General features: G+C 46.0%; 1 protein-coding gene across 4 annotated transcripts; it reads right to left on the bottom strand.

The window, feature by feature from the left end:
• Nucleotides 1–75,958: 75,958 nt before the first annotated feature.
• On the bottom strand, nucleotides 75,959–464,978 carry ZNF385D (zinc finger protein 385D). Of its 4 annotated transcripts, none has more exons than XM_068152311.1 (9): nucleotides 464,850–464,978; nucleotides 378,062–378,340; nucleotides 196,093–196,235; nucleotides 158,504–158,614; nucleotides 137,352–137,514; nucleotides 91,716–91,949; nucleotides 87,925–88,103; nucleotides 84,906–85,007; nucleotides 75,959–79,417 (listed from the first exon to the last, which is right to left on the bottom strand). In XM_068152311.1, the coding sequence occupies exons 1-9, from the start codon at nucleotides 464,950–464,952 to the stop codon at nucleotides 79,184–79,186; spliced, it is 1,548 nt and encodes a 515-aa protein (XP_068008412.1). In that variant the 5' UTR covers nucleotides 464,953–464,978; the 3' UTR covers nucleotides 75,959–79,183. The 4 variants fall into 4 exon arrangements, with proteins under 4 accessions (XP_068008412.1, XP_068008413.1, XP_068008414.1 ...); XM_068152312.1 differs by lacking the exon at nucleotides 464,850–464,978 and adding an exon at nucleotides 386,963–387,001; XM_068152313.1 differs by lacking the exon at nucleotides 158,504–158,614.
• Between the last annotated feature and the right edge of the window lie 67,521 nt (nucleotides 464,979–532,499).

The raw sequence follows: 532,499 nt of genomic DNA, 5'->3' as shown, positions 1-532,499 counted from the left end.
ACCTTATCATTACTTTTCTTTTCACATCCAGTGAAGATTTATTTACATTCTAACACTTTTTTTATTCAAGATTCGTGGAAAATTTTCCTAGGCACAGCCTAAAACTGCCACACCCTCCCAGGAGCTGAGTGAACCTGTTCTACCTTAATAACAAGTTTGTTTTCCATCCTCCTCCAACAACACTCAGCAATAGGTGATGTGAGTACTTATGAATAACTGTTATAGGTGAGGAAGAAGTTCTGCCCCATGAGGGTGGTGAGAGACTGGCACAGGTTGCCCAGGGAGGTGGTGGAAGCCTCATCCCTGGAGGTTTTGAAGGCCAGGCTGGATGTGGCTGTGAGCAACCTGCTGTAGTGTGAGGTGTCCCTGCCCATGGCAGGGGGGTTGGAACTGGCTGATCCTTGAGGTCCCTTCCAACCCTGACAATTCGATGAGTCTATGTTTTGTCAGACCCTAAAGTGATCCTAAAGCTGGCACATTCTCAGCACTGGTTATATGAAATTAAATGCTGTGAATATTTGGGGAAAATAATGTATTCCTAACTAGGCTTTGGGTTGCCCACTGCCCTGATCAGCTAGAGAGGTGCAGAAATGTGACCACAATGCCTCCAATTGCAACAGCTGTTGTTACCACATTATGGTTAACATCTGCTTCAAAGTAATAATCCCATTGAAGTCTCTGATGTATCTGGCAGCTGTTGCTAATCAACCAGGAAAGTTGCAACCCTTTCAAGTGACAGTCCCTCAAGAATCTCCATAATTGCATAACTGCATAGAAGAAAGAGGCTCTTTCCAAACATGGTCAGCTGAATGTTTTGATTATTTCCATACATGGCTTTTATTTCTGGATGGCTGCTCAAGTGAGGGAAAACCTAATCAAACAAAACCACCACATTTAGCACCATAGAATTGTCAGGGTTGGAAGGGATCTCAAGGATCAGCCAGTTCCAACCCCCCTGCCATGGCCAGGGACACCTCACACTGCAGCAGGTTGCTCACAGCCACATCCAGCCTGGCTGCAAAAACCTCCAGGGATGAGGCTTCCACCACCTCCCTGGGCAACCTGTGCCAGTCTCTCACCACCCCCATGGGGAAGAACTTCTTCCTAACATCCAATCTGAATCTACCCAGTTCTAGTTTTGCTCCATTCCCCCCAGTCCTGTCACTACCTGACACCCTAAAAAGTCCCTCCCTAGGTTTCTTGTAGCCCCCTTCAGATACTGGGAGGCTACAATAAGGTCTCCTCAGAGCCTTCTCTTCTCCAGACTGAACAGCCCCATCTCTCTCAGTCTCTCTCCATAGGAGAGGAGCTCCGACCCTCTCATCCTCCTCGTGGCCCAAAGTTTATCAGACTGTTTGAAAGAAACCATGAGAGAGACTCAAGAAATGCCTATACTATGAAGCCAGCTGGAGATTCTGGACTCACCATATTTGTAGCTTAACTGGGCATTCACCTCCCAATTCATATTAAATTCCTGAAGGCACTTTTGATCTTCTTCAGCTGTAAAACATGGGGTAAATATATTATAAAGCATAAAAACCAGAAGAGGAACAAAGAAGTACTCTCATTGCTTCTTTTTATTATCAAATTGATCCTAGAAAATAATCCCACTGGTCTGATCTCTAACATAAAGTTAGGTGTGTACAATAACTCCTCTCTCCTTTCGCTTCCTCACTCTGGCAGATACTAGCTGGGGCTTCTGCTGGCTTGCTGACCTTGCCTATGTTTTTGAGGCTGTCAGGGAGTGATAGGACTAGGGAGAAAGGAGCAAACCTAGAAATGGGTAGATTCAGATTGGATGTTAGGAAGAAGGCACAGGTTGCCCATGGAGGTGGTGGAATCCTTCTCTCTGGAGGATTTTAAGGCCAGGCTGGATGTGGCTGCAAGAAACCTCATCTAGCATGAGGGGTCCCTGCCCATGGTAGGGAGCTTGGAACTAGATGATCCTTGGGGTCCTTTCCAACCTTGCCAATTCTATGATTCTATAAAAACACCTTTATTTTTTGCCACCAGCCTAGTCAAGTGTTCCTACCTTAGCAAAAATAGACTAGCTTAGGACCAGCAAGGCACCCAACATTTTGCCAGTGTGATTCTTGAACAATAGAACTGAAAATTAGCACCAAGTGTTATCCCCAGTGCCTAAACAACTCAGGATTGTTTCCACACAGGAGGCTGTCAGTTGTGAGTTCAATTTACACCCACACTCGAGCTGCAAGCATGAACACAGGCTAACAATTCTAAGTACTTGATTGCAAAAAGCTGTTAGTTAGAGTTTTGAGTAATCAGCTGTTCCCTTTAAATCATACTTCAAATGCAAAAAGGATTACAAGACATAACCTCCTCAAATATTTACCCTTGGTTTTGTTGTGTTTTGGTTTTTTTTCCCCATCATAACAAATGCCAACTAATAGTCATTCTTCTTTACATGTGATATCAAGTCTGAACTCCCACTAGCATGCAATCCCTTAATCTCCCAGGAGTTGTATGCAAGTAGTCCAGCTGAGAATTTTGCCCAGCAGTGCAGAATCACATTATATGCTAATAACAGAGCTCTTTGTTCAGCATTGCAGATCACCACCGCACTGTTCCACAGCTACATCAAAGCCCCTTTTATTATAGTAAGGTACAGCTGATATGGCCCAGTGCTAGCTAAAATAGAGCAAGAGCATGAGATATTATTTTGGTGCAATCAGTGCTGTAGTAAATTGTTGTCTGAACAGTTTTCAGCAGAGAAAGAAGCTGAGTGTTGGATGTGTTTGCAACAAGGTGTACTTCAGATGCTGTCTCTGTGCTTTTAAGGTTTGCTCAGCCTGCAACACCTGCCTTAGAAGCACAGTCAGTGTCGGGTGCCTGGAACTGTTACCTGACTGGAGACAAGTCTTGCTCATCAGCATTCTGTACCAAGCTAAAGGGCTTGAGAAAAGAGAAGGAGGAGCGGGAAAAAGAGCCCTCAAAAGCTGGATACACAACCAGGAGAAGTGATTAAAGGAGATCAGTGAGGTGGAAAATAAGGACAGTGCCAGGTTGTTCAGAAACAACATTTTCACCTACTTTAAAAGCAGGGCATTCGAGTAGGGAACTTGCCCTTCTGTTACACTCTATGTTTTCCTCAGAAGTGATTTTCACAGCAGTGAACAGTTTGGTGGGGCTGCAAAGAGAGTACAGGAGGTGGCAGAATTCAGCAGAGGGTCCCTGTATCAGTTCAGTATTGAAGCAAACAAGGAGAAGAATGTCTTTGAAGAGGTGAGGAAGGAAGAGGATGGACAGATACACTGCAAAAGAAGAGTCTGGAACTACTCCTCTTGCTCTGTTTAAAATCATGTCATCATGGAACTGGTGGCTCCCATTCACCTTCGTCAAAACTTACTATCTCTTAATCCCAGTTTTGCCTTTTGGCCTTTGACCTGCTGGCAGCATCATTAGCAATTAGAAGCCTGCCTCTGTGTGGGAAAAGAGGGATAAAAAATTCATTTTCTACATTTAGTTCTTTTTTTGTCAAACTTAGGGTCTGGGCGCTAACATTCATGAAAAAATACAAAAGTTATTCATTAGTCATCCAGATTAAATCATCTGAGTCCTCACAGAATCACTGAATCATTCAGGTTGGAAAAGACCCTCAGGATCACCAAGTCCAACCCAAAACCCTACTCTACAAGGGTCACCCCTAAACCATATCCCCAAGCACCACATCCAAACCACCTTTAAGCATATCCAGGGTTGGTGACTCCACCACCTCCCTGGGCAGCACATTCCAATGCCTGACCACTCTGGACATGAAAAAATGTCTCCTACTGTCCAGTCTAAACCTACCCAGTGGCAGCTTGAGGCTGTTCCCTCTTGTTCTATCACTAATTACCTGGGAGAAGAGACCAGCAGCAGCCTCTCCACAACCACCTTTCAGGTAGTTGTAGACAGCAATGAGGACTCCCCTCAATCTCCTCTTTTTCACACTAACCAGCCCCAGCTCCTTCAGTCTTTCTTCATCAGATTTGTTCTCCAGGCCCTTCACAGCTTCCTTGCCCTCCTCTGCACTGGCTCCAGCACCTCCACATCTCTCTTGGATTGAGAAACCCAAAACTTAACACAATACTCAAGGTGTGGCCTCACTTCAGCTGAGTACAAGGGGACAGACTCCCACATGTTTACACCAACTAAATGGGGAACACTGACTATAAGGGTCCTAAATTTTAACTCTTCTGACTTGCTGTCAGAGACTTGCTTGCTTGCTGACTTGCTTGCACAGAGAAGTTCAAAGTACTTAGGAGAGAGAACTGAAAAAGCAAAGCATTGAATTTCTTTTCAGCTGAACTATGGCCAATTGTATTTGATTGGGGCATCAACAGAAATATTGGAAATTGCTCATAACTCTTCCCTCTCCTCTAGATTCCCTGTCCAGTGTGATAGAGAAGTCAATAACGTGACCTGGGGATAAAACAAAAGTAATTACGGTTGTTATAAAATATGTGATCCTTCCAATAGCGAATGCCAGCTCTGTCCTCAAAGTTCTGTGCCCTAGGGTGACCTCACCTGGAATATGGCATCCAGTTCTGGGCTCAAGAGGGACAGGGATCTGCTGGAGAGTCCAACAGAGAGCTACCAGGATGATTAAGGGGCTGGAGCATGTGCCCTGTGAGGAGAGGCTGAGAGACTTGGGGCTTTGTAGTCTAGAGAAGAGAAGACTGAGAGGGGATTTAATCAATGTCTATAAAGCTCTGAGGGCTGGGGGTCAGGAGGCAGGGGACAGGCTCTGCTCAGTTGCACCCTGGGATAGGACAAGGGGCAATGGGTAGAAACTACATCACAGGAGGTTCCACCTCAACATGAGGAGGAACTTCTTCACTGTGAGGGTGGTAGATAACTGGAGCAGGATCCTCAGAGAGGTTGTGGAGTCTCCTCTGGACACAATCAAAATCCAGCTGGATGCATTCTTGTACAGACTACCCTGGGTGATCCTGCTTTTGGCAGTGGGGTTGGACCCAATGATCTTCAGAGGTCCTTTCCAACCTCTAATGTACCATGGTGCTGTGGTAGTGTTTGTGTGTGAGGGTTGGAGGACAACGTACAAAGAGGCTGTGTGGGGTTCGGCAGCCTGCTGGGTCTAACCCACACCACCAACCCAGTGTTTCACCTGTGGCAAGAGGCCAAATCCCCTATAATCCCATTCTCTTCTGTAGTTGTTTTCCCAGAACAGATGCTTAAGCCCTGTTAGATTCCCTTGAGTGAAGGCATCTGCATGCTCTTTTCCAGAGTTTCCTCTTTTTCTTGAGGTTAAATATGTCTGCTCAGAAAAATACTTTCCACATCAGTACATGTCCCAGCACTAGCACATGGCAGGAAAAATCATGACCCCTCCTCTAGTGTGGAGGAAGTGTGGGTAAATTTTGATGCCTCTTCGCTCCAATATGTGACTGAACTTCAAAGTCCTCTTCTTTGTCACTTTCTACTTTGTTTTTCAGATGCAATGTCTCTTTTGTAGCATAAAAACTGAATGCTACCTCTCTGACCTTCCTCTAGTTCCTTCACACACAAAATCTGAGCATAACAGAGCAACAAACAGCTTTCTAAGTAGTCACTTTTAAGCAGTCATTCAGGACTGCATCTCAGTGCCAGTTCCAGACACTAACCTTCATCACAGCTTCCTTTTGCTTGGAGACAATACAAACAGATACTTATTCTCTTCTGTTAAAAGAGAGGAGGACAACATCTGATGCAAACCAAATTCAGCAGCTGTTAATTCATTCTAGCAGTTTCTGTTGGTTGTTTCGATATTTCATCAATTTAGAGAGGGAGATGTTTCTGACCCCACAGCACCCTGATGAATGTGACCTCTTGTATTTGACCAAGTTGGGTTTGGTGCCCTTCACTTGCATTGCAGATAATTTCTGCTTGTATCTAATATCTACCTATCCATACAGCACATACAAAGTACAATTCATGGGGGGATTGGTTGGGTGGTTTGGGGTTTTTTTTGTTGGTTTTCTTTTTTGGGGGGTGGGGTGGGGTGGTTATGGGCATTTTGTTTGGGCTGGGTTTATTTTGTTTTGTTTTACAACAGGATGTTAGGGTTGGAAGGGACCTCCGGAGATCATCGAGTCCAGCCCTCCTGCCAGAACAGGACCATAGAATCTAGGACAGGTGACACAGGAATGCATCCAGATGGGTCTGGGAAGTCTCCAGAGAAGGAGACTTCACAACCTCTCTGGGCAGCCTGTTCCAGTGCTCTGTGACCCTCACAGTGAAGAAGTTCCTCCTCATGTTGAGGTGGAACCTCCTGTGCTGGAGTTTCTCTCCATTGCCCCTTATCCTATCCCAGGGTGCAGCTGAGCAGAGCCTGTCCCCTCCCTCTTGACCCTCAGCTCTCAGGTATTTAGAAACATTGATGAAATCCCCTCTCAATCTTCTCTTCTCCAGACTGAACAGCCCCAGGTCTCTCAGCCTCTCCTCATAGAGCAGTGCTTCAGAACCTCAATCATCCTCATAGTTCTCCCTTGGACCCTCTTGAGTAGAGAGCTACAGGTATACACCAGTACAATGTCTAACTCTGGTATTTCCTGTTTCTGGCTTTTATTTTTGTGTCCTCTACAACGATGCTGTGCAGATAATTGCACATTACTTTCACCTTACTTTTTCTGATTCACAGATACAGATTCACAGATTGCATTTGGCTGCATAGCACAATGGGATTAGACACACGTCCCACAGAGTGATGCTTCAAATCATAGATTCACAGAATTGCTGGGGTTGGAAGGGGCCTCAAGAAGTTACAAGCAGATGAGACAGAAGAAGAAATGAGAGAAAGAACTGTTTATGTCTATACTCCACATCCCATTAGCATTCCAATGATTCATATGGACCTTCTCATTATTACCCTTTCACATCCTGCAGTCATTTTCTTCTTTTCACTCTCAGTCTTTGCAATCAGTATCTAGGCTAAAGCTCCCCCTGCAAACTCTAACAACAATGAATAGAGAATTTCCAAGTTTAGGGGAAAAGAAGAAAGGCAAAAGCAAAGCCAAACCCCCCCCATTTTCAAAACTAGCCATTTATCCAGCAGACACACATCAAACTATGCAATGGAGCTATGCTTTGATCCCTCAGAAACTCCTTGTGACAAAGCTTTGTAAGTGACTACAGTTCCTTTTTAGATCATCCTCCTATGGATGCAAATATATATATATAGAGAGAGAGAGAGAGAGAAAGAGAGAGACTGACAGAGACAGAGATACAGATGGACATACATAGATAGAGATAGAGATAAAGATAGAGATAGACATTGAGATAGAGATGGATAGATATATAGAGATGACAGATATTGAGATACAGAGACATAGAGATAGATAGATAGATAGATAGATAGATAGATAGATAGATAGATAGATATAGAGATAGCTATAGCTATAGATACAGATATAGATGATATAGATACAGATATGGATGATATAGATGGATGGATGGATGGATAGATAGATAGATGGATGATATAGATACATATAGATAGATATAGATAGATACAGACAGATATAGATGATACAGATATAGATGGTATAGATAGATATAGATATAGATACAGATATAGATGATACAGATATTGATGATAGATATTGATGATAGATATAGATATAGATGATAGATATAGATACAGATGATAGATATAGATGATATAGATAGATATATAGATGATATAGAGATATAGAGATAGAGATAGAGATAGAGATAGAGATAGAGATAGAGATAGAGATAGAGATAGAGATAGAGATAGAGATAGAGATACCTCAAATACATGAGAATTGTTCAGAAATTCTTAATCTCAAACATGATGTCACAGTCAGCAAGGTCATTAATCACCAGGAGGACAAGCTCTGGTCTTAGTCCTCAAAATACCTTACGTGTCTGAGTGCTTGATCTCCTGCCTTCATTCTGGCTGCAAATTAGCACAACTCCACTGACCTTGGGAAGGGGACATTGACAATGGTCCAAGAAGTCTCATGTTTTAATGGGCTATGATGTCATGGGCAACATAAAGCTTACGTTCAAAGAAAAGGCATCAACAATAAACCACTGAAGTCTTCTGTAACTGAATATAGATTTCACTTGTACTCAGCAATGCATATTAATATGGCAGTGAATCACTGCAGCCTGCTACTGTAAGCAATACTCTTGTAACAGGAGGCACTTAGAATAAATCTTGACAGTATATGGAGAAATGCTTCCATCTTGCTTTGCTTTAAATTGCTAATCAGCCACTTTTGGTTGCTGTTCCCTCATTATATCAAGGAATAACTGCATGTTCAAATGCACAAGCATTGTTCAAATACAAATAATCAGAATCAATGTGCCTTTAAAGCTGTTTATGACTCTATATGAATGACAAACTAGCTGCGCTTCACAATGGGTGCATGGTAGGAGGTTTGCTTTTCACAGAACTGAAGACCTGCTGGGAACTGAGCACACTGCATATATCCTGGCCTGTTTGCAGGGTGGCTTCCCACTGAAGGCATTTCACCTAATTAAAGGTGGCTGGCTGACAAAATATTTTTAGGGTGTTATAAACTCTCCTTGTTCTGCATCTCCTGTCAGCGCTCCTCTAGCTGAGGCAGGGAACTGTATACCTCAGCAGAGATGCTGCATCTCCTCAGTTTCATTTCACTTGTTTTAGCATTCTGTTTACAAATGATTGATGTAATGATATTATGCATTACAAAAGAATCTCAACTGCCCAATCAAAGAGATTTTTGTGCTTTACCCCTTGCATTTCACAGGACCATAGGATCACAGGATGTCAGGGGTTGGAAGGGACCCAAAGAGATCATCAAGTCCAACCCCCCTGCCAGAGCAGGACCATACAATCTAGCTCAGGTCACAGAAGAACACATCCAGATGGACCTTGAGTCTCCAGAGAAGGAGACTCCACTAGCTCTGGGCAGCCTGTTCCAATGGTCTGTGACCCTTACAGTAAATAAGTTCCCCCCTTTCCATAAGGCAGAAATGAAGTGTTACTCACAACAGTCACTGAGATAACTCATTTCTCAGTTCTCCTGGTGACTCCCAAATGAGAGTCAAAATCACAGTGAGAAATGACATACCATGGTACATTGAGGTGTTTTAAATGTATGCTGGAGCATCTTATTAGCCCTAGGTTTAAGAACTTTGAGGTATACATTTTTGTTTGTTTTGTTAGCTGGTCTGTTACTAAGTAATTGTACACAAAGAGCTCTCTCTGCTATGGATAAAGCATCTCTCTAACTTGTAGCTTGAGGGCTGCAGCCAGTGCAGAGGAGGGCAAGGAAGCTGTGAAGGGCCTGGAGAATAAATCTGATTAAGAGTGACTGAAGGAGCTGGAGATGGTTAGTGTGAAAAGGTGGAGGCTGAGGGGAGACCTGAAAGGAGGCTGTAGAGAGGGTGGTGCTGGTCTCTTCTCACAGGGAATTAGAGATAGAAGAAGAGGGAACAGCCTCAAGCTGTGCCTAGGTAGATATAGACTGGACATTAGGAAACATTTTTTCATGGCAAGAGTGGTCAGGCACTGGAATGTGCTGCCCAGGGAGGAGGTTGTGACACCAAGCCTGGATGTGTTTAAAGGTGGCTTGGATGTGGTGCTTGGGGATATGTTTCAGGAGTGACCCTTGTGCAGTAGGGTTCTGGGTTGGAGTGGGTGATCCTGAGGGTCTTTTCCAACCTGAATGTTTCTGTGATTGGGGGCAAACAATGAAAGAAGAGGTTTGTTAGAATAGTCTGTCTGACAGAGGAAGTATGACTGTTCAGGAGGGACAGCTGTGCTGTATCAGCCATAGCCCTGTCAAAGCTTACTTTCTTTGAAAATGGCTGGGGGGTACAGGGAAGAGCTTTAGATTCAGACTCCCAGTGGCTATCCAGAGCTGCAGAAGCAGCAGAGTTAAGAAATCCTTTACACTGAAAAAGAAATTTCTCAGCTAAGACTTTGTGTAGCGGGTTGAAACCATGCCCCAACACACTGGAAAATTACCCTCAAAATAAATTCCCAGACTAGTTCAGCTGGTTTGGAAGCAGAAAGAAGCAAAAGTTACAAAGCCAGCAAAATCTAGAAATATGAAATGCAAGGAACAGGTACAAAATATATTGACATATGTTTACAACTCAGCAGAACATAAATACAAGGATCCCCTTATACAAAATCACCCCCCTGGACTGTCCATAGAATCAGAGAATTGTTAGGGTTGGAAGGGACCTCAAGGATCAGCCAGTTCCAACCCCCCTGATGTGGGCAGGGACACCTCACACCACAGCAGGTTGCTCACAGCCACATCCAGCCTGGCCTTAGAAACCTCCAGGGATGAGGCTTCCACCACCTCCCTGGGCAACCTGTGCCAGTCTCTCACCACCCTCATGGGGAAGAATTTCTTCCTAACATCCAATCTGAATCTACCCAGTTGTAGTTTTGATCCATTCCCCCCAGTCCTATCACTCCCTGACACCCTCAAAAGTCCCTCCCCAGCTTTCTTGTAGTCCCCTTCAGATACTGGAAGGCCACAATTAGGTCTCCTTGGAGCCTTCTCTTCTCCAGACTGAACAGCCCCAACTCTCTCAGTCTGTCTCCATAGGAGAGCAGCTCCAGCCCTCTGCTCATCCTCGTGGCCCTTCTCTGGACACTTCCCAGCACCTCCAGATCCTTCCTGTAATAGGAGCTCCAGAACTGGATGCAGTACTCCAGGTGGGGTCTCACCTGAGCAGAGCAGAGGGGAAGAGTCAGCTCCCTTGACCTGCTGGTTCTGCTTCCCTTCCTGCAACCCAGGATGTGATTGGCTTTCAGGGCTGCAAGTGCACGCTGCTGGCTCATGTTGAGCTTCTCATGCCCTGAGTCCTTTTCTTCAGGGCTGCTCTCAAGCCAGTCCCTGTCCAGCCTATATCAGTGCCTGGGATTGCCCTGACCCAGATGCAGGACCTTGCACTTGGTCTTGTTGAACCTCATGAGGCTGTCATGGTCCCAGCTCAGCAGCCTGTCAAGGTGAATTGGTGGGGTCCAGAGGCATGGTTCTTCTCATAGGGCAGTGCTCCAGTCCCTTCATGATCCTGTAGCCTTCTGTGGGACTCTCTCCAGTAGATCCCTGTCCCTCCTGAACTGGGGAGCCCAGAACTGAATACAATATTCTAGGTTAGGTCTCACCAGGGCAGAGTAGAAGGGGAGGAGAACCTCCCTGGATCTGCTAGACATACTGTTCTTAATGCATGCCAGGATCCCATTGGCCTTCTTGGCTACAAGGGCAGATTGCTGTCCCATGCAGAACTTGCTATCCATCAGGAATTACAGGTCCTTCCCCACAGGGCTGCTCTCTGGGAGATCACTTCTCAACCTGTCACAAGGCACATTGGAATATCAGACTATAAAGCACGGGTTTCTTTTGCAGCTGCTGTTGGCTGCAAAAAAAGGCTAAGTATTGTAGCTCCTTTCAATAGCTAAAACGCCACACATCATGTTTGATACTAAAAGAAAGCATTATTGACATGCACCTGAACTGAAAATGTAAAATCCAGCTTCTGGAACATTTTTAGTGATTGCATTGCATTGAAGTTTATTGAGAAGGTGAGGCTATGAAATTCTATCTTCTCCCTCGGGTCAGGAGCTGTGTTCACACGCTGCAATCAAATCCCTGGTGGATTGGCTCTTCTGTTTTGCTGAGAAGAGCAATATGAACAGCAGATGAAATGCTTGTTGCTTGTTTCTTTAATATGTCAGCACCTTCTGTCTGGAGGGAATGTTGTGCCAGGCAGTGTTCGTCATAAACGGTGCATCAGACAAATTGTATCACACCGTGTGGTGTGTATACTGACACAGGAGTACCTAGGAATAACTAAATGATATCTTTCTGTCTAAATCTCAGCCACCACACTGCAAATCAGCTGAAAGAGATGGCATTTTTCTGTCTGTTTTGCTCAAGTGTGACAGAAAAGCTCCTGTCTTGCATACTATAAAGCAACTGCTTTCTGTTAGCTAACTACCTACTCTGGAACGTGCACGCCTAAACGCTGTGTAAAAGATCTGAGCAACTACTGGCTCAGGAGAAGAAAAACACAGGAGAAGGGAAGCACAGAAGGAAAAGACCTGGACAATGCTGCTGAGAAGGAAAAACAGAGAGAATACCAAGACAGAGACATCACCATGGTGCCTGGAAGAGGCAGACCTGGAGGAACCCTCTCTCCATGTCCTAAGTTCTGCCTGCTGCAACTCATGGAGCTGAAGAGGCTGCCCAGAGGACAACACAGCCAACAAGGACAATAGCTCTTCTACAGCCAAAGCTTCAGCACCCTCCCTCTACAGACCCAACATCTCCTCTACATCCAAAGCTGCAGCACCTTTCCTCCACAGACCCAGACTGTCTTGGGGGGTAAGGGGTGTGGTAATAGAATTCCTTTCCTCTTCTCTCTCCCTCTTTTCTCTCTCCCTCTCTATTTTCTGTCTCCCCCTCTCTATTTTCTCTCTCTCCTTCTGATCCATCCACTTTATCTGTGTAATAAACAGTCTGGCTGTGGATATTTTGGCCTTGTTTGTGCCTCTCATTTCATAACACAGGAATATTCAAAAGAAGTGAGTCTCATTCCCTCTCTGGACCGAGACTCTGACAGGAAAAATGGAGAGGGGAGGCAATCTGAATCTGTTCCATTTGGACTTTTGGGGCTCTGGGAAAGCTTAAAACCACAGCAATAATAAAAAGAAGTAATTGATAATCACAGTTGAACTAGTAGGAGGACAAGAGTGCGTTGCTTTTACTCCTGTTTTGAGTGTCAGCATGGAACATCTGGGGAGATGTTAATATGACTGATAATTCACCCACCTTTTTTCTTCTAGCTGTGTTTTATGGCATATTTCTCTATTGAATGGGATGCTGCAGAGGAAATTTTGATCAGGAAAACTTATTAATTTGGCAGTGTTTCTGATCATCTCCGTGTTTTAAATGCAGCTTGCCAGGAAGTCAACAAAGATTTGTATAATGCATTGGGAATCGAGGATTAAATTCATCTTCCTAATTGCACCACTCTTACTCTGTTTGAAGAGACAATAAAGCTCACAGTTGCATGACTAAATGCAAGATCTGACAACTTTTTCAATTTAGCACACTAAATTACAGTTTCATTGAAGCACTCAGTCTAGGTTAATTAAAATGGAAGTTGCCAGTAAATTAATTATGCAAATAAGATATTGTACAAGTCGTGCAGTAATTACCAGTCCTACAGCTATAACCTTATTGACTTTCAATAACTTGAAATAAACCTTAAATATGTAATGTGTAATTAAAGAAAAGATTAAACATCAAGTGATATGTGAGACACTTTGAAAACAAACTGATCTGGAATCATTATTTTTCACTCTTTTCCCAATAAACCCTCCAGGGCATGCAAATTTTGATATAGAATCAGGGAATTGTCAGGGTTGGAAGGCACCTCAAGGATCATTTAGTTCCAAGCCCCCTGCCATGGGCAGGGAATCCTCACACTACATCAGGCTGCTCAGAGCCACATCCAGCCTGGCCTTACAAACCTTCTGGGATGAGGCTTCCACCACCTTCCTGGGCAACCTGTGCCAGTGTCTCACCACCCTCATGGGGAAGAACTTCTTCCTAACAACCAATCTGAATCTACCCAGTTCTAGTTCTGCTCCATTCCTCCTATTTCTATCACTCCCTGACACCCTAAAAAGTCCCTCCCCAGCTTCCTTGTAGCTGAGTGAACCTGTTCTACCTTAACAAGTTTGTTTTCCATCCTCCTCCAACAACACTCAACAATAGGTGATGTGAGTACTTGTGAATAACTTTTATAGGTGAGGAAGAAGTTCTTCCCCATGAGGGTGGTGAGAGCCTGGCACAGATTGCCCAGGGAGGTGGTGGAAGCCTCATGCCTGGAGGTTTTGAAGGCCAGGCTGGATGTGGCTCTGAGCAACCTCATGTAGTGTGAGGTGTCCCTGCCCATGGGGGAACTAGATGATCCTTGAGGTTCCTTCCAGCCCAGCCAGTTCTGTGATTCTGTGCCATTCCTGCAACTCTTCTGCTGAGAACAGGATATTTGTCTACCTTCTTTTACCATTCTATAAAACTGAAACCATAGCACTGCTCAAACTGTATATAGTGTAGAAGACACAAAGACATTTGCTGCTTTAAAAACTCAGAGCAAAGCAACAAGAGTGAATGAAAAGAAAAGAAAAGAATAGCTGTGTCAGTTTGCTTTTAAGGGAACTGTGAAAGGTGCTTCTTTGCAGGACAAGAAAATTGCACAAGGACTGAAATAGTACCCCTGGACTTAGGGCTGTTGTTAATGGGTAGAAGGATGGCTACAGAGAAACACCAGTGAGGAAGGCACGTTTGTCCTGCTGAGAGTGGCGCTGTCCCTGTGTCAAGGTGCTTTTCATATTAGTGCAGATAAATAGAAACCTATTTTCTAAGCAAATGGAAGTTGGAAGTGACAAAAAAGAGAAAGCTTATCTGATCTTGATGCCCGCTGAGCTTTCAGGGAAAATTAATTTGTCCTTTGTTGCACATTCTTTTATCATGAGAATCCTTATCACCTGCAAAACTGTGTTTGCAGCAATGTCCTGAGGCAGCAGCAAGAGAAATTTGCTCAGTGCAAATGCCGGGCTTCATTTGAACAGGCGCTGAGCTTCAGCTTGTGCAGAGGCGATCGATTCAAAGCACAAAGAGTAACATTTAAGCAAATGATATAAAAGGCTCCAAAACAAAGTAACCATTTCATTACAAGACGGTGTCCTGGGAGATGGAGGGGCCAGAGAGGGAGGCAGAGCCCCACAGCAATTCTGCAGCAGGAAGGCCAGTGTGAGGAAAAGCAGTGCAAGAATTGCTTTTAGGGGAAAGAAAACGTTCTGGGGGTTTTGGGTTGGTTTTGGGGTGGGATTCTTCGTGTGCTTGTTTGGTTTTGTTTGTTTGGAGGAGCTTTGGTGGTTTAGGTTGTGGGGTTTTGTTGTGCTGGTGGTTGCTTTGTTTGTTGTTGCTTTTTTAATGATGGTATGATTCAGATGTTCAAACCTAAGGAGTCACATAGAATGAAACTGTAGTTAAAGACTGATTTGGTAGGTAGCTGCAAAGGAGCATTCAGTTCCAATTCCTTTTCTGGAAACAGTGATGCAGCACTGGTTAGCAGCGCAGTCAAAGCTGCCTTCTGCCTCCTGCAGATCTCCTTTGAGGGCAAACATACTAATTTTTACATTTGATTTTTTTCCATTACAAAATAAAACCTAAATTTTCTCTCCTCAAGGAGACTGAGAGAAGGGCCTGGGCAACCTGGTCTAGTTGGGGATGGCCCTGCTGACTGTGGGGAAGTTGGGCTGGATGATCTTTGGAGGTCCCTTCTGGCCTGGACAATTCTATGATTCTATCATTCTGGAGTGAATTAAAGTCATAACTCTGGGGGTGATTCCAGCAGATGAGCTATGCTTGATGGAAACAAATGTACATGCCTCTGATCTTTATCATTCTCAGTTACAAAGATGTGATGGCTTCTTCTGTGTATACTGCTCAATGGCTGGTTAGCAATCTTTAGGCATCAAAGCTGATTTCATTTTTGCCAGTTTCAGGGATCTTTAATTATAGAATCAAATCATAGAATCATAGAATCAACCAGGTTGGAAAAGACCTCAGAGACCATCAAGCCCAACCTATTACCTAACACCTAACACTTCAGGACAACTGAACCATGGCTCCAAGTGCCACATCCAATCCTTTTTTGAACACATCCAGGGATGGTGACTCCACCACCTCCCTGGGCAGCACATTCCAATGGCCAATTATTCTTTCTGTGAAGAACTTTCTCCTCACCTTGAGCCTCAACTTCCCCCAGCACAGATTGAGACTGTGTCCTCTTATTCTGTCACTGGTTGCCTGGGAGAAGAGACCAACCCCCACCTGGCTACAACCTCCCTTCAGGGAGTTGGAGAGAGCAAGAAGGTCTCCCCTGAGCCTCCTCTTCTCCAGGCTAAGCAACCCCAGCTCCCTCAGCCTCTCCTCACAGGGCTGTGCTCCAGACCTCTACCCCAGCCTCATTGCTCTTCTCTGGACACATTCAAGTGTCTCAATGTCCTTCTTAAATTGAGGACCCCAGAACTGGGCACAGTTTGGAACTATTAGACAACATAAATATGAGTTTCACACCAGCTGCTCTGGTGCATCCCTCAAATACACACTTCAAGTTCCAATGGAAGTCTTGGCTGCTTGGCTCGTTTGAAAATGATTGCATTTATGCCAGAGGCTCCCTTCTGGATTCTGCTTTTCTGAAAGCAAACATTTAGCCACCTTTATGTCTACATTCACTTTCTTAGCTTAGGTCCAATCCTGAAATCCTGCTCCATTTTCATTCTGGCAAGAAATCTTCTGTTTCAAGGGGAAAAAAAATAAAGGTAGATGAAGGGTTTCAGGCATGGCCACTCTTGTCTATCTCTGTTCCACTGCATACCTTCCGTTTCAAGGCTATAATTTCAGTTCTTTCCATCTCTCTTAAGTCCAAACATACCTTTCTCATGACTTTAATGTTCCAGTCTTCTGAAGAACTCCGCTTTTAGAGCAGTCTGTGATACACATTTTTACAGTGTCTGATAGCCTGGGGCACATTGTATTTTGCAGAAGACAGGAAAAATGTTTTGGGTTTTTTTTTTGCTGACAGGACTAAAGCAGAGGACTTGAATTTCCTGCAGTTTTTGCCCACAGGCAAAGTCTATGTTTGCTTGCAGTCGAATCTTCAGAGCTGCAAAGAATCAATTCTTTTTTTCCTGTGCTGCTACAGGGCTTAGAACTCTTCACAGTAGTGTAAACTAATTCTTGAGACAAACTTCAGCAGTTTGGCTTGCTGTGAAATAAGTGAGTAATAGCTGTAATTATGTGGTACTGAGTAATCTGAGAGCGAATTTCTTCCCTGGGCCACAGCACATGAATCTTAATTAGGGTTGTAGATTTGTAATAGTTTCCTGCTTCATAAACAAGTGAATTGATTTCCACTTTTTTGGGGTTTTTTTGAAGCAAAGAGTCTTGTTTCAAAGCACCAATCATTGTTTCTGCTGAAGGTGTGTACCACCTTATTGCACGTTATTAACAAGAAGCCTCAATCATCTTCATGAGCAATGGCCTCACTACTACTTGTAACATTAATACCTAGTACCAATAAAGCACTCAGTACCAATAGCATAAAGCACTCAGTACCAATAGCATAAAGCACTCAGTACCAATAGAACAAAGCCCTCAGTACCAATAGGATAAAGCCCTCAGTACCAATAGAACAAAGCCCTCAGTACCAATAGAATAAAGCCCTCAGTACCAATAGCATAAAGCCCTCAGTACCAATAACATAAAGCACTCAGTACCAATAGAATAAAGCCCTCAGTACCAATAGCATAAAGTACTCAGTACCAATAGAATAAAGCCCTCAGTACCAATAGCATAAAGCCCTCAGTACCAATAGCATAAAGCACTCAGTACCAATAGAATAAAGCCCTCAGTACCAATAGCATAAAGCACTCAGTACCAATAGCATAAAGTACTCAGTACTAATAGAATAAAGCACTCAGTACCAATAGAACAAAGCCCTCAGTACCAGGAGAATAAAGCCCTCAGTACCAGGAGAATAAAGCACTCCATCTGATTATTTATTTATTTGTTTTGTTGAGCCTTTGTTGATCCTTTGTTGTCCTGGTGAGCAACAAGTTACCCATGGGTCAGCAATCTGCCCTGGTGGCCAAGAAGGCCAATGGGGTCCTGGGGTGCATTCAGAGGAGTGTGTCCAGCAGAGCCAGAGAGGTTCTCCTACCCCTCTACTCTGACCTGGTGAGACCTCACTTGGAATATTGCATCCAGCTCTGGGCTCCCCAGTTCAGGAGGGACAAGAATCTATCAGAGAGAGTCCAAGGGAGGGCTACAAGGATGCTGAAGGGACTGCAGCACTGCCTGGTGAGGAGAGGCTGAGAGCCCTGGGGCTGTTCAGTCTGGAGAAGAGAAGACTGAGAGGGGATTTAATAAGTGTTTCTAAACATCTGAGGGCTGGGGGTCAAGATGGAGGGGACAGGCTCTGCTCAGCTGCACCTGGGATAGGACCAGGGGCAATGGACAGAAATTACAGGACAGGAGATTCCACCTCAAGATGAGGAGGAACTTCTTCACTGTGATGGTCACAGAGCACTGGAATAGGCTCCCCAGAGTGGTTGTGTAGTCTCCTTCTCTGGAGACTCTCAAGACCTATCTGGATGTGTTGCTGCATGACCTCTGCTTGAGTCTATGGTCCTGCTCTGGCATGGGGGTTGGACTTGATGGTCTTCAGAGATACCTTCCAACCCCTAACATCCTGTGATCCTATGAAAATGCTGTCAGTTCCACTTTCCTCCAAAGGAAACAAGTAAAGACAGTAATGAGCTGCAAAGAACAACATACTGGGAGGGAAAACCAAACAAACAAACAAGCAAGCAAACAAACAAACAAAACCAAAACCAAGCAACCAAAATGAAATAAAACAAAGCCAGGAAATAAACCATGAGTGTTCCCACATCTCATGCCTAATGTATTAACATTTTCCTCTACAAGTCTTTTTTTCCCTAGTGTTAATAAAATGTCAGGTAAATTCTAATGACAGACTAAGAAGTGAAGCCTAAGCATGACCTGTACTGTTTTAAAAAGGCAGGAAGAAAAGACTCACAACTCTCATTCTATTGTCTCTTATGGTATCTGTGTTAGCATTTCAAGCTTTCCTTGCTGCCAAGAAGAAAAGAATCTCAGTGAAACATGACACTGTATTCAAACCACAGTTTTGAATCTCACAAATGTCACAATGGCAACAACCAAAAGCAAATGGGCTGCCCGAGGAGGTGGTGCAGTCACCAGCACTGGAGGTGTTCAGGAGGAGACTTGATGGGGTGCTTGGTGCCATGGGTTAGTTGATTAGGTGGTGTTGGTTGATGGGTTGGACATGATGAGCTTGAAGGTCTCTTCCAACCTGGTCCATTCCATTCCATTCCATTCCATTCCATTCCATTCCATTCCATTCCATTCCATTCCATTCCATTCCATTCCATTCCATTCCATTCCATCCCATCCCATTCTCAAGAGCAGACTTGCTTGCACCACCTACTTTTGCCCTTGCCTGCGAACACAGCACATCTGTCACTTGACAACAGGAGAAGAGTGTGGTGAGATACAGTCCAACAAATGAACACACTGCTTTGGTACAATTTACTCTACTCTTATTACTCCCCAGATTGATATTGCCAATTACCAGAGTTGCAAATGAAAACACAGAAGCATTTTATGACCCATTCAGGGAGTGATTGACAAAAGCGTGGGAACGGCACAGAGGTAGTTATCAGTGACCCCTCTATAAACTTTGGTACTTGATGTATTATTAAAAGCTGTTCCACCAATATATCTTAATTTTATATCAGGTCAGAGACTTTTGATGCTTTCCAATTACAATAGATTGAGCTTGATGAGTAATCCATTTAACTTTGAGTCTTTCATTCAATACACAATCTGAACCTAATCACCTTCTTTTAGTCTAGAAGTTCTGCCCCAACTTTTCTGCTGTTAATGTTTTCAGGTGCTTAGATTTATCTCAAAATTAATCTATACACTTATCAATTCATTGATCTAGCCCTCTGAATTTGAGACATTCATGGTATGAGTGATGTGAACGTAGGAGGTCATCAGGTCTGTAGGCAGAGAAAATCCTGAGGAGTGCAAGAAAAGTCTGCTGGAGAACTTACTCACAGAACCTTGGTTTTGTAGCAGGCAGTTCAAACACCTCCCTTAAATGCTGCAGCAGCACTAAGAAAAGTCACCTTTATACAGATTGAAGTCCAAGGCATTCCTTCCTTTCTTGACAGGCAAAACTGAACACTCCAGTGCCATTCTGCATTGTTCTGAACAAGAGGCACAGGGCAACCAATTACTTCCTCCTGGATTCCTTGAGCCCCATGGGGCTTTCAAAATCTGGTGACAGATCACAGTGAGTGACCAAATTCAAAGCTGAAAGAAACAATTCTTATCTCTTTGACATCTCTTGCCATGAGGACGATTAGGGGACTTGAGCATCTTCCCTGTGAAGGGAGACTGAGTGCCCTGGGGCTGATTTGGCTGGAGAAGAGAAGCCTGAAAGGGGATTTGAGCAATGTCTATCAATAGCTGAGGGCTGGGTATCAAATGGAGGGGGCCAAGCTCTTTTCAGTGACAACGAACACCAGGGACAAGCTGGAACATAGAAGGTTTCATCTCAATATGAGGATAAACTTCTTTACAGTGAGGGTGACAGAGCCCTGGAGCAGGCTGCCCAGAGAGGTTGTGGAGTCTCCGTCTCTGGACACATTCAAAACCTGCCTGGATGCATTCCTGGGCAGGCTACCCTGGGTGATCCTGCTCTGGCAGGGGTGTGGGACACAATCTCTGGAGGTCCTTTCCAACCTCTGATATTCTGTGACATGCTTAGATGGGAAAAAAGTATTCTGCTTTTCTACTATAAACTAACAGCAAGTGATTGTTCCTTGTTATGGGTTGGCTGTGAGCTTCTGGAATTCATCATAAGGATCTTCTCAAGTAAAAGCATGCAAGAAATCCATCATCTTCACCTGCCTTGGTTTTCTCCAGCTGTTTATCACTTTGCTGGGTTTGTGCCCACCCTAAATTCCAGCCATCTGCTTGCCACTCAGCTGCAACTTGAAATGCAACAGTAGGACAAACTGCTTATTCTGTTGTTTTCTCCCCTATCCCTACGTAACTCTGAAAACAGAGTTGATATATTGCCCTGGTATATTGCTTCTAGTTTTTAAACAGTACATTTCCTCTTAGAGTAATATGAAGAAGCACAGAGTCCCAGCTAGAGCTCCAGCAAGGACAAGGTGTTGTGAAGGCCAGTGAGTACAACTCAGTTATCTCCAACTTGCTTTTGCCAAGAGAAAAGGACAAGGAGCAATGGATGTAAGCTGCAGCACAGGAGGTTCCACCTCAACACAAGGGGGAACTTCTTTACTGTAAGGGTCACAGAGCACTGGAAGAGGCTGCCCAGAGAGGTTGTGGAGTCTCCTTCTCTGGAGACTTTCAAGGCCCACCTGGATGTGTTCCTCTGTGACCTGAGCTAGATTGTATGGTCCAGCTCTGGCAGGGGGGTTGGACTTGATGAGCTCTCTGGGTCCATTCCAACCCCTGACATCCTCTGATCATGTGAAAATAACCAGCTTGAGGTCACAAAGTTGCTCTCATAAAATGTGGAGTTTCCTCTAAGATGGGGAGGGTTTGCTTGTTTCTTAAGAACTTGCTTTCAAATCCTGAAGGTCATTGATTTATGATGTAGGAATTACTGAGCACAAACATATTATGGTATACATTAGTGCAGCATTTTACCTTTCAAAGCAGATAAGTAAGCACATGGAAGGATACCAAATAACATTGCCACACGAGATCATATTATCAGTCAGGGTTGGAAGGGACCACAAGGATCATCTAGTTCCAACCCCCCTGCCATGAGCAGGGACACCCCACACTAGATCTTAAAACGGAGGTGCAAGAGGGTTTATAAATATTGAACATGCAAAATTGGAAAGGTTTTCCCGCTCTGCCAACACTGCAGCATTGAAAAAGTTGTTTGAGCAGTTTCAAATGCTGACATCCCTATGTTCATGGATTTTGAGAGCTACATTTGGGTTTGGTCAGTCTACACACTGATAGCAAATCATTGTTTTGTGCTCAGAGGTGGTACCATTGATAGATTGCAGCAGAATTTCTGCAGGTTGTAACTGAGGAGAAATAGGAGTAAAAAAGTGCTGCAGCCACTGCTCTGAGGGCAGCTGCTGGATGCGTGCAGAGTGCAGGATTCCTTAGCTGACCAATTCCTTAGCAGGCTGCCTAGAGCAAAACAATCACATTCCATGGGGGCCAAGAACCACAGCCTCACCTTGGCACCCTTGGGTTGGGACATGCTGCAGAAGCCACCTCCTGGACATGCTGGCACCTCTCACTGGGAAAAGATTTTAGCTTAGAGATGTGGTTGGGGTTTACTGCTGAAGGGATTGATAACAAAGAGTATAGAAGCAGCCACTCTGAGCAGTAGAGCAGATTGGGGGTTTAGGGTTGCTAGGGACTTCTGCTTCTGTTAGTTATCTGCTACTCCTGGCTAGGGCTTTGGTGTAGGGATGCTGCCAGGGATATGCTCTGTTAGCTGCTTCCTCTGTTAAGGGCTTCCAGGACTACCTCTGTAAGTGGCACTCTGAGACTTTGTAATGCAAGGGATTCTACAATGCAGCAATAAAAGACTTCTGAGCTTCTCTTCTCTCTGCATTTCTGCAATCTCATTGCTATCCAGCAACAGGGTTTGTGCCTTCGTTAGTCACCCAATGGCACCTCGTTATAAGGGGTCTACTCCTACATTCAGCTGCCCCAGACCAGGGGAAGGATAAAACACAAACATCAACATGGAGCCCAGCATAACCCTTCAGCATCTTGAACTCCCAAGCAATTAGAGATGAAGGCTGTCTTTCACTAGTTCCTTTTTTTGGTTGGTCCTTTTTTTACTACCAGCTTTGGGACAAAAACTCACCTGGAATTTTATGTTTGAGACAGAAGCAAAGAGCCAAAACAAACCTCAGGATAGTCTGACCCAATTTGTAACTTCTAAATATTGGTTTCACTAAAGTTTTATTATTAGTATAGAAGCCAGACTCTTTTATCATCCTTACTCCAGTGCTTCTGCTGTCATGAATCATACATCTAGTTGGTCCAGAGACAGTCAGCACAGCCCTAGGAAAATGCAACAGGTTGTCAGCTATTTCTTCTTCAATAATTTATGAGAGCAAGATGCCTCCATTACATAAATACTTCTTTTGCTTTTCATTCAATTATGCTGTTGGTTTGGATGTTTATTATTGGAAGCATGGGGTTTGAAGGGCAAAGTGGATGTCCTGGGGTGCAATAATTGTTGAGTTTCAGAGAGTAGGAATCTGCTATTAATAAATATTCATAAGAGAATGTCCATATGCAGAGAAACATCTTGCTTAAAGAACAAGCAAGATACAACATCAAGCTGGAAGCTTAGACCAAACAGAATAGGGCAGGTATTTTTTTATGGAAGCTTTGGGTAGGTTTTATGGAAGACCAGATTTGCTCCTTTTATTATTTACTGCAATCAGTGGCAGTGTGGCCACTGACTTTAACATATGATCAAACCCCCCCCAGTTAATAAAGCCCAATCTTCTCCTCATCAGCTACATATGCAATCAGAGGACAGTAGAGCTTCTGAAGCTGCTGACATCTTTAGCTCCTTTCAAAGTTCTCTTTCACAGAATCACAGAAATATTCAGGTTGGAAAACACCCTCAGGATCACTAAGTCCAACCCAGAACCCTACTCTACAAGGTTCACCCCTAAACCATATCCTCAAGCACCACATTGAAACCACCTTTAAACACATCCAGGGTTGGGGACTCCACCACCTCCCTGGGCAGCACATTGCAATCCCTGACCACTCTTGCCATGAAAAAATGTTTCCCACTGTCCAGTCTAAACCTACCCAGTCGCAACTTGAGGCCATTCCCTCTTGTTCTATCACTAATTACCTAGGAGAAGAGACCAGCACCAACCTCTCCACTACCTCTTTTCAGGCAGTTGTAGAGAGCCAGGAGGTCTCCCCTCAGCCTCCTCCGTTTCACACTAACCAGCCCCAGCTCCTTCAGTTGCTCTGCATAACATTTATTCTCCAGGCCCTTCACAGCTTCCTTCCCTCCTCTGTACTGGCTCCAGCACCTCCACATCTCTCTTGGATTGAGCTGCCCCAAACTGGACACAACACTTGAGGTGTGGCCTCCCCAGAGCTGAGTCCCAGGGGACAATCCCCTCCCTGCTCCTGCTGCGCATAGCATTGCTGATCCCAGCCAGGATGCCTTTGGCTTTCTTGGCTACCTGGGCACACTGCTGGGTCCTCTTCAGCTGCTTATCCATTAGCACCCCCAGGTCCCTTTCTGCCAGCAGCTTTCCAGCCACACTGCCCCAAGCCTGCAGCGTTGCTTGGGGTTGTTGTGACCCAAGTGCGAAGGAGGGAAAGAAAGAGCCCTGGGGGTTTTGGGTATACTCTCAGGTGGGGAGAAAAAAAGTGCTGGGAGGACTTCAAGTGTGCTGTAAGGGACTCTGTGTGCTTTGGGATTCTTTGCCACTCTGCTTTGTAGCTTCTATAAAACACCAATTGCTTTTCCATTTAAGCTTTGTATCACTTCCCAATCCATTTGTGTGAGAGTCATTCTTCTGCCCCTCTGGGGGCAAGAGAGGATCTGTTCAGCTTCAAACCAGGACACCATGACTTTGCTACAGCCAGTGTGGATTCAGTTTTTCAGGGTGTCCTGCCAACTAACATGCAGCAGGGAATGCCAAAGTTACAGGTGAAAGTTTGCTGGAATTGATACATATTGTTGAGAGCAAATCTATCTTATGCATCCCCACAACAAGGGGGTTTTAAAGTCTCTCATCTGTTCTGACACTTCAGCTCTGATTTATTCCTAACCTCCCCTTGATGCCTGACCAAAACTTGTGCAAGCTCTGGCAATGCCATCTGCCAGCCACTTGATCAACATGCATGTTGCAAAAGTTTAGTGTCAGTATACACTAGGAGTTGACAGCTTCTAATGCTGTGTGTCATGATTTGAGGCTGATGCCTTTGAGAAACCATAGAGAGGACCACCAGGAGGTCCAGAAGGTCCAGGGGTGGAGTGGAAAGTGTAATTTGTTTAACTCCCAGACTGCCTGCATTTAGCCTTTATATGGGGATAGGACATGCTGCCTCTTCCCCCTCTCCCTGCTCCCTTCCAACACAGGCTCTGTTATCTCCTGTTTGGTATGGGGGAGGGTGTGGGGCTCGAGCAGCCTGAGCACAGCTAATTTCTAGCTGTGTCATTTTCACCTTAGCTGTGGAGGGGTGTGGGGGTGCCAGCAACAGAGAACAGAGTCAATACAGACAGCCAATATGATACAGTATTGTTCATTTATTAAGGGAACAAGTACAGCTTATACAGACTCAGAGAGCATCACTGGCACAGCTTCACTGGGTCCCCAAGAGTGACCACACATCGTACTACTAACATGAGAGGTTGTTGGTGCAGGTGTGTGTCCTGTTATTCCCAGATAACTGGGCTGGAATGGGCTGCCCAGGGAGGTGGTGGAGTCACCATCCCTGGAAGGGTTCAAGAGGGGATTGGATGTGGCACTTGGTGCCATGGTTTAGTCATGAGGTCTGTGGTGACAGGTTGGACTCAGTGATCTTTGGTGATTCTGTGAACTCTGTGTTTGTAGCTCCCAGTGCCCTGCTGTAGTTACATGCTGCAGGCACAGCACTCTTTTGCTCAACTGCTAGCTGCTTCTGCACTTATTATTGCTGCCATTGCCACATGGGGGCATTTAAGGCCTGGTTTGGTGGAGGTTGTGGAAACTTTGGCTTAATGGGCTTCTGTGCCCATTCAACCCAGACTGGGGAATTTTGTGTATTTGATATGCTTTGCACTGTAGCATGTAGTATGAGAAGCACTTCCAATAATGTTCTGTCTTTCTAACCAATCCTGGGTGAAGTCTTTCTTTAACTGCTTTGAGAAGAGTTAGAGAGCCTGTCTCACTCCTCGAAGTGAGACACTCACTATGCTACCAGTTGCACTTCTTGATTCTTCTTGCAGTTTCCTATATGCATCCCTGATTTTGCAGTCTTGTCAGTATGGTTTTGTGGCTATCTTCCTTGACTTACCCACCTTAGGCAATAGTTTCCCCCCTACTTTATGGTCTTTAAAATGTACTCCTCAACTTACAGCAGATCATAGAATCAATAAGGTTGGAAAAGACCTCAAAGATCATCAAATCCAACCTGTCACCACAGACCTCATGACTACTAGACCATGGCACCAAGTGCCACATCCAATCTCCTCTTGAACACCTCCAGGGATGGTGACTCCACCACCTCCCTGGGCAGCACATTCCAATGGCTAACAGCTCTTTCTAGGAAGAACTTCCTCCTCACCTCCAGCCTAAACTTCCCCTGGCACAGCTTGAGACTCTGTCCTCTTGTGCTGGTTACCAGGGAGAAGAGACCAACCCTCTTCTGGCTACAACCTCCCTTCAGGGAGTTGTAGACAGCAATAAGGTCTCCCCTGAGCCTCCTCTTCTCCAGGCTAAGCAACCCCAGCTCCCTCAGCCTCTCCTCACAGGGATATGCTCGATGCCTCTCCCCAGCCTCGTTGCCCTTCTCTGGCCACGTTCAAGAGTCTCAGTGTCCTTCTGGACATCATCTCTCACAGATTTCTGTTTCATCTGCTAAATCTTTTGGATTTCTTGATAGCTAAAAACATACCTGAATGCCAGAACTGAGACTCATGTTCAGACCCCATTAATAGGGCATACCTGCTGAGTTGTCACACAGCTCTGAGTCTTATCAGAAGTGGCAGGAAAAGCATACAAAAACCTGTGCATGATGTCCAAGCATGGGCACTGCAAAAGTGCATTTGTTCTAATCACAGTAATATCTTTTCTAGCAAGTGTTGTCAGTCAAGCCAAGAGATTATTCACCATATTGCTGAGCTGATGTCTGTAAGAAACACCACCCCAGCTTCCAATGCCCATATTAACTGATTCTACTCTGTAGAGATCTACATTTGGTCAAATGAATGCCATTTATGCTTGGAATGAGAGAGTTGATGGCTGCAGCCAGGCTGCAGTTCTAATGGCAGTATTTAATGATTTCACTCGTGTACTGAGGGCAGTACTAGAAATCCAATGCTGTTTGCTCTGCAGCTGCTAACAACAACTAGTCCATTAGCTGTACTTCATTTGTGCCTCCGATTGCACAACTGCTTAGATAGTTTACAGCTGATGGAGATGTGCAGCCAGTGATGAAGTCTTCTGTTTGTTTAGGATGCGAGACACCACGCAAGCTGATGTGAGAGGTAACTGCCAAATTGCTGCCTTTACTGATGTAGATAGTAATGAGCTGTAATTACCATTCAGCTTTCCATATGTCACTGAAGAATTTGTATAATTAGCTCCATATTTAAATATGATTCATGTCTCAAAATCTAAATGGCTCTGCTGGATCCAGGAGCTTTAGTATTCTCCCTGATTTCAATTGCTTTGCTAATTTCTTCAAGGTAGGAGCTAGGCTAATTTCACAACGCTTTGGATGATCTATATGTCTGTAATTTAACTGTTCCTAGCTTTTTGTTTACCCTCTGATGCTGCACACACAAGATCACAGAATTGTTAGAGCTGCAAGGGACCTCAAGGATCATCTAGTTCCAGCCCCCCTGCCATGGACTTCACACTACATCAGATTGCTCAGAGCCACATCCAGCCTGGCCTTAAAAACCTCCAGGGATGAGGCTTCCACCATCTCCCAGGGCAGCCTGTTCCAGTGACTCACCACCCTCATAGGGAAGAACTTCTTCCTAACATCCAATCTGAATCTACCCATTTCTTCTTTTCCATTCCCCCTAGTCCTATCATTACCTGTTGCCCTAAAAATCCCTCCCCAGCATTCTTGCAGGCCCCCTTAAGATACTGGAAGGGAATGCTTAATCTGTTTTCCATGTGTCTGTTTCCATCTGTTCCAGCTCCAGAGGACAGTGGGTGATTAGCAAGAGGATCTGTGAAAGATGATTAATCAACTTTACATACATCTCTAAAGAAGTTCATGAAGTATATACCAGTACTGACAGATGCAGAACACAAGAGCAGCCACAGGTGCACGGGGATACCCTTCAGAAGTGGTCTTGTCTGTTCCCATACAGATCTTGCAAGAGAGGATATGTTCTCAGAGTTAGGTTCTGGAACGAAAATACTCAGAGGTTTCTTCAAATGATGCAAAGGAGCAGACAGCTTTGCTGAGTCCAAGGGAGGGGCTTGGAGCACAGCAGCTGAGGGTGTTCAGCCTGCAGAAGAGGAGGCTCAGAGGAGACCTTATAGCTGTCTACAACTACCTGAAGGGTGGCTGTAGCCAGGTGGGGGTTGGTCTCTTCTCCCAGGCAACTTGTGACAGGAGGACACAGTCTCAAACTGCACCAGGGGAGGATTAGAATGGATGTTAGGAAGCAATTCTTCACAGCAAGAGTGACTGGCCAGTGGAATGTGCTGCCCAGGGAGGTGGTGGAGTCACCATCCCTGAAAGTATTTGAAAAGAGAGCGGATGAGGCACTTGGTGCCATGGTTTAGTTGATCAGATGGTGTTGGGTGCTAGGTTGGACTTGATGATCTCAAAGGTCTTTTCTAACCTGGTTAATTCTGTGTTCTCTTCTCCAGACTGAAGAATCCCAGCTCTCTCTGCCTGTCCTCACAGCAGAGGTGCTGCAGCCCCTGGACCATCTTTGGGGCCCTCCTCTGGACTTCCTCCAACAGCTCTATGTCCTTCTTATGATGGGAACACCAAGGCAGGATCTCAATCCCCTCTCTTGCCCTGCTGCCCACACTCCTCTGGATGCAGCCCAGCACACAGCTACCTTCTAAACTGCATGAGGGCACTGCTGGCTCCTGCTGAGCTTCTCATCAATTAACACCCCCAAGTCTCTCTCTTCAGAGCTTCTTTCAGCCCACACTGCACCTAGCCTGAATTCGTGCCACCACCCTTCACCTGCCCCAAGCAGCTCCAGCTCCTCCCTCACCATCCTTCATGCTGCCTAAACAGCTCCTGCTCCTCCACCACCATTTTTGCACCCATCCCAGAGCCAGGGGCAAGGCCCTCACCAGCCAAGATACCACACAGTGAGCTCAGCCCCAGTGAGGAGGCCCAGCCAGCCCCCATGGATGTTATTGGAGTAGTCATCAAGCATGGCCCTACCTAGCCGGGGGGCCACCAGGCCCCCCGGCCTTTGTTGTCACCACCACCAACACCCAGTGTGCACCAGGGGCACTCACCAGTGATGAGAGGAGGATCCTCCAGCCCAGATGGGCTCAGCTTAGGGCTTCTGCCTTTCCTGGTGGGGATTAAATAGGGGAGTGGGTGGGGAGGGCCAAGTGGCCACAGCTGGGGTGGGAGGAGACTGCAGCAGAGCCCAGGTGCTGTGGGGTTTTTAGAGTGGACATTAGGAAAAAAAACTGTCACAGGAAGATTGGTGAGGCACTGGAATGTGCTGCCCAGGAGGTGCTTGAGTCACCCACACTGGCTGTGTTTACAGGTCACTTAGATGTGGTGCTTGGGAATATGGTTCAGGGCTGAACTTCGTAGAGCAGGGCTATTGGTTGGGCTTGGTGATCCTGAGGGTCCAGGTTGGAAACAACCTGGATGTTTCTGTGATTCTGCCTCTAGATCAGCAAGTGACAAAGTGACAAAGGCAGTGCCACTGGCTCTCTGTGCCCATGTCCACCTCAGCTCCCTCCAAAACCAGGCAAGGGGAGGTGTGCACTCAGAGCCTGGTGCAGAGACACAGCCAGGCCAAATTTTTGCTCAGGAATGACACCTGTGACTAGGAGCTGATACCAAACTAGGGTGCCCCCAAACTTCCAACTCTGTATGAAATCACCCACAGCCCCCAGACTGCAAGAAGAAATTACTTCCCTGGGGAGGTTATATTTCTGTCCCCCCAAGCATTCTCATAGGTAGAACTCCTCAAGTGAGATCAAAAAGCTGCTGGCAGGGGGGTTGGACCTGATGATTTCTGGAGGTCCCTTCCAACCTCTAATGTTCTGTGATCCTGTGATTTCCTGGAAAGGTCCTCACTGTTTGCAAATGCTGAGCTATAACAGCATGCTGAATGGCAATACATGCTGTCAGTTCCTATAGCCATGCAGCTGGAGTGCAGCATTTGATGTACATTCTTTCCTGCTGTGCTCCTCCACCTTGTAGCATATGTGCTGATTAGTGTCAGTTGGAAGAGGCAGCTTGGAAGTGTGATGTGGTTTATGGATCTGTATCATCAAGGAACACTGTGAAAGAGAGAAAAGAAGAGGATAAATCTGAGCATATTTATTCCATGCCTCCTTCCCACCTCTGTTGTCACAGTGCAAGACTGAAAATCTGTTTCTGCATATGTTTCCCATTGAATTCAGGACCTGGTAATGCATAAAGCATGAAGTAATTTTTTTAGGTCCCTATTGCTTATCAAAAATTAATGAGACCAACTGTGTGTACTCTCCACATTTTACTTTATGGATAAACAGAGCAGTGGGGTTAATTGTGAGGACTGTTTGCTTTTGAAGGGGGTGGGGGAATAAACCCACTCAGAAGCTGCCTTTTTACAAGCTGTGAAGTTTTTCTGCCGTGGCGCATATGTCTGACTAGAATCTGGCAGGCATATCCACAACAAAAACCACACAGCCCAAGATAATAGCTTCTCAGTTTTTAGGTTTGGTGGTGTTTTTTTTCTCCCCAGCTTGCAGCAGAAGCTAAGAATCCATGCAAATGACATAGAGTTTTGTCTCTCTCTGGAAGTATCCAAACGGAACATTAAATATTGACTTCAAGGACTGTGCTGTCCCAGGCAAGGAAAGGAAGCATGCTCAATTTGACCTGCTTTCTGAACAAACTTTACAGTCCAACACAACAGAAATCCACTTTAATGAGATATTAAATGCAGCATGCAGCAGGGCAAATAGCCTAGAACATATATTTCTCGACTGAAAGCCTCGTTATTAAATACAATACCTATCAGAAACTGCCCCGCTTGCGTGCACTGTTTCTCCCCTCTGTTCTCACTGCAAGAATGGCCTCTCACATTCACTGATGTGCATTTACCAAGCCCCCCAGGGGTACTCCTACTCCTGGATATGAAATAGGCTCTGCAGAGGGACCTGGACAGGCTGGACAGATGGGCATAATCCAACATGATGGCGTTTAGCAAGTCCAAGTGGTGGGTGCTGCACTTTGGTCACAACAGCCCCATGTAGCACCACAGGCTGGGGACAGAGTGGCTGGTGAGCAGCCAGGCAGAAAAGGACCTGGGGGTAGTGGTTGAACATGAGCCAGCAGTGTGCCCACTTACACCAGAAGTCCCAGAAGCCCTTATCAGTCAATGCAGCTAACAGAAATCCTAAGCATATCTGTAGCAGCATCCCTACACTGAAGCCCTAACCAGAAGAAGCAGATGTCCCTAACCCCAAGGTCTAACCAAAGATACCTATTGCTCAGAGTGGCTGCTTCTATACTCTTTGTTATCAATCCCTTCAGCAGTAAACCCCAACCACATCTCTAAGCTAAAATCTTTTCCCAGTGAGAGGTGCCAGCATGTCCAGGAGGTGGCTTCTGCAGCATGTCCCAACCCAAGGGTGCCAAGGTGAGGCTGTGGTTCCTGGCACACCTGGAATGTGATTGTTTTGCTCTAGGCAGCCTGCTAAGGAATTGGTCAGCTAAGGAATCCTGCACTCTGCACCAGCCAGCAGCTGCCCTGAGAGCAGTGGCTGCAACACTCCATCAGTAGCTACATCAGCATACAGACAAAGGCATTCTACCTTTTTTGTTTCTTCACAGCTTCCTCATCCTTTGCTGAAAGTCACATCTTGCCCTGAGTCTGACATTCCTTGCATAACCCTTCATCCCACACAGAGCTCAGCATCAGCCCCTCAAGCAGGCAGAGAATTTTCTGAGGACTCATGCCTCATAATGTTTAGGAGCTAACAGCTGCATGCTCCCCTTGTCAGTCTCATTTCTCAGCCAGTGGCTGCACATCTTTGGATTCAGATTCACCACGCTCCCCAGCAGGGAGAAGTCACACGCCTGACTTCTTCAGCGATATTTAATGAAACTGAAACTGCAGCCTCCTCAGTTGTTGTTGCTTTTGCAGCAGCTCTTTTCTGGTTTAAGGGTCCAGTGGACGAGGTAATGAATGGGGAGCCACAATGAAAACCTACATGTCTCAATCCTATTATTTCAAATTACCTTATCTTTATGGTGGAGCATTGGCTGCGTGGGGTGGAATTCATCAGCTGTAATTAAGTCATCTAGCATTAGGTATTTAACTCTGAATAAAACTCCATAGGTTTGGGGTGGTTTTCTTGCAAACAGTGGAGACACACAAACACCTACAGGGCAATTAATTTCCTAGTAAGAAATGGCCATAATGGGTTCTATAAATGGTTCTGTTCAATAGCCAAGGGGATGTACTGTGGTGAGCCCAGACTGAGCCATCTGATCTGAGAAATCTCAAGTTTCTTATGATTACTCAAAGGCATGGGAATGCAGGAAATTACAGGAACCTGTACAGATGTCAGAACTCTGTGCTCCTAGGTCTTCACTACCTGCTTTGGAAAAGAAAAAAAGGAAGTAAAGATGGTGCTAATTGCACATTACCACTATTAACCTTTCCCCTGCTTCAATAAAACTAACCCCCAAATGAGCAGCCAAGCACACTCCTCATGGGGTTGGTTTCTCCCAGGCACCCAGCACCAGAACAAGAGGACACAGTGTCAGGCTGCAACAGGGGAGGCTTAGGCTGGAGGTTAGGAGGAAGTTTTACACAGAGAGAGTGATTGCCCATTGGAATGTGCTGCCTGGGGAGGTGGTGGAGTCACCATCACTGGAGGTGTTCAGGAGGAGACTTAATGGGGTGCTTGGTGCCATGGGTTAGTTGATTAGGTGGTGTTGGATGATAAGTTGGATGTGATGATCTTGAAGGTCTCTTCCAACCTGGTCCTATTCTATTCTATTCTATCCTATCCTATCCTATCCTATCCTATTCTATTCTATTCTATTCTATTCTATTCTATTCTATTCTATTCTATTCTATTCTATTCTATTCTATTCTATTCTATTCTATTCTATTCTATTCTATTCTGGCTCAGGGGAGACCTTATTGCTCTCTATGACTACCTGAAGGGAGGTTGTAGCCAGGTGGGGGAAGGTATCTTCTCCCAGGCAACCAGAACAAGAGGACACAGTCTCAAGCTGCACCAGGGGAGGTTCAGGCTGGAGGTTAGGAAGAAATTCTTCCCAGCAAGAGAGACTGGCCATTGGGATGTGCTGCCCAGGGAGGTGGTGGAGTCACCATCCCTGGAAGTGTTTAAAATGAGACTGGATGAGGCACTTGTTGCCATAGTTTAATTGATTAGATGGTGTTGGGTGATAGGTTGGACTTGAGGATCTCAAAGGTCTTTTCCAACCTGGTTCATTCTGTGATTCTGTGACATTACTACCTGATCCTTCTATGAAGTTTGTAAAATGTCCTGTAGGAATCATGCAGCTCATCAAATCCAGTCCTGTGCTCTGGCTCCATCTGGGCCCATTGCCTTGCAGTAAGACTCCAACACTCTTCCAGCCTGCAGTAATCTTTCTGTCAACAGCACCCTCATTCTCCAAGAGGTGAAGGCTTGACAACAGGAAAGAGACTTCCTGCTCTATTTACAGAAGCAAAGAATTTTAGTGAGGTGAAGATCCCAGTTCCAGCCACTTATGGGCAAGGTATCAAAGCTGTCCTGTAGAGCAAGAACATGGCTCTGCCTTTCCTGTGAGCAAGAACATGGCTTTGCCTTTCCTGCTCTCACACCTAACCTGGGTGGCTCATGTTCAGAGATAAAAGAGTCTGAAGAAGTCCATCACACTGTTTCCTCCACAACATTCCCCCCCTGCCCTTTTGTAAAGAGGGGACACCAAAACATATGTCTGTTTTGTCAGAACATATTCACCTTCAAAGGTGGAGAATGAACTGAAAAGCAGGGAAGGTCAGAGCCTTTTGAAGTCTCATTTCCTCAGCAGAGTCACTTTGGACTCCAGGGGGTTGCTCATTAACAAAGCTTGTGTAACATGAAAGAAGAGTCACATTACTCTTTTCCCCAAATACTCCTAAAGATAATAAGCTAGTTGTGACTAAAGGCATTTCTACCAGTCTATAGATAGACACTAGCTCAGTAAAGCTCGCAAAAAGGCCAAACATTGCTTTAATATATACATCATAAACCACACAAAAAGCTCCCAGCCACTGAGCTCCATAAATCCTAGAATCATAGAATGGTCTGGACAGGAATGGACCGCCAAAGCTCATCCAGTCCAACCTCCCTGCAGTCAGCAGGGACATTCCCAGCTAGATCAGGCTGCCCAGGGCCTCACCCAGCCTCACCTTAGATATCTCCAGGGAAGGAGCCTCCACCACCTCCCTGGGCAACCTGTTCCAGTGTTCCACCACCCTCATAGTCAAGAACTTGTTCCTGACATCCAATCTAAATCTGCTCCTCTCTAGTTTGAAGCCATTGCCCCTTGTCCTGTCACTGGAGGTGTTCAAGAGGGGATTGGATGTGGCACTTGGTGCCATGGTTTAGCAGTCAGGAGGTGTTGGGTGACAGGTTGGAGTTGATGATCCTTGAGCCCTTTTCCAACCTTATTGATTCTATGATTCTATGACTCATGAGATAAGGCACCTTCCCCCTTTTTGCCACTTCTTCCCTCTCCCTTCCTCAGGGTGGTATGTGACTTCTCTTGAATGAACTGTGGGTTCTCCACACGCTTGCCAAGGCCTGGTTTTTGCTGTCACCTGAATTAAAACACCACTGTGTGACTATAAATGGACTATGGAAGATGTGCTGTGCTTGCTACTTCCTTCTGTCACTTCTGTAACAGCTGCTCTTTTCTTTCCATGAACTACTTTCAGCTCACCTGTGCTGCTTGTTTGCTATCACTTGCACCTCTCTCCCACATCCTTGTGGATGTTTTGCTCTAATTGGAGATCCAAACCAAACTGCTGTCAACTCAGAGTTGCACGTGTGGCTAGGAAGCGAGTGTCACAGCTGGCATGTGGGGGTTTGTCTGCCTGCAGTGATTTCCTGCCTGTGCAATGAGATCAGTTAAAAAGCATTGAAAGAGTGAAGAAATGTGTCAGAAGTGGTCCAGGGTTCCTAATATATCTTTCTAAAAATAACCAGACTTCTCAGGAAGGCATTTTGAGATTCAGCATGAGCCGTGCATGCCATATGCATAGGGTTACCTGTATTCCTGTTTGACCTGCTCTAGCTGACCCTGCTCTGGCACAGGGGTTGCACTGGATGAGCTTTCAACGTCCCTTCCAGCCCCTAACACTCTGTGGTTCATTGTGGATATTTGCTAGCCATGAAATTCTCAGATTGCTTCCCTCAAAGCTACAAATTCATCATAAAACACCTGACTCCTCAAATTCATGATCTGGCTTTGCCCTGGTTGTGTATCTCACTGCCTGGACATCTGGATTGCCACAGGATCACAGGATTACAGGATGACAGGATGGTAGGGCATAGGCTGCTATCAGGATAGGCTGACAGAGCTGGGGGTGTTCAGCCTGGAGAAGAGGAGGCTCCAGGGAGACCTAATAGCAGCCTGCCAGTACCTGAAGGGGGCTACAAGAAGGCTGGAGAGAGACTGTTTGCAAAGGCCTGCAGGGACAGGACCAGGGGCAGTGGCTTCAAACTAGAGAAGAGCAGATTTAGATTGGATGTCAGGAAGAAGTCCTTCGCTATGAGGGTGGTGTAACACTGGAACAGGTTGCCCAGGGAGGTGATTGATGCCCTTTCCCTGGAGATATTCAAGGTGAGGCTGGACAAAGCCCTGGGCAGCCTGATCTCATTGGGGATGTCCCTGGTGACTGCAGGGAGGTGGGACTGGATGAGCTTTGGAGGTCCCTTCTGGCCTGGACCATTCCATGATTCTATGATTCCATGTTGTTGGGACAGCAGGATTTGCTCTGGAACAGGCTTGCCTGCTGTGTTAGCTCAGATTCAGTTGCTGTCATGTATGGAAGTATGTACTGCTGCCCACTGTGCACTGCCAAATCCACAGAATCAATACTGTAAGCTATTTTTGTTCATGCATAGTGTTTCACAGTGCATGTTTCTTCTCTGTACTTCTGCAGTTGCTAAAAAGCAACTCTGGAGGAGACAAAAGCATTGGCATCACCTCCCTGGCAACTCCTCAAGGAATCAAAAGTGTGCAGTCACGGCAGAGGGAATGAAAACCCCACACACAGCTGGAAACCCAGCTCTGTGAGACTGTCACAGCCTTTTAACGTCCCACGTGCACTGAGGTGTCACTTGTCACACAGATAAAAATGTCTTCCATGTGAAACGATGTGTAAAGATGGCACTAGCTGTCAGAGAGTTTTCCTGAGAGGAGAAGCAGCTGTAGCCATTGTACCCCAGCTGCCAAACCCCAGGACTAGAGGAGGGCTGAGAAACTATGTATGAAATATTGCTGCCTAATGCACCTGAAGGTAGTAACTGAGGATAACCCTGGCAACTTGATCTTCTGATGTTTGCTCTCTTGCTCTGTGGCAACTGACAAGGACATAATAGACAAGATAGGAGACAGGGCTGAGCCTTTCATCCCCAAATACCAATTCTGGTTTTTCCCTAGTTTATACTTTATCTCTTTGTCCTGGGGGCTTGTTGATACCAAATGACAACAAAGCCATTTTATCAGCACTTTGCTAGCACTTTGAAGTGGAAACCATGAGAGATGCAGGAGTCTCATCAGTCCAATGGGCAGCTCCCAGCATTCTCTGTGGAAGAAGGCAGAATAGGACAAATGTGCATTTTGTTACAGGCAACTGAACAGAGCCACCACACGGTTTCAAAAGAGGGAAAATTAGTTCCTACAGCTTCTGGAATGAACAGAAAGAATGTAAAGCTACTTTGGTTTGTTTTGCTGCAATCTTGCTTTTGCAGAGCTCTTTAAATGCAGACACAGCAAAGCCAGCCTGTACTACTGCACAAAGCTTGTGCAGGTTAGCTGGGTAGAATATACACTGTCAGGGACTGACATGGCTAACCAAATCTGAGCCTGGGCTACTTGTAGCTAAATACAAAACCATAGAATCAAAGTGTGATCTGGGTTGGAAGGGGCTTGTCTAGTTCCACCTCTCCTGCCATGGGAGGGTCACCTTCTAGATCAGATTGCTCAAAGCCCCAGCCAGCCTGGCCTTGAGCACTTCCACAGCAGGGGCATCCACTCCTCTGGACAACCTGATTTGGAGTCTCACTGTCTTCACAGTAAAGAATTTCTTCCTAATATCTAATCCAGCTACACCCCTTTTCAGTTTAAAGCTGTTACATCTCACCCTTTCACTACACTCCCTGATAAAGAATCCCTCCTCCTCTTTCTTGTAGGTTCTCTCTCAGTACTGGAGGGCTGCTATAAGGTCTCTTCCAAGCTTAACAAACCCAACTTTCTCATTTTTTTTAATCTCACAGGGAAGGGTCTCCAGCCCCATGGCCCTCCCAGCAAGAGTGGTCAGGCATTGGAATGTGCTGCCCAGGCAGTATATTGCTCTTAAACAATAAACAGCTTCTTCAGGTTAAATTAAAAGACTCTTTAAGGAATCACAAGAGAAAGGTAAAATGCCTTGGAATGGAGAAGACAAGACTTCATTGTTATTAGGATGCTGGCTTGTTCTAATACAGTGGTTCTCCTCTTCCTCTACATTGCCCTGATGAGACCTCACCTGGAATATTGCATCCAGTCCTGGGCTCCCCAGTTCAAGAGGGACAGGGATCCACTGGAGAGAGCCCAATGGAGAGCTACACGGATGCTGAAGGGACTGGAGCTCTGCCTGATGAGGAGAGGCTGAGGGCCCTGGGGCTGTTTAGTCTGGAGAGGAGAAGACTGAGAGGGGATTTAATCAATGTTCCTAAATATCTGAGGGCTGGGGGTCAAGAAGGAGGGGACAGGCTCTGCTCAGTTGCACCCTGGGATAGAACAAGGGACAATGGATAGAAACTCCAGCACAGGAGGTTCCATCTCAACATGAGGAGGAACTTCTTCACCATGAGGGTCACAGATAACTGGAAGAGGCTGCCCAGAGATGTTGTGGAATCTCCTTCTCTGGAGACTTTCCAGCCCCATCTGGATGTGTTCCTGTGTGACCTGTTCTGGATTGTATGGTCCTGCTCTGGCAGGGGAGTTGTATTCAATGGTATCTGGAGTTCTCCTCCAACCCCTAACATCCTGTGATCCATCTGAGATATATTTTTTCTCCTTCTTCTGTGTTTAAATTTAGTAGAGCTGCAAAAGAACATCATAGTTCTGCTGATGCTGGGTCCTTTTTGTCCTGGTTAAGCTACTGCAGAGATTCTTTGCTCACTAGTACCTTTGCATGCACATTTAACAGCTGATGCAGAATTCCCTTGCTTGGTCCTTGCTGACACTGAATATCTACAGCTCCTAACTACAGACTTGGCTCTGTTAAACTGCTGCTTGTTAATCTGATTAATCATATTAGTATCAAGATGTTCTTGCTACATTATGAAGATCTTCTATCTAACCCTGATGAGTCCTGAACCTTGCTTCTCAATAAATCTCTTCTTTCCCTCTGTTGCAGAACCCTGGCTTCCAATTGTGAGGTAAATGATAACTGACAACTGGTTTCTTGCCCTTTAGGCAGCATCTTCTGCAAAGACTAATACCTGGGTGCTCACAAACTTTTGATCTCTTCAGTGAAGTGCCCTGCAGGAAATGTTACTGTGTGAAGCAAATGCAGGACAGCTGATTTGCTGTTGCTAATCTAACACAGTCCAGAAAAAAAGTTGCCAGAAGTCCAAGTCACTTCAGCTCTTCAAGCGAGTCATCTGTATTCCATCTTTGTCATTGCAGATTACAGCCTTTGAGAGCACTTGGTGACCTGTGGGTGTAACAGGCAGGACACTCAACATGATTCAGTTGCTGTTAAATGGGTCTAATTCCTCCTTCCTTTACAAACTATCTGCTTCCACTTCCTGCTGCAAACAGAGGTGCAGATATTGCCAGGAATTAAGGATTTGATGGCATTTCATTAGAGTTCATGGTTTCTTGTAGACTTCCTGCCAGCTTCCCTGGTGAAGTTGTACAGGCACAGATGTAAACATACTGGAGGAAAAGAAAGAGGGAAGGGGAGAGCAGAGTGGACAGGGAGCAAGCAGCTAACTTGAAAACCTTCAGAGATCTACACATCATTAGCTTTCCCACAGCTTTTTTTTCCCCCCAAGGACAGGAAAAGAGCAACACATTAAAAGTTTGTAGTCTTCTAATCTAATCTAATGGAGTCATAGCAACAGACAAATCTCTCCTAATTATCTCTAATAAGTAAAATAACATGAAAACCAAGCTCTGTTGGAGACAGTCCAGGAGTTTTCATTTCTTCACTTCTGCCTGCTCCGTTATGATGATAATTTCTTTTTATCTGCTTTTCATTTGTTCTGATTACATCCTTTAAAAATCAGAGCTGTACTTTGACTGGCTGCATGTCAGTTTCTTTACAGTTAGGGTTCTGGAAAAGATTCATAACCAAATCCTCCTGGGCTTTGCTTTGGGATTTTGCTTATTGGTTTGCAGCAGTAGAGGCTTTCTGGGAAGTGCAGGGAGTCCTGCAAAGTATTTCCACTCTCTCTAGGCAGCCTGGTAACCCCAGCTCCTGGGCTCTGTACAAGCTGATGAGGAAAACTCTGCCTTTGCAAACAGTCAGAAATTCTGAAGGCTCTGCCTGTGCATGTCTGTGCACATACATAGAATGCACTCATTATATGCAGCTCACAGAACCACAGAATGTTAGGGGCTGGAAGGGGCCTCGAAAGCTCGTCTAGTCAAACCCCTCTGCCAGAGCAGGATCACCTAGAGCAGGTCACACAGGAATGCATCCATGCAGGTCTTGAATATCTCCAGAGAGGGAGACTCCACAACCCCCCTGGGCAGCCTCTTCCAGGGCTCTGTCACCCTCACAGGGAAAAAAAAATCCTCATGTTCACATGGAACTTCCTCTGCCTCAGCTTCCACCATTGCCCCTTGTGCTGTCATTGGGCATCACCCAGCAGAGCCTGGCTCCAGCCTCTGGGCACTCACCCTGCACAGCTTTATCAACATGAATGAGGTCACCCTCAGGCTCTTCCTCTCCAAGCTACAGAGCCCTCAGCTCCCCCAGGCTCTCCTCATTAGGAAGATATTCCACTCCTTTAATCAGTGTTGTGGTTCTGCACTGGTCCCTTTTCAACCCCATATGTTTCAACCCTGAGGTCTCCTTCAGCTTCCTAGGCAAGCCCATCTGGCTGGCACCCACATCTCTGCCTGTGTTATTGACACTTTCTACCTTTCTGAGCACACAGCTACAACATTCTTAGATATGTTATCTATGGAGTGGTGAACTCCAGGGCATATTTGCTACACCACCACTGGTATTTTCCAACAGCAGTGGGGATGGGGTTGAAATCCTTTAGGCTTTTTAATGAGTTTCCAGCATTATCCAGGCCTGCAATCGCTCTCAAGGCTTAAAGAGTTGAAATAATTATTGACCTCAGTCCACTCCTTTTTTTGTGTTATTAATTCAGATATAATTATTTCTTCAGCTGTCTGCACACAGCCATTGCTGTGAAGATTCAGATGTTCTGACCTTGGTCCAGACATTATCTCTCACTATGAATAAATTTACTCAGGAAGCTGCTCACCGAGGGAGTACCATCACCCCAATTTGGCTTGACTGGCATATGCCTCTTGATAGTTCCAGAAATTTAGCCTGAAATTAAAGTTATGGAAAGGATTACATCAGAGCCAATGATACCTATGCAACAGGCTACAGATGCTGCTATGCAGTTCGAAAGCAGTTACCCCTCTTATGTTTCGACATTTCAGTGGAGATTACGGTAGGGCAGCACACTGAAAACATGCACAAACATTCAGTACACTAGCCTGCATATTGCCCACTTTTGCAATGTGTCATTGTGTTGCTTTGCAGGGACACCTGTCAGGAAGAGCATAGCAACTGCACGAGCCAGCAGTGTGCCCAGGTGGCCAAGAAGGCCAATGGCATCCTGGCCTGCATCAGCAATAGTGTGGCCAGCTTTGACAATGTGGTGGCTTTAGGAAGTATCCACTCACAACCACCCCCCAACATACATCTGGGGAATTACCTGCAAAATACCTCTCCTGTGAGGATGGCTGAGGGAGCTGGGGTCATTTACCCTGGAGGCTCAGAGGAGACCTTATTGCTGTCTACAGCTACCTGAAGGGAGGTTGTAGCCAGGCAGAGGTTGGTCTCTTCTCCCAGGCAGGCAGCACCAGAACAAGAGGACACAGTCTCAGGCTGCACCAGGGGAGGTTTAGGCTGGATGTTAGGAAGAAGTTCTTCACAGAAAGAGAGATTGGGCATTGGAGGTGATGGAGGTGGTGGAGTCGCCATCCCTGGAGGAGTTTAGGAAGAGACTGGATGGGGTGCTTGGTGCCATGATTTAGTTGATTAGATGGTGTTGGGTGATAGGTTGGACTCAATGATCTCAAAGGTCTTTTCCAACCTGGTTAATTCTATTCTGGTTGAAGACTACAGATCCTCTCCATTCTCTTCCATCTAGCAGGTCCATTCATCTCTGACTTAGCTCATTGGAAACATTCTTTCTTTTTTTTAAACTTCTTTTCCAGAGAGAAGTATTCCCTTTTCATATATCATAAAGCTTGGGTTATGAGGAGCTCACTTTAGGATCACTTTTTCCTAGTGGATGGGAGGTTCACCATGAGCCAGCAATGTGCTCTTGTGGCCAAGAAGGCCAATGCCATCCTGGGGTGGATTAGAAGGACTGTGGTTAACAGGTCAATAGATGTTCTCCTCCCCCTGTACTCTGCCCTGGTGAGGCCACATCTGGAGTAGTGTGTCCAGTTGTGGGCCCCTCAGAACCACATCCCTGGGCTGCACATTCCAATGTATCACCACTCTTGCCCTGAAAAAATATTTCCTAATGTCCAGCCTAAACCTACCCAGTGGCAGCTTGAGGCCGTTCCCTCTTGTTCTATCACTAATTACCTGTGAGAAGAGACCAGCAGCAGCCTCTCCATAACTTCCTTTCAGGTAGCTGTAGACAGCAGTGAGGAGTTCACGTGTTCCAGGGAGCACAGATGCATGTGTGCTTATGCCATTTTATTTATGTATGTGTTTGAGTGCTGTAGCCTCATGACCCAGATAACTTTACTACCATTGCTAGTGCCAGGCCACAGACTTTGTATTAATTCTGCACAACCTCAGAAATAGGACTTGTCAGGCTTGATTTATCTTGGCTTGCCTGGATCTTTCTGTTACCATTTTTTTAGATCAAAGCAATTTTCTAGCTACTAGGAAACTGCTGCCTGTTATTTTTAGCTTTAGCTTAGCTTTTTATGGCTGTGTGCTGCAATGTCCACTGCTGTATTCCTTCTGATATATTTTTGCTGCTAATGGGTGGTCATAAACGGCAGTTATTCAGTGCACAAGGGAGTGTGTGTGACCCCAGAACAGTGACATGATGAGGAGAAGTGTAGGCATAAGATAGAATAGAATGGAATGGAATGGAATGGAATGGAATGGAATGGAATAGAATAGAACAGAACAGAACAGAATAGAATAGAATAGAATAGAATAGAATAGAATAGAATAGAATAGAATAGAATAGAATAGAATAGAATAGAATAGAATAGAATAGAATAGAATAGAATAAGGCATGTTGGCTAATGCCTGTCCAGCCAACCCTCTAACAGATCAACTCCTGCCCCCAGCTTGATGTCATCTGCACACTTACTGATGATGGACTCAATGCCCTCATCCAGATCATCAGTGAAGATATTAAAGAGCACAGGGCCCAGCACTGATCCCTGGGGCACACCACTGGTGCCTGGCTGCCAGCTGGCTGTGGCACCATTCCCCACCACTCTCTGGGCTCAGCCTCCAGCCAGTTCCTAACCCAGCTCAGAGAGCTGCTGTCCCAGCCAGGGGCTGACAGCTTGGCCAGGAGTTTGCTATGGGGGACAGTGTCAAAGGCCTTGCTGAGGTCCAGGCAGACTCCATCCACAGCCTGCCCCACATCCACCAGGCAGTCACCTGATCATAGAAGGAGATCAGGTTGGTCAGGCAGGACCTGCCCTTCCTAAATCCATGCTGGCTGGGCCTGATCCCTTGGCCATCCTGTAAGTGCTGAGTGATTGCACTCAGGATGACCTGTTCCATGATCTTGCCTTACAGGTCAGGGTGACAGCCCTGGAATTCCCTGGCTCATCCAACTGGCCCTTCTTGTGGATGGGCACCACGTTGGCCAGCTTCCAGTCCTCTGGGACCTCTCCAGTGAGCCAGGACTGCTGGAAAATGATGGAGAGTGGCTTGGCCAGCTCATGTGCCAGCTCTCTCAGCACCCTAGGATGGATCCCATCCAGTCTCATGGACTTGTGGGGATCCAAGCTGCTAAGGAGGTCTCCAAGTACTTCCTCCTGGATCGCAGGGGAACTATACTGCTCCCTGACTCCATCTGCCAGCTCAGGAGGCCAGTTGTCTGGAAGACAATCTATCTTCCTATTAAAATTTGAGGCAAAATGATGCAGAGGCAAGGTGATGGCAGAGTCCTTGCAAGAGTGGGAGCAGGACAAATTCAGAGGCCTTGCCACTGTAAATAATTAATCAGTTCTCAATTACTCATCATCAAAATACTGAAACCTTGGAGAATGTGTTAAGCAGGGTTTAGGCATCAAAAAGAGAATCAAGAATGAGTGTCTCATACAGAGCACTCTGTAGATAGTAAATCTCCCTATTGTAGATAGTAAATCCACCTGTAACACCATCTGAGGACCAGATGGAAAGAAGAGCACAGCGTAGTGTGTGTAGCAGCCTTGGCTGGGGAGGAAACAGTCCTCACTCTCTGTATTTTGATTTTCCCAGAGAACTCAGGACATCGACAATTCCCCAGAAACCCTCCCCACTTCCTCTCAGGCAAGATCACACTGCTTCCATTTATTGTGGGACCCAGTGTCTTGGTCCAGAGGGGGAGAGAGGCTCTGTTCCTTATTGAACATTCCCATGGCGTGACATTAAAGGCACAAACGAGGCCAAGTATCAAGAGCCAGGCTCTTTGTTAACAGAAGGGGGGAGAGAGAGAGAGGGAGAGGAAAAATGGAGAAAGAGAGCAGGAAAGTAACTATATTGCCTCCCACCACCCAAGATGATTTAGGTTCAGGGAAGGTTGCTGCTGCTTTGGCTTGGAGGAGATTTCATCCTTGTTGGCTTGTACTATCCTCCACTGGAGAAGGGAAGGGAGAGATCCCAAAGTCCAAGCTCTTCTCTGAGCAGCCTCCAGCATGTGGTGTTTTCCTGTGTGACCTGCACTAGATTCTATGGTCCTGCTCTGTCAGGGGGGTTGGACTTGATGAGCTCTCGAGGTCCCTCCAACCCCTAACATCCTGTACAGGACCTATTCATCCTACAGACCCACCCCTGATCTATGTGTCTGTTAATCCTGCACAAGCTTGTACCTTTAGTAGTGAACCACTGACAGACTGCTGCCTCCACTCCTCAGCCAAGCAAAAAGGAATGCTTTTAGAACCAAAACCTCTGAGCAGGGTATTTACTTTTGAATCATTGTATGACCTTGAGCAAATCATTCAGTCAGGAATGTTCCAATTCTGGCTTTTGTTCTCTTCATTACATTATGAAGGCAAACTGAAACTGGAGTGAATTAAAAGGTGAGTGAGCCCAAACACATCACCTAAATAGTTATTGACTTCAGGTTGTAGTACAGACCTGCACCAACATCCTCTTTCCTGTGATTAATTTCTGTTTGTCAGCAATCTTGTCACAATTGCAACACCAGAGAGAGCACTCACTTCGATGACTAGGAATTATTGTGAGCACTCATTCATCACTTAGATTCACAAACTATGCAGCTAGATTTTTTTGTTCACCTTTTCTTTTCCCCATTCCACTTCTGACTTTACAGAGTTTGTGCTGAGCCTGCAAATTCCCTCCAAGCTCAAGGAGAGCCATCAAGTCTTGATGGCAGGATGGCATATGAGGGGCACAAAGAAACAGTTTTTATAGGGCTGTTAGCTGTGGCTGTGGATGACTTCTACACACTGCATTCGGCCTAAAGTTCTCGTCTGGAGCTAGTCTGAGTCCAAGGGCAGGAGATTGAACACATCTAAGTGCTGGGTTCTACACATTGGCCACAGCAACCCCATACAGTGCTACAAGCTGGGAACAGTGACTGGAGAGCAGCCAGGCAGAGAGGGACCTCAGGGTACTGGTTGACAGCAGCTGACCATGAGCCAGTAATGTCCCCAGGTGGCCAAGAAGGCCAATGGCATCCTGGCCTGCATCAGGAATGGTGTGGTCAGCAGGAGCAGGGAAGTCATTCTGCCCTGTGCTCAGCACTGGTTAGGCCACACCTTGAGTCCTGTGAGCATTTCTGGTCCCCTCAGTTCAGGAAAGATGTGGAGATGCTGGAAGGTGTTACTTTTAACCCAGCTTTTTAACTTCTGATGAAAAGCATTCATGAGTGTCCTCCGTGGCCACCTGAAGAAGCGGACATTCAGTCATCTCCATAATCCTAGGCACTGCTTAAAAAATATCCTTAGACTCTGAGCCACATAAACCAAGCCTGAAGAGCTTAAAGGCTCCACAGTTTAAGCTTTCCTATGATGCTGATGTGCTTTGCTTAATCACAATAAAATAAAAACCTCCCACTCAGAGCACTGTTCCAGAAATCAAGCACACAAGCACAAAGGCTATTTGAAAGATAAGGGTAAGAGAAAATATCTTGAAAGCACATTCTTTTCACACCAATAACATCATTCTTGTTTCTTATATGTTGGGCACTGAAGAGCACATTCCCATTCCAGGGCTCTATTTGTTTGGGAATACACAGATTTAAAAGGTAGTAGTGCATTTAGAAGCCTACCTCGAGCAGGGCTCATGGCAGTAGGCAGCTAAAGAAAGCCTCAGCCTCATTTATCTCTGTAGTTCCCAAAGTCAGTCCAGAAAGCCAGTTTTTATTGGTACAAATTCACTCAAAGTGAATAAAATAGATGCAAGCAAAACAGATTAGTGAAAGACATACTGTGATTGGAAATCTCTTCAGAAGTCAATAGATGGAAATCCAAATGCATCTTTACAAGACCCTTACCTATCCTGTACCATCCTGTACTGGAGGACAGAGGGAAAATTGGAACCCCAAAGGTGGCATTTGACCCCTAATGAAATCAGGAATTCCATGGATTTGTGTTCCAATGCCCACTTTCTCTGCCAGTGCTCTGAAAGATTAGCTGAAACACAACAATCACAATAGAGGCTGCCCAGGGAGGTGGTGGAGTCCCCATCCCTGGAGGTGTTCAAGAGGGGATTGGATGTGGCACTTGGTGCCATGGTCTAGTCATGAGGTCTGTGGTGACAGGTTGGACTCGGTGCTCTTTGAGGTCTCTTCCAACCTTGGTGATTCTGTGATTCTGTGTGAGATGTGAGGAAGACTCTGTTCACACCAACACCAAATTCAAAGTCAAGAATGCAGTTTCTGTTCCAGACACTTAGGGTTCAGCTTAGGGCTATTGTTCTTGATTACTGTGTGCAGCTCTGGGCCCCTTAACTTCAGGAAGGATATTGAGGTGCCAGAGCAGGTGCAGAGGAGAGTGACCAGACTGGGGAGGGGGCTGAAGGAAAAGTCTGATGAGGAGAGGCTGAGGGAGCTCAGAGTGGTCAGCCTGGAGAAGAGGAGCCTTAGAGGGGACCTTACCATTCTCTACAACTACCTAAAAGGAAGTTGTAGTCAGGTGGGGCATGGTGTGAAGCTGTGCCAGGGGAGGGTTAGGTTGGATATTAGGAAGCACTTCCTCACAGAAAGGTTGATCAGGTGCAGGGTTGGGCTGCCCAGGGAGGTGGTGGAGTCACCATCACTGGAGGTCTTTAAGGAAAGCTTGGATGTGGCACCTGGTGGCTTGGTTCAGCTGATGTGGTGGTGTTAGGTCATAGGCTGGACTTGCTGATCTCAGAGGTCTTTTCCAGCCTCAGTAATTCTGTGATGCTGTGTTCAGCCAGGAATCAGGAACACAGAGTTTGGGCCCACACAAGCTACTCATGTGAGATTTCTGATGCTGTTTAAAACCCAGCTGCAGAAACTGATGTCCATTCTTCTGGGTTTGAATCAAAACCAGAAAGAAAAGCGTTTTCTATTTTATTTTTCCCCCTAAAAAGGAGTGACTCAGCAGGCTTACATCAGTGCACCAATTCAGGTTATTTTATATCCTCTCAGGTTATGGCTCAGTGAAGAATTAGCCCTTGACATGTGAAGGTGAAATCTGCAATCACAAACAGGATGTCCACAAAAAGCAGCATGCTATTAATGACTTCAAATCACTTCCTCAGTCTATGTTCTTCTCCACTGGTCATAGTCCCAGATGGAAAACTGATGGAAGGAACATTGTGATGAAATCACAGATTGGCAGTAAACAAGTGAAAAAAAAAATCATCACTGGATCATCCTAGAAAAGTTTGTCTCTGTTCCACAGACGATTTTGGTACAGGACAGTTAGAGTTGAGGGACAGCTTACTGCTTCCAAATGAGGTTCAACACGGATAAGTGCAGAGTCCTGCACCTGGGAAGGAAGAACAAACTGCAGCAGGACAGGCTGGGAGGGGATCTGCTGGAGAGCAGCCCTGTGGAGAAGGAGCTGGGAGTGCTGGTGGACAACAAGTTCTGCATGGGACAGCAATGTGCCCTGGGGGCCAAGAAGGCCAATGGGGTCCTGGGGTGTATTAAGAAGAGTGTGTCCAGCAGATCCAGGGAAGTTCTCCTCCCCCTCTACTCTACCCTGGTGAGACCTCATCTTGAGTACTGCATTCAATTTTGGGCTCCCCAGTTTAAGACAGACAGGGATCTGCTGGAGAGGGTCCAGCAGAGGGCTATGAGGATGAATAGGGGACTGGAGCACTGTCCTGTGAGGAGAGGCTGAGGGACCTGGGGCTTTTTAGTCTGGAAAAGAGAAGACTGAGAGGGGATTTCATAAATGATTATAAATATCTGGAGGGAGGGGACAGGCTTTGCTTATTTGCTTCCTGTGATAGGACAAGGAGCAATGGATGTAAGCTGCGGCACAGGAGGTTCCACCTCAGCACAAGGGGCAGCTTCTTTACTGTGAGGGTCCCAGAGCATTGGAACAGGCTGCCCAGAGAGGTTGTGGAGTCTCCTTCTCTGGAGGCTTTCAAGGCCCATCTGGCTGTGTTCCTCTGTGACCCGAGCTCGACTGTATGATCGTGCTCTGGCAGGGGGGCTGGACTCGAAGATCTCTTTGGGTCCCCTCCAGCCCCTGGCCTCCTGTGAGCCTGTGAAAGGGGATTTCTTTTTAAATGTCTGCAGGAGACAGCTCAGTATGATAAATCTGGCTCAATGGTTTTGATCTCTAAAGGTATTGCAGCAGCTATTTTTCACACAAGATGTTTAAGAGGTGCTTTAGAAATGGGAAATTATCTCAATGCTCATTTCCTGGTTAGCTTTGTGCCACTGCACAGCTGTGCTCAATTAGGCAGACACTGGAAAAACAGCAGGGGAAAAAACCACACAAAACAAACCAAACCCCCCACCAAACAACAAAATCAAACTCCCCAAACCTCTAAGGCATTTCTCTAGGCATTGCATTCTGAACTTATGCAAGTAAGAAGCCTGGTACAAGTCCTACCAGAAGACATAATACATCAAACCCCTCTGCACCGAAGAGTATTGGCTTGGAGACAGTTTGAAAATGTTTTGTTAATTTCCTTTCTTGTCATTATTGTCTGAACTCAAAGAACTGTGAGGAAGCTGGACAACAAGGTGTCTTGTCCTGAAGTAGCATCCAAAAGACCACATTCCAAGTCTGCCATAGACTCATAGAATTATCAGAGTTGGAAGAGACCTCAAGGATCAGCCAGTTCCAACCCCCTGCCATGGGCAGGGACACCTCACACTACAGCAGGTTGCTCACAGCCACATCCAGCCTGGCCTAAAAAACCTCCAGGGATGAGGCTTCCACCACCTCCCTGGGCAACCTGTTCCAGTGACTCACCACCCTCATGGGGAAGAACTTCTTCCTAACATCCAATCTGAGTCTACCCATTTCTACTTTTGCTCCAATCCCCATAGTCCTATCACTCCCTGACACACTAAAAAGTCCCTCCCTATCATTCTTGTAGCCCTCTTTCAGATACTGGAAGGCCACAATTAGGTCTCCTCAGAGCCTTCTCTTCTCCAGACTGAACAGCCCCAACTCTCTCAGTCTGTCCTCATAGCAGAGGTGCTCCAGCCCTCTGCTCATCCTTGTGGCATTTCTCTGGACACCTTCCAGCACCTCCAGATCCTTCCTGTAATGGGGGCTCCAGAACTAGATGCTGTACTCCAGGTGGGGTCTCACCCAAGAAGAGTGAAGGGGGAGAATCACCTCCCTTGACCTGCTGGCTATGAAAGTCAACAAAACAAAATGCCAAGTACTATACCTGGGGTTGGAAACCTCCCTAAAGAAGTATGGGCTAGGAGCTGACTAGCTGGAAAGGAGCCCTTTCAGAGGAGGACCTTAAGGGTCCTGACAGACACCAAGCTCCACATGAGCCAGTAATGTGCTCTCACAGAAATAAAGGCCACTCACATCTTGGGCTGCATTACCAACACTGCTGCCAGCCTATGAACGTGACTCTGCCTGTCTGTGTGTCACTTGCCAGATCACACTGGGGCTGCTGTGCCTGGTTTTCAACTCTTCACAATAAAAGCACTGACATGCTGGAGCAAGGTCACTGCAAGCTACATGTATGATGTGGGGACTGGAGTATATGTCTTATGAGAAGCTGAGAGAACCTTGAACAGCCTCAAGAGCAGTGGGCTAAGGAGGAGTCTCTTAATGGTAGAGTTAGACTACCTGGATCCAGACAGTGGTGGGATGAAAGGCAACAACACAGCTGCATAAAGGAGAATTCTAATTGGATATGAGGAGAATTGTTTTTTCACCACAAGGATAATAGAATACACTAACAGCTGCCCAGAGATGATATGGCATCCCCTTCCATGGAAGGAAGTATTCAGTATGAAATGGGACACAGCCCTGAGTAACCTACTCCAGGCTGGCCTTGCTTTGAGTCATAGAATTATAGAATCAATAAGGTTGGAAGAGACCTCAAAGATCATCAAGTCCAACCTGTCACCACAGACCTCATGACTAAACCATGGCTCCAAGTGCCACATCCAATCCCCTCTTGAACACCTCCAGGGACGGTGACTCCACCACCTCCCTGGGCAGCACATTCCAATGGCTAACAACTCTCTCAGTGAAGATCTTTCTCCTCACCTGGAACCTAAACTTCCCCTGGTGCAGCTTTGAGCAGGGGCTGGACCAGATTCTGCCTAGCAGTCCCTTCTCACCCAAATTATTCTATTCAGAGAATGAATACAGGCAGCTGCAGGAGGTCAGAGAGGAATACTAAAACACATGTCATGGCCACAGAGAAAATTGTTTTGCTGTCTTTCTTATCTGTGCCTCCAGATCAGAATGTGTGTCTTTTGAATGTTCACCTCTCTCATCAAGAAATTTGCAATTTGCTTCATTTTATTACCAGTTCCTGGTTGCAAGCTTTAATTACCTAGCAGGTCTGACCATAATTAGCATCTGAAGATCTTCTCCTTGAGACTTGTGAAAAATGGTAGGTTCAGGGATCCAGAAAGGGTCTTTGAAACAGAATACAGCTAAGATTAAAGAGTAGGAAGAAGTTAGAACAAAAGGCAGTGTAACAAAACTGCAGCTGTGTATAGGTGAGATTCAGTTAATAAGAGAAGAATGTCCACATTGCTTACATCCAAGATAAGCTATCCAGGACTCGTTTTTATAATCACAGGACATGTAGGGCACAGCTTCAAATCAAACTGATCCTAGGCATTGTACTCCAAACTGCTTGAGAGCAGCCCTGAAGCAAAGGACTTGGGGGTGCTGGTGGATGAGAAGCTCAGCAGGAGCCAGCAGTGAGCACTTGCAGCCCAGAGACCCAACCAGAGCCTGGGCTGCAGCAAGAGAAGCAGAGCCAGCAGGGCCAGGGAGGGGATTCTTGCCCTCTATTCCTCTCTGGTGAGACCACAGCTGGAGCTCTGTGTCCAGTTCTGGAGCTCCTATTACAGGAAGGATCTGGAGGTGCTGGAAGGTGTCCAGAGAAGGGCCAGGAGGATGAGCAGAGGGCTGGAGCTGCTCTGCTATGAGGACAGACTGAAGGAGTTGGGGCTGTTCAGTCTGGAGAAGAAAAGGCTCTGAGGAGACCTAACTGTGGCCTTCCAGGATCTGAAGGGGGCTACAAGAATGATGGGGAGGGACTTTTGAGGGTGTCAGGGAGTGCTAGGACTGGGGGGATTGGAGCGAAAGTAGAAATGAGTAGATTCAGATTGGATGTTAGGAAGAAATTCTTCCCCATGAGGGTGGTGAGAGCCTGGCACAGGTTGCCCAGGGAGGTGGTGGAAGCCTCATCCCTGGAGGTTTCTAAGGCCAGGCTGGATGTGGCTGTGAGCAACCTGCTGTAGTGTGAGGTGTCCCTGCCCATGGCAGGGGTTTTGGAACTGGACTATCCTTGAGGTCCCTTCCAACCCTGACAATTCTATGATTTTGTAACTACACTGTTTATATGCAAAGAAATGCAGCCAAGGGCAACTAGCTTAGCCCCAGATACCCACACTGTAAATGTCTGCATTATATTAAAAACTTGTAGCTTATCTCTGGAGTCTGGAGTCCAGGCTCTATCCCCAGACTGGCAGTTTGGCCTTTTTTGTTGAGGATTCTCCTTTTATTTTAATCCAAGTTGTCTGTTCTCTGCTCTGCTTGCTGATCCTGCTTAAGCCATGTGAGTCAGCTTGCAGGCATGTGAGCAGCTCACGTACAGACCAGTGCAGCTGCAGTGTTATGAAGTGTTTCCCTAAATTAAAGATCAGGATTAGAACCTGAACTGTTTACAGCACCAACCTACTGACAAGCACGCTGTATAGATTCATGAACTGAACACCACAACAATCCTGTCATGCCCCAGCATTCAGACCATGTTTGCACACAGCTTTGAAGTCGTTACAATAGTGCAAATATTTAAAGCAGTTATCACTAGTAGCTTGGGAACCATCCCAGCAGTTCACTACCAGACATCATAGCAGCCCTGGAGAGAGGGACCTGGGAGTGCTGGTGGACAACAAGTTCTGCACGGGACAGCAATGTGTCCTGGTGGCCAAGAAGGCCAATGGGATCCTGGGCTGCATTCAGAGGAGTGAGTCCAGTAGATCCAGGGAGGTTCTCCTCTCCCTCTACTCTGCCCTGGTGAGGCCTCACCTGGAATATTGCATCCAGCTCTGGGCTCCCCAGTTCAGGAGGGACAGAGATCTGCTGGAGAGAGTCCAAGGGAGGGCTACAAGGATGCTGAAGGGACTGAGCACTGCCTGATGAGGAGAGGCAGAGAGCCCTGGGGCTGTTCAGTGGGAGTTGGAGGCTCCTCCCACCCCAGTTGTGGCCACTTGACCCCCCCTGCCCACTCCCCTTTATATGCCCCCCAGGAAGGGCAGGAGCCTCAAGCTGAGGCTAACTTGTTGTCATCTGTGAACTTACTGCTGGCACTCTCTGTGTCTTCATTAAACAGCTGCTCTGACTTCCAAAGCTATACTCCCTTGAGGATCTTGCAACCCCAGCTCCCTCAGCCTCTCCTCACAGGGCTGTGCTCCAAACCCCTCCCCAGCCTTGTTGTACTCCTCTGGACACCTTCCAGCACCTCAACATCTTTCTCAGACTGAGGAGCCCAGAACTGGACACAGTCCTCCAGGTGTGGCCTAAGCAGTGCTGAGTACAGTATATCCAGTAAGGGTCAGAATATAGAGGGTAAGGTTAAAAAGTTAATCCTAAGAACATAAGTCTACCAATATAAAGCCTCTTCCTTTCCTTAAGACAAACAAGTTGTAAACTAAACAATTTCCAAAGCTTTGACTCCGATATCAGCATTTTTATGCTGTGAAGAAAGAATAAAAGGGGGGGGGGGGAGGTATAAATTAGTACTTTCAGTGGGGACCTTACAATGAATTACCTGAGGAGAAATGAGTGGCCTTTACTCCTCTTCCTCTCTGGCCTTAATTTCCAAGTGATACATCTGTTGTATAGCCGGAAAGTTGATTAATGCACTTGTAAAAATTGTGCTGTGCACTTCAGAGGAGTGGGGTTTCACTGGGAGGAGAAAAAAAAACCTCTTTGAAGGCAAATCATCTGATTCATGATAAACTCTAAGAAATAAACTCCAAGTCCTTGATTGCTACAGTGTGCTCTTTCACCAGGTATTATTAGTGCTGTGCCAATGTCAAGTGCAGAACTGCACTCAACAGCTCTCTCCTCAAATGCAGAGATCTCTACAGAGGCTGAGCTTTAGAGCAATGGAAGGAAAGGAAGAAAGAAAACTTTGCTCTGCTATAGCAAGGCACTGTGTTTTGTTTCCCCCCCACACACCCCCAGTGTCTTCAGTGGAATACACCAACACTCAGCTCACTTTTCCTACCAGCTAGAGAGAAGGACCCTTCTAGGAAGAACAGAGATTTCCTTTTTGTGACACTGTTGAAGTCTTCCACTTAAAACTGCCAGCAAGCACATGCAGTATAAAAGGAGGCTCCAATGGTATTTTAGCCCCTGTGGTATTTTACCTCATCACATTCATTGCAGTGACTTTGAGTAGCACAGTTAATGGAGTATTCAAGGACAAGCACTGAGGTACAAACACACACAGCTCTGGATAATGTGTGGAAACTTACACGAAAGGTAGCCTAAATGCATGGCACAGCCCAGGTCCATCACAGTACCTGCAAACCTTGCTGTTTCACTTTGATTGCTTTAGTATCATAGTATCAGTCAGGGTTGGAAGGGACCACAAGGATCATCTAGTTCCAGCCCCGCTGCCATGGGCAGGGTCACCCCACACTAGATCAGGCTGGCCAGAGCTGGCATCAGACCCTTAAATCAGTTTTCACCTGCAGTTTTTCTTCTCTTTCTCTCCCTTTCTCACAAAACAACATAACAGAGGTTGCAAAGACAGTGTCAGGTGTGAAGTCCCCCTGCATTCAGTAGTTCATGTCTTTGTAATTCAGGTGAAGACAGAATTAATCAAAGCCTGAATGATTGCACGTCAAATCACACGGTCACAGAATGGTGACAGGGGCATAAGGAAGATGTTTCACTCCTTTAATCATCTTTCTGGCTCTGCACTGGGCTATCTCTCTCCTTGCCCCTCTTGAACTGAGGAGCCCAGAACTGGACATGATATTGCAGATGTGGCCTCACCAGGGTGGAGTAGAGGGGGAGGAGAACCTCTCTCCACCTACTAACCACAGCCCTTCTAATCCACCCCAGGCTGCCATTGGCCTTCTTGGCCACCAGAGCACATTGCTGGTGTGTGGTCAACCTCCCATCCACTAGGACCCCCAGGTCCTTTTCCCTTTCACTGCTCTCTGACAGGTCAGTGCCCAACCTGTGCTGGTCCATGGGGTTGCTCTTTCTCAGGTGCAAGACTCTCCCCTTGCCCTTATTGAATTTCATTCAGTTTCTCCCTGCCCAACTCTCAGCCTGAGTCTGGCTAAACGGCAACACAGCCCTCCTGTGTCAGCCACTCCTCCCAGTTTGGTGTCCTCAGCAAACTTGCTGACAGTGCTCTCTGTGCCCTCATCCACCCTCCATAGAAGAAGGACATGGACCTGATGGAGAGGGTCTAGAGGAGGACCACAAAAATGATCAGGGCCTTGGAACACCTCTGCTGTGAGCACAGGCTGAGGGAGGTGTGGGGTGGAGAACAGGAGGCTCTGGGGATGACACTATGATACTAATAGCAGCCTGCTGGTACCTGAAGGGGGCTACAGGAAGGCTGGAGAGAGACTGTTTGTAAAGGCCTGCAGGGACAGGACGAGGGGGAAACTAGAGCAGAGCAGATTTAGATTGGATGCTAGGAAGAAGTTCTTCACTATGAGGGTGGTGGAACACTGGAACAGGTTGCCCAGGGAGGAGGTTGAAGCTCCTTCCCTGGAGATATTGAAGGTGAGGCTTGAGGAGGCTCTGGGCAGCCTGATCTAGCTGGGGATGCCCCTCTGGCTGCAGGGAGGTCAGACTGGATGAGCTTTGGAGGTCTCTTCCAGCCTGGACCATTCTATGACTCCTTGATATCCTGTCCAAACTGAGTAGAGATGTTAATAAATCTGTTGCAAGACTTTGGGAGTGCATCTGTGTCAGCACACAAAGATTTTGCCTCGGTTGACACGAAGGACACAACTAAAATAAATCAGAATAAGATTGCTCTAATTAGTAGCACCACTCTAGGAAGAGCTGCCAGCATTTAATTGTTAGGGGTTTTGTTATTATATAAAATAATTGCTTCTAAGTGTTTAGTCTGGGCTCAATTTTGGTGCTGTAAGGTGCTTCACATACAACTGCAGGTCACAGCCATGCTAGGAATTAAAAGTACATAATGGGGACAGCATGAAGCTGAGAGTATAGTTAATATGTCACCACTGTGGCCATTAAGTTTTCATGTTAAGATTTATTATGCTGTCATTACAGCACTTTGCATTCTGATGCATCAAACAACCACTACAGAACATATTTGTTGACATCTCATCTGTTTTAGGCAGGCAAATGATTACAAGTTACCAAGGAAACTAATAAGCAGCATGCAAGGAATGAGCTGCAGAATTTGTTTTGCTAGACAGCAAGTCACTGCTGTTTTAATTTCAATTAAATTCCACCTACTCCTCACGTTGATAACAGAAAAACAAACCATGTGCTGTTTTAAAGGGAACTCACAGAGCCAGATTCGTTTAGCAAATGGAAATGAGCATTGTTCTGTAGCTTACACAGGTGGAAGACAGAGAGGGCTGTCATTTGCTGAAGGCTTTTAGTGCTTGGTATACAAAGTGCTGTATGAGTTTGTAAATAATACTCAGTGCCACTAAGTTCACCAGACTTACATGACCACAGACCCTGACCTCTGAATGAGTTTTCAGCACTGGGATAGTTACATTTGTTTTCTTACTGTGGTGAGTTTTGGGCCCCTCAGTTCAAGAAGGACACTGAGACACTTGAATGTGTCCAGAGAAGGGCAGCAAAGCTGGGGAGAGGTCAGGAGCACAGCCCTGTGAGGAGAGGGTGAGGGAGCTGGGGTTGCAAGATCCTCAAGGGAGTATAGCTTTGGAAGTCAGAGCAGCTGTTTAATGAAGACCCAGAGAGTGTCAGCAGTAAGTTCACAGATGACAAGAAGTTAGTGTGGTGCTGATCTGCACTAGGGTAGGGAGACTCTACAGAGGGACTTGGATGGATTACATTCATGGGGCAGTGTTAAAGGGATGAGCTTCAACGAGGCCAAGTGCCAGGTCCTGCATTTGGGCCACAACAACCCCAAGCAACACTCCAGGCTTGGGGCAGTGTGGCTGGAAAGCTGCTGGCAGAAAGGGACCTGCTGGTGCTGATGGACAAGCAGCTGAAGAGGAGCCAGCAGTGTGCCAAGAAAGCCAGTGGCATCCTGGCTGGGATCAGCAATGCTGTGTCCAGCAGGAGCAGGGAGGGGATTGTCCCCTGGGACTCAGCTCTGGGGAGGCCACACCTCAAGTGTTGTGTCCAGTTTTGGGCAGCTCAATCCAAGAGAGATGTGGAGGTGCTGGAGCCAGGGCAGAGGAGGGCAAGGAAGCTGTGAAGGGCCTGGAGAGTGAATGTGATGAAGAGCAACTGAAGGAGCTGGGGCTGGTTAGTGTGAAAAAGAGGAGATTGAAGGGAGACCTCATTGTACTCTACAACTACCTGAAAGGACATCATGGAGAGGTTGGTGCTGGTCTCTTCTCACAGTTAATTGGTGAACAAGAGGGAATGGCCTCAAGCTGTGACTGGGTAGGTTTAGACTGGACAGTAGGAAACATTTTATCATGGCAAGAGTGGTCAGGCATTGGAATGTGCTGCCCAGGCAGGTGGTGGAGTCACCAAGCCTGGCTGTGTTTAAAGGTGCTTTGGTTGTGGTGCTTGGGGCTATGGTTGAGGGGTGACCCTTGTAGAGTAGGGTTCAGGGTTGGACTTGGTGATCCTGAGGGTCTCTTCCAGCCTGAATGTTTCTGTGACTCTGTGATGCTGTGGGTACTTACTGTAGTGGGTAAAATGTTATCCAGCTGTAGCCCTAAAGATAATTCCTTCAGAGGACTGAGCTTCAGGCAAATATTGCAAAGAAATCCACCAGTGCCTTTCTTAAGGGGGCAGTGGATATCCTTTGCAACTCTTTCCTGCCCTGTTCTCCTAAGCCTCGGTTTGATTTATTGAGCTGAATCACTTCCCTCAGTCTTCCATGTGTTTGCAAGATTCCACAGTCCATAAGCCCACAGAAATATCTGCAAGACAGCTGCAGCATACAGCAAATGCTGCTGCCACCTACACACCACTTGAAATGGCTGTCAGTGGGCATAGTAGACTAGGAGGCTGTGCTTAGTTAAATCCCAGGGGAGACAGGGAGCTGAGCAGTACATGGCTACACCTGATGGAGTGGAAGGTAGAAAAAAGGCCAGGGATTTGAAGAGAGAGCAGCTTGGGGCATTGCTGGAATCAGGACTTCTTAGATGGATCTTTGTTTATTTATTTATATTCACTTGTTGGGTTTGCTCTCAGTGACACCAGAGCTGCCTTCACTGCAGCATTTGCTCATCACAACTGAGGCAGGACAGATGTGTGTGGAACAAAACTGGAAATGGGGAGATTCAGATTGGATGTTGGGAAGAAGTTCTGCCCCATGAGGGTGGTGAGAGCCTGGCACAGGTTGCCCAGGGAGGTGGTGGAAGCCTCAGCCCTGGAGGTGCTCACAGCCAGGCTGGATGTGGCTGTGAGCAACCTGCTGTAGTGTGAGGTGTCCCTGCCCACATCAGGGGGGTTGGAACTAAATGATCCTTGAGGTCTCTTCCAACCCTGACAATTCTATGATTCTATAACTAAAAGCAGACCACTCCTCATTATTTTCTCTCTGTGTGCCATAAAAGGCCTAGGCTTAATTCCTCCTATCAGTAAAGCTGAAAGGAAAATAGCCATGAGTGTTATTTGATGCCAATAGCCTTCAAAACCCATAACTTTAGTTAGGCATTGTTTCTTAGCACTTGGGCTAGCAAGGTCAGACAAGGTGATCTCTTTCCTTAGCTTTAAAATCCCTGACACCAGAGGAGATGAGATGAGATCCCCTGAAAGCCTTCTTAGCTTCTTTTTGTGTTTGGGCAGCATTTCCCAACACTATTTTTGCCAGTGGGGCTGGAGAGGCTGACCAGTTCTATAATGAAATTCAATGACTGCCTGTGGCAATATTACTCAACAAGATGTTTAAACTGCTGGTGGAAGCTGTGAGTTGCCCACCTCCTGTCACAAGCTGTTGGATGTTCAGTGTAATAATTGCTGCTAGAAATACACCACGGTGATCCAGACTGCTGCTTTTAGCTATGGGTGAGGGTCCTCCCACAGTCTCTTTGGGGCAGTATGCTGACAGGAGCTCCTGGCATCCACACTTGCATGCAGCACAGTTGCAGCTGCACAAGCAAATGTATCCTGTGAGCCCTACTCTAGGCAAGCCACTCAAACTGTGGAGCAGAGCATTCACGTAGGGAACCACTCAGGCACTGTAGTTTTGTAAACCAAACTGGAAGCCAGAGTAAAATGTTACCTTGGGTACAAGAATGTTGGTAAAGGTGACTTGAGAGGTTCCCAAATGTATCTGTATATTTGTAACTGTATGTACAAACAGGCTCCAAAATATTGACCTCTATCTGGAATTGCAGCGAGGCAGTGGACATGCACAGCAGGGGACACCTAGGTGAGCAGTGAGTGAAGTGCATGAGTGAACATGAAAGTAAAAGGCATGAAGGAGATGCAGAAAATTAGAAACATAGAATCATAGAATTGTCAAGGTTGCAAGGGACCTCAAGGATCAGCCAGTTCCAACCCCCCTGCCATGGGCAGGGACACCTCACACTACAGCAGGTTGCTCACAGCCACCTCCAGCCTGGCCTTAGAAACCTCCAGGGATGAGGCTTCCACCACCTCCCTGGGCAACCTGTGCCAGTCTCTCACCACCCTCATGGGGAAGAACTTCTTCCTAACATCCAATCTAAATCTCCCCATTTCTAGTTTTGTTCCATTCACCCCAGTCCTATCACTCCCTGACACCCTAAAAAGTCCCTCCCCAGCTTTCTTGTAGCCCCCTTCAAATACTGGAAGGCCACAATTAGATCTCCTCAGAGACTTCTCTTCTCCTGACTGCACAGCCCCAACTCCCTCAGTCTGTCCTCACAGCAGAGCAGCTCCAGCCCTCTGCTCACCCTCAAGGCCCTTCTCTGGACACCTTCCAGCACCTCCAGATCCTTCTTGTAGTAGGAGCTCCAGAACTACTCTATCCTTTCCTACTTTTCTAAACTCCAGTTCTACCTTGTCAAGCCATAGGATGAAAATAGCATTTCCATTGATCCTGTCTCTAGTCCTGATTTCCCCCAGGTTTGACTTCAATAGCTGCTGTTGGCTTTTTAAAAGCCCTCAGAGCTAATTGGGAAATAGTAGGAACAAAGCTCTGTGAAACCTTTTCCTGCCATACTTCAGCCAAAAGGTGCAAACCTGCTGGAAAGTGGCTGCACAGAGAGATTAGAAATTCACTTTATGAAGTAATTATCACAGGCAACAGCAAATAGTTTACTGGTGTGACCATGAAACCTTTGTTTTCTTTTGCCATGTTTGCAGAGGCTGAAAATTTATCTATCTGATGAGATCATTTATCAGATATTCCATCAGTCTGGAAGGTAGGTTACAACCACACTATTTTGGTGTGTTGCTTAGCAAAGTATGCAAATGGGCTAATAACCTGAGGGTTGGGAAGGGAGAAATTGAATGAAATTCAACAGGGCCAAGGGGGGAGTCTTGCACCTGAGAATGAAAAACCTCACGGAGCAGGGTAGGTTGAGGACTGACCTGTCAGAGAGCAGTGAAAGGGAAAAGGACCTGGGAGTCCTAGTGGATGGGATGGTTGACCATGAGCCAGCAATGCGCTCTGGTGGCCAAGGCGGCCAATGCCATTCTGGGGTGGATTAGAAGGGCTGTGGTTAGTAGGTGGAGAGAGGTTCTCCTCCCCTTCTACTCTGCCCTGCTGAGGCTGCATCTGGAGTATTGTGTCCAGTTCTGGGCCCCTCAGTTCAAGAGGGACCTCAGGGAACTGCTTGAAAGAGTCCAGCACAGAGCCACGAAGATGATTAAGGGAGTTGAACATCTTCCTTATGAGGAGAGACTGAGGGAGCTGAGAGGTCTTTGCCTTGGAGAGGAGGAGTCTGAGGGTGACCTCACTCATGTTGGCAAAGATGTGCAGGGTGAGTGCCCAGAGGCTGGAGCCAGGCTCTGCTGGGTGATGCCCAATGCCAGCACAAGGGGCAGTGGGGGAAGCTGAGGCAGAGGAAGTTCCGTGGAAACTTGAGGAAGTGTTTTTTCCCTGTGAGTATGACAGAAGACTGGCACAGGCTGCCCAGGGGGTTGTGGAGTCTCCCTCTCTGGAGATATTCAAGACTTGCCTGGATGCATTCCTGTGTGACCTGCTCTAGGTGATCCTGCTCTGGCAGGGGGGTTGGACTGGATGAACATTCTTTGGTTCTGTGATGTGAAAGTGCAGCCTGCACGGTTTGCAAAGATGAAGTAGCTGCTAAATTCAGTAAAGTATCTCCTGCAGGGGAAAGCACATCCTCAGAAGTGAGAAACTCTTGTTGAAAAAGCACAACTGTTGTGTATCATCTTAGAAATGTGACCAGGATTAAAATTATCACAGGAAACAATTATTAAAAGGCAAAATCTAAACACATTCTCTAAAAGTATTAATTAAAGCCAATAGTTATAGGATGATTTTATTCCAGTCAGTCAAACTTAAGAGAAAGGAAGAAAGCAGCGTTAAATTTAGATCCAAATTAAGGATGAAATTATAGAGCAACTCACACAACTATTTCTGGATTTGTCTAAGTAGATGCCAGTCCCTAATTTTCCCCTGTGGAATAAAGATGAGAATTTCAAAGGGTTTCTCCTGGCTAAATGCATTTTACATGAATGCATAATGCAAAACTCTGAGCTGTAGGGAGAATCATTCTGCTTATATACAAAGTTAAACTGATGTGACACTTAAAAGTGTAGCTCAGAATATGCATAGATGGGACACAAGGTGTTTATTTCTTGGAGTCAGGTCAACAACAAACTGCTTTCATGGCAGCTGCTTGCACAGAAATGCCTTAAGGGTCAAGGGAGTTCACAGGATCACAGATCACAGCATGTTAGGGGTTGGAAGGGAACTCAAGAGATCACTGAGTCCAACCCCCCTGCCATAGAATCTAGTGCAGGTCACACAGTAACACATCCAGGTGGAAAGTCTCCAGAGAAGGAGACTCCACAACCTCTCTGGGCAGCCTGTTCCAGTGCTCTGTGATGGCCACAGTGAAGAAGTTCCTTCTCATGTTGAGGTGGAACCCCCTGTGCTGGGGTTTCTATCCATTGCCTCTTGCCACATCCCAGGGTGCAGCTGAGCAGAGCCTGTCCCCTCCCTCTTGACCCCCAGCCCTCAGGTGTGGATAGACATTTATTAAATCCCCTCAGTCTTCTCTTCTCGAGACTGAAAAGCCCCAGGTAGGGAGTTAAATTTGGACAGAAGGTCTGCCCTGGTGGAAATGAGCTGTGCTCTAGCTGTCAAAACAACAATCCAGTCGATGAAAGAGAAGACAAAACCACAATGCAATACATACAGGGGCAACCACACGAAGATGGGAATGGTGACAGGACACAGCAAACTCATCAGTATGCAAAGAGAAGGGAATGATGATAATTAAGAGCTTGCATTACATGGCTAAATTGGACAGTACTTGGAGCAGAGTTGGTGGGAGCTTTCACAGGAGTTTCTCCTGGAGTCTCAGGCAAGTGGAAAGGGCATGCTGAGCAGAACAAATGAAATATTCATGTTCCCCTAATGAGCAGCGAGGGTCTCTCTATTTGCTGTCTGATATCATTCTGTCCAGGCTACTTGAAATTGAAACACAGGTGGGAAGGCCACAGGGAATAGCACAGTGGTGATGATAAAGTGATAGCAGAGGCTGGCAAGAGCCTAAGGAGAAACAGCAAGGGAGCTATGGAGTGGTTATGGAGTGGTAGATTAGATACTAGCAGCAGAGCGCGTTTCCTCATGGATGGATGTTTATTTGTCCCAGGCTGCAGCATAAGATCACACAGAATCACAGAATGGTAGGGGCATGAGGGTAGTTGAGCTATTCGAATCATAGAACCAATAAGGTTGGAAAAGACCTCAAAGATCATCAAGTCCAACTTGTCACCCAACACCTCATGACGTGGCACCAAGGGTCACATCCAATCCCCTCTTGAACACCTCCAGGGATGGGGACTCCACCACCTCCCTGAGGGCTCAGAGCTAGACCATGTGCTACTCTGGTTCTCATGCCAGGTATGACTCTGGGCAGCTGACAGTTTTCTTGAGGCTTTGGTTTCCATTTCTGAGCACTCACAATGGCTACCCTTTATGAAGGGTTTTATTGAAGAACCAAGGGAATATATTCTCAATACCATATTGATCCTTAACAGGAAGGTATCCGTCCTATTACAGGAAGGATCTGGAGGTGCTGGATGGTGTCCAGGGAAGGCTGAGCAGAGGGCTGGGGTTGTGCTGTGAGATGACACAATCAGAGATACTAAAGGGTGCAGAAGTGGCAGAAAGGCATTCTGCTTCTCCAGTCACCAGTTAAGGATCATTTCTTCTCACAGAGAGCATGAGCATTTAGGAAAAGAAATATTACTGCAGACTTCTAGGGCTAAACTCTTAAAAGGTGCAGCTACATGGAACTGAAAAATTCCTGTGTTGGCTCACAGAGCCACTTCAGAGTCAACAGAGCCTCATGGGATGTACTCCAAGCTCCTGAAACACCTCTCCTGTATGTGTGTGAGAGCTGGCAGGGCAAGACCAGACACACTCTCCCAGACCCCCCCGGATGGATCCAGGGGCACTGTTCACCTCCTCCCCCACTCCCTCCCTCCTTCCCATTACCTCACACAGTAGTCACAACGCAGATCCCCTGGCAAGGCCACAGGAGAGAGAGGGAGAGGTTGCAAGCAGAAGCAGCAGAAGAACAAAAGAGAGCAAGAAGAGTTTCTGCCTCTGCTCTCTATCCCATCAGCAATCCAATGAATTCTACAGACCTTAGCATTATTTTCCTTCTGCATCTAATGGTAACTTGCTTTACTTTCAGGCTTTGCTGTCAGGGATTAGGCTCACTGGAGGTGTTCAGGAGGAGACTTGACAGGGTGCTTGGTTACATGGGTTAGTTGATTAGGTGGTGTTAGATGATATGTTGGACGCGATGATCTTGAAGGTCTCTTCCAACCTGGTCTATTCTATTCTATTCTATTCTATTCTATTCTATTCTATTCTATTCTATTCTATTCTATTCTATTCTATTCTATTCTATTCTAAAGTTCCACCTTCAAACTCTAGCAGTCTATCAGTTCTCTGAAAGAAGAAGAGGTCATGGTGGGAACTTTGGCTAAACCACTGTGGAGGTTTTCTAAAAGACCCTGAATTACTCTTTTTTGTCAAAGCAATTAAAATATGAAAAGCAGCGGAAGTCAGCCAGTACCCACTGGAATTTATAGAGCATGGAAGGAACTTTGACCCTGGCAGTATGATGGAGAACCAAACAAAATCCTCCCCAAAGAACCTGCAGCAGAAAGAACAACACAGTTCAAAACAGTATTTAATGAGGTGTTTCCAGTACAGAGCAGTCCAAGGCCAGTGTTTGGACTCCAGATTGCAGTGGTTGCAGTGCTGGCAGTATGAGTAATACCCCAGGTCATTGTTCCAGGCTGTTGCTCTGCCCACACAGTGCCAGTGTTGCTTTTCTTTGCACACTGAATCTTGCACTTACCATAGAATCAACAAGGTTTGGAAAGGCCTCAAGGATCAAGTCCAACCTGTCACCCAAGACCTCATGACTACTAAACCATGGCACCACATGCCATGTCCAATCCCCTCTTGAACACTTCCAGGGATGGGGACTCCACCACCTCCCTGGGCAGCTCATTCCAATGGCCAATTACTCTTTCTGGGAAGAACTTTCTCCTCATCTCCAGCCTAAACCTCCCCTGGCACAGCTTGAGACTGTGTCCTCTTGTTCTGGTGCTGCTTGGCTGGGAGAAGAGACCAGCTCCCTCCTGGCTACAACCTCCCTTCAAGTAGCTGTAGACAGCAATGAGGTCTCCCTTGAGCCTCCTCTTGTCCAGGCTAAACACCCCCAGCTCCCTCAGCCTCTCCTCACAGGGCTGTGCTCAAGACCTCTCCCCAGCCTTGTTGCCCTTCTCTGGACACATTCAAGTGTCTCAATGTCCTTCTTAAACTGAGGAGCCCAGAACTGGACACAGGACTCAAGGTATGGCCTAACCAGTGCTGAGTACAGGGCAGAATGACCTCCCTGCTCCTGCTGGCCACAGTATTTCTGATACAGACCAGGATGCCTTTGGCCTTCTTGGCCACCTGGACACACTGCTGACTCGTGTTCAGCTCCTGTTCACCACTACCCCCAGGTCCCTCTCTGTCTGGCTGCTCTGAAGCCACTCTGTCCCCAGCCTGTAGCACTGCATGGGGTTGTTGTGGCCAAAGTGCAGCACCCAGCACTTGGACTTGTTGAATGCCATCCTGCTGGACTCTGCCCATCTGTCCAGCCTGGCAAGGTCCCTCTGCAGAGCCCTCCTACCCTGTAACAGATCAACACCTGCCCCCAGCTTGGTGACATCTGCCTGGATGATGCACTTAGTGCCATGGTCTGGTTGATTAGATAGGTTGGACTTGATGATCTTGGAGCTCTCTTCCAACCTGATTGATTCTGTGATCTGAAAATGTTTCCTGGACCAAGCCCCTGGAGTACTTAAACAGAAGAACGAACAAGTTCTGGATCCATTCTTCAGATAGATAAAGTACAGTTACAGAAAAGTGATAGAATCCAACAAAGAGTTTATGGAGACTTGGTCTTCCAGACTCTGCTTTGTTAGAGACTTTGCTTCCCTGCATCTGAGTTTTATGAAACTAGAGGTGAAGAGCATGTCTCTGCTTCTCAGAGACAAGGTCAAACAAGGGCATGTGGTGCTCAGTAATTTGAGAAGAGGAGTTACATAAGTGCTTTGGATAGGTGTGTTAATCATCTAGCCCTGATTGCATACCCTTGAATCATCTGCCCCACCAGGACTACCCTGATTCTCTGATATCAGGCATCTTTTAACATCTTCCACAGCAAATACAAACCCCAATCACTACAGAGATGCTCTCTTCAAGCTGCTTCTGAGAAACAGAGGTTCTATGACCCAAGTTTATGGTCCAAGTGGCAGTATTTCATTGTCCATGAGAATTTGATAATGCAACAACAAATCACAGATGCAGGAGAAAATGACAACATCTTATGCTCTAACCAGGCAGTTGGATAGAAAGCTTATTTATATCTGTGGCCTGCTATAGACATAAGGGACTATTGATTGTGGCAAGAAGTCCACAGCAAAGAATTTCTACATTAAATAGACCCAGGCGAGGCAGAGTTGAGAATAGTTTCCCATGTTTAATGCAGAAGGGTCAGCAAAATGTATTCTGCCTTCAAAACCTGCCCTTTGTCTAACAGGGTGGTTGTTTATCCTTCATCCCCATTATTGCCTGAGACTTCATGTCAGCAGATGGGCTGAGTGCTGTATTCAGTTTAGTGAGTGCTGTGCTTGCCTTTTAAAAGCAGGCTTGCAGTTTCTTTTCCTTGGCAGCCTGTTGTACACAAGCAAAGGTGCAGTGTACACAATCCAATGGAATGAACAGAGGAAAGCCTGAGACAAAGCCTGAACATATCCTCATCACCCAGATTTATCCTGACTGCCTCAGGAGGGAAATGTGGGTGGCACCATGCCCTTTGGAAAAACCATTAGTTGTGTTAGTCTTATTCATCACTAAAGATGACCTGAGACCCAACCAGGCTGGGTCAGGGGGCTGAGGCCAGTGGTATCAGATTCAACATGGCCAAGTGCAGGCTTCTATATTTTGGCCACCATAACCCCATGCAGACTACAGACTGGGGGATGAGTGGCTGGAGAGCAGCCTGGCAGAGAGGGACCTGGCAGTGCTGGGTGGCAGCAGCTGGACATAAGCCAGCAGTGTGCCCAGGGGGCATGGAAGGCCAGTGGTACCTTGGCCTGGATCAGGAATAGTGTGGCCAGCAGGAGAAGGGATGGAATTCTGCCCTGTACTGGGCATTGGTGAGGCCCCACCTCGAGCACTGTGTGCAGCTCTGGGCCCTTCACTTCAGGAAGGACATTGAGGTGCTGGACCAGGTCCAGAGGAGATCAGTGAGACTGGGGAAGGGACTGGAGGGAAAGTCTGATGAGGAGAGGCTGAGGGAGCTCAGCATGTTCAGCCTGGAGAAGAGGAGACTTAGAGGGGACCTTATCATTCTCTATAACTACCTAGAAGGAAGTTGTAGTCAGGTGGTGGTCAGGCTCTTCTCCCAGGCAACTTGGCATGGCCTGAAGCTGCACCAGGGGAGGTTTAGGCTGGATATTAGGAAGCACTTCCTCATGGAAAGGCTGATCAGGCACTGGGTTGGACCGCGCAGGGCAGTGGTGGAGTCGCCATCCCTGAAGGTCATTAAGAAAAGCTTGGATGTGTCACTAAGTGGCGTGGTTTAGCTGATGTGGTGGTGCTAGGTCACAGGCTGGACTTGCTGACCTGAGTTCTCTTCCAGCCTCAATAACCTTGTGATTCTGTGAATTTTTGTTCTGTTGAATTACAGCTGCAGGTGCATTTTATCTGTGTACAAACAAGAAACCTGTGAATGCTGAAGACTCCTGAGGGACTGTTTGCTGTGTTCAGTCTTTCTGTCTGAGCCCTCAAGCAATTGTAAATAATTATTTATGTCTTTTATGGAGGAGCAGGACACAATATCTGCACTCACTGAATACGTCCAACATAAATTTCCATGCTGAAAATGTCACTTCTGCATCTATTTCCTTGACATGCACTAGTTAAATTAATGACCTAAACGTTTCCTTTTTAAATGCCTTCTTGTATCATCTAAATCCCTGTGGCATTTTTTTTCCCCAGAGGTTTCTTTTGCAAATCAGGGGCACTCCATTTTAAACTGGGTGACAGTTTAGGCTGTGCCTTTCAGAAAGACAGCTGCAGAATTCTCTAGCTGAGTGTTTGGGTATAAAAGGGAAAACGAAAGGAAGATAATTCTAAACACCAGTGGTGTGCCCCAAGGATCAGCGCTGGGCCCCATCCTCTTTAACATCTTCATTGATGATCTGCATGAGGGCACTGAGTCCATCATCAGTAAATTTGCTGATGACACCAAGCTGGGGGCAGGAGTTGATCTGCTGGAGGGTGGAGAGGCTCTGCAGAGAGACCTCCACAGGCTGGACAGATGGCATGACATTGAACACATCCAAGTGCCAGGTTCTGCACATTGGCCACAGCAACCCCATGCAGTGCTACAGGCTGGGGTCAGAGTGGCTGGAGAGCAGCCAGGCAGAGAGGCACCTGGGGGTACTGGTCGATGGCAGGCTGAACATGAGCCTGCAGTGTGCCCAGGCAGCCAGGAGGGCCAATGGCATCCTGGCCTGCATCAGGAAGAGTGTGGCCAGCAGGAGCAGGGAGGTCATTCTGCCCCTGTACACTGCACTGGTTCGGCCAAACCTCAAGTCCTGTGTCCAGTTCTGGGCCCCTCAGGTTAGGAAGGAGGTTGACTTGCTGGAACAAGTCCAGAGAAGGGCAACAAAGCTGGGGAGGGGTTTGGAACCCAAGCCCTATTAGGAGAGACTGAGGGAGCTGGAACAGGCTTGATAATATCATCACCCCTGGAGGTGTTTAAAAGGCATGTGGATGTGGTGCTTAGGGGCATGGTGTAGCAGCTGTCTGCCCTCAGATGGCATAATCCATGAGGATTTTGAATTTCACTGCTCTCATACTCAGGATGCTCAACTGGAGGTAAAACAATAGGCCTCAATAACTGCAGATCCTCAAATGCTGCAATATTTGTTTGGTGGGAGACTCAGTCTAAACTGTATTTAACATCAATTAAGAAGCCAGAAATTAAAATTGGGTTGGCCTCATATGTAAGAAAAACAGAAGGCTTCCCTTTTTTTAGCCAAAACAGTTTGGATTTCGTTTTTGTGCTGTAGCTGACACAGAGCTTTGCATGCTGCAAAATGTTTTGGAAGGCACTTTGTATGGAAGACTGTTCCAAACAAACTAAAGACATACTGAGCCTATCTACTGGAGAGAATCCAAGGGAGGGCTACAAGAATGATTGAGGGACTGGAGCACTGCCTGATGAGGAGAGGCTGAGAGCCTTGGGGCTGTTTAGTCTGGAGAGGAGAAGACTGAGAGGGGATTTAATGAATGTCTATAAATATCTGAGGGCTGAGTGTCAGGAGGGAGGGGACAGGCTCTGCTCAGCTGCCCCTTGGGATAGGACAAGGGGCAATGGATAGAAATTACAGAGAGTGATTGCCCATTGGAATGGGCTGCCCGGGGAGGTGGTGGAGTCACCATCATTGGAGGTGTTCAGGAGGAGACTTGATGGGGTGCTTGGTGCCATGGGTTAGTTGATTAGCTGGTGTTGGATTGGTTGATAGGTTGGACACGATGATCTTGAAGGTCTCTTCTAACCTGGTCCATTCCATTCCATTCCATTCCATTCCATTCCATTCCATTCCATTCCATTCCATTCCATTCCATTCCACAACACAGAAGGTTCCATCTCAACATGAGGAGGAACTTCTTCACTGTGAGGGTCACAGAACACTGGAACAGGCTGCCCAGAGGGGTTGTGGAGTCTCCTTCTCTAGAGCCTTTCCAACCCCATCTGGATATGTTCCTGTGTGACCTGTGCTGGACTCTATGGCCCTGCTCCGGCAGCGGGGTTGGACTCGACCTCCAGAGGCCCCTTTCAACCCCTAACATCCTGTGAGGCTGTGTGGTATCATTGAGCTTTGACTCTTAGGTGGTTGTTGTTTGTTTGTTTGCTTGTTTTCCTGGGGAGAGGTTGTCTCATTGATGTGTTGGGCTGGTTTGTTCACCTAATTTACACCTGAGAAAATACAGTTGTTTTGTGGCTCACTCCCTTTGCCATGTGGTTGATAACTGTGACCTTTCAAAAGTTCTCAGTCAGGCATCAAGGATTTTAAACAGCAAGGTACAATTGCTCCCAGTCCATGCTTCTTTTTCACTTGGAGACAGTATGCTGGCTATTTACCTGTTGAATCTACATCTGCAAACTATCACACCAGGAAATCTTACTCTTCGACTTCTGAAATCCTCACCTCAATGTCCTGTGTTTCTGAGATGTGAACAGGTCAGGAGCAGCTTTTGCAAAGCCCTCACTACTCCTGATGCATTGTGTAGCTAAATGAAGGGTTTATGCAGCTTATCAATAAGGCCTAGGAAGGATATTTCATTATCCTGATAAATAACTTGGTCTCAGGTTGAGATCTTTTGCTGCCGTGTTGGAGATTGCCCATGTAGGAAAATAAGCTCTTCAGGGACACCAACAAACTTCTGCAGCTGGGGTTAAACTCATTTTCACTATGTGTCTCAGAAGGAACATCTCCATTGTCCAGAAAGGAAAATAAGCTCTTCAGGGACACCAACAAACTTCTGCAGCTGGGGTTAAACTCATTTTCACTATGTGTCTCAGAAGGAACTTCTCCACACTCAGTGGCCAGAACCATTGCCCTCTATTCCCCTAATGTAGTGCAGCTGTTGGGCTTACCTGGACACCCACCTGACAGCTCTCTGACACCACATCATGTAACTATATTCACTTATCCCCAGAGCTTTCTGTGGGTCCTGGTGGGTTTTGAGGCTTTTCTACTGGAGTTTGAGGTATGTCAGTGAGCTGGTGACATAAAGCAGATGATTGGCACACTGCTCTGGATGAAATACCTTTTGCATGGAATAATGTTCCATCACATCCTGTCTCATGCAGCAGAATTGAAGAGCTTCTAAAGTATCTGTTGCAGCTGTGAAGTCCCTGACAGTCAGAGTTAGCTGGAATGTAGCTATCAATAAAACATGAAAGGACTGTTTCTGCTTTATTTTTTCCCCTCCCTACTGCTTTTCATAGCTTTGTAGAGGAAATGAAAATAGCTCTAGCTTTTCTTCCAGTGGTTCTATTGACCTGCAAAATGCCCCAGAGGAGAAAAGAGACTCTTAGACAGAGAGGAGGAAGGTTTAACTGCAGCACAGCAAACAAGACTGGTTTCAATAGTGACTGTTTAAAAATTCAACACTGTAGTGCAAAACTCAGTGCAAAACTCCAGTTACCTGCTTGGTGAGATGATACCACAGCAGGCAATAAAGGGAAACAATCCTCACTATCAACACAGACTGGAGGATGAGGTGTTAGAAAACAACCCTGTGGAAAAGAGCTTGGGGGTGCTAATGGATGAGAAGCTGGACAGGAGCAGGCAGGGTGAGCTTGAAGCACAGAAGGCAAATCACAGCCTGGGCTGCATCCAAAGCAGCATTGCCAGCAGATCCAGAGAGGTGATTCTGCCACTTTGCTCTGCTCTGGGGAGACCTCACCTGGAGTACTGTGTGCAGATCTGGAACCCTCAATATTGGAAGGACAGGGACCTGGTGGAGAGGGTCCAGAGGAGGGCCACGAGAATGATCAGGGGGTTGGAGCAGCTCTGCTATGAGGACAGGCTGAGGGAGCTGGGGATGTTCAGCCTGGAGAAGAGGAGGCACTGGGGAGACCTAATAGCAGCCTGCCAGTACCTGAAGGGGGCTACAAGAAGGCTGGAGAGAGACTGCTGTTACAAAGGCTGACCTTTGCCCATATGCTATAGTCTCCCACCTCATGGCATCCCAAAAGAATGTGTGCACTTGACAGACTGTGCTTTGAGCAGGCAATTTTCACCAGGTGCATGCCAATGAGAACTGTTCCCAAGGCAAATGCCAGCCATCAGCCACAAGCAGAGAAAGGCATGAAGTTATTAACAAATCATAGAATCAACCAGGTTGGAAAGGACCTCAGAGATCATCAGAGCCAACCTATTATCTAATACCTAACACCTCATGACGACTGAATCATGGCTCCAAGTGCCACATCCAGTCCTTTTTTGAACACCTCCAGAGATGGGGACTCCACCACCTCCCTGGGCAGCACATTCCTATGGCCAATTACTCTTTCTGGGAAGAACTTTCTCCTCACTTCAAGTCCAAACTTCTCCTGGCACAGCTTAAGACTGTGTCCCCTTGTTCTGTTGCTGGTTGCCTGGGAGAAGAGACCAACCCCCACCTGGCTACAACCTCCCTTCAGGTAGTTGTAGAGAGCAAGAAGGTCTCCCTTGAGCCTCCTCTTCTCCAGGCTAAGCAACCCCAGCTCCCTCAGCCTCTCCTCCCAGGGCTGTGCTCAAGGCCTCTCCCCAGCCTCGTTGCCCTTCTCTGGACACCTTCAAGTCTCTCAATGTCCTTCTTAAATTGAGGAGCCCAGAACTGGACACAGGACTCAAATGCTGCAGGCATTTGTAGTAAGAAAATGGCTTAGGACTTTTATCCTTTTTTCCTACTGCTTTTGCACTCAGGAATGCATGGCTATTGTTACTGAACATAAGAAACCAGCATTTACATTCAATTAAATCTTTTGAAGTATCCCAGAAGATTAACATTTCAGGAAACTGTGAAAGCCTAAAGAGCTGTCAGTGTCTTAAAACTCTGGCTAGATTAGGTGAAGAGCAGCTCCTTACACATCTGCTCTCTATTCATAATGGATTACTTTTGTTACAGCACTGCTAGCATCAATTTTTTATCCAATTTATTGTCTCTGCTCAAATGGTCCAGGCTGGGTGCTTAATGAATACCAGCTTCTTCAGTGCATGTTTAAACTTAGGGATTCTCTTCATTCATATGAGAGAGATGAAACCATGAATAAAGAAATAGAGAAAAAAAAAGCCAAATAATAATGAAAACAAAAACAAAAACTGGAGATCCTCTCTGGAGAGCCAGGTGTTGACAAGATGCAGTGACATACTGGCTAGTATTGATGGACAAGAACGCAAAGCTTTCCAAGGACAATTATAGAATGAGAGAGCTGAATCATAGAATTGTTAGGGTTGGAAGGGACTCAAAGAACATCCAGTTCCAACCCCCCTGCCATGGGCAGGGACACCTCACACTACAACAGGTTGCTCACAGCCACATCCAGCCTGGCCTTCAAAACCTCCAGGGGTGAGGCTTCCACCACCTCCCTGAGCAGCCTGTTCAATTTGTGTCTTCTGTAACTGAGTGCCCAATACCTATGCAATGAATATTAATAACTTCTTTTCAACGATGGGTATCTTCCCTGCTCCTGCTGGCCACACTGTTCCTGATACAGGCCAGGACGCCGTTGGCCTTCTTGGCCACCTGGGCACACTGCTGGCTCATGTTCAGCTCCAGTTTACCTGTACCCCCAGGTCCCTTTCCTCCTGGCTGCTCTCCAGCCACTCTGACCCCAGCCTGTAGCTCTGCATGGGGCTGCTGTGGCCAAAGTGCAGCACCTGGCACTTGGACTTGTTAAATGCCATCCTGTTGGACTCTGCCCATCTGTCCAGCCTGGCAAGGTCCCTCTGCAGAGCCATCCTACCCTCTAACAGATCAACTCCTGCCCCCAACTTGGTGTCACCTGCAAATTTACTGATGAAGGACTCAACTCCCTCATCCAGATCATCAATGAAGATATTGAAGAGGGTGGTGAAATGATGGACAGTGGCTTGCTGAGCTCATCTGCCAGTAGCTAAGCCAAAGTCATCTGGGTTCTTTCTCATTGTCTTTCTTGTACTAAATCTTTCTAAGTCAGGGTATCATGAGTGTGTTCTATTGAGGATCTCCTGAATGTCCCAGCAGGTTAGTGCCTCAGAAGTTGCATATTAAGAGCATTGCACAAGCAAAAGGGACCCAGTTAGTTTACACTGACTCTTTTGATTCTTCCTACTTCAGCACTCAAGCATCATCCCAGCATAAAGTTGATCATAAGAACCAGGCAGCCACTAATCACGTTCCAGGCTTAGCCAAGTTTCTTCGTTGATAGATTAATACTAAGTCAGAAGTGAATACACCAAATTGCAGCACACATTATGACTGCTAAAGGCCTCAGGCACTTAGAGTGAAAATTTGCCTCTACTAAAGTCAAAGCCCTTTGCAACTGCTTTCAGGAGTATCATGTTTAACAGCATTATGGTGTTCCTAGTATTCTTCATTTTGGTCTGGAGCACACTCTTTCAGCCTCTGACATTTTGGTTCAGGCTATGTAATAACCATTCCCCAGATACTTACATTTAATCCTAAATGGTTCTGAATCTTAATAGACTTGTAGGTGTGAGAGGCATAAAACTCTTGGCCTGGGCTAAACCCTTCACTGTATTTTTGAGATTTCAACTAGTTTAAAACGATTTCTCAGTCTTTCTTTCAGCCACATACTGAAGCTTCTGTTTGTTTGATTTATGGGCAGGGAAGTACTAATGGCACCTACAGATAAACAGTGAGAACAGGGGAAGATGTGGTGTAAAACAAAAAAAGGATCTGTAGTATTTGACACAGCACAGGATCACATTTTCAAGTGCACCTCTCTTATGAAGATAGATAAGAAAGTTGGGGCTGTTCAGTCTGGAGAAGAGAAGGCTCCCAGGAGACCTAATTGTGGCCTTCCAGCATCTGAAGGGGGATACAGGAAAGCTGGGGAAGGACTTTTCAGGGTGTCAGGGAGTGATAGGACTGGGGGGAATGGAACAGAATTAGAAATTAATCGATTCAGATTGGGTGTTAGGAAGAAGTTCTTCCCCATGAGGGTGGTGAGATACTGGCGCAGGTTGCCCAGGGAGGTGGTGGAAGCCTCATCCCTGGAGGTGCTCAAGGCCAGGCTGGATGTGGCTGTGAACAACCTGCTGTAGTGTGAGGTGTCCCTACCCATGGCAGGGGGATTGGAACTGGGTGTTCCTTGAGGTCCCTTTCAAGCCTGACAATTCTATGATTCTAGGTAAATATGAAACCCATGCTTATTTTCTTGTGAGCTTTAGGCACTTAGAGCCTTCAATCCTGAGCTGTGCTGAAGTTAAGTTATAAATGCAAATTGAGAAACCTATGTTAATAAAAGAGCAGATTCTTTATAAAGTGGTTAAGGCTTCCAGCTTCACATGTGTTCAACCATATTCATGCAGCCAAACAATATGGGCATCTGTGCTTCATCCTTAGCCACAATAATGCTCTAATTGTGAAGAAATCTTTTCAGGTCTTGCTCCTCAGTCGTAGAATCATGGAATTGTTCAGGTTGGAAGGGATCTCAAGGATCATTCAGTTCCAACTCCCCTGCCATGGGCAGGGATGCCTCCAGGGATGGGGCTCCCACCAACCTCCCTGAGCAACCAGGCTTTGGTTTGTAAAATGAGATTTCCTTTTTCAAAACATAAGGCATCTCTAGGCAGAAATTTTCTGAGATGCTTTGGAGAAAGTCTAAAAATGATGCCTTTATTCGGAGCACAAAACAGAAGCAGGGTGCTGCTAAGATGCATGGTTTCAGCTTCCAGAGAAGAGTGGGTGAATACTCTGCTGTATCTTGGGGGATTAGGATAGAAGTGGCTAAGGACAGGTCCATTCACATAAGGTGCTGAAGGGAAATAAAGCTGGTTAGAGTTTGGAGCACAGCCCTATGGGGAGCAGCTGAGGGAGCTGGGGGTGTTTAGCCTGGAGTAGAGGATGCTCAAGGGAGACCTCATTGCTCTCTACAACTACCTGAAGGGAGGTTGTAGCCAGCTGGGGGTTGGTCTTTTCTCCCAGGCAACTTAGAATAAACCTTTATTTTAGAATAAACCAAACCAGGTTGGAAGAGACCTTCAAGATCATCACATCCAACCCATCAACCAATCCAACCCACTCAAACAGCTAACCCATGGCACCAAGCACCCCATCAAGTCTCCTCCTGAAAACCTCCAATGACAGCGACTCCACCACCTCCCCAGGCAGTCCATTCCAATGGGCTTCTGTCCAACTTGTTCTGTCCAACTTGTGACAGAACAAGAGGATGTAATCTCAAGCTGTGCCAGGGGAGGTTTGGGATGGATGTTAGGAAGAAATTCTTCCCAGAAAGAGAGATTGGCCATTGGAATGTGCTGCCCAGGGAGGTGGTGGAGTCTCCATCTCTGGAAGGGTTTAAAAAGAGCCTGGATGAGGCACTTGTTGCCATGGTTTAGTTGATTAGATGGTGTTGGGTGATAGGTTGGACTGGGTGATCTCTGAGGTCTTTTCCAACCTGGTTTATTCTGTACAACTGGAAGATAACGAGTGTGAGACATTCGGTTTACCCACAGCATTCTTGCACTGACTTAACATCTAAATCCCTTTTCATCCTTTAAAATACCAAGCCAATTGTGCCATTTCAGTACTAAAAGGACAGCTGTGATTCTTCTAGTTATATTAACTTTATTTGGCTATTCTTAGTGTTATATCATTTTATCTTAAAATAAGGATGAATACTTTTCAAATACAATGTTCCTTGACATGATTGCTTCAGGATTTTTTTGCCTCTTCCAGTTCATTTTAGATCATCAGCTTTCTACCATTTGTTTACTGACCTCTCACATCAGCTTTTACAGCAGCTTCCAAAGGTTAACTGATTTCCTGGTTCAGAACAATGATGATCCTTCAGAACAAAATGTTGAAGCCAGAGAGTGTTGGAAAATGTGCAGATAGCATAAAAATATAAATAGAGATACCCCTTCCATAAAAAATACCATCTCTGTGGGGCAGAACAGAATAGTCATTCTTGAACACTTTGTACAGAGTTGAAGAAAACATCCCTGAATCTATTTATTTTTCCAAGTTCTTAACCAGCCCTTTTCTTTGCAGGCTGATTTCGTAATGTTATCCCAGTGAGTGACTGTGTCTTCAACGAAATCATCTCTTTCCTTGTGCTTTAGGCTTCCTCTCGGCCCTGGAGTGTTACTGTGATATGAAACATGATGACACATTTGTCATTTACAGGGCTTTCCACCTTGCATGTATTGACAGACAAGTGTAAAATGTCCTCTGTTTGCTAGCTCCTTTGTCAGTTGCTGCAGGCATCCCCTTGGCTGGCAGCTCCCCGTGCCCATCCAGCTTGCCGTGCCAGTGTTTCCCTTCACATGTATGCAGCCCAAGCCAGTTGCACTGGCATGCCGGGTGTGGTGGTCTCCTATTGATCAAAGAAGGGGCAGAACAGCAAGGCTCAGAAAATCCACTCTACATTCTAACATTTAGGCTTTATCCTTTATTAGGTAGTGAGTAACAGACATAAAAAGAATTGAGTTTGTTGTTTACAGCTGAAATTTGAAAGAGACTTGTGTGAACAAAAACTTGTTCCATAGAGCACTGTGACAAAAGAGGTCCAAGGAACTGAAGGTGCCATTGAAAATTAGCTGATGTAAGCTCTTGGAATGACACTCTCTTTATTCTAGCAAAGCTCATATTAATTCTGCCCTTAGTACTGTGCCTCCATACATGCCACAGGCCACATTTTGGCAAGGAACAGCCTGTTGTTCTCGATGGCATCACAACAACATGGCAGGATGTACAGCAGGTGTCCACGCACCAGAAGGCCGTGCATAAGAGCCTACAGCACATTTGTGGGTGTCCTCTTTACCCATCTGTGTGCATTTTCAAGGGGAAAAGATCACCTTCCTAGACCTCTTCCCTTCCCAAAACACGAGTTCCCCTCTGCTCATTTAGCAAGCTCTTACATGGCTATTACAAAAGGCTTTGGAGGTAAATGATGGTTCATAGAGCAGAGCTTGGAAACCAGCGTCCTGTGGAAAAGAGAATCTGAACGCAGCTGGCAATGACACTACAGCTTCTGTGAACAGATGGAAGGTGAAAATGAAGCTTAAAAGACCAAGGCCAAGAGTTTGCAAAGACAAGTTGAACCTCACTACATCATATTTCTGTACTCAAATAAAAGAAAACCTTTTCTAAGTTGAGCGTTAGGCACAGGTTTTGAAGACTGGCCTGTTGACTGCCTCTTTGCCGTGAGCTGGGGAATAGGGAGCCCTTTGAAATGTCAGTCCCTAGTTACACAGGTGCCTAAACATAGCTGCAGGAACTTGCTCACACTCATTCTGGGAAGCGGGCGAAAGCAATTGGGCTGTGAGGAAGCCCTGGAATCACCGCCGCATCTCTATCATGGCTACGCTGGAGTCAGTGAAATATGAACCAAACCCTCATGTCAATTCAAGGCACAAACGTTTGCAAAGGAAAGGGATGACGTACAAATACAACAATATAGAACTTATTTCTCATACTTTAGATAAATAAATGCATCTCTCTTTGGAATTCTTTGGACGCCGACATCCTTGGAACTTCTTATTTCTTCCTTTCTATCTATTTCTCTCTATATATATCTCTTTTATTTTTAGTTTATTTCTGCTTTAATATAAAATCTAAATGCAGAGAGGTTTAAAAAAATGGCAAATGCCAATGTCTATGGAAGGCTCACTGATGAACTGCAAGTCAAAAGTGCTGTGTATTCCCATCCTCTCTCTCCCAACCGCCCGGATCGACCACAAGCGGTGTTACGTAGCAACCACGGGGTCGATGTTTTGCATCACCACCTTTTCAATAAAAACAAAATCTTTCCAGTAATTTCTCCATCTAAACTTAAATTATGTTTCGGGTTCTTTTTAATTGTATTCCTCCTGAATGCATGGTAGGCATTTCACTTAGCTACACATCAGAGCGGCTGCGTGCGACTCAGCAGCGCGCTCCGTAATATTGGTAGGTACTTCTCAGCTCCCTATGGGGAAGAAAGCAGGCAGCAAGAATCAGGTTCAAGAAGTCTATTTTCTTTTGTTCTCTGCTATTTGTTACTTACCACTTAATGACCCACATATGAAACTCAATGGTTATATAATTATTTTATATAGTAGATTTTCTGTTTATAAGTTATTCTTTGTTGTCTTACTCTAACATATATACAATATATCTATATATACCCCTGATAAATCTTACTTTAAAGGGACAGAGTCAACCTCTTTAAGCCTTGCAGTAAATATATATAGGGCTTTAAACTGTCCATACATAAAGGTCAGCTACAGAATTCAAAGGTCCCTTCAGATCCTACAGGCTGTATTTGTTCCAAACCCACAATGTGCAGTTGTCTTGTCGTGTGCATCTTGTGTGCTGCTGTTTATGGGGTTTAGGTACATTATTTTGTATCACATCAGTAGGAAACAAAACAGGAGAATGAATCTGTTTCTGAGACTAAGCCTACATGTTACCTGTGTCTACCAGACACTCCCACTGGTGTGATAGAAAAAGAATATGTGCCATTCCCAGCTTGAAATCCTGGCTCCACTGCAGTCAGGAAGGATTTCCTGCTGGCTTAAATGAAGCCAGAATTTCTCTCTTGCTTTTCATCTGCTAGTTACGACTATGTGCAACTCCTCTGTGTCTCCTCTCTAATCAATACTTAATTGTCAGGCCTTTTTTCATCACAAGAGTGTATTTTGTGTGTGTGTGTGTGTGTCCACTGGCATACCTTGAGCATCGGTCTACCACGTATGCAGTTCAGCTTTTGCTTACAGACACACTGTACACATGCATTCCCGGTTAAAATCAAAGTTTGACCTATTTGGTGTACAGCATCTGGATTATTTTTTCTTTTGTTCCCTTCCCTAAAACTTCTTCATCATTTACTTTGCCTTAACCACAGATTATCTTCCTGCTCGTTCCTCCATGGGTAAGGAAAACAATTTTTGCTCACCAGGAACAGCTCCCCATCGCTGTCATCAGTTTTTGACCTCTTCCCAAAGTGACATAATTTGTTCAGTTTATCTTTTGCAATTCAGTTAGAAACCTAGTGGCATAGATAGAGACACAATACTACTGTTTTACAAGACATCTATTGTATCTACTTTTGTTCAGATAAATACCCAGTAACTGCTGATTTGGCAGGAGGACTGGTAAGGGTACTACTATTCACAGTGTTTCTTTCTTCTCCTTCCTCTTTAATCTACAAAGTACTTTATGTACATTGGAACCTGTTAATGCCCTTTAGACAATAAGTTGTAAGTTGTTTCATAAAGCAGGAAAGACATTGCAGGGAAATATGTGCCCAAAAAAGCACAGTCGAAAGGCTTCGTAAGTTTTATATGTCACTAGCACGTCAATGCTGGAGATCAGTTCTAAAACAACCCATACAGAAGAGGAATGTTCTCATCTGAAGAAAATACTGCCCATTCCCCTCTTTAGATTTTGTTCAATTCTCTATCAAAAGTCCTGGCTCTTCATGTATACTTTAATCTATAAATAAACAAACACTGCATAGTTCAATGAGCTGCTTTTTTTTTTTTATCTTTTTGTTTTTCCTTTTTTTTCCTTTTTTCTTATTTTTTGTTTGTCTCTTTTGTTTTGTTTTGCTTTGCTTTGTTTTGCTTTGCTTCGATCTGAAAAATTATTGCAGTACAATTAATTCCTGTTTGGGAGTTCAGTAAGGAGCAAAGAGCACAGGAGTGTGGGTGGTCCGTATAGGCCCTGGAGCTGGTCGTAGGAGTGCTGGAGGAAGTGCTGAAGTCTGGAAAAGGGTGGCTGCTGGGGCCGTGCGAAGACTGAAAGGGGAATTCACAGCCACGGCAGCAGCTGCTGCTGCAGCTGCCAGTGGATTTGGTAAGATTCGTGGAGCCATCGGCTTGGAAGGTTCCTTTGAAAATACTAACTTTACCTGTGGGGGAGAGAGAAGACAAACAAACAGAGAGACATCATTTGTTTGCATGAGATACACGGCAGGGAGTGCAACTTCAGATTGGAAGCACAAAATCAGTCACAGGATGGTAAGGGCTGGAAGGGACCTAGAAAGCTCATCCAGTCCAACCCCCTGCCACAGCAGGAGCACCTAGAGCAGATCACACAGGAATGCATCCAGGCAGGTCTGGAATATCTCCAGAGAGCGAGACTCCACAACCCCCCTGGGCAGCCTGTGCCAGTGCTTGTCACCCTCATAGGGAAATGATTCTTCTTCACGTTCACGTGGAACTTCCTATGCCTCAACTTCCACCACTGCCTCTTCTGCTGTCATTGGGCATCACCCAGCAGAGCCTGGCTCCAGCCTCCTGGCACCCTGCACATCTTTATCAACTTGAATGGGGTCACCCCTCAGTTTCCTCCTCTCCAGGCTACAGAGCCCTCAGCTCCCTCAGGCTCTGCTCATAAGGAAGATGTTCCACTCCCCTCATCATTTTTGTGGCTCTGCGCTGGACTCTTCCAAGCAGCTCTTTGTGGTCCTTCCTGACCTGAGGGGCACAGAACTGGACACAATATTCCAACTGCACTCTCAGCAGGGTAGAGTAGAGGGGGAGGAGAACCTCTCTCGACCTACTAACCACAGCCCTTCTAATCCACCCCAGAAAATCAAGCAAGAGAGGCTCGTAGTGGCTACTGACTCTATCGTTTGCAGGCTTGTGACAGGACATATGTTCTCACAGCAAGCAGAATTGACTTGAGGACAAAGAATTTCAATGTTCCTGCCTTATTGTGGAGATGTATAATTTGATATGAGATCAGAAATCAAAGCAAACCTAAAAAGGAGCTGGGAAATCTGTCCTGAGGTAAAGCTGCATGTATCCTGAGAGAATCAAACAAGGGGAAACTAGCCATCATTTAAAAGCCTGAAACCTGGCCAGCTTTAGGAAAGAGACCAGAGCAGAAGGAACACATCCCCTCTGCCCCAGCCTGGCAAAGAAGGTATTTTCATTTTCTTCATTAGGATGCAGTTTCTATTTCAAGGGGAGATCTCCAGCTAGCTGCTGCTCGTTAGGTTCTGTCTCTCATAACAAGCAAATAAGCAAAGCAGAAAATCTCCTGTGCTTCTCATGTTCAAACAGGTGATGGTGTTCGGGGGATGCCACCCTATGTCATCTTGCTGCGTCTTCAAATGCTTCCCACTGCAGGACTGCACATTCTTGCAAGGACTGTGCCACTTCTGTGGCAGATGTTCTGTGGTGTGGTCACAGGAAAAGCCTTGCCTATATCAGTGAGTGTGGTGTCTAACCACGATGTTTTTGTCGCTGCCACTGAGGTTTCTGCTTTAAAAACGTTTAAATTCTGAGTCCTGTGCACTGCCAGAAACAATTCAGAAAACTTCTTGTTCAGAGTTTCCAAACAGAAAAAAAATATCAAATAAATGACACCAACCCTGAAGCTTTTTCCCAGGCTGATGGAAAAGATTGCCAGAGGTCCATTGTTAGTTAAGAGAATTCATCTTTGGCATGCATAGAACAGCAGAGAAGTCTGTGTAGACTGCTGCAGATCTTGGTGGGATTTCAAGTTTCTAATGAGACACCAGGAGCTCGAGTACTTTTGTTGTTCTGGTTTTATAAGTCTGAGATAAGAGTGGAAACCTCATCCACTCTCTGAGCAAAGTTCCCATTGGCTCTGCTGGACTTTTGGTGGGGCTGTGTCCTGGCATGACCTTTGCGAAGGACAGAAACCTGCATATGTAGTATTGAATCCCTACTCTAGTCATGAGGTCTGTGGTGACAGGTTGGACTCGATGATCTTTGAGGTCTCTTCCAACCTTAGTGATCATGAGTACTGAATATGTAGACTCTGAATGTATCTCCCATGCCATGGGACCTCTCAGTGTAAGTGCAGACACTTCTTGCACACATGGAAACACGATTTCTCACCCTTGAAAGAAGCTTTCAGTTAGTTAACTTGCACTGTGTTGGTCTAATATTTTCAACTCAGCAGTGTATTGGTGTGAGTGAAGGGTCAAAAATTAAGGAGTACTGTGGCAGTTTTAGGCTGATGCATGGGAAATTTGCCACAGATTGAGTTGAAATTGGTAGAATGTAAATAAATTGCAATTGGATGTAAAGGGAAAATAATGATAATGCCATTGGGCTGATAACTAACATAGTGTTAGTTGGATATACTCACTTTGTCTCTTTCTAAGCTCTTCACTCTAGCTGGTTGCTTCTGCTGGCTGGCTGACCTTGGCTGCATTGCTTTCTTGTGGCTAAGCACTAACAAGCTACTCTCTGCCCTTCTCTCAATTTGTTTCCCTTGTACAGGGTGGGGGGAAGGGGGCAGAGAGGAGGAAGCTATTGGAAGCCGCTGGATTTGTCCAGGGGGGTTCTCGTGTCATGTATAAATTGTACATATATGTAAAACTTGCACATTTTTAACATACTCAGTGAATTTCAGGTGTCTAGATTGTAGTTTTGCTTGTACATGCAGCTTCATCCGCTTCCAACTGAGCTGGGCTGGCAATTTTATTTTGGGGGTAATTTCACCCCCCCAGGCACTCTGCTATCAGCCACTAGTGACTTTCATCATTATGCTCCCACTGTTGACAAAAAAATATCTACCAGTTCTTTGACAGCTACATGGAGACCAGATTCTTAGTTTTCTCAACACCCATTGGCAGCTCTGCTGGCCTCAAGGGCCTTTAAAGCTCTGGGAGAGAGACTCAGAGGTGATCAGATTCTATAATTCTCTCAGTGGGGCTGCTAGGTGCAGATGTCCTGACAATCTGATCTTCTCCATCAGTGTTACACCCACTGATCACAGCTGTCTTCTTCTCTTGCTGACCTTTGACTTTTTCCTCCTTCCTCACATTTTTAAATGAATGCTAAATTTCACCTTTGTTTAGAACAGAAAAAAGTCCTTATCACAAAGAACACAGCAATTCCAGCCACAGGGTTTGGAATTCCCAGGGAAGGATGTTTTTCGTGATTTATTTTATGGACTAGTCAATGTCTGATAACCTCTTTCTCTCCAGTGTAGTATTTTACAGATGCTGGACAGATGGGGCATGAAGAACTATCAAGTAAGTTCCAATATTACAAGATGTCTTAAACACTGAAATATTACTCTGGGAATTCATAAAGCTTCTTTCTCTGAAGCAAGCAAAACCACACTAGCAAAAGCAGTACCAGTGGTACTGTAAAGGAGGCATTGGAAAGTTTTAGGTCTAAAAAGAATATGGAAATGTAGTATTTCCTTTACTTAGATATTCTGTAGGGGAACAACTTTAATTTGGTGATGTTCATACACTTGTGGTCACAGAACAAAGATCTTCTGTGATTGCTTACATTGTTTATATTGTTTTGTCAACTGCTTGAAAGAGTCCAGCACAGAGCCACAAAAATGATGAAGGGAATGGAACATCTTCCTTATGAGCAGAGCCTGAGGGAGCTGAGGGCTCTGTAGCTTGGAGAGTAGGAGCCTGAGGGTGACCTCACTCATGTTGATAAAGATGCAAAGGGTGAGTGCCCAGAGGCTGGAGCCAGGCTCTGCTGGGTGATGCCCAGTGCCAGCACAAGGGGCAGTGGGGGAAGCTGAGGCAGAGGAAGTTTCACATAAATATGAGGAAAAAAAATTTCCCTGTGAGGGTGACAGAGCCCTGGAGCAGGCTGCCCAGGGGGGTCGTGGAGTCTCCCTCTCTGGAGGTATTCAAGGCCTGCCTCAAGGTGTTGCTGTGTGATCTGCTCTAGGTGCTCCTGCTCTGGCAGGGGGGTTGGACTGGATGATGTTTTGAGGTCCCTTCCAGCCCCCAACATTCTGTGGTTCTGTGATTATAAGGCTAGGACAATCTTGCTGTTCTTTGAGCTATTGGGAACTCCAATGAAGTTAGATAGCTTCTCACTTAAGCAAACTCCATGGTTCTGATTTCAAGACACCTGCATAACTGGTAATATTTAGGGTGTAGAGTACCTTGCACCTTCACTCCAAACCTTTCTGCAAGTGCTAACAAATACACATGTCAGCATAAGAGTAGAGCAGCCACCAGTCCTGCCATTTCCAATGAAGTAAACTGAGAATCAGAAAATAATTTGAGAAATTAATGGAGAGTAAAGAGAAAGTCTACAGCTCATCAAAACCACTTACATGAGAAGTGAGATTAGCAACTTTTTGGGGCTTGTGTTGTGCCATTCTGCATTTCCAATTACATCCATTATTTATTTGTTTATTATGCATTTATTTTAAAACAGAAAGACTCAGTGGAGAAATGCTTCCCTCTTTCCTCATGCAGCCTTCACTCCTCTACAGATATTGGTTCATTTATTGCTAACTCCTTCTTAAGGCTCCTTTGTCCCTTTGCTAACCTCTGGCCTGCCTTGTGTGTTGTGAGCAAGGGGGAGTGAGGGAGCAGGAGAAGGACACACAGCCATTTTTTGTCTATGCAGCAACTCACAGGGCTCGCCCCTTGGCAGGAGTCCTCAGAAATCACCATTAGATAAATTGGCAGAGAGCTGTGCACTACAGCAACAGTAATGTAACACTCCTTTTAAACCCCCAGGAAACAATGTGTTTCCTAATGGAATAATAATGCTTTCAGAGAGGCTTTAGTGAGGCCATACCCTACTTACCTCATTACATACTTTTTGGTTCTTTCAGTATAGCTTATATGTATTGGACACCTTGGTCTTCCTGGTTGAGTAGCTGAAAAAACGCGTGGGGACTGTTTCCCTACCAGTGGATCTACTAGAACGACGCACTGCATTACACCACAGCATCTGGGAAAGCTCATACTCAGCTGAATCATGCATGAATATATCACTCAGGAGGGCTGCCCTGACAAGAACACAACTTTGGTTGCCAAGAATAAAAGCTTTAACTCGACTTAAAGAGAGCTGAGATTTCCCAGGGCAAAGCTCCACATTCTGCCTGCATTAGAGAAGGTAGCCAAGGCACAAGGAGCTAATCTCTACAAGGCTAATGAATAAACATCCTCCCTTTGCCAAAACTATTTAGCAACCTTTACAAAACATCAGATCACATAAAACACTGTACCTGATAGAGATAAGTCTTAAATGCTTCACAGGATCACAGGATGTTAGGAGGTGGAAGGAACCTCCAAAGATCATTGAGTTCAACCCCCCTGCCAGAGCAGGACCCTAGAATCCAGCACAGGTTGCCCAGGAATGCATCCAGGTGGGTCTTGAAAGTCTCCAGAGAAGAAGATTTCACAACCTCTCTGGGGAGTCTGTTCCAGTGTGTTGTGACCCTCGCAGAGAAGTTCTTCCTTGTGTTGCTTCACTTTCTCACCCACAACACGGCAGCACCCCAGAGGGGTTTTTGTGTACACCATTCCTCTAACTTTAAACATTCTTCTTCTCATTTTAAACATTCTTCCACTTATATTTTCTAAAAATCCTACTCAGAAGGGTTGAAATAAGGAGGAAATAAAAACGTGATTGTCTTACCCCTAGAGGATGTGTTCCCTTTTGGAGTTTGTTGTAAGGGCTGTACTTAGGTTTAGGTGGCTTCCCAGCAGCTCTGTCTTTGTGCCTTCTACTGCTTATGTGCTGTTAAAACACATTTGGGGAATAAAAGAAAAAGAAAGAAAGAGAAAATAAAGAAGGAGAAAAGAAGAGGGAGAGTTTCTTAATAGACCATTTAGGCTCCTGCTTCACACAAAGATATTCCAGTACTGAAAGCTACTACTCTCCACAAGAGCATTACCTGGACTAATTAAATGCTGAATGGGAAGAGGGTCTGTTCCAATCTGAATGATTCTTTGTGCATCACCTATTGGGAGGGTGATTTTCAACAGTGCACAGTTCAATTCTGCTTCCACTGTAGTCAATTATTTTCTCACCTTTGGTGACTGAATCAGGTCAAAGACAGCTGCCTTTGAAAAATTCCCCCCTATCTCTGTGTATCACCCATCAAATTCAACCCAGTACCCATGGAAAGCTTTGGAAGACTGTTAGACAGCGGAGCAGTTTGATTTTGGGAAGGGAGGGTGAGGGGGGGAAATCACAAAATTGTTTAAATGCCTCAGAAGCCTGCAGATCCTTTCAAGATTTCAGCTGAAAGATGGTTACAGATTAAACTAAGTGACAGTGTCAAAAGCAAAGACACAAACAAACAACACACCATGAATTCCACTGCATAAAGGCTATGAGATTTTACATGGTGCCTTGCATGCAGAATTTATTTCATCATTAGAAGTTTCTCAGATTTTCACTTTGGTTTTCATTCTGCAGTGAGTTTTCATCCCAAACCAAAACAAAAACAAAAGGACAAAGAAAGGGACTTTTTCTTTCTTTTCCTTGAAAGCAGAAGATAAATATGATTATTGTCCATTAATGAATTTGTCTTCACTCTTATAAAGTTCCTTAACATGTACTTCATTCCAAAAGGCAGATGAAATTAAACTGTTTGTCAGAACAAATGCCTTGCTCATCTGAAGGAGAATGACTGAGCATAGCATTGTAATTGAAATTTAGAGGTTGTGCTTCTCACTTACAGAGCACCACTAATAAAAATAACACTACAAATCCTCTCCAGCCCACATTTCTCAGGGGGTAATTCAGTGCTCCATAAAAGTACAGGCTACATCCACCTCCACATCTTTCTCAAGGCAAATACCATGTGCTACACTAAATGGCAGAGTATATTAAGTCTTGACAATCACACAACCTAAAGATAGTTGTAACAGGTTGCAGCTTACAGCTTGGAATCATAGAATAGTCAGGGTTGGAAGGGACCTCTGAGGATCAGCCAGTTCCAACCCCGCTGCCATGGGCAGAATAGAATAGAATAGAATAGAATAGAATAGAATAGAATAAACCAGGTTGGAAGAGACCTTCAAGATCATCGCATCCAACCTATCACCCAACACCACCCAATCAACTAACCCATGTAACCAAGCACCCTGTCAAGTCTCCTCCTGAACACCTCCAGTGACGGCAACTCCACCACCTCCCCAGGCAGCCCATTCCAATGGGCAATCACTCTCTCCGTGTAAAACTTCCTCCTGACCTCCAGCTTGAACTTCCCCTGGCGCAGCCTGAGACTGTGTCCTCTTGTTCTGGTGCTGGCTGCCTGGGAGAAGAGACCAACCTCTGCCTGTTTACAACCTCCCTTCAGGTAGTTGTAGAGAGCAATAAGGTCACCCCTGAGTCTCCTCCTCTCCAGGCTAAGCAGCCCCAGCTCCCTCAGTCTCTCCTCACAGGGCTGTGTTCCAAGCCCCTCACTAACTTTGTTGCCCTTCTCTGGACTCGCTCCAGCAAGTCAACATCCTTCCTAAACTGAGGGGCCCAGAACTGGACACAGTACTCGAGGTGTGGCCTAACCAGTGCAGTGTACAGGGGCAGAATGACCTCCCTGCTCCTGCTGGCCACACTGTTCTTAATGCAGGCCAGGATGCCATTGGCCCTCTTGGCTGCCTGGGCACACTGCAGGCTCATGTTCATCCTACCATCAACCAGCACCCCCAGGTCCCTCTCTGCCTGGCTGCTCTCCAGCCACTCTGACCCCAGCCTGTAGCACTGCATGGGGTTGTTGTGGCCAATGTGCAGAACCCGGCACTTGGATGCGTTAAATCTCATGCCGTTGGATTCTGCCCATCTGTCCAGCCTGTCGAGGTCTCTCTGCAGAGCCTCTCTACCCTCTAGCAGATCAACACCTGCCCCCAGCTTGGTGTCATCAGCAAATTTACTGATGATAGACTCAATGCCCTCATCCAGATCATCAATAAAGATGTTAAAGAGGATGGGGCCCAGCACTGATCCCTGGGGGACTCCGCTACTGACTGGCTGCCAGCTGGATGTGACACCATTCACCACCACTCTCTGGGTTCGGCCATCCAGCCAGTTCCTAACCCAGCTCAGAGTGCTGCTGTCCAAGCCATGGGCTGACAGCTTGGCCAGGAGTTTGCTATGGGGGACGGTGTCAAAGGCCTTGCTGAGGTCCAGGTAGACTACATCAACAGGCCTCCCCACATCCACCAGGCGGGTCACCTGATCATAGAAGGAGATCAGGTTGGTCAGGCAGGGACACCTCACACTGCATCAGGTTGCTCACAGCCACATGCTCAAAAATCTCCAGGGAGGAGGCTTCCACCACCTCCCTGGGCAACCTGTTCCAATGCCTCACTACCCTCATGGGGAAGAACTTCTTCCTAACATCCAATCTGAATCTACCCAGCTCTGGTTTTGCTCCATTCCCTCTGGTCTTCTCACTTCCTGACACCCTATAAATCACCTACAACTATTTAAGGGATATATATAATCATGAGCTGTTGAGAACACATTTTCTGTGCAAGGGAAACATCAACCAAAACATGCAGCATGACAGCCAAGTAGATAAGGCAAAATCTGCAAGCTCCATTTGGATGTGACCGGTTAGGCTGGCAGATGCGGACTGGGTTGGTCCTCTACCAGCACGAAAACAAAGAACAGCCAAGGATTCACACTCTGCAAGCCAGCTGAGTACCTGTTTCAGTTGTGTCTCGGAGTTTACGTGCACATCACATATTTCACAGTGAAATGTTTTGTTCTGAAGGCCCGTGTTCCCTTTATTGACAGGTCCTTTGCCTTTTACACCTGCCCGGGGAAAGGCTTTTATGGTTCCACTTCCGTTGCGAGCTTCCAGCATAGTTTTGTGCTTAGTCCCTGGAGACATCAGAAAGGGGAAACAAAAACAACTTTGGCAATTGGCTCGAGTTCATTGTTTTCTTTTCTTTCTACAAGAAAATCCCATGAAGCTCAGCTTGGTGCCTTTGCTATCCTTGGAATATTCCTGAGATACACAGTATCACAGAATCACCAAGGTTGGAAGAGACCTCAAGGATCATTGAGTCCAACCTGTCGCCACAGACCTCATGACTAGACCATGGCACCAAGTGCCACATCCAATCCCCTCTTGAACACCTCCAGGGATGGGGACTCCACCACCTCCCTGGGCAGCACATTCCAATGGCTAACAGCTCTCTCAGTGAAGAACTTTCTCCTCACCTCCAGCCTAAACCTCCCCTGGTGCAGCTTGAGACTGGGTCCCCTTGTTCTGGTGCTGGTTGCCTGGGAGAAGAGACCAACCCCCACCTGGCTACAACCTCCTTTCAGGTAGTTGTAGAGGGCAATGAGGTCACCCCTGAGCCTCCTCTTCTCCAGGCTAAACAACCCCAGCTCCCTCAGCCTCTCCTCATAGGGCTGTGCTCAAGGCCTCTCCCCAGCCTCTTTGCCCTTCTCTGGACACCTTCAAGTGTCTCAATGTCCTTACTATTAAACTAGATAGCTGTAGGTAACTCCCTTTAGCAAAAAAAGCCAAAGCAAACCCCACAGCAGTAAGAGTGGCACAGTCAGGTGTCCTGAGGAGAAGTTAAATGGGTGTGACTTTTCTCATTCCCTAATAAAATATCTTGATTGTAGTTGCCAAGGAAGAGTGATTCAGTTTTTAAAGATGTTGTTGGCTTTGGTTTGTAGCTGTCCCGAAAGGATTGATGGACAGCATGTATGAGGTAGCTTACACTGAAACCCATAATTAACTAATTACTCTCAAAATCAAAAAGGGGCAGAGGGTCCTGACAGCAAACTATGGAACCTTAGTGGCCTGGACAGAAACCAAAGTGTGTGAGAAACACATGTGGGGGGTGGGGAAAGATGCATTTGAATTTTTATTATAGTTAAGGTTGGATAGAAAACAAAAGTACTTTGTTGATCCTCCTTTATTCACAGCAAACAACTTTTTACACTGCTGACTTCCATGCAGGTATTCTGTGATGCTAATGAACTACATGGTTCAGTTGATTAGGTGGTGTTGGATGAGAGGTTGGACACGATGATCTTGAAGGTCTCTTCCAACCTGGTTTATCCTATCCTATCCTATCCTATCCTATCCTATCCTATCCTATCCTATCCTATCCTATCCTATCCTATCCTATCCTATCCTATCCTATCCTATCCTATCCTATGTACAAAATTAGAGTTCCACTTGTAATTGTTGTACATATTCCCCTCCACACAGTTAGAAGCATGTGAGCACACACAGAGTTCATAAGCAGAGAAGGCAAAAACTTGGATGCTTATGTTAAAATATGAAGAATAATTTCTTTTCCCCTGTCATCTGGATGAGAGAAATGTCTGATCCTAATATGAAGTTAAATAGATGAAAGGGGTAGAGCTTTATGAACTTGAATTTTGGTGAGCTGAGGATCTGGCATACAGCAAACACAGCATTCAGAACTGATTAGGCTTTGTTTCTCATGAACACTACCAAATTATCATTTCCTCTTTAATTTAGAGAAGCCAAAGGTTGGTTGTTTTTTTTTTTTTTTTTAATTATTATTATTACATCATGGAATAGAATCCTAGAATCAGCCAGGTTAGAAAAGACCTCAGAGATAATCAAGTCCAACCTCTTAACTAACACCTAACATCTCATGACAACTAAACCATGGCTCCAAGTGCCACATCCAATCCTTTCTTGAACACCTCCAGGGATACCGACCCCATCACCTCCCTGGGCAGCACATTCCAATGGCTAACAACTCTTTCAGTGAAGAACTTTCTCCCCACCTCGAGTCTAAACTTCCCCTGGCACAGCCTGAGACTGTGTCCTCTTGTTCTGGTGCTGGTTCCCTGGGAGAAGAGACCAACCCTCACCTGGCTACAACCTCCTTTCAGGCAGTTGTAGACAGCAACTTGAGCCTCCCCTTCTCCAGGCTAAACACCCCCAGCTCCCTCAGCCTCTCCTCACAGGGCTGTGCTCCAGACCTCTCCCCAGCCTCGTTGCCCTTCTCTGGACACCTTCAAGAGTCTCAATATCCTTATTAAATTGAGGAGCCCAGAACTGGGCACAGGACTCAAGGTGTGTCCTAACCAGTGCTGAGCACAGGGCAGAATGACCTCCCTGCTCCTGCTGGCCACACTGTTCCTGATGCAGGCCAGGATGCCATTGGCCTTCTTGGCCACCTGGGCACACTGCTGGCTCATGTTCAGCTGCTGTCCACCACTGCCCCCAGGTCCCTTTCTTCCTGGCAGCTCTCCAGCCACTCTGTCCCCAGCCTGTAGCTCTGCATGAGGTTGTTGAGGCCAAAGTGCAGCACCCAGCACTTGGACTTTTTAAATGCCATCCTGTTGGACTCTGCCCATCTGTCCAGCCTGTCAAGGTCCCTCTGCAGAGCCCTCCTACGCTCTAACAGATCAAAACCTGTCCCCAACTTGGTGTCATCTGCAAACTTACTGATGATGGACTCAATCCCCTCATCCAGATCAGCAGTAAAGATATTGAACAGGATAGGGCCCAACTCTGATCCCTGAGGACACCACTAGTGCCTGACTGCTAGCCGGCAGTGGCACCATTCACCACCACTCTCTGGGCTCAGCCCTCCAGCCAGTTCCTCACCCAGTGCAGAACCCCCTGGATTATTTTCCTGCAGGTATATTACCATTGTTTCCTATGCTTCAAACATTCTCTGTGTGTTGCTGAATTCTGTTGACTGTGCAGGCAGGTAACCCCTGACATTCCAAATGAGCAATTTTTCTCTGCAATGGTTATAGATGTTCATTGTCATCCTATTAAACCCCACAGTCATTTAATCCTTCTCACCACAAATCCAATCAATAAGATGCTTAAAATAGTGATGGTGAGTGATGGCTCCCTGCTACTGGAACTTCACAATGTTGCTGGCTCTAATAACAAGAAAAGGCTTAAAAATCAAGAAGGATGGGGGCAAGCAATTACCCATTCAAATCTCATGCAGCAGCAGCTCTCAGCAGATGAAAAACAAAGGGGAAAATAGGCATAATTTTAACAAGTTATTAAGGGGCAATATGGATCTGAGAGTTCCTAACTCATCACTGAGCTCTGAGACTGATGATCTCTCTTTCAACCTTAATTTGTTGGGTTTCAAACAAAACTAATGGCATTCATACTGAGTTTGCTGTCTGGCACAAACAAAACCAGGCCAGCTCCGAACACCACAGGTGATGAGGCATCAGCTGCCATTTAGCTCTCTAAGTTTTGGAAGCTGCAGAAGGAAAAAAGTGAGGAAATTACCAATTTGCATGCAAAAAGGCAAGGACTCTTCCTTTCCCCTTTATGGAAGCCTCTTTGCCTGCCATTTTTATTCTTTAATAGTTTATGAATCCCATGTAATTGCCAGTTTTCTGCCACCTCTTTTGTCCCCTGCTGCACGAGATCTAATCTGTTCAGGGGAAGATAATTGCAGAGCTCTTGAGACAGAGGGAAGCAAAAGGAAGAAACGGAGCACTGCTCCATCTCACCACTGTTGTGCGCCTCCAGCTGTGAGGCAGAGTTGACAGCGACTTTGCATAGTGAACAGTACAGCAGTCTCTTTGCCTTCTCTTCCTCCGTCTCAACAGAAGGGCATGTGGTGCTGCCAGTGGACGTGGTGGGGATTTTCTCCACTTTGGAGGTGATCTCAGTGGTCATCACACTGCTCTTCCGGATCTCCACGGTGGTCATCGTTGATATTGCTGGTGTTCCCGGGGTGCCCTCTGCGGGCACAGACAGCAGGCAGGAGGAGACAAAAGAAACAACAAAAGAGAGCGTTTGTGACCTTTGGCATTTGCTTGGTTGCATCTCAGTGCTGTAGCCAGAAGGGCAGAGCATGCTGGTGATGGCTGAGAACACAAAACTATGCAGTCAGTAGACCTAATTATTCTGTTAGTTGCATCACACAATTGTAACAAAATACACTCAGCTGCACTGGCCCAGGTGAGAGGATACCTTGTCTAAAACACTTAAATGATTCAAGCTGCCTTCCAATCCCTGAAGGCTTCCTACAGGAAGGCTGTGTCCTGAAGGGTCAAACCCCCAAACATGCCCTAGCCCAGACAATGGCTAAGCACCTGTGGATGTGCTAACCTGGACACCTCCTGGGGTCCAGATGGCCAAGGCAAACGTACAGCACCTGTGATTAACCCTGCAAGCACCACGGGGTGTGCAAACCTGGACACTTCCTGGGGTCCAGATGAAGATGTACCATGTGTGATTAACTTTGGAACACAGCTGTGGACTCTGTGTGTGCCTCTGGCCATGTTTGGGTATGCCATGTCCTGTAGGTCCAGTTATTGGGGTTCTGTGTTACCAAAGGGCATTCATTGTCTTGGGACAGTATTTAAACCAGCCAAGAAGTTAGGTAACTTGCCTTGTTCTCATCCAGACAGCAACAAGAGCCAAATGCTGCCTGAGTAGCAGCTGAGGGCCTGCTTACCACAAACAGACAAGAGCCAAATGCTGCCTGAGTAGCTGCTGAAGAACCTACTCCAGCAGACTGACAGATTCACCCAGGCTTCGCACCTGGACCAAGGCAGATAGGGGAAAAACTCCAAGGGAACTGAATCCCAGAAGAGGATGCAGCCCAGTGATGGAGCACACAAGAGAGAGGCCCTTAGTCCTCTCCCAGCCAAGGGCAAGCTCCAGACTGTGAACTGGGCACAAGAAGAGAGAGGCCCTTAGCCCTCTCTGAGCCAAGGACTGCTCAAATCATAGCCACAGCATCTGGGAAGGTACCAGCCAGAGGAGCAAGTTGTGAGTCCCCAGTGAGTCTGCCACAGGATCCCATTTGTGGGAAACCCACAGATCCCAGCACTGTATTTCCAGTTTGAGGTGCTGCACTGGAAAGGTTAGATCTGTGCTTAAATCATTTAAGTGTCTTTATATGTGGAGTGTATAACCCACAACCAAGCCATTGAAGCTGTGACTACATTTTGTACGTGAGTTCAGGTGGTGTTTGGAGACACCACCACCAGGAAATATTGATTATCAAATATACAAAAATATATGCTTTTATTACAGGCTGGAGAGGTCCCTTCCAACCTAAGCCATTCTATGATTTGAAGACTCTGATTTGACTCACAGTAGGGAACTGAATCTGACCTTATTCTTTCTATTCAGGGTTGTTACAAAATGCAGTAGTCCCACATATCAAAATGCCACAGGTCCTGTGTCCTGCATCCTGCTAACAGCCAGTAAATGCAGAACTAATAAAGTGAAAAGATAGATCACCAGAACTGTGCTGCACACCTGAAAGAGAATCCCCTAAAAGAGGATATGTAAATTCCAGTACAACAGGCAGGTAAAACTTACATGCAGCAGATTCATAAACCACCTCATCACCATAGAGCACTCACAGTGACTGAGCAGGCAAATGGAAGTTTTAACATTTTATACTAATAACCCCAAAATGATAGCAATGGTATGTTAGAATCATCACAGAACTGTCAGGGTTGGAAGGGACCTCAAGGATCAGCCAGTTCCAGCCCCCCTGCCACGGGTAGGGACACCTCACACTACAGCAGGTTGCTCAGAGCCACATCCAACCTGGCTGCAAACACCTCCAGGGACGAGGCTTCCACCACCTCCCTGGGCAACCTGTGCCAGTGTCTCACCACCCTCATGGGGAAGAACTTCTTCCTAACATCCAATCTGAATCTACCCATTTCTAGTTTTGCTCCATTCCCCCCAGTCCTGTCACTCCCTGACACCCTCAAAAGTCCCTCCCCAGCTTTCTTGCAGCCCCCTTCAGATACTGAAGGCCACAAGAAGGTCTTCTTGGAGCCTTCTCTTCTCCAGACTGAACAGCCCCAACTCTCTCAGTCTGTCCTCATAGGAGAGCAGCTCCAGCCCTCTGCTCATCCTTGTGGCCCTTCCCTGGACACATTTGAGTATGTACAGATCCTTCCTGTAACAGGAAGGATCTTGACACCTGATAAAGCAAATTTGACTTGATATTAACCAAAACTTATATGAAAAGGAGGAGGTTCGTTATTGAGACACAGCATGCCTTTATCCACACCTGATTGCTGTCCATTGCTGCATGCTAACAGCACATGCTAACAACAGCAATTCAATACACAGCATTCTGTGTCTGAGAACTACACAGACACTAACAAGATTCCCATTCTGCTTATCAGTATCATGTTTGGAAAAACTGCAACCATATTATAGATGTAAATCTGTTTGGAGACCTGTTTGCAATCTCAGCTTGCACCTAAGAACTTGTCTGCTCTTGTAGTTCTCCAATCCAAGAGAGAGAGAAAATACACAATGATATTGTGGTTTGAATTACACATGACAAGGGGATATGTGTCATGTGCTGGTGAAGTACATAGCAGGGTAAAGGTCAGTAAGATCCTGTACTAAGAGTGGAGAAAACAGTAAGCAAGGGAGAGGAGACCGAGAGGAGGGTCAACAACTCTTCTGTCTTTGCAGAGTTGCATTCTGTCTTATTAAACTTACTGAGCAGTAGCTTCCCCTGTAAAAAAAATCTTAGTTACTTTACTGAGATATTCCTGGAACTGGATAGTTTCCAACACAGGAAGCTCATTTTGATGAGGGGTTTGCAGCACAGCCCTATGAGGAGAGGCTGAGGGAGCTGGCGTTGCTTAGCCTGGAGAAGAGGAGGCTCAGGGGAGACCTTCTTGCTCTCTACAACTACCTGAAGGGAGGTTGTAGCCAGGTGGGGGTTGGTCTCTTCTCCCAGGCAACCTGTGGCAGAACAAGAGGACACAGTCTCAATCTGCACCAGGGGAGGTTTAGGCTGATGTTAGGAAGAAATTCTTCCCAGCAAGAGAGACTGGCCACTGGAATGTGCTGCCCAGGGAGGTGGAGGAGTCACCATCACTGGAAGTGTTTAAAAAGAGCCTGGATGAAGCACTTGTTGCCATGGCTTAGTTGATTAGATGGTGTTGGGTGCTAGGTTGGACTTGATGACCTCTGAGGTCTTTTCCAATCTGGCTAATTCTGTGTTCTGTATTTCATACAACCCTTGGTATTTGTAGTGCTGCACCTGCACCATGCTTTATTAATTGCAATCTATTAGACTAGGCAAAATAACAATTCTTCAGCTTTAAGATCTTAGCAGCTGCTGGGATGTAGGAGGGAGACAACTTCCTGATGCTGCAGAGGTGTTTTTCAGCTGAACACTGTACAAAAAATTCATGAATGAAGAACATGCCTAATAACTTAAGTACACAATAGGTGATTTGAACAAGTGGGAACACACAGAGACATGATTCAGAACAAAAATTAATTCACTGAAGAAAGTCTAGAAAATTAGGATGCTTTTAAGTCAAGGCATTTGCAGGAATCCACACTCAGCTCTCAAACAAAACTAAGAACACTCCCAGTACTGCCTTTTGGGGATTACTCTTCTGTGTTTGTTTGTTTCATTTTGGGTTGCTGCCTTTCACAAAATCACAGAATGACTGAGGCTGGAATAGACCTCTGAGATCATCATCAAGCCCAGCCTATGACCTAACACCTCATCCACTAAGTGCCATATCCAGTCTTTCCTTAAACTCCTCCAGGGATGGCAACTCCACCAGCTCCCTGGGCAGTCCGTCCCAGTGTCTGATTCCTCTTTCCACGAGGAAGTGCTTCCTAACATCCAACCTAAACCTCCCCTGGCACACCTTCAGGCCATGCCCTCTGTCTTGTCACAAGTTGCCTGGCAGAAGAACCTGACCTCAACCTTACTTCAGCCTCTCTTCAGGTAGTTTGAGAGAGTGATATGGTCCCCCTTAGCCTCCTCTCCTTCAGGCTAAGCAACCCCAGCTCCCTCAGCCCCTCCTCATCAGCAAGAGGGAACAGCCTCAAGCTGTGACTGGGTAGGTTGAGACTGGACATTAGGAAGCATTTTTTCCATGGTAAGAGTGGTCAGGCATTGGAGTGTTCTGCCCAGGGAGGTGGTGGAGTCACCAACCCTGGATGTGTTTAAAGGTGGTTTGGATGTGGTGCTTGGGGATATGGTTTAGGGGTGACCCTTGTAGGGGTTCTGGGTTGAACTTGGTGATCCTGAGGGTCTGTTCCAACCTGAATATTTCTGTGATTTTGTGACTAAGAAATGATCTAAAACTGAGCTGGAAATTCAGTCACAGCCAAACTGGAGATTTGTTTCTGGCAATGCAGTGTTGCAGCCTTGTGCTATTTTCATACCAGTGGCCTGCAGCAAATATTCACTCTCGCAACTGCTGAGATTTGGCCTAGAAGATGATTGCTAATATTGTATGGAACTGGAGTCCAGCATCACAAGCAGGATTCCCAATAATGCAGTCACATTTCTGCTCTTAGCATAGCAACAGAATACAAAATTGAAAATACAAAGCAAAATAATTAAACTCTAATATTGGCAGCTGGCAAAAAAAAAGTCAAAGATTGATTTCTAACCAAAAGCAAAGCCAGATGGAAACTGTTCTGTGTGAATTGTCTCTTTAGGGCACTGCAGATACCCTAGCTCAACTGGAAAGCTGTGATTTAAGATCCTCCTGAGTAAGCAGGATTAATTTTATGTCCCAGCTACAAGCCTCATGAATTTTCTGTAGGCTGAAGAAACAGAAAGCTGCAACTCATATTTTTCATCCAAGTACATGAAAGTCTCCCTCTTCAGTTCCTCCTGCTGAGTGTAAGAATTTCTTATCCCCAAACTATGAATACACTCGCTAAGAGAAAAGTGCTCTGAGTTCAAACAAATCAAACTATTTATGAGCCTGATTTCTCTTCCACAACCTCAAGTTGTATGCAGTTAAAGACATCTGATTTAGCACGTAACTCGTGCGTCCAGGTCTCATTTAAATCAAACTTTGCCTGCCTGTGACACAGAATGAGTGAGCACGGGTCCCATGATGCTCTCCAGCAAAAAGCAAGCACAAACAACCCACTCTTTCACCCAGAAATTGGAAAGCACATTCTTTCTTATGACAAGTAGAACTTTATGTGACGTATTTCACTATACTACAAGACATCTTATCAGTTCAAAGCCATCATCAGCTAGCTCTGTTATCTGCAGCAAGTAACAGAGTCTTCCCATTCGAGGTTCTTCATACTGGTATGAAGTCTGGGCATATTATTTTCCTGCCTGCTAAGAACCAGGTAATCAGCTTCACAGAATCACAGCATCATTGAGGCTGGAATAGACCTCTGGGATGACAGGGCCACAGGATATTAGAGGGTGGAAGAGAACTCCGGAGATCATCGAGTCCAACTCCCCTGTCACAGCAGGACCCTAGGATCCAGCACAGGTGTGGCCATTTAGGCTAAGTGCCTCCTGTTGCGACCACACAAGATACACCTCTGGTGTCCCGAGTGTCCAGCCCAGTGGGTGGACACAAGACATAGAGTATTTCGTACCCATAATGCCCTGCTCCCTATAAATCACAGTATCACAGGATCACTAAGGTTGGAAGGGACGTCAAAGATCATCGAGTCCAACCTGTCACCACAGACCTCATGACTAGGCCATGGCACCAAGTGCCACGTCCAATTTCCTCTTGAACACCTCCAGGGATGGGGACTCCACCACCTCCCTGGGCAGCACATTCCAATGGCTAACAACTCTCTCAGTGAAGAACTTTCTCCTAACCTGCAGCCTAAACCTCCCCTGGCACAGCTTGAGACTGTGTCCTCTTGTTCTGGTGCTGGTTGCCTGGGAGAAGAGACCAACCCCTTCCTGGCTACAACCACCTGCATCCAATCTACTTTTTACAGCTATATCCTTCTCAGAATAGATATCTACTACTTTGAGAGCCAGAAGTATGTTTTTAGAACTTTGAAGGACCAATTCTTTAGAACTTTGAAAGCTCCAAGGAGACCTAATTGTAGCCTTCCAGTATCTGCAGGGGGCCTACAAGAAAGCTGGGGGGGAGGGAGGGACTTTTTAGGGTGTCAGGGAGTGATAGGACTGGGGGGAATGGAGCAAAACTAGAAATGGGTAGATTCAGATTGGATGTTAGGAAGAAGTTCTTCCCCATGAGGGTGGTGAGAGCCTGGCACAGGTTGCCCAGGGAGGTGGTGGAAGCCTCATCCCTGGAGGTGTTTGCAGCCAGGCTGGATGTGGCTGTGAGCAACCTGCTGTAGTGTGAGGTGTCCCTGCCCATGGCAAGGGGGTTGGAACTGGATGATCCTTCCAACCTTGACAATTCTGTGATTCTATGTATTTTTTGGTAAGAAAAAATCTAATTATAAGATCAGGGTTCAGAGGGCTAGACACCACACATCACAGAGCTTTTGGGTATCAAATACCTGAATGACAGTTGTGTAAGGATCTATTTTATGATGAGACCTCCTCCAGTGAAGCAACATGAAATATTAGATGTCATTATATTTATCTGATCTTTCACAGTATGGGTATTAATTAATATGCCATAATGGCCAAGTCAGGAGCTCTGAAGTCATAAGCAAAGCTGTCTATGACCCAAGAGGGACAGAACTGCACAATTTTTGATGAGCTGCCTTTTCTGATCTTGTTTTTTAAAAGCCAGATGTTCACCTGCTTTCTCTCCCTTCCTCCATCACTGTCCTGGCTTGTCAGTCACTGTCTTGATAACGTTCCTTGTTACTTTGCTTTGTCATTGTGATTGCTTTTGATATAAAGAAAGTGAAAGGTTGAACACATCTAAGCTATCTCCCCAGCTGGAAGAGACTAAATCGCATCTCTCTTGATGTGAATCAAGAAAGATAAAATCACCTTTGCTCCTCACCCAGACTACAGCTGCCCAGGGAGAGAGGATGGTGAAAAGACTCTCTGGAATGTCCAGCAAAAGACAAGATTGTTGTGAAGGATCTGCCTGCTGGGTCAGCTCTGCCTGCTGCTAGCACACCTGGCAGGCACATATGCATTAATGTGACTGGGGTGTGGGCCAGGGGGAGATGCCATTAACTGGATAAAAGACACTAAACCTTAGCGGCTCAGTTGAGAGAATAAAAAAGACATCACTATGCAGCCTGAATGCAGCAGCTCAAGAATCCTCTCTCCACCACCACACCATGCTGTGCCCTAAATTTTGCCTGCTGTGAGAAGAAAAGAAGAACTGCAGAAGAGAAAAGACATCTTCACTGAAGGCACCACATGTTGGAGACTACTCAGAGAAGGACTTGGACTTTGGGATCTCTCCCTCCCTTCCTCCAGTGGAGGACAGCACAAGCCAACAAAGACGACACCTCCTCCAAGCCAAAGTGGCAGCAACCTTCCTTGGACTTAAATCATGTGTGTGGGGGGTGTATAATACAATCCCTTTCCTGATCTTCTCTCTCTCTCTCCTCCTTTCTCTCCCTCTCCTTCAGTAAATAGCATGTCTTTTTGATATTTGGCCTTGTTTGTGTCTTTGATTTCACAACTGAGGAATGTTCAAAACAGAACCAAGTCTCTCTCCTTCTCTGGACCTAGACACCAACCTGTGCTCAGATGTACAGAACAAGCACCACTGAAAAACTGAAGGACTGCAAATTTTCCCAGGACAAGCACGAAAGCCAGACACAAGGAATTGTCTTGGTTTGTAACTGGGGAAGTAGCAACCTCAGTATTTTGGCCAACCTCTGCTTTTTTAGCAGTTAAATAAAGCAGATTAAATGCACAGTGCTCTCCAGTCAGAAACAAAGGCTGGAGAAAGAAGGCTCCACAACGAGTGGCTTCATTTTACTGCTGCCTCTACTCCATGCCTCCAGATGACATGCCTTGTTGGTGATCTGATGGGAGGGAGGCATCAAACAGGATGTTTGGTGACAAAAGGTGTCCAGAGAGAGAGCAAAAGTGAAGAGAAAGTAACAAACTTCACAATTGCTCTGTGGATTACTTTTTTTCTCCACCAGTTGAAGTCAGTTCAGCCAAGTCCTGAAATGACCTCCCTCACTAATTAGCAGTACACGATTCTTCTAATGAAATTGTACTTCAGTGTTACTATCATTTTCACTTGGTTTAAAGTACAGTTCATTAATCCTGAACAGGAATAGCCACAGAGGGATGACTGCATTGCTCTTGAGATTAATTGAATGGAGCTGGCAGCAACAACATCAGCTGGGGTTAAGGGCCTGTGGAAAGGGAAGGAGGAAGGTTAGGAAACGTCAACGCCGCATCTGAGGTTTGGATTCTCAGTTGAATGCAGCTGATAGAAATGTGACTTGAAGGAAGGGAGATAATGATGAGAAGCCATCCAAGTTATTTTAAGCAACTCGTGGTGTTGGCTGGGTTTGTGCACACAGTTGTCCTTTCTATTCCATAGATTTCTCCTCAGCCAAGCAGAGGAAGAAGAATGGCTTTCACCCACTGTGAGTTAAAGGGTCCCCATGCAAGGAGTTGCAGGTGGAAGCAGAGGTTGCAGTTCTTCCCATTTAATTGAAGGGACTTGTGTAGTAACAACTTCAGTTCGAGACCAGGACAAAATGTTTGCTAAAAGGGTGAAGCTCACAGTCAAATGTGAAGAAGGTTTTAGTGAACTGTGCTCTCAGTGTCCCTGTAAAATGACACATTTTCTATTTTGACTCTGACTTGAAGGTTACACATAAGGCAAGGCATTAAGATTGTCTTTTAATAGTTCCAGTTCTATTTTGGAGGCTGTAATATAGAACATTGCTTTTAAGACAAGAATAAAGCATGCTCATAGTGGTTTGATCACACGTACAGAAGGGAAGCTGTATTAGCCTATGCACAGGTCTCTCATGCTTGGCCCCATCAAAGGCTATGCTGGCAAACTGCCACCAGTTTTACATCTGCAGAGGCTTCAGTGTTTGTTCAACGTTCAGTCAACATTTCTCAGCCTTTAAGTAAAAGCAAACACACTTGAAAAGGTATTTGTAGTTAATCTTAACGAATGAACAGAGATTAAGGGCCAAGCTCACCACGAGCAGAAGAAACAAGGAATTCCTTAAAACCTAAAAGCCCAATTAATGAAAAAGGTTCTTTTAAGATATACTACAGTAATCTGAATTTGTCGTGAATGTACCTTTCCATAGCATGGAGGCCAACATGTGCACAGCAGTCCCCATTTGGATTATTAAACTCTTACCCTCCAAAACAGGCCAGCTGCACATGAACTGCCTGCTGCTCCTTGGCTTCTGTTGAATTCCAGATTCTACCAAGTTATATCTGGGACATTCAACTTCAGCCAGAAATCATCCAGAGACAGCTGTAGCAGTGGAAACAAATGGATGGTTACATCCCTGTGTCCAGGAACACCCTTGGCACCATGTGAATCACCAGTGTATACAGCAGTCACACAACACTGGTTAAAAATAGGTCCTGCCTTATCACCAAGGTCTGGGTGACATGAAGTGTTCCTAGTTAGTACTGGCAGCAGTTCTTCCCCAAAGAGAATTCAGGGAATAACTTTTTTTCTGTGTTGCTAGCAATTACTTCAAAGTATCACCCTTCCACTAACTAGCCATCAGGGCTTTAACCCAAGCCATGTACCTGGAAGAACAAATTGCTGTAACTCAGGCCAGTAGGTAACTATGATCCAGTCCCTGCCTGTTATTCCTGCTGCTCCTGCACGCCTATCCCACAGACTGGTGGAAGGAAGCAGCAGCTGTTCTCTTTCACTGTGCACTGTCAGCTCTAGAGATGGAAGTGAGCTTTGAAAGGAGCTCTCCTAAACTCTCCATCATTGAAAGGAGCTCTGCTAAACTCCCCTTCTGTTTAGCAGAGACATGGAACAAAGGCAGCCCAGGCCATATGCTACCGGAGACTAAGAAGTATTCCTCAGGAAACAACCAGGCTGGCAAATCCTGTTTAAAACTTATTATCAGAACCAATTTACTGTGGAATCTCTCCCCCAGCAATCTGCCACCAGAACCAAAGAAGTGCAGAGAAGTATTAATCACCAGCAGAACGAGGGAAAATCTTATTGCTTTCATTAATCAAATGGAACAAGGAAAGAATGAGTGAACTGCACGGCAGATAGTACCAGATCACCATTGTAGGCAAGGAGGGGGTTCTGCACTTTAAGCAAGGAGAATGTCCTTTTAAAAACCTCCATCTAAAATCTCAAGCACCTCTCCTATGAGGACAGGCTGAGGGAATCGGGGCTGTTCAGGCTGGAGAAGAGAAGGCTCTGAGGAGACCTAATTGTGGCCTTCCAGTGTCTGAAGCGGGCTACAAGAAAGCTGGGGAGGGACTTTTTAGCGTACCAGGAAGTGACAGGACTGGGGAGAATGGGAAGGAAAAACCCCTAGAAATGGATAGATTCAGATTGGATGTTAGGAAGAAATTCTTCCCCATGAGGGTGGTGAAAGACTCTGTGCTGCAAACTTGTGCTGCCTTCTCATGTCCAGCTTCTCCTCCACCAGCACCCCCAAATCCTTTTCCACAGGGCTGCTTTCTTTCACCTCCTTCCCCTAGTCTGTGTTGGTGTTTTTCTTACTCTTTTTTTTAAGTGAAAGGACTGTTTTGTGCAGGACCAGCAGTCTCCATCAGCTATTGTGTGTCAGCCTTTCTTCTACCTTCATGCAGCCTGCTACCAACTGAACTATAAATAGACTAGTTGGCAGAAGAAACGTGCTATAGTAAACTACAGTGAGGTTAGATGGAGGGCCCTGGAACTTGGCACAGAGCAAGAGAAACTTGTATGCTTCAGTAATTTAGAGAGTTGCCTCTCATCAAACTTTTGCAGAGGAGTCTGAAACAACTCTTTTCCTCTTTTTTAGTGGTATGCCCTGGCACCATCCACATGTACCCAGCAAGAAAGGTTATTGGAGCTTTGCTGTTTGGGAAGTTTATCTAGCCAATGCCATGATTTTATCAGGCAAGCTCTCCACAGAAGCAAAGTGGAAGAAGCAATTCTTTCCTAGTCCAAAGCAGTTCTGACGAACTACACAAAGTCTTGTTGCACACAAGGGAACAGTAAAAACCACAAATGGGTTTTGTAATGGCACCATGCATAGGCATAACTCCTAGTTTCGAGGCTCACAGAATCAAATACATTATTTGATTTAACAAAGCACACATAAAACAATGATGGGTTCGTATTTTAGGACATAAAGCTAGAAGAATAGATCTTAATAAGGAAATGACTGCACTTAGTTTGCAGTGACAGAGGAAGAAAGCAGCTGCATGTTAATGGAAATTAGCATAGAAATGGCAGTGCAGGACTAGTTGCAGTGACATTTTACAGGAGCTCAGATGAGGAATTTCATTCTTGCTATGATCTTGGCTTCTTTTATATGTCCTCTTGTAAGGTTAGTATTATAGGATGTTAGGGGTTGGAAGGGAACTCCAGAGATCATCGAGCCCAACTCCCCTGCCAGAGCAGGACCATGGAATCTAGTGAAGGTCACACAGGAATGCATCCAGATGAGGCTTAAAAGTCTCCAGTGAAGAAGACTCCACAACCTCTCTGGGCAGCCTGTTCCAGTGCTCTTTGAACCTTAGAGTAAAGAAGTTCTTCCTCATACTGAGGTGGAACCTCCTGTGCTGGAGTTTCTATCCATTGCCCCTTGTCCTATCCCAGGGTGCAACTGAGCACAGCCTGTCCCCTCCCTCTTGACCCCCAGCCCTCAGATATTTAGAAACATTGATTATGTCCCCTCTCAGTCTTCTCCTCTCCAGACTGAACAGCCCCAGGGCTCTCAGCCTCTCCTCAAAAGGCAGTGCTCCAGTCCCTTCATCATCCTTGTACTCTCCTTGGACTCTCTGCAGCAGATCCCTGGGAGACCTGCTCCAGTGTTTCACCACCACCATGATGAACTTCCTAACATCCAATTTGAATCTACCCATTTCTAGTTTTGCTTCATTCCCCCTAGTCCTATCACCCCTGACACCCTAGGTTGCCATTCTATTCACATTTCCAGGTTCTTTGCAAGCATACAAGCAAGGCTGGTGAAATCTTTTCCTTCTGAGTAAATAGTCAGGGCTTTAAATCACTCAGTGCATGGGCCTGAGGTCTAGGAAGCAGGTTTTTCTAACATGTTAATTGTAACTTAGTCAACTAATCAATGTATCTCCTCTGAAGACTGAAGTTTTGGTACTTCTGCAAAAATCAATATGATTGGTCTGGAAAGCATCCACGCTTGGTAACATCTTCCTTTTGGTGACTTCAGGCAGTAACAGCTGTTGCAAATGTCAGTAGATAGGGCAGAATTCAGAAGGATAGAGACTGTGGACAGGGGAACTGCAGATCCAACCCATGGGTGCCTAATGCCAAAAAGTCTGCAGATGGATTGCTGATCATCAATTCTTTTATCCGCATTTATGAATGCATTTAATCAATCAGAATATGCAGCTGCCACAGTGCCAAATGATAGGAGTACAATAAAGATTTCTTCTTTACTCTGTGGGGACACTGAAAAAAAATAACAAATAGGCCTTAGGAGGAGAGGCTGAGGGAGCTGGGGTTGCTTAGCCTGGAGAAGAGGAGGCTCAGGGGAGACATCATTGCTGTCTACAACTACCTGAAGGGAGGTAGTAGCCAGGTGGGGATTGATCTCTTGTCCCAGGCAGCCAGCACCAGAACAAGAGGACACAGTCTCAAGCTGCACCAGGGGAAGTTTAGGCTTGATCTCTGAAAGAAATTCTTCCCAGCAAGAGAGATTGGCCAATGGAATGTGCTGCCCAGGGGAGTGGTGGGGTCGGTATCCCTGGAGGTGTTTAAGACAAGCCTGGAAGAGGCACTTAGTGCCATGGTCTAGTTGATGAGTTAGGGTTGGGTGACTGGTTGGACTTGATGACCTTGGAAATCTCTTCCAACCTGATTCTGTGAATCAGGTCATACCCAAAAGAATCACCAACAGTGACTGCATTCCCCAGTACTGCACTCCTGACTGCTCTTGTTTGTTCAGATGCAGGTGGAGACCAAAAGTCGTAATTTCCACCCAAACTGGAGCAAGCTACACTGTTCTTGCAACAGTAAAGGCCAAGAAAGAAGAAAATCTCACCTGAATCCCTCTCACTATAGGTGTGTGGCTTTATCTTTCTACATACTCTAGTCTAGATCAGGTGACAATTCCTGGAACTAACCAGTTGGATTTTAAGGAGGATGGCAACACCTTTAGGTCTGTGATGTGACCAACCTTTGCTTACATATCATAGTATCATAGTATCACAGTATCAGTCAGGGTTGGAAGGGACCACAAGGATCATCTAGTTCCAACCCCCCTGCCATGGGCAGGGACACCCCACACTAGATCAGCCTGGCCACAGCCTCATCCAGCCTGGCCTTAAACACCTCCAGGGACAGGGCCCCAACCACCTCCCTGGACAACCCATTCCAGGGCTTCACCACTCTCATGGTGAAGAACCTCCTCCTCACATCTAGCCTGAACCTCCCCACCTCCAGCTTCATTCCATTCCCCCTAGTCCTATCACTACCTGAGATCCTGAGCAGTCCCTCCCCAGCCTTCCTGTAGCCCCCTTCAGATACTGGAAGGCCACAATGAGGTCACTTGGGAGCCTTCTCTTCTCCAGACTGAACAGCCCCAACCTCCTCAGTCTGTCCTCATAGGAGAGGTGCTCCAGCCCTCTGATCATCCTTGTGGCCCTTCTCTGGACACGCTCCAGCACCTCCACATCCCTCTATATAACTTCTCATACCTGTTAGCAAAGTCCATGCAGCTCTTTATATGTGGTTTTTTTTTCCCCCAAACAAATGCTTCAATGATGTTTCTTCTAAAAAAAAGAAGACAAATGATGCCAGCATCCATAGCACAGCCAACCAATCTGCACACAGCATCGAGGGGAACAAATGGTAAACTGGCTTTTTGGGGGGTGGGTGTTTTTTTGGGGGTGTATTTTTTTTGCTGTTTCAGGCTTCTGAGAGAATTTGCATCACCAACAGCAAATCAAATGAGCTTGGAAATGATGCAAAATATCTCAGCAATGTTCCTACCAGCTGGAAACATCTCTTTAGCTCAGAAGTTTCTCTATTCAGCCTTGTGAAAAACTATAAATCCCATGAATCTTGGCTGTATTTGCAGCTTGCTTTTTTTCCCTTTGAACTCTGAGGTCTTTCCTGCTGGGTTTATTTTTTCCCCTTTCAGATTCTTTTCTCTTTTTCATTAGCCTAACAGCTCAGTAATTCACAGGCTTTACAACCAAAGTCTTGCACTGCCCTGCCTCCTATCACCAGTATCAGCTGCTGCTGCTAAATCACCTGTCAAATTTGCAAAGCTCTCACTCAATTTACCCTCAGTGTCAGAGTTGCTCTTTTTTCATCTGCCTGGCTGTTCATGTTGGTTACACAAGGGCTCTGCTGGGACCAACGGATGACTAGCTTGAGCCTCATGCATAGATAATCCTTTAATACCAACTGCCTCTCCACTAGGAAACAGAGAACAGAGCAAAAATCAAATGTAGGTTGCTGTTTTATGTACTAGACTGCAGGAAACATTGATTCATGTGAGTTACAGTTTGGAACTAAGATTCAGTTGTGTACATGAAGAGGAACTTCCTCACTTTGAGGGCCACAGAACAATGGAATAGGCTTCCCAGAGAGGTTGTGGAGTCTCCTTCTCTGGAGACTTTCCAGACCCATCTGGATGCATTCCTGTGCGACCTGAGCTGGATTCTATGGTCCTGCTTTGGCAGGGGGTTGGACTCGATGATCTTCAGAGGTCCCTTCCAACCCCTAGCATCCTGTGAGCCTGTGAACTGATGTTCTGAAGTCTCTTATTCTCTGGTTCTCTCTATTACCAAGAGCTCTATAGGTCCTTAGGATCAAGTAATTTGTTTTAAGAATATCCACTCCAGCTGCACAGTCTGGGTTGCTGCATCACTTTATACACAGTTATGGAAACACAGAATCATAGAATGGTCCAGGCCAGTCATCAGTCCAGTCCAGCCTCCCTGCAGTCAGCAGGGACATCCCCAACTAGGTCAGGCTGCCCAGGGCCTCGTTCAGCCTCACCTTGAATATCTCCAGGGAAGGAGCCTCAACCACCTCCCTGGGCAACCTGTTCCAGTGTTACATCACCCTCAGAGTAGAGAACTTGTTCCTAAAATCCAATCTCAATCTGCTCTTCTCCAGTTGGAAGACACTGTCCCTTGTCCTGTCCCTACAGGCTTTTGCAAACAGTCTCTCTCCAGCCTTCTTGTAACCCTCTTCAGGTACTGGCAGGCTGCTATTAGATCTCCCTGTAGCCTCCTCTTCTCTGGGCTGAACACCCCCAGCTCCCACAGCCTGTCCTCATAGCAGAGGTGTTCTGGCCCCCTGATCATTCTCATGGCTCTCCTCTGGACCCTCTCCATCAGGTCCATGTCCTTCCTACACTGAAGGCTCCAGCCCTGTACACAGTACTCCATTTATAAACATACACATGCACACACACACATCACAACGTTTTAATAGCACAAAAGTTCCTTTGCTGCCTCCTCAGTGCAGCTTGTTGTGCAAGGAAGACAGCTTCCAACCACTGAGAGTTATTTGCACCTCATCAGGTACACTGTCAGCATTTGGAATGTGTTGATGTCAAGACCTCTCTAATCAAACCAGGCAGTGAGCACCATACAGCAGCTCCATTTGTTAATCTCACTGTCAGGGACCTCATTGCTTACTGTGTGTAACATGAAATTGTTTTCCTGGATGAAGAAAATAGCAACTGTGGTGGCTTTAGATAACCACATTTTGGTCAAGTTTTGCATTAATGGATCAGCTTGCCTGCTGTCTTCTCCAAATCACTGGTTTACTTTGACCACTCCTATCCACATACATGACAGATAGAATCAACCCTTCTGTATTTGAATACCTCTGACCTTTTAACCATGGTTGGGACAAAGTTTCAAGCTGCCATAACAGCAGCAGCAGTAATCCCTACAATATTTATTTCCTGTTTTTCAAACTGAAGTATTAACCATGATCAGGCTCTGGCCAGCCTGATCTAGTGTGGGGTGTCCCTGCCCGTGGCAGGGGGTTGGAACTAGATGATCCTTGTGGTCCCTTCCAGCCTTGACTGATACTATGATAACCATGATGCTGTAAACAGCTTTCAACAAAAAAATAGTGCAGAGGGTGTATGGTTTAGCACCAAAATCGGTAGTTAGATAATGGTTGGACTTAATGATCTTAAAGGTCTTTTCCAGCTGAGTGAGTTCTCTGATTCTGTGGTGCAGTTTGGGACAGTTATGAGGTCTTGGGTGACAGGTTGGACCTGATGATCTTTGAGGTCTTTTCCAATCTTATTGATTCTATGATCATCCTCTTTCTGTACCAGCCAACAAAGTGGTTTGGTTTCCTCCCCCCCACCGCCCCAGTGCTCCAGAGCTGGTGATTCACTTCAGCACTCAGCAACAGAGGGATCTCCTTGCTCATTTTAAGGGACAAACTCACTGAACTTTGGCTTTCTTGACAGAAATGTGTCAAGCTTCCTTTCTGTAAGGTTTTCTTCATGGACAAAGCACAAAAGTTTGGGTTCTGCTGTCGTATCTACACCCAAATAGACGGAGCCTGAATAAAGAGTAAGAAACGCAGCTTTTTTCACTGAGAGGTTTTCCCAGCACATATACATGATACAATCAGGATTATTCAAATACTGTGTCACATACTTCTGTGTCTGAGGCATCATGGAAAAAGAAAATAAACTACTTTTCTAACAGCTTTAGACTTCAATTCACAGATGCTAATTTGTGCTACAAAGCTTGTGCACAAGTCTGCGTAGGATTTATGCTGTCAACTGAGCCTGTCATGAAAATAGGGAAGGAAGGAAGTGTGCTGTGGAAGAATAGAGGGGGAAATCTGAATGGCTGTGTAAGAGAAGCAGACTTTATGGAGAGATCTTAAGCAAAGGAGATGGAGGTTATCTGGCACATGTGAAGAAACAGCTGTGCCTGGCAAAGGACTTAAGTTAAAAAAGCAAACACCAAAACCTCACGGAACAAAGACAAAGGAATCTTCTGGGCACACAGAAGCCCAAATCTCTGAGTGCCACAGGCATGGAAACAAAGCCTAGAGAGCAATTCTCATTTTTGATGGAAAGCTTTTGAACTCAGACTTAAAAACTACATCCATTTGCATGAGGGAAGATGTCTGCATCACCTTTATCGTCACTGTTCAGGTCAGGGATATCGCAGAGCGGCAGAGCCAAAAGCGCTGCTTTGCTTTTGTGTCCATGCACAACTGGAAAATGCAAGAGCTTGGGTTTGGGGAAGGAAAATATTAACATAAAACATATAAACCCCTCCTGCAATCCTTTCCTCTGTGTCCATGAGTTTCCAGCACAGAAGGGATCATAAATCTCATTTTCACCTCTTGCCTCCCAGGCAAGCATCACCAGAACAAGAGGACACAGTCTCAAGCTGTGCCAGGGGAAGTTTAGGCTGGAGGTGAGGAGAAAGTTCTTCACTGAGAGAGTCGTTAGCCATTGGAATGTGCTGCCCAGGGAGGTGGTGGAGTCCCCATCCCTGGAGGTGTTCAAGAGGGGATTGGATGTGGCACTTGGTGCCATGGTCTAGTCATGATGTCTGTGGTGACAGGTTGGACTTGATGATCTTTGAGGTCTCTTCCAACCTTGGTGATGCTGTGATTCTGTGACTATATTGCTCAAGTCTGAACACAGAATAAAATTCAATCATTAACAGATTATTAGAACCCAGGCAGTTCTGTAATGGTATCAACTTCCTGAAACAATAATATTTTTTGAGGTCACACTTCTTCCTCACTTAATACATCAATTATTCCATCTAGACAGCAAATTTTCCTTAATTACTGATTCTCATCTCAAGACCTGGTCTTTCTTCTGTTTAGAATAGGCAGAAAGTTATTCCTCTGTTATCCAAGAAGCAACCCAGCAGATTTGTTCATTGTAGTGCACTGAAGCAGACAATTTTGCTCCCAAAGGATAATTTAAGATATCTTGGGATGACATCCAAAATATTTAAATAGTATCTTATTTTCAGAAAACTGTAAAGCTAAAACTGTAGAAACATAAAACTAGAGCTGCAGAAAGAACTGTGAAGAGAAAGTGCACAAAACTGTAAAGATAGAAGTACTCACATAACAATTCACAGGGATCTTAACAAGTGAAAACTGCTGAGAAGTTTTGTTACTCATACAAACAGAACTGGGCAATTCAGAGAAATCAACCAGCTCTTGACTTGATCCATGCAATGCTGAAATTAGGTGAAAATCAAATCTAGTTAATTACAAGGGGCACAGGGATTTCACCTAAGCAAGAATAATCAAACTGGAATGAATCATAGAATGGTCCAGGCTGGTAGGGACCTCCAAAGGTCCGACCTCCAAAGGTCCAACCTCCCCGCACTCAGCAGGGACATCCCCAGCTAGCTCAGGCTGCCCAGGGCCTCATCCAGCCTCACCTTGAATATCTCCAGAGAAGAAACCTCAACAACCTCCCTGGGCAACCTGTGCCACCACCCTCATAGTGAAGAACTTCTTCCTAACATCCAATCTAAATCTTCTCTTCTCTAGTTTGAAGCCATTGCCCCCTGTCCTGTCCCTGCTGGCCTCTGCAAACCCTCTCTCTCCAGCCTTCCTGTAGCCCCCTTCAGGTACTGGCAGGCTGCTATTAGGTCTCCCAGGAGCTTCCTCTTCTCCAGGCTGAACACCCCCAGCTCCCTCAGCAGAGCTGCTCCAACCCCCTGGTAAGGATTCTATTTACTATACTATATGTTGTTAGCAGCTGTAGAATCATAGAATGGTCCAGGCCAGAAGGGACCTCCAAAGGTCATCCAGTCCAGCCTCCCCACAATGAGCAGGGCCATCCCCAGCTAGATCAGGCTGCCCAGGGCCTCAACCACCCTCACCTTGAATATCTCCAGGGAAGGAGCCTCAACCACCTCCATGGGCTACCTGTTCCAGTGATCCTCCACCCTCATAGCAAAGAACTTGTTCCTAACATCCAATCTAAATCTGCTCTGCTCTAGTTTGAAGCCATTGCTCCTTGTCCTGTCCCTGCAGGCCTTTGCAAACAGTCTCTCTCCATCCTTCCTGCAGCCCCCTTCAGGTACTGGCAGGCTGCTATTAGGTCTCCCAGGAGCTTCCTCTTCTCCAGGCTGAACACCCCCAGCTCCCTCAGCAGAGCTGCTCCAACCCCCTGATCATTTTTGTGGCCTTCCTCTGGACCCTCTCCATCAGGTCCATGTCCTTCCTACATTGAGGGCTGCAGACCTGTACACAGTACTCCAGGTGAGCTCTCACCAGCAGAGTAAATGAAAAAGACCTCTGCTTGAGTAAGATTCAAAGTATCTTTCTGACAAGGCAATTCCTTTAGTTTACCGAATGAGTCATGGTTATCTTCAGAGAGTAAAGATTAACTCATTTCAAGGTTATTGGAAACCCTTAAGTTAAATTCTGATTAGAACTGACAGATACATTCCAATATATTGCATGTGATCATCCACAGCTTCATTTTTTCTTGCCTCATAGGATGACTTTTGTTTAAAAAGGAACTAGAAAGTAAGAACAAAAAAAATATCACAGGAAGTTTTTACACATGTCTCTTTATTAATACAAAGCTGGGTTCAGTTTTGTGGGTTTGGCTTTTGTCCCAATTTTCTCTGCTTTAATCAGTCAGAAGGGTGCTGGCTCTCACAAAGAGGAATTCATCACCTGCCTCCTTTTTCACCAGTATGGCTTAAACGTTTTTCAGAAGGGTGTCCACATAATGCATCCCTAATCATCTCCCCAAACCCGCTGTCCCTCTGAGGCAGATATTCCAGTGCTTGAGTAAGCCTCCTGTCTAACTGAAACCTTTACCTCATGTCATGCATGCAGCCCTGGATGCCCAGCTTAATGGCTAACAGATGTCGAGCTCTCCTCTACAAGTGTGACTCTCAAGACAGTTCCTTTGCTTCTCTTCCAGAACCCGTGAAGGGATTTAATGAATCATTCAAGAACACTATAAATAATGACAAACACATGTTCCCAGAATCACAGCATGTCAGGGGCTGGAAGGGACCTCGAAAGCTCATCCAGTCCAACCCCCCTGCCACAGCAGGATCACCTAGGGCAGATCACACAGGAACACAGCCAGGTGGGTCATGAATATCTCCAGGGAGGGAGACTCCACAACCCCCCTGGACAGCCTGTGCCAGTCTTCTGTCACCCTCACAGGGAAAACATTCTTCCTCATTGTCACATGGAACTTCCTCTGCCTCAGCTCCCACCACTGCCCCTTGTGCTGGCATTGGGCATCACCCAGCAGAGCCTGGCTCCAGCCTCTGGGCACTCACCCTGCACAGATTTCTAAACATGAATGAGGTCACCCTCAGGCTCCTCCTCTCCAAGCCTCATCTTGAGCTTGGAAGAAATGATCCTTGAATATTAACCAACTATCTTTTCCTTCTAGTACCTTGTCCCATGAGATTTCCCCTTATAAGTGTCTTTCCTCTTGTTCAGGTGGAGCTTCTTGTGTCCCAGTTTGTGCCCATTGCCTCTGGACATCCCCTTGACACACATCCTTCATATATTTATATGCACTGATACGATCCCCTTGCACTCTTTTCTTCTCCAGGATAAACAGCACCAAACACCTCAGACTTTTCTCCAGTCCTCTGAAATGTCTCTCTTGAAATGGGGAGCCCAAAATTTCACACAATACTCCAGATCTGGTCTCACTAGGGCAGGGTAGAGGAAAAGGAGAACATCTCTCGACCTGCTGGCCATACTCTTAATGCAGTCCAAGATACCATTGGCTTTCTTGGCCACAAGGGCACATTCTTGGCACGTGGTCAGCTTGCTATTCACCAGGACTCTCAGATCCTTCTCCACAGGTCAACCTCTAGACTGTACTGGTGCATGAGATTATTGCTCTGCAGGTGCAGGACCCTACACTCGCCCTTGCTGAACTCTTTTACATTCCTCTCCATCCAGATGTCCAGCCTGTCCAGGTCTCACTGAATGGCAGCACAGCCTGATGGTGTGCCAAGCACCCTTCCCAGTTGTGTGTCATCAGCACACTTGCTGAGACTACACATTCATACAGGGTATTGATAAATACGTTGAACAAGTCTGGATCCAGTACTGAGCCCTGGGGAGCACCATTAGCTCCCAGTCTCCAGCTAGACTTAGACCAACTAGCTAATCACAACCCTGCCATTCAGCCAGCTGTCGATCTCCCTCACTGATCACTCATCTAATCCACATTTCCTACCCTTCCCTGTGAGGATATTATGGGAGACAGTGTCAAAAGCCTTACTGAAACCAAGGTAGACAACATCTACTGCTCTTCCCTCCTCTACTTAGCCAGCCATGCCATCACAGAAGGCTCTCATATTGGTCAAATATGATTTTCCCTTGGTGAATCCATGCTGACCACTTCAAATAACTTTCTTTTCCTGTATATGCTTAGAGATGATATCCAGCATGAGCTGTCCCATCCCCTTACAAGAGGTGGTGGTGAAGCTAACCAGTCTATAGTTTCCTGATGTCTCTTCATTGCCATTTTTGAAGCCTGGAGTGTCCCTGTCTTTCCTCCAGCCCTAAGGCACCTCTCCTGCTCTCCAAAGATAATACAGAATGGCTTGGCAATTACATCTGCCAACTCCCTCAGCATTCATGGCTGCATCACATTGGGGCCTGTGGATTTGTGGGTGTCTAACCCAATCTTCCTTGACCAAGGGAAAGCCCTAGACTTTCTCTTCTACTTCCATGGACTGGGACCCCTGAGGGCAAGCCTTAACACTAAAGACTGAAGGACAGGCAGCACTCTGTAACTCCACCTTATCTGCATACTCCATATCTGCCCCTTTAGGGCACCCACCTCATTCAGCAGCAGGCCCACATTTTCCCTTGTCTTTATTTTCCTACTGATGCACTTGAAGAAACTCTTCCTGTTGTCTTTGACATCCCTTGCCAAATGTAAATCCAAGTGGGCCTTGGGAATCCCTGTGTATTCTGATAGTGCTTCTATATTTTTCCCAAGTGGCCAGTCCCTTTTTCCACATTCTGTAATCTTCCTTCTTCCATGTGAGTTTGTCCAGAAGCTCCTTGCTCATCCATGCAGGTCTCCTGTCTCCCTTGCTTGTTTTCTTACTCACTGGGATGCACCTACATGCAAGAGTATGAAGTAGATGGAAAAAAAAAAGCAATGAACTAGAGAAAATAAATAAAAATAGACTTTAGAATTGCAGTTGTGGTGGACTTGGTCCCTAGCCTTACTTAGGGCACAGGCTGACTGAGGAGCAACACACCTCATGCTCTGTGGTGACCCTGTGAGCTGGAGAGCTTGTGGCTCATGTACAGAGGAGTGAAGGTACTTTGGAAAACCATTTGGAAAGGTAGTTTCAGAGCCTAAAAATGCAAGAAAACTGAAGTACAGAAGAAGATACAAGAGCTAAAATGAAGACATCTGTCTTATGTATACCCCTCACTAGCAGCCAATTGCTTCACTCTATAAATATTACCATGAAGATGAGCCCAATTTGAGCTGTGCCTGAACTGCAGCTGGACTACATGCCAGGTGATTCCAGCCTTGAGCAGGAATGCCTCTGAGACTAAGAAATCTTTCCTTGTCCATCACCAAGAGATCCCTTACTCATGACACATCCCTGATAAGCTACAGGTACAAAACTAAGCCAATAGTAATGCAACATTGCTGACTACTCAGCATTGTACAGTATCAGAGCGAGGGAGGTTCTCCCAGTACAAACTGGAGGGCAAAGAGCCAAAATGAGCAGAGTGAATGGAACAAGTGCTATGTGCAAAACTGAGAAGGTCAGTTTATGGCTCCTGGGCAAGACACACAAGTCACCTCCATGCTTTGCAGGTAGAGGTCACAATGAAAGCATTTTGAGTTTTCATAGTTTGATTGGCTGAACCTGGTGCCCGCCAGACAGCAGCATGCAGTCCTTCAGTTCAGATGTCAGGCCTAAGCCTGGTAGAAACAGGGAGGATACAGGGGTATGAGCTCTAAACAGCCCCTGCACTCCCTGATTCAAAGATCACTGATACAGCACAATAGCCCACTCTAGAAGAGGAAGAGAATGTCTGAGTTAGTAGCAGACTTGGGAAAATGGGACACTATTTCCAGAGCTCTCTCCACATACAATTCAGCACACTGAATGCTCAGGACTTCTGTTAGCTGCTGCTTCTCTTAAGGGCTTCCAGGACTTCTGCTGAAAGTGGGACTCTGAGCCTCTGCAGTGCAAGGGATTCTACAATGCAGCAATGAAGGACTTCTAGGAGGACTTCTGAGATTCTCTGCTCTCTGCATTTCTGGAATCTCACTGCTATATGGCAACAGGGCTCCTGCCTTCATTGGTCACCTAATAGCCCCCAAATTGGGAGAACAGCAGTACTTGCAACCTATTCCAAACTGACCCTAACAGACCAGAGACCTTTATTACTTAGATTGACCCAATTTAAAGAGAAAGAACAGAAAATTTTGACAGTTAGAAGAATACTTCAAGGACAGTCTGTAAAAACAAGAGACTTATGTAAACTGCTGGAAGCCATCCTAAAGAGGACTGTTCCCCTAGAAGAAGTTGCACAGAAACCTACAGACAGGAAATGGCATGCCTACTTGACAGGAATTGCAGGGGAAACCACATCATCACAGAACATTAGGGCTTGGAAGGGAACTCTGCAGATCATAGAATCATACTAAACAGATACTTAGAATCATAGAATTGTTAGGGTTGGAAGGGACCTCAAGGATCAGCCAGTTCCAACCCCCCTGCCATGGCCAGGGACAACTCACACTACAGCAGGTTGCTCACCACCCTCATGGGAAAGAGCTTCTTCCTAACACCCAATCTGAATCTACCCATTTCTACTTTTTTCCCATTCCCCCAAGTCCTATCACTCCCTGACATCCTAAAAAGTCCCTCCCCATCTTTCTTGTAGCCCCCTTCAGATACTGGAAGGCCACAATAAATTCTTCTTGGAGTTAGCCCAACCCCCCTGATCCAACAGGGTCACCTGCAGCAAATCACCCAGGGACACAGGAAATCACCAGAGGGTCATACTAAAGATTTCCAATGACAGATGCCTATAAATGCAGATCCATTGGCATTACAACAGTCTTTCATGTCCTCACAAATTTAACTGCATGGCTGAGTTTCCAAACCCTTTCCTGGAATTCAGGAAGCAGGAGCAGGGAGCTGGGCTGTTCCACATCTTCTCAATTAGATCAAAATGGCAAATAAAAATCCCAGAACTTACATGAACCTCATACTCCAAAATGAATGCACTGGCCCTGAAGTAAACAGGAAATGGGTTCTGAGAAAGCTTCTAAGCAAATTGCAGTGAAGTTTGAAAGGAATGACAGGTCTGTAATTTAATCATTATGCTGCTTTCCCAAACAAGATAAAGACCTTCACATGGCCAGGGCACACGTAAGACATTGTAAGAGCAGGCATTTGTGGTGCACTTTTGATCGTCTGGTTCCTTTCTCTGCTTGCTGATCTTTCTCACTCAGATCTGATAATGCCATTCCAAACTTTCCAAACCATCCAAGACCAGTGGTTTATAAAAAACATAATCCAGTCCAACCATTCTCTCACTCTACCAAGCTCCCTCAGCACCACACCTCTGCCTCGTTAAAATGACTCCAGGGATGGGGATTCAACCACCTCCCTGGGCAGCCTGTGCCAGTGGCTGAGAACCCTTTCAGTCACAGAATCATAGAATTGTCAGGCTTGGAATGGATCTCAAGGTCCCTCACCCCCCCCTGCCATTGGCAGGGACACCTCACACTACAGCAGGTTGCTCACAGCCACATAGACCCTGGCCTTAAAAACCTCCAGGGATGAGGCTTCCACCACCTCCCTGGGCAACCTGTGCCAGGCTCTCACCGCCCTCCTGGGGAAGAGCTGCAGCCAGAGATATAGTCTCTAAAATATGGAATAATGAAATTTCTCCACAAAAGGAACTGCTCTGAAATGCAGGACAGTCAAGCAATAATGCATTTAAGGTCCTCACACCCCTTCCCTGGTAGAAACAGCAGTTTTATGCCACTCAAAAAGGATCCAGTGTTCACTCCGGTCAATATTGTGTCCCCAACAGTAGTTGGCACGATCAGCTCGTAAGGAATATGAAACAAAACCCAACCCAAGCCAGCACCATTTCAGTAGGGATCATGGCACTGTACCTAGAAGTAGGTTTAGGTCCAAAGGTACAAACAAGACACAACTTTTAGCTTTGAAATCGCTAAATCCTTGGATAAACACTTTTTAAAACATCAAACCTGTACTTTTTAAAGCTCTTTCAAGCAAGTCTTAAGTCTAGAACACTGTTACTTTTTCCTCTGTGGCCCCTGAGGTGCAGCCAGCTCTGCACTGTCTGAATAAATATTTTTAAATGGTTTTCAAAGGAAAACACACACACACAAAAATAATCCCACGACTTGGGCTCGAGACTGTAGCTTTAAGCCAGTCAGAGCAGGACAGAAGTTTTACAGTCCTTAACACAGGGTTTCCACTCAGGAATGCAGGCAGAAAATAGACCAAGGAATCCTATCTGACATACCAGCAGGACAGCAAAAGACCATTAAAGAGGAGAGCCCCCTGAGTAAGTGTAGGATCTTAGAATCATAGAACCAAGCAGGTTGGAAAAGACCTCAGAGATCATAGTATCATATAGTATCATAATATCAGTCAGGGTTGGAAGGGACCACAAGGATCATCTAGTTCCAACCCCCCTGCCATGGGCAGGGACACCCCACACTAGATCAGCCTGCCCAGAGCCTCATCCAGCCTGGGCTTAAACACCTCCAGGGACAGGGCCCCAACCACCTCCCTGGACAACCCATCCCAGGGCTTCACCACTCTCATGGGGAAGAACTTCCTCCTCACCTCCAGCCTGAATCTCCCCACCTCCAGCTTCATTCCATTCCCCCTAGTCCTATCACTCCCTGAGATCCTGAGCAGTCCTTCCCCAGCCTTCTCGTAGGCCCCCTTCAGATACTGGAAGGCCACAGCTAGGTCACCTCGGAGCCATCTCAAAACCACTTATTGTGACAGTCTGTTCAGAGGTGCATGCTCAGAGCAGGGCTCACACACATCAATGGCTCAGCTGCAAGCAGTCACTTCTTTCCATTACTTTGAGGCTCTGACCTCAAAGTCCCTTTGGGGATAACAGTACAGGTCCCCTAGTCCTGATACATCTTTCCTGAATGAAATCAGCTACATCAGCTCAACACTGTCATCCATAAACCTCTGTTAAATGTACTGCTTCAGCCAGCAGTGCAGGTTGGTACTTCCTGTAAACTTTTCATGATGCCTGACTGGGGGACTAGTCAGTGCTCCACTCTGTGAATACCAACCAGGTTTAGTTGTCTATGGAGAAGATAAACAATGAGGTATTGATATGCATGCACAAATATACAACCATTTGCACAGTTTCTGAGGTTTTTACACTTTTAGACTATTTCTCTCACACAAAACAGAAAGGAAAATAAATCATCTCGCTTCGTAGTTTAAATCTTCTGCATAACTTGAACACCAAGCCAAGCCATGGTTACCAGTCTATAATGCTCTGTTGGTAGAAGCTGAGCAGGCATTGCATTTTAACATTCATCATCTGGTCCGTAGCTCTTTCACTACAATCCTATCGCAAGGCTTAATGTGCAATCCAGAGCATCTTGGGAACCTGAAAAATAACTTGGCTGCAACAGCTTTCTTAGTTTAGTCTCAGTTTTGCCATGCTTTCTGCATATGCAAGCCCTCTAAACAGGATTCATTCTAGTCTGCTTTTTTTGTGAACCCTTTAAACCTCTTCGTCTTTTTAAGGTCTAAGATTGTGCATGTGCTCAAAATTGCCTACAGCTGTCCAAACACAATCTGAAAAGCCCCTTGGCACACTGAAATAATTTTCCCTGCACTGCACTCTCTTCTCCTCTTCAGCACTAGCAGTGTTCTGTTTGCTATTGAGTTTGATTCCTCAATTGTCTGCTGTCACATGCAGATATTACTCCTCATCTGTGCTTGACAGGATGAGTTTCTTAGTGCATGTCCTTGCTATTCCAAACTCTTCTGCTCCACTGGATGGGGTGCTTGGTGCCATGGTTCAGTTGATCAGATGGTGTTGGGTGATAGGTTGGACTCGATGATCTCAAAGGTCTCTTCCAACCTGGTTAATGCTATTCTATTCTATTCTATTCTATTCTATTCTATTCTATTCTATTCTATTCTATTCTATTCTATTCTATTCTATTCTATTCTAATTTCTATAATGGTCTGCTTGAAGACACACATTGAATTTGGCTACTACAAGTTCATAATCAAGGAATTCTTCAAACCTGAATGTCATTTTTTCTTTTCTCTTTTCTTTCCTTTCCTCTTTTCTTTTCTTTTCTTTTCTTTTCTTTTCTTTTCTTTTCTTTTCTTTTCTTTTCTTTTCTTTTCTTTTCTTTTCTTTTCTTTTCTTTTCTTTTCTTTTCTTTTCTTTTCTTTTCTTTTCTTTTCTTTTCTCTTTTCTTTTCTTTTCTTTTCTTTTCTTTTCTTTTCTTTTCTTTTCTTTTCTTTTCTTTTCTTTTCTTTTCTTTTCTTTTCTTTTCTTTTCTTTTCTTTTCTTTTCTTTTCTTTTCTTTTCTTTTCTTTTCTTTTCCTTTTTTCTTTTCTTTTCTCTTCTCTTCTCCTCTCTGAACCTCTCCTCTCCTCTTCTCTCTGAACCTCTCCTCTCTGAACCTCTCCTCTCCTCTCTGAACCTCTCCTCTCCTCTCTGAACCTCTCCTCTCTGAACCTCTCCTCTCCTCTCCGAACCTCTCCTCTCCCTGCTGCTTTTGCCTAGGTACAATTCCTTCTTCACAGATAATTTAATTCTTATTTTGAATTTGAGCCATAAATATGAAACCAGAATCCAAAGTAGTAACACACAACTTGCATAGAATAAAAGTCAGTTTATGAAAGGATGGACCAGTTATTTTCCATCTGGATACAGGTTTCTAGATGAAGACAGTAGCTGATTTAAAAAAATAAATGGATCCCATTGTATTTTCTACACTGAGCTTTTTGAAATGTCAGTTGCCAACATAGCGAGTTCATATTGTGTTGCAGTCCAATGAGATCTGTCGCTGATTGACAGATTGGGGACACGAATAAGGCATGGCAGCAGTAAGAGCTGCAGGAGAGAATGCAGAAGGGAGAGAGAATGTAGCTTAGATGCATGAGAGCACAATGAACAAAAGCTCTGATGGAAATTCTCCCAAAGCCACCTTTAAAAAACAGGAGAGAGACACAGTGTTCACTGCACTTTAGTTACGTGTGACAGCTGAGGCCAATGGATCCACAGTCACCCATCGTCAGGGATACCCTTCTCCAGCATGGATTTTCCAGTGACAGATAACACAGTTACCATGACACATATGAGACCACAAAGAATACAACAGGCCCAGACCAAAAGGAAAACAGAAAGTGGAAGAGCAGGAAGATCCAAGCACCCTTAGAGTTCTCTCTGTGTCTCAGACGCACTGCTCATCAGACAAGAGATTGAAGTATGGTTGTAAATGAATGTTTCTCTCTTGTTGAGAGGTTGCTCCCTTCAGCTGCTGGCAAATGATAGGAACACTCACTGTTCCTTTCCAATCATTTGCTCTACTTCTAAACTGTAGGACCTGTTGACCTGGCCATTGGGCTCTACACCATATGTGGTATTTAGTCACACTAAGACAACTTATTCCTGTTCACATTCCTTGATGAAGAATTGCAAAGGACATCCAAGTTTACTCTCCAGGACCTTTGCTCTCCAGTGCTTTGCCAGTTTACGAGATATGCTGTCAGTGACTTTAAAACTGCAGCTTTCACTAAAAAAATAACAAGGGCTGATGTCCCTGGTGTCCCAGTGAGGCAAATAAATATTCATGTTTAAACCAGCTACTTTGGGAGATAACACTGGATTTAGTATTGACAAACAGGTAAAATATAGTTCAGAATTCACAGAATCACAGCATCACAGAGTGTTAGGGGTTGGAAGGGACCTCTAGATGTCATCCTCTCCAACCCCCCTGCCAGAGCAGAGTCACCTCTTGTCCTCTTGTTCCCAGGCACCCAGTACCAGAACAAGAGGACACAGTCTCAGGCTGCGCCAGGGGAGGTTCAGGTTGGATATTAGGGAGAAGTTCTATACAAGGAAGTTCTGCCCAAGGAGGTGGTGGAGTCACCGTCATTGGAGGTGTTCAGGAGGAGACCTGATGGGGTGCTTGGTGCCATGGGTTAGCTGTTTGGGTGGGTTGGATTGGTTGATGGGTTTGATGTGATGATCTTGAAGGTCTCTTCCAACCTGGTTTGGTTTATTCTACTTATTCTACCTGAGGCAGGCTGCACAGGAATGCATTCAGGTGGGTTTTAAAAGTTTTCAGAGAAGGAGGCTCTGGATAGCCTGTTCCAGGGCTTCATTACCCTCACCATAAAGAAATCTCTCCTCATGTTGAGGTGGAACCTCCTGTGTTTCAGCTTGTACCTTTTGTTCCTTGTCTACAACTGGGCACCCCTGAAAAGAGCCTGGCATCTTCATCCTGACACCCACCCCTCAGACATTTGTAAGATACTGATAAGATCCCCTCTCAGCCTTCTCTTTTCCAGCCCCATAGGAGAGGGCTTTTCTTCATAGATGCCCAAGTCTCCCAGTCATCCTCATAGCTCTCTATTGGACAGTTCCCTGCTTGCTTCTGTCAGTACCCTCCAATGAAGACCTTACCTCTAGAGCAAAGTCTTTCAACACCAGAGGCAAATTCCAGGAATTAGTTTCACTAGGCACAACTCTCTTAAAGACTGTCTGTTTTTTTGTGTGTGTGTGGATTCAGCTGCAGAATGTTGTCATTTATTTGCCTGTGGTTCATTAAAAAAAACCAGGAATTATAGTCTGCAGTATGACTATTTAAAGAGAAAAATTACGAGGATTTTTTTGGTGAAGTTAGCTCATTCTTGCCTTAGACAGCGAATAGACAAGTGTGAGTGATACCCAATGACAGCACAAGGGGGAGGGGGGGAAAGCTGAGGCATAGGAAGTTCCATGGGAACAGGTGGAAATTTGTTTTGTCCCTGTGAGGGTGACGGAACACTGGCACAGGCTGCCCAGGGGGGTTGTGGAGTCTCCTTCTCTGGAGATATTCAAAACCCACCTGGATGTGTTCCTGTGTGACCTGCTGTAGGTGATCCTGCTCTGGCAGGGGGGTTGGACTGAATGAGCTTTCAAGGTCCCTTCCAGCCCCTAACATGCTGTGATTCTGTGATGCTTAAAATATGTGAATCAGTAAACTGCACTTGGAAGTTAAATATCTTTGTCAAAAGGCATGCTGTGTATCTGCTGTAACACTCATTCCTGCTGCAGCTGCTTTGGCTTAGTTTGGTTCGTGGTTTGATTTGTATTGTGGTTTTCCTGTTGCCGTTTGTTTGGTTTTGGTTGTGTTTGTGTTTGGGTTTGGTTGTGTTTGTGTTTGGGTTTGGTTTTGGTTGTGTTTGGGTTTGGGTTTGGTTGTGTTTGGGTTTGATTGTGTTTGGGTTTGGGTTTGGTTGTGTTTGGTTGTGTTTGGGTTTGGTTGTGTTTGGTTTTGGTTGTGTTTGGGTTTGGTTTAGGTTGTGTTTGGTTGTGTTTGGGTTTGGTTGTGTTTGTGTTTGGTTGTGTTTGGGTTTGGGTTTCATTTGGTTTGGGTTTCGTTGGGTTTGGGTGTGGTTTTTGCTGTTGTTTGGGGGATTTGGGGTGGGGTTTGTTTGGGTTTCTTATTGGGTTTGATTCTACCTTTGTTAATTTTCATTTGGCTTTTTGGTTTGGGGTTTGGTTGGGTTGTTTTTTTTTTTTTTGCAGGAGGGGTCATTCAAACTTTTCTGCAAAACCCCTATACAAAGAAGTGTCTGTTTTCACACTCTCCCCTGATCTTTAGTGCATAATCTTTTAAATTACCAGAGACCTCCCAAGAACTGCTGTTAGTTTTTGTTTGCTCACCATGCAGGTTTAAATATCAAGAGCTTTAATGAACATTAGAAGAATTTACCTCCTGTGGCCTAAAATCCACATGGCTAAATATCCCATCAGAATTCATGAAACAACTTCTCTTTGGCAATATTTACATGGCCTGCTAGGAAACTTTCATCATAGAGATGGAAGAATAATCAATTCGTGCTTGCTAGGAATGTTCTTTCCCCCTTGGCTAGGATATCAACGCTGAATCCTTGTTTGACTACATTCTAAATACTCTATTTACCCAAAACTGAATGCATTCAGTTTATCAAGTAATTCAAGTTTAGCTTTGGTAGATAGATCACAGAATTGCAGAATCACAGTTCAGGGACTGGAAGTGACCTCGAAAGCTCACCTAGTCCAACCCCCTGCCAGAGCAGGTCACACAGGAACACATCCAGGTGGGTTTTGAATATCTCCAGAGAGGGAGACTCCACAACCCCTCTGGGCAGCCTGTGCCGGTGTTCCATCACCCTCACAGGGAAAAAATATTTAGGGGAGATACATCTAACCCATCTCCAGAAGTCTATACCTGAGCAACACCCACTAAGGTCTGGAAAGAGAGAAGATTAACATGATACCTTTTGGATTATTAGAGAACAAACATTCTCTAGAAGAGATGATATCTTTCTGTTGACTAATCCTAGGTGGGATTAATTCAAATCCATCTGTAAGACTCATTTGATTTAGTTGTGTGTATGTATATATTTTTTTTCCCCACTTTCATTTGTTTTGAGAAGTAGATCATTGAATTGCTACATGGATGAAAGAGAGATTGACAATTTAAGCTTGAACTTAGATGGACTTTTGCTGATTAGTACATCAAATAATGTCACTTGATCATTGCTTGCACTTCACTCTTCCCGCTTCCAACTGTAAGAACAAATGAACAGAGTTACAATTTAGGAAGCTAGGATAGGATAGGATAGGATAGGATAGGATAGGATAGGATAGGATAGGATAGGATAGGATAGGATAGGATAGAAGACTATTCTATTCATTTGAAAACCAGGTCACAGCCTCCTCTTTTTTTGAGTGCTCCTCAGACACAGCACTACTTAGAATCAAACAGCTCTGCCATTTTGCAACAATTAGTACCATTTATCTCAAACAGAGATTTGACAGCTTTTCTTTTCACTATGGAAGTTGAATCATTAGACATCAAAGCACAATAATGATGGTGACAACAAAAATAACATGTGGTAATTCTTCTTTAAAGTCCAAGAGTGTGGTTCTGATCATCTATTAAAAATAGATAAAGGGAAACTACCTTTGTTTTTCAACTTAAAACACTACAAATATGGAAAGCTTTTTAGCTTCATTACACCTGTCTTGAAGCAGCCTTTATAGTGATCAGACACTAATTAAGATTCTGAATATGGGTTTTGCATTACAATAACCAGACATAATAATCACAATTTTCCTGGAGGAAAAAAAACAAAGAAAAGAATTGTCCTGTGGCTGAGATGGTAATGGTGCAGCCACTGCTCTGAGGGCAGCTGCTGGCCATGTGCAGAGTGCAGGATTCCTCAGCTGACCAATTCCTTAGCAGGCTGCCTAGGGCAAAACAATCACATTCCATGGGGGCCAAGAACAACAGCCTCACCTTGGCACCCTTGGGTTGGGACATGCTGCAGAAGCCACCTCCTGGACATGCTGGCACCTCTCACTGGGAAAAGATTTTAGCTTAGAGATGTGGTTGGGTTTGACTGCTGAAGGGATTGATAACAGAGAGTGTAGAAACAGCCACTCTGAGCAAGAGTTACTGGGGTTAGGGACTTAGGTTAGCAACAACCTCAGGGTTTTAGGGCTGCTAGGGACTTCTGCTTCTGTTAGGTATCTACTTCTGGCTGGGGCTTCGGTGTAGGGATGCTGGTAGGGCTGTGCTCAGGAATTCCATTAGTTGTTTCATCTGTTAAGGGCTTCCAGGACATCTGCTGAAAGTGGGACTCAGACTCTGCAATGCAAGGGATCCTACAACACAGCAATAAAGGATTTCTGGGAGGGCTTCTGAGGTTCTCTGCTCTCTGCATTTCTGGAATCTCATTGATATACAGCAATAGGGTCCCTGCCTTCTTTCATCACCCAATGGCCCCCGAAGCAGGAGAACACCATGTTAGTAGCTAATTAAGGTTACAAAATGACCACAACAGCAACAACAAAACCTCTGAACAAACACACCCAATATATTGATGAACACAGAAAACATAACTTCATGCACAGTCCTTAACATGCCAGAAGCTTATTACATTCACTTCTTAATCCAAACCAGCACACATTGAAATTGAGATCAATGAATAAATCCTCACTGCAAACCAGATGTGTACTTTTACAACAAAAGGCAACGGAATCTTGAACTCAAAACCCCAAGCAAGCAATAAACAAAAGGAGACCCAGTAGCATTTTCAAATACAGGATCAAACTGGACAGCCAGAGTTTGAATGTATGCTTTTCCTTTCTGATGCAGAGGAATGATGCTTCCACTTGTTCCTTAACTCACTTAAATTATCATAAGTGGCTGAAGGGAAGAGAGGTTCTCTGATGAGGAAACAAGAGTCTGAGAACTGTGCAGAAACTACAGCACAGTAAATAAGTTGAGTTCACACAATGCAAACCCATTTTCATGAGTGTGACTTTTAATCTAGGGACAGACACATGAGCAAAGCACTTGAAAACTCACATCAATGCTCAGCAGCTTGCCAGTGACTAACAGGTGGCCTGGTTTGTTATTAACATTAGAGGAAGAAATTGATTTACTGTGGAAGACTGCTTTGCTGTGGCACTTAATACTACATTTACATGCCCCTGTAATTTGCTACACTTATGGCTGTCTCTTATATTAATTATAAAAGTCCTCTTCTAATATTGCTTGATTTGACAGGAGCACATTAGCTATGACAAATGCTTTAGAATGTGCTCAGACAATATTAATACAAGCAGAATCTCTGATAATTGCTGTCACCTAAACACAAAAAAGTTCTTTTTAATTTGATTTTACCCTTTCCTCTCTCTTTCCAATCCTTTACTAATACAAGCTCTGGTAACTCTACATCAGAATCATTCCTAAGCTTGACTTGTCTGGACAGACCACATGAAAAATGGAACCAATTCAGTCTCTCAGAAATTTCAAGAAGCAAAAATTGCTACAGTCTTTTAAATAGAACCACAGAGTGATAGAATCATAGAATCAGCCAGGTTGGAAGAGACCTCAGAGATCATCAAGTCCAATCTATTACCTAACACCTAACATCTCATGACAACTAAACCATGGCTCCAAGTGCCACATCCAATCCTTTTTTGAACACCTCCAGGGATGGGGCCTCCACCACCTCCCTGGGCAGCACATTCCAATGGCCAATGACTCTTTCTGGGAAGAATTTTCTCCTCACCTAGAACCTAAACCTCTCCTGGCACAGCTTGAGACTGTGTCCTCTTGTTCTGGTGCTGGTTGCCTGGGAGAAGAGACCAACCCCCACCTGGCTACAACCTCCCTTCAGGTAGTTGTAGAGAGCAAGAAGGTCTCCCCTGAGCCTCCTCTTCTCCAGGTTAAGCAACCCCAGCTCCCTCAGCCTCTCCTCACAGGGCTGTGCTCCAGACTTCTCCACAGCCTGGTTGCCATACTCTGGACACATTCAAGTGTCTCAATGTCCTACTTAAATTGAGGAGTCCTGGACACAGGACTCAAGGTGTGGCCTAACCAGTGCTGAGTACAGGGCAGAATGACCTCCCTGCTCCTGCTGGCCACACTATTCCTGATGCAGGCCAGGATGCTATTGGCCTTCTTGGCCACCTGGGCACACTGCTGGTCCATGTTCAGCTGCTGTCAACCAGTGTCCCCAGGTCCCTTTCTGCCTGGCTGCTCTCCAGCCACTCTGTTTCCAGCCCGTAGCGCTGCATGGGGTTGTTGTAGAAGGAAAGTAGAAGGAAATCACTTTGCTTATCTGTGATCTCTATTTTATGTTACAGTAAACTGATTCTTCCTTCCTAGAAGAAAACTTGTTCATAAAAGTTCCTTATTCATATGCAATCTGACATCCCACTCAGAATTTTTTCAAGCATAAAGCACAACAAACCTGGCTGCCAGGTTTGCTACAGCTGCAATAATATTTGCCTGGAGAGACAGGGTCTGAATGTTTAGAGGATACATAAGTAAGGTACTACCACAAATTACATTCACATTTTGCAACATAAATAGACAATAAAATTATCCTATATGGGTGTAGTGCAGAGATTCATGAGCAAGGAGCCTTTATTATTACAGATTTATATGTATTTACAGAACCCTGGAACATCACAGTAGAATAAACATAGCTCAGCATCATAATATGGTAATTAATTCACCCAGAACACAACACCAAAAACTAAGTTGCCATAAAATAAGTGTCAGTTGTTCTGCTGTAATAGCTATGAGTTTATCCTGCCCTCAGGCAAAGAGTTGACAGAATTTTAGCACCAAGCACAATACAATCAATTGTCTCAATTTATTCTGCTTTAGAAGACATCAATGTGAGATATTTTATAGTCTAAGCAAGATGCTAAAGGTTTCCAGATAAATATTTGCCATGCTCATGCTTAAATTTAAAAAAAAGGACATAGTCAAGACTCCAAACTCTGGAAAGCCAGGCCTCAAGGAATCATCAAAGTAAATATCCAGGGAAAGCATTTCTCCTTCCTGGTATCAGTGGAAAGCAGGTAGTTTATTCAAACAATACATCAGTGTTGTGGGTTTGAGAACTTGGACGTCTTAACCATGGAGCTGAAAGTCCTCCAAGTACCAGAGAGGTACACAGAGGTGGACCACAAAGTGTAATCTATTGTTATTTCATTCCCATCTCCCCTTTATAAATGAACATCACAGGCTGCTCACCCCCCCTCCCCCTGCTCTCCTCTGCCTGCTCCCTTCCTGGCACTGCCTGCTCTCTCTTGTGGTGCTGAGCAGTAGGGCCTGGTGCTGGCAAGAGGATTTTTAGCTGTGTCTTTAGGGCCTGGTATAGGGGGCTAGGAAGGTATGGTGGTGGGGAGGCATATGAGACCTGGGTTTCTGGCCTGCTCTGGGGGGAGGCTATGGAAATAGTTCACATAATCAGACTTGTGTTTAAGAAACAAGGAAGCAAAAAAAAACCCAAAATAAAAATCCCCACAAATATAATAATAGTTATAGTCCTTATCATCACCACCACATCAGAGAAAGAATAGAATAGAATAGAGTAGAATAGACCAGACCAGACCAGACCAGACCAGGTTGGAGAAGACCTTTGAGATCTTTGAGTCCAACCTATCATCCAACAGCATCTAATCAACTAAACCATGGCACCAAGTGCCTCATCCAGTCTCTTCCTAAACACCTCCAGTGATGGTGACTCCACCACCTCCCTGGGCAGCACATTCCAATGGCCAATCACCCTTTCTATGAAGAACTTCTTCCTAACATCCTGCCTAAGCCTCCCCTGGCTCAGCTTGAGACTGTGTCCTCTTGTTCTGATGCTGGTTACCCGCTTAACACCCAGACCTCAGACATCCCCTCTCAATCTTCTCCTCTCCTTAATAAACAGCCCCAGAACTCTCATTCTCTCCTCATCAGGCAGTGCTCCAGTCCCTGGTAGTGTTCCATCCTGGTAGCTCTCAGTTGAACTCTCTGCAGTAGACCTTTGTCCCTCCTGAACTGGGGAGCCCAGAACTGGATGCAATATTCCAGATGAGGTCTCACCAGGGCAGAGTAGAGGGGGAGGAGAACCTCCCTGGATCTGCTGGACACACTGCTCTGAATGCAGCCCAGGACCCCATTGGCCTTCTTGGCCCCCAGGGCACATTGCTGTCCCATGCAGAACTTGTAGTCCACCAGCACTCCCAGCTCCTTCTCCACAGGGCTGCTCTCCAGCAGATCCCCTCCCAGCCTGTCCTGCTGCAGTTTGTTCTTCCTTCCCAGGTGCAGGACTCTGCACTTATCCTTGTTAAACATCATTATGTTCCTCTCTGCCCAGCTCTCAGTCTGTCCAAGTCTCTGAATGGCCTCACAGCCTTCAGGTGTCTCAACCAAGCCTCCCAGTTTGGTATCACCAGCAAACTTGCTGAGCAGACTCTGCCTGTCTGTCTGTTCCCTCATCAATGCCATTGATGAAGATGTTGAACAGGGATGGACCCAGCACTGATCCCTGGGGGACTCCACAGGTTCCAGCTCTCCAGCTGGACTTGGGACCATTGACCACCACTCTTTGCACTCTGTTGTGTCACCAGTTCCCAGTCCTTCTCAACGTCCTTTTATCCCACACTGCCTGAGCTTGCTCACAAAGATGTTCTTTAAACTGATGTTAAAAGATTCAGCAGGGTGGATTCAGCTACTGGAAAATACTTTTTGCCAGCTGTAAAGCAAGCATGCACACAGTAGCCTTTGCTCAGATCATGATGACAGAGTAGCAATGGAAGATAAATGTACTCCCAAATATGTAAGGCTGGAAATGTCAACAGCATAGCTCATGAGTTTCATAGTGACAGCAGTTTTGATCAGATACAGTTTGCACAGCATCTGAGGAGGAGAAAAACACCAAGTTTAAAGTAGCACAGCTCCAGGGGAGAGCAGAAAAAGAGAAACTCTGCTTTCCAACTATCTTGGGGTTTTGAGTTTGTTTGGGTTTGGTTTCTAGGTTGATTTGTTTGTGGGTTCCTGTGGGTTCCTCTTGATCTCCAGTTGCTTGGGTGTGTCTTGTTTGGTCCATTTGTCCTGATAATTTGTTTGGTTTGTTGGTTAGTTTGGTTTTGGTATTTTTATTGTTGCTGTTGGTTTTGTTTGGTTGGTTTTATTGTTTTATTTGGGAGGGGTTCGTCATTGTTTTTAGTTTTTTGATTGTGGCTTCTTTTTCCCTCCCCCCCAAGAAAAAAACCCATCAGTCAGTTACAAAAGGAACGGAAATAATACAGGCAAAGATCCAGAACAATAAAAATCATTATGACCTGTTCTGGATGAACCACATTAATATCCCCAACCCATGGATTTGTAATGGGTGGTTTGGTTTTGTCCCATCATTGTTTTTCCCCTCAGTAGTCTCATTTTAAGAGTTTACTCTGAAGCCCCCTTGAAAGTGAAGTTTCACCTTAAAAAAACAGACCTCTTCAAAGACTGCTACCTGGAGGAAAACAATGAGACAGATCTCCAGTCACAGATGGTTCTTCTAAACAGTTACTGATCAACAGAAATACAGCACACAATGCCACAGTATGGACAGCCACATTGCCACTGGTAATTAGTAGGTGTGGTCTAATTCCAAATGTCATTAATTTTCTTTCTTCTTGTACAGTAAGATAGAATTGTTAGAAGCTTCAAACAAAATGATAGTAGGATATAGTCATGAGGCAGGCTTCACAGTTGTTCTTCACAGAAGAAGAGTTCTCCTCTCCTATGGGGACAGACTGAGACAGTTGGGGCTGTTCAGTGTGGAGAAGAGAAGGCTCTGAGGAGACCTAATTGTGGCCTTCCAGTATCTGAAAGGGAGCTATAAGAATGATGGGGAGGGACTTTTTAATGTGTCAGGGAGTGATAGGACTGGGGGGGATGGAGCAAAACTAGAAATGGGTAGATTCAGATAGGAAGAAGTTCCTCCCCATGAGGGTGGTGAGGGAGTGACACAGGTTGCCCAGGGAGGTGGTGGAAGCCTCATCCCTGGAGGTTTGTAAGGCCAGGCTGGATGTGGCTCTGAGCAACCTGCTGTAGTGTGAGGTGTCCCTGCCCATGGCAGGGGGGTTGGAACTAAATGATCATTGAGGTCCCTTTGGACCCTAACAGTTCCATGATTCTGTGATTCTATGATTTTGAAGCGATAAAGCTGATTCACATTATGAGTTACTGCCACCTGTGGTATTGATTTTGTGCAGGAGCTTCCCCCAGGCAGCATGCTCACAGGGACTGTAAGCATTGTCACTCCTCTGCAAACACACACTAAAGGTGTCCCCCTGCCAATGATATATTAAATTGTGCTGCTGAAGCTCACTTATGACTAATCATACTGTGTGAGAAGATAGCACACCAACCCTTCTCCACACCATTGCCTTTGTTCTGTGTCTGCTGCTGTAACAAGGAACTAGCAACTAGGAAGCACATGCAGGAAAAATGTGACAAGATTGCTTGGTGTGACCTGCTGTGTAATTCAAGCCATCAATGGCTGCTTATAATTCCCTCTGCTTGAGAAGAGGGGAAAAAGCAGGCATCTTTCCCTACTGGGAAATGGATTTATTAAGAGCAACTGCCAAAAGTAAATTCGACTCAGATGGCTCAAGTGGGTAATCTGTTGATGCAACTTTTAGATGGATCTGCTAAGATGATGCTAGGAAATTTGCAGCTATTAAACCAGCAGAGCAGAAAATGAACTATAAATAGCAAAAAGCAGAATGTAGCAAAGGAAGGGATTAAAATTGCATGGCAGCTGTCTCAGCACTCGTGTGATAAGGTGAATGAACTGAAGAGCTCATTCAAGTGACATAAGAAAATGATTACTTGCAAGCAGAAATCAGATCATTTGAAAAGTGTGAGAAAAAGTCCAATTAAAAACAATTGCACTCCTTTAACACTTAGGTGGAAACATCACAGGACCACAGGACCACCATGAATGGCCAATAAAATGGGCTGGGTAAAGCAGATTCCCCCATCCCCATTGATACAATTGTTCCAGCTTGGACTGTCTTTGGATCACTTAGACTGGTGCTGGAAGGGCACTGGAATAGTAATGGAGTTGTAATTAAAAAATGCAATGAAACATGCAATTAAAAACCTGAAATGTAATAGCAATAGTAACTGTAACAGTAATGGCTTCAAACAGTACCTGCACTTACATTCTCAACCAGGCTCTCCTCCTTTCTTGGATCGGGCATGGCGAGAATGTGATGTGAACAACACAAAGCAGAGAATCTGAGCAAGCCCTGAAGCACCCTAGGCGATGAGGTCGCCTGTACCTTAGAAACGCCCCATACAAAACCAGTCCTCACAGAAACAACAGACAATTGCCTTCCACATTGTCCAACCGCTGTGACCTCAGTTTGAAAACACATGGATGTCTTAAATCAAGACCTATCTACTCGTCTGTTGCCTTCCAAGCTATTGTTTTCCAAGCAGACCCTTCCCATTTGAAGAATTCCAGACTCTCAAAAGCTAACCACCTCTCTGCGAGCACTGGATCAAGAAGTTCCTGTTCCCTCTCCAAACTACTCCATAAACTGACAGAATAAACAATGTTGCAATAGGAACAGGCTTCTGAATCTGCTGGTTTTGCAACAAAAGCAGGCCTGCAATACCATTTTGTTTTGGAAATCCCAGTGGCTAGGACTGCAGAGCCCTCAGCTCCATCCTGCTGGCTAGTGTTGATGCTGTTTCCATAATAACAACCAAACACACTAGGAAGAAGCAAGTCATTATGCAGATAAATCCTATAAATAAATGCTTGATCCAGTTTTCAGGGCATTAAATAAATAAAAGATATCTCATCAACAGAAGATCACTCCCAAGATTTCGAGCAGTTACAACTCTGGACATGCAGAAAGCTGACATTAGCCTGAGCCACCACGAAAGACCCTCATATTTAAATAGAAAATACCTTTTCAGAGCTGGGAACAATACCATTGTTAGCGCTGGAGTTTCACACTGATTCAATCTGATGATACAGATGTTGTGACTGACAGTAGTTGCTATCTGCAGGGTTATTCAAGCACAAAATTGTTGTCAAGGCAATCTCAATCGAAAGCAGCTGGGTCCGCAGCAAACACATGGTGCTCATATGATGAAGCTCTCAGCATATGCAGATGCAGTAAGGAAGGATTTTTACTGCACATTCACAACCAATTGAGGCCCACATAAATTACTGTAATCTTTGTGTTGCCATTTAGCTACACTCTGCAAAGACAGAAAATGCCCTAGTTCTGCACAGAGGTCAGAGAAGAAGCTATTGTCTCCCAAATTGCCATCAAGCTCTAATGCAAAATTGGTACCACAGTCTGGGGAACGCTGATAACATTTTTCACTGCAGTTAGCTACAGATTGTCTGAAATACAGAAAAGCCCCAGCAGAGGTGATTTAAAGGGAATGATCTCATTAGCACAGTCGAATTTTACTGGTTTGGGATGAATTCTCCAAGCACGTGATGAAGAGAAGCGATAGTTCTGAATCAGCAGTCTCTAATTTCACAGCGAATGATGTGAGCTTCCTGTGAACATCTCCTTCAGGCTATGATTTCTCATAAAGATTTTTCATTCAAATAAACGAGTGCCTTTAAGCAGCCAGGTGATTAGGCCCAGGTCATAGAATCATAGAACATCAGAAGTTGGAAGGGACCTCCAGAGATCATCCAGTCCAACCCCATCGCCAAAGCAGGGTCACCTGCACAGGAATGCTGCCAGGTGGGTGTTGAATGTCTCCAGGGAAGGAGACTCCACAACCTCTCCGAGCAGCCTCCTCCAGGGCTCTGTCACCCTCACTGTAAAGAAGTTTCTCCTCATGTTGAGGTGAAACTTTCTATGTTCACATTTGTAACCATTGTTCCTTGGCTTATTATTGTGCAACACTGGAAACAGCTTGGCCCCCTCCACCCCTCCTCAGCTATTGATAGACGTTGGTCAGATCCCTTCGCAGTGTTCTCTTCTCCAGACTAAACAGCCCCAGGGCTCTCAATTGCTTTTCATAGGGGACAGGCTCAAGTGCCCTAATCGTCCTCATGATTCTTTCCAGCAGGTCCCAGTCTCTCTTGAACTGGAAAGCCCAAAATTGGACACAGTATTCCAGGTGTGGTCTCAGCAGGGCAGAGTAGAGGGGGAGAAGAACCACCCTGGACCTGCTGGAAAAGACCTCTAAGATCAAAGGTCCTGCTTGATGAACCTGATCTCACAACAAGGTGGCCCACTTAGGAAAAGGCTGTGGATGTTGTTTACCTGGACTTTAAGGAAAGCCCTTTGACACTGCCACTCACAGCATCCTCCTGGAGAAACTGGCTGCCCCTGGCTTGGATTGGTGGACACTTCGCTGGGTAAAAATAACATCTGTATGGCTGGGCTCAAAGACCGGTGGTGAACAGTGGGTGGTCACAAATGGTATTTCCTAGGGCTCAGTACTGAGGCAAGTTCTCTTCACTATCTTTATCAATGATCTGGATGAAGGGATGAGCACACCCGTGGTAAGATTCTAGATGACACTAAACTGGGAGGGAGTGCTGAGTTTTTATTTGAAGTCACCTAGTGACTTTCACAGGATGAGTGAATGACCCCATATTTCATGGGTTTTTTCCTTAACATGCAGTTTAAGCACCAGGAATCATTTATGAAGTGTTGTAAGACGTCTGCTCACATTGGGGCTCACACTGCCTCCCTTATTTACTGCAATAACACGTGATTGCACCACATAGAACAAAACAGTTCCAGAACAAGCAACATAACAAATGTCTGCTTTGGCTCCTGAATCAATTTCTATACTATGCAATCTTCATTGCACAGAACTGCAGATTTCCTGATGATGTTTTGTTTGCTGGAATAGGGTATGCAGAGCCACTGGACTGAAGTCCTGACCAATGTACTGTGACTGACATGTAATTCAGCCTTTAACCACTGCTGTACATGATATATTGAAGGTGAGGTGAACATGACCCCATACTCAGTGTCTTTGGGATTAAGTATTAATCTTCAGCAGAGAGCTTTCACAGTATCACAGTATAGCCAAGCTTGGAAGAGACCTCGAGGATCATCGAGTCCAACCTGTCACCACAGACCCCATGACTAGACCATGGCACCAAGTGCCACATCCAATCTCCTCTTGAACACCTCCAGGAATGGGGACTCCACCACCTCCCCAGGCAGCACATTCCAATGACTAATGACTCTGAAGAACTTTCTCCTCACCTCGAGCCTAAGCTTCCCCTGGTGCAGCTTGAGACTGTGTCCTCCTGTTCTGGTGCTGGCTGCCTGGGAGAAGAGACCAACCCCTTCCTAGCAACAACCTCCCTTCAGGTAGTTGTAGAGGGCAATGAGGTCACCCCTGAGCCTCCTCTTCTCCAGGCTAAACAATCCCAGCTTTAAAATACTGTAGACAAATACTTTTGTGTCAGACTGTCACAAGTTTGGGGACTTAGGAAAAGGACTTATTTCCAGTTCTGAAAGATTAATGAACAGATTATATTCATTAGCACAACTGTCCCCTCAGAACTTTGTATTATTATCAGAATATTTTACTTTCCCTGTGGTCATTCCCAAATGTGTCAGCTCACACAGGGCAGTATATTCTCAGGTTATTCTGGCTTTCAGAAACCACTTCAACCTTAGAAGTTGTATCAAGAAGACTGAAGACACTTAACAACTGGGAAAGAAAGAAGACTTCTACTAATGAAACATTTAACCTGCTATGTTTGATAGAAAATATATTCCTTTTAGCTACCCCAATTATTTATTCATTTATTTGTTTATTTGGTCACATTTTAGGCTGTTTGTCATAACATCACTATGACTTTTAGAAGGTCATTAATGTACATTAATGCACAACTAATGTGCTTCTAACACAGCATGCATACAGATGCATGTGCACACATGGTAAGAAATTCATTCAAGAAGTCAGGAACACTGTGCAAGGATGAGGAGACTCCACTCACAGGCCACTGCTTGTGTGTCTGCAGCTTTGTTTCTGACGTTTTCTTACACATGCCAACATAAAACTGATTTCTACTCCTGACCTTGGGTACAAGACTTTGTGTATCTTGTCAGGGATCTAATGCAAAGCCTGATAGAAAGACTCAGACTGGATTTGAGGCACCTTGGAAAATCCTTCAAACTTACACAGCATAAGATAAAAGCTTTTGAATAATACATTTTAAACCTTAAAAATATCTCTTTTTTTTTTTCCCCTTATTTTTTTCCTGATACAAGAAAATTAATCACCCTTTCCACACGTTTCCCTTCCATTCTGAACATGCCAACAGGTAATGACAGGGGAAAACAAACTTTCAAAGGTATTTGCATGTTTAGAAATGAATTTCTTTTCATAAGCAGCCTTTGGCATTGTGTCTACTCTCCCACGCTTCATTGCTTTCCTCATAGAACAAATGTTCTCAGGACGCAGTTGTCCTCTCTTCGCTTCTTTTGGTGGCATCTATGAAAATGATGTAAGGATTGTGTCACGAAGCAATCCCATTACAGTTAGGATATAAATCTCCATCAAAACATATGCTCTCCTATCATAAAGGGATATAACAAAGATATATATATATATAAAGAGAGAGATGTACATAGAGAGATCTGCCTCTAACAAACACAGCAAAGCTGTATCTCAATGAAGGTGCTGCATAACTGTATGGGACATTTTTGCTCTGCCATAACTGGTTTGTGTAAATCCACTTACTTATTCTAAACTTACTGCATCAGGAGTGGTTCCAAATGAGCAGTTTTAATCACCAGCAGAAATGTCCCTTGTTTCACAGGTTTGATGGGGTTTTTGTCTGGTTTGGGCTCATTTGGGAAGGTGGGGGGTGCGTGTGTGTGATTATGACTAAAGAGTCAAACTCTATCCCTTCATACCCAGAGAGATACTAGACCACCCTTCAGTGAATTTGCAACCTCCCTTCAAAATTTCCAGTACACTAGCCACCTGTCTAAGAAGTGAGCTTAACCTAACCTTGTGGACTTTAGGAAATGCTCACACAGGTTTTTATTTGCAGAGGAGTACCTTTTACCCACACAATCACAGAAATGATATTATTTCACAGTCTGAAGACTCATTTAAGCAGAAGAATTGACATCAACAACACTTACCTGATGGTGCAGACTAGATGTTACACAGCTATTTTCCAGCTCAAAAGCATTCTATAGCCACTTAAATAAACATAATGCAATGTTTGAAATTTATGAAAATTAGGTCTTCACTAGTAATGTTTTTGTAAGAGGCTTCCAGGCACAAGTAGTGCAATTGGCTGCATGGTGAGTGGTTAAAAGAGATATGAGATATGTCATTATTTAAAGGGAGATACTGCACATAGAGTAGGAGATTCAGAGCAGTTCCTGTGTAATAGTTGAGCCACCATAAAAATTAAGCAAGTTGTGAGTCTTCCATTTTGCCCTAAATGAATGGCAAGCCTCTGTTCTCTATGAGAAATCAGTTACACGACTGTCAGACTCTCACCAGCCTATTGAAAGGACAGAAAGAAATCAATATCACACAGAAAGATGGGTTGAGCATGAATCAATGTGGTAAGCACATAACCAAACAGACATGGAATTAAACAAGGGGGGCAGGGGGGAAAGAAAAAAAGAAGAAGGAGAAGAAAAGGGCACTGAAAGCACAAAAACCCAACCAAATGAAAAGCCAAACAAAACCAACAGAGATTGTCGCTTAACCTGTTTTGTCAGAGCTGGTATTGATGGTATTGGTAGTGATGGAAGTGAAGGTAGTCTTTGCGCTGTCCTTGGTAGTAACAGATTTCTGCTTATTTTTCATGGCTTCCAGTGCTTTGAGCTTCTTGGCATGTTTAGTGCCTTTGTAGTGGGCCGCAGCCTGGCTCTACAAAGGAGAACAAAATGAACCATGCAATCAGGCTCATTTCTAAACTCTCATTCTCTGTATTAATACAAATACAGACTACCTTTCAATAATGGGTACCATTCACATGATCCAAATGCTGACCAAACAGAGAGCTATCTTTAGAATGATGCTTGGAAAACAATGGGAAAAATTACTCAAGTAACCCCAATTCAATAAATATAGTATATGTTACTGTATAGCAATGTATTACTTTCAGACTGCTATGAGGTTGGTTTAGTCTACCATGTTACCATTAGTTTTTTCTATCAATTGGGTTTTGCTTTTTTCTTTTACAGTAAAAAAAAAGGTATTTCTCAGGCACTGGGGAGAAAGGCACTCTCATCTGAGGAGCTTGGCACTTTGCCAGTTTGCTTTTCAAACTAGAGATTGTCTCAAAGTTTCCATCAAAGAACAGTTCACTAATAAGAGTGGAGTCAGAAACTTCTCAGCAAAGACTGACAGGGGAAAAAAAACCAAAAAAAACAAGTAAAATAAAAACCCCAAAATACAACAAAACAAAAAAAAATAGAAATGAAAGCCAAGTCCAAAGAAAAGAAAAGAGAACATAAAACACTCCTCCAGGCCCATCACCAAGATCGAACTGAATGTGAGGCAAATATACCATTAGCTGTCTTTGGTTTTGGTTTGGGCTTTTTGTTTGGGTTTGCTTTTGGTTTTGGTTTTTAAAAAGGAATTGCTTTTGTTCACCTGCTACAAAAGGCAGTGTCTGGAATTCAAAGCCATGAGCATCCTTTCCAAGCAAAAAAGCTCAGAAAAAAAATCCCTTCCACAGTCCCAAATGGGATTTGCATGTGCATAGAATCATAGAATTGTCAGGGTTGGAAGGGACCTCAAGGATCAGCCAGTTCCAACCCCCCTGCCACAAGCAGGGACACCTCACACTACAGCAGGTTGCTCACAGCCACATCCAGCCTGGCCTTAGAAACCTCCAGGGATGAGGCTTCCACCACCTCCCTGGGCAACCTGTGCCAGTCTCTCACCACCCTTATGGGGAAGAACTTCCTCCTAACATCCAACCTGAATCTACCCATTTCTAGTTGTTTTTCTTTCCTTTCCCCCTAGTCCTACCACTCCCTGACACCCTCAAAAGTCCCTCCCCAGCATCACTTTTAAGATTTATATAAGACACTGAAAGTATCTTTATTATTCTGACAGCTGATGCCAACTTGTCATTTCCGTTGTGAATATGTTTTTAAAATAGTACTTGAAGCAGAAGTTTGAGCTTTAGACAAACCCCACTAGAATTGGTATGACTATTCAGAATGTTTTTCTAGTATTAAACTCAGCAGAAAAATAGTCTCCCAGTTAATAAGTTTTGGGGAAAAAAAAATCCTTATATTTTTATTGCTGAAAAGTGTTATTGAAAGCAGCTCCTTTCTTACTTGAAAGAAAATCTATTAAGACTAGAAAAATTGGTCAAAATTTAGCTCCTACAGAACTGAACAAATGAAATGCAACTCTGCTGGGCCAGCCCAAGGACACACAGATGTCAGTATTTTGTTTCCAGGCATGAAAAAGCCAACAGATATTTAGAATACAAAAGAAAGGTAAATGCTTTCAGTGGTGCAATCAGAAGAAGGGAACACAAAAATAAAACAAAAAGGATAAAAGGAGGCAGTTGAGTGGCTACAAAGTCAAAGAGATAAAAGAAGATAGTCATCTCACTAGCTGCTTGTGCAGCAGCAGAATCCTACATGTCTTAGGATCTGTTAGTCATTAGACCTTTATATAGCTTTATTTTATGTGTTGAATTTTGGATACAGAGGAAGTGCAAGTGAGTATCACAGTGAGTGCATATTAATTCATCTTGAGATTTGTGACTTCAAGCTTTCATGAAGAGAGATGATGCCTTCCAGATGCCTGAGACTTGAGAAGCTCAAAGTGAGCAGACAGGAGAGCCCTTGTCACAACCAATTAACAGCTGTGTGTGTATGTGTGTGCATGCATAGAGATACACACACATGCATATGATTTTGCTGTGCATTGAGATGCATCATTCAGTTTGGTTGAAAAGCCAGTTCCTCTAGACCTAAAACAATGTAAACATTGCATGAGGTACCCTTATTGAAAGAACACTGGACAGTGAAGTTATTAATTAGAAACAACTTGAACAGAAACAGCACAATCATGCACCTTTCAGAATTCCCAACACATAACATCGAGACAGATTGTAAAGCCAGGTACAAACAGTCAAGAGATGTTAATTCTTGTTAAACTAAAGGACTAGTGTCAAGTTATGATGGTGCATTACAAATGACACACAGTGCATCCTCGTGTCACTATCATGTCAACTGCTTCTACAGTTTCTGCTCACATTTAATTTTCAGTCATCTGCAGACCCTGACTGCACTTGTTTCCCCTGACTAGAAGTGATGCTCCTCAAAGATCAGTGAGGTAGTCAAGACGTGGTCCTTAACACTGAATCCTTAATGCAGACATGAATTTGATAAACAGCAAAACTTTCTTCGCAGAACTGTTGGTGGAGCACTCCAGATTTATGTGTCCTGCATCCATAGCTCTCTCTTCCCTTCAAATTCTCACAGTCACAGCTCCATAAAACTCAACTGAATCAGAGTGTTGGATGCATAATGAAGATACAATGAGAGCCCATGTAGAAATTGGTGACCTTTTCTGAAATACTTGAATGAATTGTCTTCAAAGTAGAAACACATTGATCAAATTTACAAGTATAAGGGCTGCCAGAGAGTTGTCCATTAGTCACTTCCCCCAGAGCACTGTCAGTTTACTCAGCCTCCACTTAAAGTGGATCTTTATGCCTTTTTTATTCCAGAGTTTAAATCTTCAACCTCTATGTGTCAAGGTAACTGTAGCTGGCACATTGGTGTGAGAGAGCAGACAGATTTCTCCTAAGCATTTAACCAGCTTCAAATTAGCTTGTGCTGAACTTTTACAACTGAAATGAAACCTTCCTTATAGGAGTATGAGGTAGGAACTGGGAAAATATCCCTAAATATTTTGTTCAACACATCAACAAAAATTATAGTAGCTCAATGACCCATTTCCTGCAGCCTTAAGAGAGTGGTCACTGTCAGTGACGAAGTCAGGTATTACTGGTGCAAGAATACAGTGAGCTTTAAGCCACTCCATCCATTCTTGACATATTTAATAAAGAAGAAAAAGCATTATTATTACTTAAAATCTGGTTGAGGACTCAAGGATCCCTAACTAGAATTCGAGGGCTCTGATCCTGAACATTATGTGCAAGTCAACTTTGGTCTGCGGTCATAATTCCAACAAAGTGGCAAAATGTCTAAAAAGCAAATAACTTTTCAAGGTCATTTGTAAGGAAATCCTCCTGTTTCAGCATCACAGCTTGGTTTAAGCATCTCTTTTGCAGAACAGTTAGTTTCTTCTGGTTCCATGTATCTATCTAGAATAATTAAAGAACTGTCTAATCCTAACATTTTGTAACCTTCCCAAACTATTATCGCATAACATGCATTTGTGTACATACATATTTGTTGTGCACATACATGTGTGTGTGCTTGTTACAAACATATAGGCAGATGCATACCATAAAACAATAAAAAAGTTCTATACAGTAGTGTGAGAAATTAGAAACAATAGCTACAGTGTCAAGACTCAGCTGTGTTTTCTTCAGGTGCAATATTGTACCACAATAACCATAAGGACAGAATCACAGTATCACCAAGGCTGGAAGAGACCTCAAAGATCATCGAGTCCAACCTGTCACCACAGACCTCATGACTAAACCATGGCACCAAGTGCCACATCCAATCTCCTCTTGAACACCTCCAGGGATGGGGACTCCACCACCTCCCCAGGCAGCACATTCCAATGGCCAATTACTCTTTCAGTGAAGAGCTATCTCCTCACCTCAAGCCTAAACTTCCCCTGGTGAAGCTTGAGACTGTGTCCTCTTGTTCTGGTGCTGGTTGCCTGGGAGAAGAGACCAACTTCCTCCTGGCTACAACCTCCCTTCAGGTAGTTGTAGACAGCAATAATCTCTCCCCGAGCCTCCTCTTCTCCAGGCTAAACAATCCCAGCTCCCTCAGCCTCTTCTCGTAGGGCTTGTGCTCCAGGCCTCTCACCAACCTCATTGCCCTTCCCTCCGACCCCAGCCTGTAGCTCTGCATGGGGCTGTTGTGGCCAAAGTGCAGCACCCGGCACTTGGATTTGTTGAATGCCATCCTGTTGGACTCTGCCCCTCTGTCCAGGACACAATATTACCAAGCATATTGCAATGTCTAAAATACAATGAGAACAATTAAATATCTTAAACAATCCAGGGAGTAGTCTTGCACAATTCCAATTATTATATTTGAATGGAAGTCCCCAAAATAAGTTTGCCGGCCTGACTTCAAGGAATCACTGAATCACTTAGCTTCTTGAGGAAGTGATGCAACAAAAACAAGGTGCTTAATTTCATCTCCATGTATTCTCAGAGTGTTTTCAACTTAACAGCAGCATTGCCTCTTCTATTCTTTGCCTATTTTGGTTCCTTTCATATCACTTGGTTCACCTCATATTACCAATCTTTTTACAGACTGCTTTCCTGCCTCAGTCTTCCAGGCACTATCTCCATAGAATCAGAGAATCTAGTATTTCTAGTATGAATATATTTGATATCTATAGCCAAAAGATATTCATCTATAAAGGTAACAAAGGCTCTCACATTTTTTGTCAGAGGGATATAACTCCTTGTCCTGTTTTGGGTTTTTTTTGGTTGGTTTGGTATTGTATTTGGCATTGGGTTTTGTTTACTTGTTTGTTTGTTTGTTGTGTTTTGTGGGGATTTTTTTACTGGCTTGCAAATAATCTGTGTAGCAGATAATCCAATAATCTATTTACAGGTAGCTATAAAGCCACATCATATGTCAGAAACACTGCATAATGATATCTGGGGAATAAAATGTCAGAAGAGGGCAGATAACCCTTAGAGCTCTCAGTCTCAGCTTACTCTTTCCCTTTTAAAGTGCTTTCCTATTTTTTGATCCTGGAGCTAAATTACACCTGGCTCCATATCATAATAAAACGTAACCAAAATGTAATCAAAATAAATATATAACTCCATTTATAGCCCAAATATTGTAAATAATTCTAACAGGTTAAAATGCTGTGAGGTATAGAAACATAGAATCATTGAATGGTCCAGGCCAGAACAGATCTCCAAAGCTCATCCAGTCTGACCTCCCTGCAGTCAGCAGGGACATCCCCAACTACATCAGGCTGCCCAGGGCCACGTCCAGCCTCACCCTTAATATCTCCAGGGAAGGAGTCTCAACCACCTCTATAGGCAACCTGTTTCAGTGTTACACCACCCTCATAGTAAAGAACTTCTTCCTAACATCCAATCTAAACCTGCTCTTCTCTAGTTTGAAGCCACTGTCCCTCATCCTGTCCCTTCAGGCCTTTGCAAACAGTCTCTCTCCAGCCTTCCTGTAGCCCCCTTCAGGTACTGGAAGGCTGCTATTAGGTCTCCCTGGAGCCTCCTCTTCTCTGGGCTGAACACCCCCAGCTCCCTCAGCCTGTCCTTGTAGCAGAGCTGCTCCAAGCCCCTGATCATTTTTGTGGCCCTCCTCTGTACCCATCAGATGCATCAGGCTAACCTGCCTGTTTCTTCCCCAGCACAGAAGTGAGGGAAAAGTAACACAGACACACAAAGCCTCTGGGTTGAGGTAAAAGAATTGAGACAAAATAAAAGCAGTTTAATATAGATGTGACCACATAATGCACAATTACCTTAGCCTATCTGCATAAAAAGCACAGCAGGAAGCAGCAGCAAGCAGCATCAAGAGAGCTAAACCACTATATTCCTCCCCCTCATGCCACCATCACTTTATTCCATCACTCTGGAATAAAGACAGCACCCAAAAGCACAGAACTCAAATGAGCAACTGGAACAGGAAGCCTCTCACGTTAAGATATGAACTTTAAGCCCCATAATATGCTCCTTCAGCCAGCACTTTAATTTTCTACCTGCCATGACAACAGCACGGAACACAGAATGTTAGCAGCAGATGCAACTTAACCCATACAACCATTTCAGTAGTGACACTTAATCCATCATGAATGAATCTTAGACTGACCAAAAAATCAACCTTAAAAAATCACTGAGGGTTCAAGTTCAGACAATGGTCAGCAAGACTAATTACTGTAGTTTCAGCCTCAATGTTTTCTTCCTGCACTCTCCTGAAAAGCACATTTTATTGCATTCTAAATACAAGCCAGATACTTACTTCCAGATGAGCACTTTAAGATGTGTTAGCACCCTGAGGCTTACACACAGTAAATCTAACAGGATTCTTCAGGCAGACTGATGGTTTGGAACACAGAGGCTAAGCCAAAGTGTTTACTAGTCGAAATATGGCAGGAGGATAAGCAGATGTCTGCTAACAATGGATTAAATCTGTAGCTGAACCATTTATTCAATTGAATGTAAATGTGGCTCTCAGTCACAGAATCATGGGATCGGTTTGGTTAGAAAAGACCTCTAAGATCATCAAGTCCAACCATCAGCTCAAGACCACCATGCCCATTAGACCCTGACCCAAAGTTCCAAGTCCACACATCTCAAGCCTGTACCTGACACCTGCCAGAAAGCAGGAGCAGCAAGAACCAATGAAGCTACATTGACATTTCCATTTCTGCTCAGCAATTCTGGGAACCATGATCAGTCCATCCAACAGAACTCTATGACTTCTGAAGGGTCAGCAATAGAGGCCAAGCCATCCCTATCTTTTTTACCTGATCAGACAGACCACATCATAGGCTCTGGGGGGGTTTTCACTGCACAGCTTATTACCACAGGAGCCAGCAACAGAATTTATCCTCTACATGAGACTTTGCCCCACGTGGCTGTACAATCCCCTCTCTTACTCCCCACTTAAACCAGTCACGTCTTTATAAAGAGGAGGAGGCCACTAGTGCTCATTCAACAAACAGAAGTTAAGGATTACCTTATCACACACAATTGGCAGCTTTATTGAACAGGCCTGAATATGTGGTTATTGACAGAGCAAGGATTTCAGGAAACAAGAGTCTTGTGTGAATATATGTGGTGGGTTGAAATCACCCCCCAACTAATTGGAGAGCATTACCCCCCAGATAAAATTGCCAGACAAGCTCAGTGGAAGCAAATGAAGCAAAACTGCAATCTAGAAACATAAAATGCAATGAATATGTAGAAAATATGCAATATTTGCATGGATTTACAATTTATAAGCAACACAAGAACCCCCCTGGACAAAACCAGGGGGCTGCCAATAGCTTTCCCTTCTCTGATTCCTTCCTCCACCCTATACAAGGGAAAAGGGAGAGAGAAGAGCAGAGAGTAGCTTGTTAGTACTTAGCCACAAGAAGAATGAAGCCAAGGTCAGTAACAGCCAAGCAAAACCCACCAGCTAGTGTCTGACAGAGCAAGAAAATCAAGAAGAGACTGTTTCTACACCGAACTTTGTGTTAGCTATCAGCCCAATGGGATTGGTTAGAGCTTATCACTATCTTCCCTTTACATCCAATGGTAATTTATTTATATTCTACCACTTTCTGCTCATTCTGTGGAAGATTTCCTAGGCATCAGCCTAAAACCACCACAGTATATTATCACCTTCCTGTTAATTTAACTTCTGTGGTGCACTTAGGGCATGACAAGTGCATTGTCAAATCAGTGAATGATGGGATGGCTCTTGAGGCTCTTTGCCTGGGGAGAAGCTTTTATCAGCACCACATTGGAAGCTCTGAATCCTGAGTAAGACCATGAGAGAATATCTGGATAGCAGCCTCCTCCCAGTTGAAAAGCAGGACTTACACTGGCCAGACTGCTGTATTTCAGGGTTCTGTCTTTAAGCTTTTCTACACTCTGTACTTGGACACAAAATTTGGGATGACTTCTCCTTTGCTTTCAACCAGTATCTTTACAATCATTCAGCATGAGTAGCTCCTACATGCTCTAATTTTGTTCCTACTCTGCCATCTGAAATTTTCCATCTCTCAAGTCACCTCTTTTCTGTCACAGTATCTCAAATGTCAATCATGAACTACGACAGAATCAGTCTCTGTTCTTTCCACATATCAATATCACAGTATCACAGTACCACTAAGGTTGGAAGAGACCTCAAAGATCATCAAGTCCAACCTGTCACCACAGACCTCATGACTAAACCATGGCACCAAGTGTCACATCCAATCCTCTCTTGAACACCTCCAACTTTACCTCACCATCCTACCTTACATCACCATATCTGCTATTCAATGCACTTTGTCCCTCACCTAGCTCCTTCTCCCTCATGCATGTAACACAGCACCACACTTCCTCCAAATATCTATTCCACAAACTACAAATTCTTTGAATAACTTTATTGTTGTCATTTACCACCAAGCATTTTTACAGGCTTGACTCCAGCTATTCTAACACGTTATCTAATAAGTTGAATTGTACTCCTGCTGCTTTTCAAGGCCTCTTTTGCAAGAGAACTTCAGAAATATTTTCCCATTAATTCAGTTGCCAGCACCCTGCTGCTCTCCCTGCTTTATATTCTTTTTTCATTTCTGATTTACTGTAAAATAAGCACTCTGTAGAGAACAGACCTCATCTCTACACATCTGTGAAGTGCTGGATACTCAACAGATACTTAAAATCACAGCATCATCGAATTGTTAGGGTTGGAAGGGACCTCAAGGATCAGCCAGAATGAAGCTGGAGGTGGGGAGATTCAGGCTGGAGGGGAGGAGGAAGTTCTTCCCCAGGAGAGTGGTGAAGCCCTGGAATGGGTTGTCCAGGGGGGTGGTTGGGGTGCCGTCCCTGGAGGTGTTTAAGCCCAGGCTGGATGAGGCTCTGGCCAGGCTGATCTAGTGTGGGGTGTCCCTGCCCACGGCAGGGGGGTTGGAACTGGATGATCCTTGTGGTCCCTTCCAGCCCTGCCTGATTCTATGATACTATGATGGTTTTGCTCCATTTCCCCATGTCCTATCACCACATGACACCCAAAAGGTCCCTCATCATGGGCTAATTCCCATGGGCTATTTCTTATTTTTGCCTAGAATTTATTTTGCATGACTAATTCATATCTTTCAGTGTTTAAAAATGCTGTAAGAATGAAAGTTCCTTCTTGGGAAGACTGAGAAAGTGTACTTGATATTATTACAGGATGAAATGCTTCTTAATGAGCTGCAGTAAAAGTGGTGCAGCACCATCTTGTTTCTTTTTCTAGGCTCTAAGCCCTGTGTCTCCAGCTGGTGACACAGGCCTTAACAAGCAAGGCAAGCCACCAAAGCACAAGGTGCAGGGAAAAGACTGCAATCTTTGTAGCTTATTAGCTTGTCCTGTGCTAAATTAGTGCTCCTGGAGATAGTGCTGTAAGAAGCAGCTGGAACAACATTCAGTGGAGGTGATCACTGGGAATTGTAGGGAGGAAATAAAGGTTCTGGTGCAGACTCTTGGCTAAAGTGATTTGTGTAGTATTAGCGGTAACTGCTTTGTCATTTGGATGGGATCTCTTCAAAGGATGATCCAGGGGTGGAGCACCTCTGCTGGGAGGACAGGCTGAGGGAGCTGAGGTTGTGCAGCAGGAGAGGACCCTGGGGGGACCTCAGAGCTGCCTTCCAGTAGCTGAAGGGATCCTACAGGAAGGCTGCAGAGGAACTGTTCATGAGGGTGTCTAGAGACAGGACAAGGGGGAATAGTTTGAGGCTGAGGGACAGCAGAGTTAGATTGGAGCTGAGGAAGAAGTTCTTCAGTAGGAGGTTGGGGAGACACTGGAACAAGTTCCCTAGGGAGGTCGTGGATGCCACCTGCCTGGGGGTGTTCAGGGCCCAGTTGGATGAGGCCTTGAGCAACCAAGTCTAGTTGTGAGGTGTCCTTGCCCATGGCAGGGAGGTTGGAGGAGAGGATCTCTGAGGTCCCTTCCAGCCTGAGCCACTCAAGAATTCTGTGAAATTTCTCTCTTGTAGGATTGATGACATTTGCCCACGCAGGGATTCAGTAGTTGAGACTTTTCAACCCAAGGCACAAGTTCTGTTATCCTTCCAAGAAGGAACTGTAAAGGAAGAAGTATTCCTATGGAGTGGAAGATGTGCATTTCGTATCTGAGAGAAGTTTGTTAGAAACATTGTCAAGGCTAACAAAATGAGAAAGATTTGTTGGACTCACATAGTGAGAGAAAACCAGTGTAGAGTTTTCACTCTGTGTGTGTGTGAGAGAGAGAGAGAGATTGAGACCATGTTTGCTGTTTTGCAGTGAAGTTTCTGGTGGTGGGAAGCTGATTTTTGTGTGAATTTTACAGGTGCTGCACAGCCTCTGAACTGCCAATGTTGCTAGAAAATTCCTTGTTGAAGGTCTTGCCTAACCTATGAAAGCAAGTTCTGAACTGGTTTATTCTCTCTCCAAACCCCATAGAAAAAAACAGTGAAAAGAATGAAGGACAAATCAATATTTTCAAGAAGCCAGCACTAATCAGAAGCAGGCATTGCTCTGGCAACTCTTATTGAGTGCTTGGTGTACCACTTGTAACCATTTCGAGGAGCAATTGAGTTTTGGCTGTAACATTTGCTTAGCTGCAGACATCAGCCTGCTCTACTTCAATCAGAGCCAAAGGCAAGGTCCCAGGGAAAATGGACCTACTACTTTCATCATGTCTCTTCATGAGTGTCTGTTGAGATAGATAAGCATTAATCAAAAGATGCAGTGGAGTTAATTTCTCAGGAAGCATGTTGTTGGTGTGGTCTGAGTTACTCTGCAATAATGTTCTGTAAGATAGTAGAAGTACTGCTCACTGCAATTTATTGGGAACATGGAGTATACAAGGAGTTAAGGGGGCTACAAGAAAGCTTTTCAGGGTGTCAGGTAGGGATAGGGCTGGGGGGAATGGAGCAAAACTAGAAATGGGTAGATTCAGATTGGATGTTAGGAAGAAGTTCTTCTCCATGAGGGTGGTGAGAGCCTGGCACAGGTTGCCCAGGGAGGTGGTGGAAGCCTCATCCTTGGAGGTGTTTGCAGCCAGGCTGGATGTGGCTGTGAGAAGCTTGCTGTAGTGTGAGGTGTCCCTGGCCATGGCAGGGGGGTTGGAACTGGCTGAGCCTTGAGGTCCCTTTCCAGCCCTAATTCTCTGATTCTATGTAGAATAAAATACTGTTAAAAGCAGTACAAATTTTCATTCCTTCAGTGTCCAATGTGTTAATTAGTTCCATAGGCTCTTTGCAGACATTTTCAAATGCAGTTACTCAGAATGAATTTACCATAGAAATTTGATTTACCATAACTGTTTATCACTAATTAAGATTCTGCTATGTAAATCCTGTTAGATTGACAAGCAATGATGGGCACCTTGTAGCAGGCAATTTAACTAGAGTTGTATTAATGAGGAACCATCAAATATCTCTGTTCTCTGTTTTCACAACAAGTGGCTAGAGTTTCTGGAGAGGTGATGCAGATCAGAAAAATGATGCAATAGAAATGCACTAATTGCTAAACCATAAAAATAAACAGGTCGTCCCTGTGGAAGAACAGCTCCTAGACAAGCGAGGAAATTTTGGCAAACTAGGTGTTCAAGCAGACAGGACTTAAGGAGTGAGCCTTTTTGAGTGATTATTTGATTGGCAATTTAGTGCCTCTATCATCCATTCAAAAAGAAAGCAAGCAAACACAAGTCTAAGTGCCAGGTTCTACAGTTTGCCCACAACAACCCCATGCAGTGCTACAGGCTGGGGACAGAGTGGCTGGAGAGTGGCCAGGCAGAAAGGGACCTGGGGACACTGGTTGACAGCAGCTGAACATGAGCCAGCAGTGTGCCCAGGTGGCCAAGGAGGCCAATGGCATCCTGGTCTGGATCAGGAATAGTGTGGCCAGCAGGAGCAGGGAAGTCCTTCTGCGCTGTACTCAGCACTGGTTAGATCAGACCTTGAGTGCTGTGTCCAGTTGTGAGCTCCTCAGTTTAAGAAAGATGTTGAGATGCTGGAAGGTGTCCAGAGAAGGGCAACAAAGCTGGGGATCGGTCTGGAGCACAAGGCTGGGGACAGGTCTGGAGCACAGCCCTGTGAGGAGAGGCTGAGGGAGCTTGGAGTTTTTCATCTGGAGAAGAGGAGGCTCAGGGGAGACCTCATTTCTGTCTACAACTACCTGAAGGGAGGTTGTAGCTAGGTGGGGGTTGGTCTCTTCTCCCAGGCAACCAGTGACAGAAGGAGAGGACACAGTCTCAAGCTGTGCAGGGGGAAGTTCAGGCTTGATCTCCAAAAGAAGTTCTTCACAGAAAGAGCGAGATTTGCCATTGGAAAGGGCTGCCGAGGGAGGTGGTGCAGTTGATGTCCCTGGAAGTATTTAAGAAAAGCCAGGCTGAGGCACTTAGTGCCATGGTCTAGTTAATTAGATAGGGTTGGGTGATTGGTTGGGCTTGATGATCTTGGAGGTCTCTTCCAACCTGGTTGATTCTGTGATTCTGTGTGACTCTCTGAAAACATCTGAGTGAAAATCCTGATTTTAGGACTACTGTCTATGTCATTGGCCTATCCAGTCATGACATTTGGACATGTGTTTTGTTCCTTTGTAGAATGAGGCGAGAGATAATCATGCTGAAGTGTCTGAATCTAATGAAAACATAACACCTTCTGTTTTCTAGCCTGGCTCACTGCAAAAAAGCAATATATCACTGTCTTGGAAATGGCCAGCAGTAACAGGAAACCCAGCCACTGCTAATTAACCATCTTGTGTAAAAACATGATTGCTAATCAAATCTTTATTATCCCATCCCCTCACACTCTACAGCCTTCACTCTGTAGCCCTTGGATTATCAGGTTTAGTCATCTTACATGTTGTGGGTGTTTTAATGTTGTGAAAGGATAAACTTGTGGCAATGATAACTTAAAAAGGTACCAAAAACAAAACAGAAGAAGTGACTGTGGGAGTAAAAGGAATGGGACAATTTGACTACATCTGGTTATTCTGTCAGATAATTAAGTCATATTTAAGCTATTATCACAGCATAAAGTATTTACTCAAGCTGAAGTGTCATCATTCTTTTACCACCTGAAACCCATCTTTATTACAGGAAAGGTAAAAGCCTGGCATTAGGTACCCCTGCTTGCTTACTCAGTAATGATCATGATATAAGCTAAGTTTTCCTTCAAGAAAAGGAAAGAGGCCTTTCATTTTTAATGATCTCATTACAATGAAAGTTGCTACACAGCCACTTCATAGAAGTTGAATACAAAAGATAAACATTACCCTAACCAAGTATCTGAATAAAAGAGAAAGAGAGACCTGCTGGAGAGAATCCAATGGAGAGCCACAAGGATGATTAGGGGACTCCAGCATCTCCCCTGCGAAGACAGACTGAGAGCCCTGGGGCTGTTTACAGTATCACAGTATCACTAAAGTAGGAAGAGACCTTGCGGATCATCGAGTCCAACCTGTCACCACAGACCTCATGACTAAACCATGGCACCAAGTGCCATGTCCAATCTCCTCTTGAACACCTCCAGGGACGGTAACTCCACCACCTCCCTGGGCAGCACATCCCAATGACGAATGACTCGCTCGGTGAAGAACTTTCTCCTCACCTTGAGTCTAAACCTCCCCTGGCGCAGCTTGAGACTGTGTCCCCTGTGTTTAGTCTGGGGAAGGCTGAGAGGGGATCTGATCAATGTCTATCAATAGCTGAGGGGTGGGTGTCAAGTGGAGGGGACCAAACTCTTTTTGGTGGTGCACAGCAATAAGCCAAGGAACACCAGGGACAAGCTGGAACAGAGATGATTTCACCTCAGCATGAGGAGAAACTTCTTTACAGTGAGGGTGAGAGAGCCCTGGAGCAGGCTGCCCAGAGAGGTTGTGGAGTCTCCTTCTCTGGCCACATTCAAACCCCACCTGAATGCATTCCTGTGCAGACTCCCCTGGGTGATCCTGCTTTGGCAGGGGGCTGGACTTGATGATCTCTGGAAGTCCCTTCCATCTTCTAATTTACTGTGATATTGCAAAGCATTAAAGCACACAGCAAAAGTAAGGTCCCACTCAAGGTCTAATTAAAGTTCTTTTTTGTTTGTTTGTTTTTTTTTTCCTGAGAGTGAGTCTGGTGGTGGTTATATCACAAAGGTATTGGGGATGTCAAATGCTGATGCAGGTCCCTTCCAACCTCTAGTGTACTGTGACACTGGGAAAGGAAATAGTGTCATAGCATCAGTCAGGGTTGGAAGGGACCACAAGGATCATCTAGTTCCAACCCCCCTGCCATGGGCAGGGACACCCCACACTACATCAGGCTGGCCAGAGCCTCATCCAGCCTGGGCTTAAACACCTCCAGGGACAGGGCCTCAACCACCTCCCTGGACAACCCATTCCAGGGCTTCACCACTCTCATGGGGAAGAACTTCCTCCTCCCCTCCAGCCTGAATAATGGCTTTTGCAAATACTCTGAGCTAGTACCTACTGCTTCTCCTAGTGAATTTCCACAGAACCATTTCATTCCCAATGCATACAGTGGTAATTACTGCAATATTTGTACAACAAAGTGAAAATCTGACAATACAGGATGTCATTTGAAATAGAAAAGCCTTCTTCTGATCATGGAGGGAAAGATCAACTGAGCTTCCTATTTTTGTCAAAAAATTAATAAACCCAAAGCAAGCCTTGACAATTGCAGCAAGATTTTGAATGTAAATTAACACACTGCAGACAGAAGGCTTGAAGGCAAGTGATTCCTCCACAGAGGGATGATTTTCACTTGTCTCCAGGTGTAACGTTACGTGCACTGATGGGCTGCTCAACAGAACAGAACTTCTCCCCAGGTGTAATCAGGAAGGATTGATGGTTGGGACAAAAAAGTTGATTATCATGACAAGTCTGCTGATGCAGAGCAAATAGGGCTGTGCTGGGGAAAGGACAAAGCCCCTTCAGAGACTACCTTCTGAAATCTCCTTCCTAAAGAATAAAAAGAAACATTTACCCCCATCCAACAGGAGCCAACACAAATGAATTCAGCACATCTGCTATACACCTGTACCTATGGTTATTCCACCATGGCACAGTGAGACCTACACAAACCCCTGACAGAACAAACACTTGCAATTTTTAAGTCACAGTTGGAGATCAGCTCCTCAATACTATGCAAGTATCTACATGGTCTCCTGGTAGAGCATTGCCTCTGTTGGAATACATGCTCTGAATGTGTAATCAAGCTTTTAAAGGCCATTTTAAAGGCCAACTCAGGTGTGAAGGCCACACTGGATTCTTTCCTGAAAAGAAATCCATCCCCTTTGACCATTTCACACTTTTAAAGACTTCATTTTCAGTGGAGATTAAGAAAAATAAATCACTGCACACGTGGGGGCAATACACCCTCGAAGCTACAGTTCAAGTATCTGCTTTTTGTATTCCAATATAAAGCATTTAAAAGCAGACACTGAGTTGCACTTCTGTGCCTTCAGAGGATCAGAATCCCAGCTCTTAGCTGTGACGTGAGGAAGTACAAGGAACAGCAACATCCCCAGATAAAAGACATGTGAGGAGGGATAAAAGAACCAAGAAGCTGAAAAAGTCAGGCCTAGGGGTTCTGAAGTGGAATATGTTTGCATCAGGGGCTGTTGTGTTTAAGAGTAATTCTCACAAAAGGAAACATTTATCCCAGACTCACAGAATTTCAGGGGCTGGAAAGGACCTTGAACACTCATCCAGTCCAACCCCCCTGCCACAGCAGGATCACCTAGAGCAGATCACACAGGAACACATCCAGGCAAGTTTTGAATATCTCCAGAGAGGGAGACTCCACAGCCCCCTGGGCAGCCTGCTCCAGGGCTCTGTCACCCTCACAGGGAAAAATAAATGTCTCATATTTCTATGAAACTTCCTCTGCCTCAGCTTCCACCACTGCCCCTTGTGCTGGCATTGGACATCACCCAGCAGAGCCTGGCTCCAGCCTCTGGGCACTCACCCTGCACAGCTTTATCAACATGAATGAGGTCACCCTCAGGCTCCTCCTCTCCAAGCTACAGAGCCCTCAGCTCCCTCAGGCTCTCCTCATGAGGAAGATGTTCCACTCCCCTAATCATTTTTGTGGTGCCATGGTTTAGTAGTCATGAGTTCTTGAATGACAGGTTGGACTTGATGATGTTTGAGGTCTTTTCCAACCTTATTGATTCTATGATTCTATGTGCACTGGACTCTTTTAAGCCATTAAACCAATTTGTCTCCACATTCCACAGTCACAATATCAATTATTAAAGTCTGACAGAGAGAGCCATTGTCTATTCACAATGTTCAGTGGCATAGGAAGAGAGAGAACCATGTAGACACTGAGGTCAGTGGGGAAGGAGTAGGAAAGCCTCACCAGAGCAGCCCTTCCCCTACAGCCTGTACTGATGGCAGGATGAGTCATGATTTAGTTGTCATGAAGTGTTAGGCATTAGGTAATAGGTTGGACTTGATGATCTCCGAGGTCTTTTCCAACTTGGTTGATTCTGTGATGCTGTGAAGCCCTTGGAGGTCAACATCAGGGCAGAATCCCTTCTGCAGCCCCTGGATGACTGCACATGAGAGCAGGGGTCTGGAAGGCTATAAAATAAGGGAAGCCCATGCTGGAAGAATCTATTACTGGGAGGAACTTTGGTTATATTTTCTCCTCCCCATCCCATGGGAGGAAGGTAGGAGTGAGCTGGAATGATGTAGGTTTGTTGCAGGCTGGGCTTGAACCATGACAGATGAGCAGAGGTAGAAAAGCAAGAGCTGATAAAAGTAAATGTAGAAAGTCTAAGTTTCACTCAATCTTGAGGTCCTACCACAGCAACAGCTGCCAATCAGCTGGATGTTCCAACCTCTCCTGAATGATTTCCCTTCACTGACTGTGATGTTCACTGGGCATAGACATTGGGCATTGCTCCATAACCTCTGCTTGTGCAGGGAACAGGTAGCTGGAAGCATTACACTTGGGTTTCTCCTAAATTTAGACCTGTTCTCCTAAAAATAGAACCATTTGGGTCAGAAGAGATTCTGAAGATCATCCAATTTATCATCAACCTAACATTAACAAGCCACATGTGGTGGTTCAGGCTGGGTGCCCCCCTGCTGCTGCCACATAAGACACACCCCCAGTGTCCCAAGGGTCCAGCCCAGGGGGTGGACACAGGAAGCTGCATACTTCATACCCATAATGTCCTGCTCCCTACAAAACCCACCTGCAAAGTCCTGCACTTCCTCTTTCTTCCCTCACTGCTCCTATGGAGGTGGTCCCTATCTGCTAATGGAGGGGGAGTCATCTCAAGGCCTCTTGGGGCCTGAAGGAGAAGGGGGAAGGGCAATCTCAGATCTGGCCAGCTGAGATTGCTAGTGTGGGGTGTCTCTGCCCATGGCAGGGGGGTTGGAACTAGATGATCCTTGTGGTCCCTTCCAACCCTGAATGAAACTATGAAACTATGAAACTATGAGATTAGCTTAACAGTGGCGGGAGGGGGGGGAAGAAAGTGCCCTGGGGGCTTTGGGTGTACCCTCAGGTGGGGAGAGGGGAGTGCTGGGATGCTTGTGGGTACGCTTTGGGATCTCCTTTTGTCACTGTGCTTGTGGTTCTCTGTACAACATTCACTGCTTTTCCATTTAAACTTTCCACCACTTCTGCAATCCTTTGTCTGAGTCTCATTTTTCCTGCCCTGGTGGGAGGCAAGGGAGGATCGGCCTTTCAACCCACCACACCATACAAGTCTCTAAGTGCAATGTCTACATGGCTTTTAAACACTTCAAGGGGTGGTGACTCAGTCCCTTCCCTAGGCAGCCTGTACCAATGATTGATTTTTCTTCTCTTTCTTCAGCTACCACTGCTGAATGTGGCTGGAGCAGAATGTGTAAGTCTTGCAGTATGAACACAGTGGACACCAAAGCACTCCATCCCTTCCCACCAGCAACTGACTGACTAACTTAGCTGATGTAAGGGTACACTTCCTTAAAGACCAATAACTTCAAACTTCCCTTTTTTCCTATTACTGCCTTGTTCTCAGACAATGCCTTTGTGAGCCTGTTCAGAGACTAAATCTTTTCTCTCTGAATGTGAATCAACAAAGATAAAAATCACCTTTGCTCCTCACCCAGACAACAGCTGCCCAGGGAGGGGATGGTGAGCAGACACCACTGGATAAGGACTCTCTGGAACGTGCACAGACAAGATCATCTCCAGCCATCAGCTACCCCAGGAAGGGAGGATGGCACAAAGGACAATGGGTTCACCACCTGCACACATACCTGAAAATACCTGTGACTGAAACTGCATAAAAGACCTGAGCAAAGCCTGCCCAGGGGAAGAAAAATGGAGAAGAAAATACAAGGAGAGAAAAGGACAGACACAGGAGAAAAGACATCACCATGGAGCCTGGAAGCAGCACACCAGGAGGAACCCTCTCTCCATGTCCTAATTCTGCCTGCTGCAACTCATGGAGCTGGAGGCTGCTCAGAGAAGGACTTGGACTTGGACTTTGGGATATCTCCCTCCCCTCCTCCAGCAGAGGGATGACATCTCCTCCAAGCCAAAGCTGCAGCTCCCTTCCTCCACAGACCCAAACTGCATTTATTTACTTTTATTTACTGCAGATCATTTTGGACTGCAATGCTGGACTCGCTGCCTTCCATCAAGTGCCTGCCACCCTCCATCTGAGTGTCATCCATTAACCTGCTACATGTACTCTCTATGCTGTCAGGCACATTGCTAACAAAAACTTAGAGTAGTAGCAAGCATGGAAGAGACTCCTGCAGGTCCTAACTTGCAAAGCCTTTGACACCATCTCCCAGGACATCCTAGTGAGTAAGCTCGGGAAGTGTGGGATGGAAGAGCAGACAGTGAGGTGGATTAGGAATTGGTTACAAGATCGAGTTCAAAGAGTGGTGGTCAATGGTGCCAAGTCCAGCTGGAGAGCTGTAAGCAGTGGAGTCCCCCAAGGACCAGCACTGGGTCCTGCGCTGTTCAACATCTTCATCAATGACATTGGTGAGGGAACAGACAGACAGAGTCTGCTCAGCAAGTTTGCTGATGACACCAAACTGGGAGCCTTGGCTGATACAGCTGTAGGCTGTGAAACCATCCAGCGAAACTTAGACTGAGAGCTGGGCACAGAGGAACCTAATGAGGCTCAGCAGGGATAAGCGCAGAGTCCTGCATCTCGGGAGGAAGAATAAACTGCAGCAGTACAGGTCAGGAGGTGCTCTGCTGGACAGCAGCCCTGTGCAGAAGGACCTGGGAGTCCTCGTGGTTAACAAATTATCCATGGGACAGCAAAGAGCCCTGGTGGCCAAGAAGTCCAATGGGATCCTGGGATGTATTAAGAGGACTGTGACCAGAAGATCAAGGGAGGTTCTCCTCCCCCCCTACTCTGCCGTGGTGAGACCTCATCTTGAGTACTGTGTTCAGTTTTGGGCTCCCCAGCTCAAGAGGGACAGGGATCTGCTGGAGAGGGTCCAGCAGAGGGCTAGGAAGATGATTAGGGGACTGGAGCACTGCCTGCTGAGGAGAGGCTGAGGGACCTGGGGCTTTTTAGACTGGAAAAGAGACGACTTAGAGGGGATTTCATAAATGATTAGAACTATCTGTGGGCTGGGGGTCAGGAGGGAGTGGACAGGCTCTGCTCACTTGCTCCCTGTGATAGCACAAGGAGCAATGGATGTAAGCTGCGGCGCAGGAGGTTCCACCTCAATACAAGGGGTGACTTCTTTACTGTAAGGGTCACAGGGCACTGGAACAGACCATCCAGTTCCAACCCTCCCACCGGGCAGGGACACCTCACACTACAGCGGGTTGCCCAGAGCCATATCCAGCCTGGCCTTAAGAACCTCCAGGGATGAGGCTACCACCAGCTCCCTGGGCAACCTATTCCAATGTCTCACCACCCTCATGGAGAAGAACTTCCTAACATCCAATCTGAATCTACCCAGTTCCAGTTGTGCTCCATTTCCTCTAGTCCCATCACTCCCTGACACCCTTCATCCATATGGATCTCTCTCGATGAAAACAACACACCGAAACACACAACCAAGCCAAACCAATTCGCTGCTTGAAATGGCTTCCACAGAACCAACCTCTGCCATGCTAATGGTTTTTCTCTCTCAGCACAGAGAGGCTTGGCCTAGCTGCTCATTCTCACCTTCCCTTGTATGAGAAAATTGATCTTAAAAAGAAATCCTGCACACACAGCTGTCATAAGGATTTATAGATAGCTCCTTTAGAAAGAAGCTAAACGATTCCAGGCTGTTGTACTGCCTTTTCTCATTTTTCTTTGAAAGGTAATTTGATACCTTGTAGTTGGCTCTGCTGCTCTGAAGGAAATTGAAATCAAAGAGGAGAAAATGTTGTGTTTTCTGAGAAAAAAACAAACCACCAAACCCACCCTGAAAAATCTCAGAGAGCAGTTTGGTTGTAAACATTTCCTTACTACTGCTGTGCAATAGCTAAATGCAATTTCTATTTGTTGTGCTGATAAATCCTATCTCCTGCATCTCAAAACAAAGGCATATTGGTGGAACTGCCACAAAACCCCTAGGTTTCTGAGCAGAAGCACCATTGGTGTAATGGGTACAATTCTGGCTAGATGGAGACACTGTTATAAAGGTAGAAAAAGAAAGGTGGTGAATCCACCAGGACTCTAAGTACATCTGACCAACTCCTAACATTTACAGGCTGAAAAGAAAGGCAAATACAACCAGGGCTAGGAAAAGAATTAGCACCCAGGAAATATTTGATCCTTATTAGCAGCAATAGATCAATCAGTTTTCCTATTTACACTCTGGGCAGCACTGCTGAAGGTTGGTGAGCTTGCAGGGACGTATCCACAGGGAAAGCCTGGACAGGAGTATATACACTACCAAATCATTCTCTTTATTTGAAGCATCCCATGTCCTTTTCATCTGCTGAGCCATAAACCAAAGTCATAACATTGCATTTAGGATCAATTTATGCAAATTATGGCACATCCTAGGCGATTATTCTGATCTGATACAAAATGATTGACTTACATCAGAATTGAATCTCAGCTGGCAAATGTTGCATGATATGATTTGCTTTCTTCTATAAGGAAGAGGAACCCCAAATGTATGATTTATTACAGCTTTTTGGATTGGATCCATCTGTAAAGAGAGAAGAAAAAGAAGAATAAAAGCTTGTGCTGTCTCCCCGTGTGCTGCTATGTATAGTCTCAAACAGATTCTGTACCGTGACACACCACACCACCTAGTACAGACTTACAGAGTCACAGAATGGTAGGGGTTGGAAGGGACCTCAAAAGCTCATCCAGTCCAACCCCCCTGCCAGAGCAGGAGCACCTACAGCAGGCCACACAGGAACACATCCAGGTGGGTCTTGAATATCTCCAGAGAGAGAGACTCCACAACCCCCCTTGGGCAGCCTCTTCCAGTGTTCTGTCACCCTCACAGGGAAAAAATTCTTTCTCATGTTCCCATGGAACTTCCTATGCTTCAGCTTCCCCCACTGCCCCTTGTGCTGGCATTGGGCATCACCCAGCAGAGCCTGGCTTCAGCCTCTGGGCACTCACCCTGCACAGCTTTATAAACAATATTGACCGGAGCGAACACTGGATCCTTTTTGAGTGGTATAAAATTGCTGGTTCTACCAGGGAAGGGGTGTGAGGACCTTAAATGCATTACTGCTTGAGTATCCTGCATTTCAGACCAGGTCCATTTGTGGAGAAATTTCATTATTCCTTATTTTAGAGAATATATCTCTGGCTGCAGCTCTTCCCCAGGAGGGTGGTGAGAGACTGGCACAGGTTGCCCAGGGAGGTGGTGGAAGCCTCATCCCTGGAGGTGTTTGCAGCCAGGCTGGATGTGGCTGTGAGCAACCTGCTGTAGTGTGAGGTGCCCCTGCCCGGCATGGCGGGGGGGTTGGAACTGGCTGATCCTTGAGGTCCTTTCCAACCCTAGAGATTCTATCATTCTATGCTTCTCTATGGTTAAAAATTAACAGGTGTTTATGATGCAAATACAACTAACTGCCTAAGTGATGGTCACCAGGATTCACAGAGCACAATATCTATGCCTTGAAGAAAAGTAAATTTCTACTTTCCTGTCCCCTTGATTCACCTTTTTTTTTCCCCTATTCTGTCAGCAAAAGTTTATTTGATAAATCAAGAATGGGAGCTTTTCCTTAGAGACATCAATTATTCATGGAAGCTGTAACAGTTGACAGTCAGAGACTCTCTTGCAGTGAGTCCAGAACAGATCACTACAGAAATGTTGCACCACCTGACAGCTGTTCAGTGTCAGACAGTAGTAGGTCACTAAACTAATTTCGTTTGAAAAGAAATTCAGAAGGGAAAATGAAAAGCAAGCAAACAAACAAAGTGACAACAAACCTCACAAACCAACCCAAACCAGCACGGGGAAATGAGAGAGCCCTAGGGGAAGGTTTGGAAGACACGGCCGGGTTGAACATCCTTCTCAAACTGAAGTGGAAGTGAGATGAGGTGATCAAACTGTGTGCTAGTGGTGCTCGTTTCACTCAGTAACACAATGCTGAAAAAGCCCACAGCCCAAAAATGCTGCTGCATAGACCTGAAAGAACACCACCACATGGGATAGCAAACAGGCAGCAACAGCTTCTTTTTCTCAGCTGCTCCACTGCCCAAGAGATTAATTCTTAAATCAGCAGAACCAAGAGAACTGTATCACAATATATTAGAGGTTGGAAGGGACCTCCAGAGACCATCATGTCTCTGCCAGAGCAGGATCACCCAGGGGATTCTGCACAGGAATGCATCCAGGTGGGGTTTGAATGTGGCCAGAGAAGGAGGCTCCACAACCTCTCTGGGCAGCCTGCTCCAGGGCTCTGTCTCCCTCACTGTAAAGAAGTTTTACTTCATGCTGAGGCCAAATCTTCTCTGTTCCAGCTTGTCCCTGGTGTTCCTTGGCTTATCACTGTGCACCACTGAAAAGAGCTTGGCCCCCTCCACTTGACACCCACCCCTCAGATATTGATAGACATTGATCAGATCCCCTCTCAGTCTTCTCCTCTGCAGACTAAACAGCCCCAGGGCTCTCAGTTTCCCTTCACAGGGGACATGCTCAGGTCCCCAAATCATCCAACCAGCCAAACCAAACCAACTTTGCAGGACATGTAGTAGGTCTGATATTTTCCAAGTGTCACACCTATAACTTAAAATCTACCTGGTGCAATCTTATCATGCTGGTGTGCAGAAACAGAACAGTTCAACAGCTGCTGGGTGATTTGATCCTAAGTATTGCAGTCTGAAGGGGGAACTTTAGCCTAGATCCTGAGTGCAGAGATTGAAAGCAAAATTAATTGCCATTGGATACAAAAAAAGAAAAAGAATCACAGAATCACCCAGGTTGGAAGAGACCTCAAAGATCATGCAGTCCAACCTGTCTCCACAGACCTCATGACTAAATATAATCCATTGGATTTCTAATGGGAGTATTGAGTCGAGGCATTAACAGTTCTCTCTCTTTTCTCCTCCTGTCACTTCTGCTTCCAACTTTCTTTCCCTCCTGTGCCCTTGCCAGAGGATCTTAGTCATTCGTCATTGGAATGTGCTGACTGGGGAGGTGGTGGAGTCCCCATCCCTGGAGGTGTTCAGGAGGGGATTGGATGTGGCACTTGGTGCCATGGTTTACTCATGAGGTCTGTGGTGACAGGTTGGACACGATGATCTTTGAGGTCTCTTCCAACCTTAGTGATACTGTGACACTGTTGTGACTCCTGTGTGTGGAAGGAGGGAGGGAGTGGGGGAGGAGGCAAGCGGTGCCCCTGGATCCATCCAGGGGGGTCCGAGGAGTTTCTGTGTTGTTTATAAATGTATCTATATTATACATCTAGTGTATATTTTGTACATATTCATTGCATTTCATATTTCTAGACTGTGGTTTGTTTGTAAAGAGACCATCATTTGGTTCCATCCTAAACTGAGCTGGTCTGGGGGTAGTTCTCCAAATGAGTTGGGGGCTAATTTCAACCCCCCACACTATGTATATTTGACATTCTTTGTTTCAGTAGGAAGCATGTCCTATTGTTTGGGACAGTAGCCCAGGGCTTTTTCCCCCAGTATCACATTAATCTGTGAATTAGAATCTTATAAACTGATCAAAGAATGCAGTTCCAAAGGAATGATGGGAAGAGCTTTGGGAACATAATGAAACACACACTCACATGCACACACAAGTGTGCAATGATATTTTGGTTTCGTGTGCAAGAAGAACAATATGATGTCAAACACTTAAAATAGATATTCTAGATGCACTGCCATGCATAACTTATCCTTTTGCACCTAATATAGTCAGTATTGCCCTAGGAATTGTGGGTAATAATTATGCAGTGACTTGAACTCAGCATTACATTATCTTTCCATAGGAAAGGGCTCGGGGGTGCTGACGGATGGAAGCTGGACATGAGCAGGCAGGGTGAGCTTGCAGCACAGAAGGCAAACCACAGCCTGGGCTGCATCCAAAGCAGCATTGCCAGCAGAGCCAGAGAGGTGATTCTGCCACTTTGCTCTGGGGAGACCTCACCTGGAGTACTGTGTACAGGTCTAGAGCCCACAATACAGAAAGGACATGGACCTGGTGGAGAGGGTCCAGAGGAGGCCATGAAAATGATCAGGGGCTTGGAGAAGCTCTGCTACAAGGACAGGCTGAGGGAGCTGGGGGTGTTCAGCCTGAAGATGAGGAGGTTCCAGGGAGACCTAATAGCAGCCTGCCAGTACCTGAAGGGGGCTACAGGAAGGCTGGAGAGAGACTGTTGGCAAAGGTCTGCAGGGACAGGATGAGGGCAATGGCTTCAAACTAAAGCAGAGCAGATTGAGATTGGATGTGAGGCACAAGTTCTTTACTCTGAGGGTGGTGGAAGACTGGCACAGGTTGCCTATGGAGGTGGTTGAGGCTCTGTCCCTGGAGCTATCCAAGGTGAGGCTCAATAAGGCCCTGGGCAGCCTGATCTAGCTGGGGATGTCCCTGCTGACTGCAGGGAGGTTGAACTGGATGAGCTTTGGAGGTGCTTTCTGTGCTGGACCATTTTATGATTGTACAATTCTATGATTCCTGTTCTTATCTACAGAGCAGACCTAACCTGATGCTTTTCATGTACACAAAGCAGAAATACTACCCAATCTAGCTAAACATAAATTAATTCATAGAAAAGTCTACAGCAATTCCAGTAATAGCATGCAGTAATTACAGAAGTCCTTTTGTTTTAGGCACAAAGACACCTGTAGTCTCTTCCCAAACAATGGAACTGGTTTATGTAACCTAAAGAATATTTCAGAATGAGTTCCTGATGCAAACTCTCAATTCTCTCGATCAATAATAGACCCATAGAATCATTTTAGCTGCAAGAGACTTTTATCATCATCCAGTTCAAACATCAACCTCTAGCACTGCCAAGTCCCCACTTAAACACGTCCCGCAGCAGCACTCCATCTGGTTTCCAAATACCTCCAGGGATGGTGACTCTGTCACTTTCCTGGGCAGCCTTTTCTAGTGCTTGACCCTTCCAAGGAGGAAAATTTTCCTCATGTCAGATGCAAACATCCCCAGCATAACCAGAGGCTGCTTCCTAGCTCCCTGTCACTTGTTGCTTTGGCGAACAGGTCGACACCCACCCACTCCAACCTCCTTTCAGGTAGTTGTAGAGAGTGAGGAGGACTCTCCTTGGCCTCCTTTTCTCCAGAGTGCACGGTTTCACTTCCCTGAGATGCTCTTGATAATATCTGCTCTAGATCTCTCACCAGCGTCATTGCCCTTCCTCAGACACACTCCAGCTCCTCAATATTCTTCTTGTAGTGAGGGCCTCAAAATTGAAGAGAGCATTTGAGGTGCATCCTTGTCAGTGCTGAGTACAGGGAGGTAATCACTCCCCTGGTCCTGCTTGTCACAGTGTTTCTCATACACACCAGGATGCTGTTGCCCTTCTTGGCTCCCTGAGCACACGGATGTCTCTTATTCAGGTCATTGTTGCCAAGGTCCCAAGGTCCTTTGCATATCCTGCAGCTTTACACCCACTGTTCCCTGAGCCCGTAGCACTGCATGGGTTTGTGGTGACACAAGTGCAGGATCTGGCACTTGACCTTGTTGAATAATCAGCCTTGGCCCATTGATCCAGCCTGCCTAGATCCCTCTGTAGAGCCTAACTTGGCACTGTGTGCAGACTTATTGAGGGTGCACTCAATCCCATCCTCCAGATCATTAGTATCATAGCATCATAGTATCAGTCAGGGTTGGAAGGAACCACAAGGATCATCTAGTTCCACCACCCCTGCCATGGGCAGGGACACCCCACACTAGATCAGGCTGGCCAGAGCCTCATCCAGGCTCATACCATTAATGAAGGTATAAAAGGCTCCAGGACATGCCCCAGTACTGAGCACTGGGCACCACAACTTGTGACTGTGATATAATAAAAGACATGAGTTTACCTCTTGGGGTTCTCTTTTGTTTGTCTTTCATTTACTATTTTTCCCAGTGCAGGTATTTCCCTGTAGCTGTTGTCCAGTCACTTTTCTGATTCCTCTCTTAGCTTCTTGTTTGTTATTTGTTTTTCCTAGCAGCTTGTTCCCCTTGGCAGTGAGATGCTGAGGCAGCAGCATTATTTCCAGCAAGCTGCTTGAATATAGAGAGAAACCAGGCAGAGCAAAGGGATTTGCATTCACAGTGGCACTGCACACAAATACTGTAACCACACAGAGATTATGCAAATCCCTCTACTCTGATTGTCTAATAATAGTTGTCAGTCAAAAGACAGGAATTTGCATATGCTAAGGCTAGTGAAAAGAATCTCCCAGTGATTATGCTAATCAAACACACTCAACATGTGAAGGACTGGCAAAGTGGAACTAATCTGTGTATGCCTGTGCATGTGTGCTAAGCACAGAAACACACAGTGCTAGGAGAAGATTAAAAGTTCCAGCTGAAGCCCTTAAACCCAGGAATGCCTATGAGCCCTACTTGAACACTTCCATGAATTTATCTCTTTTCTTTTTTTTAATTGCTCAGAAATTCTTCCTGAAAGATCCTGGCTTTGTTCTGCTCAGAAGATGGACACTGTTCACTGTCAGTGAGCAACCATTCCATGCTGTGTTTTGCCCAAAGGGCTCAGTGAATAGCCTCGGGCCTCATTTACTTCATAAAGATGAAAACCTTGCTCCCAATGGGAACTGTCAGCCTATTCATTTGCTGTCCTACAGCCTTCATTGACACAGAATGTGGAATCATAGAGTCGTTAAGGTTGGAAGAGACCTCAAGGATCAGCCAGTTCCAACCTGTCACCACAGACCTCATGACTAGACCATGGCACCAAGTGCCACGTCCAATCCCCTGTTGAACACCTCCAGGGATGGGGACTCCACCACTGCCCTGGGCAGCACATTCCAATGACCAATCACTCTCTCAGGGAAGAACTTTCTCCTCACCTCCAGCCTAACCTTCCCATGGCACAGCTAGAGACTGTGTCCTCTTGTTCTGGTGCTGGTTGCTAGAGAGAAGAGACCAACCCCTTCCTGGCTACAACCACCTTTCAGGTAGGGAGGTCACCCCTGAGCCTCCTCTTCTCCAGGCTAAACAACCCCAGCTCCCTCAGCCTCCCCTCACAGAGCTGTGCTCAAGGCCTCTCCCCAGCCTTGTTGCCCTTCTCTGGACACGTTCAACACAACAACTGCAACATAAGAGACTTAATATGAAGCAGACCACCTTTACAGTGGAAGAATTACTCCACTTTTAGTAGGCTTTACCAAAGTGCTGTGGAAAGAAGGGGTGGATTGTTTCTTCAGCTACTGACTTAACATAGGAACCCTTCAGACCCCCTGGACAGATCCAGGGGCACTGCTTACCTCCTCCCCCACTCCCTCCCTCCTTCCCATTACCTCACACAGTAGTCACAACAGAAATTCCCCTGGCAAGGCCACGGAAGAGAGAGAGAGAGAAGCTGCAAGCAGAAGCGACAGGAGAAGAAAAGAGAGCAGGAGCTGTTTATGCCTCTGCTCTCTATCCCCATTAGCAAGCCAATGAATTCTGTAGACCTTAGCATTAGTTTTCTTTTGTACCCAATGGTAATTTATTTTGCTTTCAGCATTTGCAGTCAGGAATTAGGCTAAGGTCCCCCCTTCAAAAAGTAGCAGGAGATAAATGGTAAGCTCTCTGTAAAGATATCAATAAAGATAAAACCCTATAGTTCACAACTGCCATTTGTTTTCTCAGCTTCAACTGAAAACAAAGCCAAAGCAATTTCATGACAAAAAAAGAACACGTTAAAAAAGAAATCTAAGGGCATGTTCATATTTTCTGCTTAAGAAAAGGGCTGGGAACAAAAGGTTGGCAGGCACAACGAGGGTTACACAACAAACTCCCAACAGCACCATTCAGATGTGAATGAATTTCAGAAAACTGGACCAAATGTTATAATTGGTAGTTAATAATAGCAGGTCTGTCTAATCACAACACAATAAAAGCACCATGTGTGCCAGACAGAGAACTGGCAGAGAGGCACTTGATTCGTTCAGCCTTACAAGAGAGTTGCTCACGAGAGCCCAAAGTGGCCTCTGCAAACTACTCCATGTTTATCAGGGAAGTGACTGTTTACACATGGAAGAGAAGGCTCTCAGAAGACCTTCTTGTGGCCTGCCAGTATCTGAAGGGGGCCTACAAGAAAGCTGGGGAGGGACTTCTCAGGAAGTGATAGGACTGGGGGGGAATGGAGCAAAACTAGAAATGGGGAGATTCAGATTGGACATTAGGAAGAAGTTCTTCCCCATGAGGGTGGTGAGAGACTGGCACAGGTTGCCCAGGGAGGTGGTGGAAGCCTCATCCCTGGAGGTTTTGAAGGCCAGGCTGGATGTGGCTGTGAGCAACCTGCTGCAGTGTGAGGTGTCCCTGCCCATGGCAGAGGGGGTTGGAACTGAATGATCCTAGAGGTCCCTTCCAACTCTAACAATTCTATAATTCTATGATTCTAACTTTTGAACCAGTATGAAGCTGTATGTTCAGAAAACTCCCTTCCACGAAGAGAGAGAGAAATGTCAAATGGAGAATGGACAAAAAAAATTCAGTAAGCTCTCTTGATGTAGGCTGAGAGGTTGCATAATAATGAAAATAAATTAAAGTGTGCTTAGTAAGTGTATATAAATGAACTATATTAGAATGCAAGTTCCCAGGAAGATGAGAGCAACAGGCGGTCAGAAGGTGGCCTGCATTTCAGCAGGGCATTTGCAACTGCAAATGTAAGATCCACCACCTGATTTGTGCTTCAGACTCTTTAAGTTGCAGAAAGTAGGAAAAGAGGGGAAAGAAATAATTTGGCACTTCCTCCTGCCTTGGGTGCCCACATTGTGACTCTATTTTTGGAGTAGTTCTACAGAGATTGCCACTGAGGTTCGTTCCAAGCCTCCTGTCAGTCTTAGTGACTGAATCATTAGTGTGATGCTGAGTACACTGAGCAGCTGTGGGGAACACAGTCATGGCTCATTCACTACTTGAAGTGCTTTAATCCCTTCCTACCTGTGGCAGAAATAGGATGCATTATATAATTCTCAGCATGTTTTTGTGTCACTTGGAGAAAAATGAAGTTAACAGTGTACATTGCAGTGCAATTTCATCTTTGAAGGCTTATGTGAATGATACAGCAAAATTAGAACTTGGAAAAATGTATGGCCAGGGAAGTACCCTTCAGACATCTGAGCTTTTGGAGAGCAAAGCAGAGCCAAATGGAGGAAAGGAAGGAAAGGAACACTCTTGTTACTTGTGTGCATAAATAAATGCTAGCCCTAAGGTTCAAGATAAATCAAAACAGGCTTAACACAGCAATCTCTACTCCTTCAAGGAGTCCACTACCATAAATAGACATTAACATATCTGCAAAGTCCTGAATGCAGAGGTGAGAGGGGCCTAAAGTGTCTGAGGCTGCTTTAGTCACTTGTGGTTTGTTTCTGTTGTGAAAGGGCAAGATGAATAGTGGGAATTGATTCACTTTCTCACCCTCATGGCTGATTGTGACATGGGTTCTTTCACAGAATCCCAGCATTGTCAGGGTTGGAAAGGACCTTAAGGATCATCCAGTTCTGACCTCCCTGCCATGGGCAGGGACCCCTCACACTACTTCAGGTTTGTCAGAGCCACATCCAGCCTGGCCTTAAAAGCTTCCAGGGATGAGACTTCTATAGTAGTGATTTGACTTTCTCTGCTAGTGATTTGACTTGTATCACTTCTATTCCCTGATTCTCTGATTGTTTAAAGATACTTCATGTTTGGTTTGGTCTTTCCATATGTCCTGGTTTGAGGCCAGACAGATCCTTTCTTGCTCCTGACATGAGCAAAAGAATGACACTCACATAAAAGTGATGGAAAGTTTAAAGGGGAAAAGCAGTAAGTGCTTTACAGAAACTGCAAGCACAGTGACAGAGATGCTCCCAAAGCATACAGAGTCCCCTATAGCATACCCAAAGGTCCCTAACAGTTCCCATCTCCCCACATGAGGGTCTACCCAAAACCCCCAGGGCTCTTTCTTCCCCCTCCCCCCACACTGCTGGGCTAGTCTCAGGCTGGCCAGGTCTGAGACTCTCCCCTCCCCACTTCTCCTCCTGGCATTAGGCTTAGCCAGGCCTAAGAGTCCTTGAGATACCTGATAGGGAGCATCTCCCATGGGAGCAGAGAGGGAAGAAAGAGGAAGAGAGTGACTGCAGTTGGATTTATAGGGAGGAGGATTCATGGGTATGAAATAGGCTGTTTCCTGTGTCCACCTTACTGGGTTGGACACTCAGGACACCGGAGGTGTAGCTTGTGTGGCAGCAACAGGAGGCACCCAGCCTAACTGCCACACCATCATTTTAGGTCAATTAACTCAAACTGGATGCCCTTAGCCCAGATCTTCTATTTGGTGATGTATATAGATCCTGACACAGACAAGGTAGTCACAGGTTCATCGACCTGGTGAGGACTGCAGTGGAGGCTACAGTTCAGTGCATAAGAAGATATTCTCTGTGTCCCTTGAGAGTGGAATAACAAATGGACTAATACATGAGGATGGGAATCAGAATTCAGGCAGAAAAGGAAGGAATGGAGCAGCTAGATGCTGAGCTGCTGCCAGCAAGTGGCTTTCAGAGTTCCTCCATCTCCTCAGCTAATCCCCAGCCAGAAGGCCAATATCACTTAACACTCAGCGAAGCTGAGGCGCTGTGGAGTATTTTGAATGAACCAAGGTTGAAAAGGATTTCATGTATATTATGAACTTAAACACAATAGGAAGTCTCAGCTGAGTATTTCACAATGTTTTACAAAGACCACTTACAAGCAGGTAATTAACATCTGCAACCTGAGCCGTACGAGAACTTGTGGCAAATCCACTTGTTCACGTTCAGAGGCTTGTCACTAGACAGCACAGGCACAATCGACTCAGAGTCATCTGTGCCTGGAGTCCCTCAAACAAGTGCCTGTGGATGTGGAGACAGGCAGATTTATTGTCTATGGAGCATCTGGTTGTTGCCTGCAAGGCAGATTTATTGTCTATGGAGCATCTGGTTGTTGCCTGCAAGTCAAATCCTTAAAGACATCGGCACTGCTGCAGTATTATTTTTTCAGGCAAGCTGTTCCACGATGCACAAACAGCCAAGCTCTGGCTATGATGAAGGGGTTTTATCTATGTAATTAAGGTATAATCCCAGGCAGCCAGCACCAGAACAAGAGGACACAGTCTCAGGCTGCGCCAGGGGAGGTTTAGGCTGGATGTTAGGAGGAAGTTCTATATAGAGAGAGTGATTGCCCATTGGAATGGGCTGCCCAGGCAGGTGGTGGAGTCACCATCACTGGAGGTGTTCAGGAGGAGACTTGATGGGGTGCTTGGTGCCATGGGTTAGTTGTTTGGGTGGGTTGGATTGGTTGATGGGTTGGACATGATGATCTTGAAGGTCTCTTCCAACCTGGTTGATTCTATGTAATTCTATGTAATTTGACGCCTGAAACACACACCATAAGTCCTGTGCAAACCCCAGAGGTTTTGTTTCTGACCCCATAGATGCCTGCAGTGCCCTCAGCCCTAAGACTGGTTGTAATTTGTACCCATTTAATTATTATATAGATGTAAAACAATTCCTTTGCATATATTATATGTGTATATACACATGATTAATTGGTTTATATATTATGTATACATAAAATTCTGCTCTCTCTCTATATCTCCAATGAAAACCATTCCTTCTTCTACTACAAACCACTTCAAGCCTGATCTTGAAATTATATTAGAAATAAACACCATCCATCCAGACTTATTTCTGCTTATCTTGGCACTTTGACAGAGCAAGGTCAAACCAAGATTTGACCTTGAATCTCAGCTTTGAGAATTGCATCCAGATCTTAATGCTCATGTAAGTGTGCACATCCATGTGCCAGAATGCATCACTAATGAAGGGGAGCTTTGTGACACAATTAAAAATCCCAGGAAATATTTTCCTCGTCTTACAGATAGGAATGGAGAGTAAATAATGATTCAAGGTTACCATGGAGACCTGTGCCTCCATGCTGAGTTGAACCCACTTCACAGGATCACAGGCTCACAGGATATCAGGGGTTGGAAGGGACCTCCAGAGGTCATTGATTCCAACCCCTCTGCCAGCGCAGGACCATGGAATCTAGTACAGGTCACACAGGAATGCATCCAGATGGGGCTGGAAAGTCTCCGGAAGAGGAGACAACACAACCTCTCTGGGCAGCCTCTGCCAGGGCTTAGGGACCCTCATGGTAAGAAGTTCCTCCTCATGTTGAAGTGGAACCTGCTGTGCTGCAGTTTCTATCCATTGCCCCTTGTCCTATCCCAGGGTGCAGCTGAGCAGAGCCTGTCCCCTCCCTCTTGACCCCCAGCCCTCAGAGATTTAGAAACCTCTTTCTCCACCAAGCCAATCTTCCTAGCTCAGAGCAGCATCCTTGGCCAACCTCTCACCACACTTCGTATGGCTCTTGGTTCTTATTGCAAAAGAAAATCTGAGTAAGGATGGGGGAAACTTTTACCCTGGCAACTCTCAAAAGCAGCTTCAAGCACAAACAGCTCTGCTCTGGGATAGGATAACTGAAAAAGTACTTCTTCTTCAGGAGCAGCTGCCAACTTTAGTGCTCCAGACCTCTACCCTTCTTCTTCTCCTGTGCCTTCTGAAAAGTGCTGCTGTCTTTTCAGGCACTACTGGCAAAACTGTACTCATTGTCATCTCCTTATAATCTGCACAGCAGATTGCCTGTGCAAAGGTTGTGCTTGAAAGAAGCAGCCAGGAGACCCAAACACAACAATTACAACCACTGGTATCATTTATTGCATTGAAATGGACTTGTATCTGCTCAGACCCTTCTGCACAGGAGAAATCCATGTTATTGAGGAACATATCTCTGTAATCATCATGAATTCATGGTTGCAACATTTTTAAGCTACTTTTGCCCTTCAGAATGTCTTCAGTTGTATGTGAGGAGCCACACAGCACATTTGCAGCATGCACCTGTGTCAAGTGATCCTGAAAAATCCAGCATGTTCCTGAGAAACAGCCATTAACTGCCTACAATTGCATTCTGGAAGCAAACAATTCCACTCAATGCTTTTAGTTTTCAGATCCCCCCTTTGGCTGCTCTTCTCCAGGCTCAACAGCCCCAGGGCTCTCAGCCTTTCCTTCTCACAGGGATGCTCCAGGACCCTCAGCATCTTCACAGCCCTCCACTGGAGTCCCTGCAGTAGCTCCTGGTCTCTTTTGAACTGGGGAGCCCAGAACTGGACACAGTGATGCAGAGGTGGCCTCACTGGTAGTGGGAGAGGAGAACTGGACTATCTGGTCAATCTGTTTCACTCAAAGATGTGTTAGGAGTGACTTATGTGCTGGTGGTTACCTCTGCTCCAAGTGTCCACTCCCACAGCTAACTGGAGGGTCAGAGCAGCATGGCTATCAGAGAACAATGTGTTGATCATGTTTGGAGGCTCTTTCCTCCCATCACTTCTTGTCTTTCTCATTATTAACTGCAACTGAAAGTTTAACCTTTTAAGCAGCACTTTGCACTTCATATTGGTAAGACCATACTACCCCAAAGGCACAGGATAGTTGTAGGGTTACATTTGCTGATCAAAACCAAAGTAAAACAAGCAAGGAAACCCAGTGTGGCCAAAGTTTTTCTGGCACTATGTACATCTGGCTTCCCAATCAGTGACATTAAACATCAGCTCAAGCAGAACACAGCACGTCCTGGCTGCTCTTTGGCAGACCAGCACCTCATCTGATCTGCTCCTGTCCATAGCAGGTATCTGGATGTGTATTTGTTTGGCTCAACACAGTGTCTGTCAGACTTCTGATTAGGGCACTCCTAAAGGCTGTCATGTGACAATGTCATAATGACATCTTTTTATCACAGGCTCACAGGATGTTAGAGGTTGAAAGGGATCTCCAGAGATCATCTAGTCCAACCCCCCTGCCAGGACCATAGAACCCAGCACAGGTCACACAGGAATGCATCCAGATGGGTTATGGTTTGAACATGAAACTTTTGCCTAGATCCTAACTGCAAGAAGAAGAATAGGAACTTTCTGGACATTATTGAGTCAAAGGTAACTAAATGACCATGGGACACAGAGCAGTAACACAGGTCTATATCATTCCATGCACTTGCTCATGTGGATAAAAAGCACTTGCATAAAATATTCTCTCTTTCACCTCTTCTTGCTTTTGCCTTGCTCCCTTATCTCTTTCCTGACCTTCAGCAGGCATATACTGTGCCTGTGAAGAATTGAGAAGGGAAGGAGAGGGAGGGGGACAGGGGAACCTGTGAGCAGCTCCCCTGGACCATCCAAGGGGGCCTGGGGAGCAATTCAAGGGGGGTTCTTGTGTTGTTCCTGACTTGCAAATATATATGTAAATATGTGTGTGTGTGTGTATATATAGTACATACTCGTTGTATTTCATGTTTCCAGCTTTCAGTTTGCTTGTAAATAGAGCTTCGTTTGCTTCCAACCCATCTGAGCCAGCTGGTGATTTATTTTGGGGGTAATTCTCCAAATTCATGGGGGGGAGGGGGTATTTCCTAAAACCACCACACATTTTCTGGCATCTTTCTCCTCCATGGAGCCTTCACAGATGTCAGACAGACTACAACTGCTTTCCTTAATATTCCTTGAGCAGAGTGAATATTTTGGTAATGGTGGTCAATTTGCTATGCAAACACCCAGTAATTGCCCAGTCCAAAGCCAAACCTGTCACAAAAGGCATTTAGAAACCCAACAAATTACAAACAAAATACAGAATACAGAATTAACCAGGTTGGAAAAGACCTTCAAGATCATCAAGTCCAACCTATCACCCAACATCATCTAATCAACTAAACCATGGCACCAAGTGCCTCATCCAGTCTCCTCTTAAACACTTCCAGTGATGGGGACTCCACCACCTCCCTGGGCAGCACGTCCCAAAGGCCAATCTCTCTTTCTGTGAAGAACTTCTTCCTAACATTCAGCCTAAACCTCCCCTGGCACAGCCTGAGACTGTGTCCTCTTGTTCTGATGCTGGTTGCCTGGGAGAAGAGACCAACCCCCACCTGGCTACAACCTCCCTTCAGGGAGTTGCAGACAGCAAGAAGGTCTCCCCTGAGCCTCCTCTTCTCCAGGCTAAGCAACCCCCAGCTCCCTCAGCCTCTCCTCATAGGGCTGTGCTCCAGACCCCTCCCCAGCTTTGTTGCCCTTCTCTGGACACCTTCCAGCATCTCAACATCTTTCCTAAACTGAGGAGCCCAGAACTGGACACAGGATTCAAGGTGTGGCCTAACCAGTGCAGTGTACAGGGGCAGAATGACCTCCCTGCTCCTGCTGGCCACACTGTTCCTGATGCAGGCCAGGATGCCATTGGCCCTCTTGGCTGCCTGGGCACACTGCTGGCTCATGTTCAGCCTACCATCAACCAGTACCCCCAGGTCCCTTTCTGCCCTGGCTGCTCTCCAGCTGCTCTGTCCCCACTACAAGCAGAAATGATCTGTTACCAGTACAGTGGGGGCAGTACTGCTCCCCAGTGCAAGTTTTCTAAACCCCCATGGTGTTTGCAATGATGCAAAAGCAAAGGGGCAAGCCTACCACTTCAGACTGGCACATTGCAATTCCTCTGCTTCTGTACTTAGGCTTTTGCTGTCTAAGATTAATCAGAGTAGTTAATGATGCAAAAAATTACATTTATAACCCAGTCTGAATACAGCTGTACTCCAAGCTAAGATCTAGGTGCCATGAAGATAAATGGAATTAATGGGCTGTCCATGGTAATCTTTTTATCTATCAGTTACTAATTAACATTCTTCTGTGAGGAATAATTTATAGGGGGGAAAAAAATGCATACAGAAGCAATAATGTTAAAACTTGCAGTACACTTTGGTCATGGCGTAGGTGTGCATTGTGCTCATTGCAACAGAGGAGAAGAGAGTGCCAAAGGGGCACTGTAATCACTAAAAGCTTTGGTGTTCTGTCTTTTAATTTATGTGTGTGGTGGGTTGAAATTTCCCCCCCAACATTAACTTTGCCAGACTAACTCAGTTGGAAGCAAATGAAAGCTGGATTTACAGGCACTACTACAACCTACAATGGAATGCAATGAGTGTGTACAAAATCCCCAGGATGTACAATAATTACAGGTACTACAATCAACAAACAACATTGGAACCCTCCTGGTCAAGAGACCAGGGAAGCTGTCTCTCGGCCCCCCCACCCCCTGTCCAAAAGGGAGAAAGGAACAGAGAAAAGTAGCTGTTAGGCTTAGCCAAAACACTGCAGCCAACGTTGAGCAGAAGCAGGGCTAGTGTTTTCAGAAGAGAAGAAGAAGAATGGAGAGGTTCGGAGAAGAGAGAGGAGAGGTTCGGAGAGGAGAGGAGAGGTTCGGAGAGGAGAGGTTTGGAGAGGAGAGGTTCGGAGAGGAGAGGAGAGGTTCGGAGAGGAGAGGAGAGGTTCGGAGAGGAGAGGTTTGGAGAGGAGAGGTTCGGAGAGGAGAGGAGAGGTTCGGAGAGGAGAGGAGAGGTTCGGAGAGGAGAGGTTCGGAGAGGAGAGGTTCGGAGAGGAGAGGAGAGGTTCGGAGAGGAGAGGTTCGGAGAGGAGAGGAGAGGAGAGGTTCGGAGAGGTTCGGAGAGGAGAGGTTCGGAGAGGAGAGGTTCGGAGAGGAGAGGAGAGGAGAGGAGAGGTTCGGAGAGGAGAGGAGAGGTTCGGAGAGGAGAGGTTCGGAGAGGAGAGGTTCGGAGAGGAGAGGAGAGGTTCAGAGAGGAGAGGTTTGGAGAGGAGAGGAGAGGAGAGGAGAGGAGAGGAGAGGTTCGGAGAGGAGAGGAGAGGAGAGGAGAGGAGAGGAGAGGAGAGGAGAGGAGAGGAGAGGAGAGGAGAGGAGAGGAGAGGAGAGGAGAGGAGAGGTTCGGAGAGGAGAGGAGAGGAGAGGAGAGGAGAGGAGAGGAGAGGTTCGGAGAGGAGAGGTTCGGAGAGGAGAGGTTTGGAGAGGAGAGGAGAGGTTCGGAGAGGAGAGGAGAGGTTCGGAGAGGAGAGGTTCGGAGAGGAGAGGTTCGGAGAGGAGAGGAGAGGTTCGGAGAGGAGAGGTTCGGAGAGGAGAGGTTCGGAGAGGTTCGGAGAGGAGAGGAGAGGTTCGGAGAGGTTCGGAGAGGAGAGGAGAGGAGAGGAGAGGAGAGGAGAGGAGAGGAGAGGAGAGGAGAGGAGAGGAGAGGAGAGGAGAGGAGAGGTTCGGAGAGGAGAGGAGAGGAGAGGTTCGGAGAGGAGAGGAGAGGAGAGGTTCGGAGAGGAGAGGTTCGGAGAAGAGAAGAGAAGAGAAGAGAAGAGAAGAGAAGAGAAGAGAAGAGAAGAGAAGAGAAGAGAAGAGAAGAGAAGAGAAGAGAAGAGAAGAGAAGAGAAGAGAAGAGAAGAGAAGAGAAGAGAAGAGAAGAGAAAGAGAAGAGAAGAGAAGAGAAGAGAAGAGAAGAGAAGAGAAGAGAAGAGAAGAGAAGAGAAGAGAAGAGAAGAGAAGAGAAGAGAAGAGAAGAGAAGAGAAGAGAAGAGAAGAGAAGAGAAGAGAAGAGAAGAGAAGAGAAGAGAAGAGAAGAGAAGAGAAGAGAAGAGGTTCAGAGGAGTTTAGAACCACAAGCCCTGTGAGGAGAGGCTGAGGGAGCTGGGGTTAGCCTGGAGAAGAGGAGGATCAGGGGAGACCTTACTGCTCCCTACCACTACCTGAAAGGAGGTTTTGTCCAGGAGGGGGTTGGTCTCTTCTCCCAGGCAGCCAGCAGCAGAACAAGAGGACACAGTCTCAAGCTGCACCAGGGGAAGTTTAGGCTGGAGGTGAGGAGAAAGTTCTTCATAGAAAGAGTAATTGGCCATTGGAATGTGCTGCCCAGGGAGGTGGTGGAGTCACCATGACTGGAGGTGTTTAGGATGAGATTGCATGGGGTGCTTGGTGCCATGGTTTAATTGTCAGGAGGTTGATCTCTGATCAGGTCTTTTCCAACCTGGTTGATCCTAAAAAAAGCCATCTGAATAGTTAAAGTTTCAAACCACCACCACTAGTAGTGTTATTCAATGCAAACATCAGACACCCTAACCAAAACTGGTATGTAACTACATGCAATACTACTGCCAAAAATGGGAATAACAGCTGGGGAGGGACTTTTGAGGGTGTCAGGGAGTGATAGGACTGGGGGAATGGAGCAAAACTAGGAAGGGGTAGATTCAGATTGGATGTTAGGAAGAAGTTCTTCCCCTCGAGGGTGGTGAGAGACTGGCACAGGTTACCCAGGGAGGTGGTGGAAGCCTCATCCCTGGAAGTTCTTAAGGCCAGGCTGGATGTGGCTGTGAGCAACCTGCTGCAGTGTGAGGTGTCCCTGCCCATGGCAGGGGGGTGAAACTAGATGATCCTTGAGGTTCTTTCCAACCCTGACCATTCCATAATCCTAGGATTCTCTACTAGTATTTCTATTGAGATCTATTAAATAATCATAGCATTCCCTGCCCTTCACACTTATTCCCTCTCTCAGTCACAATGACTGTTAAGTTTCTCATACAGACATGATGGTTAACACTAATCACAATTCAATGTCTTCCAGTTCAAGTTGTAAGGCCAATGTTTGGGATAGTTACACATTTTGGGAACTTTACCAGTCAGATGCTGATGATAAAATAAAAACCCAAAATCCTATCTTCAGAACTTACATGAGCAGCTACTTTGCACACATTGTAGATAATTAACAGATAAGGTTTTTAATTAACTCACAAAGACTTGGCATAATTTAGCACATAGGGGGAAAAAAAGCCCCTGACCTCTTGAGAAAATTAATTATGCTGCTATAAAAATGTGCTGAACATTGGTAAGAATTCCATTTCCTGCCATTCACTACGGATTCTAGCATGCTGTGCTGTGGGGAGATTCTCCTCCCCCTCTGCTCTCCCCTGCTGAGACCTCATCTTGAGTACTGCATCCAGTTTTGGGCTCCCCAGTTCAGGAGGGACAGGGATCTGCTGGAGAGGGTCCAGCAGAGGGCTATCAGGATAATTAGGGAACTTGAGCACTGCCTGGTGAGGAGAGGCTGAGGGACCTGGGGCTTTTTAGACTGGAAAAGAGAAGACTTAGAGGGGATTTCATAAATGATTATAAATATCGGTCAGGAGGGAGGGGACAGGCTCTGCTCACTTGCTCCCTGTGATAGCACAAGGAGCAATGGATGTAAGCTGTGGCACAGGAGGTTCCACCTCAACACAAGGTGAACTTCTTTACTCTAAGGGTCACAAAGCACTGGAACAGGCTGTCCAGAGAGGTTGTAGAGTCTCCTTCTCTGGAGACTTTCAAGGCCCATCTGGATGCATTCTTGTGTGAGCTTGAGCTATATTCTATGGTCCTGCTCTGGCAGGGGAGTTGGACTCGATGATCTCTTTGGGTCCCTTCCAACCCCTGACATCCTGTGATAATAACATGGTTCCATCTCTCTGATGGTTTGCTTTTAATAATGAACATACATGACAGGTGGACCAAGCATTTTGCACAGTATAGTTCTGCTTCTTAAGCATCTAGAATGGACTGCAGCTAATCCACCAGGAGCTGCTGGGTAGCAGCTCACAGTGCATACCTTTGATATGCAAAGTGCTTAAAGGCTTTGAAAAACTAAGGCCTAGAGCCCTTGCTGATTTCACAGCACATCAACCTCCTGTCCTTTGTTGCACATTATCTGAATGCTATCTCTTACAGTGAAGACTACCAAGAATTGGAAAAGGTAGTAGTGATGCTGTAATACAAGAGAAAAACAAGTTTTTACGTAGATGATATGCTAAAAGGGGTCTTCAACATTCTTACTTACATCATAGAATCAGAACTGTCAGGGTTGGAAACAACCTCTAGGATCATCTAGTTTCACACCCCCTGCCATGGGCAGGGACACCTCACACTACAGCAGGTTCCTCACAGCCACATCCAGCCTGGCCTTAAGAACTTCCAGGGATGAGGCTTCCACCACCTCCCTGGGCAACCTGTGCCAGTCTCTCACCACCCTCATGGGGAAGAACAACTTCCTAACATCCAATCTGAATCTACCCCTTCCTAGTTTTGCTCCATTCCCCCACTCCTATCACTCCCTGACACCCTAAAAAGTCCCTCCCCAGCTTTCTTGTCACCCCCTTAAGATACTAGAAGGCCACAAGAAGGTCTCCCTGGAGCTTTCTCTTCTCCAGACTCCAACTCTCTCAGTCTGGTTCCATAGCAGAAGAGCTCCAGCTATCTGTTCATCCTCATGGCCATTCTTGGGACATGTTCCAGCATCCCCATATGTTTCTCTGGACACCTCCCAGCACCTCCAGGTCCTTCATGTAATAGAGGCTCCAGACCTGGATGAGTACTCCAGGTGTGGTCTCACCAGAGTGGAGCAGAGGGGGAGAATCACCTCCCTCAACCTGCTGGCCACACTTCTCTTGCTGCAGCCCAGGCTCTGGTTGGGTCTCTGGGCTGCAAGTGCACACTGCTGGCTCATGTTGAGCTTCTCATCCACCAGCATGGCCCAGTCCTTTTCTTCAGGGATGCTCTCAAGCCAGTCCCTGCCCAGTCTCTATCAGTACTTGATATTGCCCCAATCCAGACACAGGACCTTGAACTTGGTCTTGTTGAACCTCATGAGGTTGGCTTGGGCCCAGTCCTGCTGCCTGTCCAGGTCCCTCTGGATGGATCCCTTCCCTCCAGCTGTCAGCCACACCACAGAGCTTGGTGCTGAAGGTGCCTCAATGCCACTGTCCATGGCACCAACAAGGATGTTAAATAGGACTGGTCCCAGTACTGATCCCTGAGGGACTCCACTTGCCACTGGCCTCCACTGGGACATGGAGCCATGGCAGCCACTCTTTGGGTGCAGCTGTCATCTGGAACTTTGGGCTGTCTACAAACAGCACACAAATTAATTCTCAAGTGTGCAATATCCCCACAAGCTCCTCTGCCCATAACAGAACTTCCCTAAGTTCAAAGATTATCTGAATATCACTACTTGCAAGGTGAGGAACTTTTAGCCAATACAATTTCCAGTGTCTTTAATGATCATCTTTATCACAAGAGTGTGCTTCCTCAGCTCCATTTTGCTGAAGACTTGGGGTTTTTCCTCTCACTCTGTACTACGAAAAGCCAGGATCAGCTGATTAAACCCAACCATTTTTGATGCTATTATGTGACAAAAGCCTAGAAAGACAAAGATTTCTTAGCATAGGTTGGAAGCTGTTATGGTTTGGAGCTGGTAGCTGTAACCACTTAGAAAACTCTGCTGATTATATGATCAACTTAAATCCCTGCAAAGGTTGAAGACTGAAATGTTGTTAATGGCAACTAAAGACTAAAGCAGATCATTGTTAATCCTCCTTTTATTTAAAAGGTTATACACTAAAGAAAATACTATGGCAGTATTGTGGCTTTTTGCCTTGCTGTTTAATCTTGTGTCACACTGAAAAGCTGCACAAATGCTGACAGTGTTCAGTTACTGAACTTAAAGTTGTTCTTCACAACCTTTCTTTTAGTGTGCTCTGGTACACAGCAATGCTTCTTTTCAGCAGCACAGGTAAGATACCTCCGTGTTTAACTGTGAGTTCAAGCAGTATGAAGCAGAGATATTAATCAAACCCCAGAAGTGAATAAGTAAGGATGATAATCACAGAATCACAGAATTTCAGGGGCTGGAAGGAGCCTCAAAAGGTCATCCAGTCCAACCCCCCTGCCAGAGCAGGAGCACCTAGAGCAGATCACACAGGAACACATCCAGGCAGGTTTTGAGTATCTCCAGAGAGGGAGACTCCACAACCCCCTGGACAGCCTGCTCCAGTGCTCTGTCTCCCTCACAGGGAAAAAAACATCCTCATATTTAGATGAAACTTCCTGTGCCTGAAATCCTAACCCATTTTACACTTTGCATACTCAGTGTTTTTGAGTTCCAAGTTGGCTAGATTCTGCTTTTTTCTCATTAAAATAGAAGAGAAGAAAGTTTGAATTTTAACAGAGGTAACCATTCCCTCTCCTGTTACAAAGTTAGCAATTTCCTTGTATTTACACAAAGTTAATAAGTTCCTTGTATTCATACAAATCACAATAGCTGCAGAGTATTGCTTGCTTGTATTCACACCTGAGCTGCTCAAGGGACATCTCACAAAGAGAACTCTGTGCCCTCAGGGTCAGCGTTTGTTTGAGCCATATTTTCCCCCATATGCCACAGCAGCTACTAAGAAAGCTTCTGAAAAACACATTGAAGGACTTCTGGGAAAGTTGCAGTGGTTTATGGAGAAACAGATAAAGGAAATAGCTCTAAACAGAACACAAAATTTTCCCAATTGAATGCTGGGGTTGTAGCAAAGAAAAGGAAATCAAAGCTAATCTTCAGAGCCATGGCTTTTGTGCAGCCTGGTGTGATCTCAAACAGTTGTTCCTTCACGTTCTAGAAGCTCTGCCTGTTTGAAGAGATTTATTGTCTTGATGACACCACAGAGAGAGCATGCCTGTACAGTATTTGCTGGGGGAGGCTTTACTTATTTATGGTCTTGTTTAATGGGAGAGGAGGCCACTTAAGACCAAAAAAAATACAGGCTATAATCTTTGTGACTAGAAACCTCAGAACAATTCTCCTTCACAAGGGAACCTTTAAAGAACAGAGAGTGAACAGCTGTGGAGCTATGGCTCTGTTCTTAAAGGAAGAATTCCTCTTTCTGCTTTCAGAAGCACAGAAGGTTTTTAATTTGGTGTCTGAGACATATTTTCAGTAAGCATCAAGGTAATTTCTCTCTTTTCTTTCAAATGCACAATGAAAATAATAATTAGATTGTGAGTAGCTACAGCTCCCAGGAAAAGACAATATAGATGTAGGGAGAACAAACTTGCTTCCCAAAGTTTCAGCAGACATTAATTCCCTGGGAAAAGCAAGCAACTAAAAAGGAAAAGAACTCTTCCTGCCAGGAACAAAGATGTAAGCAGGCTGTAAGTGGAAAGTGGATCCTTCAACTTGCTTTCAAATGTTTCCACCGTTCCTTTTGTGTGCGAAGCAAATCCACTTTTCAAACAGCAATTCTGAGATATTTCTAAGGCTGTCTTCTTGGAAACCTCCTGCTCTTCCTCCCACCTCTTTCCAAGCCCAGCACCATATAGCCAGTATTTTCCAACCTGGCAGTCTCTGCACTGCCACTCTTCTCCCAGACACCACTCTCTCATGTTACTTCCTAATGCCAACAATAGCTCTTGCAGCTCCCAAAGCTGATAGTGTTGTTTGGAAGAGCGCTGCTATAATTAACTCTGGCATCTACCCCTGTGATTTATCTTTGCCATCTGAGTTCTTTCAACACCAGTAATGTAATAGGTTGGATCCATTAGCAAATCAGTACATTTCAAACACAAAATATGAGTAAGGTGGCAGAAGGTTTTTTTTCATCCACTTTCAGCTCTCACAACCAGAGCCCCTTAAAAACTGTCCTTAGGCTTCTACTGCTTATAGCAAGTCATAGTTGATGTATTCCCATCTCTTCCTATCACTTAGGTTGCCCAGGGGAATTTTCCTGCATATCTTCCTGCCTGGCTATATTAGGCACCATCTGGAACAGGGAATGAGGAAATTCAGATTACCTCATTTGGAGTTAAATTAAACAAACTCCTGCTGATTTACCCAGTTCAGCATGTTACCTCATGGAGGGCTATCACATGCCAAGACAACACATTTTTCTCAGTAACTCCCTAAAACACATCTCACTGGCAAGTGTTTTTGCTGTATGTGTTCTCTGCACTTCTGTTCTTCCATAAGTTGTCTGAGAATGGCTACCAGAATAAGTAGTGCTTTGATCTGGTCCTGTCTTTTATTGTTAGAGAATCATAGAATGGTCAGGGCCAGAAGGGACCTCCAAAGCTCATCCAGTCCAACCTCCCTGCAGTCAGCAGGGACATCCCCAGCTAGATCAGGCTGCCCAGGGCCTCAACCAGCCTCACCTTGAATATCTCCAGGGCAGGAGCCTCAACCACCTCCTTGGGCAACCTGTTCCAGTGTTCCACCACCCTCATAGGAAAGAACTTGTTCCTAGCATCCAATCTAAATCTGCTCTGCTCTAGTTTGAAGCCCTTGGCCCTTGTCCTGTTCCTGCAGGCCTTTGCAAACAGTCTCTCTCCATCCTTCCTGTAGCCTCCTTCAGGTACTGGCAGACTGCTATTAGAACCTTCTCTTCTCCAGGCTGAACACCCCCCAGCTCCCTCAGCCTGTCCTCATAGCAGAGCTGTTCCAAGCCCCTGACCATTTTCATGGCCCTCCTCTGGACCCTCTCCATCAGGTCAATGTCCTTCCTGTACTAAGGGCTCCAGAGCTGTACTCAGTACTCCAGGTGAGGTCTCAGCAGAGTAAAGTGGCAGAATCACCTCTCTGGATCTGCTGGCAAAGCTGCTTTGGATGCAGCCCAGGCTGTGATTTGCCTTCTGTGCTGCAAGCTCACCCTGCCTGCTCCTGTCCAGCTTCTCATCCATCAGCACCCCCGAGCCCTTGTCCTCAGGCTGCTTTCTCTCACCTCCTCCCCCCAGTCTATATTGACAGTGAGGATTATTCTGGGCCAGGAGTAGAACCCTGCACTTGCTCTTGCTGAATCTCCTTGGGGTTCACCTGTTGCACCACTCAGGTACTGTAGCTGCCCAGACTGTTGGATGCTTAAGTACTTAGCCAGCTGCTTAGCTTTTCCGGCCGCAGAAACCTGAGCAGCTCAAAAAGTAAACACATCCTCACCATCAGCCTGCACTGTTTTCAGGATCCCAAGGTAAGGAGAGCATAGTTCTCTGGAGCTTTAACAAAGTATGGATGTGGTGGATCACAGATAAGCCTAGTGGAAACTGCACAGGAATGAAGGAAGTAAAGGTTGGAGGTTTACACCTTTCCTGGCCTCTTGACAAAGGTTCCAGGAATGACTTAAAATAACACTATAACTTGAAACAGTTCTTCTCACAGGATTATTCTGCTCAGTAGCAGGAACTCTTGCCACAGCCTTTATTTCATAGGATTGCTGGCTCTGCAGTTCAGACATCCTAGCAATTTCACAGTAACAAACTGTTAAAAGAAACTTCTGGTCAGATTTCCAGCAGGCTCTGTGCCACCTCTATATGTAATTAATAATGACTCTTTCCTGTAGCTCTGCTTTGGTTGCTTGGTTGGTTCTGCAATTTTCCTTCTATGATAGACTATTCAGCCTTCAGTTGAGAGTCATTAACACTGCACTTTGGTCACAGCAACCCCATGCAGCCCTACAGGCTGGGGTTGGAGTGGCTGGAGAGCTGCCAAACAGAAAGGAACTTGGGGGTGCTGATGGACAGCTGGCGGAACATGAGCCAGCAGTGTGCCTAGGTGGCCAAGAAGGCAAAAGGCATCCTGGCCTGCATCAGGAATAGTGTGGCCAGCAGGAGCAGGGAAGTCATTCTGCCCTGTACTCAGCACTGGTTAGGCCACACCTTGAGTCCTGTGTCCAGTTCTGGGCCCCTCAGTTTAAGAAGGACATTGAGTTTAGGAAAGATGTTGAGATGCTGGAAGGTGTCCAGAGAAGGGCATCAAAGCTGGGGAGAGGTCTGGAGCACAGCTCTGTGAGGAGAGGCTGAGGGAGCTGGGGTTGCTTAGCCTGGAGAAGAGGAGGCTCAGGGGAGACCTTCTTGCTCTCTACAACTACCTGAAGGGAGGTTGCAGCCGGGTGGGGGTTGGTCTCTTCTCCTAGGCAACCAGCCTGGAAGGAGAGGACACAGTCTCAAGCTGCACCAGGGGAAGTTTAGGCTCATGGTGAGGAAAAAGTTCATCACAGAGAAAGTTGTTAGGCATTGGAATGTGCTGCCCAGGGAGGTGGTGGAGTCACCATCCCTGGAGGTGTTGAAGGGGGGATTGGATGTGGCACTTGGTGCCATGGTCTAGTAGTCATGAGGTCTGTGGTGACAGGTTGGACTTGATGATCTTTGAGGTCTTTTCCAACCTCATTGATTCTATGATTCTATTCTATGATTCTAAGAGAGCTTCTACCTTTCCTTCTAAACATCATTGCTTTTGTTGTGTGAGGAAACTCCACAATACATTAAAAACTCTTCAGTCCTTCTGATAAAGAATGTATAAGTGTAATAGTAAATCATTTGCTCTTCCCACATGAAATATCCAATTCTGGACAAAATATTATGTTTTGACAGAAAAAAAACCACATTGATTTGGATTCATGTAAATAGCAATAGTAATCTGACACACATCTATTTTATATAAATAAATGTATTGGAATATTGCATCCAGTTTGGGGCTCCCGAGCTCAGGAGAGAGAAGGATCTACTGGAGAGAGTCCAAGGGAGGGCTACAAGGATGCTGAAGGGACTGGAGCACTGCCTGCTGAGGAGAGGCTGAGAGCCCTGGGGCTGTTTAGTCTGGAGAGGAGAAGGCTGAGAGGGGATTTCATAAATGTCTATAATTGTCTGAGGGCTGAGTGTCAAGAGGGAGGGGACAGGCTCTGCTCAGTTGCACCCTGGGATAGGAGAAGGGCAAGTGGATATAAACTCCAGCACAGGAGGTTCCACCTCAACGTGAGGAGGAACTTCTGCACTGTGAGGGTCACAGAGCACTGGAACACACTGCTCAGAGCAGTTGTGGAGTCTCCTTCTCTGGAGACTTTCCAGCCCCATCTGGATGCATTCCTGTGTGAACTGTGCTGGATTCTATGGCCCTGTTCTGGCAAGGGGTTTGGATGCAGTGATCTCTGGAGGTCCCTTCCAGCCCCTGACATCCTGTGAGCCTGTGTGACAAACATTAATTTCTTGGGAGATGTGAGCTTTCGTACTGAATGCCAGTGAATAATTTTGATTACTAATTTAACCTGCATGAATATTTACACAGTATTACTTTAAGTCTTCAGTGGAGCCAAAGGAAATCTGCCAGGAAAAACAGTAGTTGCATGAGGATCTGGAGCTCTATATCTAATTCTAAGTCCAACATATAACCTTTGGGGACTTTCTTCTCTCAGCAAAAATATGTTAGGATGAAATAAATTAGAGAGGATGTGGACATTACAGAAATGTTCCATCAGAGTGCACAATACAAGGATGCCAGATAAATGAGCTCCTCAGTATGTGCCATTTATTAGCTCTGAACTACTCTGACTATGAAGAGTGGAAAAGAGCAAACCTCAAATCTTTTCATTATCACAAAGGATAAAAATGAGTGTGGCTTTAGGAGAAGTTGTTGAATAACCAGGATGATTAGGGGAGTGGAGCACTGCCTGGTGAGGAGAGGCTGAGGGACCTGGGGCTTTTTAGTCTGGAAAAGAGGAGACTTAGAGGGGATTTAATAAATGTTTAGAAATATCTGAGAGCTGGGGGTCAGGAAGGAGGGGACAGGCTCTGCTCACTTGCTCCCTGTGATAGCACAAGGAGCAACAGATATAAGCTGCAGCACAGGAGGTTCCACTTCAATACAAAGGGGAACTTCTTTACTGTAAGGGTCCCAGAGCACTGGAACAGGCTGCCCAGAGAGGTTGTGGAGTCTCCTTCTCTGGAGACTTTCAATGCCTGTCTGTCTGTCTGTCTGGGTCCTTCAAGTGGCTCAGTTGGTAGTGCATCAGACCCTTAATGGGAAGGTCGTGAGTTCAAAGCCTGCAGTGGGCAGTAGTGTCCTCCCTACTCTAGTCATGAGGTCTGGGGTGACAGGTTGGACTCGATGATCTTTGAGGTCCCTTCCAACCTTAGGAATACTGAATACTGAATATATGTTCCTGTGTGAGCTGAGCTAGATTGTATGGTCCTGCTTTGGCAGAGGGGTTGGACTCGATGATCTCTTTGTGTCCCTTCCAACCCCTGACATCCTGTGAGCCTGTGAACAGCAGCACTGTTATTACATGCTGTGAATAAGAAATTAATGAAGCAATTGTGCTCAGCCTTGTGTTTGCTGTGTGTGAAATTACCTGCTGTGGAAACTTTGAAGTTCATGTGAAGAACAAACTGCAGGTTGTACACACACACACACACACAAAAACAGGCAGTAAATACTTCTTCAGCTAGGTTAGCAACACAAACATGCCTAAGGCTAGGGAATATCCACACCAAAAGTCTGTCTTGTCAACAGAAAGAGTGCTGAGATTTTAGAGCTTCACCACTCTTTTTCCTCCTCAGACTAAGGTAATCTAATAATTGCTTTAAGAGGTTCCTGTTCACTTTAATTGCAGCTTTTCCAATCCAGGTTAATAACCACCTATATTTAAACTGAAGATTTTATGAGTTACACTTATTATGCAACCCAGTAAAGTTTTATACTCTTTGCAGAATAAAACAATCATTTATCTTTTTCACCTGAGTTCTGTCCAAGACAAAGGGTGCAAACATCAACTGATTAAATGCTTATTTAAAATGCTTTACAAAATGCTTTGTTAAAGCAGCTTGAAGTAATTCACCCATCACGACTTGACAAATCTGAAGAGTTCTTCATTTAATTTCATAGAATCCTGGAATGGTGCAGGCCAGAGAGGACCTCCAAAGCTCAGCCAGTCTGACCACCCCACAGTCACCAGGGACATCCCCAACTCGACCAGGCTGCTCAGGGCCTCATTGAGCCTCACCTTGAATATCTCCAGGGAAGAAGTCTCAACCACCTCCCTGGGCAACCTGTGCCAGTGTTCCACCACCCTCATAGTGAAGAACTTCTTCCTGATATCCAATCTCAATCTGCTCTGCTCTAGTTTGAAGCCATCGCCCCTTGTCCTGTCATTCCAGGCCCTTGTAAACAGTCTCTTGCCTTCCCCAGCCTGATCCAGTGTGGGGGTCCCTGCCCATGGCAGGGGGGTTGGAACTAGATGACCCTTGTGGTCCCTTCCAACCCTGACTGATACTGTGATACTATGATACTTTTTTCCATGTAAACCAAAGGCCTGAGGGACCTTTAGCACCCAGTAAAGGCTGTGCTCTTGCCTTTCCTTTGGATACTGTGACTTTCCAACTCCAAGCTAACTCCAGCAAAAGTGTAAGGAAGGATAACTCCAAAAGTTCCTTTGCAATTACTAATCAGCAGCTAAACAAACACACTTGGGAGATAGGTAGATCCCACTGATTGCTTTATCAAAACCAAGAAACCACTTAAGCAAATTAAAAAAGTATACTTTTGCTGTGAGTCATTTTGAGGTACAGGAAGCCCTTTGCCCAACAACCATTTCCAGACTACAATATTGATTATGAAAATGCCTTCAGGTTTCTATGCCATAAGCTGGTTTATAGACATTAATCTAATAGTGAAGTCACAAGCTATATGAACAGAGTGCTTATGCTTCAGACCTCTCCAGTTAATTATAGACACGAGAATTGGTTGGACTACTGGGGTAGTTTTAGGCTGATGCCTAGGAAAATTTTCCACAGATTGAGTAGAGAAGTGGTAGAATGTAAATAAATTACCACTGGACATAAGAGGGGAAATAGTGACAAGGTCTAAATAATCCCATTAGGCTGAAACTAACATAAAGTTAGTTGTGTAAACTAACTCTTGCTCTTTTTGGCTTCTTCACTCTAGCTGATACTTGCTGGTTGCTTTTGCTTGGCTGTTGCTGACCTTGGCTGTGGCTTGTTGTGGCTAAGCACTAAAAGGCTACTCTCTGCTTTTGCCCTCTTTCTTTTTCCCTTCTCCAGGGAAAAGAAGGGGAAGCTGTTGGCAGCCCGCTGGTTTTGTCCAGGGAGTTTCTTGTGTTGTTTGTAAATTCATCTAAACATTGTATATTTTGCACATACTAATTGCATTGCATATTTCACTACTGTAGATCTGCTTGTAAATAGAGCTTCATTTGTTTTCCAACTGAGCTGCTCTGGCAATTTTATTGTGGAGGTAACTTCAACCCACTGCAACTATTTAGAAGTCCACCCATTCTCACAGGGTAAGAAGGAGCAATATGAATTCTTCAGCTAAAAGGTGCTGAGGGACTAGAGTGATATACTGTCAGAAGAATCCTGAAGAAACTGTGAGCTATCAGACAGATGGTGGAAATAACTCTGCTATCTGCTCACTGTGTGTGAACAACATCCTATCTGCACCCACAAAGAAAACAAAATGTGACCTTGCCAAATGACCACAAGCACTGAGACACCCTTAAGCACCTTAAATACAGAAAAGAATAGAAAAGAATAGAATGGAATGGACTAGACTAGACTAGACTAGACTAGACTAGAATAGAATAGAATAGAATTAACCAGGTTGGAAAAGACCTTTGAGATCATCAAGTCCAACCTATCACCCAACACCATCTAATCAACTAACCCATGGCACCAAGCACCCCATCCAGTCTCTTCCTAAACACTTCCAGTGATGGTGAGAATACAGAATTAACCAGGTTGGAAAAGACCTTCAGACCTTCAAGATCATCCAGTCCAACCTATCACCCAACACCACCTAATCAACTAAACCATGGTACTAAATGCCTTATCCAGTCTCTTTTTAAACACTTCCAGTGATGGTGACTCCACCACCTCCCTGGGCAGCACATTCCAATGGCCAATCTCTCTTTCTGGGAAGAACTTCTTCCTAACATCCAGACTAAACCTCCCCTGGTGGAGCTTGAGACTGTGTCCTCTTGTTCTGGTGCTGGTTGCCTGGGAGAAGAGACCAACCTCCACCTGGCTACAGCCTCTCTTCAGGTAGTTACAGAGAGCAAGAAGGTCTCCTCTGAGCCTCCTCTCCTCCAGGCTAAGCAACCCCAGCTCACTCAGCCTCTCCTCACAGGGCTGTGCTCTAGACCCCTGCCCTTCTCTGGACACCTTCCAGCAACTCAACCTCTTTCCTAAACTGAGGAGCCCAGAGCTGGACACAGGACTCAAGGTGTGGCCTAACCACAAAGCTGAATGCCAGCAAAGACAGCAGCTCGAGAAGGCCAATCCTAGGTGATGTTATTACAAACAAACTCGACAAAGGTCTTCTGGATAGGTCAAAAAAGATTCACCAAAGGCCCACAGTGCTCTTAAAAAACCAGAGGGCAGTCAGGAAACAAGCATGGTCAGATCATTGGCAGGTACAGTGCAGGTGCAGAGAAGAACCCAGGGATCACTATTAGAGTGTTCAGCAAGGTGAGATGCCAGGAGCTTAGGCTATTTTAAGATAATCTCAGCATTTGCTTCCCCAGGAGAATGTGCATCCTAGAAACCTGAATTTCTACTGAAAGCAATCCCAGAAGGTTGAAGCACCCTTGATAAAAATCTAATTTGAATAAAAATAAAACTTTTTAATGGATTTAATTTTTCTGGTAACTACCCCTTTGCACCCATGAGCTAAATCCTCTAAGCCCTCAAGATTGCTGCATTCCGTGTGGCAAGAGGTGACAGATGCTTATCATAAGCAGTGGAGACTGTTAATTCCCTAATTGGAACACAGCCCTAAAACTGTTAAAGTGAGTTGTGAGGAATCAGAGAAGAGTTTGGTTTGGAAGGGACCTTTCAAGGTGTCATGGGCTGAGTCGAATGTGCTGCTCATGTTCAATACCATGCTGCTGTGATGCCTGCTTCAAAATCAAAGTGCTGGCTGGAGCAGAGTGCTGTGTGGCTTGAAACTCAGACTGTAACCTGGGAGGTTTCCTTTTATGGCTGGTGCTTTCAGTATCTGCTTTTTGGGGTGTTGGTCTTTCCCATTGGGGGTTTGGGAGGTCACTGGCTTCTGCTGCTGCTTCTGCCTTTTGCTGTGCTTTTCTGCAAGCAGACTAAGGTAATTGTGCATCTTCTCACCTCATTAAGCTCTCTTGATCTCAACCCAGACGTGGGTTTTATTTGTGTTACTTTTCCTCTTGTCTGTGTGTGGAGAAGAGAGCTTGTGAGAGGGGTTCTGTTAACCCAGGACACTTCTAATCCTTCATGAATTTTCAGAGGGGTGATGTGGAAGCAGCCATACTCTCAGGTCCATTCATTCTTGTGTTAGTGGCCACATAACATGAAAGTTGCTATCCCAGCTGGTAATTTTGGAGGAAAATATAGTATATCTCTGTGAAACCCAAACTGCTTTCCTCCACTATGAAGATCAAACACCTAGTCAGTACTAAGGTTCACTACCTGCTCACCATTGATCACTAGGACACTTGGACATGATTTTGACAATACTTTTTGTGCTACTTTCCCTCCCATCTGTGTGTAGAGAAGGTGGATAGTGAAGGCAGGCTGTGTTAGCCAGGACTCAAGACCATCGAGTCCAACACCTCTTCCATGGACATTGGCACCTTCAACCAGATCAGGTTGCTCAAAGCCCCAGCCAGCCAACCCAACCTTGACCCTTTTTATGATGGGACATCCACAACTGCTCTGCACAACACATGCCAGTGTCTCACCACCAACTCCACAGTAAAAAGTCTTTCTTCCAATCTAAACCTGCCCTTTCTCAGATTAAAAATGTTGCTGCTTGTCCTGTCACTACAGGCCCAGTTAAAATTGCTCTCTCCATCTTATAAACCTTCTCTGAGAACTGAATGACCATCATAAGGTCTTTCCAGAGTCTTTTCTCCTCCATTTTCTCCTGCTGAATAATGCCAACTCTCAGCTTTAGTTCACAGGAAAAGTGTTCCAGCCCCTTGACCATTTTTGTTGCCCTCCTCTGGACCCTTTTACAGGTCCATGTCCATTTTTTATTGGAGACCCCAGCATTAGATGCCATACTTCAGGTGGGGTCTTATGACAGCAAGGTAGAGCAGGTAAAACACCCCCTGATCTCCTGGCCATACTGCTTTTTATGTGGCCCTGTATATATATTCTGCTCTGCTCTGGTGAGGCCACTCCTGGAATATTGCATCCAGTTTTGGGCTCCCCAGTTCAAGAGGGACAGGGATCTGCTGGAGAGAGTCCAGCGGCAGGCAAACAGGATGATTGAAGGACTGGAGCACTGCTTGATGAGGAGAGGCTGAGAGCCCTGGGGCTGGTTAGGCTGGAGAAGGGAAGACTGAGAGGGGATTTAATCAATGTTTCTAAATATCTGAGGGCTGGGGGTCAGGAGGGAGGGGACAGGCTCTGCTCAGCTGCATCCTGTGATAGGACAAGGGGCAATGGATAGAAACTGCAGCACAGGAGGTTCCACCTCAACATCCTGTCTGGATGCATTCCTGTGTGACCTGCTCTGGCAAGGGGGGTGGACTTGATGATCTCTGGAGGTCCCTTCCAACCCCCAACATCCTGTGAGCCTGTGATAATTGGCTCTTAGGGCTGAAAACACACATTGCCAGTTCACAACCAACTTCTCAGCTTTCTCCATAGGACTGCTCTCAATCCACACCTCATCCTGTCCAGTCTGTAATGATATTGGGGATTGTCTCTATGCAGGTGCAAGACCTTACACATGGCCTTATTGAAATTCATGAGGCTCACATGGCCACAGTGAAAGCAATTCCAATAATAGGTGCAGGAGTGCTACTAAAATGTAAGGCCAGGTTAAGAAAAAGATAACCGGAATTTTTGTGTTGATGCTTGGGCTGGAACTTGCATGAGCCTCAGCTATAAGTTGCAAGCAAAAGCCAAACATTTGTGGAAGAGGTTGCAGTGGGATTAAGGCTGGGGTTAGTCTGATGCTGCTTAACAGTGCATCAAGTCCAAAGGAAATAACAGCAACAACTCTGGAGAAGAGGGCCATCCAATCACAGAGCCCAGGGTGTAAACAAAGGATTTAAATGTACAGCAAATAAATCTGGCCAAGTCAAAGAATTTAATATTTCATACTGACACTGACTCATTCCTATTTTACAAGCACCAAATAAAACAAGCTGAATTGCCAGGATTTTCTTGTGTTTGCTCATTCCCTAATCCCTCTTCTTTCCCTGCAGGCTTCTTAATTAAATGTCCTGGCCAGTGATGAAAACATTATTGTGATAAAGAATTCCTGAGGCCAGACATCATTTTTGCAACCTTGTCTCTTCAGAAAAATATTCAGCTGAGCAGCAATAGAGCTGCAGAGAGTAAAGAGTATAGCTATCTTACACCTGAGCAGCAGTGCTGAGCGAAGGGGGGAAAAAAGGCAAGTCAAACCTGTTTCTAGACACCTGCAAATGAGTAACCACGCAAGGAACAGCCCCAGGAGCAATAATCCTCTGTATTTGTCTGACAACCTAACAGTCTGGTGCAGCAGAGCTCTCCATCTGATAAAGGTCCTTCTCATGGAAATCACATTCAGCAAAAGCACAGGCTGTATTCTCACGGCCAAGTTCCTCTGTATAGGTGGTAGTCCATGATGATTGATACAAAACTGAGGCCATTCTGTGGCCCCCAACTCCCCTCTCCTGGAAACAGCATTCTAACAGCATGTTGTCACTGCTGAACTTAATTCATTTCATATGGGTGCTTGAGCACCTCCCCTATGGAGAGAGACTGAGAGCCATGGGGCAGTTTAGTCTGGAGAGGAGAAGGCTGAGAAGGGATCTGATCAATGGCTATCAATATCTGAGGGGTGGATGTCAAGTGGAGGGGGCCAAGCTCTTTTTGGTGGTGCACCCTAATAAGCCAAAGAACACCATGGACAAGCTGGAACATAGAAGGTTTCAGCTCAACAGGAGGAATCTCTAACACAGGCAAGTGAAACATTAAGCTCTTAATACTGCACCTAGGGCTCCTGGCACAGAATAAGCAAACAGGAGAAATCAGGGGACTGAACAAGGATTACCACAGATGGATCATGAGAAAGATGAGTAGAGGAACAGTTCTTTTTTCATGAAATCATAGAACTGATAGGGTTGGAAGGGACCTTGAGGATCATCTAGTTCCAAATCCCCTGCCATGGGCAGGGACACCTCACACTGCATCAGGTTGCTCAGAGACAAATCCAGCCTGGCCTTAAAAACCTCCAGGGATGAGGCTTCTACACCCTTCCTGAGCAACCTGTTCCAATGTCTCACCACCCTTATGGGGAAGAACTTTTTCCTAACATCCAGTCTGAGTCCCCTGCACTGTATGATTTTAAACCTGTGAAGGGCAAATGCCCTGGATTTGCAGTCTCTAAATTCTGTCTCTCAGGAGGCTGGAATCTACCCTTCTCTTGGAAATAATCAAACCCTGGGTTCTGATGCGTCTGTGCTTTGAAGATGGTGAGGTTTGGAGACTAGAAAGAAGATGCAGCTTAGGGGTTTTCTGTATATTGTTTTCCACTAAAGTCCTGTCCAGCAACATTAAGATTTTGCTCTTAGTCCAGGGACTTACATCAATATTTTCCTACAAGTTAATTAACTTCTAGACTTTGGTGCTTTGTGAAATTCCTTTGGCTCGTGAACACTAACAGCACATGCACAAGCATTCAGATGCACTCAGGGAGCTGTGTGTTTTCAGTACAACTGCTGACATTTTGGATCACTAAGACTCCACCTGGAGTACTGCATCCAGTTCTGGAGCCCCTATGACAAGAGGGATATGGACGTGCTGGAAGGTGTCCAGAGAAGGGCCACGAGGATGAGCAGAGGGCTGGAGCTCCTCGCCTGTGAGGGCAGACTGAGGGAGTTGGGGCTGTTCAGTCTGCAGAAGAGAAGGCTCTGAGGCAACCTAATTGTGGCCTTCCAGTATCTGAAGGGGGCTACAAGAAGGCTGGGGAGGGACTGCTCAGGATCTCAGGTAGTGATAGGACTAGGGGGAATGGAATGAAGCTGGAGGTGGGGAGACTCAGGCTGGAGGTGAGGAGGAAGTTCTTCCCCATGAGAGTGGTGAAGCCCTGGAATGGGTTGTCCAGGGAGGTGGTTGGGGCTCTGTCCCTGGAGGTGTGATCTAGTGTGGGGTGTCCCTGCCGATGGCAGGGGGGTTGGAACTAGATGATCCTTGTGGTCCCTTCCAACCCTGACTGGTGCTATGATACTATGATAATTGTTAAAAGCACAGAGGCTTCTGAGCAGCTTCTCACTCAGCAGACAAACCCCCAGAAGTCAACAAAGTATTTGCTAAACGATCTCAACCAGGTTTTGGGCACAAACAATTCACTTACTTTTCTATTTCTCTGACAATCTTCAAATCATGGTTTAAAATTCTACACAACCATTCTTTGTAGTCACAGCTTCTTTCATTCATAAAGTCTACCCTTTTAAATCCCACTGCACTTGATTCATCTCTTTCTGTTGGATAAACTTGTAATAAACTTCTTGTTCTTCAGGCTCTGCACTGGGGAGCTGTTTTCAGTGTCAACAGCTGTGTTGTTCTAACTCCTTTTTATGTACAGCTTGAGGGTACCCATTTGCTTCACAATTAGGAGCACAGCACCTACAAATGTTCAGCTAACCAGATTGTTAATTGGCATGTTTGCTCTACACTTTCTTGTATAAACAGAAAATGTTCCTTCTGAAAGTGAATGGTTCAAAGGTTCACATTATCTCCCTTGCATCTCTCAAGCTACTCAATTTTACTTTTCCCTCTCCTCAGTGCCCAGAGATATTACTGATAAAGATTTGTACAGCCCTGGGGGTGCATCAAGAAAAGTGTACAACTACCTGAAGGGAGGTTGTAGCCAGGAGGGGCTTGGTCTCTTCTGCCAGGCAACCAGCACCAGAACAAGAGGACACAGTCTCAAGCTGCACCAGGGGAGGTTTAGTCTGGATGTTAGGAAGAAATTCTTCACAGAAAGAGTGATTTGCCACTGGAATGTGCTGTCCAGGGAGGTGGTGGAGTCACCATCCCTGGAAGTGTTGAAAAGGGGATTGGATGTGGCACTCGGTGCCATGGTTTAGTCATGAGGTCGGGGGTGACAGGTTGGACTTGATGATCTTTGAGGTCTCTTCCAACCTTGGTGATTCTGTGATTCTGTGTGATTCTGTGTCCAGCAGGTCTAGGGAGTCTCTTCTCCCCCTCTACTCTGCCTGCTGAGACCATGCCTGCAATACTGTGTCTAGCTTTGTGCTCTCCAGTCCAAGAGAGACAGAGACCTGCTGGAGAGAGTCCAAGGGAGAGCCAGGAGGATGCTTAGGGGACTTGAGCATCTCCCCTGTGAAGAGAGACTGAGAGCCCTGGGGCTGTTGAGCCTGGAGAAGAGAAGGCTGAGAGGGGATCTGATCAATGTCTATCAATAGCTGAGGGGTGGGTGTCAAGTGGAGGGGGCCAAGCTCTTTTGAGTGGTTGTGGCAGTTTTAGGCTATGCCTTTAAAAGTTAGCTGCCGATTTCAAGCAGAAAAGGTGGAGAAATATAAACAATTCACAGCTGGGTGCAAAAAGGAAAACAAAAGATTATTCTAAATGGATTTCATTGGCCAGATGTCCAAGATGCACCCCAGCAATCTCACACATTCCACTTCATTCCTTTCCTTCTTCTCTGGCTGTTTGGCTGTTTCTGCTCAGCTGGGGAGGATTTGAATCGCTGCTAGCTGACCATGCAGATAAGAACTAACATTCCTGCTAACATCTCTTCTCTTTTCTTCTAATTATAGGGGGAAAGGGGAGGTGGGGAAGTGGGGGTGTTAGGGGAGATCAGAGCAGTTTCCCTGCTCCTTCTGGAATGCCAGAGGGGGGTAGAGGGGGGTTTCTGTGCTGCTTTCTGGGTGTACATACCTGTATGATACTGTGAATACTGTATATTTGTACACATTCATTGCATTCCACTGCAGAGGGTAGTTTTTGCTTTGTAAATACAGCTTCCATTTGCTTCCCAACTGAGTGAGTCATGTTTTAGCTAATGTAGTGGGAAATTCCAAACCCACACATGACAGTTGTACACAATAATAAGCTGAAGAACAACAGAAGAACACCTCAACATGAGGAGAAACTTCTTTACAGTGAGGGTGAAGGAGCCCTGCAGCAGGCTGCCCAGAGAGGCTGTGGAGTCTCCTCTAGAGACATTCAAACCCCACCTGGATGCAGTGACATCCAGAAAAGGGAAACAAATCAAAACTGAATGGTGGAAATTTGTTATGAATTGCCTCAAACTGCTTCTAGAAGGGGCACATTCTTGTGCTACTCTTAATTACAGTAATTAACTTGATTATGTGTCACTTGGGAGCATAGAATTTTTTCCTTCCATACTACTTCTGGCTAACACTCAGTTAGGCTTTAATTTCTGGCCTGCCAGAGTGTGCCTGAAAGAGCTATTTGGCTATTTGGTGAGGAGATATTCCAGGTTAAACTGAGTACATAAAATTCTGCTTTCTGCCCTTTCGAATCTTCCCTGGCAGCTGTCTCACAGACAGTAACTGTTAGGAGTGTACTTACTGCATTGAAGTTGGGGAAGAGATTGACTGCTGCAGCAGTGTCCAGAGGAAATGGAAGAAAGGGTTTAATATCCAGTGAGGGCTGCAGAGGTGGAGCAGGAGGACGCACTAGGGCTGGAAGAGCAGGGCTCTGGCATGTACCACCTAGGTGCAGAAAGAGGCAGAAGGCATTCAGCAAGTGCTACAATCAGGGCAGGGTCGGAGGAAAGAAAGTCAACACTGAAAAGCATCCACAACAAGCCAAGGCTGGATGGAAAATACATTTTCCTTCCCCCACAAATTAGTGCATTACTGAAAATGAACACAGCTGACCCAGGGACTACTGGTTATATTTCTTTGCCAGTAGTTGCTTCAGGTACCAACCTATCACTATGGTTAGCTAATAAACCATTTCACTCCCCGGATTATCTAGAACAGCGATAGCTCAGCGCATGCCTGACTTCTCACTCCAACTTCAGCCAGTCTCATTCTGCTGTAGAAGCACAGAATTGTTAGGGTTGGAAGGGAACTCAAGGATCATCTAGTTCCAACCCCCCTGCCACAATCAGGGACACCTCACACTACATCAGGTTGCTCAGGGACACATCCAGCCTGGCCTTAAAACCCTCCAGGGATGACGCTTGTACCCCCTCCCTGGGCAGCCTGTGCCAGTCTCTCACCACCCTTATGGGGAAGAACTTCTTCCTCACCTCCACTCTGAATCTACTAATTTCTAGTTTTGCTCTGTTCCCCTCAGTCCTATCCCTCCCTGACACCCAAAAAAGTTCCTCCCCAGCTTTCTTGTAGCCCCCCTTAAGATACTGGAATGCCACAATAAGGTCTCCTATAATTCCAGTCTCTCATGTCTGCCTTATCATTCAGCTCTCCAAAGGCAAAGTGCCTCAGGAAGAAAAAGAATCCTGAGCTGTTCAGCTCAGTGGAAATCAGATCCTTTGCAGGCTTTTCCATTTCTTAATTAAATGCTCACTTGTGGAGCTTACAGAGGAAGAGCCAGCCTAACCCTCCAAACACAACGTACCTTGTTGCCTCAGCAGCTGGTCAGGACAGATCTACTAAGAAGCATTTCAGCAGCCACTAAAATTCTGGTTGTGGGGAGGTACTGATAAACATTTTCTGCTCTCGTGAAGGGAGCTGATTCAGACTCTGCACAATAGAAAGCTCCTCCTGGCTACTGCTACCAACCACCAGCTCTCTGGGAACAGAATGCAAATGAAGACATCCCTTTGCATACCAATAAGCCACTACCTGTTCACAGCAGACCCTGTTTTACTTATTTGTGTGCCCCTTGCCCAGCCAGCTAAAACTGGAAGGCTCCGAGACCAGTCTTTGCAGCCAAAGTTTCCCATGTTTTGGTTGCACTCTGAAACACCAATTCCCTGTTAATTAAAGGCCATTTGAATCCTAGGAGACTGGTAAAATATGCCAGCATTCTTTTAATCTGAGAGGCAGGCAACAGACTGTAAAAGCCTTCTGGTAAGAGTCCAGGAAACATTAAGGAAAAAACTAAATGCTAAGGGGAGTTTTACCCCACTCACTGAACAGTCACAGGCAGGGAGACCAACAAAAGGAGAGAAACAAAATGTGTTCCTTTCTTTCACTTCCATGCATACACGTTGTTGGACAAGCTGCCTACATTCTTTAAGAGCCCAAATATAAAGTGAATCAGAATGACAGGGCCCTGAAAATGACCAAGGGGTTGGAGGACCTCTGCTGTGAGGAGAGGCTGAGGGAGCTGGGGGTGTTCAGCCTGGAGAAGAGGAAGCTGCAGGGAGACCTAATAGCAGCCTGCCAGTACCTGAAGGGGGCTACAGGAAGGCTGGAGAGAGACTGTTTGCAAAGGCCTGCCAGGGCAGGATGAGGAACAATGACTTCAAACTACAGCTGAGCAGGTTTAGATTGGATGTGAGGAAGAAATTCTTCACTATGAGGGTAGTGGATCAGTGGAATAAGTTGCCCAGGGAGGTGGTTGAGGCTCCTTCCCTGGAGATATTCAAGGTGAGGCTCAAGGAGGCTCTAGGCAGCCTGATCTAGTTGGGGATGTCCCTGCTGACTGCAGGGAGGTTGGACTGGATGAGCTTTGGAGGTGCTTTCTGTCCCAGACCATTCTATGATTCCATGATTCTATGATTCTATGATTCTATGATATATGGAACCTCTCCATATTTGGTCAGCAACCCTGCTAACAAATTTTGCAGTATAATGTATGCCAATATAGGGCTAACAACCCAAGGCTTAATGAACCTGCTGTAGCAGCTTTAGCAGACCATTCACAGCTCTGCTTCTGAGCATAAAATTAGCTGGAGTCAAATTTTCAAAGTCAGTAATTTTTTTCTGCCAACCTTCAGCTCCCCTGTGAAACATTTCACTAAGAATCATGGAATAGGAAAACATTACCCACTAGTAAGCCAAAAGCCCTGGATTGGGGCTCACTGCAGTATCACATTAGTTAGAGAGAATAACTGCCACGTTTGGAGTCATTTCTCTGTTTACTTCAATGTAGGAATGGATCAAATCACTCTTGGAATGCAGCAACTAAGGATATGGACAACAGGAAAGGAAAAGGCAAGCATCCCTGCCTTCCATAGCTCACCAGCATGGAATGATCATGCATTTCATGATTGCCATCACTTTGGCAATTGCTACATTGCCACAGGATTATTACTGACACAGTGCAAGAATGAACGGAACAGGTCAGAGTGATGGTGAGGCAGCATTGAGCAGGCCACTCTTACCCTCTCTGAATACAGACCATGAAGGGAAGAAGTCACTCCTGCTAATGAAAGCCTTGCTAAGAAGTTTCCAAGTTTCATGGAAGATTGTACAGAATCCCAGAGCAATGCCAAGGTGAGCATTTGCCTGGCAACAGCTGAGCATTTGAGGCTATTAAATGTCCTATAACTCATGAATGTGAATGCAGACTGCACTGAGCAGTATCACCTATGCCGGGGGACCCAGGTCACTGAGGGTATTCTCTCAGTGCTATAGGGAGCCTAGAAGGTTCGGATTACCTAGAGGAACAGCATTGCTACCCTCCACTCTTCTAGGATACCCTGTCATGAAGGATGAAATACTGTATTCTGTGATCCTTCTCCGTGGCATGACTAGGCACTCACCCACCTGCCGCTGCCAGGCAGCGCTGCACAAAGTCATCTGGGGACAAGAACACTCTTTAAAAGGAAAAATACAGCCAGCTTTGCAGGATCTTGGCTGGGACTCAGCCCCTCTGGAGCAGTTTAAAATCTACCACAGTCCTGGCCACAGTGGCACAGAAAATGAGCATGTTCAAGAGCACAGCTGCTCTCTGTTTTTGCAATAGTGTGAGGCATGTCCCTAATGATGGAGCATGAGATAGGGATCATGAAACTGGATCTTTTGCATGAAGGAAATTCTCTAATGTCATGGCTGCAAAAGTCAACTTTCAAGCACAGAGCTGTAGGCTAAAATCAGCCACAGGGAAAAAGAAAAGTAAAAAAATTAAGCAATGGCAACAATTTTGTGACTCAGCTCAACTGGGAGACACCTGGAAAACATTTGGGAATGTCAATGTTAACTACTGCAGACCTAATCCATTAGCAGAGGGCTGGAAAGGGGCAGAAGCCCACTAGATAGAACCATAGAATTATTAGAGTTGGAAGGGACCTCGAGGATCAGCCAGTTCCAACCCCCCTGCCATGGGCAGGGACACCTCACACTACAGCAGGTTGCTCACAGCCACATCCAGCCTGGCCTTCAAAACCTCCAGGGATGAGGCTTCCACCACCTCCCTGGGCAACCTGCTCCAGCGTCTCACCACCCTCATGGGGAAGAGCTTCTTCCTAACATCCAATCTGAAGCTACCCATTTCTAGCTTTGCTTCATTCCCCCCAGTCCTATCACTACCTGTCACTCTAAAAGTCCCTCCCCAGCTTTCTTGCAGCCCCCTTCAGATACTGGAAGGCCACAAGAAGGTCTCCTCAGAGCCTTCTCTTCTCCAGACTGAACAGCCCCAACTCTCTTAATCTGTCTTCATAGGAGAGGTGCTCCAGCCCTCTCAGACACATTCCTGTTGTAAAGAAGGCAATATCAAGGGCAGAAATGATGAGAGAGGGAAACAGAAGAATTGAGAAAGACCAATTGAAGGGAAGGAAAGACAGGTGCACCAAATCCTACAATGCAGAATTTGCTTTCTCAGAGTGTGGTGTTGTGACTACAGCATACTTAGACTAGACTAGACTAGACTAGAATTAATCAGGTTGGAAGAGACCTTCAAGATCATTGTGTCCAATCCATCATCCAACACCACCTAATCAACTAACCCATGGCACCAAGCACTCCATCAAGTCTCCTTCTGAACACCTCCAGTGATGGTGACTCCACCACCTCCCCGGGCAGCCCATTCCAATGACGTAATTGTGGCCTTCCAGGATCTGAAGGGGGCTACAGGAAAGCTGGGGAGGGCCCTTTTAGGATGTCAGGTATTAATAGGACAGGGGGGAATGGAGCAAAACCAGAAATGGGTAGATTCAGACTGGAAGTTAAGGAGAAGTTCCTCCCCATGAGGGTGGTGAGAGACTGGCACAGGTTGCCCAGGGAGGTGGTGGAAGCCTCATCCCTGGAGGTTTTGAAGGCCAGGCTGGATGTGGCTCTGACCAACCTGCTGTGGTGTGAGGGGTCCTTGCCCTTGGCAGGGGGGTTGGAACTGGCTGATCCTTGAAGTCCCTTCCAACCCTAACAATTCTCTGATTCTGTGAAGGAAGAGCCTTTCCAGTCCATTCAGATCCTAAATGGGAGATGAACATTGCAGACTTTTGGGAAATTCATGTGAACATTTTAACCACAATTGCATTGGTAGGAAGCACACAAAAGGCACAATTTAGAAGCTTAGTTACCTCAGCATTTTGACCAAGGTTTAAATAACCATCCATTCCTTTGATTTTCAGGTAATTTATAACACAGGCAAGGCAATTTCGTGGCCAGAGGCACTGGGAATACATCAAAGGTAAGTGTGAGAAAACAAGTGTGAAGAAGAGCTTGCCACAAATCTTTGTCCTTTCCTGTATTTCCATTTCTGAGAATTCCCCAGTGGCAGTTAAGCTGCATTCTTACAGGGGTAAGCACTTTGCTTCTCCACTTGGGACTGGGCATTTTACCCTACAGTAGGCAATATAGGATTATCTTCTGAGCACAGGCAGCCTGCTTGACACAAAGCCACATGTGCAATGACATGAGGTTCATGCTCTTCAGGCAGTTCTCCTGCAGAAAACACTGGTGATAGGAACTTCAGCACTACAACTGCTTTCATGCTTGAACATGGAGCCAAAAGGAAGACAACAGAAATATGTAGATGGAGATCAGAGAATCACAGAATGTCAGGGGCTGGAAGGGACCTGCCAGAGCAGGATCACCTAGAGCAGGCCACACAGGAACACATCCTGGTGGGTCTTGAATATCTTCAGAGAGGGAGACTCCACAACTACCCTGGGCAGCCTATGCCAGTCTTCTGTCACCCTCACAGGGAAAACAATTTTCCTCCTGTTCCCATGGAGCTTCCTATGCCTCAGCTTCCACCACTGCCCCTTGTGCTGGCATTGGGCATCACCCAGCAGAGCCTGGCTCCAGCCTCTGGGCACTCACCCTGCACAGCTTTATCAACATGAATGAGGTCACCCTCAGGCTGCTCCTCTCCAAGCTGCAGAGCCCTCAGCTCCCTCAGGCTCTCCTCATAAGGAAGATGTTCCACTCCCGTAAGCATCTTTGTAGCTCTGCGCTGGACTGAAATGATTTTCGCAGGTTCAGCCTCAAACTGTCCATTCCATGAGGCGTTTTACTTCGCTTGCATTGGAATGTGTTTTGACTCCAGAGACCAGGTTTCACCATGGAACTGAAAATAGTTGTTTAAATGAGCAGTCATTCCCAAAAGAAGACATCACATGGCTTTTAAAAACACTCAAGTTTTGACCTTATCCTAAAGACATCTTTGCCACAATCCTTTACTGAAAACTAACAACTTGTGGGGAAAATTTAATTTCAGTGACTAGACTAGACTAGAATAGAATAGAATTAACCAGGTTGGAAGAGACCTTTGAGATCATCGAGTCCAACCTATCATCCAACACCATCTAATCAACTAAACCATGGCACCAAGCACCCCATGCAATCTCATCCTAAACACCTCCAGTGATGGTGACTCCACCACCTCCCTGGGCAGCACATTCCAATGGCCAATTACTCTTTCTATGAAGAACTTCCTCCTAACATCCAGCCTAAACCTCCCCTGGTGCAGCTTGAGACTGTGTCCTCTTGTTCTGGTGCTGCTTGCCTGGGAGAAGAGACCAACCCCCAGCTGGCTACAACCTCCCTTCAGGTAGTTGTAGACAGCAATAAGGTCTCCCCTGAGCCTCCTCTTCTCCAGGCTAAGCAACCCCAGCTCCCTCAGCCTCTCCTCACAGGGCTGTGCTCCAAACCCCTCCCCAGCCTCATTGCCCTTCTCTGCACACCTTCCAGCATCTCAACATCTTCCCTAAACTGAGAGGCCCAGAACTGGACACAGTACAGCATTTTGTGATCAGAAAGCTGCCCATGCAAATTTTTGTGTCCAGTTCACCCAAACAGATCCATTAGAACAATGCCAGTAAAGAGCAGAAAGAGTTGTAAGTACTGCCCTGAAAACCTGGATTAAGAACAGCACAAAGACTGAACCTGCATAAGGGAAACTAAAGGACATAGTCTTAGGCTAACCAGACGTGTTGAAGCAGGGTTGGTTTTACATATAAAGCATAATAAATAAGAAGGTTGTTTCTGTTCCTGGAGGCTGTCAAGATCTCTGGCTCTCAGGTCCCCTGAGAAACTGATTGACAATTTGACAACTGCATATTAATACATATTTTCACCTGGCTATACAGAGACACCCTAAACCAATGTTCCATTCCTCCTCCATTCTGGAGTTCAAGTCTGATTTCAGTAGCATAATTTGGTTTATCCTAGACACAGATACAGCCTGGATGCATTCCTGTGTGAACTACCCTACCTGATCCTGCTTTGGAAGAGGGGTTGGACTTGATGATCTCTTGAGGTCCCTTCCAACCTCTAATGTACTGCACTGTGAGGTACTGTGGTATTTCCAAGGTTTCCATCTCATCACTTTCCCAATGTTACCACTTGTGTCATATCAAAACAATACACAAATTCTGCCTTGGCAGAAATACAGAAAAGCTTTCAGCTGATATAAATCAGTGGAGTAGCTCCAGCTGCCCCACAGATTTCCATCTTAAAGCTTATCTTCTGGGCAACTTAGAAAAGCAATTTCAAAAAGCATCATGCATATTTTTCATGTAGGATACTAACATCTGACAGTTATAGAATCAAAGAATTGTCAGGGTTGGAAGGGACCTCAAGGATCAGCCAGTTCCAACCCCCCTGCCATGGGCAGGGACACCTCACACTGCATCAGGTTGCCCAGAGCCACATCCAGCCTGGCCTTCAAAACCTCCTCTTCAGGTACTGGCAGGCTGCTATTAGGTCTTTCTGGAGCCTCCTCTTCTCCAGGCTGAACACCCCCAGTTCCCTCAGCCTGTCCTCATAGTAGAGCTGCTCCAAGCCCCTGATCATTTTCATGGCCCTCCTCTGGACCCTCTCCATCAGGTCCATGTCCTTCCTGTATTGAGGGCTCCAGACCTGTACACAGTACTCCAGGTGAGGTCTCCCCAGAGCAGAGCAAAGTGGCAGAATCACCTCTCTGGCTCTGCTGGCAATGCTGCTTTGGATGCAGCCCAGGCTGTGATTTGCCTTCTGTGCTGCAAGCTCACCCTGCCTGCTCATCTCCAGCTTCTCATCCACCAGCACCCCCAAGCCCTTTCCCTCAGGGCTGCTTTCTAACACTGCATCCCCCAGTCTTTATCAATACTGAGATTCCAACTGTATTAAATATTTCCTATCCTCTGGAAATGAAGAACCCCCCAAATGGTGCTCCAACCACACCCCTTTTGGTCCCCCTGGCTTTCCCCAGACAGTCTTGGGACCAAGCACACTGTGTGGCGAGACAAGCTTTCCTTTCACAGGCTTTGCTGTTAGCAGCAGCAGCAGTGAGGAGTCACTTTGGAGCGGATGAATGCAATACTGTCTCAGCTGTGGAGACCTACAGCTCATAGATTTTTTTTCTTTTTCAGTTCAGTGGCCAAATAAAATAAATAACTAACTAAATAAAGACTATGAGAGGCCAAATGAAACCACTGTGTCAGCTGAAACACGTCTTTGACCTAAAATTGAAGTTCTGTGGCTTATCCTTGCAGACGTAACCACTTCTATTACTTAAATGTTGACACACTGCAAACACCCAAACACAAACAATTCCAAACCACTCAGTACCAAAAAGATTTCACAAACTCTTCCACATTTTTCCCCCCTTTCTTTTATTTTTGAAAAGGAAAACTCTGCCAGTTTGGCACTCAGAAGTGCTCACTATTTATTTATCATTTAATTTATTTATCTATTATACCATTTATTCATTTATTTATTTATTTATTTACAGAGGCAAATTTCAAAGATCCAACCCCAAACAATTCCAAACTACTCATTACAAAAAAAAAAACATTATTTCCAAACTCTTCCACCTTTCCCCTCCCTTCTTTTATTTTTAAGCAGGAAAGCTCTGCCAGTTTGGCACACCCCAGTCCCCACCATTTATTTATAGAGTGCATTTCTCAGTGCATAGCCCTAGTCACCTGGAAAGTTTGAATCAAGTCTAGTCCCTTATTGCTATTCAAAGGATTGGTTTTTTTCTAGAGACAATATTTTTTCTGTGATTCTTCCAAAGGGAACTAGTTTAGAAAAAAAAAGGATTCTTTTTACTACTGTATGTGTTTCTCTAGGTATCTACTTATAGAAACATCTGTTTCTACACATTCTATATGTAAGGATTCTATTTACTATACTATATGTTGTTAGCAGCTGTAGAATCATAGAATGGTCCAGGCCAGAAGGGACCTCCAAAGGTCATCCAGTCCAGCCTCCTCACAATGAGCAGGGCCATCCCCAGCTAGATCAGGCTGCTCAGAGCCTCAACCACCCTCACCTTGAATATCTCCAGGGAAGGAGCCTCAACCACCTCCCTGGGCAACCTGTTCCAGTGATCCTCCACCCTCATAGCAAAGAACTTGTTCCTAACATCCAATCTAAATCTGCTCTGCTCTAGTTTGAAGCCATTGCTCCTTGTCCTGTCCCTGCAGCCCTTTGCAAACAGTCTCTCTGCAGCCTTCCTGTAGCCCCCTTCAGGTACTGGCAGGCTGCTATTAGGTCTCCCTAGAACCTCCTCTTCCCCAGGCTGAACACCCCCAGCTCCCTCAGCCTGTCCTCATACACAGATTTTTTGAAGTCTTCTTTCACTCTTACTAGCAGTCTGGAAAACATAAAATCACATACATGGATACCTGAATTTTGATCACAAGATATCCCTCTCTGTACAACTACAGGAGTTGATTTCTCCTTTTCAATGAATTTCGGTAACTCACTCTGGGCAACCTCTGTAGATTCCAAATTGCAGTAGGACAGCAAATAAGCTTTTATCTTAGTAAAATGACCTACCTAACTGAGCTCTTCAGAATCCTCTGAGAGTTTCCTCCAGTTGGTCAGACAAATTTGGACTATTTTTCCCCATTGGAAGCTGTTGGATCACTGAAAATTAAATGATCCAAAACAAATGTTCCTTTCTGTAGAGCTCTGGCTGTTTCTACTAGGCAACAAGAAATTGTCCAATTTAATCATCTGGCTTGTTACCACCTATCTGTACCAAATGCCAGCCATGACAGCTACCAGAGAATCAGGAATCCCAAGACTGTCAGCATCATGGCTTTGGTGAAAACACACCAGCAAAATTGCTCTAAACCTCAGCTCTCTGCCCACTTGAGAATGGAGGAGCTTTCCAGTTCTGTTTGCCTTACAACATAAAATCAAATATTAAATACCCAGCAGACTTATTTTTTGTCATGCAATTCTTGTACTAATTCTCAGGACATTTCTACATGGCAGGAGGTTTCCCTCCTATGTTTTGACTAGGGCAGATAGTGTAAGTCACCAGCTCACAGGTCACACAGGATCACAGGCTCACAGGATGGGAAGGGACCTGCAGAGATCATTGAGTCCAACCTGTTCCAGTGTCCCACCACACTCATACTGAAGAACTTCTTCCTAACATTAAATCTGCTCTTGTGTAGCTGGAAGCCATTGCTCCTTGTCCTGTCCCTGCAGCCCTTTGCAAACAGTCTGTCTCCAGCCTTCCCCTTCAGGTACTGGCAGGCTGCTATTAGGTCTCCCTGGAGCCTCCTCTTCCCCAGGCTGAACACCCCCAGCTCCCTCACTCTGTCCTTGTAGCAGAGCTGCTCCAAGCCCCTAATCATTCTCATGGCCCTCCTCTGGACCCTCTCCATCAGGTCCATGTCCTTCCTATACTGAGGGCTCCAGACCTGTACACAATACTGCAGGTGAGGTCTCACCAGAGTAAAGTGGCAGGGTAAGTTTGGTTCATAATGGCTTGAAATATACTTAATAAACATTGTATCAGGATTTTTCCCATATGCATTCCTGAGTTAGAGATACTTCAAGGTTCTTTTCCCACTATGAAATACCTGATTTCTTACTCTGAATTAAATATCTGAAGTTCTTACACGGAAGCAAATCAAAGCATCACATATTAGTATCTTTCACACTATTCTTTCTCAGGATGTACAACCAGAGAACAATATTAGACCATGTGGCCCAATTGTCTCTAAACCCCAACCCATTACTCTTCATACGACTTCTACTACGCTGAAATCAAATGAAAGTAGTTCAGCCCTCAGGAGATCAAGCTGTTTGTGCAAAGACTCAAGAGCCTCAGGCTTTATCTGTGACCAAGGGTGTCTGGAAAAAGTTGATGAAAAATGGGAGTTTTCCTAGCAGGCAGAAGAAGAGAGGGGTAAAATGGTAAGTCTGAGCCTCAATGGAACAGACTTCTGTGCCACCTCAAAGCACACATCCTGCAATGGCTGATTGCTGGATTTTCATCAGCAGGCAATTAAAAAATGGCAAATTAAAGGAGAAGAAGAAACAAAAAAGAGAAAAAAATGGTGGAGGAAGAGAAAAATCTTCACAGGATCACCAAAATATTCAGGTTGGAAAAGACCCTCAGGATCATCAAGTCCAAGACAGAACTCTACTCTACAAGGGTCACCCCTAAACCATATCCCCAACCACCACATCCAAACCACCTTTAAACACATCCAGGTCTGGTGACTCCAGCACCTCCCTGGGCAGCACATTCCAGTGCCTGACCACTCTGGCCACGAATTTTTTTCCTACTGTCCAGTCTAAACCTACCCAGACACAGCTTGAGGCCATTCCCTCTTGTTCTATCACTAATTACCTGTGAGAAGAGACCAGCACCAGCCTCCCCACAACCTCCTTTCAAGTAGCTGTAGAGAGCAATGAGGTCTCCCCTCAGCCTCCTCTATTCCAGACTAACCAGCCCCAGCTCCTTTAATCACTGTCCATAAGATTTATTCTCCAGGCCCTTCACAGCTTCCTTGCCCTCCTCTGCACTGGCTGCAGCACCTCCACATCTCTCTCGGATTGAGCTGCCCAAAACTGGACACAATACTCCAGGTGTAGCCTCACCAGAGCTGAGTCCCAGGGGACAATCCCCTCCCTGCTCCTGCTGCACACAGCATTTCTCATCCCAGCCAGGATGCCTTTGGCTTTCTTGGACACCTGGGCATGCTGCTGGGTCCTCTTCAGCTGCTTGTCCATTACCACCCCCAGGTCCCTTTCTGCCAGCAGCCTTCCAGCCACACTGCCCCAAGCCTGCAGCATTGCTTGGGGTTGTTGTGACCCAAGTGTAGGACCTGGCACTTGGCCTCATTGAAGCTCATCCATTTAACACTGCCCCATGAATCCAATCTATCCAAGTCCTTCTGTAGAGCCTCCCTACCCAACAGAAGTGGTCCCAATGCTGAGCCCTTCCTTTCATCTCTGAAGTGCTACCTGGATACTTAAAGATTAGGTTAAACCAACCCCATTAAGCAGTGGAGGTCACCTTACATCTCACTGCTTTACAGAGATGTGAACTGAGATATTGTTTTGTTGCCCCAATCTCCCAGATTGAAGTGACTTCAATAGAGTGAGCTGGGCACACACATAAGAGAAAAGCATGTACACTGGCAAGGCAGCAGTCTGCCAGCACAAAGAGATGAGTCATTTAATCCACCAGAGTCCTGCAGATCATCACCAACTTTCTTACAGCATTTGCTGTGCTGTCCCAATCAGCACATGGACCATTCTTCACCTGTCTGACAAAGACTGGAGATGAAAATGATTAGCAGTTCTGGACTGCAATATTGAGTTTTGAGTTCAGCAAGGGGTCAACTGTGGAAGGAGAGTAGGTGCTGATAAAGCATAAACTCCTCAGGGTGATGTTAAGGGCAAGCAGTTTGCATCACACTTGGGAGGGGGAAAAGTGAAGAAGAAAGAAAGGGGAAGCTAACGGGAAGGAGGCAGCAGGCTGAGCAAGAATGGAAACATAAAGAATGGGATGTTGGAAATCAATGAGAAGTTTGAACCATGGCCAGAATCAATTAAACAGATGTTGTATGGAAATTCTATAGCCAGACACAGATTTAGTTTTAATGAAGGATGTGTTATGTAGGGGATGTCACACTTGAAAAGTAACAGTTGTGTGATTGTGTTGTACCCAGAACACACTTACACCATTGTCAGAGGTATGTGTTTGAATCACAAACTCTCCTTGTGCAGTCCTAAAGTTCTTCCATTTTATTGTATTTATTTCCTCACCCCCCTTTTTTAAACAGAGACAAATAGCTGCCATAAGATAGGCTGGAAAACAGTTGCTAGGTTTTGAATCACAGCAGATCCCCTGATTTAAATCCTGTGGGATTGTGCTTCTGCAGGCTCTGTTACAACCAAGAAGAGAGCTGCTCTGCAAAGCAGTAAGTGTCTGCATTCAAAGAGTGCAGGCAAAAATAAGCAACAGAGCAGAGCCATGAAAGTTTTATTAGAACTAGTGGAGAAAGCATGGTTTGTCCTATCTATGGCTGAGCTCATATGAGCACATGATGTAGAGCATTCAGTGAGGGCACTGGCACACACAGATTGATGCTGCAGAGTCAGAGTTGATTCCAACGCCCCGTGAATCAGAGCAGTTAGGGATGCCAATGAAAGATCATCCTACAACTGTTCTGTGGTTTAGTGAGCTCATCCCACTGTCTGTGGTGGCAGACTTGGGCATCAGAGCTCAGAACCAGCAAATTCTGCTCCTTGGTGACACTCCAAGAAAACTCACCTTTGAGTAGCTCTTTGAGTTGTTGAACAAACAAGCCCAAATGCTCCCCACCCCCTCAAAAAAACCCCAAACAAACCACTAAACAAACAAAAAAGCCAACATCCCCCCAAAAGAAAACCCACAAACAAACCCAAACAAACCCCCAAAATTTTGAAGGCTCAGGTGCCTGAAATAACAGTTTGAAAGTGTTCACTTCACAGACAGCCTTCAGTCCCATTAACAGCTCCCAACCACGAGCCATCCACAGCAGAGAAAAACAGAATCATAGAATCAAGCAGCTTGGAAAAGACCTCAGAGATCATCAAGTCCAACCTAGTACCTAACACCTAACACCTCCTGACAACTAAACCATGGCTCCAAGTGCCACGTCCAGTCTATTTTTGAACACCTCCAGGGACAGAACTCCACCACCTCCCTGGGCAGCACATCCAAAGAGCCAATTACTCTTTTTGTGAAGAACTTTCTCCTCTCCTTCCCCTGGCACAGCTTGAGACTGTGTCCTCTTGTTCTGGTGCTGCTTGCCTGGGAGAAGAGACCAACCCCCACCTGGCTACAACCTCCCTTCAGGTAGTTGTAGGGAGCAATAAGGTCTCCCCTGAGCCTCCTCTTCTCCAGGCTAAGCAACCTCAGCTCCCTCAGCCTCTCCTCATAGGACCTGTGCTCCAGACCCCTCTCCAGCCTTGCTTCCCTTCTCTGGACATGTTCCAGCATCTCAACATCTTTCTTAAACCAAGGGGGCCAGAACTGGACACAGTACTCAAGGTACCCCTGGGTACCAGCCCTCATGAACCGAGGGGTTCAGGAGGGTTGGACCTACTTCAAACAGGAGCTCTTGAAGGCACAGGAATTGGCGGTTCCCATGTGCCGGAAGGCAAGCCGGCGGGGAAGGCGACCAGCCTGGATGAGCAAGCAGCTCCTGGAGGATTTAAGGGGGAAGAGGAGGCTGTATCACCTTTGGAAGGAGGGGAAGGCTTCTCAAGGTATGTTCAAGGAAGCTGTTAGATTATGTAGGAATAAAATTAGGGAGGCTAAGGCCCAGCTGGAACTGAAGCTGGCCACCTCAGTCAAAGATAATAAAAAGCATTTTTATAAATATATTAACAATAAGAAGAAGGGCAGGAAGAACCTGAACTCCCTGGTGGACCTGGAGGGGAACACAGTTACTGAGGATGAGGATAAAGCTGAGGTCCTGAACACCTTCTTTGCCTCAATGTTTAACAGCAAGGCAGGAGTTCAGGACGAGTGGTCTCCGGAGCTGGGCGTTGGGGTCGGGGAGCAGAGTAATACCCTGGAAATCCATGAGGAGTTAGTTCGGGACCTGCTGAGCCACTTGGATATCCACAAGTCCATGGGACCAGATGGGATCCATCCTAGGGTGCTGAGAGAGCTGGCGGATGTGCTAGCTAGGCCACTCTCCATCATTTTCCTCCAGTCCTGGCTCACTGGTGAGGTCCCAGATGACTGGAAACTGGCCAACGTGGTCCCCATCCACAAGAAGGGTTGGATGGAGGAACCTGGAAACTCCAGGCCAGTCAGCCTGACCTCAGTGCCAGGGAAAGTGATGGAGCAGATTATCCTGGCGGCAATAACTGCGCACCTGAAGGATGGCCAAGGGCTCAGGTCCAGCCAACATGGATTCAGGAAGGGCAGATCCTGCCTCTCCAACCTGATCTCTTTCTATGATCAGGTGACCCGCCTGGTGGATGTGGGGAGGCCTGTGGATGTGGTCTACCTAGACTTCAGCAAGGCCTTTGACACCGTCCCCCACAGCAAACTGCTGACTAAGCTGTCAGCCTGTGGATTGGACCACTACACTCTGTGCTGGGTTAGGAACTGGCTGGAGGGCCGGGCCCAGAGAGTGGTCGTGAACGGTGCCGCATCCAGCTGGAGGCCAGGCACCAGTGGTGTCCCCCAGGGATCAGTGCTGGGCCCTGTCCTCTTCAACATATTCGTTGATGATCTGGATGAAGGGGTAGAGTCAGTCATCAGCAAGTTTGCAGATGACACAAAGTTAGGGGCAGATGTTAGTCAGTTAGAAGGTAGAAAGGCTCTGCAGAGGGACCTCGACCGACTGGAAAGATGGGCAGAGTCCAATGGGATGGCTTTCAACAAGTCCAAGTGCCGAGTGCTGCACTTTGGCTATGGCAATCCCATGCAGACCTATAGGCTGGGGTCGGAGTGGCTGGAGAGCTCCCAGACAGAGAGGGACCTGGGGGTGCTGATTGACAGCCACCTGAATATGAGCCAGCAGTGTGCTCAGGTGGCCAGGAGGGCCAATAGCATTCTGGCCTGCATTAGGAATAGTGTGGCCAGCAGGAGCAGGGAGGTCATAGTGCCCCTGTACTCTGCTCTGGTTAGGCCGCACCTTGAGTACTGTGTCCAGTTCTGGGCTCCTCAGTTTAAGAAGGACATTGAGACACTTGAGCGTGTCCAGAGAAGGGCAACAAGGCTGGTGAGAGGCCTTGAACACAAGCCCTATGAGGAGAGGCTGAGGGAGCTGGGATTGTTTAGCCTGGAGAAGAGGAGGCTCAGGGGAGACCTCATTGCCCTCTACAACTACCTGAAGGGTGGTTGTAGCCAGGAGGGAGTTGGCCTCTTCTCCCAGGCAACCAGCACCAGAACAAGAGGACACAGTCTCAAGCTGCGCCAGGGGAGGTTCAGACTCGAGGTGAGGAGGAAGTTCTTCACCGAGCGAGTCATTCGGCATTGGAATGGGTTGCCCGGGGAGGTGGTTGAGTCATCGACCCTGGAGGCGTTCAAGGGGAGATTAGACATGGCACTTGGTGCCATGGTCTAGTCATGGGGTCTGCGGTGACAGGTTGGACTCGATGATCCTCGAGGTCCTTTCCAACCTAAGTGATACTGTGATACTGTGTGATACTGTATAGCCTAACCAGTGCAGTGTACAGGGGCAGAATGACCTCCCTGCTTCTGCTGGCCACACTGTTCCTGATGCAGGCCAGGAGAACTTGCACAATAATATCTTTCTTGAGGTGGTTTAGACTTGTCTGAGTGTGTACTGACTTAAAGAAGTAATTCAGCTTGGGTTTCCAGCACCCTGCAAAAACCCCTTGACCACAGGGCTAGTGCCTTTCTGGGAAAGTGAAGAGAAACAAAATTCTAACAACATGGCTGTTCATAAAGAAAGGTCATGGAAGCTTCCCTTTTGGCAAGCCTGCACCCAAGGAGTTGCTCAGGAAAACACTCGGAGAGCTGGGCTGCTTGCAGGTTTGTGGTGGTGTTTGTCTTTGGTTTTTTCTTTCATTTCTTCATGCAAAACATGCTGCAACTTTAAAAACTGTTTTTCAAACAAGGCAAATGACCTCCTGTCGTTCTCCATAGGTGGGAGGAGAGCATCACTGCTTTTGCAGGCAAGACACAAAGGACAAAGGAAATGTTTGTCCTATTTTCCAGAGACACAGGCATGTCAGGCCCGATTTATCCAATTCATGACAGGCTGGATGCTCCAGGCTGCATCAAGAGAAATATCAAAAGGCATGTCCTCCACAGGCTTAATGAATGGGAATCCCTGCCCCTGGCTAATACAAATTGTGCTTGTGGGGGGGTAAGTCTATTGATCACAACCCAGTTATAGTTGCACATGGACATACAAGAGTTTTCAATAAAGTAGCACAAACAATTGACTAAAAAATCCCAAACTGAATCCCACAGCATGTTCATATGAAATTAGTTACAGGACCACAGGATGTTAGGGGTTGGAAGGGACCCAAAGAGATCGAGTCCAACTCCCCTGCCAGAGCAGGACCATAGAATCTAGTGCAGGTCACACAGAAACACATCCAGATGGGGCTGGAAAGTCTGCAGAGAAGGAGACTCCACAGCCTCTCTGGGCGGCCTGCTCCAGTGCTCTGGGACCCTCACAGTCAAGAAGTTCCTCCTCATGTTGAGGTGGAACCTCCTGTGCTGCAGTTTCTATCCATTGCCCCTTGTCCTATCCCAGGGTGCCACTGAGCAGAGCCTGTCCCCTCCCTCTTGACACTCAGCCCTCAGATATTTAGGAACATTGATTAAATCCCCTCTCAGTCTTCTCCTCTCCAGACTAAACAGCCCCAGGGCTCTCAGCCTCTCCTCAGCCAGTGCTTCACTCCCTTCATCATCCTCATAGCCTTCTGTTGGACTCTCTCCAGCAGATCCCTGTCCATCCTGAACTGGGGAGCCCAGAGCTGGATGCAATATTCCAGGTGAGGTCTCAGCAGGGCAGAGTAGAGGGGGAGGAGAACCTCCCTGGCTCTGCTGGACACACTGCTCTGAATGCAGCCCAGGACCCCATTGGCCTTCTTGGCCCCCAGGGCACATTGCTGTCCCATGCAGAACTTGTTGTCCACCAGCACTCCCAGCTCCTTCTCCACAGGCCTGCTCTCCAGCAGATCCCCTCCCAACCTGTCCTGCTGCAGCTGTGATGGATCCATATTTTTTTAAATATCCTATCCAGATGCTTCAAAAGCATTTTACTAGAGTGTGACATTAAATAATTCCATGATGAGCTCCCATTTAACTATCCACAGCATTCAGAACTTTGTCCTCAGCCCAGAATTTTATAGAACATGACAGAGATTGTTGCCATTGGGTTTCCCAAGCCAACCACACAGTTTCTAGCTGCAAACACAAGGCTGTAGGAGAGTATCTTGGCCATTGTTGGTTACCATTTTATGTGGGTGAATTTCTAAAAGGAAAAGGAAGAAAGAAACAAAAAAAATCCAACCAAAATGAAACACAAGAACAACAAAAATAATCTCATGCTGCTGTAAAAGGTAGCAAGTAATGGTCTGCACACCCATGTCTGGATTCCCCTGCTGGCTAGGGATGGCAAGGCATGGTGGAAGGGACAAATGTTCACCTGCATTTTTACAAAGGTCAGACACAGCTTCAAACCTTCTCCAAAGAAAAAGGAAAATGAGAAGAGCTCAAGGAGGAGGTTCTTCACCATGAGAGCGGTGAAGCCCTGGAATGGGTTGTCCAGGGAGGTGGTTGGGGCCCTGCCCCTGGAGGTGTTTAAGCCCAGGCTGGATGAGGCTCTGTCCAGCCTGATCTAGTGTGGGGTGTCCCTGCCTATGGCAGGGAGGTTGGAACTGGATGATCCTTGTGGTCCTTTCCAGCCCTGACTGATACTATGATACGATGACAATAGTACATTTCCTGGCCTGCTTGTCAGTCAGCCTAGTTATGATCTTGTCCTCCCTCAAGACATCTTAAAATGTTATAGTCCCTGTCCTAAGAACTCAACATAGAAGGAGGATATAAACCATTTAAATGCTTTCTTTTTTAGGGAACTTCCTTCTTGCTCCTGCAAGCATCCTGCACAGAATATTTACTTACAGCCTTCTATAGATGTTGTAATTTCACTTCCTGTGCACCGCATAGTCGAGTGCACAGGACTCCAACTTTGCTTTCACAGTTACTCCTTGTCTAGAACTCAGCTTTTCTTGGACAAGCTGTAAATACATCTAGAAATAGGCCTAGCACAAAAACACACCCACCCTTGCCTGCAATGTTTTGCTTGATTCCATTCAAAGGCATTCTCTCTGGCATCTGACTGAGGTGCTTGATAAAAAGCAAACTTTGGGTATAACACACACAAGCTGTCACCCCACCAAGGGGAAAAAAACACCAGCTAAACAAACAAACAAACAAAAATCAGTTGATATGTTTCATTTTCATGGGTTTTCTTAAGCCTCCCTCTGCTAAATGACAAACCAGAGGGAATGTTGTGTCTGCCACATAACAGTTTTTTGACAGATACCAAAGCAATGGCTGCTTGTAAAAGGCATTTCTGTCAGGCCTTGTAACCATGATAGAACACAGTACCAAGAAGAGAAAAATTCCTGTGCAGGCTTTTCTCATAATCCCTGTGGATCAGCAGGATCAGAAACAGGCAGCTGCACCACATGAAGTCTAGCTAGTATAATTCCAGATATTACTGAGTGTTTGCTAGAAGGAAGTATGTTCTCTGATCCTTTGAAGTCATTGCATTGCTTTGCCTTGCCTATTTGAAATGAAGTTAGAACCATAGAATCATGGAATCAACCAGCTTGGAAAAGACCTCAGAGATCATCAAGTCCAGCCTAACACCTCATGATAACTAAACCATGGCTACAAGTGCCACGTCCAGTTGTTTTATGAACACCTCCAGGGATGGTGACTCCACCACCTCCCTGGGCAGCACATCCCAATGGCCAATCTCTCTTGCTGGGAAGAATTTCTTCCAAACATCCAGACTAAACCTCCCCTGGTGCAGCTTGAGACTGTGTCCTCTTGTTCTGCTGCTGGTTGCCTGGGAGAAGAGACCAACCCCCACCTGACTACAACCTCCTTTCAGGTAGTTGTAGAGAGCAAGAAGGTCTCCCCTGAGCCTCCTCTTCTCCAAGCTAAACAACCTCAACTCCCTCAGCCTCTCCTCACAGGGCTCCAGACCCCTCTCCAGCCTTTCTTCCCTTCTCTGGACACATTCAAGTGTCTCAATGTCCTTCTTAAATTGAGGACCCCAGAACTGGACACAATACTCAAGGTGTGGTCTACATATCATCATAATCATCACTTGACTCCTCTGTATCACATTATTTTACATGCTCCTAATACTTTTATTACTTTTTTCCCATTATAGTGGAAAAGCAATCCCTCAGTTTAGGCAACAGACATTTATTTAGCTGAATTGCACAGCAAATATTTCAAATTGAGTAAGTCACCCCCATCCAGACCCTACTACCTTCCAATTTCAGTAAACAGGATCACAGGATATTTCAGGTTGGAAGGGACCTCTGGAGACCATCAAGTCCAACCCCCCTGCCACAGCAGGACCACAGAACCTAGCACAGGTCACACAGGGATGCATCCAGATGTGTCTTGAAAGTCTCCAGAGAAGGAGTCTCCACAACCTCTCTGGGCAGCCTCTTCCAGTGCTCTGTGACCCTCACAATGAAAAAGTTCCTGCTCAAGTTGAGGTGGAATCTCCTGTGCTGTACTTTATAGCCACTGCCCTTGTCCTGTGCCAGGGTGCAACTGAGCAGAGCCTGTCCCCTCCCTCTTGACCCCCAGCCCTCAGATGTTTAGAAACATTTATGGTATATTAACTTGATCCAAAGATCCTTTCACTATCTCAGAAGCTATGAGGGCAGGGCAAGTACAAAGAGCATTCAATGGAACTGTGTTGACAAGTTGGATCCCTCTCCCAGTTCTCTCTCTCTCCTGCGAAGGAGTGGAGGGTTCCTCACATCCTCTAATCATCTTTGGTCTCCATAAGATGCAATCTTACAACAGGTGTGGCAGTTCAGGCTGGGTGCCTCCTGTTACTGCCACATAAATTACACCTCTGGTGTCCTGAGTGCCCAACCCAGCAAGGTGGACACTGGAAACAGCTTATTTCATACCCATATAAATCCACCTGCAGTCATTCTCTTCCTCTTTCTTCCCTCTCTGCTCCCATGGGAGATGCTCCCTAATGGGTAATGGTGGGGAAAAATCTCAAGGCCTCTTAGACCTAATGCCAGGGGGAGGTGGGGAGGTGGGGAGGCCACTTTCAGACCTGGCCAGCCTGAGACTAGCTCAGCAGTGGGGGGGGAAAGAAGGAGCCCTGGGGGTTTTGGGTGTGCCCTCAGGTGGGGAGAAGGGAAGTGTTGGGCAGCCTTTGGGTGTGCTGCAAGGGACTCTGTATGCTTTGAGATATCTTGGCCACTATGCTTTGTAGATTCCTGTAAAACACCAATTGCTTTTCCACTTAAACTTTCCATCACTTTCCAGTCCATTTGTGTGAGTGTCATCCTTTTGTCCCCCTTGGGGCAATAGAGCCTCTGTCTGGCCTCAAACCAGGACAACAGGTCTCCAAGAAACAGACATTGTATGAAGCTAGTGAAGTGTGCCAAGCCATTGTCAGACTGCAGCTGAAAGGCAAGGATTTGCTAAGGCACAGTAAAACCCTCACTTGTGCATGGTTTTACTTTTCCAATCACTCCCTTCAGGAGAATGGCAGCAGAAATGTAAATTCTTCTTGAATTCATGCATGTGGAAGCAGGGTTCCTCTCTTGCTGGTGTGACTCTGGCCAGCTGAACATTCACAATGTTTCATGGCAGTGAGTTTTCAACAGAAGGAATCGCTGTTCTACCAAAAGGGAATCAAAACCCTGAATGCTTTACCCACATCACCATGCACAGGAGAGAATTTGGTTTCCAAAGCCAGGATTTGGCACTACTTTCTTGTTGGAGTTGGGGTTGTTCAGCCTGGAGAAGAGAAGGCTCCAAAGAGACCTTATTGTCTGAAGGGGGCTCCAAGAAAGCTGGGGAGGGACTTTTGAGGGTGTCAGGGAGTGATAGGACTGGGGGGATGGAGCAAAACTAGAAGTGGGGAGATTCAGATTGGATGTGAGGAAGAAGTTCTTCCCCATGAGGGTGGTGAGACACTGGCACAGGTTGCCCAGGGAGGTGGTGGAAGCCTCATCCCTGGAGGTTTTGAAGGCCAGGCTGGATGTGGCTGTGAGCAACCTGCTGTGGTGTGAGGTGTCCCTGCTTGTGGCAAGGGGGTTGGAACTGGCTGAGCCTTGAGGTCCCTTCCAACCCTAACAATTCTCTGATTCTTTACAAACAAACCAACTACACACCAATGTGTATCAAGTAAAAGGACAAATGCACCACAGAATCATTGAACTGTTTCAGTTGGAAGAGACCTCTAAGATTATAGTCAAACCTTCAGCCTAAGAGCAGATGACCTCAGAGGCATCCTCCAACCTCTGTCATTGAGGGATTCTGCCCAGATCCTGGGCAGCAGCAGCAGCCCTTCCCTGCACCCTGGGCACCCCCAGCATGGGTGGCACTGCAGGCTGGGCAGTAGCACATCCCCATCAGTCCTGCCACCTCACCACTCATGTCAACCCCAGCACCTCTGGCTCCCCCCTCACTTCTCTTCCCACCACAACCTCCTGCACTCTCAGCTCCCGTGTTCCCTTGGCACTTGTGGCACTTGGTCTCAGCAAGACCCTCAGTCATCTGCAGCACTGCAGAGTGTCTCCCCTGGCCCATGCCTCAGGACAGGCAGCCCTGTGGTGGGAGAGATGAGTCTATGCAGGACTCACAGACATGGCCCCATGCAGAAAGTAGCACTGAGCCCTGCAGCTCTGGCCTCCAGCCTCCTACCCTGGGCCCTTATCAAAGTGCTTCACTTCTCCAGATGTACCATCACCCCATCATGTCCCCATGCATCCCACCACAGCCCCAGAGATGTCTCTTCAGGCCACAGGATCTGCCAGCCTTAAGGGAGAGCTGAGAATGTGGTGGGGCATCAGGTAGAGGCCTCACAGAAGTCCAGGTAGATGACATCCATTAGTCTTCCCATACCCAGCAGTCAAAGAACCATAAAACTGTTCAGGTTGGGAAAAACCTCCAATATAATTGAGTCTAACCATTAATGCAACACTGCCAGGTGACCACCAAACCATCTCCCTCAGCGCCACAGCCACACATCTTCTAGATCCCTCCAGAGATGGTGACTCCACCACTGCCTCAGGCAGCCTGTTCCAGTATTTGAGAACCTCTTGAGGGAAGAAATTGCTTCCTGTGTCCAGCCCAGACCTCCACCAGTGCAGCTTGAGGCTCTCTCCTCTATTTCCATCGTCTGCCAAATGGGAGAAGTGACCTATCCCACCAGTCTCCAATCTCCTCTCAGGGAGCTGTAGAGCCAGAAGGTCTCCCCTCAGGCTCCCCCTCTGCAGTCCAAACAACCCCAGCTCCCTCACTTTGATGCATCATGACATTAAAGATTGCTGATGGATAGAGAGGGAGTGTCAAAAAGGGGCCAGTGAAAATGTAATCTTGACAGTGAACACAAGATGAAAATGAAGCTACTCTAAACATATTGCCAAGGACTCACCAAGACTTGCAGTTTTTCTTCCTGACATCATTATCCTTAAACCAGAAGCATGTTCTTGCCTTATTCCAGAGGCAAAACCAGACTTCTTGGATCTAGAAATGCCAGTAGAAAAGCCCTGTGCACTCACAAAAGACCTCAAAAACAATGGCTTGAGGAAAAGTGGTCTGTATCTCCCATCTTTCCTAGCTCTCCATAATTCCTGTGACTTTAGAAGATTCTTACTGGGTATTAGTTTGAGCTGCAGCACTGGAGGACAACTAGTGCAGCACACTGAATCTATTTAATGAGAGGTGTCAATGCAAACAATGAGGCAATTTTGCATGCAAGCCTTTAAGAAACCTGAAACCAAACCCAGCTTGCCTGTATAAGGGTTGCACTCCAAATCCTATGCTCAAGCCAAGCCTACAGATCTGGCATTGCAACTAAACATAAATCACCTGAAGGAATCTAGCAGAGTGCTTTGGGTGTGTCAGCCACAAATGCTGAAGGAAAATAAAAGCTGAGAGCCCTGGGGCTTTTTAGTCTGCAGAAGACTGGGAGGGGATCTAATCAATGGTTCTAAATATCTGAGGGCTGGGGGTCAGGAGGGAGGGGACAGGCTCTGCTCAGCTGCACCCTGGGATAGGACAAGGGGCAGTGGATAGAAACTCCAGCACAGGAGGTTCCACCTCAACATGAGGAGGAACTTCTGCACTGTAAGGGTCACAGAGCACTGGAGCAGGCTTCCCAGAGAGGTTGTGGAGTCTCCTTCTCTGGAGCCTTTCCAGCCTCATCTGGATGCATTCCTGTGTGACCTGTGCTGGATTGTATGGTCCTGCTCTGGCAAAGGGATTGGACTCAATGATCTTTGGAGGTCCCTTCCAACCCCCAACATCCCATGATCCTGTGGTCTGTGATGCACACCAAGCCCCTACAAAAGTTAAGGTTTGCACACCCTTCTTCAGCCCAAATCACTGATGCTGGCAGAGTTCCTGTGCCTGTTAACTGGAAGAGAATCACCACAGACTACTAAACAAGTATTTGCATCTGAAGCCTTACACACCTCTTCTATCTCAGCCGCTGGGGATCTGTGCCACAGACCTCTTGCCTTTGTGAATGGCAGAAAGATTTGATTTAGCATCTGAGAAAAGATGATGCAAACCTGTGTTTCTGGCTGTTGCGTTTCACTGGGACTTGGGGGAGAATATGTGGGAATCTTGTCTGGATAAAGAGAATTTAAAAGGCAAGTATCAGGATTTCTTCATTCTTCAGGCAGATAAATTACACTTAAAATGGGTCAAGAAGACCTAAACACACCCAGCTGTTTGGTGTTGCTATGCAGACTCTGTTGCTACCACATGTGGGGAAAAAGAAAAGAAAAGGAACCCCCCCCCCCCCATTGTATTTCTTACTTAAGCCACTATTTAATTTCACAGAAAGCATCAAATGAGTCAAGTGTTCAGCTGCAGGAGCATCTGCAGCTCCCAAAGTGTGAAAGTAAAATGGATCTCTGTGTCTGAGGGTCAAGTGTCAACCACATTAGCAGAACTGTTATGAAGTGCTCGAAGCTGCATGTAGAGTAACTGTGCAGCAAGGACATCAAAGGAAGCAATGCAGAGTGCACAGTCAGGCTGCCCCACTGTGCACTGCTTGACACTGACTTTGGCAGAGCATTACCCATGCCAAGCGTGGTCTTGCGACTCAATTGCTAGGCTTAGACTGCTGAGTCTGGTGGGGACTCAAAACCAGCACAAAAGAGACTGAAAAAGTCAGGATAATTCAGTGTCTAATAGCTTGAAGTGAACATACCACTTCCTTTTGCAAGCATGAGAGCTTGGTTCCCATCAGAACATCTCTTTCTTGCATCAGTAAGACCCTTTGGTGTTTCCATACAATTTCCTCTGTATGCACAGAGAAGCTGCTTTTAATAGCCCAATAGGCTGCTAGAAACCCCCTTGGTGTTGTTTGGCACCTCACATAGTTTCATGGCTGTGCTGAGTTGAGATAACACCCAAATGATTGTAAATTACCCCCAGATTAAATTCCCCCCAAAAAAACCCTACCCCTCAAAAAAAGAACCCAACAAAACAAACCAGTAGCAGTAGTGGCAGAGAGCAATGAGGTCTCCCCTGAGCCTCCTCTTCTCCAGGCTAAGCAACCCCAGCTCCCTCAGCCTCTCCTCACAGGGCTGTGCTCCAGACCTCTCCCCAGCCTCGTTGCCCTTCTCTGGACACATTCAAGAGTCTCAATGTCCTTCTTAAATTGAGGAGCCCAGAACTGGACACAGGACTCAAGGTGTAGCCTAACCAAAGCTGAGCACAGGGCAGAATGACTTCCCTGCTGCTGCTGGCCACACTATTCCTGATGCAGGCCAGGATGCCATTGGCCTTCTTGGCATCATTGTTCCCACCCCACTGCCAGAGCAGGACCTATTTGTCCTTTCCCAAGTGACACATTCAAAAATCAAGCAGACACTCTAATTACAAATCAAAAGTTGTCTTTGCCATTGGGAATTCTTTCCCATGCATATATTTTTAAGCCATGCCCCTTCAGCACCCCCAGGGATACAATGGGAAATGTTCACACTCTGCAGGGGTGAGTTTCTCCCACCTGCAGCTTTTTCTGGCTGAGCTACAAACTCCCAGAAAAGATAGTCTGGTGAGATTTGTGGTCAGAAATTCAACAGAGCTGCATGAGATGGTGCTTTGAGCAAAATGTTAAAGCCTCCTCTGCTTGGAAGGGGAAAGAACAAATCTCAGCTGTTTCTTACTGCTATTGTTCTGCCTAACCAGCGGAGTGTCTCTTATCAGGAAGAGAATCATCATAAACCACTAAACTCTTCAGTGAACTGCCCTGATCTTTTTAATGATATTGCCAATAATGTGCCTTAATGGCTCAAAGAAAGATACCTTGGTTCAACAAATCACTTGAGTGACTGCTCCCTTGAAACCAAAAATAATTTAAACAGGACCACTGTGAATTAGATGAGAGAGTTAAGGCTGTTCAGTCCAGAAGAGAAAAGGCTGTGGGGAGACCGTACAGCAGCCTTCCAGGATTTGAAAGGGGCCTGCAAGGTAGCTGGAGAGGGACACTTTACAGGTGTATATAGTGACAGGACAAGGGATAATGACTTCAAACTGGAAGAAACTGGATTTAGATCAGATATTAGGAATCACCATGAGGCTGGTGAGGCACTGCAACAGGGTGCCCAGAGAGGTTGTGGAGGTTCCAACCCTGGAAGTGTTCTAAATATGGTTGAATGGCACAGCCTGGGGTTAGAGTGGCTGGAGTGAGGCCAGGCAGAATGGGACCTGGGGGTACTGTTTGACAGCTGGCTGAACATGAGCCAGCACTGTGCCCAGAAAATAATCACTGTTTTCTGCAAACTCCTCCCTCACTGTGAAGAACAGAGCAGACTCAGGAAAACCAACACATCACAGTATCCCAGTACCACACTACATTACAGGTTGGAAGGGACCTCCAGAGATCATTGGGTCCAACCCCCCTGCCAGAGCAGCATCACCCAGAGTAGTCTGCACAGGAATGCAGCCAGGTGGGGTTTGAATGTGTGCAGAGAAGGAGACTCCTTACATCAGTAAGAAAAGCTCAATTTTTGCTGAAAGATTCTTGGACTTTTAAGAGCTTTACTTTGTAGCTGCTAGCAGCTACCAGACATAAACTACATCAACAGATTTCAACAACTGCCCAACTTCTTTCAGACAAACTGTCAGTGTTACTTCCACAAACATACCATCAACATCATCTCCCTACATTAATTAGTGGAACTGAAGCTGGCTACATAGAGAGCAGAACACACAGATGTGGAGATCTACCTACCATAGGCACCTTGGGAACCATTGTATTATTTTAAACATTCTCTAATAGAATTAAGAATCAATTACTGTAATGCTCCTCAAAAGGGCTAGAAATTTGGAATGTTTGTGATTTGTAAGAGAAGCTCAACAGGAGCCAGCAGTGTGCACTTACAGCCTACAGAGCCAACCAGAGCCTGTGCTGCAGCAAGAGAAGTGTAGCCAGCAGGTCAAGGGAGGTGATTCTCCCCCTCTACTCTGCTCTGCTGAGACCTGGAGTACTGAATCCAGTTCTGGAGCCCCTAGTACAGGAAGGATCTGGAGGTGCTGGAAGGTGTCCAGAGAAGGGCCATGAGGGTGATCAGAGGGCTGGAGCTGCTCTGCTATGAGGATAGATTGAGAGTTGGAGATGTTCAGTCTGGAGAAGAGAAGGCTCCAAAGAGACCTTATTGTGGCCTTCCAGTATCTTAAGGGGGTGACAAGAAAGCTGGGGAGGGACTTTTTAGGGTGTCAGGGAGTGATAGGACTGGGGGGAATGGAAAACAAATAGAAATGAGTAGATTCAGATTGGATGTCAGGAAGAATTTCTTCCCCAGAAGGGTGGTGAGACACTGGCCCAGGTTGCCCAGGGAGGTGGTGGAAGCCTCATCCCTGGAGGTGTTTAAGGCCAGGCTGGATGAGGCTCTGGCCAGCCTGATCTAGTGTGGGGTGTCCCTGCCCATGGCAAGGGGGGTTGGAACTAGATGATCCTTGTGGTCCCTTCCAATCCTGACTGATACTGTGATACTATGATACTATGATAATTGATATAGAACATTCATAATTCATTTGACTATACACTGAGGTCAGATGCCAAAGCTCAGCTAAACTGAGTTGTGTATTGCTAAAACTGTGCTGGCATAGCTTTTATCATTAAAGCTCCTAAAGAAATAGCAATGAAGTATCACTATTCAGTTGTTACCTTCGTGAATATACCTATGGGGAAAAAACAATCTTCCTACAAAAATGCACAGAAAACTTACACATATCACCTGAACATTGTTGGAATCAAGTGAGAGAGATTTTAGGAGTATTAATTGTTGATCATAGAATCAGAGAATGGTCTGGGTTGGAAGGGATGCCCAAAGGTCATCTAGTCCAGCCCCCTCTGCAGTAAGCAGAATACAGAATTAACCAGGTTGGAAAAAACCCTTCAAGATCATCCAGTCCAACCTATCACCCAGCACCATCTGAGCAACTAAACCATGGCACCAAGTGCCTCATCCAGTCTCTTCTGAAACACTTCCAGGGATGGTGACTCCACCACCTCCCTGGGCAGTGCATTCCAGTGGCCAATCTCTCTTCCTGTGAAGAATTTCTTCCTCACCTCCAGCCTCCACCTCCCCTGCTGCAGCTTGAGACTGTGTCCTCTCCTTCTGTCACCGTTGCCTGGGAGAAGAGCCTGACATTCTTTCAGTGCTGAGTATCACCAAGGATGGCCTACCTGACATAGTTCTGTGCTGCTTTTCCTCACATTGATTCTTTTGGATATACTTAACTTAGAAAAAAAAGCAGGCTTGTTACAGTTTGAAGGGGCAACTTAAGCCCAGATCCTGGCTGCAATGACTGAAAGTAAAATAAATTACCACTGAATCCAAAAGGAAAAATAATGATAAGGTCTATATAATTCATTGGACTGCTGGTGGGCATACAGAGCAGTGGCACAAACAGTTCTTGCTCTTTTCTTCTTCTGTTGCTTCTGCTGCCACCTTTCCTCTGCCTCTCTTCCATGGCCTTGCCAGGAGATCTCTGTTGTGACTCCTGTGTGCAGTAATGGGAAGGAGGGAGGGAGTGGGGGAGGAGGTGAACAGTCTCCCTGGATGGATTGAGGGGGGTTCTGAGGAGCTTCTGTGTTGTCTCTAAAGTGTAAATATCTCTATATTGTACCTTCTCTATTTTGTACATATTCATTGCATTGCATATTTATAGAGTTTAGTTTGCTTGCAAGTAGAGCTTCATTCACTTCCAAAACCTTCTGAGCTAGTCTGGCAATTATATTTTGGGAGTAGTTTCCCTCCAGATCAGTTGGGGGATAATTTCAACCCCCTGCAAGGCTATAGGAGAATAGGCAAGAAAAATAGATCACTGTTCTGCACAACTGTACTGTCTGCTTCAAAACTGCAGAGTTCCCTAGGTGTCCGCAGCGGCGCACATCATCATCGTTCATTGTCTTTGCAAGGTTAATTTCAGGCTATTCAAACAACATTTCCTCCTTGTGCTGAAAGCATGTGATGACAATTTTGATTCAATTTAGTCACAGTGGGCAAAGTAGAGCAGCTTTGTTCTGACATCCTGGGGTGCTTGTGCAGGGGGTGCTGCCAGTACCATTTTGCTGCAGCACCAGCAGAGCACAGAGCTTTGCCGGCTGTCTGCCTGCCTTTCTCGGCTAGGGAACTTTGCATGCATTTCACACACTCCAAGGCTCTTTTTCCCACAATCACAGTTTGATTGTATCTACAGCATTGGAAAGATTTCAAATGGTGCTTTGATTTAATTTTTTTTAATGTGTTTTGAGCCTTTCTCTGTTTGTTTGCCACACTTAGTGAGTTCATTTAGGCTAAGGAGCATAGCTGCGTGGGCTACTGACACTAAGTCGTGCCACTGATTCCTTATACCTTGGAAACCTGCATGTGTTGGGAAAGTAACCTATTGCATGCTGTTTGAGTGTGCAGAGTTAAATGCTAATATGAGGGATACTTGTCTCATGCACATGGATCTGAGCACAGATAGGTGTCTCTGCAAGGCGCTGTGCTTTCTCCACAGCATATCCAAAGATGTGCCAGATGTCCATCTGCTACTGAACCTATTAGGAACCCAAATGATGGGCTGCTAATTAGCATTGAGTAGGTTTGTCAGCTCTGCCTTGGTAAGAAGATATCTTTTATGGTCTGTAAAAATACTGCAAAGGTTTAAGGGGAAAAAAAAAACAAGGGGGTGGGGGGAGAAGGAAAAATGTTTGGAATCTATGAAACGTATTGAAGATTTTTACTTTGAAAGGTTGAACAAATTTTCCTCCTCGTGATGAAAGGAGGTGATGGCAGTTTTGATTCCCTTTAGTCACAATGGGCAAAGCAGAGCAAACCAAGGGAAAAAGAATGAATTCCAAATGGGACTTGGAAAAGAAAGAAAAAAGAAAGGGGGAAGACAAAAAAATTCACACTGTGTGAACCAAAGCAATTTCCAAGCAGTCAGTGCTACTGAGATCTAAGCCAGCAGAAAGTAAATGTGATACTAAAAGGTTACTGCCACTGCCCTAGCACTGTATGTGGAAAGCAGAACTAAATAACTGATATGATAAGGTAGGCACTGTGGTCAGGAATGGGGAGACAAATTTCTGTCAATGATCACATCATACCTTGAGCACTAAAAGCATGTCAGGATACTAGAGGTAACGCAGCCATACGTGTGTGGGTGCTGTGCCCTCAGCCAGAAAGGGAGAGAAAAAGGGAAAGGGTTTGAATACGTCTTTACATACCCATGTACACCATTGCATGGCCTCTTTCACTTTGTAGAATTTACCTTTAGAAACACAATGATTGCAAAGTTAAAGAGGAGAGAGTGAAAAGAAAAAGAGTTCCATGTATGCCTGCTTGTTTTCCCTTCCTAAAGAAATAAAGATGGCTACCAAAAATAACAAGTGTTGCTTGAAGGGTTGAAGCAAAGGTCCTGCTTTATTCCCCTGTGCCACCTAAAAGCAGACAAGCTCACACTACTTCTGCTGCTGATTATTTTTTTCCCCTGCTCACAACAGCACAACTTCCCAGTAGCAACAGAAAAACAAAGGAGCAAATTGCTAGCTGTGGAACAGTCACATGTCTGGCAGAGAAAATGCTCCTGATACGTGGCTGGGTTTGACAGGAGGCGAGTGGATTTTCTATCACAGGTAAACACCAGCAGACAAAAACTACTTGGCTAAACATTGCACTGTAGGGACAATAGAACCCCAGGTCACTGCTGAGAGAAGACTTGGCTTAGCGAGAGGAGCACTGATATTACTTGCAGTGCCAACACTGCCTCCCTCCCACCTCCTCCTTCCTTGTGCATTCACAACTGCAGATCTTGCCAAGGTTCTGTGTTTTCTGGCTGTTTCTTTTTCCTTGGGGTTTGGGGGTTTTTGGAGGGGTTGGTTTTGTGCATTTCGTTTGGGTTTTGTGCTTGGGTTCTGTGCTTGGGTTCTTCGTTTGTTTGGGTTGGGTTTGGGGTTTGGGGATTTTTTTGTTTTGCTTGGGGGTTTTGTTTTTAAGTTATATTTTCGTTTTCATTTTGTTTTGGGTTTGGTTTTTGTTGTGTTTGCATTCAGCATTGATCCCTAGTGCAACGGTGGGGAGCAGTATTGGAAAACACAGCCATTATCTCCATCCGTCTTCATAAATTACCACACTCCATGGGAAACAAACTGAGTGAACAAGGTCAACAGCAAGAAAAGAAGCTGAGAACATTTTCCTGTCTCCCACCTGAATGAGTTGTAGTGTCCATCTGCTTTTGCAGTTGCAGTGTAAAAGCAAATAAATACAAGAGCCACTGTGAAGTAACAATCAAAGAGTAAATGAAGCCTAGCTTCTTTCCTTTGTTCTTAAGAAAGCAATTTCAATATGCAGGGACACTTTTCTAACACAGCCTCACTTTTTAGGCTCTGTCTTTTTCTCTGACAGAGAGGGCTGAGGAAGAGGCTTTCAGTTTGCATTGTCATAAACAGAATGCACAAACAATACACAGTATAAAAGCTACCAATATGAACCAAAGCCCTTTGAGATCCCAAGCACATACTAGGATTTCAAACAGCAGCGTGCACTGTAAGCAGACACTCCCAGTCAGTCCCATTTTTGTATCCCCACAACCGCTTCAGAGATGAAGATACTACAACATTACCAAACCCCAGGAGCTTTTCATGATTTACTAGAAAAGCAAGTGGCACATTAGGGGTTTAAATGCTGAAACCTGCAGGGACTATGAAAGAGTAAAATAGTTGGCTGGGTAATCGAGCCAGGACCTGATCCCATAGTGATGAAAGAATTTCCCATGATTTCTAAACAACTGTGAGCTGTGGTATTAAAACAAACAAAACAGCCAAACAAAAAACAACAACAAAAGAAAGATTAAAAACAAATATTGATCTAACCCAAGCTATTAAAAATAGCTGTGACATTTCCCCAAGCATGAATTGCAGGGGGGCAAATTGAGAGAGAGAAAGAACAACTGCTCTTCCTGAAATGCTCTCAATAAGGACTCAAGATGCCTTACCTTGTTTCTATCAAACCTAAAGAATTCTTAAGTGGGTAGCCTTTTAAACATCAAAGGAGACAGAGCTGCATTATCCCAGGGGCTGACAACATAAGGGTATACAGTAATTGAACTTCCAGAAAAGCCTCCCTTAACAATCCCAATTTCCAGCTGCAATTGTTCTTTTACGTTTGTTCCAGATCCTTGCCTACTTCTTTAAGTTATTATACCAGGATCATGATTAGGGTAACTCTTCATAGTGCATATATGTGAAGTAAAAAAACCCCAAGCACCCCAAACCAGTTTGAGGGGGACATGTTCATGACTGATGAGCTTGAAAAGGTGGCCAACAAAGTGGGCAAGGAGAGCTGAATACATGAGCATGACAACGATGCTCCTGGGTTTGTCACCTCTAAAAAGACTTTGCAGAAATGTGTTGCTAAAATCACTGAGAATGTGGGTTTGCCCTACAACAGAGCAAAGCTTCTTCCCAGAGAATATAGACTGACCTACAGAACGTGGGTTTGCCCTACAACAGAGCAAAGCTTCTTCCCAGAGAATATAGACTGACCTACAGAATGTGGGTTTGCCCTACAACAGAGCAAAGCTTCTTCCCAGAGAATATAGACTGACCTACAGAATGTGGGTTTGCCCTACAACAGAGCAAAGCTTCTTCCCAGAGAATATAGACTGACCTACAGAATGTGGGTTTGCCCTACAACAGAGCAAAGCTTCTTCCCAGAGAAGATAGACTGACCTACAGAATGTGGGTTTGCCCTACAACAGAGCAAAGCTTCTTCCCACTTTCAACCCCTGCAATTTGCTTCAAGCACAATCTCAGACTCTTCAGACTTTGGCGTTTCTAGCCAATCTCTTTTGCTGCAGTCTCTCTGAATGCTACCAATCATCCATGCAATTTCAGCTGCAAAAGGAATCTTTGCAGCACATCACATGTAATAACTCCTTTTTTAGAACCGAAGCCTTTATGACCTCTATTGTGTTTCAAGAACTTTTCATGATCTAATACCAGATTGAAATATTTCCTTTGTCAACACCGAATATGTTTCTTCTTCTTCTTCAAGCACCACCATCGTCTTTAGCACAATGATCAGCAAAGGCTTTGAAAGGATTCCTGCACCCCAATTATCACTGTCTGTGGTAGTTTGAGGCTATGCCTTTAAAATTTTTTCACAGACCTTGAGCAGAAAAGTAGGAAAATGTAAATAAATCACAACTGGGTGTGAAAAGGGAAATAAAGATCATGCTAAACAATTCCATTGGAGAGATATCTACCATAAGACTGCTTGTACCAGAACAGTTCTGTTCTTCTCTTCTTGCTTCTTCCCTCGGGAGAGATACTAACTTGCTTCTGCTTGACCTTGGCTGCATTGTTTTGGTTAAGTCTAACAGCAACTTTCTCTTCTTCTTTCTCCTTTTGGTCCAGGGGGTTGGGGTGGGCAGGGAAGGAGAATTTAGCAGCTGCTCCTAGTCTCTGACCAGGGGTGTCCTGGTGCTGTTTGTTAATTGTAAATCCCTGTAAATATTGTAAACCCTGTGTATTTTGCACACATTCATTGCCCTCCATTGTAGACTGTAGTTTTGCCTGTAAATCCAGCTTTCATTGGCTTCCAACTGAGCTGGTCTGGCAAAGTTAATGCTGGGGGGAAATTTCCACCCACCACACTGTCATAACTGCAAGAATTTCTGGAACTGCCACCAGGTTATAAAACAGAATCAAAACCGTAGGGGAGTGTATTTGCACAGGGAGGAGGCAGCCATAGGACAGGTAATTCTGTGACCAAAGGCTCTCATTATTTTGAAATGTTCTATTAAAACAAAAAGTAATATCATGTTTGAAGGGGAAAAAAAAAAATCTATGAAAAAGGACAGAGGCATCAGATCATAATGAAATTTTTTCACACCCCTGTTTCCACTTAGCATTTAATTTCTTAACAGGAGCAAGACATTTGTGAAGGAGAGGTACAGGGCTAGATTTCACACTCATCCCCAGTACAACATGTGTAGGCACAGATCCATGTGCACACACACTTGCTTGTGAAAGCCCTCAGCTGAGACAGCTGTGATCTAATCTTCGCTAAGGAAGCAAAAAAAAACCCATTAATCAGTCACTCTGACTTTGGCTTTGGAGCAACTCTGCCACCCACAAGAAGGGTAACGCTGGGGATGACTTATTTTCCTGTGTGAAACTGTGAAATCACCTTTTATTTATGGCAACAGACTGGATATATTTAGAGGTATTTAACAGTTTCTGTAACAGAATCTAAAAGGGTACAGACTAGCACAGAGCAGTTTCTGTAAGCTCAGACAGGACTTCTCTTTAGCAGCCTGCTAATAAATATTCAGTGCTTCAAGATATGAACTTCACTGCCCAGGAGGCTGCAGTGTTCCAAGTATAAACATCAGGCTCCCGCAGATTTCGAGATCCTACACGTTGGCTTGCTCAGCTGAATTCCTCTGCCACATACAGCATCCATTAGACATTAGCTGCACTTTCTTATTGCAGATTGCTGGTGATAAACCGCAGTTAATAACCCAGGATCGCTGTTTCTCAAAAGGTTTTAAAAGCACAGCCTGCTCATCACCAATTTCATGCTGCCTTAAACAAAGGCAAACAGAAATGTGTGGTAGTTTTAGGCTATGCCTTTAAAATTTTTCACAGATCTTGAACAGAAAGTAGTAAAATGTAAATAAATCACTGTTGGGCATGGAAAGGGAAAGAATCACAACTCTAAACAATCCCATTCGAGAGATATCATTTGCTGGTCTGGCAAATTTAATTGGGGGAGGGGAGAAGGGAGTGGGAGTTTCAACCCACCACACAATGCTACAACAAGGCATCCACAGCGCCTCATCGCAAGTGATTGTACAATGTATGTTTTCCTGAGAGAGGTGGTGAGATCTGGGGCGTGGGGACAGTGGGAGGAGGCAGGGGGGTGTGTGTGTGTGTGTGTTTTTTCCTTCCATGATTCATCCAGGATGAATCTCTTCTACAAGACTATCTTCCAGAAATAAAAAGGGGTACTCATAATAGTAGCAGGAATGCAGATGAATTACTACGCTCTACAAGACTGGCAGGGGAAAAAACAATCCCCCTGAAAATGAAAGCAGCCAAAATGCAAATAGAAGTCTGATGGCATTTGAAGCTGAATTTTTATTATGGGGGGTGTTCCCCCTTATCAGTGCTTTCATTTTACCCCAGAGTATATTCATTTCCACCCCAATATATTAGGTTTCCTGTACAATGTGAACAGAAACGTTGAGAGCAGAAGTTCCTTAAAAGAGCCATACATTTTCATGTGATTGTTTGTGGGGGTTTTGTTTGGTTGTTTTTTGTTCTGTTTCTTTACTAAAGTCAAGGTATAGGGGCACGCAGGGGGGTGACTTTTTGGCAGTGGGTGTGCAGCATTGCCTTCCTTCTCACAGCTCCAGTTAAGGTTTACCAAGCCCCCAGGAACACTGCTCACTGTCCCGTAACTGCCGCGTCGCTTCAGCATTTCCTCCAGTTCGATGACTCCCATGTACAGCGCTGGAGTGTGGCACGCACCAACAGCTCTCCCCTCTGCCCTCCCAAACAGCAAAGGCTGCTCTCCCTCTCGTCTGAACAGACTGGTGACCCAGCCCAAGTGGCAGCCCCAGGGGCTGCCACACTGGCAGGATGAGCCAGCACCCGCGAGCCGCCTGCGCCGATTCCTGGCAAGATGGCTAAGCCAAGGCAGCAGAGGCCACTAGGACCTTTTAAGGTAGAGGCAGCAACATCCACCAATGACCACCAATTACATTGAGCAGGACTGGAGAAGGTCCCACGTTATCAGCATGGCACTGTGGCACTAGCAGTCACCCACCATTTTTCCTCTTGGAGCTGCTGAGGATGCCTGCAACTGTCCTTCCTCTTATGCTAAGTTATCAGCTTGTTGAGAAATGTCAGCCAGGTTTACTTTTTGGGTAAATATTTACAATCTTAAGTGCAAAATATCTACCTACAAAATCACTTACCAGAAATCTGTTATTTTCATTGGCCTTTACCTTACAATACAAACCCTACAGAATTATGTAGTATTATTATCATTAATATTAGTATGCATTATTGTTGTCATTAGCGTCATTGTTATTAGTGCCATTGTTGTTAGTGTTAGTGTCATTGCTGTTATTAGTATTGCCTAGTTCTGTTCAGCTTGTCATGGAAAATGCAAAACCAATACACCAAGTAACAAATGTATCCACAGTGACCAAACAAACTCCAAAGCCACAGCACAGAGAGTGAAAATTAACAGTGAAACTGCTCCAACAACATCCTGGAGAAAACGCAACAAGGAAGGTTCAGGCAATCAGAAGGGTCACAATAAATTTAACCACTGGAAGGCACAGCTCAGATAGGGGAACACATGCAGAAAAATGTCATAGAATAGCAGAATATGCCAGCTCCAAAATCTTTTTGGAGACCACAGCTTTGAAGAGAGCAAGAAACGCTATGACAAATGCCTGCATTTATCAAATAAGGCCTCCCCCACCCCATTAATACTTGCTCTGATAAAAATAACACTTTCAGGGGGTTAGGTCCTGATTTCCAAGGTCATTATTTCAGTATTCATTTCAGCCTTAAAGCTGTACACGTGTGCTCCCACCACGCCACCTTACATCAGCAGCAGTTAGACAAAAAGACCCAGGCAAAGCAGCAAGATGCAAACAAACAGAGAAATGCAAGCATTTCCCCTTCCTATTCTCTAGGTGCTTCAATGGTAGCATGCCCAGAGGAAGAAATACCACAGAATTCTTTTACTAACAGTGTCTACATGATGACTCTAGCAGTTTCAAATCAAAGTAGGTGTGCAATGTACGCAGCGAAGCTCTCTTCCAGCGTTGTGCAACACTGCTTTGTGTAGTAAGGGTTGCAACAAGGACAGGTGAGAGATTACAGAGGTTTCTGCCTTCCCACAGCGCAGAAAAAAACAGCCAGAACAACCACAGGTAAACATTGTATCCCTTAGCTGCTGCTTTGTTACGCAAAAGACAGAAACAAGAATGTTCATTTAAAAATGTAACACTCTAGGAAGTTTCGGACTGAACAAAGCACACCGGGAACCTGCTCAGCAGAAACTTGGAGCTCTGCTTTAGAAGTGAAATTTCCTACGAAGCGGAGAGAAAGCACAATCCAGCTTGCTTCAGTTACAAACTTGTGTTGCACCAGAAAACGAATAAGCATGTGAGAGAGTGGTTAGTATTGTGTTTTTTAAGAAGAAGAAGGAGAAGTAGCAGCAAAATCAGTTTGATCACCAGTGTGTTTTGCTGGATATTATCAAGGGGAAATAAAATAAGATCGTAGAATTACGTACCCCGCAGGCAACGTCAGCTAACCCCCTAACCCCTGCAAACGCAGGGAATCACAACTTCCAATCCTACCCACAGAAGCAATTGTTGCAAAAATGACTGGTAAAAAATAAAAGGAAGAAGAAAAGGAAAACCCATCTTGTGCTGGCAATGACATTAAAGGTAGAGAAACAACCCCAAAGAAATGAGCAAACAAAAGTTAGCCCAGCGCCACAGGAGACTTCAGCCGAATTATTCAGACCTAAACCCATAATGCTTGCTTATTCTTCCTGAGTCTTTGCAAGATGCAACACAGCTAAAGCATGGGAAATGCATCTCCTAGAACAGTTCTGGCCACTCAGCTGATTTATATTTTTTTCCTGTTAGGAAAACTGGCATCAAAATCAACCTGAGTTTCACTGCTAAATTCACCACCACCTGCCCTCTTGCCCCCAATATTTTTAAGTCAGTACGAAAATCATGCTTAGCATGTCCTAAAGCATAGCACTTTTGTGGCCAAGGCTCAGAATGTTGCAGAAGTTCTTCTCTTAAAGCTTGAAGTGAACTCCTGGTTCAATATTTAATGAAACTGAGAAAGCTGATTGTCCCAGAAATCCTGCCGTTCTCTGCTGTGTTCATTCTAAGCATTGTGCAGCTCCAAATAAATGCTGAGGCTAGATGAGAGTTCAAGAGTCAAGGATAGTATTCTTGTGCATCACACCAAATTTTCTGCCTTTTTCCCCCCTGCTATTAGCACTAACTTGCAGCATTCTATTGCTACTGCACATCCCAGCCCAGTACTGCAGCAGCATATTGCTTAGACACAGCTCTACGCTCCAGAGTGTTTTTTAGGGTATGCAGTAGCTCAGCTGCAAGCATAAGGAAGATTTCATCAAGCAACAAAACCAGACTCTGCACAGTGTTTAACAGCTCTGAGACCTCTGAAGTCTTAAAATAATATGCATTTTGTGGTATGCTAGGAGCCAGCCCCACACCAGGGATCTGCATGAAGCAGAGCACTCAGCAAACGCAAGACAGCAAACTGAGCATTGCTTCGCCTTTATACCACTGAATTCTTCAAAGTAAAAGAGAAATGACATCCAAAGGCTTACTGAGCCCTCTCCCTACCACAGACAGTGCTTCAGCAGCTCGCCCTTTACGTTAAGTTCGTCTAAAACTTCCCATTCCTCCCAACCGTTTCTCCTTCCCCCTCGGCAGACAAAACAAGTTCGTCTAAAACAGACCTCGAATGAGTTCATCCTGCCCAGCTTATTTGTCAGGCTGCTAAAACTACACCGTAGCCCACTCAGACAGAACATTGCCCAGACAATGGAATCCTTTCAAACTGCACAGCCGACAGGATTCCCCAGCTGTCAGCTTGAGGTGCGTGCCAGGACGAAACGTTCTTGAAGATGAAATCTGTACTAATCACTCCTATTGATAATGTGAGCAGAAGCAGGATTGCATCACCCGGTTAGCACTTACCAAAATACATTATGTTTCTCATTAATCATGCAGTCGGGATCCCACCACTGTGTATTCAGCATTAGCCTCCCGCACAGGGCTGACATGGAAAGCGGAGCTCTTTCATTCTACATTACGTGGAAATTTCCCAGCAGAAGAAGCGTGAGCAAGCAGTGTGCCTCCTCAGGATGAGCGCTTTGCAGGCAGGCAGTCTTATCCCTGATACAATCCCTGTCTGATTGAGCGTTTACTCTGGCTGCATGCTGCACTGCCCATTCTTACTGTAATCTGACTCCTCCTTCTGATGTCCTTGCTGTGCCTGTGACATCAGGGCTAAGAGTACTACAAACAGATCTTTTCTTTAACCAGCTCACAACGACGTGTTCCAACGTCCTGGTTAACCTAACTTGGGCTTGCGGGGGGTGGGGGAGCGCTGGGGACAAAAGCCTTTCTAAAATCCTATGTATTTCATTTCATTTCATTTCATTTCATTTCATTTCATTTCATTTCATTTCATTTCATTTGAATTTTATTTAATTTTAATTCTATTTTGAATTCTATTTTAATTTTATTTTGGTTTGTTTATTTCCCCCCCCTTTTTTTTCTAGCAGCAAACACACTCAGTGCCATAACGTGCTCAATTACATAATCGTTGGGAAAGACAAAGCCTATATTGTTAGTGTATTTTTCTTCGAAGGGCAGGCTCCAGGAGAAGCCCCAGATGCCTGATCCCCCCCATCTTCAGTATCAGACAAAGATGCTCAGCACTTGGCAAGATCATGTTCCCCTCGGATTTTTTTTCCCCTTCCTTTTTTTTTCCCCCTTTTTAAAATCAATAGTTCCATTTGAGCAAATGACTTCAATCCAAATGTTGGACAAAGCTCACTCTGTTTCTATTTTTAAAGAGCAAATGACAAATAGGAAGTTCAATTCCAATAGAGCTGGAGTGATTTTTAAAACCAAGATGTCTTCACATGCATAACAACATGTGGATGTGACATACAAATGACAGCGGATTTGTAATGGACTTTACAACCTTTCACCCTCCAGGTCTCCAGCTCCTTTCTGGGCCAGGCTGGTAAGTCATTAGCTGCTAGCAGCTATGCTATTGTTCTGTGACAAATGGAGTGACCCTAAGTTTGCTGTAAATAGGTTCCCACAGGGTCCCTGCTGCTATACGAGCTAGTAGCAGCTTCAGAGGAAGAAAGACCAAAGAAATATTGAACCACTCTCTGCCACCTACATGGCAGTGGCTCAGGATGGATGTGACACACACTGGTGTGGCAGCATGGTGAAGACTGTTCTGTCTGTATTTGTACACGTTCTGTGCCTGTTCTATGAACCTCAAGAGGAAATCAGTTCCCTTCTCAGTCTGGCGTGCATCCCTGATAATACACTTAAACTAAATAAAGGTGAAACATAAGGGGCAGTGTGCTGAACTGGTTATGGAATTACAACAGATCTCACAGGAGGAATGCTTGCATTCTACAGGAAAGAGGGTGACAAGGACAACTCATTGAAAGCTCTGCTTCTTATTTGTAGAAGTCCCACACTTTTCTATATCATGAGGTCAAATCACTTAGGGCAAAACCAGCCCAGCAGCCCAGCAGCCAAGGAGTGCTCCAATTGCAGCAGAGGAGTTCTGAGCCCTGGTGTGTGTCGCTGCTACGCATCTCTCAGCAAGACTCTTTTGTAGCACCGCTCTCACAAGACTTCCTCCTACCTGCATGAGAGTCACTGAGATGAAACACTGTTGGGGGGAACTGGAGCATGAATTTTAGTCCTGTCCCTCACTGGTAGCCCCACAGTTCTTCAGTTCTGATTCCTAGCCCTTCTCAGTACCATTTCTTATTCTAGCTGCATGTCTGACACGAGATACATGGTACACAGATAAACTCCAAACTAAACTCTGCTTTGCAACTAAAAAGTGCACAGTGCAAGAGTGCCCTTTGAGGTCAGAGTGGGGAGGGAAGAAAATGAAGAGAACTTGTGTGGCTCAAACCAGCCAATAGTGGCTTCAGTAGAGCAAATCCTAAATCAATGTGGAGAAACGCTATCTAGAAGCCCATGGGGGGGGAAAAGAAGCTGTTTAAAACCATGGCCTGTATTTTAACTGGAGCATTTGGAATAACAGAGTGCATTCATGGCACCTTCCTTTCCTCATTCATTTCATCATAACAATGCTTATTCACTTCCACTGTACAAGAAGGGACCCCTTCTTATAGGAGAAAATACGACCCTCAAAGGCTGGTTTAAATTATCCCAGCTGAGCCACTCTAATGTCCTCTGAGTAGTAGGTTTAAGCTACTACTAGGAACCTCCTGCAGTACGAGCATACTCTGCCCTCCCTTCACCAAGGATAAAAGCTCAGAGAATCAATTTGTTGTGAAATCCTTCAGCTCCTTTGCTAGCCCCAAAGTGCTTTTGCAGAGGAGCTGCATGCCGTCCTTTAGGACAGCCTGCACCCAAGCACAGTATTTGCCTGTTCTTCTCTGTTTACCTTATCACAGAAAAGCTCAGGCTCATTCTGCCAGGAGTCAAACCCTGGGAGATAGAGGCTACCTCCAGTCTCAGTGTGCCTCCAAGCTGATAAGCCTTGCTGATTTGTGGTGGCAGCTGGGGAGCTGCAAGTTCGGGTACAGACGACTCATGCCGGTATAGAAGTACCATTAGCGGTCAGGCAGCAGCCACGCTCCTTTTAAGCATCCTTGCTTGAGCTGCCTGCTCTGTTACAAAACCACTTCAGGAGAGCCTTATGGCTGTTCAGCTCCTCGGAAGCAGGAACAGCAGGCAACCTTTGCTACTTGGTTCTGAATGTCACATCTCGTTTTGGGTTGTACTTTGGCAAGCAAAACAATCAGAATCGTGCCCCCCATTATTGCATCTTATGGAAGTTCTTACAATGAGAATATAAACAAAGTAACCAAAAGCCAAGCAGTTTGCTTTAATTTCTTTGCATTTCGACTACAGAATGAATGCAAGGGAGAAAGGAAGAATCCCTGGTGCTCTCTGGAAAGCTTTCACAGCCAAAATTCACATACTCCATGCCAAACTCTGCTTTCATTTAGACACACACAACATTAATAAACTGCAGAAAGAAACAGAGTTCCAAGCAAGGGGCAAAGACTGCATTTAATTCTCAGAGTGGGATCTTGCCACTGCCAGTGAAAGCAAGGATTAGTTTGGTAATTACAATCTGGAGTGGCTAATGTTTTAACTCGAGCAGTGAGGACTCTGCCGAACACAGCCGTGGGGAAGCACAGTCGGAAGCAGCAGAACACTTCTGTGCTTCTGGAGATTTAAGCAGACCCCAGTCTGGGCATGCAGGATCATGCAGAATGAGTGAGCAAATCAGCCCATGATGTCAGCCCACGATGCAGGCTCACACCAACAAGCTAGCACAGGCTAACCAGTGTTTGTCTTTGCTATAGGTGCAGGTCAGCTGCAAAATTATCTTATTTCCATGCATGGGCAACCTATAAAAACAAGCCCCCCAAACCCTCATGATAGAGCAATGGCAGATACACAACATGGGGAAAAAAAGTCCCTTCTGCTAGAACAGCTACCTCGAACTCTCAACAACAGAAGTAGCTCACTGAAATCCTCTTTTCCAACAATCTGCTGCCCTTTTTTGTTTGGGTTTTTGGTTTGTTTGCTTAATTGAGTTTGTTTTCCTGCTACAGCATCTTCACCTTATTCTCCTCTGCTTCCTTGCCTTGAGAACCCCACTTTAGTAAAGGATTTCCCATGAAAGGCAAGACTGCCCCACAAGAGACTACCTCCCTGGAATAAACCAAAAGCAAGCTGAGAGTACACATGACCTAGAAGCACAGCACATTTCTCCAGAGCTGGGAAAGCTGCAGGTCACCCTGCATGCCTGACTTGGGCTGGAGCCAGAAGGCCACTTCATGAACTAGCTTCACTAGCTGTGCTTTCTGCTCATTTTGATCTCTCCACTGATTACACAATGCCTCCATAGCAAGTGTTAGAACCACTTGCAGGTATGTCTGTTGCAGAGACCAATTAATATTTCATATTAATGCAGCCAGTTATATCCCTGAGATTCCTGGAAAACTCTCTTCCAGCCTTGAGCTCTCCCAGGAGGCAACTAATATTAGATTTATACCCAGACTCTTACCAGTTGACTTTGATGAATTTAAATTAGTGGGGCTGACCACAAACCTTTTCCTGCAGCTGCAGAAGCATATTGTGTGGTTCTTTGTGGGCAGAGAGGTAATAGGAGGCAGCAAAACACAGCAGTGGTGCAACATTTTAGGAGATCTCACACACTTGAGAGGTTTACAGATTTTTTCCTCAGACAGAGTGGATGTACTGTAGAGAGACAGCCAGTAAGAATAGAAATGCACTGGGTAGTCATTTATTTCTGACAGCAAAGCAGGAGGAGCAAGCCAAATCACACCTGACCTACTAATTTGCCAAAACCACTTCCAAACTAAGAGACACTGGAAGGCAAAGTAGGGCTACAACTTTGGCATAATTTGGACGTGAACATACTGCAGCTATTGAATTCCTGTTAGTACTTCAAGGGCCACAGGGTAGCCACAAGCAACAGCAGTAAGTCATAGTTTTGTCAGGCTCCAAAGGTAATTGAAAGGTGTTTCCAGGGGCAGGTATTTTTGTGCCTCAAATGAAATACACTAAGCAGGTGAGATAGAAATCTGGTTTGTTGCTTTATTTTGAAGCCCTCTGAAGTAGTTTAAGACACACTGCACAATAACAGAGGTTCTGTGCCTCATTACCAATCCCTCGAGGTCACACTAGAGGAGAGGAAGTGAAGGATGAAGTTGTGTTTGTATATTTTAGCAAGCCACAGAGGCTCATATTTGGTTTTGCACATTCTGTGCTGGCTGAAACGACCAAATGTGTTTTTTACCCTTGACTCAGAAGTGTCACTTCTGGAAATCTGCAGTATTTGTCACCGTGAATACCATTTAGCTGCAGCGGTGCCCAAAGGACCTCTGCACCGCCGCACGTGAACACGACCGGAGGAACTTAATTAATCTTCCTGTCACTTCCATGATGCTTTTCATTAGTTTAGCTGCTATCAGATCTGAGCTGCTCCATTCTCTATTGGAAATGGCTAACCAGAACTTCCTATAGAAACATTTTCAGGAGGTAAACAAAGACTCACCTCTGATTCTGAGAGCCTTCACGAATCTTTGCGATGCTGACTTTATCAGTTCAATAACACTACTAGCAGCACTGTTCTGTTAAAGCAGCTGGGATTTTATTTTAAGAGACATAAATAGGTAATTTTAGAATCATAGAATTGTCAGGGTTGGAAGGAACCTCAAGGATCAGACAATTCCAACCTCACTGCCACGGGCAGGGACACCTCACACTACAGCAGGCTGCTCACAGCCACATCCAGCCTGGCCGTACAAGCCTCTAGGAATGAGGCTTCTACCATCTGCCTGTTCCAGTCTCTCACCACCCTCATGGGGAAAAACTTCTTCCTAACATCCAATCTGAATCTACCCATTTCTAGGTTTTTTTCCATTCCCCTCAGTCCTGTCACTACCTCACACCCTAGAAAGTCCCTCCTCTTCTTGTAGGCCCCCTTCAGATACCAGAAGGCCACAATTAGGTCTCCTGGGAGCCTTCTCTTCTCCAGACTGAATAGCCCCAACTTCCTCAGTCTGCCCCCATAGGAGAGGTGCTCCAGCCCTCTGCTCATCCTCATTTTGCAAAGTTAAAGCTGGTGCTTCTATTATTTTATGGTTTGAACACAGATGACATGGCAATTGAAACATCATTATTGTCTGCTTTTCCTTTCCCTGGATATGGATAGCTATTACACAAACAAACCAATGCTGCCAACACAAACCCAAAGTGACACTTTAGGCTCTTTTGCTTGGCCCAGTCCTGCCATCCTGTGATCCTAAGTGTGTGACAAGATTGAAGATAATGGATGTGAATGAATACACAACTGGTGCAAAAGCTTCTTTGGGACAAGATTGAAGATAATGGATGTGAATGAATACACAACTGGTGCAAAAGCTTCTTTGGCTATGTATATTGATGATAATTTTAGAGAGGACAGTGGTCTTGAAAGCAGATGGCTAGACTGAGAAGCTTGTTCAAGTCCACATGGAAGATCGTTTTTACACACAAAATCCATTACTCTTTTTTCAGCCAAAGAATGAACACTGGAACGGGTTGCAAGTGCAGTTCTGACATCCATAGTCCTTCCTTTCTCCCTCTTTCCCTTGCAATTTCTACACAACATTCAGTAAAAATCTAAGTACCTTGTGGGGTTTGAATATATGACATGTAGCCAATCCATCCCTACTCTTGGTGAGGCAAACTAAATAGCATCTCTGCTTTTTGTTGGTTTGTTTGTCTATAGAATAGAATAGAGTAGAGTAGAATAGAGTAGAGTAGAGTAGAGTAGAATAGACTAGACTAGACTACACTAGACTAGACTAGAATAGAATAGAATAGAACAGAATAGAATAGACCAGGTTGGAAGAGACCTTCAAGATCATTGTGTCCAACCTTATCATCCAACACCACCCAACCAACTAACCCATGCAACCAAGCACCCTGTCAAGTCTCTTTCAGACTCTGTCAAGTCTCTTTCAGACACTCTCTGTAATTTTGCAACAGACCTTCTAGGATGTGTCACCAAATCCAGCATTCTAATCTCACCATTTCTGTATTTATGGGATATAAATTTAAATACCCACACCTAGACGTGGCTCTGAGGACCTCTGTGTGGAGTTCAACTTACAGATTCCTTTTCACCTTTGCACTCTGATTTGTAGGATTCAATCTGCCCATAAGTCCAACCTGAATTTTGCATTTCTGACTGTTGCAGCATGAATTAGTTACATTTGGTACACAGAGAAACTGTTAATTAAGCCCTTCTTAATCAGAGTGTGCAGCTCTGTGCTGTACAGTGCATTTGTTTAGAAGAAAACAGAGGCCAAAGCAATGCATCTCTAATATTGCAAAGACCATCTCTGATAATCAGATGACAAGACTCAGGTAACCTGGGCTCGAGCAATCCTCACTGTCATTACAGACTGGAGGATGAGGGGATAGAAAGCAGCCCTGAGGAAAAGGACTTGGGGGTGCTGATGGATGAGAAGCTGGACAGGAGCAGGCAGGGTGAGCTTGCAGCACAGAAGGCAAATCACAGCCTGGGCTGCATCCAAAGCAGCATTGCCAGCAGGTCCAGAGAGGTGATTCTGCCACTTTGCTCTGCTCTGGGGAGACCTCACCTGGAGTACTGTGTACAGGTCTGGAGCCCTCAATACTGGAAGGACATGGACCTGATGGAGAGGGTCCAGAGGAGGGCCACGAGAATTATCAGGGGCTTGGAGCAGCTCTGCTATGAAGACAAGCTGAGGGATCAAGGTGTGTTCAGCCTGGAGATGAAGAAGCTCAAGAGAGACCTAATAGCAGCCTGCCAGTACCTGAAGGGGGCTACAGGAAGACTGGAGAGAGACTGTTTGCAAAGGCCTGCAGGAACAGGATGAGGGCAATGGCTTCAAACTAGAGCAGAGCAGATTTAGATTGGATATTGGGAACAAGTTCTTCACTATGAGGGTGGTGGATCACTGGAACAGGTTGCCCATGGAGGTGGTGGAGGCTCCTTCCCTGAAGATACTCAAGGTGAGGCTGGACGAGGCCCTGGGCAGCCTGATCTAGCTGGGGATGTCCCTGCTGACTGCAGGGAGGTTGGACTGGATGTGCTTGGGGGGCCCCTTCTGGTCTGCACCATTCTATGGTTCTATGACTCTAAGACTCTATGATAATAAACCCAGATACCACATAGTGAAATGGTCAGTTTCTCTCTCCCAGCTTTCTGCTTATACTTGGTTGAACCAAAGTAACTAAAAAATATTTCATTATTATTTAAAGACCTTTTGATGCTGCTCAGAAATTACAGTAATGTGATTATTGCATGAGTATAGGATTACCAGCACATCATAGTATCATAGTATCAGTCAGGGTTGGATCATGAGCACTCCTATACTCCCCTGTGGTTTCACATGGGTCATTAGAAGTGGGTTTGGGTTTGCTTCTGTTTTTATGTCTGAGTCTGTTTGGTTGGTTCTTGTACAGAGGCTTTTCTGTTTGTTTAGGGTTTGTTCATTTTGTGTTGTGTTTCTTTTGTCCCTTTGAAGCAGATGTATCAATGACATGGGGATCTCCTCAACAAATCTTTCAGGACTCAAGCAGAAATTATCCCTGTCTATTGATTTTAAATAGTCCAAGGAGCTGCTGCCTGGCCTCTTCTTTTCTTTCTTCCAGGCATTTTGGAGAGTGTGTCAGCACACTCATGGCAGCAGTACAATTCCAAGCATTTTTCAAAATGCAAAATCAAAATATTGCTTTAACACTGATGGCTCTTTGAAATCACTCATAACAATCTTACTATCTCCATCTAGTGGCTCACACTCTCAGGATATTTGTTCTTAGCACACTAAAAATAATGTTATTGTCTTTTGCATTGCCAACCACAGATTGGTTTTTCCTTTCCTTTCCTTTGGCTTTCCCTATAAATTGTCCACAATTCTTACTTCTAATTTATATTCCTTACTATCCACTTCCTCTTTTAGCATTTTGTTCCAAGTTGCTCTTTAATTTCTAGCTGCTGCCCTTGTTTCTTTGGCTGAATGAGAGTAGACTTTTAGCCAAAGCTGTTCGTTTTCTCAGCTGGAAATGACTCTTATGTTTAGCTATTTGGTGACCTCCAGTTCTTTAAGGAAGTGTCAATTTCCTTTGCAAGACTTTCTATATGTTCTTCTTGAACAATTCTGCTCCAATTCAGCTTCCTTTAATAAATAAAACATCTTGAAGCACAGATTATCACACAATCAGAATTTCAGGGGCTGGAAGGGACCTCAAAGGCTCATCCAGTCCAACCCCCTGCCACAGCAGGATCAGCTACACCAGATCATACAGGAACACATGCAGGTGGGTTCTGAATATCTCCAGAGAGGGAGATCCACAACCCCCCTGGGCAGCCTGTGCCAGGGCTCTGTCACCCTCACAGGGAAAAATTTTTTCCTCATATTTATGTGAAACTTCCTCCATTGCCTCAGCTTCCACCACTGCCCCTTGTGCTGGCATTGGGCATCACCCAGCAGAGCCTGGCTCCAGCCTCTGGGCACTCACCCTGCACAGCTTTATCAACATGAATGAGGTCACCTCTCAGTCTCCTCTCCTCTAAGCTAAAGAGCCTCAGCTCCCTCAGTCTCTCCTCATACAGAAGATGTTCCATTCCCTTAATCATCCTTGTGGCTCTGCACTGGGCTCTTTCAAGCAGCTCTTTCTTGAACTGAGGGGCCCAGAACTGGACACAATATTCCTGATGCAGCCTCACCAGGGCAGAGTAGAGGGGGAGGAGAACCTCTCTTGACCTACTGGTGACAGCCCTTCTAATGAAAGCCTCTAGTTATTCAAGGAAGAGTTAATTTCCTTTCCAAGACTTTCTATATGTTCTTCTTGAGCAATCCTGCTCCAAATTGTCCTTTAAGAAATAAAAGACCTTGAAGCACAGATTATGTAAAAGATTTTTTTTGTTTTCTGTATTTTGTTTGCTCCTGGAGAATAGAACCAGATCAACTGCCACACCCTTTAAGTCCCTAAATGGCAAAAACATCCAAGATACAGATCTGAAGCGATGAAGCAGCCCTCCCTCTGCTTCTTGCTGCTCTACAGAGCTCTGCAAAAATGGAAAAGAAAAAAAAAAGCAGCAATGATAAACAAATTTATACTTCCCAATGATTATGAGGGTAGGGAGACACTGGCACAGGTTGCCCAGGGAGGTGGTGGAAGCCTCAGCCCTGGAGGTTTTGAAGGCCAGGCTGGATGTGGCTGTGAGCAACCTGCTGTAGTGTGAGGTGTCCCTGCCCATGGCAGGGGGGTTGGAACTGGCTGAGCCTTGAGGTCCCTCCAACCCTAACAATTCTATGAAGGCACTGGGTGGTGATTTCAGTGTAGAACTGAAAGAAGGAAATGCCAGCAGATGCAGTTCCAATGTGAGCGCAGTGCACACTGAGTCAATCGATGGGAGCCAGGCTGATGCACAGACCTATGGCCACGAAGGGACACAAATGCTGACCACTGCACAGCAAAACAACTTCTCTCCTGCTTTGGAGAGCTGAGATAATTTGCAGCAGCACATGAAATGTTTGCAAAGTGCCAGCATTGATAGTGGAACTGTGAAGAATTTCTTCCTAACATCCAACCTAAACCTCCCCTGGTGCAGCTTGAGACTGTGTCCTCTCCTTCTGTCACAGTTGTCAGGGAGAGGAGAACAACCCCCACCTGGCTACAACCTCCCTTCAGGTAGTTGTAGGGAGCAAGAAGGCCTCCCCTGAGCCTCCTCTTCTCCAGGCTAAACATCCCCAGCTCCTTCAGCCTCTCCTCACAGTGCTTGTGCTCCAGACCCCTCCCCACCTTGTTGCCCTTAAATGCAGTCAAGAAAGCACCACACTTCTGTGTGATACATATCACATTTGTCACGTCTGGAAGTAGACATCGACTTTGCGTGGCCAGGTAGCTCTCCAAGTGCTATTAACTATACTGACTGGAATGTCACCAATCAAAAGGCAAGCTTAGACACTTAATTCAGCCCTAGGTATCTATACACAAGCATCTGACTATACATACTCTGAGAAATGAGAGCTGAATGCCAGACAAGACTTCCAAACCTCCTAAAAGATCTAGGACCCCTGCAGATCACTCATACCCATTGAAATTCAGCTCCATCTGGTATCATCACAGCAGCTACCAACTGTGTTCAGCAACGTTAAGTAGCAATTTAGAACAGAACATGAAGAACACCTGCAAGTGAAACCAGCATGAAATTTAGACAAGAAGAATTTAATTATCTTCTAAGGAATTAACTATAACATTAGCTGAGAAAATTTCCTGGGCTTTTAAATGACCACACAGTGCCTCAAGCCTTCACCCTGTGCCCCAGAAAAACAAAGATCAAACATGTCTGTCTCAAAATGGATGGCACAGAGGAAAGCACCACTCCTAAATGGCCAAGCTAGCATTCTACAACAGTTTTCCACTACAATCCCTGTGAAATAGCTGAGGCTCACAGGCTCACAGGATGTTAGGGCTTGGAAGGGACCTCCAGAGATGACTGTATCCAACCCCTCCTGCCAGAGCAGGACCATGGAATCTAGCTCAAGTCACACAGGAATGCATCCAGATGGGGCTGGAAAGTCTCCAGAGAAGGAGACTCCACAACCTCTCTGGGCAGCCTGTTCCAGTGCTCTGGGACCCTCACAGTGAAGAAGTTCCTCCTCATCTTGAGGTGGAACCTCCTGTGCTGGAGTTTCTATCCATTGCCCTCCTCCCAAGGCAGTGCTGCAGTCCCTTCAGCATCCTTGGAGCCCTCCCTTGGACTCTCTCCAGCAGATCCCTGTCCCTCCTGAGCTGGGGAGCCCACAACTGGATGCAATATTGCAGGTGAGGTCTCATCAGGGCAGAGTAGAGAGAAAGCAGAACATCCCTGGATCTTCTAGACACAATCCTCTGAATGCAGCCCAGGACCCCATTGGCCTTCTTGGCCACCAGGGCACATTGCTGTCCCATGCAGAACTTGTTGTCCACCAGCACTCCCAGCTCCTTCTCCGCAGAGCTGCCCTCCAGCAGATCCCCTCCCAGCCTGTCCTGCTGCAGTTTGTTCTTCCTTCCCAGGCTCAAGGTGAGGAGAAAGTTCTTCACTGAGAGAGTCATTGGCCATTGGAATGTGCTGCCCAGGGAGGTGGTGGAGTCCCCATCCCTGGAGGTGTTCAAGAGGGGATTGGATGTGGCACTTGGTGCCATGGTTTAGTCATGAGGTCTGTGGTGACAGGTTGGAGTCGATGATCATTGAGCTCTCTTCCAACCTTGGTGATACTGTGAGACTGTGAAAAAGCCTCAGTAATGCTCTGAATCAGACAATGGGCAGGAGCCAGCAGGTCTGGCTCTGCAGGAAATTGCCCAGGCTTGTCTGGACGTGCCCTGGAGTCCAAGTGGGGCAGAGGTGTGTGTGTGCCTGTGGCCACGTTTGGAGAGAACTCCTTCTATGGGGTAAGGTGTCAGGTTTTCATCTCTTAACCTTTGCTGTCACTGGCCATCACTGTAAATAGTGTCAGTCCTGGATATTGTGCACATCTTCAGTGCATCTCATTGTTGATTGCCATTTTGCTTGTAAATAGAACTTGCATTTGCTTCCACTGAGCTAGTCTGGCAAAGGGAATGTTGTGGGGGGGAAATTTCAACCCACCACACTATGTTTCACTCTCTTCAGTTTCCTCACCCTGAGAGACACTAACTTGTTTCTGGCTGGCTTTGCTGATCTTGGCTGTGTTCTTTGTTGCAGCTAAGTATCCTAACAATTCCGTGTTCTTTCTCTTGTCCCTTTCTGTCCAGGAGGGTAGAGAGAAGGGGCAGGGAAGGGGAAGCTATTACAAATCACAAAATCACAGAACCACAGAATTTCAGGGGCTGGAAGGGAGCTTGAAAGCTCATCCAGTCCAACCCCCCTGCCAGAGCAGGATCACCTACAGCAGATCACATAGGAACACATCCAGGCAGGTCTTCAGTATCTCCAGAGAGAGAGACTCCACAGCCCCCTGGGCAGCCTGTGCCAGGGCTCTGTCACCCTCACAGGGAAATAATGCTTCCTCCTGTTCCCATGGAACTTCCTCTGCCTCAGCTTCCCCCACTGCCCCTTGTGCTGGCATTGGGCATCCCCCAGCAGAGCCTGGCTCCAGCCTCTGGGCACTCACCCTTTAGATATTTATAAACATTGATGAAGTCACCTTTCAGTCTCCTCTAAGCTACAGAGCCCTCAGCTCTCTCAGTCTCTCCTTGTACAAAAGATGTTCCATTCCCTTAATCAATAAACAGCTCCCCTGGTTTTTGGCCAGAGGGATTCTTGTGCTATTTATAAGCTGTAAATACCGGTAAATATTGTAACTCCTGGATACTGTGTACATATTCATTGCATTCCATTGTTGATTGTCATTCTGCTTGCAAACACAGCTTCATTTGCTTCCAACTGAGTTGGCCTGGCAAATGTAATGTTGGGGGAGTTTTCAACCCACCACAGAAGTGTACTCACTACCTGGGAATTCATCTTGGATGCTATGCCAGTTCTAGTCTCAGCTCTGAGTGTTAGAGGAGGGAAGGCTGAGTGCAGAGTTAGGGAGGTTTGCAGCTGTGCCCAGCACTGATGAATGGTGTGCAGGTAAAAGAGTAGAAGATGACTTTCTCATGAAAGGGCCTGGTGGCATGGAGAACTGTTCAGGCTGGAGGTCAGGAGGAAGTTTTACACAGAGAGAGTGATTGCCCATTGGAATGGGCTGCCCGGGGAGGTGGTGGAGTCACCATCACTGGAGGTGTTCAGGAGGAGACTTGATGGGGTGCTTGGTGCCGTGGTTTAGTTGGTTGGGTGGTGTTGGATGATAGGTTGGACGTGATGATGTTGAAGGTCTCTTCCAACCTGGTCTGGTCTATTCTATTCTATTCTATTCTATTCTATTCTATTCTATTCTATTCTATTCTATTCTACTCTATTCTATTCTATTCTATTCTATTCTATTCTATTCTATTCTATTCTATTCTATTCTATTCTACTGCTACCTTCAATTCTCCTGCTGATTCTCTGCTTTCCCTGTATGAAGACAAATCAATAGAAATTGTCTTTTCCTGAACACTTAGGGTTCTGATTGCTCAGACTGCAATGTAAATGTGATGTGTAGCTCCTCTGTAGGTTGCAGTGATTTGGCAATTTACTTTTGTTCAGTAGAGAACTGAATAACTGACAGAAAAACCTAGATGAAAAATATGTTAAGAAGGAGAAGACCTCAGTAAAACAACGTCAGGCACAGGTCTGTGCTGCCTGTTTTATCCCACTCAAAATAATTTACCATCTTCTATAAGCTGTTGATACATTTTCTGCTAACAGCCTTTTCATTACTTATCTATCACTTCCTTCCTTGATCACTCTTCACCAGAGCATTTAATCAAGTAATTACTTTTACCAAGAGTCTCTACATTAAAATCCACTGGGCCATGTGTCTTCGTTTCCATCCATTAAAAGCACTGACTTTGAGCAGAAGTTCAGGAAGTGCCATGCATGAGTAGATCAAGAACACTGTTAAAATGCAGTTCCTGAGAAACTTTATTATAATATTAGTGGAGAGGTTCCTGCCATGACAACCTCAGGAGGCTCAACAAGAGCAAGGGCAAGGTCCTGCATCTGGGTCGGGGCAATCCCAAGAATTGATAGAGGCTGGGCAGGGACTGGCTTGGGAGAAGCCCTGAAGAAAAGGACTTGGGCATGCAGGTGGATGGGAAGCTCAACAGGAGCCAGCAGTGAGCACTTGCAGCCCAGAGACCCAACCAGAGCCTGGGCTGCAGCAAGAGAAGCACAGCCAGCACGTCAAGGGAGGTGATTCTCTCCCTGTACTCTGCTCTGATGAGACCCCACCTGGAGTGCTGTGTCCAGTTCTGGAGCCCCTGTTACAGGAAGGATCTGGAGGTGCTGGAAGGTGTCCAGAGAAGGGCCACGAGGATGTCCAGAGGGCTGGAGCACTTCTCCTATGGAGAAAGACTGAGAGAGTTGGGGCTGTCCAGTCTGGAGAAGAGAAGGCTCCAAGGAGACCTCATTGTGGCCTTCCAGTGTCTGAAGGGGGCTACAAGAAAGCTGGGGAGGGACTTCTTAGAGTGTCAGGTAGGGATAGGACTGGGGGGGTGGAGCAAAACTAGAAATGGGTAAGTTCAGACTGGTTGTTAGGAAGAAGTTGTTCCCCATGAGGGTGGTGAGAGCCTGGCACAGGTTGCCCAGGGAGGTGGTGGAAGCCTCATCCCTGGAGGCTTTGAAGGGCAGGCTGGATGTGGCTGTGAGCAACCTGCTGTAGTGTGAGGTGTCCCTGCCCATGGCAGGGTCGTTGGAGCTGGATGCTCCTTGAGGCCCCTTCCAACCCTGACAATTCTATGATTAGAAAAGCAAAACAATAAAATGCTGTGCATGACATGAACACCAAGTGGGATACAGCAGAGGGAAGCAAAGTAAGTGGCTACTTTAACAAAAACAAAAAGTACTTTTCATGAGAGTTTCATACTTCAATACTTTTTAATTTAAAACTCAGCAAAAGTAAAAAGATGCAGAGAAGTTGAAGGTAATAATGATCACAGAAGAAGGCATTTTAGAGGGTTTGGGGTAATGCTTCCTGAGGAGTGCTTTCAGGGTTTCTTTAAACGGATGTACTGCCTCACATTATAGAAACTGGAACCATAAAGGAGCAGCTTGGGTTTTGCCTGCTGTTGTGACTACCTAATGTGATTTTCCAGTTGAGAAGCAGATGAACTAGTGGTCTGCTCCTGCTGCTGCATCCTTGCAGCCACAGCTCAGAGTGCAGGATTCCTTAGCTGACCAATTCCTTAGCAGGCTTCCTAGAGCAAAACAATCACATTCCATGGGGGCCAAGAACAACAGCCTCACCTTGGCACCCTTGGGTTGGGACATGCTGCAGAAGCCACCTCCTGGACATGCTGGCACCTCTCACTGGGAAAAGATTTTAGCTTAGAGATGTGGTTGGGGTTTACTGCTGAAGGGATTGATGACAGAGAGTATAGAAACAGCCACTCTGAGCAAGAGTTACTGGGGTTAGGGACTCAGGTTAGGAACAGCCTGGGTGTTTAGGGCTGCTAGGGACTTCTGCTTCTGCCAGCTACTTCTGGCTAGGGTTTGGTGTAGGGATGCTGCTAGGGATATGCTCAGGACTGCTCTTAGCTGCTTCATCTGTTAAGGACTTCCAGGACTTCTGCTGTACGTGGGACTCTGAGACTGCAATGCAAGGGATTCGACAACACAGCAACAAAGAACTTCTGGGAGGACTTCTGAGACTCTGCCCTCTGCATTTCTGGAATCTCATTGCTGTACATCAGTGGGGTTTGTGCCTGCCCTCATCACCCAATGGCACCTCATTATAAGGGGGCTACAACTACACTGCGCTCCCCTGGACCAGGGGATTGATATTGCACATAATATCTACTTCATCATTTTTCTGCTGCGGCCTTTTTTTGCCTTTTGGTACGGAGTAATTTTAAACTTGTCAAGGGATATTTCCTAATGGCAGGTCAGCTCTGAGAGGCTACTAATGGCTTAGCCTTTGATCATTTGTCTTTGACTCACATGCATTTAAATCTTCCAGAAGATTTTGCAGAACGGCGAACACGAGAGTGCTTGGCTGAGAGACACCTACTGCTTTGACAGCAGACATCACAGCCTGCACCTAAAAATCACTGGATATTTTATTGATGAAACACTAAGAAAAATAGATGCTAAGTAAAAGCACTCTACATATGTATGTATTTTTAAACACATCAAAGGTACCGAAATGTGAGAGGAGAGCACAGTCCATGAGTCATCAAAGCACGGATATGCCAAGGGAGGCATAATTACTCATTTCTGATGACTTGCTAACTGCTATAAATAACTCTTCTCTGTCAGTCAGATGTCATGCCATAAAGTCATTAAGGAACAAATAAATCCTTTCAGCAGGGGCAGTTTGGCTGCTTCCAACAGCAAGCATCACTATCCAAACAGCTGTCTCCATGGTTTTTTAATCCTAGTTAGAGATGCAGCAAGCGACTGCCCCTCACTCAGCAGCAGCAGAACGCTGGCATCCTTTGAGATGCCACGGTATCACAGGGCAGCAGAGACTGGAAGGGACCTCCAGAGATCATTGGGTCCAACCCCCCTGCTAGAGCAGGATCACCCAGGGTAGTCTGCACAGGAATGCAGCCAGGTGGGGTTTGAATGTGGCCAGAGAAGGAGACTCCACAACCTCTCTGGGCAGCCTGCTCCAGGCCTCTGTCACCCTCATTGTAATGAAGTTTCTCCTCATGCTGAGGTGAAATCTTCTCTGTTCCAGCTTGCACCTGGTGTTCCTTGGCTTATTACTACACACTACTGAGAAGAGCTTGGCCCTCTCCACTTGACACCCACCCTTCACTGCCATGAAAAGTCTTCATTAATAGCAACACCACTTAACAAAGTGCTCAAAGCTGTTATGGATAACTATTTGATAACTTCATTCTGCTGCACACAGCATTTATTCATCTTCCTCAGGAATACACTTTCAACATAGCATGCTGCTCAGTCTGGAGAAGAGAAGGCTCCAAGGAGACCTCATTGTGGCCTTCCAGTGTCTGAAGGGGGCTACAAGAAAGCTGGGGAGGGACCTTTGAGGGAGTGATGGGACTGGGGGGAAGGATCAAAACTAGAAGTGGGTAGATTCAGATTGGATGTTAGGAAGAAGTTGTTCCCCATGAGGGTGGTGAGAGACTGGCACAGGTTGCCCAGGGAGGTGGTGGAAGCCTCATCCCTGGAGGTTTTGAAGGCCAGGCTGGATGTGGCTGTGAGCAACCTGCTGTAGTGTGAGGTGTCCCTGCCCATGGCAGGGGGGTTGGAACTGGCTGTTCCTTGAGGTCCCTTCCAACCCTGACAATTCTCTGATTCTATGATTATGTTTGTTTCCTGTAAAACCTCAAATGAAGCAAATTCCTGAACAGTATTTAAGGGAAAAAAGAAGCAATTGTAGATGGTTTTGAGAGCATTAATATTTTGTTTCACAGCAATAATGAAACATAGAAATAATAAAACATAGAAATGCATCCCTATGCTGCCTTTCCTTTTTCCAGCTGTTGCTTACTATCATTGCAACACCTTAGCTATTCTTATAAAGCTAATAGATGTCCCCTTCAACAGTCATGCTAAATCCCCCTATCAGATTGACTGGCAAGGTTTGATCTCAGATAAACAATAGAAATGAAGGATTATTACAGCCACAGTGTGGAAATTGTGATCAGATGGATGGTTCTATGCAGTAAATAGTGTTCAGCTGCACACTGCATCTGCTCTGGCACAAACACATCCATAAAGAGATATGGGCTTGGCCAAAAAAAGAGCACTTCTTACACAGTTCTGGGTTCTACCACGTTTCCAACAGTTAAAGCACAGGCCAGGCTGTTTGGGAAGTTTTCTCAGATGTGGAGCACACAGATGAGCAAACAGAGCTGTGTGTTTATGAACAGAAATCACTGCAGGTATTGACGTTCAGGTACAACCACAGAATGGTCCAGGCTGGAAGGCACCTCCAAAGCTCCTCCAGTCCAACCTCCCCACAGTCAGCAGGGACATCCCCAACTAGACCAGGCTGTCTTCCTGGAGCCTTCTCTTTTGCAGACTGAACAGCCCCAACTCTCTCAGTCTGTCTCCATGGGAGAGCAGCTCCAGCCCTCTGCTCATTCTTGTGGCCCTTCTCTGGACATGTTCCAGCACCTCCAGATCTTTGCTGTAACAAGGGCTGCAGAACTGGATGCAGTACTCCAGGTACTCCAGTACTCATATGACCCCTGGCTTTACTTCAGAGGCAATCTCCAAGAGGAAGGCAGGGAAAAATAAGTTAAGGTATGTAACAAAGAACAGAATGGAGCATAGCTCATAGCCAAAACGTTCAGTTCTCATAAGTCAGGAAAAAAATCACACAGATACCCTCAGTTCTTTATTATTTTGCTCTTGTGGAAAATATGGGGAGCTAACAGAGCAACCCACAGATCTGCCTTGCCACAGGATGAGACAAAAGGAGAATACAACCAACCAAGCAACTGACAACAGCAAACCCCAAACCTGATTGCCTCAACCCCACAGTGATAAATAAAACAGTTTTAGATTTGTTCTGGAAGAGGCAGAAGAGAAGACAGCAATTTATTAAATAAAGGCACATATGAGAGAGCCTCCAGAGATCAGATTTATAACAATTACTACCTCTGCTGGCACCTTCTTGACTTTTAAACTTTGAAGAAAATGATGAGGGAGAAGGTCATGCACAAGGAAACATTTGTCATCCTAAAGGCTCTCCTCCACTTCCAGGCTAAAACAATTTCTCTTCTAATACATGGCAAAGCAATGGACTTCAGTTCCCAAATTATCCTCTGTTAACAGGAATCACACCGGGAAAGTGCACTCCCATTTTCTGCCCTTTCAGGTCAGTGACTGTTGTGCTGTCAGCTATCTCATTTATCTGATTGTTGTTTGGTTGGTTGTGTGCATGTGAACAAAACAACCAACCAAAGCACAACAACAACAAAACCCCCACAAACCAAATGCCTGGAGACGAGCAAGGAAAAATGAATGACTGCTGTTTTTGCCTCCTAATGCAAGCTATCTGGCAGGATGCAGTCAGGACTACAGTGGGGATTGGCTGCTATTGGTATCAAAGAATTACAGAATGCTAGGGGCTGGAAGGGACCTCAAAAGCTCATCCAGTCCAACCCCCCTGCCAGAGCAGGAGCACCTGGAGCAGATCACACAGGAACACATCCAGGTGGGTCTTGAATATCTCCAGAGAGGGAGACTCCACAACCCACCCTGGGCAGCCTCTTCCTGTGTTCTGTCACCCTCACAGGGAAAAAATTCTTCCTCATGTTCCCATGGAACTTCCTCTGCCTCAGCTTCCACCCACTGCCCCTTGTCCTGGTGTGACATTAGCTTTCTGCCTGAGGGAAGCTGCCTTCCTATGTGTTCTGTTTATTGTGCATGAATAACACCCATGTAGACACATGTCATGCTTGCTGGGGCTGTTTAGGCTGGGTGCCTCCAAAGAAAGAAGCCAGTCCCAAAGCAACAGCAATGCTGATGATGCTAGGTCGTATTTCACTACATGGGATGCAGTCACACAGAATCACAGAACCATAGAATTGTCAGGGTTGGAAGGGACCTCAAGGCTCAGCCAGTTCCAACCCCCCTGCCATGGGCAGGGACACCTCACACCACAGCAGGTTGCTCACAGCCACATCCAGCCTGGCCTTCAAAACCTCCAGGGATGAGGCTTCCACCACCTCCCTGGGCAGCCTGTGCCAGGCTCTCACCACCCTCATGGGGAAGAACTTCTTCCTGACATCCAACCTAATCTACTCATTTCCAGTTTTCTTCCATTCTCCCCAGTCCTATCATTCCCTAACACCCTGAAAAGTCCCTCCCCAGCTTGCTTGTACTGGAAGGCCACAGTGAGGTCTCCTCAGAGCCTTCTCTTCTCCAGACTGAACAGCCCCAACTCTCTCAGTCTGTCCTCACAGCAGAGGAGTTCCAGCTCTCTAATCATCCTCTTGGCCCTTCTCTGGACAGGCTCCAGCATGTCCAGATCCTTCCTTTAATAGGGGCTCCAGAACTGGATGCAGTCAACCAGGTTGGAAGAGACCTTCAAGATCACTAAGTCCAATCAATCGCCCAACACTAACTAATCAACCAGTCTCTTCTTAAGCACCTCCAGAGATGTTGAGCACGCCACATCCCATCATCTGAAGCCTTCCTGTAGCCCCCTTCAGGTACCGGCAGGCTGCTATTAGGTCTCCCCAGAGCCTCCTCTTCCCCAGGCTGAACACCCCCTGCTCCCTCAGCCTGTGCTCATAGCAGAGCTGCTCCAACCCCCTGATCATTTTCATGGCCCTTCTCTGGACCCTCTCCATCAGATCTATGTCCTTCCTATATTGAGGGCTAACATGCAAACCATTTTAAAGCAGCCCTAGGAATGTCTCTTAACCATCTGATAATGATTACAGAATATTCTCCAAAGTGGCTGCTGCTTTGCAAGGTGCAGTAAATCCTGGCACCTCGCCTGCTGCCCTTTATATACACCCACAATCAGTTGTAAATGTGTACACCCACAATCAGTTGTAAATGTGTGCAACCACAATCAGTGGTAAATGTGCTCTTCCCTTAGAAGGAAACAGTGAAAATAAAAATTAGGGAGAAAAAAAACCAAACAGAAAAAGAGGAATAAGATAAAACACTCTCTTAAATTTCACTTCCAGTGTAGGGCCACTATGAAAGCCTCAGCCAGCTGGGAAGCCTTAACCTAGGAAGCATCATCTTTTACCCTACTGGAAGTCAGATTTGAGGACATGGGTTTGAAGGAATTTTTCAAGGCCATTTTCTCTATCTAAGAAGATAAAGCCCTTCCTGAAATCATTTGATTGACATGCACAGACTGCAAATATAGATTGCAGACGTTTTACAGAGCAGATCTTTGCCCCTGGCAGACATCACAGACCTCACTATGGACTTATCAGGATTACCAGACTAATTCAGCTGGCAATCTATAATTTTTTGTGCAGGTGCTTATCAGTCTATCATAGGAATATAGTCACTTACTACAATTTGGATAGTAACAGCTAGCAACTCTTTAGAGTATATTTTTTCTAGTACCACACTGTTTGATCACTGGGTTTTCTGGTTTGGTTTGGTTCTTAATGGTTGCTTGGGTTTGGTTTGGTTTGGTTTTGCAGTGTTTTGGGTTTTTTTTTAAAGAAAGACAATGCATAACACAGATTTCCTGACTCTGAAGTTGCCACTAAGTTCCCTTCAATCAATTTTGTCACAGAACAGCAATTATTTTCAACACCATTTCTGCAGTTCCTGCTTTTTATCTGATACACTCACAGTGATTGTTAGAAAAGTATCAGGCAACAGACATGCAGAGCCTCTAGTGTGAGGTGTCCCTGCCCAGAGCAGGGGGGTTGGAACTGGCTGGTCCTTGAGGTCCCTTCCAACCCTGACAATCCTATGATTCTAAAAGTACCTAATGTCTCATTAGATTCAACTAGCAAATACTATGATTTCCAGCATTTGGAAAAACTTTAAGGTCCACCTTTGCAAGCTCTCTGGAATTTTTCCAACAGGCTCAAACATCAAAACACCTCAGTCTTCAATCAGCTTGCTATGCCTCACAGAATCACAGAATCTCAGGGGCTGCAAGGGGCCTCGAAAGCTCATCCAGTCCAACCCCCCTGCCAGAGCAGGGTCACCTATACCACACAGGAATGGCAGGAGGGTGGAATTAGATGATCCTTGAGGTCCCTTCCAACCCTAACAGTTCTTTAGCTCTATGATTCTATGAAGTCAGCAGAAAATTTCTTAGTGCCAAGTCAGCCAAGGTTAAGCATGTCCTTGTGGAGTTCTTAATAATCAATGTTGCTGATAATGTATTGATATTTCTTCCTGATGACTACTATTCATTTCTATACAGCACAAGATGAGTTTCTCTGGAGAACAAGAGATTAATTTCTTGTGGTGGATTGAAATTTCCCCCCCTCCAACATCAACTTTGCCAGACCAGCTCAGGTGGAAGCAAATGGAAGCTGCATTTACAGGCAAAACTACAACCTACACTGGAATGCAGTGGATAGGTACAAAATATCCAGGAGTTACAATGTTTACAGGCATTTACAATTAACAAACAGCACAAGAACCTCTCTGGTCAGAGACCAGAGGAAGGTATGAGCTTCTCCTCTTTCTGCTCCCCCATGTCCAAAAGGGAGAAGAGAAAGAGCAGAGAAAGCTGCTGTCAGACTTAACCAAAACACTGCAGCCAAGGTGAAGCAGAAGCCAGTTCCTATCTCTCCAGAGCAATGAAGAGAGAAGAAATGAGAAAAAGGAATTGTTCTGGCACAAGCAGGGTTATGGTAGATACCTCTCCAGTGGAATTGTTTAGAATGAGCTTTATTTCCCTTTTCACACCCACGAGTGATTGATTTACATTGTACTACTTTGCTGCTCCCAAGATCTGTGAAAAAAAATTAAAGGCATAGCCTCCAACTACCACATTTGTATTCTTGATAAGTTCTCACAGCATATTGCAGTGTGACTATTGGCCCTGGCTGGTGACATCCAGATGAGTTCTTACAAATTAAAGTAAAAGCCCAAATGGCTTTCGATAACTGCAGCTCCAACTGGTCTGACCACTTTCCTTATTCACTCAAATGACTTGACTAATTTTCCATTGGTTCTGCTTCAGATTATGACTCAAAAGCCTCACTCCAGAAAATAGTGTCTGCCCATTAGCCACATTTTAATGCTGTAATGTGAATGTCTGCACTTTACCAAATGTCTTAAAATCATCCATCTGCTTTCAGTCAGTAAATACACCTCAAAGTCAAGCTTATCTGGTACTCTAGTGAGGGGGGGAAAAAAAACCCCTCCAGCCTTTAAAATGTCTCCTATTGTGCACTGGTGGTACCCTGGAACAGTGCTGCACTAGCTGAGACAGAATAATAAGGCTATTTACATCTTTACAGCTTGATAACTCATAAAATGAAGTTACATCTAAGTAATTTGGGGGGCATTAAAGCTTTTCAGTGTCTGCAGAAGAAAAGTATGCTAATGAACTAAACTTCTTTTTCTTGTTGTTTTGTATATACAAATGAATGTTATCTTTCAAACCAGAGCCAAATTCCCCTAGCTAAACCTCTGACTATAATTTCCTGAGCTTGTGTGAAGCAGTCCTTTATGCAGGATTATTATTTTAGCAGCTCTGCTGAAAGAGTAAATCTCCTACATTCATTAAAAACTAATAGTTGCCTTTTAAGCACATTAGTGCAAAATATTTGTTCCCATCACAAGGAATCAGGCCGTGCTTTGCTGGCTTTCATTAGCAGGAGGTAGTTCCATCTGGGGTTTTGTTGTGTGGTTGTTGGTTTGTTGGTTTTTTTCTAGATGAAGTTTTGCTTACTCAGTTATATTTTAAAACTTAACACCAAGAACAACTGTAAAACACATATAAATAGATCTATTAAACTCCATCTACTACTAGCCAGCAAGCTACAAAACCCAAAACTCCCAACTGTTGGAAAAATAAAAAAAGGAAAGAAAGATGGAAAGAAAGAGGGAGAAGAGGGAGGAAAAGGGAGGAAGAGGGAGGGAGAGAGAGGGAGGAAGTGAGAAGAGGGAGGAAGGGAGAAGAGGGAGGAAGGGAGAAGAGGAAGGGAGAAAGAAGAGGAAGGGAGAAAGAAGAGGAAGGGAGAAAGAAGAGGAAGGGAGAGAGGAGAGGAAGGGAGGGATAAGAGGAAGGGAGAGAGGAGAGGAAAGGAGCAAGGAGAGGAAGGGAGAGAGGAGAGGAAGGGAGGGAGAAGAGGAAGGGAGAAAGAAGAGGAAGGGAGAGAGGAGAGGAAGGGAGGGAGAAAAGGAAGGGAGAGAGGAGAGTAAGGGAGAGAGGAGAGGAAGGGAGGGAGAAGAGGAAGGGAGAAAGAAGGGGAAGGGAGAGAGGAGAGGAAGGGAGAGAGGAGAGGAAAGGAGCAAGGAGAGGAAGGGAGAGAGGAGAGGAAGGGAGGGAGAAAAGGAAGGGAGAGAGGAGAGTAAGGGAGAGAGGAGAGGAAGGGAGGGAGAAGAGGAAGGGAGAAAGAAGGGGAAGGGAGAGAGGAGAGGAAGGGAGAGAGGAGAGGAAAGGAGCAAGGAGAGGAAGGGAGAGAGGAGAGGAAGGGAGAGAGGAGAAGAAGGGAGAGAGGAGAAGAAGGGAGAGAGGAGAAGAAGGGAGAGAGGAGAGGTAAGAGAGAAAGGAAAGGGAGAAGAGGGAAGGGAGAAGAGGGAAGGCAGAAGAGGGAAGGGAAAAGAGAGAAGGGAAAAGAGGGAAGGGAAAAGAGGGAAGGAGAAAAGTGCTTATTCTCAACAAATACACATGAGATATGACCCCTGTTCATTAGATTCAACTAGCAAATACTATGATTTCCAGCATTTGGGAAAACTTCTTTCTTAAGGTCTACCTTTGCAAGCCCCCTGGCATTTTTTGCAACAGGCTCAAAGCATCAAAACACCTCAGCCTTCAATCAGCTTGCTGCACCTCACAGAATCACAGAATGTCAGGGGCTGCAAGCGACCTCAAAAGCTCATCCAGTCCAACTCCCCTGCCAGAGCAGGGTAACCTATACCAGGTCACACAGGAATGGCAGGGGAGTGGAACTAGGTGATCCTTGAGGTCCCTTCCAAGCCTGACAATTCTGTGAAATAAAGAACTGTTACTCTACAGACATCTTTCTCATGATCCATCTGTAGTAATCCGTGTTCAGTCCCCTGATTCTGTGATTCTGTATTAGCAGCAGCAGCTAGCATCTGACAAAAGAACCACTAAACCATCAAGGACATTTTAAAGGTACTGCAGAAGTAATTTTAAAGAGAAGAGAAGAAAAAACCCACCTTACTCCTCTCAAATTTGTACTGTGACCCTGAGTCTACATTAACAGAGAATAAGAGGAAGGCACCCATCAATCTAAATGGGAATAGGGCAGGACCCCCAGGGAAGTTTCTGAATCCTGTGTGGGTTTTATACTGAATCAATGTGAAGTCTTCCATTTGGGTAGTAAAATATAAATATTATGTTTCAGTATAATATTACACATCATGTTGGAGGCCATCTCTAACCACATGGAGGACGGGAAGGTTATCACGAGCAGCCAACAAGGAGAGATCAACCAAGGAGAGATCCTGCCTGACTAATCTGACAGCCTGCTATGAAACCATGACCAAATGGGTAGACAAGGGAAGAGCAGTGGATGTCTTCTACCTTGACTTCAGGAAGGCCTTTGGTACTGTCTCCCATAACATACTCATAGAGAAGCTCAGGAAATGCAGCATAAACACTTGCTCTGTGAGGTGGATTGCAAACTAGCTTGACAACAGAGCTCAGAGGGCTGTCACCAGTGGCACAGAGACAACATGGAGGACTGTGACCAGTGGTGTTCCCCAGGGATCAGTACTGGGTCCAGTTTTGTTCAATATCTATCAATGACCTAGCTGAGGGGATTGAGAGTACCCTCAGCAAGTTCTGATGATGCAAAACTTGTCAGGGGGAGGAGGTGGCTGACACCTGTCAGGGACACCGTCAGGCTGTGCTGCCATCCAACGAGAGCTGGACAGGCTGAGGGCTGGGTACAAGCAAATCTCATGAAGGTCAATAAGGACAAGTGCAGGGTCCTGCATCTGGGCAGTAGTAACAGCAGGCACCAGGACAGGTTAGAGGCTGCACTACTGGAAAACAGCTCCACGTAGAAAGACCTTGGGGTGCTGGTGGGCAGCAAGTTCTGCACGGGACAGCACTGTGCCCTCGTGGCCAAGAGAGTCACCTTGTTAAAGGACAGTGATCTATTTCTTTGGCTAGGATTAAGATTCTCAAGGGTTACATCAAGAGAAGCACAGGCAGTGATTAATTGGGTATTAATAATTGTTTAATAATGAATGACAATTATTTTTTCATATTTCAAATGCCATATTAATAATGAATAGCCTCTTTATCACAGAAGCCTCAGTAGAAACAGCCAGAATTCTGTGTGGAAATACTTTACCTTCACTAGGCCACGTTGTGGAGCTATCAAAAGGATCAACATTCCCTTAGATTTGAACTGAGATGAGCACTTGGAGTCTGTTTCAGTTGCTTAACTCCTGCTGACAGTAAGAGGACAGACCCCAGTGAGAAATAGTACAAAAGTACAACCAAATCACAATAAAATAGACTGCAGCCAACATGAGTTACTTTTTCCTGGCAGATGCCCACCATTCACACTTTGGTCTGATCCAGCAGCAAGGGAGCACTCTCCTTCCTCTTGGCACATATGCAGCCTCCCACTTACACCACGATGCAACTACCTGCTGGACACTACTTCTCTGCTCCAAAACACTCATTCAGATTCATCCCACAATACTTCAATGTCTCATTCAGTTCCAGCACAAGACTGAATGGTTCCCATAGTTGAGAACAACAAATGTGCATAATAAATATGTGCAGTGCCCATACTTGGGAGGTTTTCAGGCACTGAGAGCAGCTCCGAGCAGCTCAGTCGGATCCCACAGCTGATCCTGCTCTCAGGCAGAGGTTGGACAAGAGACCTCCTGAGGTCCCTTCCATCCGAGATTGTTCTTAAAAATGAATAGGTCTCGTGCATGTGACATACCATCACCATCGATATTATTCATCCTGAAATCAGCAAATGATTAGAAATGAGTATGACAGATGTTCTTGGGAATGAAATGAACCATTCTTTAGCTGCAGCACCGTCGTTAAGGCAGCCACAACTGCTCTTTCTACTCTTTATTCTCATCATGTCTTACTTCAAATTATTGTAATTGCCTGTGGTAGAGAATTTGTCCTCGTACGTGCATGCAAGTCAAATCTCAGGCAGAAATTCCTCTCTACAGCAGATGAATATTTATCATGAGCGTGTTTATGAAGCAACTGTTCACAAACACTTGCCTCCAAAGGTGAAGCTAAAAACCACCCTGCCCTGCTTAAGTTGTGAAATACCTCCACTTCAAGACTTGTTTGTATTGTGCTGCTTGCTAAGGCATAGCAGGACCTATTCCACCGAGGAGCTATTGCAAAATACAGTTACTGCTTTCAGCACACAGTAACTCTTTCCTACCAGCACTGTTCCATAAGCACAATACCTGCTTGCAGCTCTAGCTTTGCCCACTGAAATCAGCAGTACTGGGAGGGCATTTTCAGAGTATATTCCTAAGTTGCACAAAGCCCTTCCTCCCAGCTAAGCATCAGGGCTGACTCCTCCATGCCCCACCACTCCTCTCTCCCATTGTTGTCGACTCCCCTGGTGATCTGGGAGCAAAACAACACAGGAAGTGCAGCCTCCTGAGTGAGACTCAATGCCCTTCTGCACCCAAGGTACAGAGCCTCTCAGCATACCTGCTCAGCACACTTGTGCTTATGTTTGCATTGCAAAGTCAAACAGCCAAGCCTTAACCACAGGTAAAACGAGATGCTAATGCAATCAGAGCTGAGACACAGCTCCTTCCCCTTTGGGTAGATGGCTGTTGATTTACTGTTTCAGCCTTAAAAATAGCTAGTCAGGAAGCTTAACAAAGTGAGAGCCTGCCCCACAGCCTCACACAGGAGGGCATCACCTGGAAAGTCCGTAAAAAAGTAGCAATACTCTACTCAAAATAATAACTGTGAATAGCTTGAACTCAACCACAATGTTACAAGGTACTTGCTATACCGCTTCAAGAGTATCAAGACATCTTGATAGGGCTCTAAGTAACCTCATTAGCAGGGGATGTCCCTGCTTACTGCAGCGGTTTTGGACTAGATGATCTCCAGAGGTCCCTTCCAAGCCAGTGCATCCTAAGATTCTTAGATGTTGCCTTTGAGAAACCATCAACCACAGTGCTTTTGGGTATGCTCTTAGGTCTTTCATCCTGCCTTGTTAGCACCAATCACTTTGCATTCCCTGACACCCATTAAATCTATTCTCATTCTTCATGGACTTTGGTTTAATGGTTAGATAATTATATGACAGCTGAAAGACGGAGGGGGTTTCACATCAACTCACCCAAGAGCAAAACTCCAAGCTTTTAGGAAGAAAGGGAAGCTACCACACAGGGAAATGTTAGCCCAGCAATACAGAAACATAGGTCATTAATGTTGTGTTATACACTTAATCTACAAAGAAGCAAGACAATATCAGCAAGATGAGAGACAACACATTTGTGCCATCAGCATTATAGATCACTGCCTTATGTAAGCCACTTACACATGTACATTATTCACAGCGATTCCCCTCCATGCATTTTTAATGGCTTTGTTTACATGATAAAATGTGACTTTCAGATTGAACCAGGCACAAAAGTAAATCTTGATAGAAGCCATAATTAAAATGAGCAACATTTGTGGCACTGACAGTTATCAGTGAAAGGCAATGGTTCAGCAGAAAAAAAAACTCAATCAAGTGAAAAACTAATTAGCTATTAAAAAGAAACAAACTTAGTATTGCTGCTAAATTTGAAGCAGCAGCTAAAGTTTTCTTTCCAGTTAAAAGAAGAATTAGTAGGAGGTTTTCATACACCTTCCATCAAAAGTATTGCATGTTTTGGTACCTGGTCCCTACCATACCCAGCACAAGTACTTCTGTTTTCATTTGGCTCAGTTTGACCAGCTGATACCCCTTATGATATTAACTATGCAAATAGTAGAAGTAAAGGAAAAAGGACTACTTTAAATTTGCTCTACAGGTTTGTATTCACCCTAAAATTTCACAGAGCCACAGAATGTTAGGAGCTGGAAGTAACCATGAAAGATCATCCAGTTCAACCCCCCTGCCACAGCAGGATCACCTAGAGCAGATCACACAGGAACACATCCAAGCAGGTTTTGAATGTCTCCAGAGAGGGAGACTCCACAACCCCCCTGGGCAGCCTGTTCCACTGTTCTGTCACCTTCACAGGGAAAAAATGTTTCCTCATGTTCCCATGGAACTTCCTATGCCTCAACTTCCACCCATTGCCCCTTGTGCTGTCATTGGGCATCACCCAGCAGAGCCTGGCTCCATCTTCTGGGCACTCACCCTGCACATCTTTACCAACATGAATGAGGTCACCCCCCAGGCTCACATGAAACTCAGAACGTTATTGTCACTTCTTCAGCCCTGCATCTGTCAACTGAGAAGTAGCAAAAAGCCCCCAAAGTTCTGTTCTCTTTCCCCTGTCCTTAGCAGAGGTGGCTCAAAATGGTGATGAAACAACACAAAATTGGAAGCCAGCAGATTACAGATAATACCCAGACTCAGCCATCACATAAAAAAGAATTCACTTAATGCCTAGCAAAATCACAAGTTCACAAAGTCTTGAAATAGATATGAAAAAAATAAGGGTGAGAGAAGTGTGAGGAAAAGGAAAAGTCAATCTGCTAGGAGCAGAAAGAGAGCCATTTACAGGGAATTTCCTTTTCCAGAGCATTCCCCACCAAAAAGGAATATTTCCCCTCAGAATGGGAACCATAATCCACAGCTTAGGAGGATTTTTATGCTTTTGTTTCTTTCAACTCACACGACCAATGGTTTGGCACATAATCACAGGTCAAACAAATTGCTGTTGCTGTCTAGGGCTGATGGGATGCTGGGTTTTTTCCCCCCCCTGTTTGTGAAACTGGAATTGGCAAGCGATGCTGGCAATCACTGCTCTTGCATTTCATTACGGCAAGTCATCTAGGAATGCAGCCACCGAGCCTGAAAGTGTTCCAACTGGTACAAAAGCTTCTCTGCTTAGCAACAGGGATACAATGAACTGCATCAGCCGAGTGCTTCTCTTGCTGGGCTTGCTCTCCGCTGAATTAAGAATCCAGCCTTGCTTATTTGTGCAGAGACTCCCCGGAGACTGAAGCTGCCTCAAGAGCTGGACCCATACAATGCCTTTTTTTGTTTGCTCAAAAGACATTAAAGCTGCTTAAGAATTCACTCTTCCCTAAACTCAAGGTTCACAGAAGAACAGTAACATTCAGACTGGGAAAGACCCTCAGGATCACCAAGTCCAACCCAGAACCCTACTCTACAAGGGTCACCCCTAAACCAGAGCCCCAAGCACCACAACCAAAGCACCTTTAAACACAGCCAGGCTTGGGGACTCCACCACCTCCCTGGGCAGCACATTCCAATCCCTGACCACTCTGGCCATGATTATGTTTTTTCCTAATGTCCAGTCTAACCCTGCCCAGATACAGCTTGAGGCCATTCCCTCTTGTTCTATCACTAATTGCCTGTGAGAAGAGACCAGCAGCAGCCTCCCCACAGCCACCTTTCAGAATGTTGTAGAGAGCAATGAAGTCTCCCTTCAATCTCCTCTTTTTCACACTAACCAGCCTCAGCTCCTTCAGTTGCTCTTCATCACATTTATTCTCCAGGCCCTTCACAGCTCCCTTGCCCTCCTCTGCCCTGGCTCCAGCACCTCCACATCTCTCTTGGATTGAGCTGCCCAAAACTGGACACAACACTTGAGGTGTAGCCTCCCCAGAGCTGAGTCCCAGGGGACAATCCCCTCCCTGCTCCTGCTGCACACAGCATTTCTAATCCCAGCCAGGATGCCTTTGGCTTTCTTGGCCACCTGGGCATGCTGCTGTTTCCTGTTCAGCTGCTTGTCCTTCAGCACCACCAGGTCCCTTTCTGCCAGCAGCTTTCCAGCCACACTGCCCCAAGCCTGCAGCATTGCTTGGGGGAGTTGTTATTTGAATTAACCTTCATTATGTACTTTATTTATATAGACAAAAGATGCCCATCTATGAATCAACAGACCAGCAGATACTGATGAGAATGGAATGGAATGGAATGGAATGGAATGGAATGGAATGGAATGGAATGGAATGGAATGGAATGGAATAGACCAGACCAGGTTGGAAGAGACCTTCAAGATCACCGTCTCCAACCTAAAGTATAACTATGAACTATTGCTACTACAGAAGGAAAGCAAAATCTGTTTGTTATGAATTATTTGCCACCATGTGGCCACTGCCACACAGTAGTTGTTTTTTTAATGAGGTCATATTATCAGCTACAAATGAAAAAAAAATGTAGCCAGGGCAAATCATTTAAAAACCCCACAATATTTTAGCACTTTGATTTTGTATCCCCTGCTGTATTATGTTGTTTTGCTGTTTTCCACAGACAGTAAGTTGTTTGCATGCATTTCATTTGATAAGTTGATTTCATTTGCTGTCTCACTGATTTTTCCTGTAGATTGTGCAGTAACAGGGCATGGGATTTCTTGAGATCAGTCAGTATCTGATTCCAGCAAGGTATGAAACTGCTGTCATCAGGTGTAAGATCCTTACATCACTTTTATCCAAAGCTTGTTCCCTTGGCCCATAAGCTCTCTGCAAGCAACTTAAAAGTAATTCACTCATGAAAGCAAGACTAGAGTTCTATCTCATATGCTCCATGTAATCAATTCAGCTGTGTAATTGTTGTATCATAGTATCATAGTATCAGTCTGGCAGCATTGGAAGGGACCACAAGGATCATCCAGTTCCAACCCCCCTGCCATGGGCAGGGACACCCCACACTAGATCAGCCTGCCCAGAGCCTCAGCCAGCCTGGCCTTAAACACCTCCAGGGACAGGGCCCCAACCACCTCCCTGGACAACCCATTCCAGGGCTTCACCACTCTCATGATGAAGAACTTCCTCCTCCCCTCCAGCCTGAATCTCCCCACCTCCAGCTTCATTCCATTCCCCCTGGTCCTATCACTACCTGAGATCCTGAGAAGTCTCTTCTTTGCCTTCCAAGAGAAATACTGAACCTCCATGAAACTTAAACCACATCCTGAGTGGATTTGGTACCTTGCAACCATGAGTATGAAATATGTTCACAATATACAAAACCAGAAAGAAGATCAGTGAAGGCTCTCCATATTCCTCTAAAAGTAAAGCTCTTGCTATCAAAGTTACTGTGAAGTAAAGGACCAGAATTGAGTTTATAGGGAGTTCAAGGACCCCTTCAGAACAGTGGTCTCAAAGGAAGGAGGCATTACCACACAAGTCAGTTCATTCCAATTTACACTTACCCAGCCCATTCCTCAGCAAACATCCTACATTGTCATTTCAAAGGTCTTAAAACCTTATGTCTTCTTTTTCTTGGTATGTTTCCCTATTTTGAGTTGTCAGTTCCTGTCCAATGTCAGTTGTCAGTTGGACAACGAGCAATAAGCCTTTACAAAAAAAGAGATACACTCATAATAGTGACTGAAGCTTTCGGGCAGCAACTTGATGGAGCAAAACACTTCAATTATGACTTAAAATAGTAAGTTTATCATTCATTCTCTGCTTTGTGCAACAGATCCAAGCATTGCCAGCTCCCACATAAACCTCTCTCTAAACACTTTGGGGTTTTTATAATCCTGACTTAATGTAGCTTCCTTTTTTTAAACAGAACTACACCAAACTGCCATTGCCCAGTCTAACCCCATCACAGAATCATAGAATCAACCAGCTTGGAAAAGACCTCAGAGACCTTGGACCTCAAGTCCAATCTGTTACCTAACACCTAACACCTCATGGCAACTAAACCATGGCTTCAAGTGCAACATCCAATCCTTCTTTGAACACCTCCAGGGATGGGGACTCCACCACCTCCCTGGGCAGCACATCCCAATGGCAAATTACTCTCTCTGTGAAGAACTTTCTCCTCACCTCAACACTAAACTTCCCCTGGTGCAGCTTGAGACTGTGTCCTCTTGTTCTGGTGCTGGTTGCCTGGGAGAAAAGATCAACCCCCACCTGTCTACAACCTCCTTTCAGGTAGTTATAGAGAGCAAGAAGGTCTCCCCTGAGCCTCCTCTTCTCCAGGCTAAACACCCCCAGCTCCCTCAGCCTCTCCTCATCATCACTGGGTTTTTTAGCCACTGCAAAAGCACAGAGCTGATGCTAATCCAGACAGGATTAGTGAACCTGTACAGGCATATTCATTCCTTTATGTACAAAAGGCACCCACAAAACTCATGTATTTCTGTGAAATAAAAAACAAACCTTTCTGGAGTAGGGTAGGGGGAAGAAAAACTTCCCACAGACTTCAGATTATCCTAAGAATCTCCTTCCTAAATGCTTTTTGTCTCTAATTGAACAGTGTCTGCCAAAACACTGAGCAGTTATTATTTGCCCCTGGACTATTACTGCTAGAACTGGACTTGCTGAAATGCTTCTTCAAAGGCAGTCTCCAGGTACTTTTGAAGACAGATTTCTCAAGCAAAATTCCAGGACTGTCACATTCTTGTTTAAGTTTCAGGTCAAGGAAGCTGTTCAGCTTTAACTTAACATCTCTCTGAACAATGTCAAGAACGTCACAAAGTGCCAAACCGACTAGAGCTGCATGAAGATGATAAGAGAGAGAGATGACATTCAAATAAAAATCAAGCTGGAAATCAATAGGGGAGCCAGGATTTAAACTGAAAGTGATTTTTATAGCTCAGCTGTTAATATCAGTGGGAGCCTGTGAGCTTACTGCCATGTGCTTGCTCAGGATAAGCCCTGAGCCTCGTTTCTTGCATGCCTTCACCATCTTCTCCTGGCTTGCACTCAAGAGGGCAAATTATAACTAATTATTTGCTTGGATGTGGGACCAAGCTTCCCCCCATGCCTACAGTTACTTTAGCTGAAGGAAGCAACCACAACTTCAGTATTTTCAGCAGCAGCAAAGTGGAAATTCCTCAGGCATGAAAGACCAACAGAGCTCCTTCTCCCACCACCATCCCACAATTGCACCCAGCAGGTGATGACTCCCTCATACATTCCTTCTGCGCAGCAGGTGCCAAAACACAAGGAACCATACCCAGCCAGTGCAGTTTAAGACACTCCTGAGTATGCTTTGAACCATATTAGGAGTCAAGGTAGAAGAAATTAGTACCTTTAACCTGTTCCTCCTCCGCATTCTTGCCAACCGTTCCTGTTAGATACAGGACACAAGTTAAGAATAAGATTCATTACACATTCTGCTTTACATTATGCTAATCAGTAATTAAGTTGATTCTTCCATCAGCTCTACACCAGTTGTCACCTTGAAATCAGCTGCAGACTGCAAAGGATTTGAAATGCTCACCTCGGGGTTCTAATGTAATAGTTGAGCATTTATCTAAGCAGGTCCAATGCTTTGGGGCAGTTCAACATTTGGCTCAAGGACACACAGCTCCAGAGAGCTTCAGATCCTCGCTGTGTTTGCTGTTTTTAACAAACCAGCAAAGGCAAATCTCCTTTTGCACCAGCACAGGTGAACAGTCTGCAGAAGAGAAGGCTCCCAGGTGACCTCATTGTAGCCTTCCAGTATCTGAAGGGGGCTACAGGAAGGCTGGGGAGGGACTGCTCAGGATCTCAGGTAGTGATAGGACTAGGGGCAATGGAATGAAGCTGGAGGTGGGGAGATTCAGGCTGGATGTGAGGAGGAAGTTCTTCCCCATGTGAAGTGAGTGGTGAAGCCCTGGAATGGGTTGTCCAGGGAGGTGGTTGGGGCCCTGTCCCTGGAGGTGTTTAAGGCCAGGCTGGCTGAGGCTCTGGCCAGGCTGATCTAGTGTGGGGTGTCCCTGCCCATGGCAGGGGGCTTGGAACTGGATGATCCTTGTGGTCCCTTCCAACCCTGACTGATACTATGATGCTATGATACCAGGAAATTCTTCCACAGCACCAATATTAGAGTGATTGTACAAGTTCAAAGCAACTATTAAGATGATTGCAGTCTCCAACAGAGTGACAATGAGGTTTTTGTATTCTCTGCAGACCTTTGGTGTATTCATGCAGGCATTTTCTTTGAAAGAATTTAATGGGCTCTTAGAAATTCAAAATAAGTGCTGAATCAATTTATTCATGCCAGTTTGAGTAAGTACTTACTACATGGTCTCTTTTCAGTTATTGCTTTTGATGAAACTGAGCCTTACTTGGATACATTAACAAATGGTAGAAATTATTATTTTAATAGAATGGTCCTTTAATTGCTGTGGTTTTCAGGCAAGCAAGATGCAAGAACATAGCTATCCTACATGCCAGATGGGTACTCTGGAAGACAGTCCTTCCATTACAATCATTTGCAATGGCCTCACAGTCCATGAAGCCTGTAAGTCTGTTGTAAAATGATCTCGTGGCCAAAGTATCGTGGGACAAAGCCCTTGAGAGAAGAGGGGCCCAGGAGAGCTGCTCAAGGATCACCTTCTCCATGCCCAGGAGAAAAGTATACCCACAAAGAGGAAAGCAGGAAAGAATGCCAGGAGACCTGCCTGGATGAGCAAGGAGCTCCTGGACAGGCTGGCACACAAGAAACTCTACAAGGAGGGGAAGAGAGGACAGCTGGGATGGGGGCATGGAAGGAAGCTGCCTGAGCAGCAAGAGCCCTGCTTAGAAAAGCTAAAGCTCAGTTAGAATTCAATCCAGCCAGGGAGAGCAAGGGGAGCAGTAAACATTTCTATAGGTATATTGATGGTAAGAAGAAGCCTGGGGAAGGTGTGGGCCCCCTCAGAAGGGAAACAGCTGAGCTGGTGACCAGTGACATGGAGAAGGCTTCAAGGAGACCTAATTGTGGCCTTCCAGTATCTTAAGAGGGCCTACAAGAAAGCTGGGGAGGGACTTCTTAGGGTGTCAGGGAGTGATAGGACTTGGGAGAATGGAAGAAAACCTAGAAATGGGTAGATCCAGACTGGATGTTAGGAAGAAGTTCTTCCCCATGAGGGTGGTGAGAGACTGGCACAGGTTGCCCAGGGAGGTGGTGGAAGCCTCATCCCTGGAGGTTTTGAAGGCCAGGCTGGATGTGGCTGTGAGCAACCTGCTGTAGTGTGAGGTGTTCCTGGCCATGGCAGGGGGGTTGGAACTGGATGGTCCCTGAGATCCCTTCCAACCCTGACAATTCTATGATTCTATTTCTATGTAAAGATGACAAAAGCTAAGCATAAGAGGAACCATGCATAACATTTTGAATAATTTCTAAAATATCAATAAAATAGGGAAAGAAAGATAGACCAGATCCTCTGGCTCCATTCCTGTACTTTGTGTGTTGAGTTTGTCAGTAGGCTTGTTGCTTTTGCAGCAGCATTCTCTGGTAACCAACTCAAATGCTGCTGCACAAAGATGCACTTTCTGGTCTGAGATCATTTCACATAGTCAACAACAAAATACTCTGATGGACCAGAAGACTCTACATGTGAAACCAAATTCAGTAACAGAGTGCCTCTTTCCAAAGGGTATGCAGGTAAAGCAAACAATACCTGCAGATGATCTAAAGCAGATCATCTGTGTGCCCTGATACGGCTCTCCAGGTCCAGGGGAGCTGAATGTAGTAGTAGCCCCCTTAGAACAGGTGCCATTGGGTGATGAAGTAAGGCAGGAACCCTGCTGCCATATAGCAATGAGATTCCAGAAATGCAGAGAGCAGAGAATCTTGGAAGCCCTCCCAGAAGTCCTTTATTGCTGCATTGTAGAATCCCTTGCACTGCAGGGTCTCAGAGTCCCACGTACACCAAAGTCCTGGAAGCCCTTAACAGTCAAAGCAGCTAACAGAAGTCCTGAGCATATGCCTAGCAGCATCCCTGCACCAGAGCCCTGTGCCAGAAGTAACTAACAGAAGCAGAAGTCCCTAGCAGCCCTAACGCCCCCAAGCTGTTCCTACCCTAAGTCCCTAACCCCAGTAACTCTTGCTCAGAGTGGCTGTTTCTGTACTCTCTGTTATCAGTAAAACCCAACCACATCTCTAAGCTAAAATCTTTTCCCAGTGAGAGGTGCCAGCATGTCCAGGAGGTGGCTTCTGCAGCATGCTCCAACCCAAGGGTGCCAAGGTGAGGCTGTTGTTCTTGGCCCCCATGGAATGTGATTGTTTTGCTCTAGGCAGCCTGCTAAGGAATTGGTCAGCTAAGGAATCCTGCACTCTGCACCAGCCAGCAGCTGCCCTCAGAGCAGTGGCTGCAACAACTCAAAGTTGCAACAGGAATCAGTCTTGCCAGTGCCCTGTGGGACATGATTGCTTTCATTTATTCAAAGCCAGCTTATGCAAATATACTGAGGAGATCTGCACAACAAGCCTTCAGTGCAGTTGCCATTCTGTTGTGCAATCATTAATTAGGTAAACATCTAATGATGCAGAAACCAAAAAACTTTTCTCAGGCACTCCCTGTATGCATTGCACCAAGTCATAAAGCAGAAAGCCAATGATGAAATGTGGCTAGTAAAATCACCAGTGTATTACATTGGGACAGAATCTCCCTCTGGCACTTGAGATTTATTTGCACTTCAGATGACTGGATGCAAAATAATGTCCCAAAACTATACAACTGCCAAACAAAGTTAAGGAGCAACATTAAAATGACTTAAAGGACCATCACTTCAGGAATTGCAACCAGAAGGTTCATGGGTGTTATTATTTCTGTTACAGTAGTGTTTACAGGTACCACACAAGACCAGGTAGTTGTTAAAGCAAAGGGAATCACAGAAGGGCTTGGGTTCCAGTTCCAACCTCCCACTAGCTCAGGTTGCTTAAGGACTCATCCAGCCTGGCCTTGAACAACTCCAAGCAGGGGACATCCACAGCCTCCCTGGGCAATGTGTTCCAGTGTCTCCCTACCCTCTTCAGCTGCCAGCTGCACTCCAGCCCATGAGGACAAGGCAGATGGCTCTGCTGGCAGCAGCTTCTTTGGCCTCCTGCACCAAGCTGTGTCCATGCTCAGGGAAGCTCCACGCTGACACTTAGTCATTCAAGAGAGCAGGACACTGCCTTAGGGACTCAGTGAGATGGGCAGAGGCTCTCAGCCCACCTGCTCAGGTTCACTCAGACAGAAAGAGGCCATGAGCCATGCCCCCAGCAGCACAGCGCTCTGCACTCGCCGCAGTGCTGTGCCAGGGGAGGTGACAAACCAGGACAGGAGGTTTGCAGGCTGCCTGCTGAGAGTATGAGTTCCTCATGCTTGACCCCACAATACTGAGATTCAGGTTTGCTTTAAAAGCTGCCTGGATGCTTAGAGCAAGTGGTTGCAATTGCTTGGAGGCATATGAGACATCAGAGGAGAATGAAACAGTGGGCAGTGAACTGGCTGAAAAGGGAACAGATTATAGGTTACAGCTGAGGTAGACACACACTGACAATACAGGAGATGAGTTACTTGCATACTGTCCCTTGGGAAACATGCATTACACTCAGGAAGGGATAGCATGGCATTATACACACAGGAGTTTATTCCTATCATGTTATTTATAGAACTGGGGAGTTAGTATGAAGGGAAAAGGTAAATCTCTCCCACTGCACAGATTGTTTTACAAAGCCCTATCTGACACTCTGTCTCTTCTCATAATGTATGCTACCTGCACTGCTCTCAGCCTGATAAGGCAAACACCCTAGCAAGCTGATTAATGGCTTTGCCTCCTTTCATTTTCAAGCTCCCATGCACTCACACAACATACATATGGCTCAGTTACACAACCCTGTGGAAACACAGGCAGCTCAAGGTAATCCCTCTGTCTTACTGCTGTAAGCTTTTACTACACCCAACAAACAAATAAACAAAAAGTCTAACACTTTGCTTAACATTGGAAATAGTTTGCCCACAATCACATCACAGCACTGCACTATTTCCATTCATTGTTATTCTCATGGCTACAATAAGTGATTCTACCACTTTGCTCTGCTGAGACCTCACCTGGAGTACTGTGTGCAGGTCTGGAGCCCTCAGTATAGGAAGGACATGGACCTGATGGAGAGGGTCCAGAGGGGGGTCATGAAAATGACCAGGGGGTTGGAGCAGCTCTGCTACAAGGACAGGCTGAGGGAGCTGGGGGTGTTCAGCCAAGAAGAGGAGGCTACAGGGAGTCCTAATAGCAGCCTGCCAGTACCTGAAGGGGGCTACAGGAAGGCTGGAGAGAGACTGTTTACAAAGACCTGCAGTGACAGGACAAGGGGCAATGGCTTCAACCTAGGGAAGAGCAGATTTAGACTGGCTGTTAGGAAGAAGTTCTTCACTATGAGGGTGGTGGAACACTGGAACAGGTTGCCCAGGAAGGTGTTTGGGGCCCCCTTCCTAGAGATATCCAAGGTGATGCTCAACAGGGCTCTGGACAGCCTGATCCAGTTGAGGATGTCCCTGCTGACTGCAGAGGAGGTTGGACCTTCAGAGGTCATGTCCAATCCAGACCATCTTATGATTCTCTGTTTCTTGCAAATGTACTGGAAACCAGTGCTGCAATGCCTTTCTCACAGACAATATTCACTGTTCTTGTCAAAGATCAAATCTTGGCCCTCCTGAGTAGGAAACATGAGCTATTCAAATGTTAAGATGACCCTCGGGCCATCTGTGTTGATCTGCCATTACAGCACTTGAACAAAATTCACTGTTCTGCCCTGGTTGAATTCCACTCTCTCCTGTGAAATTCCTTATGCATACATGTGCTACTCAAACCTGTAATAGTCAATATTTGCCTGATTTCCTCACTTCTTTTTTTCCCCCCACTCCACTGTTCTTATGAGGTTAGCTAAAATCTGGCAAGCCCTGTGCTATGGCATCTGTTATCAGAGAACAGGAATGTGCATTTCAGATCTTAGGAAGGTATTTCCTTTCCTCCCTAACTCAGCCCAAAGATGTTTCTATCATCCTGATATTTCTGCTCTCTGGGCTTCAAAGGAACTCTGTGTTACCTCTAAGCTAGTTGTCAAACTATCCACATTTGCTCCTGGAGGCTTTGCACCGAGTCTACCTTTAATATTAAACCTCCTCAATAGCTGAACAATTTTATTTAACCAATAATACAGTAGTATTACAGGCTAATAAAATAACTAAGCAAAATCAAGTCCCCTTAGAGTAACTGCTGGAAAGCAGAGAAGGGGAAAAGGACCTGGGGGTCCTAGTGGATGGTAGGCTGAGCATGAGCCAGCAATGTGCTCTGGTGGCCAAGAAGGCAAACGGCGGCCTGGGGTGGATTAGAAGGGCTGTGGTGAGTAGGTGGAGAGAGGTTCTCCTCCCCCTCTGCTCTGCCCTGCTGAGGCTGCATCTGGAGTGTTGTGTCCAGTCCTGGCTCCCTCAGTTCAGGAAGGAGCTCAGGGAACTGCTTTAAAAAGTTCAGTGCAGATCCAGAAAAAATGATTAAGGGATTGGATTCCTTGTGAGGAAAGACTGAGGGAGCAGAGAAGTGGGACTGAGTGACCTCATTATATATCTGTAAAGGGCGAGTGCTCAGAGGCTGGAGCCAGGCTGTGCTGGGTGATGCCCAATGCCAGCACAAGGGGCAGTGGGGGAAGCTGAGGCAGAGGAAGTTCCATGGGAACATGAGGAAGAATTTTTTGTCCCTGTGAGGGTGACAGAGCCCTGGCACAAGCTGCCCAGGGGGGTTGTGGAGTCTCCCTCTCTGGAGATATTCAAGACCTGCCTGGGTGTGCTCCTGTGTGACCTGCTCTAGGTGATGCTGCTCTGGCAGAGGGGTTGGACTGGGTGATCTCTGGAGGTCCCTTCCAGCCCCTGACATCCTGTGATTCTGTAACTCTAACAATACAAACAAGTCTATGGTTTCAAAGGAAAAAAAGATCAAGTGGGAATGAAGCACTGTTTTCTCTGCTGCTCCTGTTGCTTGGTTTGGTTTGGGGTTTTTTGAGCTGTATGGAAAAACTACTGTGATGTACAGCAGGGATATTATTTTTCAGAGCTGAATACATGAATATGTAATATTTGTGACATTGACAACAGGGTTTGGGGCTTTTTTTTTCTCTATTGTGCAGAAAACTGGTACAGATCAGCCACTATAGCAATGCATAAAAATACTCAGACTAGTCTTTGTGTCTTTGGATAGAACATATTTGGGGGGGGAATAGAGAAAGAAGCAGAGAGTGCAGAAAACTGAACCTTTTCAGCAGTTCTATTTTGAGTGACTCACAGCATTCAATACTGAGCATAATGAAGTGCCTGTTGAATTTCTTCTGTCCTGCCTTTCTCCACCTTGTGCTGTCCTGGAGTCAGACTGGAACATGTCCAGAGAAGGGCAGAGAGGCTGGGGAGGGGTCTGGAGCACAGCCCTGTGAGGAGAGGCTGAGGGAGCCTGGGGAAGAGGAGGCTCAGGGGAGACTTTCTTGCTCTCTAGAACTCCCTGAAGGGAGGTTGTAGCCAGGAGGGGCTTGGTTTCTTCTCCCAGTCACCCAGAACCAGAACAAGAGGACACAGTCTCAAGCTGTGCCAGGGGAGGTTCAGACTGGATGCTAGGAAGAAGTTTTTCATAGACAGAGAGATTGGCCATTGGAATGTGCTGCCCAGGGAGGTGGTGGAGACCCTGTCCCTGGAGGTGTTCAAGAGGGGATTGGATGTGGCACTTGTGCCTGATCTAATTGGGGATGTCCCTGCTGACTGCAGAGGGAGTGGACTGGATGAGCTCTGGAGGTCCCTTCTGGCTCAGACCATTCTATGATTCTAGGATGATGCATTTCAAAGCTTCCAAAAATCTAAGGTGCCAGCAAAAAAAAACATTTTAAGGATAAAATAGTGTCTGCCTGCAACTTCCACTCATATTTGTGTCACCAATAAAAATGGCCAAACAGTACTAGCATGTCTCTGCACTCAAAAGCTCATAGTTTCAGGGTGAAGATACTGCAACAACCCCATAAACAAGAGAGCTACCAAGAAACAAGGAGAGGGAGCTGAGGGCTCTTTAGCTTAGAGAAGAGGAGGCTGAGAGGTGACCTCATTCATGTTGATAAAGCTGTGCAGGGTGAGTCCTGAGAGGCTGGAGCCAGGCTCTGCTGGGGGATGCCCAATGCCAGCACAAGGGGCAGTGGTGGAAGCTGAGGCAGAGGAAGTTTCACGCAAATAGGAGGAAAAATGTTTTCCTTGTGAGGGTGACAGAGCCCTGGCACAGGCTGCCCAGGGGGGCTGTGGAGTCTCCCTCTCTGGAGATACTCAAAACTCACCTGGATGTCTTCCTGCTCTAGGTGACCTTGCTCTGGCAGGGGGGTTGGACTGGATGATCTCTGGAGAGCCCCTGAAATGCTGTGATACTGTGAATCTGTGATTTCAGATCAAAAATGGCTTAGTTGACTTCTGAGTGGAAAAAAACAAACACCACAACCACCAACAACAACCAACCACCACTACCAAAGCTTCACAACAGGAAAGGGAAAAGGAACAATTCCCATCACATCAAAAGCTGTGTAAAAGCTTTGGCATAGACACTCTATAACACCAAAAAGGGAAGGATGGCTTTGGGGAGAGAGGTTTGCCTAGGCACAGGCTGGTGATCTGGCCAGACAACAAAACCAAACCCATTCCCATTAGAGCAGCAGCAACACAGAGGTTTGCAGCATATGCTGAGGCTGCAGATGGAGTACTTTTGTACTTCAGCTTTTCTGGCTTCCTTCAGCTGTAGGTGCTGACCCTGCTGCTGCAAGAGGAAGATAAGGAATACATTATAATCCCTGTATTAATCAAGGAAATGTGGATTGCAAACAAATACTTTAGGAAAATAAGTCCTTCCAGGCAGACTACTTTCTCTGCCCTCATCCCCCTGCTGCTCTGCTTGAAGCAGTGTGCAGTCATGCATTGTTTCTAAGGGAAGGGAACTTTTTTCAGGCAACACTCCTGCATTATGCATGGCTGCTGCAGTGGGACAAGGCACAGTCACACTTCAAACCCTATCATTCAGTGATTCACATACTAGTGAGATGAGAGTAATTCCATGGAGAGTTGCAGGAGGGAAAGACAGTTGTAAATGATAATTAATCCACCTGTAACTTCAGTTTATCTGCATCTCCTTTTGCCTTTTCCCAAAGGAAACTGAGTAGCTAATAATAAAAGAATAGGATACAGCACTAGTCCAAATTCTGCTAAATACACACTTTAAACCTCAGTGGCGGCCAGCCAACAGCACAGCAGCAGATAACGAAGCCAAGTAGCTCTGCAAGGGTAAGACTAAAAACACAATACATTTGTCACTGAGCAAAAGGCTCTGGCTTGTCAGAGAATCACAGAATTGTTAGGGTTGGAAGGGACCTCAAGGATCAGGCAGGTCCAACCCCCCTGCCATGGGCAGGGACACCTCACACTACAGCAGGTTGCTCACAGCCACATCCAGCCTGGCTGCAAACACCTCCAGGGATGAGACTTCCACCACCTCCCTGGGCAGCCTGTGCCAGGCTCTCACCACCCTCATGGGGATGAACTTCTTCCTGACATCCAATCTGAATCGACCCATTTCTAGGGTTTTTCCATTCCCCCCAGTCCTATCACTCCCTGACACCCTAAAAAGTCCCTCCCCAGCTTTCTTGTAGGCCCTCTTAAGATACTGGAAAGCCACAATAAGGTCTCCATGGAACAACAGTACAACAGAAGTATCAAGAAATTATCTAGTCATAAAGAGTCTTAGGAAAATGGAAGGGAAGGGAAGGGAAGGGAAGGGAAGGGAAGGGAAGGGAAGGGAAGGGAAGGGAAGGGAAGGGAAGGGAAGGGAAGGGAAGGGAAGGGAAGGGAAGGGAAGGGAAGGGAAGGGAAGGGAAGGGAAGGGAAGGGAAGGGAAGGGAAGGGAAGGGAAGGGAAGGGAAGGGAAGGGAAGGGAAGGGAAGGGAAGGGAAGGGAAGGGAAGGGAAGGGAAGGGAAGGGAAGGGAAGGGAAGGGAAGGGAAAACTGAACCAAAATACATTTGTACTTCACAGAGTTCCACACAAATGGCACAATAGTTCTTCAGGCCTGTATCATAGCAAAGTTACAGAGCAGTAACTCTCTCCATTTCCCCACACACTTTTATCACACCATATTGCATGTATCTAGAAGTTGAAGCTTGTGTGAGAGGCTTTCCATTAACTCTGCCAAAAAAGACAGAAACTCAGCCCAGTAGAGCCCCTTTGCAATCTTATCTGAACTTCAAAGTGGCTGGTCAGAACAGAGCCCTTCATATTAAATTTCAAAGCCAGCCAAGACTTTTAAAACAAAGGAAAATACAATGCAGCACAAAAATGTTTATGGTTACTAAACAGGGCAGATCATTCAACAAAGCTGGGGAGGGGTCTGGAGCACAGCCCTGGGAGGAGAGGCTGAGGGAGCTGGGACTGTAGCCTGGAGAAGAGGAGGCTCAGGGGAGACCTTCTTGCTCTCTACAACTCCCTGAAGGGAGGTTGTAGCCAGGTGGGGGTTGGTCTCTTCTCCTGGGCAGCCAGCTCCAGAACAAGAGGACACAGTCTCAAGCTGTGCCAGGGGAGGTTTAGTCTGGATGTTAGGAAGAAATTCTTCCCAGCAAGAAAGATTGGCCATTGGGATGTGCTGCCCAGGGAGGTGGTGGAGTCACCATCCCTGGAGGTGTTTAGCAAGAGACTGGATGAGGCACTTGGTGCCATGGCTTAGTTGATCAGATGGTGTTGGGTGATAGGTTGGACTGGATGATCTCAAAAGGCTTTTCCAACCTGGCTAATTCTGTATTCTTTCTGTACTGTCCCAAGATGCTCTGCAAGTTACAGGGAGATAGGAAGTACAATGAATCCAAACTGCATCTTAATCTGATCTTCCTGTGGCTCCTTCCTACTTCAACTGTTTCTGCCATAGAAGGAAAATGTGATCCATCTGTTGGATAGCTACTTAAGGAAAATGACTCCTTAGAGGAATCAGAGACTATTTGTGTCAATGGTATGTGGGGTCCTGCAGCTTTTGCTGGGTGTGTTGACACAAAGTGACATTAAAAAGGAGCAATATCAGCCCAGCAGGAGTTCCACAGAGCCAAAATACACTTCATCTTTTTCTCTCTATTTCAGTGTGCACTCCAAGATATTAAACAGATATTTTTAGTGTCTTTTGTGTGATGCATAACAATGAAGGGAGCAGACTTGTATAAACTCATATGTTGTGAGATGGATTAGGAACTGGTTACACAATAGAGCCCAGAGAGGGGAGGTGAATGGTGCAAACCCAGCTGGAGAGCTATAACTAGTGGAGTCCCCCAGGGACCAGTGCTGGGTCTGGTCCTGTTCAACATCTTCACCAATGACATTGACGAGGGGACAGACAGACTGTGCTCTAGCCAGCACTTTCCTTCTGAAGCTGGCATGAGGCAGGATGGGGTTGACACTGTTGGGATCATCAGCACACTTGCTGAACAGACACTCTGTCCTGTTGATACCAAACTGGCAGGCTTGCCTGAGACACCTGAAGGCTGTGCAGCCATTCAGAATCACAGAATCACCAAAGTTGGAAGAGACCTCAAGAGATTTGGACAGACTGAGAGTCTGGATGTATTCCTGTGTGAAACATAGAATCATAGAATTGTTAGGGTAGGAAGGGGCCTCAAGGATCAGCCAGTCCCAACCCCCCTGCCACAAGCAGGGACACCTCACACTGCAGCAGGTTGCTCACAGCCACAGCCAGCCTGGCCTTACAAATCTCCAGGGATGAGGCTTCCACCACCTCCCTGGGCAGCCTGTGCCAGGCTCTCACCACCCTCATGGGGAAGAACTTCTTCCTAACATCCAATCTGAATCTCACCATTTCTAGTTTTTTTCCCTATTAAAGGAGCTGATGCAAAGTTTTTGTTTCAGTCAAGGAGGCAAGGAGGAAATTAGTCTCTTTACCAACTTCAGGAGAAACTGAAAGGTATGATTGAAATCTTGTATATTTTTAGATTTCAAGTCGACCTTTCTTCCTGTTTGCCTGCTCCCACATAGCACATCTGCCTTGTGATCTTCAGAAATCTCAGCAGCCTTCCTGAATCACAAGTGTGCCCCTCTGTAACAGATTTAAACATCAAATCTGCTCTCCTCACCACCCCAGTGATTCCATATTCATTTATTGAAGCAGGCTACTTGTCTTGGCTTCTTCCTTAGACAAACAAAAACATTCTGGAGTGCAACCATGTCTTCCAGACCTCTCTCCATACTGTGACAGAGACAGCTCTGAAGTTTCCTCCAGATTCCCACTCTTCCCTTCCACGACTGATTTGGAAGTTTAAAAACATGGTTAAAAACATGAAACTCCCAGAACTGTTTGCCAGTCCCGGTAGCTAACAGCATGCAGGCATCCATTCAAAATAAACACACAGAGCCCTCTGTACTTTAAAGCAAAGTATTTAAAGCCATTTTTCCCTTTGATCCCCTTGCCAGCCTTCAGTGTCTCTTGCAGGAGCCAGTAGTATCTCAGACATCTAGGGAAAAGTTTAATTCTACCAGCAGCTACAGCAGCTCAGATTTTATGCTGTTGAAGAAACACAAAGCTTGCCAGGTCTTGCATATTAACATCTTGCATTCTGCTTTTAAAGCAAGTGTTCTGATTAATTGAATGGAGGCCTCTGCATAAGCAGAAATCTAAGTCTACAGATACTGTGGCCATATCTGATTACAGGCACAGATGACTGCTTTTGCCACTTTATCATCAAGGCACTGATGGCAGTGTCATATTTCAGGGCATGGTGAGGCTTATATGTTTCTTTTTCAAACTTTGAAGGCTGGCTCTTGTTTCACTGTTTAACACAACTCATTCCTGTGGCAGTTATAGGCTGCTGCTTAGGAAGGCTGTTCAGGAGGAGACTTGATGGGGTGCTTGGTGCCATGGGTTAGCTGTTTGGGTGGGTTGGGTTGGTTGATGGGTTGGACACGATGATCTTGAAGGTCTCTTCCAACCTGGTTTGGTTTATTCTAATTATTCTAGTTTATTCTAAAGTTTTCCATAGATACAGTAGAAAGTGGTAGAATGTAAATAAAATACCATTGGATGTAAAGAGAAAAAGAATAGCATAGCATAGCATAGCATAGCATAGCATAGCATAGCATAGCATAGAATAGAATAGAGTTAACCAGGTTGGAAAAGACCTTTGAGGTCACCAAGTCCAACCTATCACCCAACAACATCTAATCAACTAAACCATGGCACCAAGCGCCCCATCCAGTCTCTTCCTAAACACCTCCAGCAATGTTGACTCCACCACCTCCCTGGGCAGCACATTCCAATGGCCAATCTCTCTTTCTATGAAGGATTTCTTCCTAACATCCAGCCTGAACCTCCCCTGGCACAGCTTGAGACTGTGTCCTCTTGTTCTGGTGCTGGCCACCCAGGAGAAGAGACCAACCCCCACCTGGCTACAACCTCCCTTCAGGGAGTTGGAGAGAGCAAGAAGGTCTCCCCTGAGCCTCCTCTTCTCCAGGCTAAGCAACCCCAGCTCCCTCAGCCTCTCCTCACAGGGCTGTGCTCCAGACTTCTCCCCAGCCTTGTTGCCCTTCTCTGGACACCTTCCAGCATCTCAACATCCTTCCTAAACTGAGGGGCCCAGAACTGGACACAGGATTCACAGTATCACAGTATCACAGTATCACTTAGGTTGGAAAGGTGTGGCATAACCAGTGCTGAGTACAGGGCAGAATGACCTCAGGATGATAAGGTCCAAATAATCCCTTTGGGCTGATAACTAACATAAAGGTAGTTGTACAGAATAACTTTTGCTCTTTCTCAGCTCTTTGCTCTAGCTGATACTTGCTGGTTGCTTCTGCTGGCTTGCTGACCTTGGTTGCATTCTCCTTGCAGCTAACAGCTACTCTCTGCTCTTCTCTTTTCTCTTCCTTTTCCCCTTGTACAGGAGGGGAAGGATGGAGAGAGTAAGGAGCTATTGGTAGCCCCCTGATTGTGTCCAGGGGGGTTCCTGTGTTGTTTATATCCATGTACACACGTGTAAATATTGCACATTTCCATTGCATTTTGTATCTCTAGACTGCAGTGTGTTTGCAGATACAGCCTCATTTGCTTCCAACTGAGCTGGTCTGGCACTTTTAGTTTGGGGTATTTTTCTCCAAATTAGTTGGGGGATAATTTGAACCCCACCCCCCCAATTCAGAACCCAGATCTATTTTCTAACAGAATTGCTTATTAAGCTGTTTCCTTTCATCCTTAGGAAATGCACTCAAATCAAACACACCTTCCAAAACTATTCCATTCAAATGTTAGTTTTCATCTCAGTAACTAATGAGCCACAACCTACAAATTCCAGACAGCCAGACAAATATTTTCAGGCAGGTTTTGAGCACACTTTCTGAAGAGAAGCTGCAGGAGCTGCACAATTATTTCCATCAGCCGATGCTGCCTTTCTAGCTTCAAACTTATGACAGTGGGTTTTGACCTTAGATGGTTTTTTTTGTCCTCTGCTTACCCAGATCTCAGCAGTGTTTCTCTAGATGAATCAGCAAAAGAATATTAAAGAGATGCTGGGGTGAAGGCTGCTGAGGAGGTGTGAGAAGGCTCCCTGCAATCACTGCTTCTTCAACTCACCCATCTCCTGCTGCCAGGATGTTTGTCCTAATTAGAGTTTTTCTACCTTTTACAGACTTTGTTTATTCCACATTTAATGTTTGCATCAGGACATGTTGGAAGAGTGAGGTGAAGGAGCAACTGTGAATGGAAGAATGGAAGTTGGTGATGAAGGAAGGGACATGTCAGGGAATCAGGGAAGCACAGGCAGCTACACAAGACCACATTTTTCCAATGGGGGGGCAAAGGTGATTAAAAAAATCACAAAACAAATGGAATCCATAACAATATGGCAGTCTGAGCAATGCAAGAATGAAATGCAGCTGATGTCAGAGTCAAGAAGGCAGGAGAAGGAGGAAAGATATACCTGAGGGACACTGATATTGCAAGAATGATAAAACTACAAACAGCAGCCTACAGAAACAAAACAAAGTGGTGCCCAAACTTAAACAACAAAATCCCTGCTAGCCTTGACTTCCTCAGCCTCCTTCACCTGAAACTCCCTTTGACATATTCAGCCAACTCTCCTGCTTCTCAGCTAACCCCCAATTTCAAAAGGAAAGCTGCCTCCATCAAAATCACATCTGAGAAATTACACTTAATTTCCCTCTATTTTCTGCAGCACTTTCAGACAAGCACCTTTGTGCTGAGCCCAGAACCTAATCTGCAGTTCAAATCAAGGTACAAACATACAATTCTTTTTAAACAGAGCTTGTCAGCACATCCATCAAAAAGAAAACCACTCCAGAACTAAATACATGTTCTCTGCTAAAGGGCACTGGTTAGACCACACCTTGAGCACTCTGTCCAGTTCTGGGCCCCTCAATTTAAGAAGGACATTGAGACTCTTGAACATGTCCAGAGAAGGGCAACGAGGCTGGGGAGGGATTTCGAGCACAGCCCTGTGAGGAGAGGCTGAGGGAGCTGGGGTTGCTTGGCCCAGAGAAGAGGAGGCTCAGGGGAGACCTTACTGCTCCCTACAACTACCTGAAGGGAGGTTGTAGCCAGGAGGGGGTTGGTCTCTTCTCCCAGGCAACCAGCACCAGAACAAGAGGACACAGTCTCAAGCTCTGCCAGGGGAGGTTTAGGCTGGAGGTGAGGAGAAAGTTCTTCCCAGAAAGAGTAATTGGCCATTGGGATGTGCTGCCCAGGGAGGTGGTGGAGTCCCCATCCCTGGAGGTGTTCAGAAAAGGACTGGATGTGGCACTTGGAGCCATGGTTTAGTTATCATGAGGTGTTAGGTGTCAGGTAACAGGCTGGACTGGATGATCTCTGAGGTCTTTTCCAACCTGGTTGAGCCTACGATTCCATGCCATTAGTTGGTCAAGGCCAACAGTCTGTCAATCTCCTTGTCTTGTATGGTTGTTTATGTACAGAAAATTCTTGCTCAGAAAGCTCCAAGTTTGCTTGCAGCTGAGCCATCCCTAATGTTAGTTAACATTGTCCTACCTCATGCATCCCAAATGCCCTCCGCAGCTTTGTAATGAGATCCATAACATAGGAATAAATATCATACAGAACAGAGAGCTGTTGAACATTCCCTTTTAGTCAGAACGTTTCCAGGTGTAGAAGCTGGCCTTGGCATGAGCTGCTCTTGTGAAGCTTTCCAAAACCACAGAAGGCATTTACAAAGCCATCCTCATCGTTTGCCTCTCTCAACTACAGTACCACACCACTGCTAAATCCAGCACAGACCCAGAGGCAGCTGGAGGGGTGGGGAGCTGGCAGGTGCCTGCCTCCAGCTGGCAGGGAAGCAAAACGAGAGATGCTGAAACCATTTTCTCACCATTTCAGTGAAAAAGTACAGCAATGTGCCTTTTCCAGCTGGTAAATGTTGGGGAGAAGATATTTGCAGACAAAAAGTAGAATCATAGGGAAGGCAAAACAAGCACAAACTTCAGATCCAGTGTTTTCCCTGTACATGTTTTGGATACCTCAGTGTTGTAAACCTTGTGGAATTTAGTACACAGCCTCTGAGAAAAAAACAATAACTATCTTTCCTTCAAAATAGAGTGAACACACCTTTCACTCTCATTCCTTGGTCAAAGAGAACTGTAGAGAATAAAGTAAATCCTAATCTCATGCTGTAAGCTGTAAACTTTATTGCTGTACTTCGAGTGTGCTCCTGGTGGAGGATATTAAAGTCTCTCTGGATGAGACTGCAATGCTGCAATATGTTGCCACAGTTCAGCTGTTAGCTATTAGAGGCAGAGAAAGTTGTTATCACAAACTAATGCTGATAAAAGCCATTCAGTATGACTGTTCACTATAAAAGGTTGACCATGAGCCAGCAATGTGCTCCTGTGGCCAAGATGACCAATTCCATTCAAGGGTATATTAGAAGGGGTGTGGCTAGCAGGTCAAGAAAGGTTCTCCTCTCCCTCTGCTCTGCCCTGGTAAGGCTGCATCTGGAGTATTGTGTCCAGTTTTGGGCCCCTCAGCTCAGGAAGGACCTCAGGGAACTGCCTGAAAGAGTCCAGCACAGAGCCACAAAAATGATGAGGGGAGTGGAACATCTTTATGAACAGAACTTGAGGGAGCTGAGGGCTCTGTAGCTTGGAGAGGTGGAGCCTGAGGAGTGACCTCATTCATGTTGATAAAGATGTGCAGGGTGAGTCCCAAGAGGATGCAGTCAGGCTCTGAAATGACAGCACAAGGGTTGGAGGTGGAAGTTGAGGCATAGGAAATTCCATGTGAACATGAGGAAACATTTTTCCCCTGTGAGGGTGACAGAACCCTGGAACAGGCTGCTCGGGGGGGTTGTGGAATATTTCTCTCAGGAGATAAAAACCTGTCTGGATGTGTTCCTGTGTGATCTGGTGTCGGTGATCCTGCTCTGGCAGGGGGGTTGGACTGGAGGAGCTTTTGAGGTCTCTTCCAGGCCCTGACATTCTTTCACAGATACCTATATTTGGTATTTGAATCCATTATGAGCAGCTCTGTTGTCCATATGTGGATACTTCCATTGATCTTAAAAGAAATGCTGACACAGGTTTTTCTGATATGTAAAGACTCAGGACCAGACAGGAGGAATTATACTACAGTAACTGATAGCCACTGGGCTCCTGCTACAACAGTTGCCTTTGGCTGCTTTCTGTTGCTCTTTTTTTCTTGTTTGTTTAGCTTTTTTGTTTGTTTGATCGATTGGTTGGTTGAGTTTGGGTTGTGTTTGCTTTTGGGTTTGGTTTCCCCCCCCTGCATTAGGCTTTCAATATTCATGAGAGGCTGTTGTACACAATTGTCTATTAAAAATTATTCCCATTAAATAAACATTCTAAAACCCTTACTGGAAGTAATCCAGCAATGGCTGACCCATTCTTCATCTCATACCATATTAAGGCAATGACAAGAAAACACACTATGTATCATCAGCAGATTAGACTGTAAGCAGATAAGGCTGACTTCCTAATCCATATGGTTAGATTTGTGTTGCTGATTTGCAAGTGGAGGATGCCTTTCCTGCAGAAAAAAACCAATCATTATTTATTGCTTAACAACATGACACTGTCGAGACTGGGCTACAGAAAAGATAACAAATTACTTTAAACTCCTCTGAGGACTGTGGTTTCCTTCTTCCTCCTCATATTTGCAATATTTCTTCATTGTGTTGCTGCTTAGGTTGGCCAAATGCATCAGCAAACACATTCTCCTGACATCTCAAGAGTCACTGGCCACAACATAGTAGGACTTTTTCCAAAGGTTTCTTATTATTGCTGCTGGTGGTGCAACTGCCTTGGACAGCAGCACTCTGAGCTGGGTTAGGAACTGGCTGGAGGGCTGAGCCCAGAGGGTGGTGGTGAATGGTGCCACAGCCAGCTGGCAGCCAGGCACCAGTGGTGTGCCCCAGGGATCAGTGCTGGGCCCCATCCTGTTTAATATCTTTATTGATGATCTGGACGAGTCCATCATCAGTAAGCTTGCACATGACACCAAGCTGGGGGCAGGTGTTGATCTGTTAGAGGGTAGGAGGGCTCTGCAGAGGGACCTTGCCAGGCTGGACAGATGGGCAGAGTCCAACAGGATGGCATTCAACAAGTCCAAGTGCCAGGTGCTGCACATTGGTGACAACAAGCCCATGCACAGCTACAGGCTGGGGACAGAGAGGCTGGAGAGCAGCCAGGCAGAGAGGGACCTGGGGGCTGAACATGAGCCAGCAGTGTGCCCAGGTGCACCAGGAAGACCTAATAGCAGCCTTCCAGTACCTGAAGAAGACTACAGGAAGGCTGGAGAGAGACTGTTTGCTAAGGCCTGCAGGGACAGGACAAGGGGCAATGGCTTCAGACTAGAGCAGAGCAGATTGAGATTGGATGTGAGGAACAAGTTCTTTACTGTGAGGGTGGTGAAACACTGGAACAGGTTGTCTGAGGAGGTGGTTGAGGCTCCTTCCCTGGAGATCTTCAAGATGGGGCTTGAGGAGGCCCTGGGCAGCCTGATGTAGTGGGGGATGTCCCTGCTGAATGTGGGGAGGTTGGACTGGATGACTTCTAGCCCAGACCATTCTCTGCTTCTATGATACACATGCTGAATTCAGTTTCCAATGTACCATACACAAGTGTAAAACCTCAAACCCTTAATTCCAGCTGAGCTATGTTGCATTTACATACAAATAAGAGCAAACAGAGTAAGTATATTCCAATTCAAATATTAAGATGAGAAACAGAACACAATTATTTGAAAATGGTAAATATTTGAACTACAATGCTGAAAAAAAAAATAGCTAGAAAATGAGCTTTTCCTCTGTCATCTTTTGTTATTGCCTATGGTATCACTGCTAAATGCAAGGGTGCTGTGGGCTCTCCCGTGTTCCCAAACTATTATTCAGCAGATCAACCTGTATTTCATTGTGGAAACTTAAGGAGACCTTGTTGTGGCCTTCCAGTATCTGAAGGGGGCCTACAAGAAAGCTGGGGAGGGACTTTTTTAGGGTGTCAGGGAGTGATAGGACTGGGGGGGATGGAGCAAAACTAGAAATGGGTAGATTCAGATTGGATGTGAGGAAGAAGTTCTTCCCCATGGGGGTGGTGAGAGACTGGCACAGGGTGCCCAGGGAGGTGGTGGAAGCCTCATCCCTGGAGGTGTTTGCAGCCAGGCTGGATGTGGCTGTGAGCAACCTGCTGCAGTGTGAGGTGTCCCTGCCCATGGCAGGGGGGTTGGGACTGGCTGAGCCTTGAGGTCGCTTCCAACCTTAACGATTCTTAGGAGTCTATGATTCTGTGGTTCTGTAATTTGCTTTGTGAAGTACCTGCTGTGATAAATATAGGCTGTTGCAATATTTGTCCTAATCCACTACAAACATTTGAAATAAAAGCCACCTGCCAAAGTCAATATAAATATAAATTCTTAAATCATGTGTGGAGTGATTCAACCACCTCCTCACCCCCAGTCCGGCTGGGGAGCCTGTGAAAGGCTTAACTCAAACCAGCAGATGCAATTGCAGCATGACCTCCACATCTTCTTCTCATTTATATAAAAAGAAGAGATGTGTTTATGTTTCTCCATCCAGCAAAGTCTTTGTGATACGAGATCTCATCTGGTCATGTTATCTGAATGATGCCATTATCTCTCCCTGCTGGGCCTCTCGTGGGGAGCAACAATGTCAGCGTGAACTTTTTACTGAGTTTAGCTTTCTGGTCATGTTAGCAGAAATTGGTTTGAGCACACAGGCTGCAAAAAGGGAGAATGACAAATCAAATAACCCACGAGGGAGAAGAAAGCTTTAATAGCTTCTTGGCTGTCAACTGGGAATTATAAGCTGATGACAAACAGCATTACCCTGGTAACTTTGCCAGACATTTGAGCCTTGCTTTAGAACAGATCGACTCAAGATCACATTTAAGAAGCCAGAGGTCTCAGGAGGTGATAAAGCATACTAGGAAGTTCACTTAGACTGGAAGATTATTATTGATATGAAAGAAAAAAACCTTCATGACATTAAAAATCTTAAAAAGCAAGTGGAAGACTGCAGCCTGGCTCTGCACTCATCTGGCTGTCCCTGGTGCACCAGTGTCAGAAGTGACGTTTTAACAGCATATCTCTTGATAGATAAGGCTATAGATAGGTATTATTGATATGTGGCAGCTCAGGCTGGGTGCCTCCTGTTGCTGCCATATAAGTTACACCTCTGGTGTTCTGAGTGTCCATCCCAGTAAGGTGGACACAGGAAACAGCCTATTTCAAACCCATAAATCCTGTGCCCTATAAACCCACCTGCAGTCATTCTCTTCCTCTGTCCTCCCTCCCAGGGGAGATGCTCCCTATCAGGTAAGAGAGAGTGATTGCCCATTGGAATGGGCTGCCTGGGGAGGTGGTGGAGTCACCATCACTGGAGGTGTTCAGGAGGAGACTTGCTGGGGTGCTTGGTGCCATGGGTTGGTTGTTTAGGTGGGTTGGATTGGGTGATGGGTTGGACGTGATGATCTTGAAGGTCTCTTCCAACCCGGTTTATTCTGTCTCTTCTATCTATCTCTTCTAATGCTGGGGAAGTATCTTAAGGACTCTTAGGCCTGGCTGGGCCTAATGCCAGGAGGAAAAGGGGGGAAGCACAGTCTCAGACCTGGCCAGCCTGAGACCAGCTAGCAGTGGGGAGGAAGAAAGAGCCCTGGGGGCTTTGGGTACACCCTCAGGTGGGGAGAAGGGAGGTGTTGGGAGGCCTTTGGGTGTGCTGCAAGGGACTCTGTATGCTTTGGGGTTCTTTGCCACTATGCTTAGTAGATTCCTGTAAAACAATAATTGCTTTTCCATTTAAACTTCCCATCACTTTCCAGTCCATTTGTGTGAGTGCCATCCTTTTGCTCCTTTCAGGGGCAAGTGAGGATCTGTCCAGCCTCAAACCAGGACAGGATAGGTAGATTTCAACAAGGTATCTCTTTATAGAAAAGGTTCTAAGGCTATCATCCAAACAGACCACTCTGGCTGTCTCACTTCTGGCCTTTAATTTCCACATTATGTGGAAGGGATGCCACGTCAGGAATGCTGCGTACATGCAAGTCAGCACCACAAAAAGAAAATAGTGTGTAGTAAAAGTGAACCTTCGGTTTCCTTCCCTTTAAAAAATGCTAACCCTTTCTTTTCTACAGCATCTATGGAATATGGGCTCCCTCCAGTGGCAAAATTAACATGCAAAAATCTCCACCTTGCATATAAGCTTAATTGCATAGCCTAATAAACAAAGCAGCAGCCACACATTGAAGGGTGGGAGTTCAAATCTCCTTGGGGATGGGATTTGTATTTATACTTATTGTTTTTTCTTTTCAATTATACATTGATAGCATCTTGGTTAAATGCCACCAAAAAAAAACCCAACCCCCCATCCCCCCTAACCCCCCCCCAAACCAAACACAAACAAACAAAAACCCCACAAAGCCAAAGCCAAAACACAGGTTCTAAATGAGACATTTCCACATGTTGAGTTTTGAGCTATATCAATTCAAAACACCATGATTATTTACATGAGCATTCTTGGCTTTTTCTAGAGTCACAGCATCATGGAATGGTCCAGGCCAGAAGGGACTTCCAAAGCTCAGCCAGTCCAACCTCCATGCAGACAGCAGGGACATCCCCCACTACATCAGGCTGCCCAGGGCCTCGTCCAGCCTCACCTTGAATATCTCCAGGGAAGAAGCCTCAACCACCTCCCTGGGCTACCTGTTCCAGTGTTCCACCACCCTCACATCAAAGAACTTGTTCCTCACAACCAATCTAAATCTGCTCTGCTCTAGTTTGAAGCCATTGCCCCTTGTCCTGTCCCTGCAGGCCTTAGCAAACAGCCTCTCTCCAGCCTTTCCCTTCAGCTACTGGCAGGCTGCTATTAGGTCTCCCTGAAGCCTCCTCTTCTCCAGGCTGAACATCCCCAGCTCCCTTAGCCTGTCCTTATAGCAGAGCTGCTCCAACCCCCTCAGCATTTTCATGGAATCTGATTCTAGAGCCAATGTAGTTTCCAAGCATGCTACTAACTTTGGTAATGCTACTTCTACCTACTTATTTGCTCAACCTGGAATAGTTTGAATCGCAAGCTCCCCTGTAACATGGCTACATTTTGCTTTCCCTTTTATTCTACACAGCTCTCTGTTCTCTCTATACTACACACTGTGGCAGTACCTTTCAAGAAGAGTGACTGAGATAAGCCATCTTAATGAACATCTCACTGCTTGGAACAACAGAATGCTTAAGTCACAAACTAGCAAGTCACTTGCATGGGTACTTGATTCTAAACACATTGCTTAGCTTGCTTTCATGGAACTACTCTTTGCTTGAAGATCCCTCTGCTGAGAAACACTTAGAGGATCGAATCTATGATCCTCATTATTTGGGGCCTGACTGGATGGATCACCTTTGAAGTCCCTTCCAACCCAAACCTTTCTATGATTAAAAAATGGATTCTATAATTAAAAAATAAAGCACTGCAACAGGTAGTCATTAAAACTCATGACAAGGGGAAATCATTAAGTCATAAAAAGTAATGCTAGCCTGTCACAATTATGTTGGTTCCACAGAAAGCTCTCTCCTTACACAGGATCTCTTATCACAGGATCCCAGCATGCTGGGGGTTGGAAAGGACCTCCAGAGATTATTGAGTCCAACTCCTCTGTCAGAGCAGGACCAGAGAATCTAGCACAGGTCACACAGGAATGCATCCAGATGGGGCTTGGTCTCCAGAGAAGGAGACTCCACAACCTCTCTGGGCAGCCTCTGTCAGGGCTCTGGGACCCTCACAGTGAAGAAGTTCCTCCTCACATTGAGGTGGAACCTCCTGTGCTGGAGTTTCTATCCATTGCTCCTTGTCCTACACCAGGGTGCCACTGAGCAGATCCTGTCTCCTCCTCATTATGGTCACTAGGAAGCAAACTACTGATTTATGTATCAGCAGTCAATAAGAAAAAGATATTAAATGACCCTTCCTCTAGTTTTCCCCCTGCTTTTAATTTAAACAAATTAATGAAAGGCAAAGTCTCTTCTCTACATCAAACCACCGATTTGAAAAAAACAATCAAATGTGTGAAGGGCATCCTGGCATGGTGCACTCACTACCTGCTGGTGAGAGGCTGGTGAGAAAGGAATGCAATCAATATAGACAGGCATAGGGAGACACAACTTGAGATACTCTGGCTGAAATGTCAGGAATCATAAATGTAGGCACTCCAGTATTGCTTGGGAATAGTGATCTGTGGGGGTTTTGGGTTGTTTGACGCAGTTAAGCTATTTTCTAAGGGGAAGAGGACATGAATTGCTATCATGGCTCATAAAACAAGTGAGTGCACTTTATCTGTGCAGTTAACTCAGTTTTATAAGTAACAATCAAAGAGTGTAAACAGTATCATATGTAGCACACTTATTCATCTGATCTATCAACATGTGATGCATGATTTGACACAGAACAGAACCTCTCATTCATTCACAACATCCACTTCCTACCAGTTACCTTCACAAGGTCATGCTTCCACACCTTCATCAGCACCCCCCAAAACTTTTTCTGCCTTAATGCTCAGATATAGAAGCTGACTCACTGAGATGAATTCATGGTCATCCTAACAGAGAACACAAAACCATGCATGTATTGGAGGGATCTCAGAAGCCCCATAATCACTGTGTCATTGACCTTGAATTGGTATGTGTGACTTGGGAGCATTAGCAGTGCGCTAGCATGCATCTGAAACACAGCAACAGCTGATTTAAGCTCCCCCTATGTATTGAATGAATGTACCAAGCAACCAGTAGTAATCCCTTCATGACTCCCTCTTTCACTAGGTTTTCTTGTAGGCCTGTGCCCAGAAGGGTATTCCCAGTAACCTTTGGAGTCAATGCTAGAATATCACCAACTTCAACAAGAAATGAAACAGACACAAGAGCTCATGTTTATTGGACTATCCTCTCAAACTTTGTCACAAAGGCAGAGATGACCCCAGACACCAACAGCACCAAATGGCTGAATAAGTCCCTCCCATACAAACCTATTTTTAAGACAATACTCCCAAGTTACTAGGTCTGTGATGCACAACCAGATAGAAAGACAAAGGTCCTCTGAAACGTTCCAGGTTTAACTAAGAGGTAGCCAAGTGGGGGCTGGTCTCTCCTCCCAGGCAACCAGTGACAGAACAAGAGGACACAGTCTCAAGATGCACCAGGGGAGGTTTAGGCTGGGGATTAGGAAGAAATTCTTCCCAGCAAGAGAGATTGGCCATTGGAATGTGCTGCCCAGGGAGGTGGTGGAGTCACCATCACTGGAAGTGTTTAAAAAGAGACTGGATGAGGCACTTGGTGCCATGGCTTAGTTGATTAGATGGTGTTGGGTGATAGGTTGGAATGGATGATCTCAAAAGGCTTTTCCAACCTGGTTAATTCTATTCTATTCTATTCTATTCTATTCTATTCTATTCTATTCCATTCCATTCCATTCCATTCCATTCCATTCCATTCCATTCCATTCCATTCCATTCCATTCCTGCCTCTGCTCTATATCCCATCAGCAATCCAATGAATTCTACAGACCTTAGCAGTATTTTCCTTTTGTACCCAATGGTAATTGCTCAGTCTTTGCAGTCAGGAGCTAGGCTAAAGTTCCCCCTTCCAATGGTAACACATTTGCCACACATTGCCACTGCAGCTCTGCCTATGGTCATCATTACTCTTTTTTTGCTATAGAATTGGGTTAAGCAAATAAGAACTTTCCAAAGCACTGAATCTGTATTTTGCTGCAGCCTTCCCACATCTCATGTTGACTGATTTCCCAATACCAAATCATGCTAAACTTCAGCACAAGAAAAGATTTAATAACAGCACAAAGGTGTTAATTCACTTCTAAAATGCTTTGTGGTAGCTTTAGACTTTTTCTTGCTTCCTTAGATTCCTCTGCTGGGGGTGAGATACCACCCATCATTTTCAATTCAGTTCACCCCTGGTCTCCATTAAATCACCCTTGGAAAAGGATTAGTGCAAAGGAGACTTGTATTTAGGGAATAACCTCCTGTTATTCAATTGCAATTTCTTTGTAACATGGCCTGAATGCTTAGTGCTTTATGGGCTCAGGACATGGAGTGCAGCAACAGCATCCTATTTCTGTTGCATCCCCTGTTGTGAGGGCAGCTGCTGGCCATGTGCAGAGTGCAGGGTTCCTTAGCTGACCAATTCCTTAGCAGGCTGCCTAGAGCAAAACAATCACATTCCATGGGGGCCAAGAACAACAGCCTCACCTTGGCACCCTTGGGTTGGGACATGCTGCAGAAGCCACCTCCTGGACATGCTGGCACCTCTCACTGGGAAAAGATTTTAGCTTAGAGATGTGGTTGGGGTTTACTGCTGAAGGGATTGATAACAGAGTACAGAAACAGCCACTCTGAGCAAGAGTTACTGGGGTTAGGGACTTAGGGTAGGAACAGCCTGGGGGTTTTAGGGCTGCTAGGGACTTCTGCTTCTGTTAGGTAGCTACTTCTGGCTAGGGCTCTCTGGTGTAGGGATGCTGCTAGAGATATTCTCAGGACATCTGTTAGCTGCTTTGATTGTTAAGGGCTTCCAGGACTTCTGCTGTACGTGGGACTCTGAGACTCTGCAGTGCAAGGGTTTCGACAATGCAGCAATAAAGGACTTCTGGGAGGGCTTCCAAGATTCTCTGCTCTCTGCATTTCTGGAATCTCATTGCTATATGGCAACAGGGTTCCTGCCTTCAGTCATCATCCAATGTCACCTCATTATAAGGGGTTTACAACTACATTCAGCTCCCCCAAGCCGGGGGGGTGATATATTTCCTCTAATTTCTTACTACTTTTCTGTAGGTTGATCAGGAAGCTTAACAAGGAAGAGAGCAGTGATGATACACACTTGTAGCAGACAGTGAGGTCCTGAGACATGGGGAAAAAATAGTATTGATTTTGAGGAACTATTTGGGGGGGTGGGGTGGGAAATAGTCTGTGAGATATATCTACGTGTATAATCCACTGCTACAGAAAATCAGTGAGTCGAACAATGCAAAAGTTGAAAAGCCTACAGCACTTCATGTCCTCTCCATTGATTTTTCTGTATGTGCTGAAAGAATGTAATAAATACACAATCTGTGCTTTGTAACAAAATACATTCCATTTGCCCAAATCCTGTATTAATTAGAAGTTTTCTTCCTAGAGGACAGACTGAAGGAGTTGGGGCTGTTCAGTCTGGAGAAGAGAAGGCTCTAAGGCGACCTAATTGTGGCCTTCCAGTATCTGAAGGGGGATACAAGAAGGCTGGGGAGGGACTGCTCAGGATCTCAGGTAGTGATAGGACTAGGGGGAATGGAATGAAGCTGGAGGTGGGGAGATTCAGGCTGGAGGTGAGGAGGAAGTTCTTCACCATGTGAAGTGAGTGGTGAAGCCCTGGAATGGGTTGTCCAGGGAGGTGGTTGGGGCCCTGTCCCTGGAGGTGTTTAAGCCCAGGCTGGATGAGGCTCTGGGCAGGCTGATCTAGTGTGGGGTGTCCCTGCCCATGGCAGGGGGGTTGGAACTAGATGATCCTTGTGGTTCCTTCCAACCCTGACTGATACTATGATACTATGATACTAAAGGATGCTTGGGTTTTCTGTACTCATAGAATCATCAACCAGGTTGGAGAAGACCTCAGAGATCTCAGATAGAGTCCAACCTATTACTTAACACCTAACACCTCCTGACAAGTAAACCATGGCTCCAAGTGCCATGTCCAATCCTTTTTGGAACACCTCCAGGGATGGTGACTCCACCACCTCCCTGGGCAGCAGATTAATGAATGCCAAATTCCAGGAATTCTGCCAAAATTCAGTGCTACCTGAGTGAAGAATCTTCACTAATTCGTGCTGACTTCTTCATGCGCTTGATTTACTCCCCCAAACACTGTGAACCTACTACTGAGATACCCAGCTGATACATGGCATAGTGATGGCCCAAGGGCTCCTCTCAGAAGCAAAGACTACTGTTTCTCTTCAACAGAGTGCAGAAATAATCCAACCAACAGGTCAGAATACATTTTGGTGTGCAGCAGTGGTAACTGTCATCCTCAACAAAGGTTACTGGGGTTGTAACTTTTCCTTTTAAACAATGGGTTAAAATCCAAAATTGTCAACATTTTCCTGGTGTCCCAGCAGTGCTGAAAGAATTCCTAACAAACCTGATTGAGGTTGGGCAGGGAAAGTAAAGTTGTGAAAGTTCAAATACAACTTTGTACTTCTTTCTTCACATCAACATTAGGGGAGCATCTTCCTTATGAGCAGAGCCTGAGGGAGCTGGGGCTCTGTAGCCTGGAGAGGAGGAGGAGGAGAGCTCATTCATGTTGATAAAGCTGTGCAGGGTGAGTGTCAAGGGGATGGAGCCAGGCTCTGCTGGGTGATGCCCAATGCCAGCACAAGGGTCAGTGGTGGAAGCTGAGGCAGAGGAAGTTCCATGGAAACAGGAGGAAGAATTTTGTCCCTGTGAGGGTGACAGAGCCCTGGAAGAGGCTGCCCAGGGGGTTGTGGAGTCTCCCTCTCTGGAGATATTCAAAACCCACCTGGATGTGTTCCTGTGTGGTCTGCTCTAGGTGCTCCTGCTCTGGCAGGGGGGTTGGACTGGATGAGCTTTCAAGGTCCCTTCCAGTCCCTAACATTCTGTGATTCTGTAAAACACTGTATTGAAAGAGCGCCTGCTATAGCACAGGGACAAGGACTCTTCCACAGACCAGTGATTACTATTATCACTGAGGGAAATCTGAATCAAGCCAAATGAGCATTTAAGTGTCTGTCATACACAGAGTGGATTGGTTTTATAAGTAGGATTACAGGTGGTCTATTATAATAGTGCTCTGTATTAAGAAATTGTGGTGGGTTGAAATTCCACACCCCACCCACCCCACCCCCCCCCATGAACTTTGCCAGACCAGCTCAGGTGGAAGCAAATGAAAGCTGGATTTACAGGTAAAAACTACAATCTACAAGGGAATGCAATGAATATGTACAAATATCCAGGATTTACAGATATTTATAATCAACAAACAGCACAAGAACACCACCACCCCCATCAAGGACCAGGGGAAGCTGCTAGCTTCTCCTTTTTTGCACCCCCACCCTGCCCCCCTGTACAAAAGAAGGGAGAAAGGAGCAGAGGAATGTTAATGCCAAAACAATGCAACCAAGGTCAAGCAGAAGCAAGTTGGGATGTCTCCAGAGCAATGAAGCAAGAAGAGAAAAGAAATTGTGTTGGTACAACCAATTGCAGTTCCTTATCTCTCCAGTGGAATGGTTTAGAGTTGTCTTCATTTTCCTTTTTACACCCAATAGTGATTCATTTACATTTATTACCACTTCTCTGTTCAGGATCTGTGGAAAGTTTCAAAGGCATAGCCTAAAACTACCACAGAAATAACCCACATTATCTCAGGCTTCACAGGTGTAGAAGCAGAGCAACTCTTAGATCCTGAATTCTTAGTGCATGTAGGTGAGATAGGAATTGATGTGTTGCATGGCTGTGGGCATTTAGGAAACAGTGCAGATAAACCATGAACATTAATTTATTCTGCTTGTGCTCTACCTAGGCAGAGAATAGCAGCACATAAATGAGGAGCAAGGTAGTATGAAGGGGTAGTTAGCTTTAAAAGAAATGGTGTCTGATTTTACTGTGTTTTTTATCATCTCCTGATTCTTGTCTCTCAACTAGTTATGACAGAGTCTTACAGCTCACAAGTGTCTAACAACTTAAGCTCTCACTAAATGACTCTGATTTTTCTGTGGCAAGATTAAACCCAGTGAAAGATGTACAATTTTGGGTAGATCAGATACACTGTGAAACAGATTTCACATCATTCAAATGAAGTCAGTGCTGCTGCCATTCTTCATGTCACATGTTAGATGGCTGGAGCTCCTCTCCTATGAGGACAGACTGAAGGAGTTGGGGCTGTTCAGTCTGGAGAAGAGAAGGCTCCCAGGTGACCTATTTGTGGCCCTCCAGTATCTGAAGGGGGGCTACAAGAAGGCTGGGGAGGGACTTCTCAGGATCTCAGGGAGTGATAAGACTAGGGGGAATGGAATGAAGCTGGAGGTGGGGAGATTCAGGCTGGAGGTGAGGAGGAAGTTCTTCCCCATGAGAGTGGTGAAGCCCTGGAATGGGTTGTCCAGGGAGGTGGCTGGGGTGCCATCCCTGGAGATGTTTAAGCCCAGGCTGGCTGAGGCTCTGGCCAGGCTGATCTAGTGTGGGGTGTCCCTGCCCATGGCAGGGGGGTTGGAACTAGATGATCCTTGTGGTCCCTTCCAACCCTGACTGATACTATGATACTATGGTACTAAACTGCAGAGAACTAATCTGCCCTTACAGGCACCTTAGGTTACATTTTGACAGTGTGTGGTCTCCCTGCTAAAGGTGTGTGCCACATCACATGCACTGCCTGTGAATGCAAAGCAGTGGTTTGCAAAACTGCCAAGGGTGTTGTGACTCCATGAAAGCTGCCCATCAATCCACATTAAAACTTCCCATGTTTGCCTTCTGCACAGGGATTAGAAGCCTTACTTAATGGGGATTACTACTTAAGGGTTTTGCTTTGCTTCACATTGTGAATTCACTGGAGACTCACATGATGCATGATCTGTTAAGGTTTTCTCTTTAGTAGCTGTTGAAAATAGAAGGGCTTTTGTTGGCAGGGTGGTGGGTTGAAATTTCCGCCCCCCCCCAACATTAACTTTGCCAGACCAGCTCAGGTGGAAGCAAATGAAAGCTGTATTTACAGGCAAAACTACACTCTACAATGGAATGCAGTGAATATGTACAAAGTACAGAGGATTTACGACATGTACAGATATTTACAACTAAGAAACAGCACAAGAAGCTATTAGGTTCTCCTTTATCTGCCCCCACCCCCCATCCAAAAGGGGAGAAAGGAGCAGAGAAAGTTGCTGTTAGACTTAACCAAAACAATGCAGCCAAGGTCAAGCAGAAGCAAGTTAGTATCTCTCCAGAGTGAAGAGGCAAGAAGAGAAGAGAGGAGAAGAAGGAATGGTGTTGGTCCAAGCAGTCTTATGGTAGGTATCTCTCCAATGGAACTGTTTAGTATTATCTTCATTTCCCTTTTCACACCCAACAGTGATTGATTTACATTTTACTACTTTTCTGCTCAAGAGCTGTGACACATTCTAAAGGCATAGCCTCAAACTACCACAGCAGGCAGGCTACTTTTATTCACAGCCACATTAATGCAAGTCCTAAACTAATCAGTTTGCATTAGGTAGCCTTTCATGCAGCTTGCACAGATTTACAGCCTGGTTGCTTCACCTAGTCCCAGGCCTGCGAGACAGCCGTTAGGAGTTTAGCTAATCGAATTCTAAGCCCCTGGGGGGTTCTGGCTAGTCCATTGCAAGGGAGGTGCCTGGATCCCAGGTTACCATCTCAGGTATCTCATGCCACTCCTGTTTAATTTTGTTTTTCTTTATGATTCTGGAAAATTGTGAACAGGTTCATTAGAACTGTCTGAATGATCAGACCACAGCAGCTCTTTGCCACACTCTGCTTCTGAGTTTAATTTCCTCATGAGTATGCTTCACATCCCTTGCACCTTCCAAGCCTACCACACTGGTTTCAAGGGGTAGTAAGCAAAGATTTGTTTTTTTTACTGTATTCAATCTACATAAATCTACAAAGCATTTTCTGTAAAGCAGTTTAGTTTCTTCTGCCACTTCAATGTATTCCATTATCTTCCTCGTGATGCTCAAAACAAAACTAAAAGGAGAGGAGATTAAACCTTTCCTTGTTCGATTGTGTTCTTGCCAACAGATCATATCTGCAAAGGACCATTCAGCTTGCTCATTAAAATTCACAGTCCCTAGACAACTGAACTTAATTGGGGAGAAGTCAAGGATCATAATTGTTTAAATGATGAACATCTCTAAAAGCACTGCACGATGAAAGTCATCTATTTATATTGTGCCATTGCATTGTGGTGGCTCTTTCAGTGGGCATTTTATCTTGCTGTTAAGAAATAAAGTGAAAGCCTGACAAAAGCTGAAACAGCTCAATCTGCTGAGTACCAACAATCCTCAGAGCAGAATTATTGTCACATAGGAAGCAAATTTAGATTTTTTTTTTAAAAGTTAAATGCATTTTTTTCCCCCTAATGCTCTTTAGACACTTGAGTGCACAGCTGCTTGACAGCTAACAAACAAGCTGCTGTTGAAACAAGAAGCCAAGATGAAATACTGGCTAGATAACAACAGATAGAAATTCGGCCCCTGAGCTTCGGCAAACAGCTTGCTGTGATAATAAAAGTACCAAGCATAAATGATAAAGCTTGCAGGTCAGCACAAGATTGTGCTCCCACTTAAATTAATGGAAAAACTGTTCAGTCCCTCTCCTGAGCCATCCAGCTGGGCCACAGCCTGCCCATAATCAAATCACACTTTGATGAAATAGCTTGCTTGAGCTGACCTCACCCATCTTTACTTGGTAATCTAATGTGCCCCTTGAAGGCTGACATTAGTCTCTCACTAACCCTCTCTCTGCACCCTTTGTGAGACATATTCATCTTTGGGCATACATTTAACAGTGAGTGGATAAAGAGAGGACTATTTCAACACCTTTCCACTTTTAGTGCAGGACAGTGAGCCATATCTGTGCTGTGGCATGAGGCTGGGTATCTGCTGGCTTCACTTGGTGTGGTGGGTTGAAATTTCTGCCTCCCCCCCAAGCGTTAAATTTGCCAGGCCAGCTCAGCTGGAAGCAAATGAAAGCTGTATTTACAAGCAAAACTACAATCTACAATGGAATGCAAAGAAAGATATGAAATTGACCTAACCTGAGAATGAAAATTCCTTGGGTATGCTTCCCCTTTATGGCATAAGGAGGAGGCAAGCTATTTTAATCTTTAAATGAGTTGCCTATGGGTTGCAGCCATTGCTCTGAGGGCAGCTGCTGGCCATGTGCAGAGTGCAGGATTCCTCAGCTGACCAATTCCTTAGCAGGCTGCCTAGAGCAAAACAATCACATTCCATGGGGGCCAAGAACAACAGCCTCACCTTGGCACCCTTGGGTTGGGACATGCTGCAGAAGCCACCTCCTGGACATGCTGGCACCTCTCACTGGGAAAAGATTTTAGCTTAGAGATGTGGTTGGGGTTTACTGCTGAAGGGATTGATAACAGAGTACAGAAACAGCCACTCTGAGCAAGAGTTACTGGGGTTAGGGACTTTGGGTAGGAACAGCCTGGGGGGTTTAGGGCTGCTAGGGACTTCTGCTTCTGTTAGGTAGCTACTTCTGGCTAGGGCTCTCTGGTGTAGGGATGCTGCTAGAGATATGCTCAGGACTTCTGTTAGCTGCTTTGACTGTTAAGGGCTTCCAGGACTTCTGCTGTATGTGGGACTCTGAGACTGCAATGCAAGGGATTCTACAACACAGAAATAAAGGATTTCTGGGAGAGCTTCTGAGATCCACTGTTCTCTGCATTTCTGGAATCTCATTGCTAAATGGCAACAGAGTTCCTGCCTTTGTTCATCACCCAATGGCCACTGAACCGGGAGTAGAACAACAGCTACGTGTTTAGGACACTCCATAGGGAGGTAAGTACCATGCATGACATTTATATGTGCACATACTACTGCTCAAGATGTTCCAGTGTTGTTTCTAAAAGTGATAATGATGTATGATGATGTCTCTGGGCTGACAGCTGAAGTAGAGAGACAAATAGTCACCTGCAAAATGTTCCGTACACACACAACCTATGGCACTATATTATATGTGAAATGTTTTGGCCTGAGCTGAACTAAGCAAGATCTACAGCTAGTATTTATTGTACCTGACACTTCTATCAATCTGCATTTTGGTCCTGTAAGAAAACTGATAAACAGTTTTGCTGTTCACAAGGATCTTAAGAAAAAGGGTTATGCACTAGTGGTTAGCATTAACCTTCAGGAGGGATTGTAAGTCACCTGAGGAGTGCACTGGGCATTTTCAGAGAAAAGTATACCAGCAATCCTCACCACCAAGATCATCAAACCTCTCAACACTACTGATGGACAAGAAGCTGGACAGGAGCAGGCAGGGTGAGCTTGCAGCACAGAAGGCAGATCACAGCCTGGGCTGCATCCAAAGCAGCATTGCCAGCAGGTCCAGAGAGGTGATTCTGCCACTTTGCTCTGGGGAGACCTCACCTGGAGTACTGTCTGCAGGTCTGGAGCCCTCAGTATAAGAGATGGACCTGGTGGAGAGGGTCCAGAGGAGAGCCACGAGGATGATCAAGGGCTTGGAGCAGCTCTGCTACAAGGACAGGCTGAGGGAGCTGGGGGTGCTCAGCTTGGAGAAGAGGAGGCTCAAGGGAGCCTCCTTCAGTATCTGAAGAAGGCTACAGGAAGGCTGGAGAGAGACTGTTTGCTAAGGCCTGCAGGGACAGAACAAGGACAATGGCTTCAAACCAGAGCAGAGCAGATTTAGATTGGATGTTAGGAACAAGTTCTTTAGTATGAGGGTGGTGGAACACTGGAACAGGTTGCCCAGGGAGGTGGTTGAGGCTCCTTCTCTGGGGATATTCACGGTGAGGCTGGATGAGGCCCTGGGCAGCCTGATCTAGTTGGGGATGTCCCTGCTGACTGCAGGGAGGGTTGGACTGGATGAGCTTTGGAGGTCCCTTCTGGCTCAGACCATTCTATGATTCTACTACAATTAACTAACTGGTTGGAAAAAAGTCCCTTTGCCTTGCTCTGGCAGAGCTGTCCACAGTCTATTTTTTATCTAATACTGAATGCAAGGTGGGAGTGAGGGTGCAGTGCATACATGGTAACAAGAAGAAAGTATGGATCAAATATGACACACCATGGCAAGACTTAAAGTTCTGCTGCTAAATTCCAAGTGGTTCACATATTGCTGTCTGTTCAAATTTAACTAGATTGTGCCTTGATAGAGGAGATGAAGGGGAGAGGTTTGAGAGCAATTTAAATCAGCTGAAGACAGACATCAGATGAGAAGGTTTGCAAAAATTATTTTCAGCTCCTGGATGCAAACCCTCAAGATATTTGAATTGGCAACAAAAACACTGCAGTGATGCAGCTCGTTCACGTGATTATCTGCGGCTCACGCAAAACACACAGCCCCACTCGAGGACAAAAAATAAGCCAGCAAACGTCAATTATCTATCAGATAATTGTAGGTCTGCTGCTTCACCAGCAGAATGCAAAATTCAGGGCAGCAAGTTAAAGCAGAGCATGTGCTTGAAAAGCTATTCAAGGTTTTTATGTTGCCACAAGAGTGAGAGGAATACTTCCATTTCCTGGGCAACCTGTGGTAGTTTTAGGCTATGCCTTTAAGGTTTTGTTACAGATTTTGAGCAGAAAAGTAGGAAAATGTAATTAAATCACTGCTGGGTGTGGAAAAGGACATAAAGATAATTGTAAACAATTCCACTGGAGAGATATCTACCATAAGCCTGCTTGTGCCAAAACAACCTTGCTTCTGCTTCACCTTGGCTGCATTGCTTTGGTTAAGTCTAACAGCAACTTCCCCCTGCTCCTTTCTCCCTTTTGGACAAGGGGTGGGGGGCAGAGAGACAGCTTCCCTGCTCTCTGGACCAGGGGGGGGGTTCTCCTGTTGTTTGTTAATTGTAAATACCTGTAAATATTGTAAATCCTGGATATCCTGTACACATTCATTGCATTCCATTGTAGGCTGTAGTGTTGCCTGTAAATCCAGCTTTCATTTGCTTCTGCCTAAGCTGGTCTGGCAAAGTTAATGCTGGGGGGTTGGGGGGGAAGAGAAATTTCAACCTGCCACAGCAAGGTACTTGGCTCCTGTTAATAGCAACAGAACTATTGAACCTGTTTCAGCTATGGAAGCTCAGGACATTTCTTTAGCTGTTGAAAGAGAGGCAGACTGTTTTTCTAAGGTACAAACTGGCCTTTTGTTGGTACTCACGGGGATGTTTCCACTAGCAGCATGAACACACCAACAAAATCCTGTTTCACATAGCTGACAGGAAGTCTTGTGGGAATTATTCTCTCTTAAGGTGTGAAATTCAGAGGCATACAAGCACAGTCATATCCTGGCTCTGCCAATATGATCTTTATTATGGATGACAATGACACTTTTATGGCAGAGGAAGGAATAAAGTGATTGTGTCAACGTGCATTCCTGAAAGGTTACAGGCAATGTCCACACTTCCTATCATGTTCCAAAGAAACTGAAGAGTTGATAGCATCACACTCTTTACAGTGAGTTTGAACAGAGCTCTTCTATTCGAGGCAAGAAACTAAACTCAGAGGAAAAATAATACCAAACAATAATCTCCCAGTCTCCTGTTTTAGGGAGGATTCTCCTGAGCTTTCATAGCTTAGCAATGTGCTCTGGTGGCCAAGAATGCCAGTGCCATTCTGGGGTGGATTAGAAGGGCTATGGTTCGTAGGTGGACAGAGGTTCTCCACTCCATCTACTCTGCCCTGGTAAGGCTGCATCTGGAATACTGTGTACAGTATTGGGCCCTTCAGTTCAAGAGGGACAGGGAGCTACTAGAGAGAGTCCAGCACAGGGCCACAAAGATGATTAAGGGAGTGGAACATCTTCCTTATGTGGAGAGCCTGAGGGAGCTGATGGCTCTGTAGATTGGAGAAGAGGAGCATGAGAGGTGACCTCAATCATGTTGATAAAGATGTGCAGGGTGAGTGCCCAGAGGCTGGAGCCAGGCTCTGCTGGGTGATGCCCAATGCCAGCGCAAGGGGCAGTGGTGGAAGCTGAGGCAGAGGAAGTTACATGGAAACATGAGGAAGATTTTTTCCCTGTGAGGGTGACAGAGCCCTGGAACAGGCTGCCCAAGGGGGTTGTGGAGTCTCCCTCATTTGGGATATCCAAAAGCCTCCTTGATGTGTTCCTGTGTGATCTGCTCTAGGCAATCCTGCTCTGGCAGGGGGTTGGACTCGCTGCTCTTTCGAGGTCCTTTCCAAGCCCCTGGCATCCTGTGATTCTCATCTATAAAAAGGTGATATTCATGCAACACATGTAACTAAGAAATGAGCCTGTTACTGTGATTGCAGCATGCCATAAAAAAGTGCTAGAGTGAGTTGCATGGAATATAACCAGGACTGCACAGTCCCAAAGTGGTACTACAATGCCAGGGAAGCATTAAACCATGTGGTACTTGGATTAAAACTAAGTATAAGCCAGAAATCAAGCAGGTACAATGTCTATTTAACAAAATAATACCATTATATCAATCCATGCTTTTCATCCTGAAAATTCCTGGGTATTTGTCAAAATCCATGAGGAGGAAACACGATAAAACTATCAACAGCCAGGGACTGAGCCATTTGCTGTTCATTGAGGAGCTCAAAAGAGGAAATGGAAGAAAAATCCCTCCTATCTACACCATGGAAACCAAAAGGTATTCAAATCTATCACCCTGTTTGGAGATGTACAACCACTCCTAGCCCAGTACTACATTAAGGTTTTGTTTGTTTATTTGTGTAAAGTGATAGACAGGAACTAATGGATCTGCACATTGGGAGTACAAACCTGCCAGTAACAGACAGGCAGCTCCACAGGCAAGCACAACAGAAAGCTTGTGGGAATAATTGAAGGATTATGACTGTATAAAGACCACAAGACACCAGCACACATCAGGCAGAAGCAATGCAATTACTGACAGCAGCTGAACATGAGCCAGCAGTGTGCCCAGGTGGCCAAAAAGGCCAATGGCATCCTGGCCTGCATCAGGAATAGTGTGGCCAGCAGGAGTAGGGAAGTCATTCTGCCCTGTGCTCAGCACTGGTTAGGCCACACCTTGAGTCCTGTGTCCAGTTCTGGGCTGCTCAGTTTAAGAAGGACATTGAGACTCTTGAATGTGTCCAGAGAAGGGCAACAAGGCTGGGAAGAGGTCTGGAGCACAGCCCTGTGAGGAGAGGCTGAGGGAGCTGGGGTTGTTTAGCCTGGAGGAGGCTCAGAGGAGACTTTATTGCTCTCTACAATTACCTGAAAGGAGGCTGTAGACAGGTGGGGGTTGGTCTCTTCTCCTAGACAACCAGCACCAGAAGTAGAGGACACAGTCTCAAGCTGTGCCGGGGGAAGTTTAGGCTGGAGGTGAGGAAAAAGTTCTTCCCAGCAAGAGAGATTGGCCACTGGAATGTGCTGCCCAGGGAGGTGGTGGAGTCACCATCCCTGGAGGTGCTCAAAAAAAGATGGGACATGGCACTTGGAACCATGGTTTAATTAGTCCTGAGGTGTTAGTTATTAGGTAATAGGTTGGACTTGATGATCTCTGAGGTCTTTCCCAACCTGGTTGATTCTATGATTCTATGTGTATGTGTATATATATCTCATGTAAAAAATACACACATCATATGCTTTCAATATGTATTAACCAAGAACAATTGCTGGCTAAGAGTAATTGTGCTTGTATGGTTAAAGTTCCACAGGAGCTTCTCTGTGTGGAAAACCAATGCAGTTGTGTCTGACAAGCCTGAACAGTTGGTTTCACGGGAACTTTTGAGAACTTTAATTCAAAGCCTTATGTCGAGCAGCCAAACAGCTCTAGCTGCATTCCCAGATCAACAGACACCTCTCTCCCAGGCTTTCTTGAAAGATATGAGCAAGGTGTTTATCTGTGATAAGTCTTTATTGCTTCTGATATGGGAGGTCCTTGGTGACCAGCCAGAGAATCCTTATCTAAGTCATTTGTCCTGTTCAAGCATCTTTCACGACTGCTCTGTTGAACTCAGCAGATTTATATTCTTCAGGCTTGATAAGTGGTTTATTGATCAGCTTTCTTCCTATGAAGAGAGAATGCAGTGGAACAGTATAATCTGTGCTGCTTTGGCTTGTGCTGACTGAGAGCAATGCAACAGAGTGCACTTAGTTATTTTGTGAAGCTCCCGCAGGCGAGCCCTGAAGGCTTACATTTTAAGGTCCATTTAGCATGCTCTGTGTATCTGTTCATACTATAACTGATAGCCTTTTTATCAAAGACTATTTTTCCTGTTGTTGTGTAGCCTTTTTCTAAGTTGCTGTTGTTTTTTTAAAGTAGAGAACCGGAAGGGTATCCTTTAACACAAAAGGCTCTTGAGTTTCCCTGTCATTGGATTGACCTCTTGGATGAAACAGCTGGCCACACTATTTCTGATCCAGGCCAGGATGCCATTGGCCTTCTTGGCCACCTGGGCACACTGCTGCCTCATGTTAGCTGCTGTCAATCAGTACCCCCAAGTCCCTCTCTGCCTGGCTGCTCTCCAGCCTCTCTGTCCCCAGACTGTAGTACTGCATGGGGTTATTGTGGCCAAAGTGCAGAACCCAGCACTTGGAGTTGTTAAATGCCATCATGCTGGAAATGTACATCATCTTTTCATCTCAAGAAAAGGACTTGGGTTCATGAGAGGGAAACATATTCCAGCTTTGATTTCAGTGCTGGTTAGCATTTCCTTTGTCCAACCACATATCAATCCTTTCCATTCCCATTTTTATTTGCACTGCTTCTGTCATGCAGTAAAGCAAATATGAGAACAGCTGGATCCTAAATGTTAGGTCTGTAAACTATGTAAGTTATTCATGCAGTCCACAGCACATAATAGTACCACAGAATAATGTGCAGCAGTAGCTGCTCTTACATAAAGCACTAGGGAAAGGAAAAGAAGATAGGAGAAATTGTCTGGAGGAAGCACCAAGAAAGATAGAGAAGCAGAGAGAGATAAAATGAATGTATGTAGAAAGAGTAGTCTCCAAGCAGACTTCAAAACAAATCCTGGACAGCACAGGCTTGTTCATAAAAGCAATGAACATAGTATCATAGTATCATAGTATCAGTCAGGGTTGGAAGGAACCACAAGGATCATAGAGTTCCAACCCCCCTGCCATGGGCAGGGACACCCCACACTAGATCAGGCTGGCCAGAGCCTCGTCCAGCTTTGTCCTAAATGACTACTAGGATTAGAACCATAGAATCACAGAATCATAGAATCATAGAACTGCTTTGGTTGGAAGAGACCTCTAAGATATCCAGTCCAACCTTCAACCCAACACCACCATGGCCATTGAACCACATCCCAAACTGCCATGGCCACACAGCTCTTGAACACCTCCAGGGATGGTGACTCTACCACCTCCCTCGGCAGCCTGTTCCAATCCCTGATAAGATGAGGAGAAGCTCTGAAACAGAAGCCTCAGATGGGCTCAAGAGCTGATTGGGCCTGTATTGGGAAGAGGTAAAGTTACATGGAAAGGAGTTGTACAAAGAACGTGCTTATTCTCAAAGGCACAGTTAGCATCCCATATGCTGGAGTAGTTTCACTTTTGCATAGCATTCTTTTCTCATCTCAACAGAGCAAAACACCCCAGAGCAAATTAACACATTTGAGAGAGTTCTTTTCTCTTCAGTACAATGCTGTACACTCAAGAAGCATCACATGCAATGGAAACCTTTCATTATAGAGGTTTTCACTACCTCTCTCTCATGTGGTGTAGAAAATGTATTCCTTGATGAAACTTCTCTTTGTGCAGCAAATTCCATCCATCCATTTCACAGCTCCAAAAGCAAGGAAACCAAGATCCTATCATATTCAACAAAAGCTTTGGTTTCCAAGCTTTCTTAACCTCATATATTTTAGGGGTTTAAACTCTGTAAATTAAAAACATATGTATAAATATTTATGTTAATAATTAGAATCCTCAACTAACATTTCTCCTCAACATCCTGTCTACAGGAATTTCAGCAACCCACATTGATTTCTTACTAACAGAGAAACCACTGATTCCTCATTCATTATTTACCAAGCCTGGCTGTGTTTAAAGGTGGTTTGGATGTGGTGTTCAGAGTTATGGTTAAGGGGTGAACCTTATAGAGTAGGGTTCTGGGTTGGACTTGGTGATCCTTAAGGGGGGTTGTAGACAGGCAGAGGTTGGTCTCTTCTCCCAGGCAACCAGTACCAGAACAAGAGGACACAGTCTCAGGCTGCACCAGGGGAGGTTTAGGCTGGAGGTTAGGAGGAAGTTTTACAACTGGCTGATCCTTGAGGTCCCTTCCAGCCCTAACAATTCTGTGATTCTATAAAAAACTTATCCAAGCCCCTTTGAGAACACTGTCATAATTGCCTACACTTCTCTTGCATACTCAGCAGGTGAACAGTTTGGTCTGCAGTTGTTTCATAGAACCATTGCACTGCACAGGCTTCTCTAGCCTTGCTCAAAGCTGTTCAGCCTTCTCTCCCTAGACACACTGTGGTACACGCGGGTTTCTTCATCGTCTGTCAGGGAGTCCTACCACTTGACAAGGTGAGCAGCTCCTAATCTGTTGTGCTGCAATGAGGACTATGTTACAGGGAGAAGAAAAATCCCATGCACATGTTTTGAAAATTGTCAGTAGGATAGCAGGTAGGAGAATCAGGAATTAATTGGAAGTGATGTTAAGCAAAGTTAATCTCTTTCAATCATGTGAAGAGAGGCAGCCAAGCAGCAATATTTCATTATTGGTTATGTAAAATTAAGGGTTGATCCAGTGCAGTGTAGCCTGAAGCCACACTGTCAAAACAGCAAATAGTTCTAAAAGAGTAGATGCCATCTTTTTGGCACCCAAATACCACAGGAGATCTTAGGCCTCTGTGTGTAATAACTAGATCTTTCCCCTGTGATTTGCTTGCATTTGAATAAGCCAACTCTATTCCAGGCTGCTTACTAGCTCTTTTAATCAGGAAAACATCTATTGAACTCAATGGGAATTGAGTGAATAAAGCAAGCTGAGCTCTGTGGAGACTGTTAAAAATAGACTCTGCAAAAAAATATCACAGGTTATATTTTGCCAAAAGGCTATGCAAATGAGGTTTTTTCCCTATAGAAAGAGTCTTGTAAGAAACTGTATTGAGCAAAGTCCTTTACAAGGAGAACAAGAAAAGCCCACAGAGGTGCAGAATCACAGAATAATAGAATCAACCAGGTTGGAAAAGACCTCAGAGATCATCAAGTCCAAGCTATTCCTAATACCTAACACTCAGGACGACAAACTCATGGCTCAAGGTGCCACATCCAATCCTTTTTTGAAGACCTCCAAGGGATGGTGACTCCACCACCTCCGTGGGCAGCACATTCCAATGGCCAATTACTCTTCCTGTGAAGAACCTCCTCCTAACCTCCAGCCTAAACTTCCCCTGGTGCAGTTTGAGACTGTATCCTCTTATTCTGGTGCTGGTTGCCTGATAGAAGAGACCAACCCCCACCAGCCTACACCCTCCTTTCAGGTAGTTATGGAGTATAAGGTCTCCCCTGAGCCTCCTCTTCTCCAGTCTAAACACTCCCAGCTCCCTCAGCCTCTCACAGGGCTCGTGCTGCCAACCTCTCCTCAGCCCCATTGCCCTTCTCTGGGCAGAAACACACCTGTCACATTTATTAGCTTACAAATAGCAGTCTCAAGGTCCCACATTGCATTTTATTAGTTAAATACTTTTAAAAGCTATTTAAAATGTATAAGCAGGTGGTGTGAATCAGAATTATATTGAATTCTTTTTGAGTATAAGCACCTCTGTGTCACTGCCCATCTCTACAGGGGATGGCTCCAAAACTTCAAGTTTGGATCACTGTAGGAGTCCTATCTCCTCTCTGTGCTTTCCACACTGCAGTTGAGCTGTTGCATAAGGATAAAACAGTGATAAATTGACTTTATTCATGTGCTAAATGTTGGCATTGACTGCAGTGATGCGACTTGATATTGACTGTAGTGCTGCTTACCACAGCATAAAAGATGAAGATGGATTAATGCACACAATAGAAGGAAATGGAAAAAGGCAAAGGCAGTCAATAGCTCTGACAGCCCTAATGCACACTTCATAAGAAGGGCAACAGATTAACCATGTTCCATTTCAAAAACTGTGTTCATGTGCTGCTTGTGTGTGTGTATGTGTGCTCACATAATCTATCCAGATACATTCTGATTATTATTATGCCAGGGGACAAGACCTTGGAGCTAGCTGACGAATTTCCCCAGTTTGGTCAGCAAGCTAACTGCCTGTGCATCACAACCCAGCAGACTTTCAGACACGGCAAGAAGCTCTTCTCCAAATCATTGCTGAGCTATTGCTGCTAACAAAAATCAAATACCATTAAGGTCACCTATGGGAAAAAACATACTTTATAATATATAATATAGTAATAGCAATCATAATAATAATAGTAGTAATAATAATAGTAGTAGTAGTAGTAGTAGAAGTAGTAGTAATAATAAAAATAAGAATAGAATAGAATAGAATAGAATAGAATAGAATAGAATAGAATAGAATAGAATAACAGAATAGAACAGAATAGAATAGAACAGAATAGAATAGAACAGAATAGACAGGTTGGAAGAGACCTTCAAGATGTAATAATAATAATAATAATAATAATAATAATAATAATAATAATATTAATAATAATAATAATAATAATAATAATCTGAGAGCCAAGTGCTTCTCTAACAAAGGAGCCTTACTGGACAATTTCTTACCAGTAAGGGCCAACTTTAGGCTGTGATCTGTGCTATCTCCCAGTGAATCATGTCTCTGTCTTATTAAAACAACAGAAATAGAACACAAGTAAACCATCAAGCAGGGACTATATGCCTCTGAGGGATGAATAACTGTGACACTGTAATTTGTAGTCATGTGCATGTAAATAAAAATAAACCAGAATGTAACTGGTTTCTTGATTAATGATATCACATACTGACAATGCCTCAAGCTACAGCTCTTGGGCAACTGGGAATCAAAAGAATAGAGCTGCTGACAAGTGTGGCTGGAGGTAATGTGATTTCTATTAATATGCTGAGTTACATCTATCAACAGCTATCTCTGCTTGAGTGTTTCAAAATGTCAAAGTGTGTGCTGGTGACTGTCTGGAGAAAACAAACAAACAAATAAACCACACCAAATAAAACTTGGCATTAAAACCAAATCAAACAATAAGTACACCAAAGTGTCTGTAACACATCGCACTAAGGATTGCTCTATAGATCTTGAACTGCCAGTCTACCAGGCAAAGAACAATTACCCTCCTGAAAAAAATATGGCTATATATATATATATATATATATATATATATATATAATGCCTACAGGAGTGCTTCAGCTGATTTATCAGCAGCAATATGATTATATAGTATTATAATACTTTTATATCACATTATTACAGACATTATAGGTATTATAATTTATTCTTTATATATATAATAGATTATATATAATTTATATATAATATATATTATATTATTATATATATATTAAATTAATATATTATAGGTTTCTATTATTGCATTCCTTATATCCCAGGCAAGAAGTTTAAGAGTGTGTTGAAGGACAAAGGGATAGACAAGCAACATGCATAACGCACCAGACAACAAAATCCTGAAGAAGGTTGTATCCCCTAATGATGAGCAGCACGATCAAAAACTTCAGAGATGTGGACTCCAGTAATCCTTTAATTACAATTAACATTTATGATCAGGTTTATTCTTCATAACACGAGTCCTGCATGAGCTATCATCACTCAATCCACCAGGCAGCAATTTTAAACTGTATGACTCGCCATCTAAAAGGATTATTCTCTAAGGCTCTTCTGCATTCCTGACCCTAATCTGCCTTGTTTGTAGCAAATTTTAAGAGCTCAGAGGTTTGGGGAGAATTATAGGCATAATTATGGTTTGGGTATTAATGTTTTTTAAAGCTGCTGTCTGTGTCTACATAGCAGCAAACAGATTTGCACATTCACTGCCACAACACACAAAACTGGTTACTGAAGGGCTTCTATACAGAGCACAAATCTAATCTGGTGCAAATGGCATCTGATGCAAAGACAGCATAAATCCATTTGACAAATTGGGGTTTTTTTTCTCCACGAATCTGCTCAGTTTCCATTAAAGCAAACATGTTTCACATGAATGCAGAGTGAAATAATGGACTGGTAATTGAAGCGTTGAAGGTTCCTGCAATACCGTGGTCAAAGCAAGGCTCGGCGACCGCCGCGTTTGCTGCACAGGGAAATACAAAGAAATCACCAAATTCTATTACATTTCATGACAGGAAGGATGATTGTGTTGAGAATTCAATCAGGTTCCACCGTCAGTCTAATAGCAAGAACGTTAACATACTGCTGCCAGCAAACAGTCAAGCACAGTAGTATCATGTTCAAGAAACATCCTACAGCTAGATTCTAATTCCCTGAGAACTGCAAATATATCAACTGCTGCATGTTACTTTATTTTTCTCTGCACCTCATACAGAATAAACCAAGAAAAATAACATTTAAAATGGGTTAACAAGAAAATACATTTTTCTTCACATTCCTCTGCTTTCCTTTTTATAGTCTCCCACATTAACTTACCCAACAGCATTGCACTCACTGCTAATGAAAAGAAAGCAAGCAGTACAAATCTTCTTAAGCCTCCTGTGGCAAGAAAACTATTACCAGAATGAATAGCAGAAAGCCTCTGGAGCCCTTCCCTTGCCTGCTTGCTTTACAAAACGCAGTAAGGATCGCACTGAAGTGTCAAAGCAATTGGGTTTATACCCTTTGGGTAGTTAGTCCTTCACTGATGATGATTCAACTTTGTCCAAAACCCAGTACGTGAGAAACAAGGCAGAATCTACCAGAGGCTGTAGCCAAGCTTAAAACTGTAGACAAAGAAACGGTTTGCTTCTAAAGGTTTTCAAGGGAGGGCTTGTCACAGGACATTAACTCAGGCAAGCTGATGTTACATCAAACCAGTGCATCTAAATACAGTTAATCTGCAGCTTTTCATGTTGCATTCTACAAGGCGTTCAGCTGCGGTATACTGGAGCCCCTGGCTTTAGTGGTGCTGAAGAACAGGAGAGCTCTTTGCTCTTCCCTTTCACAGTAAAGTGCACATTTGGTATCTAATGAATGATTTTTTTTTTCCCCTCAAGCTTTATTATGAACTTCAATTGGTAATGTAATACTGCACATTTGATTACAATTAATCTCCTGCCTTTTCCTAGATAACCTTCTATAGAAAAAGATTCAAAGGGTAAAGCATAGAGGTTATTCCTTTAAAGCTCTCGTGAACGGTAGGGGGAGAGAATGGCAACAACTAGGAAACATTCTGATTTAATGGCTACTGTAGGAGATCACCAAGAATAATGGTGAATCACACTCTGTGATGCTGTGGATGGTGGCAAACCTGTATTTCTTTTATTGTGTTTTTCTATAACCCTGATCTACATAGGAGATGCAAAAGCTGATCTATGAAACGGGCACCTGTCTCTGACACATTACTGCACATCAATATTGAGCATGTTCTCTTTTCTTGAACTATGAAATGACAGATTCAAAACAAAGCTTCAAGACTAGCTGAACTCTATCAGGACTTTATGAACAGCAGAATGTGGTGGGCTGAAATTTCCCCCAACATTAACTTTGCCAGACCGGCTCAGCTGGGTGCAAAGGGGAGCTGCATTTACAGGCAAGCCTGCGTTCTACAATGAAATGCAAGGAGTAGGTACAAAATACACAGGATTTACAACATGTACAGGTATTTGCAATTCACAAACAACACCAAACTCTCCCTGGTCAAAGGAAGGCTCCAGAGAAGGAGGCACAGAATCACAGAATTTCAGGGTCTGGAATTGACCTCAACAGCTCATCCAGTCCAACCGCCCTGCCAGAGCAGGAGCACCTAGAGCAGATCACACAGGAACACATCCAGGTGGGTTTTGAATATCTCCAGAGAGGGAGACTCCACAACCCCCCTGGGCAGCCTGTGCCAGGGCTCTGTCACCCTCACAGGGCAAAAATTGTTCCTCATATTTACATGAAACTTTCCCTGCCTCAACTTCCACCACTGCCCTTTGTCCTCCATAATGAAACTAAAATCTCTGGTCTTCTGCTCGTGTGGCCAGGCAGGTGGAGCTGGCAAAAATGGCACAGCTTTTTCTAACTCCCCCAAACATTTCTGTGTAGTTTGGCCTACACTTTAAATTGTGATTCTCCATGCTCTCTCATCCTTGGAAGAATATTTTAAAGTTATTTTTAAATAGAATGAAATTCAGGAAGGATTCCTCAACCACTTCTGGTCACAAGGGTTGGTGCTTTACTGAAATAATTTTACTGTTTCTTTCCTCAAAATGCTGCCCCCACTTCCTTGCATTCTGATTGATTATAGAGGTCTGATTTGCCAAAGTTAACTCACAAACAACCACATAATGGTCCATTTCCTTCCCTGGGACTGCCTGAAACCTGTCATTTGCTAATCAAAGACCCTGCATAATCACTGCAGGGTGGTTTGGAGTAACTTCTCTGTGAATATGTCATTTTCCTCCACTATACAAATTGCACAGGCATATTCCTAAGGCTCTGATTACATCTTGAGTCCTGTGTCCAGTTCTGGGCCCCTCAGTTTAGGAAGGAGGTTGACTTGCTGGAACGAGTCCAGAGAAGGGCAAGGAAGTTGGTGAGGGGTTTGGAACACAGCCCTGTGAGGAGGGATTAAGGGAGCTGGGGTTGCTTAGCCAGGAGAGGAGGAGACTCAGGGGTGACCTTATTGCTCTCTACAACTACCTGAAGGGAGGTTGTAGCCAGGTGGGATTTGGTCTCTTCTCCCAGGCAGCCAGCACCAGAACAAGAGGACACAGTCTCAGGCTGTGCCAGGGGAGGTTTAGGCTGGATGTTAGGAAGAAGTTCTACACAGAGAGAGTGATTGCCCATTGGAATGGGCTGCCTGGGGAGGTGGTGGAGTCACTGTCATTGGAGGTGTTCAGGAGGAGACTTGATGGGGTGCTTGGTGCCATGGGTTAGTTGTTTAGGTGGTGTTGGTGGATTAGTTGATAGGTTGGACACGATGATCTTGAAGATCTCTTCCAACCTGGTCTGGTCTGGTCTGGTCTGGTCTGGTCTGGTCTATTCTATTCTATTCTATTCTATTCTATTCTATTCTATTCTATTCTATTCTATTCTATTCTATTCTATTAAGTTGTTATCCATGGTGCCATCCAGCTTTCTCATTGCTCAAAAATGTAAAAGCTCAAGTTAAGTGGGAAAATAAATGGGGGGGTGGGGGGGTGGGTACGGGGAGAAACAAACCAACAAATATTATGAGAAGAGGGTTTCCATGCTAAACTATGAGATGAATCTATGGACAAGGTTAGGCTCTTAGCTACAAAGGATGCCAACCATAATGCCTGTATAATAGCCAACACTGCATGAGAAAGAACAGGACACAGCTTAATCCCTCATAAGGCAGACTGTCATTAAAGAACCTAGAGTCCTTAACATCCAAAGGGAACATGCCTAATAAATAAGAAAACTCCTTTTAAAAAATCTCTGTGTGTAGAGAACCATACTTCTGAAAACATCCAGGGGATCCTTCAGATCCAGAATGTGTGGAGGCTTTGCTGTTGACTTGGTGAATGACAAGAGGAGCCAGGCACTGCTGGGTGATGCCCAATGCCAGCACAAGGGGCAGTGGTGGAGGCTGAGGCATAGGAAGTTCCATGGGAACAGGAGGAAGAACATTTTCCCTGTGAGGGTGACAGAGCCCTGGAACAGGCTGCCCAGGGGGGTTGTGGAGTCTCCCTCTCTGAAGACTTTCAAGGCCCATCTGGATGTGTTCCTGTGTGACATGCAATGGCCAGTTGTATGGTCCTGCTCTGGCAGGGGGCTTGGACTCGATGATCTCTTTGGGTCTCTTCCAACCCCTGACATCCTGTGATCCTGTGATCCTGTTATTTGTGCTGATTTCACAGTTCACAGTTCGCCTCTTCTCCAACTGAAGCATGATTACAGGGGAGTCAGAGTGCTCATTTATTTTCTATGGAATGTAATTTGGGCTCTAATTTCATTCTAATTTAGAGTAAAAACATTATCACATTACAATTTATTTTATCTGTTAAAAGGAATCTGTGCTCTTCATCCTGCCCACACATGGTCCTGCTTGGCTTGGGGATTGTGCAGTATAATGCTGGTCACTGTGAAGTGTGATGAGTCTGAAAGTCAGGTCGTGTGGGCAGTTATTTCACTGAAGTTCTTACACTTTTGCTAAAAGAATAATCAAGTACTTATTGCAGATAAAAATATGAAGAAAAAAAATACCAGGAACTCTGTTTAGCAGCTTCACTGTATGCCAGCTGCAGCTCTAATTTGTCATGCTTTACATTTCTCTCACAAATCAGTTCTCAAAAAAGAAGCTATTTACCATGTTGGTTATTTGTGCTCCAAACACCACTTCGACAGAGCTTCTGCAAAATCCACACAGCCCTTGTACACTTGGATGAATGGAATGAAGCTGGAGGTGGGCAGATTCAGGCTGGAGGTGAGGAGGAAGTTCTTCCCCATGAGGGTGGTGAAGCCCTGGAATGGGTTGTCCAGGGAGGTGGTCGAGGCCCCATCCCTGGAGGTGTTTAAGCCCAGGCTGGCTGAGGCTCTGGCCAGGCTGATCTAGTGTGGGGTGTCCCTGCCCATGGCAGGGGGGTTGGAACTGGCTGATCCTTGTGGTCCCTTCCAACCCTGACTGATACTATGATACTATGATACTTGGGCACAATAAGTGTCCTGTGGCTTGTATCACCAGTGCCTGGGTGTAAAAACCTTCTACCTGAAAACAGAACACTTTCAGACAAAACATATCTTCTGCTTATGCAAACAGAAGATACACAGACTACAAATGGACAAAAAACAACAACAAAAACCAAAACACACAAGCAAATAAAAAGCATCCAACAACAGCAATCACAACAACAAAAACCAAACCAAAACCAGTCACAGTGCCACAGTACATTGGAGATTGGAAGGGACCTCCAGAGCTCATTGGGTCCAACCAGCCTGCCAGAGCAGGAAAAATACACCAAACAAACCCCAATCAAACAACAACAAATAAAGAAGCCCCCCTAAACCCCTCAACCAACCAGAAAGAAAGGGAATTTTTACAAACATATGGAGATAAAATGTGTGAATAGGACTCAGTTGTCTAAGAGTTCTCTCTACTACATTTAATTCTCATTTTCTGCACAAATGCTTCTAGCACAGCCAGCAGGTCAAGGGGGGTGATTCTCCCCCTCTAGTCCGCTCTGGTGAGACCCCACCTGGAGCACTGTGTCCAGTTCTGGAGCCCCTGTTACTGGAGGTGCTGGAGCATGTCCAGAGAAGGGTCATGAGGATGAGCAGAGGGCTGGAGCTGCTCTGCTATGGAGACAGACTGAGGGAATTGGGGTTGTGCAGTCTGGAGAATAGAAGGCTCCAAGGAGACCTAATTGTGGTCTTCCAGTATCTGAAGGGGGCTACAAAAAAAAAATGGGGAGGGATTTTGTAGGGGAATGGAGCAAAACTGGAAGTGGTAAGATTCAGATTGGATGTGAGGACGAAGTTCTTCCCCATGAGGGTGGTGAGGCACTGGAAGAGGTTGCCCAGGGAGGTGGTGGAAGCCTCATCCCTGGAGGTGTTTGCAGCCAGGCTGGATGTGGCTGTGAGCAACCTGATGTATTGTGAGGTGTCCCTGCCCATGGCAGGGGGGTTGAAACTGGCTGATCCTTGAGGTCCCTTCCAACCCTGACAATTCTTTGATTCTAATGAAATCTTGCTGAAAAAGTTTCCAATCTGAAAACGTGCCATCTCTTTCGGCACAGCCATCATCATTCTTCATTTCAGAGGTGGTGGAATACAGGCATGCCACCTGTGGCACCCCAACCTATTCAGAGAACTAGCCTCAAAACAAATCACCAGACCAGATCAATTTGGGGTGGAAGCAAATGAAGTTCTATTTACAACCAAACTAAACTCTAGAGATATGAAATGCAATGAATATGTACAAAATACACAATAGATGTGCAACAACAGCCAGGGACTAGGCTAAAGTTCCCCCTTCAAACAGTGACACCACCCTTTAAAGCTCCTCCCTGCCACCAGAAGAAATTAGTTTAATACAGATGCTTTTATTCTTTGTTTTTTACCATCAACATTCTGCATCCCAGGGACATTGCTCTTTCTTCTCTCTGCTGATATCTTATCTAACCAAGAACACCTCTGAAATGGCCCAAGATAGCACAGTTGCTCCAGGGTTTTAATTGTAGCCAACTTTGGTAAGGCAACAACAAATGCTAACTTTCAAGTATAAAGCAAAGTCTCCATGTCTCCATCTGACATGTCTCTTGTGCCTGAAATGCACTAATGTTATCTTTACTTAAGCAGCCCTAGGATGCAGAGTGTTTGGCACAGGACTGAGTTACCCCAGGATACTCCTTGCAAAAGAGATTGTCTCCCACCTCGCTCTCAACTCCCTTTCTCCTGATCCCACTTGAGAGATCATTACTGCAAGGTCCCAGCGGACAGTAAAAGCCCTGGAATAGAGCACTGGATTTAGTCTTTATCTTCGGTGCTCCTCTTTCATGTGCAATGTCTTTGTAGCAAGGTGAATACTTTTTCACACCATGCAGTGCTAGACCATTGTGAATGCTATCAAAAATTACTAATGTATGCCAAGCATCTGCTGATTATCAGAAGTTTTGCTTTCATCAGGAACTTTGTAACTTTCTGGTCAGTTAGTATCTCGATCTCACTGTACCACTCTTTGGTTTTAATGTCAGTTTTCTCCTGTCTCTCCATGTGGTGCATGTTTATATCAACAAACATTTGTGACCTAAGCCCAGGAAGCAAGCTGAGATTTATGAACTTTCACCATGGCAAAAGTAATTCATGTTCTTAAAGAAATACAGGATGAAATCACAGCATCAACCAGGCTGGAAAAGACCTCACAGGTCCAACCTATTACCTAATACCTAACACCTCAGGACAGCTAAACCATGGCTTCAAGTGCCACATCCAAGCCTTTTTTGAACACCTTCAGGGACTGTGTCTCCATCACCTCCCTGGGCAGCACATTCCACTGGCACAGCTTGAGACTGTGTCCTCTTGTTCTGATGTTGGTTGCCTGGGAGAAGGGATCAACCCCCTCCTGGCTACAACCTCCTTTCAGGTAGTTGTAGAGAGCAATAAGGTCTCCCCTGAGCCTCCTCTTCTCCAGGCTAAACAACCCCAGCTCCCTCAGCCTCTCCTCACAGGGCTGTGCTCCAGACCTCTCACCAGCCTTGCTGCCCTTCTCTGGACACAAACCTTTGAGCTTCTCTTAGTTCATACCCACTGCAATGAAATAATCTAACAAATAGTTTCAACTTTTGGACTCAGTCTAGGCCAGCAGGTAGATTGGAAAAGCCTTGATGGTCAACAATTGTGACACAGAGAAAAGCCATTCAAATGCAGCAGTGTTACTCCAAGCTCAAACTTTCAGTGTAGATCAAGGCTGAGTAATTATGGAAATGTAAACAGACCCTGTGTTATAACTGATTACTTCCTCCTCCCCCCTGGTGCTTTCTGCAAGTGTTCAGGGCAGATAAGGCCTTTTCCATCCAACCTCATGAGGCTTGTCATAGTTCATGTATATAGGCAAGGTGCACTCTTTATGCCTCAGTTTAGGGCTATGCCTAACTGCAAATAGGAATTGTCCAGAGACTTTGAGTAGAAGATAAATAACATTAGGGGTTGAATACAGAATAACAGCAATAGCTTGGTTTATATGATCCCATTGTTTTGTTGAATATCTGACATTTGGTACCACAGATTGTCCTTTCTGGTTGTCTCTGCTGCTGCTTGCCTGCTTTGGCTTCTGGCTGCCTTACCTCTGATCTGGCAATCAGAACTGTGTAAGGTACAGGGGGAAGGCAGAGACCAGCAGGCAGGCTGTTAATATGAGCCCTCTGGGCTGCCCAGGGGGAAAGAAGAGCTGAACTTCATAAGGGAACATTTCTGATGTTCTTGGATTGTGAGTATATGGTCGGTATATGGTTACTGCCTTTTATACTTTCATATGCACAGAACACAGAACACAGAATTAACCAGGTTGGAAAAGACCTTGAGATCATCAAGTTCAACCTATCACCCAACACCACCTAATCAACTAAACCATGGCACTGAGTCTCTTTTTAAGCACATCCACTCTCTTTTTAAACCCTTCCAGTGACAGTGGCTCCACACCTCCCCGGGCAGCACATTCCAATGGCCAATCTCTCTTTCTGGGATGAATTTCTTCCTAACATCCAGCCTGAATCTCCCCTGGTGCAGCTTGAGACTGTCTCCTTTTATGTAAATACAACTTCATTTTGACTCCAAGCTCCAGATCTAGTCTGGTGATTCAGTTTAAGAAGGACATTGAAACACTTGAAGGTGTCCAGAAGAGAGCAACGAGGCTGGGGAGAGGCCTTGAGCAGAAGCCCTATGAGGAGAGGCTGAAGGAGCTGGGGCTGCTTAGCCTGGAGAAGAGAAGGATCAGGAGAGACCTTATTGCTGTCTACAACTACCTGAAGGGAGGTTGTAGCCAGGAGGGGGTTGGTCTCTTCTCTCAAGCAACCGGCACCAGAACAAGAGGACACAGTCTCAAGCAGTGCCAGGGGAAGTTTAGGCTGGAGGAGAAAATTCTTCACTGAGACAGTCATCAGCCTTTGGAATGTGCTGCCCAGGGAGGTGGTGGAGTCCCCATCCCTGGAGGGGTTCAAGAGGGTATTGGATGTGGCACTTGGTGCCATGGTTTAGTCATGAGGTCTGTGGTGACAGGTTGGACTCGGTTATCTTTGAGGTCTCTTCCCACCTTGGTGATTCTGTGATTCAGTCTGAGGGTAAATCTCTGATTTGTTGGGGGACAAATCCAACCCCAAACAGTTTCATTAGTTTCATTTCAGTTCATTAAAGCTCATAGAGTTGCAAAACAAAAATCATTAAACATTGAAGGATGCAACATTTCAGCTTTCTGTAAGTGACAGCACTGACTTTTGGCAAAGTCTTGGCAAATTAATCTAATTATATCAAAAAGTACAGTAAATACAAGTATGAATTGTTCCATGGGATTCACTGCACAAGTCAGGCTTAGTGATCCCTAAGCTTTTGCCATTCTGGATACAATTAAATCCTCAAGTGCCATTTATATAGAATGAAGATACTAATGTCTGTAGTCTGTGACTCCTTTAAAAGGATGTTAACACACAAACCTCAGCTGTCTCCTCTGCAGTTTATCAGCCTTTGCACAGGCTGTTTAACACAGGGGGCTACAGTTTCAGAAAGGCACTCTTGAATTGGATTCATTATTTATTTTTTTGCCAACTTGTACTCACTTGCAGCTGTAAGGGTGACTCAGTTACTGACAAAAACAGTTATACATAGATTCCCAACTGCTGTGCTATAAATCCCTTTATGGCAGAAAGGGACCTGGGGTGCTGATGGACAAGCAGCTGAAAGGAGCCAGCAGTGTGCCCAGGTGGCCAAGAAAGCCAAAGGCATCCTGGCTGGGATCAGCAATGCTGTGTGCAGCAGGAGCAGGGAGGGGATTGTCCCCTGGGACTCAGCCCTGGGGAGGCCACACCTCAAGTGTTGTGTCCAGTTTTGGGCAGCTCAATCCAAGAGAGATGTGGAGCTGGAGAGGTGCTGGAGCCAGTATCACAGTATCACCAAGGTTGGAAGAGACCTCAAAGATCATCGAGTCTAACCTGTCACCACAGACCCATGACTAAACCATGGCACCAAGTGCCACATCCAATCTCCTCTTGAACACCTCCAGGGATGGGGACTCCACCACCTCCCTGGGCAGCACATCCCAATGGCTAATGACTCTCTCAGTAAAGAACTTTCTCCTCACCTCGAGCCTAAACTTCCCCTGGCACAGCTTGAGACTGTGTCCTCTTGTTCTGGTGCTGGTTGCCTGGGAGAAGAGACCAACCCCTTCCTGGCTACAACCACCTTTCAGGTAATAGTAGAGGGCAATGAGGTCACCCCTGATCCTCCTCTTCTCCAGGCTAAACAACCCCAGCTCCCTCAGCCTCTCCTCATAGGGCTAGTGAAGGAAGCTGTGAAGGGCCTGGAGAATAATTATGATGAAGAGCAACTCAGGGAGGTGGAGCTGGGGCTGGTGCTGGTCTCCTCTCCCAGGTAATTAGTGATAGAAGAAGAGGGAATACCCAAGGAGATGGAGGAGTCACCATCACTGGAGGTGTTTGTGGAAAGCTTGGATGTGGCACTTAGTGACATGGTCTAGCTGATGATGCGGTGTTGGGTCATAGGCTGGACTTGATGACCTAAGAGCTCTATTCCAGCCTCAGCCATTCTGTGTGATTCTGAGTGATCCTGTGTAAACAGACTATTTCTCTTTCCAACTCATACTAAGAAAGATTTAATCACCAGTGCAGTTGTGATACTCTTTTGTTTTTCCCACAGGTTCCAGCAGCAAATCACATCAAAATTGTTCCCAGGAGCAGAATGAATTCTTGCTTAACGTTTGATTTACTTTCACTGGTAAATGTGGTGATTTATGATGGCTTCCATTTGGTTTATTCATGCTTACAAAAGAAGCAGAAAACATCAGAAGACAGGGCATCACAGTGGGAAAACCATTTGGAAGAGGAAGTTATTCTGTAACTGCTAAACTTTGTGGAGGAATGGATGAAACATTTACAAGAAGAAGATGAGCTACAGGAGTATTACAGAATCACCAGCTAATGGGAATATTATTTGACTAGAAAGCTCAAATTACTTCAAACAAGGCAAAAATACAGAGATCTGTGGCCTGTTCCAGACACCTCTTGGAAGCTTGCAGGCCCCAAATAGCTCTCTCTTGAAGCAATCATCGAAGCACATCGCTGTAACAACAGAGGACACAGTCTCAAGCTGCACCAGGGGAAGTTCAGGCTGGATGTTAGGAAGAAGTTCTTCATAGAAAGAGAGATTGGCCACTGGAATGTGCTGCCCAGGGAGGTGGTGGAGTCACCATCCCTGGGGGTGTTTAGAAAGAGACTGGATGGGGTGCTTGGTGCCATGGTTTAGTTGTTAGTGTTCGGTGATACGTTGGACTCCATGATCTCAAAGGTCTCTTCCAAGCTGGTCTTCTGGTCTGTTCTGATCTATTCTATTCTATTCCATTCTATTCTATTCTATTCTATACAGGTGGATGTAGAAGATGGTTGTCATCATGGACACAGTGCCCTGCTTTCATCCTGATGTGTTGCAGTGATTGTCATTAGAAAGTGGCATAAAAGATGTTGTAATAACCCACACAGCTGGACAGGTACAACTGAAAAATTCTAGTAGTGAGAAGGTTTTGTGGTTGATGTTTCTTAAAGGCTGCAGAGCTGGGCCCATGACAACCTCATGAGGTTCAACAAGACCAAATACAAGGTCCTGCATCTGGGTCGGGGCAAATCCCAGCACTGATAGAGGCTGGGCAGGGACTGGTTGAGAGCAGTCCTGAAGAAAAGGACCTGGGGGTGGTGGTGGATGAGAAGCTCAACAGGAGCCAGCAGTGTGCACTTGCAGCCCAGACAGCCAAGCAGAGCCTGGGCTGCAGCAAGAGAAGTGTGGCCAGCAGGTTGAGGGAGGTGATTCTCCCCCTCTACTCTGCTAAGGTGAGACCCCACCTGGAGTACTCTGTCCAGTTCTGGAGCCTCTATTACAGGAAGGATCTGAAGGTGCTGGAAGGTGTCCAGAGAAGGGCCATGAGGATGATTAGAGGGCTGGAGCACTTCTCCTATGAGGACAGATTGAAGGAGTTGGGTATGTTCAGTCTGGAGAAGAGAAGGCTCCAAGGAGACCTTCTTGTGGCCTTCCATTATCTGAAGGGGGTGACAAGAAGGCTGGGGAGGGACTTTTTTGAGTTTCAGATAGTGATAGGACTGTGGAGAATGGAAACAAAATAGCAATGGGTAGATTCAGACTGGATGTTAGGAAGAAGTTGTTCCCCAGGAGGGTGGTGAGAGACTGGCACAGGTTGCCCAGGGAGGTGGTGGAAGCCTCATCCCTGGAGGTTTTTAATGCCAGGCTGGATGTGGCTGTGAGCAACCTGATGTTGTGTGAGGTGTCCCTGCCCAAGGCAGGGGGCTTGGAACTGGCTGATCCTTGAGGTCCCTTCCAACCCTGACAATACTATGATTCTATGACACCTACAAGTACAGTGCTTGGCATGCATGGTAGTGGAAATCTCCAAAAACAACAGACAGGGAAACCCTGAAATTCTGGCAATTGTTTTGCAAAGAGAGAAGAAATCATCAACCACAGTACAAGACAGACTTAAGATTTGCCTCCTTTCACACTAAATCTTTCAAAGCAAAGATGAAACCTGCAGTGAGCATGCAGAGGTTCACTCCACTTTTAAAAGAGGAAGTTCAACATGGAGTTATCCAGATCATTGTTTTTTCCTATTTCTGATGCAGCTGAAATGAGGAAAGCCAGGGTTTGTTACAGCCATGATCCTCCAGTTCTAAAAGACAGCCATGGTTTGTCATTATCTCTGCTCCTGTAGCCCTGTTCTGTCAGCTGACCTAATTAAAACTCCTTGGCATAGATGTTAATCTAGCTGTTAATGAGAGTGCACTGATGCTGAATGTTTGTATTAACTTGAAAGTGCAGGGAAGAAGTACTGAACAGCAGCGATGCTTCTTTGTGACACAAAGTGGCTTACAGAAGAAACTGTTTGAGTCAATGCCTCTTGACACAGAAAAATGTTGCATGGCTTTTAATTGCCATCCAAAACAACAGACAACACAACCTGCTTCTTAAATCCACATTTTATTACAGGTGGCAAAGTCATGCACTGTCCTTCACAGCCATATTTCTGAATGGTACCTATTAGGGTTACATATTTCCACCACAGTTTATGGGGTCTCCTGCAGGCTAGCATGCTGCAGTCTCAGTATCACCTTGCATAATAGCCTGAATTTAAAATTTCACTATGGTTGTAAGAGATTAAATCTGCTCTCTCTTGAGGTGAAACAATAACGATGAAATCACCTTTGCTCCTCACCCAGACCACAGCTGCCCAGGGAGGGGATGGTGAGCAGACACCACTGGATAAGGACTCTCTGGAATGTGCACAGACAAGATCATCTCTAGCCATCAGCTACCCCAGGAAGGGAGGATGGTGCAAGGGACAATGGGTTCACCACCTGCACACATACCTAAAAATACCTGTGACTGAAACTGCATAAAAGTCCTGAGCAATGCCTGCCCAGGGGAAGAAAAATGGAGAACATACAAGCAGAGAAAAGGACAGACACAGGAGAAAAGACATCACCATGGAGCCTGGAAGCAGCAGACCAGGAGGAACCCTCTCTCCATGTCCTAAGTTCCACCTGCTGCAACTCATGGAGCTGAAGGGGCTGCTCAGAGAAGGACTTGGACTTTGGGATCTCTCCCTCCCCTCCTCCAGTGGAGGACAGCACAGCCAACAAGGATGACTTCTCCTCCAAGCCAAACCAGCAGCAACCTTCCTCCACAGACCCAATCTGTCTTGTGGGGTGTGGGGTGTGGTAATATAATTCCTTTCCTCTTCTGTCTCCCTCTTCTCCCTCTCTCTCTCTCTCTCTATTTTTCCCCTCTCTCTCTCCCTTCTTCTGTTCCTCCACTTTATTCTATATTAGCCTCGAGGGCTGTTGATATTTTGGCCTCCTTTGTGCCTCTAATTTCGTAACAGGGGAATGTTCAAAGGAGCTGAGGCTCTTTCCCTCTCTGGGCCAAGACAATGGCCCACTCAATAAATTGCATGCTTTTGTATATCCCTAATGTTCTTTCCTTACGTGCCATAGCATACACATGGGTAAAATAACTTGAGGAACGCTTAGAATAGAAAAATATCTCAGTCTGGTTTAGAAATTGTCTAGAAACACATTAGAATTTCTTGTGAACCACATTGAAACCACTACTGCCAAAAAAAGGGAGGAAATGCCAACTCACAGCAGAAGGCACCATAAACACTGAGATGGTTAGCCAACGTGGGCTGGACAGGAGGTCCTTAATGCAGCAGTCAGCAAAGGCAAGCTACAACAATCCTAAACAATGGGTGCCTTTCAAGTATTTCCTTAAAATCCACCAGATGGATTGTGATATCTGAACTACAGAAAGCAAGACAGAACTCCAGATGAAGTAGGTTTAAGCATTACCATGCTCCACGTGGATGAATGTCCTTATTTCTGCTAGAGCAGGGCTGCATTAAGTCTCTCCCTCAACACCAAGCATCAGAACTTCATCTTCTTGCAAGCAAACTTCCATGTGAAATGAGAAGCCATCTGACAGCAATTGATCCCCTGTAGCTCACTCTCCTTTTCTAATCCACACTGCCTGACAGCATCACAAACACTATGGCACGGGTTGCCATCAACATCCATCTCTCTCTCTCTCCCACCTGCTAACACAGAGCTAATAATGAACAAGGAGTTTAGGCAAATGCCTGTTCCACACCTGTGAGCACAGTGCTTCCCCTGGCCAAGGGACAGGAGAGTCATCTATTTACTACACAAGGCTCTGGAAAATGGAAATGTCATCCGTCAGTTCATTTTCTTTCTGACTCACACAGGTATTGCACAATCAGGGGAACAAAGCCTTGAAAGAAGTGCCAAAGGATGGAAGGAAATTGGCAGGGGAATGTAATCTCTCCACCAGGCTCCTGGACTGCAGACAAAGGGGGGAAGAGGGGAGATAAATCCAAGTGCACAACAAAGGAAAGAGTTCCTTACAGAAACATGCAGTTAGCACAGTGTCCAACACCGAGCTGCTCAAAGAACCTGGCTGCTTCTCGGGTGTCAAACAGACAGTGCCCTGCAGAGAAACCATTCCCACTGCAGGAGAACAAATTACAGGGATGAAAGACAGTTTTCCACACTTTCTTCCCTAAGTATCAGTTACACTTCTCAGCAAGAAAGTAATCATGAAAAATCATGCTCAAGCTTTGGCATTTCTTTGTGTCCTGCATCATTATGGAATGATGGTATCAGAAGACAGACAAAGAAGAGCCAGTAACAGGAAGACATCTAGGGTACAAGTCCATGAGTTAATGTTTGAAACCATCTGGAATTGATTGAGCCTCTTTCTGCCTACACTTCTCTTGTAAAATTCACTGGATTTCACTAGGCCAGAGGGAGAGCACAGAATCACAGCATTAACCAGATTGGAAAATACCTTTGAGATCATCAAGTCCAGCTTACCACCCAACACCATCTAATAACTAAACCACAGCCCCAGGTGCCTCATCCAGGCTTTTTTTAAACACTTCCAGTGATGGTGACTCCACCACCTCCCTGGGCAGCACATTCCAGTGGCCAATCTCTCTGTCTGGGAAGAATTTCTTCCTCACATCCAGCCTAAACCTCCCCTGGTGCATCCTGAGACTGTGTCCTCTTGTTCTGGTGCTGCTTGCCTGGGAGAAGAGACCAACCCCCACCTGGCTACAACCTCCCTTCAGGTAGTTGTAGAGAGCAATGAGGTCTCCCCTGAGCCTCCTCTTCTCCAGGCTAAGCAACCCCAGCTCCCTCAGCCTCTCCTCACAGGGCTGTGCTCCAGACCCCTCTCCAGCCTTGTTGCCCTTCTCTGGATAACCTACTCTGTCTTCAGTGGTCTGAGCACTGGGTGTTTTTTTTTCATTGTACCCTGTGGAAGGCTAATAACCAGCACAAGAATTTCTATGAGGAAAGCAGCCCTAGCAGTTTACATTTTAAAAGCTTTAAAGCAAAACACAAAGATAAGTATTTGTTTTCCAAGAGGGCAAAGGCCAGAACAAAACCTCCCCCTGGTATATAGGTACAGACACCAATTCTCTGGGGCTAAGCCATGGCCCTCAGCACTGCATCTCTGCCTCTTTCAAACACCTCCAGGGATGAGGATTCAGCCACATCCCAGGGCAGCCTGTGCCAGGCTCTGAGTAGCCTTTCAGTGAAGAAGTTTCTTCTCATATCCAACCTCAGCCTCACCTGGTGGTAAGTTGTGGCCATTTCTTCTTGCCTTATCCCTTATTATTAAGGAGAAGAGACCAACCCCCACCTGGCTCCAACCTCCTTTCAGGGAATTGTAAAGAGTGAGAAGGTCTTCCCTCACCCTCCCATTCCCTGGAGGTGTAGAGACTTCCTGGTTCTCTGCAAACCCCTGAAAAGAAGTTGAAGCCAGGTGGGTCTTGGTCTGAATCTCCCCTCTTCTGAGTCCAGTTCAGATCAGGAGGCAGCAATACTGTTGCCTCTTTTCTCTGCTTCACTGGAAGAAATTTGAATGTTTCCCTGCAATAGCACTCACTTGGCTAACTGCTGTGGCAAACAGGCCTTGAGGACAGAGAGGCTGCTTTGTAAAACACAAGCTTTACTGTCACTGCAAAGAAGCAAGCCATACAAATTCTCAGGCACAACTGATGCTTGAACCACAGGCCCATGAGACATCACCCAACTAACTGACACGATTTCTTGCCCCCTACTAACAACAGCAACTGCAATAAAACTGATTCCTGATTCCCAGAAGTACTCCAGGGTTGATCACTAATCACACCCTTCTTACCATCAACAATAATAAAATCCTCCCCCCATTACCATCCTATTTCTCACATCCAATCCCTCAATCCCCTGCCTTGTAACTATGATAGCCATTACCTCAGCAGCCCTGGTGGGGCTGAATCATAGAATCAGAGAATTGTTAGGGTTGGAAGGGACCTCAAGGATCAGCCAGTTCCAACCCCCCTGCCATGGGCAGGGACACCTCACACTACAGCAGGTTCCTCACAGCCACATCCAGCCTGGCCTTAAAGACCTCCAGGGATGAGGCTTCCACCACCTCCCTGGGCAACCTGTGCCAGGCTCTCACCACCCTCATGGGGGAGAACTTCCTCCTCACATCCAATCTGAATCTACCCATTTCTAGTTTTGCTCCATCCCCCCCAGTCCTATCACTCCCTGACACCCTAAAAAGTCCCTCCCCAGCTTTCTTGTAGCCCCTTTCAGATGCTTGAAGGCCACAAGGAGGTTTCCTTGGAGTCTTCTCTTCTCCAGAGTGAACAGCCCCAACTCTCAGTCTGTCCTCATACATGGGAGCTCCAGCCCTCTGATCACCCTCATGGCCCTTCTCTGGAAATGCTCCAGAATGTCCAGATCCTTCCTGTAATGGGGGCTCCAGAACTGGTTAAATAGGCCTCAACCAAACACAAATTTAAAAAGCCCTGCCCCTCTCCTCTATCTCCCACCTTGGCTGAACAGCCACTATCATCATCTATACCCCAACTCACCCTACGAACTTTCTTCCTCAGTACTCTCCTACCCAACCACTACCATCTCCCTCACCCTCAACACATCTAACACTACAAAACTATCAACAATAATAACCTCATGAACAAAATCCCCATGCTCAATGCAAGCCTTATGCTCACTCTACTATCCCTGGCTGGACTCCCACCACTCACCGGTTCCTTACCAAAGTGACTCAGCATCCAGGAACTCACCAAACAAGACATAACCATGGCAGCCCTCACCATCACCCTCCTATCCCTACTACACTTAATCTTCTACCTCTGTCTTACCTACTGCAGTGGGTTGAAATGACCACCCAACTAATCTGGGACACTTGAACGTGTCCAGAGAAGGGCAACAAGGTTGGGGAGAGGCCTTGAGCACAGCCCTGTGAGGAGAGGCTGAGGGAGCTGGGGTTGCTTAGCCTGGAGCAGAGGAGGCTCAGGGGTGACCTCATTGCCCTCTACAACTACCTGAAAGGAGATTGTAGCCAGGAGGGAGTTGGTCTCTTTTCCCAGGCAACCAGCACCAGAACAAGAGGACACAGTCTCAAGTTCGCCAGGGGAAGTTTAGGCTGGAGGTGAGGAGAAAGTTCTTCACCAAGAGAATCATTTGTCATTGGAATGTGCTGCCCAGGGAGGTGGTGGAGTCACCATCCCTGGAGGTGTTCAAGAGAGGATTGGACGTGGCACTTCGTGCCATGGTCTAGTCATGGGGTCTGTGGTGACAGGTTGGAGTCGATGATCCTTGAGGTCTCTTCCAACCTTGGTGATTCTGGGATCCTGTGATACCCCCCACAATAAATCACCAGACTTAGCTGAGTGTGGGCTGGAAGCAAATGAAGTTCCATTGTGTTTGTTGGCACAGAAAGAGTATATTGTTATTGGGTTTTTTTAAGTTATGTGGCAAAAATAAGAAAGCTTCAATTCACTTCAACTTCAAACACAAGTCCTTCATGCACTCCTTTTGACCAGAAAGATCAAAGCGCTTCAGACACGATTACATATTTGACTTGGACTGTAACACTCCATACTGGACACCTGTATGTGCACCAAAGCAACTGCATTCATAAAGTCACATTGCTACGAGAAGACAGGCAGACCAGCTCCTCTTTTCCTCTGCAGACAGAGATAGGTTGCTTTCAGTTTCTCCAGTTAAGGTCATTCTGCTTTGACTGACAGTGTGCTCTCAAGAGCAACAGCAGAAAAACAGAGCACAGCACCACTGTATATTACATTTTACCATTCCTCAGTGCTGAGCTACAAGAGGATAGCATTTTATTTTAGGTAGCTTTTTCTCATGCCACAACAAAAACCTCCCTATATTTAGGTTGTCAGAGGTAGTCAGAGGATTTCTGACTCATGCTTGGAAACTGCTTTGCTTAGCCTTTTATCAGTGCTTTTCATTGGCTGCAAGCTTGAAATAGAATCATAGAATTGTTAGGGTTGGAAGGACCTCAAGGATCATCCAATTCCAACCCCCCTGCCATGGGCAGGGACACCTCACACTACATCAAGTTGCTCACAGCCACATCCAGCCTGGCCTTAAAGACCTCCAGGGATGAGGCTTCCACCACCTCCCTGGGCAGCCTGCTCCAGTGTCTCACCACCCTCATGGGAAAGAACTTCTTCCTAACATCCAGCCTGAATCTCCCCACTTCTAGTTTTGTTCCATTCCCCCCAGTCCAATCACTACCTGACACCCTCAAAAGTCCCTCCTCAGTTTCTTGTAGCCCCTCTGGAGATCATCAAGTCCAACACCCCCTGCCAGAGCAGGAACTTAGAATCTAGTACGTGTCACACAGGAATGCATTCAGATGAGCCTTGAAAGTCTGCGGAGAAGGAGACTCCACAACCTCTCTGGGCAGCCTGTTCCAGTGCTCTGGGACCCTCACAATGAAGAAGTTCCTCCTCATCTTGAGGTGGAACTTCCTGTGCTGCAGTTTACATCCATTGCTCCTTGTCTTATCACAGGGAGCAAGTGAGCAGAGCCTGTCCCCTCCCTCTTGACCCCCAGCCCTCAGATAGTTATAGACATTGATTAAATCCCCTCTCAGTCTTCTCCTCTCCAGACTAAACAGCCCCAGGGCTCTCAGCCTCTCCTCACCAGGCAGTGCTGCAGTCCCTTCAGCATCCTTGTAGCCCTCCCTTGGACTCTCTCCAGCAGATCCCTGTCCCTCCTGAACTGGGGAGCCCAGAACTGGTTGCAATATTCCAAGTGAAATCTCACTAGGGCAGAGTAGAGGGACAGGAGAACCTCCCTGGCTCTGCTGGACACACTGCTCCGAATGCAGCCCAGGACCCCATTGGCCTTCTTGGCCCCCAGGGCACATTGCTGTCCCATGCAGAACTTGTTGTCCACCAGCACTCCCAGCTCCTTCTCCACAGGGCTGCTCTCCAGCAGATCCCCTCCCAGCCTGTCCTGCTGCAGTTTGTTCTTCCTTCCCAGGTGCAGGACTCTGCACTTATCCCTGTTGAGCCTCATGAGGTTCCTCTCTGCCCAGCTCTCAGTCTGTCCAAGTCTCTGAATGGCCTCACAGCCTTCAGGTGTCTCAGCCAAGGCTCCCAGTTTGGTATCATCAGCAAACTTGCTGAGCAGACTCTGTCTGTCCCATCATCAATGCCATTGATGGAGATGTTGAACAGGTCTGGACCCAGCACTGATCCCTGGGGGACTCCACAGGTTACAGCTCTCCGGCTGGACTTGGCACCATTGACCACCACTCTTTGCACTCTGTTGTGTCACCAGTTCCTAATCCATCTCTCAGTTCTTCTGTCCCACATTCCTTGCACAAAATCCAGCGTGTAGCAAAAGGGTTTGTGTGTATCATTACACAAGACACATAGTATGGGCACAAGTTATTTGTATACTGAGAAAACATTTACTTGGTTGCTTGTCTCTGGTCCAGCTATGTCCAAAGTAGACCCAAGATGCCTTCTGCATCACAAAGCAGATTGCTGCTATCCCACTTGTACTTCCTTTCAAGCAGTGCAGTGAAAACACGCCAGGTTACCTGACTCTTTCTGTAGTCTGCTTGCTGCTCTCTTCTGCTGAAAGCCACTCAAGTTCAATCATTGCAAATGCTATACAAAAAATTGCTGATTTATTTCCCTGCTGGGAAAGTCAATAAAACAATTTGTGACTTGACATCCAACAAATCACTGAGCCATGAAACTAACATTCTGACAACCATTCATTTCAGCCAGGAGTCGCAGAGTGGCTTAGCTTGCAAGGGACTTCAAAGATCATCTACTCCAACCACCCCACAGTGGGCAAGGACACCTCTCCACTAGACGCTGCTGCTCAAGGCCTCTTCCAATCCAGCCTTGAACACTCCCAGGGAGGAGGCATCCACGACTTCCCTGGGTTCTTTATGTGTATAGATACCTGCTTCTGGACTTAGTATTGCTTTTAAAAGTTAAATACAAAGATATGAAAAACAGTATATGGCTAGGCTCAGCTAGGCTCAGCTAGGCTAGGCTAGGCTCAGCTAGGCTAAGCTAGGCTCAGCTAGGCTAAGCTAGGCTAGGCTAGGGACAGCAACCACCTTGCTAGGATTCCCGTTCCAGTGTTCCTCTTCACGCTCTTGGTAAAAAAATGCTTCCTCACGTCCCTGGCACAGCTTTGAACTATTCCCAAGTGTCCTAGCACTGCATCCCAGGGAGCTCAGTGCCTCCCTCTCCACATCCCCTCCCTCAGGAAGCTGTAAAGAGCAACACAGTTGCCTCTCAAGCTCCTTATCTTCAAACTAGACAAACCAGTGTCTTCAGCTGTTCCTCACAGGGCATTCCTCCCAGCCCTTTCACCAACTTTGTTGGCCTCCTCTGGACCCACTGCATGGGCACAGCTGTGTTATGCTGAGACTCCGTCTTACCCTGGCCTTGAAGGTCATCAGATCTTGAAGGCAGGATGCAAATGATTTTTGTCAAGGTTTTTTGATCAAAATGTTCTGATGTATTTTGCAAGATCCAGAAGGAACTTGGAATATTTTATTCATTAAATGTACAAACACACAGACAAGCACAGTTGAGAGCACATGTGTGTGTGTGTGTGTGTGTGTATATATATATATAAATAACTGTTATGACTCTGCTGACTGCAGTGATCAGGGCTCCACTTTCAAAAAGAAAAGGGAGCCCAAGGACAGCTTTCTTCACTGTATATATAGCCAGGAGAGTTTCATCACATTGCACCCAAGAAAACATTTTCAGCAGTGAGTGTGAGAGACTGAATCTTGTTTCTCCTGATGTGACTCAACAAAGATAAAATCACCTTTGCTGCTTGCCCAGACAACAGCTGATGTGTATTGGGCAGAGCCACTGGAATGACTCTTGGGAAGGGGCACAGATAAGGATTGCTCAGGAGACTGCAGCTGCCCTGGAAAGGGGCAGAGGCCAATCGATACTCTCTGGAATATACACACCTAAAAACTGTATAAAAGATCTGAGCAACTGCTGGCTCAGGAGAAGGAAAACACAGAAGGAAAAGACCTGGACAATGCTGCTGAGAAGGAAAACACAAGAGAAAGAAAAGCCTGGGGCAATGCTGCTCTGAAGAAAAATGGGGAGAATACCAGGAGAGAAAAATGACAAAGACATCACCATGGAGCCTGGAAGCTGCAGCCCAAGAGGAAGCCTCTTTCCATGTCCTAAGTTCCACCTGCTGCAACTCATGGAGCTGAAGAGGCTGCCCAGAGGACAGCACAGCCAACAAGGACCATATCTCTTCTACAGCCAAAGCTGCAGCACCCTTCCTCTACAGACCCAACAGCTCCTCTACAGCCAAAACTGCAGCACCTTTCCTCCACAGACCCAGACTGTCTTGGGGTGAGAGGTGTGGTAATAGAATTCCTTTCCTCTTCTCTCTCTCCCTTTCTATTTTCTCTCTCTCCCCTTCTGATCCATCCACTTTATTTGTGTAATAAATAGCCTCGAGGGCTGTTGATATCTCGGCCTCATGTGTGCCTCTCATTTCATAACACAGGAATATTCAAAAGAACTGAGTCTCTTTCCCTCTCTGGACCGAGACAGTGAGCCAGAAGTCTGAAACATTTGCACTGAACTAGACTTTAAGATTTTAGAGTTTTTCTCACCCACTACAGAAAACTTAGTCTCAGAGCTGCACACTTTGTTAAACTACAGACTGACACCGACAGCACTTCGGTTCATCTTCTGATGCTGCCTCCTCAGAATCACAGAATAGTTTGGGTCACAAGGAACATTTAAAGGTCATTTAGTCCAATCCCCCTGTAATGAGCTAACACTACCAGAAGTGTGCCTGGGGATTCATCATTTCAGGAAGTCAGAACAGCTCCTTCTTTCCTGCCCAATGTATTGTGTGTGAGATCCACTGTGCTCCATTACAACAATTACCTAAACCCAGTGTCCAAAGTCCTGATACTCTGGGAGACATCTGCTACACACCAGAAAATGGGGAGGCTGAAGTGCTGCAATTTTAAATGCTGGTTTTCCATTCAAACATAAAATTAGTCATTAATAAAATTATATTAGAAATTGTAACTCTCCTAAGCCACTGAAATCTGAAATCACTGAAATCTGCTGTGGCCCCTGAGTCTCTGCAATGCTTATCTTTATCAAAGGGCTTGACTGCTGGAATGATGGCTGACCAGCAACCCATTAAGTGTGCCCAAGGAAGAGCAGTACAGAGCTTGAGAAGTCCAATCTTTTCCCTATGTTTTGAGCTTTTCTAAGGTAACTTCACCACTTCTCTATGAGTTCCTTGTGGAAAAGACCCAACAGTCCACAGCTCTGGCCCCTAGAGACTATGACAATAATAATCACCAGCCGGAAAGGCTTTTGGGATCAGCTTGAAAGGCTCCCACTGAAAGCTGAGGGAAAAACCAGAAGTGAGTAGTTGTAACATCATGTTCCTTAGAATAGATGAGTGAGGAAGCTATTAAATATTTAGGATGTGATATTAAAGAGTACATGCAATTAAAACTCCTCCATGTTTTTGTTTGCCTCATGAAGCCAGGATAAGAAGCTTTATTCAGTGTAGACTGCGAATGGGCAAGCCATCTATGCTGTACTGCAAACTTCAGTTCATCTCAGCATATTGCCCATCAAGGAAGACAGCAGGAAAGACAGCTGTGATCTGAATCATTTTGTTTAGCTTTAAACCCAGGTGAGAACAGAGATAATTTACAGATCAATTATCCTCAGGGAAGAAAAACTATGAGAGAGGAGGCCTGAAGGACTAAACACTCTTGAGCTAGCACTTGTTTGTAAAATAATTATCAGTCTTGGCAGATCACAGGCTCACAGGATGTCAGGGGTTGGAAGAGACCTCTGGAAGCCATGGAGTCCAACCTCCCCTGACAGAGCAGGGCCATAGAATCCAGCACAGGTCACACAGGAATGCATCCAGATGGGTCTGGAAAGTGTCCAGAGAAGGAGACTCTACAACCTCTCTGGGCAGCCTCTTCCAGTGCTCTGGGACCCTCACAGTGAAGAAGTTCCTCTTCATGTTGGGGTGGAACCTCCTGTGCTGGAGTTTCTATCCATTGCCCCTTGTCCTCTCAGTGAGTGCAACTGAGCACAGCCTGTCCCCTCCCTCTTGACCCCCAGCCCTCAGAGATTTAGAAACATTGATTAAATCCCCTCTCAGTCTTCTCCTCTCCAGACTAAACAGCCCCAGGGCTCTCAGCCTCTCCTCATCAGGCAGTGTTCCAGTCCCTTCAGCATCCTTGTAGCCCTCCCTTGGACTCTCTCCAGCAGATCCCTGTCCCTCTTGAACTGAGGAGCCCAGAACTGGCCTCCCCTTGGACATGGACCCATTGTCAGCCACTCTTTAGGTATGGCTGTCAAGCCACTTCTTTATCCACCAAGCTGTCCACCCATCTAGACCATATTTCAGCATCCTGGGGACCAGGATGTTGTGTGGGACATATATATAACCTTAACAACCATGAAAGCCATAAATACATTATGAAAGCAAAGCCTGTATTGAGAGGCTGTTCCTAATGTGCCTGTAAAGAAGCATTTTTGTGCAATCAGTTACTCTTTTAATGTTTTTCCTTTGCAATTTACTCTGACAGAAGCTGTGAAAGCAACAGCAGACGTGTTGGCATATAAAAAAACCTTCTGGCAAGGAGGAATGTGCAACTTTGGTTTATATTTATCTTGCTTCCTCTTCCACTTAGATCATGGTTTCAAAATTTATCTCATTCTCCCCTCTTCTATTTCGAGACATTAATGCCACCCTGTGAGTGCTTCAAAAATAAACCCAGTGTCATTCAATAACTTCTGCAAATAATCTTTAATAAAGGTCTGGAGCTCAAGTGGATAACAAGAAGGCAATAAAATGCCTAATACCATTTATAGGTCATGTAATACAACAGTTTATTTTAGCTCCTGTGAGGATTGGTGCGGAACAGCTAATACTCTGCCTCCTTAGTCACACTTTGACACTTGTTGTTGCATGCAGACCACAGGGGGATGGAAGGAAGCTCAGGAGATCAGTGAGTCCAACCCCAATTTGAAGCCCCAGCCCTATAGGTTCAGTAAATCAGCTTTAAATTAAAAATCAGGCTTCACCACAAAAGTATTTCAGCTCTGCTAAGGGCTGAGAAGCCTCCCAGCATAGCATTGCATGCTAGCACTAAGCATAGAAAGAGCACAAGATTCACATCTCTTCAGTTAACCTTGTCTAAACTGCATAGACCACAGAATCTCAGAATTAACCAGGTTGGAAAAGACCTCAGAGATCATCAAGGCCAACTTACCATCCAACACCATCTAATCAACTAAACCATGGCACTAAGGTTTTTCTTAAACACTCCCAGGGACTGTGACTCCACCACCTCCCAGGCAGCACATTCCAGTGGCCAATCTCTCTTCCTGTGAAGAATTTCTTCCTAACATCAGCCTAAACCTCCCCTGGTGCAGCTTGAGACTGTGTCCTCTTGTTCTGGTGCTGGTTGCCTGGGAGAAGAGACCAAGCCCCACCTGGCTACAACCTCCCTTCAGGTAGTTCCAGACAGCAATAAGGTCTCCCCTGAGCCTCCTCTTCTCCAGGCTAAACACCCCCAGCTCCCTCAGCCTCTACAGTGGATAACTGCTCTGCCATTAACCTACATGGGTTGCAGGAAACAGCCTGCCTCACCACGGTCTTCACCATGGAACTGGAGCACATCCTGCCTCTCCATCAGCACTGACCTTGGTGTCTGCAACATTTGTCTCACATATTCTCCTTCCTTGCTCTCTGGCTGTCATTTTCTCAGCAAGTTTCCCCCCTTTTAATTAACTTATCAAAGAAGTACTACCACTGTCACTGACAGACTTGCTCTTAGCCACTGCTGGGTCTATCTTGGAGCTGGCTGACATTGGCTTTACTGGACATAGAGGAAGTTTCTAACAACTTCTTGGACCAGAACAAGAGGACACAGTCTCAGGCTGCACCAGGGGAAGTTCAGGCTGGAGGTCAGGAGGAAGTTTTACACAGAGAGAGTGATTGCCCATTGGAATGGGCTGCCTGGGGAGGTGGTGGAGTCGCCATCACTGGAGGTGTTCAGGAGGAGACTTGACAGGGTGCTTGGTGACATGGGTTAGTTGATTAGGTGGTGTTGGATGACAGGTTGGACACAATGATCTTGAAGGTCTCTTCCAACCTGGTCTATTCTATTCTATTCTATTCTATTCTATTCTATTCTATTCTATTCTATTCTATTCTATTCTATTCTCACAGAAGCCATCCCTGTAGCACCTCCAATACCAAAACCTTGCTGGGAAAACTCAATAAAATGTGGCACTTAGGGCTCCTGGTTTGTGGTGGACTTGGCAGTGCTAGGCTTATGGTTGTACTTAGTGATTTAAAGGTCTTTTTCAACCTAAATGATTCCATGAAAAGCAAAGATTGTTTTTAGAATGCAATATATTGCCAGACACATCCACTTCACTTAGTGGTGTAGTGGTGCACCAGAGAAAGTCCTGAGTGATTTCTTGTTCCCATGAAAGAAAAGGAGACCTTCCACACGCTGAGATTTGTTGGCTATGGCAGAAGGCTGTTACACTGAAATGACTACCCCTGAAATGCAACTGCAGTAGTTTTATGGACTGCTGAAAAATTAATTCTAAATGACAGTGGTGAACCTCAGCAGAGGATGTGGTTGACGTTTTCTGTCAGCAGTGTAGTCTGACAGATTACAGAAACTGAGTTTGAAAGACCAGCCACTGAGACTGAAATGCCTTGGAGGGGGAAAATGAAAGCGTTCGTGGTAGAGCTGTCAGAGAAAAATATCTCCTGATTTTCATGAGCTTAGACTGCCCAAGACCAAGGACACAATCAGACATCCAATGCTGCTCACACGGACAGAAAGAGCTCCAACCCCAGTTAAATAACATCTCTCTTCAGGACTTAGCACTGGCTGTTCTCTTCACAAAATGTATCAGAAGCAGCATTAATGCAGGCTGCTTTCTAATTATCCCCCTCTCCCTCTGGAATTCTCCACACATCTTTCCATTTTTGTGCCAAGAGCATGCCTGCATGCACAAAGAAGTGCTTCTTCTACACATTTAAATTGCTGTGGATGGTAGCTGCAGGGCTAGTTACTGTATTCCCTCTCTAATCTCTCAGCTGGAGAAGCCTTTTCTAATCTTGGAGAATTCATGCTCTTCACCTATCCTCCAAAGTGTAGCATCAGCTTTTGGGAGATAAATGCTGAAATTCCTTCACTTTCAGACCTCATCTTCTAGTATCACAGTCTCACAGTCTCACCAAGGTTGGAAGAGACCTCGAGGATCATCGAGTCCAACCTGTCACCACAGACCTCATGACTAGACCATGGCACCAAGTGCCACATCCAATCTCCTCTTGAACACCTCCAGGGATGGTGACTCCACCACCTCCTTGGGCAGCACATTCCAATGGCTAACAACTCTCTCGGTGAAGAACTTTCTCCTCAACTCAAGCCTAAACTTCCCCTGGCACAGCTTGAGACTATGTCCTCTTGTTCTGGTGCTGGTTGCCTGGGAGAAGAGACCAACCCCCACCTGGCTACAACCACCTTTCAGGTAGTTGTAGAGGGCAATTAGGTCACCCCTGAGCCTCCTCTTCTCCAGGCTAAACAATCCCAGCTCCCTCAGCCTCTCCTCACAGGGCTGTACTCAAGGCCTCTCACCAGCACTACCCTAACTGCCCTCTCACAACAGGCTGAAAGGAAAATGCATCTGCAGGTTTTGATTTAAGGAGTCAGTGACACAAACCATAGAACAGTGCCATTGAAAACAACTGATGACATAATGGGAGGCTGTTTTTCACAGGATCACAGGATATTAGGGACTGGAAGGGACCCAAGAGATCATCAAGTCCAACCCCCTGCCAGAGCAGGACCATAGAATCCAGCACAGGTCACAGAGGAACACATCCAGATGGGGTTTTTCAAAGCAAGTTATACACTCAACTTACTGAATCACTCCTAGCTGACCCTGCTCTATCTAACAGCTGCAACAGCCCCAGATGCTGTTCCTTATTTAAGTCTCTCACTGCGCTGTTTTCCAGCCTCCTCTTTAGGAGCTGCTCTTTTAACCCAGCATTTGACAGCTTCTGCAGAAATAAGAACAGAGCAGAAGAATAAAACTCCTTTATGCATACCTGGTGCAATTTCAGTGTGTTTCCCCAGCCTGCAATACTTCGAAACTCTGTGTGCTTTGTAAGTGCTTTTTCCCATACCAGCCTGTGAAATCTTTCTCTCAGTTCCTGTTCTATTGGACATGGTCTGACTCAATCTATTTGTAGTTAGCATTTGTAGTAGGTTTGTAGCAAACAAAAGAGCCAAGTTGAAGACCTAAGTTAACATTGTACTAAGGTACCAGAATTAAGAATCTAGGACATTTAGGCTCTGTATATCATAGAATCATAGAATTCTTAGGATTGGAAGGGACCACAAGGATCACCTGGTTCCAACTCCCCTGCCATGGACAGGGACACCCCACACTAGGTCAGGCCGGCCAGAGCCTCATCCAGCCTGGGCTTAAACACCTCCAGGGATGGGGCCTCAACCCCCCCAAGTATCTCAATGGCCTTCAAACTCACAGGGCCTGCAATATACATGCCACAGTGAATCTTATCTGTACTTAAGCATTAAAGTTTTGTGTTCAGCTTAGATCTGACTCTGGTGTCATTTTGTTTGATGCCAAGTCAGGGTTATAAGAGGAAACAGTCCTGTTCTCAGAGAAGCTTAGAGAATCAGATGCAACCAACTATAGCAACATCAGCTTCCCCATTTATCAGGAACTGAAGGAAAATGACACAGCCAAAACAACTCTCTGCTGTGCAATTGTGAGGATTTGGAGTTTGAAAGGGTAAGTATCTCAGCAACACTGTGGCCCACTTCCTGCTCCCCAGCTTTCACTGCTCCCTCATGTCACTTCGCTGAACAAGCAGCAAGGAGTAGGCAGTGTGCTGCCCTGGACATGAGGTTGTGTCCTGGTCCTGCAGCAATGTTAAGGTGCTTCCCCCAGTACACTGACAAGGAGCACCTGGGCACCTCCAGCTGCTCTTCCTATTCCATTCTCATGTGGCCTGTAGAGTCACTATGGGACTGTATAGAGAGGCTCAGTTAAAACAAGGAAGAGTACCGAGAAGTGCAATCAAGTCTTGTGTCTGAGTTCTTAGCAGGGATGTTGCTCCAGGCAGGCTTTGAGAAATCAGTCTGAGGATGACAAATGCAGGGCTGTTTTCAGCTGGAATTGGATCCGTGTTGTTCCCATAAAAGGCAACAAAACCTTATTTCAATATCTGAGACAGGAGGATCCACTGTTATGGATGCTCCTCTGGCATCCCAGAGTGGGTACTTCTTTGTGCTGCAGTACACAACATTACTTTCTGCTGCAGCTCAGTCTGTGTGTTAGCATTTTCAGGCTGTTTAGCTTGGAGAAAAGAAGGTCCCAGGAAGACCTTATAGTGGCCTTCCAGTATCTGAAGGGAGCTACAAGGAAGCCAGGAAGGACTTTTTACAAGGGTTTGTAGTAAGAAGAGGAGAGGGAATAGACTGAGGCTTGAGGAGAGTCAATCTAGACCAGACATTAGAAAGAAAGGGTGGTGAGACAATGGAACAGGTTGCTGAGTGAGGTTGTGGATGATCCTCCCTGGAGTGTTCAAGGCCAGGTTGGATGAGGCCTTGAGAAGCCTGGTCTAGTGGAAGGTGTCCCTGCCCATGGCAGGGAGGTTAGAACTGGATGATCTTTAAGGTCCCTTCCAACCCAAACCATGCTGTGATTCAGGAAGACATTTTATGACCAGCTAAGATAGACAGTAGTTAGAAAACCAAAATGAGAAGATGATAGACTTGAACAGCTGGGGGCTTTTGGAAGCCCTGTTGCACTCTTGTCTATCTGCCTAGGCATCTCAAAAGCTGAGACACAGCCTCTCCATGTTTCTACTTCAAAACACTCTAATTCACAGAGATACTGCAAGAACATGTGTCATTATAAAGGATTAGGATATTTAACTCTCTTGCCATTCCAAGCACCCAAAGTGCAACTTGCTGTGCAGTATGAGGAAAGCTTGTCCTTCTTAAAATAGTGTGCTAGAAGTCAGACTGTTTGCTGCTTCTTCCAACACAAGAATAAAGGCATTGCCAATGAAGCAAGCAGCGAGGCTGAAGGAGAGAAAACAGTTCCTCATACATCATGCAGCTAAGCTGTGAAAATTCTTGGCCTAGGAATGTTGTGGATGCTAAAGGATTAAATGAGTTGAAAGGGAGACTGAACAGACCAAGAGGGGAAAAACATAATCCTCTGACAGGTGCTAAATACACAGAAACCACCTCTGGCTCTGGCAGTGCCTGAGATGCAAAATGACTGTGGATGGGAGAGCGTTGCCACCTTTTCCTGTGCCTTTGCTTTCATTCAAACAAGGACTATTTCAGCTGCATGCACCACAGCAACTCCTCTATTCCTGCACAAAGCCCTCAACAAAGCAGTTGACAGACATTAAGAATCTCTCTTTGCTCAGCACAATTCACATGCTTTTTTAAAATTCCATTTCTATATGCCAGAACCTTTCATTGTTTGGACAACTTTGCATGCTGCCACATCCAGTTCTTGGCACGGCTGTGATAAACACTAAAAATCCCAATACCAGACAAATTAAGCACTTTGGCAATTGAGCTTGGATTAGCTCAGCACTGAATTCATTGCCAGCAATGGACACAGCACGACAAACCAGTGTGAAATGCTTTGCAATCGAGTTTACTAAAGCACAAGCAGCTGTCTGCACACAGGGCTGCTTCTGCTATGCCCCAAAACATAAGAGTACCTTTTTGGTGACAGCACACAAAGAAGCAGAAGAAGAGACAGAAATATCAGCATTTGTAAAAGAAAAAACAAAGAAGAGAAAAGGGAAGGGGAAGGGGAAAGGGTAAATGATTGAGCTTGAGGTGAAGCCAGAAGAAAGAGTCAGACTAAGCTTTAAAGTACTGGAGATTCTGTAAAGGAAAACAGGGTCTTTGGGTTCTGGTCCAAGACAGGCTCTGCACAGAACAGTTTGGAAAGAAGATCTTATGCCCATGCTCCACAGTGTTGCATTTCTTCCTCCTGATACAGGGGGCCACTGGGTGATGAATGAAGGCATGAACTCCACTGCCACTCTAGCAATGAGACTGCTGAAATGCAGAGAGCAGAGGACCTCAGAAGTCCTCTCAGAAGTCCTTTATTGCTGCAGTGTAGAATCCCTTGCATTGCAGAGTCTGAGTGCCCTTAGTGTTCTGGAAGCCCTTAACAGACCAAGTACCTAACAGAAGTCCCCAGCAGTATATCCCTAGCAGTATATCACAGAATCACAGAATCAACCAGCTTGGAAGAGACCTCAGAGATCACCAAGTCCAAACTATTACCCAATACCTAACACTCATGACAACTAAACCACGGCTCCAAGTGCCACATCCAGTCCTTTTTTGAACACCTCCAGGGATGGGGACTCCACCACCTCCCTGGGCAGCACATCCCAATGGCCAGTCTCTCTTGCTGGGAAGACCTTTCTCCTCACCTCAAGCCTAAACTTTCCCTTGCACAGCTTGAGACTGTCTCCTCCTGTTCTGTCACAGATTGCCTGGGAGAAGAGACCAACCCCCACCTGGCTACAACCTCCTTTCAGGTAGTTGTAGAGAGCAGTAAGGTCTCCCCTGGGCCTCCTCTTCTCTAGGATGTATCCCTGGCATAAATCCCTAGCAGTATATGCCTAGCAGCATCCCTAAACCCCCCCCCCCCCCAAGCTGTTCTATAGCTCAGAGTGGCTGTTTCTGTACTCTCTGCTATCAATCCCTTAAGCAGTAAAGCCCAACCACATCTATAAGCTAAAATCTTTTCCCAGTAAGAGGTGCCAGCATGTCAAGGAGGTAGCTTCTGCAGCATGTTTCAGTCCAAGTGTGCCAGCATGCCAGGCTGTTGTTCTTGGCACCCATGGAATGTGATTGTTTTGCTCTTCACAGCATGCAGTTGGTTAGCTGGAAGGCATTTCACAATCCCATGAACTCTGCACACATTGCAGCCATGAGAGGAACTGAAACTGCCTCCCACTGAAGTGTGCACAAGCACTGCATTCCATGCCTTTCAACCACACTGCTTCCATCCTTTTGCTTCTGCAGAACAGAAACAACTTCTCAAGAAGCTTCAGTCTCTCACTGTTTCCACAGAAGTGTGGTGTTGGAAAGAAAGCCAAAGCTGATTATGATTATACTATCCAGGCAGTTATTTCCACACTTCTCCTTCATAGACTCCATTAACACCAGAACATCTGTGGGTTTGTCTGGTTCCTCTTTATCTTGTGTTTCTTTTAAGAGAAATCAGAAATTCAATGCTATTAGTGATGCACCCTCCCTAAGGAGTCACCTAGTGTGATGCCCATTTAGAGACTCAATTGCTTGGAGGATAAGTTGAAAAGAAAATCAGTGTTCTGAAGCCGTGGGAAACATCCCATGCTATCCTGACCATGCTGCTTTTCAGTTGGATGCTGATTTGAGGCTGATTGGGGGAACCCTTGGAGGCTAAGTTAAACTTGCACCAAACTAAGCAGGCACTGGAAAGTGTCACAGCCTGGAGTCCCCTCCTGAATGGTTTCAGAACACTTTTGTTCTTTCCAACAGCTCAGAAGAGTTGGGAAAAATAACAGAGATTGAACTACAAATCTGTGCAGTGGTGTAACAGAGCTCAGCAGAGGCCAGGGCAATATGACCCTAGGAAGTACAAGGGGAAAACATACCTGTATAGGTCTTGAAGTATACACAGTAAACCAAGAGATGTTTAAGTGCCAGTTAAATTCAGATCCTTCCCTCAAGATTCTGAAACCTCTTCACCAAAACTTTAACAACATTGTATTTCCATTTAGGACACAACTACATCTCAACCCAAAATAACTAACTGCAGACTGAAATACAGCCCAGAACAACAAGCACACAAATTTCGGGCACTGCAGAACTCCAGCCGTGGCCAAGAAACCAACAGGACTCGGCTGGCAAGTCATGCAACCCAGCTGCATATGCACAGAGCTGCATGTCAGAGCCTGCTGCATTTGCTCTTTGCTGTGTGCTCCAAAAATCAAAAGGTCATTCTCAAGGATTTGTCTCAAGCCTTTCCGTAGGCTGCAATCTAAGACAACAGACATCCCAGTGGCACAGTATCACAGAACAGTAGAGGTTGCAAGGGACCTCCAGGGACCATCCAGTCCAACACACACCCCACTCCCACCCCCTCCTCCCCTTGTCATTGCAGGATCACCCAGGGGAGTCTGCATAGGAATGCATCCAGGTGGGTTTGGAAAGTCTCCAGAGAAGGAGACTCCTCAACCCCTCTGGGCAGCCTGTTCCAGGGCTCTGTCACCCTCACTGGAAAGAAGCTTCTCCTCGTGTTGAGGTCAAATCTTCTGTGTTCAAGCTTATACCTGTTATTCCTTGGCATATCACTGTGCACCACCAAAAAGAGCTTGGCCCCCTCCACTTGACACCCACCCCTCAGCTATTGATAGACATTGATCAGATCCCCTCTCAGCCTTCTCTTCTCCAGACTCAACAGCCCCAGGGCTCTCAGTCTCTCTCCACAGGGGAGATGCGCAAGTCCCCTAAACATCCTGGTGGCTCTCTCTTCGACTCTTTCCAGGACTCTGTCCCTCCTGAACTGGGGAGCCCAAAATTGGACACAGGATTGCAAGTGTGGTGTCACCAGGGCAGAGCAGAGGGAGAGAAGAACCTCCCTAGCCCTGCTGGCCACACTTTTCTTGCTGCACCCCAGGATCCCATTGGCTTTCTTGGCCACAAGGGCACCTTGCTGTCCCATGCAGAACTTGCTGTCCATCAGCACTCCAAGGTCTTTCTCTGTGGAGCTGCTTTCCAGCAGGGCAGCCTCTAAGCTGTCCTGGTGCCATCCTCTCATCCTCTGAAACAGAAGAATGGGAGAAGAGCTATATAACAGGCTGGAGATTTGACTGAAACCTCTAAGGCAGAGACATCTGCTGAGAAAGATCACTGCCATCCAGTGAAGAAGCTGCCAGGTTTTCTGGACTGCTCCTGCCTATTTTGGCTTCTGTTGCTGTTATCATAATAAAGGATAAGGGAGATGAAGCTCCAAATAAATGGAAAGAGAAAGGGTTGTAGGGGACTTTCTGCTGGACATCCAGGCCATGCCCAGAGATGGTATTTTCCATGCAGAGTTTGCCACATTTCCTGGGGAGAATGTGACTTGTGAGTAATCAGATCCAAAGCAGTGCAGTTAATCACAGCACGGAAACAAGCTGCTAAGATCTGAGAGAGGTCAGTGGCTGAACAAGGAAGGAAAGCAATGTACAGCTGCACCACAAGAGGGGAAAACAAGTAGTGGAGTTGGAGGAGTCTACAGCAAGCATCTGAATTCTCAGGTGACTGTGTTTGAAGTGCCATTTCTCAAGTCTGTTCTACTGTGACACCTTCTCTTTTATTCCTGTTTAATTGTGCTCAATGTTCTGATTCCTAATACTTGCTAATACAGGAATGGCACAGTGCTCAAAGGACCTTAACTCAGTTATTACAGAAATGCTTGCTGGCACACAACTGAAAAACAAATAAAGACAGCCATAGTTTGCCTGACCTTGGAGCTAGACATATTATTCCTTGAAGAAAAACAACCAAAGAAGCTGTGTCATTATCACCTTCCACATATTAAGGGCTATTGGGTTACCCTTTGGTTGCAGTCCAGTGTTATTAGCAGGCTTCAGCAGCCATTCTTCTGTTTCCTGGAATACCAGGGGCCAGATTATCCACTGGCATCATTTCAAGACAGTCAAGCAGATGATTCCAATAGGGAATTAAGTCGTGGGCACCACAGCACAAGATCTTTCCAGCACTGAGCCACAGAGCAGTGCAGATCATTGTGCTGCTGGGTGACACTTTCTGTCAAAAAATACATAAATCAGAATTAAAAATATGAAACCCAGTCCTAAAATTGTCAGTTCCACAGTGTTCAGTCAGCCCAAACATGAGGAGTCCCTTACCTGGGGACAGATCAGGTGCTTTGGAATTTCCTGTGTATTCTGCCTGTATCATTTGTTAGCAATCTTTTAGTGCTCTACTTTCATAGAATCAAGGAATTGTTAGGGTTGGAAGGGACCACAAGGATCATCTTGGCTCAGAGCCACATCCAGCCTGGCTGCAAAAACCTCCAGGGATGAGGCTTTCACTACCTCCCTGGGCAGCCTGTGCCAGTGTCTCACCACTCTCATGGGGAAAAACTTCCTAACATCCAACCTGAATCTACCCACGTCTAGTTTTGCTCCATTCCCCCCAGTCCTATCACTCCCTGACTCCCTAAAAAGTCCCTCCCCAGCTTTACTAACAGGGAAAATGCAATGATCATCATCTTAAGCAAATCTAGAGGAATTATTCCCTCCAGAGAATACATATGAAACACAACAAAAGAGTGTGAAGAGAGAGAGAAGCTTTGTCTGAAAACATTTTAAATATCCCCAAGATTATGCCTGGGGTCTCCAAGTGCAAAAAGAAAACCAACCAAGCAAGCAAAACCAAACCAAAATGAACACCAACCAAGCAAAAAACCCAGACCACAAAAATCCAGCACAAACCCTCAAAGACCAACAAGAAATTCAAAGCATATTGGGAGGAGCTGTAAATTGTTAGCAATGTGGCTGGCTAGGATCGCTCCAAATATATCTCAGAGTGACAATGTAGTTTACTTGTAATTTATAAAGGTGAAGCATGCCAGTCACCTGTTCTGTGAAATGTGAGCAGCCCTGAGGGACAGCTCCCAGCTCTCTGCAAGCTGAACAGCCTTTGAGAGCCACTTGCTAAAAAGGGGCAAAAGGACATTTGCAAATAAATCTTTCTAGACAGACTTCTTCAGATAGCTACCTACAACTGCTGGGGCCTATTTATAGAAGGCTGCTTCATGGTCACAGATATACTGAGTGCATTAATCACTGGCAAAGCACTGCCCTGATGCCTAAGTCAAATGGACTGTGTCAAGCCCTATGAGGAGAGGCTGAGGGAGCTGGGGTTGTTTAGCCTGGAGAGAAGGAGACTCAAGGGTGACCTCATTGCTCTCTACAGCTACCTGAAGGGAGGTTGTAGACAGGAGGATGTCGGCCTCTTCTCCCAGGCAGCCAGTACCAGAACAAGAGGACACAGTCTCAAGCTGCGCCAGGGGAAGTTTAGGCTGGAGGTGAGGAGAAAGTTTTCACCGAGAGAGTGATTGCCCATTGGAATGTGCTGCCCAGGGAGGTGGTGGAGTCCCCATCCCTGGAGGTGTTCAAGAGGGGATTGGATGTGGCACTTGGTGCCATGGTCTAGTCATGAGGTCTGTGGTGACAGCTTGGACTCGATGGTCCTTGAGGTCTCTTCCAACCTTGGCGATACTGTGAGACTGTGAAAGGTTGGTCTGCAGTACTAAGGCACACATCTTAGCAGAAAAGTGTCCCTTTGGCTCCTGGGTCAGAATTAGTTGAAAAGGGAATATTTAAAAGCTACTCTACTCACCTCACAATTCCTCTCACTAAACTACTTGTGCTAGGGATACCACTAAAGGCTTCCTGCCTCTTCACTCTGGAGAGATACTAACTTGCTTCTGCTTGGCCTTGGCTGCATTGTTTCAATTAAGACTAACAGCAACTTCCTCTGCTGCCTCTCTCCCCCTTCTTTGGCCAGTGGGGTCTGGGTGGGCAGGGAAGGAGAAGCCGGCAGCTTCTCCTGGCCTCTGACCAGGGGTCTCTTGTGCTGTTTGCTCACTGTAAATACCTGTAAATGCTGTAAATCCTGGATATTTTGTACATATCCATTGCATTCCATTGGACAGTGGGGTTTTGCCTGTAAATGCAGCCTTCATTTCCTTCCAACTGTGCTGGTCTGGCAAAGTTAGTGTTGGGGAGAAATTTAACCCCACCACTCCTAGAAAGTCCAATAGGCTTCCATACAACTCTGAATATACCTAAGAATCTTGTATCTGGTCTTGCATTTACAGAATCACAGCATCACATTATGAACATGAGCCTGCAGTGTGCCCAGGCAGCCAAGAGGGCCAATGGCATCCTGGCCTGCATTAAGAACAGTGTGGCCAGCAGGAGCAGGGAGGTCATTCTGCCCCTGTACACTGCACTGGTTAGGCCACACCTCGAGTCCTGTGTCCAGTTCTGGGCCCCTCAGTTTAGGAAGGAGGTTGACTTGCTGGAACGAGTCCAGAGAAGGGCAACGAAGTTAGTGAGGGGTTTGGAACACAGCCCTGTGAGGAGAGACTGAGGGAGCTGGGGCTGCTTAGCCTGGAGAGGAGGAGACTCAGGGTGACCTTATTGCTCTCTACAACTACCTGAAGGGGGGTTGTAAACAGGCAGAGGTTGGTCTCTTCTCCCAGGCAGCCAGCACCAGAACAAGAGGACACAGTCTCAGGCTGCACCAGGGGAAGTTCAGGCTGGAGGTCAGGAGGAAGTTTTACACAGAGAGAGTGATTGCCCATTGGAATGTGCTGCTCATGGAGGTGGTGGAGTCACCATCACTGGAGGTGTTCAGGAGGAGACTTGATAGGGTGCTTGGTGCCATGGGTTAGTTGATTAGGTGGTGTTGGATGATAGGTTGGACATGATGATCTTGAAGGTCTCTTCCAACCTGGTCTATTCTATTCTATTCTATTCTATTCTATTCTATTCTATTCTATTCTATTCTATCAACCAGGTTGGAAGAGACCTCCAAGATCATCAAGTCCAACCCATCACCCAACGCTAACTAATCAACTAGACCACGGCACTAAGTGCCTCATCCAGCCTCCCCTTAAACACCTCTAGTGAGCTTGACCCCACTCCAAATGCTTTGCAATATTCAGTGCAAAACAGATGAAGGATTTGCTTTGTGTTATTCTTTCTTTTCATTTCAGATCACTAACTCTTGTATTTGCATATAAAACAGCAAATGTGTTTAGCTCCCTGTGGAATCAGGGAAAAATAATGTACAAATATTCCATATCCTGTTGGCTGTTCCTACCCAGGCTGTGCTAATGCTGACAAAGCCTTTGAAGTTGCCATAGCTCTGGGAGATACAGATGGTCTTTGTCAAACAGCCAGCATTTCAGGGGGGGGAGGGGAATAAATAAATATTGATTGAAGCCAAATTACAAAACTAATTTCTGATTTAAACCTGCTGGCTCTACTCCACTCCCCCAAACACCTAGGCTTTTGCTACAGAATACAGAACTAACCAAGTTGGAAAAGACCTTCGAGATCATCAAGTCTAATCTATCACCCAACACCACCTAATCAACTAAACCATGGCACTAAGTGCCTCATCCAGTCTCCTTTCAAACACTTCCAGTGATGGTGACTCCACCACCTCCCTGGGCAGCACATCCCAAAGGCCAATCTCCCTTCCTGTGAAGAATTTCTTCCTAATATCCAGCCTAAACCTCCCCTGGCACAGCTTGAGACTGTGTCCTCTTGTTCTGTCACAGGTTGCCTGGGAGAAGAGACCAACCCCCACCTGGCTACAACCTCCCTTCAGGTAGTTGTTGAGAGCAAGAAGGTCTCCCCTGAGCCTCCTCTTCTCCAGGCTAAGCAACCCCAGCTCCCTCAGCCTCTCCTCACAGGGCTGTGCTCCAGACCCCTCCTCAGCTTTGTTGCCCTTCTCTGGACACCTTCCAGCATCTCAACATCTTTCTTAAACTCAGGGCCCCAGAACTGGACACAGGACTCAAGGTTTGGCCTAACCAGTGCTGAGCACAGGGCACGATGACCTCCCTGCTCCTGCTGGCCACACTGTCCCTGATGCAGGCCAGGATGCCATTGGCCTTCTTGGCCATCTGGGCACACTGCTGGCTCATGTTCAGACTACTGTCAACCAGTACCCCCCAGGTCCCTTTCTGACTATCCACTCTCCAGCCACTCTGTCTCCAGCCTCAGGTTGGAGTGTCAGAGATGTGCTTGATGAAACCCTGTTCCAGGAGAAGTTATCATTCATTTGAAATCTGAGAAAACACAAAGTTGAGCTTTATAGAACCTTCTTTGCACAGTAGATATGCAGATCCAGTAAATAGCAACTTCTCAGCAGCAGTCACCTATCCCATTCTGCCAATTTAAGATTAATGCTTTAATATATTTTCCAGAGCTTTATCTTATTCTGTTCTGAACAATACTTTCCACCAATTTGCTCAGGTACTATCACAGAACTAAATTCATTTCAGCCCATCTGAAGTTCACATTATCTACACACAATCATTCACATTAAAAGTATAATCTCAAAGGCTCTTCTGAACCTCTTTCAAACCTTAGCTGCTCAGATAAAATCACCCCTGGAAATGGTATCTCTTTCTTTCATGTTTCTCTATTATCTTGCTTGTATGGCATATAAATTCAAAGCCACTACACGACTCCAGCGACTCCAGTACAGCAACAGGCTGTTCAGAGGCACAGGATGCTCAAAACACAACCCTCTGGTGCTCCATGGACACCTATGAAGACAATCTCTCACAGCACTCTCTGCAAACAATCTTCATCTGCAATAATGCTGATGGGTCAGGAGCCACCTGCATCAGAGACTGCACCACCACAATTCACACTGACAGCACAGCATGCTCAGAGACAGTTGCATTAGTCAGGAGAAAAGCATAATGGACCAGGAGCACACACACCCAAGTTCAACAGCCTGAGCAAAAAGCCATAACCCTGAAATAAACTGATTAGAAGGCACAGAAACAAGGCAAAGATTCTAGGCAAAGCCTGCCAATGCTTTTCAATCACCAGAGAAACAATGGTGGTTTATTCAAAGTACACTTGCTTAAGCAGAAGGCAGCACACACTTGCTCACACGAGCACACAACAATACAAGTGCAGTGAGTCTTCTACAGGAGGCTTTTGCCCTTCTCTCTTCGTTGCTAAAAGCACAAGAGTGTCCATGTGTGCAGGAAAACGATAGGTGGCTGCTCTCCTTTATTCTATTCATTAGCCATTCTCCCCACCCTCCACAAAGCTTGATGATAATGCATGGGGAACCCCTCTGCAAACAAGAAGGCAGAGTGTCCATGGTCTTGGGATGGCAGCATGGGTTGAGATGCAGACATGGCTCCTGCATGGTCTCTTATTCTGCTCCACAGACAGCAACCTCATGCATAATAATCAGGGGCTCTTCTGTCACACAAATGCAAGACCTTTCATGGAGTGTGCTTTCTCTGTGAAGTGCAGGACATTCCTAAACGCTCCAGAGAAACCCACTCTTAAAGGGTTGAGAGCAAAATTGAATCATAGCATGGTTGAGGCTGGAAGGGACCTCGGAAGCTCATCCACTCCAACCTCCCTGCAGTCAGCAGGGACATCCCCAACTAGACCAGGCTGCCCAGGGCCTCATCCAGCCTCACCTTGGAGGCAATTCTTCACTGAGAGAGTTGTTCACCAGTGGAATGTGCTGCCCAGGAAGGTGGTGGAGTCACCATCCCTGGAGGAGTTCAAGAGGGGATTGGATGTGGCACTTGGTGCCATGGTTTAGACCTGAGGTCTGTGGTGACAGGTTGGACTCGATGATCTTTGAGGTCTCTTCCATCCTTGGTGATAGTGTGATGTTCTTTGCCAGGTGGAAAATGTAACCCCTGGGAAATGAGATGCACATCCATTTCTTAGCTAAACTCTTCAGATTCTTTTTCAAAACCAACCAGCTCTTTTGCACTGGATTTAACTTTATTATTATTCTTATTCTTTTTCTTCCTGTTTCTCTTATTTCCCCATCACAAAGCAGAATTGATATGACTTCAAGAAAATGCAAAGTTGTATGACAGAGGAGCACAGCAGGGCACAGAGATGAAGGGGAAACTCACAGCTCCAAAGTGCCATGTAGTTTATAGCTCCTTTGATGCTACTGCTTCTTTAAGATTGGTGCCACCTCTTCCTTAAGATTATTGCTGCTCATTAATAATAAAGGGCTGTGTCCTATTAATAGCACAGAAGCCAGTCACTGTAGGATGGTAGACCAAAAGGAGCATCCAGACTAGAAGGTCCATAGATACCAGTAATAAACACAAATGTGCCTGCAGCCTCCTCAGCTGTCCCCAGCTCTTCACAGAAAAGCAGCAGCCCTCAGCACTTTGGTGTAAACATGTGGGGAGGAATATGCTGTCACAGCCTCCAGGTCTTATGACCATGCCTACATCCACACAGAAACAGGGTATGAGGTGCTGTAAGCGTGGAACTGCTCCCTGCTCCCTATTCTTAAGAAAATATTAAGGTTGCTCAGAATCACATCCAGCCTGGCCTGAAACACCTCCAGGGATGAGGCATCCACCACCTCCCTGGGCAACCTGTGCCAGTGTCTCCCTCATGGGGAAGAACTTCATCCTAACATCCAATCTGAACTGACCCATTTCTATCTTTTCCCATTCCCCCCAGTCCTATCACTCCCTGACACCCTCAGAAGTCCCTCCCCAGCTCTCTTGTAGCCCCCTGCAGATACTGGAAGGCCACAATTAGGTCTCCTCAGAGCCTTCTCTTCTCCAGACTGAACAGCCCCAATTCCCTCAGTCTGTCTTCATAGCAGAGCAGCTCCAGCCCTCTGCTCATCCTCGTGGCCCTTCTCTGGATACCTTCCAGCACCTCCAGAGCCTTCCTCTAACAGAGGCTCCAGAACTGGACAGAGTACTCCAGGTGGGCTCTCACCAGAGCAGAGTAGAGGGGGTGAATTGCCTGCCTCGACCTGCTGGCCACACTTCTCTTCATGCAGCCCAGGCTCTGGTTGGCTTTCTGGGCTGCAAGTGCTCACTGCTGGCTCATGTGGAGCTTCTCATCCACCAGCACCTCCAAGGCCTCTTCTTCAGGGCTGCTCTCAAGCCACTCCCTGCCCAGTCTCAGTGCTTGGGATGCAGGACCTTGCACTTAGTCTTGTTGAACCTCATGAGGTTGGCTTGGTTTCAGCTCTGCAGCCTGTCAAGGTCCCTCTGGATGGACCCCTTCCCTCCAGGAGCAAAACTAGCTCTGCAGCTGCTACTGTAAGTTAAATGTACAGTGCCAGAATTTTTGGTCTTGCATTTTGACACTGCTTGCCTGGATTCAGGAAAGAAAAACACCCAAACAACAAAACAACAAACAAGGAGAAGCAAAAATCAGTCTTTTGTTCTGCTTGTCAGTGATCTAGGAGGGGGGAAAAAAGAAGAAAAGGAGGGAGGGCATTGGCTGGATTAATCTCCATTTCATTTGAATAAATGCACACTACTCCCAATCTTGGCATGGTAAATACATGTGCCTCAATCATTTCAGTGTCCAGCAATACAAATCAGCATTTCACATTTGCATTACCTTCTCTCATCAGTTGCTGCATGGTTTGCATTACCATTAAAGGCTGTGCAGTCTCTACATACTTAGACTTCCTCCTGTTTCACAGAAATGAAAGCACCTTGCCTTGCTCTGGGAATTTAACAGCAGATTTACCTTCAACTACGTGTTTTTACGGTAGCCTGCTCCTCCTGGCCTCTCCCATCACCCCTTCTCCACATCTGTTCTACGGACTGCAGTGCCCTCTCATGGATACGAACCATCTAACAGGAGACAGTGCCCAACCTGTGAGGTCCCCTCATTTCATGCAGACCTAACAGGTTACTTAAAAAGCCACGAGGGAAGATTCCACCAGAGCAGCAGCTGACTGCTGACGCCATTCATCCTCATTAAGTGCTCAGCTTCACACCCACAATCGCTCCGGAGCTCACAGAATTTCAAGTAAAGGCAGTGTTTGACAACTGTTCTGGAGTTGTGATCCACAGCCAACTCTTCCCAGCATCTACTTCAGCACCAAATTCATCAGCACAACTTTCTCAAGCTATTCTCCAGAGAAGGAGACTCCAAAACCTCTCTGGGGAGCCTGCTTCAGCGTTCTGTGACCCTCACAGTGAAGAAGTTCTTCCTCATGTTGAGGTGGAAGCTCCTGTGCTGTATTTTATAGCAGACACTGCAATAACATTTACAACAAGTCATAGAGCCACAGTTACTTTGGTGAGATAGATAAAATGTCTTTAAACTGTCATGGGTAGGGGAGTGGAACATCTTCCTTGTGAGGAAAGCCTGAGGAGCTGCAGCTCTGTAGCTTGGAGAGGAGGAGCCTGAGGGTGACCTCATTCATGTTGATAAAGCTGTGCAGGGTGAGTGCCCAGAGGCTGGAGCCAGGCTCTGCTGGGGGATGCCCAATGCCAGCACAAGGGGCAGTGGGGGAAGCTGAGGCAGAGAACGTTCCATGGAAACAGGAGGAAGAAATGTTTTGTTGTGAAGGTGACAGAGCCCTGGCACAGGCTGCCCAGGGGGGTTGTGGAGTCTCCCTCTCTGGAGATTTTTAAAACCTGCTTAAATGTTCTCCTGGGTGACCTTCTCTAGCTGCTCCTGCTCTGGCAGGGGGGTTGGACTGGATGAGCTTTCAGGGTCCCTTTCAGCCCCTAACAACTCTGTGACTCTGTAATTCTGTGAACTCTCAATAAATGGCAAGAGGTTATGGGGAAAGCACTAGAAAATTATTAAAGCAGAGAACATGTTAGCCAAATAGGTTTGAATTCAGCTCTTTAAGAAGCTGCCATTTAAAATATTTCCTCAGAAGTGGCACTTAACAGAGAGGTCAATTTCTAGTGCCCGAGAGCAGATTGCAACCTGCAACAGATACTGGAGCCCAGCTGGTTTTCCTTAAGACACAAATTCCTAAGGAAAACACTTCCCACAGGGACTGCAGGCAGGAAACCACACTACAATCAAATGTCTTCTCAGTGACATGAAGCTCACATTGTGTGGGAACAGAGTGCTAAAGTTACTGCTCAGTTTTGCACCCAAACTTAATTAACTTTGATGCTGCTGCTGATGAGAAAGGCAACACTTATGTCAAAGGGTGGTCACTCTGCACTGATGAAGACAGAAACTTACTTGAGAATCAGAAATGGACTTTGATTGTAGGTGTCAACAATTATGTCCTGTAGACTCATTAGGAGACTGCAAACTCTGCAACTCTCCCAGTTTCAGTGATTCCCTTAATGTCCCAATTTAACTCCAAAAATTAATTTCATAGGAAAGAAACCCAAACAACAAACCTGTTCCCCCCATATAAACATAGTATCATAGTATCATAGTATCAGTCAGGGTTGGAAGGGACCACAAGGATCAGCCAGTTCCAACCCCCCTGCCATGGGCAGGGACACCCCATACTAGATCAGCCTGGCCAGAGCCTCAGCCAGCCTGGGCTTAAACACCTCCAGGGACAGGGCCCCAACCACCTCCCTGCACAACCCATTCCAGGGCTTCACCACTCTCATGGGGAAGAACTTCCTCCTCACCTCCAGCCTGAATCTCCCCACCTCCAGCTTCATTCCATTCCCCCTAGTCCTAGCACTGCCTGAGATCCTGAGCAGTCCCTCCCCAGCCCTCTTGTAGCCCCCTTCAGATCCTGGAAGGCCACAATGAGGTCACCTGGGAGCCTTCTCTTCTCCAGACTGAACAGCCCCAACTCCCTCAGTCCATCCTCATAGGAGAGGTGCTCCAGCCCTCTGCTCATCCTCGTGGCCCTTCTCTGGACACGCTCCAGCATGTCCATATCCCTCTTGTAATAGGGGCTCCAGAAGTGGAGGCAGTGCTCCAGGTGGGGTCTCACCAGAGCTGAGCAGAGGGGGAGGATCACAAGATCTTTATCCACTAGAAGCACTCAAGGCAAAAGTTGTGCTCTGGGAGAGTTTGAAAACAGCTCTGAGTGACAGCCAGCCCAGCAAAACCATGCAAGTGTTGCTTGGAACGATAGGATCAAGTGACTCCTCATAAACTGGGACCCAGCCTTCACCTGTTCTTAATATTGAAGAGGTTCTGACAAACAGTTCAGGCAAGCCAGTTCAGCAGGGAGTTCCTCTCTACCCTTCTAAACCCCAGTTCAATGAATCAGCCTGTTCCATTTTCTGTAGTGTATCTTCTCTGGGCTGCTGTGGTAGATGAACAAATACTCTGGAAATGTTTCTAGATAACTCCTGTAAACTCCCCAAATAATCACCTCTTGTTGGGTTTGGGGGGGTGGTGCTTTTTCTCTCCCCCTTCTTCAAGTAAATGCTGTCTCTGGGAATTTTGACCTCTGTAATTCTATTAGCTATACACACACACACACACACACACAGAGAGAGTTCCTGAATGCATACTTTTGAAAAGGAAGCTCCCAAATGTGTTAACAGTGATATCTCAGCATAGCAAAACATGAATGCAGTCTCTATTTCAAACCAGCTTTTCCTTCAATCAGTACAAGAAGATTAATTTGAGGTTATAGGCATCTAGCATGAACAATAAAGCACGAAGGAATCCTGCTAGAAGATCAAAGTATGACTGCAGGGAGAGAAATTCTCCTATGTGTACATGCATCCATTTTTGCAAGCCTTGCAGCAGCTGTCACACAAAAGTCACTGCTAAGAAGCAAACTAAAACAGTTTTCCACCTGCCAATCCATTCTTCGTGGTGATGCCAAATAACAGCACAAGGGGCAGCGGGTGGAGGTTGAGCCATAGGAACTTCCATGAAAACATGAAGAGTTTTTGCCCTGTAGGGGTGACAGAAACCTGGAGCAGGCTGCCCAGGGGGGTTGTGGAGTCTCCTTCTCCGGAGATATTCAAGACCTGTTCGGATGTGTTCCTGTGTGACCTGCTCCAGGTGATCCTGTTCTGGCAGGGATGTTGGACTGGATGAGCTTTTGAGGGCCCTTCCAGCCCCTGGCATCCTGTGATTCTGTGATCTTTTACATTTGATGAGGCATGGAATAACATCATATTCACAAAAGCACACTGTGAATGAAACCACCTTTGTGGAACAGTGAAAAAGGCCTGCCATGAACCCACCCACTCAGAACTGTTAGGAAAGGTGAGATGAGAAGGTGGCAGCCACTGCTTAAGGAAGGTTCTTATATTCATTTCAAATCAGGAGGAACTCTGGCCAGAAAATGTTAGCACATGGGTCATGAAAGGTTGTCTTTGGAGGAGCTTAGCATTTTAGCCACCTAAAGCAAAACCTACATCTAAGTACTGGGTTCTACACATTGGCCACAACCCCATGCAGCTACAGGATGGGGACAGAGTGGCTTCAGAGCAGCCAGGCAGAAAGGGATCTGGGGGTGCTGGTTGACAGTAGGCTGAATATGAGCCAGCAGTGTGCCCAGGTGGCCAACAAGGCCAATGGCATCCTGGCCTGCATCAGGAACAGTGTGGCCAGCAGAAGCAGGGAAGTCATTGTGCCCTGCACTCAGCAGTGATTAGGCCACACCTTGAGTCCTGTGTCCAGTTCTGGGCCCCTCAATTTAAGAAAGATGTTGAGATAGTGGAAGATGTCCAGAGAAGGGCAACAAAGCTGGGGAGGGGTCTGGAGTAACAAGGCTGGGGAGGAATCTAGAGCACAGCCCTGTGAGGAGAGGCTGAGGGAGCTGGGGTTGCTTAGCCTGGAGAAGAGGAGGCTCAGGTGAGACCTTCTTGCTCTCTACAACTACCTGAAGGGAGGTTGTAGCCAGGTGGGGGTTGGTCTCATCTCCCAGACAAGCAGTGACAGGAGGACACAGTCTCAAGCTGTGCAGGGGGAGGTTTAGGCTGGATGTTAGGAAGAAATTCTTCCCAGAAAGAGTAATTGGCCATTGGAATGTGCTGCCCAGGGAGATGTTGGGGTTGACATCCCTGGAGGTGTTTAAGGAAAGTCTGGATGAGGCACTTAGTGCCATGGTCTAGTTGATTAGACAGGGTTGGGTGATAAGTTGGACTTGATGGATCTTGAAGGTCTTTTCCAACCTGGCTAATTCTGTAAAAGCCACTCAGGACAGAATTATCAAGCTGTTATCTTTCACTCCAGAAAGGCATCTCCTCTTCTATAATTAGACTGCTGCTGCAAGTATTAGAGCAAAGTAATTCTTTTGTTAGTCTGTTTGGTTTATATTGACAAACAGCTCTCAGTTACTTAAGCACATTTAAGTACAAGTAACATTTCAACAAACCTTCATTCCTTCTGTATGTTCTACACAGGGAAAAATGGACTTATTCTCTCATTTTATCATTGCCTAGCTGGCTTTAGGTGACATGGTAACAGATGACTTTACCCTCAAAGCAATGTAGTGCCAAATTCAGACTACCAAGCGTCTTCTGATCCTTTCAAATGAGGGTACCAGAAAATAGAACTGCTAAGCTCTTCACCTGTCAAAAAAAAAAGGCTAGAATTGTTTATCATTTTAATGTAGTCTGGCTGGTAACTTAATATAATACATTTGTAAATCCCTGAGACATTCAGGTCAGGCTAGAAGCAGCACAGCAAGTTAGCATCTAAATGCTGGGCTCTACACTTTGGCCACACCAAGCCCATGCAGTGCTACAGGCTGGGGACAGTGGCTGCAGAGCAGCCAGGCAGAAAGGGACCTGGGGGTGCAGGTGGGCAGCAGCTGAACTTGAGCCAGCAGTGTGCCCAGGTGGCCAATGGTATCCTGGCCTGCATCAGGAATAGTGTGGCCAGCAGCAGCAGGGAAGTCATTCTGCCCTGGACTCAGCACTGGTTAGGCTACACCTTGAGTCCTGTGTCCAGTTCTAGGCTCCTCAATTTAAGAAGGACATTGAGATGCTGGAAGGTGTCCAGAGAAGGGCAACAAGGCTGGGGAGGGGTCTGGAGCAAAGCCCTGGGAGGAGAGGCTGAAGGAGCTGGGGTTGCTTAGCCTGGAGAAGAGGAGGCTCAGGGGAGACCTTCTTGCTCCCTACAACTACCTGAAGGGAGGTTATAGCTGGTTGGGGGTTGGTCTCTTCTCCCAGGCAACCAGCAGCAGAACAAGAGGACACAGTCTCAAGCTGTGCCAGGGGAGGTTTAGGCTTGATCTTAGAAAGAAGTTCTTCCCAGAAAGAGAGATTGGCCATGGGAATGTGCTGCCCAGGGAGGTGGTAGGGTTGGTGTCCCTGGAGGTGCTTAAGCAAAGCCTGGATGAGGCACTTAGTGCCATGGTCTAGTTGATGAGATAGGGTCAGGCCATTGGTTGGACTTGATGATCTTGGAGGCCTCTTCCAACCTGGTTGATTCTGTGATTCAGCTTCAGTGCATCCAATATAAGCCATGCTATGAATTCACACTTGGAAAAGTAATCAGCTCTCGCTTCAGTGGTGCTGCTGCTAGCTGCAGAATGATTATTATGGTCAGAAAATTGGCAGCAGCTGGTAGCACATTCAGCAAGGTAGACTGGCACAATAGATGGTTTTCTGAGCAGTGTAGACTCTCCTGCAGTGAAAATAAACAGTACTACTTCAGAGGAAGGGTTTGCATTCTTTTGTTTCTGACTAATACTGGAAAAAATTAATTAAAACTCAACTCCTGAATGCAGAGGCTTTGTTACCAGTGGCATTGGGAAAGCTGCAGGGGCAGCTTCCCTCTCTGAATCAGGACGGTGCCTATCAGTCATGGCTGTGCCCCACAAAAATTAGCTGTAAAACACTGTGGTCTCTTTCTCCCTGTTGCAGTTTGAACCCAAAATTTAGTCATAAACAGAATTTTCTCAAGGTGGTGTGCAGCTCAGGAGGGGTGGACTCCTCAGAGTCTGCATTATAATAATGCTAACCCCATCTAATTCCATTGGTCTGAAGAATAATAAGAGATAGGTTACAATAATTCCATTGGAGTACTGAAACCAGATTGTTTTGTGCTCTCTTGGCTCTTGGCCTTGGCTCTTGGCTCTGGGTCTTGCTGCCTCACTAGTGAGATTCAGACTGTGCTCTCTTCCTTATGACCTTGGGCCTCTGCTATTTGCTTTCTGTAAGAGGTACAAGGGGAAGGGGGAGGCTGAGTTTTTCTTGGGGCCCTCTGTCCCTTTGTGGTGCGGGGGAGGAGTAAGGGGAACTGGATGATCCTTGAGGTCCCTTCCAACCCTAACAATTCTCTTATTCTGTGACTGTGGGAACTTTTAAACTGTGTGTATACACATGTAAACACATGATGTACATGTTTATTGCATTTTAGGCTGTTATAGTTAGGGGTTTTTTGTAACTACAATTGCTTTTTCACTTCCAAATTCTGAGTGTGGCAGATTTGCTCTCTGGGGCAGATTTGACATAAGATAAATGATTGGGGGGATCTAATTCAACCCATAACCCTCACCAAACTCTCTAGTGCTGCCACTTCAGAGCAATTCCTTAGCAGAATGTGCAGTACTGACTTTGGAAATCACTGACCTATCCCAGGAGTGTCCTATGGGTTTGGATCTTGGTTTTTATTTTTCGGTATGCCCACATCCCTAGGGATGACCTAGAATTAATCTTACACAGTGAACATGTTGAAGGTAGAAGAAAAGAATAATTGGGCTGTCAAGATACTGCAGAAGTGTCAAGATACAAAGCAGAACCACAGAGAGAAGAAGCAAAAAGGAGAGAGAATCACAGAATCATAAAATCACAGAATTGTCAGGGTTGGAAGGGACCTCAAGGCTCAGCCAGTTCCAACCCCCCTGCCACAAGCAGGGACACCTCACACTACAGCAGGTTGCTCACAGCCACCTCCAGCCTGGCTGCAAACACCTCCAGGGATGAGGCTTCCACCACCTCCCTGGGCAACCTGTGCCAGGCTCTCACCACCCTCATGGGGAACAACTTCTTCCTAACATCCAATCTGAACCCACCCATTTCTAGTTTTTTTTCCCATTCCCCCCAGTCCTCTCACTCCCTGCCCAGCTCTCTTGCAAGCCCCCTTCAGATACTGGAAGGCCACAATTAGGTCTCCTGAGAGCCTACTCCTCTCCAGACCGAACAGCCCCAACCCCCTCAGTCTGTCCTCATTGCAGAGGTGCTCCAGCCCCCTGATCATCCTCATGGTCCTTCTCTGGACAATCTGTGCAGGAAACTTTATCCTAATCAGAGCCCAATGGAATGATATAGACACATCATTCTTATTCTTCTTTATCCAATGGCTAACTTTATTTACCTTTAACTATTTTCTACTCAAGGGCCCTGGAATTTTCCTCTTCTTGTTTATAGTTAAGACACTCGGCAAAAGGATCAGCCTCCAACCATAACACAGTTCTAAAAGACTTTCCTGATATTTTATGATTGACATTACCTGATAAACAAATATTTGCTAGGATAAAGGAAGGAAAAAAAAGCCAGCAAAAAGCACAAGCAAATGCTCCTGTAAAATTAGATATAAAGGAAGTAAATCAAGAAGCGTTTTTGCTCCAACAGCTGTTACCAAATGCCGGTGGAAATACACACACTGAAGAATGATATTAATAGTAGCTGCAGATGGGTTTTAAATCCATCCATCCATTACAGTTAAATGGCCTGTGCAAAAGTGATGATATGAGCAAACAACAAAGAGACACTGACAGTCCCCAAAGCCTCCATGCATCAGAAAATACTCAGAGAAGAGAGCTCCGTGTGGCTTAGGGAAGGGAATGGAGCTGCAGGTAGTTGGCATAAGCCTGAGCACTCGAGCATCATTTCTGAACACACGCCGCAGCATCTGAGGAGTCCACCTACATTGCAGGGGAGTAGAATAATTTATGAGAAGCAATTTGGTTTACATTGAAACCAAATTCTGCAAGTGAAGAGGAGGGCAATGAAGCTGGCGAAGGGCCTGGAGAATAAATCTGATGAGGAGAGAATGAGGGAGCTGGGACTGTTTAGTTTAGAAAAGAGAAGGCTGAGGGGAGACCTCAGTGCTGTCTACAACTACCTGAAAGGGTGTTCTTGGGATGCTGTTGCTGGTCTCTTCTCACAGCTAATTAGTGACAGAGCAAGAGGGAATGGCCTCAAGCTGCCACTGGGTAGGTTTAGACTGGACATTAGCAAACATTTTTTCAGGGCAAGAGTGGTCAGGGATTGGAATGTGCTGCCCAGGGAGGTGGTGGAGTCCCCAGCCCTGGAGGTGTTCAGAAAATGACTGGATGTGGCACTTGGAGCCATGGTTTAGTTGTCAGGAGGTGTTAGGTATTAGGTTGGACTTGATGATCTCTCAGGTCTTCTCCAACCTGGTTGATTGTATTCTATTCTATGAATTCTGCTCAGGGCATGGTGGATAAAGAGCAAGCTGCACAGCAGTTTGGATGAAAATATGAAGATTGGTGCGTGAATTACCTGTCAGATTTGTACTGTGAACATCAGGAGAAAGACAAGCCATAAAAACAGGAACATGAAATAGATACCCTTCATTCAGAGTTCCCATTGCCAGAAACTCATTAAAGGATTGCCAACAAGGTAGGAAACATCCGTGGCTCATATCCCACACCTGCATGGAAGATGGCTGAGCAGTGTTATTTAGCTCCTGAGTATCCCTGTTGTTGTCACCAGTAGTTGAAAATTCCTGCTGGATTATCAGGTAATTAGGTAGGTGAGAAGCTGATTTCAACTGCTTCCTACAGCACCAGTCTGTACTGCTGCAGCGCTTCCACGTGAAGGGGGATGGATAAGCAGCTCATAAGCAAACAACTTCAAATGTACTTACATTTCCAAGTGAGTTCACTGCAGTCATTGGTGAATCAGAAATGCCAAGACAGTCATAAATTTCCCGTCATTAACCATCCAGACAAGCCTCATTTAAATGCAGTTATTAAATGTTGGGAAAATTAATTAAGCTCAAATGCCAAATATTAATATTTAAATCTCTAAGTGACAAACAGAAACCTGGGTTTTGGCCTATGAGCTTTTCAACAAGAGAGGACAAAACCTCAGTTCTGGGGGGTCTAAATCCTGAAGAGCATCACTGCATCTCCCTTCCCCTAAGCTCACTTTGAAAAAATAAAAGATGAAGGCAACCAGGGCCTGAAAAAAAGAATAATTAAGAACAAATTCATGAAGTCAAGGGGAAGGATCCTCTGGTCTCTGGTTCACACAATCACTAAACATACTTTATCAGTCAGCATAAACCTGTGCTGTTTCAAGAAGTTTCTTTCACAGACAGTTTCTCCTTATTGCTAGGGGCAAGTCTTCTAAGACATGCTACTGTTAAGATGTGCACACATTCATCAGCAATCTACAGCCTACAAGCACTTGGGGTGACCAAATGTGGTGGGTGGAAATGTTCACCCCAACATTAACTTTACCAGATGAGCTCAGCTGGAAGGAAATAGAACCTGCATTTACAGGCAAAACTGCAACATACAATGGAATGCAATGAACATGTGCTAAAGATACAGGATTCACAGGATTTACAATTAATAAACAGCACAAGAAACCCCCTGGTCTTTGACCAGCTATTAGCTTCTCCTTTTCTGCCCCCACCCCCCTGTAGAAATGAAGGGAGAAAGGAGCAGAGAAAGTTGCTGTTGGACTTGACCAAAACAATGGTGATGAAGCAGCAAGTTAGTATCTCTCCAGAGCAAGGAAGCGAAGAGAGAAGAATTGTTTTGGTACAACCAGTCTTATGGTAGATACCTCTCCAATTATCTTTATTTTCCTTTTCACACACAATAGTGAATAGAACAGAATAGAATAGAATAGAATAGAATAGAATAGAATAGAATAGAATAGAATAGAATAGAATAGAATAGAATAGAATAGAATAGAATAGAATAGAATAGACCAGACCAGGTTGGAAGAGACCTTCAAGATCATCATGTCCAACCTATCATCCAACATCACCCAACCAACTAAACCATGCAACCAAGCACCCCATCAAGTCTCCTCCTGAACACCTCCAGTGATGGTGACTCCACCACCTCCCCAGGCAGCCCATTCCAATGGGCAATCACTCTCTCTATGTAAAACTTCCTCCTGACCTCCAGCCTAAACCTCCCCTGGTGCAGCCTAAGACTGTGTCCTCTTGTTCTGGTACTGGCTGCCTGGGAGAAGAGACCAACCTCTGTCTGTCTACAACGCCCCTTAAGGTAGTTGTAGAGAGCAATAAGGTCACCCCTGAATCTCATCTTCTCCAGGCTAAGCAACCCCAGCTCCCTCCTGGCTACAACCTCCCTTCAGGTAGTTGTAGACAGCCATCCCAGCTCCCTCAGCCTCTCCTCGCAGGGCTTGTGCTCAAGGCCTCTCACCAGCCTCAGGACAGCTTCTTTCAGCCTCCCTCACTTACTTTATTTAAGTACACTCTTCATGGAAGCCAAACAAATTCTTTGATACACAGAAGATGTCAGAAGGTCAAGATGCTGCTTCCTTGTGCCTACTTTAAAGAACACTGTATTTCTGTGTATCCTTTCACACAATGGTATTCATTTCAAACTCAGTTTCTCTTACAGAAATAGGCCCTTTAGCCTAATAACTGCAAGGTATCTACTGAGTAAACACACTGCTGTGAGGTAGTGTGTATTTGTAGGACAATGGGAAGTTAAGACTCTGTACATTTAAGAATCTGGCCTACAGTCCCTCTGTAAGGAACAAGGAGGGGAGAAAAAAACTGCTGAGGGCATTTGACAAAAGCCCAGGATCTGTTTCAAATCCTCACTCCCCATTCTGCAGAGACATCCAACTACAGCCCATTATAAGCCTAAAACTCTGAGACAGTGGTGTTCTCTACAAAGCCAGGATAAATCCTTTACTGTGGATCCTTCCTGCCCTTCCCTCACCCCCAAATAATTGCTTTCTATAATGCTCTCTGCACCAAGAATAAATAGAGACTCAGCTTAAGCTGAAATGGAAGACAAATACAACTGGCCTTGAACTATTTTTGTCCAGACCATCCCAAGCTTCTGCAGTAGAGCCAAGCTCCTGTGGTAGAGCCCATTAAGAGTGCACGAAAGCAGACAGCTCAAAGCCCACACAGTTATTGCTGGATTTAAATACAGATTACAAATGAATGTCCTGTGGATAAATGCCTATGAAAAACCCAGAGGAGAATAAATGCTTGGGAGATTAAGAGATTTACTGTAACTTCTGTGAAAGCTGAAGAGTTAAAGGGCAGAAATCTTTCAAGCAGCAAATTTAAAGGGGCAGAGACGTGTATGTTATCTCAGCAACTAATTAAAACCTCTTTCTCTGTCTGTGCACATGTGCAGGCAATAAACTCACATTTCTAGAAATCAACAGATCTATATTATTGATTATGCACCACTCTGCTCTGCATAATTACAACAAATGTTAGAGGCTTTCATTTTTCTAAGTGCCACTTCTCCCAGGTCATAGAATCATTTAGACTGGAAAAGACTTTAAGATCAAGTCCAATAGAAATGTGGAATCATAGAATGGTATGGGGCAGAAGGGACCTCCAAAGCTCATGCAGTCCAACCTCCCCACAGCCAGCAGGGACCTCCTCAACTAGATCAGGCTGCCCAGGGCCCCCTCGAGCCTCACCTTGAACATCTCCAGGGAAGGAGCTTCAGCAATCTGTTCCAGTGTTCCACCACCTTCATACTAAAGAACTTCTTCCTGATATCCAATCTAAATCTTCCCCACCTCTTGCTTTATCTGGTTGTTGTTCAGGTCCCCAGTGGAAACTGTTTCTTCTTCCCCACTGCCATTGCCCCTTGCCCTGTCCCTGCAGGCCTTTGCAAACAGTCTCTCTCCAGCCTTTCTGTAGCCCCCTTCAGGTACCAGCAGGCTGCTATTAGGTCTCCCTGGAGCCAACCCTTCTCCAGGCTGAACACCCCCAGCTCCCTCAGCCTGTCCTTGTAACAGAGCTACTCCAACCCCCTGATCATTTTTGTGGCCCTCCTCTGGACCCTCTCCATCAGGTCCATGTCCTTCCTGTATTAAGGGCTCCAAACCTGTACCCAGTACTCCAGGTGAGGTCTCAGCAGAGCAGAGCAATGTGACACAATCACCTCTCTGGATCTGCTGTATATAGTTCTCTGTATTGCTCAAGACCTCTTACCAAAATGAGAGCAAAGAGCTCTTCATACTGGAACAGAACCTATTCAGTGAAAGGAGCTTTGTACTCAACTTGATACTGTAACTTTCTTCCTTTTCTGATAGTTTCATTGTATTTCCTACCTTTTACCCATGGGAAATGTAAACCCAGAGGTGAGGATCTGATATGACAAATGTGCCATCTTTTCACTTGTTCTCTTGCCCAATTATTTCCTTTAGAGCAGGAAGATTGCAAGAACAGAGATCTACTAATGTGCACAAACAAAAACCATCTGTTTCACATCAAAGGCCAAATGGAAGAGTTACATACCTGAAGATCTTGCTCTCTAACTAAGCTCATGCAATGTATGGACAACAGCATATACTGAGTCCATCTGTTAATCCTGCTCATGCTTTGCTGTTCCTAGAATCGTGAACATTCAGGCACTGTGATACACAAGCAAACCTTTGATGTGGAAATTCAACTGCAAATCTTCACCTAAATTGGTTGAGTAGCATGTATTAGAAAGAGTATCCAGGTTTAGAAGTCTGTCACCATTCTCTCTGACTAGTTACCAGCTCCCAAATCTTTCCTTGTTCAACATTGTTCCCTTCCAAGTACTAACCGAGGCAATATTCTTCTGTGATTCATAGACTAGCTCCAGCCCTCTGCTCATCCTCATGGCCCTTCTCTGGACACCTTCCAGCACCTCCAGATCCTTCCTGTGACAGAGGCTCCAGAACTGGACACAGCACTCCAGCTGGGGTCTCACCAGAGCTGAGTAGAGGGGGAGAATCACCTCCCTGGCTGCAGCCCAGGATCTGCTTGGGTCTCTGGGCTGCAAGTGCTCACTGCTGGCTCATGTTGAACTTCTCATCCACCAGCACCCCCAAGGCCTCTTCTTCAGGGCTGCTCTCAAGCTAGTCACTGCCCAGCCTGTATTGATGCCTGGGATTGCCCTGACCCAGATGCAGGACCTTGCACTTGGTCTTGTTGAACCTCATGAAGTTGGCTTGTGCCCACCCCTCCAGCCTGTCCAGGTCCCTCTGGATGGATCCCTTCCCTCCAGTGTGTCTGCTGCACCACACAGCCTGGTGTTATCAGCAAACTTGCTGAGGGGGCACTCACTGCCACTGTCCATGTCACCAACAAAGATGTCAAACAAGACTGGTCCTAGTACTGATCCCTGAGGGACTCCACTTGTTAGCAGAGTGCTTCGTGCCCTGGACACATTGTCTAGAAAGGCCTCCAGCAGAGTGAGCAGGAAGCGGTCAGGGCTCTCGCCATCATTTGCTGCTCACTCCCATTTTGGCTCATCTTGGACTGGCTCTGGATTCGTGCGACATTGGAGGATCCAGCACTGGGACCTGGCTTCTCCGCAGACCTGCCTGCCCAGGGGTCCTGCTCCCTGCCTGCCGCTGGAGTGGCCCTGCCTGCCGTGAAGCTGCGGCTTTCCTGCTCCGCTCAGGCAGTGCTGCTGCACGAGTTTCCCCTCAGGGCAGCTGTGTCTAAGGACGCTTTGATTCTGGCAGGTCCTTTTCCTTCGGATTTGTGCCACGTTACCTACACATTGGGTTATAAAACCTGCAGTTCTGGAGCCTGCCCCCGAAGAAAGACCCAGGGATCATCTCCAAATTCCTGCTCCATCCGTGTGAGTGCAATCAGTGTTCTCACACCTTCCCTAAGGTCCTGGCTTGCCTCTGATTTGATAAGTGGGGTGAAGCTATTTTGTGGCTTAGCCTTTTTGATTTCCTGAAGTCTCCAAATTGTACTAAAGTTGCCCATAAGCACTCTGATAGAATTCAGGACCGGACAGAGCCTGCCAATAATCGACTCAGCTCTGTCCATCATTTTGGGGAGGGGGCTTGGGGAAAAGTAAAGATGATGATTTTTTTTTATAGTTCCCACCTCGTTAATTTGATCCCAATTAAAACAGGTCTGAAAAGAATATCCCTGCATCTGGTATCTTTGCTCCTAGATTGCTTGTTTTCAGAGGACAAGGAGTTTAACTTGATAATCTTTAACCAGATAGATGGTGGCATGCATCAACACAGCTCTGGCTATATGCTGCAGGCAAGCTGATAAGGGGAAAAAAAATGCTAAATGATGCTTCAACAGTTTAGTTTACATTTCAAAGCCTTTCTGAAAATGCAGATTTTACATCAGAAACATTCTAAGTAGAGATTTCTTGTTGGGTTTTGGGGTTGTTTTTTCATTTTTAACACACAGCTGTGAAGAAAAACTCCAGCCTTTGACTATATATAACTTGCTTCTGATGCAAATTAAGCAAGTGGTCCCCTGAATCTTTAAAACTTCAGATTTGCCAGCATGTTTTCTGAAGAACCTTAGCATAGCTCAGGTAGAAATGGAACTCTGGCATTCACTTTACCCAAGCCCATGCTCAAAGCAGAGGAACTTCAAGGTTAGATCAGGCTGAGCTCTTAAAATCTCAAGAGAATAATGTCCACAGGCTCTCTGCTCAACTTATTCCAGTGCTTACCCATGTTCATAGCAAAGTGCTGAATGTGTTTTCTATGTATCTGTGATGGGTTATGCCCATCCTGAAAGTGGGGGTGGGAGAGCTTGTGAGAGCCTTGCTCATCCTGAAGGGTGTTTCCCCCCTGGGAACTGAGTTAGTCTGTTCCACTCCCCCTCCCTGTCCAGCAAGCCTATAAAAAGGAGGACACTTGGTGCCACGGTCTGGTAGTCATGAGGTGTTGGGTGACAGGTTGGACTTGATGATCTCTGAAGTCTTTTCCAACCTTACTGATTCTATGATTCTACCTCCAGGGACAGTGACTCCACCACCTTCCTGAGCAGTACATTTCCATGACCAATTACTATTTCTGTGAAGAACTTTCTCCTCACCTCCAGCCTAAGCTTCCCCTGGCACAGATTGCATAGTTCCCTAAGATGGCACCCACAATATTTTAGAAGAGAATGAGAAATCAATGAAAAAAACCAAATAATTGTGAGTTGTAAGCAATTTAATTCCTAGCTAAGTACAGTGAAAGTGAAACTGGAAATGTCAAAGCAACTCGCTTTGGTATTTCTGGCTGCAGTTGATTAGCAATTCTGTCAAAGGTTATTTATAAATGGGTTATTATTAATTTAATTTTCATTGAGCCTGGTTCATTTGCAATTACTCTTGTTACTCTTGGGAACACTTGCAAACTCATAGATCCTTCTTGGGTTTGGTCATGAGATCCCTATCCCTACCTTCGACTAACCATCTTCATTTCAAATGTTTCTAAATATCTGAGGGCTGGGGGTCAGGAGGGAGGGCACAGGGTCTGCTCACTTGCACCCTGGGATAGGACAAGGGGCAATGGATAGAAACTGCAGCACAGGAGGCTCCGCCTCAACATGAGGAGGAACTTCTTCGCCAGGCTCTGCTGGGTGCTGCCCAATGCCAGCACAAGGGGCAGTGGTGGAAGCTGAGGCAGAGGAAGTTTCATGTAAATATGAGGAACAATTTTTGCCCTGTGAGGGTGACAGAGCCCTGGAACAGGCTGCCCAGGGGGTTGTGGAGTCTCCCTCTCTGGAGATATTCAAAACTCACCTGGATGTGTTCCTGTGTGCTCCTGCTCTGGCAGGGGGGTTGGACTGGATGAGCTTTTGAGGTCCCTTCCAGCCCCTGAAATTCTGTGATTGTGTGAAAGGAATTCTAAAAATTCTACTTTTGGTTACAGAACAAAGAATTAACTCAGTAAGTGAGCTGCCTCCTTACAGTCAGTGTACCTTTCCCATCTTCTTATTTCATATATGTGGGGAGAATGGAGGGGAGATCTCGATTTTATCTGTACACCTACAATACTGTTTGCATAAGGACTACAGCCAGGCTAATGTGAGAAACTAAGGAAAGACATCACATGGATTAACTCACTGCCTCTCCAAGTGTGACCTATAGCATCGGTGCTTCCTCAATGATACAAGCTGGAGGTTGCAATTCCTTTTGTTGGAACTGGTCTTAAAGCTCTGATTGTGAGATCTGTTTCCCCCCCTTGTGAAACATGACAGGAGATAAAAAATTAGCTAAGGATTTCAGTGGCAGGACTGTCAGGAAGATAGGATATTGCTGAATCAGAGGAATAAAAAGCTGTAAATAAGATACAGTCAGCATTACTGGGACATGTGTCACACTGGGTGTTATCTGCTTTATTTTCCTTCTACTCAGACAAAATGCTTGTGCTCCAGACCCCTCCCCAGCCTCACTGCCCTTCTCTGGACACATTCAAGTGTCTCAATGTCCTCCTTGAACTGAGGGGCCCAGAACTGGACACAGGACTCAAGGTGTTGCCTAACCAGTGCTGAGTAGAGGGCAGAATGACTTCCCTGCTCCTGCTGGCCACACTATTCCTGACATGACACAGCAGATCAGTCACAGACTCCAATGTGATAATTGAAGACATTTGTTTAGAGCATCTGAGGACCTTATATACCTGCCTGAAGATTGGTGATGTAACACATAAAAGTTACAAAGAGCAGAACTGTGTCAATTAGCTTATTCTAACATTGACATCATGTATGGGTGAAGAGAACAACTCTTGCTGCTCCACTGGAATAACAAACATACATTTCTTACACCAGCCTCAATTGTTTCTACTTTCTTATCTGCAAGGTCAGGACTGTCTTGGACAGTAAATTGCCTTTGTACCACATTCCAGGGCTTTGAGCTTGCCTGCAGAGGCTCCTTTGTTTGTTTCCTCTGCTACTGCTGTTCCAGTCCCCACACTGATCCAGGCCAGGATGCCGTTGCCCTTCTTGGCCACCTGGGCACACTGCTGGCTCATGTTCAGCTGCTGTTAACCAGTACCTCCAGGTCCCTCTCTGCGTGGCTGCTCTCCAGCCACTCTGTCCCCAGCCTGTAGCACTGCCTGGGGTTGTTGTGGCCAATGTGTAGAACCTGGCACTTAGATGTGTTCAATCTCCTGCCCTTGGACTCTGCCCATCTGTCCAGCCTGTTGAGGTCCCTCTGCAGAGCTCTCCTACCCTCTAGAGATCAACACCTGCTCCCAACTTGGTGCAATTTACATTTTACAGCCTCATTGAGGACCTACAGTTGAAATAAGACAAATAATAAAATATGTGAACAGCCAGCTCTCAGGAAATTCACACTGGGAAATGTTGATCAACTGAATGTGTTGTCATGGCTCACAGAAGATTTGCTTCCTACCAGGTGCCTGTGCAAGGGAAAAAATAAACAATCACATCTTATTGAAAGAAAGCAAGCTACTGAGAGGGTCTGGAAGGAAGCCATGGTCATCAGGGTCTATATTGGACCTAATGATATGAGCAGGACTAAATGGAGATCCTGCAAATTAGGCTTTAAGTTTGTTAGCAGGGATCAAATCCACTCTCAGGAATGAGACTGGTGCCACACGCAGGAAGAAGCAATGAATGGCAGACCAACATCTCAACACAGCTCAGAAACAAGACAGATGGACCCAGATTGCTCCCAGAGCAACTGAATGCTACACAGCTAAATGATTATTGCCATCAATATTCCTGCTGGACCATAAAACATTAAAAGAACACTGACCTGAAAGAGTACTGCCTTTCAAATGGAGCGACAAGGCAGTCCAGGTAAAGAGGGTGCAAGGCTGGCTCTAGCCTGAAGCCATACAGGAGGAAAGACAAAAATAAACAAAACCCACCCAAAAACCAACCAAACAAAAAAAATCCCAACCACCTAACACAAAAAACCCCAAAACAAAACCACAAACACACACCACTCCCCCCGTGGCATGGGTTCAGTTGAAGCTGCTGCTGCTATTCACACCATGCTGCAGTCATGCCACCTTCAAAGCAATGGAAGTCCTAACTGGAGCCAAGTATTATGGGGCTTGAAGTTCAGACAGCAACACAGGAGGCATCCTGTTCCAGTTGCTGCTTCTGGGTTCTGGGTTCCTGGGTGTTGTCTTTTCCACTGGCACACTGAGGGGACAAGGAGGGATGGGGGTTAGTTTTCCGGCTTGGGCTTTTGGCTCTCTTGCTTCTGCCTGCTGCTGCTTTGCTCCTTGCTCTTCCTGCAAACAGGCCAAGTGAATTGTGCACTTTGTACTATGCTTACCTGGTTTTAATCAGCAAACTCTATTCTTATCTGACTTGTTTTTGGTCTCAATCCTGAGGTTTTTTAGTGTTACTTTTCCCTCACTTTGGTGTTGGGAAATGACCCAGGTTAAGCCATTGCTTCGGTTTGACCCATTTCCATAGAATCATAGAGAAGAGACCTCAAGGATCATCCAGTTCCAACCCCCCTGCCATGGGCAGGGACACCTCCCACTAGATCAGGTTGTTCAGAGCCAAACCATCACACCACCCACCCAAAAACACCCCAAACAACAAAGATCAACAAAACACAAACAGACAAACAAACCCAAACCAGACAAAAAAACCATGCTGCTTTCCACTCCTCAATGCACATTGTTTATTGATTACCTGCAGGAGGTAACAGGCTTTGTGCTTCAGCAACTTACCTTACAAGTTATGCAGAGACATTCAATAGTAACATGCTGAGTTATTTATGTCCAGCAAACAAAAGCTACTTCACACAGTTTGAAGATGAAGATTATGGCATGACAGCTTTGATTATGCACTCAAATGCTAATGCAGCTGAACCTTCTCTCCATTTGGCAGTCCACTGGAAATCATTTGAGAACATGAGCAGGCAGAGTGAGCTTGCAGCACAGAAGGCAAATCACAGCCTGGGCTGCATCCAGAGCACCACTGCCAGCAGAGTCAGGGAGCTGATTCTGCCACTTTGCTCTGCTCTGCTGAGACCTCACCTGGAGTACTGTGGACGCTCCGGAATCCTCAATAGAGGAAGGACACGGACCTCATGGAGGGTCCAGAGGAGGGCCATGAAAATGAGCAGAGATTTGGAGCACCTCTGCTACGAGGACAGGCTGAGGGAGCTGGGGGTGTTCAGCCTGGGGAAGAGGAGGCTCTGGGGAGACTTAAGAGCAAAGCACCAGTACTTGAAGGGGGCTACAAGAAGGCTGGAGACAGACTGTTTACAAAGGCCTGAAGTAACAGGGCAAGGGGCAACGGCTTCAAACTAGAGAAGAGCAGATTTAGATTGGATGCTAGGATGAAGTTCTTTGCTGTGAGGGTGGTGGAGCACTGGAACAGGTTGCCCAGGGAGGTGGTTGAGGCTCCATCCCTGGAGATGTTCAAGGTGAGGCTGGACAAGGCCCTGGGCAGCCTGATCTAGTTGGGGATGTCCCTGTTGACTGCAGGGATGGTTGGACTGGATGAGCTTTGGAGGTCCCTTCCAGCTCAGACTCTTCTATGATTCTATGACATGACCTGTTATTTCATAGCAATCAATCCTCCATCTCATAAAGGCAGCCTGCTTTGTGGAAGTGACTCAGAGATGAAACAAAAGAAGGTTAAGTTACCCTTCCAATGTTTACCCAACTTCTCCATGTAGATTAGTTCCACACAACTTTGCAAAGGCCTACTACAACAGGCCTAACACAGAGTACAGAACATGAACTGCTGGAAATAAGGTTGCTAGTGTGCAAGGCAAGCACTTCACTCACTGAACGTGACACAATGAACAACCACAGATGATCACACACAGGATCACAGAATCACCAAGGTTGGAAGAGACCTCAAAGATCATCAAGTCCAACCTGGCACCACAGACCTCATGACTAGACCATGGCACCAAGTGCCACATCCAATCCCCTCTTGAACCCCTCCAGGGATGGGGACTCCACCACCTCCCTGGGCAGCACATCCCAATGGCTAATGATGATGAAGCCTTAGAAGACAACCTCAGAAAGCAGAGACTCTTAGTTTTAATTTCCAGTGGAATTCAGTCTCAGAATGACAGGACACTAAGCAGAACAGCTGTCTTTTGTGACAACCAGGACTGGACACAAGGAATACCATTCTCATCAGCAAAGCCACCTACCGACATGCATTGCATAAACAGTACTGTGAATGTTTAACAGTGACTTCAGTTACACCAACGACCTTCAAAACCTGTCAGTTGTGTGCACATCAGGAACTGGAAGTCCAAGCCCTGATTTTTCTCTTAGTCATGGTCAGATGCCACTTGTGTTTGCTAGGGTCTCATTAACAGAACAACCATTCAACTGAAAAAAACACTGCCTGTATTTCAGACCTAACAGTTTTGACACGACCTGTTATTGTGGGGAGTTTGTCAGGTTCTGATTTCTACTTGAATTAGATCTCAAACAGGGTCTCTGTTCCAAGTGCAGGCAGGGTGGTCACACAGCATTCAGGTCAAGTTCATAGCAGTTTGCACTGGTCTCCATTTCATTCATAATGCTCAGCTTGAACATAAGTGAGTCACTAAAATCCCAGTGTTTGGCAGCATGGGAAAATCACTTCCTTCTGCTCTCGGTGACTGGTGCCACTTCCAGCTGGTGTCACTAGTGGTGTCTAACAGGGATCAACGCTGGGCCCAATCCTGTTTAATATCTTTACTGATGATTTGGACAAGGGGATTGAGTCCATCATCAGAAAGTGTGCAGATGACACCAAGTTGGGAGCAGGAGTTGCTCTGTTAGAGGGTAGGAGAGCTCTGTAGAGGGACCTTGACAGGCTGCACAGATGGACAGAGTCCAGTCAAATGAGGTATACCAAGTGCCAGGTTCTACACATTGGCCACACCAAGCCCATGCAGTGCTACAGGCTGGGGTCAGAGTGGCTGAGAGCAGCCAGGCACAGAGGGACCTGGGGGTACTGGTTGACAGCAGCTGAACATGAGCCAGCAGTGTGCCCAGGTGGCCAAGAAGACCAATGGCATCCTGGCCTGCATCAGGAATAGTGTGGCCAGCAGGAGCAAGGAGGTCATTGTGCCCTGTACTCAGCACTGGTTAGGTCACACCTTATGTCCAGTTCTGGGCCCCTCAATTCAAGAAAGATGTTGACTTGCTGGAAGGTGTCCAGAGAAGGGCAATGAGGCTGGGGAGGGGTTTGGAGCACAGCCCTGTGAGGAGAGGCTGAGGGAGCTGGGGTTGCTTAGCCTGGAGAAGAGGAGGCTCAGGGGAGACCTTCTTGCTGTCTGCAACTACCTGAAGGGAGGTTGCAGCCAGGTGGGAGTTGGTCTCAAGGTACTACAGAAGTCTACAAATGGAAATGGTCCTGGGCTGGTCTCTTCTTCCACGCAACCTGTGACAGAACAAGAGGACACAGTCTCAAGCTGCACCAGGGGAAGTTTAGGCTGGATGTTAGGAAGAAATTCTTGACAGAAATGGAGATTGGCCATGGGAATGTGCTGCCCAGGGAGGTGGTGGAGTCACCATCTCTGGCAGTGTTTAGAAACAGACTGGATGAGGCACCTGGTGCCATGGTTTAGTTGATCAGATGGTGTTGGGTGATAGGTTGGACTGGATGATCTCTGAGGTCTTTTCCAGCCTGGTTAATTCTGTATTCTGTAGTTACACACCAAGTAGAGCCTCTTTTAAGGACCAAATAAGAAACATGCCACCATGCTACCACTTTGATCCTCTCTAGAATATAAATGCTAAAGCATGATTGAAACCCTTTGACCCTAATTTCAGCATTTCTTAATTACCAGTGCTTTCATTGCCATGGATTAAAGCAGAGAAATGAACTGCGGAAAAACACTTCCAATCAGTAGCAAAACTGTTCTGCTAATAGTAACAAAACCAACATCTTACCTTAACTGAAGACAGTCATATCATTGAAGTGTGGGGGATGTTGGAGAGGGAAAGGATGCATTTGTGGATAAGCATATTGCATCTCTAATCAATAAGGAAATAACTCTTTCTTTAAGCATTTGCACAGATGCTAGTAATGCTAGTGGTACCCTTGCTCAGCCTGAACTAGTGCTCTGCCTGTCCTTCTGCAGGTGGGGCAGAAGCAACCCACTGCACAAAATCATAGAATCACAGAATTGTCAGGGTTGGAAGGGACCTCAAGGACCACCCAGTTCCAATCCCCCTGCCATGGGCAGGGACACCTCACACTACAGCAGGTTGCTCAGAGCCACATCCAGCCTGGCCTCAAAACCCTCCAGGGATGAGGCTTCAACCACCTCCCTGGGCAACACATAAAGTACTGTGTTCTGTCAGAAGAAAGGCAACCTGCAAGTCCTAAGTACATGATAGTAAGACCAACGTCTGTGCCGTGGTGCCTAGCAGAATGTAGAACAACAAGGCTCGTTCACTAACAGCCTATTTCTGACAAGTATGACCTTTCCACCAGACTGCAGATCGTGGAGTAACACTAAGTATGCTGAAAACGGTCAAAATGTAAATGAAATAGGAAAGAACATGAATCAATGCCATGGCCAAACCAAAATGTGGAGTGAAAGCCCTTGGAACAGCACAGATGGTACACGTGTAGCTATTTGCCAGATGCTCACACTGGGGCTAACCCCAAGCACTCTGAACTCACCAAGGACCTTTACTTTAATGTCAAAGAATTTGTTGGCTGAGTTAAGAAACTGCTGAGACACATAAACATTGCCATTCCTGCACATTGCTGCAGTTCTCCGATCAAAACATGCCAAAAGGGATAGATCTCCATGCTTACCATGGTCACTTTTGAGGTTGCCATTGCTGAGCTGTTTTAACCTCTTCTGATGGGATTTGCCGTTGTAGTGGATTTGTGCCTGAGCAGCAGAGTTCAGCTGAATGTTGCAAACATTACACAGAGTGAAATTGGTTGGTTTCTTTTCTCTCTCCTTCTTTTCTTCAGTGCCATCAGCTGCTAACTCTTTCTCACCTTCCCTGTCCAGCACAGATGTGAAGTCTGAGTCCTGTGAGTGGTTATCAACTGGTAAATCAGGGCTCCAGGGCTTCTTCATATTTTCTAGGGGGCAGGGAAAAAAAAACAGGAAAGGGAAAAACTGATGAGTAATACAAGATGACATACACAGAATTTCTACAGCTGCAAAGTAGCAAAAGGCAAAAAAGCCCTGCCTCTGCATTTTCATATTGTTGCACTGTGTTCCCACTCCTGGGATTTCTGTTCTGGTCCTGGGAAGGAACAACTCCATGCTCCAGTACAGGTTGGGGACAGACCTGCTGGAGAGCAGTGAAGGGGAAAGGGACCTGGGGGTCCTGGTGGATGGAAGGTTGACCATGAGCTCTTGTGGCCAGGAAGGCCAATGCCAGTCTGGGGTGGATTAGAAGGGGTGTGCCCATCTGCACTGGTGAGGCTACATCTGGAATGTTGTGTCCAGTTCTAGGGCCCTTCAGTTCAAGAAAGACAGTGACCTGCTTGAAAGAGTCCAGAGCAGAGCCACAAGGATGATTAAGGGAGTGGGACATCTTCTGTATGAGCAGAAACTGAGGAAGCTGAGGGTTCTTTAGCTTAGAGAAGAGGAGACTGAGAGGTGACCCCATCAATGGTTATAAATATGTGTAGGGTGAGTGCCCAGAGGATGGAGCCAGGCTCTGCTGGGTGATGACAGCACAAGGGGCAGTGGTGGAAGTTGAGGCATAGGAAGATCCATGGGAAGAGAAGGAAGCATTATTTCCCTGTGAGGGTGACAGAGCCCTGGCACAGGCTGCCCAGGGGGGTTGTGGAGTCTCCCTCTCTGGAGATATTCAAAATTCACCTGGATGTGTTGCTGTGTGACCTGGTGTAGGTGCTCCTGCTCTGGCAAGGGGGTTGGACTGGAGGAGCTTTGGAGGAACCTTCCAGCTCCTGAAATTTTGTGATTCTGGTCATGTTTTTCAGTTCTGTACCTTGAGTAACTTAACAGACCCTCAGGTAAAGTGTCTTTCAATGTTATGGGGCACTATTAATGTGTCACTGGAGCCAACTTGCACCAGCAAATGATTTTATTAATGTTTTTTTAAAAATACTTCTGTCTTAGCCTTTGATTTGTTTAATTTAAAACCTTGATGGTGAGGCCCCACCTTGAGTACTGTGTTCAGTTCTGTGCCCCTCCATCTAAGAAGGACATTGAGACACTTGAACGTGTCCAGAGAAGGGCAACGAGGCTGCGGAGAGGTCTGGAGCACAGCCCTGTGAGGAGAGGCTGAGGGAGCTGGGGTTGTTTAGCCTGGAGAAGAGGAGGCTCAGGGGTGACCTTCTTGCTCTCTACAACTAGGTGTCGGTTGGTCTCTTCTCCCAGGCACCCAGCACTAGAACAAGAGGACACAGTCTCAGGCTGCACCAGGGGAGGTTTGGGATGGATGTTAGGAAGAAGTTCTATACAGAGAGAGTGATTGCCCATTGGAATGTGCTGCCCAGGGAGGTGGTGGAGTCACCATCACTGGAGGTGTTCAGGAGGAGACTTGGTTGGGTGCTTGGTGCCATGGGTTAGTTGATTGGGTGGTGTTGGATGATAGGTTGGACGCGATGATCTTGAAGGTCTCTTCCAACCTGGTCTGGTCTATTCTGTTCTGTTCTGTTCTGTTCTATTCTATTCTATTCTATTCTGTTCTAACATAAAATATTATTGCAGCAACACAAGAAAATGGCCTGGAAATGTCTTTAATGCTGTACCCAGACAAGGTTCAGTGTTCAACAGTAAATCTTAAAACCCCTTTGCATTTGGGTCTGATTAAACCAAACTGCTGCAAACTGTTCTTAGAGAGTTTTAAATACAGCAGATTTCATGGGGTAAATGTTTTGTCAGCCTTCCCAAATCTAAAACCTATCAATATTCAAACAGTTTCAGACTCACTTTTCAGATTTGCTTTGTATTTGTATCTATTTGGTATCAAATTAGCATCTAATTAGTACTGTGTTGTTTCATGCTCACTAGACTGTTTCACGGAATAAAGTACAGACCCAGTTCTGAGAGGAGCTCTGTACTTGGCTGCAAATTAAATTCTTACTCCACCACTTCAGTCAATATCACTGTTTCAGCCAAGGATTTTAGCTGTCTAGAGCAACACAGAAGGCAGGCTGGCCAATTAATTTCAAAGCAAAATTAATTGGGGGAAAAAAAACCCCACAGTATAAAAGTAGTTCTTTATTAAAACCAGATCTTGCAGACCAAGAGTGAAGGCAGGAACATGTATAGGTAAATTGCAGCCACCCTCAGATTTTCCTACAGCAGCTGTAGAGCATGTTTCTCCTAATGTAAGGAGAATGTTTCTCCTGAGGAAGCAGCAGCAACCCATCAACATCTCAGCTTTCTGAAGACTGATTGAGGCATTGTTCACTCCAAACACAGCTCTACTCATCTGTCTAAAGTACTTTTAAATTAAGAAATTCAGTCTTTAACCAAAGCATCAGAAGGATTACAATGCCAACACGCTAGCATTGCCCTCACTGAATTGTTCCAGATCTAACTTTTCATGAATCTCATGTGGTGAGTAGAAATTACCACCCCCCCCAAGACTAATCTGGAGAAAACTACCCCCAAAATTGATCTCCAAGCCAGCTCAGTTTGGGATGGAAGCAAATGAACTTCTATTGACAAGCAAACTACACTCTAGAAGTATGAAATGCAATGAATATGTACAAAATATACAGTAGATGTACTATATACATATACACAGAGAGAGAGAGAGAGAGAGAGAGATAGAGAGATAGAGAGAGATAGAGATAGAGATAGAGATAGAGATAGAGATAGAGATAGAGATAGAGATAGAGATAGAGATAGAGATAGAGATAGAGAGATAGAGATAGAGATAGAGATAGAGATAGAGATAGAGATAGATAGAGATATAGAGATAGAGATAGAGATAGAGATAGAGAGAGAGAGATACAGATACAAATATAGAGATATAGATATATAGTTATAGATACAGATATAGATATAGATGATATAGATATAGATATAGATATAGATATAGATATAGATATAGATATAGATATAGATATAGATAGATATACATGATATAGATATAGATATAGATATAGATATAGATATAGATATAGATATAGATATAGATATAGATATAGATATAGATATAGATATAGATATAGATTAGATAGATATAGATATAGATATAGATATAGATATAGATATAGATATAGATATAGATATAGATATAGATATAGATATAGATATAGATATAGATATAGATATAGATATAGATGGGTTTCCCCCCTTCAAACAGTAAGATCCAAGTTTATATCTGGCTGCAAAGAGACACATGCCATCTTTTGCATTCAAAGCATTCCCCACTAGAGAGCAGCATGAATTTGAATAAGTACAGCGCCTCTCCAGACCTATAGTGCTAGTCCTGTGGGCCTGGGATCAGCATAACAAAACAGACCTCCCAACCAAAAGGCACAAATTTGCAAGCAAATACAATCCAGTAAATTAAGCAAGCACTGCAAAGCACCTGTACAGCTGTCTAATTCCTTTTGAAACACTGACACAGATAAGCTGCAGCCTAACGAACTGCATTAACACCTTATTACATCCCTCTAATATTTCAGCCAACACAGCTTAATCTGAGAGAGTATGCAGAATAATTCTGTCTTGCTGCCTAATCTCATTCCAGAAAAGGCAATGATAGAATGCACTGCTACCATTTGAAGGAGGAACTTCAGCCTAGGTCCTGACTGCAAAGACTGAAAACAAAAATTATCATGGCATAGAAAAGGAAAATAATGCCAAGGTCTACAGAATTCACTGGATTGCTGATGGGATAGAGAGCAGAGGCAGGAACAGCTCTTGGTCTCTTTTCTTCTTCGGTCCCTTCTGCTTGCAACTTCTCTCTCTCTCCTGTGGCCTTGCCAGGGGATCTCTGTTGTGACTACTGTGTGAGGTGACAGGAAGGAGGGAGGGAGTGGGGAAGAAGGTGAATGGTCCCCCTGGATCCATCCAGGGGGGTCTGAGGAGTTTCTGTGTTGTTTATAAACTGTAAATATCTCTGGATTGTGCATCTGGTGTATATTTTGCACATATTCATTGCATTGCAGATTTCTAGAGTGCAGTTTGCTTGTAAACAGAGCTTCATTTGCTTCCATCCCAGCTGAGCAGGTCTGGTGATTTATTTTGGTGGGGAATTCTCTCAAATTAATTGGGGGGTGGTATGGGGTGGTAATTCCTAAAGCCACCACAGGAACATTAGACAAAAGCAGAGTCAAATAATGAGGGAAACACCACCTTGGAATTTACCATTCGATTTGGTTTTTCATTAGGAAGCTGTGGTGGCATTAGAACTGTGATATATTTTTTGCCTACTGCCATGTGCCTCTCAAATCTGAAAGAAGAGGGACAAGAAAGCTGGGGAGGGACTCTTTAGGGTGTGAGGTAATGAAAGCCCTGGGGAGGATGGAACAAAACTAGAAATGGGGAGATTCAGATTGGATGTTAGGAAGAAGTTCTTCCCCATGAGGGTGGTGAGAGCCTGGCACAGGTTGCCCAGGGAGGTGGTGGAAGCCTCATCCCTGGAGGTTTTGAAGGCCAGGCTGGATGGGTTCTGAGCAGCCTGCTGTAGTGCGAGGTGTCCCTGGTCATGGCAGGGGAGTGGGAATTAGATGATCCTTGAGGTGCCTTCCAACTCTAACAATTCTATGATAATCCAGAACTGCAGCCTAGGTGACAATTAACTACACAGAATTTTCAGAGTCACTTATCCCACTAGAGTTTGCCCTAATTTCCTTTACAGATACACAGAGTGGTTTCTGAATATATAATGGCACTACTAAAGGACTAAGGTGAGATACTACATGCCCTGAGCTGATGCTGTAAATCACCATTACAGAGCAGAGAGTTTGGAAAAACAGAAGCACTTTAGCATTAAAATATTCTGAGCCCTTACTCAATTGCAGCCTGGATGAGGCACATAGTACCATGGTTTAATTGCTTAGATGGTGTGGGGTGATAGGTTGGACTTGATGATCTCAAAGGTCTTTTCCAACCTGGTTAATTCTGTATTCTGTACTATTCCATAAAGGACAAGGAAATCAAGCCAGCAAAGGATAAATGCAGGGGAGATAGCCAACTGAGTAGAACTTCCTGAGGTATTTTTAAAGCACAATTTACCAGTCCAACTAGGAAAGTTGGGGTATCTTGTAAAGGTACAGCAATGTCTAAACTAAACCAGGTACACCCTGAACAGCAGACTTTCAGTCCATACCTACATCACTGCATAATTCTGCTTTCTGGAGTGAAATGTTTAGGTAGCAATTTAGATTGGGAAGCTCCATGGAATATGGTTAAAAGAAAACATCATAATCTTAATCTCAAAAGCAATTTGTCCTTGCTGTCCATGTCTTATCAGTTTGAACTGCTGATCCTGTGTGGGAAAAGAGAGGTATTGAAAGAAAACTCTCTTTCCCTGCCATCATATTATTGAGCTCATCTTGTACTTGGTACATATATTACGAAGCCATCAGTTTTGCAGTTAACTTTTTTCACCTCTAAAAGAATGGAAACTTCTCAGCCTTTAGGAGCCATAATGAAGGCTGCAATGAACTAGAAATGAATGAGCAAGGCAACCAAGAACTCAGATTTAAAAGGCACTCTAGATAAATGCTTATATTTATTTTCCCTGGAGCTCTGAACTCAATTTTGGCTCAATGATGCTTACCAGTAAAATGAACTTTGCATGACATTATAGCTTTGTGAAGTAGAAAACTGTCCCACATGGAAAACCAGAGCAAAAATGTGTGGTGTTTGCTGGCTGAGCACAGGGCAGAATGACTTCCCTGCTCCTGCTGGCCACACTATTCCTGATGCAGGCCAGGATGCCATTGGCCTTCTTGGCCACCTGGGCACACTGGACACCTCACACTAGATCTAGATACATCCAGCCTGGCTGCAAAAACCTCCAGGGATGAGGCTTCCACCACCGCCCTGGGCAACCTGTGCCAGTCTCTCACCACCCTCATGGGGAAGAACTTCTTCCTAACATCCAATCTGAACCTACCCATCTCTAATTTTCTTCCCTATTTCCCCCAGGCCTGTCACTCCCTGACTCCAGCTTTTGTGGATGATTAAGAGGAAAATAACCTCTTGAGTATCAAGTGAAAAAAATAAAGGGAACTTCTCCCTATGTTTATTGCTTGGGGTGGGGAGAGGTGTGCAGAGGCAGAGAGGGGTGGAAGAAGACCAAGGTTATTTGGGGTTGGAGAGCTTTGTAGCTTAATGCCCGTGTCCTGGGACACCTCCCAAGAAATGCACTTCTGCAATCTGAACCCCCTAAGAGTATATTTGTATCCATTTGAAATAGGCTCATTGTATATCTCTATACCTTGAGCAATAGCACAGAACATAAAAGCCTGGGCTTTTGTCTTGTTTTGCTTTGTTGGGAGAGCACTTACATCCTTCCAGAAAGCCTGCATTTCAGCCTTGCACTGGATGAACACACTCCAGCCTACCTCCCATCACTGCCACACAGAGCACCAGTCCCTAAAGGAAGTTACAGTTGAACTCCCTAAAGGAATTTGCAGTTGAACTGAACAGAAAAAGTTCTCCACTTCTTGGTCCAGCAGCTCCCTTGTGCCAGAAGGACCCAACAGACAGCTCACAGTCTCACGATACACTGCAGGCATTTTTTCAACTGAGCTCTAGAAAAAGAGCTAAGCAGTAATCAACACCATATGTTATTCAATTAGCTAGTAATACAGATCTATTTCTCAAGCCTGTACTAACTTAATGGAGCACTTTGGGTGGTTTGGAACTATTTAAAGGCCAAGCAATTAATTTACAAACATCATCTTCCAAAATCTGAGAAGCACAGCTGTGGTGACTTACAGCCAGAGCCAAGCCATGAAAATTCCCTCGTTTGCTTTTTGACTGAAGCAGTTTTCAGGGATCACCCTTGAGGAGATAAAGATTTCTGCCTAAAATAGAGCCCAATGAAAACACAGGTTCAACCTCGTGTCTGATAGCCAGGCCCTGAGGGATGCTCTTCCCCATGCAGGCAAAGCAATCCACTTGCATTGCCTCACCTCCATCTCCATCTGCTGCACAACATAGTTAAAACCACGAAAGACACAGGCAGCAAAGTGTTACAGTTTGAAAAGGGAACTTTAGCCTTAGGCTGCAAAGACTGAAAGTAAAACAAATTACCACTGGATGCAAAGGGAAAATAATGCTAAGGTCTACAGAATTCATTGGCTTGCTACTGGGGATAGAGAGCAGCTCCTGCTCACTTTTCTGCTCCTGTGCTTCTGTTTGCAACTTCTCTCTCTTCAGTGGCCTTGCCAGGGCATCTCTGTTGTGACTACTTTGTGAGGTGACAGGAAGGAGGGAGGGAGTGGGGAGGAAGTGAACGGTGCCCCTGGATCCATCCAGGGGGGTATGAGGAGTTTCTGTGTGGTTTATAAACTGGAAATATCTCTATCTAGTACATCTCTTGTATATTTTGTGTATATTCATTACATTGCATGTTTCTAGGCTGTAGTTTGCTTGTAAATAGAGCTTCACTTGCTTCCCTCCCAAACTCAGCTGGTCTGGAGCTTTTATTTGGGGGGTAGTTTCTCCAAATGAGTTGGGGGGATAATTTCAACCCTCCCCACAAAGCTATGAAGGCTCTGCCTGTGAAGACAACTTTTTATTGCCATGCACAATGAAGAGTCTTAGTTTTCCCATATTCTTAATTTCTACATTTGAGAATTCCACTCACAGCCCCAAAGCTCCTGTCAGCAGTACCCTGAATCACATGGGCTCAAAAGGAACGGGCAGAAATGTCATGAGCTGGCAGTTCGGAATGTCTGCACTAGACAAAGCCCTGAGAAGGCAGGCAGTCAAGTACAGGTTTGAAAGGTCAGTAAAAAAACACCAAATATGCAGATTGTGCAAGTTGTTAACTGAGTGAGGCACAAATGAGAGCATTTAGCAGGCTGCAGAGACAGGTGTAAGGGAAAAGAAAGAACAGGTGAAAGGACAGCTGACCTTTTCCCACAGAATTACTGAAATCTGTAGTACACCTCACACTGCAGCAGCTCACAGCCACGTCCAGCCTGACCTTCGAAACCTCCAGGGATGAGGCTTCCACCACCTCCCTGGGCAACCTGTGCCAGTCTCTCACCACCCTCATGGGGAAGAATTTCTTCCCAACATCCAATCTGAACCTCCCCACTTCTAGTTTTTTCCATTCCCCCCAGTCCTATCACTCCCTGACACCCTCAAAAGTCCCTCCCCAGCTTCCTTGTAGCCCCCTTCAGACACTGGAAGGCCACAACAAGGTCTCCTCAGAGCCTTCTCTTCTCTGGACTGAATAGCCCCAAATCCCTCAGTCTGTCCTCACAGGGCTTCACTTATGCAGCTGGGGAATTATTTTAGCACAGAGCCTATCTATCTGTGTCACATTTCTAATCACCTTTTCATAGCAGTACCCAGACATAATGCATTTATAGAAATGCTTATGCATCAAAGCTAAAAATGTGCAGAGGGAATCTAATTACTACTCACTATTAGTGAATGCAGATGTATTCTCAAGGTAGGACTGCTACAACGCCACAGAGTGAGCGTATGTCCCAGTGCACAGCCATGAAAATGGATCATAGACTCTCAGGACCCAAAAAGACCTCCTGGGCAGTAAGATATTTGTGACGATAACTTACGATTCCTTCCATCGATTTCCCACGAGCGAAACGGACTCCTCTGTGTGGGCTACAGTGCAAAACTACTCCAGCTGAGGGTGAAGGACTTTCAGTTCCATTGGTCACCTTCAGTCTCTCTCAACCTGACAGGGTAGGCTGAAATTATTGAAAGCTTGTGATTTCTCCCTCCCCTCCTCCAGTGGAGGACAGCACAGCCAATGAGGATGACATCTCCTCCAAGCCAAAGCAGCAGCAACCTTCCTCCACAGACCCAAACCACCTTGTGGGGTGGTGGGGTTGGTAATATAATTCCTCTTCTCTCTCCCTCTCTCCCTCTGTTTTTTCCCTCTCTCTCTCCCTCTGTTTTTTCCCTCTCTCTCTCCCTCTGTTTTTTCCCTCTCTCTCTCCCTCTGTTTTTTCCCTCTCTCTCTCCCTCTGTTTTTCCCCTCTCTCTCTCCCTTCTTCTGTTCCCTCCACTTTATTCTGTTAATAAATGGCCTCGAGGGCTGTTGATATTTTGGCCTCCTTTGTGCCTCTAATTTCACAACATGGGAACATTCAAAAGAACTGAGGCCCCTTCCTTCTCCAGACTGAGACACAGGGACCTGCAACTAGGTAATGTTGCTGAGAACATCATGTAACCTGCCCTGGAATGTTTCCAGAGATGAGACATCTACCACCTCTTTGGGCAACCTGTGCCAGTGTTTCACCACCCTCACTGTAAATAAATTCCCTCCGAGGAAAGGTGCCGCAGTGAGGACTGGGCATGACAAAGAATTCAATCCAAATTAACTGGTTTTTGGAGAAGTTAGGGAAGTGTTAAATATGTCTGGGTACCAGTACCCACACTGTTAACTATGAGGGTACTAGTGACCCTTAGCTACTGACAGAGCTTCACAGCATGCTGCTCCTTCCAGTAAAAACCAGGTATCTAACTGAATGCATACTCCTAAACCAGGATGACAGCCACTGAATTCAGTGGCACAAACCTAGTGCAACGAAAGCAGAGTGTAGACAGGGAGGTTGTAGCCAGGAGGGGGTTGGTCTCTTCTCCCAGGCACCCAGCACCAGAACAAGAGGACACAGTCTCAGGCTGTGCCAGGGGAGGTTTAGGTTGGATGTTAGGAAGAAGTTCTACACAGAGAGAGTGATTGCCCATTGGAATGGGCTGCCTGGGGAGGTGGTGGAGTCACCATCACTGGAGGTGTTCAGGAGGAGACTTGACAGGGTGCTTGGTGCCATGGGTTAGTTGTTTAGGTGGTGTTGGATTGGTTGATGGGTTGGACACGACGATCTTGAAGGTCTTGTCCAACCTGGTCTGGTCTGGTCTGGTCTGGTCTGGTCTATTCTATTCTATTCTATGCTATTCTGTTCTGTTCTGTTCTATCCCCATTTTCCTTCTTTCAAGAAATTCCCACAGTGTTTTCAGCAGCTCAGCAGTCCCCATCATTTCTGCTGCTCACTTTTGGAATTCATGGCATCTTTTCCTGCTTGGGGTAAAGAACACTTAGAGCACTCTCAGTGTTTGATGTACGTCCACCCTAGAAGAATAGAAATGAAACCCCTTTATGAATTTAGCCCTAGACTACAAGACAATTCACACTGGCAGTCTCAAGGAATTTTAATGGGATTACTTACATGAGTAGGAACTTATTACATGACAAAAGCTTTGCAAGACTGCAAAGCTTTTCTAACAGGAAAAGGAAATGTTTAATAATGCAAAAGTACAAAGATTACAATAGCTAAGATAGCCTGGTGGGCTGCATGCCTCACAGTGCTGCAAAACAGGCACTGTTCATTTAATGAACATCCAACCAGTCAGCTGAGTTTAGCTTCCTGAGAAGATCTGGCTGCAGCAGGAGAAGCATAGCCAGCAGGCTGAGGGAGGTAATTCGCCCCCTCTGCTCCGCTCTGGTGAGATCACACCTGGAGCACTGCATCGAGTTCTGGGGCCTCTATTGCAGGAAGGATCTGGAGGTGCTGGAAGGTGTCCAGAGAAGGGCCACAAGGATGAGCAGGGGGCTGGAGCTGCTCTGCTCTGGACACAGATTGAGAGACTTGGGGTTGTTCATTCTGGAGAAGAGAAGGCTCCCAGGAGACCTACTTGTGGCCTTCCAATATCTGAAGTGGGCTACAAGAAAGCCAGGGAGGGACTTTTAAGGGTGTGAGGTAGTGATAGGACTGGGGGGAATGGAGCAAAACTAGAAATTCTTCCCCATGAGGGTGGTGAGAGCCTGGCACAGGTTGCCCAGGGAGGTGGTGGAAGCCTCATCCCTGGAGGTGTTTGCAGCCAGGCTGGATGTGGCTGTGAGCAACCTGCTGTAGTGTGAGGTGTCCCAGCCCATGGCAGGGGGATTGGAACTGGCTGAGCCTTGAGGTCCCTTCCAACCCTAACAATTCAATGATTCTATGATCTGTAAGGCACTAAAGATCCAAACAATATCACATTACTACTTCTACTGTAAACTTTAATAATGTCAGATTTATTTCTTCCCTGAAAAAATTTCTTCTTTCACAGGAGAAAAATTGTTGAAATAGGATGTAATGGATAGAAACTCCAGCACAGGAGGCTCCATCTCAACATGAGGAGGAACTTCTTCACTGTGAGGGTCCCAGAGCACTGGAAGAGGCTGCCCAGAGAGGCTGTGGAGTCTCCTTCTCTGGAGCCTTTCCAGACCCCTCTGGATGTGTTCCTGTGTGACCTGTGCTAGGTTCTGTGGTCCTGCTCTGGCAGGGGGTGGGACTCGATGATGTCTGGAGGTCCCCTCTAGCCCCTGGCATCCTGTGATCATGCAACAACCAAGATGACACAAAAATGAAAGCAAAAGCATCTGTCACTGCCCATGTATTCACTTTTGTTTCATCTTGCTGGCAATCCATTTGAAATCCTTGTCACATTTTCATTTGCCTTGTCGCAGCCATCCGAAGAGCAAACACTGCGTGAAAGCAAAGCCATCAAAACGCCTCCCAAAATCAAAGGACTGAACAAGTGACCTTCCCCTAAGCCAGGGCACACATGAGATTACTCCAACCTACCTTTCACTTCCCTACTTCAGACAAAATCATTGTTCTTTGGAGTAGCATTTTCTCGACCCACCCCTTGATGTCACTTGCAATCAGCACTGCTCTCAGGCAGCTAATGAGCAGGGGTTGCTCACCTCACGGTGCAAGTGTCACCCACTGCAGCACGCCTTGCTCCTGCAGGATGCACCCATCTGAAACAACACACACTCGCTCTCAGCAACTGCCTTTCACAAATCACTTGATTATTGATCACTGCACATATTGCTCTGCATTGACTGAACCACATCACTGCTCTCCTGCCGTTTCAGCAAACTCTGAAACTTCTCTTGCAAGAGGAACTCACAGAAAAACCAAGACAATGATCTTTAAAACTGGACACTTCTTACTCTATCAAGACTATTTGCAATGATCTGTGTTTAAACCAGAATAAACCAGAATAAACCAGGTTGGAAGAGACCTGCAAGATCATCATGTCCAACCCATCAACCAATCCAACACCACCTAAACAACTACCCCATGGCACCAAGCACCCCATCAAGTCTCCTCCTGAACACCTCCAGGGATGGTGACTCCACCACCTCCTTGGGCAGCACATTCCAATGGGCAATCACTCTCTCTGTATAGAACTTCTTCCTAACATCCAACCTAAACCTCCCCTGGTGCAGCCTGAGACTGTGTCCTCTTGTTCTGGTGCTGGCTGCCTGGGAGAAGAGACCAACATCCACCTGGCTACAACCTCCCTTCAGGTTTACCTAAGAAAAAAGCAAATAAATATACTTTGCCCATTATACTTGCAAAATCTTTACCTGGAAGTAAGCAGCAAGAGGAGTTGGTTACCCCCCTGTCATGCATTCTGCTTTACATCATCACTGTTTTATAACAGAGGTTGTTCCAGTAGTGCAGAATCCAGTGATCTATAACACACATGGCATGGTGTTAGGAGTGAACGGCCACCAACCACTTGAGATTCCAGGGGGAATTATTGTGAAGCTTTGCCACAAAAAAAACCCAGAAACAAAACCAAAACCAACAACAACCAAACCCAACACAAACAAAGAAAAACCAACCAACCAAACCCAGCTTCTCTCTGTCCTGCCAAACAACTTCAATCCTTGTATAGGATGAATAACTTCTAGACCAACAGTAAAGCTTCATTAACTGCATGTACTTATGTGTGCAGAAATACTATCTGTGTGTATACAGATACACACTTTTAAAGTTGTGAAAGAGAGAGAATCATAGAATTGTCAGGGTTGGAAGGGACCTCAAGGATCAGCCAGTTCCAACCCCCCTGCCACCTCACACTACAGCAGGTTGCCCAGAGCCACATCCAGCCTGGCCTTCAAAACCTCCAGGGATAAGGCTTCCACCACCTCCCTGGGCAACCTCTCCCAGGCTCTCACCACCCTCATGGGGAAGAACTTCTTCCTCACATCCAATCTCAATCTACATATTTCTAGTTTTCTTCCATTCCCCCCAGTCCTATCACTTCCTGACACCCTAAAAAGTCCCTCCCCAGCTTTCTTGTAGTCCCCTTCAGATACTGGCAGGCCACAATTAGGTCTCCTCAGAGCCTTTTCTTCTCCAGATTGAACAGCCCCAACTCTTTCAATCTGTCTCCATAGCAGAGCAGCTCCAGCCCTCTGCTCATCCTCATGGCCCTTCTCTGGACACCTTCCAGCACCTCCAGACCCTTCCTGTAATAGGGGCTCCAGAACTGGAGGCAGTACTCCAGGTGGGGTCTCACCAGAGCAGAGCAGAGTAGAGGGGGAGAATCACCTCCCTTGACCTTGGCTATACTTCTGTTGCTGCATCCCAGGCTCTGGTTGGCTTTACTGGGCTGGAGGTGTACACTGCTGGCTCATGTTGAGCTTCTTATCCACCAATATTAACTGAGACATCTGAGCAACTGCTCAAGGTCAAAACCCCTGGAAATTCTCTCTTAAAGAGCTTGGCCAAAATCAAACTTTTTCCCATAAGCAAGGGAATGATGTTTTTTTCAACATTTTTCCCCCTACAGATTATGTTGTAATGAGAAAGAAAAGAAAAGGGCTGAGCGTGCTGTGGCCCAAGCAACACTAAGTCACTGTTTCCTGTTTTGTTCTGCACAAGAATGTCCTCATTGCAGCCAATCCATACAGCCAGTGTCACCAACACCTACCAACAAGTGTTCAAAGCTGTTACTGGTTTAAGGCAGGAGCCAAAGCAGCTATCCCTATTCCTGCTGACACTATTTGAACCATCAAAAGAGATATCAGAAGGGGGGTGGATTTTCTCAGAGAGCAAGCCTTCTAGAAGCATAAGTGCCCAGGTGGCAAAGTATGACATGAGAGAGAGCAGCCAACAGCCTGAACACAAGCAAGTTTCACAGTGGCACAGGGTTTTTGCCACGCTTGTGAACACAGCCCAGGATTTTATCCTCATGAGAGAGCACTGGGATTAGCACTGACAGATGCTGACCCAAGATCCTGTTATTTCCCTTGCAGCAAGTCTTTCACTCACCACAGAGATAATAAACAGCAACCCTGACAATCAAACACGATGAATTCTGTTACAAAAGCAAGCTCTTCCCTCTCCAAGCTTTTCTCTCATGCTGACTGTGTAGAACTCATCCTTCAGATATGAACTTTTGAGCTCCACTGATCTTCAAGGAGGAAAAGCAGCAGAAACCCCTGGAGTTAGGCCCCTGGTAATGTTACCTACATCCATAACCATTCACATGTGAAGGTGACTGTCCCATTTCAGTGGTGCCCAGTGATAGGACAAGGAGCAACAGGTGCAAATTAGAACACAGGAGGTTCCACCTCAATGTGAGGAGACACTTCTGTATGGTGAGGGGGATGGAGCACTGGAACAGGCTGCCCCTAGAGGTTGTAGAGTCTCCTTGTCTGGAGACTAGGAACACCTGCCAGGATGCATTCCTGGGCAGGCTACCCTGGGTGGTCCTGCTTTGGCAGGGGCATTGGACTCTATATCTGGAGGTCCCTTCCAACACCTTAACATTCTGTGGTTCTGTCAGCTTGGTAAGATTGGGCATGTGTAAATTTGTGGGGCATTAGAACTGCAATCCAGGCTTATGCCAAAGAACAAGCAGACAGGAAAGCACCACAAGGCTAATCTTTAGGAAACTCAAGGCAAAACTCCTTCCTTTCTTCACAGTCCCACGTGCTGTCTCCCTGCCTGTGGTGGGTTTGAGAATTCCCCCCAAAATACATCACCAGACTAGCACAGAAGGTTTGGAAGCAAATGAGGCCCTGTTTACAAGCAAACTGCAATCTAGAAACATGAAATGTAATGAATGTGCACAAAATATATGTACATATGTTTAGAATTTAGCAGCAATACCAAGAGCCCTCTGGGCAAGGCGGTGGGCCACCAACAGCCTCCTTCTCCACTCCCCACCCCCCTTCCCCTCCCCCCTGCACAAGGGAAAGGGGAGAAAGCAGTTAGCAATAGCCTGCTAGTACTCAGCCACAACAGGGAATGCAGCCAAGGTCAGCAAAGCCAAGCAGAAGCACCACCTAGTAGCAGACAGAGTGGAGAAGCAAAAAGAGACAGAAATGTTTATGCAGCTTTGATCCACATTAGCAAAGCCAATGGAGTGATGTAGGCAAATCAGTTGCTATTATTTTGCATCCAACATTATGAAGGGCTGGAATACTTTAGTAGTTGGAAAACAGAAGTAGAATTGGGAAGATTGGATATATTCACTATTACATTTTCTTCATTACCTGGAGGAGCTGGAGGAAAACACCTTGCAGAGCAGCACTCAGTGTCACCAGCAGTGACCTTGTTGAAAGGTTTCTACTGTCTCTGCAAATTTTGTCCAATTCCTGCCTGCATCTGGGTGAAAGCACTTCAGTCAGTCATGCAATTGCCAAGTGCAGTAGGAGGTGAAACTGAATTCATGCTTTCTAGGCTCCTAAATTAGCACAGATTCTAGCACTAATGGACTATTTCTCTCCTTTCCTTCCAGCCTCCCTCTGCTCTGTTTCTCTTACTTTTCTATCCAGCTTTATTTTTTGAGGGATTTCTGTGATTTTAAGGAAAACTGACAAATAACTTTTCTTGTTTCAATCACAGAATGTTAGAGGATGGAAGGGGCCTCAAGAGATTACCCAGTCCAACCCCCCTGCCAGAGCAGGAGCACCTAGAGCAGATCACACAGGAACACATCCAGGCAGGTTTTGAATATCTCCAGAGAGGGAGGCTCCACAACCCCCCTGGGCAGCCTCTTCCAGGGTTCTGTCATCCTCACAGGGAAAAAATTCTTCCTCCTGTTTCACATGGAACTTCCTCTGCCTCAGCTTCCCCCACTGCCCCTTGTGCTGTCATTGGGCATCCCCCAGCAGAGCCTGGCTCCAGCCTCTGGGCACTCACCCTGCACAGCTTTATCGACATGAATGAGGTCACCCTCAGGCTGCTCCTCTCCAAGCTACAGAGCCCTCAGCTCCCTCAGGCTCTGCTGATAAGGGAGATTCCCATGGGTATGTCTCCAATTCCTTAACAGAAATCCCTGTGTAATAATAATTTCAAACTACCTTAGCCTAAACCCATCACTGAATAAGGAACACAGGGAAATATTCCTGGTAGTCACACAGACATCCAAAAGAACCTTATGTTGTGTATTGGAATTCTAGAGCATCAAATTTGAGTCATTATTAGTGTGACATTATGGGATTGAGACACTTCCCCAAATGTATTCACCAGGCAACAGAACAGTGTGACTGCTCAAAGTGCTAAAGGGATTGGGAATCCATTTATGGGTGCTTTCATGTATGCCAAGTACCTTCTTCTGCATTGCTGCAAGAATACTCTGTTCTTTAATTTCATCAATTAATTTGCTAATACTTGTTGAGTGCTTTGACCATGTAACATTCCCAGACCAGCTGAGTGCTCTTACCAAAACAATATGGGACCTCCAGGGATCATCAGGTCCAACCCCCCTGCCAGAGCAGCATCACCCAGGGCAGTCTGCACAGCAATGCAGCCAGGTGGGGTTTGAATGTGGCCAGAGAAGGAAACTCCACAACCTCTCTGGGCAGCCTGCTCCAGGACTCTGTCACCCTCCCTGTAAAGAAGTTTCTCCTCATGTTGAGGTCTAATCTTCTCTGTTCCAGCTTGTCCCTGGTGTTCCTTGGCTTATTGCTGTGCACCACTGAGAAGAGCTTGGCCCCCTCCACGTGATACCCACCCCTCAGCTATTGATAGACATTGATCAGATCCCCTCTCAGCCTTCTCTTCTCCAGACTTAACAGCCCCAGGGCTCTCAGTCTCTCTTCACAGGAGCAATGCTCAAGTCCCCTAAGCATCCTCGTGGCTCTCCCTTGGACTCTCTCCAGCAGGTCTCTGTCTCTCTTGACCTGGGAGCCCAAAGCTGTACTCAAGCAGTCTCATGGCAGATATCTTTCCAATGGAATCATTTAGAATTCTCTGTAGTTTTCCTTTTGCACTCAATAGTGAGTTATTTACATTCCTTTACTTTTCTGCTCTAAATCTGTAACAAAATTTTAAAGGCATAGCCTGAAACTACCACAATCATCTTCTACAGAAGCAGCAACCCTGCTTGCTTTGAAAGAGCCTGCTTCAAATGCAGTTCCTTGACATAAGTGGATGACATGCAGGTTCCCCAGCACAGGCATAAAGCCCACACCTCCTGGGGAAGGGTAGGAAGAGAGACAGCAGTGGGTAATCTGACACACCAGCTTCCTAACTTCTGCTTTTTTATCACAGGAGTACAGGCCAGAGAGCAGGACTGCACTACAAGGGCACTCTGCAAAGGCCTCACTCTTTCAAAAGGCTATTTGCCTTTTCATCTGCAATTCAGTAATCAAATTTTACTGGACACAGGAAAGCCTCCAAGCCACTGCAGAAAAGCCTAGAACTGGTGAACATCAACTCTCTTCAGAAACAGGGCTCCAGCATACATTTCTCTTTCACTTCAATGAGCTCACACCTTCAGAGGTTTTAGCTGAGGTACAAATTCAAAACTCAAACAATCAAAGCCATTAATATCTTAAACTCAGCCCAGGTTCACAAACCTGGGTTAACTTAGGCTTGATACTTCTTGTTGAAATACAACTCACATGCTCTAACATTCCACTATAAAACTCTTCAATAAGCTTGCTCTGGACCCAGCAATTTGATTCAAAGCATTAAATCCATGCCAGAGGCTGTTCAAATCTTAGAGACATTCAACACATCCCAGTAAACATCAGTTCTTCAATGTCAGCACTTAACAACAGCCTTAACACTTGCTCTGTACATCCTACTGAGCACAAGGAGTGGTCTAGCAGGAAGTTTCAAGGGCAGGCATTTCATTCTCTCTCTTGGCATCATAGATTTAAAGATCCCAAACAGCCTTTTTCTGCCTTTCCTGGAAATAGTCAAGGTCAGGTTGGATGGGGCTCTGAGCAGCCTGACATAGTTAAAAATGACCCTGCTAACTGCAGGCAGGGAGCTGGACTAGCTGACCTTTAAAGGCCCCATCCAACACCAAACATTCTGTCATTCTGCAATGTCCACTCTTACTCACCAGCTAATCAAAACAAACAAGAAAAGCTCTTCACCCAAATCATATATTCAGGTGAAATAATGTTAAAACTGTGAAAAAAGCAGTATATAATAGAAAATACCTTCCACCACCTCCCTGGGCAGCCTGTGCCAGTGTCACACCACCCACACATGAGGTTCAGAATTTCCTCCTAAACATCCAATCTGAATCTCCCCGTTTCTAGTTTTGCTCCATTCCCCCAAGTCCTGTCACTACCTAGCATCTTAAAAAGTCCCTCCCCAGCTTTCTTGTAGCCCTCTTCAGATACTGGAAGGCCACAATTAGGTCTCCCTGGAGCCTTCTCTTCTCCAGACTGCACAGCCCCAACTCCCTCAGTCTGTCCTCACAAGAGAGCAGCTCCAGCCCTCTGCTCATCCTCATGGCTCTTCTCTGAATACCTTCCAGCACCTCCAGATCCTTCCTGTAATAGGGGCTCCAGAACAAGTCCATTCTTGGACACCAAGCTGGGGGCAGGTATTGATCTGTTACAAGGTAGGAGGGCTCTGCAGAGGGACTTTGACAGGCTGGACAGATGGACAGAGTCCAAGGATATGAGTTTTAACACATCTAAATGCCAGGTTCTACTCATTGGCCACAACAACCCCATGCATCACTACAGGCTGGAAACAAGAGTGGCTGGAGAGCAGCCAGGCAGAAAGAGACCTAGGGATACTGGTTGACAATAGGATTAACATGAGCCAGCAGTGTGCCCAGGTGGCCAAGAAGGCCAATGGCATCCTGGCCTGCATCAGGAACAGTGTGGCCAGCAGGAGCAGGGAAGTCACTCTGCCCTGCACTCAGCACTGGTAAGACCACCCCTTGAGTCCTGTGTCTAGTTCTGGGCCCCTCAATTTAAGAAAGATGTTGAGCTGCTGGAAGGTGTCCAGAGAAGGGCAATGAGGCTGGGGAGAGGTCTGGAGCACAGCCCTGTGAGGAGAGGCTGAGGGAGCTGGGGTTGCTTAGCCTGGAGAAGAGGAGGCTCAGGGGAGACCTTCTTGCTCTCTACAACTACCTGAAGGGAGGTTGCAGCCAGGTGGGGGTTGGTCTCTTTTCCCAGGCAACCAGCACCAGAACAAGAGGACACAGTCTCAAGCTGTGCCAGGGGAAGTTTAGGCTTGAGGTGAGGAGAAAGTTCTTCACAGCAAGAATAATTTGCCATTGGAATGTGCTGCCCAGGGAGGTGGTGGAGTCCCCATCCCTGGAGGTGTTCAAAAAAGGATTGGATGTGGCTCTTGGAGCCATGGTTCAGTTGGCCTGAGGTGTTAGGTATTAGGTAATAGGTTGGACTTGATGATCTCTGAGGTCTTTTCCAACCTGCTTGATTCTGTGATTCCATGAGTGTAGCACTTGGTGCATAGGTCTGGGCTGCACTGCTCCTCCTTTTGATGACTGCTTTCTGAGAGAATGTGAAGGAATCATAAAGAGGGAATTCTGATACAGGATACAACATTATCCCTGGTACCATAAAACACAGTCACACAGGGAGCACAATGTTTATACTAGCACAGACCTTTCTGAAGTGTGTTGCACACACCGGGGACTGCATCTAACACTTAGTTAAAGATCCAATGTACTGCAAAGCATCAATTTCTCTTCAATTTTCTACTTGTCATTAAAAAAACAATGCTTCAGTGTCAACTTGTGGCCACATCTGTGCTGGCTGCAGCTTGGTGAGAATGAAGGAAAACAAAAAGCTCATTACCATGCTAATAACTTAGTGCCTCTAAGGGGTAGTTAGCAGACCCTACGTCAGGTAAAAGAGTTCCTTTTTCAGCCCCATTATTGATTGTACAGTTATTATAATCTGCAACAACTTCTTAGCTTCCTTCACTGCAATTTGTTAAGAAGGATTTCTCAGCAGACAGGCTGCAGTCTGCCACAGTTCCAATGAGGATAGCTCACTGAGTGTTCCATGTCCATGCAGATGATCAGGAGGGCTGGGGAGGGACTGCTCAGGATCTCAGGCAGTGCTAGGACTAGGGGGAATGGAATGAAGCTGGAGGTGGGGAGACTCAGCCTGGACATGAGGAGGAAGTTCTTCCCCATGAGAGTGGTGAAGCCCTGGAATGGGTTGTGCAGGGAGGTGGCTGGGGCCCTGTCCCTGGAGGTGTTTAAGCCCAGGCTGGATGAGGCTGTGGCCAGGCTGATCTAGTGTGGGGTGTCCCTGCCCATGGCAGGGGGGTTGGAACTGGATGATCCTTGTAGTCCATTCCAACCCTGACTGATACTATGATACTATGATGTAGAAAGGCAAGCCAAGAATTTACACATATGAATAAGAAAGTGGAGAGCCACTAAAGAGGTGCCTGGGAGTAGCTGTGCATATGTTACAGTACCTTCACCTCAAAGCAGCTCATGCATTGGATTTCATGCAGCATTTTTATCTCTTTGTTTTTAACCTATTGTGGTAGTTTCAGGCTGTGCCTGGATATTTTTTCTACAGATCTTGAACAGAAAGTGATAGAATATAAATGACTCACCACTGGATGCCAAAGGCAATATCATGATGAGGTCTAAATCCTCCCATTGGACAGCTACCTAACCCAAAAGCTGGTTTGCTACACTTACTTTCTTTTTCACTTCCTTCACTCTAGCAGATGCCAGTTGTCTCTTCTGCTGGCTTTGCTGACCTTGGCTGCAGTATTTTGGTGTGGCTAAGCACTAACAAACACCTCTCTGCTTTTCTTCTTTCTTCTTCTCCTGGGTAGAGGGGGGAGGGAAGGGAGCAGGGAGGGGGAAGCTACTAGTAGCCCCCTGGCTTTGTCCATGGGGGGTCTTGTGCTGTTTATAAATTGCACATATATGTAGATATTGAATATTTTACACAGATTCATCACATTTCATATTTTAGATTGCAGTTTTGCTTGTAAGTACAGATTCATTTGCTTTCCAACTCAGCTGGTCTGGCAAATTGGTGTTGGGGGGAATTTTCAACCCACCACAGCTGTACAGGGTAAATGATTGAAGATATGGAAAAAGAAAAAAGAAAAGAAAAGAGAAAAGCTAAACATTCTCTGGCATGCAACTTAGAATCATAGAATCATTAGGGGTGGAAGGGACCTCAAGGCTCAGCCAGTTCCAACCCCCCTGCCATGGGCAGGGACACCTCACACTACAGCAGGTTGCTCACAGCCACATCCAGCCTGGCCTTCAAAACCTCCAGGGGTGAGGCTTCCACCACCTCCCTGGGCAACCTGTGCCAGTCTCTCACCACCCTCATGGGGAAGAACTTCTTCCTAACACCCAATCTGAATCTATTAATTTCTAATTCTGTTCCATTCCCCCCAGTCCTATCACTCCCTGACAGCCTAAAGAGTCCCTCCCCAGCTTTCTTGTAGCCCCCTTCAGACACTGGAAGGCCACAATGAGGTCTCCTTGGAGCCTTCTCTTCTCCAGACTGAACAGCCCCAACTCCCTCAGTCTCTCCTCAACCTAACATACTTTGCAGCCTGGCTTTAAAGTGTCCTTTGTACAGTGGGATATTCTGATGAAGGCTTTGGAAACTGCAAAGTTTTTCCCTAGAGCACATATAGTCAGCAGACTATGAAGGCTATGACGAGACAGGTTTTGTAGAACAAGTCCATGCCTGAAGTAAGAAATCATTTACAGCTGGGAAAGCCGGTCCAGGTATGCACAAAAAGCCCCAACTTAGAGGTGTGCAGTGCAGAGATGCTCAGCCCAGTTTACATCCTGGTACCAGCTTGTTTGTTACACTTATATCACTTGCTCCAAGGCTCAGAACAAACTGTGGAGCAGTACCAAGGCACCACTTAAAGAAGTGGCAGATCTTCAGCACATGATAGGCTTGGAAAGGAATACACAGCCTTGTGGGGAGCTCTCCATAGTGGTTTGCATTGCCATCATACAGCCTCAGTCTGCAAGGAGAGAATATGTCTACAGTGAACATATCATTACTGATGTTCGTAACACTACAACCATTTAGTGTCTGTGCCTTGATTTGAGGACTCCTTAGTAGCAAGAGCACAACAAAATGCTCCTTCACTCACTGAACAACTATGCAAGTTGTCATAGTCTAAGCTCTTACAGCAAATAAGCTTGCCTATATTCAATGAGCTCTATTCATTGCCACTCCTAGGTACCTTAATAATTACAAGTGTCTGTAGTTTCACTTCAATTCGTATGTATCAAGTCCAGCAACAACAGCAGGAAAAGAATATTGGGAGCCACGATAAATTCAGCTAATATACAACACAATTAGAGAAGAAATGCCACAAGGCTGCTGTCTGCTGGCAAGTAAGCTTTGGAGTGGACAAAAAGAAACAAGGAACAAAACACACAGTCCAAGTTGTTTTCTTTGAGAATTCAGAGGACAGAAAGCATCAGACCTAGAAAAAGGCAGACAAAGAACCTGCCCATGAAAGCTGGAAGGGAGGAAAAGATGACAAACTGAGGAGTCACAGACAATCCAGTTCAATTTGGGGAGTTACAGGCAATCCTGTTACATTCCACTTTGCAGGAAAATATCAAATAATCAAACTTTCTACCTAAAATATGTCAAGAAGCTGAGCAATAGCTGGCATGGTCCCTTCCAACCTCTAACGGTCTATGATGCTATGAAAGCATCCAAAACAAGCAAGCAAAAAAAGCCTCAACTCCCATTCTGGTAGTTAAAGGGCATTACAGAGAGAGGAGAAGCTGACACTGACTGGAAGCCAAGTGCACAAGGAGCAGTCCAAAGAGCATTTGCTGTCTCATCGTTGCCATCAGGAGTCAGGACCCCCTTATCCCGAAGTCTTGGTCTGATATTCAGGCTAACATCTTAGCATGAGTTTTGCAGCAGCCTACCCCACAGTAGGTTACTGATTAAGTTACTGAAATCCTGTACAATGTAATGCAGGCTCCATGGAACTTCCCTGTGCAGGTTCTGTGAGAGAGACCTGGCTGGTACCATCTGTACCTGCCAAGCATGATGGACGATTCCACTGCCCAGGATTATTGCTTTGGAATGGGGAATGGAACTGCTGTCAAGAGAGACTGATGCCCTGGTGCTGCCAAGGGAGCCATGAACCTTAGTGAACTCTGCTCATTATCATGTCATTGTAATATGAAAACACACCTCCTTGCCTGAGGCTACTCAGCTAAAGAGCAGACCATGCCTTGGGCACACTCCTTGGGCCCAGGCACTCCTCCTTGGCCACGCATGGAAGCCTTACTCCAGGAGGGGGCATGGGGGGTGGAGAGAGGCATAGTTCAGACATTGATAGGTGTGAAATTCATTATAAAAGACATCTCCCTAGCAAGAGGAAGAGGTTTTGCAACAGGTGGCAAGAAGAAGAAATAACAAGATTACTTTGAAGAAGAAGAAATAACAAGATTACTTTGAAGGAGAGCTTTCCACACCAAGATCAAGAAAAATCAGAAGGCCCATCAGGACTGGACCCACGAGCAGAGAAACAGCTTTGGACCCTTGCATTATTGGCAGCTAGAGACCTCTTTCTCTTTGCCTCTCCACTGTACCCTTCTTTCCTCTCACTTTTTTGGGCAAACAATAAAGTTGCACTGTTGATTGAAGTGAACCCCCTGGTATGAGTCACCTGAGTGCATGTACATGGAAATCACACCACAAACCACCACGAGCCCATTGCTTGGGCTGTGGCAGTGTGACACCATTTCCCATCATTTTCCCCATGTAAATTCTGGAGGGAAAACCTAAAAATGAAACGCCTATGAGACTAATGCCACAGTTACAGGAAAGCAGTGACCAAGCTGTAACTGCCAATTATTTCTCTAAATGAGAAATATGTATTAACAAGCTCTGCTGGGATATGTTCTCCATCCAAAACTGGTCATTAGTTTCATTAACAAGTGGCTGGTAGAATGCAGAATATACTCATTAGATTACACCAAGAACAAAGTGATGGAGAAAAACACATCAGAGGCAAAGATTAAAACCGAAATTAAATTGACAAGGTGGAAAAAAGCTCTGTTAAAAAGATTCCATGAGATAGGTGTGAGAGCCTAAACCTTGTCTCTCCTGATGTGAATCAACAAAGATCAAATCACCTTTGCTCCTCACCCCAGACAACAGCTGCCCAGGGAGGGGATGGTGAGCAGACACCACTGGATAAGGACTCTCTGGAACGTGCACAGACAAGATCATCTCTAGCCATCAGCTACCCCAGGAAGGGAGGATGGCACAAAGGACAATGGATTCACCACCTGCACACATACCTAAAAATACCTGTGACTGAAAAACTGTATACAAGACCTGAGCAATGCCTGCCCAGGAGAAAAAATACAGAGAACATATAAGCAGAGAAAAGGACAGACACAGGAGGATAGACATCACCGTGGAGCCTGGAAGCAGCAGACCAGGAGGAACCCTCTCTCCATGTCCTAATTCTGCCTGCTGCAACTCATGGAGCTGAAGAGGCTGCTCAGAGAAAGACTTGGACTTTGGGATCTCTCCCTCCCCTCCTCCAGTGGAGGACAGCACAGCCAACAAGGATGACATCTCCTCCAAGCCAAAGCAGCAGCAACCTTCCTCCACAGACCCAAACCATCCTGTGGGGTGTGGGGGGGTGGTAATATAATTCTTTTCCTCTTCTCTCTCCCTCTTCTCCCACTCACTCTCATTTTTGCCCTGTCTCTGTCCCTCCTTTTGTTCCATCTACTTTATTCTGCTAATAAATAGCCTCGAGGGCTGTTGATATTTTGCCCTCCTTTGTGCCTCTAATTTCATAGCAGGGGAATGTTCAAAAGCACCGAGGCTCTTTCCCTCTCTGGCCTGAGACAGTAGGAATGGAAATCATCATCCATTCAAAGACAAGATGGGGAAAGAAATGGTTAGGCTAAGTTTTAGAGTAAAGAATGTGAAAGTTAGAACAGATCACAAGCTGGACATGTAATTAGCACAGGAAATGAATGGTGCTGTCTGAAAAACCATCACTCCAAGATGAAAGGCTAAACCAGTCAAGTCAGAAACATTTTTTTGGCATCTGCTGAGTATTTTGCCTTTCTCTGGGGACAGAGAATAGATTTGGAGGAATTCTTCTATTCACAGTGCAAGAACTTTTTCTTGTCTATTTCTGCTTCAGCTCAGGGTCACTCAAGTCTCCTTTCTTCATAATTTTATCAGAGCTTACTACAACTATGCTTTATGAAGGGCTGCATCTGGAATACAGATGATCTTAGACATACTTCCTGCCACCCTACTAGAACAATGCATTTGTTTCTGAGATTTGCATAACAGATCTGCCTCCCTTTTTTCCTCTTGTTCAGTCCCTCAACAAACATATTCCATCTATCAAACAAATCCTTCATATTTCCTTGTTATCTTTTTGTGACAAATGAGCTTAGCATTGCACTGGAAACAAGGAGCTCACTCACAGGCTGTATGAAAGGAAAATATCTTCTGGCATTTATATTCCACTTAAGAATGCAACAGTGGAATAAATTCCTGAAGGGAGATAAATTTGACAGTGAAGGGCAAAGAGAATTAAAAAATAAAAGAAAAGAAAAAAAGTCAACCCCCAAACCAGCACCCAAACACCAACCCACAAACCCACACAGCCACAGGACCACAGGACTACAGGATCACAGGATGTGAGGGGTTGGAAGGGACCTCCAGAGCCCAGCAAGTCCAAACGCCCTGCCGGAGCAGGACCACACAACCACAGAATCTAGTGCAGGTCACACAGGAGCACATCCAGATGGGGCTTGAAAGTCCCCAGAGAGTGAGACTCCAGAACTCCTCTGGGGAGCCTGTGCCAGTGCTCTGTCACCCTCACAGTGAAGAAGTTCCCACTCATGTTGAGATGGAACCTGCTGTGCTGCTGTTTACAGCCATTGCCCCTTGTCCTATCACAGGGCACAAGTGAGCAGAGGCTGTCCCTGTCCCTTCCTTATTGACACCCAGATATTTATATACATTCATTAGATCCCCTCTCAGTCTTCTCTTCTCCTGACTAAACATCCCCAGGGCTCTCAGCTTCTCCTCACCAGGCAATGCTGCAATCCTTTCAGCATGCTTGCAGCCCTCCCTTGGACTTTCCACCAGATCCCTGTCCCTCCTGAACTGGAGAGCCCAGAACTGGATACAATATTCGAGGTGAGGTCTCACTAGAGCAGAATAGAGGGGGAGGAGAACCTCCCTGGATCTGCTGGACACACTGCTCTGAATGCAGCCCAGGACCCCACTGACCTTCAACTCTACATGGTTTTTTTCTTTTCTTAAAGGCCTCAAACTCCCACAACGAATTATGACAGTTGGCAGGCATGTATATCTTACCAACTTGTGCAAGGCAGCAGTACCAAGGCTATGAATGAAGCTAAACAATGAGCTATCATGGTTTGCTTTATCTGGAGAGTTGTACTGCACTTGTTGCAGCATGCAGTGCTAGTTGCAGTTTTTGCTGCTCAGATTCTCTAAGGCAAGAATTACATTCAGATATTTCTGCAGGACTAATTACAATGTCTGCAAAAAGGCTCAGAAGTCATCACGCCTGAGTGCACTGGCTGAAGGTTAAAGTCTCTTCCAATTAATTTCCAATGAAGCCAAAGCAGAAGCACAAATAACGCTTGGGCACCACAGAGTTCACATAGAATGGTCGAGGCTAGAAGGGACCTCCAAAGCTCATCCAGTCCAACCTCCCTGCAGTCAGCAGGGACATCCCCAACTAGATCAGGCTGCCCAGGGCCTCCTAAAGCCTCACCTTGAATATCTCCAGGGATGGGGCCTCAACCACCTCCCTGGGCAACCTGTGCCAGTGTTCATACTCAGAGTTCTTTCTGTTCCTTTTTAAACAACATTATGTACCATGCTGTAAGAGCCTAAATCTTGTCCCTCTTGATGTGCATCAATAAGGATCAAATCACCTTTGCTCCTCACCCAGACAACAGCTGCCCTGGGAGGGGATGGTGAGCAGACACCGCTGGATAAGGACTCTCTGGAACGTGCACAGACAAGATCATCTCTAGCCATCAGCTACCCCAGGAAGGGAGGATGGTGCAAGGGACAATGGATTCACCACCTGCACACATACCTGAAAATACCTGTGACTGAAACTGCATAAAAGACCTGAGCAATGCCTGCCCAGGGGAAGAAAAATGGAGAAGAACATACAAGCAGAGAAAAGGACAGACACAGGAGAAAAGACATCACCATGGAGCCTGGAAGCAGCACACCAGGAGGAACCCTCTCTCCATGTCCTAATTCTGCCTGCTGCAACTCATGGAGCTGAAGAGGCTGCTCAGAGAAGGACTTGGACTTGGACTTGGACTTTGGGATCTCTCCCTCCCCTCCTCCAGCGGAGGACAGCACAGCCAACAAGGATGACTTCTCCTCCAAGCCAAAGCAGCAGCAACCTTCCTCCACAGACCCAAACCGTCTTGGGGGCTGTGGGGGTGTGGTAACGTAATTCCATTCCTCTTATTTCTTCCTCTTCTCCCTCTCTCTGTTTTTTCCCTCTCTCTGTCCCTCCTTCTGTTCCCACTGCTTTATCCTGTTAATAAATAGCCTCGAGGGCTGTTGATATTTTGCCCTCCTTTGTGCCTCTAATTTCATAGCAGGGGAATGTTGAAAGGAGCTGAGGCTCTTTCCCTCTCTGGACTGAGACAGGTGCCCTTTCTTTTTCCTTTCTCCCTCTCCAACATTTGGTATAACTTTTAAAGACAGGACCTTGGAAGAATTCCTGGTGCTCCTGGTGATGCACCCTGAGCATGGAAGAGTCAAATGCCCACTTTATAATTGCTTTGTCTTTCTGTATTGATGAGCTCTCACTTTGGAAGAACAGGCTTCTGATTAAAGGCAGTACAAACCGGAATTACATTTGATCATCCCAAAAATGACTGGCAGGAAATCCTTCTCTTAGGCATTGATCATATTTTTTTCACTTCAACCCTTTTTAACTCAATTAGAGAGTGATCTAATGGACCTCATTGATCTGGTGATTTAAAAGGAGGCCATCATATGGCTCGTTCTGCATCATTCATACAAATACAACGGAAATGCTTGGACTGGCTTGCAGGATTAAAGCTCCACTCCTGACAGTTATCTCCTTAAAAGTGTTTTTCAGTTAGAGCAATTTCAGCGTTTTCACCCACACTGTCACTGTTATCAGCCTGTGCTTAAAGGAGGCTAATGTGTTGGTACCTGTCAAGTCAGGGTTTGAAAGTAAACTCAGAAGAGAAGGCTGAGGTAAGATCTCATCAGTTTGCACACACGTCCAAGTGGGGTGGGGCTGAGGGAGTCGTTCAGCCTCAGGCATCCTCTGATTCAATGAACTGCTCAGCAAGTTTGATGACTACACCAAACTGGGAGGCTTGGCTGAGACACCTGAAGGCTGTGCAGTCATTCAGTGAGACTTGGACAAATTGAGAGCAGGGCAGAGAGGAACCTAATGAGGCTCAACAAGGGTAAGTGCAGAGTCCTGCACCTGGGAAGGAAGAAGAAAGGTAAGTAAAATCAGGGATTGGATACAGAAGAATAAGAGCTGCCAGGTATATAGCACCCTGTTTGTTTGCTGGATAGCTAATACTTGCTTGCACAGGTAGATTTGTTCCTTTCTTTTCTGTTGCTTCTGCTTGAAACTTCTCTCTCTCCATGGACAATCCCTACTCTTCCTTTGCAATTAGGAGCTAGGCTAAAGTTCCAACTTCAGACCATAAGAGTGTCATTTTTCTTTTGTTGTCAGCTGGTTGGGGTTTGTGTTGCTGTCAGTTTTGGTGGCTTCTTGTTGTTGTTGTCTGGGGTTTTGTGTGTGTGTTTGTTTCCTTATGTATACTGGCTAGACTTGTTAATCTCAATGAATTCATAAATAATTTGGCCTTTTTAATTTGCTCATTGTTTTGACACTAATTCTACTCCATGGTTGTTTATCATCTCCATTGTAGAGCATTTGTCTGCCTTAAATCTGATGAATTTGCCTGTGAAAATGCCATTGCAAATGGATTCTTGATGGCTAGGATGCCTGTAGCTACTGCATGTAGCCTGTACACTGCACTGGTTAGGCCACACCTTGAGTCCTGTGTCCAGTTCTGGGCCCCTCAGTTTAGGAAGGAGGTTGACTTGCTGGAACGAGTCCAGAGAAGAGCAACAAAGTTGGTGAGGGGTCTGGAACACAGCCCTGTGAGGAGAGGCTGAGGGAGCTGGGGTTGCTTAGCCTGGAGAGGAGAAGACTCAGGGGTGACCTTATTGCTCTCTGCAACTACCTGAAGGGAGGTTGTAGCCAGGCAGAGGTTGGTCTCTTCTCCCAGGCAACCAGCACCAGAACAAGAGGACACAGTCTCAGGCTGCACAAGGGGAAGTTTAGGCTGGAGGTTAGGAAGAAGTTCTATACAGAGAGAGTGATTGCCCACTGGAATGGGCTGCCTGGGGAGGTGGTGGAGTCACCGTCATTGGAGATGTTCAGGAGGAGACTTGATGGGCTGCTTGGTGCCATGGGTTAGTTGATTAGGTGGGTTTGATTGGTTGATGGGCTGGACACGATGATCTTGAAGGTCTCTTCCAACCTGGTCTGGTCTGGTCTGGTCTGGTCTATTCTATTCTATTCTATTCTATTCTATTCTATTCTATTCATATTTAGTTCATTTTGTAAATATAACTTCATTTTGCTTCCATGCTGTGGAACCAACCACACATACTTTCTGAGCTACTGTGGTGCTTTATTCTAGAGGTAACTCTCCCCCTCCAGAGGCAAAGCTGGCAGAAGCAAGAGTCAGATGTGCCTTTTGCTACAAGTCCACACGTGACGTACCCAGAGCAAGGCACGGGAGCTCCTTATTGCTGAGAGTCCAGGTTTGAAAATGAAACATGCTCCTGATTTCAGTACAGAAGACTCAAAACAATTTGCTATTTGCTACAATCAGCTCTTCTGTTTATAGCCAACATGATGAACAGCCACCCCTCTGGCACATGCAAAATGCCATTGTCAGAGAATGCCTGCTTGTATTGACATGAGTTTGTGCACACCCAAGTTGACACACACAACAGCCTACCCTTCCAGAACAGAGGGTGAGGAGAGTACCTTTGAGCTGCTTAGTGCTATGGCATTAGATGGACACGTCTGCAGAGCTGCTCTGAGTGATTCTGTTACACTGTGCAAAAGGAGATTATCTCAACTGTTCTTTCCAATCTCTGTGGAAAACACTCAGCTGCACACCGATAGCCATCGTCTCGATAAACTCTGACTCCAGCACACCTAAGGCCAATGCATTATTGGAACTGACACAGAGAACTACTTTAATCAACTAATAATCACTCAAAATTACCTCCAGGAAAATCCCTCTAGCTTCAGTATTTAGATTAAGTGTCAAGGCCCGGTCTAAACTCGTGAAGGAATCAGCTTTGCTTGCAACAAATCTCCATTAAGTTGACAAGAGTTAATGTGCCTGGCAGCTCCTCGGCAGAGGGCAGGCTTAGGCACAGAATGCTGATGACACTGGAGCCTTGTGCCACCACCTGAAGTCATTAAGGTGAAAGAACTTTCAAATAAGCCACTTCTGTGAGTTATTAAAAGAAAATCACTCCTAGGATGAGACATCATAGCTCAAGAACTTGGAGAAGGATCCTTTTGCTCCTGACACGTGAAATGCATTACTCACCGTGAGCTAGGCTACTTCTTGTGACTCTGTGTACAGAGATTGCTCCAGGTACACACTGTGAAACAAGAAACTTCACATTGGTTATGGCTGATTTACAGAATACAGAATGAACCAGGTTGAAAAAGACCTCAGAGATCATCCAGTCCAACCTATCACCCAACACCATCTCATCAACTAAACCATGGCACCAAGTGCCTCATCCAGTCTCTTTTTAAACACCTCCAGTGACGATGACTCCACCACCTCCCAGGCAACACATTCCAATGGCCAATTAGTCTTTCTGGGAAGAATTTCTTCCTCACCTCCAGCCTAAACCTCCCCCTGCACAGCTTGAGACTGTGTCCTCTTGTTCTGGTGGCAGTTGCCTGGGAGAAGAGACCAACCTCCACCTGGCTACAACCTCCCTTCAGGTAGTTGTAGAGAGCAAGAAGGTCTCCCCTGAGCCTCCTCTTCTCCAGGCTAAGCAACCCCAGCTCCCTCAGCCTCTCCTCACAGGGCTGTGCTCCAGACCCCTCCCCAGCTTTGTTGCCCTTCTCTGGACACCTTCCAGCAACTCAACATCTTTCCTAAATTGAGGGGCCCAGAACTGGCCACAGGACTCAAGGTGTGGCCTAACCAGTGCTGAGCACAGGGCACAATGACTTCCCTGCTCCTGCTGGCCACACTATTCCTGATGCAGGTCAGGATGCCATTGGTCTTCTTGGCCACCTGGGCACACTGCTGGCTCATGTTCAGCCTACTGTCAACCAGTACCCCCAGGTCCCTTTCTGCCTGGCCACTCTCCAGCCATTCTGTCCCCAGCCTGTAGTGCTGTATGGGGTTATTGTGACCAGTGTGTAGAACATGGCACTTAGAAGTGCTAAAGCTCACGTCCTTGGACTCTGCCCATCTGTCCAGCCTGGCAAGATCCCTCTGCAGAGCTCTTCTACCCTCTAACAGATCAACTCCTGCCCCCAGCTTGGTGTCATCTGCAAATTTACTGATGATGGACTCAATCCTCTCATCCAGATCATCAGTAAAGATATTGAACAGGAAGGGGCCCAGCACTGATCCCTGGGGACACCACTGGTGCCTGGCTGCCAGCTGGCTGTGGCACCATTCACCACCACTCTCTGGGCTCGGCCCTCCAGCCAGTTCCTAACCCACTGCAGAGTGCACCTGCCCAAGCCACAGGCTGACAGATTGGCCAGGAGTTTGCTGTGGGGGACTTAGCAGAGGATCCATCCTTGTGACACACACATTGGCCTGCCAGTGTGTCTGACCATGTTCAGCCAAACTCAGTCCCATAGGTTAAGGTATCGTTTCTGTCTTCCAAGCTATCTACCACTGGTCATTTATTGTCTTCAGGCATTTGCAGTAGAAGCTGAAATGATAAACACATTGCCTTGTTCTGTACCTCAAAAGTCAACAAGAGCTGCTGTTGAGGCTACATCAAGCTACAAAGCTGCCAAGCCAAGAGCTGCAGGGCCAAGAGCTGATCCAGAGACATTGAGCCTTACCCTGCGCACCACCAAGCTACCCCAAGACGCAACTCACCACCAGCTGCACCACTGCCTGCCTGTACTCTGTAGAAGGCACTTAGAGGGGACCTCACCACTCTGCAAGTACCTAAAAGGAAGCTGTAGTCAGGTGGGGGGCAGGCAACCAGTGACAGGACAAGAGGCAATGGGATGAAGCTGTGCCAGGGGAGGTTTAGGTTGGATATTAGGAAGCACTTCCTCACAGGAAGGCTGATTAGGCACCAGGATGGACTGCCCAGGGAGGTGATGGAGTTGCCATCACTGGAGGTCTTTAAGAAAAGCTTGGATGTGGCACATGGTGGCTTGGTTCAGCTGATGTGGCAGTGTTAGGTCATAGGCTGGACTTGATCTGAGGTCTTTTCCAGCCTCAATAATTCTGTGATGCTGTGATTCCCTCAGAGAAGGAGCCACCCAGGGAAGCCCCAGTGGCAATGACCTTCCTATAGCAACATGTCCCAGCCAGGAGCAAGGATACAAAGTGAGGAGGTTGTCCCTGGCAGCAGCGCCCAGCACGGTGGATCTCAGCTTGGCTTTCCTTTCCTGCACCAATTCCAATCAGCCCAGAGAGATAACGTGCTCAAAGCAGCAGAGCTGGGAGTAAACCTGGCAGATGTAGCTTTCTCTGGAGTCTCTGCTTAAAAGGTTCTGTTGCCTAGAGTAGCCTTATGGGTGAGCCAGCGTTTTGCCAAGTCATCTGTTGCCTAATTCAAATTACTGTTTACATTTCCAGCTTTGCTTGAACTGTTTAAACTGCCTGTTCCCTCTGCAAATAACCAACCACCATCCAACACTGTCAACCTCTGAAAAGGCTTGTCTAATGTTTTTGCCGGGTTTTTGCATTAATAAAGGCATTGATGAAGTCAGTACTCATTCCACCAATGATTACATTGGTTGGGCAGTGACTGGCTTGAGAGCAGCCCTGAAGAAAAGGACCTGGGGGTGCTGGGGGAGGAGAAGTTCAACAGGAGCCAGCAGTGAGCACTTGCAGCCCAGAGAGCCAACCAGAGCCTGGGCTGCAGCGGGAGAAATGTGGCCAGCAGGGCCAGGGAGGTGATTCTCCCCCTCTACTCTGCTCTGGTGAGACCCCACCTGGAGTACTGCCTCCAGTTCTGGAGCCCCTATTACAAGAAGGATCTGGAGGTGCTGGAAGGTGTCCAGAGAAGGTCCATGAGGATGAGCAGAGGGCTGCAGCTCCTCTGCTATGGAGACAGATTGAGAGAGCTGGGGCTGTTCAGCCTGGAGAAGAGAAGGCTCTGAGGAGACCTAATTGTGGCCTTCCAGTATCTGCAGGGGGCTAGAAGAAAGCTGGGGAGGGACTTTTGAGGGTGTCAGGGAGTGACAGGACTGGGGGGTGGAAACAAACTAGAAATGTGCAGATTGAGATTGGATGTGAGGAAGAAGTTCTTCCCCATGAGGGTGGTGAGAGACTGGCACAGGTTGCCCAGGGAGGTGATAGAAGCCTCACCCCTGGAGGTTTTTGCAGCCAGGCTGGATGTGGCTCTGGGTAACCTGCTGTAGTGTGAGGTGGCAGGAGGGTTGGAACTGGCTGATCCTTGGGGTCCTGTCCAACCCTGACAGTTCTATGATTAATAACCATAACAAAAGCTCAGGGAGATGAAGTCTGAAAAGGGCAAGACCACTCTAAATAATGCTGGCTGTAAAAGCTAAACTGTCCAACAGATGTTTGTGGGTATCCACTGTTAACAATTCATCTGTGGACACTTGCTGATGACCTAACAATCCTGCCCTCTGCTACCAGCTTGCCAATAATAGCACTAAAGGATTTGTGTTTTCCAGGAGCTGTCCTTGCAATGACATTCGTGCTGCAAAGTCACACTGTGTCCTTTGCCAATTAGAAGGATATTTATTCATGACATAAATCAAACAAAGCCTCTGAGAAGGCAAGCTCACCATGTTTCTTGCATTTAGTGCATCTTCTGCTTCCCTTAGCCAAGCAAATAAAAATACATTTTGCATTTCCCCATACAGAAAAGAACCTGCAATCACTCCCTTGGTGCTGATTGCATCCTGTTTTCAAGGAGTTCACCTTGCTCTGAGAACAGTTTGACATCTGCTGATACCAATCCTCCCCAGCCTGCAGGCAAGCCAGCTGAAGTCCAGACCTCCAACTGTTATTTCCAAGATTTTGTAGCAACAGAGGTTTGAAAAGATTTCTCAGCTGTTCTGAGGAGGCAAAGCAGAGCTAATCCAGCAGAGCTAATCCAGCAGAGCTGCTCATTTAGACCCAACTAAATTAACTCCAGAGCATTTGCATGTCGTGATAATGGACCCCAGCTAACAACATTATGTCACTGTGACAGCTGAAAACCCCTTACTGGAATATGCTGCAGCATCATAACACTGTGGAGCTGCGGAATATCGATAGCAAGGCTATTTTGTAGTACTACAAACATGAAGTATGTCACATCAAAACATGGACCAGGGGTTAGGAAGAAAACAAACTACAGAAAAAGGCAAAATCACTTCATTTTGCTTGCTTTGCACTCAAGGTCTGATGACTGTCCCTCCTTTAGCCAAGACTCCTGCACAATTTCAGTCCTTGACACTGTCCTAATAGAGGTTAGAGTAAGCAACTCATGGAATGCTCCAGGCCAGACAGACCGCCAAAGCTCATCGAGTCCAACCTCTCCGCAGTCAGCAGGGACATCCCCAACTAGATCAGGCTGCCCACAGCCTCTTCAAGCCTCACCTTGAATATCTCCAGGGATGGGGCTTCAACCACCTCCCTGGGCAACCTGTTCCACTGTTCCACCACCCTCACAGCAAAGAACTTCATCCTAACATCCAATCTCAATCTGCTCTGCTCTAGTTTGAAGCCATTGCCCCTTGTCCTGTTCCTGCAGGCCTTTGCTAACAGTCTCTCTCCAGCCTTTCTGTAGCCCCCTTCAGGTACTGGCAGGCTGCTATTAGGTCTCCCCAGAGCCTCCTCTTCTCCAGGCAGAACACCCCCAGCTCCCTCAGCCTGTCCTTGGAGCAGAGCTGCTCCAACCCCCTGATCATTCTCATGGCCTCCTCTGGACCCTCTCCATCAGGTCCATGTCCTTCCTCTATGGAGGGCTCCAGACCTGGACTCTGTACTCCAGGTGAGGTCTCCCCAGAGCAGAGCAAAGTGGCAGAATCACCTCTCTGGACCTGCTGGCAATGCTGCTTTGGATGCAGCCCAGGCTGTGATTTGCCTTCTGTGCTGCAAGCTCACCCTGTCTGCAACACCATAAACCTGTAAATAAGAGAGTTACTCCAGACTGACAGGCATTGCTTTCACATCATATGAATTATTTCATTGACTTGAAAAACTACTGCTGAGAATCAACACTCAGTGTTTCAGAAGACACATGCTTACAGAGCATAGCAGAAAATACTACACCTCACACAGGAAAGGGGATGAGTTCAGGTAGCTGAAAGAAACACCACACTGAGCTTCCTGACTCTGTGTGTAAATTTCAGCAGCAGTATCACATTCATGTAGTTATTTGCACTTAACACATTCATGTTTATTAAAATGTTTAAATGTCACCAGGATGACAAACCCTTCTCTGAGCTACATTTGGGGCAAGAAAATGTCAAGCAGCAGAATAAATTTAAGTTACACATTATAGAATCATAGAACTGCCAGGATTGGAAGAGACCTCAAGGCTCAGCCAGTTCCAACCCCCCTGCCATGGCCAGGGACACCTCACACCACAGCAGGTTGCTTACAGCCACATCCAGCCTGGCCTCAAAAACCTCCAGGGATGAGGCTTCCACCACCTGCTCTAGGTGATCCTGTTCTGGCAGGGGGGTTGGACTGGATGAGCTTTTGAGTTCCCTAGCAGTCTGTGATTGTGTGAGATGCATACACACAAGCATTTCACAAAGGGTTATTTTGCAGCAAAACATATGGAACAAAAACTTTCTTCCATCTGCTAACCTGCTGGGAGACCACAACAGAGTAAGAGCTAATACCAATCCACCTAGCACATCTACAACAACAAAAGGCAATTGCAGGTATGGAAGAAGTTCAAAACAGAGCAAGTACCTAGCATGCATGCCCAGAATGTCCTCTCTGTCTTCAGCAGTCTGTGGATTTCCAAGACTGAAGTCATGTGGATTTTTGTTTACTTCATTTTTGGGGCATTTTGGGGTGAGGGGCAGGGCCAGTTTCAAAAGAAAGCTTCATGGATTTCCTTTTCATGAAAGTCTTCAATCATCCCTTGGGCCTCTGTCAAATTTTATGATGCTCAGTATCCTGCAGCAAGACATTTATGCACTGGACTGCAGTCCTTTCAGTTTGCTTTAAGCCAGATCTTGCTAGTTCCATTTATTTCCCCCTTGTTCTTTTATTAGCTGCTGCAGTGAATCTTTCTTCCCTGTTCACTTTCTCTCTGCCATTTACAACTTTATAGCATTCTAAAATAAGTTCCATTTTCTCCAGAATAAAAGGGGCCTAGCCAATTTAGTGCCTCCATGCACAGAAGTTGCTGCATATGCCTGATCATACTTGCAGAGGAATTGGCCATTGGGATGTGCTGCCCAGGGAGGTGGTGGAGTCCCCATCCCTGGAGGTGTTTAAAAAGGACTGGATGTGGCACTTGGAGCCATGGTTTAGTTGTCAGGAGGTGTTAGGTATTAGGTAATAGGTTGGACTTGATGATCTCTGAGGTCTATTCCAACCTGACTGATTCTATGAGTCTATGATTCTGTGCTGCCCTGTCTATAAACTACCTCTATTTACAACGTGGGTTTTGATAGATGGAGACCAGAAGCAGCCCAAGTGCTGAACACACAGGCACACTGTGTCATCACTTGGGGGCATAGCGATGTTCTGCTCCCTTTTCTACTTCTTCCCAGTACTTCCTAATGTTGCACTGGCTTCTGAAAAAGCCTCTAGTGGAGATTCAGCTCCAGAAGGCTGAGTTACACTCCCTGGATCTAGAGCACGCAACAGAAACACACGGTCATGGTTCTGGAGGAAGCTTCCAACGTTTGGCAAGCTGCTTGATTGCCATTTTCTTACTGTGGTAGTTTTAGGCTGTACCTTTATAATTTTCCACAGATCTTGAACAGAAAGTGGAAAAATGTAAATAAATCACTATTGTGTGTAAAAAGGGGAAAAATGATAGCTCTAAACAATCCCATTGCAGAAATGTCTACCATAGGAATTAGTTTGGTAAACTTTCTGTCTCTCTTTTGGCGTCCATGCTCTGGGAGAAACTAACTTTGTCCTTCTGCTGCCTTCTGCTGCCTTTATTTAAATTACAGAATACAGAATTAACCAGGTTGGAAAAGACCTTTGAGATCATCAAGTCCAACCTATCACCCAGCACCATCTAACCAACTAAACCATAGCACCAAGTGCCTCATCCAGTGACAGTGACTCCACCACCTCCCTGGGCAGCACATTCCCATGGCCAATCTCTCTTCCTGTGAAGAATTGCTTCCTCACATCCAGCCTAAACCTCCCCTGGTGCAGCTTGAGACTGTGTCCTCTCCTTCTGTCACTGATTGCCTCAGAGACCAGTGCCCACCTGGCTACAACCTCCCTTCAGGTAGTTGTAGACAGCAATAAGGTCTCCCCTGAGCCTCCTCTTCTCCAGGCTAAGCAACCCCAGCTCCCTCAGCCTCTCCTCACAGGGCTGTGCTCCAGACCCCTCCCCAGCTTTGTTGCCCTTCTCTGGACACCTTCCAGCAACTCAACATCTTTCTTAAACTTTGGCTGCATGGTTTTGGCTAAGTCTTACAAAATAACTCTCTGCTCTTTTCTCTTGTCCCTTTGTGACCAGGGGGGTAAGGAGGTGGGGCAGGGAGTGGGGAGCTATCAGCAGCTCCCCTGGTTTTTGGCCAAGGGGGTTCTTGTGCTGTGTTTTAATTGTAAGTACCTGTAAATATTGTAACTGCTGTGTATTTTGTACATACTCCTTGCATTTCATTGCAGATTGTAGTGTTGCTTATAAACACAGCTTTCAGTAGCTTCCAGCTGGGCTGGGCTGGCAATTTAATGCTGGGGAGAATTTTCAACCCACCAGACTTACAGAGCAACACATGTCAAACATTTCCTGTCATCATTCACATGGATAACCATGATCAGTACATGCAGAATTTCTTTTCACTGGCAGAAGTTTGCAGTACAATGCAGTAAATGCCACCAAGGAACAGATTTGGAGGCGATGTTTTGTACATAGCTGACACAAGAATGTCCCAAAGGTGCTCCCCTGACAAGTGGAATGGCTAAGGGTCTGACCCGAAACACAACCTTTACAAATGCCAGGAGAAGTTTTTCCTACTTAATGGCAAGAAAGTCAAAGCCACTTAATAAAGTCAGTTGAAATGAAATTGGGAGTAGCAGCAGAGTTGTTTAATGAAATGGTTAGGAAATCTCAGGAAACATCCCAAGGGCATCTTGATGAAATGTATTACAAACTTATGACTGAAATCTCAGCGGCCCAGAGATGCTGTTGGAGCAGGAGACATCTAAAATATTGAGAGAGAGTCAGTCTTTAACCACAGCTATCCTGCTTCAGGCTGTATTTCCCAAACACCCCCAGTCCTCCCTTTACAGGGTGCCCTTCAACAGACTGGAAGAAATACATTCTTTAAGTAGCTCTCTTATATTCCAAATTAACAACTGGAAAGGGTACTCTGAAAGATGTCATCTGTCATTTCCATTTTCAGTCTCCAGTTTTCATCAGACTTCTGAAAATTACCTCCTGAAACAACTTACTACAGTGGAGCACAGCAGGCAATAGGTTTGAAGGCAGGTATGAAAGGGCAGGTACTAGCTGAATGGCCAAGAAACTGAGTCACAGCTAAATGCAAACCTCCAGCAGCTTCTGGCTCCCTCAGCCTCTCCCAAGGTTGATGAGTCCCCAGAAGGGACACAGCAGTGCCCAGCAAGAGAGGAGAGCCATTCAGCAGCGCGCGCACCCACACACACACACACATACACACACATACATACACACACACACACACACATGACATAACTGGACAGATGTGTTGCAGTCTTTTCAAACTCTTATCTCAGCTGGAGGAGGGAACCACTCAGGCTGAGGCTAAGGTAAGAGGATGCTGCACCCACAAGATCATTCATATCTGAATCTCTTGGCAGGTGCAAACTGCAGGGAGTTTGGACCTGCCACCCTTTGAAGGTCCCTTCTAGCCCAGACCATTCTCTCTCTGATTCTCTGACTTAAAGCTGGCCTCAGCCAACACACAGATTCAGGGTGCTAACCAGCTACAAACACATGAAGTAAAAATGCCAAAAGCAAGACATTCCAGGTGTTCATGCAATGAAACATTTACCAGTGTGTGATTTGGTCATGAAAAAAGAGCCACACCAAACAATCATTTTTAGACCTGCCTGGACTTTGATAGAGATCAGACTCATGAGACCAAAATATTTCAGTTCTGTTATTACAGAATACAGAATTAAGCAGGTTGGAAAAGACCTTTGAGATCATCCAGTCCAACCTATTACCCAACACCATCTGATCAACCAAACCATGGCACCAAGTGCCTCATCCAGGCTCTTTTTAAACACTTCCAGTGATGGTGACTCCACCACCTCCCTGGGCAGCACATCCCAATGGCCAATCACTCTCTCTATGAAGGACTTCTTCCTCACACCCAGCCTAAACCTCCCCTGGTGCAGCTTGAGACTGTGTCCTCTTGTTCTGTAACAGGTTGCCTGAGAGAAGAGACCAGCCCCATCATTTAAAAATTCCCCACTTCCAGGTCAGTGGAAATGGGTTGGATGCAGCCTCACCACAGAGGACAAAACCAGAGTGAACTGCTCCTTGTCTTTGTTCTGTGGGAGGCTATCTTGGGGGTGTAGTGGAAAAAAGGAATAATTCCCTACACCTAGCAAGTACTGTGGCTGACTGATGAAACAACTCTGAGACAGACCTTAGGCTCTCCCAGTTTTTCTCTACCTGGCTGCTTTGTCCCCATGATGTGGGAAACAGCTCCAGGTCTTCACTGTGCCCTGAGGGTCACAGTCTGAGGGCAGTCCCTTATTCCCCAGATGTGACTCTCTTGAAAGCAAGTCAATTCCAGACAGCTTCAGTTGCCATGACTCAACTGTGCTGTGCTTCCCCTTCTTTTCTACCTCACAATGAAATGCCAGCTCTTTTCAGAAACTCTTAGGAGCTCTCTGAGGTGTTACAGTCTCAAAGCAAAGTGCCTTAGCTTAGTGTCCTAACTGTAACCAAGAACAGGAATTTTCTGGAGATATCTGAGTAAAAGTTAAACAAAATTGGCCATTGGATACCAAAGAAAGATAATGCTAGGCCTGTGTAATGCCACTGGCTTGCTAATGAGGATAAAAGTTAGCTGCATAAATATTTCTGTCTCCTGTCACTTCTTCTCTCTCTGGTTTCTGCTTTTGTATTGCTCCCTTAGCTCTTTCCTGACCTGCCAGCATACATTGTGTCAGTGAGGTACTGGGGAGGAGAGGAGGGGAAGAGGGAGAGTGGCGATTGCAAGCAGTCCCTTTGTTTTCCAGAGGGGTCTGGGAACAATTGAGGGGGTCCTTGTGTTGTTCCTAAACTGTAAATACATGTATATATATTTTGTGCATACTCATTGCCTTTTGTATTCCTAGATTATAGCTTGCTTTGTAAATACAGCTTCCTTCTGCTTCCACACCTTCTGAACTGCTCTGCTGATTTATTCTGGGGGTAATCCTCCCATTTTGGGGGGGGTTAATTTCAACCCACCACATGAAGCCTGCCAACGGGCTGTCTTAGAAATAAATGCAGCTGGATAGGGTTGTATGTGTGTGACTAGCACACACTAATAATCTAATTGCTGCAAATCACAGCTCAGGGCTAGATGTAAACTCTGACTGAATCTATCACCTCCCTCCTAGGCACTTGCCTTACAATGAGCCACTCCAAACTAATATTTAAGAACAAAGCATTGAAGCATGGCAATCCCTGCCACTGCATTTGCACTCACCTGCCACTATCAACACAGTACCTTAATGCTGCAGTTCAGTTTGCTAAAGATTCTAAACCACACATTAAAAGCTCTTTTCTCCAATATAAACTTTCCTAGCAATAAGGCTTGACTTTACAGAAAAGCAGAGAAATATCATTCCATAAGTAAATGTCAGGCATCAGCAGCAAAAACACTGGTTGTCAAAGGAAGCATTGATAGTTGCTGCCATTCTTCTTACCTGCTTCACATTAGGTTGTCCCCAGGGAGACAAAAGCATCCTCATCACCTCTCCCAAAAGCAAATGGAGCAACCAATGCTGCATACCAAGGAAACCAAGATCAAAGATGGTCTCTTTCAACAAACCCTCAAGGGGGGCACTGCAGAGGGACCTTGACAGCCTGGACAAATGGGCAGAGTCCAAGGGCATGAGGTTCAACACATGTGAGTGCCAGGTGCTGCACTTTGGCCATGACAACCCCATGCAGTGCTACAGGCTAGGCACAGAGAGGCTGGAGAGCAGCCAGGCAGAAAGGGACCTCAGGGTGCTGGTGGGCAGCAGCTGAACACAAGCATACAGCCCTCCAACATATGTCCACGCTGGAGTGCTCTCAACACCCCATCAAGGGACAGGCAAGGATGTAGAGTGTCCCAGTATGGCCAGGGTTCTCATAGTGCCTAGAAGCTCTCCTGGTCCCATAGAGAGAATTCAGCAGCACACAGGTTCAAAGATCATACCAAAGGAGCTCCTCCTCCCCATCTACTCTGTCGTGGTGAGACCTCACCTGCAATATTGCATCCAGCTCTGAGCTTCCCCAGTTCAGGAGGGACAGGGATCTGCTGGACAGAGTCCAAGGGAGGGCTACAAGGATGCTGAAGAGAGAGGAGCACTGCCTGGTGAGGAGAGACTGAGAACCCTGGGGCTGCTTAGGCAGAAGAGGAGAAGACTGAAAGGGGATTTAATAAATGTCTATCAATACCTGAGGGCTGGGGGTCAAGAGGGAGGGGACAGGCTCTGCTCAGCTGCACCCTGGGATAGGACAAGGGGCAATGGATAGAAACTACAAGACAGGAGGTTCCACCTCAACAGGAGTGGGAACTTCTTCACTGTGAGAGTCCCAGAGCTCTGGAAGAGGCTTCCCAGAGAGGTTGTGGAGTCTCCTTCTCTGGAGAGTTTCAAGCCCCATCTGGATGCATTCCTGTGTGACCTCTATGGTCCTGATCTGGCAGGGGCGTTGGACTTGATCTCCAAAGGTCCCCTCCAGCCTCTGACATCCTGTGAGCCTGTGATCACAGCTAAGCACAAACACCAGGGCTCACATCACCACCTACTAAGGAACATCCAATGTGTCTTACCTCCAGTTCAACAGAACCAACAATGCATTTTAAAGCTATGTGAAAACCAAGGCTCAAAACTGGTTAAGTAATTGATGTGGGTTTTTTTCCAACTGACTGAATGAGGAGAAGGAAAGTTTCACACAGCCTCCACTGTGGATGTTTAATTATTTGAACATTAACAAAAACAACCACAGGAGTTCTGTACCTCAGGAGCCAGGGAAGTGGTTTGATATTCATACATTCCTTCTCCCATAAAAAGGTAATATCTTTGATGGAATATTGTTCAATATTGCATGCAGGAGTCCTTAATGTTTAAAAGCAGTAACTTATTTAGATTTCATTTTCATTTAAAGGCTTCTGGTAATGCTGACACACCGCAGAATGCAAACAGACCCTCCTTTGGGAGGCCTTTTTTTTCGATGTTCCCACATACCCTGAAGGTAAAAAAAGAATAAATCCACAAGGGACAAGTAATATGAACATTTATTTTGCAATTTGAGATGGTGCTAAATAATTACTAACAGAAATGTATTATTTAGCCCCAGGCTATCTCACTGCATTACAATAAAATGGCAACTATTTCTCTTTCAGTGGTGGCAAGCAGCACTGGGCTGAGGTCAGCATCGTTTTGAATGCCATTATCGGCATCTCCGACTCTCTAGAAGGAGCAGGCAGATTTATTTACAGCCCAGTGACAGTCTCACATTTCTTTGAGAGGGATGCCACAGAAAATATCTTTCTTATTCTAGATAACTAAGAGTGTGTTAGCATTAGTAAAAGCTAAGCCTTTATCACAAAGGCTTCTGTGGCATCCCCACTTCCACGGGAAAATTTGTCATCAGATAGCCTCTGAGCACCAGTAGGCAACTGTGCATATTCACCATGAGGGACATGCAGAATGCTCTGTGGAGTGCTTGCCAGAGAGCCAGGTGACACATGCCCAGATCTGGTGTTAGGGTTTGTAGGGTTTTTAATTCAGCTGTATTTTTGGCAGAAACACCAATGAGAGAGTAACAAGAGCCTGCACCGGGCCGAATCCCAGCTGCTCGGCTCTTTGGAAAGACACAAGAAGCATCAGCACCCTGCACTCCTACTGAAAGGCAGAATAGGCTGGAGAAACATGAGAGCTGAAGCACAAGACTGTTTGTTTAGCAGGGTTAGTGACACAGGGCTGGGTGTCAAGAGGGAGGGGACAGGCTCTGCTCAGTTGCACCCCATGATAGCACAAGGGGCAATGGATAGAAACTCCAGCACAGGAGGTTCCACCTCAACATGAGGAGGAACTTCTTCACTGTTAAGGTCACAGAGCCCTGGAACAGCCTTCCCAGAGAGGTTGTGGTGTCTCCTTCTCTGGAGACTTTCCAGACCCATCTGGATGTGTTCCTGTGTGACCTGTGCTGGATTCCATGGTCCTGTTCTGGCAGGGGGGTTGGACTCGATGATCTCTACAGGTCCTTTCCAACCCCTAACATCCTGTGAGCCCATGATAAAAAGAGTTCAGTACAAAATAAGATAACTTAATGCACAATTACCTTGGTTAATAATACAATGCACAATTACCTTAGCTCAGCCTATCTGCAGGGAAAGTACAATGAAAACCCAGCAGAAAGCTAACCAATTCCCACTTGTCTCGCTGCCGGCACTGCAGAAAGGAGCCAACACTCAAAACCCAGAAGCCAAAAGCAGAAACAGGAACAGCAAGCCTCTCATGTTACAATCCAAACCTCAAGCCCCATCACACCTTTTTGACCACCAGCACTTTCATTTTGAAGCTGCCATGGTGTGAGCATGGTATGAATAGCAGTGGATTCAACACAACCTGTGAGAGCTCTCTGCATCTTTCCTTCCAAGGAGAAGGTGCCTGCAGCCTCAGCCATTTGGGCAGAATCTTTCCACAATATTCTACTCCATATGTATTAGTGCCCCACTCTGCTCAGGAGTAAATAGTTTCTAAAGCTAATAGAGCATATACAAATGCACACACTCCCCTGGCTCTGTCTTACCTGATGATAACCTCTTGTTTCCCCACCTTTGCCAATGGCAGTATTTAAGATGGAAATAATATAATGATGCATTCAAAACACACTGCAAATGAAACATTCATGACAGCCAACAAATACTTCCAGAGGAATATCTTCCAAGGGGTTCATAGCAAAGCAGGAGGTTGCTTTCAGTGCTTGACAATATACTCCTTCCACTGGCAAGACACTGCTCAGCCAGCCCTGTATGCAGCTGAACATGAGCTAGCAGTGTGCCCAGGTGGCCAAGAAGGCCAATGGCATCCTGGCCTGCAACAGGAATAATGTGGCCAGCAGGAGCAGGGAGGTCATTCTGCCCTGTACTCAGCACTGGTTAGGCCACACCTTGAGTCCTGTGTCCAGTTCTGGGCCCCTCAATTTAAGAAAGATGTTGAGCTGCTGGAAGGTGTCCAGAGAAGGGCAACAAAGCTGGGGAGGTCCTGGAGCACAGCCCTGTGAGGAGAGGCTGAGGGAGCTGGGGTTGCTTAGCCTGGAGAAGAAGAGGCTCAGCAATGACCTTATTGCTCTCTGCAACTACCTGAAGGGAGGTTGTAGCCAGGTGGAGGTTGGTCTCTTCTCCTGGGCAGCCAGCACCAGAACAAGAGGACACAGTCTCAAGTTGTGCCAGGGGAGGTTTAGGCTGGATGTGATGAAGAACTTCCTAAAGAGAGTGATTGCCCATTGGAATGTGCTGCCCATGGAGCTGGTGGAGTCACCATCCCTGGAGATGTTTAGGAAGAGACAGGATGGGGTGCCTGGTGCCATGGTTTAGTTGATCAGATGGTGTTGAATGATAGGTTGGACTCAATGATCTCAGAGGTCTCTTCCAACCTGGTTAATTCTATTCTAACCTATTCTAATAAACTGAGGGCTGTCCAATGACCATCAAATGCCTCAGTGTATCCTTGCATACAGCATGCCCATCCTGTACAGAAGGCTTGCAAACAGTGTAAAGTGTAACTACTTCTAGCAGAGGCAGCTGAAGACTACTACTACTACTTGAGAACTGATGTTCCCACATTTTAAACCAACATTTTTCCATCAGCCACAAGCCAGAGTGGCTCCCTCCCCAGGCTTACAGACGGTGGCAGATGAAAGAGAGAATCACAATATTTATCAGTCAGCTCCCAGGCTTTTTACTCCTTTGATAAATATGTGGTCAGCATATGTTGCTTCTTAGTCAAATACAGACTAAAGGCACATTTTTTTTGTTACTGCTGATCACAAATCCACTTGAGGCAGACGGGATACATCCACTTCTCTCCTCATTATAAAAAGACAATGAAAGGGAACACACTCAGAGGGTTAGATATCATTGTAAGCCCAATTATGCCTTTAGTCTCCAACTACAAACGCCTCATTCTCATTTGGACCACTCTTCAGCCATTGATCACTGCAAACACTGCCAGGCAATGGAGAAGGGAAGAGATGGAGCCATCTAAGAGCTGAAGGCACAAAACTGATTAAGTGGAAACTGACAGAACAAGAGGACACAGTCTCAAGCTGTGCCAGGGGAAGTTTAGGCTCGAGATGACGAGCAAGTTCTTCACAGAAAGAATAACTGGCCATTGGGATGTGCTGCCCAGGGAGGTGGTGGAGTCCCCATCCCTGGAGGTGTTCAAAAAAGGATTGGATGTGGCACTTGGAGCCATGGTTTAGCTGTCCTGAGGTGTTAGGTATTAGGTAATAGGTTGGACTTGATGATCTCTGAGGTCTTTTCCAAGCTGCTTGATTCTATGGTTCTAAATAATAATAATAATATAAATGCAATCCAAAGTTTCAAAAGTTATGCCCAAAAAAGCAATTACCATAACAAAGTCTATTAAAATCTCCATTTTAACAAGTCCTCCCATAAAGTTATGCAGTTTGATCTCTTATGTCCTCAGTTAGACGGCTCATCTGACTTTGCTTTTAATGCATGCAACATTACAAATGGGAAGCATATATACAGCACAGTTAACTACCTACTTTATTTCCCTGTCTGGCTTTAAACTCAGCCATAACAGCCTAGCACAGACGTCTGTACAGCTCTGTAACACACAGAAAGCATCACTGATCAGCAGAGCTGCAGAGAAGCACCTAACTTTATATGTTGACAAGGGCTCAAGTGCATCTTCTCTTGCAGTCCATTTTAATGGAGTTCAGGCTCAGTACCACAGCTTGAGCATTAGCAAATCACAGAATCACAGAGACACTCAGGTTGGAAAAGACCCTCAGGATCACCAAGTCCAACTCAGAACCCTGCTCTACAAGGGTCACCCCTAAACCAGAGCCCCAAGCACCACATCCAAACCACCTTGAAACACAGCCAGGGTTGGTGACTCAACTACCTCCCTGTGGTGACTCAACTACCTCCCTGGGCAGCACATTCCAATGCCTCACCACTCTTGCCATGAAAAAATGTTTCCTAATGTCCAGTCTAAACCTCCCCAGTCACAGCTTGAGGCTGCTCCCTTGTGTTCTATCACTAATTACCTGGGAGAAGAGACCAGCAGCAGCCTCTCCACAGCCTCCTTTCAGCCAGTTGTAGACTCGCTAGTTCTAGTTCTGCATCTTGGTACTGAAAATGAAGGATTCTTTTCCTTGAGTCCCTGCTCAGGCTGTGGATGTAGGGTTTGAAATTATCATTGGGTTTATAAACTGATGGACACCATTTGGAAGGCTAAAAGGAACTGTGTCTTTATTTTTCTTTTTGTTTCGTTTTTGGGGTTTTGTTGGTTTGTTTTGTCCTTCCCTTCCCTTCCCTTCCCTTCCCTTCCCTTCCTTTCCCTTCCCTTCCCTAACCTTCCCTTCCCAAACCTTCCCTTCCTTTCCCTTCCCAAACCTTCCCTTCCCTTATTTTTCCAGCTGGACAGGGTTGTACCACCTGATTTAATGGAGTCTAGTCCAGATACATTTCATAAACATTCTCCTAGTAATGCTTCGAGCTATTCAGACACAAATGCAATTATGACACTATGGGAGAATTAATGAGTGATCACATTTTAATGGCTGTGGGTTTTCTCAGCATTAAAAAAGAGAGAAGTTGAAAAGGAAATGGTGTAATGACACAGAATATAATATTGATGATAACTAGAGGACAAGTTGGAGGACTAACATTTGTTTTCTTGGATGGCTTAGCTCATTAGCTGAGACCTAAATCACCCCATGCAGTGCTACAGGCTGGGGTCAGAGTGGCTGGAGAGCGGCCAGGCAGAAAGGGACCTGGGGGTACTGGTTGAGAGTAGGCTGAACATGAGCCAGCAGTGTGCCCAGGTGGCCAAGAAGGCCAATGGCATCCTGGCCTGCATCAGGAATAATGTGGCCAGCAGGAGCAGGGAAGTCATTCTGCCTTGTGCTCAGCACTGGTTAGGCCACACCTTGAGTCCTGTGTCCAGTTCTGGGCTCCTCAGTTTAGGAAAGATGTTGAGATGCTGGAAGGTGTCCAGAGAAGGGCAATGAGGCTGGGGAGGGGTCTGGAGCACAGCCCTGTGAGGAGAGGCTGAGGGAGCTGGGGTTGCTTAGCCTGGAGAAGAGGAGGCTCAGGGGAGACCTTCTTGCTCTCTACAACTCCCTGAAGGGAGGTTGTAGCCAGGTGCGGGTTGGTCTCTTCTCCCAGGCAACCGGCAGCAGAACAAGAGGACACAGTCTCAAGCTGTGCCAGGGGAGGGATTTTATTTTGGGAGTAGCTTTCTCAGAATTAGCTGGGGGGTAATTCCAACCCACCACACTCTGCACTGGGATCATTTGGAGCAGAATGTATTTTAAATTAGTGACTAATAAATCTAACTTGTAAAGCAGCTTGGAGTGATTCACAGTGACTGCCACGGCTTTAACGACGAGGGCAGAGCTAATCAGCACAAAGCTGGCCTCTCGCAGAGCTCTACCAAGAAATAGACTTTTCTTCTCTTTCCATTGCCTTTTCTTCTCTTTCCATTGCCTTTTCTTCTCTTTCCATTGCCTTTTTTTCCTCCTTTCTTTTTTTTTTTTTGGTTTGATTTTTGTTTGGTTTTGCTTTTACTCTGTATTTTAAGGCATTGAAACGTTGACACTTTATGAACCATCTTAGGTCATCTGTGGAGCAAACTTGGTGTTGGCATGATGGCACAAGTGACTTGTTTATACTAACCCCACTACAGCAGCTGGGCTCTGTTGGAAGGCAGTAGTGCAGCAGTAGGTCAGCTCACAGAACAGGTTATTATTATCCAGCTGTACGAGCAGTGAAGGAACAGTTTTTGATGAGCATAGATGGCTCAGCAGCCCTGGCTTGAGAGAAGCCCTGAAGAAAAGAACCTGGGGGGTGCTGGTGGATGAGAAGCTCAGCAGGAGCCCTCAGTGTGCACTTGCAGCACAGAGAGCCAACCAGTGCCTGGGCTGCAGCAAGAGAAGTGTGGGCAGCAGGTCAAGGGAGGCGATTCTCCCCCTCTACTCTGTTCTGCTGAGACCCCACCTGGAGCACTGTGCCCAGTTCTGGAGCCTCTGTTACAAGAAGGATCTGGAGGTGCTGGAAGGTGTCCAGAGAAGGTCCATGAGGATGAGCAGAGGGCTGAAGCACCTCTTCTATGAGGACAGACTGAGGGAGTTGGGGTTGTTCAGTCTGGAGAAGAGAAGGCTCTGAGAAGACCTTCTTGTGGCCTTCCAGTATCTGAAGGGGGCTCCAAGAAAGCTGGGGAGGGACTTTTTAGGGTGTCAGGGAGTGATAGGACTGGGGGGGATGGAGCAAAACTAGAAATGGGGAGATTCAGATTGGGTGTTAGGACGAAGTTCTTCCCCATGAGGGTGGTGAGAGCCTGGCACAGGTTGCCCAGGGAGGTGGTGGAAGCCTCATCCCTGGAGGTGTTTGCAGCCAGGCTGGATGTGGCTGTGAGCAACCTGCTGTGGTCTGAGGTGTCCCTGCCCATGGCAGAGGGCTGGAACTGGCTGATCCTTGAGCTCCCTTCCAAGCCTGACAATCCTATGACAATCCTAAAGGTACCAGGCCTGCTTTGTTAGATGCAGTGTAGGTTTTCAAAGATTTATTGCATAATTACCTTGATTAGATGAGGGGGGGAAAAGTGCCTGGAACTAATCAAAGAGCTACAGTTCCCTAGCTTTAATAATAATTATTTTTTGCCCTTGTGAGATGCAGGTGCTGGCTTTGAGTGTGAGGGGGGTGGTGCTTATCTTCCCCAGGCTTTGATTAATAGCTAATTCTTTGCATCAGGGAAGGATCTCATCAAATACTCAATTTACTAAGCAGCTTCTCAATTTGATTAGCAATATCCTAAACACTCAGAATCAAATGTGACATACACTTAAGGCTTTTGACTTAGTTACAACCGTCTTTGCATCTGGGGAGCTAGGAGGATCTGCTCACTGCTACTGCTACCAATGTGATGCTGCGTTGAGTCCGAAGCAGCTGCAGTCTCTCCAAGAGCACTGGAGGACAGAGAATGCTCAGAAGCAGATGCTGAAGATCTTGCTGTTATAGGCTGCACTTGAACCTGTGTGCTTGCTGCTTTTCCTAGTCAAGAGCTCCTTTATCTAGTCAAGAATAGAAGACAAATCAGCATCCTCACTGCCCAGCTAAATACCTCTGTTAGCACTCTTGGGATCTCAGTGGGGTTTCCCTTTCACAGTGTTTGGGCAACAAGGCTGGTGAGAAGCCTTGAGCACAGCCCTATGAGGAGAGGCTGAGGGAGCTGAGATTGTTTAGCCTGGAGAAGAGGAGGCTCAGGGGTGACCTCATTGCCCTCTACAACTACCTGAAAGGAGGTTGTAGCCAGGCAACCAGCACCAGAACAAGAGGACACAGTCTCAAGCTGTGCCAGGGGAAGTTTAGGCTGGAGGTGAGGAGAAAGTTCTTCACAGAGAGAGTCATTCATCATTGGGATGTGCTGCCCAGGGAGGTGGTGGAGTCACCATCCCTGCAGGTGTTCAAGAGGGGACTGGATGTGGCACTTGGTGCCATGGTCTAGTCATGAGGTCTGTGGTGACAGGTTGGACTCGATGACCCTCGAGGTCTCTTCCAACCATAGTGATACTGTGAGACTGTGATATCCTGACTATGGGGGGAAAAAACCCAACTTCTAGGATTTCATTTTGCTTCATGGCAGACAGCAGTGAAAAGGTCACAATATGTGAAACGTGGCCATCAGTGGTGCAGAGTCTTTGCCTTACAGCTGGGCACTGCTACTGGAAGCAATGTTAGTGTTTCTCTTGCCTTCACAGAAGCTTTGCTGACCACCCTGTGTTTTCTTTTCCTGGTGACTGTAAAATGAAGCTGTCAAAACTTTCGTCCTTTGTTGTGGTTTTCTTTGTTGTTGGTTTTTTAATCTGTTTATGTTTGTAGGTTTCATGCTTTGCTACAGTCTCCATTGTATGTAAGTTACTTCATTTATGTTTGCAGAAAGGGACCTGGGGGTTCTAATGGACAAGAAGATGAATATGTGCCCAGGAGGCCAAGAAAGTCAAAGGCATCCTGGCTGGGATCAGCAATGCTGTGTGCAGCAGGAGCAGGGAGGGGATTGTCCCCTGGGACTCAGCTCTGGGGAGGCCACACCTCAAGTGTTGTGTCCAGTTTGGGGCAGCTCAATCCAAGAGAGATGTGGAGGTGCTGGAGGCAGGGCAGAGGGCAAGGGAGCTGTGAAGGGCCTGGAGAATGAATGTGATGAAGAGCAACTGAAGGAGCTGGGGCTGGTTAGTGTGAAAGAGAGGAGGCTGAGGGGAGAAACCAGCCTAGCAAGGGGTGGGGGAAATGCGAGCCCTGGGGCTTATGGCAAAGCCCAGGGGGGGAAAGCAGTGGGGTTTGGTCTGCATTGGTGGACTTGGTGTAAATGGAATTTTGTGTAAACCTTTGGCTTAATGTAGCTTGTGTGCTAAGCCTAGACTGTGGATTTCTTTGTGTCCTGTGTGCTTTGCTATGCTCACCACTGTGCAACTGTAGCATTGTAGCTTGTGAAGAGCCTTGCCATTTAAACTTTCCAGTACTCTCCAATCTATTGTGTCACTGTTACTCTTTTGCCCCCTTTGGAGCAACAGAGCAATCTGCCCCCACTCTTTCAACTAGGACAGATGATTTGAGGTTGTAGAGGCCACCAGGAAAGTACCCTGGGGCTTGTAGGGTTCTATGCTCCAAGCTCCAGCAGGTATCACACCGTTTGAACTGCTGTAAGGCTTTTAACAGCTTTTGCTTATTGGAGAAAAATGGTGCAGCAGAAGACCACATCTCCTGCACACAGGGATGTTTCTCACTTCATGGGCAAGGAGAAACTGTGAGGGCTGAATCTGTATCTTACTTACAAAAGAGGATTCTCGAGATCACCAGGTAGAAGCTCTGCAAAGTTCAAATTGCTGCCAGGAGGCATGCTAACAGTCTGCTCTTCTCCTGTTGAAATGGTCCTACAGTCACTTAAAATAACATAAACCAAGGCTTGTAGAAGACTTTTAAATGGCTCTTAGTAATTGTCTGTACTCCAAAAAAAAGGCAGGAGAAAAGCACAGCAAAAGCCTGCTTTTTGTGGTGCTGTTGGATACCAAGGCTTTACACCCACAAGCCTGCTCTGGCTTTTCAATTTGTTCATAGGGCTAAGGTGCTTGCACAGCAGTAAAGCAGCTTTAAGGTGTATTTATTTAAAATCTTTAAGGAGTAGCCTCCTAAGGTGGGGAACTTGTTTGCCTGAGAGCCCCAACGGGATACCAGTCACTTAGTGTTCCCTGAGCATTCTTCATCTCACCACAGTGCAGGCCGTATAATAGGCTGAAGGCTGTTCAACAGCAAAAAACCCTCCATAGTTTTGAATGGGAATCACATCTGGGCTACTTTACACAGTAGGGGCACTTGGTTTGAGGATGCTGAAGCTCACAGTTTTTAACAGGACATCTGAGAGGCACTGCATCAAAAGCAGGCTGAGTCCATTAAGTGTTTTGGAAAGTATCACTAAGTGTGTAACCTGCTGGGGACCCTCTCGGAGAGTGCAACCTATTTTCTGCTCTGTGGCACTAAGTGGAGGTGTCCTTCTTTCTCAGGAGTGCAGATAGTGGAATTCCAGTTGATTGTTGTGTAATAGCACAAGGTGGTGGAGGAATCTTGCATGTGCTGCCTACCATGAACCCTTTTACTATCTCCAGTCAATCTGAATGGCAATAGCTCACCAGCTGTTCCAGTCTGGTTCAGAACTGTTACAGGAAGTGCTCCCACAGAAGTTTGCTTTAGGGGTGAAAATAATCTAGGCAAACTTCAGAAGGCAAAAGACAAAGGCTGCTACAGCCTGGCCATGTCCCATAGCTCTAGGTGACAATGTATTTTCTATGGAAAATATAGTAGCTGTGTTTATACACTCTTGGTTTTGTTCTTCACTAGTGGATGATGAGCTATTGAACCTGTTCCAGTGCTGCACACAGCATTTCTAATCTCAGCCAGGATACCTTTGGCTTTCTTGGCCACCTGGGCACACTGATGGCTCCTCTTCAGCTGCTTATCCATTAGCACCCCCAGGTCCCTTTCTGCCAGCAGCTTTCCAGCCACACTGCCCCAAGCCTGCAGCATTGCTTGGGGTGTTGTGACCCAAGTGCAGGACCTGGCACTTGGCCTGGCTGAAGCTCCTCCTGTTAATGTTGGTCATGGATCCAATCTCTCCAAGTCTCTCTATAGAGCCTCCCTACCCTGATGCAGATCAACACTGACATCTTGATGTCACCTGTGACTTGATTGCTGACACATTCTGTGTCTTCATGAAGGTCATCAATAAAGATGTTAAACAGTAATGGTCCCAACAATGAGCCCTGAGGAATACCACTTGTGACCAGCCACCAGCTGGCTTTAACTCCATTGACCACCACTCTTTGGGCCTGTTCATCCAGCCACTACTACCACTTTGTTAGATGTCCCTACAATGTACCTTTTCCTTAGGTACAGACACCTATGTGTTCAGATGAATCAGGATTCCCAAATGCAGCCCCTGTTTAATACTGAAGACTCACATTGAGACATCCAGATCATTGCACTGGGGACAGCCTAGGTAGTTTGCAAATTCATACATTGATTGTGCAGCACAGTATCACAAAGCCCTCTGATTGCCAGTGACAGTTCCTATTAGGCAAGATGCATAATAAGAGTGGGTCTCCAGTATTTGAAATGGGTGCTCTAAAGAGTTCTGGCTTGCTGTTCAGCTCAGCTCAACTAATAACATGCCTATGTGCTGAGACAGAGAGAAAAAGGCAATGGGAAAGGGAATGTTCCTAAATGATGTTTTATTCCCTAGCAGAAGGGCTAAGTAGTCATGATGTATAAGTATTTCAGAAAGAAATAATCTTCTGAGCTTGGAGGCCAGATGTCAGCATGACAGCTACGCCACAGACCAGCAATGTGGCTCTAGCTGTATGTCCAGAGGAGTAACAACAGATTCCACTCTTAATGAAGGTTTCATCAGTGTGGTTTTTCATATTACAAAATCTGTTAAAGGATAGATCCCTCAAGACTAAGCCTCCCAGCAGAAGTTGTAGTAGCACTTCTTGTAAGAGAAGCAGCAGCCCAGATGAAACCCTCTCCCTGTGTCCGAAGTTCCACCTGCTGCAACTCACAGAGCTGAAGGGGCTGCTCAGAGAAGGACTTGGAGTTTGGGATCTCTCCCTCCCCTCCTCCAGCGGAGGACAGCACAGCCAACGAGGATGACTTCTCCTCCATGCCAAAGCAGCAGCAACCTTCCTCCACAGACCCAAATCGTCTTGGGGGCTGTGGGGGTGTGGTAACATAATTCCATTCCTCTTATCTCTCCCTCTTCTTCCTCTCTCTTTCTATTTTTTCCCTCTCTCTGTCTCCCTCCTTTTGTTCCATCCACTTCATTCTGTTAATAAATAGCCTCAAGGGCTGTTGATATTTTGCCCTCCTTTGTGCCTCTAATTCCATAGCAGGGGAATGCTCAAAAGAACTGAGGGTCTTTCCCTCTCCAGACTGCGACACTTCTTTATGTCCACGTTCCCTTGTTTATCACCAGCATGATTATATGCATATAATTATATGAACTTACCCTTTCCTGGCACTGGAAAAACTCCTAATTGCATCTTAAGTGTCACTCAGCTTGAAAGTAAAATGTTCACGACAGAGAAAGCTCGAGTAGTCTCTTCATGTGATTAGCCCCCAGCTGTCACTCAGTGAAGCAATAACTCATCCCAAGACCCAGTGGGCTGAGAGAAAAAGCAGCAAGGAAGAGGGAAAGGCTCAAGCTACCCCTTGCTCAAATAGCAGATTCACTTCAAGTTTGAATAAAAAGTTTATCAATGAGTTTCAGCAATGCTAAGAGAAAAGAAAAACATCCAGCTGGTCACAAAATAAAGTTAACTGTATCTGCCTGAAAATAAATCATAAAGAATCCCCTGACCCTTTGTATTGCATTTAAGTAACTCTAAATAAAGCAAACCAAAGCCCAAAGATAAACCAAACCAAAAACCCCCACACAAACAAACCCCACTCCAAAACAAAGGAGCAGAACACAGTAAACATCAGTCTGTGCCCCTTCCCCTTCAGGAGAAATGAACTGCTGTGACTCATGCAAACCTGACTCCATCACAAGTTCTGCAGTACTTAATATTTACTTAACATCTATTTTTCATCATGTTGTCTTTGTCCAAGTGGTGCAGACTTCAGTTACCTAAAGCAAAGATTCTGAGGTCATCTGGGCAGGATTGCAAGGGAAGCCTCTTTCACAGACCTTGAAGTCTGAACTGAAGAGCAAAAGTCTCACCTTGCATTACCCAAGGAAATAATGGGGGGTTATTACCTGCTCCACTATATGTTACTGGATTTTTATTGGTTGTTTTCAGGTTAATGAATCAAATACAGAAGTTATTCATTTCTAAAAGCATCTCAGAAGGAAAAACTCTGTCCATTTTCTTGTTCCCCAAGTGCCTGAGATGCTGAAATGGCACCGATACTTCAAAAGCAGTCTGACCACTGATAGCACTGCCAACACATTCTGGTAGAACGAGCTCTCACCCCTTAACAGCCACCAAAGTAGCAGGGGGTAGCCATGTGCCCACTGGCAAAAGCCTCATTAGACTGCAGCAGGCTGCCAGTGGGAGAGAGAGTAAGAACACAACACAGAGGAGAAAGGAGAAGGTGCTCTGAACTCTTTGCCTATAAAAACACAATTGGTTAAGCTGTTTACTCTTCCAAGGGAAAATGGAGAGATTAAATAATCAGTTATGAGAAATGAAATAGCACCAAGCTTTGAACTCTTACTATGTGAACTATTATGGGATGTGATGAGGTCAGGGCACTGCTATGCCAAGAGAAAATAAGCAGCATGAGATGTTCATGTCACAGACTTGCAGTGGGCCACGTGCCACAGGGAGACAACAGTGTGTGTGTGTCTGTGTCTGTGTCCCTGTGTGTGTGTGTCCAAGCATTTGGTGAACAATTAACTACAGCAGAAACTTGGCACATATGCAATTCTCTCTCTGCATGGACATGAAAGGAAAATGTTTCTTCTTCTCTGGTCCATAGTATTGCCACAGGGCCATTAATAACCTTAATTAGTCATCCAGCTTGCACATCAGTTGAAACAAACTTTTTGAACTTGCAAATGTTGTATAAGAAAGGCTTTCATTTAATGACCCAGAATGAAGCCTGGCTGTTAATCCAAGGCAAGTGAAGCCTTGGAGCACCTCTGCTGCAAGGACAGGCTGAGAGAGCTGGGGTGGTTCAGCCTGGAGGAGGCTCCAGAGAGACCTAATAGCAGCCTGCCAGTACCTGAAGGGGGCTACAGGAAGGCTGCAGAGAGAGACTGTTTGCAGTGACAGGACAAGGGGCAAGAAGATTTAGATTGGATGTCAGGAAAAAGTTCTCTACCCTGAGGGTGGTGGAACACTGGGACAAGTTGCCCAGGGAGGTGGTTGAGGCTGGACAAGGCCCTGGGCAACCTGACCTCATTGGGGATATTCTTGCTGACTGTGGGGAGGTTGGACTGAATGACCTTTGGAGGTCCCTGCTGGCCTGGACCATTCTATGATTTTATGAATACAGGTGTAAAATCCTAGCTGTGGATCTCTGAATGCACCCTTAGTCACTGCAGAACTAGCTGAATTTCAAACCAAATCCATGGCCAGCTGCCCAGTTGCCCACAAAAATTCTTGTATGCAAAGAGTGGGATTGTAACAAATGGAAACCCAGGTATGCTGAACAGAGCTAGCAGGCACTGTCACTGAACTGACCCCTTGCCAGTGTGTTTACTGACACAAAGGCAGTTCATCTTCTCTGACCTGCCTGTGGAGGGGTGAATAAAGAGCAAGCACAAATGGAAGAACAGTCTTAGAGAGCCAATGCTATGTTGTCTATGGAGAATGTACCTTAAAGATGATTATTTTCTAGACCATTGAATCTAAATGGTATGACTAGTAACAGACTGTTTAAACCATTTCCTTTGGCAGATCACCTTCCAGCACTCAGCAGCTGCACACCATGTACCCATTGCAAAGTGCATATACAGATAGGAGGTGGGTTTGGAGGCCAGAACATTTAACTTCTACACTTGAACAGTGTATCAACTTCACTGCATTCCAAAAAAATATTCTAAGATTTATGTTGCTCAGACAAAATATTCAGAAGGGCACAAGAGCTTGATGGCACTTTGGAAACTTCCACTATTTATTTCCTAAGAGTACTTACACTTGCTACTGCCTCTTACTACTGCCCTGTGGGTGAAACAGCATTAGGAGGAGAGCAAGACTGGGAACTGAATAATTGATAAGTGAAGTATCTTGGATCTCTGCAGCATTTCTGAAAGTACTTCACATTTACTTTGATTTAGTGCTCACCTGACTAACTTTCCTTCTATGATGCTACTTACCACATCTTTAGGTTTTGCTTTGTTGTTCCAAGGATGTACATCCCAACAACAACCAGCAAAACAGAGGCAATGGGGCTTTTTTTTCCAGAACAAGGTACAGCTTAAATGTGCAAGATTCACAAACAGATGTTGATGTACAGCACAGAAACCTCAGCAGCAGTTAGTGACTCTTAATCCATATCATTCTGGTTCAGGAGGGACGGGGATCTACTCAAGAGAGCCCAACAGAGGGCTACGAGGATGATGCAGGGGCTGGAGCGCTGCCTGCTGAGGAGAGGCTGAGAGCCCTGGGAATGTTTAGTCAGGAGAGGAGAAGGCTGAGAGGGGATTTAATCAATGTTTCTAAATATTTGAGGGCTGGGGGTCAAGAGGGAGGGGACAGTGGGCAATGGATAGAAACTCCAGCACATGTTGTGGTGGGTTGAAATTTCCCCTCCAACATTAAGTTTGCCAGCCCAGCCTAGCTGGAAGCAAATGGAAGCTGTATTTACAAGCAAAACTACAATGTACAATGGAAGGCAATGGATATGTACAAAGTAGCCAGGAGTTACAACAGTTACAGGTATTTACCATAAATAAACAGCACAAGGACCCCCCTGGTCAGAGACCAAGGGAAGCTACTAGCTTCTCTTTTTCTATCCAACCTGGTTGTTTATTATTATTATTATTATTATTATTATTATTATTATTATTATTATTACTATTATTATTATCCTGTAGCCCCCTGTACAAAAAAAGGGAGAAAGGAGCAGAGAAAGTTGCTGTAAGACTTAACCCAAACAATGCAGCCAAGGTCAAGCAGAAGCAGGTTAGTATCTCTCCAGAGCAAAGAAGCAAGAAGAGAAGTGTTGAGAACAAGATCTTGTGGTAGGAATCTCTCCAATGGGATTGTTTGGAATTATCTTTGTTTTCCTTTTTACACCCAACAGCCTAAGACTACCACACTTGTATACATCACATCCAAAAGCAAACTCACCAACACTACAGGTGAGTTACAAGGCAGGAAAAAAACCATAAATAAAACCTAAACTCTTCACAGAATTCAGAATGAAGCAGCACACTCCCCCTCACAGGAAACTGACTTAAGGGAGGTTGTAGACAGGCGGATGTTGGGCTCTTCTCCCAGGCAGCCAGCACCAGAACAAGAGGACACAGTCTCAAGCTGCACCAGGGGAGGTTTAGGCTGGAGGTTAGGAGGAAGTTCTACACAGAGAGAGTGATTGCCCATTGGAATGGGCTGCCTGGGGAGGTGGTGGAGTCACCATCACTGGAGGTGTTCAGGAGGAGACTTGATGGGGTGCTTGGTGCCATGGGGTAGTTGATTGGGTGGTGTTGGATGATCGGTTGAATGTGACGATCTTGAAGGTCTCTTCCAACCTGGTCTGGTCTATTCTATTCTACTCTATTCTATTCTACTCTACTCTATTCTTAACTCAGAAGTTCATTGCTTCACCCGTTCTGACCAAATCAACCATTCTCACTCTTCTCAAACCAAACCTGTGGTGGTATTTATTGCACAGGAGATGCAAACCGACAGGCTGCACATCTGCAACCTTTCCATGCAGCTTCCTGCCTAATGGCCTCTGCTTGTGACTGACAGCTGCGACAGACTCAGCTGGAGGATGACTTTAATGAAACTCCATTTTCCAAAGGGAGACCATTGTGCTAGAATTATTTTTGTCCTAACCATAGCTTACAGCACACAAAGGTCTCTCCTTTTCTCCTCTAACTAACCTCAATGTAATTTTAAATTGAAATACCAAACTCTTTTCACAACATTTGGTCTACTGACTTGCAGCCAGCTTCGCAAGAAGATATTTTCTGGAGCTTAGGTAAAGCCAGAATGAGAGATCATTTGGAATAAAAGAGGCCTTGGACAATTTATAGACTAGCATGTTCTATTCAGTTGAATAGGATCTGTCAGTCAGAAGACCTAGAGTCTGGAAGCATTCATCTCCATCCATGGGATCTGAATAGAGGTTTAAATCCCAGCAAATCCCTCTTTTCCTCTCTGCTGTGGAGATATGAATATGACTGCTCAGAAAATAAACCCTGAAAGATTTTTAAAGCTGTACCAGGTGTTAACTAAGAGGGCATTCCACTTCTGAGCCTTCTGACAGCAACTTGAACCAACACTGCTGAGATCACACAGGCATGCTTTTAAAAAGCCCATCATCAGCTGGGTAGTTCTGAGCACCTCAGGAGATGGCATGGCTGTGATGCAATGCTTGCTGAAACCTGAGTGCAAAACAACGGGAGAGAACTGCGTACCCTGAGTCAGCAAGCTGGACCCATACCCTTCCTGAAATCCCAGGGGACAGAGACAGGGAGAGAACTGCCAACTGCTAGGAGTGAGAGCACACAGCCTCCCAGATCCTGGGGCTTTCTGTGGCCTCTGCTCGTTGAACAATGGGCTTGTGCCAGCGAGCCAAATTAATACAGTATTTGCCATGCTGCTGAAACATTCAAGTGCAGGAAAGGAAGAATAAGGGCATGAAGCATACTGCATCTTAAGGCAAGTGAATATGTTGCTTACCTCTCAGAAGCAATCTTGAAAGATTCCAGGGGGAACTGAAGCTGTCTCTTGTTATTTAAGCTGAAAGATTGTTCCAGTGTCAATGAAATGTGAGGACTAAGGCACGCAGCTAAGATTCAGGAAACAATTCTTTACAAAGATCTGTTTCTTCATCTGCTAACCTGCAAACAGCTCTGCCCTGAAGCTAACCATTTCCTCCAAACCCTCATAAAATTCAGTACTGCAGGTTCCAGTTTGTCTGTGTGCTGGTTTTTGCGGAGTAGAACTTTAAAACAAGATGGGAAAAGTCTGCACCACTGCAGACCTGTGCAGGAGGCAGCCCCGAGCCAGGCACAGCCACTTACAGCCAGCTCTGAAAGCAGCATAGACAGCACATCACCCCTCAAAACCTCAGGCAGGTTTAAAAGAGGTTTAAGAGAGGCAGGGACACTGGCAAAGAGACTGGAAACATGCTATGGGCAGGAGGTATTCCATACCAAAGAGAGGCTGAGGGAACCTGGGGTTTTCAGCCTGGAGGAGACTTGAGGGGAGGACCTTACCACTCTCTACAACTACCTGAAAGGAAGCTGTAGTCAAGTGGGAGTCAGGCTCTTCTCCCAGGCAACTTATGACAGGATAAGAGGGCACAGCCTGAAGCTGCAGCAGGGGAGGTTTAGGTTGGATGTTAAGAAGCACTTCCTCATGGAAGGGGGAATCAGACACTGGAATGGACTGCCCAGGGAGCTGGAGGACTCACCATCCCCGAAGATGTTTAAGGCAAGACTGGATGTGGCACTCAATGACATGGTCTGGTCAATGCAGTGGTGTTAGGTCATAGGCTGGACTTGACCTCAGAGGTCCATTCCAGCCTCAGTAATTCTGTGGTTCTGTGAAAGGGAAGCACTCTGAGGGACTGCAGCAACAAGTGACCCACAGAGGAGCAGGGACACCCCTGAGAGACTGCAGCAACTCTTCCAAGGGACCATGGCTGTCAGGAAACCCATGTCAGGGCAGGGACATCCCCAAGAGAGCTTTGGCCTGTGGGTGACGCTCCAGAGCAGGGATATTAAGAAAGAGGATGGCAGGAAAAACACTGAAACAAAGAAGAGCACAAACCTAGCAATATGGTGCATGAACCCATCTCTCACACTGCACCTCACCAAAGGATCTGGGGCACACTGAACCTAACTGCAACTAAAGTAAGGGAAGTTGAGACTAAGAATGTGTGGTGAGTTGAAACTACCCCCCCAGCTCATTTGGAGAACTGTTTCTGCCTCTGCTCTCTGTCCCATCAGCAATCCACTGAATTCCATACACCTTAGCATCATTTTCCTTTTGCATCCAGTGGTAATTCATTTTCATTCTTTGCAGTCAGGGCCTAGGCTAAAGCTCTCCCTTCAAACTGTAACAGATGGGGTTAGGACAGGTGTTTGGGTTAAGCTGAGCATGGGGAAGGGGGAAGCAAATGAGCTACTTGTTTGAGTCTTTATTTTCCCCCCCTCAACACACAAATCCATGAGCAGGAGTTTATGTTAATTGGTAATTCAGCCAAGACTCCAAAGACAAGATTGTTGTGCACATAGCAAACTGCAATACCAAGGTGAGAGAGATTATTTCCTCAGGCTTCATATTACACAGCAATGTAACAGGCTTTAGCCCCTCTGTCTCAGCACTTGTACAGACCATCACTGGTATAATTAAGGCAGTAACACATTTAATAGCTTGGGGAAAGAAACAGACTGCAGTCCCATCCTGTTAGGTTATCTTTCAACACTTGCCTGAGCTACATAGAGTTGAAAGAAAGTTCATTGAAACAGCTTTCTCCAGACTGAGCAGAATCAGGCCCCTCTCATTACCCTGCTTACTCTGGGTGCCTGTGATTACTTCAGGCACCCATGTGGCACAAACCACGATGTTATTTCATTTCAGATGGTCTCAGATATTAACTTTGCTCTCCTCTCACTTAGACTACATCATGAATGTGTGAATCATGGCACTAACAACAGGAAAGCAAACAGCAGTAATTTCTACCTCGTGATGCTGAACAGCCCTGGCAATTGGTAATGGGGGGAGCTTTGCCTCAAGGTTCAAATCACTTCTAAATTAACATTGAACCAAACCTTTGATTATTTCATTTCTCTTCAACAGCCTCACTCAGGTTCATAAACACAGAATCAGCCAGCTTGGAAAAGACCTTTGAGATCAAGTCCAACCTATCACCCAACACCATCTAATCAACTGAACCATGGCACCAAGTGCCTCATTGCCTCTCTTTTTAAACACCTCCAGGGATGGTGACTCCACCATGTCTCTGAGCAGCACATTCCAATGGCCAATCTCTCTCTCTTTCTATGAAGAACTTCTTCTTAACCTCCAGCCTAAACCTCCCCTGCTTCAGCTTGAGACTGTGTCCTCTTGTTCTGGTGCTGGCTGCCTGGGAGAAGAGACCAACCTCTGCCTGTCTACAACCTCCCTTCAGGTAGTTGTAGACAGCAATAAGGTCTCCTCTGACCCTCCTCTTCTCCAGGCTAAACAACCCCAGCTCCCTCATAGGGTGCAGCTGAGCAGAGCCTGTCCCCTCCCTCTTGACCCCCAGCCCTCAGATATTTATTAAACATTTATTAAATACCTCTCAGTCATCTCCTCTCCTTCCTAAACAGCCCCAGGGTTCTCAGTCTCTCCTCACCAGGCAGTGCTCCTCTCTCTTCTGCATCCTTGTAGCCCTCCCTTGGACTCTCTGCAGCAGATCCCTGTCCCTCCTGAACTGGGTAGCCCAGAACTGGATGCAATATTCCAGGTAAAGTCTCAGCCCAGCACAGCAGAGGGGAAAGAGAACCTCCCTGGCTCTGCTGGACACACTCCTCTGAATGCAGCCCTGGACCCCATTGGCCTTCCTGGCCCCCAGGGCACATTGCTGTCCCATGCAGAACTTGTTGTCCCCCTGCTGTCATTTCTCAAATGTTCAAGCCATTGAACACATCTCCTCATTCACTTCCAGGAAAGCACCAAGCAGTGGTTGAAAGTGTCAAGCAAAGCTGTATCCTCTTCTACGGAGCTCTGACTCTCCTTTCCACAACAGGCACTGTTTTACTCCATCAATCTAGAAATTAAGCATTTCTATGACATATGTTAAGTATAAATAAATTATACCTTATAGAGGATTCATGTTCTGATCCCTCTCCAAAACTCTCAGGAAATTCACCTTCAGCTGACACAATATTTGCCATCTTTCGCCTAAAGCTGCCAGCTTCATGATTCTGAGACAATTAAGGGCCAACTCACATGCTGGCACAGTGATGTTTATTTCCCTGGATGGTGACTTATTTGCAATTCATTCCCATTTCTGAACTTACTGTCAGCTTCCTCTTTGGGCCATGTGCATGCAATTCCCTCTTACCAGGAGGTTTGTTGTTCTCCCCTGCTTCAGGGGCTGTTGGGTGACGAATGAAGGCAGGAACCCTGCTGCCAGATAGCAAGAAGATTCCAGAAATGCAGAGAATCTCAGAAGCCCTCCCAGAAGTCCTTTATTGCTGCAGTGTAGAATCCCTTGCACTGCAGAGTCTCAGAGTGTCCTTAACAGCAGAAGTCCTGGAAGCCCTTAGCAGACGAAGAAGCTAACAGAAGTCCTCAGCATATCCCTAGCAGCATCCCTACACTGAAGCCTTAGCTGAATTCCCTATCCAACATCCCTAGAGAAGCCCTCACCCTCAAGATGTTCCTACCCTAAGTCCCTACCCCCAGTAACTCTTGCTCAGAGTGGCTGCTTCTGTACTCTGTTATCAATCCCTTCAGCAGTAAACCCCAACCACATCTCTAAGCTAAAATCTTTTCCCAGTGAGAGGTGCCAGCATGTCCAGGAGGTGGCTTCTGCAGCATGTTGCAACCCAAGGGTGCCAAGGTGAGGCTGTTGCTCCTGGGCCCCATGGAATGTGATTGTTTTGCTCTAGGCAGCCTGCTAAGGAATTGGTCAGCTAAGGAACCCTGCACTCTGCACCAGCCAGCAGCTGCCCTCAGAGCAGTGACTGCAATGAAGTTTTCCTTCTGGCTCATAGAGATCAGGAAGTCCAACTTATTACCTAATATCTAACACCTCATCACAACTAAACCATGGCTTGAGGTGCCACAGCTGATGGTCAGTTGGACACTACCATGTGCTGACAGAATGAGCTCAGGCCAAGGATTCACCTTCAGCACGTGCCACACGCGGTGTTTTGCACCTACTTCAAGTAAGTTGGCTGTCAAGGCATGAAAAATTAATTCTAAGTGCAGGAGAAGAAATCCACTCTCTGAAGCTGAAAGGCTTGCCAAAGGGAAAGGCTGCATTAGTAAGGAAATTGTAAAGCTCAATTACTGCATGCAACTTTCCGGCATCTTCTCCAAGTTCCGTAACAGCACATCCAGTGCGAGCCCAAAAGGCAGGTGGATGGAACACAAACACTGACTCAGCAAAAAAAGAGGTCCTACCATTTGCCAGGAAGAAGTACTAATGCAGTCCTTCTCTCCCCCTGCACAGTCTGCAGGTATCTCCCAAATCAGATTCTCCCCTCCATCAGCCATTTAGAATAGAATCAAATTGAATCAAATCAAATAAAAAAGAATAGAATAGAATAGACCAGACCAGACCAGACCAGGTTGGAAGAGACCTTCAAGATCATCATGTCCAACCTATCAACCAATCCAACCCACCTAATCAATTAACCCATGCAACCAAGCACCCCATCCAGTCTCCTCCTGAACACCTCCAGTGATGGTGACTCCACCACCTCCCCAGGCAGCACATTCCAGTGGGCAATCACTCTCTCTGTATAGAACTTCTTCCTAACATCCAACTTAAACCTCCCCTGGTGCAGCCTGAGACTGTGTCCTCTTGTTCTGGTGCTGGCTGCCTGGGAGAAGAGACCAACCCCCACCTGGTTACAACCTCCCTTCAGGTAGTTGTAGAGAGCAATGAGGTCACCCCTGAGCCTCCTCTTCTCCAGGCTAAGCAACCCCAGCTCCCTCAGCCTGTCCTCACAGGGCTGTGTTCCAAACCCCTCACCAACTTTGTTGCCCCTCTCTGGACACCTTCCAGCAAGTCAACCTCCTTCCTAAACTGAGGGGCCCAGAACCGGACACAGGACTCAAGGTGTGGCCTAACCAGTGCAGGGTACAGGGGCAGAATGACCTCCCTGCTCCTGCTGGCCACACTGTTCCTGATGCAGGCCAGGATGCCACTGGCCCTCTTGGCTGAAATTTCCACAGGTAAGTCATTTTCCTACAACCACATCAGGGAAAACAAAGCTTCTGAAGAGGACAATCATCACCAGCACTTGGCTGCTCATTCTGTGATCTGAGCTCGGGTTGGGTGTGTGTGCTTATGAGTGTGGTTTACTCAGAAGAATTCTTCTGGTTTATCTGTGAGGTTAGACCTAGAAAATTTACTTTGTTCAAGCTTTCTGGAATTATTGGCATTAACCTAAGAGAAAGCAGAGAAAACGTCAATGAAAATTGTACTACTATGGCATCAGGAAATGTGTGCAGCTATGAAATGTGTCTAGCAGGTCCAGGGAGGTTCTCCTCCTCCTCTGCTCTGTCCTAGTGACAACCTCACCTGCAATACTGCATCCAGTTCTGGGCTCCCCAGTTCAGGAGGGACAGAGATCTGCTGGACAGAGTACAAGGGAGGGCTACAAGGATGCTGCAGGGACTGCAGCACTGCCTGGGGAGGAGAGGCTGAGAGCACTGAGGCTGGTTAGTCCGGAGAGGAGAAGACTGAGAGGGGATTTAATCAATGTCTATAAATCTCTGAGGGCTGGGGGTCGAGAGGCAGGGGACAGGCTCTGCTCAGTGGCACCCTGGCATAGGACAAGGGGCAATAGATATAAACTACATCACAGGAGGTTCCACCTCAACATGAGGAGGAACTTCTTCACTGTGGGGGTCCCAGAGCACTGGAGCAGGCTGCCCAGAGAGGTTGTGGAGTCTCCTTCTCTGGAGACTTTCCAGCCCCATCTGGATGTGTTTGTGTGTGACCTGTGCTAGATTCTGGCAGGGGGCTGGACTCAATGATCTCCAGAGATCACTTCCAACCCCTAGCATCCTCTGATCCTATGATCCTGTGAACTTGAGCATTATTGGACTGACAGTTTGGACTCATCAGAAACATGAAGAAGAAACCTGAAGCAATTCACACATACTAAACCTGCAGAAATGTCTTTAAGAAAGTCAAGGTAACAGCTCTCTCTTAGCAGCAATTTATTTCTCTCATAGACTAGAAGATAATATGTAATTATCTAATAGCACATGATATGTTTATGTAATACAGAGGGGAGGGCCAAGGGCATCCTGGGGTGCAGTAAGACAAGTGTGGCCGGAGGGCTAGGGAGGTTCTTCTCCACCTCTACCCTGCCCTGCTGAGACCACAGCTGCAATGCTGCATCCAGTTCTGGGCTCCCCAGTTCAGGAGGGACAGCGACCTGCTGGAGAGAGTCCAAGGGAGAGCCAGGAGGATGCTTAGGGGACTTGAGCATCTCCCCTGTGAAGAGAGACTGAGAGCCCTGGGGCTGTTTAGCCTGGAGAAGAGAAGGCTGAGAGGGATCTGATCAGTGTCTATCAATAGCTGATGAGTGAGCGTCAAGATGAAGGTGATGGTCTCTTCTCAGTGGTGCCCAGTGATAGGACAAGGAGGAAGAGGTGCAAGCTAGAACACAGGAGATTCCACCTCAGCATGAGGAGACACTACTGTATGATGAGGGTGTCAGAGCCCTGGAGCAGGCTGCCCAGAGAGGTTGTGGAGTCTCCCTCTCTGAAGGCTTTTAAAACCCACCTGGCTGCATTCCTGTGCAGCCTGCCCTAGGTGATCCTGCTTTGGCAAGGGGCTTGGACTCAATGATCTCTGGAGGTCCCTTCCAACCCCTGACATTCTGTGATTCTGTAGTGCAGATGTAGATGGAAATTTGAATGGGCAGGTGGCTTGGACACCAAACCCTAAATAGGCAAGGCAGTTTCAGCAGTTTAACCACATTGAAAGTGTTGTCTTTGACAGTGAAATTTGGATTCACACTGAGGTTCTGGGGACTAAGAGAAGGGGGTAAGATTTTTTGTAACAGTAAAGATACAAAACTTAGTAGATCATGAAAGGAAGAATGAGAGGGGGAACAAGAAAATATGGTAGTGTATTTAGAGTCTTCTGCTCCCTAGTTTGACAGCAAAAATCTTTGTGGCAGACAGGCTACCATGGCATAATGCCAGAATTACAATAAAGGAAGGACAGAACTAGGTAAAAACAGTCAAGGAAATGGAAGGAAATGTGCAAGGACTGATAACATCTAATAGCTTGGGAATAAATGGCTTATTCCCTAGTGCCATGTTACCTTGGGTATTTGCTTAGCTTTGTCTATGCTCCTAACCCAGGCTTTAAACATTCTCACCCTACCCATTTGCAGCAAAACTTGAGCTTTAAGATTATGTGCTCTTTAACTCCTTTATTGATGATCTGGATGAGGGCATTGAGTCCGCCAGCAGTAAATTTGCTGACAACACCAAGCTGGGGGCAAGAGTTGATCTGCTGGAGGGTAGAGAGGCTCTGCAGAGGGACCTCGACAGGCTGGGCAGAGGCCAAGGGCATGAGATTGAACACATCCAAGTGCCAGGTTCTGCACATTGGCCACAACAACCCCATGCAGTGCTACAGGCTGGGGTCAGAGTGGCTGAGAGCAGCCAGGCAGAGAGGGACCTGGGGGTGCTGGTTGATGGTAGGCTGAACATGAGCCTGCAGTGTGCCCAGGCAGCCAAGAGGGCCAATGGCATCCTGGCCTGCATCAGGAACAGTGTGGCCAGCAGGAGCAGGGAGGTCATTCTGCCCCTGTACACTGCACTGGTTAGGCCACACCTCGAGTCCTGTGTCCAGTTCTGGGCCCCTCAGTTTAGAAGAGAAGAGAAGAGAAGAGCAATACAGTTGGTGAGGGGCTTGGAGCACAGCCCTATGAGGAGAGGCTGAGGGAGCTGGGGTTGCTTAGCCTGGAGAGGAGGAGGCTCAGGGGTGACCTTATTGCTCTCTACAACTACCTGCAGGGGGATTGTAGACAGGCAGAGGTTGGTCTCTTCTCCCAGCAACCAGTACCAGAACAAGAGGACACAGTCTCAGGCTGCGCCAGGGGAGGTTTAGGCTGGAGGTTAGGAAGAAGTTTTACACAGAGAGAGTGATTGCCCATTGGAATGGGCTGCCTGGGGAGGTGGTGGAGTCACCATCACTGGAGGTGTTCAGGAGGAGACTTGATAGGGTGCTTGGTGCCATGGGTTAGTTGATTAGGTGGTGCTGGATGATAGGTTGGACATGATCTTGAAGGTCTCTTCCAACCTGGTTTATTCTAGTCTAGTCTAGTCTAGTCTAGTCTATTCTGCAGAGGATGGCTTTCAAAAAGCAGAGGAAGGATTTAGCCAGTTTAATATGAAGCAAAATAGATGCAAAATGTTCTGCAGCTAACATATGTCTAAAAAAAAAGGAGTGCAAGAATATTTCAAGATAACCCTGAACAGCCCTCTGCTAAATACAGCTGTTAGGTTTTCATTCACTTGACTGGAAGGTTTTTATTGACAGCATTAAGGCCATTCAGGGTTGGCTTTAATCAGGAGTCAAATTCATATGCAGATGGCAAATACCTGTTATTTCATTATCTTTTTCTTTGACATCAGCATGTTATCAACCTCTGGGAAATCAGAATAATTAATGAACTTGACACAAAATTGTTTTGCAAACCATCCAGGAGCAAGCCAACAAATATGGCTGCTTCTTGTCTTTCCCAGAGGGAGGGAAACAAGTAAATTTAAAAACAATACTTCCTTGTAAACAGCTGGAAATGGCCTGGAAAGAGGCAGCTTTGAGCTTCAAAGTTATTCATGCTTCACAAACACAATTTTACCTCACCAGAGGAGTAAGCAGAGAAATGACAGCTCTACCTTGTTATAGGCTTTCTCATCAAGGTATTTACCACCTCCCTGTCTCTGTCAAATCTGATTATAAACTGGGGATCAGCAAGCAGGAGAGCAGAGGCTCATCTAAGAAGATGGAGCAAATGAAATAGATGAAAACTGCCCACACCGTGTCAGCGCTACAGGAAGAGCCATCCAGACAGAGGGACTATTGGGGTAACAGGGAGGAGGGCTCTCAGTCTCCCTCTGGCTTTCAAATTTAAGTGAAAACTGATGGAACTGTCAAACAGAAAGTGCCAGTTTTGAGAGGGAGAGACAGACACACAGAGAGTGAGAGACAAGGAGAAGAGAGACAGAGAGACACACAGAGAGAGACAGAGAGACACAGAGAAAGAGAGCAACAGAGAGACACAGAGAGACAGAGACACAGACACACAGAGAGTGACTGACACAGAGAGAGAGACAGGCAGAGAGAGAGACAGACAGACAGACAGAGACAGACACAGAGAGAGAGACACAGAGACAGACAGACAGAGAGAGACAGACTTATACTGTGGGAGTATCCTCATTTTAACAAGCTTTGTAGAGCACAGGATCACAGTTATATTAAACAGAGATCCTCGATGATCCTTGAGCTTTCCCTGTTCTTCCTGGAGAACATTTATCTCCACAGTCATTATGTGCATTCTCTCTGTAAGTAGAGGATGTACTCACTGCTGTGTGATGCACGAGGCATGTACTTCAGCTGTATGTGAGCACTGCCATCTGAGCATTTAGCTACTTGGAGCTGCTTTAGGGAAAGCCACAGCCCTAAAAGGTAGAACTGGCCAGCTATACAACCAGTATAAAAACCTAGAAATAGAGGTATATCTCTAATGGATAGACCTCTGAAGGATTAAAGAGAGAGTTTCACAGAACCACAGAACGTGAGGGGCTGGAAGGGACCTCAAAAACTCATCCAGTCCAACCCCCCTGCCAGAACAGGACCACCTAGAGCAGATCACACAGGAACACATCCAGGCAGGTCTTGAATATCCCTTTAGAGGGAGACTCCACAGCCCCCCTGGGCAGCCTGCTCCAGGGCTCTGTCACCCTCACAGGGAAAAAATTCTTCCTCCTATTTCCATGGAACTTCCTCTGCCTCAGCTTCCACCACTGCCCCTTGTGCTGTCATTGGGCATCACCCAGCAGAGCCTGGCTAAGAGGTCCCCACCCTGCAGCACATCTTTCTCAACATGAATGAGTTCACCCTCAGGCTCCTCCTGTCCAAGCTACAGAGCCCTCAGCTCCCTCAGGCTTCCCTTAGAATGGAGATCTTCCACCCCCTTCATCATTTTTGTGGCTCTGTGCTGGACTCTTTCAAGCAGTTCCCTGAGGTCCTTCCTGAACTGAGGGGCCCAGAACTGGACACAATACTCCAGATGTGGCCCCACCAGGAGAGAGCAGAGGGGGAGGAGAACCTCTCTCCACCTAAACCACCACCCTTCTAATCCACCCCAGAATGGCATTGGCCCTCTTGGCCACAAGGGCACATTGCTCAAGAAGAACAATAAAATGAGCACAGGGGATTTTTAAGCTGCCTTCCCCACTGCCACTCAACTAACCAAATAACTGCCAGGCCACAGTGTTTCAGTTGCCACAGTGAGATCTGCAGCTGACAATTGCTTTTTATCGAGTTCACAGCTTGGCACCCAACTGGGTTCTGAATGTGAGACGATGCAGGTAGCCTTCACCTGGCTGATGCCCTTCAAAACGAGCCATGGTCTTTCTGAGCATGTATAAATATATCACAGAACTGCAAGTAGCCTCAACCTCCACAGGCAACCACAGCGAGACGTTTGAGATCTTCCCTTGGGGAAGCGACACCTTGGAGAGGAGGCAGCTCCACACACAGGCTCTCCACGCACTACCTAATGCTAATTTGAGAGCTATGTGGGCCCAAATCCCGGCCTGTTCCTTCCTCTACAAGAGCAGGTGCAAGAACATTCAGGGCACTGTCTCCTATAGCACGCAGGAGTCTCTCTCCCAGAAATGTTCTGAGTGTAGGAGTAGTGGATCATCAGGACAGAGCAAGTTTAATTTCATTCTCTGTGAGCAGCAAATGCAATTTCTCTTGCTGTATCCTGGGAAAAGTACAGCAGCAATACTATCCTCCCACAGGGGGTAACTGGAGTGATTCCTGGAAAATGAATGGGAAGGGAGAAAAAGAAATCCTATCAGAGAATTGCCAGGGTTGGAAGGGACCTCAAGGCTCAGCCAGTTCCAACCCCACTGCCATGGGCAGGGACACCTCACACTACAGCAGGTTGCTCACAGCCACATCCAGCCTGGCCCTAAAAATCTCCAGGGATGAGGCTTCCACCACCTCCCTGGGCAACCTGTGCCAGGCTCTCACCACCCTCAGGGGGAAGAACTTCTTCCTCACATCCAATCTGAATCTACCCATTTCTAGTTTTCTCCCCATTCCCCCCAGTCCTATCACTCCCTGACACTCTAAAAGTCCCTCCCCAGCTTTCTTATAGCCCCCTTCAGACACTAGAAGGCCACAATTATGTCTCCTCAGAGCCTTTTCTTTTCCAGACTGAACAGCCCCAACTCCCTCAGTCTGTCCTCATAGCAGAGCAGCTCCAGCCCTCTGCTCATCCTCCTGGCCCTTCTCTGGACACCTTCCAGCACCTCCAGATCCTTCCTGTAACAGAGGCTCCAGAACTGGACACAGAGCTGCAGCTGTGGTCTCAGCAGAGTGGAGCAGAGGGGGAGAATCCCCTCCCTGGCCCTGCTGGCTGCAGAATAAACCTCCACTGCTTATACTTTTTAAAATAATACTGTTTAAAATGGAAGTTCCACTCCAGCACAGCAGAAGAATTTCCTTGCTTTCAGTTAGCAGGAAAAAATAAGACAAAGAATAAAAATAAAGAAAAAACCCCAGCTGGAGTGGGTGACAGAAAGAGTCACTACAAAGAAAGCCATAATAATCACCTTCCCTGTCCTACCCATCCTCCCACGTTTTTCTTTATAAGTTTTCCTGATTTTACTGCCTACATCTCTCACCTGAAGTCAGAATCTCTGTTTACAGCATCACTGTGGATGCTGTGGAGGAGATTAGATGTACAAAGCCAAAACTAATGAGTTCAAACTCGGAATGATCAGAGCAGCTCACGAAAGCTGTCTGAAGTAGCAGCAGAATTAAAAACCAAATCAAACAAGAGAAGGCCACAAATGCTGAATGCTGTCCTCCCATGAGAGCAGACTGAGGGAGCTGGGGCTGTGCAGTCTGGAGAAGAGGAGGCTCCAGGGAGACCTAATTGTGGCCTTCCAGTATCTAAAGGGGGATACAAGAAAGCTGGGGAGGGACTTTTGAGGGTGTCAGGGAGTGATAGGGCTGGGGGGGATGGAGCAAAATTAGAAGTGGGGAGATTCAGATTGGATGTGAGGAAGAAGTTCTTCCCCATGAGGGTGGTGAGAGACTGGCACAGATTGCCCAGGGAGGTGGTGGAAGCCTCATCCCTGGAGGTTTTGAAGGCCAGGCTGGATGTGGCTGTGAGCAACCTGCTGTGGTGTGAGGTGTCCCTGCCCATGGCAGGGGGGTTGGAACTGGCTGAGCCTTGAGGTCCTTCCAACCCTGACAATTCTAGGATTCTAAACCTCAAGAAACATGTTAAAAATCACAAACAGGATACATCTCTCTTGCCACTTGCCTCACCAACTCACCCACTGCCAAATATTCACAGTTCAGATAGCAGATGCAATCCTTACATTCTCTACATTAAGGAAATTATGAATTATGTAAATTAATTGAAACTGGTTTAAAACCACTTTTTTTTTGGCACCTGAAATATTTCTAGGAGTGCAAGGAAAAGCATTGAACAGAGATTTCTAAATCAGACCTGTACTAAGAGAAAAGCCCACTCATCTACTTGTTAAAAGCAAAACTTGCAAAGGACAGTGGCACAAAGACTGAAAAACACACACACACAAAAGCCAAACAAAAGAAAGGCCACCACCCACCCACAAACAAACAAAAACACAACAAAGAATCAACCAAACAAAACCAAGCCCACCCAAGACAAAATACAAACACCACAGTAAGAGAAACATTTCAAAAGGGAGACTTCCATGTCCACAGAAGTCAGTGACAGATCATATTCCAGTATGATGCAGTGAAGGTGATACAATCACAACTCATGGATCTAAATGGTTAACTTGACCTTTTCTTTAAAACAAAAAGGCTTAGGCCATTGTCATTCCATGAATGTCCTCTCATCACTGTCACTGATGAAGATGTTGAACAGGACTGGAATCAGCACCCATCCCTGGGGACTCCACTGCTTACAGCTCTCCAGCTGGACTTGGCACCATTGACCACCACTCTTTGCACTCTATTGTGTCACCAGTTCCTAATCCATCTCACTGTCTGCTCTTCTACCCCACGCCTCCTGAGCTTGCTCACAAGGATGCTATGGGAGGCAGTGTCAAAAGCTTTGCTAAGGTCAAGGCAGAATACACCCTCTGGTCTCCCTGCATCTACCCATTCAGTTACAACATCACAGAAGGCTATTGGATTAGCCAAGCAGGATTTCCCCTTGGTAAACCCATGCTGAGTACTCCTGGTAGCTTTCTTCTCTTCCAGTGCCTAGAGATGACCTCCAGAATGAGCTGCTGCATCATTTTTCCAGGGATGGAGGTGAGGCTGACTGGTCTGTAGTTTCCTGGAACCTCATTCTTGCCCTTTTTGAAGACTGGAGTAACACTGGCTTTCTTCCAGGAGCAAAGACTGAAGCAAAGAAGGTATTTAGTGACTCTGCCTTCTCTGCCTCCTCAGTTAGCAGAGCTGGCACCTCATTCAGCAGTCAATCTACCATCAAAATGTTAGCACCCTTGTGGTGTTACAAGAATGAGATAAGGGAAATAAAGCTAGCCACGATCCAGGATGCATTTTCAGATTAACACTGCCTGTAATGCAACAACAGCTCAAAGCTATTAAGATGCCTGTAAAACTCTCAGGTGTCACTTAACCGTCACTTCAGTGAGATTATCTGCCTGTGGCAAGACAAAATAATTCAAAAAGCCTGCAAAATAAGCTCACCCACTGACATGGTACATACAGCAAAAGGTTATGTTCCACAAAATCAAGTCCTTCCAAGATCAGAATCTCATTTCAGCCCCTACAGTTTCTGTAAGGTGATCCTTTTCCCACCTTTACATTTGTAACACAGCTCTCTCCTTGAGAAGCTGGACATGAGCAGGCAGGGTGAGCTTGCAGCACAGAAGGCAAATCACAACCTGGGCTGCATCCAAAGCAGCATTGCCAGCAGGTCCAGAGAGGTGATTCTGCCACTTTGCTTTGCTCTCCTGAGACCTCACCTGAGTACTGTGTCCAGGTCTGGAGCCCTCAGTATAGGAAGGACATGGACCTGATGGAGAGGGTCCAGAGGAGGGCCACAAGAATGATCAGGGGGTTGGAGCAGCTCTGCTATGAAGACAGGCTGAGGGATCAAGGTGTGTTCAGCCTGGAGAAGAGGAAGCTCAAGAGAGACCTAATAGCAGCCTGCCAGTACCTGAAGGGGGCTACAGGAAGGCTGGAAAGAGACTGTTTTCAAAGGCCTGCAGGGACAGGACAAGGGGCAATGGCTTCAAACTAGAGCAGAGCAGATTTAGATTGGATGTTAGGAACAAGTTCTTCACTATGAGGGTGGTGGAACACTGGAACAGGTTGCCCAGGGAGGTGGTAGAGACTCCTTCCCTGGAGATATTCAAGGTGAGGCTGGACAAGGCCCTGGGCAGCCTGATCTAGTCGGGGATGTCCCTGCTGACTGCGGAGAGGTCGGACTGGCTGAGCTTTGGAGGTGCCTTCTGGCCTGGACCATTCTATGACTCTACAATTCTAATTCTCAGTTCAGACATTAAGAAAACAAACACTGCACTCTCCCACACTGCAAAATAAATAAAGACTAAAGCAAACCAAAGCAATCCTCCTGTTCTGATCAGAACATTGCCACCACATCTCAGTGAAGTGGTAATGAACAAGATATCCTTCTGTTGCACAACAAATAGAACCAGTGGCAAGTTGGGGTTTTTTTTTTGCTTCATTAGACCTTGCTTTAGTAGGCCAAAGGCTTAGGCAATTTAGGCTGCACCCAGTTGTGCCATTAATACAAACAACTGACTGTCCCTCAGGCTACTTCAGTGTTAACCGAAATCAATACCTGGGCTGGGAGCAGCCCGCTAGAGAGAATTTACACAAGCTCAACGTCATCCAGACTGGAAGAGACCGTGTTTCCCTAAAGCATTTCCTGTCTTCTGAAGACCACTTTTGTGGCAGTTCTAGGCTGTGCCTTGAAAATTTTCCACAGATCTTGAACAGAAAGTGGCAGAATGTAAATAAATCACAGCTGGATGTAAAAAGGGAAATAATGTGTGGTGGGTTGAAATTTCCCCTAACATTAACTTTGCCAGACCAGCTCAGCTGGAAGAACTGAAAGCTGTATTTACAAGCAAAACTGCAATCTGCAATAGAATGCAATTGATATGTACAAATATACAGGATTTACAGGTATTTACAATTAAGAAACAGCACAAGAACCTCCCTGGTCAAAGAGCAGGAGAAGCTATCAGCTTCGCCTTCCCTGCCTACCCAGACCCCCCTGGACAAAGAAGGCAGAAAGGAGCAGAGAAAGTTGTTGTTTGACTTAACCAAAACAATGAAGCCAAGGTCAAGCAGGAGCAAGTTAGTATCTCTCCAGAGCAATGAAGTAAGAGAGAGAAGAAGGGAGAAGAAGAGGAGAGAAGAAGAGAGAAGAAGAGGAGAGAAGAAGAGAGAAGAAGAGGAGAGAAGAAGAGAGAAGAAGAGGAGAGAAGAAGAGAGAAGAAGAGGAGAGAAGAAGAGAGAAGAGGAGAGAAGAAGAGAGAAGAGAGAAGAAGAGAGAAGAAGAAAGAAGAAGAGAGAAGAAGAGAGAAGAAGAGAGAAGAAGAGAGAAGAAGAGAGAAGAAGAGAGAAGAAGAGAGAAGAAGAGAGAAGAAGAGAGAAGAAGAGAGAAGAAGAGAGAAGAAGAGAGAAGAAGAGAGAAGAGGAGAGAAGAAGAGAGAAGAAGAGAGAAGAAGAGGGAAGAGAGGGAATTGTTTTGGTACTAGCAGTCATATGGTAGATATCTCTCCAGTGGAATTACTGAGGATTATCTTTGGTTTCCTTTTCACACCCAACAGTGATTCATTTACATTTTACTACTTTTCTGCTCAAGATCTGAAAAATTGTAAAGGTATAGCCTAAAACTACCACATAATGATAAGGTCTAAATGATCCCACTGGTCAGATTACCAACATAAACTAGTTGTGTACACTAAGTTTCTCTCCTTTCTGCTTGCTGGCTCTGGCAGATACTAACTTCTGGCTTCTGCTGGCTTTGCTGACCTTGAATGAATTCTTGTTGTGGTTAAGTAACCAACAGCAACTCTCTGCTCTTTCTCTTGTCCCATATGTACAGGGGAGTGGGGAAGGAAGCAGGGAGGGGGAAGCTATTGGCACACCCCTGGTTTTGTCCAGGGCAGTTGTTGTGTTGTTTATAAATTGTAAATCCATGTAAATATTGTCTATTTTGTACATATTCATGCATTTCATATTCTAGATTGTAGTTTTGCTTGTAAATAGAGCTCCATTTGCTTCCAACTGAGCTGGTCTGGCAATTTATGTTGGGGGGGGAATTTCAACCCACCACAATTTTCCTCCAGATAATAAATGGATTTGCAGACCTGAATATCTCTTGGAATTCCAAGTAGCTCGACAGCCAAAACTCCACACCTCTGTCTTGAATAAAAGTTGAAGACTGTGTTCCCATTCTCTCTAATTCAGGCTTGAACACTACAAACTGTAGATATTAATGATGACTTGATTATGAGGATGTCATGTTTAAAAATGAAGCAGAAGGCCAAAAATATTCTGGCCAGAACAGAACACTGCGTCTCATCTGTTTTGTGATGCTGGCTGATGTGAATGCATTGCAAGGGTCCCTTGATCCTTCTGCATAGAGCTTCTCCTTACAGAACCTCCTCTGACTTCCTAAAATATTGTACTCACACCCACTTCTTATCTATGGGCAACCATGACCTCCCACACAAAACCACAGCAACCACCAGCCAGAAAGATGGAGCTGGTGAGGACACCTGGTTATACCATGCAAATGTACTGAATCCAGCTTCTGGAGGAGCAGTATCTCTTCTCAATCTCCCATTCCTCCCCCTCACTACAAATGCCAGCAGTTTAGACAGCTCTGTTCTTTCAGAACTCCAGTGTGATAAGTATTGAACAAAATACTGGGATGGTTTGCACAGCAAAGCTCAGTGCAGCAACTGACAATAACACGTCCTTTTCCCCTCGCTTTCTGCAGGCTCTTGGGTTTGTTATCAAAAACTCACAGATCTACTTTAATCTGCCTTCAGAAGAAGGTTCTGCCAAGCAATTCCCACTCCTCCTTTTGACTTTTCAATACTTTCCACAGGAATGCAGCATCATCAACAACTCAATGAAAATTGGTCACAGACAGCACGCAAAATTGTTCTTAAACATCACAGCAGCACACAAAAGAAGCTCAAAAAACCATCTTAAAAAGAGCACACATATTCTGCAAAACACTTTGATTTATTTAATAGATCCTTCAGAATTTACATTCCAAATGCAACAAAGTGATTTTCATTATGAAAACAAAGAAAACTATTTCAGCGATACTACCACAAAGTAAGTTAGGCCTAAATGCTATTAAATCGAGCGCACCAACAGCAGTGCGCAGATGGCACCAACCTGAGGCGTGCTGTCCATACACCAGAGGGACAGGATGGCATCCAGAGGGACCTGGACAGGCTGCAGAGGTGGTGCCCAGGTGAGCCTCATAAGGTTCAACAAAAACAAGTCCAGGGTTCTGCACCTGGGCTGGAACAATCCTCACTATCAATACAGACTTGGGGAGGAGGTATTAGAAAGCAGCCCTGGGGAAAAGGACTTGGGCTGCTGATGGATAAGAATCTGGACAGGAGCAGGCAGGGTGAGCTTGCAGCACAGAAGGCAAATCACAGCCTGGGCTGCATCCAAAGCAGCATTGCCAGCAGGTCCAGAGAGGTGATTCTGACACTTCGCTCTTCTATGCTGAGACCTCACCTGGAGTGCTGTGTCCAGGTCTGGAGCCCTCAGTATAGGAAGGACATGGACCTGATGGAGAGAGTCAAGAGGAGGACCATGAGAATGATCAGGGGTTTGGAGCAGCTCTGCAATGAGGACAGGCTGAGGTGAGCTGGGGGTGTTCAGCCTGGAGAAGAAGAGGCGCTGGGGAGACTTAATAGCAGCCTGCCAGTACCCAAAGTGGGCTACAGGAAGGCTGGAGAGAGACTGTTTGCAAAGGCCTGCAGGGCAGGAGGACGGCCAATGGCTTCAAACTAGAGCAGAGCAGATTTAGATTGGATGTTAGGATGAAGTTCTTTGCTGTGAGGGTGGTGGAGCACTGGAACAGGTTGCCCAGGGAAGTGGTTGAGGCTCTTTCCCTGGAGATACTCAAGGTGAGGCTGGACAAGGCTCTGGGCAGCCTGATCTAGTCGGGGATGTCCCTGCTGACTGCAGGGAGGTTGGACTGGCTGAGCTTTGGAGGTCCCTTCCAGCCCAGCCCACTCTATGGGTCCATGAAATCAGTCAAAGTAGAAGCAGTGTAGTACCTTTTTAGACAAAAGGAGATTTATTCATACAACTGCTTAAATAGCAACCAGAGTGCTATGTGCAAGCCCACTTACATGGCAAGAGGTGTGAATTTGGATTTACTGGCACTGCCTCCCTGCCACATGGTCCTTTCATTTCCACTGCTGTTACTTGTCTGCTCTATTAACAATAACAGTATTCCTGGTTTAACTGTACTGGAACTCTGCTCTGATTGTGTCTGACTAGAAATAGTGCAGCCTTTACCCACTTTCATACACACAAAAGATGAAAATTCTATCCCACAGTTCATGAGGAAAGGAGGCTGAACCCTAAGAGGATAAATATAATGCTGGTTTTGGAATGGCTTACCCTTCTGCTTCTCAGTACAGCACTGAGCAAAGTCCAGCCCCAATGCATATGGGAAAGCAGTTAAGAGTCACCATGGTTCAAATCAATTATTATGGTGACACGATAAAACAAATTCAGAGCACAAACAGACATTCCAAGTTAGTTAGAGGATGAGATGATTCATTGTGAGAGCATGGCAAGGCTGAGCAGGAAAACCAAGGCAGAGACACTAAACTGGATAGTGAGAAACTTCCAGATGGGAGTACAAAATGCCCCTGAGCCAGGGTTGCTCAAAACATAACATACTGTGGGATGTTTTCTATAGTGTTCTCAGGGTAATCCTAGCTGCAGAGTTTCAAACAGCAGCCAGAGCCCACAGTGGTTTTTTTCACTGTTTTCCCCCCTTTTAAAGCACACCTTACACTTCCCAGCAAAGCCATTCAGGACCTCTCTCTGATTGAAACTCTCCAAATCTTGTGCAAAAAAAACAGGTCAGAGAAATGAATTTGTTACGGGAATGGAGAAGTCTTGGGTTTCTTAACTGTGCTCCTATGCCATCATAATCCCATAAATACCATCAAACTGCATGGGGAGCCTGCTTCTAGGGGCTGGGTTTGTCATTCTGCTATGAATTCCAGGTCAAAGTAATCCATGGATTTGTAGACCTGAGCACTTACAGCTAACTGTGCAAGTTGTGATGCTGAGGGTTCTCGGTATCATAGGTAACTTCTGCAGTGCACTGCAGGGGAAAAGGCACATTTCTGTCCATGGCCTTTCCTTACAGTAACACTGTTCTGGACTAATTGGGAAAAAAACAACCAAACAAAACCACAATAAAGACAAACACTTAAAAAAATACACAGAATGGAAGGTAACTCCTAAATTACACAAGTTAATTAAGGAGCTGTATCTCTTATGAGCTGGCACTCACATCAAGAAAAAGGCCAAGCCGGTTAAAATGTTTGGTCAAGAGGCTTTTCCTGCTTTCCAGGTCAGAGCCTTTACACAGTCATTTGTTTTGAAGGCCATGCTTTCACAGCAAGGTCCATGCTACACATGGCAAGCACACAGTCACTGACTCGTGAGACCCCAAAACTGGCTGAGGGATCAGTTGGACCTCTCAGTAGATACAACAGAATTGGTGACGCTTTGTGAACATACAGGCTCAGACAGTGTTTTGAGATTTAAAATCTACCTGCAGATTATTCATAGAATCATGGAGTTATTACAGTTGGAAGGGACCTCAAGGCTCAGCAAGTTCCAACCCCCCTGCCATGGGCAGGGACACCTCACACTACAGCAGGTTGCTCACAGCCACATCCAGCCTGGCCTTCAAAACCTCCAGGCATGAGGCTTCCACCACCTCCCTGGGCAACCTGTGCCAGTGTCTCACCACCCTCATGGGGAAGGATTTCTAACATACAATCTGAATCTACCCATTTCTAGTTTTGCTCCATCCCCCCCAGTCCTATCCCTCCCTGACACCCTCAAAAGTCCCTCCCCAGCTTTCTTTCCCCCCGGCTTCAAATACTGGAAGGCTACAAGAAGGTCTCCTTGAAGCTTTCTCTTCTCCAGGCTGAACAGCACCAACTCTCAGTCTGTCCTCATAGCAGAGCAGCTCCAGTTCTCAGCTCATCCTCATGGCCCTTCTCTGGACACCTTCCAGCACCTCCAGATCCTTCTTGTAATAGGGGCTCCAGAACTGGACACACTGCTCCAGGTGGGGTTTCACCAGAGTGGAATAGAAGGGGAGAATCACCTCCCTTGACCTGCTGGCCACACTTCTCTTACTGCAGCCCAGAATTACAATCATGCTGATCACAGAAGAGAGAAGTTTCCTTCCTTCAGGACAAGGAGAAAAGAATTTCTGTTCTTTTATATTAAGTAGATTTTTAAGGATGTCCAGGGAGATGGTAGAAGCCTCATCCCTGGAGGTTTTGAAGGCCAGGCTGGATGTGGCTGTGAGCAACCTCTGAGCACCTCTAGTGTGAGGTGTCCCTGCCCATGGCAGGGAGGTTGGAACTAAACGATCCTTGAGGCCCCTTCCAAGCCTAACAATTCTGTGAGTCTATGATTCTATATCTATAAAACCAGATCTATAAATGCCTACATTAATTTAAACATTTACAAATACTACAATAAGACACCTGTAACAAACAGGGCATAGAGAACTATACCTCTAGCAAAACAGAAGATTTGGTTATGACTGTCTCAATACATCCAAGAACATTATTTCCCAGGAGACAGAGAAGAAAAAAAGGAGCAAGCCAACAAAACAACACTGAAGCACATTCCTGAATATTTCAAGAAGAAATGTGCAAAAATGAGAACATCTGAAACTGGAAATCTCAAGCACAACTTCGTTTGCCTACCACCAACTGTGGAATCAGTCCAGTCCAGTAGCACCCAGAAGTTGTTAACATATGTGCATACATCTAAGCTTATAGATGAAGACAACAACTGCAGCTATTTTGTAGCCATTTTGGGTCTATTCCTCATTATTCCATCAGTTCAGTAGTTAGAGGAGTCCATTTCTCTGGAGCATATGCTGACTTCTACCCTGACCACACTACAACCTTCCCATTACTCTCTGATGGGATAAACAAAAAGAGAAACAAAGAAAAGAGTTCTTGTCTGCACCTGTCTGGAGCTGCCAGAAGACAAGACTAGGAAATATTTTTCCCTGTGAGGGGGACAGAGCACTGGAACAGGCTGCCCAGGGAGGTTGTGGAGTCTCCCTCTCTAGAGGTATTCAAAACTCACCTGGATGCATTCCTGTGTGATCTGCTCTAGGTGATCCTGCTCTGGCAGGGGGGTTGGACTGGATAAGCTTTCAAGGTCCTTTCCAGCCCCTAAAATTCTGTGATTCTGTGAAGACTAAAGTGAGTCTGCAGGCCCAGGTGAAAGAGAGTTCTGTGTTGCTACAGCTCACATTTATTTCTCCAGCCTACCTGAGCATAATCCAACATATTGGCACAATACCAAGTGATTTCATTGTGCTGGTTGAAGCTCAGAGGCCTTCATAGAACCACAGAATGGTCCAGGCTGGAAGGCACTTCCAAAGCTCACCCAGTCTGACCTCCCTGCAGCCAGCATGTACATCCCCAACTAGATCAGGCTGCCCAGGTCCTCGTCCAGCCTCACCTTGACTGCTACTCTCCAGCCTAAATGTTGCACATTTTGTGAGCAGTTCAGAAAAAAAACAACAACAACAAAAAATTAACAAATAAATGAATCAATAAGCCATGATTTTCTGTCTGAAGTATCACCTCTGTGTACAGACATGCTCCTACACCTATATCCAGCACTGTGTATTTGTGCTATTTTTCCCCTGGCAATCATTGTAATACTAAAGATGGAGAGCGACATTTTCACCAGGAAACTTTCACACAGCTTTAAAAAAAAGGGATATAAAACATTGTTTTCTCTCCAGGAGTTATTTTTGGTGGTGTCAAAGTAAGTTAAAACATCTTTCTGTTTCACAGCTTCTAGACTCAAAATTTCCATATCTGTTTCTTAAGGGAGGAGATTTTGGTTTTCATGCAAGTATTTGAAAGTTTTCTTGAGCAGTACAGTAACACACTACTTGATTTACACTGCTGTGTCCGTTATGTTGCTCCTTAACATCCTCCATTTGTAACAGAATTCTGGCTGCAGCCATCCATCAAGGTGTTCAAGCCCTTGGGACGGGGATTTTGCAGGTAAGGTGCCAGTGCTAATAACTTTGAAGTAGATTTATCAGAGAGAGAGAGATAGATAGATGGATGGATAGATGGATAGATAGATAGATAGATAGATAGATAGATAGATAGATAGATAGATAGATAGATAGATAGATAGGATAGGATAGATGGATAGATAGATAGATAGATGGATAGATAGGACAGATGGATAGATAGGATAGATGGATAGATGGATAGATAGATAGATAGATAGATAGATAGATAGATAGATAGATAGATAGATAGGATAGATGGATGGATAGATAGATGGATAGATAGATAGATGGATAGATGGATGGATGGATAGACAGATAGATAGATAGATAGATAGATAGATAGATAGATAGATAGATAGATAGATAGATAGATAGGATAGGATAGATGGATGGATGGATAGATAGATAGATGGATAGATGGATGGATGGATGGATAGATAGATAGATAGATAGATAGATAGATAGATAGATAGATAGATGGATAGATAGATAGATAGATAGATAGATAGATAGATAGATAGATAGATAGATAGGATAGATGGATAGATAGATAGATAGGATAGATGGATAGATAGATAGATAGATAGATAGATAGATAGATAGATAGATAGATAGATAGGTGGATAGATAGATGGATTGATAAGACTGTTGGTATTAATTATCTTAACAGGATCTTTAACTTTTTGCTTGGTTCTTGACCAAAGACTTTGTTCACTCTCTGGACCACAGTGGGCAGAAATGCTAGTTCTACTTTACCTTGGTTTAGATGGCATTATATCACCAAAACAATGTAAACCAAGAACCTCAGCAGATGAGATCATAGGAAAAAAATCACATTTGTGTTTGAAAATATTTTAAAGTCTAGAAAAGTCTCCATAAGGGTTCATCTGAAAGGTAAGGCAAATGCCAAAGCTGACAAATACTTGTGATTTGACTCAGTTAAACAGCAAGCTTGCTCAGATGCTCACAAGTCACTATGCACCTGGCCTCTTTACACACTTAAGTAGTACTTAAAACAAAAAACAGGGAACAGCTTGAAAAAGTCCAGCAGAGAACCACAACAATTATCAGGAGAGTGGAACATCTCCCTTATGAGGAGAGACTTCAGCCTGGGGAAAAGGAGACTAAGGGCTGACCTTGTTCATGTTGATAAAGATGTGCAGGGGGAGTGCCCAGAGGCTGGAGCCAGGCTCTGCTGGGTGATGCCCAATGCCAGCACAAGGGGCAGCGGTGGAAGCTGAGGCATGGAAACATGAGGAAGATTTTTTTTCCCTGTGAGGGTGACAGAACACTGGAGCAGGCTGCCCAGGGTGGGTTGTGGAGTCTCCCTCTCTGGAGATATTCAAAACCCACCTAGATGTGTCCCTGTGTGACGTGGTCTAGCTGTGTGACCCTGCTCTGGCAGAGCAGTTGGTCTGGATGAGCTTTTGAGGTCCTTCCAGCCCCGAACATTCCTTGATTCTGTGACATATATATTAATCCAAACACATAAAGAAACACTGTGCTGGTCTTCTGATATTAGTCACGACAGTGCCACTGACATCCATAGAGCTGTGCCACGTTTTACCAACACAAGCTGGTGGCCCACGGAAATGATTTTGCAGCAAAAATAAAAGAACATCACTTCCCAAAGCTGAGAGCACTTCATACTTCCAATACCTCTCAGTTCTCTTGTGAGTAGTTCTTGGTTCACTTTGATATCTGTGTGCTTGCATGCATGAATCAGTCAAACCCACAACTTTTGCCAGCCAAATCTTGCTGACAGCTCACATGCCACAATTTCACTTTCAGTTATATCCTACTTACAACCCCTCTAATGATTTAGCTTGAACATTGTAACTAAATCTTCCGTTCCTGTGATGTGTCCAGTATTGCCTACAATGTACTTAGGAGTCCTTTCTTGGAAATCAGAGAGGGTTTATAATTCTGGCACACTAAAATAATACTTTGGGGCATTTTATCTGCCTAAAAAGCTCCCTGTAGCATGGAATCAGTATTAGGGACACACAAATTAGATCTAATTTTGCCTTTGTCTTATATTTGGGGCTGTTAAATGATAGTAAATGGCCTGGTAAGTAAGTCTAAAGCACCTTGCAAAAACTCTGCAGCAAAGGCAGTGATTATCCTTAAAGTACAGTTGAAAACTAATTGGTATGCAAACTGTATGTGCTGCAGTGTAATTTAGTGTTCCATGTTGTTGCAGCAATTACTTAAATGAGCATTTAGTGTCATATGATACTTTACAAAACATTCCTAAGAAGCAGCTCTGAAAGGCTGAAGCACACCACACCTTATTTGTTAAGCTAAATGAGAACCAAGTTATAAAATACCTCCCTAAATGATATAATTTGTGGTAGAGTTACTTTAATAATAGTTTAATTACAGCAGCAGACTGCAGCATTATAAACTTTGCTACAACTGCACATCGTTACCAGAGGTTTTCACAGCTTGGCCTGATACCTCACTCTACACAGTCTATCAGTTCGATTCTGCCTCTTCTCAGGCCAGTGCAAAATTCCCACTGGCTTCACTGCATCCAGGATTCTGGTCTATGTGCCTAGCCACTCCATAAGAGCCCCAAATAACAGGTATATAACTTCAAGGGATCACATCCACTCTCTTGTTCGTGTAGGTTATTCCCCACTACCAGCATTACACTCAGAATTAACAGGACAAATACTTGCAACTGTTTTTAAACTGACAGTTATTCTCTACTGGGGAAACGCTTCTGCTTCTGCACAGGCACTTCATTTCGAAGGGCTCTGGTATCCACTGACAGAATCTTCACTCAGACTTTTTGTCACAGGTACAAACAAGCCAAGGAGAGGAGGTGTGCAGTTGCTAAAGCACTCAAGCTCAGAAATATCCTGGTGACAGTCAGGAGAAGCAACTTCTGCTTTTCTTTCATTACAACCCAGCACTCTAGGGTGTTACTTTGACAGCGAGCACCTTCAGACCTTCAGCTCTCCGATGCCAGGCTGCCCACCATCCCCACAACTTCACGATCACGATTACTGTGTACTACGGCATGCTGGATACTTGTGAAGAGCACAAATCACTCCCCCAGGCAAAACATTTTCTCCAGAAAAGACACAAAGTTATGTTGGTGACTAACATACCCAACAACAAACACACACAAACTGGAATTCAAACACAACTGAAACTAACTTCTGCAAAACCCACGGACCCAAACACTGGGTTTAAACCCCATGGGAAAACGCACAGCTCCCACAAATTTTGGATTTCCAGACACTGCAGTTCGGTTTGTTCATCAAAGCACACAACAGAGAGAGCTAAGTGGTACAGTAAGGAAACCGTACCTGGCAGATTCGGCTCCAGGTAACCGCAACCACCACTCAGCACTCAGCTGGTCACCAACCTGAACACTTGTTTTCAACAGTGTTTGATAACATTTCGTTTCCAATGGTGCAACATCACTGCTGGGAATGTTAGCATCTGGATCTGATTTTGGAAGAGCTGCTTGTGTGCTGTTTTACCTTGGAAGAGAGCATCTATTTCCCCGAACCCGTAAGGGCGGGGGGGACGACACAAGAGCAAGAGCACACAGGACAGTGTTTTTAACAGTAGTTCCCGAGCATTCGGACCAGACAGCTGCAAGCCAAAAACAGATTTCGAGGACTCTTCCCAGATTCACTGGCTTTTGCCAGGTCTCAAATGCTTTCTGCAACAATTGCAGAAGCGGCTGTCAAAGCTACGTGCCCAAACGCTCACCGCTCCTCTGCCCCAGCTTCGCCATCTAGTAAATAAAAGGATGAGGCACAGCTCGGCGGAGTTGGGGCGCAGGGAGCTTCCATCCCTTCGCACCGCTGAAGGGGGGAAAGGAAAAGAAGAGCTCCTGCCACAGAGGAGCCGAGCGGGAAAAGCAAGTCACAGGCAAGTTGGCCGTCGGGGTGCCCTGCACCGACCGCGAGGCTCCCCGTCCCACCTCGGCGGGCGCCCCGCCAAACCGCGCTGCGGTCACCCCCTTACCGTGCCGCGGCAGGGGCTTGCCTCCCGCCGGCTTCTCTTTCCTGCCGCCCGCCGCGCTCCTCATCCGCCAGCACGCCGCCCCCCTGCCCAGCGAGCCGGCCATGCCGCGGCTGGGGGCGGCCCCTGGCACCGCCGCACCGCGCCGAGCCCGGCGTGGAGAGCGCGGGGGCGGCGGTGCGGAGCGGGACCCGCTTGCCCGGCAGCGGCGGCGACGGGAGGCAGCAGAGCGATCCCTGGGGGCCCGCCTCCGCCCGGCCCGGTGTCAATCAGCGCGGGCGGGCGGGCAGCGCCGATCCCCGGGCAGCGCCGATCCCCGGGCAGCGCCGCCTCTCGCCCCTCTCACCGGCGGCGTTGCGAGGCAGCGCCGAGGGACGGCATCTGGCCCGAGGTCCAGCCAGGTCCGTGCACCGCCAGCGCCGCCGTTTGTACCGCGGGAGGGAGAAGATCAGAGGAGGCGGTCGTGGGCTCCCGGGACCAGAAGGCTTCCACGCTTGGGAAATGACAGTCGTCAGCATGAACCTCCTCCTGCCCGCTTGCAAGTCCTCCTACAGCACCTTCACGGGAGAACATGTGCACGTTGCCTCCTGCCATCGGAATCGCTGGTTCTGCACACTCCTGACTCCATAACGATGAGTAACTCAACCTGAGATTCCCACTTCCCTCAAGACAGCAGCCTTCCTCCCTCACCTCTGCCGAGCTCTTCCTCGCTAGCGTCTCAGGGATTCCCACCGAGTTGCCCCCCTTGCTTCGGCACGAGGCCGCCAAAATTTCTATGAAATACACAATGCACAATGAAATTAATCGCCTTAAAATCAGATTTAGTGATTAAAAAGTTACAGACCCAAAGTGATGGAATGCAGCAATCTCAGGCTGGAAAAAAAATAGTTGGAAATGCAGTCACACTGCCAATGCTCTGGCAGAGCAGTATGTTTCCTCAGCACAAATAACACACACCACCTTCATTTCTTATCTTGATGATAAATCCACATGATGCCAAATTACAGCAGTCACTGCAACAGCCCTGGAAAGGTGTCTCACAGCTGATTTTTCTTTCTTCATACACATATGTCATCAGCACTTCCACCCTGCCTCCAGATACATGCTGCTTTCTGTCTGGACGTTTTGCAATACAAGAAAGAACGTATGAAGAATTTGCACTGATCACAACTGAAGCCAAACAAACGAAAAAAGGCAAAGAAACAAAACAAAACTGAAACAACAATAACAAAAGGGATAATAAAGCCTTCTTCCCGGGACACTATATTCCATCTCTTGGAACTCGTGGGAAAAGATAATGAGGATACATCACCAGCACAACTTCAGAGCTCCATCTTTGGAAGCTGATTGAGAAACGAGTTGCCTTTCTTTTTTTTCCCTTCTAATTAATTTTTGCTTTTGAGACATGTAAGAAATAGGTAGATTCAGATTGGATGTTAGGAAGAAGTTCTTCCTCAGGAGGGTGGTGAGAGACTGGCACAGGTTGCCCAGGGAGGTGGTGGAAGCCTCATCCCTGGAGGTTTTGAAAGCCAGGCTGGATGTGGCTGTGAGCAACCTGCTGTAGTGTGAGGTGTCCCTGCCCATGGCAGGGGGGTTGGGACTGGCTGAGCCTTGAGGTCACTCCCAACCCTGACAGTTCTCTGATTCTATGATCTGGCTTTGAAACTCAAACATCCAAGGTGTAAAGGAGCCATAGCTTGTGAAGCAGCAGCACTCTTTTGTCCTCCAGTCAAACATTATCCACTTTATTTTCAGTGCTGACCTCCTCCAACAGCCTGTGCTAATCCCTTACCCATCCTCAGCCCTGAATTCCCCCCAGCCATTCTACCACACCTGTTTATTCTGGTTCGCAGAAGTCAGTCAGTCTGTTTCTGGCATCTGCTAAAGCTGCTGGTGTTTGAACAAGATGCATCTGGAGTAGCTTTCATTTGCACTGAGAATGATTCATGTGAACAAGGATCAGTGACCTTGACATGACATGTACAGATGCATCCCCTGGTGATGAATGTAACAGAATAAACAGTAAGATATGACTGCTTAGTCCCTCTTGGAGTGTTGCTCTTGCCCAACTCTCTTGCACGATGATAGAAATGAGTCATTTGCTTACCCTCACAATATCACATTTAGAAACCTGCTATTCATCCCAGCTTGAAGGATCTTCAATAAATAAACTCCCCAAAGGACTGATTTAAATCCTCTCCTTTTTTTTTTCCTACCACTGTATCCTGTTTCCATTGGTTTTGATCAAGACTACACAACCAGGCGTGTGGTGCATCATGGCACTGCTGGTTTTAAACAGGGAAGGAGGAAAAAAGTGAGATGAAAGAAAATACCTCTGGAGATATGTATCTCCTTTTGCAAGGAGTATGAAACTCCTACTGCAAATTAAGAGTTAGGTATCCAAAAAGAGTTTTGTAGAGAGCAATATTTTAAAGCAACTCTATAGATGTAATGTATCTATAGGATATATAGCAAGGAACCAGTGAGGAGAAGAAGATGTCTGCAATAGTTGTATGTAGCAGTTGTGTGTGGCCAGCAGGTCAAGGGAGGTGATTCTCCCCCCCTACTGCACTCTGGTGAGACCCCAGCTGTGTCCAGTTATTAGAATAAACTGAACCAGGCTGGAAGAGACCTTCAAGATCATCGTGTCCAACCCATCAACCAATCCAACCCACCCAAACAGCTAACCCATGGCACCAAGCACCCCATCAAGTCTCCTTCTGAACAACTTCAATGATGGAGTTCTGGAGCCTCTATTAGAAGAAGGATCTGGAGGTGCTGAAATGTGTCTGGAGAAGGGCCATGAGGATGACCAGAGGGCTCTAGCTCCTCTCTTGTGGGGACAGGCTGAGAGATGGGGTTGTTCGGTCTGGAGAGGAGAAGGCTCCAAGTCCTTCTCTTATTGTGGCCTTCCAATGTCTGAAGGGGGCTAATAGAAAGCTGGGGAGGGACATTTAGGGTGACAGGGAGTGATAGGACTGGGGGGAATGGAGCAAAATTAGAAATGGGTAGATTCAGGTTGGATGTTAGAAAGAAGTTCTTCCCCATGAGGGTGGTGAGAGACTACAACAGGTTGTCCAGGGAGGTGGTGGAAGCCTCATCCCTGGAGGTTTCTGAGGCCAGGCTGGATGTGGCTGTGAGCAACCTGCTGTAGTGTGAGGTGTCCCTGCCCATGGCAGGGGTGTTGGAACTGGCTGATCCTTGAGGTCCCTTCCAACCCTGACAGTTCTATGATTACTACCCAGAACAGGTTTGATAAGTAGGAAAACAAAAAAGCCAGAAATATTAATATTTTAAAAAATACTTGCACCAACCTTTCCTCCTTGCATTTGCCTTCATGCAAAAAGGCAATCAAAAGTGTATTTGCAGCTTCTTCCCAACGACTGATTTCCCTATGAAAATGTTTCATAACTTCATTATCCTTATTACTGTTCCTGTTGCTGTTGTTTTGCTGTTGTCATTGGTTTATTGCTGTTTGTCATTATTGTTGTTGCTGCTGTTGTTATTGGGAGGTTATTATTGTGTCATTGGGGTTTTATTATTACTTTATCATGTCCAGTTCTGGGCTCCTCAATTTAAGAAGGACATTGAGACACTTGAATGTGTCCTGAGAAGGGCAACGAGGCTGGGGAGAGGCCTTGAGCACAGCCCTGTGAGGAGAGGCTGAGGGAGCTGGGGTTGCTTAGCCTGGAGAAGAGGAGGCTCAGGGGAGACCTTCTTGTTCTCTACAACTACCTGAAGGGAGGTTGTAGCCAGAAGGGGGTTGGTCTCTTCTCCCAGGCAGCCAGCACCAGAACAAGAGGACACAGTCTCAAGATGTGCCAGGGAAAGTTTAGGCTCAAGTTGAGGAGAAAGTTCTTCACTGAGAGTCATTTGTCATTGAAATGTGCTGCCCAGGGAGGTGGTGGAGTCACCATCTCTGGAGGTGTTCAAGAGGGGATTGGACGTGGCACTTGGTCATGAGGTCTTGGGCGACAGGTTGGACTTGACGATCTTTGAGGTCTTTTCCAACCTTGTTGATTCTATGATTCTATTCTATGAGTTATTATGATTATTATTTTAAGGAATGAGAGACATAAGAGTCTTCTTCAATATGATTGTCCATTGTAGCACCTGGGAGTTAAAGAACCACCACATTTATTCATCATACACCAAGGAAATGTGTAATGGAGAACATCAGCAGAAAAGAAAAGGTACAGGCATCATAAAATTCTGGCACTAACACATTATGTGATGCCTCTATGCATCCTAAGCTGCAGGCTAATTGTTGTTTATTCCTTTTCATGTTTCCTGCTCATTTGATGTGGAAGATGTACAACTCTTTTCAGCTATTAACTTGCGGCTGGTTTTCTACTGGCGAAGGAGCGCTTGGATGTCTTATCGCTCTGCTGAACATTTCTTTATGCATTGATGCATTATTCAGACTGGTGATTTGAATCCATGCTCTAAATTGTGCTTATACTGCCCTGACTTACCCAGATCTTTACCAGCAGGGGCATTGCCATCGTTGCTTTTTTGTTTGGTTTGGGGGTTTTGGGTTGGGGTATTTTTGTGGGGTTTTTTTGTGGGGGTTTTTTGATTGGTTGGGTTTGGTGGGGTTTTTTGTTAGGTTTTGGTGGGGTTTTGGTTTGGTTTGGTTTGGTTGTTGGTTTTGATTTTGTCTGTTTGTTTGTGTTTGGGATTTTTTTGCTTAGGCATCTGCTGTTTTCCCTAAGAACAGTATGGAAGAATTTCCAATACTCCCATTTCTCACTTCTGAAAGCGTTATACTTGTTTCCTTTGGAAAGGGGAGTACACAGCACCTTCTGCCTTGGCAGTCCACCTGAGGACAACATCTCAAATTTACAAGGTTTCAGCTTAGACCACAGTGGCAATCCAATTCTAACCTAGCAGCCCCAAGGCTTTTAGAATCAACCAGGTTGGAAAAGACCTCAGAGATCATCCAGTCCAACCTATTACCTAATACCTAATGCCTCATAACAGCTAAACCATGGCTTCAAAAGCCACGTCCAATCATTTCATGAACACCTCCAGGGACTCCACCACCTCCCTGGGCAGCACATCCCAATGGCCAATTACTCTTTCTGGGAAAAACTTTCTCCTTGCCTCCAGCCTAAACTTCCCCTGGCACAGCTTGAGACTGTGTCCTCTTGTTCTGGTGCTGGGTGCCTGGGAGAAGAGACCAACCCCCTCCTGGTTGCAACCTCCTTTCAGGTAGTTGTAGAGTGCAATAAGGTCTCCCCTGAGCCTCCTCTTCTCCAGGCTATCCCTTCTCACCTTCCAGTCCAAAACCTGCTGGCAACATCTTTGCAATTTAGCATTTGCAATGCTTTTCTCTCTGTATCTTTTGGTACAAAAGATACCTACCCTGCTGTAACCAGGCTAACCAGAGGAAAGCTAGATGGGGTAGAAAAGCAGTCCACAATATGACACTGATTCCCTGCAGAGTACCATTTCATGTTCCCCATGGCTATCTGTGGAGCTTCAGCAGAGGCCTCCAGGTTAATAATGCATTGTGTAAATGCAAAAGTGATTTTGCAGAAACCAGACAAAAGCACAACCACCACAAGTATCTTTTCTTTTGTTGTTGTTGGGGGTTTGTTTTGCTTTCTGAGATAGCTTACCTGCCTGCAGCCACCCTCATCTGCCTTGTGCAGGTGCAAAGCTGTGATAAAGCAGCTGAACTAGCACCTGTACCCCAGCTTGCTCTTTCACAGCCCCATTCATGTATTGCTTTGGGTTGCCCTGTGTATTTCTCATGCCCTCAGGTACTGGGGGATTGGAAAAGCAGCTGCGTGGCTTTGGTACCTGCTACAAGACAAGGCACAGGGCGTGACTTCGAATGTGGTGGCTTTTGCAAGGATACTGTGTGTGCATGGTGGGCAGCAAGGTTCCCCATCAACTCAAAACAGTGAGAGCACTGAGGCTGTTTGAGGCAAATTTCAAGGTCAACCTTAAACAAGTAATAATTTTTGCTTCCTGTGCTCATAATTGTTTCATGAAGCTCAAGGTAGGTTAAGAGGACTAGATATTCATCATGAAAAGGAATGTGCAATGGAGTCAGATCTTAGTACTGAAAGTCAGACAAAGAGGCAGCTGCTATAATTGTGTTGAATAAAGCAGAAATGGTGACTTTTCTTTGTATCTATGAAGTTTCCTTTTCAGGTTACATATTTCCACATTTCAATGCATACTTCCCTTCCCAGAACCTTCCTCTTAAGTACAATGTTGTTTCTCCTACTCCTAGACACTAGAGGGGGAAAAAAGTAGGTAGCAGTAAGACAAAGTCACACTGGAAAGCAACATATCTCTTCTCTGTGGCCTTGCCTGTGGTTTTTCCACTGCACCTCTGTGCCTTCAGTTTTTACACCTAACAGCAGAAAACTTGTTTGCCAGGAAGTGAAACTCAAAGGCTGCATTCCCAAAGGGTAGACAGCACCATTCATGAACTGGGCTGACTCTTTTCACTCCACACTGAAGGTTGATCCAGGTGACTGTAAGAAGCAACTGAGGATCTACCCAAAGAATTGAGGGTGCTGAGTGGACACTCCAGAGGTGATAAATGCAAAAACTGAGAAAGCCCACAGAATACAGCTTTGCCCTTGGGGCATTTCTGTTGCTATTCTAGAGGATCACATTTTAAATGATGCCACTGCTTGTTGGATGTCCCTCCAAAAGTCCATTCCACTCAGTCTTACACTCAAATTTGTTCAGAGGGAGATATCTGAATCACAATCCTGTCTCTGAGATATTGCTGTGGGATAGAGTTGTCTGCACATTTTTATCTTTCCATCCAAACTACTGAAGAGCTACAAGATTTCTAATCTCAGGTTTATTTATGTTTAAGATACTCCAGTGTTTCACTGTGTAACCTAGTGCAGGCTGGGGAAACTGTTTATGAAACTGCATCCCTAGCCAAAAGAGCAAACATTTAGAGAGACATAAGCATGTGCTTCCAGACAGCACCATTTAGTAGCTCACAAATCACAGACTGACAGAATTATTGAGGCTGGAAAAGACCTCTGAGAACATCAAGTCCAGCCTATGACCTAACACCACATCAGCTAAACCAAGCCACCAAGTGCCACATCCAATCTTTTCTTACAGACCTTCAGTGATGGTGACTCCACCACCTCCCTGGGCAGTCCATCCCAGTGCCTGATCAGCCTTTCTGTGAGGAAGTGCTTCCTAATATCCAACCTAAACCTCCCCTGGCACAGCTTCAGGCCACGACCTCTTGTCCTTTCAGAAGTTACCTGACCCCCACCTGACTACAACTTCCTTTTACGTCTCCTCTAAGTCTCCTCTTCTCCAGGCTGAACACCTGCAGCTCCCTCAGCCTCTCCTCATCAGACTTTTCCCCCAAGTTGGTCTCTTCTCGAGGCAATCAGCACCAGAACAAGAGGACACAGTCTCAAGCTGAGCCAGGGGAAGTTTAGACTAGAGGTGAGGAGAAAGTTCTTCACTGAGAGAGCCATTGGAATATGCTGCCCAGGGAGGTGGTGGAGTCACCATCCCTGGAGGTGTTCAAGAGGGGATTGGATGTGGCACTTGGTGCCATGGTTTAGTCGTGAGGTCTGTGGTGACAGGTTGGACTCGATGATCTTTGAGGTCTCTTCCAACCTTGGTGATTGTGTGACATTGCTCTCAGATATTTACTTCTGCTCTGGATATCCTGAGAAAAGGGATTTTAGATAAACATAACAAAAAGCATGCCCAGGGATCTTTGAGAGACTGTCACTTAGCAAAGGCCAAATTCAGCTCACAATTACCCCAGCTACAGAATTTGAGAAAGAAATAATTATGGTAAGAAAATCTAAAGAGATTCTTCCTTTCTACTTCCCCCTTTCCCCACAACTAAATGAAATTCCCCTGTGTTTTCTGAACTCCTCAGCAAAGAAATTTAGCAGTTTGAGAGAATAGTTCTGAGTTCTTCCTTCTGACACACATATTGTGTGATCTGAAACATCCCACATTATTTGCTACGTGGGTTATTAATCTCTCTCAGTTATTACGCTGCTATAAATACGTCCCTGTTATAAATCTTTCCCTGTCACTGTGTCAGGGATGTGGTCCCTGTTATAAATAAGTTTCCCTGTCCCTGTCAGAGACATATTTGCTGTGTTTTGGGGGATTTTTTGGGTGTTTTTTTTGTTTGGTTTGTTGTTGTTGGGGGGGGTTTGTTTGGGGTATTTTGGGGGTTTGTGGTTTTGTTTTAGTTTGATTTGGTTTTGTTTAGGGTTTTCTGTTTGGGTTTTTTTTGTGGTTGTGGTGGTGTGTTTGGGGATTTTTGTTTTTTTTTTTTGTTTGATTGCTTTCTTGTTGCTTTTTAAGTAGTAGTAATATAAATTGAAGGCAGTTAATGTGATGTAAGTGGTGATGGAATCTGGACTAATCTAATCCCTACAGATGTCAGCAGAACTGTACATTGCCTACCCTAACTAGAAGAAAGCTCTTGCCCTGCAGGGGGAAGTCACCTTGCAAAATACAAAAAAATGAATAAAAATAATAACTCTTTTTCACCTCTCACCTTCTCATAAGGTTCAGTGAGTCAGAGCTTCAGTTTCCATTTGCTGTTCTGTGGGAAACGGCAGAAAATCTATTGCCGGTGGCGGCAAGAGGAACGTTCCGAATGAAACATTGCCTCTCCTGGCTGAGGCTCTCTCTGCCAACAGCCACAACATCTGTAGCAGCCATCACGAAGGCTGCAGGAGCTTGCAAGGTTTTATAGTAAATGATTTGTTTGTTGGTTTGTTTCCACGACCATAATTTATGGGTTTATTCCCTATTCTACTGAGTTAGGCTTGAATGTGGTGTCTGGGATTAGGCTCTAACTACAGTGGCCAAAATCATAGCAAACCCAGGCTATGCCATACCCTTACCTGGAGTACTGCACCCAGTACTGGAGCCCCTATTACAGGAGGGAGCTGGAGGTGCTGCAGTGTATCCAGAGAAGGGCCATGAGGATGAGCAGAGGGCTGGAGCTCCTCTGCTGTGGAGACAGACTGAGGGAGTTGGGGTTGTTCACTCCAGAGAAGAAGAAACCTTATCATGGCCTTCCAGTATCTGAAAGGGGCCTACAAGAAAGCTGGGGAGGGACTTTTTAGGGTGTCAGGGAGTGATAGGACTGGGGAGGAATGGAAAAAAAACAACCAACTGGAACTGGGTAGATTCAGATTGGATGTTAGGAAAAAGTTCTTCCCCATGAGGGTGGTGAGACACTGGCACGGATTGCCCAGGGAGGTGGTGGAAGCCTCATCCCTGAAGGTTTTTAAGGCCAGGCTGGATGTGGCTGTGAGCAACCTGCTGTAGTGTGAGGTGTCCCTGCCCATGGCAGGGGGGTTGGAACTGACTGATCCTTGAGGTCCCTTCCAACCCTGACAGTTCTGTGATTGTATGATTCTTACTGAGTAGCATACCAATGTAGTTAAACTCGTACACTTATGGAGGTCAAATCACCCATTTCATCCACTACAGTGTATGGCTTTGCCCTGGCTTTTAGTCAAAAACTGTTGCTTTTTGGTAAAGAGAACATGTTAGCATGAAGCCAGAAGACAGGTTTGCAATTTTCAATAATGTCTCTCAATGACATCATTTGTTCTGTGTCTCCTCCCCCTTCAATAAACACCTAATTATTGGAAGCACTGCTGCATTATTATATAAAGTAAGTCTAAATATGCTACTCTACCCTCATGAGGCCACATCTGGAGTATTGTGTCCAGTTCTGGGCCCCTCAGCTCAAGAATGACCTCAAGGAACTGCTTGAAAGAGTCCAGCAGAGAGCCAGAAAAATGGTTAGGGGAGCAGAACAACTTCCTTATGAGGAGAGGCTGCGAGAGGCTCTGTAGCTCGGAGAGGAAGAGCCCAAGGGGTGGCCTCAATTGTGTTGATAAAGCTGTGCAGGGTGACTGCCTAGAGGCTGGAGCCAGGCTCTGCTGGGTGATGCCCAATGCCAGCACAAGGGGCAGTGGGGGAAGCTGAGGCAGAGGAAGTTTCATGGAAACCAGAGTGTAGCAGTTTGGGCTGGGTGCCCTCTGCTGTGCTCACACTAGGGGTACTTCCTGTGTCCAGAAGTCCAGCCCAGAGGAAGGAACTCTGTGGAGAATTCACAAAGCTTCCAGAGACTGCTAAAGCAAAAGTACAGAAATACTCTGAGGAACAGAGGAAAAATTCCTGCAGGTCTTCCTGACAAAGTGATACTGATGTGGTGGGCTGAAATTTCCCCCCAACATTAACCTTGCCAGACTAACTCAATAGGAAGCAAATGAAAACTGTATTTACAGGCAAAACTACAATCTACAATGGAATGCAGTGAAAGTGCACAAGATATACAGGATTTACAATATTTCCAGGTATTTACATTAACAAACAGCAGGAGAACACACCTGGTTAAGAAGACCAGGAAGCTGTCTCTCTGCCCCCCAAACCCCTGTCCAAAAGGGAGAAAGGAGCAGAGAATAAAAGTATGTCAGACTTAACCAAAACTATGCAGCCAAGGTCAAGCAGAAGCTGATTAGTATCCCTTCAGAGCAATGAAGCAAGCAGAGCAGAGATGAGAAACCCCCAGGAGGTTGGTACAAGCAGTCTTATGGGAGATATCTCTCCAATGGAATCACTTAGAGCTATCTTCATTTTCTTTTTCACACCCAGTAGGGATTTATCTACATTTTACTACTTTTCTGCTCAAAATCTGTAACACAATTTTAAAGGCACAGCCTAAAACTACCACACTGAGCCTTGCTTCTTCTATGACACACTTATGTCAATTATTTATCATACAAGGATTCATACATCTTAGAATAATTACAATCCACAAGCAGATGAAAACCTGCTCCTTCCTTGGAAGAATCTTTAGGTCCAATGATTAATGTCCTCTCCTGAAAAAGATACACAGTTAATTCAGGAAAGGGTGTAAGAGGAGTTTGAGCCGGAATTTGGTCTCTCCTCTCTAGCAATCAGCACCAGAACAAGGGGACACAGTCTCAAGCTGTGCCAGGGGAAGTTTAGGCTGGAGGTGAGGAGAAAGTTCTTCACTGAGAGAGTCATTGGTCATTGGGATGTGCTGCCCAGGGAGGTGGTGGAGTCCCCATCCCTGGAGGTGTTCAAGAGGGGATTGGACGTGGCACTTGGTGCCATGGTCTGGTCATGAGGTCTGTGGTGACAGGTTGGACTCAATGACCCTCGAGGTCTCTTCCAACCTTGGTGATACTGGAGGTGATAGTGTAATTTGTCTCCATCTCTGTAAGTATTTCAGGAACGAGGCTGTCAACTAAAAGGAAGATTTTCTTTTTCAGCCATGCTTTATGTTTCAATTAATTTTTTCAGGGGCCCAAGCCTTCCTCTCTGCTCAAAATGGATACTTCTAAGAGGTTCCTGCTAAATTGTTTTTCCCAGGGATTTTTAAGCAGATGTTCTGACTGGATCTGAATACTGACTTAGCTTGGATAAAAACCAAGCAGAGTTCTTGCACTTTAAGCCCCTGATTTTGCCTGGGTTTCAGGCAACACTCAGAAAGAACTTCAAGATCTTCATCTCAGCCCTTGAAGTATTCTCTCAAGCAAGGGATTTGGGGGGATAGCCCCTTATGTTGCCATGTGCCAAGTGTCACATGCCAGGAAAGTGTAATAGACCACTCTGTGGGGTTTAAATCATGCTGAAGACAGACTTAGTGCCAACAGCTTTCCAATAACTTCCTTTATCACAATCTCCTTTATTAACAGTGAGGCAGAAGTTTGAACTAAAGCTTGCTTCCTTGATTAAATGTTATCCCCCTGGCATTCTGACCTCCAACCTATAAAGCAAGCTCTGGAGTACATGTTTAAGCATGCACACAGTCACCTTCACTTCAGTGAACATAATGAGAAAACCAAGTGAGAGGTTATGTTTAAGTTATTATTTCTTAAGGCCTGAACAATTAGAGATTTCTTTGGAGAGTTGCATTGAACATACTCTGCTCAACCACTTGTGGGTTGGGGTTTTTTTTTCAAGCAGAGGAGGGTTCTGTTTGCCTAGCTGCAAATTCTGGGGTTTTACAGATCCTGGAATTGCTCAGGCAGGATTTGTAGGAAGGTGTGGAGAGTCAGAGAAAACTCTGCCCTGGTGAGACCTCACCTGGCATAGAGCATCCACTTCTGGGCTCCCCAGTTCAGGAGGGACAGGGATCCAGTGCCTTCACCCAGTGTCCTTGCTCTCCTCTGGAAGAGCCAGACATAGCTCCAAATCTTGCCCGTCCCCTTTTCACACCCCCAGGCCTCCTGGGAGGATCAGGTATTTGGGACAGAAAACTAGTTGAAAAGCACCTTTACACTGCAGGAGTCCCCTTGCTAGCTGTGGGATGGTGCATGGATATCCAAGAGGGACTGGGGGTGCTACATGCCACGTTGAAGCCCTGGCAGCAAATTGAAAGGTTAGACTTACAGCAGCTGCCCCTAGCTTGCTGTCCCAGGGCTGAACTGAAAGGTTGTGTGGTTAGTATGAGCCTGGACTGTAGCATCAGCATGCAGGCAGCCTGCCCACAGGCTGCAGCTTGAGTGGGGATCTGCTAACAAAGTTACTCTAACAGTCATGAAATACTACAACTATGAGCTCTTGCTCCTTCTTGCCTTTAACAGAAGTTGATATGAGGTATGGTCAGGTACAAAGGTTGATATTGTCAGTCTACAACTGCAGCCAGCAGAATCTGCCTTAAAGGATTTGGGTTTATACAGCTGGGGCAGCTAGAGGAGAAGGAAAGTCCAGACACTCAGTTAGCAGGCAAGGCCTCTGAAGAGCAGAAGTTGTGATTCAGCTTCAGCTCTGTACTTAAATGATATTTGAGTCTTTACCGCTGAGAATTGGTGACCAATGGAAGGGGAGACATAAGTGGTGCCTCCAGGGAAGAACCATCTGCAGCCACTGTATAGACAAAAGGCAGTCCAGAAGAACAAGAGGCATTCAGGGGAAAAACAAACAACACAAAACAGCAAAACAACCACCAAAGCCCACAACCAAAACAACTCCAGACCAGATTTAGGGCTTGTCATTCTGGCTCTGTAATTAGGCCTTTCAATTCTGCTGCCTGAAGAGCTCCTCTTCTTTCTTACTCCAGTGCTTGTTTTTGCTGGATTCTCACAGATTCCTGTGCTCTGGGGTTGGTTTTTTGACTACCTGTGCAAGACAGAGGAACCTGGGTTATGGTGAACATCTGTGAAACAGCAATTCTTGCAGTGAGCTGCTTCTCAGACAGAACTTCATCAGCTGAAACTACCTCTGCAGCACAAAGCCTTCCCTGCTTTGTGGTTTCTCATACTAATGTCCACACCTTCCTCCTATGCATGCATCAAGAGGTTTTGAAAGGAAATAAAGTTAGAAAGGAAACAATCTTTAAGTGCTGCTAGCACATGCTTCTCATCCTGTCCTTGTCACTGTGTTTTGCTCCCCATGTTTTCCACAGCAGAAAGCTTCATTACTACAAATGTAAGTAACATTAGCAATTTAAGGTGATCTCATAGGTCAGGATTAGGAAGACTCAGCCACCCTTTTCACATGACAGGTCACTACCCACACTAAGTAATTACTGAGATCAGCAACAACAAACTCCTGTGTTCATAGACTCATAGAATGGCTTGAGTTGGAAGGGATCTTAAAGATCATCTAGCTCAAACCCCGCTGCCATGGGCAGGGACACCTGCCAGACCAGGCTGCTCCAAGCTTCATGCAGCCTGGTGCTGAAGCATGGCTCATGCTTGCACAGCAAATATTACCCTTCTCACTGCTTTTCTCCTACACTTTGGAAATGTGTACTGTAACAGTCACAGGATGGTAGAGTCCCTCAGGTTAGACAAGACCCTTCAAACCATCAAGTACAACTACCAACTTCACACTGCCAGGTCTACCACCAAACCATGTTCCTAAGAGCGAGAATTACTTGTAATTCTACCTAGACCACAGCTCAAGGAGTGTAGTGCCTAAGGACAGCTTAAATAGCTTTCTTTGAGGGTCCCTCCTAACCAGTGCCTCCCATCATTCAATGATTTGGCTTACAGGTCTGTGTCTAACTTCCTGCTGCAGTCAGTGGAGAGCCATTTGAGACAACTGAGTCTAGAGTCAACCCAGCTGACTCAACATTGGTGTCTGCTTCTGGGTGAGACTAAACTGACTGTCCTGATTAGAGACCCATGGACTATGGCAGGATGTTAGACACTGATTGCATACTCTTAATCTGCAAGATTAATCCACCTGCTATTTCCTTCCTATAAGTTATTACACACAAAAAGGACTCAGATCCAGATATAACCTCAGGGCAGTTGTGGAATCAATAGGAGTCAAGAGGAGGGTCTTAACATAGTCTCTCTAGGGATAGCCTCACAAATATGATGAGGAAGTCTGGTCTAGATGGAACTTCTGAGAGGTAAGCAACTGCCCTCTGAAAGCAGCTACTGATAAACAGCCTTCATCTTCCCAGAGCAGCTCCTGCTCCCTCTACACCATCCTCCCGCCTGCCTCAACAGCTCCTGCTCCCTCACCACCGTTTCTGCACCCACCCCAACCAGCCAAGATACCACACAGAGGAGCTCAGCCCCAGCACCCGTGGATGATATTGGAGGAGTCATCAACGTTCTCCCTAACTAACCGGGGGGCCACCAGGCCCCCCGGCCTTTGTTGTCACCACCACCAACACCCAGTGTGCACCAGGGGCACTCACCAGGGATGAGAGGAGGATCCTCCAGCCCAGATGGGCTCAGCTTGGGGCTTCTGCCCTTCCTGGGGAGGATTAAATAGGGGAGTGGGTGGGGAGGGCAAAGTGGCCACAGCTGGGGTGGGAGGAGCCCTGCCCTTGCTGCAGCTGTGCGAGGGGCACAGAATCAAGAGCTCATCCAGTCCAACCCAGCTGCCAGAGCAGGATCACCTACACCAAATGACACAGGAATGCATCCAGGCAAGTTTTGTGTATCTCCAGAGAGGGAGACCCCACAACCTCCCTGGGCAGCCTGTTCCAGGGCTCCATCACCCTTACAGTGACAATTTTTTTCCTCATACTTACATGGAACTTCCTCTGCCTCAACTTCCCCCACTGCCCCTTGTCCTGCCATTGGGCACCACCCAGCAGAGCCTGGCTCCAGCCTCTGGGCACTCAGCCTTTGCACATTTGTAAACATTGCTGAGGTCACCTCTCACTCTCCTCTGAGCTAAAGAACCCCAACTCCCTCAGCCTCTCCTCCTACCACTCCCTTAATCATCCTCATGGTAAGGATACTTACTGGGTTTGCACATGGCACTAAGCAGGAAGGACAGCAAATAGAAATCAGTGTTCAAAACAGTCCTGACACATTGAAGATACTGCCTAAAGTACACAGAAAGGAGACCTGAAAGGCACATCAGACAAGAAAGAATAATCAGCTGTACAAATGCAAAACTTCACCAGGAGGAGATACAGGGGCTCTGGTGGATCACAGCAGAATGTAAATCGATAACATCATGTTGCTATGAGGAAGCTCAATGTGATACTGCAAGGCATCATGAGGAGCAGTCCTTCCACAGTACTCAGCGTTAGCAAAGCCTCAGTGTAGTAGCACGATCAACTCGAGGCAACTTCAAGCCAGACAGGTCCAAGCAGGTGCAAGCAAGGCAAGGCTTAAGCAAGCCAAGGTGACTAGACATCAGCCTGTGTATAAACCTTGCCCCAGATTCAATTGGGCCAACAGGGCAACTGGAGCCAGCACACAGTTACCCAGTGAGAAGGGGTTCTGCCAGGCTGTGGCCATGAAAGGCAGAGCCATAGGCCTGGTCAGGCAGGAGCAGTGGGCAGTCCAGGTGCCCTTACCCCAGGAGCAGAGTTGCTCACCAGACACACATAGCCCTGTGCCCTTTGTTCCTTTTCCCACGTTACCCTGACTTTCTGCAGGAAGGAGAGGGGAGAGGGGGACCCTGGCTAGACACAGCAGGGTCAGTCTGGGTTTGTGCTGGGGCTATTTGGCCCTACCATGACGGTACTTTAATACAATTAATTCTCCTCCCCTCAACATCTTGACTGAGCTTGGGATTCTTAGGCTATTCCTGAACAATTTTGTGCCAGTGATTCATTCTCACTAAGCTTTTTGGGTTGTGGTGTTTGTGTTGCTTTTGTATTCAGTGGTACTGTGCTTTTGTTATTATTCTTTTTGTGAGTGCAGGTTCTGTGTTTATTACTAAGCTAGGCTGTACAGAGCCACCTAGGATTAGTCAGTGCCCCTCATCTTAACCAGAAACCTAAAAAGCAGTGTTAAAAAAGGGGGGGGTGGATCAAGAAAGCAATTAAATTTTAATTGACATGATTCTGGTCTCAGAAGTGTACAGCTGGCTCAGAGGCCTATGTTTAATGAAGTGTTTGTTTGCACAATCCATCTGTGTAAGTGCTTGGGAAAAGAAAGGGAAAAAAAGCCAGGCAAAGTGTAAACAAAGCCTTTAATAGATCCATTAACAAATAGATAAGTTGACATTCATAGCTGATATGTCAACTACAGATCTATTTCATTACTACATTAAGACACTTCCCTATAATTTTCTCCTGGGCATATAAAGCTTTTTTACTGCATTTCTCTTAGACCCCAGCTGTCTTTAACTGTACAATTTCCAGCCTGGGAAATAACATTCCCTACAGCTGCCTCTTGGAAAAAGGTTTTTTTTCCCCTCATCCTCTCCTGTTCATTGATAGGACACCCCAACGGCATTGCCCAAACTGTTGTCCTTGGACAGCCCCAGGGAAGGAACGAACTCTTAGGTGAATAAATGAATGCTTCATCTTCTCAGTTGTGTGGTACAAATACACTCCCCTTCTGCATTCTGCCACATCCATGCACGCTCAGGACCTAGATATTGTGGAGTCACCATCATTGGAGGTGTTCAGGAGGAGACTTGGGGTGCTTGGTGCCATGGGTTAGCTGTTTGGGTGGGTTGGATTGGTTGATGGGTTGGACACGATGATCTTGAAGGTCTCTTCCAACTTGATCTGGTCTATTCTATTCTATTCTATTCTATTCTATTCCATTCCATTCCATTCCATTCCATTCCATTCTATATACATAAAATCATCGAGTCATAGAATCATAGAATGATCTGGGCCAGAAGGGACCTCCAAAGCTCAGCCAGTCCAACCTCCCCACAGTCAGCAGGGACAGCCCCAACTGGATCAGGCTGCCCAGGGCCTCCTCCAGCCTCACCTTGAATATCTCCAGGGAAGGAGCCTCGACCTCCTCCCTGGGCAACCTGTTCCAGTGTCCCATCAATGTGTGGCACGCAAAAGGCCCCCAGGAATGCCCATTTCTTGCATTGTCACAGTACCTCATGACTAAAGACTTTTGCCTGCCTTTCGGGTTCACAAATTCCTTCTCTGCTTTGTATGCTGTGCCACTTGGTATTCCTGCAGCAGCATCCTCAGAGAGATGCTGAAAGAATCCAAATAAAATTAATAATTTATAAACTCCTGCCTACTGCTCCTCATTTGCAGGAATCATGTACCCTTTTATTCCACTGAAGTGCACACATTGATTGCAAAGTGCGACTGAGGGCGACTTTCACATAACTTTTTGGTGGGAAAGTTGACTTCTGCACCTTTTTTGTGTTCAGGCAGTTTAATGAAGTCAGTGTCACCAGCCATTCCTCCTGGGGATTATGACCTGGAGACAGGGATTTTGCCATCCTCTTGGTTCATGGTGTGTGCCAAGCAAACCTTTAAAACTGCTGGACTGAGGTTATCCAGCAAAATGCCTCTATCTTTTTCCTTGCACAGCTTTCCACAGGCTGTCATTGTGTTCTGTGACCCAAACTGGAGCTCTGCAGGCCTTTTGCCTGCTAACTGGGATTCCCTTTTGCACTCCCCACAGTCAGCTACCTTCACTCTGCCATTCTTTTAAAGCCAAGAAGTGATGTTCATAAAGGAGAAACCTCCTCTGTGATACACTGGTAAGAGACAGAGACACTTTGGGTCAGTAGATTTAGAGAAATGTCCATGTTTTAAAGTGGTTTTGTGTTTATGTCAGGTCTGTATGTGGTTTGAAATATGTGACACTGCAGAGTGAAGTGAGCGCAGGTGTTGTGTAAAGTACTCCTTACCTGGAGCACTGCATCCAGTTCTGGAACCCCAGTTACAGGAAGGATCTGAAGGTGCTGGGTGGTGTCCAGAGGAGGGCCATGAGGATGAGCAGAGAGCTGGAGCTCCTCTGCTATGGAGACAGATTGAGAGAGTTGGGGCTGTTCAGTCTGGAGAAGAGAAGGCTCTGAGGAGACCTAATTGTGGCCTTCCAGTATCTGAAGGGGGCTACAAAAAAGCTGGGGAGGGACTTTTTAGGGAGTCAGGGAGTGATAGGACTGGGGGGAATAGAACAAAAATAGAAGTGAGTAGATTCAGATTGGATGTTAGAAAGAAGTTGTTCCCCAGGTGGGTGGTGAGAGACTGGCACAGGTTGCCCAGGGAGGTGGTGGAAGCGTGGAGGTTTTTAAGGCCAGGCTGGATGTGGCTCTGAGCAACCTGATGCAGTGTGAGGTGTTCCTGCCCCTGGCAGGGGGGTTGGAACTGGCTGATCCTTGAGGTCCCTTCCAACCCTAACAATCCTATATTGTGTGATTCAATAAAATGGAGATGGCTTCATTCGACAGAAAATGAGATTTCATATGGCTTAGGCAGCTTCCTACATTGTACATATATTCTGTGTAGGTAAATAACTGCAGCTGAGCTGGCTTCACATCCACTAGCCAGCAGCAGTAAAGGCTGTGAGACCTAGCCTAGCATCACAGGAGGCTGGATCAAGGCTGGAGGTGCTGTGTAAAGGGCTTTTGTACAAGTAACTGCTGCATTGCACACCTTTCCCTATTCAAATCCATGCTGTCTAAGGGTACCTGCACCAGGCTCCAATGCTCGGAGAGGGCATATCATATCCTTACAGAACACAGAGATAATTCAATCTCTTCTTCTGTAGCTTGTAAAAGTGGTCATATAGCTGCAGTACAAGGCATAGGATCAGAGCAAAGTGGATTGAGAACTAAGACAAAGATTAAAATTACACCTGCTAATGAAGAGCAATCTACAAGCAACTATTATTAGATCAAAATAAATGAGTCAAACTAAGGAAACATAGCAAGCAAATTGTATGAAGTTTTCCCAGTGAGCCTTTGCTTAACAGTTAGATGTTGACTGTTCCCTGGGTGAGGGGTTGGGGTTCCTCATAATTATCATACTGGACTAAATACTATCCTCTTAACATGGAATGCCAAAGTGCTCCACATAAATGCTTCAGACAGTGCAGACCATGTACCTTCAAGTAGCAGGACAATGGCAATTATCACACTGCAAGCACAGCAGAGATACTAGAAATAATCTCCTGGAGATCTTCAAGGTATTTCATATTCAAGGTATTTGAAGACATTTGATTCAAGGTATTTGGAGACTTGATAGGGTGCTTGGTGCCATGGTTTAGTTGATTAGGTGGTGTTGGATGGTAGATTGGACACGATGATCTTGAAGGCCTCTTCCAACCTGGTCTATTCTATTCTATTCTATTCTATTCTATTCTATTCTATTCTATTCTATTCTATTCTATTCTATTCTATTCTATTCTATTCTATTCTTTTCTATTCTAAGGTGAGGCTCAACAAGGCCCTGGAGAAGCTGATCTAGTTGGGGCTGTCCCTGCTGACTGCGGGGAGGTTGGACTGGATAAGCTTTGGAGGTCCCTTCTGGCCCAGATCATTCAGTGATTCTATTCTATGAAGAATGTTCAACTAACTGCACAAATGAGTACAAACAATTTCCAGTGAGCAAAAACATGCTCTTGGACCTCAGAGATCTTGTGTATACACATGCATGTGCATGCAAGAACACCAATTAGAAATGATGGCATTTTTCCTGCTTCCCAAACTTCTCCTACTTCTCCGTTGATCGGAAGGGGAAAGCACATTCGAACAAAAGCAAACAGAGTGTACATGAATCTCACTGAGCTCCCCTGAGCTTTTCAAATGAAGTGTGGTGCATACTCTTTAGCTGATGTTTCCTTTTGCAAAGAAGTTCTATTACAGAATCACAGACTCACAGAATCTCAGGGGCTGGAAGGGACCTCAAAAGCTCATCCAGTCCAACCCCCTGCTAGAGCAGGAGCACCCAGAGCAGATCACACAGGAATGCATCCAGGTGAACTTTGAATATTTCCAGAGAGGGAGACTCCACAACCCCCCTGGGCAGCCTGTGCCAGGGTTCTGGCACCCTCACAGGGAAAAAATTCTTCCTCATGTTTACATGGAACTTCCTCTGCCTCAGCTTCCCCCACTGCCCCTTGTGCTGGCATTGGGCATCACCCAGCAGAGCCTGGCTCCAGCCTCTGGGCACTCACCCTGCACAGCTTTATCAACATTGATGAGGTCACCTCTCAGTCTCCTCTCCGCTAAGCTAAAGAGCCCTCAGCTCACTCAGTCTCTCCACACATGGAAGATGTTCCATTCCCTTAACCATCCTCGTGGCTCTGCACTGGACTCTTTCAAGCAGCTCTTTCTTGAACTGAGGGACCTAGAACTGGACACAGTACTCCAGATGCAGGCTCAGCAGGGCAGAGCAGAAGTTTTCACTTCTAAACATGACTGATATGCTAATACAAATTGCAGATTAGTACATGCTGGTCACCAGCTTTTAGCATTTATGTTTCCACTTTTAAGACAGCAAACAAGACATTCAAGGTTGTTGAGGTCAGCTTTGGCTAACAATTACCAACCTTCCTCAATTCAACTATTTCAAAGCATATCTGAAAGGTGGCATCAGCAAATACACTTTTCAAAGTTATTCATTTACAACATTCTCTTTTTGCTCTGACAGCAAAATAACAGCCAGGTTTGTTTCCACTTTTCCTTCACTGCTGCAACCAGTGGAAATTGTGTCACAGCTGAGCTGAGCTCAGATTGATCGAATCTGTAACACAACACAGCATCTGTGCACACCTTAATGTGTGCACTGAAAACTGATTGTTCCATTTCTGTGCCAGATTATGGATCTGACCCTGATGGACTCATAACAGAAAAACAAACAAACAAATGGCTGTGAAGCAGAAAACTCTCTGCAGGACTAGGTTTGGAATACATGACCTAATTTAAAGCAGAAATCTCATTGATTTCAGTCTCAAGGCCCAAAGGCAAAAGGTCCAGCGCTGTTGCCAGTGAAGTCGATGGCAATGGGTACAGTATGAGTTGGTTGGTTGTCATGTCAGGCTTGCATCAGAAAGACACCGAGCGAGGTGTCAGCCTTATCAGTGTCAACAAGCCTTTAGCCACTTGCCAAGAGAGGACCAGGGCTGCGTTTCTCACCTCAGCAAAACTAAAGGCAAATGGTTGCTGTCTCTCCTCCATCCTGGAACTACTGGCACCCATTGCAACTCATATTTCTTTCAGAATTCTTTTCTTGCTCTTAGAAGTTTTGCCATCTGTGTTTTTACAACTAATTATTACTTATCTCCCAGTGTTTATTTTTCTCTCTGAATGTTTTCCTCTTTCTTTTATAGCACAGCTTCTTTTCTCAACACCTCTCACTCCAACCAGTGCTCTCCAGCCACTCTGACCCCAGCCTGCAGCACTGCATGGGGTTGCTGTGGCCAATGTGTAGAACCTGGCACTTGGATGTGTTCAATCTTCTCCCAGGCAGCCAGTAGCAGAACAAGAGGACATAGTCTCAGGCTGTGCCATGGGAGGTTTAGGTTGGATGTTAGGAAGTTCTATGCAGAGAGAGTGATTGCCCATTGGAATGGGCTGCCTGGGGAGGTGGTGGAGTCACCATCACTGGAGGTGTTCAGAAGGAGACTTGATGGGGTGCTTGGTGCCATGGGTTAGTTGTTTAGGTGGGTTGGATTGGTGATGGGTTGGACACAATGATCTTGAAGGTCTCTTCCAACCTGGTTTATTCTATTCTATTCTATCTCATGTTTCTGGTGGCCACAGTGTTCCTAATACAAGCTACAGTGAGACTACTAACCTTGCACTGCAGAAGTGCCAAGCCTCTACAGACAGGACCAGAGCCTCCCTCTCTGCTGGTGTGGGCAGTTTGTCAGTCTTTGTTGCAAAACTGCCCCTGCACTGGCACATCTTCATGCCTTCTTCATCCTTGCTGATGAAAAAGCACACTCTCATGGAAGTTGTTAAGTGTTGGGAAGACATTTGTAAACAACTTCCTGTTGAAAGGACAGGTGATGAGCCTGGTTGCCAACCCCTGTTAAAGAAGCTATTTGATAAGCTGGATGTGAGCTTCAGGGGGACAGAAGAAAGGACACAGTCTCTGGAAGGATAGGATTTAGTGCTTCTAGAGGAACTTAGAAGCAGATCACAGCTATAAATCAGGCTAATGTTTCATTTCATTTTAAAAGGGAGTCATTAGAACATTCTTTGAGGCATAAGAATATCTGCCTGTTGGGCTTCCTGACGGGCCTAGGAAGGGAAGATCTCGTTGTAATAGATAGTTATGTAAAGATCCAGACACCAAGATAAAAATAGGCAATGTACTGTGCAGAAAGTTAAGACAATTTCTGATGCCCTTGGGGTTTGCCCTGCAAGTGCTTACTCACTTAAAAAAGAAAAAGGAAGAAAATATCCTAATGTCTCCAAACCCCACTTACTTACTTTCTAATTAGAGTATTATTACTTCCATGAGTAAGCATTTGCAGAATAAGTGCTTCTGCAAGCAGCCTGAGGAGAGGCCAGCAAGTGAATGAGCACTGGAATGGAATGATCCATTTAGCTACCCAGGAAGCCTCTGCATACCCCAGTCCTGCCCTGCAGGCAGTAAATTACCTTTCTATGAGTAAGCAGGATTTGCATTCAGCAAATGCTCTTACATGGGGACTACATTTGTTTGTGCAATTACCGTGAAAGAGAGCAAATAAATAAATAAGTAGCAAGTCAGGAGTGTGTGGCAGCACTTTGGCGAGCAGAAAGCCTCGGGCAGTTAAACACTACTCACAGTTTAGACTCAGCTGCAGTTCGGGTTTGTGAGCTGCAAAGCAGCCCCCACATAAAGGCTGGGGTGGGCTGTACCGAGTGACTCCTCGTGGCCTGCATCAGGAAGAGTGTGGCCAGCAGGAGCAGGGAAGTCATTCTGCCCTGTCCTCAGCACTGGTCAGGCTACAGTTTGAGTACTGGGTCCAGTCCTGGGCCTCTCAGTTTAACAAAAATGTTAAGTTTCTTAAACATTTCCAGAACTTTTGGGTCTCAGAAAGCCTGTGATGGAAGTCTGATACCACAGGTCCCTGTCATCCACAGGTGCTGCAGTGCACTACAGCTGACATTGTGTACAGGGCCATTGAAAGTGCAGCCAGGCTGACACTGCTCATAAGTAAATGTTGGGGAAGATCTGCCTGTGGAGGAGAACCAGGTGATTCAGCTGAGTCCTTAGAGTTGTCTTCCTGTTCTGATGCCTTGTCCCTCCTTCCCTTTGTTTCTGGGTACAAATCTTTTTAAAGCAGGTCTCAGCAAAAGCTTATTGCCTCTTCTCACCTACAAGGTAATTAACTATGAGATTCCTTTTTTCTTAACAGCAATGCAATTTGTTCAGCTTCTTAGGGGGAAGTCAGAAGGAATGAGGCACCAGTAATGCCTAATCAAAGCAGACAGTGCTATAGGGAACAAGGACCAAGAGATACAGATTGCTCCAAGAATGTAATAATTGAAGACAGGATCACAGGCTCAGAGGATGTTAGGGGTTGGAAGGGACCTCTGGAGATCACTGAGTCCAGCCCCTCTGCCAGAGCAGGACCAGAGAATCCAGCACAGGTCACACAGGATGGGTCTTGAAAGACTGCAGAGAAGGAGACTCCACAACCTCTCTGGGCAGCCTGTTCCAGTGCTCTGTGACCCTCACAGTGAAGAAGTTCTTCCTCATGTTGAGATAGAACCTCTTATGCTGGAGTTTCCATCCACTGCTCCTTGTCCTATCCCAGGGTGCAGCTGAGCAGAGCCTGTCCCCTCCCTCTTGACACCCAGCACAGTCATGGCAAAGATGAGTCAAGAACAGAGAGGAGTCTGCACTTGTGGGACGAGCAGCTGGAGGACAGGGGATGCTGCAAAGCATGTCAAATATGTCTAAATCCAGCCCTGCCTATATTTAGCAGACTGAATCGAGACATCTGTAACCTGAAGTTATTCCACAGCAGCTGCCTGACATATTAAATCTCTCTGTCAGAGGCAGACTGATCAAGCCCTGTGAATTGGGAAGGTCAAGCATGTGGCTACCCAGTCCCAGCCTTGTTTAGAAATAGGCACTAGCTATGGAAGGGGCAGATTCAATTGGAGTGGACAAGACTAGATGCTTTCCTCTGCCTGAGTGCAGGCACACTGTCAGCCTGGTGTGCAGCTGATGTTAATTCTTCTTTCAACAGACACAGACAAACAACTTCTGTCATGTTCAGTAGCTTCCAGTATTCAGCAAGTGCAAACCATCTTCTGCTCAGGATTTGGGGTGTAAAAGCAATACATTTTGAATTCCACATGGATTTCAACTCCAAATCATATAACCTGGTGTTTCACAGAATGGTTGATATTTGAATGAGACTCTGGAGGTCATCTCTGCAAACCCTTGCTCAAGCAGGGCCACCTAGAGCATGTAGCACAGGCCTCAGTCCAGACAGCTTTTGGGTACCTCCAGTCTCCATGGCTGGAGACCTCGGAAACTCCCTGGACAACCTGTGCCTGTGCTCAGTCAAGCTCACAGGAAAAAGCTTGTCCTGAGGCTCAAAGATAATCTCTTGCATTGCAGACTGTGCCTGTCGCCTCTGGTCCTGTCTCCCAGCCCTGCTGAAGAGCCTGGCTTCATATTCTTTGCACTCTATCTTCAGGTATTTAGATGCATTAGTAAGATCTCCTTTCAAACCTTTTCTTCTTCAGCCTCAACAGTAACAGCTGTCTCAGCCTTTGCTCATAGCAGAGAAGTTCCAGCTCCTTCCTTCATCATCTTAGTCATGCTTCACTGGATTTTCTTCAGCAGCTCTGTATCTCTTTCTTGTACTGGGGAGCCCAGAATGGGACCCAGCACTTCAAAAGTGGCTTCAGTAGTGCTGAGAAGTAGAATGCTTCTGCTATACTTAAAGATGCCCTAAATTATGTACCTAGTAGAAAGGGACTTTTTTCCCCTCCATAATTTACAGCTCTGTAGATGGGAAATTTTTCAGTACTAGATGTAAACTACCCAGATAATGAAGGAACATGCTCTTCACCAGAGGCACACAAGGTCCTGTATCATCAGCTCAGGGCAAAATGCCCCAAGGCATAAAGCAATCTGCCTTGGATGAACCCTCGCACACAATGTTAACATCTGAACAAAGAACTCAGTTCAACTTAACTTCTCATTTCCTGTTGCAGCCAGGGAAGAAGGATAGCCACATTAAGAGAGAGCTGATGAATTCATTAGGATGATTGCTCAAAAAAAAAAAGCATGAAAATTCTCCAAGCACACTGCACTGAGTGCCCAAGTTTAGACACAAAATGAAGGATCTCAGAAGCCAGGTGCAGGAACAGCACCACTTTGAAGGGGGCTTTTTTTTCCCTCTATATTGTGGGAAGAGGGTTAAAAAAGTGACTTGTGAATTCAAGCAGGCAGTGGGAGACACCAAGTCTCAGATCTCCTCTAGAATAGAGCACTCCAGAGCTTTATTACTTTCCAGTTCCTCATACAGCATTCTTTCCATTCATGCCTGAAGAAAGAGGTCACAAGAAAGACACAGACCTGGTGGAGCAGAATACAGAATTAACCAGGTTGGAAAAGACCTCAGAGATCATCGAGTCCAACCTATCACCCAACACCATCTCATCAACTAACCATGGCACTAAGTGCCTCATCCAGTCTCTTAAACAATTCCAGTGATGGGGACTCCACCACCTCCCTGGGCAGCACATTCCAATGGCCAACAACTCTCTCTGGGAAGAACTTTCTCCTCACCTCCAGCCTAAACTTCCCCTGGCACAGCTTGAGACTGTGTCCTCTTGTTCTGTCACTGCTTGCCTGGGAGAAGAGACCAACCTCCACCTGGCTACAACCTCCCTTCAGGGAGTTGTAGAGAGCAAGAAGGTCTCCCCTGAGCCTCCTCAGCCTCCAGCTCCCTCAGCCTCTCCTCGCAGGGCTGTGCTCCAGACCCCTCCCCAGCTTTGTTGCCCTTCTCTGGACACCTTCCAGCAGCTCAACATCTTTCCTAAACAGAGGGGCCCAGAACTGGACACAGGACTCAAGGTGTGGCCTAACCAGTGCTGAGTACAGGGCACAATGACTTCCCTGCTCCTGCTGACCACACTATTCCTGATGCAGGCCAGGATGCCATTGGCCTTCTTGGCCACCTGGGCACACTGCTGCCTCATGTTCAGCCTACTATCAACCAGTACCCCCAGGTCCCCCTCTGCCTGGCTGCTCTGCAGCCACTCTGCCCCCAGCTTGTAGTGCTGCATGGAGTTGTTGTGGACATTAGGTTAGAAGTTAGGAAGTAGTTCTTCATCATGAGGCTATTGTAATACAGTAAGAAGTTGCCCAGGGAGGCAGAGACCCCACTGTTGGAGACATTCAAGGTCAGGCTTGATGGGGCTCTGGGAAACCTGACCTAACAGAGGGGACTTGGACTGGATGACCTTTGGAGGTCCCTTCAAACCCAAGCCATCCTATGCTATCCTATGCCATCTCCTTCAGTGCTCTTTGATCTCTTTGTGATGTTTCACACAGATGATAGGTACCTTTGCCACTTACTATCTGTTCTTGGGGAAGCAGCATAAGGGTCATGTAAGAGGAAAGTCCTAAGCGTGATCCCTCAGGAGTTTCTCTCAGTCCTTTTGTACTATGCATAGCTCATTGATTTTATGTCTGAAAACAGAGCATTATTTGCCCTCTGTGGAGAACACATGGCATATCAAACACCAGATCAGCTCATATTGAGACCAATTTGTACTGAGGAAGCTTTTCACAAAGTCAATCAATATTCATCTCATGAGTTAGTGAGCAGTGCTTACAAGTAACAGGTTGGCTGGGAGTGCTTCAGCAACTTGCTGTCTGCCATTCACTGCCTACTATGCAAACACAGGTTCACCAAGGGTTGAAGAGAACCCTAGATGTCAAATCTAACATGAGAGCCAAAGCTGGCATGACCTACAGAGCTAAGGAGGTGTGTGATTGCCTTTCTGCTTAGCCCTTCAAACTATGCCCATATCCACCAAGCTTGAGATGATGCAGGGGATGAGTTCAGGCCATCCTACTGACAGCAATGATGTAGTCATCTCACAGATCTTCTGCTTGAGCAGAAGGACAAAGATGCAAGTTCCACCTTAGAATCATAGAACTACTGAGGTTGGAAAAGACCTTGAAGGTCATCAAGTCCAAATGTTAACCTGACACTGACAAATCCACCACTGACCCATGTCCCAAATTGCTCCATTTTTGAGCACCTCAAGGGATGGTGACTCCACCACTTCCCTGGGCAGCACATTCCAATGTTTGACTACTCCTTCAGTAAAGAAATTGCTCCTAATACCCAGACTTAACCTTTCCTGGTGCAACTTGAAGCCATTTCCAGAAGGTCCCCTGCTAGCCACAGCTACTAAAACCTGGTTGAAATTGTTTGATGGGTGAAGCTTGATGTCACTGCAAATGTCAGAGTCCAGAGGCAGATGTGTACGCTGCAAGCTTGTGTGGTTCTTGAAAAACTCAGACTCCCTGAAATGAGCATGTGGACTTGTAAGTGCAACACAAGATCCATGGTTATGTTTTGCTTTTGAGCTGAGCCTATATGAAACTAGGTGCTTGTGTGGCTCAGTTGGTAGTGCATAAGACCCTTAATGGGAAGGTCATCAGTTCAAGCCTGCAGTGGGCAGTAGTGTCCTCCCTACTCTAGTCATGTGGTCTGTGGTGACAGGTTGGACTTGATGATCTTTGAGGTCTCTTCCAACCTTAGTGATACTGAATGCTAGTGATACTGAAACCATACTTTTCCCATTCTGTGATGGAAGCAAGACTACAAAAGCACTGACAAACTCTTAACTCACAGAATCACAGAACATTACAGGTTGGAAGGGAACTCCAGAGATCATCAGCTCCAACCCCACTGCCAGAGCAGCATCACCAAGGGGAGTCCACACAGGAATGCATCCAGGTGGGGTTGGAATGTGTCCACAGAAGGAGACTCCACAACCTCTCTGGGCAGCCTGCTCCAGGCCTCTGTTACCCTCACTGGAAAGAAGTTTCTCCTCATGTTGAGCTGAAACCTTCTCTGTTCCAGCTTGTCCCTGGTGTTCCTTGGCTTATTACTCTGCACCACTGAGAAGAGCTTGGCCCCCTCCACTTGACACCCACCCCTCAGCTATTGATAGACATTGATCAGATCCCTCTCAGCCTTCTCTTCTCCATACTGAACAGCCCCAGGGCTCTCAGTCTCTCTCCACAGGGGAGATGCCCAAGTCCCCTACTCACCCTCGTGGCTCTCATCATTATTCTGCTCATGGAGCTGGCAGTAAATAGCCACACTTGTTCAAAAACTCTGGCTGCTCCTCCACTCTGTTGAGCAGCAGAGTATCTCAATGAGCAGCTAGCAGGCTGTCTTTTTTGATGAAACATGAACCAGGAGACAGGGAGGCACTTTTGAAGAAAATTCATATGATTACCATACCAAATCCTTTATGAGCTCAGAGAAACCAATGGATCCACACTGGCTCTGGGTTTGTCACAGTGCTCTCTATCATTTGCCACGATAATAACATATTTGCAAACCTGGCTTCAAATCACCAGCTGACATCAATTGTGTCAACATATTCCTGAGGATTAATTCTCTACTATAAATGCAAAAAAGAAATCAAATATAGTTGCCAATAGACAAAGGTACTCATTAAATGGTTTCCAGAATATGTATCACTCTTCAGTGTTGTATAACTACCCTACTTTGGCAATCTATGTCACCAGAGCTTGCTGCTCAACTAATACAGATGTAGAATAGCCAGATTCTCCCCCTGGTGAGAGCCCACCTGGAGCACTGCATCCAGTTCTGGAGCCCCTACTACAGGAAGGATCTGGAGGTGCTGGAAGGTGTCCAGAGAAGGGCCAGGAGGATGAGCAGAGGGCTGGAGCTGCTCTGCTATGAGGACAGACCGAGGGAGTTTGGATTCTTCACTCTGGAGAAGAGAAGGCTCTGAGGAGACATAATTGTGGCCTTCCAGTACCTGAAGGGGGCTACAGGAAAGCTGGGGAGGGACTTTTGAGGGTGTCAGGGAGTGATAGGACTGGGGGGAATGGAGCAAAACTAGAAATGGATAGATTCAGATTGGATGTCAGGAAGAAATTCTTCCCCATGAGGGTGGTGAGAGACTGGCACAGATTGCCCAGGGAGGTGGTGGAAGCCTCACCCCTGGAGGTGTTTGCAGCCAGGCTGGATGTGGCTGTGAGCAACCTGCTGTAGTGTGAGGTGTCCCTGCTTGTGGCAGGGGGGTTGGAAATGGCTGATCCTTGTGGTCCCTTCCAACCCTGACAATTCTCTGATTCTATAGTTTGCATTTTGTCTTCTGCTGTACAGTCCTGGAGGTTTATAGGTTTTTCCTAGGCATACTACTGACAACTGCATGATTCTATCTCTATAAATAGAGGAAATACTACAACTTCAGAAAAAGAAACCAGATCTATTAAGAACACTCTGCAGATGACTTCCAGCAGGCCTTGGGGGCTGCTCAGCCTGGCAAAAAACGAGCAGGTCAGGTTTTATTGGAAATCACTGCCTGGCTAAAATGGGGCTTTGAAAGATGAGCCACCTGCTATTTAACAACAACAGCACAAGGCTTTTCTGTTTGTTTCATAGGCACAGAATTGTGTGCCACGGATCACTGTAAAATATCAACCAAGGTTTAATACCATCTGGTTATTTTTAAGGCTATCCCCTCTCCCTGTCATCATAGGCCTCTTTAATACAAGAGTTTTACAGCAAAGATTTCCCCTTCCTTCTATTTTGGCTCCAGGGAACATCTACAGAAGAATAAAACTAAATCTACAATATGAGGGTATCAAAACTGTAGAACGTGAGCAGTATTAGTGGAGAGGTGGCTGAAAGACTAGGCACAAATCTCACTGGGGGAAATGACAGGTACATTAACTTCACAGTAATGGAGACCATTTTTAAACCCAGAGAAGACACAGCACAACAGAAAGGCAGGTGGCAGAGATCCATAGGCTCAGAGGTCACCATTTCAATGTTTGTGAGACCTGGTAACCTGTACTCCCACCCTAGAGTCCCTGGGAGCCCACTGGGGCAGTGGCAGGGTACAGTTAATGGCAGGGAGGTCTGCACTGTTTCAGTGCAGCACATGACATTGCTCATGACTTCTATCCCAAAGGTACTGACTCTGAGCAATCATAGAGTCATAGAATGGTCCAGCACAGAAGGGACCTCCAAAGCTCAGCCAGTTAGACCTCCCCTCAGTCAGCAGGGGCATCCCCAGCTAGATCAGGCTGCCCAGAGCCTCATCCAGCCTCACCTTGAATATCTCCAGGGAAGGAGTCTCCACCACCTCCCTGGGCAGCCTGTTCCAGTGTCCCTCATAGGAAAGAACTCTAATTCTTTCTCTAGTTTGAAGCCATTGCCCCTTGTCCTGTCCCTGCAGGCCTTTGCAGTTTCTCTCCAGCCTTCCTGTGGCCCCCCTTCAGGTACTGGCAGGCTGCTATTAGGTCTCCTTGAGCTTCATCTTCCCCAGGCTGAACACCCCCAGCTCCCTCAGCCTGTCTCCATAGCAGAGCTGCTCCAAGGCCCTGATCATTCTCATGGCCCTCCTCTGGAGCCTCTCCATCAGGTCCATGTCCTTCCTATACTGAGGGCTCCAGACCTGCACACAGTACTCCAGGTGAGGTCTCCCCAGAGCAGAGCAAAGTGGCAGAATCACCTCTCTGGACCTGCTGGCAATGCTGCTTTGGATGCAGCCCAGGCTGTGATTTGCCTTCTGTGCTGCAAGCTCACCCTGCCTGCTCATGTCCAGCTTCTCATCCATCAGCACCCCCAAGTCCTTTCCCTCAGGGCTGCTTTCCAACACCTCCACCCCCAGTCTGTATTGATAGCAGGGATTATGACACTCATCATCAAATAATTGAAAGGAACTTACAAGATTACAGAAGACAATATTTTGAATAGTCACTGACTATGGTAAGTAAATGAAAAGATGTAACCAAATTTCATGAATTAAAGATAGTGTTTACATGAAGCAGGACTTCTGTCTTATTTTTGGATCTGATCTGAGCACCATCCTCAAGCCAAGCACTTTCAGTGTGCCTCTGTCTGGCATTTGAACTGCTGACAGATTCCATTGAATTCTCTCCTCCTTCATCTTTCTTTAATACCTCTCATGAGAAAATCTGTGTCAGTTGTTTGGAGCATACTATAGCCAAGAGTGATGATTAAAAGATGATACAATGGTTTTGGGTCTCAGAAAGCCTGTGATGGAAGTCTGATACCACAGGTCCCTGTCATCCACAGGTGCTGCAGTGCACTACAGCTGACATTGTGTACAGGGCCATTGGAAGTGCAGCCAGGCTGACACTGCTCATAAGTAAATGTTGGGGAAGATCTGCCTGTGGAGGAGAACCAGGTGATTCAGCTGAGTCCTTAGAATTGTCTTCCTGTTCTGATGCCTTGTCCCTCCTTCCCTTTCTTTCTGGATACAAATCTTTTTAAAGCAGGTCTCAGCAAAAGCTTATTGCCTCTTCTCACCTACAAGGTAATTAACTATGAGATTCCTTTTTTCTTAACAGCAATGCAATTTGTTCAGCTTCTTAGGGGGAAGTCAGAAGGAATGAGGCACCAGTAATGCCTAATCAAAGCAGACAGTGCTATAGAGAACAAGGACCAAGAGATACAGATTGCTCCAAGAATGTAATAATTGAAGACAGGATCACAGGCTCAGAGGATGTTAGGGGTTGGAAGGGACCTCTGGAGATCACTGAGTCCAACCCCTCTGCCAGAGCAGGACCATAGAATCCAGCACAGGTCACACAGGAATGCATCCAGATGGGTCTTGAAGGACTCCAGAGAAGGAGACTCCACAACCTCTCTGGGCAGCCTGCTCCAGTGTGACCCTTACAGTGAAGAAGTTCCTCCTCATGTGGAGGTGCAGCCTCCTGTGCTGGAGTTTCTATTCATTGCCCCTTGTCCTATCCCAGGGTGCAACTGAGCAGAGCCTGTCCCCTCCCTCTTGACCCTCAGCCCTCAGATATTTATATACCTTTATTAAATCCCCTCTCAGTCTTCTCCTCTTCAGGCTAAACAGCCCCAGGGCTCTCAGCCTCTCCTCATAGGGCAGTGCTGCAGTCCCTTCAGCATCCTGGTAGCCCTCCCTTGGACTCTGTCCAGCAGATCCCTGTCCCTCCTGAGCTGGGGAGCCCAGGACTGGATGCAATATTCCAGGCAAGGTCTCACTAAGGCCTAGATCTATTTTACAGTAAACCTACAGAGAGTGCCAGCACATACATGAGAAAAGTTCAACAGAAAGGAATATAACTGAAGGTAGAAAGATAGGAGAGTGTCACATAAAGAATAGCAGCACACACACACACAGACACACACACACACTAATTTGAATTAGGTTTGGCTCGTTTTCTACCTTCAGGACAGATCTCTTTTCCTTTTGGATTCAAAGTCTCCCAAACAAATTTGTCTCATCTTTTAGTGTTTAAATCATTGTGATGCTGTTAATTAATGTGGTGAGGATTGATATCTGACAAGCTCCCAGCACAACGAACTGCAGAGACTGTAATTACAGCAGCTGGTTACTTCACATAAATACCATGGCAATGCAAGCAATCTGCTCCCAAGATGTTCATTAGTTTCCACATAGACAAACGACTCACGATGGATTTAAAGGCACGTGGTGTGGCAGAGTGGGGAATGCAAAGACACATCACCCAGCTGTGGGAAACACACAGCTAACTCAGGCACCCTGTGCCCTCCTGGGAACAGGACCAGGGCAGTCAGTTGTGCCATGTGCTTCCACCGCTGAGCTTGAAGCAGAGCAATGATGATGTTGCAGTTTATATACATGCATGTAAAGAGGGAAGGTGTGGGAAGGTTTGGGAAGAGAAGGTTTGAAAAGGTTTGGGAAGGAAAGATTCGGGAAGGGAAGGTTTGGGGGAAAGAAAAGGAAAATAAAATAAAATAAAATAAAATAAAATAAAATAAAATAAAATAAAATAAAATAAAATAGAAAAGAAAAGAAAAGAAAAGAAAAGAAAAGAAAAGAAAAGAAAAGAAAAGAAAAGAAAAGAAAAGAAAAGAAAAGAAAAGAAAAGAAAAGAAAAGAAAAGAAAAGAAAAGAAAAGAAAAGAAAAGAAAAGAAAAGAAAAGAAAAGAAAAGAAAAGAAAAGAGAAAAGAAAAGAAAGAAAATGAAGGGAAGGGAAGGGAAGGGAAGGGAAGGGAAGGGAAGGGAAGGGAAGGGAAGGGAAGGGAAGGGAAGGGAAGGGAAGGGAAGGGAAGGGAAGGGAAGGGAAGGGAAGGGAAGGGAAGGGAAGGGAAGGGAAGGGAAGGGAAGGGAAGGGAAGGGAAGGGAAGGGAAGGGAAGGGACGGGACGGGACGGGAAGGGAAGGGAAGGGAAGGGAAGGGAAGGGAAGGGAAGGGAAGGGAAGGGAAGGGAAGGGAAGGGAAGGGAAGGGAAGGGAAGGGAAGGGAAGGGAAGGGAAGGGAAGGGAAGGGAAGGGAAGGGAAGGGAAGGGAAGGGAAGGGAAGGGAAGGGAAGGGAAAGGAAATAGGGGGAAATAGGGGGAAACAGAAGAAAAGACCAGAAAAATCCACCATCTGTATCACATGCTCATATGAGGGAAGATCTCAGTTCCTGTGCTCAAAACATGCCTTTGTATTAGCAGAGAAAAGCTGCAGTCGTGCCACATCAGATGCCCATCGAATTCTGACACCATGTCAAAGCTAAAGCAAATGTAGGATCAAAGATCAGCACACAACAATCGAGGCCGTTTGTGCCAGCCTAGGAACTGCATCCCAGTCAGAGAATCTAACAATGCTAATGAAGGCTGATGTGATGGAATTGCCTCATACAAGGGTATTGTTTTGTGTGAGGCCCATCCCCTGAACAAACATTTTGAAGAGGAAATTCAATCAAATAATGTCACAGCAAGAGAGAGATGGTAAGAAAGACACACTTAGAGCAAAAGTCTGCAGAAGAGAAGGCTGCAAAGAGAAGCCTTTAAGAATCTGAAGGGGGCCTACAAGAAAGCTGGGGGGGGACTTTGTAGGGTGTCAGGGAGTGATAGGACTGGGGGGGATGGAGCAAAACTAGAAATGGGGACATTCAGATTGGATGTGAGGAAGAAGTTCTTCCCCATGAGGGTGGTGAGAGACTGGCACAGGTTGCTCAGGAAGGTGGTGGAAGCCTCATCCCTGGAGGTTTTTAAGGTAACCTGCTGTAGTGTGAGGTGTCCCTGCCCATGGCAGGGGGGTTGGAACTGGCTGAGCCTTGAGGTCCCTTCCAACCCTAACAATTCTGTGATTCTATGATTAAAATGGAATGTGGAAGCTGTGTGCCAGCCATGTCACAGGGGGTAACTGCAGCTCCATGATGGGCACACTTTTCCTTAGCTAGCAGAAGAAGGCTGCATGTCTCCTGTGTACCTCCCCATGAGACCCAGCATCCATCTGCTTGAAATTTCAGACACTCCTGCAGTACAGGATCCAAGCAGACATTTGCAGCTGCAGTGAGAGAATGTAGGAATGCTGGATGTGTCTCTGAGCAACCTGCTGTAGTGTGAGGTGTCCCTGCTTGTGGCAGGGGGGCTGGAACTGGATGATCCTGGAGGTCCCTTCCAGCCCTGACAGTTCTATAAATGAAGACAGGCTCCAGAGAGATTATCTTTCAATATTCTTTCTCATCTTAAAACCATTTCAGACACGGGGGTGGTTTTCTCTCGGTGATAATTGTGCTTTTCTGCTTAGACAGATCCTAAATGCTTCTTTTATCTGACAGGTATCCTCTTAGTGCTTTGGCTGCCTCCTCATGACCTTTGGAACTAGCATCAGGAAGGTTGATTATTCATTCAAACTTACCCACTTATATTAATGCTACTGCTGATGACAAACTCTATGAGGGATTCTTCAGCAACACTTAAAAGGATTTAAGAGGTGTGCAATGGGCTTGATTGTTAACTACTATGTATTCATCCAGCTTCAAGTCCTGTGATGTTGCATACCACTATGAAAATGATATCATTATGGATACCTGTGCAAGAAGGCTGAAGCTTAATAGCTGCCTACTCACAGCAGTGCACATCCTTGACAGGATGTGATAGGATGCTGTCTCTGGGGTCCTTCCGATGGCTCTCCAGACAGGCAGCCTTGGGAAGAAATTGTGTTAAGTGCAGAAGATATTTCCATAATTACAAGTCCAATAAAATGTAAAACTCAAGAAACTGCATTTTGTGAGGAGGAGGTGTTTCTAAATAGTAGATTACATTTTGGCAAAGTTACTCAGAATGTCAGGGGCTGGAAGGGACCAGGAGAGCTCCTCCAGTCCAACCCCCCTGCCACAGCAGGAGCACCTAGAGCAGGTCACACAGGAGCACATCCAGGCAGCTTTTGAGTATCTCCAGAGAGGGAGACTCCACAACCCCCCTGGGCAGCCTCTTCCAGGGCTCTGTCACCCTCACAGGGAAAAAATCTTCCTCATGTTTCCATGGAACTTCCTCTGCCTCAGCTTCCACCACTGCCCCTTGTGCTGGCATTGGGCATCACCCAGCAGAGCCTGGCTCCAGCCTCTGGGCACTCACCCCGCACATCTTTATAAGCATGAGTTAAGCTAATTAGAAGTGGGGAGATTCAGATTGCATGTTAGGAAGAAGTTCTTCCCCATGAGGGTGGTGAGAGACTGGCACAGGTTGCCCAGGGAGGTGGTAGAAGACTTATCAGAGAATCACACAGAATCACAGAATCACCAAGGTTGGAAGAGACCTCAAATATCATCAAGTCCAACCTGTCACCACAGACCTCATGACTAAACCATGGCACCAAGTGCCACATCCAATCCCCTCTTGAACACTTGCAGGGAGGTTTTTACGGCCAGGCTGGATGTGGCTGTGAGGAACCTGCTGTGGTGTGAGGTGTCCCTGCCCATGGCAGGGGGGCTGGGACTGGATGAGCACATTCATTAATAACAACACAGTTTAAAATTACATCATTGAAATCAGTGGAGTTAGGATGGGTTTATGTAACTCAGTTTGCAAACAGGATCTAGTCCTTCGGTTGTTTACTACACTATTTTTACACTGTGACCTATTTTAGTAGTTATCTTTGGAGAGAAAGGTTTAAGCAAAGAGCATGTTAACAAAAAACAAAAATCTGTGTCTCATTTCCATACTTCCCACATTATTCCATTTATTAAACAGTTGTAGATAACAGGACAGCTCAGAGGCTGCCCTGCTGGAAAGCAGCTCCATGGAGAAAGACCTTGGAGTGCTGGTGGACAGCAAGTTCTGCATGGGACAGCAAGGTGCCCTTGTGGCCAAGAGAGCCAATGGGATCCTGGGGGACAGCAAGAAAAGTGTGGCCAGCAGGGCTAGGGAGGTTCTTCTCCCCCTCTGCTCTGCCCTGCTGAGACCACAACTGCAATGCTGTGTCCAGTTTTGGGTTCCCCAGTTCAGGAAGGACAGCGACCTGCTGGAGAGAGGTCACAGTGTCGCAGTACTGCCTGCTGCTCAACAGAGTGGAGAAGCAGCCAGAGGTTTTGAACAAGTGTGGCTATTTACTGCCAGCTCCATGAGCAGAATAATGATGAGAGCCCGGAGGATGCTTAGGGGACTTGAGCATCTCCCCTGTGAAGAGAGACTGAGAGCCCTGGGGCTGTTGAGTCTGGAGAAGAGAAGGCTGAGAGGGATCTGATCAATGTCTATCAATAGCTGAGGGGTGGGTGTCAAGTGGAGGGGGCCAAGCTCTTCTCAGTGGTGCACAGTAATAAGCCAAGGAACACCAGGGACAAGCTGGAACAGAGAAGGTTTCAGCTCAACATGAGGAGAAACTTCTTTCCAGTGAGGGTGACAGAGGCCTGGAGCAGGCTGCCCAGAGAAGTTGTGGAGTCTCTTTCTCTGGAGACTTTCCAACCCCACCTGGCTGCATTCCTGAGCAAATGTACTTCAATATTCAATATAATCTGCATAATCAAGAGAGAAATCAGTAGGTTTGGTTGCCCTGAAAATGTAGGTTGCCTTCACACACTGTGATATGTTGCAGTGAAAAACCCAACCACAATAACAAACCCAAACCAAACATAAACAACAAACACACAAAAACTCCTCCATGCACATTTCCATCCTATTTTTTTCCCTTCAAAACCAGCTCAGGCCATTATCAGAAACATCTCCAGGTCTGTGGTTCACTTACCTGCTTCAGTTCAGCTCCAATTATCCTTCCTCAAGACTTTTCCTCCAGCCTGTTAGCACTGCCCTATAAGGAGAGGCTGAGAGCCCTGGGGCTGTTCAGTCTGGAGAAGAGAAGACTGAGAGGGGATTTAATAAAGGTCTATAAATATCTGAGGGCTGGGGGTCAGGAGGGAGGGGACAGGCTCTGCTCAGCTGCACCCTGGGATAGGACAAGGGGCAATGGATAGAAACTGCAGCACAGGAGGTTGCACCTCAACATTAGGAGGAACTTCTTCACTGGGAGGGTCCCAGAGCCCTGGAACAGGCTGTCCAGAGAGGTTGTGGAGTCTCCTTCTCTGGAGACTTTCCAGCCCCATCTGGATGTGTTCCTGTGTGACCTGTGCTGGATTCCATGGTCCTGCTCTGGCAGAGAGGTTGGACTCAATGACCTCCAGAGGTCTCTTCCAACCCCTGACACCCTGTGAGCCTGTGACCCTATGTTAGCAGCACTGCCTCTCAGCACCTAGTTCTGATCAAGCAACCTTTTCCAAAAGCAACTGCAAATGCAAATGTTTTGGGGCTTTCTTCATCCCATCTTCTGCCTCCCCACAAGCTGTACTTGTATCTGATTTCGTTATGAGCCCTGCTGTGCCTCCCATGTACACACTCTGGGAGGTTCTTTCCTGTTGTGCCTGCCATACTCTTCTCCAGAAAAAAAAACATGTTAGCAGATAAAAATCTTATTGATATGCTCATTTTGCACATGACTGCATTCATTTTCTTCCTGAGATTAAAACATTTATCAGAGTTTGTTAAAGCCAGCTGTATTTGACTGGGCTATATTTAGAAGCAAGGAGTGTGATCCAGACACCACTCTCCAAAGTACAGCTGCTGGTTCTTTTAGAGGGCTTTTAAATGTATATGCTTTTCCCATTTTAAACAGTTCTCAGTTTATGCTTCCACAGAGCAGCAGATCTAATGGTCAAGGAATCTTTACAACCTGCTTGCTCAATCTGAAAATCATCTCATGCTTCTACACTCTCTGGCTTTGGAATATGCTCTAAATATTTTATAGTTTGAGGGAGAGCTCTCCCTTTAAACCTTTTGCACAAGACCAATACAGATCATTTTAATCTGCCATCTCTCCTTCTCATACTAAACTCATCATAAAAATGGCTCTTTTCATGAAAATCACAGGATGTGAGGGGCTGGGAGGGACCAGGAAAGCTCATCCAGTCCAACCCCCCTGCCAGAGCAGGGTCACACAGGAAAACATTCAGGTGGGTATGAAAGGCTCCAGAGAGGGAGACTCCACAACCCCCCTGGGCAGCCTGCTCCAGGGCTCTGTCACCCTCACAGGGAAAAATTTTTTTCTTCATATTCCTATGGCACTTCCTCTGCTTCAGCTTCCACCACTGCCCCTTGTGCTGGCATTGGGCATCACCCAGCAGAGCCTGGCTCCAGCCTCTGGGCACTCCCCCCGCACATCTTTATCAACATGAACAAGGTCACCCCTTAGTCTCCTTTTCTCCAAGCTGAAGTCTCCCCTCATAAGGGAGATGTTCCACTCTTCTGATAATTGTTGTGGTTCTCTGCTGGACTTTTTCAAGCTGTTCCCTGTTTTTTGTTTTAAGTACTACTTAAGGGTGTAAAGAAGCTAGGTGCATAGTGACTTCCTCTGCCTCAACTTCCCCCACTGCCCCTTGTGCTGGCATTGGGCATCACCCAGCAGAGCCTGGCTCCAGCCTCTGGGCACTCACCCTGCACAGCTTTATCAACATGAATGAGGTCACCTTTCAGTCTCCTCTTCTCTAAGCTAAAGGCCCTCGGCTCCCTCAGGCTCTCCTCATAAGGAAGATGTTCCATTCCCTTAATCACCCTCATGGCTCTGCACTGGTTCTTTCAAGCAGCTCACTGCCTTTCTTGAACTGAGGGGCCCAGAGCTGGACACAACATGCCAGATGTGGCCTCACCAGTGCAGATTAGAGGGGGAGGAGAACCTCTCTTGACCTACTGGTCACAGCCCTTCTAATCCAGCCCAGAATGGCATTGGCCTTGCTGGCCACCAGAGCACATTGCAATCAATTGAACAGCTGTAAGCCAAACACTTAGCTGTCTGTAACTTCTCTCCTTTTGTTGCTAATGAGAAAGGGTTGTGAAAAAGAACCTGTGGTGCTCAAAACACTTGTGGTGTGTGAAGGTGAGATCCTCTTTGCTGTAGCTCTACTCATGAAGAAAAATATAAAAGCCTCAATTCAGGCTCAGTCTGATCCCTGTTATAATCACTACTCTCTAATATTGTTTAATTGCCTGTGAAGATGCAAACAGGCCTAAAATCCATAATAATTAGCTTAAGATAACTGGCTGAGGTTCAGGCAAATCATCTGACATCAGCACTTCTGGTTACTTTGCACAGTGAAAGCAGAAAATTAGGAGGGATAATCTGTGGCTGCAGTGGAAAGGAAAGAACAGTTTTGTTTACTAAGAACTTCTATTTTCAATGCACCTTCTAGCTCTTCCTGAATGCTGTGGAGCATATCCATAAGGACAGGCAACCCATGTTCAGCACCTACATGGAGAAATTCATGTTTGCAGGCTAGGTGCAAGCCAAAATTAGCATGTTAAAAAAAGGAAAATACTGAGAAAGGGAAAAGAAAGTGAGACAGGAAGAAGGGGAGAGGAAACTTCAGTGTGGTTGGGTGAAGCATCCAGCTCTTATTCCATTGCTGTAGGTTAATTATTTTGCCAATGCCTGTAAAAGTGGTATCAAAACTGGATCTACTGAGATTCATGGTAAAATGTCCATAGTAGAGCTGGATTTTACTCACAACCCTAAAATAGTCACTTTTAAATACACTAAGTTGCAGGATTCTTCAAAAGAATAAAACCCTCCTGGCCAGTGAAATGCTGTTCAGCTTGTCTCCCTCCAATCTGAAGGGCAGAATCACAGTCACACAAACACTCAGGTTGGAAAAGACCCTCAGGATCACCAGGTCCAACCCAGAATCCCACTCTACAAGGTTCACCCCCAAACCATATCCCCAAGCACCACACTTGATGATCTTTGAGGTCTTTTCCAACCTTGTTGACTCTGTGATTCTACATCCAGGGCTGGTGACTCAACCACCTCCCCGGGCAGCACATTCCACTCTTGCCCTGAAAAACATTGTTCCTAATGTCCAGTCTAACCTTACCCAGTCACAGCTTGTGGCTGCTCTCTCTTGTTCTATCACTAATTACCTGGGAGAAGACACCAGAATGCAGTGACCAGAGGTTGTGGGGCTGGTTTTCCACAGGCTATGCAAGAGGGGCTTGCAATGAGCGCTTAGTTCTGCCCAGTTTTCTCTTAACCTAAGCACTTCCAAATCTGTGAAGCGCAGACAAAATGTTGAACACTCTGAATTCCCAGGTCAGGATGCATCAACTAGGCTTCTGTCAACACAATTGGCTACAGCAGTTGGATTTTCAGAAGAGCTTAGCTTCAGCTGTGCCACCAAACCAAATAAGATTATCAGAACAAGCTCTGCATACAAAGCGCTGCCCTCCTTGGGAAACCTGTGCCCGAGTGTCACGGCTGGAGCCGCTTGATCCTGGCCTCCTCAGATCTGACAAACCTTCCAAAGCTCCACCGTTCTCCTGACAGGTTTTTCTTCAACATTTTACTTACTTTAAAGCACTTAGAATGCAACTGAAAACTCAATGTGCTATATCATTGTGTATTAAAGCAAACCACCCCGCTCAGCCTGAAATCAGTCAGTGCAGGCCTTGGGGCTCTGTGGAGTGTCATGGAAAAGACAAAGCTAAGTTCACTTTCCTCTCTGATTGTCCCTTTAGAAGCAGAGACTCTATGATACATTCTAATCATGGAATTCTGTGTTTCTGTGGTTCTATGTTCACTTTCCTTTCTGATTGTCCATTTAGAATCAGAGAATCAGAGACTCTGTGATATATTCTAATCATAGAATGCTATCTTTCTGTGTCCACTTTCCTTTCTGATTGTCCCTTTAGAGTCAGAGAATCATAGAATGTGTGCTATATTCTAATCATAGAATGCTATGTTTCTGTGGTTCTATGTTCACTTTCCTTTCTGATTGTCCATTTAGAATCAGAGAATCATAGACTGTATGATATATTCTAATCATGGAATTCTATGTTCCTATGGTTCTATGTTCACTTTCCTCTGTGATTGTCCCTTTAGAATCAGAGAATCAGAGACTGTGTGCTATATTCTAATCATGGAATGCTGTGTTTCTCTGGTTCTATGTTCACTTTCCTTTCTGATTGTCCCTTTAACACTCTGGTTTTGCTTCCCCACAAAACAAAAAGCAAAAGAGAAAGAAAGAAGAGCTACAATCACAGATCTGTCCTTCTGCCATAGATTGCTAAGCCAGTGAAGAAATGTTGGTAGGGAAACCACTGTTTCTCAGTTGCTCTTTGAAGATGCTATTCATGAACCTTTGTTAGTGCCTTTTTTTTTTCAACTATTACTTTAAAGGTTTTGATGTTATTGTGGAGCAGGCTAGCAGCATGCAATAAATCAGAGCAGTAGCATAACATTTTCCAGCTCTTCATAATAATGTATTACAGTATAGGACAGAGGAAAAGATGGAGCTTCACAAGAGTGAGGTAGGGGTAAGAGTGACAAACCAGGCAAGTAGGAAGTAAAAAAAAGCCCTAAATAACTGCAAGTTGGTTGCACTCTGCAGGGTGAAATTTGCCACCAACTGCACGAGTCTAAGAACTGCCTGTCTCTAAATGCTGCAAGGAATTTCTCAGTCAAAACCCACAGTCAGTCCTATCACAGAAATGCTGAGACAAGCCATACCTGGCTTCATTATATAAATACCAGTCCAGCTCTTACAACTAGCCTAATGCTGTTATCAAAGCACTGACAACACGTGCTGCCTCAGTCCAACAAGGTGCTAGGAGGTAGTAAAGGAAAGTACTCACCATGGCTAGGTTAAGCTATAGTTTCAATGAAACAGAACTGACCACCATGGGGATCACTTGAAGGGACCCAAACTAGTCCTGAGTTACCTGGGGAGAACAAAAAAGCAGCAGAAGCTTGAACCCACCACCCAACAACCCCAACAACCACCTCAGTCTTTTCCCCATGCAAACCACGGAATCACAGAATTAAGCAGGTTGGAAAAGACCTCTGAGATCATCAAATCCAACCTATCAGCCAACTCCATCTGATCAACTAAACCATGGCACTGAGAGCCTCCCCCAGTTTGCTTCTAAACACCTCCAGGGACTGTGACTCTACCACCTCCCTAGGCAGCCCATAACAATGGCAAATCTCTCTGGGAAGAACTTCTTCCTAACATCCAGCCCAAACCTCCCCTGGTTAAGCTTGAGACTGTGTCCTCTTCTTCTGTCAGTGGGTGCCTGGGAGAAGAGACCAACCCCCACCTGGCTACAACCTCCCTTCAGGGAACAACTTCTTCCTAACATCCAATCTGAGTCTACCCATTTCTATTTTTTTCCTATTCCCCCCAGTCCTATCACTCCCTGACACCCTACAAAGTCCCTCCCCAGCTTTTTTGTAGCCCCCTTCAGATACTGGAAGGCCACAATTAGGTCTCATTGGAGCCTTCTCTTCTCCAGACTGCACAACCCCAACTCTCTCAGTCTGTCCTCATAGGAGAGCAGCTCCAGCCCTCTGCTCATCCTCGTGGCCCTTCTCTGGACACCTTCCAGCACCTCCAGATCCTTCCTGTAATAGAGGCTCCAGAACTGGACACAGTACTCAAGGTGAGGTCTCATCAGAGCAGAGTACAGGAGGAGAATCACCTCTCTTGACCCTGGCTATGCTTCTCTTGCTGCAGCTCAGGCTCTTGTTGGCTTTCTGGGCTGCAAGTGGACACTGGTGGCTCATGTTGAGCTTCTCATCCACCAGCACCCCCAAACTAGTCAAAAAAGGGGAATTAAAAGTATACTAGAGCACAACCTCAGCCTACTCAACTATTCCTTTGCCAGGGTTTATCAGCTGGGTATTCTGCCTACTTTGTCAGCCATTCGTTCCTCTCTTTTCCCCACTCCCTTTGCTGTGACCATTCTCATTGTTTAAGAGCTGAGAAGAATTTCAACTAGAGGAGGTACATTTTCAATAACACATCAAACAATCTCAACACATTGAAAGGGGATGGGACCCACAGGAAATTACAGGTTGCAAAGCCTCATCAGCTGAAGCGATCGCTCCGTTTCTTCGAGCCGTTTTAAAAGAGCCAAGCAACTTGGTGCTATTTACATCATGTGTATAAATAACATGGAGCTCATATTTATAGAGATGTGTAAGATGGGTGAACAACTCTGCAACTGTGCATTTGAATTTTTGTCTTGAATTCACATTAGCAGTGGTGGCACAATGGAGACAATGATTGGACCCAACCCCTCCTCAATCTTCTCCCCTTAACCATTTCAATGAGCCTCTGCATTCTGCATGAGTTTTCACTGAAGCAAGGGCTTGTGATGCTCAGGGCAGTGTTTACACTGAAGAGGCAGCCATCTAAAGACAAGGTCATTATATTGTGAAGAGTAGGGAAGGTGTGGGGGCAGGAGGGAGAGAAAGAAGAGTGAAAAGTTTGAGCAGATTTTAGTATTTTGTCTACAGGTTGCTTTGATTTCATTTAAAATCTACACATAAGCACTGCAAAACTGAAAACCTTGTTTGGTAGGTTTCAGAGATGTCATTAAAGACAAGGAGCAGTTGTCAGTAAAGAGTTTCAATTCTGTAGAAAGAGAGGGACAAGCTGGAGAGAGTCCAACAGAGAGCCAGGAGGATGCTTAGGGGACTTGAGCATCTCCTCTGTGAAGAGAGACTGAGAGCCCTGGGGCTGTTGGGGCTGGAGGGGAGAAGGCTGAGAGGGGATCTGATCAATGTCTATCAATAGCTGAGGGGTGGGTGTCAAGTGGAGGAGGCCCAGCTCTTTTCAGTGGTGGACAATAATAAGCCAAGGAACACCAGGGACAAGCTGGAACAGAGAAGGTTTCAGCTCAACATCTTCATCTTGAGGTGGAACCTCCTGTGCTGGAGTTTATATCCATTGCTTCTTGTCCTATCCCAGGGGGCAACTGAGCAGAGCCTGTCCCCTCCCTCCTGACCCCCAGCCCTCAGGTATTTATAGACATTTACTAAATCCCCTCTCAGTCTTCTCCAGACTAAACAGCCCCAGGGCTCTCAGCCTCTCCTCAGCAGGCAGTGCTCCTGTCCCTTTGGCATCCTTGTAGCCCTGCCTTGGACTCTCTCCAGCAGATCCCTGTCCCTCCTGAGCTGGGGTGCCCAGAACTGGATGCAATATTCCAGGTGAGGTCTCACCAGGGCAGAGTAGAGAGAGGAGAACCTCCCTGATCTGCTGGTTGCACTGCTTTGAATGCCCCCCAGGATCCCCTTGGCCTTCTTGGCCACAAGAGCATGTTGCTGTCCCATGCAGAACTTGTGCACCAGCACTCCCAAGCCCACCAGCAATTCAAACTTGATCAAAACCAGTATCATGCTACCTGCACAATTGTGTTTGCTTTCTGTTTTGGAAGCTGCTTTCATATTTCTGTCCCCTGGCAGGCTTTTTTACTCAAATGTCAATTAAGCTGAAATGGAACTTTCATGATTAAAACCCATAATGGCTAAAGGATATCAGCTGTGTGAAAATTGGTGTCACCTCCCAAAAGCCTGCACTCCCATATGCATCCCCACATCCTGGCAATGTCACAGGCATTTCCATACCTACTGCAATATTAATGAGTGCAGTCTCACACCCACTTGACATCCAGAGGCATTGTTATTCATGGCAATCAGTAAGGAGTCTGCACTCTGAGCCCCAGCAAGTTAAAAATCTGTACTTCCACTACAGCTAAGATTTTTGCTACTGCAATCTGCATTTAACTGGGACTGATTTTCAGGGCTGGAGAGCACTGCTGGCCTACAATGGACACCCAAACAACAGGCAAGCAAATCAGTGAAAACACTGGCCTGAAAGAGCACTTCTGCACAAAACCCAGGGTGTCATAAAAGGACTGTGAGGAAAAGCCATTTCTAGTCCTGTAGCTGAGCCCCAAGGCTATCCTTTAGTGATCATACACATGGCAAAGGCAGATTTGTGCAATGGCTGTTTACAATTTGTGTCTGCAGTATGATGGAGACAGCTTTGTGCTTCAATTCACATTTGCCCCTCTCTGACGCTGGCTGAAACAATGCTGAGGCTCTGGCACTGCAGATCTGAAGACAAGGCTGGAAGGAAGCATGGCCACAGAGCTGCCAGGCTTTTGGCTCTGGATCTTAAAGGAGGTTTCTGGGGAGAAGAGTAAGAAACCAAAACCCAGCCGATAACTAACCCAGCTCTGCATACAAGCTGTTCCCCTCGTGTCTAAAGGAAGAAAGAACTTTAACTCTGCCAAGAAGAGAGAAGGAAGCAAGACTGAAGCACACTTGATAGAGTCAGGCCCAAACACTGGCAATTCCAAATAAGAGAACAGGTTCAGAGGTCTCTTTGCAAATGAAAATTGGCAACTGACACTGAGCCACACTTCCAATGACTCAGTGCTGCAGTCCCTACTACAGGCAGCACTTGGCCACCCTTGAGCAATAATCTTTGCTTGGGGAATGTCAGCTCAATTTGTTATACATATATTACACTTGATTTTCTGCTGCACTGGTGGATTGTATACAAACAGCAGCAAGAAAACCTCCTTTGTTTTTAAGGTACATTTGTTCATGTTTCTTATACATGCAGTTCAAAAAAGGCTGAGGGTCATCACCATTGTTTGATTAGTTCTAATTCCTGTTACATTTGTAAGATATTCACAGAAACACTGCATCACAGAGTCACAGAATGTGAGGGGCTGAAAGGGACCTTGAAAGCTCATCCAGTTCAACCCCCCTGCCACAGCAGGAGCACCTAGAGCAGATCACACAGGAACACATCCAGGTGGGTCTTGAATATCTCCAGAGAGGGAGACTCCACAGCCCCCCTGGGCAGCCTGTGCCAGGGCTCTGTCACCCTCACAGGGAAAACATTTTTCCTCCTATTTACGTGAAACTTCCTCTGCCTCAGCTTCCCCCACTGCCCCTTGTGCTGGCATTGGGCATCACCCAGCAGAGCCTGGCTCCAGCCTCTGGGCACTCACCCTGCACATCTTTATCAACATGAATAAGGTCACCTCTCAGGCTGCTCCTCTCCAAGCTACAGAGCCCTCAGCTCCCTCAGGATCTCCTCATAAGGAAGATGTTCCACCCCTTAATCATTTTTGTGGCTCTGTGCTGGACTCTTTCAAGCAGTTCCCTGAGCTCCTTCCTGAACTGAGGGGCCCAGAACTGGACACAATACTCCAGATGCAGCCTCAGCAGGGCAGAGTAGAGGGTGAAGAGTTGCCCTACTGACCACAGCCCTTCTAATACACCCCAGGATGCCATTGGCCTTCTTGGCCACAAGAGCACATTGCTGGCTCATGCTCAGTCTTCCCCCAGGTCCATTTCCCCTGCACTGCTCTCCAACAAGTCAGTCCCCAACCTGTACTGATGGGGTTGTTCTTTCCCAGGTGTAAAACTCTCCCCTTGCCCTTGTTGACCTTCATTCCATTTATTCCTGCCCAGCTCTCCAGCCTAAATCTGGCAAATGGCAGCACAACCCTCCTGTGGCAGTCACTCCTCCCAGCTTGGTGTCATCAGCAAACTTGCTGACAGTGCTCTCTGTGCCCTCATCCAGATAACAAAAAACACCATTCCAAAACTGTTTATACTGAGCACTTGATTTCCACTGCCTTGGGACTGCTATCCAAGCATTAAAAATCCTTACTCTAGAAAGCAAATCAGAAATGAAACAAAGTTGAAGTTAACATAGAGGTCTCATAAAAATAACATAAAGTTCAAATATTTAAAGCCTTCCAACATTAGTCAGGATTTATGTTCTCAGCTAGAATGTAGAGCAGTAAATAGGCCATTTGCTTCTCTTCTAGCACGCTATAAATAAGTTGCAAATAAATTACCTGACCTTGCTCAAGCCAGGTGTGAGAGTTTAAGGCTGATGCCTAGGAAAATTCCAGAGGCTTTGTGTAGAAAAAGGTAAACAGAGTTAGCCACTGGATGCAGAACAATAACATAGATATGTCTATAGCATTCCATTCCCTTGCTGACTGGGGTAAAAGGTAGCTGCATAAACTATTCTCTCTCTTTTGTCTTTGCATCTTGCATGGCTTGCTCCTTTATCTCTCTTCCTGACCTTCAGCTGGGGTATACTGTGCCTGTGAGGTACTGCAAAGGGAAGGAGAGGCTGGGGGAGAGGGGAGGTGGGGAGCAGTCCCCTGGACTTATTAGAGGGGTCTGGGATCCTTGTATTGAATTGTAAATATATCTGTGTGTGTGTGTGTGTATATAAAACATATTCATTGCACTTGATATGTCTAGGTTTTGCTTCCTTTGCAAACACAGCTTCATTCTGCTTCCAAACCAACGGAGCTAGTCTGGTGATTTACTCTGGGGGTAATTCTCTCCTAAGCTTGCTAACTCTGCCATATTGTACCACAGGCCATTTTCAAGGTGTCAGCAGGCTAGTAGCTTTCCTCCTCTCCCCATCCAGATCTTTGGCACAATGACAATTAACAATAATTCTGTTTCCACAGGCCTCCCTGTTGGATTTTTGTCTGGTGCTCCACTAAGACAGTGCTTCTTGTTGGCACCTAACTACATATTTGCTGCCTTCAATAAATGTTGAAATCCACTGACTGGTTTGAATAGAATTTGCAAGATCACAGTCTGGTTCCTAGCCACTTTATGGAACATAAAGTGCCATTTCCCAGGTTCCCTCCTTGGTTAGAGATGTCATCCCAGTACAAGCTTTTAACTTAATTAAACCTAACTTAACCCAGTAACTTAGGCTCCACACAGCCCTCTCCCATCTAGGGTAGATTTCCAGTTCTGGCCTTTAGAAAAATCAGGATCACATTTAGCATCAGATGAACTGACATTTCAGAGGGAACAGGGGAAATCATGCACCAGAAAGCTCTAGCCAGATCTGAATCAACTTCCACAGAATTATAGAATGATTTGGGTCGGAAGGAACCTCAAAGACCATCAAGTTTCATTCCCCTGCCACGGGCAGGGACATCTTTAACTAGATCAGGTTGCTCAAATCACCATCCAGCCTGATCTTGTGTGGGTTTTTTCAGCAGTGCAAGATAATCTTATCAACAGAAAGAGCAGACACTCTGGTTTTCCTGGCAGAGCTCTCTACCAACTGCCTGAAATAATCTCCTTGCACTCTGGAGGCCTGCGTCAGTTCTGCTAACCTCTGATAGCTGCACCTCTGCCTGTCTCTCAGGGTCACAGAACTGCAAAACCAGTGGCACAGTGCAGGTGGGTGGATAGTCTGAACAAGCCAGGAAATCTCAGCAGTTACAAACAAAGGCTTTGGTAGCTGAAATGGAAATGAGACTTAAAAAAAAAACAGCACCACAAACACAAATAAACAAAACCCCTCAAACAAACAAACACACACACCCAAACAACACCCACAAACCCAAACCCAAACCCAAACAAATGAAATGTGGTAGCTTTGGGCTATGCCTTTAAGAAATGTTCACAGATCTTGAACAGAAAGTAGTACCACGTAAATAAATCACTATTGGGCACAAGAAGGAAAACAACAATAGTTTTAAACAATCCCATTGGAAGAAAGTTCTTCACTGAGAGAGTCGTTCACCACTGGAATGTGCTGCCCAGGGAGGTGGTGGAGTCACCGTCCCTGGAGGGGTTCAAGAGGGGACTGGATGTGGCACTTGGTGCCATGGTTTGGTCATGAGGTCTGTGGTGACAGGTTGGACTTGATGATCTTTGAGGTCTCTTCCAACCTTGGTGATTCTGTGATAAGATTTAGTTCCCAAACAATTTGTCTCTCTTCTCGCTTCTTTGCTTTGGGAGAGATGCTAACTTGCTTCTGCTTGACCTCGGCTGCATTGTTTTGGCTAAGTCTAACGTCCCTCTGCTTCTGTCTCTTGTCCCTTTTGCACAGGGCTAAAGGGGGAGACATCGAGGGGGAAGCTAGTAGCTTCCCCTGGTCCTTGGCCAGGGGAGTTCCCTTGCAGTTTGTTAATTGTAAATAGCTGTAAATACTGTAGATGCCGTATGTTTTGTTCAAATTCATGGTGTTCCAGTGTAGGTTGTGCTTTGGCTTGGAAATACAGCTTTCCTTTGCTTCCAGCTAAGCTGGTCTGGCAGATTTAATGCTGGGGGGGGAAATTTTCAACCCACCACATGAGAAACCCTGAAGTACTATTCTAGGGGTGCTATCTGAGCAGCAAAGCAGATGCAAATAAGTTCTTTTGTAATCCTACCTAATCTATGAAAGGAAACAGAAATATAACCTCTAAGGAGATGGACAAGATCCTATGCTTAAACTGAGGGTAAATGAATGCAATGAATGTTTTGGTCCCTTCCCCTTTTGTCCCTTTCCTGTTTGATGTAGCTCTTCTGGAGAAAACAAAACAAAAGACACAAAAAAGAAGTCCTTGAGGATATTCATCTCATCACCATCATCTCATCACCATCACGAGTCAAAGGGCATATTTTCTGTTGTTGCAAAAGCCAAGGAGTGACTTTATGGGTAATGGCCACCATGCAGCAAGGCACAGAGATGTACCTGTTGTACAACTTTAAACTATGGAATGTGGGTTTGTCCCACAGACAGACTGACAACAGGCAGCTTTTGCTCAAGAGAGGAGACTCCTAAGCAGCATTTCAAAGGCAGTTAACATGCTGACATTACTGTCCCTAACAAAGCTAAGAAATCCATCTGCTGAGAGTGTGCTTCAATACAGCTGAAGATTTTCACCCCCAGATTAAATATTTACACTCCCTATGAATACCCACTTGAGGGGAAAGAGGCTTTACTCATTCCATACAAGCACATCTGGCTGGGTAAAATGGCATTTCTCCTCAATAAACTACACTGATAGGTCAGGCTAAATATTTATAGCTAACTTAGGTCTCTACTATCACCACTGCTTCATTTATAGGATGGATTTTCATAAGCATCACTTTTCTCCACTTGGAAGGCATTGCCAAAATAGTGGATGTGAAAACTAAGGGCATTTACAAGATTTTGCAGTCTTTTGGTCTCTAGAGCCTTGTGGGTGCAGAGTCAGCAGTGATTCTGTGTGATGGGGCAGGCTAGTCCTGTTTGGATGTAGTCACACGAGCCCTCAAGGAACCCCAGGCACTGCAGCCAATGTCCTCATTTTCACAGAATCACAGAATCAGCCAGGTTGGAAAAGACCTCAAAGATCATCAAGTCCAACCTATCACCCAAGACCTCATGACTACTAAACCATGGCACCAAGTGCCACATCCAGTCCCTTCTTCAACACCTCCAGGGATGGTGACTCCACCACCTCCTTGGGCAGCACATTCCAATGGCTAACAACTCTCTGTGTGAAGAATTTCTTCCTCACCTCCAGCCTAAACCTCTCTTGGTGCTTGTTCTGCTGCTGCTTGCCTGGGAGAAGAGACCAAACCCCACCTGGCTACAACCTCCCTTCAGGTAGTTGTAGAGAGCAACAAGGTCTCCCCTGAGCCTCCTCTTCTAAGCAACCCCAGCTCCCTCAGCCTCTCCTCTCAGGGCTGTGCTCAAGGCCTCTCCCCAGCTTTGTTGCCCTTCTCTGGACACCTTCAAGTGTCTCAATGTCCTTCTTAAATTGAGGGGCCCAGAACTGGACACAGGACTCGAGGTGTGGCCTAAGCAGTGCTGAGTACAGGGACACAATGACTCCCCTGCTCCTGCTGGCCACACCAATCCTGATACAGGTCAGGATGCCATTGGCCTTCTTAGCCACCTGGGCACACCGCTGGCTCATGTTTAGGCAGCTGTCAATCAGCACCCCCAGGTTCCTCTCTGTTTGGCAGCTCTCAGCCACTCTGACCCCAGCCTGTAGCTCTGCATGGGGTTGTGGCCAAAGTGCAGCACCTGGCACTTGGACTTGTTGAATGCCATCCTGTTGGACTCTGCCCATCTGTCCAGTCAGTTGAGGTCCCTCTGCAGAGCTCTCTTAGCCTCTAACTGATCAACATCTGCTCCCAACTTGGTGTTATCAGCAAATTTACTGATGACTGACTCAATCCCCTCATAAAGATCATCAGTGAAGATATTAAAGAGCACAGGGCCCAGCACTGATCCCTGGGGGACACCACTGGTGACTGGCCACCAGCTGGCTGTGGCACCATTCACCACCACTCTCTGGGCTCAGCCTCCAGCCAGTTCCTAACCCAGCTCAGAGAGCTGCTGTCCAAGCCAGGTGCTGACACCTTGGCCAGGAGTTGGCTGTGGGGAATGGTGTCAAAGGCCTTGCTGAAGGCTATGGCAGCACAATGCATTTTCCTGGGCATATGACAGCGAGTAGCTCTCCGAGTGTGTTGAGCAGAAGAGGCTGCCAAGTAACTGTTTAATTCGGTGAAGATACAGATCTGTGCAGCCTGTTGAGATTGTTGCCTTGACTTACAGTCTGATTTAAAGTGACAATTCAAATCTGCTCTGGTGTAACCATAAAAATAACAGGATATTAATAATACAGTTTATGCCTTTCGTGCCAGGATGAATTTTAAGTGTATTAGCATGATGCAATTAAATATTTAAACATTACAGTGGAATGATAAAGGAAGAGGCTGCAGGAAGGCAGCTAAGCATGCAAGGTTTACACTGTCCTGTCCCTGCATACATTGTCAAGTTTTGTTGTGGGTAAATGCAATAGAACTGCCATTGTTTCACTTGTCAGGATGCAATAAGAGTATCCAAGCCATGGCAGATCACTCGCCCAGTTTTCACTCTGTGTATTTCAAGAGCAGTGCCAAACAGTGATTCCTTCCAAGCCTCTAAAGCAGATGCTGAAATGAAGGAGAGGGTGTTAAAAAGGTTAGTCAAAAATAGAGATGGCACATGCTGTAAAGTCTAAGTGCTCCAGAGCTCCTGTGTTCGAGTGTGAAACCTCTGTGAAACTTCTTTGATTGTTAATAACTGGAAGGAAGGTGAATTATGAGTTTCCCAAAGATCAGTGAAGGGCCAAAGGGAAAAAGAGATTCTGAGGGCTGGAAGCCTTACTATGATTCAGGTCATCTTTAGCAACATACATGGAAGTGTGAATGCATGTAACTCACAAATACCACTTAAATTCAAGCCTCAGAACCTGAAGCCTGAAGTATTCACTGGGTCAGAACATCCTCATTTTGGTATCTTCCTTGAGTCTATTTGGCAGTTTGGGATTTTTTCTTTAATGCTAATGGACAAATAAAAATACACATCTAAAACATTCCACAGGCTGGGCTGCCAGTGGAGATGATTGGACACAAGAGCATCTAGAGCAAGAGCAAAGTCAGTCCTTAGGGTGTGATTGTGCAGGGCTACTACCAGTCAATAATTATCACCCTTCGAATTTCTGTTCTTCTTAAGCCTGACACGGCCCCACGTACCTTAAAGGTGTTCAGGTACCTTCTGCAGCTTCTTCAACAGGAAATTCTACAAAGTGATCAGACATTTCATCTCCCCAGGGCAGTTCAGCCTTTTCCTCTGAGAAGTCTCCAGATCCTGATCCTGATCAGCATTGTGAAATGTAATGGGAAATCAAGTTTGAGAAATGAGAATCTTCTGCCTGTGAAGGAATACGAATGTTGATGCTCAGCTGCAGTCAGACTGGGAGTCTTGAACTGAGGCAGCTTTCAGACAGCTCAGGTTTCAGTCTAGGGACCCTGTGGGGATAGTTGAAAAAGAGAGCACACAGTGAGGATATCCATTACTTACTGGCTGTGTTTTTTAGTAAAACAGAGTAAATGTTTAATCCAAAATGAATCTTTAAAATCTATGCAAATGAGATTGTGAACTCCCTGCTGTACGAGGTAAGCTCTACTGCAGGCATACTCTGTGACTACTACAAATAGAATAGAATAGAATAGAATAGAATAGAATAGAATAGAATAGAATAGAATAGAATAGAATAGAATAGAATAGAATAGAATAGAATAGAATAGACCAGACCAGACCAGACCAGACCAGGCTGGAAGAGACCTTCAAGATCATTGTGTCCAACCTATCAACCAATCCAACCCACCTAATCAACTAACCCATGGCACCAAGCACCCCATCAAGTCTCCTCCTGAACACCTCCAGTGATGGTGACTCCACCACCTCCCTGGGCAGCCCATTCCAATGGGCAATCACTCTCTCTGTGTAGAACTTCTTCCTAACCTCCAGCCTAAACCTCCCCTGGTGCAGCCTGAGACTGTGTCCTCTTGTTCTGGTGCTGGCTGCCTGGGAGAAGAGCCCAACGTCTGCCTGTCTACAACCTCCCTTCAGGTAGTTGTAGAGGTCAATGGGGTCTCCCCTGAGCCTCCTCTTCTCCAGGCTAAGCAACCCCAGCTCCCTCAGTCTCTCCTCACAGGGCTGTGTTCCAAACCCCTCACCAACTCTGTTGCCCTTCTCTGGACACGTCACATCATGAAAGATATTGCAGTGCCCAGCTGTGGAGAGCTAAAGTTTCCCAGCACTCCCACTGAATGAGAAACAATTCAATAAACCACTGAAATTCACTCTCAGAAGGCTGTGTTTCAAACCTGTCCCGTTCAAAGCATCCACTCAAAGCTGTACAAAGAGTCTTTAGGTACTCTTGAATCTGCATTAGTGAGTTCAACAGAATTTATTTACCACATCCTGAACCATTTCAATGCACTTATGGTGGCTAGACCTGGTACTGCCATCCTGCCTTTCAGGTCAGAGGAACTTCTGTGGCTAAGTTTTGCGACACTAAAGTATTTCAAACCAAGTAAGGCTCTGAAGTTGCATGGCTATGATTAAAAGTATCAATTCCTACAACCCCTATGAAAAGTACATTGCCTTAATATTGCTCTGTACCTCTTTGCTATTTTATCCCTTGTGTCTTTATAACATTTTTTCTTCCTATGGTTAAAACTGTATTACAGCTAGGTGCAATGAAGTTGGCATAAAGTGGCATTTGAAAAGGAGAGTGGAAATCCCAGTGTAAAAAGAACAGCTTGCATGGTCAGTGCTTCTGTTGTGCTGCAAACAAATGCAGCACAAAGGAGTTTGGTTTGGTTTGTGTGTATATGTGTCTGTGTTTGTTTGTTTTACCTTAGGCTTCTCATCCTTGCACATCACACTTTTTCTAGAAGTGTGGACAGTGTACTGGTAACCTGTCAAGATTCTCACAACAGAGTGAAATCAATGGATATACAGAAAATAAGATCAATCTGCACCTCCATATAAGGTGATGCTCCTACTCACTATTAGTAGTATGAATAGCTGCCAGATGAATGCTTTGGATAAAAATTAACTACTTACTTGAAGCCAGTTAATGAGCCCTGGGGCTGTTTAGTCTGCAGAGGAGAAGGCTGGGAGGGGATTTAATGAATGTGTATCAATATCTGAGGGCTGGGGGTCAAGAGGCAGGGGACAGACTCTGCTCAGCTGCACCCCGTGGTAGGACAAGGGGCAATGGATAGAAACTACAGCACAGGAGCTTCCACCTCAACATGAGGAGGAACTTCTTCACTGTGAGGGTCCCAGAGCCCTGGAACAGGCTGCCCAGAGAGGCTGTGGAGTCTCCTTCTCTGGAGACTTTCCAGCCCTGTCTGGATGTGTTCCTTTGTGACCTGCTCTAGATTCTATGTTCCTGCCCTGCCAGGGAGTTTGGACTCCATGATCTCCAGAGGTCCCTTCCAACCCCTAACACCCTGTGATCCTGTGACCCTGTAATTTCTATCCACCACATCTATGTAATATTATCCCTTTGCAAGTAAAATCTTTTGTGAAGTGAACTTTACCACGGGGCTATCATGCTTCACACAGACAAGCAAGCCAAGCTTTGGAGATGCAATTGTGTAGGTTACACAGAATTAAGAAACAAATTAAAGGCAGAAATGAGAGCAGGATTTGGGTTTTCCGCATCTAGTGCTTTGTCTTGCCATGCTCAGCAGAGATAAATTCATAGCAGCCCATACATCCGGGGATGCACAGAGGAGTAGCCTTTACCACAAAGTGATCTCAGAGTGAGGCTTGGCTGAGACACCTGAAGGCTGTGAGGCCATTCAGAGAGACTTGGACAGGCTGAGAGCTGGGCAGAGAGGAACCTCATGAGGCTCAGCAGGGATAAGTGCAGAGTCCTGCACCTGGGAAGGAGGAACAAACTGCAGCAGGACAGGCTGGGAGGGGATCTGCTGGAGAGCAGCCCTGTGGAGAAGGAGCTGGGAGTGCTGGTGGACAACAAGTTCTGCATGGGACAGCAATGTGCCCTGGTGGCCAAGAAGGCCAATGGGGTCCTGGGGTGCATTCAGAGCAGTGTGTCCAGCAGAGCCAGGGAGGTTCTCCTCCCCCTCTACTCTGCCCTGGTGAGACCTCAGCTGGAATATTGAAGCCAGTTCTGGGCTCCCCAGTTCAGGAGGGACAGGGATCTGCTGGAGAGAGTCCAAGGGAGGGCTGCAAATATGCCAAACGGACTGCGGCACTGCTTGATGAGGAGAGGCTGAGAGCCCTGGGGCTGTTTAGTCTGGAGAGGAGAAGACTGAGAGGGGATTTAGGAAATGTTTCCTGATGATCTCTGGAGGTCCATTCCAACCCCTGACACCCTGTGTTCCTGTCATTTCCACTGAAAACACAAGTGAAACCTCTTCAGCTGTGAGGAATTCAGCAATTTGCTGCTGATTTCAGTCTTTGATCAGACTGCCTGGTGTCACCTTAGCCTGGGATGTGGCCATACAGAGAGGGAGGTTTCCTGCTTCCTGTTCAGGTGAAGGAGGTCTGAAGTGGCACTGGATTTTAAAGAACATTTCCAGACCAAACTGGGATTGTGCCCAGGAATGCTTTGCACAGCTGTGCCGGTGCCACCTCCCTGGGGCTCTTCTTTCACCTTGTATCACATCCTGCTTCTTTGTCTCTTTCTGATCATCAGTGGCAGATTTTCCATTCTCTCTAAGGAACTGTGCTTCCTTCCAAACTTCAGCTCCAAATGTTCTTTTTTAAATACCCCTTTGTTTGTATCACTGTTGGGAGGCAGAGTTGCAGTGTCTTGCAAAGATTCCTCTCACCTTCAGTATGGCTATTGTCACTGGTGTGCTCAATTTACAGTTCAGGCAGGGTCCACTCTTAGACATCTGTGATCTATCAGAAATCTCTTTCATTTCACACCCTGCAGTAATACAATCTAAATGCCTTCCTGAAGATCTCTGTATACCACTCTGTACAACCTAGAGAATATTGCCTCCACCTCGAGTGGAGAGAGCTCCCGTCAGTGAAACTCCTTGTTCTGCTCTTTGCTTCCCAGACACAAACAAAAAGGCAACATTTTCACTGAAAAGATGCATGCTGCTGTGCAAACAATGCTGTGCAACAGAAAAAGTGGAACCCAAGGAGGCTGAGGCAAGGTAAAGTTAGAATCCTCTTGCACAGGCTCTCCAGAGGGAGTGGCACTGGCAGTCAGCAGCTGGGTAACATTTCTGACTGCCCAGCCTGAAAAGCAGTTTTCCAGTCTCCTTCTCTCCTGAAAATTGGGACAGTGTGGGGGTCTCCAGAACTGTTGAAATTAAGGCATCACAAACTCCAGAGAAGTAACAACAAAGAAAGAAATGGAATGTAAGTCATTTTTGTCAGACTGCCCTAGAATCATAGAGTGGTTTGGGTTGAAAGGGGCCTCCAAGGGTCATCTAGTCCAACCCTGTTCCCTCAGTGAGCAGGAACATCTTCCATGGGAGCAGGTTGCCCTCAGCCCTGCTGAGCCTGACCTTGAATACCCCCAAGGATGGGGCCTCGACTGCCTATCTGGGCAATCTGTTGCAATGTTCAGCTACCCTCATGGTAAAGAACTTGTTCCTAACATCCAATCTAAATCTGCTCTGCTCTGATTTCAAACCATTGCCCCTCATCCTGTCACTATGGTCTCTTTCCATCCTTCTTGCAGGGCCCCTTCAGGTACTGGAAGCCTGCTACTAGGTCTCCCCAGGGTAATTTCTTCTCCAGGCTGTGCAACCCCAGCTCCTTCAGCCTGTCCTCATGAGAGAGGTGTCCCAGCCCCCTGATCAGTTTTGTGGCCCTCCTCTGGACACCTTCCAGCACCTCCAGATCCTTCTTGTAATAGAGGCTCCAGAAGTGGACACAGTCCTCCAGGTGGGGTCTCACCAGAGCTGAGCAGAGAGGCTGGGGACAGGACTCCACAGACAGGTCTGTCTCACTCACCCTTTAGTGAGCCACAGCAGCAGAGCAGTGAAGCTCCTGAAGTCACCCTGTCACAAGCAGATTTCTGGGACACCACAGGGCTTTCACAATAAATACATGTCTGTGGCTAGAGAGCTTAAAATTCAGTAAGCCCTCGAGGAAGCTTGCTTTGCATCCCTGTGAGATCACAGGAAGAGTGGGAAAACTTCTGGACCAACATTTCACAAACAGCTGGAGCTCTGGGAGAACATGGCAATCAAATTGATAATCAGATTGGAGGAAAGCAATGGACTCAGTGGTGCAATATCCCACTCAAATAGCAGAGAACTCCTCATCAGCTCAAACAAGCTGAAACCACCAAGACTCTGGAGGCATGGGAAATTCACTGGGAAGCCCCTATGCCAGAATTCTTAAACAGTGAGGCAGACAATGAGGCCAATAAACCAAACCAGAATGCTTAAGAAACTGCTAAACTACCTCCAGAGGAAAAGCTATTAAATTAACCCAAAGAAGCTAGACTTCTGACAGGAAGCAGAGGGACAAGAACAGCTCATCCCACTGTTAGAAAGAGACAGAAAATGCAATTTACAGCTGAGATGGAACAGCAAAGCAAGAAAGTAATATGGATGAAGCTCTAGGGAAACCCAGACCCTGACTTGTTCTGTCTGAACTACAGAAAAGAAAAAGAAAGGAAGAAAACTCCAAGTGGGTTACTGTTCTGGGGTTAAGAACGGAATGGAATGGAATGGAATGGAATGGAATGGAATGGAATGGAATGGAATGGAATGGAATGGAATGGAATGGAATAGAATAGAATAGAATAGAATAGAATAGAATAGAATAGAATAGAATAGAATAGAATAGAATAGAATAGAATAGAATAGAATAGAATAGAATAGAATAGACCAGACCAGACCAGACCAGACCAGACCAGACCAGACCAGACCAGACCAGATGGTCTTTCTATGGTCCTGCTCTGGCTCTGGAGGTCCCTTCCAACCTCTAATGCACTGTGATACTGTGATACTACTAGAATATGCCAGTTCAGAGCCATGTGAGCCTCTCCAAACCTCTACCCAGCCTTCACCAACCTGCCAAGCCACCCACTCAGTGCTGACATTTGTCCCTCCTCATTGCTTTCTTTTCAACACAGCGAGCTAGTGAAGGGTAGCTGCTGGAGTACGGAAAACCCTACACAGTAGTAGTGTGATTAGGTTGGGAATCAGAGAAAGGTTCAACTCCAGGGAAAAAAGGAAAAAGATCATGAGATCAGGGACATCAAGTGCAGGCCAAGACAGCCTGTTCCCACCCTCAAAATAGTAAAGCAGTGAGGGATACAGATTCACAGAATCACCAAGGTTGGAAGAGACCTCAAAGATCATCAAGTCCAACCTGGCACCACAGACCTCATGACTAAATCATGGCACCAAGTGCCACATCCAATCCCCTCTTGAACACCTCCAGGGATGGGGACTCCACCACCTCTCTGGGCAGCACATTCCAGTGGCTAACAACTCTCTCTGTTTAGAACTTTCTCCTCACCTCCAGCCTAAACTTCCCCTGGTGCAGCTTGAGACTGTGTCCTCTTGTTCTGGTGCTGGTTGCCTGAGAGAAGAGACCAACTCCCTCCTGACTACAGCCCCACTTTAGGTAGTGGTAGACAGCAATGAGGTCTCCACTGAGCCTCCCCTTCCCCAGGCTCAACTTGTGAATGGGAAAAGAGATAAAATTTCAGCTCATTCCAGTTTGAGCCCCCAGGTATCTTCCCAGTGAGCAAAGGGCTGTGATTGTAGAACACCAACCTGACAGATCTCTAGGGTGCTACTGCAATGCACACATTGGAAGCTGGAGAAGCAGTGAGAAGCTTGTACATTAATCAGACTGTCAGAGCTAGCTGAATTCCACAAGAAAACTTTCCTGGCTGTCTTCTAATCTGAGATAGTTCACCAAAAACCAGCAAATCTCTGCTGGAATATTTAAAACACTTCTTCCAGGGAAAAAAGAAAGGCAAAGCTGTGGAGAGGTTTGTGAAAGCTGAGTATGGGAAACATAAACTAAAGAGAAGTATTTCAGTCTTCTAAACAGTATCTGAATTTTGGGCACATCTCCACAGGTCTTTATTGGTGGAAGGAGAGTCCTGCCATGCTGTAAAACAGATTTTCATCTACCCAGCAGATGGTGAGCAGGCATTAAGTCAGTCCTCTCTGCAGACATTCACATGACAAAATGTGTCAAGGGACCTTGGCTGAGTAGACAAAAGAGAGGGGAGACCTAGAGGGCTGTTGAATCCCTCATTTGAGCAAGAGGCTTGAAGCTGCCAAGATCAGAATTGACTATGGCACAGCTTAGTCATTCCCCCTGAAGTACCCTATTGAAATGGCACAACTCCACCTGTGCCCGAACCAGGCTTCTCCTGCAAGGTCTGCCGAGGCCAGTAACCAAAAGCAGTAGACATTATCTTGGTGGGAAGCTATGTCTTAAGTGTTCTAAGAAAGAAGCTTTCTTGTTCTGATAAGGGATATTCAACAAGCACACTGAGCACAGGACCCCAGAAAGAGTCGTGCTGGCAAAGACCCTCAGGATCCCCACAGGCCACTTGTAAGTCTAGCTCTCCTCTTAAAGACCATTCTTGCTGTGCACTGAAACTGTGGCAGCACTGCAACTGCCACTTGCTCAGCACCCTCTGCTTCTGCAGATAGGTGCAAGACTTCAGATTTCAGGAGCTTGTTCAGGAACCTGTGCAGGCTGAATTTGCCAAGAAACCCAAACAAACCAGCCCCACACAACACAATGCAGAAAGAGTTAGTGAATGGAGAGCAGTTTTCAATAGAAAGGTTGCAAGCTACAGAGCTCTAACCCACTCGAATACTCCGGTGTAAACAGGTGGGATTTTTGTTCTGCAGGCTTCTGACCATCTATAAAGGTCATAAACCCTGTTGGAAAAGACCTTGAAGATCACCAAGTCCAACCTATCACTTAACACCATCTAATCAACTAAACCATGGCACCAAGGGCCTCATCCAGGCCCTTTTTAAACACTTCCAGGGATAGCGACTCCACCACCTCCCAGGCAGCACATTCCAGTGGCCAATCTCTCTATCTGGGAAGAATTCCTTCCTAACATCCAGCCCAAACCTCCCCTGGCACAGCTTGAGACTGTGTCCTCTCCTTCTGTCACAGGTTGCCTGGGAGAAGAGACCAACCCCCACCTGGCTACAACCTCCCTTCAGGTAGTTGCAGAGAGCAAGAAGGTCACCCCTGAGCCTCCTCTTCTCCAGGCTAAGCAACCCCAGCTCCCTCAGCCTCTCCTCACAGGGCTGTGCTCCAGACCCCTCCCCAGCTTTGTTGCCACTGGCCTTTTTGGCCACCTGGGCACACTGCTGGCTCCTGTTCAGCCTTATTGTCAACCAATACCCCCAGGTCCCTCTCTACCTGGCCACTCTCCAGCCACTCTGACCCCAGCCTGTAGCTCTGCCTGGGGTTGTTGTGGCCAGTGTGCAGAACCTGGTACTTGGATGTGTTAAATCTCATGCCCTTGCTCTCTGCCCATCTGTCCAGCCTGGCAAGGTCCCTCTGCAGAGCCCTCCTGCCCTCTAATCATTGGTCCACACCAAGCATTGAAACAACCAGGTTTGCTCCATGCTTGCTCTGCCCACAAGATGCACTTAAGAAGTACACTCAGCACAGCCCTTTCCCTCATCTGCACACCTAGTCTGTCAAGCCCCTTGCCAGGAAAGCTTTCTGGTACCATATGGGACAGGTTCCCCTCTAACTGCACAGTCTTGGAGAGGTTTTGGTGGAATGTGCTTTCACACATCAGCATCACAGCTCTCCAGGGAGCTCGCTGCTTCCCTGCTGTGCTCCAAGCACTGGACACAAAGACACTGTTTCTCCATTTTGGCCTCTGTAGAATCTAATTGTTTAAGACAGCTCACAGTGTGCCCACTGCATAAAGAGCCCCTGCAGGCCGGCACGAAGCACAGCAGTTCAGGAGACTTTAATTAAAACCATAATGACTTCAGTACTCTTTTTGCTGGAGTCTTCCCTCAAGACTCAAGAGATCCAAACCAGAAGTTCCCGTCTCAGCCCAGCCCTCACACTACAAAGTGCTTGCTTTTGGCAGGGGGTGGGAAGGGGCTTTTATCTAACCTTAACCATCCAACTGAATTTTAGAGTTAATGGTGCTAAGGGGAATGTCTAAAACAGGTCAGAAACTGTGGGACAGAAGTGCCTGTTCCATTTCTTGAATAGACAGGGGGGTCTGGACCCCTAAGCAACATTATGCTCACAGGTAGCCATTAATGTTTCAGCCATCTGAATCCAGGCATGATGGCCTCTCAGCTCTGCCTTACATCTCTGGCTCTGCAACTCTTACATCTTCTCCTGCAGAATTCTACCAGATTAGGTTTGGGTAGCACCTATGATCGATCTGCTACAGCTTGTCTGGTGAGGTCCAGGTCACTGCATGTCACTTACTGGAGATAAGATGTGAGCCTAAACTGGAGAAGATAGTGTGGATTTTGTTAATACCCTAACACACCCTGAGGAAAAGGACTTGGGAGTGCTGATGGATGAGAAGCTGGACAGGAGCAGGCAGGGTGAGCTTGCAGCACAGAAGGCAAATCACAGCCTGGGCTGCATCCAAAGCAGCATTGCCAGCAGAGCCTCTTTGCTCTGCTCTGGGGAGACCTCACCTGCAATCCTGTGTACAGGTCTGGAGCCCTCAATAGAGGAAGGACATGGACCTGATGGAGAGGGTCCAGAGGAGGGCCATGAGAATGATCAGGGGGTTGGAGCAGCTCTGCTATGAGCACAGGCTGAGGGTGCTGGGGGTGTTCAGCCTGGGGAAGAGGAGGCTCCAGGGAGACCTAACAGCAGCCTGCTGGTACCTGAAGGGGGCTGCAGAAAGGATGGAGAGAGACTTTGCAAAAGTTTCCCAGGGAGGTGGTTGAGTCTCCTTCCCTGGAGATATTCAAGGTGAGGCTGGAGGAGGCCCTGGGCAGCCTGATCTAGCTGGGGATGTCCCTGCTGAGTGCAGGGAGGGTTGGACTGGATGAGCTTTGGAGGTGCCTTCTGGCCTGGACCATTCTATGGTGCTATGATTAACATTGTTTGTACTCAGTCATTGCAACATGATAAAGCAGAAGGAGGAGATTGTACTAATGCACTAAATAAAACAGCCCTTTGAGGTCTTCAGGTGCAGCACCTAATACAAGGGCAGAGAAGCAATGCCCTTATGACCCTTTCAAGTATAAACCACTGCAGGAAAAGTTACATATCATTTTAGACATCTTTATATCTCTTCCTGATTGTAAATCCTCCTCTGCCACTCAGGCTGTCCTCAGTCTATAATCAGCTGACCCTTCTGAGGTGTCCTTTTCAGTCAGATGCCAGGGAGCTGAGGATAAAAAAAAGGGGGAAAAAAGAAAGAAACACTTGAAAAGGTGAGAAAAAAACTGCAAAGGGAAGAAAGCTGAGACATTGAAGGCTATCACTTTCTGCCCTGTTAGTGTTTGCATCCAGCACTGCTGCTCATGCTGGGAAGGGTGGTGTTTCCTTACTGCATGTCTGTTTGCCTGGGGTTTTTGCAAGCCTGTGGGAATTAGAGACAGGCTGAAACTTCGAGGTTTCTGCTGAGCAGAAGGCAAATGTAACTTTGCTACCCATGAGCCAGGGAGTCAGTCCAACAGCAGCCATCAGGATCAGCTGCAGTCTTTCAGCAGAGAGCCCTGAAAGAGTGCTGATTGATCAGGTCAGAAAATGAAGGCTTGCCAAGAGAAACCAAAATAGTCCTGGAAAATCACTTCCCAGACTGAGGTTTTGGTTCTGTCATAGTGCTATCTGCTACCACCAATATCTTCCTGCCTACAAGAACAGACCATTCTATAGTTAGGAAGTTAAATGCCCAACTCAGGCCGCAGCTGGATCTTCTCTTTTTTTTCTTGTCAAATAAGAAGCAATGCTGCAGGCTTGGGGCAGTGTGGCTGGAAAGCTGCTGGCAGAAAGGGACCTGGGGGTGCTGATGGACAATCAGCTGAACAGGAGCCAGCAGTGTGCCCAGGTGGCCAAGAAAGCCAAAGGCATCCTGGCTGGGATCAGCAATGCTGTGTGCAGCAGCAGCAGGGAGGGGATTGTCCCCTGGGACTCAGCTCTGGGGAGGCCACACCTTGGGTATTGTGTCCAGTTTGGGGCAGCTCAATCCAAGAGAGATGGAGATGGAGATGGTGCTGGAGGCAGTGCAGAGGAAGGCAAAGAAGGTGGGGAAAGGCCTGGAGAATAAATGTGATGAAGATAGACTGAAGAAGCTGGGGATGGTTAGTTTGGAAAGGAGGAGGCTGAGGGGAGGCCTCATGGCTCTCAACAACTACTTGAGAGGAGGTAGTGGAGAGATTGGTGCTGGTCTCTTCTCACAGGTATTTATGGTTTAGGAGTGAACCTCGTAGAGCAGCGTTCTGGGTTGGACTTGGTGATCCTGAGGGTCTTCTACAACCTGAATGTTTCTCAGGGCTGCTGTTTATCACCTCTTCCCCAAGCCTGTATTGATTGTGTATTGCTCTGTCCCAGGTGCAGAACCTGCACTTGCTCTTGTTGAACCTCATGAGGTTCATCTGGGCACCACCTCTGCAGCCTGTCCAGGTCCCTCTGGATGCCATCCTGCCCCTCTGGTGTATGGACAGCACCACTCAGCTTGGTGCCATCTGCACACTGCTGATGGTGCACTTGACCCTGTAATTAGTTTAAAAAAAAACAAGTACAGGGAAAAAAAGCAGCAAGGCACAACCCTTAAACACATCCTGTACTTGGTTTGGTTCTTCTGCTTTGGCCTTCAAACTCTCCTGATACCAACCAATGAGCTCTTTCCACCTCAACATGTCACCAGCTGGGCACTGTCTTCCAGGCACTGTCCCACAGACAGACACCTTCTTCCAAAGGTATCTGAAGGTATTTTTCTTTACAGCCCCCAGAATATGCCAGTGTTCAGCTTCCTCCTGTCCAAACAAGAGGGGTGACAAAAGACATTCTCAGCTGTCGATGGTACATCTGGAATTGCTGCCTGCCTGTAAACCTATTTGATGTCAGGGAAAGGAAGCTCAGGGGTGCATTTCATCCTACATATGGAAACATGGAATAGAATCACAGAATGGTCCAGCCCAGAAGGGACCTCCAAAGCTCATCCAGCCCAACTTCCCCGCAGTCAGCAGGGACATCCCCAGCTAGATTAGGCTGCCCAGGGCCTCCTCCAGCCTCACCTTGAATATCTCCAGGGAAGGAGCCTCAGCCACCTCCCTGGGCAACCTGTTCCAGTGTTCCATCACCCTCATAGTGAAGAATTTCTTCCTGATACCCAATCTAAATCTGCTCATCTCTAGTTTGAAGTCATTGCTCCTTGTCCTGTCCCTGAAGGCCTTTTTTCCATGCTGAAGGCCCCCATCTCCCTCAGCCTGTCCTTGTAGCAGAGCTGCTCCAACCCCCGATCATAGCAGCATCCAAATGAATAGAGGCACATCAACATTTCGTTTACAAACTCATTCCTTCAAAGCTACAGCCATCTGCACCAGAGCCCGAGGCAAACAGCAGCTCTACTGAAACTGATTTCTTTCACTTTCCAGTTCTCCACACTGCCTCCAGCTGCAGCATGCAAGTACTAGAGATGAGGGGGGGAAAAATCTGAGAGTTCTGCTAGCAAGTACAGTATGTAAAAGTTGGGAGAAAGAGGAATGCTTAATGATTTATTTTTTGAAGCATGTGAAATGTTGGTTCAGGCAGGAACCATTCTGAGCCACACAGCAGTGATGTGAGGGTGCCAGTTAAGCCATCTGTCAGCAGTGACATCAGAAAGGACATTGATGTCTTGCAGTGACCAGACCATGTTTAGTTGCCCTAAGAGTGGTCACTAGGTGGAAGACTTCCAATGGGGCTCTGTGTGTTGTATTTGCTCATCCTGAATAAATCTACAGTGCTTTCAGCTCTCAAGAGCTCATATCTCCTCTTGTGCTGGCCACAACAACTCCATGCAGAGCTACAGGCTGGGGTCAGAGCAGCTGGAAGGTGGCCAGGTGGAAAGGGACCTCAGGGTACTGGTTGACAGACAGCTGAACATGAGCCAGCAGTGTGCCCAGGCAGCATCCTGGCCTGCGTCAGAAATAATGTGGCCAGCAGGAGCAGGGAGGTCATTCTGCCCTGTGCTCAGCACTGGTCAGGTCACACCTTGAGTCCTGTGTCCAGTTCTGGGCTCCTCCATTTAGGAAAGATGTTGAGATGCTGGAATGTCTCCAGAGAAGGGCAACAAAGCTGGGGAGGGGTCTGGAGCACAGCCCTGTGAGGAGAGGCTGAGGGAGCTGGGGTTGCTTAGCCTGGAGAAGAGGAGGCTCAGGGAAGACCTTCTTGCTCTCTACAACTACCTGAAGGGAGGTTGTAGCCAGGTGGGAACTGTCTCTTCTCCCAGACAACCTGTGACAGAAGAAGAGGACACAGTCTCAAGCTGTGCCAGGGGAGGTTTAGGCTGGAGGTTAGGAAGAAATTCTTCCCAGACAGAGAGATTGGCCACTGGAATGTGCTGCCCAGGGAGGTGGTGGAGTCACCATCCCTGGAAGTGTTTAAAAAGAGCTTGGATGAGGCACTTGGTGCCATGGTTTAGTTGATCAGATGGTGTTGGGTACTAGGTTGGACTTGATGATCTTGAAGGTCTTTTCCAACCTGGTTAATTCTGTATTCTGCGTTGTGAAGGGGAGGTATCCTCTGCCCCAGATGCCAGCAGCAACCTTTCCCAAGGCTTTTAACTCTCCCTAGCACAAGTAATACAAGCTGCAACCATGATTTGAAAGGACCACAGAGACAGAACAGCTGCAGGACTTCAGCTCCAGGAGCTTTCCTCTGAACACACTGCATTCTCCTTTTTATGTGGATTCTCAAGCGAGAAGCAAGGAGGAGGGAAAGAGGCCAAGACAACAGACTGAGGGAGCATGCACCCAGCAGGACTTCCAGAAGAGTCTGCTGTTTATAGCTGCCCTTACACACTGGGCTTATTTACATCAGAGTTTTCTGCAATTCAACATCACCTGGCAGAAACAACCTTTTCAGAGCAGGGGGGCCAGAAGTGCAGCCCCTGGGTACGTTTGCAGCCCACAAGGCACCGCGGGGCAGGCTGTGCTGTGCTGTGCTGTGCTGTGCTCCGGCCACACAGCCAGCCAGATCCTGTCTGCTCGCCCAGCTACACCTCATATTGTGCTGGCAGGGAGGAGCTGCTGTGTTGACCTATTCCAGGAGTATTTAATAGTCTGGGAAAAAAGGGAGTTTCCACTTCTGCAAGGGCAGAAAATGAGAAGCAGTTCTGAGGTGACACGTGGGCCTCGGATTGAGGAGTTTTACTTCTCCCCTGAATGAACTCCTATGATTTGGTCCTGCCTGATAAAACCTTGGAATTCCTGTCCTAGATGGTGTGTAGGAGCTATAAATCTCTCAGTACAGAGCATATCTCTTCTCTGGTGAAAAAGCAGAGTTTACTTACAGTGGAGTTGGCCTCTACTCTCACACATTGGCACATAGGATTTTCAGTGGGCTGACATTAGCTCACAGAATCACACAGACACAGTCAGGTCAGAAGAGACCCTCAGGATCACCAAGTCCCACCCAGAACCCTGCTCTACAAGGGTCACCCCTCAACCAGAGCCCCAAGCACCACATCCAAACTGCCTTTAAACACAGCCAGGGTTGGTGACTCCACCACCTCCCTGGGCAGCACATTCCAGTCCCTGACCACTCTTGCCATGAAAAAATGTTTCCTACTCACCACTCTAAACCTACCCAGTCACAGCTTGAGGCCATTCCCTCTTGTTCTATCACCAATTACCTGTGAGAAGAGACCAGCACCAACCTCTCCACAGCCTCCTTTCAGGTAGTTGTAGAGAGCCAGGAGGTCTCCCCTCAGCCTCCTCTGTTTCACACTGAGCAGCCTCAGCTTTCATACAATCACTCTTCATCAGATTTACTCTGCAGGCCCTTCCCCAGCTTTGTTGCCCTCCTGTAAATCTCTCAGGGGAGATCATATGTCTTTTCTGGTAAAAAAGAAAACACTACTTGCAGTGGAGATGGAATCTGCTCCCAAGCACTGGCACATATGAGTTTCAAT

The sequence above is a fragment of the Melanerpes formicivorus genome, unplaced genomic scaffold (assembly GCF_026170545.1).
Source record: "Melanerpes formicivorus ecotype bairdi unplaced genomic scaffold, bMelFor1.0.p_v2 SCAF_23, whole genome shotgun sequence".
Classification (NCBI taxonomy): domain Eukaryota; kingdom Metazoa; phylum Chordata; class Aves; order Piciformes; family Picidae; genus Melanerpes; species Melanerpes formicivorus.
This window is presented reverse-complemented; position numbering and strand designations above follow the sequence as displayed.

Bases quoted from the DNA above. Each gene is read 5' to 3' on its own strand.
- ZNF385D (XM_068152311.1), bottom strand. From the start codon at position 464,952: ATGGCCGGCTCGCTGGGCAGGGGGGCGGCGTGCTGGCGGATGAGGAGC. The intron at 158,615-196,092 runs GTAAGTACACTC...CTCTCTTTACAG, and splicing joins TCTTCCCCAACTTCAATGCA to ATGGATCCAATCCAAAAAGC. The intron at 88,104-91,715 runs GTGAGATGGAGC...TGATGTCTCCAG, and splicing joins GCTGGAGGCGCACAACAGTG to GGACTAAGCACAAAACTATG.